The sequence below is a fragment of the Pseudorca crassidens genome, chromosome 14 (assembly GCF_039906515.1).
Source record: "Pseudorca crassidens isolate mPseCra1 chromosome 14, mPseCra1.hap1, whole genome shotgun sequence".
In the NCBI taxonomy this organism is placed as follows: Eukaryota; Metazoa; Chordata; class Mammalia; order Artiodactyla; family Delphinidae; genus Pseudorca; species Pseudorca crassidens.
Genome location: NC_090309.1, coordinates 713,531 through 1,203,364, shown reverse-complemented (window position 1 = coordinate 1,203,364; position 489,834 = coordinate 713,531). Strand labels below are relative to the sequence as shown.

Below are 489,834 nucleotides of genomic sequence, written 5' to 3'. Positions count from 1 at the left end.
TACCAGCATTTAGTCTCATTTTCAGAATCTGGAAGAAAGTCTCAGGAAAGTTGGGCCCCTTCAAAAGAATGTAAGAGACTGTGCTGTTTGTGAAGCAGAAACAGAAATCCATAAAGAGCTGGCTGATGTGATGGGGAGGCTTACAGGCACTTAAAAATGCAGAAGCGACAGTGAACGCGAGAAACAAACCCATCACCAGTGCTTGAGGAGGCGGAGCCAGCGCTGGGGGGCAGGGGAGGTCCCGGGAGAGGGCGGCGGCGCACGGCGGCGGGGCTGGCGCCTCCTTCCGAAGGGGCCACGGGGCACAGGCCGAGCAGAAGCCGAGCTGAGAGCCGGAGTCGAGTGGGGACCGAAGGCCCGTGAGCGCACGCCAGGCATGATGGGCCGCTACCTGCAGGAGGAGAAAAGCAAGCCAGCTCCTGCGGTGCCAGAGGTCAATCGGGAGGACTCACACCTAGTGAACATGCCTGGCGTCGGTGTTTTCAGATTTGCAGGTGTTCAGAAGTTATCCACTTACGTACCATTCCTGAGAAAAGAAACTGCACAGATTATTGTAACCAACTTAAAATTGAGTTTATTAACTCAGCCTCGTACCGAAAGACTGTAGTGGGCTCTGGAACCACTGAAACGTAAATAGGTTTAAAGATTTGTTGTAATTTGTGTATAAAATGGAGTGAAATGTTAAATTCCTCAAAAGGGTAAATAACGGGGAAAGCAATAGTTAAGAGTGTTTGGATGAGACTCTATTCATCGATGTCAAAAGCAGAATTAACGGGGGCCTGGGATCTAGGTGCAGAGCGGGGGCTCTAGTGAAAGCATCAGCTTTCTGCATTTTCACCGTCCATCTCAGTACTGACTTCGACAGAAGAAGGAAGGATGAAGAAGGCTTTTGGAAAATGTCAGCGTAACCACTATTAAAAGCAGAAGAGATTGCTTTTAACTGAAAACTAAAATACGTATACAGACATGGCAAAACATAGAAAGCCAGCAGCATGTGAAGAATAAAAATATATATTTAGGGTAAGTAAGGGAGGTTTTTAAAATTACGAATAAATTCCGTATTGCCCTATGTTGATAAATTTGAAAATCTGGATGGAATGGACTGTTTTTTAGAAAAAGACAAACTTTCAGAATTGCCTCAAGAAATCTGCAATAGAAAATCATTAAAGTCTTATAGAAGCGTGAAAATTAATTTTAAAAATGACATTAATTCCAGATGTTTTGCAGGTGAATTGTTTTAACATTTCAAAGAGGAAATATTTAAAGCTATTTAAACTGGCCCAGAATGTAGGAAAAAACATTCATTCTATACAGATAGCATGAACCCAGTACCAAAAATTGTCAAAGAAAGTAAGAATAAGAGGTTCAAAAGTTTAAAAGAAATATGAACAAATCAACACCAACCGTATGTTACAGGAACATTAATCCATGACCAACTAGGGTAGCATGCATTCCAGAAATACCAGGTTGGCTTTCTGGTAAAAAAGAAATATATCTATAGTTTCCTGTATTTGCTGAGCAAAGGTAGAAAGCCGTACACTCAATAAATGCCTAAAAATATTATAATTCAACTTAGATTCCTGATAAAACTTACTACAGTATGTTTAAAGGGCCACTAAGTCAGCAAAGTTACTGTGAAACACTGGACACGTGCCTGTTAAAAGTCCTGTGACACACGGGGGATGTTGAGGAACGCTGACGTTAGGAAGGCCTGGCACCTCCTGCAGCTCCATTTCATTTTTGCTCACTTGAACTTTATCTTCCCTGATTCAGAATCACAGACTAACCTCTTATTTGCAGAACAGAAACTGAGGCCTGGGAGGGGACGAAAATGGCCCACGTTGGCACGAGCAGACCAGGTCCCCAGACCCCGAGCCCAGGCGCTCCGTGGCTGCAGGCCTCACGTTCCGTGACGGGCTCGGAAGGCGCCACGAGGAAACCTGGGGTTACGTGGCTGGCCTCTCAGGAAGTCGTGATTTCCTTTTCCAAGCAGAGCCGACCACTTGTTTCTGTCTGAAGCCACTGGCCTGTGTCCCTGAGCACTGCTGCCCGCAGAGGGCGCCATCCGAGTGCGGATGAGAGCGGGAAGCGGTGCAGGAACCCCGGCCCCCAGGCTGGACTCACGCGGCGGCCCTTGACCGGACGCCCTGCGGACCAGCGCGTGGGGCCGGTGGCAGGGGCTTCCGTGTGACCGGAAGGGCTGCAGGGAGACGGTGAGCCAGGGCCACGTGGGTGATTCAGACCCACGCTGAGCCTGGAGCGGGAGGGTGTGGCGCGGGGCCTGCCTCTTGCTGCTTTCCCAGCCTTGGAGCTGTGTTCCTCGTGGCGACGCCCGCCCACCTGCTTCATCTCCCAGAGGAAGCGCTCCCCCACTCGGGTTGTGTGCCGTCTTCCAGGCGAACGTCTGTCTCTCCTGGGCTGTGAACTCCCCGCAGCCAGGGACCAGAGGCTTCACGTCTGTCCTCCCGGCACTGCTGGTGCACACGGGTGGGGCCGACCGTGTCCGCGGAGGAGGGAGTGGCGGGTAGGACGCACGGATGCGCACAGACTCCGCTGGGGCTGGCGAGGCCGGCGGGTTGGCATGTCCACGTGGATTTCTGTCTTTGGTTAGACCGGGAGATGGGCCTGTTTCCTCCCGTTTCTCGGACCAGCAAGGCGTCCCTGGTGCACGGGAGGCAGCCCAGCCACGGGGTCCGCGGGCCCCGCTCAGGACGCCGGGGGCGGCGGGGCGGCGGGCGGTGGGATCCCCGCCCACTCCAGGATGTCTGCGCACAGGGACTCCACGGCGTCCAGCCGCTCGATCTGCACCAGCTTGGTGAGCAGCTCCGGGATGCTGTAGCCGGCCGTGCTGATGCGGTCAAAGAGCTGCAGGCCGTCCGTCATGCCCCCGATCTCGTCCCGCTTGAGCCCGAAGCTCTCGGCCAGGTGGCGCCACGTCTTCACCACGGCCTTCTCCGAGTTGTACGTGGCGCTGAGCATCCGGCTGGTCTTCTCCAGGCAGTCGAACGGCAGCTCCGTGGGGCTGAGGCCTGCGCGACAAAGGGCCACGGTCAGAGATCGGCAGAAGCGCAGCACCTTCGAAAAGGCTTTCTAGACTCTTTTTTAAAACTGTAAAATAAAACACAAATGCAGAAAACCACACAGAATATATGCTTAAGGCGAACAACTCCCGGGACACTGCCAGCCACACGCGAAGCCCCTCCATTCCCCTGACCCAAGCAGCCCTCCAGGACGCCCTCTAGGACATGGTGGGCCATCACCAGCGCCTTTGATACGGGCCACTCATAGTCAGGTGCCCCTGCCGGTATCAGGTCCCTTTATGGGGACCACGGTCACCTTCATGAAAGGTGCTCCAAGGACAGCCTGGCGTGGGTGTCATCTGAGCCAAGTCACTGCCAAGTCAGGGGCCTAGCATTCCTCAGACCCCACTGTACGTCAGACTCGGCCAGAGGCACTTAAAAAAGACGTGTTTCCACTTCTGGAAGATGCAGTAGACACGCTCTTCCCTCTTCCTCCTGGTAGCACAGCTGAAGACCCGGGACACACCCACAAGCACAGACAAAACGCCTGTCAAAAGCCTGCTCTCTCAGCAAGAAGAAAACACTCGGACAGTGACTGCCCTCTTACAGCCAGACACACAGAACAGCCCTGGTCCCACTCCCTCCAAGGCCAGCAAAGCTGAGTGGGAGCCTGGGCGTCCACCCCCAGGAGGCCGTAGCACCAGGTGTGTCGGCAGGGCCAGGTAGGGACAGGGGCTTGCTCCTCACCGGCTGGTAACAAGCCTCCCCGCCCCCGTGGTGTTGGTGGGGACCACTCGGAAGAGCAGATGCCCACCCGCACCCCCACGGGTGTCAGCGAAGGCCGAGTGGGAACCCGTGCATCCACGGCCACCTGGCGGTGACAAGGGGTGCCCCTCCCCCGCCCAGGTGTGTCAGAGGAAGCCAGCTGCACAGAAGCTTCAAGTAAGACCCTGAGTCTCAGAACATCACATAAAACTGTTCAGGTTTCCATAGAAACTCACTCATCATGACCAAGAACCAGGAAGATCTCAAATGAGTGAAAAAAGACGATCAGTAAATGCCGACACTGAGATGACAAGAGATGTTGGGGTACCTGACAGATTTTAGGGAAGCCGCGATAAACGTGCTTCAACAAGTAATTACAAACATGCTGACACTTGAAACAGATGAGAAAAAGTAGAAAGGTTAACAAAAGAAAGTATAAAGAACCAAACGGAGGCTTCCCTGGTGGCGCAGCGGTTGAGAGTCCGCCTGCCGATGCGGGGAGCGTGGGTTCGTGCCCCGGTCCGGGAAGATCCCACATGCCGCAGAGCGGCTGGGCCCGTGAGCCACGGCCGCTGAGACTGCGCGTCCGGAGCCTGTGCTCCGCAACGGGAGAGGCCACAACGGTGAGAGGCCCGCGTACCGCAAAAAAAAAAAAAAGAACCAAGTGGAGATGTTAGAACTGAAAGATGTAATAACCAAGATTAAAAGCTCAGGAGATATGGCAGAATAAAGAGGAAAGAATTAGTGAACTGGATAGCGGAATAGAAATTACCTACCTGAACAAGAGAGAGAAACTGAAAGACCCAAGAGCCAAACCCAGCCAGACGGCCGGAGAGGGTCCCCGGGAATAAGTGCCCCCGGCCCTCCGCTTACCTTCCACGATGCCACACACGTTGGCATACACGTCCAGTATTTTCTTCCTTCGACTCTGAATCTACGAAAAAAGGTGAGTATTAAGTTTTAGAAAGCGAGAAAACGGCAGCAAAGCACCTAATTCTCCACCTCAGTGTTGGCGGGCAGCCACCTTCCCGATTTCCCATCAGAAACGCTGAACCGCGGCCTGGCAGGAACGGCTGTCAGATTCGCAGAAGGAAGCCTCTGCCCTGGGTCACCCAGCTCCGGCGCCCTCCGTGCTCACAGGGCCTTCTTGGGCTCCACTGGACATTCAGACTCAAAGACGACCAGAGGCCACGTCTGGCCTCGGTCTGTATGGCAGGACGGACCTGGGGGCCCCAGCCTGCAGGGGGGTTCCTGCAGGCACGGAGCCGTTTGGCGCTTTCCAGAGCGGGCGGCTCGGGGTGCACACGTGGCCCTCGGAGCCACCATCTCTTGGGACGACCCCACAGGCCCCCTCCAAGGGTCGCTGAGCTGGGCAGCCAGGGCACATCCTTGTCAGGAGTGACCCCGAGGCTGCACCTCGGCCCCCGCGGCGCCCGGCCGTTCTCTGGGCGGCAGGCGCGTGTGTCTTGTCTGGGTGGGTATATTCCAGTATGTTTACAAAGGATGTGCTGTCCTGTGCTGTTCCAAGCCATTTAAACTTTCTCCTCTTGGTTTGTTATTTTTGCTTTTCTTCTGTAAAGCTGCATAGTAAGGGAACTAACTTTTCTGCCCTTAATGCCTCCTTTTGAACCTGCCTCCTGGCGGGGCTCGTGGGAGGAACCCCCGGACTCAGCAGCGCCTGTTCAGTGGAAGGCGGTGTGTTTGGGGGCTGGGCATGGGCCTCACCCCGGCCGCCTTGGTGGCGGTGGACGGCTTCTCCCTGGCCAGGTGGACCAGTGACAGCAGGCACAGCTCTGAGGGGCCCTGCCCGTCGGGGGACAGCTCCTCGTCGCTGTCCAGGCTCCGGTTCAGCAGCTGCTCCTCCTCCGATGAGGCGTTGTTTTCACTACGGAGACAGGATTAGGGTTAAAGGCGCCCGGGCTGGCTGGCCTCACCCGCTGCCCCAGCAGTGGAGACTGTGGGGACTCTGGGCACCGGCAGCTGTCCCCGCTGTGCCGAGCGGCTCTGGGCACGGGCCTTGAGACGGAGAGACACCGCTCTGGGGCCTCCCCACCTCCTGGCCGTCCACACCCAAGTCTCCACCGAGCAGACGGGGTCCCGGGCCAGCGCCGCACCCTGCAGATGCCTGGAGTTACTGGAAACAAAGCCGAACACAGCCTGCGCCCGGGGACCCCTCATGGGGGGCAGGGGGGCTCACGTCACCCCCCTGCCCCCGCCCAGGCCGCGGCCCTAGTCACGCTCTCGAAATCACTCCACGCAGACGAAGAACCACATTCTTCCTCATAGGCACCCTGCTCGCCTCCTGTGGTTTGGCTGAAGATTGATTTAAAAACAAAAGAGCCCTGTGTCCTAGCAAGTGGATCACGGAAGCGAAGCCCCGCCACGGCGCCACGTGGAGGGGCAGGACACGGAGCCCGGCGGGGGCGGCGGGGCGGCCTAGCGCCCCTTCCCGCTCGCACCCCCGAGGGCCCGCCACACCGTGGGCTGCTGTGCCCGACTCACCTCTTGGCCGACTTCGCCGGAGCTGCCGTCAGCTTCTCGAACTCATCCTGCTCGGAGAACATCACCACGCTGTCTGTGGAGGCGGGAGCAGGTCGGGGAGGCGTCAGCGTCCGGCCTCCCCGGAGGGGCGCGCGCGCCCGGCCCTCAGCCCACGCCCTCCCGGGCGCCCGGCCCAGGGGCTGCCCCCCACCTGGGGCCGCTTTCTTCTCCTCCTCCTGGCTCACGGGGGCTTCCGGGCTCTTCACGGGGGCGCTGGGGCAGCAAGCTGTGGGTACAGAGGGCGTGGGCGACCGGCTCGCGTCGGGGGGGAGCGGTGGGGGGGGGCGGGCGCGGGGCACGGGGGCGGCACCTGGGGCGTGAGGCCTGGCCTTCAGGATGTAGAACATGATGATGAGGACGAGGGCGACGGCCATGGTGAAGATGGTGGACATGGCGATAACCAGGGCCGTGGCCAGGTGTCCTTGGCCCAAGAGCTCTGCTGCGGTCGGGAGAGAAGGCCGTGACTCGGGGCTCGGGCCACCCTGCGAGGCCGCGGCCCCGGTGAGCAGTGGCCCTGCCGCTGACCCTCCAGGGGACCCTCGGGATCCAAAACGCTGGCTTCGTCTGAGAACCAAGCGCTAAAAGTCCGCTCCGGCCGTCACGTCGGGACCGCCCGTCCAGCCCCCTTGGTGGCCAGCGGCGGCGGATGCCCCGGTTGCTCCCGGGTGTTTGCTCTCGGTTCTACTTCTTTGGGGACCCAGCAGGTGGGTGTGGAGAGAAGGGGGCCCACGAGCTAAACTGTCCTGAAGACAGTTCAATCCAAGATTTTTCCCAGCAAGAGCCAGGGTGGAAGCGTCGCCTCCGAGGGCCGAGACGTGATCCCTGGTGGGGCTCCAGCTTCTCCTGCAGCCTCGGGCTCCGCGTGCCCAGGGCCCAGGCAGAGGCGTGCCCAGGCTGCCACGCACCTCCTCTGCTCGTCTCCCCAAAAAGGGGAGACCAGTCCTAATTCTCTGAGGGAACCAAGCAGGACCCGCTCTCCCGAAGCAGGATCCAGGTACCCAGGCCCCCGGCCCCCGGCCCCCAGAGGGAGGCCGGCCCCTCTTTGTTAAAAGGCACTAGAGCCGGTAGCCAGGCGCTGCCCCTCCGGGTGGGGTGCATCTGGGTGGTCCTCGTGTTTTCCTTTCCTCTGTGCTGGTGCCACCTCCGTCCTGGAGGAAGTGAGGTCCAGAACTTCAGCTAAGTTCCTGCCTCAGTGCTCCGTGTGAATGCAGGGGTCAGGTTGGTGGGCCGCGCGCCCTGGGATTCTGAGACGTGGGCCCGGAACGTGCTTCCCAACCGGGCAGCACGGGAACAAGCCCCAGTCTTGCTCCGAGAGACACCAAGGCCAGGGTCCTGCAGCCCCCCAGCCTTGAGGACTTGGGGGTGAAGCACAGTTACTGGAAAAAAGTATTAAAGTGTCGGGTGGGCAGGTTCATTTGAAAGCCAGCAAGGCTCCCCTGAGTCAGGCCCAAAGCCCAGGGGGCTGGCCTCCCCTCCAGCTCCCTGCTGCGTACACCTGGGTCACCAGCGTGGTCCAAGGGGCCCGGCACCCGTGGAGGGATTGGCTCCCCTCCTTGCAGAGAAAGTTGCTAACTTCCAGCAGCCAGGGCCTGAGCGCGACTGACACGCGAGGGGAGTGATCCGAGGTGGGGAAGGTCCCGTCTGATGACCCTCCTGTCCCCCCTCACTCTCGGCCACCCCTTGGGGCCGGCACCCTCGCCACCTTACCTTTGTGGACGAGCTGGGACGGGGACAGGGTGCTACTGCCGGGCGTGCGCAGGAAGCTGGCAGGGACTCCCGAGACAGCTCCCACACCTGTGGGGACGGCGGTGACAATGGGTCCCTCGAAAGGACCCGGCTGCCCCAGCCTTGGAGATGGAGCACAGGCTGCGGGCTGAGCGCCCCCGGCCCCAGGGATCCAGAATTCTCATGAGGAAGGGGCTGGGCCGGGGCCCCTTCACCTCTTAGAGCTCATGACAACCCTACAGAGTGCCCGGACCTCGCCGGTGGTGTTGCTCCCTACGTGGGACACACGGGTTCACAGCTGCTCAGTCCGAGGGATTCAGACTCGGTCTCCACGAGCACCCGTGGGGAGGACAGAAGCAGGTGTGTGTGCGCGTGTTTGGGGGGAGACACCTGAGGGATTCCTTCCATTGCATCGAACAGGGACGTTCTTGTAATACTTTTTCTAGTTATAAAACGAATACAGGCTCATGATTTAACATCTGGAAAATATCAGAACCCAAGAAAGAAGGGAGAGGATCACCCACAGCCTCACGGTCTAAAGTTGACATTTTGATTATTTCCCTCTAGAATTTTCCTCTGATAACGTTTTTGAAACAGTTGTGACCGAACGGCTTAAGAACAGAGATGAGGTTTCCTTCCCTCAAAACTGTGAAGCACAAACTTGGCTCCTTCGTGAGCGGCGTCGCAGCGTCTGGTTCTGGGGTCGGCTGAGCCAGCAGCGGTTTGTCCTGTTAAACCACCTGGACGGTAGAACCTCCTTAGGTCCGACTGAGCTCTGTGGTTCGTGAAGAGGATCGTGTTTTAATACGTTTCCTCCTGTCTGGCTTCTGTCTCTCCGGGTCCGGGGTCATTCGCGGCTCGGGTTTGCCTGAGTGAGGACAGGTGCGCGGGGCCCCCGTGTCCACAGACGGCCGTCCTGGCCCTGCAGGACCTGGGCAGCTCTGGAGGTGGGCGGGTGGAGAGGGTGGAGGCTGGGCAGGACAGGCAGTGGGGGAGTGGCCCCGAGTGACCGCACTTCTGTTTGTTTGGAGACCCTCGCGGGGGGGGAGGGGGGAGGACACGTGGTCCCCACAGCCCGACCGGGCCGCTGTCCCCCTGGGCGGCCTCCCTCATCCGTAAAACACTGCCGGCTGCTCAGGTGTCCCAGGACCAGAGGTGCCTCCGCTGGCGATTTCGGCTCCTGCAGCCCAGGGCCTTCACCCCTATGAGCTGCCGACCTTTGCCCTTTGCCCTCTGCCCACGGCGGGGCAGCCCCTTCCCCACGCCAGGCTCGCGCCCGCGATCCCCGCCACTGCCAATGCTGGCCCTCGGGTGGGTCCCAGCTCTCCCGCTGAGAGGGGCGCGGGAGGCCGCGGTGGGTCTTTGCATCCTCTCCCAGGTGGGCTCCTGAGTGCGTCCAGGGCCTAGAGGGACGTCCCTCGGCCTTTCCCCCACCCACCAACGTCCGACACATCTCATGACTGAAGCGAGATTTAACCGGCATTGATTTCGCCATCTCTCCTGGGGTGGGGGGCAGCGTCAAGCACCGCCCGATTTCCTTTCAAAAGCAAACAGGTTGCTGGGAACCAGGCCATCTGTCTAAGGGGCTTGAGGCAGCTGGAGCCGCATCTCAGGAAGACAAATCCCCGTGGGCTCTGCGTGTGGGTGTTTGTCGTCTCCGTCTGTTCCTGTCCCTCTCTGCTGGGCTTGCCCATGCGGCTGGTGACGGGCTTGGGGACACAGACGCGCCCAGGCCTGTGGTTTAGAGAGAGACAACCAGAGCTGCTGGCGGCTGGACTGACGAGATGCCTCTGCCCCCCGACGGGAGGGGCTGGCACACAGTGACCACATCCCCTGCCCCGCAGGTGCCCCGCCCCCGCCGGGTGGCAGCTGGGCCTCTGCCCTGATTCATGACACCCCCAGGGGCCTCCAGCTGGTGTCACCTGCACAGCCCTGGGATCCTCGCTGATCTCCAGTGGATCAGACGGACTGTTCTGGGCACACTGAGGGGTGGGGAGGCTGCGTGGCCGGTGGGCATCTCTGTGGGCGGGCGCCCTCGGGACAGCGCCACCGGGACCCTGCACAGCCGAGTCTCTGAGTCCCCGTCCCAGGCTCTGCTCTGGTCCCACGAGGACTGACTCGGCACCAGCACCAGTATTTGGTGCCGAGAGGTTTCTGTCCATCCAGCACGTGCCTCCCGGGCTGGCTCCTGAGACGAGAATGTTCCTCGGGGTTGGGTGGTCGGCGGGTCCGTCCCTCCACCCACAAGGGAGCAAAGAGGAGGCGTCTTGTAACCGGGGTGAGGCGAGGCAGGAGACCCCAGAGGAAAGCAGGCGGGTCTGGGTCCAGGTCCAGGTCTGCGCGGCCCTCCGCTGGGTGGGGGTCGTGCTCTGGGGACTGAGCACCGAGCACGTGGCTTAATGTGGCCGCACCGCCACGCCGGGGTTGGGGGGCGCGGGCGACCGGAGTTTCTGCGGCCCTTGGTCTATTAATCCACAAGCTGTGGATACTCCGGCTTGTATCAGAGTCCGGCTGGGATCCTCCATGTAGGGCACAGTTTGGATTTTTAGGGACGATTTATGGACTCGTACGGCTTCACGGGGCGGCCCCGGTGCAGAGGCTGGGGCAGCGGCGGAGCACCAGGGCCTGGCTGCTCTCGGGGGACGCAGCTTGGACCCCACGGGAGCTGCGACAGGAGCAGGCGACGGGTGTGCACCCTCCCGGCTGAGAAGCTCTGCCTTAAGAAACAGCTGGAATCCTGCCGCTGGGGCCAAGGCTTCACCTTCGCGCAGCAGCACTGCTGGGCAGAGAGCTGGCCCTGGACCGGGCGCTTCGGGCGCCTTTGTCCCTACCATGCTGGACGGGGGTCGGGGTGTCCCCCTGACAGACGAGGAAACTGGGGCACAAAGTCAAGGACCTTTCCAGGAGTGGAAACTCATTGCGAGGCTCCGCCGTGCAGAGAGGCCTCTTTCTTCAAGGGCGGGCGCTGCACGCAGGGAGGGGGCACACCCAGGGCTCGGCCTGCAGGACAGCTTCCCGCGGCCTGGCCTGGCTGGGCTGCTCCAGCACTGAGACGTGGGGCCTGTGTCACACGCTGCCCTGGGGTCCGTGCCATGCTCTTTGACGTGGTCTGTAGGGTCCACTGTCCAGCAACCTGGGGTGTCAAGGGGCTGGCTTCACGGGGGTCCAGCCCAGGCGATTACATCCAACCAAAGGCTGGAGGCAAGGGGCTCTGGGCTCCCGACCGGTGGGACCCAGGCATCCAGCCGGCGACTCCGGGGACCTGACCAACTCCTGGCTTTCCCGTGATGGGGCTGCTGGCAGCCCCATGAGTTGGTCACTGTCAGCCTTTCTGGCCCTGTCTGCTGACCCCTGAGCAGAAGCCCCAGATAAAAGGTCAGCGCAGAGGAAGGTGCAGACCCCAGAGGTGGAGCCCACCCTGGAGACCCCCTACCCAGCAGGCTCCACGCCCCACGTAAGCCCACAGAGCCTCTTGGCTGCATCTCCCCATTTCCCAGAGGGACAAACAGAGGTCAGGTGACTTTCAAGGTTGCACAGCAGGACTCCGGGTCCCCTGACTCTCAGCTTCCCTTCCTTGCTGGCCTCCTTCAGGGCTGGATCCTGCGAACCCACTGGGGGCCGCTCTTGAGATAAGCAGTTAATCACGGGCTGGGGGCCAGGGGTTACGCGCTCATTGTCGAAGTCTGCTGGATTCGGGGACTCTGCTATCTTTCCCCGTGTGATGGGTCTCGTGTTGGAGGAGAGGAGGGGCTGCTTCCCGGGCTGAGAGCTCTCTGGCTTCGGGGTGGCTAGTGGGGTCCCCCCCAGACGAGGACACAGGCCCCGTGAGCTTTCAGATGAAGGCCCATGGGGAAGAGCTGCACAAATCCCAGGTTCCACAGCAAAGAGCTTTTTCTCAGCAGGTGGGGGAGTGTCTGCCGTCTTCCCAGACAGGACTTCATCCCAAAGGCCCCTGGGATTGACCCGTTTAGATTCCCAGCAGAAGCCACAGAAGTGGCAGCCCAGGCCTCTGGCCCTCCTCTAATTTGTGAATTAATTAGCATCTGGCTGGGTGGGAAAGCTCAGCTTTAAAGCCGTGCAAACTGTCCTTGCCAGGTTCATCTACTTAAGGACTCTGGACGGGAGGGAACGCCCTCCCACTGCCCAAGGCATCTCCTCCAGCCGATCCCAAGGGCAGGAGCCCTCCTCCCCTTCCTCCTGGTGCTTTCAGGAGGCAGGCCCTTGTTCTAGTCTCCCTGACAAGATGTTGTGAGAAAGCGGGTTGGGCAGGGCCCCAGCTCTCTGGAATGGGAGCGGGGCCGCACGCAGCCCAGGACCAGACCCCCACTTCCCTCCCGGCCGTCCCGTCGTCCATCCGTCCACCTGTCCCACCTTGTTCGTGTCTCTCCCGACCACAGACCTGAGAGGCCACACACCGCCTTCTCTGAAGCAGATTACTGGCCCTTCCTCATAAATGGACACCCAAGAACGTCAAACCAAAATTAGAGCAGGAAGGAAGCAGCCCGAGGTGAGATTCTAAACTTGAGAGACTGTTTACGGCACGTGCGTTGTGATCAATCCTCATATTCCCTTGGCCTTGTCTGGTTTATAAAACACACGTGAGAACTCACAACTGCTGAGCCCTTTGCAGCGTTCAACAAAACACCTCGGCATTGTGGGTGTTTGCAGAGATCGTGAGAGATGGATGGTCCACGTTACGGATGAGAAAACTGAGGCTCACAGAGGTCCTGCACTGGTGCTGACCTGCATCTGACTCGTGGTTCTGCCACTGCAACCCTGCCCCGCCCCATGGACCTGCAGCCTGCCGCCGGCGCGCAGATCATCTCTGTGCTCTCACGGTCACGAGCCAGGGTGGGAAGCTCCCGTGTAACGCGAGGTATTGGAGCTGAGCTGGGACCACTGCCGGGGCGCAGACACTCACATTCCTTGGTGTTGGGGGGCGCCAGCAGGCAGGAGTAGCAGACCATGCCGTAGATGTTCCGAGGCCTGTTCTCCAACATGTAGTAGCTGCGGGGCGGAGAGAAGACAAAGCAGACAGGTGAGCAGGCGTGAGCACGGAGCGTGCTGAGCACTCGGCATGCCCGCCACCAAAGCCGGACACAGGGGAGGGCGGGCAGGCCCCTCGGGCACAGCCTGCAGCCTGGCGGCGTTACGGGCAGGGGTGTCTAGGTGAGACCCTCCCCAACCCTGGCCCTCCTCCATCTTCCTGGCACACAGGCCCCTGCTGGGGAGGCTGTCGGAGCTGTGCCCCAGCCTGACAAGGCTCCTGGGCCCAGCGGGGTGATGAGCTGAAGGCCCAGTGAGAAGCAGGTTCTCAGGGTTTCTAGCATGTTCCTCCAGGAGCTGTCAGGGGCCTCCTCTTAACTGGGCCTGCATTCAACCCATCGCTGGTCTCCAGCACCTGCTGCGCACCAAAATTTTCAGAAACGTTTTTCTCTTCGGGGCTCACTCGGCCTGTCCTGGGCGGGACGGGGGGGTGAGGATGCAGCTCAGCTGCTTCATTTCCCTCCACCCGAAGCTGGCTGTTCCCTTAGGGCCCCGCGGCCCTCTGTCTCTGTGTAAAGGTCAGACTGCCTACACTCTGGTCTACACTGTGACCTTCCCCAGTTCTATTTTCTGTTTGCTCCTGTTCTTCAAGGGCTGATTAAGGTGAGGGGCCCAAGACAAGACTCAATTCATACGGGGCCTCTGGAATCTTCCTCCGAGTTGACGGGGTGTAGCTTCTCCCCAAGGACTTCCTCCGCTCGGGGCTCCTAGGCTAGCGGACGCTCCCTTGCCCTCCCCCCGTGCTGGCGGGCAGAAGCCACCATGAACTTCACCCCATCCTCCCTCTGTCCTAGGAGTCCCGGCAGGGAGTGGCCGCGGCCAGCGGGAGCTTGTCATGGGGAAGCAGTGAAATCCAGCCTCTCTGTGTGCTTTGTTCCCCGGCCTCCTGCACAGCCTTTCTCACAGGAAAGCCCGTGGACGGCTCCTTGTACAGCCAGGGCCTGGCCTCCCGCTGACACACAGCGCCTGCCAAACCACAGGCAGGGACACGGCCACACAGACCCCAGGATGCACTCGCAGGGCTGAGCTGGGTCGGAGCGGCCCGGGCGAGCCTCCACCCACCGCTTCCTGCCCTGCGAAGTGGAATCATGGGAGGAGCCCATCCAGATCATGAATGTGCAGGTGACTCCGAGGTCGGACCTGAGCTCCACACCTGTCTCCATCCACGTGTTAGGTGTCCTGGTCTGGACACTAGGACCGCCTCGAATTCCACACACCCCTCCTCCATCTCCCCTCCACCTCCTGCAGCCACATCCCAGCAAGAGGCATCACCGCCCTCACGGCTGGCTGGGCAGGCATCCCACACGACCCGGTCTGCAGCTCCGTCACCAGGATCTTCAAGCTGCTCTAAAGGTTTCCTCTGCCTCTGCTCCCGCCCGCTCCCACGACTCCCCTGCCTGGTCCCGGCTCTGTCTCTTCCCCAAGCGGCCGGGTTCCTTGTTCTGGACGCAGCCCGACAGCACCCTACGCGACCGCGAAGTCCGCAGGGGACCTGCAGCGGCACCAAGTGAAGACTTGCCATCCCTGCCCCCTGCCCATCCCCACAGCCTTGCCTGCACCTTCCGCTTGGCCACAGGGACCACAGCCCCACGGCCCCTTGTACTTTGTCTTGAGCATCTGCCTCAGACAGCCCTGTCCTCTTCTTGGCCCCCGTCCCCCGCCACTAAGGAGGGTCCTTCCTGGACCCCTAGACGACTGGGCATACCTGCCCTCACCGATCTTCCACTGCTAAGAGAGGAACAAAGTTCTCCTCTTTGTCTCACTACTACCCACCTGGTGGGCTCTCAAGTCAGAGGTTTACGAAAGTAAGTACAGGAGCTGCTACGCTAGGTTGTGCCTGTCAGATCCGATTCTCACATCCGGAAGCTCTCAAAGTAAGCTGAGGTTTTGCAAAGAGCATTATTTTCTTCCCGAGGTGAGCAAGGCCAGGTGTGCAAGCTTTTCCTCGGCACAGCTGTAGTTAATCCTTGAAACTGCGTTTCTCTCGTGAATTATGTGTCTGCACCAATAAAAACCAGTCAAGGCAAAGACCTAGGAAGTGTATGTTACGAGGGACTGATTCCAGCCACCTAAGGTCAAGGTCCTACTGAAGTTCTCTTGTTCGGGCAGTGTCTGCACAAAGTCCTCAGCAATGCTTGTGTCACTGGTGGGAAAACCTCAATTCTACTTCTTCCGATATGTTCGTTTTGGTGGGCACAGGGCAACACGATAACCTCCACAACTAAATGAAAGGCTGGCAGCTATAGAACTTCTATTCTTATCAAACTTTCTAAAGGAACAGCCTACTATCCTCCCTGGGTGTAGCTACCTGTTTTTTTGCACATTGAGAAATACTGTTCCCCTGCTTCCTGTACCCGTTTGACAAGTATGTTTGGATCGTACTCTGTCAGGGATGGGGATGCGGGCCTATCAGGCAGATACGTGGCCGTGCAGGTCTGCAGCTCAGGAGGCGGGTCTGAACCGAAGGCCAAAAGCTGCAGAGACTCGGGGTGGGGATGGTCACCAGCAGGGGGATGGCGGAGGAAATAGATGCTTCCCAGCATACATTTGAACTAAGGTTAATTTCTGCAAGCTTAAAATACCTCCCTCATCTTAAAGAGTTTTTCACTTTCAATCTGTCTCTGACTTGGAGGGTCTTTGTGCACTTCCCTTTTTTTATAGACTAACGTCCACTGCTCTTGTTTGCACACAGTCTTCTTATTTTCTATCTCCTCTTAATTCAATACAGTGATTCCAGGTGGGAGGGGCGGGCGGATAACAAGTGACAAGCCGGCTGCGAAATATTGTTCACACTGCTGCTGCTATGACCACCGCCATCATCACCTCCATCATCACCATGACCACTGCCATCATCAGCGTGTCCATCAACATCACCTGCTTCACCGCCACGACCACTGCCATCACCTCCATCATCACTTCTATCACCTTCGTCATTACCATGACCACCGCCATCATCACTGTGTCCGTCAACACCACCTCCATCACCACCATGACCGCCACCCTGACCTCCATCCCTTCTATCACCTCCTTCATCACCTGCATCACCACCACCTGCATCACCACCATGACCTCTACCACTGTCACCACCACCAGTGGCCTTCACCACTGCTCTCAGTCTTTATCTGCAGCCCTTGTGAGCACAGGTTGTGTGACCACCAGAGGGAGGTAGTCACTGGGTGTCAGGGTTGTACTTTCCTTCTCCCAAGAGGAACTTACTACTGTCTTGTCTAAGAAGGAAGACTGTCTTTTAGGCTAATTGTGCTTTCACTTTGCTTTTTTGGGAAGACTTTTGACACATAACAGAACTGTGGTGGAATTACAGGCACCATATGTCTCAAATATTTCTATTAGTAGCTTTTTACACTAAGTTTTTTCCAGAATACTAAAAATACCAAAAATAATACATTGGTATGGAATCTTGGTTTTCTTTCCTCCAGAGCATTCCACGTGTTGTCTCATTGAAAGTATTCAACAGATCTCCTTGATTTGAGAGCTCAGAGGTGCTATGATGACGATGTCCACTTAGGGACACACACGCGGAGCCTGGGTGGGCGGCCCATCCCGGGGAAGGTGGAGGGAGGGACCCCAACCCTGGACATGTGCGCCCTGCTGATCCGCAGGCCTGGCTGCCTGCCGTGGGACCCGGGGCGGCAGAGGAGGTGGGGCGGGGCGGCCCTGAGCTCACCCGGGCAGGCAGGGCCCACACTCGGCGTCGTGCTCCGTGTCCCCCGGCGTCAGCACCGTGGCCCGGAAGAAGCCCTCGCAGTCCTTGTGGCGCCGGCAGATCTGGTAGCCGCCCTTGGAGAACTTCTCCGCGGGGCAGGGGACGCAGCCGTAGTCCTCGTCTCTGGTGCCGTAGCCGCAGGACTGGCCGGGGACGGGGACACAGGTGAGTCAGCGGCCGCGCCCGCCATGACCCGATGTTGGTCCCTCTGAGCCCTCCTGCCCCGCGGCGCCCGGCCCCATGCTGCCGCTCCCGCCGGGTCCCGGATAAACTCAAGCCGGTGGAGCTGCAGGCCTGGGCGCCCGACTCTCGGGGCTGCGCGAGGACCCCAAATACCGCAGCCGCGTTGGGGCTCCCGGACCTGAGATCACGGCGTGGAGCTCGTCCGGAGGAGGAGAGGCCGCGTCCAGGCCGCCAGCCACGCGGGGCAGGACACCGCCCCCTCCCCCGCGCCTGCGCTTCTTACACTTCCGGGGCGGGCGCGGCGCGGGGTCTTACCAGGTAGGGCTCCTCCCCCGGCCCGCACGGGGGACACTCGTGGCACAGGCCCGCGGTCTGGTTGTAGAACTCGTTCTCGCCGCAGGTGGCGTCCTCCGCTCCGGCCCAGCATGCCAGGGACGCCTGCCTCGAGGAAGGGTCTCCTTTGGCCTCCACGCGCCCTGGGAGACGCCCCCAACTCGGGGTCGGCTTCCGGAGGTTGTGGCGGAAGGACCTGGCGGGGCCCTGCGGCCCCCGGCGCTGATTTGGCGACTTCGGTAATGACCAGGCAGCCCCCGCCCTGCTGTCCTAGGCTCCATCCCAAACGCTCCACCCCAGGAGCTCCCCCGACTCCCCTCCCCACGGCCCTCGACTCCTGGGGAGCCCGGGGGCTTGGCTTCCCCCGCTCCGTGGCTGCAGGAGCGCAGAGCACGCGGCCGGCGAGGGAGCTCCGAGCAGCGGCCACCTCGGGGCCCGGGGCCAGTCGGGGCTTTGCTGGCGCCTTGGAGAGCGCAGTGAAGGGGGTGTGTGATCGCCCGTGTCGCTGCCACACAAACAGGCCGAGAAGGACACTGCTGGTGAAGGGCACGGCCGGGTGGAGCTCCCACTGGAACCTACCCAGGTGCCCTGGCCACTTACCACCAGGATGGGCAGCCAGGCCATCCGTGTGCCGCCGCTCCTGTGGGCCATTCTCTCCCGAGGGGTCACCTGAAAGACACACTTCATCTGTGCGGGGGCTGCAGGCGAGGGCTGCTCCGGGACCCCGGCCCCGCCCAGCCCCACCTTCACTGCCCCCGGGTCTGAGGGCCTCCCGGCAGGCACAGCAGGAATGAATACGCCCTAAAAGAAAAGGCAGGTTTTAAGCTGAGCCCCAGGCCCCTTGGACGGCCTCCACCCACGGCCCCCGTAGCATCGTGCCCTCCCGGGGAAAGAGCTCCAGAGACGAAGGACCAGAGCCCACTGAGGGCCGATGCACAAGCCCAGGGTAATGGCCACTCTCCTGCTCGGAGGGTCTGAAGAAGCAGGTCCCGATCCCCCAGCCGCGGGGGCGCCCTGAGAGAGGTCAGAACCCAGACCACCCATTGCCCCCGCCTCCTGCCTCCCCTGCCCGATGTGAGTTTCCTCCCTGGCACCCGTTGGAGCCATTCAGAGCACACTTGGGTCCAGCCCTGTAGTTTTACTGTTGAGACAGCTGAGGCCCAGATAGGTCAGGGGCTGGCCCAAGGCCACACAGCTGCCACACGGACGGGGCGACCGCAGCCCGCTTCACCAACCAAACCCTGCCGTCATTGTCACTTCTCCTTTTTCAGGATCAGAGGCCTGTGTTTCCGACGCACAGCGATTTTACCTGGGAGCCTGGTGCACGGAGCGATGCTGGGCTCACCCGGTGTTCCTCGTTCCCCAGCAGCCACATTCGGGCCACTGCTGTCTCGCCTGGACACGGGGTTTGAATTCGTGACAAAAGAACACACCCCGTTCTGATGCTGGCCTGTGGGAGGAGCTTCCAGAATCAACCACCGACTCAGACCAGAGGTCAGCTCATCTCGGGAAGCCCCCAAGGTCACCCCCACCCCTAGTCCCCTTGGCGACCGCCGTTGGTCACGGAAACCCACAATCCCCACCCACGTGGAGACGGAGCAGGTGCCTCAAGCCATAGCCCTGACGCAGGGACCCACTCCTGCTCCGGGGACCTCGTGTGTACAGATCAGGTTCCTCAGGGCCCCGGGAGAAAAGCTGCCACGAGATCACTGTTGGAGAAAGTTGGGGGTCGGGGAAGGGCGGGGGCAGCCGGCGTTGTGAGACGGGCCTTCTTTTCTAAACCGCCAGGACTCTGCTCAGTGAGACTTTTGGGGGAAATGCACTTTCGGGAGAGGCACCCAACACACACACACGTGGCCAGCGGCCGGGCCGGGGCCTGTCCTGGGAACTCTGCGTCCAGCCGCCTCCCACCCTGGCGGGCCGTCCGAGCGGCCCCGTCGGCCTCCTGACCCCATGCTCCCCACGCGGAGGGGGTCGGTGAGGTCCAGGTGGGGCCGTGGGAGTCGGTGCGTGTTCACCACTCTCACGAACGCCATCCTGTGGGCCACCGGCCCAGGGAGTGCAGGGCAGGCTCGGCTTCCCCAGAGGCGGCTCCGGCTGGTTTCTAAAGCTCCCCACACACGTGGGAGCAGTTCTGCAGCAACAGCCTCTGGCCTTTCAACGAAGACTTCTCGGCAGGGAGGGGGGAGGGAGGGGTGACCGCGGATTGAGGGAGGTTATGGGGAGCGACCCCTTTCCACGAATGAGCTGTGTGACCAGGAGGAGAGGCAGGACGGTTTGGGGAGGATGCCCCGCCGACCCCAGGGAGAGATACGGGGAGGCGGGCAGGGCGCTGGGGCTGAGGTCCTTCCGGATCGCTCCCCTGTTGGCCTCTCACCCCAGTAACATCGGGAGGCTCTGGGGAGGGGTGGTTTTCTGAAATCTACTGAAGAGACACAGAGTGCCTTCCCCACGTTTCCACACACAGTCCTGCACTCAAAGCTACGTTTACGGCTGCAAACGCCAAGTGACGCGGCTAGATTAAAGCACCGGCCACCTGGTGCTGAACTCCTGGATGCTTTCCTTCCAGCAAAGAGCAAGCTGGGGCCGGTAGGGAGGCGAGGGGACCGGGTCTGCTCCCGCAAGGGGGAGGGAAGGTGCAAACAAAGGCCGAAACTTAGGAACCGTCCCCTGGGTCAGCCGGCCTGGGTCGGGATGGTGGGTTTCCCTTGCCGGCAGCCCTGGGGCCCTTCCAAGGACAAGGCCAAGGGTTTCTCACTTAACTGACTTCTAAATATAGCTGCACCTGGGAGGGCTTCCCTGTAAACCCGAGAAGGGCCGGGCCGCAGCTCAGGGCTGTCCAGGCTCCTGGATGAGCAAACCCTCGAATGGACGCAGAAAGCGAAGCAGAGCCTGTGGCTTTGGCTGCATTTCCATCATCAACCCCAACTGCCCGAGAAGGAAGGGGGTCAGGAAGGGAGGCAAGGGCAGTGGCTGGGAGCTGTTGGAGCCAAGTGGCTCCCCGTTGTGACCCCTGGTTGTTTTCATATGTTTGTCACATGTCCAGGGTCTCAGACCACAACTGCTGTCACAGCCTGAGGGAGGGGCCCCGCCATGGGTGCCACGGGGCCCAGGCCGCATGGTGGGAACAGTGCAAGAAAGGCTGACAGAAACTCATCACTGGAGGTGTGCCGAGGACTTCACACATGCATGCACACACACACATGCACACACATAGGTACACACACACACAAGTGCATGCGCACACACGCACACACGTGCACACACACACTTGCACAGGCATGCTCACACATTCACAGGTATATGCACTCACTTTGAACCTCAACTTAATGTTAGTAATGACTGTTGCTGGGTGGCAGAAGTAGAATTTTGTTGTTGCTTTGTTCTTCATACTTTTATACTGCTCGATTATTTTTTCCTATGGACATAGGCTGTCTTGAAAAAATAATTACTCTAAAGCAATGGCGTTGATAGTCACACACACGCGAAATATTTGGGGATTTTGCTTTCGAGTTGATGGGAGAACAGGGCTACCGTGAGGCCAGTTTTCCCATCCTGCAAAGTGTTGTGTTGGTAGAGGCCTGTGTCCCGTCCGTCAGAACATCGCCTGGCGCGTCCAGTTACCCACCGTGACCACCATCCTCCTGCTGCCGTGCTCCTCAGAACCAGTGCGTGACTCACTTTACTTTTTTTCCTAACAATTGTGATGACATCGCTACTCTTGCCCATAAACAAGAATCATTTGAGGTTGGAGGACTGGTTCGGGGCTGCGGGAAATAATCTTGCCCACATAAGCGACATCCACTCCCGCCAGCCCTGAATGCCACACGGGAAACATGTTCTCATTTCTTCCCTAACTCCGGAGTGACTCAGCGGAAACAGTGCCGGACACAGCCTGTGACTTCTCATGGGCTAGGTCTTCATGCTGCCTTAGAGGCAGATGGGGCTGGAAATGACCTCAGGATGACACGCCCCTTCCACATTAAAGGCCTGTGAGCTGACTGAGGCTAGTCCCCTCACGTCCTGAGGTTTCTGAAGACTCTGGTGTGTCTGGGAGCAGCTGGAACTCCTGCCTCTGGAACTGTGGGTGCAGCGAGCGGGACAAATCCATCGTCGATGCTCACGGTCACGGACTCCGCCGCGGCCACAGTGCCCTGGCGACTTCCAGCCACAGGACGGTGCCTCCTGGCTGGGGAGCTGCTGCCACGGGTGCAGTAGAGCTGACAACAGCCTCTAAGACCGAGTTTCTCGACAAGGGCTGAAGCCAGTGAGCAGGTGGGCAGCCAGGGCTGGTCAGTCGGGGGGTGCGAGGGACCTTCATTCTTTCACGTTCCAACGTAAGGTGCCTGCGGGTGGGACAGGGAGACCTCACCTCCCCCGGGCTCTGGCTCCCTGCCTGACGCCTGCCGGACGCTCTCCCCTTAGCTCTGCCTGAGCTTCCCCTCGGCTCTAAGTTCCTCTGTCACCTACTTCTCTTCTTCCCCAAGAGACTCCCTGAACTGGAGATCTGCGTGCAAGATGCTTACCGGGAGGTGGGCTTGAGAAGTGGGGCTGTGATGCAGTCCCAGCAGAGACCTCAGATTGGCTGGGGTGGGCCCACAGAGTTGCCCTGGATGGGAGCAAGGGCACCATGACGGGCTGTGACTCGGGCGAGGCAGCTTTCTCCACCCAAGGGCAGTGGCCAGGTTGGGGGACTCAGCTGCTAGCCACCCGCCATCCATCCTCCCAGCATCTGGGAGGCGCACCCCAGGCTCTACTCCACCCGCATTTCTTGTGCTTCTTCCCCAGGCTGATAACTACCTACCCTGGGGTTCCCAGTGCAGCGTGGGGCTCTTCCTCCGAGGGCTCTTGTCTTTCCCTTCCTAATGGTTATGCCGGTTCAGTCCCCCAGCAGGAGCTGCGGTTGAATTGTCTCAGCGTCTGTCCCACGTGCACGTCCAGACTAGTGGGCCCCAATTCTAGTGGCCACACCACAGGGCTGGTCCTAGGGAACCTCTAAACGTGGCGGATGATCACAAAGAGCGAGCTTCCTGTTATTCCTCTTTTCTGGGCAACGCTGTGTCCGAGGTCAGACAAGAATTCAACCAGAGGCTTCTGTGATGATCGTTCCAACAGGTAGTGAACTTCAGGGAAATTGAAAGGAATCCGATATAAAGCAATCTTGATGGAAGGGGGTTAGTCTTATCAGGATTTACATGCATGTCTGAGGCCTTTGTGTCACATCCTTCGTATAACCCTATAGAGATGGAGGTAATGTGCTGTAGAGGAAAGAGTGCTGGACCAGGGTGGGGCCTTGGGTAAGAACCCCACTAAGAGGCTTGTTTCTTCAACTGGGAAGTGAGGGTCTCAGGCTAGACGATTTCTGTGTCCTTCCACCTCTACTAGTCCATGGTTACATGTAGGCTACACAGCGAAAGCTCTTGGCAACACTAGTAATATTGGACGTCCTAAGTCTTGTCTGTTAATTCCAACATCTGGGTTGTCTCCGGGTCTGTTTCTATCGACTGCTTTTTCCTGGATTCTTGGGTCACATTTTCCATCTCCTTCATATGTCTGGGGATGTTTTATTTCATGCTGCATACTGTAATGATGTGCTGTAGAGAATCTGCTTTATAAAATCCTTCACTTATGGCAGCCTGGGTAGCACAGGAGGCGTTTCTATGGCATAAATTCTTGTCCTGGACCATTTGCTCTTCAGAACAAGGACCCTGTTCCAGGCCCAGTAGGAGGATGGGGGTGCCCTCGGCAGATGGTTCTGATAAGACCTGCGATATATGTGCTGCAATTTCCCCATCCTAATGTTTTATCATTTGAATGGTTCATTAATTAACAGAATTTCACAGATGTTCTGAAGCCGACTTGCCCTCTTCCAGGTTTGGAGAACCTGCTACCTTTGGGTCGGTGCTTTGGGCCTGCTGCATCCACGCAGCCACCAGCCCTGAAACTATGCTTGGAAAAACACTCCGCACCAACTCCTCTTGGAAACATTGTGAAACACACGCCTGCCCTTCCATATCGTACTCAACGCCTCTTCCGCACAGACCTGCATCTCATCTGGTGTTTCACCAGCCTCAGAAGTCTCTGCCTGCTCACCTGTACCCTGTCCCTCAGTGACTTTATTTAGCCAAGGGTCACTGGGAAGATAATTATATATTTAATCTCTCGTTTCCTAACAATAGTCGTCAAACGCGGGCTCTAAATCAGACCCCCGCCATGGGCTTGATGATTCTACCAGGGTCCGTGGCCGCCACGTTCGTCACCACCTTCTGCTTGAAGTGCCCAGACTCCGTATCCACAGCCCCACACCCGGATGCACTTCAGCTGAGTGAGGAAAGATGCTCTTGCCTCCAGCTGCATTTAAAGCATAATTGACGGGGCATAGAAAACCGTTTGACGCCCAAGCCTCCTGTCTCACCAGGCCCACCAGGGAGCCTGCGGAGGGAAGACACCTGAGGACCCTCGCCTTCTGATGGATCCGAGCGATTCCGAAGGGAAGGATGCTGGCTTTCCTTGTGTTCCTACGATGGGTGCAGCTGTGGCTCGGCCGCATCTGCACTGAGCTAAGTATTATGTCTTTGTAACATTTTTGATCTTCATTAATTATAGCTCAAGAAAGCTGGCAAAGGCAGCCTGTCTCTTTAATGTAAACAAGATTAATTGCACGGTTCCTGCACAAAATGAACTACCAGCAGTTTCACAAAAAATGTTTGTCTTTAAGCAGGCTTTGGATAAAAAAAAAAAAAAAGTAAAACTGTTACAGGAAGCGCTGAAGCTGCCACATTAGCGTGCCCGCGAGCCTCGCCCTCATCGTCAGCCTAAACGCACGCCCGCCTGCACTTTCATCCTCCTCCAGGCCGGGGCTGAGGACAGGAAGGGGGGAGAAGTCCCCGCACACACAGCGCCTCCGAAGTCTGGAATGCAGCCTGGCTGTTTGAAGCCCAGGTTTACACCCAGCACCTTCCCTCATGCTCGTCGTCCAGACTCGCCTGCTCTCGCATCAGCCACAGGCCGACGGGCTGGGTGCTTCATCTTGTAACGATCGCGTAATCCAAGATAAACACCCGGGATCGCTATCACTTTCGTTAATAACCGTGAAGTATTCCTTCCTTCAGCAGGTACAAAACCCAAACAGGCGAATGCACTCCATGGGCCGAGGCTCGCGGCGGCACGGGGCCAAGGGCAGAAGGGCAGCTGGCGGGTATCTCACAGCCACTCTGTGGCCCCAGGACCGCGGCTGGGCGGCGGCGGAGCTGAGCCGGGCACTTGCCTCTCCGCCCGTCACCCTCCAGTGTAGGGGCCCCTGGAGTCCAGCCCGGGCCTGCGGGCTGCCCTCTGCTGGACCCCCACCCCACCCCCACCCCCCACGGGTAAAGCCCCAGAGCAAGGCTTTGGACCGGGATGCTGAGAGCTTAAGGCGCATCAGAAAGATCGGCATGGGGATCGGGTCCTGCAGGCTCCCAGACGAGAGAAGGCGGTGGGTTTGCGGCAGGACGAAGGCGCAGGTCGTGAGCATCTGGGAGCTGCGGTGCTAATGAAATAGAGCCTCCCCGCTGACACGTCCCCAGGAAGTGGCCTCCGTGGCTGGAGAGCAGACACTGAGCTCAGGGACCAGGGAGGAAAGCAGTGGAGTCGGCGCCCAGCCCCGTGGCTGCCAGGGGTTCCCGGCTGAGAACGTGCTGGACTCAGGCCTGACGGAGTGTGTGCTGGTCGGGGGTGACGGGGGCGGAGCATCAGCTGCAGCGAGGCCAGCGAGGGCATCCGGGGGCCCAGTCTGCCCCGGGGTCAGGGCACCCACGTGGCGGCCTGGGGCTGCGCCCTGAGGTAGGCGCTGAGCTCTCCCCAGAGAGGAAGGGGCTGGGGAGGAGAGGGACTTTCCGAGTTCGGAGACACAGGGGCTACAGCAGCGGCCCCTGGAGGCAAGTCTGGAAAGTGGACACCAGACCGCCTGTGGTGGAGGGGAAAGAGTCCAGGGAGGAGCCGGACGAGGGGTCACCGTGTGGCCCGTGAGGGGCCTCTCGATTGTCACAGCCTGGCGCTGCGTCCCTCCGCACCTCGCTTTTCTGGGATGAAACAACTCAGGCTGTAAGCTTTCCAGGGACCCTGGTTCCAAGGAAGTCGCCGGGCCGAGGGGCCCCTGCGAACGTGGCCCTGGAAGTGGAGGGAGTGGCCGGGCCACTGGGCTGTCCTGATGACCGGGCCAGGCTCTCCCCCACCATGTCCTGCGTGGTCACGCAGAGCCTGGCGCAGACGGTGCAGGGAAACGAGAACAACGCACCCTCTGAGATGCGGGCTTTCCCGCAGGACTTCACCCCGGGGCTCGGGCCCCTCGTAAAACCCCGGCACGCGCGCGTCTAAGTGAAATAAGAGACTTACCCACGGTCGGCACCTGCGGCCTGCACTTCTTTCTGCCACGTGGAAGCGCACACACTGCATCCCGGTCCTGGGCAGGGTGCGAGTCGTGACCCACAAGTGAACTGATTCCACGAGGCCCTCAGGGAGGGGCTGGCAGCTGAGGACACACTGCCCCAGGGGGGACGGGCATGGAACTCCCACCAGCAACCAGGGGGGAAGGCAGCTCCGGGGAGGGGCTCCTGACCACACGGGAGCAGGCCGGGCTCCGAGGGGCAGTCCTGGCTCAGCCCCGCCCGCACGCGCACCGTGTCTCCTGGTGGTGGTTTCTCCGGCGGTAACCGACAGCCCTGTGTTCGATGGTCGCCACGTTCTAACTCTGGTTTTAGGACCTGATCTGAACAAAAGCAGGCGATCGGAACCTCAGAATGTTTAATGAGGGTGGGTTGAGGTCATAGGCGCTGTGGATGGTGGTCAAACGTTATCCTCCCAAACGGTGCAGAACAGAAGTTCTCAAGCCAAGACCATCAAAGACAGATATTTTTGGGAACTTTTGGGGGGATGGGGCCCGAGGGGCCAGATGGGGGACTCACGCCTGCACTGGCCCCCCAGGAAAGGTGGATGGGGACTTAGTCACCTGGCCTTGGTCTCTGACATTTGTTCCATTTTTTTCTTAATTTCCTGACTATAAAAACTTCATAGAATATTTTCAAATACGTAAAAGTATGAAGAAGAAACTTAAAAGTCACTTAGAGTCCTACTCTTCGAAACATTATTGAGAATTTGATATATTTCCTTCCATTTTATATACATATAGAATTGAGAGTCATGCTGTATACAGCGTTGTATCCTTTTTGCCTAATAATTTAACCAGCATCTCCATCTGTCACGACACAGCAGGAGCACAGCTGCGGACGTGGATCCCACCTCACAGGCCCAGGAGCAGGTAACCCAACCCCTGGCTGGACACTCGTGTTTATCCCAGTATCTTCCACTGTTGTCATCAATGTGACGACGCCGTATATAAGTCACACAGCGTGAGGGACTCTGATTCTTCCTTAGAAAACACTCCTGGCGGCAGAACTGTTGGGTCCAAGACCAAGAGATGCAGTGGGGTGTGGCATGGGGCGAAGTCTGCAGAGCAGCCCCCACGGCCAGGCCCGGTCCACCCGGACTCGACTTCGGAGACGCACAGTGAAGAGGACGCTAAACCAAAGGCCCCGCCCAGCCCTTCCCTCCTCTCCTGGGGGAGGGAGCCACATGGCCCGGAGCCCAAGCTTCCACCCAGGCCACTCTCACCTGGAATCTCTGCAAGGAGCAGAGTGGACCCAGACAGGGACAAGCCAAGGTCTTGGGGGACAAACATCAGATTTACACGTCCAAGGTGGAACTGCCTTTCTGATTACAGCGATTCTGAGAAGTACAGACGCACCAAGTGACCGTTACTGGCAGAGAGGTTATAATTGTTCCTTTCCCGAAGCCCTGTGGTCAGAATGAACTCGGTTCTCATGCAGGGGCCCTGGGCCGCTCAGGCTTAGGTTGCAGGGAGGTTCACGGTGGGGGTGGCTCTTAACCTCTCTGGGCTGAGCGTGAGGCCACTGCCTTGCGCGAGGGGTCCTCGTGCTGCCAAAGGACAGAGGCCGGAGCCCTGTGTCGTGCATCCGGGCCTTCGCTTACGTTTCCAAGTTGATGTTTGTAAGAAGGACCCCTGCTGTGTTCCGGGAAACCGGGGGCGGGGTGGGGGGAATGCGGCCAGAAGCTGGGTCCTTCCTCCCACCCGCCTGCTCTCCCCGCGTCCAGCAGTTTGGTAAATCCCTGGAGAGATGTTCTCCCTGTGCAGACTCTATCCGCAAAGCGCAGAGGGGAAATCCACGGAGACACCAGGTGGGAACGTGAACTTGCCAGGGGCCGCGTGGGCCGCGTTCAGAGCACCCCTGCCTCTCCTCCGGGCTTCCTGAGGCCACCAGCGCCCTGCCCGCCGTGAGCCACTAACTCCCAAATCCTAACCCAACTTACTGCCCGTGAAAATCTTACGAAACAGGTGGGTTCATGTGTGCATCTTACCGATAAACTGGGGATTAAAGAGGTCAGGTCACTGTCTACGTTCACACAGCCAGGAAGGGATGAAGGAAGTCAAACCAGGGCTTCCCACCCAAGGCCGAAAGCGGCCCAAGGCCACCACCCTGCCCCCAGGCCTGGCATGATGTCACACACACACATCAAGGCCACGTACCACCACCTCGTCCAAAAGACGGAGCAGAAAAACTGATTTCAAATTCCAAGACCCTCGGTCTGTGATGGTTATGATGAAGACCTACCAACACCCCCAGCATTGATCTAGGATAAGGAAGGCGCCTCACGGGGACGCCGAGCGGAGGGGCCGCCATGTCCTAGCTCCTGCAGTGATTTCGGCAGCAACAAGCCATCAGAGGGAACCAAACGTTATGGCTCTGCTGGCGGTCAAGGCCGCCGGTCACTCACAGGCCCACGTCCAGCCCAGAAGGGGCTCCAGGCCCTCGCAGCCCTGACTCAGATCGCTGGGGCCCACACACAGAGATACTTCAGAGTTTGGGAAACACCATCAAGTAGTTTTACGCTGAGTCCTTGTTTGAAATTCGGGCAAATGTAAAGTGCGAAGAGATCTTCGCGAAGTCCAGGTTTAGTCAAGGGGACGTTTGTAGGAGCTATGAGAAAAAGTTCAATGTGCTTTTAAAGGCCATTCACAATCTGCTCCTCGGGTGCCCAGGGCAGACATTCTTAACTTTAAAAAGATTTGCATTGTCGGAACTACAAGGGGGAAACATTCAAAAATATTAACCCTTTAGTTTTGAGGTAACTGTGGATTCACATGCAGTTGTGAGAAATAATGGAGAGACCCATGTCCCCTTGACCCCAAAGGTCTCATCCCACAACTTCGTAGTCGGGTGTCTCCCAGACGTGTGGTACAGAACAGCTACGAGAGAACTTTCTAGAGACTGTTTATAACACTCCGTCAACTGCAAGAGTGAGCTGCCATTTCAGCAGAAGGATGAACCTGGGCTCTGGGTGTTTTGACCAGTGCAGGGCAATTCCCAGGCCGAGGGTCTCACGGGGGTGCCTAGCCCCAACCTGCCACCTGCAAACGGGGGGCCCTTCACTCTGTCAGTTCTACCTGAAAAGACGTGGACAGGAGGCGGAAGCAAGGATGCCTGTGCTCTCTGGACTATCTGTGGGCCGGGCTCCAGCAGAGTCCAGCCCCGGCTCCCGCCCCGGCCGGTCCTACACTCACCTCCCCACTGCTTTCTGAGCCCGGCCTCATCCAAGACGACGGCCACTGTCCACACAGCCGCTAAGCCCTTGAGTACGGCTGGTGTGACTGGGGAACTGTGTCTTGAACGTTAATTAGCTTTAATCACTTTAAATGTACAGTCCTTTGTGGCTAGTGGAGACCCCACCAGGCAGGACAGAGACAGCCCTTCAATCTCTCACCTCTCAGATGTTCTAAGCATCTAGGCATGTCTACGTGGCCATCTACCTCCCTGTGGGATGGGCAGTGAGCTTCAGTCCCAAGGAAACTGAGGCTCCGAGTGGTCCAGGACTTTTCTGGCGGCCTTCAGTGAGTCTGTGCCCCAGCTGGACGCACGCCCAGGTCACATGACCTCCATGCCCAGGTCACAGGACCAACCCATCAACATTTCTCTCATCCTTCCCCTAAATGGAGTGTGAAACCCAAAATATGGGAAATAAAAGTTCATCTTCTAAACAGCAAGGCAGACACTTTTGGGAAAAAATCCCCATGGTAACCAGTGGTGGAAACGAGGATCATTTTTCGACAATTAAGAGACCCCTATTTAAAGAACCAAGTTTCTATGAGCAAAAGGAACAGCAAATAGCAAACCAATTCTACGAAGAAAAAAGCACTGAAGTAAATCCAGACGAGAGCTCACAAAGCACTGGCTTCGACGCCATTTGTTAGGTGAACCCACTGCCCATGTAGGAGTGTCCCCGCCCTGGTGGGGGGGAGTTTCTCCCGGGAGACCCAGTCCTTCTCCATCAAGGCCCCCGAGCTGCAGTCAACTCTACACACCACGCAGCTTCGCAAAACACACTTAGAGTAGGGGTACCTCGTTCATTCTAACTGAGTCCTACGGAGTTCAGCTTAGCATTTAAAATGTAGCTTTTAACAATCTGAAGCTTTTTGTCCTCAGTTATGCAACCTGCTTATTTTACACTAACTTCCTAAAACCTTGCTCTTTATTTCATATTCCGCCAGAGAGTTAAAATTTGTGTCTGGGGGTGGGGTTTTCCCTGAGCCCCCAAGGTCATGGTTATGTCCCTCAGTGACCACAAGCGTCCCAGAGAGACTGCAAACAAGGGCGACCCTAGGGGCCTTCAGCCCTGCGGGCCGACTCCCCAACCTCCACAGGCCTCAGAGGGACTTGGGTTTCGCTCCTACCTTGGGGTGTCTGTGCTCCCTTTCATCCTCCGCTCAGGCACTGCTGCAGAGGGCAGTCTCTGCCCTTCCTGGGGTTTCAGCTGCAATGCTCACTGGCACGTGAAGAGAGCCAGGCCTGGGGTTTTATCACATCACAGATGAAATTCAATATTGAGCCTTTCATGTCTCACAGCCCACCTCCCTGGCCCCTCCCCGCACCGGCCCTCCCCCAACCTGTATCTTCCGTACCCGCTTACCACCCACCCCCAGGCAAAGGTATATTTCCTGAGAACTGGAAAAACCAGGTACTACCAGCCTCAGATCAGTGCTAATTAAATTAGGCTATAAAATTCAGGCCCAGGTCCCTTATCTGTGAGTGACACCTCCCCATTTGCAACCGGGACCCAACATGCACAATAAACGTATCATCACCCAAGCCCTGGATGGACAGCGGTGGGGCCATTAGCACGCCTAGGGGTTCTGATCGGGCTGACTTTGAAGAATCCTCTCCTCCTGGTCTGTTCTGCATGCACTTCCATCTCATGTACTAAATTTCAAGAACTCAGAGATGTCTCCACGTCGCGTTCTATTAGCTGCTCGAGTGCTGACTTTGTTCTCTCTGTTGTCAACGTGTTTTGTTGGCTGAGCTCTACAACAAGCTTCCAGATGTCAGGACGAGCAGGGCACTGGAGGCCCGTCCCCGCGGGGCCAGAGCCTTGACCTCGGGACAGTGGAGTTCAGCTCTGCCGTCTCTGGTTCCGTCCCACAGAGGGGCCCCGTCTCTGCAGGAGGCCTGGCCACAGCGCTTTGTCGTAAGGCCTCGGCTTGGCGGGCTCTGCCTGTGGGCAGGTGCTGGGTGGTCCATCCTCCCTCCGAGCTGTGTGTGGGGTTGAAGCAGGAGCCCGGGGGAGGCCAGCCCCTGGGAAAGGGCTCCGATCCCACACAGGACAGCGGCTCCCCAACGGGATCGGGCCACAGAGGGACGCCAAGCAGAACCCCTTCACTGGGGCTGAGCGGACACCAGCCAATCCTGTACGTCTGCGATCGAGTCAGTTGCGGCTTCATATTTCACAGAGAAAACCAGGAAAAAAAATTAAGAATATCAAAGGTAGAATTTCCTTTTGCTCAGCGCTTTGTGCTGCCCGAGGCTGCGATGATGAATGTGCTGGAGACAAGGGCTCGAGGGTCTGCAGGATGGGAGGGCAGGAGGGGGTGCCTGCTGCTCTCTGGTCTTCACAGTTCGTGTTTACAGGTTTCTTGCCTGTCTTTTCATCCTTTTTTCTTATCCAAGAGGCTTACAACCGTCCTGTGTGCAACAAGTGACTTCCTGATCTTTCTGCCAAACAAGGTGGTTATAAAAGTTGAAAAGGATTAGGTGCTGAGGCTGCAGGTGAGTGTCTGCAGAAGGAGTTGTGAGTTTGATCCTTTAATTGCCTCAATTTTACTTCAGACCAATTTCTTTCCCCCTTTCCCTCAAAGCTTCCGAGGATACAATCACTGGGTAAAACCAGCCTGTGGATTTCTTTCTCTTTTCCTTCCACACTGCGAGGCTTGCAGGATCTGTTCCCTGACCAAGGACTGAACCCGGGCCACAGCAGTGAAAGCGCTGAGTCCTAACCACTGGACCACCAGGGGATTCTCTGTGGATCTGTTTGTTTGAGGGTTTCATATGCGGATTTTTTAGAAGGAAAGTAAGAGCCCTCGGGATAAAATTCTCCCCAAGGAACAATGTGATGAGCAGCAACTTTCCAGAGACAAAGGACGGAAACCCTGCGGATGAGCGAGAAGGAGACCCCTCAGGGCCCCCGCCCCAGCCCAGTGCATGGCGCATGCAGGACATCTGGACACAGAGCGGGCTGTGCTCGCTTCCACGTGGGGATGGACGCAGGGGAGGTGTGAGGATGCGGACCTGAGCCCAGTGCGCGGGGCCATCCCGGGTCCGGGTGGAGAGGCCCCTGCCTGGCCCTGGGCATCGTGCCGAGCGCCCCCCGGGGACCGTCTCACCTGGTTCTCGGGGACCAGCGTAGGGGCGGAGCTGCAGTCGGTCTCAGTCACACGTGGGGAGCCAGGTCATAGTAACTAAACTGCGGTGGGTCGGGGACTTGACCCCATCTGGGTTCCTCAGGTGTGGGTGACCCTGCAGCGTGATGTTCTGGGTGATTACCTAAATACCCGCTTTTTAAAGAGCACTGAACCCGAGACGCAGGAGAGCTTGAAGTGCCCGAGCAGTTCCTACGCCAGCCGTGGGGGGTGCGGTTGGCTCCCCCCTCGGCCGGTGTTTGGGCCACACTGCCTCCAGGTGGGCCTCTGGGCCAGCAGCTTCCTACGGGTTAGGGCCTGAGCCTGTCCTCTGCTTGGCGCGTGTCCGCAGACCAGCACCCCAGCATCCCCTGTCAGCAGGGCGGAGCTCCCTCACCCCTGACCCTGGCTCCACCACTGAACCAGAATCTGCCGTTTGATTAGGTCCCCAGGTGACTCAGATACACACAGACACCTGGGGTGGATGGATTCTCACCCAGGGCTCCAAGCTCTGCTCGGGGGCACGTCCCCGACGGTAGAAAGACTAATATGTATGTGATGTCCCCCTATACCTATCATGCTATTACGTACATTACACACATTCACACACGTGGAGAGGAAAAAGCAGGATGTCAAAGATGGAAAAGCAGTATTTCTTTCCTAATGGTGCAAAAATCGTTTTGGTTGTTTAAACTTTGAAAATCGGGGTTGTAGCATCTCGTGTTTGCAGTGGGGAGGTTTCTTCTCCTCGGCCATGGTCTGGAGGATCAGTGAGGGGACAGGGCCCCACGGAGCCCCTGTGCTTGTTGGGGGTTGAAGCAGAAGGGCCAGTAAGATCCCTCCCATCCCCGCCTGAGCCTTGCTGCCCCCAGGCGGGATTCTGGGAGTAGGCATCTCGGCAGATACACAGTCAGATTCTGTTCCTCCAAGACCTCATTTGAAATGACCCATTTCCCCCCATCCTATTTTTTTTTTTTTTTTTTGCGGTACGCGGGCCTCCCAGTGCTGTGGCCTCTCCCGCTGCGGAGCACAGGCTCAGGACGCGCAGGCTCAGCGGCCATGGCTCACAGGCCCAGCAGCTCCGCGGCACGTGGGATCCTCCCGGACTGGGGCACGAACCAGTGTCCCCTGCATCGGCAGGCGGACTCTCAACCACTGCACCACCAGAGAAGCCCCCCCCCATCCTATTTTTGCTGTACTTACTTGTACAGCTCACGGGTGTGATGGCTGAAGAGGCGGCCGCCCAGCCCTCCTGGCTGGCGTGCGCACCAGCCTTGCAGCCACTGCCCTTCCCAGCCCGCCGGGCCCAGGAGCAGCCCAGCCAAAGAGGATGTGGGCTTGGTTCAGAAACAGGGCGTCTCGCCCACAGGCCAAGTGTTGCCAAACCAGAGTCTGAACGAGGTGGGTGGATTTTCCCTGCTCTGCCATCGTAGCTATGGCTGTGGCGGCACCAGAGTGAGAACTTGGCTAAATTGAAAACAAACAAAGAGCGCTGCCCGGCTGACTTGCTAATGATCAGCAGGCGATGGCCCAGAGACCCAGAGGGAGGCCTCGGGCACGGCGGCCTCCTCCATCGCAGTGCCTCTTCCTGCATCTGTGCTCCACCCGCCCCACCTGGCTATTCTCCCCTTGGCCTTCTTGAATTTTCTTCTAGAACTTTCTGCAGAGACGTGCCCAGAACACGGCAACCTGCACCCCAAATCTAAAGTATTTCCTATGAGGGTGCTTCACCAGGTGTTTATAATGCACCTCCCTGCCTTTAGTGCAAATAGGCCGCCAGATGCCGGATGGTCCTCCAGGCTGGCCGGGGCTCAGCCTCCAGGGTTTTGGGGGCCTGAGCCCCAGCAGTGAGTAGGCGCTGGCCGGTCCAGCCTGCAACCAGTGGCTCCTGGACCCACCTGCCCAGGGAGGAAAGTGAGGGTGCATCTCTGGAGGGCCCGTCGGGAGTCCCGGCCACACACGTAAGTATCGCTGTTCACAGCCCCGCACCGACCCCGAACACTGGGAACTGTCCTCCTTGGAGCCACAAGCTTGACTGCCCTTAATGTTCGTGGTAAGACAGCGGCCGTCCGACTGTCCTGCAGGGAAGGAGCCCGGGTCCTCAATCCCACCCAATCTGCTCCCACAGAGGCCAGCGGCCCCTGAGTTTTAGGTGACGCCAGGGGGCAGGCGTGCAAAGCGACAGGACAGCCACCCTCTTCCTGAGCTGCAAGGTGACAAGCAACGACTGGGAGCCAGCAGGTAATAAGGAGGGGTTACAGCGACACGCATGGCGCACACAACACTCGCCATGCGTGTGCTGAGTCATGTGGCCCCCACGCCGGCAGCTGTTACCCCGGTTTACAGAGGAGGAAACCGAGGGACTGAGACGCGGGAGGTCTGGTTCCAGGTCTGTTCCGGCTTCCAGGCCCTCCCGCTGGACACGGTCCAGGACCCGATGCTGGAAGATGGCTCAGGAGCAGAGGACGGAACTGAGTGTAAACAAGGGGTTTTTACTAAAACAGACTTCTTACCGTAGAACAGTTTTAGATCTCTGGGAAAGTTGCAAATACAGGGCAGAGTTGGGATGTGCCTCACAGCTAGATTCCCCTTTTGTTAAGGTCTTACGTTAGTAGGATACGTTTTCTCAACTGCTGAGCCTATATGGGTGCATCGTGGTTATTACTAACGTCCATACTTGATCAGATTTCCTTGGCTTTTCCCTAATGTCCCCTTTCTGTCCCAGGACCCCACCCAGGATGCACATCTCACTACACCTAGCGGTCCCTGCTCTGCCCCGGGATGAGCCGTTTCTCCGGGAGTTCCTGTTCCTTTATCCGAGGATGGCGTCAGGGCCTGGACCTGGACCTGGTCAGGGAGGGGCTGCCCAAGGGGCCGGCGTACCTGTCACTGCCCCGGGGACAGAGCTCACGCTGCGGGGGCAGCTGTGCCTCAACGGGAAGTGGATGCCGTCTCTCGTGGGGCTGCCCTGGCGTTTGCCAGGTGGACGAGCCAAGGTGGACAGACGCAGCCTGGACTCTGGCCCAGAGCTCTGCCCGGAGCCTCCCTGAGAGGCCCGGTGGCCTTTCACCTCTGGCTCTTGAAGAACATGCCCTTTCTGATCATTCTTTCAATAGGAAAATGAGTCCAGGTGTTAAGATGGGCTCGGTGCTTTCTCCACTTTGAGACACACACTACCTTTTCATGGGAAGGCTACCTCGTTAACATGAGGCGTCCGAGCCGAGAGCGGCAGGGCCTTCGGTGTCTGTGAAAGGCCAGGAGGGCTTTCCTGGGCCGAGTGAGCTCCCGCCGAGAGGGAAACCATCTTCTCTCGCTCAGTCTCACATTCACACAAACGCATCGCTTTCTTAGCTCGTATTAGATGCAAGACAGCAAGACATTACCCTGTCGATGAACCCAGGAGTGAATTCTTATACCGACAGGGTTTATGGCGTCTATGGACCCACAGTCTCAGGGAGCCTGTTTTAAACAGACAAGCTCCAACAAGCGTCGTCTTGTGGCTCGGGCTGCGGTGCACAGTCCCCTCTCCCAGGGACGGGCATCTCTCTCTTCGTAGGGTCTGCTTGGGGAAGGAGGGTGGCTGTGTGGGTCCTGACCTCACCTCCAGGGGAATCCTGCTGGGCTCTGTCTGCTCTGAGAAGAGCCGCGTGTCTTCTAAAACCAGGTTACTGGTCTTTGAAGTACAAACGGATCCAGGCAGAGTTTAGGAGGAGTGTTTTAAGGGTTCACATGACACTCAGGCCCAGAACGCCCCTTAAATCTCTGTGGTCCCCAATAATCACCTTCTTACCAGGTGGCCAGGTCTCTCCTAAGTCTAATTAAATACAACAAGCTCATTTAAAAGAATCACAAGAAGATTAAACTTGGCAGGTTCTGGTGTCTTTGCACATCTGCACGTTTGTGATATTTTCTTAAAGATTCAGAGTTTCACAGTATTTTTGTGACGAGCAGGCCTGCAAGGGACCCTCATGTTTAGGAAACACGCAGACCCTCCTGCTAGAGGCTGAAGCTGACAGCTTTAGAGAAGGTGCATTTTTTGTTTGTTTTTAACAGTGATTTTTATAAATCATTAATTTTGACCATTAAAATATTAAAGTAACTTGTTAGAGACACAGTGAAGCTCAGTCACAGGAAATGGGTTTTGAAAAAGTAGGTACTCCAAGCAGACAGTCCCGATGCTGGAGCGTTTCAGTGTGGAGTTGGTCTTGAAGTAAAGCCAGAGAAAAGGCAGAAAAAGCCATTTGAAAGCAGGGGGGCATCGGTGAATTTGTTAGCACAGCTGCAAACTTGGTTAAATTAAACCCAACAGGAGAATAATCCACACACAGAGCTGAAGGAAGCAGATCATGTAAACGCAAATGAACACAATTTGAAAGCTTTCCAAAAGGAAACCATTAAGCCTCAGGAGTTCTTGCAGGGGCAGGGGTGTGTAAGGAGCTGACACTGCATCTCCAAGGGGGCTCAGGTGTCTGCTGCTTCCCACAGCCAAGAAGTGCCAACTCCAAAACGCTCAGTGATGAAGAAAACGAGATTCACCTGCAACTCCTCGCCGCTGAGCCGTCCAGGGATACGAAGGCTCCTGTCCCCACCCCCACAGCATTGCTTCAGCCTCCTCCCTGAGTATCAAACTCATGCCCAGGACAGGCCTCTCTGGCTGTTGGTTAAGGTGCCACCCAGCTTGGGGTGCTGAGAGCCAGACTTGCCGCCTGAGTTTGGCAAACCGCTGCCCTCTTTGCTAGGGCCACGGGAGGCTGCCCTGGGCCCTCATTCCCCCCACCTTCCCAGACTGGCCCCAGCCTCATCCCAAGCTGTTTGTTTTTGCATTTCACGCACACACACCCTACTTGCGGCACCCCAGGAACAGAGACTGTAAGACACCCCTCCCACCAGAATTCCGAGGCCAGGGTTGCACAGTTCAGACAAGCTGTTTGTCCAAAACGCCGTGAGTGAGGGGAGGGACGGAGGGAGAGAGCCTGGGCGGGGAGACGTCAGCGGCGGGCAGACGTCAGCGGCGGACAGACGTCAGCGGCCGGCAGACGTCAGCGGCGGGGAGACGTCAGCGGCCGGCAGACGTCGGCGGCGGGGAGACGTCGGCGGCGGGCAGACGTCGGCGGCCGGCAGACGTCGGCGGCGGGCAGACGTCGGCGGCGGGGAGACGTCGGCGGCCAGCAGTCGTCAGCGGTGGGGAGACGTCAGCGTCGGGGAGACGTCAGCGGCCGGCAGACGTCAGCAGCGGGCAGACGTCAGCGGCCGGGCTGCGGGGAGGCCTCCTGCCTCCCACCGGGCTTAGGCTAACTACGAGGCAGGAGCGGACAACCAGAGGACCCGAGGGTCTCAGGCAGTGACGGTAAGCGCAAGGACTATTTGGGGAGAAGTGCTGCTCTTGTCCTGAGAGCGACTGGTCCCTGAGCAGAGTTTCCTCATTCTGACCCCGTTTCCCGACGGCGGACAGGTGGCGGGCGTGGGCACAGGGCTGCGGCCACCCTCTCCCTGGCCCGGTGTCAGTGTGTGTGCCCTGGGCGCCTGCGACATGGGGCCCGGTGCTGTGGGGTCCGAGGGGTGGGCCTGGGGAGCCACCCGCTGCCCCTTGCCCTCCGCCTGAAACCCAGCTGGTCCGTCTCCTGGTTGTTCTTTAACTTCAGCTCGTTCCGTCCTCTCCCCGCCGTGCTTCACTGATTCCAGACAGACCTGGGGGCTCAGGAGAGTCACGTCTGAAACCTCCCCGGGTGGCCCTGAGGACCCAGGAGGAAGCCCCCTCTCTGGCGGTGGCAGGGTGCCCACCCCTGTCCCTGCTGCGATCCGCATCTGCACACAGACTCGCTGATCGCCGGCCCAGTCTGGGCTCACACACAGACGGGGACATTTACACGACATTGTGTGAGCAAGGCCTTACACAGGAGTTTAGGGGTCGGAGCTGCTGTTTATACAGAGTGTGGCCAGGGAGGGTTTCTGTGACAAGGTGACCTGAGGGGTGAAGGCGGCACAGACATCCTGGGTGAGAGCCCAGGGCAGGAGGGAGAGCGGATGCAGCGCCTGCGGCTTGTGTGTGTTGGGCGGGGAGGAGGGGGAAAGGAGGCAGCACGGCTGGAGTGTGGTCAGGGTGTCACTGGGTGGACAGGGGTTGGCCTGCCAGGCACCGTGCTCCATGGGGCTCGCAGACCCTACCCTGTCACTGCAGGGTCCCCGTGGCTTTCTGGAGCCTGGACAGATTGACAGGCCCTTCTGGGGAAAGACAGACATCTCAGATGGACATGGGTAAATGAAACTAAAATTATGATTGAGAAGCAGAGGTCCGGCTGCAGTAGTAACTTCAGCCCACGAGGGCACGCCGAGTACGGACAGGGCTAACGGAGCCCCTGCCCCATTCTCGGTCCTTTGCTGGCCTCATCGCACTGGAATCCGCTCAGTAATCCCAGGAGTGGCACTACTGTCCTCTCTCGGGGAACTGGGAGTCGTTACAGTGATGACCGTCCCGGCTACCAGCCCCAGCACCTGGAGCAGGACGTGGGCTCCCACCTGGCGGACGCTCGGGCTGTGCTCCCACCCACCTCCCTCTCCGCCCCACCAGCATCATTTCCCAAGCCCTGCTGCCTCCCACGGCCGTGCCCACTCTGGTCCAACCCCAGCGGGACACGTCCCGCCCAACCCCCGAGGGAAGGAGAGGCTTCTGGAGTTGAGTAGATCTGGCTGGTCTTGGGTCTCCGGCCATCCTGGCACTGGCGCTGGGAACAGGGAGGCTGCCTGGCTCTGGAAAGAGAAGGTTCTGCCTTCTGCTCAAGCTCCCCGTGTCCTCCCACCCCAAACCACACGCTCCCGGGCTCTGGGGCCCGGCCAGCAGGAGCGCCTGCCAAGGGACCTGGAACTCAGCGTCATCTGGGCTTTAGAAATCCCTCCAAACCTCCCCACCCCTGAAACGGTTATGATATAAAGTTAAACTTCGATCTAATCTGCAGCAGCCACCCCCCCATCCCAGACCTGACCTCTAGAGGAGCCCAGGGTGGACGCCAGGGTCAAGTGGCCTGCGTGGGAGTGCCGCCACTTAGCAGGACAGGCTCCTGGACCTCACTCACCCCTGAGCCTCCACTGCGTGTCTGCGAGGAGTGATGGTGACCCAGTTCATGGATTGTTAAGCAGAGTAAATGAAAGGAAAACATTGGAAGGCAATTAGTGTACACAAAGGCTGGTTTATGTAAACATTTATTGGGCACCTACTGTGTGCCAGGCACCTGCTACAGACCAGAGGGAGCCCCCCATCCTCAGAGAGGGCACAAAGTGCAGGACAGGTGGTGGGCACTGCTGTCCAGTCCCCAGAGGACTCTGTCCTCTTGTTTGTGTGACTGTGAGGCTGTTTGTCCTGCTTCTTCCTTTCCATTCTATGGGCCATGAGAACAGAGGTCAGGCCTTCTATTTCTTTTAGATCCTCTTACAAAACCTTGAGCAAAATTCAGAGCGTAAAGAAAGCCTCCAGTGAAGCCCTGAGGAGTGTTCTTCAGGTAAACAGGAAGGACAGCCCCAGATGCACCGACCAGGCCACTGCTGAGAACCAGAGTCAGGCAGAAGGATGCTCGGCCTGACGGAGGCCTGCATCTCCAGAGGCCCCACTTTAATTTAATTGATGCCACAGGAGGCAAACAGGCGGTTCCTTAGGGAACAAGGACGCACGTTTGTCGATGTCTCGATTCTGTTGATTCTGTAAACATAAGGAGAGGCCAACATTCTACTGTTCCAACTTTTGCAATCTTCACAAAATAAACATTTGCCTCCAAAACAACAACTGGGAAAGCCATCAGGGTAACATTCTCAAGCACTGTCACCCCACGCCCCAGCCAGGGGTCAGGACCGAGAGAAGTCAGGACCGAGAGCTGCGTGTGGTCTGTTTGGACGATGGTTTTCATGTGGAAACCTCAGGCTGGATACTAACGGGCAGCAATTTGGGGGAAGGTTTGTTTTCTTGGTGTTGAGAGTTGACTCAAAACTGAGTGTCCCCAGTCATGGGGACATCCCTGCCTTGGTTTCCTCCGGCCGTAAAATGGGGAGCAAAATAACTTAAATGAGAGCTAACAGGGCATTTGCTTGGACCTCAGGGGTCGTGGGGACAGGGCTGGCCCTGCTGGAGGCCACCGGGTAGATCAGATGCCTGCTGTGTGTTCACACAGGTCTCTCTCTCCAAATCCCTCGAAGAATGAGCTAAACGTTAAAAGAGGTTCTGCTAAACTTAAGTGACACTTATTGGACATTTTATCTACCATAAAGGAGCCCATCAGAGAAAACCACACTGTGCAAATGTGCCATTTACAGATGCTGCCCTGCACCCGGCTGCCGCTGCCCGCTGTGGGCGGCACTTCTTGGAGATGCTGGCTTTCTGCAGAGGATGGACCATCTACGTAGCCCCAAAGGGTGCATTCTGATTGGTTTTCTTCATTACGGGCAGGAAGTTTTATGAACAGCCATTGTGAGTCATTATTAACAATTGAATCTTAGAGAAAATGGACTTTGAGAGTCCCAAAGTGCATTTAAGAAAGTGTGCCTCAATATTTTTAAAACTTAGGGTTTTTCTGGGCCAGATGTGTTGTTCGTTAGGCAAGAACACAGGCCTCAATCAAACCATAAAACCCTATCTACAGTTGGCAGCTCTGACTTGCCAACTGGGTGCTAAACCGATCCCTAACTCAGTTCCCTAACAGCTCACCTGGAAGAGGAGGTTTCTGAATTGAACCATTAGGGCAGTGTTCTGTCCATCCAACTCCATCTTCTCCCAGTGCTGGGAAGTATGTTTCCATCTCTGCAGGTGAGACTTGGGAGTGGAGCTGACAAGGGCCTCTGGGCTGACTGCGGGCGTATCTAGTAGGGCTGCAAAGGGGTGGAAGGCCATGTTTGACTCTACGAGAACCTTAAGTGTTTCCTTTCTAGTTTGAGCCTTTTAAAAATGTAAGCATGTTTCAAGTTGCAGTCTTTAAAAGTTTTCTCAGAAAGGGTCCCTCTGTCATTGTTCATTGCAAAGAGAGCAGATGTCGAGTGGAAAGCCCAGCTGCTCCTACTGCCTGAGGGCCAGTCCCAGCGGCCATCCTGCTGCTCCAGCCCCCACAGCGCTCTCAGAAAGAAGCTCCTACAGACTGACTCTAGGGCGGGGCGGGGGGGGGGTGGATTTCAAAATATACCGCCTGGTCTTGCTGTGGGCACTGATGGTCCCAGAATGACACGGGCAGCAATGAGTCACTGTTTGCCTTTTCCCACTGTCCTCACTGAAGCCCAGATTCCTCACCATGGCCTCCAGCCCTGCCCACTCCATCCCTGGTGTCCTCTCTCACCTCCTCCTGTTCACCCCACCTTCCTTCTGTTGCAGCCACTCTGCCCTCCAGCTGGGGCGGGCTTCCTTGGCCACCCCTCAGATTCCACGTCTCAGGAGGCCCCTCACTCTCACCCAGGTACTTCTCCGCTCGCCCGCATATTTCTTCCCGGCACGGGGTTTACTGAAGGGTCATTCATGTCTCTGGACTGTGGCTCTTCTGTCCTCACTAGAAGGCAAGTGCCCCAAAGTAGGGACATTTCCCCACCACTGCGGGTCCCAGGGCAGTGCCTACCATGGAGCAGATGCTCAGAAAAGACTTGGGTGAATGAGTGAACATTAAACATACATTAAACCCACCATGAAATCCTACCTCTTCTCTCTCCTGGGCACAAAGTTCAAGAAGTATGGAGCTGGAAATACGGCACCATGGACATTTCAGTAGAGAAGATTTAGCCTGATCGCTGTCACACGGCGGCCTCTCGGTTTGCGTTTGCAATCTGGATTCGCGTGTCTGTCTTCACATCCAGAGAAAGTGCTTTATGCCAGGATTAAGGTGCTGTTGGCAGAATTCTCTCCCTATTATTTTCGGGAGACTAGTGTCTTATTTCAGTGTGTGGGCTCACCTTTTAGTTGCTGTATCCAGCCTCTGAAAGATGTCGACCCTGAGAGATCTGGAAACACCGCAGCTGAGCTGGGCTTCCGAGTACGGGGCCCTCACGGCCACGGTGAAGGCAGCAGGGCGGGGGCTCCTGAGTCCGTGGGGAGAGGGACTCGCCAGCAGGGCGCCTCCCTGCCAAGTGAGGGGTCCGGCCTGACTCACTGCCCGAGAGCGTCTGGGGGACCAAGCTGGCCGGGGGGCACGGCCACCTTCTCACTGCGAGGGCATCTCCACGAGAAAGGCTGGTCTCCACCGCCCCACTGGACACACCCAGTGACCCGTCTGCTGGAGATGGAGGAAGGCCTCCTGGTAGTGGGCTCTGTGAGAACCATGTACCAGCGCTCTGGGCATTTCCGCGGGTCCTGGCGTGTGCCTGTCCCACCTTGGATGACCTGAGCACCAGGCTTGGAATACCGCATCTCTGCCCCCAGAGGGCTGGCTCCAATGGGATCTGCTGCCTATTGGCCGTTCCTGGGCCCTTGACCCCATGGTGTGATGAGAATGGCTGGCGACCCTTCTCTGACATGATGGATCCCACCTACCACCCGGACATATGTGCACCGAGCGCCCTCTGTGCCCGAGGGGGGCACCAAAGCCACCTTGGAGGGTGGGACCCCCCGAGCGCTGTTGGGTGAGGCCCACCCTGCTCCCGAGACCCTGGCCACACTTCTCCTGAGCTCCGACCATGTGGGGCGCCCACACTGGACAACGCCTGGTGCCCTTGGGACAGACAGTGAAGAGAAACGCAGTGCAGTCTCACTGTCTGCACTGACAGAGGCCGGGCCTGAACCCCAAGGCCCCGTGAAAATCTCTCTTCATTGCTCGAGTCCATCAGACTGAACCGCCTGAAATCACCCACAGTCACCCATTTGCTCTGTAGACCAACAGCAGTGCCGCCTTTCCACCCCGCTTTCCTCTGCCACCAAACCTTTGTCGGGGAGACTCCCAGAGACACATGTGGCGTCTAGGCTGACACGACCCCGGACCTGAGGTCTACCTGTCGTACCTGGTGGGGGAGTGGTCCTGGCGCTTTGTCTGCTCATCCCCACAGAGGCAGCAACTGAGGGTCTGGTGTCAGCTCCCCTTCCTGCCCTCGAGGGACACAGCCTGAGTCTGGTCGCCTGGAGCTCCACCCTCGTCAGCCACGGCTGGTGTCGCATCACTGCCAGTGCTGTGGCCACGGGCAAGTCCCTTCCCCCTTCTGGGGCCCAATCCCCTTATCTGAAAAGCAAGGAAGATAAGCATGAACATGTAAAGTGCCGTAGTAGTGAAGGGCAGGGGCTAAGTGCCCGGTGTCAGCTCACCGTCCCTTGCTTTATTCCGGGGGAGATAATCTGAGGTTGAAAGAAGTCCCACCCGTGCATGTGAGTTCACTGTGGACAGCAACCTCGGCTATGACGGGGAGACTGTCAGAGGGTGGAGGCTTGGGCTTCGCTTCCTAGTTGATCTGATGTGCTAAGTGAGCTTAATGCAAGTTGATTAATGATACTCTTGGGGGGCGGAATTACCTAGGCAGAGCCGAGAACAGCATCAAAGCAACGAGCAGGCAGGTGTCCGCGGGGATAATTGAGGAAACCAGGGCCAGGGGGAGATGCAGGGAGGTGTGCAGGCAGGACCCGGGGGGGCCAGGAGGGAGACCGCGGGGTGAGCATTTCGTCACCGGCTGGCTTCCAAAGCGCCATCCTGTTTCCAGCTTCTGTGTTTGAATCTCAGGTTTACCTGAGTCTTTGAAGTTGGGTTCCTGGGCATTTCCTTGAGCATGAACTTCATTTTTTGGAAGCCACAAAAGTCAGAAAGAAGACTCGGGTGACCGGGCTTTCATCTGTGGTCCTTTGGGACCTCAGAAACTTTGATGGGAGGATGCGCCCCAGTTAAAAGAGTCAGTGGGGTTTGCACCCCATGACGTGCGGGACAGGCCCGGTCTGAGCGTGGTGGGGCTCCACGAGGCGCGGGACACAGTGACACCCAAGGAGGAGGGCGAGCCCCCCACGTCTGAGCTTCACAAATACGAATATGCCGCAGCATGAAGACCCTGTTTACTTTCAGAAGCTGGGTAGTAGCCGGAGAGTGAAAATCAAACATTTCAGGGAAATTTTATTGACTTTTTCCTCCCAAGGACATGTGCTTCCAGGATTACCCTCCAAATGTGCTGTCAGAGAACTCTCCTTTGTCATAGCCTGGCTTACTTGGCGGGGTGTGGGGGGAGGTTAGGCACAGAGAGACCCCAGCTGACCAAGCCCAGGCAGGGCCCCCATCCTCTCCTCCAGTGACGAGGGACACAGGGCAGCCGTCGGGACTAATGCTCATTCCCCAGCTTTGCTGAGTTGCTCTCTTTATGGCGGACCCTGTTGAGACGTAACTCGGAAGGTTTTAAGGCTCAGAAGTCTCAGCGCGTTAATTGGGTGGGAAATGTTTCTGTTGCTTGAACTGATCCCTTTTCTCCGTTAGCTCATGATGGCTTTTAACCTCTTAAATATTGTGAATTCGCTGCAGTTTTGCTCTCAGCTGGAGAGTGTCTCACTATGCGACTTCAGACTTCAGAACCTCAGGGCAGGAGGGACCGGGCTTCCTCAGCCCGTGCCCACCCCGTCTGTCAGCCGTCACCTCCTATCCCAAGTCCCTCCAGCTCCATCAAGCTCCCCTGATGGACGGACGGGGCTTCTGCTCTGCTGATGTATCAACTCACTCCACCCCTTATGGCTTTAACGTCCCTCTTGGACCATTACCGCTGTCCCCGCTCCCCTGACACCTCCCGCCTCCACGGAGCAGGTGCATTTACGGCGGGAAGATGGGGAATCAGCCGCTCTGGTGCCGGAACCCAAGCCACCCCTGATCTGTCGGGGCATCGCGTGGAAACTCCTGGCTGAAGTGAGAGCTGAAGCCACCAGACGTGCATCCTCACCCACTCACTCTCTGTCCCCTGCACCCCGAAAACACGGCGGCCATAACCTCGGCCTCAGTCTTAAAGGGAAGGTGGCTCAGGGGACCCTGGCTGGGACCGCAGCCGCCGCTTGCCTCCCCAGGAAGCAAACTTTCAGGCTCCTGGAGACCCTGTCGTCTCAGCAGCCAAGATCCCAAGCCCGCTGAGCACAGAGTATGGCTCCTTCCCCAGACGTACAGCCAAGAGCAAATGGGGTTTCTGCTGCTTTCCTGAAAACAGAGAACAGTCTCAGGTCTCAGAACCAGTAGCGCAGACGTACAGTAACCGGGAAAGCTTGTTCAAACGCAACCCAAACATGACACGCATTTCAAAAATGCACCTGGGCTGTCTTCCGGCAGTGACATCTCTGTCTCATCCACAGCCCAAGAGCTCAGGAAACCAAGAGGGAAGGACAAGGCTTACCTGGACCCCACTGGGGGATCCGTTTCCAATCCCAGCAGAAGATGGTCCGTGAAGAAAGCCAGGCTCTGTCCCTTCTGGGCCACCGGGTTCCCAGGTGGCCACCGGCCGTGTCCCGGGAGCAGGTGTAGAGTGGCTGGTGGCCGGCAGAGCTGCCCAGGCTCTGCCTCGCGCGCCGTCAGCCCACTTCCCTCTGCTGCCCGGCTCCCGGGACTCTTCCAACTGTTCGCCCACCTCCTGGAGCCTTCGGCACGCAGACTCACCTGCACCATCTAGAGGCCTCTCCCTGCACTGGACGCAGGGCTCGGGAAGGGGGCGGCGGGCAGAGGCTCCTCCCCACCTCCCCTCCCGCCTGGCTCTGGCTTCCTGCCCAAAGACACCCGTGGAATCTGTAAAATCATTGACTCCCTTCTTTGGAGGGGGTGTGTGTCTTGCTTCTCTCAGGACAACCAGGGCCTTTGGGCACGGGAACACCGGAAAGCTAAGTTAGCATTAAAACCACATTCATCAAAGTGTGTGCACCCAAGGGCCCCCACCGATCTGGCCCCCTCCATCCAGCTGTGAATCCCATTCACTGCTCCTGCCTGGTCCTGCCGTCCTCTCCCCACAGCCGCTGCAGGCAGAGTCACCAGGACTGCACTCCTGTCCCCCGCCCTCCCATACACCCCCGTGCAACTGCAGATCGTCATACACATGCCAAATCAGTCCAGTTAACACACACCCCATATAACTGCAGATAACCATGCACGCCCTGTGAAACTCCAGACGAATATACACCCCATGGAACGAGGGATGAAGAAGACATTTGAAACAGACATTTTGAAAAGACCTGCCTTTCAGGGTTGGTCAGTGCTTTCCAAAGTTCTGTGATCCTTAAGAAAGAGGCAGTGTCTCCTGCCCTCCCACCCCCAGCCCACTCGCACACGGGGGTGACCCCTCCAGGCTCGGCTTCCAGCCCCTCCTTTTCCCTCTGGTCTCCTCAGCCCAGATACATGCATCTTACTTCATACGTGAGAAAAGAAACAGCTTAGAGGGAAACAGAAACGTGTGGACTGGGTGAGGGTCCTGAGTGCGGCACCTACTCCTTTCTGAGGGTGGGCAGAACCCAGTTCATCCGACTTATTTGCCAACGATTATGCAGACAGACAAGGTTTAAATGAGAATTTTACCCTGAATGTTGAAATTCGCTCCTTTTACACATCCCGTGCTGAGCCCAAACTGAAGGTTTGTGATAAATTACAATTACTAAAATTTTTAATGTAGGAACATACGAAAACGAATGGGAACTACATATCCTGGGCTAGTCTAGAATTTCTATTGCGTATACTTTTGACTTTCTGGCATGCTCGTTTTGTTACGTGTGTTTGAGGATGAAGATTATCTTCGGTGTAACTTTTTTTTCTACTGGAAATTAAATGGTGACTTAAAATTTACCAAAAAGAGATGACACTGATACTGCAAGAGAGGTAAAAAGGAGAAATATCAGAATGGGCACAGAATATGGTTGCTGCAGTAGAAGCCAAAGAGGTGTTTTCCTCTCTTTGAAAAATCTAAACCATATGCCACCATGTCCAATGAAAATGAAGGTACAGGGTAATTTCATTGATTCAGAGAAAGAAAGAAGTAAGATTATTGCTTATCTTCATCATTTAAGGCTTTGGAGATCAGAAGATACGTGATTTCTATTTTTCTGTCTTTCCTGAAAGACTGAGGCAGCAACAGCAAAAGGTTAAAAATAGCATTAAAAAAAGAACAAAAAGAACATAAATCAAGACTGCAGAGCATGGTTGGGGGAATGGGTCTCGGGGTCTGTGCAGAACGGAGATGTGCTGGACACTCAAACCTGAGCCCCAACCTGCCTGTCCCCCCTGCCCACCTGACCGTCGAGTGTTCACAGATGCCCAGCTGGGACCCAGCGGAGGGGCTGAGGGCAACCCCACCTCTGCACATGATCGTAGATGGGACCACTACGTAGTCGGTGGGACTCCCGTGCCCGTAGGAAACATGCCCAGGTTGGGAGGGACGCTCTCCCAGCAGACTGGATACTTTCCGGCGAGTGCACCTGCCCACATCCTGGGTCATCGGTGCTCAGCCTCTGTGTCCTAACACCAGGCTTCTGTTGGGTGAGCAGGGAGGGACTATGCATGCACACTCATTCCATCAGAATGGCATCTCCTGTGTTCACTTGTCACGTACTCATTCAGCAGATGCCTACGGAGAACCCCCAGGAAGCGGGCACGACGAGAGGTGCTGGGTACCACCAGGAGGAATCGGCTTGGAGGAGTCTACCCTCAGGAGAGGCAAGGCCATCGAGGTACCAAGGAACTGAAATACACTTTCTGGAGGCGATAAGCAGGCTGGGGTGGAGGACACCTGGGCTGTGTGGGTGGGATTGTTATCGTTTGCTGGTGACAGTTTCCTGCTGTCTAATTGCTGTCTGAAAAGGTGGCGTGGGACCAAACACGCCAAACCAGGAAGCTCCTTTCCTGGAGCCGACCCCCGACATTACCTGCCCTTATCTATTGTAACAACTCCCCAGCAAGTGTCCTTCTGGTGACCTACAGAGTTTATCCCCAAGTTCCTTCCAGGAAATGACGCTGCGCAAATTAGAGTTGCTACTCAAATTATGAGTATTGGATAAAATGTTCTTATGCCCACGTGGGTACGCAGTGATGTTATTCAGAGTAAAATGACCAAAGCTACGTCTGTGGTGTGGAATTGGCAGCTCGGAGTCTGCAGCTGGCTTCTCAGGCCCGTCCTGGCCCAGCCCCTCCCCGTTCCCTGGAGATGCCCTGACCTGGAGCTGCTAGTGGTCTGGGTGCCAGACCTGTCCTCCTGAGAGCCCGGCCGCCCGTGTTTGTCATGGCTCCGTGCACAGAAAAGGCAGGAAAACAAATATTCATGATTTAAATGTTCACCATGTCTTCCTGAAAGTGCAGATCCTGACGAGGGCCCCGGCTTACAAACAGACGCCTGAAATATCAGAGAGGAGTTAGGTGATACGAAGGGGACAGGCAGGCCGCCGAGACGGGGAAGAGAGCCCAGGAGGTGGCCTCTGGCCGATACAGGGGGTTGGATGGTTCTGAGAGGAAAGGACTGAGTCTTGCAGGGCAAGGGGGAGAGGTGTTTGGGTGGAGCTGGGCTGTGCTGCAGCCCCGGGGAGAGGCCCCCCGCGTGCCTGGGACATGGGGAGAAGCGGGGAGCTGACCCAAGAGGGCTGAGCCGGGCTCGGAGGGAGCGGGCACCGTGCGCCAGGGGAAGGGTTGGATTTTATACCGACTGATTAAAGATTTAAAGATTTAAAGAAAGATTTCACGAGAGGAGAGGAGCAGCCCCTGTCCTGGCAAGGTGAGAAGCAGAGAGACTGAGTCCGGGGGGCACCTGCCCGTGCTGGGCCCGGGGCTCCTGCCAGCTGGAGGCGGGAGGGGAGATGCTAAGTGAGCAGCCAGCCTGCCTGCGGTGTGACCCCACCTCCCACCCCCTCCCCACCCCAGCGCAGAACCAGACGGGCTGCTCCAGGTCGAAGGCAGAGTGAACGAGGTGGGCTTCACCCGATTTTATCCCCAGCAATGAGGTTCTGCGTTTATTTGACTGAACTTGGCCAACACATCTGCTAATAAAGAAATAAATGTCTGGCTTCTCTTTACTCCCTGTTTGCCCAGGATTTGTACCCTGGACACTGCTTCTTACAAAGGAACCCTCTCCAGGGAGGGGGACGCAGACCTGGGTGGAGAGGAGGCTCCGATCAGGGCCGGGAGGGGGCAAAGGTGAGCGTCCACCTGTGCTCTTAGCTCCCTGTGCCCCCTTCTCACCATGTGACGCCCTCTCCCCATGATGTCAGCGGTAAATTGAAATGTAATTGAAATTGATCCTCCTGTGAATGACCTTGGGAGCTTGAATTGCACAAATGTTCAAAATGCTAAATCTTTTTCATGACCTGTAATATTGTCATTCAGCTCTATAGCACAGGTCAGTGTGCTTTTTTAATAAAGGAAACCACAGGAGTCTTATAAAACCTATTTGCACTGCACCAGAAAAATTAACAGAGGCGGGGAACACTGAACTTGGAAATGTGGGATATTGATGTCTTCGTTTAAAAATCAACAAATTCATTCTTCCATTAGACAAATTCATATTTCTACCATTATTCATGGCTTTGGGGAAATGGGGTTAGTGGTCCAAGAAATAATCACTCTGTAATCAGTGGAAACTCTCAGCATATGGGGAATGTGATCCCATAGTATAAACATGTAAAATTGTCGGTTCATTGTGTCATATTTAACAAAGTTCATTAATGGGATTTTAGTTATGAGAACGTTTTCTTTTTTGCGGCCACACGCCGTGTAAGACCTTAGTTCCCCCGACCAGGGATCGAACCCGTGCCCCCTGCAGTGGGAGCACGGAGCCTTAACCGCCGGACACCAGGGAAGTCCCTATGAGAACGTTTTGAAGTTTACCTGAAAGCAGAAGAATCATCAGTTTACGAGGTTTACGTGTTCTTGGGGGCGTTTAATTCCACAGCCCTCCCTCTTCACCTGTCAGGGATATGCCCTCATACGCCTCAGAAACTGTGGGCAGCAAACCCCGAATGGGTTAATTTTGACGGGAATCCCACCTGGCTGGCCAAGCTGCGCCGAGTCTCTGTCTCAGCTCTCCTCCAGGTGCGGCAGCCTCGCAGCTCTGTGTGGTCCCACCTTCAGCTTGACCTCCTGGACGCTTTTCTAATCTACTCCCTCCATCCCACTGACCTCCCTACTCCAGGTGACCTTCCTGTTCCAGGTGACTTCCCTGCTCGCTCAAGCTTGGAAAGCTCTGTCATGCTCCAACCTTAGGGCATCCTCTTTGGGACAGAGTTGGAGGCCAGGGGGTGGCTTCCGCCCAGGGGAAGATACAGGGGGCCGTGTGGAGAGGGTGGGATGGAGGGTCTCTCCCGGTCCTTCTCTCTCCGCTCTCCTGGGGTTAATCCACACTCGGTTCCATCTCTCACCTCCTTGGAGAGCATCTCTCACCTCTGATTTCTGTCTTCCCTTCTTCCTTGAGTTCCTTTGCTCCCCCCGGTTATTTCCATCTGCACAGCCTACCACAGCTTTGGATCTGAAACATCTGAAACCAGACTCAGCATCTTGACTGAGTGTAAGACTTACTGGTGGTGGAAAGACAGCCCCCACTATAACTGACATTTCCTTGGGGTGGGAATGGGGAGAAATGTGCTGTCTTAGAGACTTCATGATTACGCTACTAACAAATGGTCACGTACTATCAATACTGTGAGTTTCGTGAACTTTAGAAATGAGTTTTATTGCATTGTTTGCATGTAATAATTACACACATATATGAAAAATAGTTGTTTGTATGTATGCAAGTGCTTGAGACAGATACAGAATCAGGAACTACTCATAATAACTGCCTTAAATTCTTTGGTCCACATACTAAGTAACTATTACTGAGTAAAGGAATTCACTTTATTATATAATTCAGCCAACACTTATGAAGCACCTCTGCTCGGCCAGGCCCCGTGATAGGAAGACAGCCCCCACATCCAGCTATGTCCGATGTTCAACCGCACGGGCTCCTGGACGAGGGGGTGGGTGAGGACTTCAGTCCAGTCCATGCACAGCTGGCCACCCTCATGAGTGGGGTTTTCTCCACCCAGACGAGGCACCTTTGTGCAACATGTGTGAGGACTAACCGCGGCCCTAGCTGGGAACTGCCACTGCAGAGGTAAATAAGGTGAAGTTTGTCCCCGGAATCTGCAGGAGGCCTGGAAACACGTTGCCTACCCAGAGGCAGGTAGAGCAGCAGCTTCCTGAATTAACGAATAGCCAGGAATGACTTCTAACTAGTCATTTGTATGCCACTTTCATTTTCCGAATTACTTTATGAAATCTATTCACTTAAGGGGCGGTTTCTTGAAATTTTATTTACATTGTTCATGTGCCTAACTTTTATTTTTTAAGAACAGTTAATACAAGAGTAAACTTCACTACAGTTTACCTTTGAATTGCAGCAAAATCCCATGTTTGCATAAGAGCACGTTAGTAGAAACAATGATTTCATGACATGAACGGATTTCATAAGCACCCGTGGCACAGTTATCCAAATGTCACCTGGCCAGGTGTTGGAAGACAGACATTAGAAGGTGAAGTGAATGAGCCCTTGATCCAGGTGGAAGGCTCAGGGTGGAGACTGAGCACCACACTGAAATAGCTGGGCTTCGTCCCACAGTTACCGCTTCCCTGGGTTCGCGCTGGGGCGATTTTAGAGTAATTGGAAGGATGGCGGCAGCCTGGAGCTGGGCTCCCCCTGCCAGGGGGCCACGTGGCCCTGGGGTCCCGTGGTGGTGTGGCCCAATCAGGGTTTGGGGCAGGCTGGGGTGGAGGTGGGGCAGGCTTCAGGGGCAGAATCTCCACACAGCTTGTTGCCTCATCTGTGGGAGGATGATGAAGGGGAGGAGTCAGAAGAGGCCCTTCCTTCAGCCTCGCTCCAGTAAGGAAACTTGGGACGGTGCTTAAAGGAACTTTATATAATAGAAAAACAGAATTATTTCATCCCCGAGTAAGTTATTAAGGGGAGAGAAACCATGGGGTTATCTCTCATTATAGTTTAATTAGAACAGAATTAAAAATATAAAATTAATAAGATGAATTGCCAATTTTAATTGAAAAGACAGTATTCGTGGAATTGTCTTTATCTGACTCATTCTGTTAGAATTTTACAGCATCTCCAAACCGTAGGGTGGTGGAACCTAAACAAATGAGGGTTAGATTGTTGAGTTCTTTTCTCTCTGAAGTCCTCCTTTGAAGTGTCTGTGTGGGGTGAGTTCGGGGAGGGGGCAGGGGGGAGCTCGGGGGCTGGAGGAAAGAAGGGGATTTGACTCCTGTCTGTTCAGCCCACGTTTGGGCGTTCTGAGTGCAGTTAAGGCACAGTCTGTGTCTGGGAAGCAAGCCTGTAATGTTTTGATGGGAAGCACCCCAGAGTATTTCTGTCACACGAAAGGGTGGTTTCTTTTGTGCAAACCAGTAACTCTACCGAAGTCTTCATCTGAGCAGGACCCAGTGTGTTAGGAATGAGTGAACAGGGGGCCGCTCCCTCTGAGTTTTATCCCAAATGTATGGCTCTGTGAGCTGTGAGGGCAGGAGTGGAAAGACCCCCTGCGGGAACCTCTGATGTGCGTGGGGGTCTCGAGTAGGGATGCCTGAGAGGCGGGGGGCCAGGAGCGGGTGTTGATAAACAGCCTGGAAGTGTGAGCGGTTAATGGGGCAGAGACAGCGGGGCAGGCCCCAGGGGCAGGGGGCAGGGAGCCGGTGATGTTCAAAGTACGCAGTTAAAATAGAAAGGGTACCAGCGCTGCGCTTCGTGTCCAACAGGAACGGTGTTTTGAGAGCACGGAATCATTCCTTTTCATTGTTCCCCTTTACCGTGAGGGCAGCCAAGAGGATGGCCACCCCCAGGAGGAAGGGCCTTCACGTCCAAGTCTGGGGGCTGAACAGAGCTGTCCCACCAGCACAGGTGACTGGACTTGGGCCAGGATTTGCGTCGTGGATGTGAGGGCCGAGGTCAGGGTGGGTAGGACGTCCCTCTCGACAACAGGGCAGAAGCAGCTGGACTCTGGGGGGGGACGCCCTCCCTGACGCGTGACCCCTCATGGGGTCAGGCTGGCTGCCTGAAAACAGCACGTGCGGGTGTGCTTGTGTTTACTTTTAACTTCCAGTTTTCTTGGCCTGGAAACCCTGAAGCTCTGACCAAACAGTTACTTTCGAGGAGATTGTGTTAACCTGAAAGACACTGTTTTCGACCCAAAACGAGTCTGTTGTTTGGAATTGGAAATCTAAGCGTCTTCCTTCCACCAAACCTCCCCACATCAGCGGGACTGGGGGTCCAGACAGGAGGACCCCCCCCCCCCCCACCCAGTTACAGGAAATAAAAGTCTAAGAGTCTTCAGGCCTCAGTCTGTGACTCTGTGCACAGGCATTGATACAAAATATCCAAACTGGTTTTTGGTTTTGGCGGTGAGATCATGGGTGATTTTTGTGTGTTTGTTTTTACATTTTTTTTAAGTTTGTGTTTGAATTAGGTGAAAATTTTATGAGCATGTATAGCTTTTTATTTTCCAAAACAAGACAAAACAAAGCAAAGCAAACTCATAGGCTATTTCCACTTGAACAAATGGGAGAGAGACAGCATCACCGCTTCACTGGTCCTGTCCTGGTCCTCCCTGTGGGAGGGGCTCTGGCTGTGCTCCAGACCCGTCTTGACCAGAGGCTTCTGTGAGCTGGGGCTGGTGCCTGAGGAGCCGCTCAGGCTCAGGGCCATGGGCCCTCCGTGACCCCAAACCCCTCCACGACTTTCCTTGGAGCCAGAGGGGCCTTTTCCCACTGTCTTCGGGGCTCCTGACTACCCGAGAGGAAAAGGAAACTCTCACTTTGAGCACCTGATGCCCTGCTCTGCCCCCCGTCCCCGAGGCGGCCCTGCCACGGTCTCTGGTCTCTCTCCGGACAGCTTGGTGTTCCAGTTACAGCAAACAATGAACAAACAGCTCCTCGGCCCAGCGGGACTCTGGTCCTGGGTGGTGGGAGGGTGATGGCCCCTCTCTTGTCGTTGTTTCTGAGGACACGCTACCGTCCCAGTCAGCTGTTTCTATCCACTGAAGTGCAACAGGATTTTATAGGTCTCTGAGTATATCTGCATACGCTGAAGAAAAAGTAATTTGATAAAACACTTAGAAATTCTGTGTAATCCAATTTTTCTAAGCATTCAGGCCATTAATTTTGTCCATAAATATAATAGCTGCTGCAGAATATTTTTGCTCTCTCTTGCTAGGCATGATTAATTTATTAACTTTTCAGGGTTTAATCATATCTTTGGCATTAAAAATTAGGCTCAGACTCTCTCCCAAAAGAGGTAACATAACATGGTGGGGAGATGAAATTTACCTGTCTTGGGCAATTATCCGATGCTGTCCTGGAGCATCAGCTCAGAGCAGGGGTGAACTCTCAGAGTCAGGTCTCCCTCTGCGTTAATTTGCGGTGAAGCTGCAGCTGAGGCCCTGCCATGCCGCCCACTGAGCCTCCGGCCCCAGGACCACATGTCCTGCCCTCGGGGCCGGGGAACTGCAGGACGTTCACGGGCAGCCTCCAGTGTCTGCTCTTTTGAGACTTTTTATATTCCTTTTCCATTTTTCTCTTAATTTTTGTAAAAAGCGAACCCATCTTTGGGGGAGTAGGAACCTCTACAGGCTGCTGTTCTCCAGTCTCTGGGTGTCTCTGAGGCCTTTGACAGCCGCGTCCTGCAAGTGCTCACACCTTAGCTTTTCCTGTGGGTCCACCTCTGGGTGGATGGAGAGTAGGAGCGAGGTCCGCCTCACACAGAGTATCGTCCTGTGTGTGGACCACGAAAACAGTGGACCTGAGCAGTTCCTATGTGTTAGAAGAGATCCCATTACCAGGTCGGTGTCACGTTCCTCATTTCTGGACCATGCACAGCTTCCCCTCTGTTTCCTTTTAAAAGAATCGTTTTGTTTACAGTGTGAAATGTGCCCTTTGTGAATAAGATGGAGAAGAAAGAAAACCGTTTTTCCTGAAGGACCCAAGAAGGCAAGAATTTCAAACAAAGGTGTTTTGAAGTAAAGGTTTCCTAGGAGACTGTGGGTTCATTATGGGATGTTTGGAACCAGGGAGCGGGGGCAGTGCAGGGAGACCAAGGGCAGAGTGCAGCCGTCCTCGGCAGCCTGTCCTCCTCTCCTCGCCGCCCCCTTGCCCCCAAGGTCTGCTAAGCATGCCTCTGGGAGGGGCGCTGAGGTGTATTTTTAGGGTGTGCTTTCCTCAGAGCAGCCAACTGTCCGACCGTCTCAGTCGGGTTCACAGACAGCGAGCTTTTCTCTGCGTGTCCTGTCTGGAGCAGCCCTCCCGGCACCCTGGAGAAAACCCGAGGGACGCTCGGGCCAGGCTTCTTCTAGGGGCATTTCGCTTAGAATCTGAGACCAGAGATGCGACCGAGCCCCTCTTCCTTGGATTTAAGAAGCTCTCTGTGATCCGATTAAGTTGTTTTTCGTATTTATTTCCGTCAATGCCATGGGACTGTCATCATGCAGGCACTAAAGGGCCCCTCGATTCTGAGAAGGCGCCTCTTTCCTCTGCCGAGCTTTCGTGGAACACGGAGGTTTATGGCGCTTTTACATACAATCTATGGCTCACGCCAGCGCAGAAATGTCGCCAGGAAGACCTCGTCAGAACTTCAGCTTTCCCCTCTTTGGAGCTATTCTTTATTTGCTCAGAATAAACAACAAAATTAGGAGTGTGTGTGTGTGTGTTTAAGTGTGCGCTATAGGCCTGGGTGTCTGTGCAGCCGCTGGCCCCTGTGGCTCTCTGGCCCTTGAAAATGGCTGGTCTAAGTTGAGATGTGCTGTAGGCATAGATCACCCACTGGCTTTCAAAGACTAAGCACGAAAAAATTGTAAAATATCTCAGTTGTTTACAATTGATTATATGTTGCAGTAATAATATTGATATTTTGGATACATTGGGTTAAATAAAACAGTATTAAAATTAATTTACCTGTTTCTTTCTACCATACAGCTGTGGCTCCCTTTCTATTTCCCTTGGACAGCACTGGTGTGGGTAATACACCCATGGCCTAAAAGCCAGGATTTTGAGGGGCTGTGTATCTGACATTCCCTCTGCAGGCAACTAATCCTTGACTACGTGATCATTTTGGGTTCAATGAGTCTCTTGGACTCAATATGTCTTTTTTACATATTATGTATTGCATGTTAGCTAGATGTTCTTAACTGTTTTTTAAGAGACAACAAAGTGTTAACTATAAAGAATGTGGAAGGAGACTCCATAAGTTTGCTGCATACTTAGGACTCGCACAGACGTAGGATGACCACAAAGGCCCCCCGGCCCCTGAAGGCTGCGTGACCGCAGCAGGGAAGGGCCCCTGCGCTCTCCCCGCCCTGGGTTTCTGCTGTGTGTCTGTGTGCCCTGCACCTTCCGTCTGGGACCCTGGCTTCCCCTCGCCACATCCGGACGCTGGCTGCAGAGGGAGCCTCCGTGTGTGTCGCTTGGTGGGCGCCTTACACAGAAGGCTCTGCAGCCGCCTCTGTTCCCCAGCTCAGTCTGCCCCACGCCGCTCTCTGAGCCCAGGGGGCTTCTCCACGCCAGTGGAGGTGGGCCCCCTCCGCTCCCAACCCGGACGACGTAGAGGAAGCCACTCTGCTCCCCTTTTGCATCTCTTATCCGCCCTGAGCTGCTGTCGCACAAGCAGCCTCGGGCCCCATCCTGGCCGGTTCCGAAGAAAGACCAGGCTCTGGCGTGCTTTTCTGCTTTGCTGTTAAATCTCCCCCTCCTCCATCAAGGTCACAAACAGTTGATTGAAACGTTTATCCCCAACCCAGTTCTCTCCCTAGAGGGGGATTTCTCCACTTCCTTACGCCGGCCCACTCCAGTCTCCACAGTGCGCAGGAATGTATGTGGAATGTTTGTTTTAGAATATTTTCTGAATATTTCTTGGCTCAAATCAATATTTGGTATATGAATCTTAGAAATACTAACCCAAGAGGGAGAGGGGTAAGTTATAGGAAAGAATGTGCTTTTCAAATACAAGAAAGCAAGCAGGTGGCTGGGCCACCAGGGTCCGTCTGCTCTCATTAGGATTGCTCAGGAAGACTTCGTGTTTGTGATATTTTAAATTCCTTTTCTTTGGGGGGTGGGCGGGGGCAACTGAAATTTCTGGATTGCTTCTGGACAGCTCAAGAGACAAATGGAGACAAACTCCAGGGAGAAGTGGACGGGGCTGACTCGTGGTTACTCCCCACATTGGAGGGTGCAAGGTGTGTGTCCTCGGGTCAGGACCCCACTGCTGGTTGTGGGGTCCTGACCATCTTTTAAAGAGGTTTGCCGTGCTCGTCAATGGGTGCTTAACGAATGGTGACTGACTGCGTGAATAATTGAAGGCAAGGTGATGTGTTTATTCGCTCGAGTTGGTTCAGCTGTGAAATTTAATCACTAACAGTAATCACAGTATTGAACCAGAATCACTAACATTGGTTTTCTGCTGCTCCAGGAATCCTCCAGTTTCCTAAGAAATGTCAGAAAGTCCTTCAAACTTAAGTTTAATCCCTTTTAATAAAAATAAGCCCAGATGGCGTAATTTATGGAGAGAGGGGCTATATTAGTGCTTTAAGCATGGGCTCAACGTATTAAACTGTTTTTACTCTGGGGAAGTCACAATTTTTCTTTTTTGGAGTAAGATTTGACTGAACATAGTCTGATTTTCTGAAGCAGCAAATGAACCAGTTCTTAATTCTGAATGTTCTCTGGGGCAAAAATGGTAAAACACAAAAATTCCCCAAATTTATTGGAACAGCATCTCCACGTGCCCACCCAGATGCCTCGCGGTTTGTGCCCAAGAGCAGCAGAGATGGGCTGAATCCCTCTCCCAGGTGTGACCTCTGGCTGCATTAACAAGAGGGGGAGGTGGGGTCTGGCTGACACCTGGCCCGGGGACTGGCTCCCTGGAAAGCCACCCCTGGCTCGCCCTGTGCTGTCCCCGGTGGCCCTGGAGCTCCTGGTCAGGCCAAGATTGCTCTTGCCCAGAAGCAGACGGTGACCCGTCTCACTTCACGCCCATCCCAAGTCCCAGTCCCTCGGGAGCTTCTGTCTGTTCAGAGCCGATCCAAGCTTCCAACGAGCTGGTGGAAACGCCAGGGCAGAGCCCGTCTGCAGGGGGCCAGGTCGGAGAGCCGGCCCTCCGAGGAGGCCGTGAGGACCGGCCCCGGCCATGCTGGGGGGCAGGTTCCTACTCTTCTCCGCCGTGGTCGCACTGAGCGCGGCCGGGCTTGCTGACCGGCCCACGCACGAAGAGGACACAGCAGCCCTCCCGGGTCTCGGCTCTGGGGAAGGGCTGGGCTGCCAGGTAGGCAGGCCTTACAGATCTGCCCTGGCCTTGGCCTTGGTCTGTCCTCAGCTCAGAATCTCCATCCTCAATCTGCACCTCGCCAGCCGCCCTCTGCCCGCTGTGCTCCTTTCCCGCCCCCTCAGTGGGCCAGGATGTGCCTGTCCCACTGTCCAGGCCGTCCCCTCCCTCATGCAGAGGACCCTTCCGGCCCCGAAATCCAGCATCTTCTCTTCTTGCTTTATTTTCTCCACCTGACAATTTAGCTACGTGTTTCTCTCCCGTCATATCATGAGGATTTATCAATTCCGGTTACTGCTGGACCTCCGTGTCCAGCTTGGTGCCCGACACATAATAGACGCTAAATCCTTTCAATCACGATGACGTGAATACTAAATAAGTGTTGATGGGAGAATCCGTTTGGAAAGCATGGACGTATCGGTCAGGGCTGTTTTTAGCTCTTGAGCTCTTGGATTGCACAAACCCGCCGTTCTACTTCAGGTCCGCCCTCAGACGGGCGTCTGGGAGTCTCTGCCCGCGAGGTGGGCCAGGCACACCACTTTTCCTCTGGGTTCTGGGTCCCACCCAGCAGGGGTCTCAGCACCCCCGCCTGGAAGACCCCTTTATTCTTGTGCCCGGGGTCAAGCGTGCGGGCTGCCCTGAGGGGGCTCCTCGGCCACAAAGTCTGGCATCCTGCCGGGACCGCCAGGGCAGGTCCCTCTCCCCTCAGCACCAGATCTCCTGGAGGTCCTGGCCTCTTTTTCTGCCTCTGCTCTTAATTGAGCTGATCTGTTACCAAGCTTCAAAGGGCAGGGAAGTCCCTCCCTCCCAGGGGACCAGGGCAGACTCCCTGGTCCCTGCCTCATACCTTTGTTTCCTTGATTGAAGTATAATCTGCATAAGTAAAACACACAGATCTGAAGAGTTCAGCTGAATGAGTTTGGACAAACACATACACCTGTGTAGCCTCCACTCCAGTCAAGACCCCCTCCCTCTCCCAGAACCCCCGGCCCTTGCAGGCCCCCCGACTCCCGTTTCTATCACCAGGGTCCAGTTTCACTCATTCTACAATGTAATACTCGTGGGGTACACTGTAGGTGTTTTGAGTTTCAATAGTTCTTTTTATTGCAAAGTAGTGCTCTGTTGTACGGACGTACCTCAATTTGTCTATAAATAACTTCGAGTTATTTCCAGCTTTTTGCTAATTATGAACAGAGCTGCTATGAACTTTCTTTATCAGGATTTGAGAGGACAGAGGTCTTCATTTCTACTGGACAAATGGGAGAAGAATGGCTGGTTCATAGATCAGGTGCATGATTGATTGAATAAGACAGTGCTGGGCTGCCTTCCCAGGTGCCGCGTCATTATTTCCCTTTTTCCCTGGGAATGTGTAACACTCACTGTGCCCGTCTTCCTAACCTCAGCCGTGGCAGTGAGTGTGAAGCCTTGTCTCCTGATGGTTTTAATTTGCGTTTCCATGATGACCGGTGAGACTGAGCATGTTTTCATGTGCTTATTTTCTTTTGTGAAGTGTCTGTTCGAGTCTTTTGCCCATTTTTAAGAACTGGGTTGCTTACTGTATATTATTTTATTTTTCAGGGGATGAGCTTCATGTTCTATCGAGGTATAACTGATGTATAAACGTCATGTTAGTTTCGGGTGCACACGCGATGATTCATTATTTGTGAGCTCCGGCAGGATCGCCAGTGTCCAGTTACTACCCAGCTGCTCACTTTCTCGTTCCTGAGGTGAGGCCAGTTCTCTGGCTGCTCTGTGTGTTGCTGGTACTTTCCTCCGTTTTATGACTTTTCCTAACCGTCCGCCTGTCTTTTTCTGCAGCCTTGGCTCGGAATTCCCATGTGATTACCCTGATTCCAGCCACGCAGGATGGAAATCACTCAGGTGGGAGACTCTGTCCTCCCCAGCGGGGATCCTGAGAGGTGCCACGTGGGCCGGGGTGTGAGTGCGTGTGAGTGTGTAATGATGGGTGTGAGCGTGTGAATGACTGTGTGAGTGTGTACTCGTACACACACGAACGTGCGCAAGCTGAGGCCGGGCCCCCCTTGCAGCATTGCTGCGATTCCAGGGATGCTGGTGAGTCATGTGTGAAGGGAGGCTGCGTGCCTGGTGCAGCCCGGGAGCCTGCTTCACCTCCCGTGTCACTGCTGGTCGTGTTCTCACCTCTGTCAGGTTGGCATTTGTCCTGGGTGGGGGTCCACACGCAGCCTCAGCCCCCTGGACTTGGCGGGAAGGCACTGGCCTTGGGTGTGGACGGAAACTCTTCGTCTTGGACACCTGTCAAATGCTCTTTCAAACACAGGTGCACATCGTCACGGCTAACAAATGCAAAGTAATTTTTTAAATCCCTTAATTCACAGTGACTTTGGAAATCATGAATGTTCTGCTAAGGATACAAGTCCTATTATGTGTGTGTGGAGATACAGTGGGGGACACTGAAAAGTGGTTAACCCATATTCTCAACATGTGGGTGCCCAACGCACCCCCGCACCGCACCCCACAGGTTGAAGTTCCGGGAACCTGGCCCGCCTCCCTCTGGTTGATTCAAATGAGGCGGGGAGGGGAGGGGGCGGAGACGGGAGCGCTCACAATCCAGCGGCCTTGCCGGCTGTCCCGAGCCGGCGGCCCCTCCCTCGTCAGGGCCCCAGGAGCGCAGCCCACGGTCATCCCCCAGGAGGAAGGGCCGGCAGGGGCCTGACGCTGGGCCTGCTGCCCCGCCTCAGAGGACGGAGCAAAGCCCCTCACGCAGGCCTTTTGGGCAAAGAGGTGATGCGGGAGGACTGGTCCCAGTCCTTCCTCCGCGGCCCTGAGCCCCACTCTGCCTCGGTAACAGCACCAAACACGTTTCCGGGCCCTTAAAGCAGACCCGCCGGAGGCGGCCGCCCTGCCAGGGCCTCGGGCAGCCCTCGGCGGCACCCAGAGCGGGGCGCCGTCTTTGACGCACAGCTGGTGAGTCTTCCTGAGTGTTCGCGCCCAGGTAATGGCCCCCCGGTCAACACAGAGCACCCCGACCGCTGCCCCTCAGCCCCGCTCAGCTGGCGGCTCGGGCCCACGTACGGAGGGGCCCCCGCGGCTGGAGGAGGGGGGCCCTGGCCCTGGGCAGCGCCCCGCCCTTAGAGACACGGCCCTCTTGGGTGACCAGTTCGGCCGAGGAGCTCCGCGGCCCGCAGCCAAGTCTGGATGGGGCTGGGGGGCTGCGGGCGAGTGCTGGCGGCCTCTCGCGCTCGTGGGCCTCAGGGCGACCACCTGTGCGGGCAGAGCCCCCCAGCGCACGCCCACGCTGCTCCGTCCATCTGCCGGGTGTGCAGACCCCCGCCCTGCGCCGACCCAAGAAGGCCTGCCGCGCCCCGGGGCTGCCAGAGACCGCCTCGCCGTGCCTGCGGGACCTGTAGGTTTCCCAGCTGCACTTGTACATCCCCGGGGACCGGGGGTGGAGGGCGGGGGGGGGGGGGGGAGGGGGGCGGGGAGAGCGAGCCACCCACTCGCCGGCTTTGACCCTGCCTCCAATCACAGGCTGGGCCTCGGGCGCTTCCAGGGCCCCCCAGCGGCTGCCCTCTCCCTGGGTCTTCCTTTCCCTGCTCAGGCGCCCTTGCGACGCCAGAACGCGGGACCCGCACAGCTTCCCCTCCAGGAGCACCTGCCGCCTGTCCCTCCTCGTGTGCAGGGCGGGCTCCCTGGCCATCTTGCCCAGCAAGGAGGCGGAGACCTGGCTGGGGAGCAAAGGGCTGGAGTGTTCGTGCCGGCACCTGAGTACACACACGGGACACGTGTGCCCCACACATTCACTACAAACCTCCGGCTTGCTGTCTTAAATGAAGACGATTTTCTTTCCTAACTTATGACAAATCACATCTAGTTAGTGGCTTGACTTAGGCAGGCTGGCTGAAAGTGGTAACTGCAAGTAACTGAGAAACCAGAAAATTGTTAGTGCCTTTAACAAATGGAATTCTTTTTCTCACCAAATACTAAGCTAAGATTTTGTTTCAGGGGTTCAGTGATAACCGTTAACAGCGATTGTTTTGGTCTCGTACTCATGCCTGTTGCTGCATGGCTACGGAACGGCTGCCCCAGCTCCAGCCATCACATCCGTTCAAGGTGGTTGTGTTGGTTTCTGGCTGTGCCCCTCTGGGCTCCTTAAGAGAAGAGAAACATGTTCTAAGTGCCAAGCACTGTGCTTACAAGCATTATCTCATTTAATCCTAAGGTAATTCTATAAGGCAGGTGTTACTGTTATTCCCATTTTAGACACAAAGAAACAGAAGCTGAAAGAGAATAAGGGCTGGTAAGTGGCAGAGTGTGGACAGGGGCCCAGTCCTCTCGATGCAGCCTTTTCCTTCAGCATACGGTAGAGCTAAGTTTGCTCCAGTGGAAACACAGAGCAAGTGTTTCAGAAGCTCTTTAAAAAGTAGAAGCCCCTTCTGGCTGGAGCAAGGAGCAGGGAGCTGGTGAGCGAGGGTCGGGCATGACCGGGGCCCCTGGGGGAGGGAGGATGTGTGTTCCACCGGCACCTCCTCCTCCTCCTTCTGCCCAGGACGGTGACTGAATGGCCCCTGAGGCTCCAGCCGGAAGGCATCTCCCCGCCCCGGTGATCTCTCGCTGCTGGGGAAGAGCCCGCCAATTAACCTCACAGCCCAGAGTCCATGCCACTGCAGCCTGGAGACGGGAACTCTTTACACCACAGGTGGAGGCAGGAAGGCCGGGGCTGGCCAGTCAGCACTGGCTCAGTGTTCTAAACGTGGAAAGAGAAATCTTGGAAGTTATGATCTCTGGAATGAGTCAGTTTTCAGCAAAATTCTGGAGTAGACTTTTAAACAGATTTAAGTTGAGACAAAATAAACCAATTTTCTTTCCTGAGCACAGCCGTCTGGGTGTAAGACATCCATGGGGGTGCATTGATGGATGAATGTACCCGCGGAACCAGGGGCACTCCCATGGAAGTTCCGTACTGGTCCAGTTCTCTTTAACACTTTTTAATCAATAATTTCAGGGAAGATGTAGACAGGGTGCCTTAGAAATGACAGAACGCAAATCTGCGAGGGATAGTTTATGAGCTGGATACAAAGCAAAATTTCAAAACACGTGAAAAACAGGTGTCTGGGGGCTTAAATAAATAAAACGGAACCTGATAGGATTCGTGTAACATCTATAACTTAGATTCAAAGACTGAGCTGAGATGCGTGGGCTCGGGGGTCCTGGTCCATTGCGGGGCCGAATGCAGTGGGCGGAGTCGACCACAGACCACGGGAGCAGAGGCGGCTCCCTGGCGTCCGACACAACACCGTCGCAAAGTTGGGCGGCGTCCTGGTCGGAGCCTGCCCTCTGCCCCGAGAGCTCTGGGAAGCGTCTGGCCCCGGCCCCTGGCCTGACAGGCTCCTCACACGCCAAGTCGCCCTCTCCGGATTGAACGCTCACTTGCTTGCCGCAGACCTTTGACTGCTTTCCAGAGCCCCAACAAGGTTGGAGCGAGCAGAGCCTGGCACGCACTCAGCACTTGGTGAATATTTGGTATTATTATTCTTCCTGACAGATTTGTGTAGTTTCCGAGCCTAAGGCTCTCTGAATGACCTCTGCCCGTCTCCTGGGCAGTGCGGCCGAGTGGGCAGGTGGTGGACCTGGAGCCCAGGAGCCCATCTGGGCCCACCTCAGCCATAGGAGCTGTGTGTCTCTGGGCAAATCCCTTCACCTCTCTGGGATTTCATTTCCTCATCCACTGGGTGGAATAAAATTTGTTTTTCTTTTTATCTGTCAAACTGATGGAATGAGCAGGTAGCATCATGTGTCAAAGTGCTTTCAGCATAGAATAGCTTTAAATTATTGCCTTTACATGGTGCCTTCTGCAAAATAGGAAAGCCTGCTGATGTTACCACAGCCGACACTGCACAGCGGTGGGGACCCCTTGCCGCAACTCAGGGCTTCCTTTCTGCCCACGACCCCCCCCAGCCGCCCCGACACAGGTGCTTGAGAGGGGGAGCTGGCGGCCCTTAAGACACATCATACAGTTGACGTATCTCACTCATCAGCCTTTGCGCTTAAAAGTCAGGCAATACACTCAAGATGGTACTAATGAATTTTCTGTCTCGAGTGATTTTTCTCAGACAGACACCAAGGGAAAACAATCAAAGAAAAACCCAATAAAACAGATTATAAAGATACAAGGTGGGGATTGTGAGTCCAGGACCTGGACCTCCAGCTGTTCCTAAGGCTGCCTGGACCGAGGACCCCTGCGCGTTTGATTTGGGCGTGCGTCTTTCGGAGAGATCGCATTTCTTCTGAAGGAAACAACAAAGGACGCAGCTGAGCTGCCAGCACACAATGATCTGCCAACGCGTGCCCAGGAGAGTGGCTCCCCCCTCGCCATGCTCGTGGCAGCGGCCCGAGGGCTGTGATGGGACCTGCAACATCAAAGCGGGGGCAACGTGCTTGTGCCAGAGCCAGGGTCACAGCCTCACCCTCTGCTCAGTGGGGATTAAACCTGAAAGAGCCTTGGAAACGTGGTGAACGTAAATAGTATCCACCTGGCAACACTGTTCACACCTTTACTTCTGCTTCTGGGAGTCCTGTTCTTCCCTTGAGTCATCGCTTCATGCATTCATCCAACAATTATTTATTAGATCTTTAATGCTGCTGAGCAGTGTTCTAAGTCCCCAGCATCTTGTGGAAAACCAGACAAGGGACTGATAAACAAGTGAGTAAACAGTGTAACTTCAGAATGTCATGGTGTTAATATTGTTAAACGTCCATACTGCCTAAAGCAATCTACAGATTCAACGCAATCCCTATCAAAATTCCAATGGCATGTTTCACAGAGAGACCAAGCAACCCTAAAATTTGTATGGAATCGGGCTTCCCTGGTGGCCCAGTGGTTGAGAATCTGCCTGCCGATGCAGGGGACACGGGTTCGTGCCCTGGTCCGGGAAGATCCCACATGCCGCGGAGCGGCTGGGCCCGTGAGCCATGGCGGCTGAGCCTGTGCGTCCGGAGCCTGTGCGTCCGGAGCCTGGAGAGGCCACAACAGTGAGAGGCCCGCGTACCGCAAACAAACAAACAAACAAAAAAACCAGAAAAATCAGTGTTTAAAGTATTCGTAGTCCTGCGGGCAGGGTCCACATCCAGCCCTGGCACCTGGGGAAGACGAAATAGGTACCATTTACGGGAAGTGGGAGGGGCTGCTGATAAAGCCAATGGAGGCCAGACCCAGCGGAGTCCGCACAGGGCCCGCAGCCTCCGGGCTGCAGGAGGCCGGGTGAGAGGCTGGGGGGTGTGCACATCCCGATGTGGAGTCTGTGAGTCCATCTGAGTCCCCTCTGCTGCCTTCATGGGGCTTTTTGGGGAAGCCTCATCCCAGGCACACAGAGGCTGTGACCCGGCTTTCCAAGGAGGGTCCCCAGTTCCTCTTCTGGGGCCCATGAGCGAGCGGCGTGTCCTGTCCGCTGAGGCGCACGCAGGCATTCAACGCGCATTTCACCCAGGTCTGTGTGTTTCACCACAGCTCAGAGTGGAAATGCTTGGCATATTCACAATTCCAGCCTTTCCCTGGAAGGAGGCGAATTATCTTATCTGAGAAAAGGCTCTGTTGTTCTTCCTGAGATTGATGATTCTTCATCAGCTCTATAACTTTCACAAGTATTTCACATTTTCCTAGAAAACGCATCAGTGTTATTTATAATTGACAGCCTCCCCTTGGATGATTTAAGATGTACTCCTACCAAAGACATGAGTCCAGATATTAAATATTATTCAATGTCAATTACGCTGCGATTATTCTGGAAGCTTTTCTTTACATTCAATTTTCATTCATTTTGCTCGACTGTAATTTAAATAAGGGATTTCCTTTATTGGGTTAAACGTGTCCCAGTGCTTTAGCCAATAGCTGTGCAGAGCACACAGCTTCGAGCATCTTCTGAGATCTGGGGCCAAACTAAAATAAAGTGTGTTGTGTCTCCAGACTGGAGGAGAATCTATTATAATTCTTTTTCATAAAATAAATTTATTGATTTGTTTATTTTGGGCTGTGTTGGGTCTTCGTTCCTGTGCGAGGGCTTTCTCTAGTTGCAGCAAGCGGGGGCCACTCTTCGTTGTGGTGCGCGGGCCTTTCACTGTCGCGGCCTCTCTTGTTGCGGGGCACAGGCTTCAGACGCGCAGGTTCAGTAGTTGTGGCTCACGGGCCTAGTTGCTCCGCGGCATGAGGGATCTTCCCGGACCAGGGCTCGAACCCGTGTCCCCTGCACTGGCAGGCAGATTCTCAACCACTGCGCCACCAGGGAAGCCCCTATTATAATTCTTTTGAAGACTGTGAACAAAAACATAGGCAATGGCAGGATTATTTTTAATACCTGAAAGCATTTGCAATATTTCTGTCACAGTGCTATGGAAACTGCAGTGGGCAGCAAGGAGACGCCTCGCTCGAGTGCAAGGGTCCTTCCTGCAGAGCTGAGGCAACGCTGACTTATTTCTTTAACTGGATGGCCCACTCCATCAGTTTGAGAAATTCACATTCAGGTAATCACTCAAGCCCCCACCTGACTGGACTGAGGGAAGCCCAGAGACTGGTCTTGGACTCCATTCCATGTCACCTGCGAATCCCCACCCCAAGGGGCAGGCTCTGTTTCCAAGGCCCCGCATCCCACAGAGGCAGTTGCCCTGGGAGGACCCAGCCTGCCAGGGGTCTGGGCTCAACCTCTTTTATACCTGGGGTAGCAGCGACCGCCGTCAGGCATTCCAGGGCCAGTTCCCGCCCGCAGGCCACCTTCAGCCAGCGGGACTGCCCAGGGGGCACCTCCTGGAATCACCCTCACACTCGGGCCATGGTCCCCAGGCTCCATCAGTTTGAGCAGCCGGGTCCTGTGTCCTCCGAGCTGTCTCCTCCTTGGGCAGATGCTCTCTATTCCTTCATCCTAAATTCACGGACAAGGCCTCTGGATCCTTTTCCATCCTGTCATTAACATCTAGTCCCCAGAATTGGAAACAATCCTGCCGATGGGGTCCGACAACCTGAGGTGCGGTGAGATGATTCCTGCCCCGTCACATCCCCTCACGTATCCTAAGATTCCATCACCTCCCCAGGCGGCCACGCTGACACTCATGTTGGCCCATTGTGCTGTGGGCGCCTGAGTTCCCAAGGTCTCCTCATACGAACGGCTAAGCCAGGCTTCTCCATCATGGACGGATACAACCGGCTGACTGAACACGTGCAAGTTTAACTGAGTGATAGAAACCTGTGCTTGCAATGCTTCCGCTATTCAGATCACACCCTGAAGTTCCTTTATGCTGCAGCTCACCTCCTGTGGCTGCTTCAGCCAGAAACTGCCACCTGGGGGTCTGGGGGCCAGTGGGGCCACACTCACTTTGTTTGGCTAATAGGGTGTTTTTCTGAGAACTGATGCCGACCGTTGAACACAGGAGAACACACCTAAAAAGCGGTCCCCCAACTTCTCTGGAAAAGCAGAAAGGTGGGGCGGGGCTGGGCTGCCACGTCCACCTTTGCAAGGCCCAGTACAGCCCCCCAGGCCCTGCACAGCCACCCTGGCCCTGCCACGCAGCCCTCCCGGCATCTGGGGCCCCCTGGCCTGCAGCCCACTTGTGCTACGGGAGTGGATGAAGGCAGGGGCCCAAGGTGAGAAAGGTGAGGTTCGGTGGCCCCGTGTTTGCCCTTTGTGGCTCTGGTTGTGTGTAACAAGGGAAGCCGAGTGCAGGGGTGGTTCCCTCTGCCCAGCACGCCACGGGTCCTGGAACCCTTTCCTCTCCTTCTGGGTGACCCCTGAGGTGCCGCCAGGCTTCAGATGGTCCCCCCCTGCGGCCAGCACACATTGGTCCAGAAAGCGACCACCTGGGCCAAGCTGGGTGGCAGGGCTTTAAAACGTCCAGCCCACCACGGTGTCAGATGAGCGTCTTTTGTCAGTGGCTGAAGGCATGAACAAAATGCTCCGGGAGTTTGACCATGTTTCCTGTCATGTGGGTTGGGAGGTAGAGGCAGCTGGTACAAGAGAGGGAAGGAGACCACCCACCCCGGGGCCCACCTGCAGTGCCCTGGCCCAGCTCTTAGCCTGGGGTCCTGATTCCCATCACCTCTTCGGTTCCTTTTAAAACCTTGCTAGAGCTGGTTTCTGCTGCTTGAAACCCAAAGCAGCCAGGGCACGTCACCCTAGACAGCCCCTGCTCTCTGCCACCCCTCCCAGCTTCCCCGAGTCCTGTGTCCATGCCACCTGCTTTTGGATCAAGCATTCTGGGTCCTTTGTTATTCTGAGTGCGGGTCAAAGGGTGGAAGGAGGGCCATGAGTGGCCCCTAAGGGGAGGCCTGGCCCAAGGTCTGGGTCCCCGGGCAGCACGGGAGAGATGCCTCCGTCTCTCACTGGCAGTGCTGATGTGAATAACCGTGCACAATCCGCATTAGGAGAACCCGGAAGGCAGGTGGGGCAAGTCTCCTGCGGCCGTCAGAGGTCAGGAGCAAAGTTTCCATGAACTGGCAGCCTCACTTCGTGGACCAAGGGTGTGACTCAGTACACCCGGAACACAGACGTTAAGATGTGCATTCAAATCGCCACTAGGCGAGGATTTGGAGGCTGTGTTTTCATTAATTCACAAATATTTATTGAACACCTACTATGTGTCAGGCATTGCCCTAGGCACTGGGGATATTACAGTGTAAAAATATGTGGCTTGCAGGGAGCTGGTATCATAGTGGACTGTGACCTTTTCCACGCATTCGGTTCTGGAGACAAAAACATTAACAAAATCCAGCCACAATGATTTCATAACTCTGAGCCTCACCTTCCTCACATGCAAAATGGGGTTAAAATAATTACCCGACAGGGCCGTTTAGAGGATTAAATAAAAAAGATGCACGTTCGTGGCATTGAAGCCTCAACAACTATTACTTTCTTCCTGGAAAGTCAAAAAAGCTACACTTAGCTTCACAAACCGCAAGACAGCCAGACCGACCGGGAGTAGGGCCCTCGCGCCCTTCTGTTGTAGCCCTCTTTCGGAGATGTGCACGGTCCAGCGTCCTGCCCTGGACCAGGCTGCGCCGACCCCGGACTGGGCCCAGAGCGGCCACGAGGGGGCAGAGCTCGGCAGGGAATCTGTGCCACCGGCCGCGGCCCCGCGGCCCCCGGGCCTCCGTGCGCTCTTGCGTCGCTCTGACGCGCCCGAAGGCGGGCGCCGGGAAGGAGACCGCGTCTCCCCTCGCCTGCGCCTCCCGAGAAGGGGGTCGAGCGCGTCCCCAAGGGCGCCCTGCGCGAGGCTGGGGTCCGGCGGGCAGCGGCGCAGTCTTGGACGCGCGTCGCCGGGAGGACCTCAGCGCCCTCCCCTCCGCTTCGCCCGGCGCCCCGCGCCCACCCCGGCTCCGGAGCTGTCACTTCCGCGCGCCGCCGGGTAGGGGACCGGGCCGTCGTCGAGGAGGATGCCCGGGTGTTGGCTGCGTCCCCAGACTCCTGGCCGGCGCTGCCCAGGGAGGCGGGCCGCATAGCGCCGCCCAAACTTTCCTTCGCGGCGGCGTCAGGCGGAAACATCCCGCTCCGAGGCTCACGGAGAGCGAAGGGAGGCTCGGGCGCCAGAGGGGACAGGCCCGGGCCTGCGCGGGAGAGCGCCCCGGAGTTCCTGGGGACCCTGGAAGCGCCCTAACGGCAGGACTGGTGGCTGCGTGCGCCCAGGCGGAGGCAGCTCCAGGGCGCAGCTGCCCCTTCCCCGTGCCCCGCAGTGACCGTGACCTCCGCGCGCTCCCCGCGCACGTGCTCGCGGCCGAGGACGAGGAGGGGTCCCGCTGCGCCAGCTGGGCAGCCGCTCGCGGGCAGGCCAAGGGCGCACAGAGGCGGTGCGGGGGAGCGCGCACGCTGCGCCCCCGCCTTCACGGCATCGGACTGGCCGCTGCGAAAGCAGAGCCGCCGGGTGTTGTGCCCGACAGGCAGCGCCGCTGGATTCCGTGCGGGGCGGACTCGCGGAGGGACAGGTGTAGCCCGCATTCGGCGGCGCCTCGCGCCGAAGAACTGGGTGGGCTCGGCGGCCCGGAGGGGGCTCGCGGGGCTCGGAGCTCCGGTCCCTGCCACGCAGGCCGGTTGGCACCACTTAGCGCTGCCAGCCGCACAGAAGGAAGTCGCAGCGCAGCCCGGTTCCCCAGCGGCTGCTCGGGCGCGACCCTGGCGCCCACTGCCCGCGGCGGCCTCCGCAACGGCCCCGGGACCTAGAGGTGCGCGCCGCCGCCGGCGCCGCCCCCATGCTGCTCGGAGCGCCCAGGCTGTGCGCGTCCAGGGCGGCCGCCGCTGCGCAGAGCGAGGGCGACGGCGACAGGCTGGGCGGGGACATGGACGAGTCGTCGCTCCTGGACCTGCTGGAGTGCTCCGTGTGCCTGGAGCGCCTGGATACGACGGCCAAGGTGCTGCCCTGCCAGCACACCTTCTGCCGCCGCTGCCTGGAGAGCATCGTGTGCTCGCGTCACGAGCTGCGCTGCCCCGAGTGCCGCATCCTCGTGGGCTGCGGCGTGGACGAACTGCCCGCCAACATCCTGCTGGTGCGCCTGCTGGACGGCATCCGCCAGCGGCCCCGCGCCGGCACCAGCCCTGGCAGCAGCCCACCCGCGCGTCCTGGTCCGGGCCCCGGCCCCGGTTCGGGAGCGGCCTCGGCGCTCGCGGGTCCTGGGGGCAGCGCCTCTGGCTCCCCGGTTCTCCTCCCCGCGGCGACCAGCGCCAACGCCAGCCTGCGCGAGCTGGCAGCCAGCAGGAGCGCGCCCCCAGCAAAGGTGGGTATGCGCTTCGCCGAGGTGTGAGTGTTGGTGGGGGGAGGGCGGCGAGGAAGGGCAGGGGACCAGAGGTGCTACGCGATGGCCTTCTTTCTCGACTTGCTTCCCTCCAGGGACTCCGTGAGTGTAACCTTCCAAGTCCTACTTGGCAACTCTTGGACATCACGTGCTCCCCTCCGCCCCCCCCCCCCTTTGAACTTCTCTTTGGCACCTGCCGTCAGCCCATCCTCTCCCCTGGAATCCCCTTCCGCTTGCACTTGCTCTGTGGTGGCCTGTGCGTGTGTGGCAGTCCCCCGCCCTCCCTGAGGCGGGCAAGGCTCCCTGCCCCCCTGCTCCCCTTCAGTCCCTCGCAAGGCTGGGCCTCTTTCCCCACCTTTTAACTTTGCTGGGCCCTCCATCTCCCCAGACACAGCCTTCTTCTCCTGGACCCCCAGACCAGCCCTCCCCACACCCTCGCCCGCCTGGACTGAAGTTAGCATCTAGTGTTTTCCCAGGTTCTGGCAGCTGGGAAGATGGTGGGCCTCCTGCCTGGTGTCTGGCCAGGGAGGACCTGGCAGAGGCAACTGAGTGCCTGGGTTGCAAGAACGCAAAGTACAAGCTCCTTTAGCAGGAGGGGAGAAGTTAACCTGGAGCCCAGGAATGCTTGGCTCAGCCCTTCTGGACTTGGCCCCTGGTCCTCCCCTGGGTTCTCAGGCCCATTGTGTTTCCACTGGGTTGCTATTTGAGGTGTGTGTGTGTGTGTGTGTGTGTGTGTGTGTATGTGTGTGTGCAGCTACATTGTACAGCATGGACTGCTTCTGTTTCAAAGACCTTATCTTGAGGGTTCCGGTGATTTGGTTTCAAGAGCTACTTAGAGTGTGTCATTTCACACCCTCGGCCACCTTGGGCACTGTTGCTGGAGGGAGGCGAGCCCGTGGGATGCTGGTTTAAGTGAGAAACAAGGAACTACTCATGTTTTGTATTTTCTTTAAATGTAGAAAAGCTTGAAAAGATTCTTGGTTTATTGCAAATATCATTCACTTTAGAAAGCACAACCGTGTCCCTCTACTTTTGACCTTTTAAAGATCTGGTGGTGTATAAACCATTTAAATAATCCTTCCCAAATGTGAAGTGCTGAGGTGAGGGGAAAGTTCTCCATCCAAATTTCTCAGCACTGCAGTGTCTCTGAGGTTAGGAACTTAAGCCCTTGAGGGTTAAGCTTTGGAGTTAAAAGTCAGACTTTGCCGCACTGGACTTTTCCTATAGATCAGGGAAATGGAGGCTCAGGGAGAATGCCCGTTCTCAAGTCAAGAACAGTCAAGGAATGTTTATAAATGGGGTCACTGCTGAAGGGGAGTTGATGTTAATTTATTTGGTTTTAATTGTGATTAAATCCAGCTACAAGTGTTCTTATTACAGATTTTCAAACTTTTCTTTCCTGCCTTGCTGTTATTATCTAAAGTATTATAATTAGAGGTCTTTATTTGCAAAATAACCAGGTTACTTCTTCCTGCTCGGAGAACTAAATGATTTTTGGAATGATGCTTCTAGTGGGGACGTTTTGTGAGTTGTGTTTGATCAGGAGGGCGGCGGGTAACAACTGGCCTTGAGGCAGCTCCTGGGCTCCGTGGCATTTGTGGCATTTAAAGACGTTTGTGAAGGGGCTGAACTTACAACTTTTATTCATAACACTTAGTACCAGGGAATTAATAATTTTTTGTTGCCCGGATTTTGGGATGATTGGTTGACTTTCTCTCGGGACACATACATACAGCTAACAGACTATGTCCAGGGCTGTCTGAGCCTAGCGGACTCTGGAACACATTTCCTTTTTTCCTGTGTTATCTCAGTGTGACCCCCGGTCCTTTCTTCCAGGTCCCACTCACCAGGGGGACTAAGCTTGGGTCCTAGGAAGAGTCTGAATTAAATCCGATATTACATTTGATGATTTTCAGAGAGGAAAGAAAAAGTAGTGGCCCTGTAGACTGTAGTATCATCTAGCCTTTAATCTACTGATTTTCAATAGTCATCGGGAGTCTTTTTGGGCAACCAGACGTCCCGCATAGAGGGCTGCACTGTAAGCAGGTCTGTGAGTGTGGCGGCAAAGCCTTCAACTGAGCATCACTTCCAAGTAGGCTCTGGTACTTGACTGTCCACTGGATGAAGTCCTGGGCCCGGGTGTTGCCGCGTGCTGTGTAATAGATGGGCACTCGTTATCAACGGGTACCATATATGCCTTAGTAGTAGGTGACTGTAAATATAAGACAGTCCCGTTTCCCATTGAGATGCTGCTCCAACCTTCCTTTGGGACGTGTGGACGTTTTGGGTGGGTAGATCGGCAGGTATCCGCTTAAATGTTTGTTAATTTAGTGACAGGTAGCTGCTGGGAATGTACTCACTCCGTTTGGTTCCTGAAGCACTTTCCACACCTTTCACTCACATCTTTCACCAGCGTTGCCTGGACCCTCCAGCCTGGTGGGCGGAGCTCTGCTTTCACCTGTGCCTCTGAGAGGAGGCATCAGGGATCAGTTAATTATGCTGCCCCGGAACCTTTACACCGTGTTACGATGCCCAAGGCTAGCAAATGCTTGCCATGCTGTGCTGGCACTCAGAGCCGCCTTAGCTCTTTGAATGCGCTGCCATCGCAATTGCTGAGTTTCTTGGCCTAATCTGTTTTTTGTTCTGTTTTACAGTTTTGCAAGGTGACCCCTTAAACACCCTAACTACATTGATGGAGGTTTTCAGTGCAACTTGTCTTTCCGGGAGGGTTTTGAGGTTCTCAACCGAGTAATTCAGAGAGTACTTTTTAATGTGTCTGAATAAGGCTCTAATATATCAGACAGTTCCAATTTTTTGTGATTATTTTGGTGGGAATCCCTTGCCTTGTATTTGGCGTACACAGCTTTTGCTACGTACCTGCACTGGGCCGGGCACCATCCTGGGTGAGCCAGGCGGGTGTGTCCCCTGATGGAGCTGGCGTTAGGGGCCGAAGCCGTTGTGCTCTCAGGAGGTTCCTGTGGGCACGGGGCAGGTGTCGGCCAGAGTTCTGTGAAGGTTAAAGGGAGGACGTCATCACAATCAAAGACCTCTGGAAGGCTTGGGTAAGGCTCTTGCTGATGGGAAACAGAGTCAGAACCTGTTTAGTTTGCCTGCAGTTACTTGGGGATGTTTAAGTTGGAAACCTGTGTATCTCTCGGCCAGTGTGACTGGGACCCAGAAATGAGATAGTGGAGTGAATCACACAAATGGTGTCTATTAGACATTTTATCTTGCAAACACACACGTATAATAACTCGCCATTTTTTGGATGCAGGATCTGGACTGTTCTTTGCCTTCTAACCTGTCTTTCAGTCACAACCTATGATTTCCTATTTGTTTCTTTCAAGTGGACTGAGAACTAAGAGACTTTCCAAAAATTCTGAGTGGAGCACCTTCCAGATTTTAAATAATCCCCCCTCAGTGTGTTCTGGTTTTGTTCCTGCTGATGTGAGTTTTAAAGCTGTCTCTCTTTGCTGAGTCTTTCCTAAGCAGTCACCTTGGTTTTCCAAAGAGTGACTTCTTGTGCACTTAGATTTCTTTGGTTTGCATACTGTTTAATTAGAGTTTATGTTTATATGTAAGTATGTAAGCACACTTGCATCAACATGCTTGGGAATCCAGACTCCCTGGGCAGGAGTGATGGCCTGGGCAGTGGCTGGCCAGGCAGCAGCCCTCCATAGGGTGGACGCCCTGGCTGTCCGGTGCAGGGTTAGGGTTAGGACATTACTGCGTCGTGGGGGTGGGTGGCTGTGGCTTGGTCTGGGGTGTAACGGGGACTCCAGAGAAGAGGCCTGGAGGCCTCACGGAAGCCAGGCAGCTCCCGGGATGGCAGACAGTGGTGACCGTGGTCTCTGTGACGCCGGGGCAGACGCCGGCCTTTGTGACAGATGAGGCACGGCCAGTCCTTCGGGACGTGTTTTCAGAAGGGCGGTGGGATGCGTGACTGTTGATGGAGCATCTGCCGTGTGCAGGGCGTGCCGGGCGGTGTAAGTGTGTCTCCTTGCTTCCCGACCGCAGCTCAGAGAGGCAGCTGGTTAGCACATGGGAAGCTGAGCTCCGAGACCCCATCGCTCAGGGGCACTGGAGTTGGGGTGACCTTGAAAGGTGAACTCTGGACGCACCGGCTAACTGGCTTCCTGGTTAGACGCCTCTCCCTACCACGAACCTGGTTAATCAGAGACCCTGGTCCGAAAGCAAGGGGCCTGGGCCCTGAGGTCCACTCTGCACGCGGCTGCAGCTGCTTCTGGCTCGGCTGCTGTGGGCGGGCTGGTGCGGAGTGCGGTGGAGGGGGTCCCCGGGGAGTGCGGTGGCTTTGGGGGCAGGTCACTGGCAGCCGTAGGTCTGGAGTCCGGGGTGCCTGGGGTTTGTCCGGGGCTCCGTTCTGTCCTCAGGGATGCGTCCTCATCCATCCTTCTGCTCTGCCACCATCCTGGTGTCACCCCAGCCCCACCCAGGGGTCTCAAGGTTAGATGCGGGGGCCTTGGGCATCTCATCCGAGTGACATTCCGAGAGGCCAAGTGGTCAGTCTCCAAGTTGGGGAGCAGACCTGACTTGGCCATCTGGCCGGAGCCCGGACCAGCCCACCTCTGGGGGCTTTGGGACCCAGGACCACCTCCCTCTGAGGCTGCGGCCCCGCCCCACCAGCATCCCGGACTAGGCGAGGGAGGGATCCCGGGGCTCCTCAGGGTCCTGTGAGGATGGAGGGTGGGGGACTTGGTGGGCAGCCAGGCCTGGCACGGGGTGGGGTGTGTGTTAATCAGTGAGTGAGGGCACCTGTCTGCTTTACCGGGTGACAGAGGCAATGCAGGTGCAGGCTTAGCGCACCCTGTGGGCCGTTGGCTCAGTGCCACCACTAACATGCATCTCGAAACCTCGAATCACCACTGAGGTGCGCTGCACAGGCCCACCTCACTGCTAGTGGGGTCAGTGTCCTAAATTACGGGTGTGTGTGTGTGTGTGTGAGAGAGAGAGAGAGAGAGAGAGAGAGAGAGATGCATGTTGTGCCTCTAGGTTCAAAGTCTGCTGAGTTCCCATGACTGGATTGTTGAGTGTTGATGAGCGTCTAGCCAAGGGCTTGAATCTGTTTCACCTTTAAATTGCTTCCAGGTATTATCTTTGTTATCGAGGTAGCGTGCTTGATCCTTATAAGCGTCTTTAAAATGAGAAAAAGTCCAAAAGCTCATCTGTTTTAAGGAAGGCATCCGGGAACATGATCCTGCTCAGTGCGGCACACTGGTGGGGGCTGTGCTGAGAGGGAAGCACAGCGAGCGCGTCTGCAGGACAGGTGGCCCATCTACACCTCCCTCGTGTGCAGGACGGACTCACAGTGTTGTTCCTCATCCAGCGTGTGAGGCTCGCCAGAGCAGGACGAGATCGCGGCTCAATTATACAGTTGTTTCAAGGGTGCGCTTCAGTTCAATCTGCATTTAATCTTTATTTTCGCAGTTAACGTGCTCTTTTTCAAGGTACGTTTTTGAAATAAAACATCAAGGATTCAGTTAGGGAGAAACGCTCTTTATGGCGCTTGAAGAGACAAAGGTCAGTTTTCGTCAGATTTGCCTTCCTTGGTAGATCTTCGGATTTGAAGAACGATGCACGCGTGACGTCTGTCCTGTTGGAATCCTAAATCGCCTTGAAAGGCGAGGGTGTCGGAGGTGTCAGCTGTGGGGAATGGCTTAAGAACTGTGACATGTCTCCCTTCTCCCTCTGAGCAAAGTTGGAGTAAAAGAGTGTGTGAAGCAGCAGCTCGTGCAGATTCCGCTCACAGGCTGCATCTTTGAGCTGGACTCTGGCCGCGTTGGCGTGTGGGTGATGAGTGACACTGGTTCTCTCGCCTGCCGAGTGTTTGTGGTGGGAATGAGTCCACGGTGCTCATCTGCAAACAGAAGACACTAGGATCTTGGCTCTTCTACTTCTGGGACGTGTGTGCGCTGCTCCCGTGAATGTATGTGAGTTTCAGTGAATTAGAATTCGCTGCGGGAATTCAGGTCAACAGAAGCAGTGAGTGACATCTAGAAACACGCCGGCACCAGAAGCAGGTGTGAGTTGTTGTGGAGCCGAGGGGCTAGGGACAGGAGGGTGGGTTTTGGGCGGTGCCGAGCCGGGCGGGAATACTGGGGGCACAGGGGGCCGTCACACAGCCGTGCAGATGGGCCGGTGATGCATGTCTCTCTACTTCACTGAATGCATATCTGAGGACCTACTATGTACCAGGCACTACAGCCAGCACCAGGTACTTGGGGTAAGAATTATTTTGGCCTAGGAAGTGGCACAGTTTGCCTGCCGCCTCACCAGCAAATGCAGCACGAGGCGCATCTGAAACAGCGGAGACGTCCCGGCGGCAACAGCTGCCTTGCGTTCACTTCTCCTACACACAAAGCTGAAGTACCACCACCTTGTCCCTACACGTGTTCCAGAGACGTCTACATAAGACATAAATATCTACTGTTTATGGATAAACTGTGGGATTCCTTAACTCTTTATAATCATCCTCCCAATTCTACGTGACCTAAAAATTGCACCTGTTTCCCCTCCCCAAGCCCGTCTGAAGGTAACGAAAGCCAGTGTGTTCGTGCAGCATGAGGTGTCAGGACCGGAGGGGCACGTGGCCTGTGCCCTGTTAACACCACCTGGAAACAGACCACCAGTGAGCACAGAGGTGGCATCTCGCTGATGGAGTGTGACCTGGTCTGGTGACAGAGAGGGGGAAGGTCACACAGGGCGCTGCTGCTCCCAGCGGGGTTGCCGCGGTGGCCACAGACGTCCCTGCTGGCACCTGGCGATGGGCTTTATGTTAACACATGTTTCCTTTAATGATCTCTTCTATTTATGCCAAGCGGTCCACTAAAAAAATTATGGCAGTTACGTGAGGTTTGATTTGGAACAGATTTAAATAAAAAGTAAGTCAGATTTAAAGTAAGTGTTGTGAGGATGAGACCTGGGTGACTAGTTTGGATAAAAACCGCCTGGAGTCCTAGAATGACCAGAGTTCATTTTCCCTGAGCAGCTTGACTTTTACCTTTTCAACCCCTGGCTTGCTCTGCGCCTGAGGTGCTGGGGCCTGGGCTGCATTTGTGCCCAGGATCTGTAGGATGGAGAAGTTGGATGAGGTAAGTGTGAGAAGCAGGACAGCACCTTATGCTTGGAAGCCAACGTTTGGGTTTTCAACTCAAATAGCAAGTGTGAAAACTTGGGATTTGTTTGAGGCTGAAAATATAAATGGGCAAGAAGTTTTAAAAGTGACATGTGTCCACCTGCAGCCAGGGGCCCACCTGGCCCGGAGTCATGTTCGTGTCCAGGAGCCTGTCAGGTGCCAGGCCGGGATCTGGACACAGCAGAAAAGTGGCACAAGGTTCTGAACTAAGAGACGGGTGTGGGGCAAAGGACATGGTCAGGCAGACTCTCCCGGCACCCTTCATGCCTGGAGCTGAGGGCTGTGGGTGAGACAGGTGGGACGGGGAGACAGGTGAGCCTGGGCCTCTGGGCTGGTCCCGTGCTCACGGCAGGGCTGTCTGATGAGCTGAGTGGAAGGGCCTGCCCTGGAATTGACATCTTCTGGGAATTGGGGTCGTCTTTGATTTTCCCCCTTCACCTGTGTCTGCGTCACCAAGTTTTATCATGACTCCCGGGAGGGACAGTTAACATCTTCCTTTCTGCCTCTGCAACACCGGCCGGGTCCCTGCCGGCCAAACTCCCCACTGGTGCCGCTGTCCCCAGTCTGCTGTGCCCCGAGCTGGGTGACTGCCCTGCGATGCCGTTTGGGCCACAGGTGCCCTCCACTCTTCCCTTTGGGCAGGTTCTAGGTCCCTGTCCTGCCCCACCCGGGCCCCAGCTGCACGGCCAGTAACTGTCCTGCTCTTCCTTCCCGCTGGGCGTTTGCCCTTGGCTTACGTCAGACCACCACTTTCTCCAGCGTCGAGCGCAGGTGTGTCCACGCCTCCTTCCTGTGTCCCTGGGATGCTTTAGAGGAGCATCCACACGTGGTCTGTCCTGCTTCTTACACCCCCGCCCGGCTGCCCTGCCCTTACTGTCTGTCCCCCATTTACCTCCCGGCACTCACGGGCCCTGTGCACTCCCGGAGCCAGTTTCCTACATTCTCATTGAATGTCTGTGCTCCAGAACCTATTCCCTGATTGCCTTCGGGGTCTTGGGTCTTTTCACCCATGCACATTGCAAGTTCATCAGGGTCAGGCCCGCGCCATTCCCTGGGTCTGCACCCTGTGCAGGAGCAGGGCCTTGGCAGCCGGGACAGGTGATGGTTATCGGTGCACGTGGGCTGCCTGGGGCCAGGCTGATGCCCCCTCCACACAGCCTTGAGGTGCGCCTGGGCCCGTGCTGGGCGCGGTGTGACCTCTGTGCTGCAGAGTCCTCATCTGCAAGGTGCTGACCAAGCAGAGTGTGGGCGCCTGGGCACCTCAAGGCTGTGGCCTGGCGGCTTCCTATCTAGAAGGAGCCGGGAGAACCCCGGCTGTGCATGAGCACCTCGGAACCTCTGCTAGCAGGGCTGGCGGGGCTGGCGGGGCTGGTGTTACTCTTGAGCCTTGAGTTTTCATTGTAATAAGTAACGGAATGGATGACCCCCAACAGAGTCGGGCTGGGAGCCTGGGGAGGGGCCTGGGGGCAAGGGCTGGGGGACCCGCAGAGTCTGCATATGGATGTTTGCTTGCGATCCCTTCTCCCCAAGCTTGGGATGTCCCTCTCATCTCATTCTGCCTCACCCACTGGAGCCACACACTCTGGGGTGTTCGGGATAAAGTAACGAACCGCCCCCTTCAGCTCACTCTGCTCCCAGTGTCCCCAGCCGGGGAGGCGACTGGAAGCCTCACCCACCCAGGGGAGTCACTGGCTGTGGGCAGGAGGGCTGGGCTCTCCCTTTTTTCTGGTTTCTATTCCTTTTTCCACTCTTGGTGACCCTGGAGTGAGTCAGAGAGTGGGTCTTCTTTTTGTCCAAAAGAGAGAGGTTTTGGCTGTACCTCCTTAGAAGGAGAAAGAAATGGCCGAAATGCCTGTTTCTTGGAATCACAGCTATCGGTGCCACTGGGAGGCTTGTTAGCAGGACGTGAGTCCAGAGAGCCGCTGCTGGGGCCCTCGGGGAGCAGGTGCACGGACAGCACGCTGCAGGCAGGACTGGGTCCACGCGCCACGGGCAGCCCGGGATGAGCTGTGCTGCTTGCACAGCAGAGAAACGCTCTGTGTATTTGTTATTTCCCATCTGCTGCTTGGTCAACACATCTGATTCACGTTGAGTGAAAATCTTGCTGCCCTAAATGGAATTCTAAACACAGACCCACAAAGGGGCCAGAGAAAGATGTCGCGTCAATTATACAAGAGGGCGTACGTACGAGGTCTCACGCTGTCACGATTCCCAGTTCTTTCAAAAGTGATTTATTCTTAATTGTCCGCTGAGTGGCCTTTCTAGTTATATTTTTCTGATTCTAGGCCTTAGGGCACTTGATTTAGTAACTTGAGTTTCTCTTATGAGGTTAATCCTCAGCTGTTTAGGTAAATTGTCCGGAATTAGAGCCTCACCTGTTCATTGTCACTCAGTAGTGAATACACTTCAATGCATGTAAATGGATTCGTGTACATACATATACACACACACATATACTGATATATAGAAAACACATATATTATCATTTTATAAGTTACACATTTACAGTCATTAATTTGGTGGGCAGTTCATCCCTTTGAATGAAAGTTTGGGGACTAGCTGACCTCTGCTGACCTTAGTTTGCTTGAAATGTGTCGTATGCCGAGAAAGCCCACGCAGCTGGACCGTTGTGTCCTCTGGCGACAGGAAAGGCCTGTCCACGCCTGCAGCCTGTCTGTCCCCGCGGGTCCCTCTGGCTCTACCACCAGCTGCCGCGGGACTCGGGCAGCGCTGGCCTTCTGGGTGCGGCCCAGGCAGAGCGCATGGCATGAAGGGCCTGGACGTGCGGCCACTGGGGTGGAGGCCCGAGTGTCGCCAGCTGTCACTGTGCTACGTGGGGCCGGTAGAAAGCTGGCATCGTGCGATCGTGTCTTCTGGACAAGTTGGTGAGATGCTGGGGCTCGAGGTGTGTGTGCCGGTGTCTGCAGGTGCAGGTGGACACTTGTGACAAATGGAGCGAGGTTTGCGTAACTGGCTCTGGGGACTGTGGTTGCCCATGGGGCCGTTTTGATGAGTGATGGACCCCATTAGATCACGGTAAGGTGCTCGATGATGTATAATTAAAGATGGCATTAGTCGGGCAGAAACCGCAGCATTTAAAAACGGGAAAGGGGTCATTTCTAAGGCTGACACACACACCCAGGACTTAGGAGACAGGACGCAACGGGGGCGTATTCGAAAGTGAAGCTGCTGCGCTGGTTACAGCTGGTGTTCTCTCAAGTCTCAGATATTTGCAGTGTCAGAGACCTCGCTGGTTTAAACATTTATTTTAGGTGAATCGACAGGCTGTGGAATGGCTCTGATTGGTGACTCTACCAAGGAAAAGCAGTCCTGTTTTTGTTCTTTGCGGAGCAGGCCGAGCCCAGGTGAGCTGTGGTCTGAGACCCCGTCTGCACTGTCCAGCTTCAGCTCCAGGCCCTTCCTTCCTCTCTGCCTTCTCTGTTTATCCATCCGCGGGTGCTCTGGGCTCCGGGGCGGGGGAGGGGCGGGCAGCGGGCCCAGCGGCCTGGCTGAGCGCTGCCCCGGCCGTCGCCCACCTGACCGTTCCGACGTCTCCACCGGACGTTGGGAGCACCGCCCGTCCCACTGGGCTTGGCTCCTGGACTCGGTTAATGAGAGCCTCCGCCGGATGTTGGGAGCACCGCCCGTCCCCCTGGGCCTTGGCTCCTGGACTCGGTTAATGAGAGCCTCCGTCATTGATTAAGCGTGCTGCTGTTTGCATTCACGTTGACAGTCATCTGTACTTGTAACCCCCTCAGCTCAGGGGTTCCCGCAGCGCCTCACCAACCACGGGTGCGGGGCTCCCTCCCTCAGGGACAGGCAGAGACAGGAGCTCGGGTCGCTGTCCCGAGTGCCTGCTCTGTGCCCCCCGCCTGTGTTCCGGGGGAGGAGGGCTGTGCCTCCCCTCTGGGCGTCCACGCGGCCCTGTGACCTTGCAGAGGCTGACATCCAGTCTCTGACCCCCTGGAGCTTAGGCTGCGGGCATTATGGGGATGCGGCCAAGAGAGCGAGTGAAGTGGCAGCTGAACAAGCTCAGCTTCAGTGGAGACGTTTTGTGATGTGTGTATTTTATCCTCTAACTGGATGAATTTAGGCTAAAAAAAGGCAGTGAGCTTTCTTTGCAATCTATAGAGGATGTCTTTACCTATGGAAGAAGTCGTCCTTGAAAGCATTGCAGCCATGGTCCGGTGTTAGCCCGGTGCTCCTGGACTTGGGCTGCACGTTGAAATCCCCCAAATGCTGCAGCGTGGCCCATCCCAGAGGTCCTGACGTGCCCGGTCCCGGTGCAGCCGGGCGTTGGCTTGTCAGAGTCCTCAGGCGGCGTGGACGCCGGCCTTGGGCAGTACCGGCCCAAACCACAGAGGCCGGGAAAGTTTGGAGGGATTGGGGAGATGTCTCCTGGAAGCCCTTCCCAGCTCGCAGACAAGCGCAGAGGCCTGGGGAGCCCTGCCACCTGGGAGCCGGCCGGGTAGAGAGGGAACACGGACGTGGAGGCCTGGGGTCCCGAGGTGCTTGGAGCAGACGTGGTCTTGGAAGGAGGGTCGGTGACCAGCTGGACAGGGGACCTGGAGACAGAGGGTCTTTTGCAGCCATTTTATTTAGGAGCCTGACACTGTTCTGCTCATTCGTTCGCTTAAAAATAACTCCTTTAGGAAAGAGTTTCGTACAGAAGCAATACATTCAGCTCATTAATTCACTCAGTCCCTGTGACAGCTCAGTGACCTGGGCACTGTGACTGCCCCCACTCTGCAGGCCCAGAGGAGTGCAGGAACCAGCACAGCTGGGGGTGCAGTGGGGCCTGTACCCAGGCTGACTCTGGGCTCTGCTTGGGCGGAACGGCAAGGTGTGAGCTGGGGGTCAAGTCCTTCTCCCGTCACCTCCGAGGTCCCATCGTTTCCTCCTCACCAGGCTGCCCACCTGGGGGAGAAACCAGAAAACGCCCTGCTGTCGCTTGCTACATTGTCAAAGAGGCTGGCTGGCAGGAGGATTTCCCGGCGGAATGTAAGGAGAGTATGTGGAGGGAGAGCTGGGCGGCGTGGAGAGCGGGGAGGGAGGCGTGCTGTCACTCAGGGCTGGAGCCGGAGGTAGCCGCTCACCGCAGAGGCCCGCGCGACACGGGTGACCGCCCCGAGTCTGGGGAGACTGGCCGTGGGCTCTTTGTACGTTTGAAGGGCTCTCCAGTCACACGGTGAAACGAACATTATGGAAATGTGGTCCGTGACCCCGGGTCTCTGCCAGTGTCTTCCTGTCCAGTTTTCTTATGCAGCAGCCTCTGCCGTCCATCTGAGGCTTCCCACCCTGGACTGAGCGTTAAAATCGGGCCCAGATTTCCTCAGGGCTCCACAATTTGTGGTCATGGAAACGGATGGAATACAGAATTTTTCCCGTGGACATCTGCACTTACATGTCTCAGAAACATTTACAAAAAGCTAACGGATTAACCATGTGTTCAAATAAAGTCTTCTGATGGCTCGGATTCTGAATTTTATACTCCAGGCAGCACTGTCTGTAGGAGTAGAATGTGGGCCAACTGTGAAATTTAAAATTTTCTAGTGGCCACATTACAAAAGTCAAAAAGCAACAGATGAAATTGGTTTAATAATGTGTCTTATTTAACCCACTTCATCCAAAGTGTGAGCACGTGAGCATCACTCAGTACAGAACGTTAACGGGTGCTTTGCCTTCTTTGTCCAGGCTTGGTGCGGAGCCTGCTGCGTGTGTCACACGCCGACACACCTCAGCCCAGTTCCAAGGGCCGCCAGTGGCCGTGGAGCCGGCTGGGGGCGGCGGCGTTGGCGGTGGAGCTCCAGACGCCGCGGTTAGGGGCTGAAGTCTCGCGAGCTCTTTACCCCTCGGTCAGGGGCTGAAGTCTCGCGAGCTCTTTACCCCTCGGGCGATCTGTGCCCACGTAATGCGCTTTTGGAGGGTCTGGGGCGACGCCAGGACAGCCTCGGAGCCGCCGCAGTGACGGGATGTGCGGACAGCACAGGCTCTGGGGGCCTCAGTGCGGTGACCGGTGGGGGCTTCAGGAAGGCGTGCTGAGGATCCCGCTGAACCCCGAGAGCGCGGGTTTCCCGCCAGGCCTCCTCGTCCGCAGGCTGTTCTCGGGGTCCTGACGGGCACGGAGTCCTGCCCCCTCACCACCCCGCCCGGGATGGAGTGAAATCCAGCTGTTGGTAGGAGGAGGGCCCAGAGTCCCAGAGGTAAGTGGTTACAAAACTGTCGCCTGCCCGGGTGTCCGTTTTCTGCGGCGGCAGGCGTACCGTGGGGGAGGGGTGCTTCCCTTCTCCGTCACCTGCAGGCCTTCGTGGTGGGGGGTGATGCCGGGGTGGGAGACTCTGAGCTCATCTCAGGGACGACCAGGCAGTGCGGCCTCGGGGCTGACGTGCCCTCGGGGCGGCGTCCGGGGCGCAGCCGGGTTAGGGGAGCGTTTGAAAATTCACTGCATGGAAATTGGACTGTTGCTTTTTCTGATCCACTTGGCATGTTACCAGATTTATATTCCAGGCTGTGGGGGCTATCATTCTCTTTAAATGGCATTATTTAACAAAGAGTTAGCATTTCATTGGAAATTCAGTTACCGGTTCCGGCTGGAGTGGGCCTGGGTGGGGCCTGGGTGTCCCCTGGTGTCCCCTCCAATGGGACAGCAGCTCCGCACCCCACTGACTATTTTAAATGATTGTAGACTTTTGAAGTTGTGTTTTTGCTTTGAGGACATATCTTTTGTTACTTACAATTTATTTCAAGCAGAGTGTCTGGTCTGTGATTCAATCCTGAATGATACTGTTGAGCTTTGCTGTGGCTTCTGTGTAACGGTGCATGTGTAATGGTGCACGGGCCACTGTGTGTAAATTGTGTAACTGATGCAGCATACACCCCCTTCCCCCTACCAAACTGCAGGGCTTTATCTTAACTGTTTGGTTTGGCGTCTCTTTATTCACTGCCTTCACTGCATCAAGGATGAGGTGTGCTTGGTCACTGGGGGGTCACTCATGGCAGTTAGAGTTGTCCTGTGAGTCAGGGACGCCCTGGGGGCCCCTAAGCTGCTCTGTGGGCCTGTTGTGCTCCTGCATGAAGTACCCCATGTTGGCGAAAGCAGGGGTCTCCCCTCTTTGCTGTCACTTTAGGGAATGCTGGCTGTGAGCCATCCTCCCCGCTTCTGTGGCTAATTTGCGGTTACCTTTGCAGATGGAACCAGCTGTGGAAATCGCTGGCTGGGCTTGGCACCGGTCTCTGCAGCTGTAGGTGGGAGGGTCAGACCGTCTCATCAAGGCTGGGGTGCATTTCGTGTCTCCCAGTTGCTGGTGGCCCGCCGGCCTGGGTGCTGACGGGGCAGTGCTGCATCCTACGTGGGGATCTCGCAGGGGAGCAAGTGCCCCGAGGCGTCTGTGTCAGGACGTTTGCATGATTCAGGGCAGAGTCCCTGAGTGTGAGCCCTAAGGCATGAATTTTACATTTTCAGAAAAGTGATGCGGGGACTTCCCTGGTGGTCCAGTGGTTGGGACTTCGCCTTCCAGTGCAGGGGGTGCGGGTTCGATCGTTGGTCAGAGGAGCTAAAAGCCCACATGCCTCCCGGCCAAAAAAACCAAAACATAAAACGCAAGCAATATTGTAACAAATTCAGTAAAGACTTTAAAAATGGTCCACATCAAAAAAAAGAAAAGAAAAACTTTAAAAAGAAAAGTGGTGTGAAGGGTTGTTGTAACTTCCCTGATGATGGGTTCAAACCAGTGGCTCCTGATTTATTGATAACAGCTGCATGTGTTTTTCAGTTTGAATACTGTCCTATTTGAAGACCTCCGAATAAAGGTTAACAAAGGCCGATTTCTCCCTGAAATCGCACAGGGATTGCATATTCCTTCAGCTTGCTCCCTGCCGGGAAGGATTGGCAGCTCTGACTTGGGAGGGTGCCACGGTCTCTTTGGTGGATGGGGCTTCGAGTCATGGTGCCCAGCATGTTCTTATCAGCTGGAATGAGAACCCTGAATAGATTCCCCAGGTTGCTGTAATGTTACCTCGGGGGCTGTGATGGTGACCGAGGACCTTCACATATGTCACTCTGACCCACTTCATGCTCTGGGCCCCTGTCCTGTGCTGCCCACAGACCCCATTTCCGAGAGTCCCGGGCCTGGGCTGACTGCTTAGTTGGGCTTGGGTGGCTGTGACCGTGGAAATCTGGGTCGTTCATGCTCTGTCCCATCATTCAGCGCAGCCTCTCCTCCAAGCAGTTGCTGTTCCGTCGGGGTGGACAGGCACCCCATGGCTTTGTGTGTCCATAGAGAGTGTTGTGTCTCGTGCACCTGATGGGGAAGGTGGGCAGGAGGTGGGCGGGGAGGCTGCTGCGGCCACTTGGGGTTATGAGGGACGCAGCCCCTCCAAGGCTGTTATTGTGCCTCTGTTGTCACTCCTGGGACTGGGGACCTCTGCCCTGAAAACCCACTCAGCTGTAGATTCCCCTCATCACACTTGGAATAAAGAGGCAAAATCCTGTCCAGATTTCCTGGTTAAGTCTGTAACTTACTGATAAGCCTGTCAAAGCTGTGCAGGTGGGTCCAGACCACCTGGGTGGGCTTTGCAGTTGAGAGTTGATGATGTAGATCCCCCAGCAAGGACGGGCGTCTGTCCCTCCGGCCGTGGACCCGTCAGTCCAGGAGCAAGGGCCTTTCTTGGCCTGTTTTGACATCCAGGACTACCTGGTGAGCAGCCGTCAACACGACTAGCCTTCCTCTTGGCCTGAGAAGGATTCTCCGCCTTCCTGGGGCAGCTGTGTGGTGTCAGGATGCACAGTGAGAATGGTCTTTGCACACAAATGACTTTGCACCCTGATGCGCCCCTGCTGCATCTCCAGGGCTCCCCTCCCCCAGCTTCCTCGCCTCCTGGAGGGGACAGAAGGGTTTAGGCGACCCTCCCTGGGCTTCTCAACGCCTCTGGGCCGAGGAGTCCTGGGAGGGGTCAGCCCTTTTCCACAGAGCAGCCTTGCCAGGAGTTACCTAATGACCTGAGCTGTGGCTTCACTGTGATTAGAGCCCACCTTTGGATGCTGTCTCTGATAGTTCAGCACGGCCAGGATGTATCTGTGTGACCAGGAGGAGGAGAGCTGCTTTTGCTAAGTTCATAGCACTTCCCGGTGGATTCCAGGATCTCAGGACGGCTCCCCTGTCCTGTGCTGTGAGGGTGCCCTTGATGATGGTGTGATGGAGGTGATGGTGGTGATGGAGGTCAGGGAGGTCAGGGAGGTCATGACAGTAATGGAGGTCATGGAGGTCATGACGGTAATGGAGGTTTTGGAGGTGATGGAGGTGATGGAGGTGATGGTGGTAATAGAGGTCATGGAGGTCATGACGGTAATGGAGGTGATGACGGTGGAGGTGATGAAGCGGGACTCAGGGTCAGTCCCCGGGCAGACTTCTGAGCTGGCGGGGACATGCAGTTATCCTCTCGGTTCGGAGGGCGCAATGGGCTTGGGGACTCAGAGGCCCGCAGGTGAACAGGACGGCTTCCCAAGCCCAGGAGCTTGGGCAAGTCTGGGCCCGGGTGGGACTGCAGCCAGGGTGGGTCTGAGTGAGGGGAGGGTAGGGGGGGGGTTCGTGGAGGCCCCGCTTGCTTTTCGACTTTTCTTTTCTGAGTTATTTACAGAGTGTAAACAGCTCACCGGGTTTTTATTGGTTGCAAGTGTCTGTCTGGTTGACTGTTCTTATATTTCTTTGTCATGTCTGTGTCTTGTCTGCAGTCTGCTTGGAATTCAGAGTTTTTGTCATCTTCGAACAAAATGATGGGGTTTGCTGTCAGTTACTCTGCAGGGGCAGAGGAAAGGAGCGGTGTGTTGCCTTCCCTGTGCTCCAAGCCTTTGCTCCTTCTTTCTGTCCTTCTCAGAAGGATGCTGGCGTCTGGGCTCACGGCAGCGTCAGGACCCTCAAGCCCGAAGTGGGACAGTAAGTTCATCTGGACATAGGACAGATATGCCGTTTCCTCCTTACCATCTGTTGTCTGGCAGACGTTTCCAGACAACATCTGGAAACATTGTCTGGGCCTCTGGGACTTTGGTCCTGGTGATGCCTTCCGGAGGCCCTGCCCCTCCCAGTGCCCTCGCAGGCCCCTGCCCTGTGCCCCAGATGGCCTTTCAGGTCCTAACACACTCCAGATTGGGAGGAGGAGGCTGGACGGCTTGCTCCTGGCTGAGTCTCTTTCATAGACTGAAGACTTTCTATTTGTGTTTTATGTGGATTTGTTTGTGAAAATCCCATTTTGTGTTCCCATGAAATACATGAATGTGCAGAGAACTGAATCGTAGCTGCTTCCTTTGGTTTTGGCAAAACCCGTTCCTTTTCTGGTGGCTTTGAGCCAACTTTCTCGTTTCCCAGTCACAGGCATTTCCATTGAAGTGACCCTGCAGCAGAGGGTGTGGAGAGCAGTTGCCTCCGTTGGAACCTCTGCCCCGGAGGGGCTGATGAGGAGCTGGCTGTCCATGCCATGTGCAGGGTCCTCGGGCACTGGGTCTTGAGTCACGAGCGCCTGTCTGCAGGAAAGGCCACCGTCCCCAGTGCCGGGCATGCACGTTCCTGAAAACACCTCTCCAGCTTCCCTAGGCTTTACTCAAGCAGCCGAGAGGTCAGTAGCCTCTGCTCACCACGCACTGACCCTAACTGCCCTTCCTGCCTGCGGTGGGCTCCCTTCCCCTGAGGCTGCATTTGTAACTTAAAATCATTAAAACATTCTTGCAATATCAACCCCTGTCCTCCTCGGTGGATGAGAGATACACCCTTTAGTTGTGTGATTTCCCCTCCCCACCTCCCCCGCTGTGTCACGTGAATGTCTGTCAGCTGCCCAGCCGGAGGGCAGGGTCTTTGTGTCTGGTGGGCTCTTCCTCTCCCCCTTGCACTTGGGATGAGATGGCAGGTGGCCCAGGGAGCTCCAGCTGCACCACGCGTGGATTGCACACGTGACCCCTGCGTTCCATAGGCCCAGCACCTAACTGCAGCTGGTGTCTTTTAGAGAAGCGGACGGCCGTGGCTGAGGCCAGGATTTCTTTTCCAAATGAACATGTGAGTTCAGGGCTGTTGCCTGCTGTGGATCTCAGTGTGGATGCGTGTATCACATGTAACGTGTGTGTCTACACAGATGCTGGCCCTGTGGGGTCATCTCTGGGTAGTGGGACTCAAGGGGAATTTTAACTTTTTTCTCCATGTTTTTTGTTCTATTTAAGTTTCCACAGTGAGCATATATTATTTTTTTATTCAGATTTTTAAAATTGCCATCTTTTAGAGTTTTAGAATCTGTTTTTCTTCATGGAAATCGAATACAGACTGTGCCACAGGTTTCAGGATGACAGAATTGCAGAGTTGGAAAGATCCTTAAAGATCCAGACTTGAGGTGAGAGGGGGCAGAGCCCATGCCCAGGTTTTCTCCTTTTCATTCCGGCCCCCTGGCCCTTCCAGCCTCCAGCCAAGCCATCCCTGACCTAGGTGTCCATTATGTGACTATTTCAGGTGAAGATGGGTTATTCTGTTTTGAGATAATTTGGACAAATGCCAGAGTTCTTCATTTCCTTTACTTTTAAGGCTGCATGTTTAAGACCAGGGCTCAGCGAACCGCAGCCCACGGGCCATACTCATTCTGCTGGCGAGCAGCCTGGCCAGACTTGACCTAGCACGGTGGCCTTTCTTCTGTGTCACACAGCGTTGGGAAGCCCCTTGGTGTGGCAGCGGGGCCCACGTCCAGAGGGGCAGACGCCTGGACTGGGAAATGCATATGTATGTGGTACGGACGAGGAAGACGAAGCGTTAGTAAATGCAGTTTATTTGGAAGACGGGATTTTTCCTGATGGTGGTCATGAATTGACGTGGGAGGTTTTAATGGCCTTTCAGAGGACAAAGTGGGAACCTGACCTGTGTAGAATGAGTCCCTGGGGCAGCCCGGGCAGACCATGAGGGCGGGGCCCGGCAGGTGCTGGGACCAGCACAGGCGCTAACGTTCTCCCTCCCCATGTATTTTGGGTTCTCTTTTGGGCTTGTTCAAGCTGATGTCATCTGGTGGGGAGATTCCGTCTAGTTGCCTAAAAGGGGGGACTGTGTCTACCTCCTTCCGAAATACACATTGTGCACATATTTGGGTCTGACAATAAAAGCCCACACTCAACGTGCTTTGAGAGGCCCCCAGGAAGGGCAGCCCCCGCTGGTGGCCCTGGTCCTGGTCAGTTGCGTGGAAGCCTCAGACCTGTTCACACCTCAGAGTGGGATCCAAATCCCAGTTCCAGAGTCAGGGCTGAGGCCAGTTTGGTGCCTGGGTGGTGGTACTTCCCCACCATGTCCCTGGTGCTCGTTCTTGATCACTTCGCCCTGTTGTGACCTGAGCTTCGTGTTGCTCTGTCTCAGTGGCCGCCTCCCTGAGGGGTCTGTGCGTCATCCTGTGTCACAGAAGCAGAAGAGGCTCTCTTACTGAGACACGTGTGCTGGTGGGGTTGAGCAGCCTGGAAGTAAACACAGAGCTCGTGGCCATCGCCAGTTTCACAGCTTCCGTGAGCCAGCTGGTGCTTGCACACTCGTTTGAGCAAACAGGGTGCACGCATAGCTCCCCTTAGTGAGGCCAGGCCCGCGATTGCTCCCCTTAGTGAGGCCAGGCCCGCGATTGCTCAGAGAGCAGCAGGTCGGAAGTCTTCGGATGTTGCTTTGGCTTAAAAGTGAGCTCTGAGCAGAACACTTAGTTTTAAGGGTCTCCAGAATCAGTAAAAGGAAAATGGCTGCCTCCACTAGGGGATTTTTCTAGGTGGGTGAACTTAAAATGGAAGTGAGTAGTTTTGAACAGTGTCATCTTAATAGAAGAGAATTCGTTTTCCACTAGCTTTAAGCTGTCATGCCAGTAGATTAGTTTTTAACATACATTTTAATTATTTATGGGATAAGTGCTGATTTATTTTTCCTGAGAGTTCTTTCAGGATTTTATGGTAATACTTATCAGGATCACTTATATTGAAGCACATGAGAGAACAAGCAGGTGTCCCCGTGATCGTCTCTGTTTATATGCACAAGAGACCCTCTGTCTCTGCCTGGGACCCTTCTTCTCCTGCTTTGGGATGACATACTGGGAAAATTCGCTTAGTCAACCTGCATTCCTGGCTCCCAGCTCTTTGCTCGGCACAGTGCTAAGTGCTGAGAATTCAAAGGGTAATAACCAGTATACAAGCTAGTGGGGGAAGACCCATCTGTACCGTAATTGTTTTGTAAAGCTTGAGTTAAATGGTAATTGTAGACGTTCATAAAACATATGGAAGTGCAGAAGAGGAAGCCAGTTAGTTGAGAAGTCATTTCAGAGAAGGCTGGATGGAGGGGCCTTGAAAGAGGACGGGTGAACAGTCAGGAGACAGATTCTCCAGTAGGAAGGATGCCACCTGCAAGGCATGCTGTGCTTCGGAGACCAACACAGTCACGATTTCGGGGTCAAAAGGCATAAGGGGTGTGGAGGCAGGAGGCAGGCCGTCACGGAGGCAGAAGCCAGGCTCAGCCCTGAACCTAATTTTACGGGAGCAGGGGCATTGTTGGACGGCTCTCGGCAGAGATGATGCCTGTTTAGGGGAGAAAGACCCCGGTGTCTGGAGGTGGGGATGGAGTCATCAGGTTGAGGCTGGTCGAAGATCACAGGGGAGGCTCTGGGTTCTAGCTGAGATGTGCAAGAAGGAAGAGAAGATGACTGAGGGCCAGGCTGAGGGGCAGAGGAGAGAGCCCTCCCCTGGGTCTGGGCCAGCAGGCTTCTCCCAGCTTTGTCACCCACTGGCCGTGTGACCTGGGGGCAGTTACTTTCCAGTATTCCCAAATTTGAGACAATAAGCTCTGTCTACTGGGCGCGGGGACTTGTCCATCAGTGAGACACACCCAACCCCCGCGGCTGGGATGAGGGGACTGTTTTCTCATCTGTGAACACAGGAGTGGTGGCCCCCTGGCAGGGTTGTTAGGCAGGAAGATGAATGCCGCCTGGGGCTGGTGCACAGAAGGGGCCAGGGGAGTGGTTTCTGTTCACGTCTGTAAAGGTGCTTGCGCTGGGACCGAAGAATGTCACCAACCAGGCAGGAATAATTGGACATGAAGTAATTTGGGGCAGGGGTTTCTTACCTTGGGACCATGGCTCCTTAGAGGGTCCAAGGATGGACTTGGGAGCCCCGAGACCCTGGGGACCGTACGTGATTACTCGTGGAGCTTCTGTTTCCCTGGGGACTGTGGCCATCAGATTCTCACGGGGGGATGTGACCCCACCAGGCTAGAATCAGTGATAAAGAGCACACACAGGGGTCCTGAGGTGTGTGGGGTGGGCCTGGGAGGAAGGAGGCCTGAGTGTCCCCACCACGCTGAGGTCCTGCTCTCCTAAAGGAATCTGAAAACTCTCCGAATGCCTCAGGGTAGGAATGCTCAGAGGAACCTTACAGGAGTCGCTTGCACTTGATCGTCGGGTGGATTCCAGATGTCAGGGGAGCAGAGCCTAGTAGACGAGGCAGTTCTTTGGATTTAGTTGGGCTGACTGCCTGGTGGCACGCGGGTCACAGGCAGGTAAGCCTGTGTGTTTAATCCGTGCTTCTCCTTTGAGGTAGGGTTTCCTTCCTGAACTGCAGGTTTTTAGGGAGTAGGAGCCTCCTTTGATTGTGTTTCTGTCTCCCAAAGCATCTAACGTACTCCGGAAGCCAGCAGACCTAACAGCCCAAATATTTTCTTCTAGTTATTCAAGCTGTTTCTATGTTAAGGTATAAGCAAAACAAACAAGCACACATCCTAAAACCCAGATACTTTCCCTTCCTACATCTGAACCCCATCTGTCCTGTTACGGTAACCGCAGTCCAGGTGAGGTTCCCTTCTGTGCCGAGCAAAAACACCCTCCCGTGCATTTCCTCTTTGCAAAGTCATGTTCTGTAACTTCTTCAGGATTGCAGGACCACATTTTTATCCTCCCTGTCACTGTGGTTTTTCGAGCTCTTTTACAGTGTTCTCTCTTCCAATATGAAGGGCCTGATGTGAACTAACACAGGGCCTTTCCTGGGCCTGACGAATGCGGAGGAAGCTGGAGGCCGTGGTGGCTTTCTGTCCTGTGTCCTGCTCCGTGGCAGGTGTCTGGGCCACCTGAGCCCTGGGCCCCCCTGGCGTCTCCTGTAGCAGGTGATCTAGAGACACTGTATTTGGATGGTTTCCATTCTCTAGGCATGGAAGTTGGCCTTCCATATCTGTGGGTTCTCACTGAAAATATTTGAAAAAGAAAAAAAATTACAGGAATTTCCAAAAAGCAGAACTTGAATTTGCTGCACCAGCAGCTGTGTGCACAGCACTTACACTGTATTAGGTATTGTAAGTCATCTAGGGATGATTTTAAGTCTACGGAGGATGTGCATAGGTAACATGCACCATTTGATACAAAGGGCTTGAGCTTTTGTGGATTTTGGTATCCTCGTGGGTCCTGGAACCAATTCCCGTGGGTACTCAGGGACGACTATATTATGTCAGCTTTGGACCCCAAATCTTTGAAGTCAGATACGGTGTTTTCCAGAATGAAGCCCTGGTCAAGTGAGGCAGATAGATGATGGCTCGGCCTTCCCTCCCACCTGGAATTCGCTGGGTTAAAAATCTTGTGCTGCTCGCTTAGATCTAATTAACATTTTTGATTGGCGTGTTGTGTAGTTCTGGAAGCTGCTTATTAGATTTCATAGGTGTCTCTGGCAGCACAAAATGTTTAATGAGCAAAAATAATTGTGTTACAGTGAGATGAATATGTACATAGTCACTGAATTAATAAATAAGTTAAATGATGACTTCACGGAAACTCCTGAGAACTTTGGGTTTCTCAGCATAAGATATGGAAATTGACTTTTTGTGTGTGTATGGTTTTGAAGGAAAGAAATGTGCTTTTTCTTTTAGACTGAAGATACTTTGTGTGTGTGTGTGTGTGTGTGTGGTTTTAACCAGGATGAGCGTCTGTAAGGAAAATGGGTTTGTGTCCTCTGAGGCTGGAGGAGCGTGCAGGAGGCCAGGGTGGCAGCGGGAGGGCTGGGCTGTGGGCGTCATGACCAGGGAGGTGAGCGTCTCACCGCGGCTCTGGGGAAACTCAGGTTCTAATTCCCTTCTCTGGCTCTGGGCGTGAAGCCAGAGAGTAAGGGGATGACGTAAGAAAGGTGGTCCTGAGACTCACAGCTCCTTGGGCTGAGGCTGAAGTGCTCCCGCAGCAGGTGAGCACACAGCATCCTGCGTCCGCGACTTCCCTGAGTCCTGGTGCCTGAGCTGGAGGTCCCCAGGGCACTTACCCACTAGCCCAGGGCCCTCTTGGCTAGGCCACACTGTTTCCTACCCTCGAAGAGTTCCTCGTGGGAAGGAAATTGAGGGGCCGAAGAAATCACTGAAGAAGGATCCAGGGCTATTAAGCAAACCAGAAACTGGCTTGTTCTGGTTTTTTAAAGACTCTTTTGCTTGCAAGAAAGAGACCCAGCCGGACCCGTCGGGTGGTGGGAGTTTGTTGGCGGTTCCCCCGCATGGGGACCCAGCTGAACACCGGGCCCAGGAGGCCAGGAGCCCCTGGAGAGGCTGGCCGAGGGTGTGTGCCGCCTGCCAGCTTCCCTCTCTAGCTGTCTTCCCGCTGACCTTGGCCTGGCTCTGTCTGCCCCCCACCCCCACCCTGGTTTGCTCAGTCGCTGCTCCCGCTGCCTCCTGCTGCCTCCCGCTGCCTCCCGCTGCCTCCGGCTCAGGCCCCCTTTCCTGGCTCAGCAGGCGGTGTCCTGAGTCCAGGTCCCAATAGGGGCCAACATAATGGCCTGGAAAACTCTTTGATTTTGAAACGTGCAGGTAACCCCCTACAACAAAACCCAAACCGATGTAACCCCCCCCTCCCCCCTCACACACACGCTATTTGGTCCTTACAGCAGCTCCGTCAGGCCAGGAATAGTTTTTCCACGTTGCAGATGCGGAGGTAGGACCCAGAGAGGGCAGGTTACCTGTCCAAGGTCACACAGCTCATAGGACCCAGGCCATCAGTGTCTTGTCCCCAGGGCCTGCTCTCCCCGGGGTGTCGTCCTGGGGGTGGGCTCTCCAGCGGCCCTGCTCCTCTCTCACCGGCTGGGGGCGCGCCCCTCAGCCCTTCAGGCCTCCGTTTTCTCGTCTACAACCGGACACGCAGCAGTTGTGAGCGGGCTTAACAACGTGGTGCGTGTGGAGCCCGTGCTGTGCGGGGGACCTGATGTCTCCGCGGAAGTGGTGTCGCGTGTCCCACCCAGGGCACTGCTGGGCCGACTGTGGGTAGATCCGTGTCCCCCTCCAGGGTGGCCTCTCCCTTAGGAGTTCTGGGGGACTTCTCGGCCAGCCGTTATCAACGGTCTTTCTCTCCCGTCTTCCGGCGAGCAGGTTCCGATCCTGGCCATCAAAATGACAAGTGATGGGGCGGACACAGAAGGTGTGGCCGGTGCTGCTGCGCCGTTTCGGAGGGCGGGCGTGGGGGGCGCTGGTCTCCCACCGTCCTGCCACCCCTGCCACCACCCAGGCTCCGCTCGGGGTCGCTCGGCCTTCTAAGTGACCACGTCCCACCCAGCTGCCCACTCAGGGGGGCCCCCCTCCCTCCGCCTGCAGCAGCCCCTCCACCTAGTTCTCTCTCCGAGCTGGATGGGGCTGTTGGTCAGGGTTTGCGAGGGGGGTGCTGTGCCCCCTTCTAGAACATATTTGCCCACCGAGGCATCCAGCGGGACACCAGCCAAGGTCCATGTTTGCACCCAGGCAGGTCCCGGGAGATGGTGGCCTCGTCAGCCACGGAAAGGGCTTGCCTTTCCCTTTATTTCCAGGTGCCCCTGGCAGCATTACACCCAGGTCGTAGCTGTGATTAAAACACAGGACCGACGGGTCAGTGTCAGTGTCGCATCCCCTTTGTTTGGGTCTGAGTCACCGGGGTGGGTTATATACCCTGGTGGACGCTGCGTTGCATCTGGAATGTTCTCCGGATTGCTCCTGGGGATTTGAAGGGCAATTGCTTTCCTGGGTGTCGACCAGAATCCTGTGGCAGGATGTGTTGCCAGGTAAATGGTTCTTTCTGAATCAATGTGAAAAAAATGCCATGTAAGACAAATTCAAAGTGTGTGCATTTTTTTAATCAGTGAAAAGTTGGATTCTTAGAGCTTCAGCAAAGAGTGAAGGCAGTTATGTTTGTTCTTTGTGAACTTGTTTGAAATCCTTATCTGAAAAGGCCAGTTGCTTTACCAGGACAGGGCACTGTACTGAGCCATGCAGAAGCCCGAGGCCAGGCAGCCGGGTCTCTCGGTGTTGGAGTGGGTCCCCGCCGTGGACAGGACAGCCCGGGACAGAGCTCAGACCCCCAGGTGGGGGAGACAGGGCCCTGCCCCTGTGCACACCCACCGCTGCTTTGTCATTATGGTGGAGCTTCTGTTATCTTGGGTTGGGTTTCTAAAACTACTTGAAATTACAATGATTGCCCGATGTAAAAAGTTCGTCATCCTGATTTAACTCGTTTAGGGTTTTGTTCTAGAGGGTGAAAGACAACCATAGACTTTAAAAAACGACATGTAGAAAAGCTCAGGCTGCGCTTGAGGCCACCCACGTAAACGTATGTGCATACGTGTCCATCGCAGTGGCATAGGGCCCCCTGCACTCTGTTCCCCCTCCTTGGGTGGAGGCTGCACCCGGTGCAGGTGGAGGTGTGCTTCCTGCGGGGCCCGGTCTGATGAGCAGGAAGACGACAGAGGAGAACCCTGGGCCCAGGAAGGCGTCCCTGCTGCCAGCCTCATGGTCCCACTTGCCACCTGCTGGCTTTTGCTCTTGCTTCCGTAAGATCTGGAAGCAGAAAAGAACAACTGTCTGGTCTGGAGGGTGCCTGTCTCTGTCCTCTCTCCCCCTCGGCTCCAAGGGGCCTCTGTCCTCCTGGGACTGAGACACGTGGGCCACACGCGTGCACATCAGGGCTAGACGGCATGTGACCCGTGGTGTCCAGGGAGCCGGCCACCGGGAGGGGAGTCAGACGGCTTTGCTTGGTGAGGAGGGGAATCCACTCTGGTCCCGGCTGCCTGGGGGACGACTACTCACAAAGTGCTTCACTCTGCTTCAGAGTTTCATCGGCACATCCTGCGGTGCTGCTATGGGTGTGGCTTTTGAGACTTTCTGAGAGGCACCATTGCAGAAGCAAAACGTTACAATTTGGTTATTTATTGACATCTATGAATACAATAGAAACGTGCCTACTTTCCAGGCTGCTCCTTTAAGTGCCATTGAAAGGGAGAAAGTGTCTGCTTTTCTGGGCGTTTATAGCAGCTGGCATTTACTCTAGCACTTTATGTTTATAATAAAAGAATCCGAAAATACGTTTGAAGTGCTCTTTTCAGTCTGAAGAATAGAGGCTTCTTCTTTGGAAGGAGGCAGCCCCCCCAGCGCGTCCGGCTTCCCTGGGGCCTGGCCTGAGTGGGGACGTGGGCAGGGACCCCGAGCTCCAGCCGAAACCCGAGGCTCTAGGAGCCTGTGATCTCGCTGAGGGTTGAGTTTCTTCTAGACGGAAAACTGTGAACGTGCCCCCTGGTGAGGGCGAGGCCTCGGGTGTCCTGAGGGTACCTGGCGTGGGGCCTGACTCTGGGGGAGCCCTGGCTGTAGCCTCTGCGTCCAACTGCTAGGCTCCGTGCACCTCACTGCCCGACCGGCAGGGGTTATGTGCTGGACCCCCCGACTTCGGAGAAATGACCATCACACCCAGATTGGAGTTTCTCCACGAAGAGTTCTATTTAGCGAGATAAAAAAGCCTCGTCCTTATTTACGTCAGTGTTCTCCATTTTAAATACACTCCCACCAAATGACTGCCTAGTGAATTACAAATATATATCCTGGAAATCTATCAATTTGGTGTCTTATTAAATAATCAAAGTAGAAATTAAAAGCCCAGAAAACGGTTTTTGTGTTTGCATTACTCCCGGCTGCTTGTCTGCAGCATCCAGCAGTTCTGACCGTCTCTTGTGAGCCCCGAGAGGCCCGTACCCCGCAGGGCACGTCCAGGTCCTCCAGCCGCTGGTGGAACAGACCGCGGTCTCAGGTGCACCCCTGGTTGGCGTCAGGCGGGGGTCACGCCCTGCACGCAGTTGCAGGAGGCTGGAAGCAGCCGGGGTTGTGGGTCTTGAACCATCTGTCCGCGGGTTGTGATGAAGGACTCAGAAGGAGGGAAGCTTCTCAGGGCTCTCTCACTCTGTTGTTGCTTTAAATCCTCCTGTAATTGGGTGGTTTTGTGTATGTGAGCTTTAACAAAAGCTGCCATGAAGCTCTTTCCCCAGATTGCAATCAGAGCAGCATCTTAGTTTTATAGGTTGCTGCTGATGGGCCGTAAACTTCCAAAATGTTGATTCCTCTCCCGTGGAATTTCACGACACTGATGAGCAGACAGTTAATAGGGACAGCAAGTTACCAGCCTCCCTTGCACCTAATTATGTTGTGTGACTGGTGCACGTTTGTCTTATTGTTTTATTTCCACAGCCCGTGCGCACTTAAAGTCACCTGCAAACTGTTTAAAAAAATTCATGGTGTCTGGTGTCTCTTCCTTTTCCAGCCAGATGGCCTGACGCCCCCAGGATGGGATGACCAGTAGGTGTGACACACAAGACTGAGGCTCAAATTAATCATTTTTAGAGAGTCATCAACTGCGGGGGAGATAGTGCCAATTAATTTAAATAATAGCTTTGATGCAGGAATCAGCACATCTTTTCTGCAAAAACCAGCTGAGGAATATTTTAAGCTTTGTGGGCACGAAGGAAGGCGGCTGTGGACAATACGCAGATGCAATTGGAGAGAAATGGGGAAGATGGCAGGTGTAGGGGCGCCCTGTGCGGGGCAGGGCGGGGGGCAAGGACGATGGCCCTTGAGGGTCAGGCGGGAGAGTGTGCGCTTAGGGACGTGGTGGGGGGTGGGGTTCCTGGCCGACAGGGCAGTAGGGCCGGTTGTGAGACGAAGGGGGCGTTTGCTGATCCATGGAGGGTCCACGAGGACTCGAGTGGCCCCAGGGTCTCTGGTCAGGTCTTGGTTTTCTTGACTGTTGCATCCCTACCATGAATCCTGTTTAGATGAAAGTAGGGTCAACTATGAATTCGTGAGTTTGGGGTAGCCCCCGCCTGCAGCATTGAGCTGTATCTGGTCATTCTCAGCAGCCTAGCAGTGGGGAGACGCCCCCCCTAGGTGCCCTCTGGGTCTCCTCTGGGTGGGACACTGTCCCTGTGTCATATCGCTGGACGGGCAGGCCTTTCCCACATTTTTACATGAAGAAACTGAGGAAATTGTCATTTTCCTCAGTAATTGAGGAAAAGGCCATCCAGAAGATGGAGGTGATGCTCCAGGTATAATGAGCCCTTCTCACCACCTGATGTTGGAGGATGCCCATGCCTGGGCCTCCGTCACAGGGTCTCCAGGCATGTGGTGGATGCAGTGGCTAGGCCGGGACTTCTCTGTGGTTAGAAAAGAACAAACTTTGGGTTATTCAGTCCAGGCTTGTGGAAACCTTCATTTCCACATTTTCTGCTTAACGGAAGCGGGTGACAGTGGTGTTTTTCTGGTTGGTGAAGGGGGCCCAGCTCCTCCGACCCGGCTGCCCTTTTGGAGGAAATGGCTTGAAAACCGTTGACCTCGTTTTCCTTGCTCTCATTTCCCACGTGCAGAAACAGTGGCGGAGGTGAGAACGGACTGGTTTACGGTCACCCCGAGCTGGTTCCCTGGGGGCCGTTTGCAAGGTGGCACTGACTTGCGTGGTGCACAGGTGACTTCGCTTCTGCCTGGCTGTGTCTGTACCCAAAAGGGGGCCCGTCACTGGCACCCAGCCTCATGGGGATGTTTGGGGAAATCGTGGCTTACCAAAAAGTGATTTGAGCTGCTTGGATACAAAGAACAGGAGAAGGAGTTTTACAAAATCTCTTTTCTGGAGCAGGCATCATTTTCAAAATGTAGAGTGTTTATGACATTTATTACTGTGGGAAAAAGACTTTCATTATTAGGATTTAATTTTCATTAGCCTGGTGCACATTGTGCTGGTTTGGATGAAGTCACTTGTATGCAGATGTGGTAGTTTCTGCAGCTGCCAATGTGGTCCTCAAGTCGGGTTTTATCTTGAAACGGCAGGGCACAGTGGGACGGGAGGAACCCATCGCTCAACGTGAAGGAGTCAGTTCAAGCGTGCGTTCCGGCTGTGGAGCGGTATTTCTACCCTCAGCTGTAGTTTCCAAGGCCTGACTTCAAAGTCTGGAAACGTGTTTCCATCCCTGGGGCTCCAGGGAGGTGCCCCTGGTGGAGGTCCGAGCAGGGACCCATGAGCTCTGACTTTGACAGATGTGAACGGACACTGGAAACACTCCGGGGCACCGTGTGGGTCCTGAGCACGTACTCGTGTGTCCTGGTCCTATAAATTTTTAATTTAGGACATTCTTCCAAGAGATGCCACATCAACTGCAGCAGCCGTGTTAAATTCAGGGCAATTCAGACGAAAGGAGCGAGAGGATGGCGGCTCCTGTGACCCGGAGCCGCGCAGCCTGGGCAGCTGTGATGCAGGTCTGTTGACGACCGAAACGTCAGTGTGGAGAGAAATCACTTAGCCTGGTTCGGAGGTGAGTAAGCAGAGATTATAGATTGGAATAGCAAAGAAAAATGTCTTAATAGTCCTAACAGTTGGATTTTGGGTCCCAAAGGACGTGCCAGAGGCCCCACTGTAAGAGAACTGGAATCGGATTAAACAATTCGTGCTCCCCAGGAAGAGAAGCTGGGGGAGTGAAAAGTACATCCCTGGTCATCCCTCCTATGTTTATGTTTTTTACTTTTAACAGTTTTACTGAGATACAATTCACATACCATAAAATTCACACAGAGTATACAGTTCAGGGGCTTTTCGTCCATTCAGAGAAGAGTGTGACCATCACACAGTCAATATTAGGAAGTTTCCATCACCCCCAAATGATCCTCTATCACCCGCTCCCTCCCGTCCCCAGCCCTGAGCCACCACTGGTCTACTTCCTGTCTCTGGATTTCCCTTTTCTGGGTTTTCACGTGAATGGGACAATATAGTATGTGATCTTCTGAGACTGGCTTATTTCACTCAAATAAGGTTTTCCAGACTCATCCCTTGTGTCAGGAGTCAGCACTCCATTCCTTTTAGCGGCTGAATAATATTCCTGTGTGTGGGTAATGTTTACCCATCACCCATCGGTGGACATTTGGGATGTTTCCACCTCTACATTTGCTTGTAATGGTTGTACAGAAAGATAAGTATGCACCATCCATTTTGAGACCCAAATCATTCTTTTTCTCACGTGAGAACTTTCTGGCAATTAAAGGGAACATAGTAGGTCAAACTAAGGGTGTCCCAAGGCCTCCGGCCAGTGAGTGGTGATGGCCGGGTAGAGTCCAGGTACCACCAGAGGAGAGGAGGTCGTAAACGAGCTCTGAAGGCTACAGAGCAGCCTCTTCGGCCTGTGTGCACATGGTGTGCGGGGTCTCCGTGTCAGGATGTTCTGGTAAAAGCCCCAAGGGCTCTGGGTTCGTGGACAGGGCTGTGGCCTCTGCACCCGCACCAGCGCCCCCAGGATGCCTGAGCTCCTGCGTCGGGCCGGCTCCCACCCGTGGTGGGGACCCCAGCCCCTCAGCCGCAGGAAGCCTTCCTAAGCTCAGGCTGGGCCCCCCGTGCCACGTGCAGGCTCCGCCAGGGGCAGCCACTCTGTGCCCTGGTGGCCCATCCTGGTGCAGGCTCATCTCCCTGCCGCTGGCTGATGGCCAGGCAGTGCCCAGGCGGGTGGTCAGGGAGGCGCGGAGACGGAGGGCTTCCCCAGCCTGTCCAGGCGACCCGGCCTGCAGGCAAGTGTCTGCTGCTTATTCCGAGCGTCCAGCCCCGGGGCATCCCCACGCCCTCCCACCTGACATCGAACCAGCTGTTTTACTTGGGACCCCACGTTCTCTGGAGACCTGCTTGACTCAGTGCCCGTTTGCACCTAACCTGGCACATGTGGTGGATTTCTCTCTCGTTGGAGCTGTTTTTGGGTCCCCTCTGGAAAGATGCCTCTTTCCCCACAGGCGGGCTCTGACTGTGCCAGATGGCCCTGCTGTGGCGTTTTCTTTTTCTGAGCATTTGCTATTTTTGGCTTTTTAGTTACTCACTTGACTCAGAGCTCTGATAAGGTGTTTAAAATAGCCTTTGGACCTGCTGTGAGCTGTTAGGCTTCTAAAGTTACTCTTCTGCTTTTTGTCACCTCTTGACTTTGGGAGAGAGTAAGTCAGGTCATGGGACCGTTTCTCTGTTCCCTCCTCTGGGTGCTGACTTGCCCTGTTGCCAGCACCCGTCCCACAGTGAAAAGGGTGGCGACGTGTCCATCTGTGGGCCTTCCGGAAGCTTCTGGGGACCTGTGTTTGCTGATGTGTAGACACGCGCTTTTCAAAAGCGGGAATCCCTGTGTGTTAACAGTGGACACTAGGCGTCTTCAGGCCACGTTGTTCAAAGCCTCTCAGAGGCTGAGAGGGGTTGGGTCTCACTCAAGGTCATGGGCTGGTCAGTCAGGGTGGAGCTGGCTCCCTGGAATCCCTGTGCACCTTCAAGGTGTGTCAGGTGGTCCTTCCCTGGGCCCACCACAGGCCACCTCCAGCAGCATGTGGCAGAGGCTGCCCTTGGTCTGTGGGTGCTGTCCCCTGCTGCCCCGGCTCACGCTGGGCCCCCCCCCCACCCTCAGCCCTGGCAATTTGGCTGTGGCCAGGGTCCTGCCCTGGTGTTCATGGTCATTTAACCCCTGGTGTGCAGCCGTCGGCCTGCCTGGGTTGCTTAGTCCGCCTGATGGGAAGGCCGTGGCTTTGCCCTTGGGTGAGGGCAGCCCAGGTCACAGGACTGAACCTGGATGACGCTCGGAGGACCAGCCTCACAGCTGCGGGACCGTCGCCATGCCGTGATTGCGGGCTCACCAGAACCTGCTGCTGGGTCTGGGCAGGGACCGGAATGGACCCTGGGTGGCATGTGCTAGGTGCGTGGGAGTGTCCCCAGCAGGACTGCCCCTACCCTGCCAGGCCCCCTTGCTCCAGGGCTCAGCGGGGTGACCTCACCTCTGCCCACAGTCTGACTCCTGACTTTTGGCACACGACCCTGGGGGTTCCTGCACACGGGCGCGCAGAGCTGGGGAGCACGGCAGCCCCTGTCCAGCAGGGCTTCTGTGGTCCTGGTCACGAGTGCTCTGCAGGAGTCCGTTAGCCACCACCTTGCGCAGGGGGACCTGCTGTCTCCCTTTCTTGTGGACAATCCATGGGCACAGGAAGGACGTGCAGGGGTCCCTGTGTGCTCCCGCCCCCACTGGGGGTCCCAGCGTCCACTGCGCACTTTGGAAGGGAGGGTTCAGACCAACGCGCATTTCCATCTTGCCTCTGCTGCCTGCAAGCACCTTGTCCTCAGGCGTCATCTCTGGGACCCTGTGTCTTGTCCTCAGTAATGGGGAGGACCAGGCCCTCCTGCTCCCAGGAGCAAATGGGGTCCCGTTTGTGGACGTGACTCGGCACCCAGATGGCCACGAGCCCAGGTGCCAGAGCGGCAGTTCCTCCAGGGACCCCCAAGCTGGGATTTCATACCCTTAATGGTCTGTCTTTGATTTGTGCTTTCGAGGGACAGTGGGCCTGCTGGGACGTGGTGCCTGGGCTCCCATGTGGTCCTGCCACCCGGCTGGGCGCCCCCGGAGTCCCGGGGGGTGGACGTCTTCGAGGCTGTGATGACCCTGCCTGGACCTCCTACCCAGAGGCCGGCGTGAAATACCATAAAAAACACTGTGCTGGGCAGGGGAAGGGGGTGGGGGGAGACTGCAGGAGAAGGGAGAAAAGCCTCTTTCCTGCCCTTTGCACAAAGGGGGCCTGCTTGGTTTCCCCTAAGTCCCATGGACCGTCGATGGGCCTGGGTTGGCAGCCACAGCTCGGAATCTGGGAGGTGGGAGAGGTGAGGGTGTCGTGGAGATGGACCTGTGAGCAGGGACACGTCCAGTGTGGCAGCTCCCAGTGGGTGGACTCAGCAGCCGCCATGGCTTTGGGGGCAGTCAGGCCATGTGCGGCCAGCTCCCCACAGGACTGTGAGCCCTAAGCAGCCCCCTCAGAGGTCCCTCCCGGATGCAGGGGACGGTCACTTCCGGGACCTTCTGGGCCCGTGAGTGACATTTGACTGCATGGGTTGTAAATGAAAGAATCAAATAAAACTCACCCATGATCTCACCCCGTGAGACCACAGTATCGTGTATGTGGTGGTGAAGTTTATGGCTCCGAAGAATACATTCTCGACAGTGAGAGACAGGGGTTAAACACCCAGGTGACAAATAGTCTAAAATAAAACTCAGAGCTGGGGGGGGAGGGGCCCGACGGGCTGCCTCACAGTTCAGGGCCCCGTGTGTGGCCCCCGAGACTTTGTCAACATCTGGGGACAGCTCGGTGGTCACAGCCCAGGGGGTGCGTCTGGCATCTGTGGGTGGGACCAGGGTGCTCGGCCAGAGCCTGGCCCCGAGGTCCTGGGCGGGAGGAGAGAGCCGACATCGTCCCTGAGGAGACTGTGGGCAGCTGCCTGGGGTGGGAGGTGGTGGGTAATACATACTGTCTCCACGTTGTTTGAAGGCAGCCCTGGGGGTACGGCCGTTGCCAGTTTACAGGAGGACAGAATAAAACCCGAACTCCAAACCCCGGGCTGCAGAGGTGACGCCGGCGGGTCCCGACGGGCCAGTGGGGTTTGGGTTTTGCGGGAGGGCTGCCCGCAGTTGGGGTCCTTTGCTCACAGACTCCCACAGCCCGCACAGCCCCCTCGGCCCCCGTGGGCCGTGGCACCGAGCCCCCCTTTCCTGCAGACCCTGATCATCCTTTTCACCCTTCCTGGCGTTTCCTGGCTCTGCTCTGGCCCCGTGGCCTGGCTGCTCAGGGGCCCCAAGCCCCCGCTCTGGCCTGTGTCTGCAGCCCGGACCCCTGCCCTGCAGTTGCGGTCGCCTGGTGCCCCTGTGCCCCGAGACACCGACGGCTTCCCTGGTGGACCTGTTATGGGGGCTCCCCCCAGCAAAGTGGGGGCCTGGGCTTCTCTGGTCTGGAGCATGGCGGGGCCCGGCCTGTATCCCTGGCCCTTGTCTGTCAGGGAGCGCGTGGAAGGGCGGGTGAAGAAAGCAGGGGTGGCTGTCTACACAGCAGACGCACTGCTGTCAGGAATTGGCTTCCTGGGTGGACGGCGCAGACCAAGCTGCAGCTGAGGAGCCCTTGCTGGCTCTGCCCTGAAGTGACGGGCCCTCTAATAGCGTCAGCCGTGGCCCCGTGATCCTTGCGTCACTGAGGACGGGGTCTGGTTCCTTGGCTGCTTCTGTTCAGAAGTGAGGCTCCCGCTGCGTGGCTGGCGTGGCCGTGGCCGCCTCCCGTGCTTCCCGTGGCCGTTCCTCTTCCCTGTGGTGCAGCTGCGCCCGAGGCCCACGGTCTCCATCTGCGCCCGCGAGTGGAGCAGGTCCTCCGTCTCGGTTCCCGCACTCCCAGATGCCTGCAGTTTCTGTCTCACAAGGCTCCCCCCCTGCTCCCCCCTCCCTCCTCCTCAAGTCCGGTTCTTTGGCCAACTGTATGGCGGGGCTGAGCCTGCAGATCCTCCAGCGGCACCCCCATGGCCTTCAAACGTGCCGATGTGGGTGCTCAGAAGACGTTCTGAATGTGAGAATCGGAATATTCTACGTTCAAGAAAACGTCAGAAGACGGTTCACAAAAGGCCAGAATTTCCACCTCATCCCAACCTGCCATGAGCATTTTCAAACAAGGAGAGAAGATGAAAGAAAAATCTGGTGAGGGCCTGTGTCGTCATCACTTGTATTCAGATTCAATTAATTTTGCCACGATTGCTTTCCCTTCGCAGCCTGTCGGTCTGTCTGTCCACCTTGGATGAACCATGAAGTGAAACTTTAATTTTGCAGACGTCCTGTTCCCTCTGCCCCAGATGAGCCAGCGTCTCTGAGGAACAAGGGCGTATAACACCATCAGCTCACTAAGAACCAGCAAGAACTTCCTAATGTTGTCAATATCGGAACAGTGGCGAACGTCTGGTCCAGGAAGTGGGGATTTTCCCACTTGTCCCTTAAAAATCTTCTTGTGCGTTTTGTTAGAACACGGTTCATTCATTGCTTTTCCTTATTATGCGGCTCTGGTTGCTCTGATCCAGACCAGGGCTTCTCAACAGCACTGCTGCTTCTCAGCTGCGCAGGTAAACACCTGGCCTCCACCCCTGCAACGTCAGGCCACCTGCACCGTCCTAGAGAGACCACAGGGGTGAGACACCCTGTGTGGGACCCCGCTCCAGGGTGTGTCCCCAGCCCTGCTCTCTGATGACACCAGGCCCCTTGTTCTGTAAAAGCCCCGTTCTGGGTTTGTGGGTCGTTTCAGTGGTGTCGTTCTCCGAACTGGAGGTGGGGGCCAAACCAAAGGCTTTCTCACGTCCCAGGTAAATAATTTTGGAAGCTTAACTTTTAATATAATGTAAATAGTTTTTTAAATTAATTAATTAATTTTTCTGTTTTGGCTGCGTTGGGTCTTCGTTGCTGCGCGTGGACTTTCTCTAGTCGCGGCGAGCGGGGGCTACTCTTGGTTGCGGTGCGCCGGCTTCTCATTGTGGTGGCTTCTCTTGTTGCGGAGCACAGGCTCTAGGTGCACGGGCTTCAGTAATTGTGGCACTCGGACTCAGTAGTTGTGGCACGTGGGCTCAGTAGTTGTGGCTCACGGGCTCTAGAGCACAGGCTCAGTAGTTGTGGCACACAGGCTTAGTTGCTCCGCGGCCTGTGGGATCTTCCCGGACCAGGGCTTGAACCCGTGTCCCCTGCACTGGCAGGCGGATTCTTAGCCACTGCACCACCAGGGAAGCCCCTGGAAGCTTAACTTTTAAAATACAGCAACGTATGTGACTATGCTCACAGTGAAAATAGCTTTGGGGCACATTCCTCACTCATGGGGGTGGGGGGTGGCTGCTGAGGGCCCCGGGTCAGGGTCAGCTCCCTTTGGGTTCGGCAGGGCTGGTGTCCCGGATGGGCCAGGCGGGGTCCTCCCTGTGACTTGCCAGCACCCACCTGGGGAGGTGACACCCGTGTGAGCAGCACTCCTGGACCTCAGCTGATGCTCTGCCTCCCCTCCTGTTTCCATGGGAACCAGCTGCAGGCTGTGGGTTGTTTGTTTACTTAGAAGAAAAAGTAGGTGTGTGTTTCCCTCAGCTCCGTGCAGTACCGAGATGGTCCTGTTCACTTTCTAAAAAGTGTTTGGAGGCCCGGCAGCGGTCGGGACCCTCAGGGCATCACCTGGACTCTGAGGTTGCCTGAGCCTCAGGTACTTTGTGACTGAATGTGTGAGGATAGAGGGCTGGCCCCCCTGCTGCAGTCCCCCTCGGCATCAGATGCTCTTCCCTGGGCTCGGTGGGGCGTTGTAACCACAGTCCTGACCCAGGGGCTTTGTGGTCGCTGCGTGTGCCGACCCCGCTTTAGCCCCGTGCTTGCCTCGGGTGAGGAAGGTCATCTATGTTTGGTTGTGTGTGAGCCCTCGGAGCCGGGGCAGAACCATCCTGGATCATTAGGAGGGAAGGGTGGGGGGCTGAGTGCGCTGAGAAGGGAGCGAGGTGCCGGGTGTGGAGGTCTGAGCGTCGTATCTTATAATTACACCATCGTCCATGTAAACGGAGAGGTCTGTTTATAGCGGCTCAGTTTGACACGCTACAGTTCCTATGTCTGGGTCATTCTGGGGGATGGTAATCATTAGAGTAAGCCGTGTATCTGATTAAATAAAGAATTTGTCTCTAATTTATGCCAATTTAAAGATGTCTCCTGTGTTCTCTTGTCTCTGGGGGAGGGGAGGTAGGTTGCTATGGAGACGGCATAAGAAGAAGTGACAGCATGAAGGCTCAGCTTCGATTTTGAAAATATTTGTGATGCAGGTAATTATATATGTAATAATGTCGTGCAGCAGAGTCATCTGCCTTGCAAACGCGTGTCATGGAATTTTACAGTGAAACAGTGTTTCCGTGAGGAGCAAGATGCAGTTTGTGTGTTGTTAGGATGTTGTCTTCGTGAATGATAAAGGTGTGATTGTTCCGGGGGGTCAGGGTGGGAGGGGAACAGCTGCCGCAGGAGCTGGTGTGTCGCCCGTAGAATTTGGAAATAAAGCAGGTCTTGTAAGACTCAGCTGAGGCTGAATTGCACATGTGATTTTGTCAGTGGCTAAAGTCGGCTTTACTCTGGTTAATCACTGATTTTGATCCATTTTCTTTCTGTCTCTTTTGAATTAAACAACATCTCACGTTTTGGGGACCCATTTAACCACTGACACATGCTGTTTCCGGCTGTCCTCATGTGTCTCCGGCATTCTGGTAATTTTGCTCTGGTTTGGAATTCTGTCTTTTGCTCGTGTGCGGTGGAGAATACTCCCCAAACCCAGCCCCGGTTTTGGAATTCTGATGCAATTTAAAAGAAGAGGGAGCTTCAGTGTGGACGAGTTCAACCCCACAGCCCAGTGAACGTTTACTGAACGCCTGTGCTGGGCACTCAAGGCCGTCTCCGTGGGGCTCACACTCCAGGTCCAAGGTCCCAGGGACACGAGGTCACTGCCCGGGGTCGGGGTGGGGAGTGCCCGCCAACACAGCCAGCTCCGAGCCTGGGTTTTGTTTACCATCTTTATTACTGATGCTGGAAGTACTGTAAAGAGCGATTTAATGGAATTCACAGGTGGAAATACGGCAGGAAGTAGCGAGGCCTGGCCACCCTGCTCGGGGTCAGGGACAGGCGTTAGGAGAGCAGAGGCGGGTGAGCTGAGAGCACGGCAGCATGGAGGGCGTTAAAGGGACAGAGTGGACTCTGTCATGGCCCCTTCTGTGCCTCTGCCTGGAGCCTGAACCAGGGCCCTTGGATTCAAGGCATAACTCGCTGACACTTGCTCTGGGCATCGGCTGGCTCCAGATTCCAGGCGAGGGGCTGAACCCTGCGGGTACGTGGGAAGGTTCCACGTGTGGTGAACAGGCTGCTTGCAGTGGCCGTAGTGATGCCCGGAATCGTCCCAGGCCTCCTGGAGGAGGGGCCGGAAGACGAGTCCGTTTTCCTGTGTGTCTCTTCCTCTGAGGAGCGGCCAGCCTGCCTCCGCTGAGGGCCTCGCCAGAGGACCCGTCCCCGCTGGCTCCCGGGTCCCCACCGGCTGGGAGGTGGGCTCTTGCCTGTGATGCTGGGGCCCCTGTGTGTCCCCCTGCGTACCTGTCACGGGAGACATGGCACAGTTGTTTCGAGGATGCAGGGCGAGCTGGAACTCGCGCCGTGTGCACCTTCTTCTGAAACGGGATGTTAGGGACCCCGGGGCGCGTGTGGGGTGGGATGTGTTCTCGGCTCCTTCCTTGCCAGGGCCAGGAGGTCACAGGGCGTCCAAGCCAGTGACCGCGTGCCCCTTTTCCAGGGCTTGTTAACGTCCCCGCCTCTGGCTTCACGATCCTACGTGGCCATGGGGAGAGACGCCAACTAGTTAATCCCAGGCCAAGTGTGTCAGCAACTTCCCACATGGCTGCTTCAGCCCCGAATGTGGAGGAAAGGTGGTTCTAGGGACCCAGCTGGCACGCCGTTTACCGGCCCCATCACCCCCTTGAATCAGGGGCTGGAAGCCATGCTCTGCGCGAAGGTGGTCAGGCCCACATAGCAGAGGAGGAAGCTGGGCCCCAGGAGAACAGATGTCCTGAGCACAGCCTCACATCCAGTCCAGCTGGGCCATTGAGAGGAGAAAGAGCAGAAGTGAACCCTGAAGCCTGGGGGAGGGGGCGGAGCTCCAGCATGGGGGCTGCCCAAGCCTGGGCCGCAGACTCGCTGGGCCCCCTGCTCCAGGTGGGCGTCCTCCCCTGTGGCGACGGTGGGCAGAGCTGTGCAGTCACGCGCCTACCTGATCCTCTGCTAGAACTTGATATAAGTTGAAATTGTGGTGAAACACACATAACATAAATTTTACCGTCTTAACCATCGTTGAGTGTCGGGTTCAGTGGCATCAAGCACATTCGCGTCATTGTGCAGCCATCACCGTCGTCTGCAGAACCTTCTCGTCCTTCCAGACGGAAGCTCTGTCCCCGGTAAACACTCACTCCCTACCCCCTCCCTCAGCCGCCAGGCCCCACCATCTACTTTCTGTCTCTGTGGAGTTGATTCCTCTGGGGATGTCACATGAGTGGAATCACATAGTATTTGTCTTTTTGTGTCTGGCTTATGTCACTGAGCACAGTGTCCTCAAGGCTCATCCGTGTTGTAGCAGGTGTCAGAATTTCCTTCCTTTTCAAGACTGAAAAATATTCCGTGGTGTGGATGGACCATGTTTCATTTATCCATCATCCGTCGCTGGGTTGCTTTTGCAAACATTTTTGTAGTCTATTCTGGGAGCAGTCACTCAGTACAATTCTGGCTTTCCTTGAAGCTTTGAGCACGTTTTGTTCCTTTTTTAGTGTACGGCATGTCCTTGGAGAACCGGGTGGCCCCGCCTGTGATGCAGAGCTGGGGCTGCGGGTACCACACGGAGAGCTAGGTGGCAGCCCTGGCTCCCATGAGAATGTTGCCTGCTCGTCTGGGGTCACTGCCCGTCTTCCAGGCCCAGCTGCATCCAGGTGTCCCTGGTCTTGTCATTAGTCTGCTCTGCCAGTTTCTTTGTCCAGCTGAAGGTTGATGGCCAGGATAGAGAAATGGGCTTATTCCCATCACACTGGGAGAGGAAGTCACCTTGGCCTTCCCCAAACCCTGATCATCTTTAGAATGTCCACCTCAGGGCAGTTTACTCTGACCTCCCACATTGTGCATGTTTGGTGGACAGAATCAGTGGACAGAACGAGAGCAGAGGCCTAAGGGGGAATGGAATGGACCAACAGCAGGAGGAAGCGTTTTGGGGAGCAGGGCTGTAACACCAGATAACCACGGCAGAGCAGTTGACATAGGTGACTGCCCCGCTGTGTGCGGTTAATGCCAGCCTGGCCTGCGGTGGGGCAGGCGGGGCCCTTTTACCGGCCCAGCCGTGGGGCTGGGCCTCAATGCTTGTGCCTCTGGGCCGTGGGTTGGACCCAGCAGGGCTGGTGTGTCACGCCCGATGGTCTGGGCAGCAAATGCAGAGGTGGCTTTAAGAGAAAAGCCTCTGTTTTTGGAAGAGAACTGGGACCTTCAGCAAACAGGCCCCAAACCTCTCGACCTGGGCTGCCTCTCTGTGGAGCCGGAACCCCTATTGTTCCCACTCCCACCCCCAGGTTTCTGATGCCACAGGTCTGGGCAGGGCCTCGCCAGAACCTGCATTTCTGACAAGGGCCAGGGACCCTTCCGTGTGTGTTGGCGCCGTCATGTGTGTTGTCCCTCCTCCTGAACAGGGACCACTGGTCTAGACCCATCCCTCCTTTACAGACGGAGGAGCTAAGCCCAGGGTGGCAGGGCCTCCCCGGGGTGCAGGGTGAGCCCCAGAGCTGGACAAGGGCCAGGCTCTGACTCCAGGCCAGGGCTTCTCTCTTGACCCACGGCGAGCAGGGTACAGAGTGCCAGCCTGGCCCCGTGCGAAGTACCGAGGAGGTGACCAGGCCTCAGGGGGGGCTCGACTCACCGTCGACATCCGTCCAGGGCTCGGTCCCCACTCGCCACCTGCGATGTTACTGTCGCATCAGAGTTCTCGGAGCTGTCGCGTGTGCCCAGTTTGCCCTTGGGACACTTCCGTTGGCGCTAACGGGCTGGGAGGCAGCCCCACTGTGGATGCAAGAAGACAGAGGTCGGGAAGCTGGTTGCGGGGAGCCGGGCCTGTTCAGAGCTGACCCCACACCTGCGCCTCTTCTAACCGCTCATCGCCCGGCCTCACTTGGGCTCTTCCACCACCGTCCTGGTCTCCCAGCCTTTCTCACTGCCCCTGCTGCCATCCCTGGTCATGCTTCTCAGCATGTGACATGCACGACAGGGTGGGCACGGTGATAGCGGGACGGGTGAGGGGTGATGGCGCCGTCATCCTTTTGGGTGGGGAGGGGCCGTGGGCTGACCTCTTCAGAGCCCCGTGAGCTTCACCCTGTTTACTGCACCAGAACCAGGTGGAGTGCTGCCTTCTCTCTGGCGTCTAAGCTCATGGACTGCCGTCTCTTCCTTCCTTTTCTGATTTTACGCCCTTCATGGGGACTGACCCTTCCTTCTTGGTTGGGGTGCTATTTGACGCTCAAGTCCTCGTGTAACTGACCTGGATTTGGATGGTTTCTAACTTCCTGTCAGCCAGTGTCCACTTGATAGTCTGGGAGGGGTCCCACCCCTCGTCCCAAGTCTCACCTATAGCAGGGGTGGGGCTCCATCGCCTGGAGGATCAGAGGGTCTTGGGCTTTCTCCAGCACATCCAGCAGTCTCTACCAGACTTTTGTTTTGATCAGTATTTGGTTTCAGTTCAGTATATTTTCCAAAGCATTTTGTGTAAGTTCGTAGTTTCCACCTCTTCATTTTACCAAGTAGAACGTTAAAAAAAATTTCACCATCATTTGTTTATTTATTTTTGGCTTCGTTGGGTCTTTGTTGCTTCACTCAGGCTTTCTCTAGTTGCAGTGAGCAGGGCCCCCTCACATGTGGGATCACACAGGATTTGGGCTCTGCTGGCCTCTAGGTTCATCCTTGTTGCAGCAGGTGTCAGGATTTCCCTCTTTCTAGGGCTGAGTCGTGTTCCGTTTTATGTACATACCACACATTTTGTTTATCCATTAACTATATTTTTATTTATTTATTTAAGTTTTGGCTGTGTTGGGTCTTCGTTGCGGTGCACGGGCTTCTCATTGAGGTGACTTCTCTTGTTGTGGAGCATGGGCTCTAGGTGCCCGGGCTTCGGTAGTTGTGGCATGTGGGTTCAGTAGTTGTGGCTCACGGGCTCTAGAGCACAGGCTCAGTAGTTGTGGTGCACAGGCTTAGTTGCTCCGCGGCATGTGGGATCTTCCCGGACCGGGGCTCGAACCCCGGTCCCCTGCATTGGCAGGCGGATTCTTAACCACTGCGCCACCAGGGAAGTCCCTCACCATCATTTAATAATGAATATTTTAATATCACAAAGTAGAAAGTGTAGCCATTTCTATTTAACAAAGTAATGGAAGCTCTAGCCAGAGAAATTAGGCAAGAGAAAGAAATGAGGCATCCAAATCAAAAAGAAAGAAGTAATTTATTTATGTCTGCAGATGGCATGATCTTATGACAGTAAACCCTAAAGATACCACCAAAAAGGATTTAGAGCTAATAAATGAATTTAGCAAAGTTGAAGAGTATAAGATCAACACTCAAAATTCAGTTGTATTTCTGTACATTTGCAATGAACAACCCAAAAAAGAAATTCGAAGAACAATCCTATTTACAACAGCATCAAAAAGAGTAAAATACTTAAGAGTAGATTTAACCAAGGAAGTAAAAGACTTGCCCACTGAAAACTACAAAACATTTCTGAGAGAAATAGATGGAAAGTCATTGTTTGTTCATAGATGGGAAAACTTAATATTTTTTAAGATGACAATACTTCCCAAAGTGATCTACAGATTCAACACAATCGCTATCAACATCCCAATGGTGTTTCTTTACAGAAATAGAAAAGGCCGTCCTAAAATTCATGTGGACTCTCAAGGGATCCTGAATAGCAAAAAACAATCTTGAAAAAGAAGAACAAAGTTGGAAGACTCACTTATAGGTTTCAAAACATATCACAAGGCTACAGAAGTGAAAACAGTATGTGTACTGGCCCAAGAAGAGACGATGGACCAGAATGGAAAGTCCAGAAGTAAACTCACACATGTGTGGTTAATTGATCTTCAACAAGACCATTCAGTGAGGAAGGGACAGTCTTTTCAACAAATGGTGCTTGGGAAGCTGGACATCCACATGCAAAAGAAGGAAGCCAGACCCTTGCCTCACACCATATACAAAAATTAGCTCACACTGGATCAGACACCTAAATGTAAGAGCTAAACTGAAACATAAGAGTTTTATAAAACACTAAGAAGAAAACACAGGTGAAAATCTTCACGATCTTGGATTAGGCAATAATTTTTTAAGTATGACACCAAAAGCACAGGCAAAAAAAGAAAAAATAGATAAATTGGACTTTATCAAAATTAAAAACTTACGTGCATCAAAGGACGCTGTAAAGAGAGTAAAAGGACAGCCCACAGAATGGGAGGACTGTTACAAATCATATATCATATATCTGATAAGGGAATAATATCCTGAGTATAAAAAAGACCTCCTACAGCTCAACAAAAAACAAACAAGCCAATTAAAAAATGGGCAAAGAATTTAAGTAAACATCTCTCCAAAGAAGATATACAAATAGCCAATAAGCACATGAAAAGATGTTCAATATCACTGATCATTAGGGAAATGCAAATTGAACTACAATCAGGTAGTACCTCACACCCATTAGGATGGCTACTGTCAAAAACCCAGAAAATAACAAATGTTGAGGATGTGGAGAAATCGGAACCCTTGTGTACTGTTGGTGGGAATGAAAAATGGTACAATTGCTGTGGAAAACAGTGTAGCGGTTCCTCAAAAAATTAAACATTGAATTACCATATGATCCAGCCATTATTCCACTTTTGGGTATATATGCAGGGTCTGAAAGCAGGGACTTGAAGAGACATTTGCACACCCATGTTCACAGCAACATTATTTACAACAGCTAAAACGTGGAGCAGCCCAAGTGTCCATCAGTGGACGAATGGATAAGCTAAATGTGGTCCATCCATACAGTGGGCTATTACTCAGCCTTAAAAATGAACTAAATGCTGAGACATAATACAACACGGATGAACCTTGAGGACATTATGCTGAGTGAAATAAACCAGTCACAAAAGGACAAATATTGTATGAGGCCCAGAGTCGTCAAATTCATACAGACAGAAGGTAGGATAGAAGTTTCTAGACATACGGGAAGGGGAGGGGGAGTTATCATTTAAAGGGCACAAAGTCGTTTGGGAGGATGGAAAGTTCTGGAACAGTGGTGGTGCTTACACAACAGTGTGGATGTACTTAATGCCACTGAACCATGACTGAAGATGGTTAAAATGGTCAGTTTTATGTTATGTATATTTTGCCACAGTAAAAACATTATCTTAAGTAGAAAGCTCAGCTGTTTCCGACAAAGGGCACTAAGCAGCCGTATAGGTATGAGTACGTTATAAATAGAAGAAGGAAGGCGTTAATTATGACAGAGACAAATTTCAAGATAAAACCTTAAGTCAACACGTGCAGCTGCTTTCTTGACGTGAGATTCTCGGCTTGCGGGTCCGTGGTGGTCGTTCAGGGTTAACCAAAGCCGGGTCAAGTCATCTGCCTGCATAGGCATGGACCCTCTGCCCTCCTCACATCCCATGTGGACCCGCCAGAGCTCGGGGAGAAATGGGACAGAAGGGGGCAGGAGCTGGTCGGGCCCCGGACCAGCGTCAGGCGGCGACCGTGGGGGGCTGCCCATCTCACCGCCTGCTGGGGTCTGAGCAGGAGTCGGCTCTCGGCCGCTGTCCCCGCTGCGGCTCCCGCGTGGGGCTGGGTGCGTGCTACGTGTGAGCCGGCGTGCGCGGCCCGAGTGTAGCAGGGGCTCTGGCAGCCGGGGAAGAGGTGGCTTGGCCTCCACTCCCGAAACCCCAGCACCAGCTGGGCCCATCGCTGCAGCTGCCGGCATCCCAGTGTGTCTGTGAAACTGGATGATTTATTTGCCTCAAGACTTTTCTGTCTGCTAAAACACAGAACAAAACAAAGAGCGTAGCGGATAACGCACATTTCCCAATCAGCAGGAAGTTTATTTTCATGGCACCCCCAAAGCCTTCTGAGCGTGTCCCCTGCTCGGCCGGCCAGCGTCCCGTGACGCTCCGTGTACCATATCCGGGCTGAGCTGCGGTGCCTTCCCAGACCTGAGATGCGTCAGAAGCTGCGGAGCTGCTGGCTTTGACTGAGTCCTGGAAGAGCTCGGTTCCCAAATTATTTCAGGTCAGCCTCCGGGTCAGCAGCTGGATGGAAGCTGTCGGGATCCTTTCCTCTCAACCACCTGTAGTGGGATCTCCGGGGACGAGACGCGTGGCCACCCACTTAGCTGCCCACTTCAGAGGCCTCGTGGGCAGGACCCAGCGTGGCGGCCGCTTCGTGCTGCCCTCACCACCCACCCGCCCGCACGACTGCGTTCCCTGTAACCGTGTGCACGTGTGGTCTCTCCAGGCACACGCATGTTAGTGCAAGAAGCGATATTAAAATGCCAGCTTGGCTCAGAAAGGGACAGAATTTCAGAGCGGGAACCGACCCAGCCCCTCGTTTTACACAGAGAGAATCAAGGCCCAAGCCCCCTGAGCCCCGGAAGGAGTGTGGCGTGGGGCAGGCATAGCTGTGGGGCGTGAGCTTTGCTGGCGTAGCCGCTCAGATGCATCAAAGTCAGATTTTCACAGCCAACCAAGGCTGGCGTGGTGTTGCCACGGGAGCCCTAGAACTTGTTGTAGGTGAGCTCTGTGGGTGTGGCTGCAGGCTTTCCATTGCCCCCGAGCCTGATCCGCTTAAGCAGCAGTTTCTTCTGGTGTGAAGGGAGCGGGAGCATGTCAGCGCAGATGCAGGCGCCGGGCCAGCCCTGGCCGCGGGCCCTGTGTGGCTCCTGAGCCGTGAGGTGTGGCTCCTGTGACTTCAGGAACTGGATTTTAATCAATTACAATTGAAGCGGACACATCTACTACTTGAGCGGACAGTTAGGGGATTATAACACAGTCTTGTTTTGTTTTACCTTTTTGAAAAAAATTTTTAATAATATTGAAAACAATTTTGTGGATTTGCAGGAAAGACTGGGTCTGGAAGAAGGTAGTGGCCGAGCCCGGACGTTCTTACCACCCTTCTGGTGGTGGGCGGGACTGGGGGTCAGCAGAGAAGCCACTGGACCCTCTGGCCTCAGTTTCCAGCGTGTGGAGTGAGATTCTAAGGCTCCTTCTAGTCTGGGATTCTGCCCCGTCCCCTCGGTGGCTGCCAACGTTTCGAAGAGCTGTATTTTAATAGGAGAACAGCACTTGGAGGCCGGGCTGGGCGGGTGGTGGACAGCCCAGTGGAAGGACAGACCCGGAAAAGTGAGGACGGTTTCACACTGCAGGTTTCTGGACTCCACCCAGGCCCCTCCCCAGGCAGGAAACCTGTATTTTAACAAGTTTCCCAGCAATTCTTATACAAACCACGCTCCTACTGGACCTTGAGAGCCACCTGCCTGGCTGGTGCCAGAGCTCAGGGTGTGGACAGAGGCTGGTCTCCCACGTGGATCACCCCAAGCCCCTCTCTAGGACCAGCCAGACTGGCACCTCAGCTCCCTTTCTGCTTGAATTCAGAAGATCGGAGGTCGCTCCTCTTTCCTGTAAACATTCAGGCAGGGATGAGAGCAGTTCCATGCACTTGTCCTTGACCTCACGTCCGTGTTTATTTCTTCGCTTCAGGTTTGCTTCTGAAGAGACCCCGCCCTAACCTCCTGTGGTTGGAACCAGCACAGGGAATGTGGTTGTGACGTTAGAACGTCGTTTGCCATGAGAAGCAGGCCTGACCCTGGACCCTCGTGCCCCACTGGTCTTGTCCTTTTCGACTCAGGCCAAACCCCTTTCTTATCTCTGGGTGGGGGGACGAGGGGGCGCTGTCGTCTGTCTCCCGGGTTACAACCCAGCTTCCAGGCCTCTTATCAACGTCTGCAGAGATGAGCTCCTTTGTATCTTATTTATTTATTTACAGCTGATGTCAGAGCAGGCAGGTGAGGATCACTAAGCTTGTTTAGATGTGATCACCAGTTGACTCACATGTAGTTATGGAAACTGACACCAAGGACCCGGCCGCATGGGAGACATCGCAGCGGCTAAGCCTCCCCACCTCCTGAGACACCCAGCAAACCAGCTGCCGCTGCGGCCCCTGCCAGGCCCTCCTCGGTTCCACCTCTTACTGTCCTTCGGGGAGGGGCTCTCTCAGCCCCTCCTCACTTCTGTGTGAATCACTGCTTTCTTCATCTCCCCTCTTGCTTCTCTTCACTCAGAGACTCAGTTCAGTCCTGGGTGCTGGTGGGGTTTCCCGTGTGAAGGCGTGGTGTTGGCTCCTGGGGACACGCAGACACTCATGGCGGGGTTTATGCACCAAGGAGTTTCTGTCCCAGCAAGAGAAATCCTTGGCTATAGGACCAGGGTCCTCACGGTTGCAAGAGACAGAAACCCTGACTTGAACCAGTGCACACGAGGAGGGAGAGAAGGGTGTTAGTTGCTCAGGTGTCGGGCTGTCCAGGGTCGATGGCGTCTCCTGGGGCTAGCGTCACCACCCAGGGGTGCCCTCATGACCTGGATTCTTCTGGAGCTGGGTCTCCAGGTGACACTGGCGGCTCCAGGGTCACGCCTGTGGGAGGGGATGACGTGAGCCTCCGTCCTGTTCCTGGAAGGCTTTCCTGTCTTTTCTGCCATATCTGCAGAGCACGAGGTGCGTCTGGTGGTTGTGTGAGCTGGTCACGTGGCTGCAGCTTAGATTTCGGTCCTGGGGTCCCTCGGGAAGCCAAGGGGATCCTGCCCAGGCCTTGGGGTGAAGATCGGGGAGGAGGGGGTGGCGAGTGAATGTGAGCGGGTGGTCCAGGCACCTCTTACTCCTGGTACGTGAAAGGAGTCACAAGGCCAGCCAAGGTCAAGTGCCGTGGAGGCGCTGGGACGTGGACGCAGTCACTAGGGGAAGCTGGGCTGTTCGTGGGCGTCCTGGCCTGACTGGTCCCTGACCTCATCTGTACCTGTCTCCTGGGGAAGGCACTGCATGGGGGTCACCTGTGTGTGGAGGACTGCCCTCCCCTGGCTCCCGGCGTCCCCTCCTGTGCCCCGGCTGCCACATCGTCTGCTCTTGTGCCCCTGTCAGGATTCTACAAGCCCGTCCAGGTCCAGCTCAACGGCCCTTCTTCTCGGAGGACCCCCCGCCCCGGCTGGCGGGACCGGACGCCCCCTCCCCTGAAGGAGTGAGCCCGCAGCCCTGGTCTGTATCTGTGCCCTGGGTTTCTGGGGCTTCCGCGGCCGGCGGCCTGGCCCTGGCACTGGAGCTTCTGATGCTGTGTCAGGGCCATCCTGGCTCAGGGGTGGGCGTGTGCGTCGCTGTGTGTCTGGCGTGGAAGCTGGTTCTCTCGTGATGCGTACAGACGGTCCAGTTAGATTTTCACGCTGTGGGTTGTGCACCTGCCGTGTCTGGCAGATGTTGTGCCGATCGCCTGTTACACCGTCAAAATTCTGTCCGGGGATGTGCCTGCTGGCAGGTGTTGTGCCGATCGCCTGTTACACTGTCAAAATTCTGTCCCGGGGATGTGCCTGCTGGCAGGTGTCACCCTGTGCATGTCTGTGCCCCTGGGGCTCTCATTGTCTCATCAATGAGCAGGTGTGGTAAACTGCCTGGTAGAGGAGCCTCTGTTACCCTGAGGATGTTGGGGACCAGTTCTGTCTCCACCCTTCCCTTTTTACTTGAGGATGTCTGTGCCTGCATCCCATATGCCCCACGTCCCGCTTCCCCTCTTGCTAACCCCTTCCCTCCTGTGGTGCCCTGGGTGCATTATTATTAAGTAACCTCCACACTCTGTTCCAATTTCCTAAAAGTCCTCTTTCTGTCCCAGGACCCCACCCGGGATGCACATCACACCATGCAGAGCCGTCCTGTCTCCACAGGCTCCTCTGGGCTGTGACAGGTCTCAGACTCTCCTTGTCTTTGATGACCTGAGAGTTTTGAAGGGTGCTGGTTAGGGGTTTTGTAGACTGTCCTGCATTTGGGGTCGTTGGGTGTTTTTCCCATAATTGGGGGTGGGCTTTGGGAGGAAGAGGACAGAGGTGACTGCCCTTCTCATCACATGAGATCAAGGGCACCTGCTAGCCTCCTGTTGTTTGTTTCTCTGGCTATCTGTGTATTTTTATTATGGTAAAATACACATGTACACATTTACCATTTTAACCATTTTAAGTGTGCAGCCCAGTGGCATTACGTACATTCACATCGTTGTGCAACCATCCTCCCATCATCCCCAGAACTTTTTTGTCTTGTGAAACTGAAGCTCTGTCCCCACTGAACACTCCCTCCCCGCCCCTCCCCAGCCTCTGACCCCACCATCCTACTTTCCATCTCTATGGACTGGACTGTTTGGGGGCTTTAATATGGGTTTTATTATGACTCAGGCATGGTGAGGCCGACAGATCAAGAGACGGCTGAGAATACAGCCTGTTGCTCACAGACCCCAGAGGAGGGGGCACAGCAAGAGGTGGGGGTTACACGGGGAAGCACCAGGGCTGGGCGGGGGCTGGGGGATGGGGGGGGCGTGAGCCGGGGCCTCGTTGTAGTTCCAGGGAAGGAGTGGGCTCAGCACTGGCTCTGGGGTGCAGGCGCTGTCCCAGGTTGCCTGGTCCTGGCCCCGGGTCATGAGGGCAGGGGCGGGTGGCCCAAGTGTGAGGCCCCATGGAGGCGGGGGCGTTTGGGGTGTGGATGGGGGCTGGTGGGTTTGCGTTTGGAAGGCCCTCTCATGGCCTGTCATGTACTCACTCCAGACTGGGCAGCGCTGGGCAGGGCCGTCCCTGCAGGGTGAGCAAGGCTGCGGGCGCCAGAGCATCGGATACAGAATAAGACCTGCCCATCTGTGTAGGCCCCCTCACATGTGGGATCACACAGGATTTGGGCTCTGCTGGCCTCTAGGTTCATCCTTGTTGCAGCAGGTGTCAGGATTTCCCTCTTTCTAGGGCTGAGTCGTGTTCCGTTTTATGTACATACCACACATTTTGTTTATCCATTAACTATATTTTTATTTATTTATTTAAGTTTTGGCTGTGTTGGGTCTTCGTTGCGATGCACGGGCTTCTCATTGTGGTGGCTTCTCTTGTTGAGGAGCACGGGCTCTAGGTGCACGGGCTTCGGTAGTTGTGGCATGTGGGCTCAGTAGTTGTGACGCATGGGCTTAGCTGCTCTGCGGCATGTGGGATCTTCCCGGACCAGGGTTTGAACCCGTGTCCCCTGCATTGGCAGGTGGATTCTTAACCACTACGCCACCAGGGAAGCCCCATACTTATTTTTAAAGGAGACAGAAAATTCCATTTTCATTTCCAAATCTCCTGGGAATTCACTGGTTGGACCTGTCCCGTGTGGCTCAGGCAGGAGGGCAGGTCACTCGTGTAGGAGATGGGCTGACCGCAAGAGGCCCTGCGTGGTCCCCAGGGCATCATTCCGAGGGGCAGGCTCCTGAGTGCAGCAGCCCTCGGCCACCTCCTGGGAGCGAGTGTGGAGGGCTCCAGGCACTGTCACTGGAGCGGTTACTCCTTGTCTTCTTCCTGCTCTACCTGCTGCTCTTTCTTTCACAGCGAGAGGAGTGGTGGGGGCAGGTGGAGTCCGGCACCCTGGCGACCTTCTGACGAGCTTTTGATGGTACAGAGAGCTCCTGGGAGAAGTCAGCCCCATGCCCCCCGATCATGGGGAAGTCAGGGCAGTGGGCAGCCTCACCACCCCGCACCCCTGCATTGTGGCCTGTGGGCCTTTCTTTTTTCGTGGTGACCGGGTCTCCCCCATTTCCAACGTGCAGCTCGAATTCTTTTTGCAGAAACATCTACAGGAGTGAACGTCAGCATCGGTTCGTAGGTTTTGCTGGGGATTCTGCTGTTTCTTACTCAGTGATGGGCTGCTTCTCCCCCTCCCGGTGAACCAGCCCCTTCCCTCTACTCTGAGTCGACATGTGGCAGAGGATATGTACTAATTTTAACATTAGCCTAAGTAAGGATGTAATTAGTATTTTTAGTCTACTTCCAACTTAAATCTTACCGTGCATTCTGAAGGCAGCTACCGAGTACTGGGACGTATTTATTGTGTTGTCACCCTCTCACTCATGAAACCGGGATGGGTATATGCCATTTTTAAAGACAGCCTTGTTGGGATGGAATTTGCCCACGTAAGGTGTGTGGTTTGGTGGCTGTGGTCCCTCCCCACGGTCAGCTTCAGAACACGGCTCCCTTTATTGCTGAGTCCCATCCCACTGTGTGAGTACACACGTTTCATCCACCTGGTCACTAGGATAATGGATGCCTGAATTGTTCCACTGTTTGACTATCATAAGTAACACTGCTGTGACTATTTGTGTGTACATTTCTACGTGGGCTCTGCTTTCATTTTCTTGGGCGAACACCTAGGATGGAATTGCCTCTCCTCTGTTTGGCCATCTGAGGATCAGCCAGACTGTTTCTCAGGGTGGCTGCGTCACCTCCCACCCCCCAGGATGCCAGGTCTTCCAGTTTCTCCACAGCCCCCAACGCGAGGTGTGGTGGCTGCCCTACAGGTATCAATTCTCTAGCCTTGGAAACACTAGAGCTGCTAGAAGAGTCCATACAGTTTCAAGTTACAGCTTCACCACCTTACTACCTGGGTAGCCAGGTGAGGTGCTCCATTTTTCTGGACCCTGGTTTGTGTCTGGAGGTAGGATGTCTGTGTCCACCTTGTGCGATGTTTGTGAAGATTGACAGGGACGTGACACGGCGTGGAGCCCCATGCCTCTTCACATGCAGTCGGTGTGAGCCTCTCTTCTGGTCATGAATGATGCAGCTGTGGGTCCCCCTCTCCTTCCACCCTGCCTTTCCCTCCCGTTGGGAGGGGTTGACCAACCAGAAGTGTGTTTTAGGGAAACGTGGGGTCGTCCTGGCTGAGCAGAGGTGGGTTACCTCGAGATGTCAGTGATGGAAACCAGGAGCTCAGAGCTGGGCCTGGATTTCCCTGATGATGTTTACAGGGTCCTGTGAACACATCTGGCCGCTCATTTTACACCGGAACCTAAGTTAAATTTAGGTTCATTTTGGGTCTTTATTGATTCTCACTTTCGGTTTACAGATCTGTGAGTTTTGACAAATAATTGCAGTTGAGTGACCTGCCCCCTCTCTGCTCCCATCAAGATATAAAACTGCAAGTTCTATCTGCTTCTTTGTTGTCACCCCCCCCCCAGCCCCTGGGGACCACCGGCCAGTGTTTCTTCCTGTGGTTTGCGTTTTCCAGAACATTGGGTGAAGGGGTCTCCCTGGAGCCCAGAGTCAGCCCCGCACCCGGCCCAGCACAGGTGTGGCCAATCCCCATCGTCCAGCCTCTTCCCATTGCGGCCTGAGGTCCCGTTGTGTGGACCCATCTCACTGAGTCCACTTGATACCCAAGGGAACTGAGCGTTTGTAGATTGGAGCAGTTATTCATAAAGTCAGTGCAACGCTCACATAACGGATTTTATGTGGATGTAACTTCCCGTCTCACTTGGATAAATGTTTTGGAGAAGGATTGCTGGGTCGTAGGGTGAATGTGTGTTTAACTTTATAAGAAATGCCAGATTTTTTCCCAAAGTAGCTATGCGGTAAAATTAAGACTGTTTGAAGCAGGTGGCTGGAATCTCTGCATCGATTACGGGGTGATTAGTTGGTTACTCCTGGTATTTCTAAAGCGACCAGGGTTTTGCTTCTCAGGCTGTTGGCAGGGATGCTGTCAAACGCACATTCCGTGGACAGATTCATGTAGGAAAACTTTAGGTTAAAGAATGTGAAGCTCTTTTTTTATTGAAAGACATTTAGTGTCCAAAACTTGTGGCCCTTCAGGAGGAAGGTAAAGTAGACAGTTTTTCTGAATTTATTTGATGACAGATGTCTCGCGGAGCCAGTGTCTTTTGGAACCAATTTTGGGAAACGCTGGGCTGGAAAACACAAATCCTTGTTGGTGCTGCTTCCGTTTATCTGAAACATGTCTGCCCTGGCTCCCAGGTGACACACCTCGCCCGGCCTTAGTTGGCCAGAATGCGCCACAGGGCCACACCTGCCTTCCTGGGGACCCGCCCAGGACGTGTGCCTGGGGAGGAGGGGCATCCCCACATGGCCCCATCACCCTCTGAGTCCGGAGGGGCTCTGCCCGTGTCCTGTGTCTGAGCTGCATTTTTGCCACTCGTCCGCGGTTCACCGCCCTTGGGCGCGTGTCTGGAAGCCTCCCTGATGCCTTGGGCCCCAATTTCTCCTCCTCAGAGGCAGCGCTTTAAGCCAGAGCACAGAGTGACGTGCTTCAGAGCGGGTGGGTCCCTCGGAGATGCTGTCGCCTGTGGTCTCCAAGCACTTTGTAGAGGAGGAGCTTTCTTCAGGTGGAAGCGCACAGGGCACGTCATGCTGTAAGTGAAAAAACAGTGGTTCTAGGACAGGTGCAGCTGGGGAACCAGGAACACGACTGTGGTTCCCGCAGCCCCTGACCCCGCCCCCGTGACCTCTAAGGGCCCTTGAGGGTCCAGTCTGAGACCCTAATCATCTCTGACCCTCCTCTGTGGCTGAGCCGGGTGAGTGTGTACCATTCACATCGGGCTCCTGCAGGGTGACAGGTGTAGGGGACACTGGGCCGCCTGGTCACCTGGAGACGCGGGAACAGGTGCGAGGCCCCTGGCTAGGTGTGGGCGGCACTGTGGCCTCGGGCCTCGAGGCTGTGGCTCATTGGCTTTTGCTCTTTTGGTGTCAGCAGAGGGAGGTGCATGTCTGCACCACAGATATGGCAGATCTGCAGTCCGGGTGTCCCTGAGGGAAGGGGGAGCTTTGCTGGTGACGTTTGTGACTCTTCCTGTGCGGCCCCTCCCTATCCTTGTCCACCTGCACCTGAGGGTCCCCTCCCCCTACTTCTGCTCGTCCTGGCTGCCCTCTGGAGCCTGCAGAACCAGACTGCGTGGAGAAGGGTCCTGGAGGCCGCGGCCCCTGGCTGGAGGGCCGTGGGACTCAGTGTGACCTGCTGTGATGCTGTGACCTGCATTAATCCCACCTAAGCCATAAACCCCCCCGAGATTAGTGGCTTGTTCTGGGGACATTTTTTGAGCTGTAATGACTCTGCCAGAAAGAAAGACATCTCCTTCTGGGAGTGACAGCTGCTCCCGGTAACAGCCTCGGACCTTCCCTTAACAACCGGCCTCCCCTGGGCAGTCACGGGGCGAAGCCCCAGGAAGTGCCCAAATCCCCCAGTGGAGACCCTGCCGCCCTCTGAGGTTCCTCCCTGTCCAGAGGACAGGACCCCTGCTCACACCGTCAGTGTGACCTGTTCCTCTCCGGGCACGGGACCCTGGGCTGCTTTTCCTCGGGAGGAGATGGGAGACCTGCGGGGCATGTTGCGGGTGAACACTGTGCTTCCCTGGCTGTCCCTCTGCCAGGTCTGGTTGAAGACGGCCAGGACCAGGGCTCTGCCCTGTGAGAAGTAGCGCCCGCACTGCCCACAGCAGCTCCAGGAGAGGCTCTTGGGGAGATGGAGGAAACCTTAGAGGCTCGGGGCGGGGAAGGGCCTCCTGGCCGCCTGCCTGCCCCTCATGTCATTTTACGACGTCCTGACGCCCGTGGGGCTGTTTCCTGTTTGCGGCTGGAATCTGACACGGACGGACTCGTGAGCCTGGGGAGCAGCCCAGTTAGGGGGACTCCCACCCAGGGTCAGAACCGCAGCCGCTTGGCAGATCCTAAAAGCCCTAGGAGTCCTGTGCTTTCGTCCCAGGTGACTCGGCCGGACTGGAGTGGAGGTGGGGTGGATGGGGAGAAGCAGCCCCCAGACACATGCCAGCCGGCCCTAGGGGGAGACACAAGGACCCAGACTACAGGGAGACCAAGAGAGTCGGCACCCGGTACAAGTCCCCAACCTGGGGAGGGAGACAGCATGGCCAGGTTGACCACACACATTAGAAGCAAGTTAAAAATCTTATTAATCTACAGGACAAGGTACACACTGGGAAAGGTATTTACAGAGCATGTTTTGGTAGTGGATGTTCCTAATATATGGAGAATTCGTTAAAAGCGGTTGTTTAAAACAACCAAAAAGCTGATCATGTAAAACAGCAAAGAACATAAGTAAATAATTCATGTTAGAGGAAATGACAATAGTTAATTTTGGAAAACGTTTGATCTTGGTAATCTGAAAACGTGGAGAAACGTGTGGTCCAAGAAATTAAAGAGGCGCACATTTGAAAAAACAGTAAAATGCAGTTTCTCAGCTGTCAGGTGGACGGGAATGTGAGGAAGAGCAGAGTCTGGAGGCGGCTGTGGTCACGGTCGGCAGCCAGCCCCTGGGACCCGAGTGATGGACTGAGGGCACTTGAAGCTCCGTGTCTTGGGCCCGTGGCCACCCTGGGGATCCGCCACCGGAAAATAAGCCTCAAAGCAAACACACAAGAACCGAACACCATGTACACAAAGGTTTCGTTTAGTATCGTGAAAAATAGCCAACAGTGGAGAACAGCTTCCATGTTATTAATTAATACCGTAGGGATCACTGAGCTCTCATATATGCAGTGAGTTCAGTGTTATGTGTCCAATTGAAATTGATTTTTCAGTAGAAAAGTGTTGGCTCTTAAAAAGAAACAGGATACCAAATGGTACATACATGGATATCATCATATTTTAAAAAATCTTATAAACCTCTGCAAGGAGAAAAGGCCAAAAGATGACTGACAGGTAGATTATGGTGCCTTAAAGCAGATATTTCATTTCTATGTGTTACAGTTGTGTTATGTATTCTGTTGATAATGATGAAATAAAACCGAGTCTTTAAGCCTGTGACTGACAGCTCTGCAGCAGAGCCTCCAGACCTGACTTAATAGTGGTGATGGCCTGGGTTCCCCTGGAGTATCCTGTGGTGGCCGCAGAAAAGCTCTTAGTGCCACTGTTGCTTCTCCCTCTCAAGGCAGCCCCCCCCCAGGTAGACAGCCCCCGCAGGTAGACAGACTCCCCAGGTAGACAGCCCCCCCAGGTAGACAGACTCCTCAGGTAGACAGCCCCCCCAGGTAGACAGCCCCGCCAGGTAGACAGACTCCCCAGGTAGACAGCCCCCCCAGGTAGACAGCCCCCCCAGGTAGACAGCCCCCACAGGTAGACAGCACCCCCAGGTAGACAGCACCCCCAGGTAGACTCCCCAGGTAGACAGCACCCCCAGGTAGACAGCCCCCCCCGGTAGACAGCACCCCCAGGTAGACAGCCTCCCCAGGTAGACAGCACCCCCAGGTAGATAGACTCCCCAGGTAGACAGCCCCCCCAGGTAGACAGCCCCCCAGGTAGACAGCACCCCCAGGTAGACAGCCTCCCCCGGTAGACAGCACCCCCAGGTAGACAGCCTCCCCAGGTAGACAGCACCCCCAGGTAGACAGCCCCGCCAGGTAGACTCCCCAGGTAGACAGCACCCCCAGGTAGACAGCCCCCCTCCGGTAGACAGCACCCCCAGGTAGACAGCCTCCCCAGGTAGACAGCACCCCCAGGTAGATAGACTCCCCAGGTAGACAGCCCCCCCAGGTAGACACCCCCCCAGGTAGACAGCACCCCCAGGTAGACAGCACCCCCAGGCAGATAGACTCCCCAGGTAGACAGCCCCCCCAGGTAGACAGCCCCCCCAGGTAGACAGCACCCCCAGGTAGACAGACTCCCCAGGTAGACAGCCCCCCCAGGTAGACAGCCCCCCCAGGTAGACAGCACCCCCAGGCAGATAGACTCCCCAGGTAGACAGCCCCTCCAGGTAGACAGCCCCCCCAGGTAGACAGCACCCCCAGGTAGGTAACCTGCAAGCGGTGATTTCACGGGAACACAGCAACTGTCAGGTGGGAGTGCCTCCCCCGCTGTCTCCAGCTGTGAGCTGCTCACACCTCCCCCATGTCCCATCACTCAGATCCCTGAGGTTTACTCTCCTCTCTCAGGCCAGATCTTCCCCTGGACTCTGGGGGCACTGCCTTTATGGGAACTGCTCCCTCTCTGGCCTCCTCTCTTACAGGGACTTCTCTCCCCATCTCCAGCCTAACCCACGTCCCCCAAACCCACCCCTCACCGTCCTTTGACCCAAAGGACTCTATTGAGCATCAGAAGAAGAATTACTAAAATATGTGTTTAAAATAAGTGACCTTAGTCATAAACTCTAAGAATGAGAGGCCTCATTGTCTCATAAGTTAATCAAAATCAGGTAACATCAATGAGGACGAAGAGAATGAGGCCAGTTTGTCTTTCCCCAAGTCGAAAAGCAACTTGTCTACATCTGGAAAAGATGCACATCAGCTTTGATCTGGCAATTCCAGCCTGAGAATCTGGTGGGGAAAGAAAAGAAGGACAAAGATTCATTTGTAAAGAAGTTCATCCCAATAATGAGGCCATTATAAAGGGTGGAAGGATATTGGAACATATAAAGTAAAAAAAAAAAAAATATAAAATTCTTTGTGTGGTGGGATCCTCCCCGTGTTCAATGCCTTACGTGTATGTGTTGGGGGAAAAGACTGGAAGGAATATCTTTGGAGCATCTTTTTTGTTTATATATATATATATATATTTCTAAGTATTTATTTATTTATTTGGCAACATTGGGTCTTAGTTGCGGCACGTGGGATCTCTTCTTCAGTTGCTGCATGCAGGATCTTTAGTTGCGGCATGCAGCATCTTTTAGTTGTGGCATGCGAACTTCTTAGTTGTGGCATGCAGACTCTTAGTTGCAGCATGCATGCGGGATCTAGTTCCCCGACAAAGAATCGAACCTGGGCCCCCTGCATTGGGAGCATGGAGTCTTAACCACTGGACCACCAGGGAAGTCCCTGTTTATATATATATATATATATATATATATATATTTTTTTTTTTTTTTTTTTTTTTTTTTTTGCGTTACGCGGGCCTCTCACTGTTGTGGCCTCTCCCGTTGCGGAGCACAGGGTCCGGACGCACAGGCTCAGCGGCCATGGCTCACGGGCCCAGCCGCTCCGCGGCATGTGGGATCCTCCCGGACCGGGGCACGAACCCGTGTCCCCTGCATCGGCAGGCAGACCCTCAACCACTGCGCCACCAGGGAAGCCCCCTATATATTTTTTTTAATTGAAGAAATAGTTTAAGGATTCCCTCCATCTGGTTAATTAACACGTCCATCTTCTCACATTTTAATCTTTTTTTTTCTGCTGGGAACACTGAAGTTCTACCCTCTTTGAAAATTTCAATTATACAGCACAGAGTTGTCATCTGTAGTCACCAGATTTTATATCAGATCCTCAGAATTGAGGGTGGGTAATTGTAGGTAAGTTATTTTTTATTCTTTTGGTCCTAGGCTGCCTGGAATGCTGATGGAAACAATAGTTTCCTTGCACTGAAAATTTAGCAAATCTTCCTTAGCTGTGCTTCTGTTTTCCTCCTATTTGAAGGGTGTACTGTTTACACACCGAAAAGCAATGGATTCTCATCTGAGCTGGAGATGAGGTGTAAGGGGAGTGTGAAACATTTCAGAAGCGCACACGAGCCACGAGAAAGCTCACGCAAAAGCTTTCTCCAGAAGATGTGCACTTGGTGCTTTTAGGACCAGCTCAGCGGAGCGGCACGCAGCTGATTTGCCATGATACGTAGACCTCGGGCAGTATTAAGAAAAGAAATACTATGGTAAATCGTTAGGCAAAACCATCAGTACTGGTTTCCACCCATGAAGGCATTCTGTCTTCCTGGTGCGTTGGAAATACCCCCAAACAAATGCCAAGTGTGAGACTGAAAATTGAATTTACAGGGCCCTACGCTGTGTGGAACTATGTTTTTAAGATGAGAGCTGTTCTACCTAATACTTGTTTCAGGGATGAGCTGGCAGAATGAGGGAAACCCAAGAATGCAGTTAGTAAGAAAGATGTTACCAGAATCTCTGTCGGGCAGGTACCGGGAGGGGACCTGGGAATGTCCTTGGTGGCAGCCCCGAGGGTCTCAGCCTCCAGAAACTGGGTCAGAGACACACAGAGCCTCCGACCTCAGGCCCTTGAAGCGGGCAGCGGCCCTGGACACCCTCGCGGGGGCAGTAAGCAGAAGCCACACGCTGTCCACACTGCAGTCTGCACCCCTGGCAGCAGCGGTTCGACTTGTGCAGTGTAGACAGCACGTCAGACTCGAGATGAGGCTCGAGTGGGTGGGTCTGGGGTCGGCCCCCCAACCGGCACTGCTGCCTCCAAGGAGGGGGAGTGTCATTCTTGTTGAGCTGCCGCCTGATGGCGACCCCCGGAAGTGACCCCAGATGTGACCCCGGCTGTGTCCGTCCTGTCTCTCTGGGCAGACATCTGCCGCTCTCAGCAGAGGTGGGGTCTGGTTTCACCTGCCCAGAGCTCCGGTCACCTGGCTGGGCCGTGTGCTCCGGGTTCCTTCCCGTAGGGGCCCTGCGTCCCTGAGGTCAGCGTGTTGCTGCCCTGAGGCGTTCAGACCGAGATGGTGAGCAGAGCTGCTGTGGTCAGAGTAAGGCCCCTGCCTGCGGTCACCCACTTCTGTCCCAAGCTCACGCCAGTCCCTTGGCCTCCGCTGGAGCTGGACCCCCTCTCGGTGCTCAGATGGAGTTTTTTATTTCCTTGCGGCGATTTTAGTCTGGATACTCAGACCCTTAGAGTCTGGAAAACTGACTTGGACATTAGTTCCTCCTTTGCAAATGGGTTAATTCTCCTTTCCAAGGTCAACTGGAAATTGAAAGCCAATTAATTTTTGTTTTCTTGGACAAGCTGCACCTCTTAACCAACTTGTTATAGGAAACTGGGCTTTGAGGGAGACAAGTCTAAGACTCTTTATAAAATATCTTCATGGTTTTTCATGTTTGCGTCTCACCCCTTGAACCGAGGCCAGATTCACCAAGATTTTCTTTTGAAGTTGGCCAGAACAGTGTACTAACCAATTCAGGACGTTCATCGTAAATCGTTTTTGCTGTGATTCCTTGACCTTCAGATTTTCCAGTTGGAGTTGCCTTGGGGGACTCTCAGGTCTTTTATGGACTTTGTAAACTTCCCGAGGCCGAAGACGCTTGGACGTAGAATCTGGGGCCCTGACCCAATCGTGGCATTATTCCCAGACTTGGGAATTCCTTTGAGGGAAGGAAACCACGTGCCCCTGTAACAAATGAAAGGCGCTGATTCACAAAGTGGCTCATTCGCAAAAGCAATGTGTGAGCGAGTTCTGAAATCAGGACACCTGGGCTCATGTCTGCGTTACACCTTGCGCTGCGATGATGTCGCTTGGGACTCTGTGATGGATGTCACCTGGGAAGGATGGCGTCACCCAGGATGTGACGATGTCGTCGGGGACTGTGCTGATGTCACCCGGGACTGGTTTCTGCTGGGGTCACGTGAAGGCCCCACCGTACCTCCTCTGCGTGGGGTCTGGTGGCCCCCAAACCTGCCCGGCCATCACGTCCTTTCCCCAGTTCCCGACCCCCTGGTGGAAGAGCAGCACTGGGGTCTGCAGACCGTCTGCCTCCTCTGCGTGGGGTCCGGTGGCCCCCAAACCTGCCCGGCCATCACGTCCTGTCCCCGGTTCCCGACCCCCTGGTGGAAGAGCAGCACCGGGGTCTGCAGACCGTCTTGACTGCAGACGTGGCTAAGTGGACGCGTCTCTCTGTGGCTCATCGAGGACACGGGAGTCATTCCTCAGGTGCTCGGGCATCTTGAGCTGCCCTGGAGTCTCTGAGAGCCCCCTTCCCGGGGGCTCCCCTGGCCCTGAAGAGCCTCTCCCCCGCCTGTGTGAGCCCAGGAGGCTGGGCTGTCTGGACCACGTCCTGGCTTGTGGTCGGACGTGTCCAGTGTCTGCTTGTGCCACCTTCTCCCACAGTGCCCCCACTGGTGCTTCTGGCCAGGATGCCGTACTCACCCACTGCGGCTGGTCGCAGGGCTGCTCTGCCCTGACGCGGCTCCTGACCTGCCCGTGCACCCGGGGGCCCTTCTCTCACCAGTGTGTGTCCATCTCTCTGCTTCCCGCACCTGCCTGATAAACGCTCCAAACCAGGGCAGGCAGCCCCATCACGCGCAGCCCTGTGCCCCTGGCTACGGTGCCCCATCGTGCCCTTGCTCCTTTTAATACCAGCCCGTCAGTCTCCGGCCCCTGAGGTCTCTGGTTTGCCCAAAAGATGAGGCTCCAAGAGGGGCTCGGGGAGCCCAGACACCCCTCACGTGCAACCCGGGGAAGGCAGAGGAACCTGAATCCTGGACTCATAAGAAGAGGACGTTAACCATCAGGGCGGCCTTCGTAACAGTAACTGCTTTTGCAGAGTCCAGTTGGAGTCCTGGGGGGGCGTGGCCTGGAGGCAAGAGGCCACCCGAGCTCCTAACGTGTTGGGGCCATGAGCATGCAGCGTGGCGGCGGCGTCCCTCGGCCACCTCAGGAAGGAGGGTTTTAAAGTGGATACGCCAGCTCTGCAAGCGGGATGAAGCCAGGACGTGTGTTCCCTCCGGAGATGCCCCACGTTACTAGCACTCAGGGGCCTCCCAGAACAGAATGTTTGTCGTTTGGCTAAAGACCCCTTCTGTGCAGGGCGGTCCTGCGTTTGCTGACAGCTCACTGGGAGTTTTGCAAGGAAGGTGCTGTCCCCAGAGGACACGTCCTTTCGCTCTTTGCTGCTGTTTTCTTCCTTGCCCGCGAGGGCCAGGGGGTGGCCGGCCCAGAGCCTCGCCTGTGATGGAGGACACGGTGGGGTAGCTGGTGGCCAGGGAGCTGCCCCGCACTCAGTAGCTTCCAGGACTCTTTATGTGCACGTGCGGGAAGGCAGATGGCGGTGCCGTCTGCAGAGCGCACACCCGTGTGACCAGATTGACAGACTTGTCGTGGGCTCGTCAAGGACATAAATCATTCTGGCTGCAGATGAAACTGGCATTGTGTTGTCACTAACATTCGTTTGTCAACTGTGCTTGGAATAGGTGTTAAATTATAACCGAGGAGCTGCCATTATGAAGACAAACTGGGATTTGCCAAGCTGTCGAATGAAAAGAAATCATTACCTATCCCTCTCCGGTCCTTCGTCTGTACCCCGGGAACAAAGGCCCTTCTCTGCTGCCCACGACTTGGGGTGCGGCTCCACACGGCGTGGCAGTGATGCCGCGTCTCCAGCCACTGGCTGGAGAGGAGGCTTCTCATTATTTACTCCCGACTGGAGCAGATTTCAGACCCTTTGCTTCTACACAAAGGAGCCTTAAAAGCCACCATTTCAGGGGGTTACTCACCTAAGAGCTGTGTGTACTGTTCTGTAGAGCGGTTGTCATTTGTATTCGAGTCCCGTTTCTGGATGACGTGTGTCTCATCGGCTGAGCCTTGGGCGTGGTGGAAATCAGTGCAGAGCTCGGTAACCACGGTGACCCTGGGGCAGCGCTGGTATGCGCCTGGCACACGTGTCTCCCTGCTTGGTTTTGAGGCATACGGGAAGCTCTGCGGATTTCCATCCCCGTGACTTCACGCGACAACACGGAAGATGAGGAATGGTGGGTGCTTGACTCTGGGAACATGTGCTGGGGGAGGACGTGCAGTTGGGGAATGATGGTTTGGGGTTTTTAGCCCAAGACTGGGTGACAATGAAATCTTAAAAGGGGGAGCCCTGGGAAACCAGTTAGCGCTCTCAGACCCCAGTTTGCTCATCCGGCACGTGGTGTGTTGAGCTGGGTGACCGCTGAGCTGCCCTCCGGTTCCGTCCGCAGGCCTGGGATCCCAGGCCTTGGGCTTTACGACCTGGATCCAGCTTCTCGTCTTGAGGTGCCGGGGGGCTTGTTAAAGTGCAGATTCTGACGCAGATCCACGGACGGAGACGCCATGGCAGCCAGGTCCTTTCTTCCTCTGCAGGTTGTTGGGGAGCCTTGCGTCGCTCTTTCCCTTTGGCAGCAAAGAGAAACAGGGACGGCAAAGCGAGAACTTCTGTTTCCAGAAACCGGATGCGTGGCGCCAGCCACTCAATCAGCGTTTATCACGTTACCTGTTGGGAGAAGTGGGTGTGTCCAGGCCTACAACACTCAGGTTTCCCCCAGGCACGCGCACACACGGGAGCACACGCACACCCCGGGTCCCCGCTGGCGTCCCCGAGGCCCTGGCCTCCTGACCTCACCCTCCAGCACAGCCTCCGTTTCCTCAGCGTCTCCTGCATGAACCCCTCATGGCCCATCGCTTTCTGGATCGGCTCAGCCCTGACCCCTCCTTGCAGCCGCCTGGCTCCTCGTCCCTGACGCCCACCCCTTGGGGTTGTGGACGCAGATGCTGCCCAGCTGTGCCCACTGCTGCCGCTCACCTGCCCTCTGTGGCCTCAGGGTGGGACCTCAGGGTCCTGCAAACCCAGCGCTCCTGAGCCTCTAGCAAACTGCTTGAAACGTCTTTTTCGCCTGGTTTAGGGCTTAAATATTCTCTTCCTTCTTTCTGTGTGTATTTTCTGCCTCTTGGCCAGGTGGTGAACTTGCTGAGAATGGGGGCCGTGTGTGTGGCTCCTTACTTGTTGCCGTTTCCCGTTTCCTGGGGGGCCTGGCAGGGTGCTGGGTGCACAGTGCTGGGTGCACGGTAGGTGATGAGCTGACACAGTCTTGTGGGTCACCGAGTGCCTGTGGAGGCCACGGTTCCCCGACCTGAGAGGTGGCCAGGACGTCCCTGAACGGGTTAGATGGAACCTGGTTTGAGACTCTTGCTGTCCTGAGTCTGGGGTAGAGGGGGAGGCTCCGTTTAACATGATTCCTTTGAAGATGCTGCCTTCTGTGCGAAGGATCGCCAGAAAAGCAGCAACAGAAGGCTGTTAGGGGAAGAAAGACACTGAGAAATGTCTGGGTTCTGCGTTATGCTCAAGGGGGAGGGAAACTGTTTTGATTTCCAGTGTTCTACGGGCAGCTGCCTCCGCCGGCTGTGGTTGGACGAGGCCCACGTGCCCAAAGGCGAGTGGAGGGTGCGTTCGCTCGGGGACGGGACGGGAAGGGCCTCACCGCCGCGCTGTGGGCATTGGGGGGGCTCTGGTCCAGGGGGCCTGGGGGCCCCTCCTGTCCTGTGATGCTCCTGGGGGGTCACTGCTGAGCCCAGGCGGCCCCTGCGGGGTGGGGAGATGCCCCCTGGCTCCGAGCGGCTGCCCCTCCGGTGTGTGCACAGGCTCCAGAGCTGGCACCCAACTCGGCAAAGTCACCTGTTCCGAGTGACTCTTGCATCTCAGCTCCGCCAAGGAGCTGCCAGAAGCTGAGCCGTATTTGATGTCTTTTCAGTCTGAAAATATGTATTTTTAAATGTTTCCGTCTAATTAGAAACATTATTTATGCTCATTACAGAAAATGTGGGATGTGTAAATGTATAAAAATACTGTCTGAAGAAGTAGAACTTGCCCTTTTTCCCTAATGCAGAGAAAACCTCGTTAATACTTAGCTGTTCTGCACACGAGTTTGTTTCCAGACACGATCGGGATCGTGTTTGTATGCTGGTCTTTTCACTTAATCCTCTATTTAGACTATTTTCACTTCATTAGAATGTTTTTCAAACGGGAGATTTAATGGCCGTGAAACAGATCATCAGTGGCGTTTCCCTGCTTCACGTAACAAGTCTCCTATTAGACACTCGGGCTTGTGCCCATTTTTCTCTACTTTAAATATTTTATCCCATTGTTTCCAGTTGCGTTTTTCCTCATTTCTGTTTTGGACTTCTTTCTTTTCCCTGCTGCCACTTTTCTCCCCACACGCTCTGTGCGGACAGGACCTGTCTTGCTGAGGGTGCGATGGGGCGCCCGCCCGTCTGGCTGGGCCGGGACTGCAGGGCACTTTGTGGGGGGGTGCGGGTCAGCCCCACGGTGACGGCCTCGCTGTGATCCAGGGGGGCAGGTGGGGACAAGGCTGGGGACAGCGCTCCCGGAGGCAGCGCCCGCCCTGTCGTGCCCACGGTCCGTGCGGCCTCCTGGTTGGCCCAGCGGGGATGCAGAGGAAAAGCCTCCTTTTAGAAACGTCCAGCACCGCAGCTCGGGCTCGCAGGTTCTCACAGCTGACCGGAGTCTGCTCCTTCCTGCCAGTTTGCATTGCAGCCTGCGCGCGGGCCTGGGCCGTGTCCACCCACGGGCAGCCAGAGGCCACCACGGTCGAGGCCACCACGGCAGGTGCAGGGGCCCCGGCCCTGCTTCTCCTCCTGGTCTGGGCACTCAGAGTGTCACCAGCCCAGGCCAAGGACAGAGGGCCCAGGGGCTCGCTCCCCTAACCCACACGCTGCCTGCGCATGTGGCGGGCACCAGAGGACAGAGGGCAGGGAGACCGTGCCAGCCCGGGAGCCCCTTCCTCCTCAGCCCGGTTTCCCAGACTCGGTCGTCCTGGGGCCGCGTCCTCTCAGAGGGGGAGTGCGTTTTGCCAGAGAGTAGGTGTCCTGCCTTAGCGTCCCGGCTTGGCCGTCGCCCTCCTGAGACCAGCGCACAGAATTCCTGGGGCTGGAGCGCTGCCTGCCCGGCTCCGGGCGGGACGCAGGGCTGCGTTTTCAGCCCGGGGTCCTGCTGCTCCGCACCACACGCCTCTGCTGCTCTGTGTCGTCGGAGCTGGGTGGTCCGCATCCGGGGCCGCCTGGCCCAGCGGCTGCGGGTGTCGTGGCCCTGCTTGTCCTGCCCTTTTCTGCCTGGAGAGTGACTGGACTCTTCCTTCCGGCGCACCGGGCGGGGGCTGTTTGTGGTCTGCGCTTGTTCAATCCCCCCACCAGGAGACAGGGTGGCTCCGGCCAGAAGCCTTCCTTCTGTCTTTTCGAAGGAGGCGCCTGCATGCCAGATACAGCCCCTTGGAGCCTTTGGGGTGCGTCTCTGCAGACAGGTGCTCTGCACAAAGAGCTGTAGTTAGAACACCCTTGATTCCTTTGCGTGATTGGCAAACGTCTGAGCATCCACTGTGTGGTCCGGGGCTCAGCCGGGGAGGACGCAGCCGCAGGGGCAGGGCCACGCCAGGTCTGGGGCCTCACCCACCGTGAGCAGCACAGCTCTCGGAGGCCTACCTGGAGGAGGTGCTGGCTCACCCAGCCTCAGCTGAACCCTGGCCCAGAGCCTGAAGATGGCGTGGCCAGAAGAGGGGCCTAATGGGTGAGAAGCAGGACTTCGCAGCGGGGAGGGGAGGAGCCGCTACCTCGGTGGTTACGACGCTCCTGCCGCCGTGCAGAGCCTTGTAGCCTGGACGCCCGCTGTGTGCCAGGTGCCAAGCCCTGAGTATGTGGCTGAGAGGGACAAGTCGGGTTCTGCCCTCAGGGAGCCCCTGGTCCAGACGGGAGACACAGCCGGGATGCTGAACTGTCGGGGCACACGTCCACCTATGGTGACAAGGGTCCTTGGGGGCAGAGTCTCAGGTGGGTCAGGGTGCAGCTCCTAGGAGCCCAGTCCCCAGGAGGAGTTGCTGCTGATTCACGCTGGCGGCATTCCTGTGAGTGCTGTAAATCACAGGCGACGCTGCTTTCTGCCTGCCTTCTTTGGGAACCCTTTGCTGAAACAGTTGAAAGGAAGCCCACAAAAGTGGGGAAGGTGGAGAGGGGAGATTCTGCCTCCTGGTGAGCAGAGCTGACCGGCCCTGGAGAGGAGCCTGCTCTCACCTGGCCCTCCGGCCTCCCGAGCTGACCCACGGCCACGTGCCAGGACAGAGAGGGACCGTCCCAAGCTGCTCCTTAGGGGAGGCCCCAGGGATAGGAGCGGGGGACAGCGGTGCTGGGCTGGGAGCCCCTGGGTGCTCGGCGGGGGGGGGGGGGGGGGACACGGGACACCCTGGCTTTAGGACACCTGCACTTGGTGAATCTGAAACCAGTCCTGCCTGGAATATTCTCATAACCAGGGGGATAAGAAATACAAAAGAATCCTCCAGCAAGGCCTTTCTCTGCTCACTCTCCGCTCTGCTGTCAGCCCCAGATGGAGGACGTGGCTGCAGTGCGGACTAATTTATTTATTGAGTAAAACGCCTACAAAACCCAGCATGTACAGCCAGGCTGAACGTTCCAGTAAAAGCCTGCCATGGAAATTCAGCACTGCTGGGTGGCAGGCGGGCTGTGCAGAGCCTCTCAGAGAGGGGCTGCTCGGAGCCGGCAGGGCCCTGGCTCGCTCCTGTGCCTTTTCTTCTGCAGTTTGGAGCTGGGGCACCGCGGCCCTCAGTGTGGCCAGCAGGCGAATGCAGGAGGAAGGGAAGTTCGCCTCGGGGTGGGGGGAGGACGGGGGGAGCAGGGCCGTGGGCACGGGGGCAGGTGCCCACCGGGTGGAAGTCAGCCCTCCTGAGGCCTCCTTAGGTAAGGACCTGGGTGCAGCCCGGCGCCAGGTGTCCATCTCCACGTGGACAGCTCAGGGCATCTGGTCCACGTGAGTCAGGAGCCACTCCTTCGTCATCCGGTCCCCCCGCCTGCAGGGAGCACCGCAGTCCAGGGGCGAGAGCGGACGCCCGTGGGGAGGCCTCCGGCTCAGCCTCGTGCGTGACGCTGCGCCCCCCGGGCCCACTGCCCTGCCACCACCTTCCTGGGAACTCGGAACAAGAGCCCTGGCTCTGCCCCCATCCCCTTGGGGATGATTGCAGCCTCCTGTGTCACTTGAGAATGCAGCGAAGCTGTGTGTGGGGTGCCCGGCTCCCCGAGTGCTCACTGACCGACAGCTGCTGCCTCGGTCCTCGGGAGATGCCAGCCGTTCTGCTCGAGGCCCTGAGTTTGTCTGAAGGCCACAGGCACCTAACCGGTCAGGATGCGTGTGTGCGTGCCGTGAGCACACGCAGCCCTCCCAGCTCTCACAGCCAGGGTCTGGGGCCGGCTGCCCAGGAGGGGCTGCCACGGGGGAGGTCTGGATGCTGCTGTGCCCAGGCGCCTGCTCACCACGGCCAGTCCAGGATGTAACCGTGGAGGAGGGGGTGATTGAGCAGAGGGCTTGATTGAACTGTGTTTGCAAGTGATCCTTGCACATCCTGGGCCCTCCTTCCGGGACTCCGTCTGTCCAGGGCGTACCCCAAAGAGCTGCTAAGCATTTGGGGGCGAACGTGTTGCCCCTTCCAGCTCCCGGCCTCCTGTCCCTGTTCTGAGTCTGTATCCAGGTCCTGCCCGCGTCTTGTGAATGCAGAGCCGCACCTGGGAGAGCGTGGTCCTGAGAGAAGAGCCGCGTCCCGTCTGTGGGGATGAGCTCTGTTGTGGTTCAGGGCGGGGCTTTTCTCCTCCAGCTCAGGCTACACTGTCCGTCCCCAGGATCTCTGTGGAGACCCACGGGCTGCTGACACCGAAAATGAGGGACCCCTGCTTTTCAGTGAAATGTTCTCGGGACTGAGACGTGGTAGCCGGGGGCTTGGTTCTCTCCCGAGCGTCCAGGCCGAGCCCCTCGTGCCGCACACAGGACGGGACGGGGCTCCCACGCCGTCGCCAGGCTGTCACCATGTCCCCGTCCCGTGGCTCCGAGTCTCCTCCCTCCTAACCCGGGGTGAGTGGTGCCGGCCAAGGCTCGAAAGCCCTGTTACCGCGAGTTCTCATGCCCTCGGAACAGCCGTCGTCGTGTTGGTTCACGCTCTTGATAGCAGCTCTGCCCGGTGCAGTTTAAAGCTGTTCAGGTTGGAATTTAAAATAATTAAAATTAGATAAAATTCAGTTTCTCGGTTGCACTGGCCGCCTTTCCAGTGCGTGAGAACTGGCGCCACGGTCCCGGAGAGCACAGACCCGGCCTGTCCCCATCACCACTGGGCAGCTTGTTGTTTTAAATCAGGCCCTGTAGGGTCTAGGGTCTGGCCAGCCAGTGGTCAGCTGCCCCTCCCTGTGCCGTCAGCCCTGGCTGGTGCCGTCGGGGGCCTTTGGTGGGACTGGTTCTCAGAGACCAAGGGCGGCCAGGAGGCGACAGGGAGACCCAGGCAAGGACGCTGGGGGCCAGGTGGCCTCAGTCCCGCCTGCAAGTCAGCAGTGACCGAGAAAAGGAGAATCAGGGTGTCCGTTAGCTGACTCACCCAGACGCCTGGGCACCTGGGTACTTCCCAGGCCGTGGGTGCTTCTCTTCTGAAAGTTACCCGGGTCCCCGCAGTGAAGCTGCACTGCAGACACTTGTGATGTCTGGGGGTGGGGGGGACCCCCTTTCTCGGGGAGGAGCTGCAGGCGGGATTAGCCCCGGAGTCGTGGTGTTTTCTTTACCTCTTCTGCAGCCGGTTTTAACCATCGACTGGTTCTTTCTCTTAAATTCGGGGTTTTATGCGGAAGTGGCAGCGTTTTGCTGTGAAATCTCACAAGCGGGTGAGGCGCCCTTTCTGCTCTCTGCCCGCTCCGGAGCGCTGCTCCCCATGCCTGCGTTTCACCTCCATTTGGGCACCAGGCAGGAGAACGCTCGTGAGCCCATGAATATCTTCATTATTTAAGGAGCACAGAAATACAGATTTCACTTTGTAACGCACAGAACTTCCTGCCCTGAAACACGAAAAAAACGAGGCAGAGAGGGCTTCCCTGGTGGCACAGTGGTTAAGAATCTGCCTGCCAGTACAGGGGACACGGGTTTGAGCCCTGGTCTGGGAAGATCCCACACGCCGCGGAGCAATTAGGTCCGTGAGCCACAACTACTGAACCTGCGCGTCTGGAGCCTGTGCTCCGCAACGGGAGAGGCTGCGATAGAGAGAGGCCCACGCACCGCGATGAAGAGTGGCCCCCGCTTGCTGCAACTAGAGAAAAGCCCTCGCATAGAAACAAAGACCTAACACAGCCAAGAAAATAAATAAATAAATAAACAAACTTAATCATTTAAAAAAAAAATGTTAAAAAAAAAAACGAGGCAGAGTTCTGTCTGCCAGGCTGTGTTCCTGGCTCCGCCTGATATGAGGGGTTAGAGAAGGGGCCCCAGGGTGCACACAGGGCCGGACTCACCAGGGCCCCGAAGGAGAGGGTGCTGGGCCTGGACTGAGCTGGAGTGGGCGGGATGGGGGAGAGGGTGTCTGTGCCGGGATTGATGGGAAGCCAAGGGGTGAGGGAGGAGGGTCTGGTCCTCGGGAAGCAAACGCCAGCAGCGGTGGCAGGACCAGAGCTCGGGCGGCAGAAGCTGGCGGTGCCACTGGACGAGCAGCAGCAGAGCCGCGTGTGGTCCTAAGTGTGCCCCTCACGCAGGCCAGGGCCGCGGGGGCTCTGGGGTGTGTGCTGGGCACCAGGTGCCACGATCAGGGCACCCAGGTCATCGCAGTGCGTTTGTAGCTTGTAAGCCGGAGACTTTGGATGTGTGTTTCTCGACTCTCTGTGTGACCAGCACGTCTTTATTTGTCTCTTATACTGACTTGAGATAGAAAAGTGTCCGCGCCTGGCATCCTGTTCACCAGTAACATTCATCTTTAGTTCCCATTGCTGAGAGATGGCCGTTTGGAAATCGAATATACCGGAGGACCTTGTGACAAACTGAACTCTCCTTTGGCAAGCTGCCCTCATCCTCAAATCCAGTGTAACAGATGCCATCCAAGACCTGCTGTGGCAGCTGCAGCAGTGCCCGGCCGGCGTCGGGGCTGATGCTGCGGCTTCACCCAGTGCCCCCTGTTCTGTGTGACACTTGGAACAGGTGCGTTTTCACTTTGGTTTGTGTTCCTGCTGAAAGTCGTGGGTGGTTGAGGGGTGACTTGGGACCCAATTAGAGATGCGTCTCTGGAAACTCCCTTCTGACAGGCAGACCCGAGCGGTGTTTGAGTTTTTCTTCTCTGGCTTCACTTTGGAAACAGCTCTAACTTCAGGTGATGAGCGAGTCACGTGGCGGTCCGTCATTCGGTGACCTTGTCCGGTTCTTGACACGCAGCTCTGGTGTTATCCTCTCGTTCTCTGCCCACAGTTACACGAGCTTCCATCGCGCTGGAGGGAATGCACACCCACTGAGCTGTGGCTCTGCATGCCCCTTCCCTGCCCCGGCACCCCTGTCTGCTCTCTGTCTCTGAATTGGCTTCTCTGGGGAGCTCATGTAAGGGGAATCACATGGGATCTGTCCTTCAGCATCTGGCTCCTCTCACTCAGCGTAACGTTTGCAACTTTCATCTGTGTCATAGGCTGCGTCCGGATTTCCTTCTTTTTTAAGGCGAATGCTCCATGTGTGTATATGCGTTTTGTGTGTCCATCACCCATCGATGGACACCGGGGCTGCTCCCGCCTCTGGGCTGCTGTGAACGGTGCTGCACTGGACTTCTCGTGTGGGCATTTGCTCGAACACCTGTTTTCGGTTCTTTGGGGTATATTCCCAGACGTGAGTTGCTGGGTTGTGTGGTAATTCTGTGTTTACCTGATTGAGGAGCCGCCAACAGCTCTTGGGTTTTGTTTCCATCTGCACTTAAGTGGGAGCAGGAGAGACGGTGACAGGGAGGCCCGTCCGTAGGGTTGAGAAGAGATGGGAGACGGGGGACTCAGCTCAAGCCCACCCGGGACGTACGTGTGTCCTTGTTCGTTGCCTCCTCCAAGGAGCCAAGCGGGACCTGGAAATAGGCGGGGCACCTCGTCTGCACCGGCATCCTGGACCCTGGCCTGATGTCCGGACCCACCCTCCTCGGGGCGGGGCGAGGCCTTACCCTAAACATCTGGAGGGCAGGGCCGCACCCATTTGTGGTTGATACGGGTGGTCATGTACCGCCAGGGCTGCACCCGCAGCGGACTGTCAGACTGCAAGGCGTGTTCGTGAGTCGCTGGTCCTTACGTCTGGGTGCTTGCCGTGTGCCCTCCGTGAGTGGTGCTCCGGGGGGGTCTCGAGATAACCTGGAAGACCAGTGTCTCCATCACCACCTTCTGCAAAAGAGGAGACTGAGGCCCTGAGAGGCTCCTGACTTAGCCCAAGGCCACAGAGTTGTGAGGGGACGACCCGGGCTTGGCCGGTGTGGACCTGCCTCTCAAGCTTAACGTGCACAGGAGGGTGAGAAGGAAATATTCTGGAGTTTGCTGGACAGGGAGATCAGTCCTCCTGGCTCAAAGAAGGGACAGCTTTCCCCAGGCAATGGTGTTTGCCTTAAGCCCTGAACGATGCTGTGGTCTACCGTAGAGACCGAGGGGCCACACCCCTGGCACCGGTGGCAGCAGGGGCCGAGGAGAGGGGCTGGCCTTCCCGGCGCTTGTGGGCATGAGCAGGACGGGCTCAGCGGAGCAGAGGGGTCCAAGGAGGGCAGTCCTAGGGGCCTAGAGGGGTCCTGGAGGACGTCTGGGAAGGGGCTTTGGGGCCTGTGTGAGAGTTGAGGTCTGGATATTGTTTTGTGGGATGGGGGGGTGGGGGTGGGGGGGAGCAGAGAGGAAGGTGGCCAGAAGGAGCCCCAGGACCCTCCTCTCTGAGGCGGCAGGAGAGGGAAGAGGCTGCGGGGAAGGCGCCGTGAGCAGCTGGGCCCATGTGGGTGTGGGGCAGGAGGCGGCCAGCCTGAGCCGTTACCTGAAGGTGGGCTGGGACAGAGGTGACCTGGGCGTGTAGCCGGGGACCAGGAGGTCGGCGGGCCATCTGTGTCATGCAGTCTGTTTAAGAAAGCTAGGCTTGGAATACAGTTTAGAAGAATGTATTTTTTCCTGAAATGGTTAAATTGATAAATCCTCAGTTAATCATCTCGAGGCTGAGGACTGCAGTAATGATGTTTGGGTGTAGCCAGGAGAGGTCCCCCCTCAGTGGCCTGTCCATAGGCCTTGCCTCCCTGCAGGAATGGAGTCCTCTGCTGTAGGAATAAAACGGTTAACTTTTTCACTGTTACCATCCCAGCACCTGAGGAGGAACGTCTGCATCTTAACTTGCATGTGTCTGTCACCCTGCGTCACCCTTATGGCTGGTATAAGTTTGTAAATTTCTTTAGACACACAATACAAACTTGCTCCTTCGTGAATCGTTGAGTGAATCTTTTTAAAGGGACTACGCTTCACCAGCCGGTTTCTTACTCTGTAAATTCCTTCACCGTTTTGGTTTTGTTTAACATGGGCTTTAACTGTACGGGCCTCAACTTTTGTCCGTGAGCGGGGGACTTGGACCACCAGTAAGCGTGCTCAGCAGGCCTGACCCTGACCCAAGCCGGCAGGGCAGGACGCTCCCAGAGCCGCCCGGTGACTGTTAGTCTTTGTGAAGCCCTTGTCCGTAGCCCCGCCGACGCTCATCCCAGGCTGTGCGTCCAGTGGGGCAGCAGCAGCCACGTGCAGAGAACGGCTGCCGAGCTGGACGGTGACAGCACAGCGTGGCCTCAGCAGAAGGCTCCCGCGGATGCAGCGCCTGGGCCTAGTGAGGACAGGCTGCAGCTTTTGCTGTGTTGTGCTAAGTGGTTGTGTCTCACGATTTGCTCTTCGGGGCCTCCTTGTCAAGCACGAGCCCCACCGTGTTTCCAAGCATGGCCAGCGTCGCCACGACGAGCAGGACCGCCCAGGGGGAAAGTCCAGCCCCTGTCTTGGGCCTCCCATCAGGTCTCGCCCGTCCCTGGGGCCTGTTCTTCATCCCTGCCTGGCTCTCGTGGGACAGGAAGGCCTGTCCTTCTTCTGCACTCGTCGTGCTGGAGAACGGGGAGCTTTTGAGATGTGTTTGAAGGTTTTTGGTCTGAAATCAGATTTCATGCGAATGTATCAGAGTTTTTCTGTCCAAATTGCAAAGGTTTCTGGTATTTAGGGACTTGGAGCTCTCAAAGGAGAGGGAGGGCCGGGTGGCTAAGGCGAGTTCCGTGCTGGCTCCCAGACCGTGAGGGCCTGCCGGGGGTCGTGCGGGCTCCCTCCCAGCAGCCAGTCTTCGCTCGGCTCTGCGGGGGGCTGTATGCGGGAAGAATGACCGATGGAGGAGGGTGAGGCTCACCCCTTCCTGGCTGACGCTGGGAGATGGCCCAAGCTGCTGAGGGGCTCGGTGCGCTGGGGTCCCTCCTGCAGACGCTGGCCCCTTGCCCAGCACAGGTGAGTCAGCGGGTAGGCATGTCACTGTGCCCATCACTGACCAGGTGGCCTTTACACAGTCTGTGACGTGAAGAGAGCTTGTCACGCGTCATAGGAATTCCGTCTGCTTTTTAAAAAGATAGACTTTACTTTTCGACAGCAGAATTGAGAGGAAGGTACAGAGTCCCCATACGCCCCCTGCCCCACCTGCACTATCGACCTACCCACCCCCGGCGGGACATCTCTTACGAGTGATGAACCTGCCTCTGCATCACCCAGAGTCCATAGTCTACAATAGGGTTCACTCCAGTGTTGTAGGATCTGTGGGTTTTGACAGACGTGTAAGGACCCTTGTGTACTGTTAGGGCGTCATACAGAGTAGCTCCTGCCCTGGAACTCCCCTGTGCTCCCCGTTCACCCTCCCTCCCCCAGCCCCTGGCCACCGCCAGTCTTTACTGTCGCCACAGCTTTGCCCTTTTCCAGAATGTCACGGAGCTGGAATGACACAGTCTGTAGCCTTTCCAGACTGGCTTCTTTCACTTAATAACATGTGTTAAAGTTCCTCCGTGTGTTTTCAGGGCTCGAGGGCTCACTTGTCTCTCACTGTTGTCCGGATGCTCCTCAGTGTGTTCACCCATCCCCTGCCGAACATGCTTCCATGCTTGGCGATGAAGGATAAGGCTGCTGTAAACATCCGTGTGCAGGTTTCTGTGCGGACTTCGTTTTTCTCCTCCGTTTTCATGGCGTTGGGTTCGTGAGATCACAGCTGCACCAGCTACTTGGACGAGCTTTCTTGGCCACGTGGGCTCCTGGCGGTGCTTCTCGGTCAGAGCTGACAGGGGTCCCATGGAGGGTCTGGCCCATGGTCACCTTGCTTCACTGGGACTGCCCCCCAGCCCTGGGAGTTAATTCGGGGGGAGAAAGGGCAGAGGGAGGAGACCCAGGGCCGCCCCAGTCCTGGGCGGTGCCCCCCGCCCTCCAGCCCCAGCTCACTGGGCCAGAGGCGCTGTGGCACGTGGCCCAGTCTCAGTGGGGACTGAGTTCTGCCAGGTTTTCCTGCTCTGCTCCGACGCCCCTTGCAAGGTGCGGGGCTTTCTGTGAATTGCTGTTGCTGGGAAGAGAGCGCCGACCCGTGTTTAAATGACTTCAGATACATGATATTAGCTCCCTTTATTTTTAGATCACAGTATTAAAATAAGCGGGGTGCCTGCCTTTTGAGAGAAATGTTTCACTGGTCGTAACTCTGCTTGTGCCTTCGTGGTGGCCTGGCGCTGGCCGGGGGTGAGTCCTAGGACTTGAGGAGCCCCCATCTGTCTGGGGCTTAGATTCTCGAGGGCCACAGAGCTACAGTCCAGCTCAGAGGAGAGATGAACCTGGGCAGCTTGGCGCCTTCACTGCCGAAGCTGCAGCAAAAACGGGAGGGAGGCCTGCATCTGAGGGGTGCAGACCCTTCACCGCGAGGTTCCCCCATCCTCACTCTCCTTCTGCTTCACTAAACCACGAGGAGGCTGGATTTCAGATGCTAAAAAGGCCCCCAAGGCGGAATACCCATTCCAGTGACACTGAGAGGGAGAGGGGAAATCCTTGCGTGACCTCACGTGAAGCGAAAGCGAAGCGTTCGGCAGATGCCGAGACGGAGGTTGTGCAGCAATACGGCCCCTGGGAGACGGAAGCGCTGAGCCCCTTCCCCAGCGCCTGCACGTGCTCGTGTGGAGCGGGATGCGGGGGGCCGTGCGAGCGGCAAACCAGGGCGGCTCCCGAACACACATCTGTCCAAACGATTACATCCTAGTGCCTCTGACCTCTGTATGTTGGAATCTGTGGGGTAAAGGCTGTCGTGTGGGGCGTACAGGTCCAAACTCAGGCTGAGGAGGACCAGATTCTGGCGGGAACCATGTGCGTGCCAACCCTTGGCTGGCGAGATTGGGGCCCCCTTGATGGCAGAAGGGGTCCATTGGCCTTGCATTTAGGAGTCAGGGCTCTCCCCGACCGCAGTGATGGGTGTGTCACCCTGGAGGCCCCAGCATGAGCAGCTTCCGTTTTAAATCTTCAGGGAGCTCCTGCTTTGAGCCTGGCTGGGGACCAGGTCCCTGGGGTGGGCGCGGGCTGTGTGCTGACTTGGATTTCAGTTGGCCTCCCCTCCTGGGCAGCCAGAAGGAGGGGAAAGCAGCCCCTGGCCGATGGCTCGGAGTTCCAGGCAGTCGGATCGCCCGACACAACCTCTCCACCCGCCAGAAGTAAGTAGCGCAGCCCCAGCGTGGCGCCTTTAAGATGAGCAGTTTTGCACCATCCGAATGACCGTGGCCGAGGTTTACAATGCCTGAGGCCTTCAGCCCCGAGGACCAGCCTCTGATGTGGTCTTGCGTCAGTCTGACAGCTCTGCCCTGGGCCCCGCCTGTGCCCGGAGGTCGAGCGGTTTCTGCTGCACCCCCTGCTCCACCCGGCAAACCTCTGCCCATCTTCGCAAGTCTGGATTGTCCCCGCTCTGCGAGGCCCCCTCGAGCCCTCCAGCTCTGCCCGTCTGCCCCCTTGGAATCTCCAAGGTTCGACTCGGTCCTGGCTTCACTAAGACAGCGCGTGCTGCCTCGCGTGGGGTTTGGCGAGGATGGGAAGGACGTGAGCCCCGGGGCGTGTTCGGGGTGAGGGTGACTGTTGTCCTGACATCATCGGTCCTGCCTGGCCTGCCTGCATGGCTGTCTCTGGGGAGGTTGGCAGGGGGTACCAAGAGGAGAGGTCCTTCCCCCTCCCTGGAGAGCAAGGCCCAGGCCCTGGCTCGTGCCTCGGCCCCTGGAGGGCCAGGGCACCACAAGGAGCGCAGGGCTCTCCCCTGCTGAGAGCAGCCCGGCCCACTCTCCCTCCTCGCCGCGTCGCAGCTTCCCGGCATTTCCTAATCGAAGGCCAGTTTCCATGGTGAAGAGGAGGTTCTTCTCCTGTGGGATCCACACCTGCCGTCCAGGGGCAGCGAGGCCCCTCCCAACCTGATCTGAACGTCCCAGCCCTCTGCTCCGAGGCCACCAGGACGGGTGTGGATTCTCGCTCTTCTTTATGCAGAGCTCGGAACGTCGCCGATGTAAAACCCCCGTGAAATGTCCATTCAGGGGGGTGAGCTGCGTCCTGCCTGCAAACGAACTGTTTCTGGAGGAAAATCAAGCTCCGGGGCTGGGGCTCTGCCGGGCTTGCGTGACCAGTGGCCGTGGGCTGTGGGGTCGGACCCCGACTGAGATCCCTAGCCTGCTCCGTCATCTGTGCGCCCCTGCACAACTTCCTTAACCTTTCTGAGCCACAAACCTGTAAAACGAGGATGATGTTGCATCTTGCAGGGGTTTAACCAGGACCAGACGTGTGTAAAGCATCAAAGGTTGTTCACAGGCGCTCAGAACAAGGCTGTGGGTAACGACCAGCTACAGTGAGAGGAGGCGTGGTCACTCCTGACGAGCATTAATCACAGAAACGTGGTCGTGAAGGGGGGCCAGGGACACGGCCGTCAAGGACTCTGCTGCTCTGGGCAACCTCTGAGGTTATGCGGGCAGTGAAGGAGCAAACCTCACATCCTCCGAGTCACTTTTAATTAGACTGTTCTCATCAAAACGCCGTTCCTTCACTCTCTTGCCACTTAATTTAGTAAATTGGTGGAGCAAATGTGGCATGCAAATTGCCTCTCCCTCTAGAACATTCTTCACTGCCAAAGCCTCCATGGATTAGAAGCATTTGAAGTGGAAATGAGTTGAGTCAGGGCAGGTAGTTGTTGAATCTTGATTATCTGCTTAGAGTATTTTAAAAATTAGATTATGCTTTGTTTCCACTTAACAAAGGAAGGAAAGTGTGTTGGTGGCGTTTTAACTGAAATAGAAATTGAACAAACACTCTGCAGTGACTGGGTGGATTACAGGAGGTGAGACCCATCAGCAGAGGATGAAGTTTTGCCGACTTAGGAGGCCTGTCTGGATAAGCCGTCTCGTGGCAGCAGAGACCTGGTAAATATGAATGAACGTGTAGCAGTGTCAGCCCGGTCGCTGCCGTGCAGCTCGAGGAAAGGCAGATTTCCGGAGAGGAGAAGGGTGAGGGTCTACTTCTGACTTCCCGGACGAACGTGCAAGATGTGGAAGGAGGGGCTCGTCCGCATCTGACACCAGAGACCAGCAACGGAAAAAAACAAAATTCTGACCAAACTTCAGTGGGTTCCCACTGCTTACCCAGCCTGGCGTGGCCAGGACTTGAGGCCTCTGTGACATAGAGCTGGGATCACTTCCTGCAGGTCTGAGCTCAGAAGATTATCTGTCCTAACCATTCAGAACCAAGGCAAATACCACATTTCAAGGAGCAGATGGTCTTTAAAAAATCACCTTGACAACTGGAAGGCACAGCAAGGAAAGAGGAGGGGAGGGGGACAGATGAATACCTGGCTTGACTTCTAACAGCCTGGGACCCCCAAGCAAGTAAGCCCACCGAGCCCGAGGGCAGCCAGCCCTGTGAAGCGCTTCCTGGAGCAGCGTGGCAGGAAAGTTTGGCGGGAGCCCGGGGCACTGGGCTAAGAGGCACCGTGCCCCCGCCTTGTCAGCCTTAAGCAAGCTTGGATTTCTAAAAAAGGCTGTGAATAATCTCACAGCTGGGGCCTGTGCCCTACAATAGTGTGTGCTGATTTTTGAGAGCTACTGCAAGAATGGATTTGCTGAATGAATAAATCTGCAGTAACCTCCAGTCAGATGTGAAAGGACAGTCCAGCGTAGAAGCAACCTTTGAAGAGGTGCGTCAACTGAGCACAGAGGGTGCCTGGGAGAGTGATTTCCGGTTCATTAAGGACTGGACCATCAGCTGGGTTTCGGTTTTTCCGCAGATAAGAATTTAAATGAGGACCCTCTCCACCTCGGCTGTCGGGCTTCCGGGGTCTGTGTGCTCACCACGTTAGGATCTGGGCAGACAGCTTTATTGCCATCAATTAAAATTCCATGCTCAGACCTTGTAATGTTAAGATGAGGCCAAGAGGTGGCTTTTCCCTGGCTAGATTGGGATTTAATGAGTAGGCAGACATCATAGAAAAGCGAAGTGTGGGTTGCGGGCACGGCTGTCAGAGCTACAGAGGGATTTCTTGTACTGTGTTTGTGTCTGTATCGTCCTGCCCCGGAGGCGGTTTCATTGAAACGTTACAGCAGAGATGGGAGGGAACTTGTAGCTGTTTTGCTGCTTCTGCTCTGCCAACTGTGCTGGGCTCCCAGCACGCGCTCCGGGGAGAGGCCTAGGCTTCCCTGGAGGATGCATTGGAAGGAAAGGTGGGGCCTGTGTTTCTGAAGGGGAAGGAGGGCCAGAGGGCCATCAGGACCCTCCGGCTCATCAGGTCCTGGTCTGCAGGTCGGTGTTCAGTCAGGGCTGACCCAGGTGCAGGGTGTTCAGTCAGGGCTGTTCAGTCAGGGCTGACCCAGGTGCAGGTACCTGTAAGGCAGGTGACACAGGGGAGGATGCCCTGAAGAAGAGGCTGGGAGACTCCAGCTATGGGCTCAGTGTGTGCTCCACGAATGGGGACGTGGGAGGAAAAAAAGCCACACAGGCACACACATGGGCACACGTAGGACATGTCATCCCAAGGAGAGTTCAGTGAGATGTAAAATAACCAGCAACCCAAGTGCATTCTCTGCTAGGAATCTGTGGCCCCTCACCGCCCCCAGGAGGAATATACGTGGTGGTAGCGGGGGATAAACTTAAAGCCCCCAACATAGCAGCATCCAGTGTGACCCGACCCGGATGTGGTTCTGCCCCAGGGCCAGTGCCCTGGACGCCTGTGGGGTTTTGCATGCGGGCCTGGCCGGGAGCTACCCAGCAGCAGCCAGAGGGAGTGCGGGGCACGAGGATGCCTGCAGCTGCCCTCCTGCAGCGGCGGGAAAGTCCGGAGGAGAGATGGGCCTAGAGACACCGGCCTAAACCGCAGACCTGCTTTCCACATGTCAACAGTTGTTGTCAGGGTAGGTCTCCAAAGCACTCAGAGTGCTACCCTTTCAGTTTTTAAGTTTATATGTTATCTTTTTAAGTGGTGTTTAGTGTAGTCACAGAGTCGTGCAACCAGCACCGCTAATCCCACTAACCACTGTACATTTTCGTCATGCCAGAAAGAAGCCCCACTCCCAGTAGCAGTCACTCCCTCTCTGCCTGTCCCCCAGCCCCTGGGACCACTCAGCTGCCTTCTGTCTCTATGGATTTGCCCGTTCTTAACATTTCATGTAAATGGAATCAGGCAGTATGTGGCCTTTTGTGTCTGACTGCTTTCACTTGGCCTAATGTTTTCAGAGTCATCTTGCTTTCACATGTGTCAGCACCCCCTTCTTTTTAGGGCCGAGTAACAATGTGTCACATGGAGATGCTCACCAGTTCATGCTGATGCTCGTGGCTGCTCTCATTTGACAGTTGTGGCGAGTCCCGCTGTGCATATTCCTGTCCAAGTCGTGTGTGGACGAACGTCCTCGTTGATCTAGGAGCAGATTGCTGGATTGTGTGGTAACAGTTGAGTCTTTTGAGGAACTGCCGGACGGTTGTTCAAAGTGGCCAAACCATTTTTCATTCCCACCTGCAAAGTACGAGGGTTCCAGTTTCTCCACCTTTGTGCCAGTGGTCACTATGGTCTCTTTATGGTTATAGCCCTCCTTGTGGGTGTGAAGTGGTTTTGGTTTATCTTTTAGATTCTAAAATAATAATGAAGGGAGACTTCCCTGGTGGTGCAGTGGTTAAGAATCTGCCTGCCAATGCAGGCGACAAGGGTTCCATCCCTGGTCTGGGAAGGTCCCACATGCCGTGGAGCAACTAAGCCCATGTGCCACAAGTACTGAGCCTGCGCTCTAGAGCCTGCGAGCCACAACTACTGAAGCCCTGCTCCGCAACAAGAGAAGCCACCGCAATGAGAAGCCCACGCATCGCAACAAAGAGTAGCCCCCGCTCGCCACAACTAGTGAAAAGCCCGCACGCAGTAACAAAGACCCAACACAGCCAAAAATAAATAAATAAAATACATTTATTTTAAGAAATAAATTAAAATAAAGTAATGATGAAGGTTAAAGCCACCACGTACCTTGGAAGGAAAACCACGTTGATGATCTGTGAACCTAGTATGTAAAGTGCCAGTAAGTTCTTTAAAGGTCATATTTTAAGCAGGCAAAGCTGACCCTTTATCCTGAGTGACTTGCTCGAAGCGGTGGAAGCGTTCTGGTGGTAAAGGAGATGCTGAGGACAGGATGGGTGTCCAGACGCCCGAATCTACTTCTGATTCCACAGCATGGTTCTTCCCCACCGTGCAGTGAGTTTGAACTGCACGTGGTTCTGTGAGCACGTGTGTTGACACGTCTTCTCCTGGAAGCAGCAGGAGAGATGTCGCCTCCCCAGATCCTCTCTGCCCCCACTTCTAAGTAATGTAATGGTTACTACAGGAAGGTGCAGTCACTGAACCTGGCAAGGAAAGTCTGTCCTGGGACAGGCCTTGGCTTGCATTCACAGACGTTTTAAACTGTGTGTGTGGTTTGGTTTTGTTTTTCCCGGAGGCTGACAGAGGGTGTGATGACTCTCACTAGGCCCTGGAGGTCAGTGCAGGCGCTGCTGGCCACACTTCCTCGCTGTGCTCGGAAGCAGCGCTTGGTCTAGTTTTCCGTACAGATCAGTGCCTCACTCCATCCCCACAGCTGGCACCGCCGAAGTCAGGGTGGGTTGGTCTGCACAGAGCAAGCCAAGAAATCATAGCATCTCCGGTTTGAGGTGGATCTCAGGGACCCCCTACCCTGTTCACTTCCTGGGATTCCCCTCCCCCACCCCCAGCGGCTCAGCCTCCTTTACAGCAGTCCCCAGAGCGCCGTTTCCTGTCTGCCTGGGTCCCAGACACCTGTGGAACTCGCCACCTCCAGGCAGCCCATTCCCTCCTCAGCTCTGTCGGCTGGAAGGTTCTCTTCTATACGGACTCCCAGTCTGCTGCCCGGTAACAGCCATTACCCCACCCCCTGACCTAGTGTCCAGGCCAGGTGCCGCCCTGCTCCTCCCACAGCCCCAGGCCTGCAGCCGTGTGTTGTGTGTCGGGCCCGCGGTTCCCACGGCCCCCCGCCCCCCTCCTGATGCCACCGTGAACCTCCCGGGCCTTCATTCCAAACCACTCCTGGCAAAAAGCTCCGAGGGTTGAAACGTGTGTGGTGCTTAGGTTAGCGATGCAAGTCTTCATCTTCTAGCAGCAATTTTGTCACGAGACACATGGTACACGGGAGCCTGTTCACGTGCGCACACTTTACAGACCGACAGCGGGACAGGCTAGGGTGTGTCTGCGCAGCCGGAGCCGCAGGACCGGAGGCCCTGCTGTCCTTCCTTCGTTTCCTTCGGGTGCAGCCACTCAGGGACTCGGACGCGTGTCTCTACAGGGTCTGGGTGGTTGACTGGACGTTCTGTGCTCAGAATCGCTGTGGGTTTCTCTGTGACCTACTCCTGCCCAGCAAGGACTCGCCGTGTCCTCACGTCAGGCGTCCAGCGCTTCCACTGGAGGGCGTCCATCGCTTCCACTGGAGAGCGTCCGTGATCGACGTGTCACGCGTCATCCTCCTTACAGCCCTTGGGCATTCGATGTCCCCGAGGCAGTGTGTTCTTGCTTGTGACCCCCTGGGCCGAGCTCTTGGACCTGCCTGCGGGGCACCACTTTCTCTCCCACCGGCCGTGGAGACAGACGCTTGTTTTTACACCTTTGCCAACACTTGCTATTGTCAGACTTTTCAGTGTTTGCCAACTTGGTGGGTTGAAATGGCATCTTGTGTGCCTTAATTTGCAAATGTCTGATAACCAGTGACCAGTGCTGCTGAGAACCCTTCATGCACTTACGCACCATTTGTGTTTGTCTTTTATTCAATGCCTGTTGGAATTACCCGTCTTTTCTTTGAAGACAGGTAGACTGTATTCATCTAGTGTTTACTGCCACTGTTCTCAGCAGTTTTGGACACACTAACTGTTCTAATCCTTCCCCGTGAAGTAGTTTCTATTATGGTGGTGCCTGTCTCATAGGTGAGGAAGCTGAGGGGCAGGTGGAACACCTCACCCGACCCCAGCAGGTGCGAGCAGGGCAGGGACAGCTCCTGGCACTCTAACCACTGACTCATTTATATGTTCTGGGGGCTAATACTTGCTTCCGAAATGTGTTGTAAATATCTTCTCCCACCTTGTGCATTGTCTTTTTCCTTTCTTTTTAGGGTCCTGTGATGAAGGGAAATTTTCTTAGTTTTAGTTTTTTTGAACACATTTTATGGTCAGTGTTTTGTGTCTTATTTAAAAAGTCTTTTCCTACCTTAGGTCCTTAGATTAGCTACTAAAACTTTCATAGTTTTGCTTTCCACATTTAAGACTATAATCTGGTTGGAAATAATTTCGTATATGGTATGCGGTAGAGGACCATTTTCCCATGTGGATAATCCGATGTTGCCAACACCCGGCCTTCCCCTGCTGTCTGAGGGCGCACGCTCGTGGTCACCTCTCTCTGTGTGGTGCTGTTTCTGGACTGGCTCAGTCCCCTCCGTCTGTCTATTCCTGATTCCATTATGTTTTAATAATTACTATAACTTCCTTAAAGCCTTGATGTCTAGCAGGACAAGGAACTTTGCTGTTCCACATGAATTTTGAATCAGTTTGTCAAAATCCTGCTGAGATTTCCATCGGAAGTGCATTTGAACCATGCACCAGTTTGAGAGAAGATTACAGCTTTTCTGTAATCTGAATATTCTGAATCTTCCTACTCAAAAACATAGTATTCCTTTCCATTTATTTAGGTGATCTCTAACATCTTTCAATAAGCTTTCATAATACTCTCCATAAAGGGAATGCACATTTTTTGTTAAATTTATCCTAGTACCATTTATAACAGCAACAAAAATACGAAGTATTTTTAAAACTTATGTGCTCTGCTTGTTGACCGTGTATAGAAAAACGAGTGACTTTTGCATATTAGTGGTTGTATCCAATAACCTTTCCAAACTCTTACTAACTCCAATAATTTCTGGCTGGTATTTTTGGGTTTTTACATAGACAGTCATGTCATCTACAAATGAGCATAGTTTTGTTTCTTCCTTTCCATCACTTCTCGTCCGTCTGACAGCATCTCTGGTGCAGTGCTGGATAGGAGGGATAGAAAAGCATCCTGGGCTGGCTCGTAGGCTTAAAGATAATGTGCTCGAGATCCCCTGTGAAGGACTATAGTAGTTGTTGGGGCTCTGGTGATGTCCTTTGTCAGGTTAAGGAAATTCTCTTCTGTCTCAGCTTACTAAGAGGTTACTTTAAAATCATAAGTCAGATTTGGATTTTATCAAATGATTTTTCTTTAACTTTTGAGATGACATTGTTTTTCCCTTTCAATCTTCAGTGTGAGAAATGCGTAATCGTCCTACATTAAACCAACCTTATATTCCTGGAGTCCCCAAGTTAGACGCAACGTCCTGTTTACAGACCTCGGTGGAGGCAGTTGGCGAGCCCTGAGTTGAGATGCTTGGCCCTCAGGGCAGCCAGCACGCTTCTCATCTTTGCTTCCACGAGCGGGGGCTCTTGGTGGACTCCCCTCTGAGCGTCACGGCCTACCTGCTGCCAACCTCAGGACGGTTCAGCAGAAACCTCGTGGTGAAAACCACCATGGTGCTTGCCTCTCAGGGCCCCTCTGTTGGCCACTGGCTTTAACCCTCCGTTTCCTGAAATCTGAGCAAGGTGTTTCTTCTTCTGTAATTATGGATACTTGCAAATACAGTGACGATCTCGGACAGTCTGGTACAGTGGCCCCTGCGTGCCCAGTGTTATCAACATTTGCCAATCTTGTTTCATATCTCCCTCCACATTTTTTTTGGAGGGGGGAATCTTTTAAAGCAAATTACCAAATTCTGTTATTTTACCCCTAAACAGTTCAGTGTGTATCTGTGACAGATGAAGTCTTTAAAAAAAAGTAACCACAGTTCCATTATCACATCTTTCAAAATGAATAATAACTCCCTGATACCAGTCCATATGCAATTTCCCTGATAGTGTCTGAAATGTCTTTTCATGATGGTTTTGTCTGAAATAAGGCCCACACATGGCACAGGTTATGTCTCTCCCATTTCTTGTCACCTCTAAAGGTCCCCACTGCCTCTTCACGCCATTGATTTGTGGAAGAGACCTGGTCATCTGCCCTGGAGAGTCCCCCATTCTTTTTTTTTTTTTTTGCGGTACGCGGGCCTCTCACTGTTGTGGCCTCTCCCGTTGCAGAGCACAGGCTCTGGACGCACAGGCTCAGCGGCCATGGCCCACGGGCCCAGCCGCTTCGCGGCATGTGGGATCTTCCCGGACCGGGGCACGAACCCGTGTCCCCTGCATTGGCAGGCGGACTCTCAGCCACTGCGCCACCAGGGAAGCCCCTAGAGAGTCCCCCATTCTTGACTTTGCTGGTTGCATCCTGTGTTGTTGTTTGTCGTGTTCCATCATCCCCTGAATTTCTTGTAAACTGATTAGAACAGTTTGTTTACCTACCTGTTTGTGTTAGTTTTTTCCAAGAACGCTTTGAGGTGGTGCTGTGAGCCTCCAGTCCCAGCGATGCATTTCAAAGACAGTGCGTTCTTTCATCTACACTGTAGTTGTTTCAGTGAGGGGGGTTGTCCAGGGTGCCTCTGCCACGGTACTAACAGAAAGGAAGTCCAGAAATGGGGTTTGGGAATGGGACACTTCACCACATGAGGCTCCCAGCTGCCCACCATCATGCGGCCTGGCAGCATGGCTCTCCTCGCCCCCAAATCTCTGTGCATGTGAACCGGAGAGACTAATGTAACTTTGGGGGCAGGAATGTGACGGCGCCTCACATGGGCACAAAACGTCCTGGGAAGACACCTCTGTGTGCCAGGCTCCTCTCCTTCCCAAGGCTGCTCCTCTCCCTCCTGGTTCTCTGCTCTCAGTGGCGTCTCTGTGCATCTGTTTGCTACTTTACCCCCACCCAGTGCTCGCCAGAGTCCCCAGTTTCTAGGCCGAGTCACTGGCAGACCCCCACCGAGCTTAGTGGATCCATCTGGAGATTTCTGAGGAAAGAGTAACTCTTGGGGAAAAGGCTTTTGCCGTGAGGCCAGGTCCCCATGAGGCCCAAACAGTGGGGTTGATCAGCAGGCGGGCTCTTTACTAAGACTTTTCCAGTGGGTGAAGATCACTGGGAGCTTTGCCTTGAGAGAAGAAACCAGTGACCCCAGAGGTCAAGACTAGAACCCGTGCGTGCTCCCGCCCCCGCCGCTCTGCCTTCCCCGGGCTCCTCCCGAGACGGTGGCTGTTCCCCGTGCGTCTGGGGCACGGCTGCCACCAGCTGCAGCTTCAGGGAAGCTTAGGCAGAGAGGCTCAGAGCTTCCCGGGCTGCATGAGGGCAGCGCTCAGCCTCATTTACAGCCAGGACGTGAGAAAGCAGAGGAAGGGAAAACACACCGCAGGAGCCTGCACCTCAGCGCCCGCCCCCCCCACCCCACCGGCTCTCCCATCTTCGGCGGTTTTGTGGTGTCTGGAGCTCCGCAAACAGAAGAAGAGGGATATGTGACAGTGAATGGCGTCCAGGGGTCTCCCTGGCGAGCCTTCAGCTTTGGGTCCAGTGGGTTCTCGGATTACCAGTCACTGAACCAGGCCTTGAGAAGGGGATGCCTTAAGGTTCTTGGCCCTTAAGAAGTGTTTAATTTCGTCCGGAGGAAGCAATGGTTAAAAGATTTTCAAAGCAAGTATGTGATGAGCTGCACGTGGCCTGTACCAACTGGCTGTCTCCTCCCGCTCCGGGCTGTGGAGTTTCCCTGATGGAAAGTGCCAGAAAGCATCCTCTGCCCAGCTTCTGTCACATTGGAATGTGTGCGGTCAGCCTGCCCAGCTCGGTGTGGGTTTGATTTCAAATGTTACTGTAAAACTAAAGAGAAACGGCAGACTCCGCCTTGTGCCATGTCTCTCTCTGTCTCTTTCCTTACTTTGGTCGTTCATTTTCTCATCTTGGCGTATCTCAGAAGTATCAAGACTTTCATCCTGTAGATTTTTCAAGTCCTGTAAGCTTTGTGTGTCTTATCATATAAGTAAATGTTCCGTCTTCATCACAGACTTTGTGAGAGGGTGCCCGTGTCCGCCTTGCCACTGTTACACGCTCGGTTCCTCATGCGGTACCTGTACAGAGGAGTAGCCAGGAATTGGGTGGGTGATGGATGGAACAAGGTGGATACGTCAGATCTGCACACAGACGCACAACAGATGCCACCACCCCAGCCCCATCAAGATGTGTGTGTGTGTGTGTGTGTGTGTGTGTGTATGTGTGTGTGGACAGGCTCTGTGTTGGGGCTGGGAACCCTCTGGAAGGATCTTTGAGTCCCTCATCGCTGGTCACTAGCACCTTGGGCAGTATTTATCATGGGAGCCCCGATAAACGCGCTGAGTACAGGTGGTGCCGAGGGTCAGCTCGTGGCCCAAGCCCATGCGAAAAGCCAGGGATTAGGAATCTTCAGTGTCTGTGGTTGACTTTGGACCAGAATCTACAAAGGACTCCTCAGCTTTTCTCTTGAGCACAGGAAGGTGCTCTTTCCAAGATGACAGAAGATAAACCAAAAGGCCATGCTGTACGCCTGGAGCTCCACTGCCCTAAGCATCGGGAATCATGACGCTGAGATCTCTCCATACTGAGCATGCACCCTCCTCCTGCCCCCCGGGGGGCTGGGCCGAGCAAGGGCCAGGAATTGGCCATCACGGGAGCCCGAGTTTGTCATCAGTCACAGCCACCCAGCCGCTCCTGCCTCTTCCTCCCCTTTTCTCTCTGCCCTTTTGCTTCATAAAGAAACAGACTTGAGGGACTTCCCTGGTGGTCCAGTGGGTAAGACTCCACGCTCCCAACACAGGCGGCCCGGGTTCGATCCCTGGTCAGGGACCTAAAGCCTGTATACCACAGCTAAGAAGTCCACATGCTGCAACTAAAGATCCTGCGTGTTGTAACTAAGACCCAGTGCAGCCAAAATAAATAAATAAATATTGTAAAAAAAATTCCATGTTTTTTTTTAAAAAAAAAAAGAAGAAAGGAAATCGACTTGAGTGTGAAAAGAGGACTTCTCAAAGGCGGGCCTCACCAGGCCTGCTGCCCGTCCTCCCCGCCTGGAGTGTGTCCCCAGAAGCTGCAGGCTTCACACCCCTCCAGGGTCTCCCCCGGCCCCTCCAAGGTCTCTCCCTCAGACTGAAACTGTGAAGCCCGTGCTCGCTGACTCTCCGATCCTCTTGCTGGCCTGCTTGGTCCACAGGGCTCACTGTCTTCAATGTGCCGCAGGTACTAAAGGCTTATCTTGTATATTTCTCTCCCCTTCTGAAATGTGTGTTCCCACGGGGCAGAGACGTTTTCTATTTTGTTTCTGACGTGTAAGCAGTTCCTAGAACTGCGTCTGGTACATGTTAGGCGGCCAGTGTACACTCAGCAGGTGAATGAATATGAACAACAGTTCTTAAGAGTCTTTTCTTAAGACTCTGGGAGGGACTGCGGCTCCCCGGCCCTCCCTGCGGCCTCGTGGCGATCTGGGCCCGGGCAGGACTGGGGCTGAGCCGTCCACACTGAGCTGCGGGTGCCTGTGGGGCAGCAGCGGGTCCAGGACGGTGACTTTGCTTCCAGCTGCAGCGAGAAGATGGTGTGATGTCTGTCGACCCTCCGAGCGCTCCGGTCTGGCCTGTGTTTTGGCCGAGGCTGACTGTAAACAGCAGCAGCAGAGACTCTTTACCAAGAGGGCTGCAGCCTGGAGCCCGCCTCGGCCTGCCTGTGCCCTGCCCGCTGTGGCCCCCGTGGCCTCTCTGGGCTTGGGGTGGGGACAGCCAGTTACCTGCCGTGTCCCTCGTGCTGCGCTGTCCCTGTCTCACAGGAGCGCACGCCCTATAGCGCCGAGTCTGGTCTTGCGGCAGGTGTCGTGAAGGCCGAGCCCGTTCCCCTGCGCCTGCAGCTCAGCTCACATGAAGGGCAGCTCCTCTAGCAGGAGCAGCACAAAGCCCCTGGACGGCGCCGCTGAGCCCTGCCCGCCCCCAAGACTATGTGGGAGCGAGGCAGAGCCGGCCCACCAGCAGCCCACCCCCCCCACCCCCCGCCCCCGCGCACGGGGCCCCAGGCTCCCTTGGCTCAGCCCCTGCTGGACGGAGGCGGGTGCCTCCAGTGGTGCTGGGCTGCCTTTCTCAGCTCTCCCTGCAGTGCTAAGCGGGCTGGGCCGCCCACGGTGCGCAGGACCTGCTTTAATCTGCAGGGCAGGAGGTGGGAGCGTCTGCCTCTCTGCTCAGTGGGTCTCACAGCCTCCCAGGGTCAGCAGGCGGTGGCTCAGTGCCTGTGTGGGTGGCAAGGAATACCACGCTCTTGAATTTTACATGGTATGTTAATTGTGTCCTCACCAACGTTTGGAAGCATTTCCTGCCATGCATAATAAATGATCGGAAACCGCTGGGTTCCTTTGAGCTATTCTCGTGGGGGAAAGAAGGGTGAAGCCAGGCCTTGGCGCGGCAGCCAGCAGAAGGCAAGTGCAGCCTGCCTCCCCTGCCCCATCAGCGTGGGAGTGCTGCACGGCAGGGGGCCCTGCGCCGCGAGTGTAGCCGAGCCTGGCTGGCTGGAGCGGCCACCTCCCCGCGTCTGCTTCCTGGCAGGTGCGCCACAGGAATGGGCACTGGCGCCCAGGGTCTACCCACTTTCACTCTAAAGTCACACGGGAGCGTGAAGGCGAGAAGGGACTTCCCGTGGGCACGACAGCACGTAGCTGGCTGGCTCTCTAGCACTCAGAATATGTTTGGAGCAAAGCTGCACCAGGAAGTTTCCCCCTTTCCATCTTGTAACTGATGCTGCCACGTAATACCAAAAGGTGATATGTCGGGGAGTTCCCTGATGGTCCAGTGGTTAAGACACCACGCTTCCACTGCAGGGGGCACGGGGTCCGATCCCCGGTTAGAGAACTAAGATCCCACATGCCATGCGGCGTGGCCAAAAAAAAAGAAAAAAAAATTGTCCTCATTACATTTATCGGCTAAGGTCTTTGTTTCCACAGAGCTCGCCTGTGTATACGTTTTGTGTTCGTGTGATACGGACAAGTTTGGAGGACACGTCCCATCTCGCTTTCTGACACCAACATGTAACCACGCACCGGACTTGCTGCTTCCAGGCACTCGTGTGAGCGACAGAGGGATGTCCCCTCGTTTAGGCTCACAGGATCCCTGGGAGAGAGGCACTTTAAGATGTCCATTTTGCACATGAGGAGACGAATGTGGCAGAGCCAGGCCCTTAAACATGTTGATGCACAGCCACCCCCAGACTCCTCCAGGGCCTGGGATCTGCTCTAACGCGGGCCTCCCTTCTGGCCCTCAGAGCTGGATTCCGAAGGAAACTTATTTTGTTTTAAACCTGGATATTTACAAACACCTTATTTTTCCCTTACCTTCCTGTATTACTCTTTTTTTTTTGGTAGCATTGAAACAATGATGTTTTAAAAAGTATTTAAAGATAATGTGGTGTTTAGTGTGGGCTGAAATAAGGGCCTAAAAGGAACCTTCCGGAAAAAAGGACAGATGCTGATGGGAAGCCTTTGCTTTCCTTCCTGACACCCAGGCCTTCTTCCAGGGTGGTTGGAGATCCTAGTGCAAGGACCCTCTTACCCCATAAAGCAGGTTCTGGTGAGTGGACTTCCCGCAGGAGGCCGGGTGGAACGTGTCGGACATATGACTGGCTGAGCATCCCTGGATCGAGGCCAGAGCAGTCCTGGGGCTGGGGGGAGCCCCTCATACCCCGCGGGGAGCACCTAGGCATGCACACCACCAAAGAGACCCTTCCAGGGACTCCGTCACACTCTCCTTTGGTAACCACTGTCCAGAATGTGACTAGGAGCTTCTCCCAGTCAGCCTGCAGTATAGGCATGTCTTCCCTGAAAGTGGAAAAATGAGCAATTCTTCTCTAAACTGGATAAATGCAAACACAGGTGTGGACCCTCCCGGCCTAATGGTCAACGATCCACCTTTCCTTTTCCTTCCATGCTAAACAGAGAAGGATCAGGGCTCTGTTGGGGGTCCCCCTCTCTCCGATGTGGGTGGTGGTGAAGAGCTAAGCGTCGGCCCCCTCTTACCCAGCCCCATGACATCCGGGAGCTGACTTGCCTCTTAACTTTTCTCACTTAAAAAGTGGTAGTTATGACTCCTACTTCAAAGGGTTCCCGTGAGCAGTAATCAGGTTACCTGGCGTGCGTGGCTCGGGGTAGCAGCTAGATAAGCGGTCGCATTGTTCTCAGGGGCAGCGTGAGTGGCGGGTGTGCGCTGGGCTTGGGAGGCAGACCGCCTAGTGCCCTCACCACCTCTGGGACCCGGGCAAGTTACTGAAATGCACCGTGCCTCAGCTTCCTGCCTGCAGAGCATCAGTAACAAAGGCCAGCCTCATAGGGCTGCTGTGAGGGTCCGGTGGGTTGTAAGGGGTGCAGCCCAGGTGCTCAGGAGAAAGCGGCCGGTCCTGACAAAGAAGGGGTGACAGTGACTGTGAGTCAGGATAAAGGGGGTCCTTTGGAAGCAAAGCAGGGGAGAGAGGGTGTCACACAAGGGTTAGCCTTTTCTGATCTGACTTCCATCCGATGCGATATAGAGCGGGCCGTGTGCAAGTGCCGGGCCGGGCCGTCCTCACTGCACCCATCTGACTTGTATTTCTGGTGGAGAGGTGAGCTCCTTATTGGCCATCTTCTATACTTAGAAGCGTCTGCCTTTTCTAGGACCATGTCCAGGCTCCTGGAACACTTGTTTGCCTTAGCATCCTCTACGAATCTTCTCCCTAGAGGCTTCTCCATTAAGAGACAAAAAGCTCCCTACATACCACCAGTTTTAGCCTCTTGGTGTTCCTGGGAAATGCGGGAGGATGGATTTGATGACCTCTGGTGGGTGAGCCAGGGCTGAGCGGAGAGCCTGCTCCGCACGTGGCTGGGTGCCCTGCTGCCCTGGGATGAGGGGAGGCTCGGGCTCTGAAGCTGCCCGCTGCTCCCCTTGACCTCCTACCTCACCTTTCCATACTTGTCAGAAGAACTGTGATTTTTGTTGTGAACCGGGCGTTACAGAGCACTCCTCCCCCTGCGGGTGCGTGGGAAGCAAAGCCCAGCACCGGCCCAGGGTCTGCCGCCAGTCCTGTGGGGCACGTGAGGCCTCCTGGGCGGGGACGGGCGGACAGTGGGGCGGGGCAGCCCCCAGGGACCTGCAGCGAAGGTGCATGGGGAGCAGGGGCTCCTGGGCGGGGAACCTGGCTGTCAGCCCTCGCGCTCCCGCGCGGGAACCCAACACAGACACAGGGCCAGCTTGGAGGTCATCCTGGGTCGGGTCATCCCGCGTGGGGGGCGGGGTCCGCGAGGCTGGAGAGAACCCAGTCCGCCTTGCATCCCGCATGGGCGGCCTGCCTTGCGCCGCTCCTGGATCTGCGTGTCCCCTCCGCCCTGTGGCTGGCGCCCACGCGGGACCAGGCGCCTCTTCGTGGAGCCGATGTGCCATCCCCTTGGTCGGGGGCGGGAGCGCAGGTGGGCACTCGCCGTCAGGCCGCTCAGGGACATCTCCGCGCTCCTCCGTGTGGAGGCTCCGAGGGGCCGTCGTGGGGAGGAGCTGAGCCCGGACTGCCCGGGCCGCCAGGATCTGAGGCCACCCCCCCCCCCCGCCCCAGAGACTGCGACACGAGGGTGCCTGAGAGGCTTCTCCCGCTGCGTCTCCATCAGCGCACACACTGACCGGAAACGCGGAGATTGCGGTGGACACAGGCCGGAAAGCGGCCACCGCCACCAAGACAGACCAGAAACGGGGAGCTTGCCGTCGACACAGAGCGTTGTGAAGCTGTGTCGGCCGGAATGCGGCAGGCGTTCTCTGGTCCTGTGGGAACTTAGAAAAGCCGGTGCCCAGGGACACAGCGGTGTTGTTGGGAGCTGCCGGCACTTTTGACGCCCGCGGGCCTCAGTGGACTTGGGATCGGGCCGGGCCCTAAGGGAGCGCACCGAGTAGTGGTGGCCCTTTTCGTGTCACGGAATGAAGGCGACCATGTCGCCGCCAGCAGTGTCCCCGGGGACCCTCATCAGCGTGAGCCCGAGCCCGGCCACGTGCGGACTGTCCAGTGTGAGTGCGCCCGCTGTCTGGCACAGTCATCTTCACTCCCAGCATTTCCACGAATGTGGGCCGTAAACAGCTTCCAGAATACCAGGAACATGGGCGAATCCGCTACCAGGGAGTGGAGCAGAAACTTGAGAAGACAGCCTTGGCCCGAGTTGGGAACAGGAAAAAAAAAAGGTGAAGAAGAAAAAGAAAGATACGTCTGTTCTTTAGGCCTCCTGAATCTCACTGAAACACGAAACTCAGCTAAAGGCAGCTTCTCGCCTCGTGGTCACATCACAGGGCAGCCCTTGGTGGGTCCTCAGCCCGCCTGCGTGGGGACACATTGTGCGCTTGTCTCAGTCGCATGTTTCCGTGACCTTGTGGGTGGGGGATGCTTTACTCCCTGCAGCACAGAGCCTGGTGCGGCACCTGGTGCAGTGTGCTGTTCTATAAATTCTCGGAGAAGCGAGCGTCCAAACACGAGGAAGGAAGAAACCATCAGAATGAAAGGGTCGAAGAAAGAGCTAGGATCCAAGGGTAGCTTTTAATAAGAAAAAGGGAAGAAGGAACTTGAAATGTAACCAACAAGAAAAGTGAAGCCCAGGGACCTCCCAGCTGGAGTGTGAGATAGTGACAGCTTCATTACAGGTGAAATTTGTAAACTGGGAGACAAACAGGGATGTTCTGGTTAAATACATTATTAACACGTGCCTTTTCAGGTAATCGTAAGTCTGAGAGTGTCCGTGTTAGAAGGAAAGTATGCGTGTGACAACCTCCACGGTGATGTCAGAGTGAACGGTTTGGCTTGAAAACTGCTGATGAGCATAGAAATCATAAATTGCACCTCACATTCCCCGGATTAGTCAGGATACAGGCCAAGCTGCTGATGAGAAGATCCCAAAACATGGCGGCTCAATCAGGATAAAGTTTCCTTTTTGCACGTGACATCCAGGCTGTACTCCACAGCGTCATCTGAGGACCCGGGGCCTTCCCTCCTTTGCTTGGAGTGTAATCTTGGTGGAAAAGGCCGCCCCCACCATGCTGTTAAAGCCACAGGAGCGGAGGGACAGGAATTGGCATTTCCTTCTAAATGGCGTTACAGGGGACTTCCCTGGTGGTCCAGTGGTGGGGACTTCGCCTTCCAGTGAGAGGGGTTCAGGTTCGATCCCTGGTCAGGGAGCTAAGCTCCCACATGCCTCACACCAGAAAACCGAAACATAAAAAAAGGAGAAGCAACGTTGTAACAAATTCGATAAAGACAAAAAAAAAAATGTCTTTACCAAACACACCGCAGGCTAGAATTGGCACAAGTCCCTGTCGCTTGTCTCCACTGACTGGAATTTTGACGTGTGGCCAAGCCTCCTTGCGAGCAAGGCTGGGAGGTGGGGTTCTTAGCTGGTGAGCTTGGCCCCGGTTGAAACTTGGAATGTTCTCCCCGACAGGAGGATCAGGTGGACTCGGGGGACAACTGGCTGTCTCTGCTGCCTCCTCAGATCCCGCGACGCTTGGTTGATTGGCGCTGGGCGCTCTCTCCCTGGGGCCCGCTCACGCTGCAGGGACCTCACCGGGCTGTGTCTCCCCAGGAGGCCAGGCCCCGGGTCTCCATCTCCAAGCCTTCGCTCAGCCTGGCTCCTCTTTGAATGATCACTGGGATTTCCGGTCACCTGGGCCCGGCTGGTGTTAACAACAGGATTTAGAGCTGCATGGATCCTGGACCTCCCGACCTGGGAAAAGTCCTTCCAGCCCGAGGCCCTCAGCCAGGCCCTAGTCTGGGGATTGGCTTGGCAGCCCACAGGGTTATCCCTTCAGTAGGTGTTTTGAGCGTGTGCTCTGTACCGGGCCAGGGTCAGGGATGCAACAGCAAGTGAAAGCAGGTCGTGTCTGTCCTGGGGGCAGATAGTCCCGGGGCCCCCACTGGTAACACGTGTCGCCCAGGGAGCAGCGTGGGAGGAGAACCGGTACGTCCTTCGGGTCTAAAGGCTGAGTGAGTTCCTTGTCCACACTCTTCACCCCAACTTGCTGGGGGTTTGGGCAGTGAGACCTGGTCCCGGGCAGTGCCCTCGGGAGCCTCGTGGGCAGCCTGGTGCAAGCAGGGCATCTGTAAAGCCCGCCTACGTGTCGATCCCAGTGAGACAGAGCTGGGGCTGCTGTGCACGCGTGAGATCCCCTGGCTCCTCCACGTCCGAGTCGTGAGCTGTGAGATTGACAGCATCTGTCTTCATTATCACGAACGCCCCACGGGGTGGCTGTGTTAATTATCCTCTAGGCATCCCAGTTGCACTTTCCTTTCATTGTACTTTGTTTCCTGAATGTCTCAAGCCTCCCGAGGGGGGCTCCATGGCAGTGTTCGACTGGGCGGTTCCTCCGAGGGGAGTGCGCGGTGAGACCTTAGAGGGCCCGGCTGCAGAGACCCCGTGGACGTCCTCAGCCTGGGCCGGGGGCTGCTCTCAGGGGTCCTCTGGCTGCTGCCGTGACGTCTGTGGAGTCTTCCCTGTCAGAGCGTCCGCCTGCCCTGGGCCCTCATCGTGCACTGATCTGCTCATGTCATCAAGGTCTCTGAAGGCTGGAGGTGCTGAGAGCCACCCGCTCTGAGCGGGGCCGGGCTGAGAGGGCGGTCCAGGGGCAGCTGCCCCTCTAGCGGCGTCTCTTACTCTTCACTCCCAGGAGCGCAGCCCGAGTGTTTAAGAGGCTTCCGCTCTCTCCGTTTGCGCCGGCAGAGGCTGGTCTTGGCCGTCTGGGGCGGGGGTTAGTGAGGGGTGTCTCCCACGCTGCCTGTCTGCGCCCGCCTTCGCGCTCTCTCGCCGCTCCTGGTCCGCTGCCCGCGGGAGCCTCAGTGGCGCGGCCGGAGCCGGTGAGGTTGCCTGCTGGCTCCCGCCCCGCGCTCTGAACTCGGGGTCAGGGCGGCTGCCTGAGGCTGTGGCAGAGGCCGGCTCCTGCCCCGCCCGGGAGGTGACTGGCGCCTCTCCTCCGCTCGCCCCAGGCTCGGTCGGCTTTTCTCAGATCCAAGGCACGCGGCTCCCAGCGGTTGCCGGGACACATCTGTCGTCGGCCGCTCTCTCACCCGCCTCTCTGCTCAGCGTGTCTCAGGAGCGCCCGGGGCGGCCGGGCAAGCGCTGCGGCCTGTTCTGGAGTCCCTGGTCTAGCGGGGGCACCACGGTGGGCGGAGGGCGCCCTGCGGACCCCAGGGCCAAGGCGGGAGAGGGGAGAGCCGGGCGGTGGGGTGGAAGCCGGGCGCGCGGGTCCCCGGAGGGCCCTGGGCGGCGGGGGTGAGGCGCGCAGGGCTAGGCAGGGGTGTGGAGCCTGCAGTTGGGTTGACCTGAGTCACCCCGTGGGAGGGAAGTTGGAAGCGCAGAACTTTGAGGTCACAGCCAGCCTAGAGGCTGGTAGAGGCCGGCCTGGGAGGCCGGGGCCCGCACGCGGGCCGGCTCGGGGCGGGGGGGGCCGTGCCCGCTCTGCAGAATCGGCGGAGGACAAAGCCCCCCGAAGGTCCGGAGTGCGGGCCACACGGGCCGGAGCCGGGGCGGCACCTCGGTGCCTTGCCGCTGACCCTCCGTGTGTGCCCGCGGCCTCTGTGTCGGGGCCGGTGGGGTGGTGGGCAGGCCCGAGTGGAAATTCGGCGTCCCCTGCACGGGGCGGCGTGGAGGGGTGCGGGAGGGCGTGGCGGCGCGGGGCCCGCAGGCGTGGAGGGTGGGTCCCGCCCTTCTGCTCGCATTTACGCCCCCCCCCCCCCCCCCCGCGCTGGCCTCCATCTGTGGCTGTGAGAGCGGCTCTCGCGCGTGGCCCTTGCGGGGGGGGGGGGGGGGTGATGTGAAAGGATGCGGGGGGTGCGCTCGCCGAGCCCACGCTCCCGGGCAGCAGGAGATCCCCCGACCCCTCTCACCGTGATGGGTGTCCCAGCTTCTCCAGGGTCACCGGTGAAACACGCCCATTGCGAAAACAAAGGCTTCTAGTTGTGATGGACTGAAAGTTCACTTAGGACGAGGAAGCTCCTTTCTTTTGGGAAATTTAACCTCAGGGGCGGGGCGGGGTTCAGACGGACACTCAGCCAGGAGCTCTGGGTGGGCCCGTCCTGAGCACCCACCTCCCAGTATGACAACCAGAAATGTCTCCAGGTGTTGCCAGATGGGGAGGCGGTGTGTGTGGGGGGACCGAATGTCCTGATGGAGCGCCGCCGGCAGGGCTCGCTGCCCTCTGGCCATGGAGTCGCGTGGCTCTCTTTCTCTCCTGGCCATCGCTGTCCCTGAGCTCGCCCGTCGTGCCCCCAGCACAGAGCTGGCTGTGGCTTTTCCCGCTTGGGTTCTTCCAGGAAAGCCATCTGTTGCTGCTGTGGCCCTGGCTGGTGGTGGCCGAGTGTCCCTCTGCCGCACATCCTCTCTCCACTGCCGTCCCGGGTGTTGCGGAGGCATGGGCGCAGAGGCCGGCCTGAGTGCTGTCGTGTCTCCTCGGAGAGCCTCTTGTATGCAGCGGCTTCGGGCTTCGTGCCTCTGTGTAGGTGGATTTAAGCACCAGAGGGATCCCTGGCCGGGCAGCCCTGGGGAGGAAACATGGCCTCTGTTGGGGAGCCATTGGGTGGGGACACAGGGACGAGATGAGGCTCCGTGTGCTTTTCCTGGCGGGCAGCTTACCTTTGACAAGGCTGCTCAGCTGAGCGGAACTTGGCTGCTGCAGAGAAGGGGGAGAGAAACCCGGACCCCTTGTTGCTGAAGAGCAGGGAGCCCAGGGCTCTGCTTGTGGCCGGATGGCAGGTCAGACAGGTGGGTGGGTTGGCTGACCTTTGACAGGAGGGTGGGAGCATCCCATGACCTGAAGAGGATCCTTGTCTCAGGCTCTTGAAATTGTACTTGTGGACGAGGCTGCCGTGGCCTCAGGAAGCTGGGAGCCGTGGCGGGTGGGGGGCAGGGGTCCGTGATGGCTGGAACCCCTCGTTAGAGCTCCCAGCCCTGGGGGTCCCTTGTGGACCTCGAGCCTGGGCCCCTGGCTGTGAGGCAGTGACGTGGGAGGGTGCAGTACGGTCCTGCAAGTCTGTCTCCTCAGCTCGAAAAGCCCCTGGATGCACGTTCTGAGTTGCCGTGGAGGTTCAGGGAAGGGACGCTGGCATGGTAGTTGTCGGAAATCTGGCGGATAGAAATAGCACCCAGGGTATGACAGGTCAGCACGGAGTAGTGAGTAAAACTTTCTGGAGCCAGAGCCCGGGCGGCAGGATTCCGTCTCCTTCCGGCGAGGGGTCCTGTCTCTCTCTGCGCCTCGAATGAAGGTCTCCCAGCACCCTCCTCAGCGTCCTTCCAATGCGGAGCGTGGCAGCCCGCGTGGAGGCCCGCGGCCTGTCGCGGGACCCTCTGCAGACCCCCTGTCCCACAGGGCCTGGCCCCGTGTTCCTGGGGTGGGGGGCTGCTCCCTTGAGGTGTCTCCCCAACCTGGGCTTTCAGACTTGGGGGCCCCTCAGACCAGGTGCCAGACGGGCCGGGTGGGCAGCTGCTGAGTAACCTCTATGTTCTGCTTCCAGAGCCTTCCCCAGCCGTCCCCCAGCAAAGCCCTGCACAGCTGCGAGGGGAAGGAGCCCGGGGACCTCAGGCTCAGCGAGGGGGACGTCATGGTCTTGCAGCACCGGGTGGACGAGCGCTGGTACCACGGCCTCCTGCCCGCCAGCCACGTCCAGGGTGTGCGGCCTCTGCCCCAGGCCCCGCCCCAGGGCAAAGCACTCTATGATTTCGAGATGAAGGACAGAGACCAGGACAAGGACTGTCTGACCTTCGGCAAGGTAAGGTGGGTTCCAGCGCCGCCCTTCCGCCGCAGCCCCTGCAGGGAGCCTGGGCGTAGCGCAGGGCCCTCCCTGTGCCTCCCCGTGGGGAGAGCAGTGGTTTCTCCTTCCTGAGGGTCTGCCGGGTGGAAGGAGAGGGCACCCAGCCCCACAGGCGTCTGCAGGTAACGGGAGCGGGACCCTCGTTACCTGAGTCACTGTGTGTCCAGGGCTCATGGGCCCTGGGAGGGGGCTTGCTGGGGAGACTGTGGCAGAGACCCCTGCAGGTCCTGGGAGTGGGAGCCGGGCCCAGAGGCCAGCCCGTCACACCCTCTTGGAGAGCACAGGAGGTGGATGCGTGTGCTTGGGCCACTTGAGGTGGCCAGTGAGGCCACGGGACCCGCTTAGTGACAAACCAGTAGTGTTTCCCGTGCGCTCGTCCCGGGGTGCGGGTGAGATGTGGAGGGGCCTGGTGTCTGGCCTGCCGGCCTCGGGGGTGCAGTGTGGAGAGGACAGAGGTGGCGGCCTCAGGCCTCGTGAATGTGCCTGCTTCCTGGCTTCCTCACCTGCTCCCACCCCAGGGCTGGGAGGGCAGGGGCGCCTGGAACTCTGGAACACCTGCTTCTCCCCGATGGCAGTAACGAGTTACGTCATCGATTGATTAATTACATTCATGACTGCCCGCCAGGGTCCCCGGGGAGAGGTGGGAGCCTGTCTTCCCGATGTTGAAGCTGTTGTAGGAAGGGGGACCCCTTCCAGGGCCCAAGAGTGGGCTCCTGTCTAACGCTCGGAAATGAACTGTCCGAGGAGACGCACGTGCTGATGGAACAGGAGACTTCACGGCGGGGGGAGCGCCCGGGAGGAGGGCAGCAGGTGAGGGACCCAGGAGGACTGCCCCACCACGTGGCTTGCGGTCTCAGGTTCCCTGGTGATTGGGTCTGTTCCCGGGTTGCCTTTGGCCGGTCATCTTTCTCGGCCTGTATTTGGTCTGCGTCAGGGCCCTTCCTGGTGGCACACACATCTCTCAGCCAAGATGGATTCCAGCGTGAGGGTTTCTGGGAGGTTGGCAGAGCTTATTCTGGGCTTGCGGCGCCTCCCTCCTTCGATCCCTCCCAGATCCTTCCAGCCGGTGGTAGCGTGTTAGTTCCGAGTTCCCGTCATGATCTCCTGTTGTGAGAGAACTCACGCAAGTGGTTATTACTGTGCCTGGCTGGCACGGTGGCTTTGGTCGGCGGCTCCCTAGCAGAGCACAGCGCTAAGAGGCTGCGTCGCTCGCCCGAGGCTGGCACGGGCCTGGCCCTCCTCCGTCCTCGTGTCCTGTGTCTCTGTCAGTCTTTTTCCACACGCGGTTGTCAACACAGAACTGGGTTCCAGCTCAGATCCTGACCTTGGAGTGCACGTCCAGCTCACTGTGATTCTGTCCTCTGCTCAGAGCAGAGCTTGGCTGCGGTGCCGAGCTGTTCGCAGGGCTGTGAGCACCGTGCGCTCCATCTTGAGCACAGTGGCCTGTTCTGTGCAGGCTGTCGCAGCTGCTGTTTATGTCTTGTTCCGTTGTTCAGCCTGACGACGAATGATCTGTTTTCATTCAGGGTTTCAACTCTTCCCTCTTCCTTCTATCAAGGCGTTCTGATGCTAATTCCAGTTGTCATCTGGCCCTGCAGGTTCCCTGGACGCAGGGTCAGGCCTCCCCCTCCCTTGCTCCCTCTCCTCCTGAGTGAGGCTGGAACGCAGGCTGCAGAGTGTGAGGCCAGGCGGACAGAGCCCCTCGTGCTCGCCCCTCTGCCTAGCCCACCCTGAGGGAGACCCTGGGCCCTGGTGCTCTGTGCCGTCACTCAAGATCGAGAGCAGGGACCCAGCCACCCCTCAGGGTCGATCGAGGCCTTGTAAGGAGGCAGACCCGTTAGGGGCTGACAGGGACAGGGAGAGACACAGGGCCCTGCTCACAGCCTTGGTGGCGGGAGGCTCCCCCAGCGGACACATGCGGGGCCGGAGCAGCCGGCGTCTCCTGGTGAAGGCCTCCCGCTGCGTGCGCGAGCGCCTGCTGGGACTCTCAACTCCAGGGCGAAGACCACAGCCCACTGGACGGGGACAGAGGGGCACCTGCCTGCGCATCCCACTGGGAGCTGTGCTGTATCCGGGGAGCCTGACTTCGGGTGGGAGAGGCAGGAATGGCAAGTCCAGGGGACAGTTCCTGAGAGTGACGGGCTGTGCGAGTCACCCAGGAGGTGTGCGGGATATCTGGTCAGGAGGTGGTCAGTGTTTGGTTTTCAAAAGAAACGTTAAAGCCACCCTCGTGGGAGAAGTGAGAACTCGGATGGCTCGCTGAGACTCGTCCTGTGGTGGGCGCTGCTGCCACTTGGCGTCCCGGGGCGGGGGTGGGGGTGGGCAGGTCCCGGCGCCCTGGGCTGTGCGGGCAGCACTGTCGAGGTGGGTGGTCCTCAGGGCCCCCCGGGACCTGACCTTTGAGCCCATTTTGGGGAGCGGAGGTGTGGGGGCTGCTGGGCCACGCATCCCTCGGGCTGCTCTACCAGGGCTTGCTTTCTGTCTGTGGATTAACCTGCAGGGCTGGAGGCCCCTGGGTGTGATTCCGGTGAAGACCGCGCTTTGACCCCCCACTGTGTTCACACAAGCGTTTCGCCGGTGCCCCCCCCCGCCTTAGGTTAGGGCGCAGCCCCCCCGCCTTAGGTTAGGGCGCAGCCCCCCCCGCCTTAGGTTAGGGCGCAGCCCCCCCCCGCCTTAGGTTAGGGCGCAGCCCCCCCCCCGCCTTAGGTTAGGGCGCAGCCCCCCGCCTTAGGTTAGGGCGCAGCCCCCCCCGCCTTAGGTTAGGGTGCAGCCCCCCCCGCCTTAGGTTAGGGCGCAGCCCCCCCGCCTTAGGTTAGGGCGCAGCCCCATCGCCCGAGCACCTCTTCTTTCTCATCTCTCCCCTCGAGACGCCTCCAGCCTCCGCATCCCCACACGGCAGCTGAGGGATTCCCTCCACCTGCCTGGAATGCTGGTTCTCACAGCCTCTGTTTCGTCACCTGAAGTGACCACATGGTCCGGGCCAGCTTGGTTTTGCCTCCCGGGAATGTTTTGTTGTTTGGATATGTTCCCTTCTGGACTCAGCAAGGGAAGCAGCGGTGTCTAAAGTCCACGGATGGTGCTAACTTACCTTTAAAAAACTTCACTGTGATGGGATTGATGAGGTTTAAAAAGGCTTGAAGAATGTGCATCAAAGCAAGATTTTTACCTTGCTGTCAGCTTTTGAACAGTCCTGTTAAAATTGCATTAGTTAAAGTCATTCTAAAACCAAAGTCTTTGTTTAATTGAAGAAGAGAATGAATAATTACTTCTTGTAAAGCAGCTATAAAAAGCACAATTTATAACTTCTTAGCAGTCCCACTCCAAAAACCTGGGCATGTGCGGATAAAAAAACAAAGGGGACAGTGCAGCGTCCCTGCTCTGTCAGCCGGTGGCTCCCAGCTGTCCCCCGAGGCCCGCGTGCGCCGTGCCTTCCACGTGACGGGGAGGGGCTGCGGTCAGGGGCTGCTGGGTGCAGGGACCTTGCACTTGGGATCCCCTGTGTGGCCTCAGCCCTGTGGCCTTAGGAGCCCACGTGTGTCTCATCTCAGAGCCATCTGCGCCTGCCCTGCAGCAGAGACTGGAGACCCGCCATCACTACACCGGCTCCTCGGAGAGGACACAGGCCCCGTGGGCACGCGACAGCCCCCTGCTCGTCCTCATCTCACACCCTCCCACCCGCCCAGCCCTGCACGGCCGGAGGGGTGCTTTGAGTTGGCAAAGCCCTTTTCAAACACCACCAGCTGTCCTGACTTGGGCAGACTTCCCTCCTGCTGGTGTCACCACAAGACCCTTCCACGTGATCCTCTTAACACCGCTGAGTGTTTAACCGTCCGTCCCTGACATGGGGATTCTCTCCTTTGTGAATGAACCTAGCATTAATCCCAAACTATGTTCTTCTGATTGGAGGACAGACGTAGGTGGTTAGAAATCAAATGTATTTGAGTTTTGGACTCTAGAGTGAGACGGGTTCAGATTGTGACACTTTCACTTTTATACGGTGATTTGGGGACATCAACTTCATCTCTGAGTCTCTTTTTTGATGATAAAATGGAGTTGATAGGATTCAATGAACAAAGGCATTTAGGGAACCAACCTCAAAATAGGCACTCAGCCATTTCTGGCTTCCACCCTCGCTGGCTTCCTGCTCTGTCAGACGCGCGTCACTTTTTGTGTTGGCCTGGGACGCTCGTGGCGGGGGAGATGGGCCTCCTGCACACACCCCCGCTGCCTGGAGCTGAGACTCTGCGGACGGGTCGCCTGTACCTGTATTGTCCCAGTGGCTGCGTCTTGCAGAGGCTTGCCCAGCGGTGTGGAACCCCTGAGCCCTTCTGTCAAGGCCGCCGTGCCCATCGTGGGCAGCCCAGACCCACTGCATGTCCTCTGTCCTGAGGGGCAGTTGGGATGCTCTCCGGGCTGGAAGACTTGGGGACCTAGCGACCAAAGCGGGTGAGCCTGAGGGAGCAGGCAGTGCTGCATTCTGCTCGGGCTGGGCGGCTCCCGGACCCGCCCTACAGCTGGGCAGCAGCCTGCGGGCTCCTCCATGGAGGCGGCTTTCCTAAGGGGACCAACCCCCCCAGAGGCTCAGAGCAGGTTGGGCTCTGAAGACTGTCCCTTCTCTGGGCGGCAGGCGGGGTGGGAGGAGCCCTCCCAGCCCCCAGCAGCGTCTGGAGCTCAGCTGCGGTGCACAAGCCAGGAAAGAGGGCACAGCCCAGCAGCCGGGCCCTTCAGAGCCTCCCCTGGGACCCCGGAGCCATCGGGGGAGTCTTGTGCTGTGTCTGCAGCAGAAGGTGCAGGGAGTTTGTGAGCTCTTTCCTTTGGGATTTTCCCTTTTCTCTGGGACCGGAGTGACCGGCGCTCTTTCTGCGGCTGACAGTGAGGGACTGTCAGGGATGGGGCAGCGCGAGGTGGCCGCGGCCGTGGCCCGGCTGAGCGGGCGTCCGCACTGAGCGGACAGGCCGCGTGGCCACGTTTCAGAAGGGCCATCCTGGTGTCTGCCCCTCGGTGCCTCTTGGAAACCACTTGGTTGCAGTAAGAGGAGCGGAGGCACAGGGAGGCCCCCGGGAGGGCAGGCAGCCGGCCCGTGTCCAGGTCCCGTGCGTGTGATCTGCCCCACGGCGCGTTTAGGAAACTGTCAGGCCCCAGAGGCTGCTTCACTCGGAGCTGCTGCGGGAACTCTCCAGATACTTTGGGCCAGGCCTTCGGAGTGTGAGATGTACCTTTGACGTGGTGTTGAGGACCGTGCACTCCGCCAGCCACGCTCTGCGGACTTCTGGGGGGAAAAAGACTCCAGCCCCCTGGCAGGTCAGGGAGGGAAAGCCTCAGGCCTCGGCTTCCTAACAGCCCCATCTGTTTGCAGCTCGGCTTTCCCCCCGGTAGGAATCACATACGAACACCGGGGAGTTCGGTGAGTTAATCAGAAATGCAGTTAAGGCCCCTTTAGGTGGTGCCCGACTCCTTTGCAAGTGCGTTGCCCACTGAGCCTGGGAGGGAAGGCGGTCCACTCCTCCCATAACCACGCTGTGTTCAGGGTCGCGCGGGACCGCCCCAAGGCCACCCACTTCCAAGGGAGCTCTGCTGCTGGGCCCTGGCCTTTGGTGTCCCTCAGAGCTTGGAAACGGGGGGATGGGGAGGCGGCACAGGGAAGGCCCCCACCTGCGAGAGGGAGACTGCAGAGGAGACTGTAGGTGAAGTTGTCGTGCGTCTGAAAGTGAAATGATGTCATGGGAGCAGCTTTTGTCCAGAAAATCCTTCATGCTGCCAGATTGGCCCAGACCTTGTCTGCCCCGCCGCCATCCCTCGGAGCGTTGTGGTGTCCGGAAGAGGCCCTTTGCTCCTCCGCGCCGGGCAGCGCTGGGGACCCAGGGCACAGGCCAGCCTGCCCACTGTCCGTCCACAGCCTCGCTGGCCCTCAGCCAGGCCCCGTCACGCTCCACGTCCCTGGCTGCTTCCCTCCTGAAACAGGAGAGTTGAGCACGAGGCAGAGACGGCACGGTATGGCAGCAGATCCTGCAACGCGAACTCCGCGGCCCGGCCTGGAAGGGTGTGCGGACCTGGACGGCGACGGCCCAGCGCAGAGCTCCCCGCTCGTCCGTCCGTGCGGCTCGGGCCCGCCCTGTCGCATGCAGTTAGGGTTTGGGGGGGGCGTGTTTCTCCGCATTCCCAAGAGGCCGCAGAGCATGTGCCTCCCCTGTCCTTGTCCTTGTGAAAGCACCGGCCCCGGGGTTGTGAAATACGACCGCACGTCCGAGGCCTGACGGGGATCCAGGCATCACTCTCCCGGTCACGTGTGGACGGCGGGAGAAGGCGTTGACTGCAGGGCCGCGGCATTTGGTGCTGGCGGCTCTGCGGTGCTGCCCGGCGCTCAGCGCTGCCCCCCCCCCCCCCCCCCGAGCTTGTGTCCCTGGTGAGAGCTGGGTTAGCGGCAGAGCAGAGGGCGGGAACCCGTCCTCCGCGACCTCGGGAAGTTAGTCACTTGCTGGTGTTCTGGGCGTGGCTGCCCGCTGCACAGCCCGGCCTCCCCCCAAGCTGCGTGAGCTGGAGAGGAGCGTCTGGTCCTGCCGCGTCCTCGGGTCCCGGCCCGGATTTGCGTCTGCTCGTGTCGCGGCCTCGCCGGAGCAGTTTGACGTGACTGGGCTCGGGAGCCACGTGCTGCACTTGCCTGCGGGGGGGTGCCGAGCTTCCCGTGGTGAGGGGTGCTTTCCTCCTCGTGCCGGACACCTAGGCGATGCCCGGGGGGTGCTGCTGAGCTGGGGGAGGCCTAGCTCGGCCCCTCGTGGCCCTCGGGTGACGACAAACTCCCCGGCCTAAGAGACGGGGTCCTTTGGGGGCAGCTGTCCCTTACTTGGAGCTGTGTCTGCTTCTCAGTCACCGGGACCTCCTGGTGGCCCGCAGTGAGCTGGGATCCTCAGTGCAGGGTGAAGGCGCGGCCCCTCCTGGCCTCCTCAGCGCAGGCTTGGTGCCCCCTTCTCTGGTTTGCTGTGCTTCACACTCCTCACCTCGTGTCGGCTTCCTCAGGATGTGACGTCCCTTTAGAGGTGCATCAGGGCCACAGGCAGGATTCAGGGGTGCCGTGGCTTGTCCACGCCGGAAATACTGTGACCTTAAAACAAGCTTTTTATCTAAGTATAGTGTCATGTACCGACAAGTGTGTTAATCAGAATTATGCAACTTGGTGGTTGGAAAGAATATGTCCTATAATCACTACCCAGGAGGGAAATGGTGGGGTGCCAGCACCCCAGCTTCCCTCCGTGTCTTCTAACACCGTAGATGAGCATGTCTGTCTTGAACTTCCAATAAACAGATGGTGCAGAACCTACTCACGTGTCCAACTTTGTTTCCTCTCGATGTTACGTGTGTGAACTGCACCTATATTTTGTGAGTGCTATAGTCTGTTCACATTCATCAGTCTGGGGTACTTTTAGCTATTTTTTTTAAATAGAGTTTGGGGTTCATGCCTGAACTGCACAGAAGGTACAAGATTTCCCGATACTCGTGCCCCCCCGCACATGCACAGCCGCCCTGTTATCCACACCCCCCACCCCAGATGGGACATTTGTTACAACTGATGAACCCACATTGACACTTTGCATTCCCCAAAGCACATAGTTTACATTACTATTCACCCTTGGGGTTACGTATCCTATGGGTTTGGGCAAATGTGTAATGACACGTATGCACGTGTGTAGTATACAGAGCAGTTTCACCGCCCTAAAATCCTTTGTGCTCCACCTGTTCCGCCCTCCCTCCCCCCAACTCCTGGCAGCCACTGTTCCTTTTACTGTCTCCACAGTTTTGCCTTTTCCAGAATGTCATATAGTTGGAATCGCACAATCTATATAGCCTTTTCAGACTGGCTTCTTTCACTTAGTCATATGCATTTAAGGTTCCTCCCTGGCTTTTCATGGCTTGATAGCTCATTTCTTTTTAGCACTGAATAATATTCCATTGTCTGGATAGACCACAGTTTATCTACCCGTTAACCTACTAAAGGACATCTTGTTGCTTCCAAATTTAGTTGCTATGAACATCCATGTGCAGGTTTTTTGTGTGGATGTAAGTTTTTAACTCCATCGGGTAAATGCCAAGGAATGTGATTGCTGGATTGTATGGTAAGAGTGTGTTTAGTTTTGTAAGAAACCACCGAACTGTCTTCCAAAGTGGCTGCGCTATTCTGCATTCCCACCAGCGGTGATGAGGGTTCCTGTTGCTTCACATCCTCACCAGCGTTTGGTGTTGTCATTGTTCTGCCTTTTGACCGTCCTAATAGAATGTAGTGTTATCTCATTGTTGTTTTACTTTGCATCTCCCTGATGACATACGATGTGGAGCATCATTTCATGTGCTTATTGCCATCTGTATGTCTTCTTTAGTGAGGTGTATGTTAAGGTATTTGGCCCATTTTTAAATCGAATTGTTTGTTTTCTTATTGTTGAGTTTTATGAGGTCTTTGTATATTTTGAATAGTAGTCCTTTATCAGATGTGTCTTTTGCAGATATTTTCACGAGTCTGTGGCTTGTCCTTGTATTCTCTTGACAGCGTCTTTCACAGAGCAGAAATTTTTAATTTTAATGAAGTCCAGCGTATCAGTTCTTTCTTTCATGGACCAGTCTTTGATGTTGTATCCAGAAGTCATCGCCAAACCCAAGGTCATCTAGATTTTCTCCTGTGCTGTCTTCTAAGAGTTGTATCGATTTGCATTTTACATTTAGATCTGTGATTCATGTTGACTTAATTTTTGTGAAGGGTGTAAGGTGTGTGTCTAGCTTCGTTTCTTTTTACAGGTGGGTGTCCAGTTGTTCTGGCACCATTTGTTGACGAGACTGTCTTTGCTCCATTGTAGTGCTTTTCCTCCTTCGTCAGAGATCAGTTGACTACATTTATGTGGGTCTATTTCTGGGCTCTCTGTTATGTTCCATTGATCTGTTTTTATATCCTATCACCAATCCCACACTGTCCTCAGTACTGTAGCTTTACAGTAAGTCTTGAAGTCAGATAGCGTCAGTCTCTATGCTTTTCTGTCAGTGTTGAGTTGGCTATTCTGGGTCTTTTGCATCTCCATATAAAGTTTAGAATCAGTTTGTCAACATCCACAAAAAAGCTTGCTGAGATTTTTATCGGGATTGCATTGAATCCAGAAGTTGAGAGGAACATCGTGACAGTATCGGGTCTCGCTACCCATGTACGTAGGTCATCTCTCCACTGGGTTCGTCTTTGACGTTCTTCACCAGAGTTTTGTAATATTCCTCATGTAGCTCTTGTACTTATTTTGTTAGATGTATACCTGTTTCATTTTTTTTACATGCTAATGTAAACAATATTATATTTTTTAATGTCAAATTCCACTTGTTCATTGCTAGTACGTAGAAAAATATTTAACTTTGATATATTAATCTTATATTCTGAAACCTTGCTATAATTGCTCATTGGTTGTAGTTTTTTGTTGATTCTTTCAGATTTTCTACATAGACAATCATGTAATCTGCAAACAAAGACAGTTCTGTTTCTTTCTTCCCAATCTGTATACCTTTTGTTTCCCTTTGTTGTTTTAATTGCATTTGCTAGGATTTTGACTATGATATTGAAAGGCTGTGGTTAGAGGGGACATCCTTGCTTGTTCCTGATCTTAGGAAAAGCTTCACGTTTCTCACCATTAAGTATGATGTTTAGCTGAAGGGTTTTGTGAACGTTCTTTTCAAGTGGAGGAAGCGTCACTCTGTTTCTAGCTTACTGAGAGGTTTTTTTTTTTTTTCAATCATGAATTGTTTGATTTTGTCAAATGCTTTTTCTGCATCTATTAATGTGAGGATGTGATTTTTCTTCTTTAGCCTGTTGATGGTGATGGATTACAGTAATTGATTTTTGAATGTTAAACCAGCGTTGCATATCTGGGATAAATCCTAGTTGGTCATGCTATATAGTTCTTTTTATACTTTGTTGGATTCAACTTGCTAATATTTTATTGAGGATTTTTGCAACTATGTTCATGGGAGACATTTTAGTTTTCTTTGCCTACTGTGTCTTTGTCTAGTTTGTATTAGTATAATTCTGGCCTCACAGAATGAGATAGAAAGTAGCCCTCCTGCTTCTGTCTTCTGAAAGAAATTGTTAGAGAATTTGGCATAATTTCTTCCTTAAATGTTGGTAGAATTCAGAACCCATCTGGGTCTGGTGCTTTCTGTTTTGGAAGTTTATTAATTATTGATTCAATTTCTTTAACAGATATAGGCCTACTCAGATTGTCTATTTCTTGTGTGAGTTTTGGCAGATTGCGTCTTTAAAGAAATTGGTCCATTTTGTTTATTAAATTTGTGGGCATAGAATTGTTCATAATATTTCTTTATTATCCTTTTAATGCCCATGAGATCTGTGGTAATGTCCCCTCTTTCATTACTACTATTAGTAATTTGTGTTGCGTCTCTTTTTTTCTTGGTTATCCTGGTTAGAAGCTAATTGAGTTTATTGATCTTTTGAAATAAGCAGCTCTTTGTTGATTATTTTCTGTTGATTTCATGTTTTCAACTTCATTGATTTCTGCTCTAATTTTTATTTCTTCTTTTCCTCCGCTTACTTTGGATTTAACTTGCTCTTCTCTTTTAGTTTCCTGTGGTGGAAGCTTGGTTTATTGATTTTAGATCTTTCTTCTTTCCTGATATATGCATTCAGTGTTATAAATTTACCTTTAAGCACTGCTTTCACTGCAGCCCATACATTTTGACAAATTGTATTTTTATTTTCATTTGTTTGAAAACATTTTAAGATTTCTCTTGATGTTTCCTCTTTGAACCAAATGTTATTAGAATTGTGTTAATTCCAAGTATTTTGGAATTTTCCAATTATCTTTCTGATATTGATTTCTAGTTTAATTCCATTGTGGTCTGAGAGCAGACATTGTATGGTTTCTGTTCTTTTAGCATTGTTAAGGTGTGTTTTATGGCCGGAAATGTGATCTATCTTGGTGAATGTTTCATGTGACTTCAAAGAAAATGTGTGTTTTGCCATTGCTGGATGAAGTAGTCTATAGATGTCAATTATATCCAGTTGATTGATGGTGGTGTTGAGTTCAGCTTGGTCCTTACTGATTTTCTGCCTGCTGGGTCATTCATTTCTGATAGTGGGGCATTGAAGTCTCCCGTCTGTAACAGTGGATTCACCTGTTTCTCCTTGTAGCGCTATCAGTTTTTGCTTCACGTGTTTTGACACTCTGTTGTTAGGTGCATGCATGTTAAGGATTGTTGTCTTCCTGGAGAATTGACACCTTTATCGTTATGTAATGCCCCTGTTTATCCCTGATAACTTTCCTTGCTTTGAAGTTTGCTTTTCCTGAAATTAGTATAGCTACTCCTGCTTTCTTTTGATTAGTGTTAGCGTGGTATATCTTTCCTTATATATATATATCTTTATATTTAAAATGGGTTTCCGGTACATAACATACAGTAGGGTCTTGTTTTTTTGATCCACCCTGACCATCTCTGTCTTTCAATTTGTACTTTTAGACTATTGCTATTCAAAGTGATTATTGATATTGTTGAATTAATATTTCCCACAATTGTTTTCTTTGATTTTTGTTCCTGTTTTTGGTTTCCATCCTTTTTTTGCCTTTTGCAATTTTAACTAAGTAATTTAAATGATTTCCTTTTCTCTCCCATCTTAGCGTATCAGTTGTACCTTTAAAAAATTTTTTTGTGGTTGCCCTAGAGATTGCAATATGCATTTACGACTAATCCAGGTCCACATTCAGATAAAACTACTGTTCCACAGGTAGTGCAGTTACCTTATAATCACAAAATAATCCTAATTCCGTCCTCCTGTCCTTTTTGTCATTGCTGTTATTCATTTAACTTATATATAAACATACATAAGTGTATATATTTGTATATATGATATACATATATATGGTATGTACATAAGCATATGTAATTAGATACGTTGTTGCTATTATTATTTTGAACAAACTGTTTTTTAAATTTTTTCTTTACTTATTCCTTCTCCAACGTTCTTTGTTTATGTAGAGTCAAGGTTTTGACCTTTGTAACTTTTCTTCTCTCTAAAGAACTTCTTTTAACATTTCTTGCAAGGCAGGTCTCCTGGCAACAAATTCCCTCAATTTTTGTTTGTCTCAGAAAGTCTTTATTTCTTTCTCACTATTGAAGAGTTATTTTTCAGGGTAGAGAATTCTCAGTCATTATTGTGTCAAATATTTCTTTTGTTCCTTTTTTTCTTTCTTCTCCTTCCTATATTCCTGTTACGTGTATATTACACCTCTTGTAGTTATCCTGCAGTTTTGGGATGTTCTGTTCTGTTTTGGGTTTTTGTTTATTTTCTTTTTCAGTCTTTGTTCTCTTTGCTTTGCGGTTTTGGAAGTTTCTGTTGAGACATCCTTAAACTCAGAGATTCTTTCTTCAGCTGTTAAATCTACTAATAAGCTTATAAAAGGAATTCTTTATCTCTGTTACAGTGTTTTGATCTCCAGCATTTCTTCTTGGTTCTTTCTTGGACTTACCATCTCTCAGTTTGCATTGCCTACCTGTTCTTGCATGCTGTCTACTTAAATGTATTAGAGCCCTTAGCATAGTTGTTTTAAATTCCCTGTTTGATAATTCCAACATTCCTGCCATATCTGAGTCTGGTTCTGATGCTTGCTCTGTCTCTTCAAACTGTTTTTTGCCTTTTAGGATGTCTAGTAATTTTTGTTCCTTTTTGATATTTGGACATAAAATGTACCACGTTAAAGGTGCTGCTGTCAACAGGCCTTTAGTGGCGTGGAGGGGAAATGTTGTGCAGCCTCTCACCCTGTTATTAGAGCCCCGTCATGTAAGGAGCTGTGCCCACAGGCCGTGAGCTCTAGCTGTGCATCTCCACTTTCCCCTCCGCCTTAGGGAGGACAGGCTGGCTGGAGCGGGCTGCAGTTGGTTATGGTATTGGTTGATGTACCATACTTTATCTAACCAACCCTCTCTGGCTGTGCAGTTGTCTCTAGTTTTTCTCTAGTTGAAGAAACACTGTAATGAACATACTCGGAGCTGAATCTTCTTGCATGTCTGTGATCTTCTTGAAAGAGTCTCTAGAAGTGTTTTTGTCAGATTAGTGGATATGCAGCTTCTTGTGTTTGATAGGACTTGCCACACCACCGCCATAAATGTATATCCCCACCAGAAATGAGAAAGTGCTTGTAGCCATCGTGCTGAACACGCCGAGCGGGCTTGTGTTCATCCCTGCTAATCTGATAAGACACCAAAGACCAACGAAGGGAGAAGGAATTTTCCTGTCTAAAATTGTACTTTTTTTGAATATTAGTCAGGTATCACATTTTTAAATGTATTTAACAGCAGTTTGCTTTTCTTCCTTTTTTGTGAGTTGCCTGATTTTTGCCCCTGGCCTGGTTTTCTTTTAAAGTATGTGTCTCTCTTTCCTGCTGTGTCTCTCACGTCCTTATGTAGCAAGGATATTAGGTCTTAGTCTCCAGTTTGTCCTGCAAGTATTTTTCTAGATTATTTCCCTTTTTGTTTTCTTGCTGTTCTTAACGTAGAGAATTTCATTTTTCTGTAACCAAATCTTTGTTATTTACTTCTTAAGACCATTCCCCACCTCAAGATTAAACATCTATTCACATTTTCTTCTAGGTTATTCAAGGTTTTTTCCTAACATTTAAATCTTTAATACTTAGGGAATTAATTTCGGTGTATACAGTGAATTAGAGAATTAACTCTGTTTTTTTAATGATTAGCCAATTTTAATCACATTTTCTAACGGGTTATTGCTGGTAGATGGGAAACCCAATGATTTTCATGTATTTATTTTAAAATTATCAGCCTTTCTCAAATTCTTATTCTAATTTTTAACTAATACTCTGTTTTTCTAGGTAGAAAATCATATGATTTTTCTTCCCAATATTTATACTTACTATTTTTTTCCTTTTATTTCTATGGCTCTAATATCTAGACCAGTCTCAAATAACCGTGTAGATATTATGGTATTTTATTTTTTACCAAAATTAATCTGGTATTTTTTCTTTTTAATTTTACAAAATTAAATGTCTTCTTTTATTTTGCTCTTGCGAAAGCTCTGGCTTGTAGGAAGCCTTCGGTTACCTTTTCCTTTGCACCGTTGGCGAGGTCTTGGGGGCCACCCTTTGGCTGGGTCTGAGTGGAGTTTATTACGGGTACAGGGCCCTCCTGGTCATGAACTCTATGTGAGATAAGCAAGGTGCCCTCTCTGCTCATCCCTTCTCAAGCCAGTCGGCCACTTTGGCCCTAATGCTTATCAGGAAAGCCCGCCGCCTTGATGGCCGAGCACTGACTACAAGGAAACCCTTGTCGGTGTCACCCGGCCGTGGAGAACCAGCCACCCCGAAACGTGGGAAAGCCTGAGATTCCCTCAGTGTCTGTTGCATTTTCTGGACTGTATCAATTGGGAAAAGAAATATTTTGAAGTCACACAGCCCTTGTTATTTGGTACTTGTTTAAGCTGGGAAATTGGGGTTAGGACCTGGAGAAGGAGGGGTGCGGTTGCCCCTGCGCTGTCCCCTAAACCCCTAGGAGAGGGGAGGTTTGGAAGGGAGCATGGGGACCTGCCAGTACAGACTCCTGGTCTTGCCTTTCCTGCCCCATGTCCTCTGGGAGGCACGTCCAGCACCCATCACCTCGTCCCACTTCGCCCCAGATAAACTCCCCAAACTGTGCAGCCCCTCCGTTCACGGGGAAGCAGCTTCTCCGGTGATGTCAGGAAGTCCATCAGGACGCTCCAGATGGAGCGTCCCTCTGACCCCAGGGGCCCACACCCCACATCACTGCTTCACACGAAGGGGTCGAAGGCCCCTTGGTAAGGCAGGCGGTGCTTTCAGACCCAGCCGGGCCCACAGGGCTGCTCTGGCTGTCAGCTCCTGAGCGCCAGGCAGGCCTCCGGTGTCCACGCAGGCCCCGGGGGACAAAGGCAGGCGGTTTGGATGTGGATGGCGGTTGGGCAGACGGCCTGTGGACAGTCCCACTGCACCCCGTGTGGCACCAGCACGGCCCCCCGACGCTTGCTGCCGCCCGGTCGTCCCCTCGCTCCTCGTCCTGTCCCCCGCCCTTGTCATCTGTCCCCGCGGCTCGTGGCGCCTCCGGGGGCACCGGGCGAGTCCTCCCCCACCGCACGCCTGTGTCCCTGTTCGCGCCCCTCCTTCCTCCCGCGTCTGCCCACCTTCTGCCTCTGTCCTTGCTACTGCCTGGCACGACAAGGATTTAACAGGGTTCAGAGCTTCCACGACTCTAAATAAATGGAGTTGGATTGGGGCATCTTTTGTGCTCTGGTGGAGGCAGGAACATAGAAAGTTTTATACTTAGTTGAATTTATATTTGTTGAAAACCATTTTATTTATAAGCACATATTAGGAACATGAATTTTAAAGTGCTCACTAGATTGTAAATTGCCACACACTTCCACTGGAGGCTCTTTGCTGCTAAAATCAATATGGGAGAGGAAGAGAGATCCTGGGTGAAGACGTGGGAGGGACGGTTTTCACGCCGATCTCAGAATGAGTCATCGCGTAGAGCCTTTCCTTAGCTGCAGTGACACTAACCGGTCTCTTGGTTCTGTTTTTGTATCCGTTTTGTGCGTGTCCCTGTGCTTTGCCTACACGGGGTGATTCCAGGATGAAGTCCTGACTGTAATCAGAAGAGTGGACGACAACTGGGCGGAGGGAATGCTGGGAGACAAGATCGGGATCTTCCCCCTGCTGTACGTGGAGGTGAGGCCGCGCTCCCACACTCACTCATCCTGCACAGGGAGGTGAGGCCAGGCTCCCAGACCCACGCCCTCTCTTTCCCTTTGTTGTTTGCTTTACCAGACCAGAGATGAGCTCTCCTCAGGGGAAGAAGGTTACCCCACAGTAATCGGAGTTCAGATGGGGACAACTTGTGGGTTTTATTGAACCCTGAGGCTGTGAGAAGTGCCTCTGCCTCTTGGGGGTGGTCCGTCCCAGCCCATCATCTTGCCACATGGCCAATGAGGCAGGGCTCCCTACTTCTCACGGGAAACCTGGGCCCGCCCCATTTCTCCGAGACCCTCCAGGTTCTGCTGGGCTTGCCCCCAGAACCCCGGGGAGAAGAGCTCACCACAGGAAGCAGCTTCCCCGGGGACACTGCCAGCCACTGAAGGGAACATTGAGGCTCCCTGGACTTGGGGTTTGGGGCGGCTCATCAGCTCCAACCCTGGAGTGGAGGTGCTCGGGCTCATTTGAGGCTGGTTGGCTTCCTGCCTCTTTTCTGTGACCAAGATGCTCTGGGTTTCCAGTGAATAAGTTACGGGCGGTGGCCAAGCGAGGAGCGTTCAGAGCCTTTGATCTTTCAGCCCCTGCTCGCTATGGTCTGTGTGTGTGTTTGCTGTTTGTCAGCACACGTCCGCATGCGCACGTCCCCAGGCTAACCCCGCGCTGCGCCTGTGTGCACTGCCTCACCCCCAGGAGTCGTTTTAGCCAGTGCTCACGGGGCGTGGGCCCCGAACCCTCCTGAGGAGTCCTGTCTGGCCTCTCGCACCCCTTGTGTGCAGGGCCGCCCCCGACTCCGCAGGGGCCCAGAGCCGGGTGCGATCCCAGGCCGACGGCTCTCAGCTGGGCCCTACTCCCTCCCCCCAGCGTCCTCGCTCAGAGCCTGTGCTCCCCCAGCCCAGGGCGGGCCACACACGATGCAGGGGACATGGCCAGCTTTGCCCCTGCTGAGCCCTGTGGGCCAGTGGATTCCGGTACCTGCCAGATGAAGGCCGCTGGCTGGGGTGGGTGGCCCAGGCTGTCTGCGCTGATTAGCCTCTGCTTTTCCAGCCTCATCTCCGGCCCTTTCCTCCCCTTCCCCTACATGTCCGGAACCCACGGTTCTTATGTGTACTCTGAAGCAGCAGCTCCCCGGTGACTCTCAGACCCTCCCCAACAGTAAGTCCGCACACACACTGGTACACTTGCGAGGGGCACATTCGTGCACACATGTGCACACACACGCTCTGCTCTCTGCCCCCCACCCCCGGCAAGGACCACAGCCCACAGCACCTCCGGCCTCACTTGTGCATTTGCTCCAACTCTGGGAGGTGGTCTCTGCATCTGCTGCCTCAGACCCAAGAACTCGACGCGTGAAACCCCCACAGTGCTGTCCACACGTGGAGAGTCTGTCCCCCCGGCATCTTTGGCCAGTGGAACCTCTTCCAAGGCAGACTCTCACGGAGCCACTCACAGAAAGGTCCCAGGGGCCTGTGACAACGCCCCCAAACGGAGTCAGCTCAGCCGAGTCGCGGAGCTGGGACTTCCCAAGGGGTGCCAGAGAAGGTGAAAGGACGGGCGTTTAAAAGCATGGATGCAGCTCACGGACACATTTTTAAAGAAACAAGGTGGAAAAGAGAGTGCACTGAAGACTTTCCCTTTTAGGAAGTTCAGGAGCAGCAGAACTCTCCCCTCACCCGCGGCTGATGGAAGGGGGTGCCCTGGGGAGACCGAGCGGAGAAGCGAGAGGGAGGCCTCGGCTGTGGAGAGGCTTCGAGGCTTGATCTGGGAGGTGCTGGTGGGGTGGTGCAGCTGTGAAGTGATGTAGCTAACATTTTTGCACTTCTCTTTAAAATGCAGTTTAAGAAACTAAGAAAAAATTTTGTAGGAAACCTGAGGTGGGTAATGGTGCCCCTGCGGGAGGCCGAGCCCGGCGCACTGGCACCCCTGCTCTGGAAGGGACTCGGGCATCATCCCAGAGGCCGAGAGTGTGGGCTCGGGGCTGGAAACCAGTCAGCAGGGCCTCCTGAGGCTCACGTGGCTCAGACACTTAGCCAACTGGGAGTCAGTGCCCTTGGGGCTCGACTGCTGGACCCTGGAGACAGTCCTTCAGAGCAAGGGCGTAGGGGCTCCTGTGTGCCCACCGCCCTCCCAGTTGCTCTGCTCTGATCACAGCCTCCTGCCCCCCCAGGTCCCCTGAGCCGGGGGCTGGGCTCTCCTCCAGGGGCCGAGGCAGAGCAGGGCTCTCGCTCCTGTCCCGCACCTCCCCGGGCACAGCGCCGGGCCCGGCACCATTGCCCCAGGGGCCCTGGCAATAGCCACAGTCCCCAGGACCTCAGCAGGCACCGAAGAAGGAGGCCCTGGCCGGGTGTCTCCTGAGGCTGATTCGCTGTTATGTACCCACTCCCTTTTGAAGCGCTGAGCTGACGCTTACCCTCACGCGGCCTTGGGGGCATCGCGCGTGGGTGATAGAGTTCAGACCATCTTCCTCTGGGCGATGAGCAGGCATCTGAGGCCACAGGGTGGATCTGGGGTCTTTGCAGGTTGGGGCCTGGGCCGGGAGGGAGCGGGGTCTGTGTCGGCGAACGGCAGTTTGGGGTGGCGGTCATCCCCCTGGGTGTTGCCCTGTCTTAAATCACGCCCTCACAGGACTGAATTACAGGGAGCCTTCTCCAGCCCTGCAGCTGTGGTTTGAAGGTCGTGGGGGGAGGCTGCTGGGGCCCTGCGTGCAGTCCAGTCGTGACACCTGCCCAAGGAGGACGTTTCCGGAGTGACCTTTGCTCTGGGCACGCGGCACCCGCTCCCATCCCAGGCAGGCTCTTTCCTGGGGCTCGCTGAGTGGGCTGGGGGACAAGCGGTTAAACCTCTCGGAGCTGGCCTGGCCTCGTGCTGTTTTCTGAGGGGGTATCCAGTCTCCAGAAGCATCTGTATGTCCAACGCAGTGTAGAGGCCCTCCTCTCACCCACACTCTCCTCAGCTGCTGGCTGCATCCGCAGCGGGACCTGGGCCGCTGGTTCTGGGAGAGGGCCACTCGTCCGTCGGCACGACCCTGGCCCAGACCCTTCCTCGTTGCCTTCCCAGCTCCTCCTCCTGCGTCCTGGAACCCACCTCCTGTCCTTCATCCCCGTTGGTTCCAAGGACAGGCACTGTCCAGCAGCCATCTCTACGGTGGGACCAATGCATAGCCCACGGACACCTGCCGGCTCGTCGGGTGTCGCTCAGGACAGAGCGGAGTGGGCCAGGTCACTCCTGTCCTCGGAGGACAAACCCCACCCGTGGCAGGGCCTCCCTTCCATGCTCTGGGCCTCGAGGGCCTGGGGTCAGGCGCCAGCCCCCAGGGCCCCGTGCGTGGAGCTTCACTACTCGTCAGCCGAATGGGGGGATGACCTGTCCCCCAAGCACCCAAGACGCCGTGCGAAAGAGGGCAGATGAGGAAAGGAAGCACCCAGCTGCCTGGGAAACGTCTGAGTGGGCGTCAGCCGGCTCGGAGGCGCAGGTGCAGGATGGGGACACTGGGCCGGAGCCTTTGGCATGTGGGTGGGATCTGCCTCCCAAGGGTAGACGGGACAGCTGCAGGAATGGGTGCAGGTTGGGGGTCCTCAGACCCCGTCCTGGTGTCTCTTTAGAATAATTCCTGCCCAGACACCCACTCCCTGACACGCGTGTGTCCTTACTGTAATGGAAGCTCTGTTGCTCTCATCCTCCCTGTGCCGCCTCCTTTCCTCAGCCCGGGCTCTGCTGCCTCGAGGGTGTAGTGCCTCGAGCCCCCATGTTCCTGTCCCTGCACCGAGACCCCAGCTACCCAGGCCTCCCCACTCCCCTCCAGGCTCGGGGTCTCTGTGCCGGGAGCCCTGCATTCCTGCTCACCTAATGAGCCATGCGGAGCCCCCTTCCTGTCCTTTCTTAGCCTCTTCACTGGCTCCCACTCAGACCCTGGTTCCTGTGTTCGTTCTTAATGTCCCTCATGCTTGGCAAAGTGACTGCACGTGGCAGGTGCTTAAAAAATGACTGTGAGAGTGACAGCAGCCCGACAGGTGGCTAGCGGCCAGTTTTTGGATTTGCAGAACGCAGGGATTGTGCAGAGCCGGGGCTCTGGGGACTTGGAGGTACAGACTGAGGCAGGAGAGCTGTCAGACTAGCTCAGTCTAAAGAGGAAACCGCATGGCCTTCAGTGGGGTGAACCCAGGCGGGCTGCCTGGAAGCAGAGGGAGGAGGCGGTCGCCAGATCTCCTTCATCAGACTTTCCTGGCGCCCGCCCTGCGCCTCCCCTGGGCTCTGCCCTCCACAGCTCACTCCCCTGAGGCCCCACCTCGCATGGTGAGCTTGGCCGGGGCTCCCTCCTTCTGAGGACACTTTGTTTCACTTCCCAGCCTCACTGTGGCCGGAGCCCCCATGCCTTCTGGAGGAGACCCCTGGGTTGACCCCTCGGGGTAAGGGCTTCCTCCAGTCCCTACCATGCTCGCTCAGGGCCCCCAGGTGTAGGGACCATGATTTGTCTGCCGGTCCGTCCACAGAGCCTGAACACGCCTCCATTCCGGCTCGCCCAGAGCGGGTGCACATTTGAGCCTCACTGGGTGGGCGAGCCCGCCCCCTGCCCACAAGGACAGGTGGGTGATGGCTGGTTGAGGGAGGCCCAGAAGGCTGAGCCTGCGAAGCCATCAGCTCTCCTGCCGGCTGGGGCCTTCTGGGTGGGAATTCTCCCCCTCTTTGTATGTCCGGTGTCACCTATATTGAACTTGGACATGTCGGTGTGTTTCCTCGTTTTGTGCTCTGGGCTCCTGGAGGCCAGCTGGCTCGGCTGCCCGTGTCCTTGTGACCAGTTACTGTAATGGGCACCTGGAGAGACAGGGCTGCCCCGGCCTCAGCACAAGGGCCAGTGCGTCCTGGCAGCTTCCCCGGGGACCCCGGCCCCCTACTGAGAAGAGCTGACCCCAGGGAGCTGCGTCTGGGGCCAAGGAGCATCTGGAAAAAGAGGTGCAGAGAGGGGGGAAGCTCTGAGTAGGGGTGAGGAGCCTCGTGGTGACCCTGGCTGACCCTGGAGGCCTAGGGCCGAAACGCAGTGGAGGCCGCTCTGATGGGCCAGGCCCATCAGGCGGGCGGCCTGTGCATCCCTGGGCACTGAGGACCTGGGTGGGGCTTGCCACCTCCACACCGGGCCGCGGGTGCAGCTGGAGCTCTGTCTCGATAGCCCAGGCCCAGGGAGGGAGGGGCTGAGCCTAAGCTGCCCTCAGGGAGGAGCTGGGCTGGGAGGGGAGGGTCTTGGAGGAGGGCCCGCCCTTGGAGGGAAGAGGAGACAAGGGGGATTCTGGAGGTGCAGGGGACAGGGTGTTGACGGTCTGTGTCCAGCTGTCCTCATCTCAGCCTCTTGGCAGAAGGTTATTTGTGGAGAACCACAGGGTTCAAGACTGCGTAGGAGGTGACTCGGGGGACTCACCGGGGAGGGGCGTGGGGGGGGCGGTGTTGAGGCGTGCGAGGGGCAGGAGCCAAGGGAGGAAGCGGGCGCTGGGCGGGGTCGGGGTCGGCCAGTCGTGGACCTGCCAGAGGCCTGGTGCGCGGCATGGCTCCGTGGCATGGCTCCGTGGCCCGGAGCGGGCGCAGTGGTGGCTGGGAGGAGCCCAGAGGAGGGGCTGCAGGCAGTGATGGGACAGAGCCCCGGCCCAGCGGTGGGAGGGGCTGGAGGGTGGGGGCGGGGTGTCTCCGAGTGGTGCTACGGGAATCCTGTCTCCCTCCTGCCACCAGAGCCAGCCCCCGCCACCCCTCCACTAGCTGGTGGATGCATCCTCGTGGCATCTTCTGAGAGCCTGTGTCCTACGGCTGGAGCCACGCACTCACCTGGAGGGTTTGTTCTCTGGCTCCCGCTCCCTCCCCTTCTACTGCCTCACACGTCAGGGGTCAGCATCCTTCCGGCCTCCTAGCCCTGCCGCACCTGCAGGCACCGGTTTCCGGACACAGAGATGGGGGAGGATGGGCGAGCCCCGGAAAGCGAGGCAGCCTCATCCCAGGGCCAGTGCGCGTCCAGAGAGTTCTGACCTTGGGGAACCAGATCCAGGCCTCTGCCTGTTGGTGGGTCCCACGACCTCGGCTAATGGTGTTGACGTGCGAGGGCAGACTGCTGAAGTGATGCTATTTACAGATGCTGGGAGTTGATGGAAGCAAAAACTGAAACCTGATTGAGCCGGATGGATGTAATGCCCAAAATGGTACGGTTGCTAACGGCAGCTGCTTCCCGTTTGAGAGGCCTTGTCTTCAGTGCGGAAATTAGGGCGGATGTTATCAAAGCCTCAGCTAATTACCATGTTGAACTCGGCCCTTCTTGCACGTGTAGCACCGCCGTCTCCTTGTGACTTTATTTACGAAGAGAGCGTATTATTCTGAGCCTCCGTCTCTAAATATGGTATCGAAGCTGCCACCTTCTCTGGGAACACGCAGCTCTGAAGTTGTCTGTATTGTTTCAAAGGCCCAGAGCCTGGAGCTGCCCCTCATGCATTGGGTTCGCCCCACACCCCCAGTAACTGCTGGTTATTTCTTCACCGTTGTCTTGGTTTTTCAGCTCAGGCCGGGGGGCAGGCAGAATGTTTCCAGGGAGGAGGCTGGGGAGGGTCTGTGGCTTCTAGTGGAAGGTCCACGCCCAAGCTCAGGGGAGAAGCAGATGGACGCGGGAGGCCCAAGCCCTGACTCGGCTTCAGCGCCTCCACAGACCCTACGTTCTAGTTGGGATGCGGGTGGATAGACCTGCAGGGGTGTCCCTGGTTGAGGGGGCGCAGCTCCTGGACGAGAAACCCCACGTGTCGTGCCCAGCGTGGGCGGTGGGAGAGGGGAGTGGGGTTCTAACTTCCTGCTCCCACTGGGGGATGCGGGCCCGGGGATTGGAAAGATGCTGCCCCTGGCCTGACTGGACCTGCAGGCCGCCTGAGCTTCGTTGAGCTGTGTGATGCGTCAGCACCGAGTTTCTCCCTCTGCACGCATGGACGGTGCCCCGTCCCAAAGCACACCAGGGGGACCCCGTGAGGCGCCAGACACAGCCCGAGTGGAGGTCCAGCGCCACACGCCCAGAGGGTGATGGTTTGCGGCCACTGGCGTTCTCAGGGGACCGAGGCCTCTGAGGAGGGGGGAGGCCCTCAGAGCAGCCGAGGGGCCGGCTGGCCGTTCCGCACGCTCTCAGCAGCCCCGCGAGCGGGGGCCGCAGCTCCGAGCAGAGGGGCTCTCCGGGATGAAGGCCCTCTTCTAGCTACGTTTTCTTCCTTTCCTTTCCTCCCATCATTCTGTACCGCCTACAAACAACCAGCTCTGCCGACTTCTCTGAAGTGGTCCTGGCGCCGACACAGGGATGGTCGTGTGACCCGTCAGGCTGTTAGAAGTCAGCGAGGGTGTGCAGCCAGGCAGGCTCTCCAAGGGAGACACGGAGACGGGACCCTCATTGGGCAGCCACACAGACCCCCAGGCCCATGCCGGACGAGGCGGCGATACCAGTTCACCTGGACGCGGTTCAGAACCAGCGACTTGCAGCCGCGGGTGGTCATTTCGCTGTGAAGCTCGAGGTGGATTCACGTGGCTGCAGCCGTTCCCACAGCCCTCCCGTCCCGTGGCCTTTCTCGCGGCCGGCGGCTGGGTGGGCCTGGCCCCGGAACCTGTGGAAACCTCCGTGTTCTTCCCCGTGGAGGGTTGGTTTGGCGCAGGCTGCTCCACCCCCACCTACGTGGAAGGAAGCGGAAACGGCCTCGGCGGGAGCAGCAGGCGGGAAGCGCACGGCAGACGGACAGGTGGACGGGGCCTCTGCGACGCGGACGGCTGGGCTGGGTGTCCGGGGCTCGTCTCCGGAAGGTGCCCCCGCTGTGTCTCCTGACATGCACGCTGCCCTGCCTCTCGGACGCGGGGTGCTCGGGATGTTGCGTCGTGCTTCTCTGCGGGCTCTGTGTTCCGGGCTGTTTCTGGTTCTGCTCCACTGGCCGACCTTTCGCCTCTGTGAGTATCTCTACCGTCGACGTAGAGGCTGCGGTTTCCTGCTTCTCTGCCTGCCTGGTATCTTTAACTGGATGCCAGTGGTGTGAATTTTGGCTTTTCCAGTGCTGGATGTTTTTGTATTCCTACAAATATTTGCAAGCCTTGTCCTGGGATGTAAGTTATACAGAAACAGTGTGATGCTTTCGTGCCTCCGTCTTACCCTTTGACGGGCAGGACTAGGGCGCCTCTAACGTGGGGCTGATTATCCCCGTCCCCACCTGCGAAGCTGCGTCCTCTACCCCATGTCCTGTGGTCTATGAGCTGCTTCACTGCTGAGCTGTCTGATGTCCTGTGTCTGAAAACTGTTCCATAAATTTGGTTTTAGCATTTCAGGTGAGAGGGTAAAAATGATCCTTGTTATTCCTTCTTGTTAACCTGCAGTGGTTTCGAATTTTGAAATAAGGGTGACACACCATTATGTTGTACCCTTTAAACTAATACAAGGTTATATGTCAGTTATACCTCAGTAAAACTGGGGGGGGGGGACAAATAAGGATAAAATTAGGATACAAGAGGTACTTCTGACAGAACGGGAAAGCAGTAGGTCAGCCATGGCTCTCCCATGCTGAGTCTCCCCAGCCCAGGGCCCAGAGTAAACAGTCAGCTTTCATCAGAGACGTGAGGACTGGGTGGAAGTCTTTGAGGTCCTCATCCTCTGTGGAGACGGGTTACAACCAGGTCCAAACACTGTCCTGCGACCAGTGCTCTGGGTGGGCCAATGGGGGCGGCGTGGGCTGGCGGCTCCTCCGTTTCTTCCAAGCAGGTGTGACCCCTGCTTCCTCACCCAGATCGTAACTCTCAGGACACCCTGATTCTGCCACATCAGAGGTGACCCGACAAAACCCCAGGAAGGAAACAGGAGAGACGCCACTCAGGGCTTCCTGCTGCAGAACGTGGGGGAGATGTGATCTTGCCTGAAGCTCCGTTTTGTTTTTCCGTTTGCACGACCTATTTCTCACGAGCTTCTACGTCAGTGGGCATCTGGGGGCAGGGACATCCCGCCGGACCTGAATATGAGTCCTGCCCGCGTTTCTGTGTCCTTGTGCTGACTGTGCCTTTGTGAAGACTTAATGCACTTCACCCAACAGACGACGCTCAGTCACCAGAGGGCAGGCTCAGCACGGGAGGCGACGGAGGGGAGGAGCCGTGGGGCTCCTGGGGGGCAGGACTTCAGTGTCCTTTGGGTGGCCCCGCTGGGATCCGGGTCTGCACCCCAAGGCATGATCTGGGTGCTGGGGTGTGATCATTGGGACTTTCCTCCACGGAGATAGGTAGATGCATAGGGACCAGCTCTCCCTGATCACTCCCTCCTTTAGTGGTTTTTGTGTGTGTGTGTGTGGTACGCGGGCCTCTCACTGTTGTGGCCTCTCCCGTTGCGGAGCACAGGCTCCGGACGCGCAGGCCCAGTGGCCATGGCTCACGGGCCCAGCCGCTCCACGGCATGTGGGATCCTCCCGGACCGGGGCACGAACCCGCATCCCCTGCATTGGCAGGCGAACTCCCAACCACTGCGCCACCAGGAAAGTCCCCTTTAGTGTTTTTTGAACAATTTGTGACGTTAACATCTTGTAATGTACTGTACACAGAGTGACATGTAACGTCTCAGTTTTCCTGTCATCGTCTCTGTCTTCATAACTACATAAGTAGCCACTTTGAGGCCAGACTAGTAGCAATTCTTTTCCCTTCTGGGTCCTGGCATAGTGGTTGCACATAGTAGGCAGTTAGTGGGTTTGTGTAGTGTTGTTGAGTTGTGGGCCAATGTTTCACAGAAGTGGTCAAAGTGTAAGGGCTAAGCCGTCAGCCATTTCTGAGGTCTCAGCTGGGACACCTTCAGCCTGTCTTCTTGGAAGCACATGGTGGGACTTAGCAAGGCCTTGTGAAACCGGCCCCTGCAGCCTCCCTGGGAGCTTCTGTGTGGTAGCCCTGCCCACAGCCTGGAAATCCAGCTGCAGGTGGGCCCAGAAAAAAGCAGAGATGACTTCCATCTTCAGTAGACAAGCAGGCATGACAGTGTCTCAACCTGCGGCTGAAGTGCAGGCGATGTTGGAAGGAGCCAGGCCTGGCTGCCCGCTGAGCCCAAGCCTCTCCTGGGGCCTCGGTTCGCGCAGCCGGGGGAACAGCAGCCAGCGGTGCTCTGTCTGACCGTTTCTGCCCAGGCTCCAGCTGCTGCTTTCCTTCCCATCACGTGTCGCTCACATGGGCAATAATAACCCAGAAAACCAAGTACGTGCAGGATGGGATTTTTTTCAGCCAACTTGAGCTCCCTCCACTGGACGCTTTTTGACTCGGAATCTCTGTGTCCTCACCCGCCGTCCGCTCATCCTCATCCTGCTCGGGGACACAGGTTCCTCAGGCCTCCGTGTCCCCGCAGGCTGCCTGGGCCTCCCCACCCTCCCGCCCTGCCCTCGGCGTGGCTTCGACAGGTGCCTTCACTCAGCTTCCGTCCTGGGAATCCACATCCCTACCTTCCCTACCGAGTCATCCAGGCCAGCGACTCAGAAACTTCAGTGAGCGTCAGAGTCCCCTGGAAAGCTCCGGGCCCAGCCCCGAGTCTGACGCAGTGGGTCTGGTGGACCCGTGTCTGAGAAATAAGTTGGGGGAGAGGCTTGGTGTGCAGGATTCCGCCTGCCCCCTGGAGGGGCCTCCGTGGTGAAGGTGAACGAAGCACACTTAGCCGTGGAGAGATTCGGCTCTGGGTGTTACTAAGGGACCGCAGAGTGTGCCTTGGCCGAGGTTCAGGCCTGTGTTCAGTGCGGAGCAGCGAGTCTGATGGCGCAGCTGGAAAGGGTCGTGGGCCTCCGGGTGCCTTCCCTCCAGAGCAGAGAGCACTTGTGGGGAGATGGCCCTGCAGTGCCAGCCGCCGCTCCCCCAGTAGTTCTAAGACTTGACCACGAATTACTTCCCAGATTAACTGTCTGGGCCTCCGTCGTGGTGTCTCTCCCGTTACCTTTGATTAGCACTTCTGTTTGGAAGGAGGCTGCGAGTCGCTGGTGACCCGGACCCTTCTGAGACCAGCGTGTGCTCGGGGCGCCACCTTCTGCAGCCGCCTCGACTCCGCCAGTTACTGCAAAGGGAGAAAGAGCGGCTAGCTCTGGCCTCACCTCCTCTGCCCGGCCTCCTCAGAGGAACTCAGAGCTGTCCTCTGTTGCGTTTATTTCTTCCAAATCCTCAAAGCCAGAGCAGTTAAGAGTTACGGTGTGAAGCCGTTGAGGACTCCGCGGTCTCCCTGGGTGGCCGTTCCTGTGTCTATTGGCGCGTCTGAGCCCTGGACTGAAAGAGCAGGTTTCCAGCCTGTCTGAGCTGTGCCTTGCAGGCCAGCGGGGGCCACCGTCCACCCCTCCACTCGCTCAGCCCTTCAGTCACTCTTCCATCGAGCGCCGCCGTGTGCCAGGCCCTGCGGAGAATCGTCTTGAAACCCACAGTCTCGCTGGACGAGAGAAGGAAGAAGAGAAGATGAAGTCTAGAGGGCAGCGTATCCTCTGTGCAAACAGGGCTCGAAGGGGGCAGGGAGGCTGCGGCAGGGACCCTACAGCTCTCCTGCTCAGAGAAGCCCCCGGGGGCCGGAGGGGAGGGGCAGGAGCTGCGGTGCGGGCCCAGTGATGCCCGGGCTGCCTGGAGCTGAGGGGCAGCGGGCGAGTGGGGGTGGGGGGTGGGGTCCGCGGGAGGCCGGCCTGGTCATTCTCGGGGCTTCGAGTTTGCTGCACACACCGCAAGTGGGTGAGTCTGCATCCCCTCCCTGCTCACGGAACGGCCTTTGGGCCTCTGTCTGCTGACCACCCCCCAGCCGTGTCCTTCATTTCTAACCCTGCCTTTACCTGGGGGTTGATAGCATAAAACAAATGTAGAAAGAACCTTCTAGACGAAAAGTTTTCAGCTGTGCTGGGTCTTGGGCCCCTGAGAGCAGCCCTGTCATCTGTCACCATCTCCCAGCCTACCCTCCACCGGTCTCACCTCCCCAGGGTCCGTTGTCACACGTGGACCAGACAGTCTGAACGAAGGTGACTCGGGCCTCACTCCTGCCTACAGCCCCCGGGGGGGCCCCTGGCTCTCAGAGTAAATCCGGGCTCCTCCCTGTAGCCCACAGGCCGCGCGGGGCAAAGAGTCGGCCAGGGGCCCAGCCCCGCGCTCCTGCCAGCCTCGCCTCCTGGTCTGTGCCGCGGGGTGATGGCCTCCCCCTCCTCGGGCCTGGGTGCTGGGCGTGGAGCGGCACTGGTGCTGTGAGGGCCGCGTGGGGACCTCGTTTCCTGTGACGGCGTGTCCGGCACTAGGGGCCCTCGAGTCTCCTCGCAAAATTGTATTCTTACTGCGGGAGTATTGTCTTTGAGGCTGTTGTATGGACAAGGAAGAAAATCTTCGATCCTTTAAAAACCAATTTGGAACAGTTTCTCGTTTCATTCCGAGGGAAGGAACACTGTACTTTGGAGAACGAGGATCTGTGAACTGTGCAGGGCGGGGCCTCCTCAGTAACAGTCGGGCTTCAAGTCCTGCTGGAGGCCAAGGCCAAGGTGGCGGCGTGCGTGTGGGCCAGGCCAGAGCAGCCAGCCTGGGCTCTCAGGGGGCTGCACCGGCCACCTGCAGTCACCGGGCAGGGGGTGCAGATTCAGATCGGAAGGCTGGGCCGTGACGCCCAGCTCCCCACTCGGGAGCTGATGGCTGAGGCTCGGCTCAAGACCGGGTACAGAAAAATGATCCCCGGGGGTTAACTCACGCTTCTGTAAACCTTTGTATTTAAAGGGGGATGAATGTGTGTTTGAAATCTGTTCCTGTTAGGACTTCTTATTGCTAAATTTGCAACACTGTTCCTATGTTAATATGTTCTTAAACATGTAAGTTTGGGGGAGAGTTTATTGAGTTGCCCTTGAGGTTTTAGTTATAGAAGTCTTCTTCTTCTGTGGGATCTTAGTTCCCCAACCAGGGATCAGACCCAGGCCCTGCAGTGGAACTGCAGAGCCCTAACCACTGGACCACCAGGGAAGTCCCCAGAGAAGTCTTCACACCCTGTTCTCAGATCCAGCTGAGAGAAAGATGAACGTCTAAGAGATGGAAATTTAAGTGCTAACTTTATTACCAACAAATCTCAGTGGAGGAACATGGGTCAGATCCGGAGGCAGTGGAGCTCGCTAGCGCCTCGCCTTCAAGCATAGACCTGGGCCTCCCGCCCGAGGGCTTGGCCCCCTTGTCTAGAACTGCTGCCCTGAGCCAGCTGGGAGCAGGGAGGGGACCCCCCAGGCCTGAGCTCCTCCTGCTTAAGAAGACAGACCCACAGGGGCGTCCTGCCCCACCCCCGAGCATTCACAGGCGAGCATTCAGGGTGGGGGGTGGACAGGGTTGCCGGCCCTGCCCGGGCCCACCTCTCTCAGCCTTCCTCCCGCTTTGGCTGGTAGGTCTTGTCCACCTCTGAGCTCTCAGACACCCTGTGGGGTGGGAGTGTGGTACCAAGGATGAGCGCTGTGCTCCCTGTAGAGACCCCCCAGCCGGGCTCCTAACCAAGCCACCGACGGGGAGGAAACCTTTGTCAGATCCGCCGTGAAACCGCAGCTCCCAAAGCCACTGCGTCTAACCTGGGGAGCAGCAAGGTCTTTTACGGCACTTCAGGCTTTGTACGGAGTGGAAAAAACATGGTGCTCCCGTGGCCCCGGAAGTCTCACCCTATGTCGGAAGCTGTCCCAGCCTAATCTGCACGTTTTGTTTTTAATGACTTCCTGATACACCTGGCTGTTGTTCAAAACAGGGAAATTCAGAAAAGTGTGAAGAGGAAAATCAGAGTCACCATAATCCTACCAGTAAATATGAATAAAAAACACGTGTAGGAGGAGAATGAATAGAAACGTTGCGAGCGTGCTGTTGTTTCCTGTATTCTTTTCTGTGTGTAAATTTACATGTATTGTGAACGAATTTGGGATGTCGCTGCATCAGTATTTCTGTTGCTTTCTTCATTAAATTGTGAGAATTTTCCAATGACATCGCTGGAAAATTGACAGAAGTCAGGGGGTCCTCCCGCTGGAGTCCTCCAAGCCCTCCGCCCACACAGAGGAGAGCCGGGCCCTGGCCCCGCTGACCCCCGGCACCCGTTCCCAACCACGTGTCTCTCCAGCCCCTCTGCCTGCTATTCCTCCTTGGACACCCAGGGCTCCCGCCTCCTGTCCCATCCCCAGGTGTCAGCAGGCCCCTCCTTCCTCAGTAAGGACTTCCGTGGCCTCCTGAAGGCAAAAGGGCCCTGTGGGACTGGTCACCTTGGTCAGAAGTGCCCTGGCAGCCCCCAGCCACGCGCCCCTGGGGACCTCGCCCCCCCTCGGTTCCCTAGAGTGTGCACAGGCAGTGGTGCCCTGTGCCCCCCTCTTCTGCTGGAAAACAGCCTTTGTCTCCTTTAAGTTCACCTTCAGGGGGAATTACCACAGGTCCTTCAGGAACCTTGGAACATCCAGTCCGGGGCCCTCGGCTTTCAGACGCACCCTGTGGAGGGGCTCAGGGCGAAGAGGGCGGCCGTGTTCCCGCAGGCGGGGTGAGCCCAGGAGGAGGGGGTGCCTCGGAGCAGGGCCGCGTTGGCAGGACAGCTGGGACGCGGGCTGGTGGACGGCGGTGCCCCCCTCATGGGGAGCATCTGGCGGCTGGCAGAGGTGGGCTTTGTCCAGCCCGGGGTGATGGAGGCTGAAGTGAATGCCATTTGCCCCTCCCGGCTTCCGTTTTTAGACATCATGTCTCCCCAAATCCTTGCCTCTAATCAGCCTTTTCTCGCAAGACGAAGCAGTTGTGTGCAGCTCCGGTGTTGGCCTGCGTTGACCTTGGTGGATGGATGTTTCTCATTTAACCTCAGGTGCCGGAGGGCGGCCTCAGTTCGCCTGTGCACTTTGGCAGCAGAACTGCAGGCTCGTTCGTCGCCTCAGGCACCTGGGGACAGAGCAGGCTCGAGTGGGAACGTGGGGGGTGGCGGGGGCTTGGCGGGGAGGCAGCTGGCTGCGCTGGTGGTGGGGCGGCAGCCAGGGGCGGTTGTCCTGTGATTCCGCCACACCCTCAGGGCCCCCGGCCTTGCTGCCCACCGTGTGAAATGTTAACTTGCAGGATGGGAACCTCCTCCCGCGTGGGGGCCTGTCCCACAGCAGGTGTAGGACACACCCTCCGGTGGGTGGGGACAGCCTTGCACCTGGTGTTAACAGACATCTCGCGTTCGCCATCCCGCTAAACACAGGCTGGGGCTGCTAGCAGGCCCGCGAGGTCACCGGCACACACTCGTAACAAAAGGGAGGGAACAGAACCTCCCCGCCCGAACCTCGGTAGCTGTAGCTGGCCTCCCAATGTGAGAATTTGCGTGACCTAATTTTCGTGCCAAAAAAAGGTCTGATTTTTAAAGACACATTTGAATCTCCAGAATGAACCCAGCCCCTCCAGCTGCCAAAAGCACAGGTGTACCTCACTGGACATGTCGTCTTTACCCTGAAGATGCCGCAGGGCTGGATAAGCACCCCCGTGCCGTGCGTGAGGGGAGCCGTGGTGTGTCCGGCGAGACGGAGGAGAGAGGCGTGAGCCGTGGTCCTGCACCTGGGACCTGCTCAGTTGGCGCAAGGGCCACACGAGCCTCTGGGGGGACAGCGGCTCTCGGTCCCCCGTGCTTGGTGGTGGTCATCAGCGGCCGCCTGCGCTCGACCAGCCCGGCCAGCTGTCGAGAGCCTTGGTGCCGGGGGCTCCCGCTGTGCCCCAGATGCAGCCTTTGTGGGGGGAGGGGAGCTGGGGCTGCATTCTCACCACCCCACAGACGGTTTAGTTGGTGAAAAGCAGAGTTTTACACCCAAGAAGCACTGATCCAGGTGCCCATCAGCCGCCTGCCCACCCTGCCAGCGAAGGGGGGCTCCTGCGGTGTCTCCTCACAGGAGCTGCGGGCAGGCGAAGACCCTTCCTCGCCAGCTGCTGAGTTTGTGAAGCTCTGAGGAGTCACAGCCGCCTGCCAGCGTAACGACCTGTGCTGTCCTCAGCCCCCCGGTGGGAGAAGTGGATTAAAGGAAGCACCAGCAGAGCCGCCGTCCAGGTCACGTGGATGCTTCACGGGGCGGGGCTTCCACTCTGAAGCCGGCTCTCCTGCGAGCGGCAGGGTCTCTGGGGGCTGTAGAAATGCAGAGATATGGGCACCACCCCAGGCCCACTGAGCCAGAATCAGCGTCTTGAAAGGCTCCCGGGTGGCAGCGCCCACTGAAGTGCAGCTGGATCTGACCAGAACGGGCGGCGGGCCTCAGAGACACGTGCTGTCCCTACGTCTGAGCCCTGTCCTCCAACCCCTGAGTCCCGGGAAGGGAGGACACACATTGCTCCCCAGGGCGCGGTCACGGCCCGCTGCTCCTGTGCGGACGTGTGGGGACCACAGTCCTCCCCCCGGGTCAGGGCGGAGCGGTGGACGTGCGCACCTGTTCCCCGTTGTTCTCCTTGAAAACCGCCGGGCGCGTCCCACCGATTGCTCTTATCCCTGACGTCTTCCCCTGTGCCTGGCTTCCCAGTCTTCCTCCTGTTTTAAAGGTTCCGTTCAGTCTAGAGCCCTCTGGACGGAACCAGTGGTCTGGTGACCTGCCTGCCCAGGTCTGGGCGTGCGCACACACTGCCGGTCCGTGCCTGGGTTTCCTGATTCTGAAATTGCGGTTTCTGATACTGACGCAGCAGGGTCCCCGGGGACCCTGGGCTGCTGCTTTGGGGACGAATGGGATCATCTGAGCCCGGGGGCGTCGTCGGTGCCCTTATTTCTGTACAGAAATCTGCCACATGCAAGCAGGTCTAGACCGGGTTCTGGTGCCCATAAGCAAAGGCATCATGCCTGGCGCTTCCTGCTTCTGCTCTTCCGTTGGCGCTGCAGGTGGGTGCACACCACGGGGTGGAGGAGGCCGGCCCTCGGGGGTCAGAGGGCCCCCGAAGGCTGCGAGGGAGGGGGTTGGGCACCGGCTTGCTCTCCGAGCAGCACTGCTGATGGGGCAAACGAATAAAGCCTTAAAGCAGAGCGAGGCAGCTGAGCCTGATTGGAGGCAGCGTCTCAGGGCTAAGCGTGGACTTAGATCACGCGGTTTGGGGCCTGGAGTGAGTTTTACAAACCCCCGTGAAGGACAGGAGTTTGTAGTGGAAATGCTCACAGCCTGTGCCTGAGCCGTCTGAAGGCGGCTGCGCACCCAGCGCCTGTGATCGGCTTGACCTCTGGACACAGCATCCCTCCCTCTCGCTGCGCAAATCCAGCGCTGCTGCTTTTGCTTGGTTTTAACTCATCGAGATGCTGCCAGCCGCAAACCCCGGTCGGTATACAAGGGAGGACCTGCAGGGCCGAGGGACCCTTCCTGGCCTGGCCCACGGCTCCAGGCTGATGGGAGGACGTGGCACGGTGCCTGCACCAGGCGCCCTGCAGATCCACAGCCAGCACCATGTGGCCTTCACCTGCCTGCAGGGACCTCATGCCCTTGAAGGCTCCCTTGGCGCACACACTTTCTCTCCTGCTCCCGTCAGGATCCAGTGTGTCCTTCCAGCACCGCCCCCGCTCCGCAAAGGCTTCAAACCCTTCTTCACACTGGCACCTGGGACGGTGACCCAGCGCCAGCACTGAGCTCGCGCCCTGGTCCCTGCTCACGCTTTCCTTGGACCCCACCATCCCCACCTGGTCTACGGGTGTGTCTTGTTCCAGGAGGGCCCTTGTTCTGCCCCCTCCCCGAACCTTGCAGGCAGGGCTCTGCCGGCAGCCTGAGGCCGCTCCACCGGAAGTCTGGTCAGCCTAGGGTGGCCACGTGCCGGGGAAGCTGCGTCCTGCTGGTACACGAGGTGGGGAGCACATGGGGGCTGCTCCCACCCTAGGCACCCCCTCTGGGTGTTTCCCAGGCAGCCCCACTCGGCCAAAGTGGGGAGAAGGGAGCAGCCCCTGGAAACACACCTTTTCAGTAGAATGTCCAGGTGCCACCCTGGCCTTCGCTGTGTTTTCTCCGCACCGTTCGTACTGGACGTGCTGTTGGAAGGGTCTGGCAGCTTGAACGCTCTGGTGGCTTTGAGGCGCGAGCAAAAGGCTGGACGTGGGGTGCGGCTGCTGTCCACTGACGTCTGCCTCTCCCCTCTTTCCTTAGCTCAACGATGCCGCCAAGCAGCTGATGGAGATGGACAGGCTGGGCCCGGCCTCAGCGTCCGGCTGCCTCACCTTCATGCCCTCTGACCCCGGTGCGGGGGCCAGCGCGGCCCCAGGTCCCACTTCAGGCAGCACGGGGGCAGTCAGCGCCTTCCAGCGGCGTGTGGACAGTAAGAAGAATGCCAAGAAGCGACACTCCTTCACGGCGCTCAGCGTGACGCACAGGTCCACACAGGCCGCCAGCCACAGGCGCTCCATGGAGATCAGCGCCCCCGTGCTGATCAGCTCCAGCGACCCACGGGCCGCGGCCAGGATCGGGGACCTGGCGCACCTGTCCCGCAGTGCACCCACCCAGGTAACGTCGCTGGGGCCGGGGCTTCCTCTTCGGCTCCGCTTGCTCCCCGTCCCTGGTCCCTGGGTGGGTGTGAGGGAGGCCAGGCAACAGTGCCTTTTGGGGTCCCCGCCCTAGGGCCCCCGAAGCCCTGGTGGGAGGTGTGTCTTGGTCTCAACCAGCATTCAGACAGCCGAGGGGGGTGTGAGGTGCTTCTCAAGTGCCTGTGGCGCGGCCTCTCGAGGTCCCGTCCCCGCCCGCCTCAGCCCTCTGACTCGGGAGGAAGTCTGGGTTAGTGCTGCTGTGTCTGCAGCATCTCGTGACACCGGCTGACGTGCTCCCTGTGGACAGAACCAGAAGAGCCCTCCTCTGTGGGACGGGGCACTGGTTCTGTCCACCAGGGAAGCAGAGGGGTCACCTTGCTCTCAGCCAGCCAGACCAGGCAGCCCTGGAGCCAGGCTGTTGCCGCGTCCACGCTGGTCCTGCTTGCCGCACGACAGGCCGGTCAGTCAAGAGGCGAAGTGTGGGAGCCACGAATGAGATGACCGGGCCCTGGGACCCATTTTCTTGCAGTGACACTTGAAGTGAAAGTTGTGACCAGGCTCAGGACTTTAGTGAGCGTCGTCAGAAAGGGTGAGAGTTCAAGGGAAGCAGTTTGCAACCTGGCTGTGGCCCCGTTTAATTCAGCTGTCGGGAGGCAGGAAGGGTGGTGCTGAGCGCCTGTGAGTTGAGGGCCAGCCACTAGGGCTGCGAGCGGTAGGCGCCAGCGTAGGTCGGTGGTCATGGGTGGGACCCAGAGGCCAGCCCCGCCCCCTCTGCCCCCACCTCCGGCGCCACCTTCTGGGTCTGCATCCTCAGACTCCAGCTGCCTGCCTCTGGCGGCCCCTCGCGCCCTGCGGTAACGCTGCCCTTCACCTGGGTGCTCCTGGAGGTGCCCGTTGCCTCCCAGGAGCTCTGAGCGCCTTAGCGTGGCCTGAGGAGCCCTTCAGACTTCGGCCACCACCCTGCCGTCTTTCCAGCATCTCCACCGGTCTCCCCTGTGCCGTCCGCAGAGATCCTGCACCTGTGCGCCCGTGCTGGCCTGGCTCCCCCTCCCCCCGCGGCTGTTCCTGCCCCTCCCCCCCCCTTGCGGCACAGACACGCGCCCACGCACACGAAAGGCCTGCGGCCCTCGCGCACCCGCTGACCTAATCCTTGGCCTGCAGGGCTTTCCCCTGCATCCATCGTGGACTGTGTTGCTTTTGTCGCTGGTATTCATGGCCTTCTCCCCAACCCCTGGACTTGGAGGTCCTGGGCAGGGACGAGGTGTCGCCCACCCTGTGTGCCGTGTCCTGTCTCCTGACCCCCACCCGGCCGTCTCTCCTCGGGTGGCCATGGGACCTGAGTCAGCCATGCTGCATTCTGAATGGTCTGAGCATGAAACACCGTGGCTCCAGGGATGCCACTTGACGCCCCCCCCGTGATGGCTCCCACGGGCTCAGGGCCCACACCGCCGGCTGCCGAGAGGGCGCAGCTGTGAGGCGGCCAGCTCGCTCCCGCACGCCACGTGTCCACCACGGGCAGCAGGGCTCCCAGGGGAGCGAGGTCAGGCTGGGCTTCCGATGCCCGCCGTGCTCACACTCGACCCTGATGAATCATTCCTCCCTGCCGTGCGGAAAAGTCCAGGCTCGGCCGAGGTCCTCATGAGCAGCGGAGCACCGCGGTCACCTTGCTGCTGGGCAGGGAGGGTTAGCAGGAGGGACGGGGAAAGAGGCTGTCTAGGCCAGCTCCACCACTCAGGGTCCAGATGTCTGCTTGCTGAGGTCGGGGGTCAAAGGAGGTGATTGACCCACAGCTCAGAGCGACCTGTCATCAGGTGACCCAGGTCGCCCCCCCACCCCCGCTGCCTGGGAAGCCCCAGGGGGTGCAAGGAGCTCCTGGGCCGGGCAGTGTGGCCGGTTATGCCCTGGAACGGGCAGCCCCAATCCTCCAGGCCTGCTTCCCGCGCACACCGCGCGTCCGCCACAGGGGGGGGCGCTGTGCCCTCACCCCGACACCTGCAGCTGCGTGGGCCAAGCCCACCTGCCACCTGTTCGGTAGATAGAAGCCTTGCTGGGGCAGAGCCACACATGCTGACTTGCATGTCGTCTGCCCAGCTGTTCTCAGGCCACAACAGTGGGGCTGGTGGTTGTGAAGAGACCACGTGACTCAGGGACGCTAAAATTCTGACCACCCGGCCTTGTGCAGGGACGATGGCCCAGTCCCGGGCGGCAGTGTACCCACCGCCGTGGCAGGGGTGGCATGTGGCCGCCAGTGCACTGGCCCCTACAGGCTCCCGCGTGGGGACGTTCAGTGGCCAAAGCAAGTCCTCCAGCCTGGCTCTGCTCAGTGGGGATGGGGGTGGAGTGGGGTCCAGGGCACCCAGGGGAGCCCAGGTGTTTGGGCCAGCCCACGGCACCATTTCCCTGGACGCTCCGTGTTGTCTGTAAGCTTTAACTGCTCGACGCAGAGGCCGGCAACCTCGGAGAGCAGAGGTGACCCACGGAAGCCAAAACCGGCGTCTCTGTGCCCGCCGTCTGTGGACGGCCGTGGGTGGGACCTGCACCCAGCAGGCTCTCACCAGACTCGGTGTTTCTCAGCTTCAGAGAGACCACGGCTTACAGGCCAGCTTCAAATAAGCCAACAGAAGCCCTTGAGATCAGAAAGATGTGCTTTAAAATCAGTGAGGAGGGGAGTGTTTGAAATTCAGCAGCGAGAACATCAAAAGGGAGCATTTCTCTAGCGTCTGAGGAGTGAATTGGAAGAGCCCTCCCGGAAGCTTCCGGGCGTCTTTCAACGCATCCGCCTGCGTGTGGGGTGGCCTGCAGCCCCTCTCGCCACCTCTTCTTGTGTCGGCCCGGGACAGGCTCTAAGCGGGGAGTGCGGGCACCGACGCGCCGGGCTCCCCGCTGTCAGCCCACCTCCAGGCTCCTGCGCGCACTGCCCGTGGGGAGCCTGGGCTTGTGTTGAGCATTTTCAGAAAGTTACAAAGGTAATTCTGTGCCTTGTCCGGAGCAAAATAAAAAAAAAAGTACCAAGCAAGCACGAGACAGCTAAACCGTCTCATCCTTGAGAACGTTGCACAAGAAGAGCTTTCCCTGCAGACGTGGGCAGTGCTGTCCCGACTTGCTAGCTGCAGGAATGAGAACACTGGCCGCCTGGCCCGGGCTTCTCGTCCACCACGTCAGCTGCCGACCTTGTCTGTTCTGCTGCGACGTTAAGGGCAGGGACTGCTGGGCGCCGGCCATCGCCAGCGGCTGAGGGACGGGCCCCTGGGCCTGGTGAGCTGCCGGTCCCTCCGTCCTCCCTCTCGTTTGGCGAGCTCTTGGCTAAAGGAGCAGCCCGGGCAGATGCAGGAGGACCCTTGTTGGACCCCAGCCCCCGGGACCAGCCGGCCCACCAGGCGACAAGGACACCGCTCGGGGCAGGGAGTGCGTGGAACGGCACAGCCGCTGGGAGGTGGGCCTGCTCTGGAAGGAGGCGAGGCCTCCTGTGGGACTCCAAGTCTCCTCAGGCCCTGCTGCAGAGGCTCATGGCTCAGGACCCTCCCCACCTCCCTGCTCCTCTCGCCCAGCCCTGCCCCTCCCAGGCCCACCATGTGGACCATGGTATGGGCGCGGCTGCACACCCAGGCCCTGTAGCCGTGGCCCGACCATGGCCACCGCTAGCTTGAGGCCTGGGAGCTCGGCCGAGACGGAAGCTGTGCTCGGACCCTCAGTGCCCGCAGGGGCCCTCCACACGGGGGCTCGCGGACACGTGGATGGACAACAGACACGCTGAATGGGGCTGCGGGCTCTTGAGTCCCACCTCTCCATAGGAGACACCTCTGTTTGAAGGCGGGAGACGGGTCATTGGGATGTGAACGTCATGCATTTTGTGCAAAGCCAGGGACGATGCTTTCGTCTGTGGACACACATGGAAGTGGGGGGTGGTCTACACTAGCTACTGGCACCTTCCTGTGAACAAAGACCACCAAGCAGGCGGACTCGTGTGTGGGGAAGCAGAGCGAGGAGACCGCCTGTGACTTTTTTTTTTTTTCTGCGGTACGCAGGCCTCTCACTGCTGTGGCCTCTCCCGCTGCGGAGCACAGGCTCCGGACGCGCAGGCTCAGCGGCCGGCTCACGGGCCCAGCCGCTCCGTGGCATGTGGGATCTTCCCGGACCGGGGCACGAACCCGCGTCCCCTGCATCGGCAGGCGGACTCTCAACCACTGCGCCACCTGGGAAGCCCCCCGCCTGTGACTCTTCTTGGTGGAAAAAGGCTCCACCTGTTGGTTCAGAGTCGAACCTCGCGATGCCCGATGGGTGAGAAGTAGCCTGTAACTGCCTTCCCCCAGCCCCCAACACGTTAGCGCTTTGCGATTTTCACCCCTGCACTGAGCAGGTCAGCTCCCCTTCGTGATGACCCGGGGAGGCCTGTCTTGCTTTTGGCACAGCTGTGGCCGTTTGGTCCCCGCTGCTGGCCCCGTGGGACGAGGGCAGAGGCCGGAGGCTTGTCCTCTCACTGCAGACGACACCTCAGGTGGGTCGGCCGACTTCTCAGCGTGCTGGACTGCTGCCTTGTGGGCAAGAGCAGCTGGGTGCCAAGAAAACCTTATTTACAGAAGCAGGGACAGCACGGCCAGATGTGACCTCGGAGGAGTCTGTCGACCGCTGAGCAGACCTGGACTCAGAAGCTCAGGGCTGAGTCAGTAGTTTGTGGGCCGGTTGGGCCACCTGAGGTGAGCTTGGCCTCCTGGTGGCCTCTGCCTCAGGTGGCCAGCCAGCTTCCTGGGGCTGATGGACAGAACCGGGGACGTTCCGTCGGCACAGAGCGACCGGCTCCCTCTCCAGGACAGACCGTCTCCTCCAGGTTCCTTGGCCTCCGACCTCGAGCTGCCAGCCCAGGCCCCGCCCACCGTCCTCCCTGCCCAAACCCCTGGCCCTGCAGGCTGTTGGGTGTTCTTTTTGGAACCAAGCGAAGAATCAGTCTGTAAGCGTTTTACTCTGAAGTTTTCTTTGGGAAGCACGTTCCTGAGAGCCTGATTTTCACCCCGTGTTATGGAGTGGTAGCGTGTGCTGAATAAAACATGCCCGTTTCACGGCTCCTTTTTAGGGTGATGACAGTGCCTTCTGGACACGTGTTAAAAGTTAAAGTGAGGTGTTTCTTCCTGGGGTCTTGGTCTGTGTCAAGGAAGGCAACTTGGAGCCCCTTTTAGCTGGGGTGCAGCTTGCCAGCCGCAGACCCTTTTCCCTTTTTTTAATCCCAGCGGGAAATGAAAGGCCTGGTTCGCAGCTACTGCTCAGGGGCCCCGGCAAGGGCAGCAGTGGAGCCTCTGGCATCTGCTAACAGCCTGACGGTTTAGAATCAGGGTCCGGGGGCGCTCAGCGTAGACTCCTTGCAATGCCTGTGGGCTGTTGCTGAACGAGGCCTAAGGGGTCACTGGAGTCGCCCACTCCATGGGCTCAGTGACCCCGAGGACTGAGCCACTGGCATCCTCACACTGTTGGTGGCTCCCCCGGGTTGGGCTGTGCTCGACTTCTGGGCTGAGCCCCAGCACGCGTCCATTGCGAGTCAGCTGAAAAGAATTCCACCTCATCACGGTGGACCACCTTCCCACGTCGGGGCCCCGCGTGCATGGGGCTGCGCCAGGCCCGGGGGGAGGGGCGGGGTGTCGCCAGGGTGCAGGAAGGGTCTGTCCCCAGGCTGTGGTCCCAGTTATTTCTGTCCAAAAGCAGCTGGAGCCCTCACCTCCCTTCCTTCCTCCCTGCCCGATTCCCTCTCTCCTGCCAAGCCTTCACTAATCCCTTAAGGCCCAGAGCCATTAAAAAGTAAGCCATTAAAAATCAGAGCAGAATCAGCCTCGGGGCCCTCAGCCGGGAGGAAGCAGGCCCCAGTCCTGGCGGGAAGCCTGTTCCACGTTGCAGCCAGAGGGCGTGGGGCACGAGACAACCTGGCGCTGCAAACGACCTCAGACAGACTTCCCGTCCCACCCCGTGTGTCCTAGGAGCCGTGCGTTAGGGTGTGGCCGTGCCTCCGGTCAGCGCCGTCCTCCCAGGGCTGGACTGCTACAACTTGGAGCCCCCTGCCACGCCTGGTGCTTGCGAGCCCTTAATCCTGAGAGGAGGCCCCCCTGTGCCACGATACCCCTGAGGGTCAGCACACAGCTGCCTCCCGGGCTCCTGGAGGGACCGCCATCTCAGCAGCCGCGTCCTGCTCTGCTGGGTCTGTGTCCTCGGCTGTTCACAGCTCAGCTGCCGGCGGGGGACACCCCTCCACCTTCCATCGACAGGAACAGAGATGAAGATGGGACCCGGAGGAGGATGGCTGGCCCCACCGGGGAGTCACAGCCCGGGCTCCCACCACCGGGCACAACGTCCCAAAGGGCCTTCATCTGGGCTCCGCACTGCGCAGGGGGGAAAGGTCAGAGCCCCGGGCTCAGTGGGTGGAGTTTTAGATGGTCTCCATCTCGACCTTGACCTTGGGAAGAAAGGCTTGTCACAGGTGTGGCCTCCCATGCCCCCGACCCAGCTCTAAGGGAGGGTCTGGCCGTGAGATCCCACTTCCTTGCTCTGTGGCCTTCGTGTGTCGGGTTTCAGCTGACGGCCAGGCTCCTGTAGGGCAGCCTCGTTGCCCCAGCGCTGGGGGAGCGCCACAGGCCTGCCACCCCCAACACGTGTCGCGCGGAGTTGACGGGTGGGGGTCTGGAGGCCCACAGCCATGGCCAGCCTCTCCCTCTGCCCTGGAGGCAGGCACCAGCCTCCTCTGCACGTGTCGCCTCCTGTTGAACTACGGCCCGAGTGGCCGGCAGGCAGCAGGGTGCAGAGACCCCCGGCGGGCCACCTTCCAGGCACGGTGGGACTCAGCAGCCCCCAGCCGGGTCATGGGGCTTCCCACGTGGTGCCTTTGGCTGGTTGGCTGTTTCAGGAGAGCTTATTTGGACAGGAGGCCCTTTGACAAGAGCAGGGTCACGGGTCTGGCTCCGTCCAAGCCAGTCGCGTGGGCCCTGCCGCCCGGCTAAGGCCCTTCGGCCCCACTGTGGCCAGCAGTGCCGCGTCTGGTCAGCAGAATGGCCGATCATCAGGGTCCCCTCACGGTCCTCTCCTGTCCCCTCCTGGCCCCCCACAAAGGCGGCTTGTGTAGAATCCAGTAAACATGGGGTCACCTCAGCCATAGCTTGATCTTGAAACAGACCTCAGGTAGTCGAACTCTGTCGTTCTGTGTATCTTACTTTGAAAATGTAGTGGAAAACCACTGCTGATAGTAAAACGATGGAAAATTTGAACATACAGATTTTTAAAAATACGAACTCAAATCCCAGCTCCCTAAGTAAAAGCATTATCATTTGTATGTAAATTTCCCCATGTAAATGCACCCATCGTTTTACAGAAACAGGCTAAACCTAGGTGTCCAGTTCCCTCACGCCATCCCGTTTGCTGTGCTCCCCCAGCCCTCCACACCCACCTGTGCAGGTCCTTCTCCCAGGTCGTGTGGGGCTGTGTCGGTCTGCAGACGGAGTCTCGGGTCAGCCATCTCCTCTATCTGCCCTTTCTTGCAGCCGAATCTTCTCCTGTGGCTGCAGAAAGAATGATGCCAGCATTTCCTGAGCGCTTGCTCAGAGCTTTAAATTACTGTGTCTAATATTCCAGCTAACCTAGAAGCTGGGGGCCGCGGTGGCCCCATCTCCTCATCCCTCCAGGGCCTGTGTCTTCACTGCGTGATTTCCAAAGTCTCGGGAACCAGGGATTCATGTTTTGTCTGGTATTCAGGTGTTCAGGTGGAGGGTAAATCCAGTGCCTGTCGCTCGACCGTGGTCGGGGCAGAAGTCCACGGCTCGATGGCATAACCCGTCCAGGGTCGCACGCTGAGAGCTGAGGGCACATCAGCCCGGTGCTGACCCCCGAACGTACACGTCCAGGTCGTGCCCCCCCTGAGCCCCTGGTCGGCCTCCCCCAGGTCTCGTGCTCCATCCCTTCTCGTGGCATCTCTGTCTAGCCAGTCGCGGAGGCCGGAAACTCGCTTATCCTCTTCCTTCACGCCCTTCAGCCCCGGAACCCACTAGTCGTGTAGGTAGAGGGGGAGTAACGCCCACCGTGCGCACGTCCTAATCCCCGGAACCTGCGAATACGTTGCCTTCCTTGGCAAGGGACAGGGAACTAGAGACGGAAGACGGTCCTGGGTCCCCTGCGTCAGAGTCAGAGAGAAGCGAGAGGACTGACCGCCTGCCCTGCTGGCTGTGAGGCCGCAGGCCTGTGAACTGGTGACTCCGTGCTGGTTAGGGCCCTGGGCTCGCGGTCACTCGCTGGTGCCTCCCCTGGGGACGAGGTGGTGGGGACGCACACAGCCCCCAGCAGGGGCTGCCGGGCACTGGCCGGCTGGGTGACTGTGAGCCGCGCACCTCCTGCCTTGGGCCTGGGTTCCCTCATTTTGTGAAGTGGTGACAGCAGCACCTGCCTACGGGCGTTTCTGCGAAGTAAATGCGTTATTCCCGGCCAAGTGCTCAGAGCAGAGCCTGGTCCCTGGTGAGCTCTGGGTGGGGGTGGCCGCTGTTATCCCTGCTCTTACCCTCCTTACCCACGGCCTCCTGCGCATCCAGACCCCCTGTCCCTCTCATCACCCTGACCGCCGATCCACGACTGAACGTCCTCGGCAGAGACGTGGGCTGGTGCCCTTCTTACCAGGTGTGTCTTTGGCCTCCAGGCGCCGCCCAGGATCCACAGCTGGATCGGGGGGCTCCCGGGGCTCCCCCTGCCCCTGGTGCTCCAGCCTCTGCTTCCAACCTGCAAAGCTTGCTTTCTCCTCCTTCTCCCTTCACTGGGTGTTCAGGGAGCCCCTCTGGCCACACCCAGCCTCGGCCTCCGTCGTGTGCTCTGCGGCCCTGCTCTTGCCAGGACCCCGTGTCTGTAACGACCTGCCTGACGCCTGTCCCCCCACCCCAAGGAAACCCCCGAGATCGCAGGCCGTGTCTGCGCCCCCAGCCGGGCCTGGGCTCAGGTGGTCGGCGGATGCCGCCTGCCCGCTCCTTGTCAGCGAGCAGGGAGGGCCCCTCACTTGCTCGAGGGGAGCCGTGGGCCTGGGTGCTGTCTCCCTGGCTGCGGGGCTGTCCCTTCCTGGGGGCAGGCGTGCCCAGCGAGCAGGAGACCCGGAGTCTCTGGGCAGAAAGGGACGTCCCCGCCTTCCTGGCTCCGCAGCTTCCACACGGCAGCCGCAGGGGCAGGTCTGAGGAGCTGGGTCCCTCCCGCAAGTGCAGAAGCTCGGTGCGCGGGAAGGCGCTCGGGACGTCAGTGGCCTGGGCGGGGGGGGCGTTCCGTGTGGGTGTCACACATTCTCAGTCTACCAGAAGCTCCGAGTCCCGACGAGGAGAAGCAGTTCTGACGTCTGCCTGAGGGGCTGCTGACGGGCTGTGGTCCCCGGGGGACGGGGTTGGGAGGCTGCCTCGGAGACCAGAATCGAGGTTGGAGCTGGTCAGCGATGGGCAAGAATGACGCTCCCCGCACAGCAAGAGGGCCCTGAGGCGGTCGGTCCTGCGTGGGTTGTCCTGCCACCCCAGGCCTGTTCCAGGTGCTTCTCTGCGATTTGTGCTTCAGTGCTCTTTGTGCCCTGAGGACACACACGTGGTGACAGGTCACCTTCCCCACCTGCCCGGGGCCTGAGGGCTCTGCCCAAGGCTGCTGGGTCCCTGTTCCTCCGGGGTCCCTGTCCTGCCCTTGTGGGAGGCCTCCAGGAGGGGAGGACACCCCAGCTCCCTCAGCTTTGAGGTACCCCTGGGTGTCCCCATCTGGGTTAGTTTCCTGGAGCTGCTGTAACAAACCAGGTGGCTCAGAGCGGCAGGCAGTGCCTGCTCAGCGCTCTGGAGGCCAGAGGTCCAAAATCAAGCTATCGGTGGACCGGCTTCTCATGGGGCTGCTGGAGACCCCACCCAGGCCCCTCCAGCATCTGCTGGCCGCCAGCACCCCACCTCCTTGGCTTGCAGATGCGTCACCCTCATGTCTGCTCGCCACCTTCTCACCTCTGGTGTCTCTGTTCTTTTCTGTCTCGTGGGATGATCTCATCTCAGGATCCTTGCCTCATATTACCCCTGCAAAGACCCCGATTCCAAATAAGGTCACCTTCACAGGCACGAGGGCCATGACTCGTGCACTTTGGGGACCAGAGTTCAACTCGCCAGGCCACCCAGTACCCTGAGCAGAAAGATGGGATGCCACCTGGGGAGGGCAGGGGCGGCACGAGCCAGTGTGTGGTGAGGGGACTCGGGGGACGATGCCCCTGGCAGGCTGGATCTACGGGGTTCCCTAAGGATAGCCCAGCATCATCTTGCAGCCCAGAGCCCGCTGCTTGGCCCTCACCCAGCTCACCGTGCACCTGACACTTGGCAGGAACCTCCTGCAAGGCGGCCATCCCTCCGTCGTCTCGCAGAGTAGACCCTTGAAGCTTTGCGCGCCTCGGGTCAGGCAGGAGAGGCAGTGCTTTACATCCTGGCACCCTCTAGCTGCCCCCCGTCCACTGTCAAAGGACCGATTTTCTTTAGCTTTCGGGGACACGGTTTCTAAATAAGCTGACATGTTGGAGCATGAAAGGTTTTGTCGGGATTTTCTCGGCCAGACACAGGAGGAATGAATCCGAGTCCTGAGAATGAAGGCCGGCCACCCCACCGCCTCTTTCCGTGATGGACACGGCACCTCACCATCCGGGCCAGACGCGGGCCGAGCGGTTTCCTGAGCTGCTGCGGGAGGGACGGGGGTCGCTGGCTGCCAGGCCCCCTCTGGACTGAAGGACGGCTACTAAAGCCGGGCAGCGGGACCCGGGCCGTGGAGTCCAGAGTCAGGCAGCCGAGGGGGCCAGATGCCCAGACTCCACCGCGGATGCTCCGTACCCCTGGAGCCTGTGTCCACTCACTGTCTCCTCTTGTCTGTTTCCAGGACGCCTCGGCCGGATGCACCCCAGTGGCTGAACAGCAGGGCACAGCTCCCAAAGTCCAGCTGCCCCTCAACGTGTGAGCTGCCGTTTATGTTTTTGGGGTCCCAGCCTTCAGCGCCTCCCCCACCCCCGCTAGCGTGTCCATGTGGGGTTTTCTAGCGTGTCACCTGCTTGGTTCTGTGCAGCTCACAGGACTGCTGGCGGGGCCGCCTGGCCAGCAGGCTGGTGGGTTCAACATCACTGTCCCCCCGGCATCCGGTACAAGCAGGGGGCGGGGGGTGTGTCCAGATATTTGATGACACTTTCACTGGCCACCCAAGAAAGGGCCCCAGAGACCCCTGAGGAGGTGGGCCCCGTGGGGCAGAGGGCAGCCAGAGCGGCCGACATCACCAGCTGCCCAGATGCAGCTCTGTGCCCACTGCCGTCCAGTGCACAGCAGCTGCATGTCATCCCCAAATCGAGCCAGATGAACCGTTGCTGGGAAGTGAGATGCTTGTCTGTTTAGAGAATCTGCTCTTGTTAAATGACAGCTCCTAAAAGACGTGCCGTTTAAAATCGCCATTTAAAGAGTGTTCTGAAGAATCACATTGCTGGCTACTCTGTTGTGTGGCAATGAGTTCAGTTACTTGAATGACCGTTTAAGGTGGAGAATATGAATTTGGAAACAACGTGGCAAGGTAGGAGGTTCCCAAGGTCCAGTATGGCCAGAGGGACACTTGGAACCTGTGTAGTGGCAGAACAAAATGGATTTCAAGCGAACGATGCCTTTTGAAAATGCAGTTTGCCAGTCTTCAGAAGGATTCCTAGAAGGTGGTTATATCCGCTGGTACAGGTTCACCTTCTTCGAGCCCAGGCCAGACGCTTACCTCTACCTGGCGGCAGACAGGAGTCCCTGAACATCCTGCTGTGACTGGGTGATTGCCGAAACCAGCTAAGTCAAGGACATTGGGACCTACCTATCTTTGCGTAGCTTCCTGAGGGGACGTAGGTTAGTAAGTGGTGTCTCGATGTCTTGAGGCAGAAATTCAGGCCTCACCAACACTGGACAGAGGCACCGTCTTCCAGCTAGCTCTCTGGATGAGTTCCAACGGCCTTCACTCAGACCTGGGGCCGGGGCACCCGGGGAGCGATGGGCAGGGGTCTTGCTCATGAGAACTGGGTGCAGGACTCTTTACCTGAGGAAGCAGGCCTGGTCCATGGGAGACGGTGAGGCCTTACTGTAGTTCCCCAAGTGCAAGGCGGGACAGGAGAGCTTGTGAAGCAAGAGGCCCGGGTGTTTCATCTTGGCGTCCCCAGCAAGGTGCCCGGCACGCAGGCTCTCAGTAACTCTTACTTGTTCGGAGAGAGCCGGATCCTCCCCTCCTGGGTGCCGAGGGTCCTGGCAGCAGCCCAGAGCCCCTGCTCTTGTACACCAGGTCAGCCACCCAAGGACGCCACTCTGCCTTGGAGACCCAGTTCCAGGAGTATCACTCCCTGAGAGTCATCAGCACATGCTGGAGGCCTCAGCCACATGCAGACCTTCCACATCACGGAGGGATTTTAAGTTTGGTGCAGAGTTTGGAGGGACTTCTTTCTCCCCCTGCCCCCGCTCTGCCCTGGGGCATGAGGGGGTCAGTGTGGTCCCCAGCCCCCTGCCGACTCCCTCTGCCTCACCTCCAGAGCATGGCCGTCCCTGTTTGGGTGGAGATTTTCATTTGGGTAACAGAAGGGAGTCAGATACATCTTTCAAAGGGTGACAAGCCTTTTGGCAGGAATGTATCTGTCGGTCATGGTGGTCATACATGGACCGTGGCCAGCACGGGCGTACTGGACTACGGCAAGTTAACGCGTGCGTTCTGTGGCCGTATGGTTTGAAGTCAGAGACACCGTACCTCCAGCTTTGTTCTTCTTTCTCAGGATTGCTTTGGCTATTCGATGTCCTTTGTGATTCCGTGCAAATTTTAGAATTATTTGTTCTAGTTCTATGCAAAATGCCATTGAAATTTTGATAGGGATTGCACTGACTGTAGATTGCCTTGGAGGGTATGGACATTTTAACAATACTAATTCTTCTAATCCATGAGCACAGAATATCTTTCCATTTTTTGTGTTTGCTTCAGTTTCTTTCATCAATGTCTTATAGGTTTCACTGTTTTCACCTCCTTGGTTAAATTTATTCCTAGATATTTTATTCTTTTTGATGCAGTTGTAAATGAGATTGTTTCTTCATTTTTCTTTTGGACAGTTTGTTGCTAGATTTCTGTATATTAATTTCATATGCTGCAACTTTATAAAATTCACTGATGAGTTCTAGCAGTTTTTTGGTGGTATCCTCAGGATTTTCTATGTATAATATCATGTCATCTGCAAACAGTGGCAGTTTTACTTCTGCCTTTCCAATGTGGATTCTTTTTCTTTTTCTTGTCAGATTGCTGTGACTAGGACTTCCAGTATTATTTTATTTTTTAGAATTGGGGTATAGTTGCTTTACAATGTTGTGTTAGTTTCTGCTATACAATGAAGTGATTTCAGCTTTATGTATACATATATCCTCTCCCTCTTAGACCTCCCTGCCACCACCCCCCCCCCGCACCCACCATGGCACCCATCTAGGTCACCACAGAGCACCAAGCTGAGCTCCCTGCGCTATACAGCAGGTTCCCACCAGCTCTCTGTTTTACACATGGCAGTGCACATATGTCAGTCCCAATCTCCCAGTTCATCCCACCACCCCTCCCTGTGTCCACACGTCCGTTCTCTGTGTCTTCCAGTATTATGTTGAATAAAAGTGGCAAGAGTGGACATCCTTGTCTTGTTCCTGATCTTGGAGGAATTGCTTTCAGCTTTTCACTGTGGAGAATGATGTTAGACGTGGGCTTATCATATATGGCTCTTACTATGTTGAGATATGTTCCCTCTGTATCCATTTTGTTGATAGTTTTTTATCATGAGGGGATGTTGAATTTTGTCAAACGTGTTTTGAGTATCTATTGAGACGATCATGTGGTTTTTATTCTTCAGTTTGTTAATATGGTGTATCACATTGGTTGATTTGCAGATGTTAAACCATACTTGCATCCCTGGAGTAAATCCTCTTGGTCACAGTGTATGATCCTTTTAATGTATCAATATTTTTGAATTCGATTTGCTAATATTTTGTTGAAGATTTTTGCATCTATGTTTGTCAAGGATATTGGCCTGTAATTTTCTATTTTTGTGGTGTCCTTATCTGGATTCGTTATCAGAGTAATGTTGACCTTGTAAAATGAGTTTGTTTACCCTCCTCTTTAATTTTTTGGAAGAGTTTGAAAAGGATAGGTATTAAATCTTCTTTGAATATTTTGTGGAATTCATCAGTGAAGCCCTCTGGTCCTGGACTTTCGTTTCTTGGGAGAATTTTGATTACTAATTTATTCTCCTTACTAGTAATCAGTCTATTCAGATTTTCTATTTCTTCATGATTCAGTCTTGGAAGATTATACGTTTTTAGAAATTTTTCCATTTCTTCCAGGTTGTTGTTGGCGTATAATTGTTCTCAGCAGTCTCTTATGATCCTTTCTATTTCTTTGGTGTCAGTTGTAACTTCTTTTTTCATGTCTGATTTTATTGGTTTGGGCCAGTTCTCATTTTTTCTTGATAAGCCTAGTTAAAAGTTTGAGAATTTTGTTTATCTTTTCAAAGAACCAGCTCTTAGTTTCATTGATCATTTCTATTGGTTTTTTTTTAGTCTCTATTTCATCTATTTCTGCTCTGATGTTTATTATTTCCTTTCTTCTACTAACATTGGACTTTGTTTTTTCTTCTTTTCTCTAGTTCCTTTAAGTATAAGGTTGGATTATTCATTTGAGATTTTTCTTGCTTCCTGAGGTAGGCTCATATCACTGTAAATTTCCCTCTTAGAACTGCTTTTGCAGTGATCCATAGATTTTGGATCATTGTGGTTCTATTTTCATTTGTTTCTACGTATTTTTAAATTTCTCCTTTGATTTTGTCAATGGTCCATTCATGTTTAATTTCCATGTTTTTGTGGTTTTCCCCAATTTTTCTTTTGATTGATTTCTGGTTTCACACGATTGTGGTCAGAGAAGATGCATGATATGATTTCTACCTTCTTAAATTTATTGAGACCTGTTTTGTAAACTGGTGTGATTACTCCTGGAGAATGTTCCATGTATGCTTGAGAAGAGCGTGTTTTCTGCTGCTTTTGGATGGAATGTTCTGTATGTGTCCATTAAGTCCATTCTCCTCCTGAGTTTGGTGAGCATCGTTTTGACCATTACATTTAACCCTTTATCAGGTAGATTGCTTATCTCCATTTTGTTTAGTTCTTTTTCTGAGGTTTCATCTTGTTTTTTCAATTGGAACATATTCTTCTGCCTCCTCGTTTTGCCTGACTCTCTCTGTGTTTGCCTCTATGTATTAGGTAAATCAGCTCCTTCAGCTCCCAGTCTTGAAGGGGTGGCCTTATTAGGAGATGTCGTGTGGGCCCAGAGGTGCAATCCTGCCTGGCCACCAGAGTCAGGCACTCGAGGGTCCCCTGTGTGGGCTGTGTGCAGCCTCCCATTGTGGGGGTGCTGCAGCTACTGCTGAGGCATGCTGGCGGGTGGGGCTGGCCTCCGAACGTCCGTGGGCCCAGCTGCAGCAGCTGCTGGGAACTGGTGGGCAGGGCTATTGCTCAGCTGGCCGTGAGGCCTAGCCAAAGTGCAGGGTGGGCGGCGCTTCATCAGGGCATGCCCACTGACACTAACAGGTTAGATGGAGCATTCCAAAATTGCGCCCACCAGCCGGCATTAGCAAGGTAGCCTGAGATCACGGATACGGCTCCCGCCAGAGACTCAGTTCCCAGGGAGCAGCCCACTTGGTTCCCGCCTCTCTGGCAGCTGCTTCAGCGTCAGTAAGTGGGCTGTGAGCTGTTCAGTCTGGTACTCTTGCACTGGTTTTTAGGTCGAGTGAGTCTGCACGTTCAACTCCACTGAGAGCGGGTTTTCCACTCCCTGTGCTTCTGTAGTCCTCCTGGGTATTCTCTGTTGGTTTTCAAAGCCGGGTGTTTTGGGGGCTGGTCTCTCTGAGCGGGATCTAGGGTTGGGGGCTGCGTGTGGAGCTTGAATCCCTCACTCCTCAGGGAAGAGACCCGTCCCCTGTGGTCCCTCCTGACTGGATTGCGGTAGCTGGGGAGGGGTTTTCCTGGGCAAGTCCGTCTCTCTGCTTCCCCTGCCCGTCTCCACGCTGTCCTTCTACCCTTCGTGGTGGAGGCTCTGTTCAGCCAGTGTTCAGGTCCCTTTTCAAGGAGGTGGTCCCACATGTGGCTGTGGACTTGCTGTGTCCGTGCGAAGAGGCGAGCTCGGGAACTTCCTGTGCTGAACCCTCTCCTCAGCTGATCCTGCCGACTGAGAGCCAGCGAGCGGCACATGTCGCGCTGACCTGAGCCCATGCGGCCCTGGCAGCTAGAAGAGCAGGGGCAGACTCTTCCCAGGAGGAATGGAAAAGAACCTTCCTTACTCCAGAAGAGACGAGCAGGCCTCATATGGAGGTGGAAGGGTGTGAAGTTAATGACGGCATTAAAGTTCTTTCATCGCTGCTTGATTAGAGCCTCTGGACAATTAACAGCAAGTGAAGATCTTACGTAGGAAAGAGCAAGTAATACGGTGAGCTGGCAGCTCTTCCCACGGTGCCAGGCTCGGTGCTCACGGCCTCCACTGCCGGCTGAGGGCGCCGGGAAGGGGCCTGACACTCCCCCCGCCTCACACAGGGCTGCGTCTGCCTGGAGGAAGGGTCGCCTCTTCGATGGGCCCGAGAGCCCCCTGCCGGCCACCGGGCTGTGGGGAAGAGGCGCTGGGATCCAGACGCTCCCACTCCTGTCTGAAATCAGTACCAACCTTGTGTGTGAACGCACAGAGGCGAATCCCGGGCCTGCTCTGCACGTGACGTGGGACCCCCTGCGTCCTCCGTGGAGGCCTGTGCTGAGCTCAAGGCCTTTGGAAGGAGTGGAAAGGGAGGGTGGGGCGCCGGGAACCATGCGGCTGCTGCCTGGTTCCCGCATTTCACCCAGGCCCGGCTGGGGCCCCAGGTTCCGTGAGGATCAGGGATCATCCTCCAGCTTTCCCAGGATGGCAGCACACAGTGCTGGTGGGCGCGGCTGAAGGCGTGGGGTGGGAAGGGGTGCAAAGGATGCACCCTACCCTGTGGCCGCACTCGGACCTGGAAGGGGTGACCCGGCGCACGGCAGGGACCGCGGAGCTGCAGGCGTCGGGCTGGGAGCCGGCTGGTCCCTCCGGGGCGTTTTCTTGAGTCACAACAGGGGAAGCAGATGCCACGTTCCCTGGCCAGCGCCGCCCCAGCGCAAGCTGCACGCAAGTGTGCAGGCCCCTAGTGCAGGAGAACGCCCGTGGGGAGGTGGGGGGCAGAGGTGTTCCAGGTGAACACCCCCCAGCCATGCACACTGAGAGGCTGAACTTGAAATATTGAGACCAGAGGAGGGATTACTCCTCAGAGAACGAATTTAAAATAAAGATGAAGACAGCAAGGGCATTAGTGCCCTGGTGCCACTCAGCACAGGCCCCTCACGTGGAGCCCCCGCTCCCTGGCCTCTCCTGCCCGGGCCTCTCCCCAGCCTCCCACAGTGCCCCCCACCCCCGCCAGGTCCCTGCGGCCACGGAACCATCTGCCTCCAGCTCGCTGCTTTGTAAACACAGATTCTCCATCTTTTTTGAGCCTCAGTGTGCTCAGCTGTGAAATGGGTGGGTAGCCCAGCCTCAGAGCTCACGTGGGGCTTGGGCGAGACCATGACTAATGCCAGCTTCCTGCGCTGCACCCTCGTCCTGCCTCGGCCCATGGCACCCGAGGTGGGGTGGGGCTCTGCACGCTGCCCCATGGGTGCAGCTGCCCGTCAACAGCTCCCCATCAACAAGGTAAGGCAGAGTTCTGACTCTGATGACTTGGAGGAGGAGGGCGCCTCGTTCCCCCGGGGCTGAAGGCATCCTTGGAAGTAAGCCCCTCTCCCCCACGTGGTTAGTGCCCGAGGGGCACCAGAACCAGTATGCCTCCAAGAAACAAACAGCTGAAACTGGGAAGGAAACCTGCTTCCCCCTGCTAGACTCTGGGCGTCCCACGTGAGGAGGCGGGATGCAGAATAGATCCAGTCTGCCTGCAGACCCGCTCAGGACGCGCCTCAGCAGAGCCCGTGGTCCTGGAGGCTGGCGCTCCGGCCGCGGCGGGGCCCACAGTTGGTCCAGGCTGGTCGAGTCGACTGGTGGTTTCCGCCAGGTTCGCCTCAGTTGCCCGTTTTCTGCCGTTATGACTTCGTCAGGAACCGTGGTGTGTTTCTCTAAAGTACCAGTGGGATTTTGAAAGAAGCCTGTTCTGATTTAAAGGCTTAATCCAGATGACTTGAGGCCCACGGTCTGAAGAATGCTCATTCTTGTGTGATGGGAAGATGCTGAGAAGTCAACACAGACCTTGTTCCCTAATGGCTCGGGGATCCCAGAATGCTGAGAGACCATCACTCGTCCCCGGAAACGTTGCTCTGTCATCTGATGGCCGCTCCCCAGATCACAGACACACACACGGCTCGTCGGCTCTTTGCCGAGGTCTCTGACACTCACTTGCTTTGAAAACCTGAGTTGACTCCGCCGTAGAGGTGGGTGCTGGTGGACGCTGCGCCGGGGGTGGGGGGCCCGCCCTGGGCAGCTGAGACCCCCGAGCCTCACGCTCGCCACCCGGGGTCTGTCCTCTCCCGGCAGGGACGGCGCCCCCTCCTGCAGGAGCCCCCGTGTCCACAGCTCCACGGCAGGTGGCCCCTGAAGTCACCCAGTCCCAGGGGCTGGAAGGGTGGGTGGGGGCAAAGAAAAAGGCCACCTGCCAGGCCCTGGTGGAGGGACCCTGACCCCCCCGGGGCTGCACGCCGGTGGGTATCCTTGTTAAGAGACGCCCTTTCAGCTCCCATGTGGGCCCCTCGTCCCTCCAGCCCCCCACCTCCCTCTGGACCTAGCTCCCTGTGGACCCACACCTGTGTCATCCATCCTCTGCTTCTGTTCACTTCTTCCCTTTCCTTTCTGGAGAGCAGCCCCTCTGCCTTTCCTTCTGTCCTCCTGGGAGCACCTCCCAGGGCACCCCTCCTCCTTCTGGTCCCAGCAGTGTGCTTGGACCCCAAATGAGGAAACTCAGAGCCCGCTTCCCCCACTTATCCTCATAGCCCAGCTTGTCCAGCAGAACTCGGGGCTGGATGAAACCGTTCCCAGTGCACACACACGTACACACACACACACAAGTACATACATACACAGAAACACGTGCACACATACATGAACACATGCGCACACGTGCACATGCGGATGCGTTACATGCACACATACACACGGACACACGACCACATGCACCCCTTTTTCTTCAACAGTCTTGGTCTTAGTCTCAAAACCAGAGTCCCTATTTTATTCTTTCCATAGATGTTGATTGCGCACCTGCCTGGTGCAGACACTGTTCTAGACCCTGGGGTGGAGCACGAACAGGACATGAAAGCCTCTACCCCATGGGGAGCATGCTGTGGGGGAGGGCAGATGAGAGGGGAGAGGGGCCCCCAGGTGGAGGAGGCAGGTGCAAAGGTCCTGAGGCAGGAGTGTGCGTGTGTGTTCGGGAGCACCTCAGTTTGCTGGGTCCCCTCAGCTGGACAGGCACACGCACCCTCTTCTGGGTGGATCCCTGGGTTCCCTCAGCAGCAGATGGACACAGCCGCAGGGCAGCAGGTGGCCACCTGCCAGGATCCCAGCTGAGGACAAAAGATCTGCCCCAGAAGGACAAGCTGCCAGGACTCCTCACGGGAGAAGGGAACCTGCACTCTCCACACACACCCTCCTCGAGGTCGCCCGCCCTGCAGTCCCGTGGGACAGGAGCCTGGGAAGAGGGGCCTCAGTCAGCAGGACTTCAGCCCACAGACCAGGGGTTCGAGGGAGGTTGCCCAAGTCATGACGCTTGCCCATGTGTCCCCCAGCTTGGCGTCCCCCTGGCCACTGTGGGTCACCGGCAGCAGAATCAGAAAGACTGTTCTCACACCACCGAGGGGCAGAATGAGGCAGACGAGTGAGATCTGTGTTTCACTCTGTTTCCTTGAGAGCAGGCCTCATCCTTATTGGCTCGTAGCCCCCCAGGACCAGCCCAGCGGCCTTCCCCCCACCCTCTCCCCCATCCTGCCCCCCGGTGAGGCAGTCTGGGTGTGAACGCAGTTTTTGTGGGACGTTGGTTTATAGAGATTCCTCTTCGCCCTCCAAGAGGCCCGCGAGCAGCACACACGTGCAAGTAGAAGGATGACACCAGCTCTTTGTTGATCGCCTGGTGTCACGTGGCTGGCGTGAATCTTCACCCCAGACAAGGAGGTCCTCCCCATGGGGCCTCGTTCACCCTCCCCGAGGGCCCGAGTCCTTCCTCTTGTCAGATTTGTCTCTAAGACCCAGTCCATCCTCTCACTCCAGGGGAGCAGGGTAGTGGTGAGGCCAGGCCTTCGCCTGGCAGGGCAGGGGCATCCAAGTGGCGTGGGTTTTGTTTAGTTTATCTCATTTTACTGAATTTTACAGCTGGGACGTCTGTGCTCTGCGGGGTCTCCGCCTGTTCTAGCCTCTTCCTCCCAAGGCCCCTCTGAGCCAGGAGGCCTCCCTTCTCCTCGCCTGACCCCAGTGAGTTGTGTCCCATCTCTGCGTCACCTTGTAAGAGGGGCCCCCAGGGTCAGGAGGGTGCTCTGGGGGTCGGTGAGCTCCTGTCTTCAGGAGCCAACCCGGGGAGGGGGGGCAGGGTGCCCACCAGGCACATCCTGGTAGGCAGCCCAGGAGACGACGCTTCTTAAAAATGCAGCTTGGGACTTCCCTGTCGGTCCAGTGGTCAAGACTCCGTGCTTCTATTGCAGGGGGCGCGGGTTCGATCTCTAGTCGGGGACCTACGATCCCACATGTTGCGTGGTGCGGCCAAAACAAATGTCTTTAAATGCATTTGGTTCCCTGTTGGAGTGAAAGCCGCGCCACTTTTCCTGCCCAGATCGCGTGAGCAGTGTATCTGCCTGAGACCACTCTCCCGTTAGGTCACACTCACCGGGTCCACAAAGCCCCAGGGTAGCAGAGCACTTACAGCTGGTGCCTGAGGGCGCAGCTTCCAAGCCCTGGGCCAGGGTTCACACCACTGCATTGTTCCAAGAGGCTTAAAAGAAAAGCAGGATTTCAATTAGCCACAGATCTGAGGAGTCCCTAACTGGGCTGCCTTTTCCTTAAAAGGGCCCCTGAGTCTCTTCCAGCTTAGATGGATGAGTAAGCAGCAGGTAAGATGAAACAAGGAAATCCCAGCCCGGGGCTGCGTAGCTCAGCCCCGTTTTCCCGAAGGCTTTCTCTTGCCCAGGGTGTCAGGCGTGAAGCAGAGAGAAGAGCATGAAGCAGGGGCCCAGAGAGCTGGCGCCACCATCTCGTCTGGCAGGTCCTCCAGGGCCTCGGGCGAGTAGTGGGGCCGCCGTGCGCTCCGCCGGCCGGCTCAGCGCAGGGCATGGGGGCCATGGCTGCTGGGTCACCAGGGGAGCTCGGTCCCTTCCCTGCCCGCCGCTCCTGGTAGCTGATCCCAGCTGCGCCCCCTCACCGGCCTGCCTCTCCTGCCGCAGGTACCTGGCGCTCTATGCCTACAAGCCCCAGAAGAGCGACGAGCTGGAGCTGCGCAAGGGCGACACGTACCGCGTGCTGGAGAAGTGTCGGGATGGCTGGTTCAAGGGCACAGCGCTGCGGACGGGGCTCTCGGGCGTGTTCCCGGGGAACTACGTGACGCCCGTCTCCAGGTGAGGTGTGCCCATGAGGAGCAGAGCCGCGCGTGGCAGCTGCACACGGGGGCGGGCATTCCAGGGCGGGACCTTGTGGGCACGTGGGCATGTGTGAATGCGTGTGCGTGTGTGCACGTGTGAGTACAGCGGGTGTGTGTGCGAGAAGCACATGCCATTCACACACGTGAAGGCAAGATTACATATTCCCAGAAGTTAACCATTATTATTGAGTGGAGCATTATGTGTGATTAATTTCTTTTCTTCCTTGTGACTTCCTGTGTTTTACAAATTTACTGGTAGTTTTTATAACCTCGGAAAAGCAAGTTAAAAAATTCGCTAGAGATGACCCAGGGTTGTCAGATGTTTCCATGGAGGGGAGCGTCCACTGCAGGGTGGAACCCTGGATTACCCAGCCCTGGTTCACAGCCCAGGACACGCAGGTCCACTGGAGGCTCGCCCCCGGGCTTCTGCTCTCTTTGGAACAAGACTTCAGGAAGACAACTGAACAATGCCCAAACCTGCACTGACGACGGACCGACTCGCACCTTTGAAGCAGCGGGGAGGGGAGCCACGCCACCCACGGTCCCTCCTGGAAAGGCCCACCATTTGTGAGCCCCATGGCCCCATGGCCCTGGACGAGGAGGCCCTTCTCCCCACAGCTGCTCCGCAGAGGCTCTGCTTCCCCGGGGCCCTCCCACATGGCCCCGGACCCTGGCAGCAGTGCCTGCCCTCCCCCACGTGTGGCTCTGGGGTTTCACGACTGAGATCCTGAGGGGACAGAAGGGACGTTTTCCCAGCTCTTAGACAAATGGAAGGCATTTGATCCCTGAAACCGGACCCCAGGAGCTTCCCAGCCCAGACCCACATGCTGAGAGCTGGTGCACGGCTCAGCGCCGGCACGTGCAGAACAGACCATCAGAGCCCGTCTCGGGGTCCTGTGCTCCTTTGTGTTCCTGGGCTGTCGACACTGGCTTCATCTGGAAAGTATGGGCAAAACCGCAAGTTCCCCGGCGTCCGTCAGGAGCACAGGGCTTGTCTGCACCCTTTCCTGGAGGCCCCAGAGCCAGGAAGCTGTGTCCAGAGGGAGACGGGTCCTGCTTCCTGCCGCCTGCCGCCTGCCAGATGCGTCCAAGCCCATTCCTTCTGCACGTGTTGGGGACACACAGCTGTTTGTTAGACTAAATCAAGGCAGTGGCTCTGGAACAAAATATCTGATTAGCATCATTTCTGTTTCTTAGGGTTCTCTTGCTGTTTCTCACATATTCGCATCGAGAGACCATGCCATTGTACAGGGGGCTCTGCTGCCAGCCTGAGCTCTGGGCATCGCATGCCTGCAGGCGTCCTCTTGGTGGTACTTCAGGATTTGTCCCCGGACCACGTGGCCTGTGTGGCATGGTTGCATCTGTGCCCTCCCCTGACTTCATTCTGTTTACTTCCTCAGGGTTCCTGTAGGCGGGGCTGGGCCACCCCGGAATAACGCAGTCGGAGGGTCTCCGCTGGCCAAGGGGATGGCCACAACGCTTCACCCAGGCGGTGGGAGTCTGAGTAGCCCGGCCACGGCCCTGAGGCCGGCCCTCCCCCTCACCATGGCCCAGGCTCCGGCCCAGCACCAGGCAGTCTCGCCCGCACTGAGCAGTTGTCTGCGGCACTCAGTTCAGCCGGCGGCCAGCCAAGCCCGGAGCGCCGGCCCCCCAGGTATGTGGCAGGCTCCCACGGGCCTCATTCTGCTGGAAAATTTGAGGAGGGTGGTCTCAGGGTCAGAAGTCATGAGTATCCTTTTGGCCCAGGTCTCGAGCAGTCCATGGAAGGGCCCGTCGTAATCATGAACTTCTGCTAATCTTGGGGGATGTGTTGACTTAATCATGTTAGCCTGTTCTGGCCGCTGGAAGGGAGTAGAGAATTCACAGGTGTTTATACACTTCACGTAGCCAGAGGACTGGGTGGACCAGTGAGGTTACCTTGGCGCCTCTGGGCACCTTCGTCAGCCGCTGTGGGTCACCTACGTCCAAATGCCAGGTGCTAAGGGGGGTCTCCCGATTAGGCAGCACCCCCAGGACAGAGCTGGTAATGAGACAGATCCACAGGGTCCCTTCCTGAAACGCTTTGAGGCTGGAGGGAGTGATGGCCATCGACTGTTCACCTTCATGCGGCTTCACCAATAGGCAGACTGACCAGAATTCAGGAGAACCCAGGTCGCTCCCAGTGTAGCGTGAGATGACGGAAAGTGTGGGGTGGATGGTGCAGGCATGAAGAGGGGTTAGCACGTCTTGCTTGGAAGCTTGGCAGTGAGCTAAGAGGAGCTGCTAAGCGTGGCTCACATGATGCTCCTGGGAGCCAGGCCAGTAACTTTCCGACACGTAGAACCAGTAACATTGTCACCATGTAGTGACAAGGGACCCAGGACAGGAGAATGTACCGCTGAATTTCACTTAAATGACACAGAATTCCTTTTCCCACCCCAGCCTCATTCTCAGAAATCATCTCTCTTCTTTTCAAAGTAAGGCTTAAAGGATAATAAATGTAAATTCTTTAGAGCAGTAAAGTACACTGTTTTCTAGACTCTGGCCAGCCAGAGACGGCCCGCTAGGAGTCTCCAGAAAGCATCTCGTTGGTGTGAGAAGCCCAGACGACACTCAGCACAGTGGGGCCACAGTCCCTCCCAGTCGCGGCCAAGGGACACGAGGGGGGCGGGTGTCCGGGCGCCCCCCGCCCCCCATTGTCGGGACGCATTGCTGAGCGCTGGCGGGAAGCCCAGCGTTTCAGAGCCGGCCCTGCTCTCAGCCCCGGGACTGGCCCTTAGGGCGGCAGGGCCAGTGGCGGGGTGGGGGGGGGGGGGAGGGTGCGGGCGCTGTGACGAGGCTGGTGAGGGGTCGGTCCTAGGCAGAGCTGCCTGTAGCACCCAGGCAGGGGGGAGGGAACAAAGGCACAGAAGTGCGAGAAGCGTGTCCTTGTCCTCCAGATGGAGCGGTGCAGTGAGGGCAGCAAGCAGGGCGGGTTGAAGTGCTGGGGGGCAGCGGGGGTCCTGCGCTGGGGCCCCTCCTACCGGGATGGTGTGCGAGGACGTGCCCCCGGCGGGCGTGGCGCGTGCTCAGCGCAGCCGCTGGTACCGTCCTGTCAGAGGACAGCCCTGGAGCGCGCAGGGCACGGAGTCAGCAAGGCGAATGTGATTCATTACCAGCGGTCAGGGCCAAACTCTAGTCCAGGCCGCGGGAACCCCCAGGGCTTCTGAACAAGAGGTGACGCTTTACCAGACGTCCCTGGGCACAGTGGGGAGGAAGAGTTGGCTTGGGGACTGGCGAGGTGCTGCTGTCCAGGTGAGAGGTGACAGTGGTCTGGCCCCAGGGCTGGGGTTGCAGAACTGGGACAAAATAATGAGCTATTAGGGGGCACAGGGGCCACGTGGAAGAGCTGGGAGGGGCAGGGCTGCTAGTGCAGTTTGCCGGTGCCGTCCCCTGACCTAGAGGCGCCCAGAGGGGTCTGGCTTACGGGGGAAGGTTGGCCTGTGGCTCTGAGGGGTGTCGTGGGCGCTGGTCCACTGTGGCCCTGGCTGACCTGGACCGGCCTCCAGATGTGGGGCTCCCGTCCGTGTGTGAATCCCCCCTCGCCACGGTGGGGGCGGTGCTGCTCGTCCATGCCTGGCGGGTGAGGTGCTGCCACCGGCCTGGACTCTGGACAGACATCCTGAATGTGGCTTCCTTTCAGAGGACAAAACTTGAGGGGCCTCTGGGTCCCGTTTGGGGGTGAAGGTGGTGGTGAAACACCCAGCTTTTCAGGGGACCAGGGTGGACTTCCTGTGCCCAGTGCCGGGTCATAGTGGGTGCAGAGTGGACTTCCTGTGCCCAGTGCCCGGTCATAGTGGGTGCAGGGTGGACTTCCTGTGCCCAGTGCCCGGTCATAGTGGGTGCAGGGTGGACTTCCTGTGCCCAGTGCCTGGTCGTCCATGGGTGCAGGGTGGACTTCCTGTGCCCAGTACCTGGTCATCCATGGGTACAGGGTGGACTTCCTGTGCCCAGTGCCCGGTCATAGTGGGTACAGGGTGGACTTCCTGTGCCCAGTGCCTGGTCGTCTGTGGGTGCAGGGTGGACTTCCTGTGCCCAGTGCCCGGTCATAGTGGGTACAGGGTGGACTTCCTGTGCCCAGTGCCTGGTCGTCCATGGATGCAGGGTGGACTTCCTGTGCCCAGTGCCTGGTCGTCCGTGGGTACAGGGTGGACCTCCTGTGCCCAGTGACTGGTCGTCCGTGGGTGCAGGGTGGACTTCCTGTGCCCAGTGCCTGGTCATCCATGGGTACAGGGTGGACTTCCTGTGCCCAGTGCCTGGTCGTCCGTGGGTGCAGGGTGGACTTCCTGTGCCCAGTGCCTGGTCATCCATGCGTGCAGGGTGGACTTCCTGTGCCCAGTGCCTGGTCGTCCGTGGGTGCAGGGTGGACTTCCTGTGCCCAGTGCCCGGTCATAGTGGGTGCAGGGTGGACTTCCTGTGCCCAGTGCCTGGTCATCCATGCGTGCAGGGTGGACTTCCTGTGCCCAGTGCCTGGTCGTCCGTGGGTGCAGGGTGGACTTCCTGTGCCCAGTGCCTGGTCATCCATGCGTGCAGGGTGGACTTCCTGTGCCCAGTGCCTGGTCGTCCGTGGGTGCAGGGTGGACTTCCTGTGCCCAGTGCCTGGTCATCCATGCGTGCAGGGTGGACTTCCTGTGCCCAGTGCCTGGTCATCCATGGGTGCAGGGTGGACTTCCTGTGCCCAGTGCCTGGTCGTCCATGGGTGCAGGGTGGACTTCTGTGCCCAGTGCCTGGTCGTCCGTGGGTGCAGGGTGGACTTCCTGTGCCCAGTGCCCGGTCATCCATGCGTGCAGGGTGGACTTCCTGTGCCCAGTGCCTGGTCGTCCGTGGGTGCAGGGTGGACTTCCTGTGCCCAGTGCCTGGTCGTCCGTGGGTGCAGGGTGGACTTCCTGTGCCCAGTTCCTGGTCATCCATGGGTGCAGGGTGGACTTCCTGTGCCCAGTGCCCGGTCATAGTGGGTGCAGGGTGGACTTCCTGTGCCCAGTGCCTGGTCATCCGTGGGTGCAGGGTGGACTTCCTGTGCCCAGTGCCCAGTCGTCCGTAGGTGCAGGGCCTACTTCTGGTGCCTGGTGTCCAGCCTCGTGCTGGGTGGTGTTCCCAAGCAGCAGTGGGATCTGTGACAAGGAAGCCTCATGGGTGGGCTTGGCACTTGCCTGGTGTAGAGCCTCCAAGACTGACTCTGCCATCCCAGGGACCCTGTAAATGCCTATAGTCCTTCATATGTGGGTTTTGCTTAAATTAATGAAAAGTAAGGTCTGTTCTTGCAGCTGGCCTCCGGGGCCCTGGGGAAGAGCCAGCTGTCTGTGTCCTAAAGGAGTCTCTGCAGGAGTATTATCTGTGCCAGACCTCTTGCCCCAGCCGCTACCTTCCAGCTGGCCCTGGCTTAGAGCAGCTGATGGTGTTTATTTTAGCCTCTTGCTGTGATGCAGCCACTGAGCGCCTAATGATCAAGTGAGCCCGGGAACTCCCTGACTGCTGCTCCATGGCTGGTGAGATGTGCACCGAGATGCTGGTCTCCTAGGCCCTGGGAGCACCCGAGCAGGTTCTGGGCAGCCCGCGTCCCAAGCCAGCTCCCTTCTGCCTGTGAGCCTCTCATCCACTCACCCAGCCCGCCTCACGCATTTCCCTGTGCCTGGTGACCCCGAGAGGCTGGGGCGGGCCTCCAGCACGGCTGCCCTGGCTCTGCACCTGGTGCCCTGCAGTGGCCTTTCCGTGCCCCGCCGTTACAGCACCCTCCCCAATTCAAAGCAGAACGTGACCTGCCCGTCTCATTTATGGAACAGAATGAGAGCAGAATAAAAGAAATTGGCACGGCCAGGGCAGAACAACACTGCGTGTCTGTCCTCGATCACCATGGTAACCACCACGGGTGACAGGCGTGCTCTTCCATCTGTTTAATTTTACGTGTGGGAAGAGCGAGGTGCAGGATGGTTTAACGGCTTCCCCAGCGCGTTCCAGCCCAGGGCTTGTCCCCATGCTTGTGCTGCCACAGCCAGGCTACGGGAGGCTCCCCCCATCATTTCAGTAATTAAATGCCACGGAGTTCCCACGGCACTCTGCACTTCACTCTGCATCTGGAGGGCAGAACGCACTGCTGACAGCACAGGCAGTGGATTGCTCACTGCAGTGATTGCCTATTTCTGCAAACCCCAGCCCAGGCACCTGAGCGGCCCTCGTCAGTGTTCTCAGCCCGAGCCAAAGTCAGGCAGTTGAACAAAGGCCCGATTGCACTGGCCATGGCACCGGGGGGTAAGAGCCCTGTACGGCCATTCACTCATCAGCAAAAAGCACTGGAGGAGAGCTGGGCACCCGGGGCCTCTGCTGGGGCCCAGACATACAGAGAAGAACAAGAAACCCGTTTCTGCCCCCACTCAGAGAGGAGGACGAGGAAACACACGCTTACAGTGGAATTTGAAAAGCACTGGGGTGGAGGCCTGGCAGGTACTAAGGCGCACGGAGTGGGAGGGTACCTCACTCAGACCAGGGAGGAAGTGGGAGCAGCTGCAGAGGGGCCTGTGAACCGTCTTCCAGAGGTGATGCTGCCTTGCTTCTTAAAGGACTGAGAGGAAGTATGTGGGCCGACAAAGCAGAAAGGGAGTCCAGCAGAGGGATGAGCGGGCGGAGCGGGGAGAGGAGAGAGACCGTGGTTTCTACGTGGGGTGACTTGACCTAATTTGATGTGAATGAGACGGAGGTAGGCAGGAGAAGCTGCGTGTCGGTGACGGTTCTCTGCAGAGGCAAAGTTTACTTTAGGTCTTAAAGCGGTGGAGCTGAGCGTGCAGGGGTGAGTGGTGGAGCGCGGGAGGGGCTGGAGCCAGCCAAGGGCCGGGGCCTGAGGACCTGAGCGGCCCAGTGCAGGAGGGAGCAGAGCTGGATGGCTCTCTTCCCCTGTGTCAGGGAACCTCAGCTTTTATCCTGAGGGCAGCAGGGCTCCTGAAGGGTTTTAAATAATAGATGTGATCAGATTTTTGTATCCAAAGGATAAAGCTAGACTTCTGCTCACAGCTAAGATAAAGTAATGAGGTCAGGATTTACCTTCCCATCAGAAACAACTGAAAAAACAGACAAATATATACAACAGTGGTTTGTGAGACACTAGATACTAGAAAACTAAGGACAGTGATCCATGATAGACGAGAACAAACAGGAGGATCCCAGCTCACTGCCTGGAGAGAAGGCCAGGCGTTGGCATGGCGAGGGGAGCGAAGGTGCCCAGCAGGTGCCCTGGAGGGGTGGTGCGGAGACGAGGGTCTGGGTGACCGAGCCCCAGTGGGGAGGGATCTGCACAGAGAGAAAAGCCCAGCGGGTACAGAGCATCCCTGGACCAGGACGCTGAGAACTAATAGGCAGGTGTGTGTGAGGAACGCACGGAGCCAGGAGCACGGTGACAGGAAGGGTCCTCACTCTCAGTGTCTGCAGATACGCAGCTGGAAGGTGCCTGTTCCCGCCAGCCGGCTCCCAGGGCACCGGGCCATCCGTGCAGAGGAATCTTGCCTGGTAGTGGCAGCACCGCTCCCGTCCCACCTGTGTCTGATGGCAGTAAAGAAGCACTGGGCGTGGGGAGGAGCAGGAAAACATGCCCCACCGCAACGAGATCAACCAACCAGTCAGTGAAAGCTGACTCAGAACTGACACAGACGTTTGAATTAGCAGACAAAGGTATTAACACAGATGTTATAATTGCATTCACTATGCTCAGAAAGGTAAGCAGAAACATGGAAGATACTTTAAAGACCAAAACCAAACTTTAAGAAATAACTACACGTGTGAGATCAAGAATACCCTGGATGGCATTAACAGCAGGTTAGACGTTGCTAAGAAAATATTAGTGAACTTGACGGTATAGTGATAGAAACCATGAAAAATGAAACAGAGATAAAAGAGAATTGTTTTAAATTAAAAGAGCATCAGTGAGCAATGGGGCAACTTCAAGTGGCCAAATATATTTCTAACTGGAGTCCCCAAACTAAAGGAGAAAAGGGTGGGACAGAAAAATTATTTGAAGAAATAATGACCAAAGTTGTTCTGAATTTGATGAAAACTATAAACTCACAGATCAGTGACAGCTGGCGAATCCCAAGCACAAGGAACGTGGAGAAAACTACACCAAGGCAAATTATCATCAAGCCGTTCACAATCTGTAATGAAGAAAACCTTAAAGGTAGCAAGAGAAAAAAATACATGTGAAGTAGGAAAAAATAAGGATGAAGGTGGATTTCTTGTCAGGAATTCTGCAGGTGAGAAGACAGTAGGAAACTAAATAAATCATGAAAGAAATGAATCTGTCAAGTTAGGATCCTATACGCAGTAAAAGTATCTTTCATAAATGAAAGCGGGACTTCCCTGGTGGTCCAGTGGTTAAGAATCTGCCTTCCAATACAGGGGACAGGGGTTCGATCCCTGGTTGGGGAACTAAGGTCCCACACGCCGAGGGGCAGCTAAGCCTGTGTGCCACAACTAGAGAAGCCTGCGTGCTGTAACGAAGACCCAGTGCAGCCAAAAAGCAAACAAAATCTCTCATAAATGAAAGCAAAATAAAGAATCATTCAGACACAGTAAAGCTAAAAGATTTCATCACCAGTGGACCCACACTATGAAAAATGTTGAACAGCGTTCTTTAGGAAGAAGGGAAGTGACACCAGTTGGCAATGGGTCTATGCGAAGGAATGAGGAGCAGTAGAAACGGTAACTACATGGATAAATGCATCCGATTTTTCCCTTACTATTTAAAAATCTTTAAAATAAAACTGACTTTAAACAAAAATAGAAATAGTGCAGTTTGGGATTAAAAATGTATATAAAAGTGAAGTATGTGGTAGCAGATGCACAGAGGGTGGGAGGGGAGCCCCAGAAGCGCCATGCACACTGTCGGGAGTCTTGTCTACTCGTGTGCTGCGTGAGGACGTGTAGGGTGGTGACCATAAACTAGAGACGCGGGCAACCACTAAACGTCAAAGCAAAGAGTTTCAGCAAACAGGCTAACAGAGGCGATCAAATAGAACCACAGAAACTTCCATTAATCCAAAAGAAGGTGTAAAAAGAGGGGGACGGGAACAAAGTACATGGGTCAGATAGAAAACCTGTAGTGAAATGTAGGTTTATACCTAATCATATAAATAATCACATTAAATACGAATCACCTGAATAGCCTCAAGGAGAATTCAGAGCTTGTTACGAAAAAAAAGACAAGGCCCAACCATATGCTGTGAACAGAAAACAGATTTTAATACTTTAAATATAAAACCATAAATCAGTTAAAATTAGAAGGCCACACAGTTGATCCCATTACTCGCAGTCTCTGTGGTTTTATGGTGTTCTGTAAGGTTTCCATGAGCACTGAATTAGTGAATACTGAGCTGTTGCCCCTAAGTGAGATGTGTGCGTCGCACACAGACTACAATCTTAAATACTAAAAACAACCCATCAGGGTAGATTCTATTTTCTTTGTTTTACAAAAGAGAAAATAGGTTCAAAAGTATGAAGTGACCTGCCTGAGGCTGCCTGACTAACAGGTGATGGACGGAGTCAGGATCCAAACTGATTAAGAACTGATAAACCTCTAGACAGCTGGATAAAGAATAAAGAGAGACACACAAATTATCAATACCACGGATAATAAAACTGACATCACTGCAGATTCTACAGAATGATAAGGGATTATTATTTTAAAAAACTTTATGCCAATAAACTTAACAAATTAGAATGGATATATTTCTTAAAAGACACAAATTGATAACTTAAGGTGAACTAAAAAACCTGGATAGACCTCTATTTATTAAAGAAATTGAATTAGTTTAAAACCTTTCACAAAGAAAACTGCAGGCCTAAGTGGCTGTATTGATGAATTATACCTATTGGTTAAGGAAGAAATTATAACAATTCTAGGGAAACTCTTCCAGAAAATTGAAAAGAAGAGAGAATGCTTCCTGACTCTTTCTATGAAGCCAGCATTACCCTCATAACAAAACCAGGCAAAGACATTAAAAAGTAAAACTACAGACCAATATCACTCAAAACATAGGTGTAAAAATTCTCAGCAAAATTTTAGCAAGTCAAATACAGCGATAAGTAAAAAGGATAATACATCCTGATCAAGTAGAGTTTATCCCAGGAACTTAAGCTTTGATTAATGTTTGACAGTCAATACAATTCAGTGTATTAACAAACTCAAAAATGAACATAACATGATCATTTCAGTAGATGTGGAAAAAAATTTTGACAAAATCCAACATAAATTAGAGTAGGATTCAGAACAAAGACGTGCGTCAAATGACTCAAGTTTTTTTGCTGCGCTGTCCACGTCTGCACATTAAAACTCTCAGAAAATGAGAAAAGAGAAGTGAGCTTCTCAGCCTGATAAAGGGTATCTGTGAAAACCCACAGCTAACCTCAGACTTAATGGTGAGAAACTAAAAGCTGGGACTTCCCTGGTGGCACAGAGATTAAGAATCCACCTGCCAATGCAGGGGACACCGGTTTGAGCCCGGGTCTGGGAAGATCCCACATGCCACCGCAGAGCAACTAAGCCCATGCGCCACAACTACTGAAGCCCGCGCACCTAGAGCCTGTGCTCTGCAACAAGAGAAGCCACAGCTCGCCGCAACTAGAGGAAGCCCAGGTGCAGCAACGAAGACCAAACACAGCCAAAAATACATAAAATTAATTAAGAAAAACCCCAAAACTGAAAGCTTTCCCCAGGATCAGGGTCCAGTTAGGGATGTCCATTCTTACCAGTTCTATTCAACATTGTGCTGTTAAGTTCTAGCCAGAGCAGTTAGTCAAGGCAGAGGAAGAGGTGTGGAGATGGGAGAGGAAAGAGGAAGACCATCTGTGTCTGAGATGACGTGAACTTGTACATAGAGAACCTTAAGGAATCCACAGTCACACACACTCAGACACAGACAAAGACTTTTTTAGAGACAGTGAATTAGTTTCAGCAAGGTTACAGGATACAAGATCAATATACAAAAGTCAGTTTTGTTTCTCTACACCAGCAATGAATAATTGGAAATTGACATTTAAAAAATGATACCAATTTTAATAGCATCAAAAATATAAATTACTTAGGAATAAATCTGACAAAAGATGAGTAAGACCAGCACAATGAACACTCCAAAATATTGCAAAGTAAAGCAAGAAAGAAGTCTTCAATAAGTAGAGAAGTATACTTTATTCAGGAGTGAGAAAGCAGTATTGTTAAGGTGTTTATTCGCCAAAAACTGACCTATAGCTTCCATGGAATACCAATCAAGATCTCACCCAACTTTTTGGTAGAAATTGACAATCTGGTTCCCAGATTCATACAGGCATGCAGAGGACCTAGAATAGTCAAAACAACCTTGAAAAGAAAAAGTTGGAAAGCTTAACACTGATTTCAAGACATATTAAAAAGCCACAGTAATCAGTGTGATATTGGTGTGAAGACAAATGGCTAGATTAATAGATACTTTTTCTGAAAACAGAAAAGTGTCCATTAAGTTTGGTGACAGGGGAGTCGTAAGTGATCTTGTCCAGATACATTTGATGGAACGATGGGGTGAGAAACCGTATTTCAGGAGACAGAAGTGAGTGGAGGACTCCTGGAAGCCTGGGAGAGTGATTCATGTGGAAATCCCACCCCCCTCTGCTCTGAACACAGAGAGGTTGGTTGGTTCTTGATACTCTGGATGTAAACGAATGGAACACAAGAGAGTTGATACGCTGGCCTCCTGGGTTCCGGGATGAAGCAGGTGGTGGTGGCCAGCTTTCCCCTCCTGCAGGAGAACACGGACAGGCAGCCTCTGGAGGGCGTCAGGGATCCAGGCCAGGTGCACTGGTCTAAGGGCTGAGCCCCCTCCTGGGAGTGGTCAGTACTGAGCCCCTGCCTGGGATGAGGGAGGGAATGGAGCCCCACCTGGAGTTGGAGTCTGGCTCTGGCCTGAGGGCTAGATCTTCACCTTTCCTGCAGGACCAGACTCAAGCCACCCGATTACACCTGGTTCTGAGGGGAGGTCCCAGAGACCAGGCAGAAGCAGCAACAAAACTGCAGGAGGGGATAAAGGAGAGGAAACAGGGCAGCGAGACACTCAACGCTCAGGGCGAGCCTGCACTCAGTTCGTGGGAAAGTCCTGCATCACAGAGGCCAGCAGCCTGAAGAACGGGCAGGAGAACCTAAGAAGGCTTTGAAATCGGCACATTTCAGCTCCTCCAAGAGGAAAAAGAAGGAATAATGTCCATCCCACCAAAAGGAAGAAAAAATAGTATTATGAAGAAGAAAATTAAAACAGCAGGTAGATGGATGTGAATCAGAAACCACTGGGTAGGACAGAAGCAACTTGAAACTTTGGAAAGGAAACATATATTTAAATACGAAACCTCTGTGGGGGACACACGCTTTGGACTGGACACAGCTGAGATGGACTTGGCCACACCGGAAGCCCCACAGAGGAGCTAGTCCAGAGATGGAGCAGAGGCGAAGCAAGAAGAAAGTATACATGGGGTGGACGCCGAGCTTCAGACGACTTCTAACACGACTTTCAGAAGCAGAGAGCAGAGGCTGGGAGAGAGAATCCTCGAGGATGATCACGGCGGGGTCCCCCAGACGGAAGATGGGCCCTCGTGTGAGTCGGAATCACAGCCACAAATGCAAACCTGAACTTGCCGTAACTGTGAAGCCTCAGAGGACAAGCAGACACCAAACACAGGCCCGTCAGAGAGTTGAGTGACAAGGAAGGAAGGGCCATGTGGACACTGTTCCGAGCACCTAGGGGTCAAGGCAGCAGGAAAGGAGGTGCCGGTAGACAGGAGGGGGTTAGTCAGTTATAGGAGGGGCGGAGTCGAGGACAGGAGAGACGGGGTGCGGGAGGTGTCAGTGAGGGTGAAGGGTCGCCCCGTGGGACCCTGCACCCTGGAGGCTGAGGGGCTGGGTCTGGACAGAGGTTGCCCTGACGCTGGGGGAGTCTCCAGCGTTCGTTCCATCCATGAAGTGGGAAGTGATAGCCTGAGAGTAAGGCAAGGACAGAGTGGACGATAAGGTAGGTCACTTACTCATTCACCTGCTCTCTTTAAAGCACCACTGGACCTTGGTCCTGGGAGGCAGAGTGGACCCGTGTGGGGTAGCGGGATCTGGGGGCTCCAGAGCTACTGAAACAATGGGATAGAGAGGAGAGGAGGGGCAGAGACTGGGAGTAACGGCGTGTCCACGCTCGTCCTCAAGCAGCCCATGCCTGCTTTGACGTCGCTGACCAGCAGGCCCAGCAGGGCGACGGGTCGGCTGCGTGTGTCTGGGTCCTGCTGGGCGGGTGAAGTTGAGGGTGAATTGTACCAAAGGGCCGTGGATTCCGACCCTGCCACCAGTCTGTGCTGTGAGCCATGCCTCTCTCTCATGGAGTATTGTTTTCTTCTCCAGCCGTTCAGTTCTGGGAAATCTGTAGAGATGTTTTAGCCAGGGTTCTCCTTTCTCAAAGACTCGTTCATTCCGAACGAATTTTATTAAGCATGTACTACATGCCAGGCACTGTTCCAGTTGTTTGGAACACGTTAGTGCATTAGTCACGAAAGTCCCACCTGTGGAGCTTACGCTGGAGTGGGGAGGCAGACGGTGAGCCATCGGTCCGTGGATCCTCACACAACCGCCCCCACTCTGCCAGCTGGAGCAGCGGGCGCGGCGGCCGAGGGCTGGGCCGCTCCACTTGCGGGTGGAGGCCGACCGGGGCGGCGCTGTCCACAGAGGTCCTCTCACGCGCAGCGGAGCCCGGCAGCCCAGGGCCTCCCTGGGCCTCTTCTGGGCTCCTGCACGGGCTTCAGGTCTACGAAGGGCCGAACAGGGTGGTTCTGAAACCCTCCTGAGCGTACTGGTTCCTTACAGCATAGAACACCAGTTCAAAGACCGGAGAAACTGGGAAGGGCCTCGTCTGCGGCAGCCTCAGAGGCCGCCTCCCGGCTCCTGGTGCGGCGGGGCAGCCGGCTGCCCAGAGGCCTCCTTGCCCCCCCTGCGGCTGCGGCTGGGGCTGGAGACTCAGCAGAGGTGTGGGCGGGAGGGCGGGCCGTGGCCCCCACGCTGCCGGCTGCAGACTCACCTTCCCCTGCTCTCTCCGCTCCTCTCTCCCAGCTGCCCACCCGGCCCAGGTGCAGGGCCGGCCCACCGCCGCAGTGTCGCCCCTGCGCGCCCAGAGCCTGCCCGCCATCGGGTCCCCACAGCACAGCCCCCGGCCAGCCATCCCGCTCTCGTCGGCAGCCTCGGCCGTCACTCCTCCTAACGTCAGCGCCGTCCACCTCCACGGGGAGGCCGGAGCGGGCCCTGCCGGCGGCCGGTCGGCACCCAGCCCCACCAGTGCAGGAGGTAGACCCGACGAGAGGAGAAGCGAAAGGGTAAGTGGCCCACCCTGGGCGGCCCAGGCCCAGCTGGTTGTTGACCCTCTTGGGCACCAGACGCCTATCCCGTTTTGTAAATTAAGGCTCGCGTGTGGGCACCAGGCGCGTGACACAGAGGGAGGCCAAGCCAGCAAAGCGGTGGCGCTCCAGTGGCCGCAGTTCGGGGAGGGATGACCGGAGCCCAGCTAGTTTTCTCACACATGAGAAAAAGCGCCCCCTCGAGATGCTTCGTTCCTCCTGTTGCAAAGTCATTGTAAACTACTCACTTTGCTGGGCCTAGACACCTTCTGCCAAGTGCCAGGATCTCTAAGAACAAATCCACGGATCTACTCACGTGCTGCGTGAGCAGGGCCTTCTCCCTCGACGTGCTGTCCTCGTGCAGTGCACAACCCGCTCGGCCACGGGGCAGCAGCCAGAGGAGGCGGCCAGCCTCCTAGTGGGTGTGGACGGCATTTCAGCTCTTCTTTAACAGCGAAGGAAGTGGGGCTGATTTCAGAACGAAATCCGAGTCCAGGCAGCTTGCCTCAGCTGCCACCAGCTAGACATCAGGTGAGCCACCAAGCCACCATGAGAGTCCAGATTTCTAAGTCCGTGCTGTCCGATGAAACCATAATTCAAGCCACATATGTAACTTATAATCTTCCAATAAGTCACATTTTTGAAAGTTAAAACAATTTAAAAGTAAGATAAAACATGAAATTCATTTTATTGATATAATCTATTAGACCCAGTATCCAGAAACATTGTCATTTCAACACGTAATCTGCATAAAAAAGTTGTTGATGAGCTGTTTCACCTTTTTCACATTCAAAGCCAATGAGACGTGTCGGGTGGTCAGGCCTCCGCGCTGCCCGGGCTGTGCTGGGGGGGGGGGGCTGGGTCTCCGGCAGGGGCCACTCCCTTTATTGGCCTTGCTCTCGAAGTGGCTTGTTCTCTCTCTTGGCTTTGCCACGGTCTGTGGATGTTTTCAAACCTTTCACTGTAAAGCCAGCCTTTGATTAGAGTGTGCCCCTCGACCTAGCCGGCAGCCTCTCCTCTCCCTTGGGGACGGTACCCAATCCAGATGGCTCAGGCTGTCTGCCTGGGACCCCAGAGGCACATCCACCCCTCACCACCCCGTGCTCTCGGGGCCCAGGCACCTCGCAGAAAGGCTCAGGCTTCCTCACCGCCTGTCCCCTGGTCCAGAGGGATGCTCTCCCCACGCTCCCTGGAGAGGGAGAGGCCTCCGTCTCGGCCCTGACGACTGCCTCGTCCTGAGACGGGCAGGTGGCTGGGCATGAAGGGACTCCTTGCTCTGTGTTTTGCGTCCACGTCTGCTTGAAGATCACCCGTCGTGGTCCACTCTTTCCACCTCGCTGCCTGGGCGGGAGTCATAGCCGGGTCCCCCCAGGAGGGCGGGTGGTCCCACCCTCTCCCTTGGACGACCTTCCTGGAAGACAAGCTCCCTGGGACCTCTGACTCAGAAAGGGAAGAGCCGTGCTAGCTCCGTGACCGATTCTGGTTCTTGGCCGCAAGTTCCCCCCTTCTAGTTTGTGAAAGAGACGGGGCTGCTGCCTGAGCGGGGTCGGGTGTTTGGGGGCCTCGTGGGGAGTGATACCCCTCCGCCCTCCTCCGTGGTCGCTGGCTCCGCTCTTAGGGGCACTTGGCTTCGCTCAAGGCCCGCGCTCTGCCAGCAGCTCCCGCCTAACGAGGAACAGCCGCGTCACCTCAGCTCAGGCGGCTCCGGGTCGGCCATGCAGCAGCCCGTGCCAGCCGAGCTGGGGGTGTGGGGTTCCCGCCGCGCTCTCGGCAGAGGTGACTTGGATCTGGTGGCAGGAAGTGGGCAGGTGTCCGCAGGTGCAGCCGTGACCAGCAGCGTCAAAGCCGGGAGACAAGCACGTCGTCTGTGTGGCTTGCTTTTCTCACCTGTCAGACACAGCGAGAAGCAGTGGTGTGAAAAGGCGCCTGTGGGTGTTCTCCCTCCTGCACCCCCAGGTGAATTTTTCCCAATTTAGAGTGAAGTGCAAAGCGCCGCAGCTGCTGTTTCTGGCAGCAGGGCTGGTGGCGGCCGTTGGAGGGAAGCCGGGGCAAGCTGGGCGCCAGGGGCCTGCCCGCGGGGCCCTGGGTGCCCCTGCCCCCTGAGACCAGACCACAGATTTCACCCGCTGAGAGCGCAGCGGGCTGCTTCCCATCTGCCCCTGGGTGAGCCCATCGTAGATGCACACGTGTTTAGTTACGGCAAAAGGCTTTTTAAGGTAATTGGCAGTATTCTCCAGGCTGTTTCTGTTACTGAATTTTCCTCAGGAAAAGGCAGTGAGCTCCACCTGCACCGTCCGCAGAGACCCGAACCTCAGCGCCTGCGTTCCCGGTGCCGAGCTCCGCTGAAATCCCATCCGGCCCTCCGAGCGCGGCAGCCCTGCGTGTGGAGGTGCTGCTGGGGGTCCCTGGCAGGCGGGCATCGCTAGCTATGCCCCTGGGGGTCGGGCCTGTCAGCCCTGCTCCAGGCGGGCCCTGCACGTGGGCCCTGCTCAGCCTCGGGGGGTGGGGGTCAGAGAGACTCATGTGCGGCAGGAGGGCCCTGAGCCAGCGTGTGCACCCCCCAGCTGCTCTCCCAGCGCTCTTCCCGCACGCCCGCCCCCGCTCCCCGGCCTGGTCGCACCCGCTCCCTGCAGGGCCTGCCCTGCAGCCGGGCCGCTGGCACAGAGCAGCTCTGGGGGCTGCACTGAGCCCGTGACCACGGCCCTGCAGCCCACAGGGTTGAGGGAATGCAGGGCGGAGTGTGGAGCCGGGGGTGGGCGGGGGGCCTGGGGGGGCTGGTTCTGATCCAGCACTGCAGACTCTCCCGGAACCTGGGTCCCTTGGCCCAACCAGGCATCTGTTCTGCTTGGGGATGGGTCTGCCTGGGTTGGCCCTGGATGGGAGGGGCCGGTGCTTCCGAGGAGACCTGGAAGTACAAGTACTTCGAAGCTGCCAGTCTGAAGCAGACCCTCGGGGCAGCCGTCAGTGCGGGATCCCCCAGCCCCCAGGGGTGGAAAGATTAGAGGCCCCAGGGCGTGGGGGAGGCCCCGGGAGTGGAGACAGGGAGGTTTCATCTTGGCAAAGTGCAGCGGGTGGGAGTCGTATCTTCCCGTTGAAGGACTTGGATCTAGTGCTTCTGAAGGAGGGATCCTGCTTTTGGGGTCATCTTTGTGGCACCCAGAAATCGCAGAGTAGGAACCAAATCTTGGAAGCCTTTTAAGAAGGTGCTCCGTAGGATTTCAGTTAACGCTTTTGCACTTAGAAAATCTATTTTGTGCTTGAAACAACTACCAGATTTCACCTCTCATGTCCCTCAGCGGCTGTTTCCTGTCTTCGAGGTTTTATGAGCACATTAGCACCAGGTGGCGGGGATCCTTATCCCTTGGGGTGACTCCAGGGAAACTCACCAGAAAGGGGAGTCCTGGGCCCCCAGGAAGGTGGAAGCAGCTCGCGGTCACCCTGCAGCCGAGAGCATCTGGCGCTAGAGCCCTCCTGACCGGCCAGCTGGACGTCACTCCCCACTCGCTTGTCTGTCACACGGCAGGTGCCGGGCCAGGCAGAGCTCTGGGCACTGGTCGACGGGCCTGAGGCCAGGGAGCAGGGGCGCCTTGGGACTGGGAGGCCTCCTGGGAGCTGTAGCCCAAGCACAGGCCAGAGGAGGTGGCCTGAAGTTGGGGAGCCCCAGAGCCACTTGGGGGGGCAGGCGGCTCACGTCAGCGCGGCTGCCCGGCGGGGGCATGGTGGGGCCAGGCCTGACCAGGGGCCCTCACCGCACCCTCCACCCCTGTGTCCCCGCCTTCCCGCTGACCTCCTGCTGGAGCCTGACTCTGGCCGTGCTCTCCGTGGCACCAGCGTGCTGAGGGTCTTCCTTGTGGCCCCAAGTTAGAAACACCCGTCATGCGTTATGAAACCAGCTTAGTGGGTTTGGACCAGCGTGCTTTTAGACAGAGTAGGAGGCGCAGCAGGAGGTCGGCAGGTCCAGCACACAGGAGGGGTCTGCGTATTTGGGGGCATCTGTTGTTTTGTGCTCAGTCCTGATTTAAAACTTATTTCAGGTAGTCTCAGGGCTCTGACTGGCAGATCCTGGAGGGTGCTGAGTGCATAGAAGGCCTGGTGACATTTGTTGACTGACAAGTGTCAGAAAAACTGCTGCCAGGAGAGTTTCACGCCTGTGACTTGTGGGAAATTCTTTATGGGCCAGGAGAAAGTTAACTTTCTGCTGATGTATGAGCGAGTCTCCGTTTCGCAAAGTAGTGGCACATGGGAACTGGGAAGAGCCTCTAAAGGTGTCTGCGTTGAAATGTTCATTTTGGGTGGTCCTCCTGAGGCTCAGAGGTGCTGCCACTTGCCTGGGGTCCCAGAGCACTGGCAGTGGAGCCAGCCTAACTCCAGTCTCAGTGCTGTCTGGGATCCAGGGCGCTGACTTTGGTGGCCTCCCCATCCCCATGAGGCCGTGACCTCCGGTGTTTTTGGCTCGTCCAGGAGCTGAGGGGTGGCAAGTCCAGGGTAACTGCTGGCAGGAGGCCCTGAGGTCAGCCCAGGAAAGGGGGCTGTGAGCTGGAGTGTCTGCCTTCCGGTTCCGCACGACTCGAGTGCAGCTGTAGGGGGCCCGCAGTAGTGAACCGCTCGGCCGAGCCCACTCACAAGGTGTGGCCTTTGTGGCTGAGTCTCTGGGGGACGGGTTTGGGCTGACAGCCAGGACGGTAGCGGGCGGGCCTGCCTGCCGTCGGGACCTCGTGGAAATGGGTGTGCGGGGGAACGGCCCTTTAGTAACCACACCCCCCGGTTAGAAGTGTGTGTATATACCATAGGAGGGTTACAATGATACGTTTAGTGGAAACTCAGGAATGTGCAATCTGAAGAAATCTTGAAGATGAAGCTTTGAGAACAACCAGGCAGCTTTTCCTAAAGCGAAGAACCGCTGGTTTGTGAATTTGTTTCCCCCGCCGAGCCTCACCGCACTAAGCAGGCCGTTGCCCGTGCTGTTTCTATCGTGTGGACTGGGAGGGGGCTGCCGTTGCTCTGTAACCGCGTATCGGTCGCTGCCAGCGTGTTTCCAGCTTTGAGACAGGCAGTGCTTTCCCGCATGATCACCAGCGGGGGTGGGGAGGCGTCCTGCAGACCTTAAACCCAGGGGGGAGTGGGCTGGGTCTGACCGCACCAGGACTGGAGTCCACTGCAGGCCCCGTCCTCGCGCTGATCTCCTGGGGGAGGGCAGGCCCAGACACGGGGAGCCCCGCGATCAGTGCTGCACCTCAGGTGTGGCTGCAGTGGAATCAGATTACGCGTGAAGCTCCGCCGAGCCCACGGCCCAGGTGGCACGTTCTCAAGGGCTTTGGGAACCCCGTCCGCTTCATGAATGAGTCGCTGAGAGGTCTGGCGGTCATCCGGTCAGCTGTGGTCGATGGAAGCCTGCGCCCTCCTGGGGACACGCGTGCTGGGCAGCCTGCACCGGCGCTGGGGTTGGCGCCCTGGCAGGGCGGAGGGCCCTTTGCTGAATGCCCTGGGCCGCTGGAGCCCCGGCGACTTCAGGCCTTCCCCTCAACTCCCTGTGGCCAACTGCCCTCTGTGGGAGGAGGAGAGCCGGCATGTGGTGGGTGAGTCATCTTCAGGCAGAAAATGAGCCCATCCTGAAAGCACGAATCCCAGCTGTCAAAACAGCGACATCAGAGGTTTTACAGGCAGCTTCTTTTGGGAGGGGATATGCCACTGGAGCGTCCCTCCCTGTGACAAGGGCACAGGCCCTGAGTGGGACGGTACGGGGCCTCCTGGGGCAGCAGAGAGCTCAGAGGCAGCCTGGGACCTTCTCCTTTGCTCTCTCCCGGGAAGGCCTGCCACCCCCACTTCTCCTTTTACTCCCCTTGACCTTTGTCCTGGGCTGAGATTCAATCCAGCTACTTCTGGGTCTCAGCTTGGTGCGGTGCTGGTGAGCCCTTCCGGGCACAGATGTGCACATGAGGGTCCAAGGTCAGGCAGCTAGTAACCACTGGGGGTAAAGCCAGGTCCTGTTGCCCAGTGAGGGCCCACACCCTCTCCTGGGCCCTGATGGGCAGCTTCTCCTGCTGGGTGCCCAGGTGTGCAGGGTGCAGCGGGGGATGGGGGAGGAAGCAGGAGCCATAACGACCACAGGACAGGTGAGACCTGCATTTGGAGAAAGAAGGCACAAATGGATGAGTGAGTACGGAGGTGAGGCTGGGACGAGGCAGCCTGCCGTGGGGACTCGGCGAGCGCCCCCTGCCGCGCTTTCCCGATCAGTAAGATGGCACGATGGCGTCTCCCACCCCGGGGTTTGGAGGCAGGAAGTGAGTTAATCTCATGCATACTTCGCACAGGTATTTGGACAAGACTATTAGAGATCATTCTTAGGGATGTGACAGTTCATTGAAGGCCAGATCCCATAGACTAGTGGGATAGATACAGATGTAAAACTTGTATCCCCAAGGCTTCTAAGGAAAAATTAAAAGGAGATTTGATTTTGCAGTTTCAGAAAAAGGACACTTAATGTCGCCAAATCAAGACGCGTAGGCTACTCGAGATGAAGCCAGGTTAGCTGGCTTTCTGTTTGTGAAATGGTACATGTTCATCTCCTCGCCGGACGCTCCATTTCATTTGTCCACCAAGAAACACGGGTAGAAAGGGTTTTTTTAAGTTGTCAGTTTCCCACCTGACATTTAGCATGAAGGATGGATGGCGCCCAAGAAAACTATTCCAGTCAGAAGTTGGGTTTCTGCTGCAAAACAATAAACCAAAATTCATTTTTAAAATAGCAATAAACTCTAGAAATGGAAAAGAATTTGTGAATCACCTGTAATAGCTGTTCTGTAGCTCTCCCCAGAGGGCAGAAGTTACTGTAACTAATCAGGATGGGGGTGGATTTCACACCTGGACACCCAGGGCAGCCACGAGAGCTCGCCGGTGGTGTGTAAGGTGGATGTCCAGTGTGTCCGAGGGGCCACGGGTGATCCCACCTCAGGTTGGATTCTCTTGTGCGGAATTCCACCACTGGTGCCGCCTTCCGTGATCACTGTGTCCTCATAAAGACACGGGAGATTTTTTTCCAGTCTCTCATGCAAATGGAGTCAGCAATCTCAAGATTGCTTTGGCTCTTCAGGGTCTTTTGTGTTTCCACACGAATTGTAAAAGTTTTTGTTCTAATTCTGTGAAGAATGCCATTGGTAGTTTGATAGGGATTGCATTGAATCTGTAGATTGCTTTGGGTGGTAGAGTCATTTTCACAGTGTTGATTCTTCCAGTCCAAGAACATGGTGTATCTCTCCATCTGTTTATGTCATCTTTGATTTCTTTCATCAGTGTTTCATAGTTTTCTGAGCACAAATCTTTAAGAGTGGCAAGAGTGGACATCCTTGTCTTGTTCCTGATCTTAGTGGAAATGCTTTCGGTGTTTCACCATTGAGTATGATGCTTGCTGTGGGTTTGTCGTATATGGCCTTTATTATGTTGAGGTAGGTTCCCTCTATCCCCATTTTCTGGAGAGTTTTTATCATAAATGGGTGTTGAATTTTGTCCAAAGCTTTTTCTGCATCTATGGAGACGATCATATGGTTTTTATTCCTTAATTTGTTAACATGGTGTATCACATTGATTGATTTGCATATATCGAAGAATCCTTGCATCCCTGGGTTAAACCCCACTTGATCGTGGTGTATGATCCTTTTAATGTGCTGTTGGATTCTGTTTGCTAGTATTTTGTTCAGGATTTTTGCACCTATGTTCATCAGTGATATTGGTCTATAATTTTCTTTTTTGTGGTATCTTTTTCTGGTTTTGGTATCAGGGTGAGGGTGGCCTCGTAGAATGAGTTTGGGAGTGTTCCTTCCTCTGCAATTTTTTGGAAGAGTTTGAGAAGGATAGGTGTTAGCTCTTCTCTAAATGTTTGATAGAATTCACCTGTGAAGCCATCTGGTCCTGGACTTTTGTTTGTTGGAAGATTTTTAATTACAGTTTCAATTTCATTACTTGTGACAGGTCTGTTTATATTTTTTATTTCTTCCTGGTTCAGTCTTGGAAAATTGTACCTTTCCAAGAATTTGTCCATTTCTTTGTGGTTGTCCATTTTATTGGCATAGCATTGCTTGTAGTAGTCTCTTATAATCCTTTGTATTTCTGTGGTGTCAGTTATGATTTCTCCTTTTTCATTTTGAATTTTATTGATTTGCATCCTCTCCCTTTTTTTCTTGATGAGTCTGGCTAAGGGTTTATCAATTTTGTTTATCTTCTCAAAGAACCAGCATTTAGTTTTATTGATCTTTGCTATTGTTTTCTTCATTTCTATTTCATTTATTTCTGCTCTGATCTTTATGATTTCTTTCCTTCTACTGACTCTGGGTTTTCTTTGTTCTTCTTTCTCTAGTTGTTTTAAGTGTACAGTTAGATTGTTTCTTTGAGCTTTTTCTTGTTTCTTGAGGTGAGGTTGAATTGCTCTAAACTTCCCTCTTAGAACTTCTTTTGCTGCGTCCCATAGGTTTTGGATCATCGTGTTTTTGTTGCCACTTGTTTCCATGTATTTTTTAATTTCTTCTTTGATTTCTTCAGTGATCTCTTGGTTATTTAGTAGTGCACTGGTTAGTCTCCATGTATTTGTGTTTTTTATAGTTTTTTTCCTGTAATTGATTTCCAGTCTCATAGCGTTGTTGTCAGAAAAGATGCTTAATACGATATCAATTTTCTTAAATTTTCCGAGGCTTGATTTGTGACCCAAGATGTGATCTGTCCTGGAGAATGTTCCGTGTGCACTTGAGAAGAATGTGTATCCTGCCACTTTTGGGTGGAATGTTCTATTAATATCAATTAAATCTGTCTGGTCTGTTGTGTCATTTAAAGCTTGTGTTTCCTTATTTCTTTTCTGTTTGGATGATCTGTCCATTGGTGTAAGTGGGGTGTTAAAGTCCCCTACTACTATTGTGTTACTGTCGATTTCTCCTTTCATGGTGGCTAGCATTTGCCTTATGTATTGAGGTGCTCCTATGTTGGGTGCATAAACATTTATAATTGTTATACTTTCTCTTGGATTGATCCTTTGATCATTATGTAGTGTCCCTCCTTCTCTCTTGTAACAGTCTTTATTTTAAAGTCTATTTTATCTGATACGAGTACTGCCACTCCAGCTTTCTTTTGATTTCCATTTGCATGGAATATCTTCTTCCATCCCTTCACTTTCAGTCTGTATGTGTCCCTAGGTCTGAGGTGGGCCTCTTGTAGACAGCATATATATGGGTCTTGTTTTTGTATCCATTCAGCCAGTCTGTGTCTTTTGGTTGGGCATTTAATTCATTTACATTCAAGGTTATTATTGATAATGTATGTTCCTATTACCATTTTCTTAACTGTTTTGGGTTTGTTTTTGTGGGTCTTTTTCTTCTCTTGTGTTTCCCACTTAGAGAAGTTTCTTTAGCATTTGTTGTAAAGCTGGTTTGGTGGTGCTGAATTCTCTTAGCTTTTGCTTGTCTGAAAAGCTTTTGATTTCTCTGTCGAATCTTAATGAGATCCTTGCTGGGTGGAGTAATCTTGGTTGTAGGTTTTTCTCTTTCATCACTTTGAGTATATCCTGCCACTCCCTTCTGGCCTGCAGAGTTTCTGCTGAAAAATCAGCTGATAACCTTATGGGGATTCCTTTGAATGTTATTTTTTGTTTTTCCCTTGCTGCTTTTAATATTTTTTCTTTGAATTTAATTTTTGTTAGTTTGATTAGTATGTGTCTTGGTGTGTTTTTCCAAGGGTTTATCCTGTATGGGACTCTCTGTGCTTCCTGGACTTGGGTGACTATTTCCTTTCCCATGTTAGGGAAGTTTTCAGCTATAATCTCTTCAAATATTTTCTCAGACCCTTTCTTTTTCCCTTCTTTTTCTGGGACCCCTATAATTCAAGTGTTGGTGCGTTTAGTGTTGTCCCAGAGGTCTCTGAGACTGTCCTCAATTCTTTTCATTCTTTTTTCTTTATTCTGCTCCTCAGCAGTTATTTCCACCATTCTTTCTTCCAGCTCACTTATTCGTTCTTCTCCCTCAGTTATTCTGTTATTGATTCCTTCCAGTGTATTTTTCACTTCAATTATTGTGTTGTTCATCTCTGTTTGTTTATTCTTTAGTTCTAGATCTTTGTTAAACATTTCTTGTATTTTCTCAGTCCATGCCTCCATTGTATTTCTGGGATTCTGGATCATCTTTACTATCATTACTTTGAATTCTTTGTCAGGTAGGTGGCCTATTTCCTCTTCATTTAATTGGTCATGTAGGTTTTACCTTGGTCCTTCATCTGTGACATAGTTTTTTGCTGTCTCTTTTTTATTTTTTTATGAGTGGGATTGTGTTCCTGCCTTCCTGGTTGTTTGGCCTGAGGCTTCCAACACTGGAGTTTGTAGGCTGTTGGGTAGAGCTGGGTCTTGATGCTGAGATGAGGACCTCTGTGAGGCCTCACTCTGATGAATAGTCCCTGAGGCCTGAGGTTCTCTGTTAGTCCAGTGGTTTGGACTGGGAGCTCCCACTGCAGGAGCTTCGCCTGACCCTCAGCTCATGAACCAAGATCCCAAAAGCTGCCTGGGGCGGCAAAAAAAAAAAAAGAAAAAAAGAACAATAACAAAGTAAAAAATAAAATGAGACTAGGAAACTAACAGATATGCTAGAAAGGATATAAAAATAAAAATATAGATGAATCAACAACCGGAAGGTACCACAGTACCACAATAGTAAAAAAGAGGAGGAGGGAAAAGAAAAAAAAAGGGGGAGGGGGGCGAAGGCCTTGGCTGTGGAGGGCGGGGCCTAAGCAAGGAGGAGGTTTGGGTGGTGGGTGGGGCCAGTACTCAGGACCCACAGGGCTGGAAAAGTTCCTGGGGGTGTCAGGGGTGGGGCTTAGGCTCAAGGAACAGAAGGGGCCCAGGCGTGCCCCCCACCCCTGGTCTCAGAGGGCAGCAGACCTCACCTGGGAGCCCAGCAGGCTCCCTGGGCTCAAGTGGGCCAGGCGATCGCCCTCCTCTCCCGTCCTGTTCCTCTCGGAGGCCCCTCCTGCCTACGTCTCCTGATCTCCCCGGCCTCAGGGGCGCCGACCCTGTCTGGCCTCCACTTCTCCTCCCCCCTCAGTCCCGCACGTCCTGCCGGTTCACTTGGGGGTTCCTCCCGTCTCCTTGGGCGTCAGGGTCACTCGCCCACCAGCAGCTGGCAGTAGAAACGGCCCCAAGAGTCGAGTCGTAGAAGATAAACTAACCCATAACCCATGGGTAACTCACCCCACCCTTTGGCACTGGAGCAGCTCTAGTTACACTTTCCCCACACCCTCTGTTGCTAGGACTGCTCAAGAAGGGTGAAGTGGATGCCGCAACTCTCCAGTCCTGTGACCCTGTCTCCCAGGTGGGCCATTTCCTCCCTGGTTAGATCGGCAGCCCAGGGAAGGGCCGCCTCGAGCCCCTGGTTGAGCTGAGTTCACCTGGATTCTGACACCTCGGCTTCTTCCAAATCTCCATCCTTTCCCAATCGTTTTAATGTGATAACGACAACCAGGCATGCGGTCATGATGGCGGCTCCTTAGAGAAATTTAGGACCGGATGGAAGCCAGGCAGGGCCCTTTTCAGGGCGGAGCTGCCAAGCCGGGTCTGGGCTGCGTGCAGCGGGCAGCGGCCTCTGAACCTGCATCTCCGAGCCGGTGCCCAGGCTGGGTGTCATCTCACATTTCCTGGAAGCAGCCTGTCTGAAGAAGCACACACAGTTCAGGAAGGAAATCCCAGTCTCCCTGAGAGCTTGCAGGGCTGCCCGTCGGGGCTAATGGAAATAATAGCGTAGATTCCTAAGTGACCCTCCAAAATCCTGCATCCCCTTGACAAAGCCCCTCCCGTATGGAACTGACGGGCCTGCTGCTGCCTTTCTGGTTGGATGAGGTGATTTCTACCCATCTGTTTTGTTTAAAAAACTCTTCAGAAGCACATGAGCTTGGCACACCCGAGTAGATAATGACGTGTTTATCTTTCATGTTCCGTTCCAGACCCTTTCCGAAGGATACCAGATTTTACAGAGATTTCATGTGAACGCATTGCATTTAATCTAATAGTTTGTGATAGCTCCACATTTGTTCTACAGAAAACAAGCAGAGGCCTGTTGGAAATGTACATTCAAGGCAAGGTTGTCCTACAGGACGAAGCCGAAAGCAGCCCGGACACAGCCTGGAGCCAGAGGGCTGTTCTGGCTTCTCGTCTCTGCCTTTTGGCCTGACCTCCTCCGAAGCCATTTTAAAGAAATTAATGTTACGCTCTAAATTCTACTGAGGTAACAGGCCTTCCTGCTTCAGTGAAAAGATGATGGCGTTGGATGAGATGGCAAAGGAACAGGACCTGCTGCCGCAGCTTCTCGGGGGCTGAGTCCAGAAGAATCTGTAAAGAAGTGAAAGCTCAGCGCTTTAATCCTCCCTCATTTAACTGCGTCAAAGCCCGTTAACCGTGTCTCAGCCCTGGGGGAGTTTGCGTCGTCCAGAGGCCGGCTTCTTGCCTGGAGACGTGAGCGCCACCCAGAGGTTCGGTCCGGCCGTTCTGCAGCCGGGCTCCTCTGGGGGCTTGGGGTTGAGACGGAGCCCTGCCTGTGCCAGACCCTCCCTCTGGCCGTGGGGGCAGCTGCGGGTGGGCGCAGGCCGCTTACAAGGTGCCGGCACCTGCACCAGCATGAATACGAGGCGGGGGGGGGGGCTCCATGTGGGGGCAGGTAAAGCAGCACACGTGTGAGGGGACAGCAGGCGAGGGAGAAATGAACTCCCGGAAATGCTCACCAAGGTCCAGGGAGGAGACGGCTCCCAGTCGGGGCTACAAGCGCAAACAGGGCTGGCGGGGATAGGGGACTGCGGTGCCAGTGAAGAGAAGGGGGTGTGTGCCCGCCCACCCCCGGCACCCCGGCTCGGCTGCCCCTGCGAGAGTCCTGAGCACGCCTGTCTGGGAGCCCTGGGCCCCCCTCTCGGTGGGGCTCATCCACCGCCTTAGCCCCCGACGCCTCTTTCCTGGGGTGTCTCCTGTCGGGGGGAAGACGTTGTCCTCTCCCTTCAGGTCCTTCTGGCACATCTGAGAATTAAATTGACAGGCGACGGATCAACAGGAGGAAATAAGAAAAATTTTAAAGCGTGCGCATGGGAGAGACCCAGGAAAACGAACTCCCCCAGTGGTGGAAGCCCTCACCTTAAATCCCATCCTCAGCTCGAGACGAAGGAGTATGTCAGGGATGGGAGTTTGGGACTCAGAGCGGGAGGGAGGCAATTCACATGGAGACGGAAAAGCAAACGTTTGGTGAATGCGTGTTTGCTGGGCCAGGCAGGAACCGTGGACACAGAAGTTTCAGCAGTTTTTACTACAGTTACCTGTGGTGACTCCCCCTTCCTGGAACAGGTCCTCCATCTACATTCTTTTAGGCAGTTAGGGGAACGCTCTTCCTGAGTCTTTTGGGCCTTAGAATCATAAGTGAATCATATTTATATATATAATCATCATAATAAATTAATCCTCATGCCACAGAGACACGATTTGGGGTGCACCTTCTGTCCCCTCGCTCCTAACCGCTGACGTGTGTGGCTCGACCCCATCACACAGCCACCCTTGCTCCTGGGGGATCACATCCCCACACCCTAGAGCAGACCCCTCGGGGTCAGAAGGTCCACAGAGATGCGGGAAGTGCGGTCCTGGACTGGGCCATGGTGCCGGGGGAACCTGCCATGCCTCTGTTTGGACTCATCACCCTGGTTTTGGGGTGTGGCTCCCACTTGAGATGGACAGGGCAGGGCCGGCGGGTGTTCAGAGACGCAGGTGCTGGGGCCGCGGCCGCCAAGAATCCGTGCTTTTTGCCCACCAGCACAGGACCCCGGCCACTCCCCGGGGCAGTGGGTGCGGGCACACTGTCTGTGGCTGCCCTTTCGGGCCAGGAGGACCGGGCTGAAGTGTGAGTCTGATGGCTGTGTGTCAGGCTGGTCGAGGAAAGAAAGCCCTTGTTTTCTGGGAGTCGCTTGGGTACGAGCTGATCGTGGATGTCTGCCTGGTGAGGTCCTAGCAGGGCTCGGGGCGGGGGGCTGTTTCCACGGTGGATGGGGCACCTTGTTGATGGAAAACATGGGCACAACCAAGAGCAGGACACGTGGCACTGCGAGCAAGGCCCGTGCTGGCCTGGGGGTGGGATTTCAGTCAGAACGGCACTGGGCCTGCGTCGTCGGCTTCAGAACCACGGGCAGCCCGCTGGGAGCAGGGGAGATGTGGGGCCCTCCCTGGACAGCGTCGGGGCCTGGCCCTGTCCCTTGTCCAAAGTGCCGCAGATACTTCTTTGCTGCCGCAGGAGACAGGGCCGTGGATGGCTCTGGAGACCTGGGGACCCTAGCGCTCGGGGTGGGGCGACTCCAGAGAGCTCTGCGGCCTTCCCAGAGCCGGCCCAGCTGGCCCCGTCCCCGCGTCCCAGAAGCAGACTAGCACCTTCCAGTGTTCTCTGTGGCTCTGCAAGGGCTCCTGGATCATTCTCTCTTCACCTCCTCACCCCCCGAGGAAACCCATACAAAGGGTCCACCGGCCCCCACCCTCCAGGTTCAGCACCTGAGCCCCCAGGTCGCGGAGCCAAGGGTGGGGGAGCACGGGATGCGAGGCGGCCTGGGTGCCGAAGGCCACCGGCCAGCATCTGCCCCCGGCCGCTGTCGGGAGGGAGCCTGATGCCCGCGCAGTCCTGCACTGGAGGGCCTGGATCAGCCCCGGCCTCTACCTGCAGGATGCCAGCTTCACGTCACCCCCGCCGCAATAGCCAGAAATATCTCCACCCGTGGTCGCGAGCGTCTCCTGGCCGCAGGGTCACCCTCGCGGGGAGCCGGCGGTGTGCAGAGCAGCTGTGAGCAGTGTTCGGGGCCTCCCTGCACCAGGCTGGGTGGATGTTACCTTTCCAAATCGTCAGAACCCTCCCTTCATTTTCAGAAGAGCCCCAGGCCCACCAACAAATAAATAAATAAAAAACTGCTGCAGGAAAACCCAGCTTATTAGAACTTGGCTTGCTTTACTGAAACTTAAGGTCATTGATAAAGCTTCGGTGAAGCAAGGTGGGTTATTTCTAGAGATCCACCGATGACTGTCCCTACGGTGAATGCCCCTACGGTGTCTACCAGGCAGCGTGGTCACTTACAAACTCGCTAAAAGAGGACATTTCTCGTTACGTGTTCCTACAAGATAAAATTTAAATTTAAAGATGAGCTTATTGGCACAGAGAAGGCTCCAGAAGGTCCCACTGCAGAGAAGCCTGCCCAGCTCTCGCTCACGCCAGGCCTGCCAGCATCCGAGGTGCCACATCCTCAGGGGACACCAAGGCTGCCGGCCTGGAGCCCCTGGGGACTCGGGTGCAGGTCAAATGAGCTCACGTTCAGACAAGTCCCTGGCAGCTGTAATGTAACCCGAAGCGAGGTGCTGGGATTCTTCCAACGGCTCAGACAGTGAGACCCAACGCACAAGTCCCTGACCTTTCGTGTGAAGCTTGGCTCTGCTGTGCAAGGGCTGAGGGAGGCTGGAAATCCTTCCCCAAGTGGGGGCCTCGAGGGGCACAAGCCCACATCACGTGGTGGCTGCTGGGACCTGACCCAGAGGAGAGAAAGTCGCTCCCCCCTCCTCCACAAAGGCACAGCCTTCCCGCCAAAGAGCGCGTCAGCCTCTGCCTGTCAGAAAGAATCAGGAGGCCCTGTGGGTCAGCCTCACGCTGTGCCCGCCTTGCTGAGGGCCCCCTTCCAACCGGACACGTGGCGGGCGGGCGGCTGCCCTCCGCCTCCTTGAGGGCTTCTCCCCGCAGGAGGTGGAGACTGAAACGATGGGATTCAAGCCCCATGGAACCCTCCTTCCGGGTGGGCCTGCAGAGGACACCTCTCCACCCGAGGGGCCCTGCTTGCTCTGCCCACCCCCAGTGATGCTACTGGGACGGTTACAAGGCTGAGAGAGGCCCGTAGGGAGAGACCCCTGCGTGCTCCATCCCTGACAGCGAGGGGAGGGCCGCGGGGGCTCCGAGGCACAGGGGAGATGAGCCGCCTGGCGCGAGGAGTGGCCCAGAGCAGCCGCGGACGGTCTTGTTCAGCATCGCACCTGTCCCTGCGGCTCCGGCTCCGCTCCTTTGATGCTCTCAGACCTGCGTGGTTGGAGTCCCCGGGCGTCTGGCAATGTGTCCTGCCTCCGAATCAAGGCGGGCCTTCCAGTTTCCGAGGCCCCATCGGGGTGTGACCTGGGATTTTAGGGCCCTGCGGTTTGGTTGGCTGTAGGTTGTCTGGAGATCTTCGTGTTTCCAGTAAAAATACGCTGAAGTTCAGTTCTGGGCTTCCTTCCGCCCGGAATTCTTCTCATCTGTTACCTGTGCGTGTTTCCAGCACTTCTGTAAGCTATCCCAAAGAAGGCTGTTGGGAGGTGCTCTCATTTCTCCACCTGCACTTGTTAACTGCCGTGCCTGTGCTCGAGGCGTGCGCGCGTGCCTGTGAAGCTCCCGGGTAAGGCCACGTCAGAGGGCAGGGCCGCCAGCACCCCGACCCTGCTGCTGGGTCTGGGACGGGGAATCTCGGCGGCATCTCGTGAAGTCTGCCATGTAACACACACCCAGCCTCAGTTGTGTAGAACAGCTTTCACTTTTGGTGATGAAAATATTAAACAGTCTCTGCTAGGGATAGGAAAGTTTTCCTTGAGCCAGACTGAGGACTCTAGCCCAGAAGACAGCCTCTCAGGTAACCTGAGGAGCTGCCCTGGAGAAGCAGCGTTTTCAGCACAGTTTTGTGTCTCGTCAGAACAAAGAACGTCAGGCCAGGGATGCTTTCCTTCAAGGTTGAAAAAAACAACAGACCAGCACGTACCAAGTCAGCGTGGCCTTGGCCCCTGGGGAGGGAGGCTTACTGTGGATGAGGGACCAGCGCTGGCGTCCCGGGAAGGGAGGCATTTCATCTTTATTGTTTTTTCTTTTTATAACTTTATTTATTTATTTTTGGCTGTGTTGGGTCTTTGTTGCCGCACGCGGGCTTTCGCTATTTGCGGCGAGTGGGGGCTACTCTTCGTTGCGGTGCGTGGGCTTCTCATTGCGGTGGCTTCTCATTGTGGAGCACGGGCTCTAGAGCACAGGCTTCAGTAGTTGTGGCTCGCGGGCTCTAGAGCACAGGCTCAGTAGTTGTGGCTCGCGGGCTCTAGAGCACAGGCTCAGTAGTTGTGGCTCGCGGGCTCTAGAGCACAGGCTCAGTAGCTGTGGCTCGCGGGCTTAGTTGCTCCATGGCACGTGGGATCTTCCTGGACCAGGGCTTGAACCCGTGTCCCCTGCATTGGCAGGCGGATTCCTAACCACTGTGCCACCAGGGAAGCCCCAGTCTTTATTATAACATGGACGTTCTTTACTTCTGGTCAGGGCACCCTTTTCTTTCATAATTAAAGCCGGCGTGCAGTGTGTGTTTGACAGGTCACACACAGGCCGTTTAGTCAGCACAAAATTCAAGTTAACTCACGTAGAGGCCGCAACAACTTCCCACACCTCAGTGTGGGAGAACATCCCCCGTCGGGTTGTCGTGATTCTGCTCCGGGGCTGGGCTTCGGCTGAGCGGAGGGAGGCCTGGACGCTGTGCCGGCCGGGCCGGAGCCACCTGCGGGCCGCTCGCTGGCTGCTGGCCGGCACGTCAGTCGGCTGTTGGTCAGACACTCATGCGTCCCCTCCGTGGTCTCTGCTCAAGGGGGAGCTGGCGGTGTCTTCGAGCCCTGGGTGCGGGTGGAGCCATGGCAGGCCCTGGCGCACGGCAGGGACGCGGATCCTACAAGAGGGGCCACGTGAGGCAGTCGAGGGAGGAGAGACAGCATCGTGGCCGCATCTGGAAGCTTCGCTTGGCCACGTCACCCAGGGTGACATGTGACCTCCCTCTTTCCTTGAGTTCTCGTCTGTCACAGCTTCCTCCTATTTGGGGCTCTCAGACTGAGAGCAGAGTACACCCTGTTGTCTCTGTTGTCCCCAAAGAGCTTGGCCTCTGGCTCCCGCTGATGTCACGGCAGCGGCCTGGGTGCAGGTGGCCCGCGGCCCCGTCCATGCCTTCCGCCGGTCAGACCTGCACACCCACTGCCCTTCACCTCCTTTTTTCTCAGTTGAATTATGCCATCAGCCTCTTAACACCGGGGAGGGGCATGGCCTGCTTTGAGAAGCTACTCATGCCCAGCCTGGCAAATCCAGGGGCTTCACAGAGCCCAGAAGCCACCTTGGTTCAGACCCCTGAGGTCCTTCACGGCCCAGCACGTGACACATCTGGGTAGGGACAGACGTTCAGACCATCCTCCTTCCTGCTCCGGGTTTGCTGATGGCCCCTGCAGCACAGCACTGGGGAGGGTCCGTCCCACCACGTGTGTCGTCATAGTACGTGGGAAATGTGGTTTCAAGCTCACTACGCGTGAGAACCTCTGCTTTAGGAGGAAAAGGTCCTGATGCGGTTCCTTGGGCTGAGGAGTGGTACTTCCTTCCCCAAACAGTAAGATGTAGCTGTGGAGGGAGACTCGTGTATCACTGGGCAGACTGGCTGTTGTAGAAAGAAGGCTCCAAACGGCTGTGTGGTAACCATGGTGACGGAGAGCGTGCTGGTGACAGCAGGCTAATGTCTCACATGTCTTATTTCATCCAGTCCCCAGACAGCTCTCTCGGGCAGGTGCCGCCGATACCCCCACTCCACAGGTGAGGAAACTGAGGCCCAGGAAACGCAAGCACGCGTTCAAGGGCACCCGGCTGGGAGGCAGGAGGAGAGCCAGGTGGTGTGGCCCCTGCCCTTCAGCATGGGGACCTGGCCTGGGCTCTGGCCCCTGTGGAAGGTACACGGCCACAGGCCTCCCACCTTCGCTGAGCACCGGCCATGGCGCCTGCCCTGTGGTGGCCTTTGTGACGCCACCCAGGGTACCTGGTCCTGCCCCGGGCGCAGTGACAGCATCACGGGGCTACACGGCAGAGGCTGGACCAGACTCTGATCCCGCGTTCAGGGCCCTCTCGGGGTGCTGGCCGGGCTGGGCTGGGCCCCAGGGTGCGAGCTGCTCAGTCCTGCCCGCGGGAGGCCAGGACGGCCCGTGGGACGTTGAGGAGTCGGGGATGCCAGCGCTTGCTCCTCTGATGGACCAGGGGTCACAAGAGAGGTGACCTGGCCGCCCCAGAGCGGCTGAACTAGATCTCGAGGTGGCACCCAGGGTCCATTGCTCAGGCTTCCTGCCGTGGGGGCTGGTGACGAGTGCAGGCCACACCATGACCCTCATTGAACATGGGGTGATCTCTGGGCCAGATGGGGGTACGCAGGGTGCTGCTGCTCATAAGTTAGAGGGTGATGTGTGCGGTTACCGCCAGCATCTGGTGGACAGCAGGTGCGGGAGCCCAGGGCTGGCAGGAGAGCGTTCTGCAGAGAAGGTGGGGCTTGGTCCAAGGAGCTCCAGCCTGAGCTGAGGGCGAGTTGGGGCCGGGTCAGCCTTGGACGTGTGATTGTGTTCCGGTGGCTGGCTGGGGACCAGGTAGGCTCAGCAAACACTGAGTAAGGCCCTGGGGCACGGGGCAGAGTAGGGCCTGGAGGGTGAAGGACGAGCAAAGCCTCCGTGTCACGCACCAGCGGCCACGGGAACAGGCGGTGAGGTGGCCAGAGAGAGCCTGGGATTCTGCATCCAGAGACCGGGGTCCGTCCCTGTCGTCTCTCTGTACTTGAATGTCCTCTCTCTCGTTGAGGTAACTGTGGCCTTTTCAGACTGGATGTGTGTGTCCCTCCAGAATTCATAAGTTGAAGCCCCAGTCGGGGGGGCCCTTGGGAGGTAATTAGGGTTAGATGGGTCATGAGGAAAGTGCATGTGACCACCTGACAGACGGCACCATCTGCAGGCCAGGAGGGTCCTCACCAAGGGCCCGTCCACACTGGCACCCCCAGCCTCCAGAACGGCGAGAAAAGACAGGCTTGTGGATGAAGCCGCCCAGGCTGTGGTACTTGGTTATGGACGCCTGAGGCAACCGATACAGATTTGGGTTCCGTGAGTGTGGCAGGGGCTTCTGTTACAAAGCCTGAAAATGCAGAAGCAGCTTTGGAACAGGCGGCGGAGAGAGGCTGGGAGGCTTGACGTTTGGCCTTAAAGGCAGTTCTGGCGAGGGTCCTTCGCGAGGGATCGTGAACAGACTCTGGTAGGGGCGTGAATGCTGAAGGACGTCCAGGGGGAAGGAGGAGCGCGCTGCTGCTAATGGCAAGGAAGGCAGCCCTGGCTAGAAAGTGGCAAAGGGAGCAGCCTAGCCGTGCCCTCGTGTCTTGTAGAAGGTCCACGTTGGACATTTAGCTGAGGACATTTCTCAGCAGCACTGAAGGAGAGGCGTGGTTCCTCCTGCTGGCTGGCAGTTAAACGCAAGAGGAAAGACATGAGTTGATTGTTAACCAAAAAGGACCGGAGCTTGGACATCTGGAAAACCCTTAGCCTCACCATATTGCACAAAATGAGAAGGCGTGCTCTGAAGAGATGCCGGGGATGTGGCCACACCATTTGATAAAGAGACCACAGGTGCAACTCATGCACTTAACCAGCCATCGCAGCCGAGCCAGGAACAGAGGTGGGATTAAAGCACCGAGGACTCTGCCAGCCTGAACTTCGGGGGTCAGAGGAAGCAGGGTGGTGGCAGGACGGCTGTGGGGCCCCTTGGATTCTGCAGGACCAGACCACGGGGCCGTTGGGCTGCAAACACGCACTCTTCTACCGGGAAAGGGATGAAGGGCCCCAGAGGCTATTCAGAGGTGGCCTTCGACCGAAGCCGGGGGTGTGGGCCTGGAGGAGAGGCGTTGACCAAGGAGGATTGTTCTCCAGCTTGGGATCTAGTGTTCAGAGATGGCCTCTGACCGAAGCCGGGGGTGTGGGCCTGGAGGAGAGGCGTTGACCAAGGAGGATTGTTCTCCAGCTTGGGATCTAGTGTTCAGAGATGGCCTCTGACCGAAGCCGGGGGTGTGGGCCTGGAGGAGAGGCGTTGACCAAGGAGGATTGTTCTCCAGCTTGGGATCTAGTGTTCAGAGATGGCCTCTGACCGAAGCCGGGGGTGTGGGCCTGGAGGAGAGGCGTTGACCAAGGAGGATTGTTCTGCAGCTTGGGACCTAGTGGAGCGTGCCTGGCTACGTTTTGGACCTGTCACTCCCTCGTCTTCCCATTTCTCCTTTTGGGAGTGGGCATGTCTATTTTCTGCCTCCCTCACCTTTGCATTTGGGAAGGATGTAATTAGCTTGCTGTCACAGGCTCACAGCTGGAGAGGGAATCTGCCTCAGGATGAATCATAGCTCGAGCTCACCCACATCTGATTTAGATGATATTTACTTTGGACTTTAGACTTTTCTAAGTTAAAATTAAAATACCATATTATATCATATTAGGTATACCACATAGTGAATTGATATTTTTACACATTATGAAACGTTCACCCCGAGAAGACCAGTTTTCATCCGTCACCATACAAAGTTGTTGCAGTGCTATTGACTACGTCCCCTATGTGTACATCACATACCTGTGACTTATTTATTTTATAGCTGGAAGTTTGAACCTCTTAATCCCCTTTACCTATTTCTCTCCTCCCCCAACCCCCTCCCCTCTGGCAACCAACAATTTGTCCTGTGTATCTATGACTCTGTTTCTGTTTTGGATTATTTCTTCATTTGTCTTGTCTTTTAGATTCCACATACACATGGAATCATACAGTATTTGTCTTTCTCTGTCTGACTTATTTCACTTAGCATAATACCCTCCAGGTCCATCCGTGTTGTCGAAAATGGCAAGATTTCATTTTTTTATGGCTGAGTGTATATATACACATTGTTGTCCATTGTATAGATGTACCACATCTTCTTTATCCATTCATCTATCAGTGCGCACTTAGGTTGTTTCCATATCTTGACTATTGTAAATAGTGCTGCAGTGAACAAGGGGTACATATATTTTTTCTAATTACTGTTTTTGTTTTCTTCAGATAAGTACCCAGAGTGGAATTGCTGGATCGTATGGTAGTTCTATTTTTAATTACTTGATGAGCCTCCGTACTGTTTCCACAGTGGCTGCACCAATTTATATTCCCACAAACAGCGCACAAGGGTTCCCTTTTCTCTACACCCTCACCAACACTTGTTATTTCTTTTCTTTTTGATAATAGCCGTTCTGACAGGTGTGAGATGACACCTCATTTTCGTTTGGATTTGCATTTCCCTGGTGATTAGTGATGTTGAGCATCTTTTCATATGTCTGTTGGCCATTTGTATGTCTTCTTCGAAAAAATGTCTATTCAGGTCCTTTGCCCATTTTTTTATTGGGTTGTTTTGGGTTTTTTTTAATATTAAGTTGTATGAGTTCTTTATATTTTGGATATCAACCTCTTATTGAATGTATGATTTGCAAATATCTTCTCTCATTCAGTAGGTTGCCTTTTCATTTTGTTGGTGGTTTCCCTTGCTATGCAAAAGCTTTTTAGTTTGATGCAGTTCTGTTTGTTTATTTTTGCTTTTGTTTCCCTTGCCTGATGTGACAGGTCCAAAACAATCTTGCTACGACTGATGTCAAAGAGCATACGCCTCTGTTTTTAGGAGTCTTATAGTTTCAGGTCCCACATTTAAGTCTTTAATCCATTTTGAGTTTATTTTTGTATATGATGTAAGAAGGTGGTCCACTTTCATTCTTTTTCATGTAGCTGTCCAGTTTTCCCAGCACCATTTATTGAAGAGGCTGTCTTTTCCCCACTGTATATTCTTGCCTTCTTTGTCATAGATTAATTGACCATATAAGTGTGGGTTTATTTCTGGGCTCTCTAGTCTGTCCCACTGATCTACGGAGCTGTTTTTGTGCCAGTAACATACTGTTTTGACTACCGTCGCTTTGTAGTATAGCCTGAAATCAGAGACTGTGATACCTCCAGCTTTGTTCTTCTTTCTCAAGATTGTTTCGGCTATTCAGGGCCTTTTATGTTTCCCTATGAATTTGGGGATTTGTTCTAGTTCTGTGGAAAATGCCATAAGAATTTTGATAGGGATTGCATTTAATCTGTAGACTGATTTGGGTAGTATGGGCATTTTAATGACCTTAGTTCTTCCATGAACGTGGTATATCTTTCATTTATCTGTATCATCTGCCGTCACTTTCCTCAGTGTCTTATGGTTTTCAGAGTGCAGGTCTTTCACCTCTTTGGTTAAATCTATTCCTGGGTATTTTATTCCTTTGATGCAATTATACCTGGGATTGTTTGCTCTGTTTGTCTCTCTGATAGTTCATTATCAGCAACAGATTTCTGTATATTGGTTTTGTATCCTGCTACTTTGCTGAATACACTTATTAGTTCTAAGAGTTTCTTGGAGGAGTCTTTGGGATTTTCTATATATAGTATCATGTCATCTGCAAATAGTGACAGTTTTACCTCTTCCTTTCCAGTTTAGATGCCTTTTATTTACTTTTCTTACCTAATTGCTGTAGTTAGAACTTCCAGTACTATGTTGAAGAACATAGTGGGCATCCTTGTCTTGTTCCTGATCTTGGAGGAAAAGCTTTCAGCTTTTCATCATTGAGTATGATTTAGCTGTGGGTTTGTCATATGTGGCCTTAATTATGTTGAGCTATGTTCCTCTATATCTACTTTGTTGAGACTTTTTATCATGAATGTATGTTGAATTTTGTCAGATGCTTTTTCTGTTTTTATTGAGATGATCATATGATTTTTATCCTTTGTTTTGTTAATGTGGTGTATCACATTGTTGGATATACATATGTTAAACCATCCTAGCATCCCTGGAATGAATCCCACTTGACATGGTGTATGATCCTTACAATGTATTGTTGGATTCAGTTTGCTAGTATTTTGTTGAGGATTTGGGCATCTATATTCATCAAGGATATTGGCCTATAGTTTTCTTTGTGTGTGTGTGTGGTGCCTTAGACGGGTTTTGGTATCAGGGAAATGCTGGCCTCATAAAATGAGCTTGGGAGTTTCCTTCCTCTTTAGTTTTCTGGAATAATTTGAGAAGGATGGGTATAAGTCTTCTCTGAATCTTGGGTAGAATTCACCTATGAAGCCACCTAGACCTGGGCCTTTGTCTGGGGAAGTTTTCTGATTACTGATTCAGTTTTGTTACTGGTATTTGGTTTATTTAGATTTTTCTATTCATGATTCAGCCTCGAAGATTGTATGTTTCCATTCCCTCTAGGCTGTCGAATTTGTTGGCGTATAATTGTTCATAGTAACAATTTGTTACTCCTTTGTATTTCTGTGATGTTAGTTGTAATTTCTCCACCTAATCACCATAGGATAATGAGGAGATGATGGTGAGGACATGGCACTCATAGGCCATGTTACAGGTTAACTTCGTTTTAATGAAATGAATTGACTCCCTGAAAAATTAAATGTCACATTTTATAAATCAAATTCTATTCTCTTTGACTTCCTTTAATTTCAGAGCTAATTTTCCATAATTTTAATTGACTTTTAACTGGCAACACTTCTTAATTTAAGCTTTAAATTTTTTTTCCTTTGGCCAAGTTTTTGCATTAATATTTTATGAAACAAGGCCTCTGGGGACAGACACTATCATTTTATTATTTGTAAAATGTTTTACAGTTTTCCTATAATGAATGAACGTCTCTTTTTTTAATATTAGATTTCCAGATGACTCTTTTAAAGTAGGTTGTGACTTTATTTCAGGGTGTGTGTGTGTGTGCCGGTGTGCTTGTTTCCCTAACGTCGCCTGTAATCCTTCTCTAACGTAAGGACATTGTTTGTATGGGAGGCAGAGTGCAGACCCAGGTGTGTGTGTAGCGTGAGAGCCGGAGCTTCTCATGCCTGCAGGCCTGGCTCCCACCCATTCCTATGCCTGGCGTGGCTGCTGTGCCTGGTGAGCTCCTGCTCAAACGATGGCCCTTGCCACCCAATGTACAACTGGGGAGGGCAGCCTCGCCTGGGAGCCAGCTAGGCAGCCAGACACACGGGTCAGAATCTCCACCCCCGTGCACCTCAGCACTTCATAGCACGACTTTAAGCCCATGCCTGTCCCCTGGGCTGAGGCACTTAGTAGGTAGGGGACACAGTCTCCTTCTTTGATCACCTTCCCACGACGCTGGGCCCCTCCTTGTGTCTTAGCTGTCTGCCGTCTTCTGGAATCACTTACCTGGTTGCACAGGTGACCATCGGCTTCTAATTGATCACTTCCTTGGTTCTGGATCAGAACCATCTCAGACCTGCTGAATCAGAACCCTTGAGGGCAGAGCCCCGCATCTACATTTTATCGAACTCCCTGGTTGGTTCTTTGTGTCAGCTGGAGCCGAGAGCCCTGTGCTGGTCCCTGGGGTCTCCCAAGGCAAGGCAAGGGTTAACAGGAAGTGAAGTTGATTTTACTCATTTAAGAAAAATGTATTGGCAGGGAATTCCCTGGCACTCCAGTGGTTAGGACCCCACGCTTCCCTGCCAACGGGCCCGGGTTTAATCCCTGGTCGGGGAGCCAAGATCCCGTTAGCTGCGTGGCCCTGCCAACAGTGAACAAGCAGAGACGTATCGGGAGCTAAAGATTGTTCAAACTTGATTTTTTTTGCAAACATTTAAAAATATCCAGACACACCATAAAAACAGCAACAGAATCATATTTTGTGAGGACTGTAATAGTTTAAACCAGCTCTTGCACTGATCCTAAACACTCGGTGAGCCAAACGCAAAGCCGGGACTGGACCGGGGCTGCCCTGGGCTCCCGGCGTCCAGTGCACAGCCCGCCGGGGTGAGCTGTGTCAGGGGAGGGGCAGGCAGGGTGGGCGGTCAGCCGCACAGGGAGCTGGGGCGTCGCAGGGGAAGGGCTGGCCCAGCTGGGAGCGAGGGCCCCTTTCTCTGGAGATGTGCCCTCCGCCCCCCGCAGCCGGTGGGGGGCAGGGGGCGTTGTGCTCCCACAGTTCAGATGTTTGGGGCCCCCCAGCAAGGCTGAAATGACTGAGCCTCGGTCGTTCAGAGGGTCACTGGGGTGGAAAGTGACCCGTGCTTAGGGGAGGGGAATGTAAGCCAGGAGCGGAGGGGGGCTGTGAGGAAAGCGGTGGCCCCGAAAAGCAACAGGGCGCGATTGCCCACGGCGCCGGGGCTTGCAAAGGCCCGGGAAACCCCAGCAAACCCGTGCTCCTTTAGCATGAGCTTTTGGCCCCGATCCACCCCAGCGCGCGTCCTCCCTCTCGCGCCGCCCGCGAGGGGCCCATCGGTGGGTCCTCGGCTGCGCCCACAGACCAGGGCGGCCCGGAGGGGCTGGACCGGCCCCCGAGCCCGCGCTCCGCTCCACGGGGTGTGTGGACGCGGACGTCTGGGGCGGGCAGCGTCCGCCGAGGTCAGTGGGAGGGCAGCCGGTGGTGACTGACCACGGGGACCGACAGGAAATCCCCCCGCGTGTGGGCGCCCGGCTCCAGACCCGCAGCCGCCGGCCTCCTGCGCCCTCCCTTCCCGGGGCTCCTGTGGGTCCGCGAGGCAGGCGCTCACTGATGGCACGTGCTCGTCAGGAGGAAGGACACCCGCAGGGCCCCCCGCCGGCGAGCCCGTGACCTCCAGCACGTCCGCTCGGGGGCGCGTATCCGGTGCCCGCAGCGTTCTCGGCCCGGGCTGGACACGGGGGCGCCGGGACGTCAGAGCCATGCCCCCTGCCCGCGTGGTGTTCTGGGGCAGCCCTGGGACGAGGCGGGTCGGGTGACGGCCCCCCGTCGTGGATGGTACCACAGGGCCACTGGCAGCCCTGGGGACCCATCATGTGGCTCTTAGTTTTATTCACCTGTGTGCTTACACACACGTGCACACATACACACACACACATCATACATACACGCATACACGCACATGTATACACACGCACACGTACATGTACCTGCACACACATATACACACACGCACTACACATATACATGCGCACACACTTGCACATACACGCATACACGAACACATATATACACACATACATACACATGCATACACACGCACAGTTAAATCACTTGTAAGAGTTTTGGACTTCAGGATCGCATTTGACCCTGTGGCTTTTTTGCCTGAGACCCAGCAGCATTTGGGTGTCTGGCTGCGGCGTGCCTCCCCTTCCAGAGGCCCTGAGGGCCAGGGACCACCGGCCCACCGGAGCCAGTGCCTCTCCTGCTGGTCTCGGGTCAGGCGACTGTCATCCTGGGAGCCGCTTCCTCCACATGGTGGCCACAGGAGCCCCGCTACTTGGAGGACGGGGACGCCTCTGCGCCATCTGCATGGCGCCCCCCGGTGGCCAAATGACCGAAGCTCCCCTAAGTGTGCCCCACGCACAGATCTCTCTTGAATGTTGGAAGAGGGCTGCCCTGTGACACGCTCCCTGCACACCTGCTCCCCTCCAGGCCAGGGCTCGCCCGTGCCAGCCGTGGACAGCATGCAGGACATCAGCTTCCATCCTTCCTATCAGTACCAGTGCTGGGAGTAGAGAAAAATGTCAGATTTGTTCATACTGAAGTGTTATTGACTTACCCTGAGGTTATGCACGTCCCTACTAAGTGCACTTCAAGGGGATTTCAGCACCACTAACTGTCCCCAGCTTGGGGGCAGAGGAGTCCCCATCCAGCCAGCGTAGGGTCCGGCGGGCCCCGTGACCAGAGCAGACTCTGTGGCAGCCATCGCCGGCTCAGGAGCTCAGTGTCAGGCTCCGTGTGCTGCCTGTACCACACCACACCCCGCGCCGGCTCATCCGCACCAGCGTCAGAAAGTAAATCCCAGGAGGGCCACGGCACTGTCTAGATTCCAAGACGAGCACACTGCTCTGGAAGCACCTCTGCGTGCACACACTCCCCCTCCACACCGCTCACTCACACGTGCGCACACACGCGCACCTCGGCTCCCTGTGTGGCACAGACCACACGGTGCTGCCAGGGCCTCCAGATGAGGCCGTGTCTGTACACGTGGGTTCTGGGAGCCCGGGGCGGGGGGTGGCTGACATGGAATAACCAGCCCCCCACCCCACCTCCAGGTGAAGTTTCCAGGCTGGAACGTGGTCCCGCGATGGCGGGGCTGCTGTCAGATCGGCACCTCCGGGCCCGGGTCTGTGCTGGCACCTGTGCCACGTCTGGGGAAGGAAGGAGCTGGGAAGGCTTTCCGTCTCCGCCGTTCTCCTCCTCTGAGCATCTTTACGGGACCGTGTTTAGAGCTTCCTGACAGGGTCCTACCCCCTCGCTGACGACGAGGGCCTCCGGGAGAACTAACCCACTTGACTCCATTCTGTGTGTCTCTCTAGAAAGACAAGAAGCCCGGGCTTCTGAAGCTGCTGGCCGGCGCGTCCACCAGGAGGAAGTCGCGCTCCCCGCCGTCCACCTCGCCCACCCACGACCCCCGGGCAGCGGCGGACGCCTCCCTCCAGGGCGCGGTGGGGCCCGAAGTGTCCTCACTGTCCGTCCACGGCAGGGCCGGGTCCTGCCCCGTTGAGGGCGAGATGCAGGGGGCCTTGGGGTTGGAGCCGCTGCACAGGAAGGCGGGCTCCTTGGATCTGAGCTTCCCGTCGCCCTCCCGGCAGGCCCCTCTCTCCGCGGCCGCCATCCGCCCCGAGCCCAAGCTGCTGCCCAGAGAGAGGTAAGGGTGGGCCTGCGTCCTCCTGGGCCTGGGTGTGGTGGTCTGTGAGGTCTGGAGCCATGTTGGGGAACAGGGATGACGCAGGTTTCTGGGGTTTCAACCTGCCAGGCGGCCCTCACTATCCCATCAGCTCAGATACAACGGGAGCGTGTTTCACGCTCTGAGTCCATCTGGGTCCTGAGTTTGTGTTTACAAGGGATCCATCTGGAAATCTGGTGGAACTGATGGTGCCTGAGCCCGAAGAGCGAGCAGTGGAGCGAGGGACCTGCAACCCCCTGCCCCAAAGGAACCCGCGTGACCCTGGGCTGAGCCCCCCGTAGGCCTGAGCGAGCCCCGCCCTGGGGAAGCTCTTCCAGGCTCGGCCCACTCTGACACCTGGCCCCAAACTGCCTTCAGGGTTACACCATGCGAAATGGCCGGTATTCGTGTTTTTTGCCAAAGACAACAATTTCTTAGAGTTCAGCATAGAGTTTTCCAGGTCAGGAAACTGAGTCCCCCGAGGCCTCGGGTGGAAGCGGCCAGAGGCTGGTGTCCTGCTTGTGGGCCATCCCGTTTGAGTCATCGGTCCTTAGAGAGCCTCAAAGAGGGCTGAAGGGCGCTCAGGGGAGGAAACGCTTTCCTTTCTAAGTGCCCCTCCTGCTGGGAGAGCTGCCTAAACGGTGAAAAGGGGAGCATCTCCTGAGCGCGCAGTCCTGGCATTTCTGGCAGATCCTTCCCCCGCTCGGCCACACTGACCGATGCCAGCCCTTCCGTCTGGCCTGACACGCACCACACACGTCACACGCACATCCACCATGTACACCACACACAGACACACCAAGTGCACACCACACACCCCCTCCTCTCTCCCTCCACTTCCTTCCCCAAGGGAGCCTCCGCCTTCGGGCAGCTCTCCCACGTCAGAACCTTCTTTCTGCCACGGGACCAACCCAGCTGCCTGTGATTTCTGAATGGGGGTCCCGGCCCCTCCTCCAGGTCCCAAAGTTGGGGGCTCTGGGGAATGACAGGTCCCTAAACATGTCGAAGCTGCTCTCGTGTTTCCCCTGGGTTTCTGCCTTCCCAGATCCTCAACTTCTAGACTCCACAAAGGGCTTAAAGACCCTGTTGTAAAGAAATCATGAGAGTCTATGATTAACTGGGAAGTTCAGGGAATTGCTCCCATTAGCTGACTGGATTAACTGGGAAGTTCAGGGAATTGCTCCCATTAGCTGACTGGATTAACTGGGAAGTTCAGGGAATTACTCCCGTTAGCTGACTGGATTAACTGGGAAGTTCAGGGAGTTACTCCCTTTAGCAGACTGGATTAACTGGGAAGTTCAGGGAGTTACTCCCATTAGCTGACTGGATTAACTGGGAAGTTCAGGGAGTTACTCCCATTAGCTGACTGGATTAACTGGGAAGTTCAGGGAATTGCTCCCATTAGCTGACTGGATTAACTAGGAAGTTCAGGGAGTTACTCCCATTAGCTGACTGGATTAACTGGGAAGTTCAGGGAATTACTCCCGTTAGCTGACTGGATTAACTGGGAAGTTCAGGGAGTTACTCCCTTTAGCAGACTGGATTAACTGGGAAGTTCAGGGAGTTACTCCCGTTAGTTGACTGGATTAACTGGGAAGTTCAGGGAGTTACTCCCATTAGCTGACTGGATTAACTAGGAAGTTCAGGGAGTTACTCCCATTAGCTGACTGGATTAACTAGGAAGTTCAGGGAATTACTCCCATTAGCTGACTATCCTAACTGGGGATATTGTACCCGGGTCCCTGGGCGCCCTCCTGCCCCCAGCACCCTGCACAGCTCCTTAGTGACCACTACTGCCTAGCGCGGCCCTCACCCCGCGCAGCCCTCAGGACTCCCATGTACCGGCCCCCAGCAGGTCGGAGCTGAGGACATGACAATGGCAACGTCACCTTCAGGCCGGGGCAGCTCCCGAAACACCTGGACTCGGGCCGGTGGGTCACACACCTGACCTCGCAGCTGTGACCAGAGTCCTGCATGGAGAGCGCACCCTCACTCACACCCCAGCCCCTGTTTGGGGGCCCGCCAAGGGGGGCTGTGCATGAAGGGCAGGCTGGGCTCGGTCCACGCCCCCAACATGCATCACAATCTTGCAGCAAGAGAAGCACCTGCCACTTAACAGCCATTTCACCCAAACGAGTGTCTGCTTTTTGAGTCCCGGCCCCTACATACAACACGGGGATGATAGTGCCTGGTGGCTATAATGGCCGCAAAGCACCTAGATCAATACCTGGAAAAGGATGAATGCGTAGCGAACGCCAAGGGCAAAAACAACCGTAACGACGCGTGAGATGACACGGGAGACGGCGCTGTGTGACGTGACGCACACGACAGGGAGGCCGTGGTGAGGGCCGTGGCCCCCCCACCTCCGCACTGACTGACAGGCCTCCCCACCTGTTCACACGCCCCGTCTGTGTGTCCTCACCTCTCGCCGGCCTCAGCTGTTCGGCTCTGTTGCGATTTAGGAGTTTCTTGCTTTGATCCGTTGTGAGTCATGGGAGGCTCCCAAAGACGTCTGTGCCCTAATCCCCAAACCAAGGATAAGGTAGCAGGTGGACCGAGCAGCTGACCCTAAAGTGGAGAGGTCGTGCAGGCCCCGCGGCGGCCCGTGTGACCTCAGGAGTCCTCGCAGGTGGATGAGGAGCTGGGCCCACCGTCCTGGCTTTGAGATGGAGGGAGAGGCCTCCACCGGAACGCCGCAGCCTCTGGGGGCTGGAGGAGGGGAGGGGACACAACCTGCCCCGGAGCCTCTATCCCTCGACTTCGCCCCGTGAGGCTGTGTCGGACATCGGACTTCCGGAACCCCCAGATGAGACGTGTACGTTGTCAGGCACTGTTCGTGGGAATCCGTCAGAGCCGCCACAGGGACCCAAGGCATGTGTAGACCTTAGAGTTTGGTGTCCAGGGTATATTCTTATCATTTTCAAGGTCCTGGAGGGACACCACTGTGATGCCCACAGCCCCCGACCCCGGACCACTCGCCCTCATGGGGACCGACACGGGGGCTCTGAAGGGCCCCTCTGGTGACACGGAGGATGTGCCCAACCCCACAGGCAAAGCATCTGCATCTGCAGTGGTCGGATTCCCTTCGAATTCTGCGCCTTTGGTCCGTGAGTCTGATGTCTGCAGATGGCTGTGGTTGACGCAGCCGCTCAGGACAGTCTCTGACGTGTGACGCCAGGATCGTGTCACTGTTCGCTTGGCCCTTTGGGGCCGCTGAACATCAGTTTCTTTCAGCGTCTTGGAAGGATCTGGGCAGAAAACTGAATGCTGGTCTTGTAGACGCTCAGCCCACATCATCCATCCGGGCTCATTAAATCACGGGATTGCTCAGAAGCACCAGATTAATTTTTTTCTAGCAAATTACACTTTTAAAGTTGCTTGTTTCACATCTGGCAGTTGAGGCAAAAGCTAAAACTTATGTTGGGAGCGTGAGGAATGATCTCGACGCGTTCTCTCCTGGGGACTTGAGGGAAGGGGGTGGTGTTTGGAGGAGGGGGATGGGCAGGAAGCCGAGGTGAAGGGGGGGCGGTGCTGGTCCTGGCAGTCCTGCAGCCTGGGCGCCGGGGTGTGGGAGCTGCAGTCTGTGTGTGCTGGCTGATCTCACGGGCGTTGCTGTGTCCCCGCTATCTGCAGGGACGCGGGGCTGGGAGGGCAGGAGCTGTCGTCCCCTTCCTCGCCTCGTCCACTCCCTGAAAGGGACCGCGGTGGCCACTGTCCCGGCCTGCACGCTGCAGGCACCTGGGGAGGCCGGGCGGCCTCGCGACCCGCTTCCTCTCTGCCCCCCGCTTCCACCGCCTGGAGCGGGCTGGGCCCGCGAGCTCCTAGGCCGGCCCGGGTCTTCTGCACCAGAGCGTCTTCCCCAGGGGACAGGGTCAGGCCAGGTGCTGCCAGGGAGGAGGGACAGGAGAGCCTGCAGTTCGGAGAGCATGGGGAGGTGGCCAGAGGGAAGGGGGAGCACAGTCTGCACCTCTGGCCCAGGGAGGCCGCCTGGGCCTTTCGGGACTCGGAGGAGGACCCGGGCCCTGAGGGTGGGGCTGGGAGCGGGGAGCCGAGGACGGAGGGCGCCCTGAACTGCTCTCCCCGGCCCACAGACGCTCCTGCTCTGCCAGTGCCCACGGCAGGGGTGCTGGCCAGACTGGACCCAGGAGCAGGGGACGGGGTCAGCTGTGTGCGAGCTCCTGGCCGCTGCTCCTGCGACCCTCCCAGCAGCCCCACCCTTCAACCCACACGCCCCGAGGACACGGGGGCGCAGCGTGGGTCTGAGGTCGGTCTGGTGAGAAGGGAGTGGTGGGCGGTGCCCGGAGACGGCAGGGACAGGCAGGCCCGGTGTCCGTGACCGGGAGGGGCCGGTGCGCTTGCGGGGGGGGGCGACGGGAACACAGAGCCTCTTCCCAGCTTGCCTCTAGTCCGAGCGACGTGCTTCCAGTGGAGGAGGGCCGTGTGGATGGTGGGCTGGAGGCGGAGGGAGAGGAGCGTGCCGGGCGCCCGGCCGGTCCATGGGGAGGCCTTTGCTGACCCCGCCCCTCCCCCCGCACCCAGCCCGCGGGGTCCGTGGTGCCTACGAGCTGGGTGGGGTTCGCAGGCAGCGAGAACAGGCGGCCCTGCCGGCCACGAGACCACCCACAGTGAGGATCTGCGCACGGAGCCCCCAGCTCACCTGACCAGTCCTGCCCCCCGTAAGGGTGGTGGGCTTGGGGACAGCGGGACGCACGAGCCCTGTGGGGTCCCCAGCTGGAGGGGGCTGCCGGCAGCTCTGCCGGGCTGGGCGGCAGGGAGGGACGCGCATGGCCGGTCTGCCCTCGCCCTCGGGCGTTTTAGAGCAAGGCTGGTCCTCAGAGCCTTCTCCCCTGAGGCTTCCTGGGCAGGTGTGGGGTGCAGGCCTTTGTCTCAGCTCCAGGGAGCTGCCGAGGCCCAGGGGTCTGTTCCTGGTCGGAGCTCAGGCGCCCGGCAGGCAGAGGCACAGCGGAGACTCACGTCTCCAGGTGGATCTATGGAACGTTGGTCTGAAAACAGGGACGGAGCCCTGGAGCCTGGGAGGTGGTGGGCAGCTCACCCCTGTATCTGTTTCCCCAGGTACCGCGTGGTGGTCTCATACCCGCCCCAGAGCGAGGCAGAGATCGAGCTGAAGGAAGGGGACGTGGTCTTCGTGCACAAGAAGCGTGAGGACGGCTGGTACAAGGGGACCCTGCAGAGGAACGGCCGCACCGGCCTCTTCCCCGGCAGCTTCGTGGAGAGCTTCTGAGGCCGTGACTGCTGCCCCCCCAGGGACGGAGGTGCAGGGACCCCAGGGGAGCGGCCGCCTGAGGCCCTGGGTCCTTCTGGGGACCTGGCGGGGACGCCCGCACGCGCAGGACCCGGGGGTGAGGAGGTCACGCCTTCCACCCGTCCGTGTCCTCTGACAGGGAGCAGACGCCGCCGGGGCGCTCCTCTGCCATCTGCTGGCGGGGCCGGCGGGGGGCAGGGCCCCGCGCTTTGGAGAGCGTCCTTTGGGCGGCTCCGGGTGTCCCGTGGGTCCTGACCCTCGTCTCTGGCTATACCTCAGGCACCTCCACCTGGAGCCTCAGCATGGTGCCCTGGCCCGGGGTCGTCAACTGCCCCGTCCAGGCAAGGCCTGCACGTGGCTCCCGCGGGGCGAGGTGGCAGCAGTGCCTCGTGCTTTGCCACCACTGTCCCCTCTCCCCCGTGCTTCTTTCTTACGTCTTTTTACTGCCAAGCTGTTAGACTTCATAAATGTCTAACAGGTCGTTCACTGCCTATTTTTCATACATCTGGTGCTGCCTTTTTGTAAAACTAGTCGGGACTTGGTTGAGCTTGAAAGAAAAAGTCTCTGGGGCGACACCAAAGGGGCAGAACTTTTACAGGCACCATGTGAACCTGGAGAGCCAGGTCTTCACAGCCTCGGTGCTCGTGGGGCCAGAGGGGCCTGGGCATTGGAGGGAGTTAGGAAAAGCCCGTGTCTTTCCACCCTTCCAGAGCCCCTGCTGCATCTGGAGATGTTCTGACAGGAGGTGGCAGTAAAGGAGCAGGAGGGTGGACCCCAGGTCAGGAGGCAGAGCTTCCCTTCTGCTCTGTAGAGGGGACACCACAGCCGGCGCTTCCACTGTCCAAACGTGCGGTTTTTACCACCGTTCAGACCGACTGCCTTGTGACGGTTTCTCCTTTTTTTCTTTAAATAAATAACTGCTCTGCTCTCAGTGCGCACCTTGGTCTCGAGACCAGAGCCACGAGGATAACGAGGGCTTTGAGGCGTCATGCAGACTTGCAGGTCCAGGGAGCTGGGTGGGGAGGGGCAGCTCTGATCCTGGGACCTTCCCCGTCGGGGGTCCACGAAGGGCACCCACGAATCCACCTTCCCCCAAGCCCCGACGGGAGGAGCCCGTGAGAGAGACACCTTAGGAATACGTTCCTGTCAGTTCCTAAACCCTCTCTTTTTTTGCAAAGCCACTCAGGGTTAAATCAGGCTGAACACACTAGCCTTTGGCATGTCTGCAACAAAACCCAGAAGCCCACTCCCCGGCCCGCCATGAGGCCGTGGCAGGAACGCAGTCTTCAGAGTTCCTGTGTTGGGGTGTGACCTGGCCACTTGTTGCTGCCGGGTGGCTCCACGCCGGCGGGTCGCTCCTAGAGAAGAGCGCTCTTCCTCTCTCCAGGACATGACAGATTGACAGAGTTGAGAAATTTGTTCTGAATCAAAGAAAAAAAATCCGGTTTAAACGCAGGGAGCCCCGTGCACCGAGTTTATGACAGCCAGAGGTGCACGTTTGTCACTGTTGCCAGATTAGTTGCTTTCCGTGCACAGAAATCCTGTGCGTGTCTACAGTTATGTCATCACCAAAAACATGCGCAGATTAACATGCTGAGTGAGACACGTGTTCTGCAGTGAAACCAGAGCTGACTGCGTCCACAGATGATAGGAAAGTCTTCTTTCTAAACGTGGGCAGTTACCAAGCAACACCACAGACCTCTCCCGGCACCGCCCACGTGATGCTGAGAGGCTGGCGCCTGGTGGAGGGGGCACGCCCCCCTGCAGGTGTCTTAGCAAAGTTGTTGCCAGCCTCTCCTGTGCAGAGTCAGGGCTGGGTGCTGGGGCCTCCCCGGGGCCACCAGCGTCAGGGCCTCCTCGCCGGCCAGGCTGCAGGGAGCACGGACACGCACGGCCACCCCTGTGCTTTGGCTGTTTTCAAACCCTTGGTCAGAAAATCAGCCCTCGTGACCAGTGAGCCACAGACAGAGCAGGAGGAGAAGCAGACCCTTCTGCCGGGCCGTCCTGCCGGAAGGATGCCCTCGTCCCGGGCACTAAGGTGAACCAACCCTTTGCCTGACACCCTCAGATTCCCCAGGTCCAGACCTCATGCACCGTGCTCGTGATGTGGCCTTTGGGGCCAAGGTGACATGCTCTGAGGAGCAGGGTAGAGTCCTCAGCCACATGCACTGACATCAGGACATGGAGGTGACAGGGACATCGGGCCATCAAAGGGCCACGGGAACAGAGTCAGGAGGTGGCAGCCTCACAGTGAATGCCGGGCTCCGGTGGGAAATTGTTGGCACTTTGCACAGTCACACACATGCACCCCTTGCTTCTGTTAGGCACAGATGTCAGTGTGTGATTCTGGAGGGACGGACTGATGACAAACCATGATGCCTGTGTTTCCGAGTCTTTCAATAAAACTGAACGTGGAGAGGCCTGGTGTCTGGATGGGGGAGCAGTCAGGTGGGGCCGGGCCGGGCAGGAGCAGAGTCGGCAGGCGTCCCCCACGTCCCCTCTGCCAGCCTGTGGGCGCACAGCCCTGCCACCCCCGGGGTCTGTGTCAGGGTGGCGGGCCGCTGAGGGGACCAGGGGCACCAGATAGCCACTCCCGGCCCAGGCTGGGATTCTGCCACTGGGCAGGAAGAGTTGAGCCTGGCCCGCGGGGCTTGGGTGGCTTCTGGGGCCCCTGCAGGCCCGCGGGGCTTGGGTGGCTTCCGGGGCCCCTGCAGGCCCGCGGGGCTTGGGTGGCTTCCGGGGCCCCTGCAGGCCCGCGGGGCTTGGGTGGCTTCCGGGGCCCCTGCAGGCCCGCGGGGCTTGGGTGGCTTCTAGGGTCCCTGCAGGCCCGCGGGGCTTGGGTGGCTTCCGGGGCCCCTGCAGGCCCGCGGGGCTTGGGTGGCTTCTGGGGCCCCTGCAGGCCCGCGGGGCTTGGGTGGCTTCCGGGGCCCCTGCAGGCCCGCGGGGCTTGGGTGGCTTCTAGGGTCCCTGCAGGCCCGCGGGGCTTGGGTGGCTTCCGGGGCCCCTGCAGGCCCGCGGGGCTTGGGTGGCTTCCGGGGCCCCTGCAGGCCCGCGGGGCTTGGGTGGCTTCCGGGGCCCCTGCAGGCCCGCGGGGCTTGGGTGGCTTCCGGGGCCCCTGCAGGCCCGCGGGGCTTGGGTGGCTTCCGGGGCCCCTGCAGGCCCGCGGGGCTTGGGTGGCTTCCGGGGCCCCTGCAGGCCCGCGGGGCTTGGGTGGCTTCCGGGGCCCCTGCAGGCTCCTGCTTGCCTGGAAAAGCAGAATGGCTTTCTGTGGGTGATGCCCCTGCCTTGCTTGTGGGAAGCCTTCACGTCAGTAGTCATTCAAGTCCTGTTGGCCAAGAGTGCCTGGAATCGGCCTCCCAGACCAGCACACTCACTACTCGGCCTGTGTGTCTGGCCTCGGGTGCCTGTCCTCTGGAACACGGGGTGCAGGATGCCTGGAACCCACCCGCAGGAGGGGCGTCAGGAGGCTGCCTATCTCCAAAGGGGGACGGGGGGGCCTGTCTCCAGTAGCCAGACAGAGGGAGGCCCAGCAGCGGGCCGCACACGACCCAAGGCCTGTCAGGGTGTTTCCTGGAGGCGACCCCGCTGCCCTCCTGGCCGGGCCTCCCCCACAGAGCCTTTGACCGTCACGTCACTGGAGCTGGAGGGAAGCTTAGCCCGGAGCTACTTCCCTCTTCTATGTAAACGGAGGGAGTGAACTAGCGGAAGACTGGTAACACCGCCTGCAGGGTGGGGAGGGGAGGCCAGCCCCGTGCTGCAGTGCTGAAGCCTTCACGCACTCCCCAGCAAGCTGGGTCAGAGACACTCCGCCAGGTGGGCGTTAGGTGAAGCGCCCGTTCTCACGCTCAGTGCACCCCCAAGACCCATGCCCAAGGCTGGGCACTGAGCCAGGTGGGCGTTAGATGAAGCGCCCGTTCTCATGCTTACTGCACCCCCAAGTCCCCTGCCCAAGGCTGGGCACTGAGCCAGGTGGGCATTAGATGAAGCGCCCGTTCTCACGCTCAGTGCACCCCCGAGACCCCTGCCCAAGGCCGGGCACTGAGCCAGGTGGGCGTTAGATGAAGCGCCCGTTCTCATGCTCAGTGCACCCCCAAGTCCCCTGCCCAAGGCCGGGCACTGAGCCAGGTGGGCGTTAGATGAAGCGCCCATTCTCATGCTCAGTGCACCCCCAAGGCCCATGCCCAAGGCTGGGCACTGAGCCAGGTGGGCGTTAGATGAAGCGCCCGTTCTCATGCTCAGTGCACCCCCGAGACCCGTGCCCAAGGCCGGGCACTGAGCCAGGCCCTCCGTGGAAACAGTGCGTCGGGCCTGAGAGCCGGAGGAGGCAGTGCCGTCACGACCCGCAGGCCGCCTGGTAAGTCTGACCACAGGGACGGACACGGCACACCCCTGCCCCTGGGCCTGGAGCCACGTCCGAGTCCAGGCTGGTCAGGGCAGCTGGACACTCACCTGTGAAGCAGAGACAATCCCACTGTCCACAGGGAACTGGGACTCTGTTGAGACCTCAGCCCCATGGCTTTTGGCAGCTGGAGTCATTTCTCTGTCCCCGACACTCACGAGGTGGCACACGTCGGCCCTGGGGAAACTCGGGTCTCCTTTCCCCAGGGGAGCCGTTCCACAGCCGGCCCTTCATTGGCAAGGACAGATTGGTGACACCGTGGAGTGTGCAGTGGCAGTGCTCTGCCCCGCCCGCGGCCTCACCCTGCCCCATCCCTCCCCGCAAGCCCAGAGCAGAGCGACGGCTGTTCCAGGGACCGTAACAGACGCGCCTTTTCAGGCTCTGCGTCCACAGCCACCGGTCCTCCTGGGAAGCCTGGAGCCAGACCTCCAGTCACAGGACTCAGCCTGGAAGGGGTAGGGGAGGGTGTGTGGTTCAGAAAAGGGATTCTGGGTAAGGAAGGGGAGAGGAGGTCCGTGAGGAGCCCCTGCACCAGGCAGGGCAGAGATAACAGGGCGGCAAAGCAGGGGGGGCACTGGCAGGGCGGCAGGGAGGGGCTGTGTGCAAGCGCCCTGCAGATTGAGAACCACGGCCCGTGTCCCACTCCCGGAACCTGAAAACCTGTCAGGTTACGAGGCAAAGAGGGGTTGAGGTTGCTAACCTGCCGACCCTGAGTTAGGGAGACCCTCCTGGTGCCCTGGGTGGGCCCAGAGTGCCCACGGGGCCTTGCAAGGACATCAGGGAGGCCGGAGCGCCGAGAGCCGCGCAGGGGAGGTGCCCAGGGCCTGCTCTGAAGCTGAAGGGACCAAAGGCTGACGCTCCTCTGACCCGGGTCGGGTCCTGAATGACCCCCGGGACCCCTCCGGGCCTTGGGCCGTTTCGGGAGGGCTAGTGGGTCTGTTTGAACAGGGACGGAAGGAGGGCCAGCGGGGCAAAGGGGGAGGGGCCTCCTGATGGGGAGCGTCCGGAACTGCTGAGGAAGAGGCTCCAGGCGGACCGGGAGGCCCCCACGGAGGAGGTGAGTGCCGGCACCGGGCTGCGGCGGAGGGGCCACCGAGGGGGCGGCTCAGCAAGCACCGGGCAGGACGCCCGCCCCGCGAGGAGGGGGTGCGCACGGCAGTGGCAGGGGCTGAACACAGGCCAAGGAAACGGCGTGCGTGCGGGGCCCCTGGAGGGGAGCATCCGGGGGCGCGGAGGGTGGGCAGGGGTGTGCGGACGGCAACGGGCTCTGCCACCTGCCCCCCCCCCCGCGCTCGCCCGGGGGCCCAACCTGAGGGAGGGCCAGGTTCCTTCCCAGGGACCCCACCCCCTGGATGAAACCTCTGCCTCGGGCTAGGCTGGGAAACAGTCCTCCCTGCTCTGTTGTTCCTGGAATGACTCTCCCGTTCCAGGACCCTCAGGGCCTCAACTTTTTGGTACCAAACTGCCCTTTTCTCTAAATAAGCAGCTCTTCCCCTGACGGTTCCAAGAAAGAAACACGACGGCCCCCATAAGAGAAGACGTGCAGCCGCCTTCGTCATCAGAGGAACGGGGTCCACGCGACACCGGGACCGGCAGACAGGACGCTGCTCTGCCCGCCAAGCTGCTGGGACGCAGGTGATGCCCCGGAAGGGGACCCGGCGCACCTGCGCCCCAGGAGGTGCCACGTGGACGCGGGGCCCTCGCACGGCACGTCGGCACACGGAGCCCACGCACAGGGACGTTCACGCACGGGCCCACGCACGGCACGTCGGCGCACGGCACGTCGGCGCACGGGTTCCGCCCTCTGACCCGGGAGACGGGGGAGTGCTGCGCTCCACGCCAGTGGATGAAGGAGCAGGTGAGGATGCGGGGGCGGCGCGCGTGTTCTTGTGAGAAGGGGACGTGGAGGAGTGAGCGAGTGTGACGGGGACGGGCACCGGAATGTGCTTCGTGTGTGCGCGGGAGCGGAACCTGGGCGGTGGGCGGGGCGTCTCTGGAGGTCCCTCAGCGCTGCCTCACTGAAACGTAGCTTCCCACGTCTAAGTCGGATGACCTGTTTGGAGTGAGTCAGAAGCTGAGCAGCCGCCGCCTGTGGCGCGGCTGACAGGGACCCGGGGGCGCCGCGGGGCAGCAGCCTCTGAGCTGGGGGCGGGGCGGGGCGGGGCTGGAAGAGGGAGGGAGAACCCGGAGCCTCCCGCGGCCGCGGTCCCCACCCCAGGCCTGGCCGGGCCTTCGAGGGCCGGCTGGGGCGCGTCCCGGGACGTCGGTGCTCCCGGGCTTCGCGTCGGAAGCTGCGGTCCTGACTCTGGTTTCCGACGCGGCGGCCTCCCACCCTCCGGGCTGGATCGCGGCGGCCCTCGGAGGGTCCAGGGCGCTCTCCCTTCTCGGCCCCCGTGGCCTGAGCGCTGACTTACAGCGGGGAGAGGGGCAGGCTCTGCAGCACCGCCGAGTTATTAGCACCGTGGCACGTCCAGGCGCGCCGCTGACTCAGCGCTTTAATGCGCCTCTTAACTATGCATCAGAGCCCTGATAAACGTGAGTCATCCTGGGAATGACTTCGCAGCTGTTCGCCTGCCGCATCGCTGAGGCATGTTTTTTCGGTGAACTCATCAAAGGACCTAGATTTTAATCAAAGGCTTCGGAATCATCTGTGGGGCCAAGTCAAATCCCTGTGAAGCCGAAGGGAGGTCTCTGGTGGCACACCACAGGGCTCTGCCAGTAGAGCACGCTGTAATTTAGGTAAAGGCGGCAGGGCGTGAATATCACATCTGTCAATTACCCAGAGCCTGATGGGGCAGGTGGATATGACAGACCGCGGAACCAAGGTCACAGTTTCCTCAAGGGAAGAGATTCGTGCACGACCCGAGTAATTGTAGAACCTTATATACAGAAACCTGTCGTTTATTGTGTTTGACCGACCAGCGCGACCAGGGTTCCTCAAAAGGAGGATGTGACATAAGTAAATGCAGAACTGCCGAGGTGCGCGCGCGGAGAGTCCTGTGAGGCGGCTCGCTTGTCGCAGCTGTGGCGCTTGGGGGAGGATTAGTGGTGACACAGCTGCCCCCAGGGATCAGGACTCGGGGGACTCCCAGGACAAAGGGGCAGGACTGGCAAGGCAGGCGAGCTTCTCCTCAATTATAGACTAGGTCACTTTCCAGGCCTTGGAATTAATTGTCTATTAGTACAAACGGTCAAGTTGCATTGGCCAAGTAAAATTGTAAAAACAGTGCTTTCGATTTTATATTTTTAAAACGCTAGAACTCTTTGTTCAAATGAAATCTTCTGTGGAAGAGTAGCTCGTAAAGCCGATGAAAGCAGGGCTCTTTTTCTTGAAACGGGGCAGGGGCCGGGAAACCCATCTGCGTGGGCGCCCCCCACAGTCCACGGCCTTTTTGCCTCTCCCAGGCAAGTGGGAGCTTCTGTGCTCTGTTCCTGTAGCAGCTGACAAGCCGCCGGGGGTCGGGGGCCTGCTGTTCTAATGGCCTCCTGGAGGGTCTCGTCAGGATGGTTAGACTTGGAAACGTGATCCAGAACTGAGATTGCAAAGTTAGGTTTAACAGCTGGGCAACCCCACTCGGCCCTGTCCGTCATACTCAGCAGAGGCCGTGCTCCCGGGACGCCTCAGCATTTGGTTTTGGGCCCAGTGTCTTAGCGCTGCTCATTTCTCCTCTTTCTCGGTGCCAGGCATGAGGCCACTGTCAGGGGCTTCCCTGTGCAGCCACTTCACAGCCTCGAGGCGGTGGAGACAGGCGTGGCCACCGTCCCTGGGTGGAGGGGAGTTCGCGCCTGCGTCCCACTGGGTTGGCTGCCTTTCTCTCCCTGGATGGGGGGCACTGACAGCTGCCACTTCCCCCGTCCTCCCGCAAAATGCATTTCCCAAACTTCCCTGCAGCCAGCCCAGGCCACGAGTGGGGACCCCCTTTCTTCCCGGCTTTCCCAAAGCTGGGGCGTGGATGTGCCAAAGCCATCTCCGGCCACGAAGACAGGACAACAGAGAAGGAGGAGGAGGGGCTCTGACCAGCCAAGCCGTGGTGGATGGCCTGCCCACGGGAGAGAGAAGTAAACGTTTGTCTGTTTAAGCCACCGTCACTGGGAGACTCTTCCTCTTACACCTGTGTTTCTTTTTACCATCTCCACTGGGTTGCCTTCTAACCTGCCGTTCTAGAATGGCCGTCTCTCTGTGGATCACGGATGGAGCACATTGCTGAGTGACCAAAACTGACTTCTGCTATGGACATAATGGAAAAACAGCATTGGATTTACCCTTCCGCCTGACACAACTAGAAAACCAGACAAGACACAGGACATTGGAACACAGGCGCCACAGAACAGTGATTGTCAGGAAGAAGGGGCCCTTTAGTGAGTGTGGGCTGCCATCACAGCCTGGGGGCTTAAACAGCATGTTTCATTTCCCACAGCCCTGGAGGCTGGAAGTCTGAGATCTAGGTGTCAGCAGGGCTGGCTCCTCCCGAGGCCTCTCTCCTTGGGTCCTCACGTGGCTCCCGCTGTGCATCTGTGTCCTGATCTCCTCCTCTTATAAGGACAGCAGTCCTGTTGGATTCGAGCCCACGCATGTGAACTCATTTGCCTTACCTACCTCTTTAAAGGCCCGACACAGAACACGACCGCATGTTTCAGCTGCATCACACAAAATTTTTTGTCTGTTTTTGTGTTCATTAAGTTAAAAATATTTTGTAAATTTGCCTTTTTTTGGAGAGCCTGTAGGGTTTTTTTAAAAGAAAGTGTGTTATTTAATTTCTGAGTATTTAGGAATTTCCCAGGTATCTTTCCATTGTTGATTGCTAGTTTAATTCCATTGTGGTCAGAGAACATACTTTATACAATTGCAGCCCTCTTGAATTTATTGAGGCTGGTTTTATGGTCCAAAATATGTTCTGGTGAATTGGTGAATGTTCTGTGTACACTTGAAAAGAACATGTGTCCTGCTGCTGTGGCTGTGATCTCTGTGTGTCAATTAGATCAAATTGATTGATAGTGTTGCTTAAGCCTTCTATATCTTTATAGATCTTCTTTGGACTTGTTCTGTCAGTTACAGAGAGAACGTAGTTGAAGTTTCCGTTTACAACGGTGGATTTGTCCTTTTAACGCCTGTGGTATCTGCAGGTCTCTTTAGTTCCACCGTTTTTTTGCGTCATGTATTTTGACTCGGTTATTAGGTGCAAACACACGTAAGATGGATAGGTTCTCGTGGTGAATTGGCCCCTTTATCGTTTAGAAATGGCCCCTTTTCTCCCTGGTGCAGTTCCTTGTTCTGACTTGACTCTGTCTTAGTTACGCTGCCACTTTAGCCTTTGTCTCACTCCTACTCTCATATGTTTTTTCCCCCCTTTTAGTCTGTCCTCATCTTTAAAGTAGTGTTTCAGATAGCTGTATCTTACTTGTAAACTCCAACCTGCCAGTCTCTGCCTGTTAGCATGGAGTGTTTCGACCATTCACATAATGTGATCGGGTTTCAGTCTACAATTTTGCTCTTTTTTGTCATTTCATCCTTTCATTATTTCTTTTTTCCCCCTCTTTTCCTGACTCCTTTGGATTAATTTAGTACTTTTTATGTTTCCATTTTATTTCCTTTTTTGACTCGAGGCATACTTTGTTTTAAAATTTTGTGATTGATCTAGAGTTTGAAGTATGTGTATTTAGTTGTCATTGATAGTTATCACAATGTTAAAGATACACATTATGCCTCTTCACATATTTTGTGAGCACTTATCGTTCGAATACACTGATTCTACCCTCCTCAGCCTTTGTGCCGCTGTTTTCATACATTTTACTTCTATGTTTGCGCCGAAAATCTTGGCTCTGTGTGCACCAATGCTGAACAGAAATACAGAGACAGAGTTTTGGAGGAAGGGAAAGAATAGCTTTATTCTTTGCCAGGCAAAGAGGGAACACAGCTGGCCAGGGCCTCAAGAACTGTGCTCCCTTTGGAGAGGGTAGTGAGGAGTTTCATAGTAATGGTTCAAAGAGGGTGTGATCAGCTCGTGGACACTCTTCTGATTGGTTGGCGGTGAGGTAATTGGGAGTCGGCATCATCAACCTTCGGGTTCCAACCGGTCTGGGGTCTCCGTGCTTGTGAGCAGCAGACAGTTAACTTCTACCACCTGGAGGGGGTTTCAGTATCTGCAAAACAGCTCAAAGATATTGTTGTGTGCATCCCTCGAGGGGGAACCAGGACCTGCCCCAAGGCTGCGCTATTGCTTCCTGACTGCTCCTCCCTGGTCTGTGCATCCTCTCGCTTCCCTGATTAGCAACTGTTTGAACCTGCTCGTTGGAACTAAGGGAAGGTCCTGGAGGCTGAATGAAGCCCATTTCCTGTAATCAAGAAATGGCTGGGGGACACAGAAAGGCTTTTGTGCCCAGGAGCCCACAGGGCCCTGCTCCTTATCATCTGTTACAGAGGCCCACAATTTATTTTGATTTTGCTTTAAACAGTTGATTATCTTAAAGCAATTTAAAAGAAATTTTTTTACTGGAGTATAGTTGATTTACACTGTTGTGTTAGTTTCAAGTGTACAGCAAAGTGATTCAGTTACACATACAATTATATCTATTTTTTTCAGATTCTTTCTCCTTATATTACAAAATATTGAGTATAGTTCCCTGTGCTATACAGTAGGTCCTTTTAGGTTATCTGTTTTATATATGGTAGTATAATATTAAAGCAATTTTTAAAAATAAATTTATTTTTGGCTGCGTTGGGTCTTTGTTGCTGCGTGCTGGCTTTCTCTAATTGTGGCGAGTGGGGGCTACTCTTCGTTGCGGTGCACGTGCTTCTCATTGCGGTGGCTTCTCTTGTTGTGGAGCTCAGGCTCTAGGCTCTCAGGCTCAGTAGTTGTGGCACGTGGGCTTAGTTGCTCTGCGACAGGCGGGATCTTCCAGGAGCAGGGCTCGAACCCGTGTCCCCTGCATTGGCAGGTGGATTCTTAACTACTGTGCCACCAGGGAAATCCCAAGGCAATTTTTAAACTGGAGAAAAACAGTCTTTTATGTTATGTGTTTACTCTTTCCAGTTACTTTGTGTAGATTTGAATTTCCTTTAGGTTTCATTTTTCTTCTGCCTGAAGCACTTCCTTTAACATTTTATGTAATCGAAGTGTGCTAGCAGTGGAGTTTTTCAGCTGTTGTTTGTCTTAATGTCTTTATTTTGCCCATATTTTTGAAAGATATTTTCACTGGCATGGAATTCTAGGTTGACTTTTTTTCATTCAGCATTTGAGAAGATATTGTCTCTTGGTTTGCATTGTTCTTGATAAGATGTGTTTGTTCATTGTTAACCTAGTTTCTCTTGTAATCGGGAAGAACCTCTGTATCCTGTTACCAGTTAATCACTAAAGGGATGCTGCCTGTAAGCTTAAATTCTCCATAACGGCCCATCTCTGGGACCCCTGCCTCCCAGGTAATGAGCATTCAGCTAAAATACCTGTGTTTAGCTCCCAGAAAACCTCCTGAGCAGGCCCACCTGTGAATGACAGCACGAGGGAGAAATTAACACCTCCCCTCCGGAGGCTGACGGGAACCGGGAAGTGCTTGGCTTTAGTCCCGCCCCTTTTAGTATAAAAGCCTGAATTCTGACTCAGCAAGAGGGTTCTTTGGGCCACGGGCCCGCCGCCTTGGTCTGCAGGCTTTCCGAATAAAGCCGCTATTCTTTGCCCCAGCAGCTCGCCTCTCAGTTTATTGGCCTGTCGTGTGGAGAGCAGGACGAGCTTGGACTGGGTAACACCGTCATTCAGACTCTCTGGAGTCTGCAAGATGTTTCCTTCTATAAGCATCTCGTTTTAAAGCTAGTATTTTTCCCACGTGGAGTAGCACCTTAAACCCTGAGATTAACGACTCGGCAGGGAAATGGGGAATAAAGAGGGTAAATAAGGAATCGGGCGGCCCCGGCGAGCACTCCAGGCATTGCTGCGGAGGCTGGCCGCTTTCTCCTTATGTCGTCTCGCCCGGGCCTGCCAAGCGGCTTCCTGATGCCGGAGGTCAGCGCCCCAGTAGCTGCAGACACGCTTTCTGGGCACCAGCCTGTGCTGACCTGCCAGGCGCTCATAGCCAAGTGTTGTGGACAAACGGCTTCCCTCTTGCTTGGAAAGACTCGGACGCCAGGGCTCCCCAGCCGGGCTGGCCTCACCGGGAGGCAGGGCAGCCTCCGACTCCGGCCGCTCTCCTCTGGGCCTCACCCTCCTCCCAGTCCGCTTGGGCAGCAGCACCGCCTACCTGCTCCCCAGAGTTCACACGGGAGCCCGAGGGGTGTCGGAGGGCTCCCAGGAGCCTCAGAAGCCGCCGGAGTGGGCGACCCCAGGAGGAGCCGCTGGACATGGCCCTGCCCTTGACCGTCACGGAGCAGGTGTTTCTGTTTCCTGTCAGGCCGTCTGGGTGCAGTTCTGCCTGAGCAGGGCCAGTGCCCTAGTACTGGGTTTCGTCCCACAGCCCCCTCGGGTCCCACACTGAGTAGCCTTTGTCAGCAGTAAAGGGACACTCATCCTCCAGCAGCTGCATTTTCACTTTGTTTCTCCACAACTTCGGGGGAGGAAGCTGACCCTCGGGGCAGCCGTCATGAACGTGGAGAAAGGGCACCAAGGACGGTGCCGACCAAGTGAGCCAGGGCGAGGCTTTGAGGGACCAGGCGCTCGGCCTCCCCCCCGGGCTCCCGGGTCACCACTCCTGACCTGGAACCACCACCGTTGGGACCTGAGGCCGCCGTGTCAGGGCCGGTGCCCTGGGGTGGTTTACTTGTGCGGTTGTCTCCTCCCGGGGGCCTGGGCAGGAGAACTGTAGGTTTGGGGCCACGCGGCTTTGACCTCTGGGTGACCACGGCTTGCGGTGGCTCTGTCCACACAAGCGATGGTTTCCACAGAGGCAGCAATTTAAGCAAAGGCTGCTTGGGCCTCCCTCACTGAGGCACAGGCCACGTGCAGGCACCTGAGAGTGGGTGGGCCTTGTGGAGGACCTTGACCTTGACCCCAAACCACAGTTAGACAGGCCTGGGGGCAGCAGAGCCTGAGCACAAGCCAGTTAACAAAAGGGCAGTGGTTGAGGCCGGAGGGGGCAGGCGGGACAGAGCCCAGGACACACCTTCCGGAGCTGAGATTCTTTGCTTTTTGCTCAGTGAGACACTCGACACTCGAGCCTGCCCGGTGGCCAACCCCCTTGCATCATCGGTGGGCAGTTGTGCCACGACTCTGTGGACTCCTGATCCCAGTGCTCTGGCCACAGCTGCATGTGGACTCGCTGCATATACAGCCGTGTCACCTGTGAGGACTGAGGCCCAGCCTGTCTTTATTTTCTGCCTCCTGAGGGGGCTGCCGGCTCCGGTGACATGTCTAATGGAAGGGGACGATTGTGCCAGTGTTCCTTGCCCCCAACCTTAAAGGTGCTTTCAGTGTTTCATCGTAAGTGTGATGCCTGCGCTGGTTACTGTTTGCAGATACCCTTTATCAAGTTAAGGAAGTTTCCTTCTATTTGATATTCTAAGAGTCTTTTGTTTTCTTACATCTCAAAGATGCTAAATTTTAACAGTATTTTATGATTCTACAGGGATGACCATATGATTTTTCTTTTAATATCCATGCTGTGAGTTACACTGGTTAATTTTCTAATGTTAAAACGTCTTTGCCTTCCTGGATATGAGGAACTATCTTTTAAAATATATGTCCCTGGATTCAGTTTGTTAGTAATTTGTTTAGGATTTTTGCATGTTTGTTTATGTATGAGATCAGACTATAATTGTCCTTTCTCAGAATGTCTTTATTAGGCTTTGAAATGAAAGCCATGTTGGCCTTGTAAAATGAATTTGGGATGTTTCTTTTCTCCATTTTTAGGGAATGTATTTGTTTACTATTGCTGCTGTAACAAATTACCACAAATGTAGTGGCTTTAAACAGTACAAATTTATTTATCTTATGATGTTGGTAGTCAGAACCGGACTAAAATCTAAGTGTCAGGCACAGCTGTGCGCCTCTGGAGCCTCCAGGGGAGAATCCCTGTCTGCCGTTTCCAGCCCCTGGAAGCGCCCACGTTCCAAGGCTTAGGGACTCTTCCGCATCACAACCAGCAGTGCTGCCCCTCCGACCCTGCTTCGCCGGCCACACGTCCCTCCAGCGGGCCCCCCGAGACCACCCAGGACCACCTCCCGGTCTCAGGCCCTCTGCAGCCTGCTGCCAGGTGAGGAAGCACACTCGCCTGGCCCGAGGGCGTGGGCATCTCTGGGGTGGCGGCAGCGTCCCACCTACCACGGGAGAGCTGGTCAAATGCCTTTCCTCTGGAGACACCTGAGAGGATTCGTGGCCCAAACTGTAGGGGGATTTTAATTATAAATTGTCTTTTATTAAGAAATTTTGTATTTCTTATATCAGTAAATTAACTGTCTAAATTATTTTCTGTTGATACTTCTGTATTTTCTAATTTATCAAAGACACTTTAATGGCCCAGGATCTGTAGTGACACTCTTTTTTCATTCCCCACTCTTGCCTTTTAACTTTCAGCCTTTAAGAAAAAAGACCGGCTTACTGAGGCTTAATGTACAGAGAGGAAGAGGTTGCTGACGTGGCCACTTGCACGTGCTTTACGAACGTCGGTGGCCACGCAGCCCCCTCAGGCCATGGGTCTGGGGACCTGCGCCAGCCGCCAGATGCCCTCCTGCCTCGGAGGCCAGGCCGCCCCCCAGCAGGGCCGTCTTCTTCGCTAACGCTGCCTTTTGCCGAAAACGTAGCTACACGTCAGCTTTTGGCTCAGTGTACACGATGTACCTTTTCCTATCAGGACAGAAAGCTTTGGCTCACTCTTGTAAAGTGACACAGCTGGTTTTTAAAAACTTCTATCTAGAAAAATTAGAGCATGTGATTACTGATTTATTTGGGTCTAAATCTACCATATTACTAAATGCTTTTTAGCTGTCACACCTGTTTTATTTCCTTTACGTCCTTGCTTCCTTTTGGATTATCATTTATGAGACCAGTTTTCCTTCTGCTGGCTTGAAAGGCACATGTGTTCCCACGCGTACGTGGTCCTTCCTGAGTCTCACGTTACCCGGCTGACGGGACTTTTATCCTCTTCCCAGTTAATGCAAGAACCTCCTCACTGCATGCGTCCCACTCTCCCAACTTAACATGTCCCTGCAGTCTTGAATTTTTGTTCCGTCTATATTTCTAGCTCGACAGGACATTTTCATGGTTTTACACAACGTATTCCTTTGTGTGTCAGTATTTTTGAAACGTGACCTAGTTATCCTCCTGCACATGCAGTAGGAGGACTCCTGGCCTGGACTTGAGTCCAAGTCCGCCTGCCCCTGGCCTGGCTTCTCCCCTGCAACACACCTCTCCCTCTGCTCCGTGAGCATCTGGCCTGTGAGTCAGACTTCCGCCTGCTCGCTGGGCTAGGCTTATGAACCCCTTGTCTGTTCCCTGCCTCCGTCTTCCCGGTCCTCTCTGTTCACTGATCCTCTCCGCCCGCCGGGGGCACAGGCTTCGTCGGGAGCCTGCTGTCCCAAGTATCTGGGTGGCCCTCCTCCCCTCCTGCTTCTGAAGCTGCTTCAGTCCTTCAAGGCCCAGTCACACCCACCCCCTTGCGTCCCTGCGCTCCACGGCCAGGGGCAGGAGCCCTTCTCAGGCCGCTCCACAGGGGCCTCATCAGTTTGTGCTCCCATTTCCTGGCCAAACGGGAAAACAGGGCCTAAAATGAGTTCGTCTTCAAAATGGAGATAGTACTCATCCCGGTAGTGCTTGGAAGCTGAAATCATAGTCTGTACGAAAGAACTTACAAATTCAGAGTCGTCGGTACAAAGATTAATGGTTGGCGGTGAAAGGCAATTCTTGTTTTACATGCTTTATGGAAAAAAATAAAACACGTCTAGCTTTATTTTGTTCCCGGGAAATTTGACTTAAGCGTCAGTGGCTAATACCTCACTCTGTGACCTTGGAGAATTAATAAGCTTCATTAGGAGAAGCTGAGCGTTATCCAGGCGGATCTCACTGTATTTGCATATCCTGTGCTGATCGGCGCCATTTTTCCAACAGCATTTGCTCACTTCGTGTCTGTGTCACGTCTTGGTAATTCTCAGAGTACTTCAAACTGCCTCATCATTATATTCGTTACGGTGATCTGTGATCGGTGATCTTAATGTTACTACCACGGCTTGCTGCTCGCTGAAGGCTTGGGATGGTTAGCCTTTTTTTAGCAATTATTAACTAAGGTATGTGCACTGTTCTTTAGACATAAGCTGTCGCACACCTGACAGACTAAAGCACAGTGTAAACGTAACCTTTATATGCACGGGGAAGCCAACATTCACGTGACTGACTTTATTTCGATACTCGCTTCATTGGGTGGTCTGGACCCGAGCCCGCACTATCTCCGAGGTCCGCCTGGACTGTAATTGTTTAAAAACATTTTTGTTCTTTGCAGTGCAACTCTTCTAAAATACAATCTTATGTGGAATCCCAGATACACGAAGTGAATTCAGGATTCACACTGTGGGCGTGCACGTGTGGCAAGTCTTCCTCACAGCAGAGTCACTAGCAGCCCAAGGTGACGGCCCTTCTGTTCAGCTCCGGGTCTGAGGTAGGTCTCCGTGACCTTTTCAACTAGGAATTGAATAACTGTTTTAACATGCCAGCAACCACTCTGGCATTTAAAAGTAACTTTATGAAAGTTCAGGATAGCTGTTTATACACAGCTTGATGTAACAGGCTACGAACAACCACCACTCGCAGCACATCACGGAGCTTGCCGCGAAGCTCCTGGGCTAAGGCTCAGCGCTGCAGCACTGACCAGGCTTGGGAAGCCAGGCTACCTGCCCTCAGGGACTCACTGACTCTCCCGCTCCCACCTTCCAGAGGCTGGGCATTACTGATCCTGAGAAGAAAGTGCAGAGCTTTTTCTGTGATGCTTGTAACTTACTTTACTAAACTGCAGAAATGCAAAAATGGAATTTAAAGTGTTGGTCCGGATAAGCTGTGCTACAAAATGAAAGGTTTTATTTGCAACTTAATGCAAATTCATGAAAAAAATACACTGCTCAGAATCTGACATGGGCTAAGTAAAACATTCTGTTATCTGAAAAATACTGCTAATGCACCCCTGTCTTAAAATAATTCAAACATATGATTAAATTCTCATAGTTCTGGTAAGATGTTTAAGATCATGGTTTGCAAAAAGAAGAGTTACAGTAATTGAAATGCAGTTTAGTGAAGATGTAGATACATTTTATTTGTCAGGTGTAAATATCAGTTTCATTTAGAATATTCAGGTACAAAAAATGAAAACTTATGACTGTTAAGAAAAAGTTAGAAGCCATTAAATCGTTCTGCAAATACTGAGGCACTGAATTCAAATATCCTTTACAGTACGAATTATCTAAATTTTTATCTTTACTATTCAGATGTTCATAGTAACTTTTTTAAGAAATATTTTTAATAAGATGATTCAACTTTATTATTTATTTTCCCTGGAAGACAGTTTGCAACAAGTATGTAATACAGACTCATGCAAACAGTGTGAAGACACCCAGTTCCAAAGGTACTTATCACCAGAAAAGGGCTTATTTACCTGAGTGTTTCTGCTTTCAACATATTACACCCAGTTCCAAAGGTACTTATCACCAGAAGAGGGCTTATTTACCTGAGTGTTTCTGCTTTAAACATGTTGTTTCATCACAACAACCCATGGACCACAACACTGAAGCACATATTATGTAATTTGATGCAAAAGCTTACGATCATGTTACCAATTGGATAATTGTATGAAAAATTTTAAAGTTCTATAGAACTATTGAGCTTAGAGTTTCAGGTACATAATACGTTTTAAAACATATTCCCAAAAGTTTACACAAAAGGTTCATCTTGGAATATGTATGCAATCAGAGCCGCAATATAAACGAGTCCTGTACTTTCAAAGGCACCGACACTCTTGTCACAGCAAAGTGACAGCAAGCACTGGGCAGCAGGAGAAATGATCTCGGTTCATCACAAACCAACAACTTAAACTTCTAACAAACAGTGCGTGAGTAACGTCATCCAGTCTGGCTTATGTACTGACCTCATACTTCAACTGTGGCCTTTTGCCAGATATAGAGTAAGTGATACAGCGTTAAGTGATACAGCAAATAAAAACAGCAAGAAAATCAAAGCATACTTCTCACAGTTTAATAACTTTGCTTGTGATGATCTTCTGTGATGTGGAACCTTTGTTTTACATAAAACTGGAGCTGGAAAGAGAAAAAAAAACCTTTTGATTGGTACAACAGAAAACCGTATAGGAATAAAAATCACTGGTTTTACAAAGCTTTTACAGATAGAGCAGATGTACATCGAGGATATGATAGGATATCTAGCCATGGGACTCTGGAAAAGAAAAGAAAAAACAAACACCAAAATTTCTTGAGGGGAAATTTTTCTGAGCTCTCAAACTATGGGCTTGGCCCTGATTTTGCAAACAACAGCCCATACCTTACTTCCACAAGGTGATTGTAAATGGTTTTTCGCGTATGGAATAAAGTCAGGGGAGTCCAAATCTAGTAACACTGGACTAAGTTGAGATGATGAGGTGAAAGACCCCTCAGCTTTAATTCGAGGCACACCGAAAACAAGTTATAAATTCTGCTTATACACTTCGGTCCTATGGATCCGAGGGTTCCACATCTGAGGATTCACCTGACTGAGGATCGAAAATACAATATTTGGGAAAAAATAACAGAAAGTTCCAAAAAACAAAACTTGAATTTGCCACTTGCTGGCAACTCTATACCTAGCATTTCCATTCTATTTACATTGTATTAGGTGTTATAAGTAATCTGTAGATGATTTAAAGTGTACAGGAAAATGTGCATAGGTTCTTTGCGAAAATTGTGCCATTGTATATGAGGGACTTGAGCATCTGTGGATTTTGGTGTCCTCGGGGCATCCTGGAACCAGTCCCCCCCACAAAGATGACGAGGGTGGTTAACCTTTTGAAATTCAGTGTATTCATTTTTTCTAGGCTCTGGGGGTGGATACATCAACGGACAAAACAGAGATCCACTCCCTGGAAGAGCTTATGTGAAAAGATCATACATGAGAATTCCTTCTTCCCCAAAACCATAAAATCCAGAGGCCAATTAAATGCACCCAAAACCGTGTGGATTTACTTCTCCATAGTTCAAAAATGGAAAGCTATCATCATGGGCGATGTTACGTTCTCCTACCTTTTTGAAGGTGACTTACAATATTCTGAAAATACCAGTCTGAAATATGATGTGGTCATAAACCTGAGGGCTGCCCTTTGGGGCACGGGAGAACCTGAGCTCCCCACGTGGAGGGGGCTGGGTGCTCAACAGAGCGAGCAAACAAGCAAAGTGATGAGGACATTTAAGCGGGAGAAATAAATGAAAAAAAGGAAGGAAAAAACCCTTATTTTCTAAGACTTTGGTTACGTTGTCTTTAACACATACCCCAGACCTACAAGCCTTGGGACCATCCCCCACCTGCTACCAAGGCCGCCCCGATGCACGGGGGCCCTCTCTACCTTCCTCTGCATCTTTACGTCCACCACTCGTTTCACAAGTTCTGACATCAAAGCACAGGAGTTCCAATCGATAGCCTGGTTCCCTTATTAAAATAAGAATTCTCATAAAATCATTATCAGAATTTGTTTTAAAAAAGTAAACCTAAGAATTACTTTTTTTAATCAACTATTATGTCTATGATTCCCCAATATACAGCCTCTGTCAGGCATGAAATGTGACATAACTAACGGGGGGAGGGGTGGTCAGCAGTTACTAGACGTGCCCTGGAGCAGCCAGTGTCCCAAGGTCGCTGACCCTTACGTGTTGTAGATTTCTATTTCGTTCGTTCATTCACTTCAGACTTTCACTCAAGGATGCACAGAGCACGGAAGACGTGCCAGGTGCCCTTCTAGCTGCTGGGGAATCAGCACAGCAAGAGGGACAAGCTCTCTGCTCTCAAGGAACTGATGCTTTAGCTGCAGGAGCAGATGGGAGTAAGGAGACAGGGAGAAGCGCCCTGAAGGTCGGGGCAGTGAGACAGGCGCGGGGTGGGGGGCACTTACTTCTTGCGGTCCTTGTCCTTCCGCACGTTACCACCCGGGGTCATAAAGGGCTGGCTTTGGTATATCTCGGAGGTAGCTTTCTTCTTAGAGAAGGCGATTATTTCTTCTTCCAGAAGTCTTCTCTTCTCCTCAAGCCTCAGCTTCTCCTCTTGGTGTACTCTCTTAAGGTGCTCAAACTTGGCCTGGAGCTGTGAAGTGAAGTACGGTTCCCGCTGAGGGACGTGCTGGGGCAGCCCATGCCCCGGCACCTCCCCACTGCAGCCCTGCTCACGCGGCCTGCACAGTGACATGTGGAATTGCTCTAACTTTAACTCTGAATGAGCTGCCATGCAAAAAACGCATGAACAAAACATAAAAACAGCCTCATGCACAAACCTCAGTTTTTTAAACGTTTGACCTCTTAGAGTTTTTCTTTTGCTCTACATTTTCCCCACAAAGCCTCTTCAAATAAAGTTTCAAAAATCCATTCTTAATAAAAGTGAGGGACAAATTACAAAAGCAAGTTATCAAAAAGAGGGAAAAAAGCCCTTATTTTCCAAGTAAATTTACTACGTGGTAGTGAAATAGCTGTTGACTATACTGGTGAACCTGCTTGGAAAGCAAGTGTCAATTTAAATCAAGAACCTTAAAATCTGTTATGCTTTTCCCACGGTCATTCACCTTCTTGAAATCTAAACTAAATCAAAAAGTCCTGAATTTAGATTAAAGTTTTATACATAAAAATACAGTTGACCCTTGAACCTTGCAGGGTTGAAGACGCCAAACCCCGCTGGTTGAAGATTCGCGTGTGTCACAGCTCCATAAGCACAGACGCACCGGTGCAGTCCTGTGGACTCGGTGAGTGAGAAACATCCACGTATAAATGGGCCCGTGCAGCTCAAACCCAGGTGGTTCAAGGGTCAGCTGCACTGGCTGGGTTTACACCATAATTGGGAAAATATACCTGTGTCTCTAAGAGAGAGAACATTTTAAAATTCACTTATGCTAAATACATTCGGTGCAGTCATTAAAATGAGTTTTGCCAAAGTTTATAACAGTACAACATGAGAATTCCCTGGTTTGACTGTTGTTTATCTGAAAAAAGATCTAGAGACTTCAGCAGGTTCCTTACGAATCAGCTGTGGTGCCAGGAACACAAGCACAACATCTAGAATCCACATCAAGAAATAGCTTTGTTTTTGGCTCTCTGGTCTGGTTAGATAAATTTTCAATTAGTATTTTCAGTTCTGGGCAGCAACCTAACATTTATACAAAAAGTAGGACTTGGTTTCCAGAAAAGATGGCTTATGATCACTGAGGAAATTCATCAGCGGCTGAGGGCAGAGAGAGCAGAGAGCTACGCTGCTTCCTAATAAAAATCAGATGTTCCAGATACGGAGCGGGCTGGCGAGTGAACCGGCAACCCTGATGGCAGAGTTTACAGGATAGGGTTGAAACAGATGAAATAAGGCCCGAAGATTCTCTTATTCCTGAGGATGTCATTTCCAGAGGGATCAGTTCCTTAGTATTTGCTTATGTAAGTGGTTCCTTATAAAGGAAGGAAGCATGTTCTTTATAAAAAGAAACATAAATCGGTGGTATGAATACACAGACTGGCAGCTCTCTGAGCATGCGTGCACCCCGTGGATTTGGGAGAGGAGCGGGGCAGCTGGCGGGTGACGCCTGGAAAGAGAGGCCACAGGGCAGATTTACGTTATGTGAACAGAGATACATCTCTGACAGACACTTAAACGGAGGGTGCACACTTTATATCCTTAAATATCCTGAAAGGTTATGGAGTACTTCATATATCATTTATGAGGTTGACTAAAAATTCCAGGAAAACTATGAAGAGAAAAACGTCTTAGAAAGGGGTCAGGGGGCATGTGACTTATTCACATTCTGTGGAGTTCATGGCTTTCGTCAGTGACAGTGTGCTCCACCTGCAGGAAGCGCTCGCTCACAGCTCCAATATTCACTACAAGGCCTTCAACTCAGACACATTTTCAAGTTCTTCTGTGCTGTTAAACTACTCACGGATGCTCTGAAGCCTCTATGGCCAATGTGGTACGCTGCTGTCTCTTGTAAACCTGCTTCTAAGGACACTATACATGCTGTTGCTCAGTGATCCTTTTTAAAGTATCCATTTTAAAAAGTGAATACCAGAGACAACATTCCTCTCTTGCCAAACTAGTCAGTGTCTTTGACCTCTGTACTTGGCTGGAGACCCCGGAAGTGTCACTGACAAGCACCCAGCGCTGCGGCTCAGCTGCACTGAGTGCAAACCTCGCTGCTCATCCTGGACTCCCCACGTCCAGGTTCTAGTGCAGCTGTACTTGTTTACTGAAAATTATCTAGAATACTTTTAGAAACAGGAGAGGCATAAATACTAAGTGAACAACTAACCAAGAAACAGACTTGCCTATAAAATTCAGAAGTAGTAACATTTTAATGTTGGTCATGCACTTCACCTGAGGGATAAATATAAAGTGCACTTTTTCTTGTGGTGGGGAAGGGCCGTGCAGGCAGGATGATGTTAACAAAAGATGCCATTCAAACAGTATCCTGACATGCTATCTGTCCTGTGCATCTGCCTACTCTAGTTACCTGACGTTCACTGCATTTTCAGCTAACTCTGTACTATACATGAAAATCCGCCAAATTCATACAAAAGGTGAATTGCCAAGGATATTTTAATAACAAGGCCATCTAATACAGACTTAAGTAACGTTTTGGGTTACCTGCCAGTATCTTATTGATGTAACTAGCTTTGAATGTCCCACTTTGCCCAGTAGAGACCTGGTTTACACCTACCTATTGTCCAGTGTAACTACTAAAAAGCCTCCTTTCCCTCTAAAACTGCACTTACACTGACGGTAGATTATATGGCCCTCCTTGGTCCTTCAACTGATGGCTCTTTTTAAAAAATTTTTTTAAAATTTTTGGCTGTGTTGGGTCTTTGTGGCCTTGTGCAGGCTTTCTCTAGTTGCGGTGAGTGGGGGCTACTCTTCATTGCGGTGCACAGGCTTCTCATTGTGGTGGCTTTTCTTGTTGCGGAGCACGGGCTCTAGGCCTGCGGGCTTCAGTAGTTGTGGCTTGTGGGCTCTAGAGCACGGGCTCAGTAATTGTGGCTCGCGGGTTCTAGAGTGCAGGCTCAGTAGTTGTGACACATGGGCTTAATTGCTCCGTGGCATGTGGGATCTTCCTGGACCAGGGCTCGAACCTGTGTCCTCTGCATTGGCAGGTGGATTCTTAACCACTGCGCCACCAGGGAAGTCCTAACTGATGGCTCTTGAGTTATGCGAGTGAAGATGACCCCCAGATGCCCTGCACCAGACCTGACTCTAACGTACCAGCCTTGCAGGATGAAACTGGTCATGAGGGAACTTACTAATATTATTGTAATATTAATGAAACAGGCCAGTAATCTGCTTCTAAACCTATATAATTAAAAGTTTAGAACTCTTGTGACAACTTGGTTTAAACTAACTTCATTAGTTTTAATATAATATTCTTAACACGAAACCGCTTGAATCACAAAAATAAACATCTATGAAGCACCTACTGACAAATAATACTTCTCTTTTTCTTTCAACCATTTGGTCACTCTGAATTTTCAACTTCCTTTTAAACAATATGCATTTAAGCAAAATATTCTTATGTGGGGTTTGAAAAATTAAAATTCAACTATAAACCACTTCTACATCTTCTCTCCTCACTGGAGAAACTGAGAACCATGAGGTATGAGAGAGAAACTCTTACAAGAGAAGCATCTACTAATCAAAAGAAAAATCAGCACCCTATTTCCTACTCATCACAACTCCTTCCTCAATATTTGTATTTAAAAATAACTCCAGGGACTTCCCTGGTGGTCCAGTGGTTAAAAATCTGCCTTCCAATGCAGGGAACGTGGGTTCTATCCCTGGTCGGGGAACTAAGAACCCACATGGCGTGGGGCAACGAAGCCTGCATGCCACAACTACTGAGCTCGTGTGCCACAACTAGAGAGGAGCCCATGCATGCACCGCAACGAAAGATCCTGCGTGCCACAGCTAAGACCCGACACAGCCAATAAATAAATAAATATTTTTAAATAAATAAAAATAATTCCAAACTAGGAACTGTTTTCAAATAAGAGACTGAACAAAACAGAACACCCAAATGCAATATGAGACCTAAGATTGAATTCTGGTTCAAAAACAAAAAATCACCGAACAGAAGGCAACAATAAAAGACAATCTTGGGACGAGTGGGGAAATTTGATTGTGCACTGGGGATTAGGAGAGTCTGTGGCATGCTATTCCTGTTCTTAGGTGTAGTACTGGTACTGTGGTTATGGAGGAAAATGCACCTGAGCTTCAGAGATGCATGAAAGTGCCTGTGATAAAGTGTTGTGATGTCTACAACCAGCTTTCAGACGACCAGGGAAACACACACACTAAAGACAGCAAAATGTCTATCCTAAATCTAGGTGTGGGGAGGGACACAGGTACCCCGTACTTTCACTTTCCCATTGTTTGAACTTTTTCAAAATAAAGATCAAAATTCAAATTATAAACAAGATAGATTATTTTACAAAACCACTTACTACAGAGTTTATTGAAATAGCAAGTACTATAAGGGTACTTAAAATAATAAATTTGTAGCATTAAATTACTTTACAAATAACTCTTCAGGAACTCTTACATCGCAAGTTCATTTGTATTAACATTTCTGTCTTCTCTTAGAGATTCCTTTTTGCAGCTCATCCTTTTTGACCCTCATCTTAAATGTGGCCATTTATTTAAAAGCAGCCATTACAGTGAAGTCTACAGAAAATACCTTAACTCAAGTAAAACTAAAACTGATCCTTGGAGAACCAGAAGCAAACCAAACTCACTGCGGATGGTTTTGCGCCCAGGCTGCCCAGACCACCCACCTCCAGGAAGCCTGACCTCAAACTCAAAGGCTAGTTAACAGCTCTCAGAGTCACCTACTTCAAACAACAATCCCAAGGACTCAAAACTCTCAGAAAAGGCGTTATCAAGCCACAGCTAAAACACTTCTGGCTCCTGGTTAAGGTATTTAAAACGCTTCTTAGTAACCTAGTCCTTTACAAGTCCTCGATAAACCACTTCTAATGGAAGACACCTTGTTCAAAAAGGCAAAAATTTTTGTTTCCAGCCTATGCTTTTTTTTGGAAGTCTGCATCCAAAGAGTATGTGTTAAAATACAACAGCTGCTTTTTAAGGAACAACTAGTTTTCAAAACCATCTCGGAATTCTTGAGATAATTATCCCCAGGTTAACAGGACACCCCAAATAAGTGCACATCCCAACAAACCAGCGCACTTGCCTCTCTCTCAGCTTCTTTCAATACGGCTTCTTTCTCCTTCACACGCTGCACAAACAACTGCTTCATTTCTTCCTCCTTCCTCTGACGTTCACCATAAAATTCGTGTCTTTTGGCTTCGTAGGTCTCCTGAAGACTGAAAAATTATTTATGGTACTCTCATATTAGCGAGATTACATCACAAACTTGCGAACACTCGGTCCGCGTTAGGCCCCGTGACCATCACAGCACACGTGGCTCCAGGGAGCGCGGATCTGTCTGCGGGTCCCTGCTTTGCCGGTGCTCCCAGAGGTGCTCATCTCACCCCAGATGGATTCCTCCTTCCACCTCTGTTGGTTCCTCCCCTCCCCTCATTGCCACGTCCGATCATCAGGCTCTGGGGGCTCAGCCTAAGACCCCGACATCACTTCAGTCCCGTCTTGTTTTGATTTCTACAGACACCGTGTTCAGCCCAACTTGATCTTTGTGCTTTTCTGCCTTCGCTACTGGAATAATCTCCCAGCTGAGCTCTAGGCTTTTAGTTCCTCTTTCTTTCATTTCGTCCTTCCTGCCACTCCTAAGATTTTTCCACCAAAAACAAGACATCTCCTTATCTTTTTCCTCTGCATTAGTTATATTATCTACAGGATAGCAGCACTTCAGAAACTTCACAATCTGGCCCAACAGACCCAATCCCCCTAAGGTTTCAGCTGTACCAACCTAACCTCTGTTCCTAAGACGTGCCACACGTTTCATGCTCCAGCCACTGCCCATTTCCCAGCCCTCCCTCTACTCACTAGTCCTGTCCCTCGCTTCTCCAGTCTCCCCAGCTGGAATCCACTGTTCCTCCCAAGCACTTCCATGGCTCTTTGTTTATACCTCTTCCTGGCACTTACACCCCACCTGCCTCTCTCTCCTAACAGCATCTCCATAACCCAGCTATCCAGTAGAGCCCTCCAGATGTTTCGGTTTCTTCATAGATGTTCACCTAATGATAGAAACTGCAGGGAAGTAGAGCCAGTTTAACCAAGCAGCGCAGGGACTGTCCTGGAACTCCACGGCCAGTGCCTGCCTGTCTTACTCATGGCATTTCAGAAGAACCACAGACCTTATATCCAGCAATGCAGGGCCCTTCCATTTCAGCTCACTTGGAGAATATCCCCAAGGTTTAACAGGGAACACAGATTCACTTTCCAGCTGTGTCACAGTTAGAAATTTCTATTACTTATAAAAATAGAGCTAAATAGATTTAAAATGTGATGAAATTCAGGAATTTTACTAATCTTATAACTGGAGAAATCTTTCATGGCTAGAACTGTATAAATTTAAGGAAAAACAAAGGAAGAAATGTTACACCATAGCACTTGCAGCTGAGCATGAGTGTGGTACTCAGAGCATGTGCTCCAAGGAGGAACAAGCCTACACATTGTCTTTAAGAGCAAAGTTCACAAATGTGCGGAATGCCCTGGGTGGCCACGTAAACGCCTCTAACCTCGAGGCACTTTACTTTCTATAAGGTTTTTTGTTTTTCTGTGTTTGTTTTGGTCTCATTTTAAAGAAGCCTCTAAATCGATCGGGTCACCTCCGCCCACGTCTCACTGGTCCTACACTGGACTGATAGCCTTTAGTGGCAAACTTAGTTTAAATAATGTATCTAAATCATGTCAGATCAAAGCTTTAAAAAGGTCTCACTAATTTACTTACACAAGCACTTGAGCTGTTCAGGAGGAAAATCAAGCCACCTGGCAAAGAGAGAAGACCAAACACTTGCGGAATAGCTGCTACCAGCAGGGACTGGTCTGGACTCACTAATTCCCGCAGCGCCATGAAGAACAAAGCACTAACACTGTCCTTCAGGTAAGAAGACGACGCTCGGAGAGGTAAAGTCACCTGCACAGAGGGACAGAGTTAGCAAGTACAAAGCTGGGGCTGGAACTTGATCAGACGTGCTCCAAAGCCTGTAACCCTAACCAGCATAAATCCCGCCTACAGTGATGCCTCAGCAAGAGGTAAAGAGGAAACACTGGTCCCGCGTGTTCTGCATCCATCACACACGCGCACTGTGACAGGTAAACTCACAGAGCCAACTGCAAGGAAAGAGACTGCACTGTCTTTCAAAAGGTGGTGATGAAACTCAGAGAGGGCCTGCAAGGAGTGGCTGTGAAACTAATGCAACCACTGTTGACTGCCATGGATCTGAGAATGAAAAAGAGCTCTCCTGCTGCCATGATAGTTAATGCAGCATCCTACCCTAGTTGCAAACATCACTGATTGAAGGCAGAGCTGAAAATGAAAGAGGAAGAAAATGCATCCGTGATTGCTCGTGCCCATCAGGAAAACCGCTGCGTCCCCCTCACTCAGGACCTCCCTGAGCTCCAGGTGCAGCTCTCACAGGCCTGATGAGCGTCCACCACAGACCAAGTGCAGAAAGACATAAAGGTTATGACACAAAAAATTATGCCAAACACTTAAGAAACTCTAAAATACCACACAAATCTCCCTTCCAGACTCTGAGGGCCCAGAGCACTTCAGTGATGGTAAACGAGACTGGTTTTGTTCATCTAAAATAACTTGGGGATTTGAGGTTGATAAAAGCATGTTTCATGAAGTTTAAATAAGTAAACATCAGTTAATTAAGACTACAGGGGTACGCATAATGCCGACCCCCTGGACCTCATGACAAGCATGAGATGGGTGTGGGTACGTGGGGACACAAACCATGACTCAGCACAACCGTTCAAGTGAAACAGAGATGGAGACACTGCGGGGCTGCAGAGAGAAAGGCCGGGCCATAAAGAGCAGAGCGCAGCCTAACAGGCTCATGTAACTAACTGTTCTTATTGATAAGATACAATACTGAGGGACAGACTTTACGTGCCAACCAAATTATAGTGACTGTTGTTGTACACATCCCAAATTAAATGGGAAGATTCCTAAGAAAACAGAATACAAGTTCTTAAAACCACACTGGTGAAACCTTCCTAGACCTCAGGCTATAAAGAACTACAGGAATTTTATCAAATAATTTATTCACAAATGAGAAAGCACCAAGAGGAGAGAAGATTCTGCTGCGCCTGACCCAAGGAATCCCATCTCATCAGGACTGCAGGCCTGGGCAGAGCAGAGGGCCACCAGCTCCCGGGCAGGTGGGCAGGGCCTCCCTCACACTGAGCTCGAGCCCCCGGCCTTCTTGCTTGTCCTCTGCAAGCAACCTGCAGCCACTGCTCCTGCCCACTCTGTAACCTGGCCTCCACTGAAGAGCCTCCTTTCCCAGTTTTCCATTCTTCACCTGTCCAGTGGGCAGACGCTCCCCAAACTGAGGAAATGCTAAAAAACGGCTGTTCTGAGTGCCCGCCCACCATCTCTCTCTCCTGTTGTATTATTATTCTGGTTACCTTTGGAGAGCTACTTCTTCCCGCGGGATGCATTCTGGTGGGACGGGCAGTCAGGCTCACACCCACCCAGCCAGAACACGGGCACATGTCCTAAGCTGGGCCCGCTGGACATCCCCCTTCCTGGAAGGAAGGCTGGAAATGGTTTGTTCATGAATGAAACTGGTTTTCTCCCTTCAAATCTGCAAGCCCTGGGCTTCCCTGGTGGCGCAGTGGTTGAGAGTCCGCCTGCCAATGCAGGGGACGCGGGTTCGTGCCCCAGTCCGGGAAGATCCCACATGCCGCGGAGCGGCTGTGCCCATGAGCCATGGCCGCTGAGCCTGTGCATCCGGAGCCTGTGCTCTGCAGCAGGAGAGGCCACAGCAGTGAGAGGCCCGCGTACCGCCAAAAAAAAAAAAAAAAAAAAAAATCTGCACGCCCTGGCCTGTGCCGTCCTTTTTGACTCAGATGGCGTGTTCCTCATTATTGTCAAAGAACGGTCAAGGGAGCAACTGGACTGTATCACACTGCTGTACTTCCACAGCAAAACCCTCTCACTTTCAACACGGCCACCTCTCCCTTCCTTCTTGAGACCCTCTTCACTTGGCTTCCGCGACACGACCCTGCTGGTTTCCTCCTTCCTCTACCCTAGGCTTCTCAACCGCTTCTGTCTGCTTCTTCTGCTGACACACATTCAACGGACTCAAGGCTGTTTCCAAGGCACCTTTCTTTCCAAATGTACTTCTCTCTCCAGGCATCTCACCCATACGCAGTATTCAATTAACCACCTCTTAGCGTCTGTGACTCTGAAGTTCATCCCTTTGGCCCAGCCCTCTCCTCTCTCCTCTGAGCTCCAGATAAACAGCCAAAGTGCCTATGTGACACTGTCACTTGGATGTTTCAGAGGAAACTCTAAGTCCCCAGGTCCCAGCTGAGCTAACGACCTCCATCCTGCCCCACAGAGCAGCCAGTGCGCCTCCAGAGACACTACCTTGTGAGGGGTACAGCTGCCTGCCGAACTGATCCAGGCCAGCAGAAGTCTTCTTTTGGCATCTTCTGCTCCTTTACCTCGTTGCATCTGAACAGTCACTAAGTTCTTTCACTGTTATCTTCTAGGCGCCTCTCAGACACGCCCAGTTCTGTCCTTGCTGCTGGTACTTAGCTCCTCAGCACCTCTGCACACCCTCCGACCCCTCCCTCACACTGCAGCCAAGAGTGATCTTTTAAGTGCAAATACCGTATCGGTATCACTGCTTCAAACTTTGTGTCTTTCCCCGAGGACAAAGACCAAATCCCCACCAGGCTGCCCTGCTCCTCCGACCTTCCTGCAGAGACTTAAAGGTGCCTTTCTCTCTCTGCCTTCCAGGTCTCTGCATATGTCTCCTCTGTTTTCCCCAGGTAGTAAAAGCTCAGAACAATAAGTGCCTCAAGGAAGCCTTCCCTAATTTTCCAGATTAAATCCAGATGCCCTCCCCCCATGATACACCACCTCTCCTTTCGTGCACATTTCACAACCATAATTCATTGTGCAATTAGTTGTTTGGTTTTGGCCTCCCTCCCCGTGAGAATATAAACCCCATGACAGCCAGGACTAGTCTCATTCAGTATTACCTCACCAGCACTTAGCCTAGAGCACTGCGAACACCAGATGCAGTATTATTCACTGCTGACTCCAAAGTTATCATCTCAGCCTTCACTTCTCCCCGAGCTCCAGATTCGTTTATGAAATAAACTCCTCTAAGTCTTCACCTGAAGATTTAATAATCAACTGAAATGTAACATGTCCCAAACTTCTCAGTTACCCACCAGGAAGTCTACCCCTTCCCCTGTCTTGCTCATAACAATGAACATCACCACCGTTCACCCAGGTTCTCAGGTGGAAAACAGTAACTGCAGCTACCACCCTGGCTTCCTCTTTCCTTTACATCCGTATCCAGACCATCAGAGAGTCATGTTGACGTCACCTTCCAGTCCCATGTGGTAGCCATGCTTCTCACCACCTCCGCCACTGCCACGCCAGCACAGGCCCCTGTCTGCTCGTACTTGGATGCCCACAGCAGCCTCCTGCCCGGGCCTCCTCACTCCCCCAGACCCTGATCACCACACAGGGCAAGAGCATCTTCCTCTCTGCACCCACGGTGCACACCTGGCCAGTGACCAGCAGGAAGTGTCTGCTGAAGGGCTGAGTGGGAATTTTCATTTAAATGTGATTCTTCGGCTCCATACCCGGAAACTGCGAACCTGCATTTCTGAGTCCTCCACAGGTGACTGATGACTGAGCCACCAGGCACCTGAATCCCTCTCCTCCAGCACGCAAGGCCGCCCCGCCTGCTGTCACTCAGGATCCGCGTCTCCTTCAGGCACGTGGGGACCCCTCACCACCCACAGACTTGAAAGAGCGAGAAGTGAAGCCTCCTGGGAAACACGAAGGCAAGCCAATGCTAGATGCTTTCTCTTCAGCAGAGAAAATCATCGCTTTACCAGAGCTGGCCCGTAACTAGTGCTTCCTTTACAAGATATTTTCCTAAGTTTAGTCATTCCAAAACTTTCATCAGGATAAAAAACAACAGCTTTGTAGTTAATATGATTCATAGTCCAGGTTTTTAAAATAATAATCAATACTCTTTCACCTTCTTCACATAAATACAAAAATAAAACCAAATAATGAGAGATTTTTCCTTTGGTTACTCACTTCAGCGGATGCTGAAATCCTGGGCTTCTGCCCTGTGTCCTCCCTTCTACTCGAACTCCCTGAGTCGGGTAAGGGCAAAGACCTCCGAGGGCGGCACGGAGAGCAGAGTCATTAATCGTAGCAGGTGGCGCCACCTCCCGATGTGGGAGACTCTCTGTCATCCTGGGCAGACGGAGAGGCCCACCCCACCTCCCTCCCTGGCTGCTCACCTGAGCGGCTTGTTCTCTGGGCCCGTGTCTGTGAGGCCCATCTCCTCCAGTTTGCGGCGCCGGTACAGCTCGTAATGCCTCGTGTGCGTCTCATCTCGCAGATCCTCCATGTTCGTACAAATGAGCATCTCCCGGAGCTTGACAAAGTCGCAGTGGTTTTCATTTTCCACTAGCCGGAAAACAGAAAACAGCAACACCGATGTTTAATCCTGACATATAATTAGTATTTGTTGAATGGACGAGTAAATGAAAACACATTTGAAATAACCCAAACAGCGAAATGATCAGTCTGATTAACAGCTATGGTTGTTTCATACAAGTAACCAAGGAAGCAATTCTTGTATTACACACACCGAATTATGGGCGATATTGATTAACAGAGGTTTGCTTAAATTTAGTAGCCAAGGATAAACAGGAAATAGGAAAGAAATACATTCTATTCTGTACCATGTGCTCCAATCATTCACTAGTATTTTGTTAACAGTTTATAAACCATCCTTAGGACGTTTCACATACCGCCTGAAAAGAGTATGTAATATTTTTTCACTAAAACTTCAAGGTGGTAAATTCTGCACACTCGAGAACGCCACCTGTGCCTGCTGTAAACATCAAATGCTTGTCACACCATGCCACATTTGTGATTCTGCGTCACATGTGTTACTGTGATCAATAGTTTTAAGTACAATTATTGCCTTTATATTTTCTATACATTCAAAATGTTAAGTTTTGTCAATATTTTCCACTAATTACAAAATTTGTCAACTTAAAAAAAGCAGCACTGGGGCTTCCCTCGTGGCGCAGTGGTTGAGAGTCCGCCTGCCGATGCAGGGGACAGAGGTTCGTGCCCCGGTCCGGGAAGATCCCACATGCCGCGGAGCAGCTGGGCCCGTGAGCCATGGCCGCTGAGCCTGCGCTCCGCAATGGGAGAGGCCACAACAGTGAGAGGCCCACGTACCACACACACACACACACACACACACACACACACACACACACACACACACACACACACACACACACACACACACACACACACACACACACACACACACACACACACACACACACACACACACACACACACACACACACACACACACACACCAGCACTGGGAAACCAGTACCAGCAGGGGTAATCCATTCCCCATTAGTTGGCATCATGAATGAATGAGCCAGTCAGGTGCTAATTACTTACTCATTGTAGAGTTAGACAAATGCTAAAAATTATTACTTGGCTGACTGGTTTGTTTGGGAAATAGTTGGCAATACTTTGATGAGTAAAAATATATAAATTTACAAAGTGGTTTATTGTGTCACAGAATTATCTAGTACTTAGTTTACGTACTATGTTTAAACAATACTGTTTACGCTCAAATTTTGTTCAAAGTACCCGACCAGTGACTCCCACCTTCTGAACGTCCTGGTGCACCTGGGCAGGTAACGTGATCTAAGACAGGAAGTAGGGAGGCTGTGCCTTGCGCCTCTGCAGACGTGGCTAAAACAGAACAGAGCCAACCCTTCTGACAGCCAATCATAACCCCAAATCAGCATCACCTCCTAGAACACATTAAATTCAACTTTCAGGCTGTCAGGCAGTGCACATATCCTCGTTTATCTCCTTTACCTTGTACGATGCCCCAAGGGTACTGGCGAGCTTTGACCATCTTATTTCCAACTTTCACCTCATCCATACTTCCTACCACAGCAAACGGCAAGTGTCCCTGGAAAGGAGCCAGGACATCAATCACATCTCATACCAGTAAACACAGAGAAGAGAAACTTTACTAAAGAACAAATGTGTTAAAGCCAAATGGTCTGCTGTGCCTCAGCTTTTAAAATGTGCCCTGTGAATGTGTTCACAGCTGTTCACGTGTACGCCAACTGTTCTACAGAGTCATCTTCAGGCCCTAGAGAGAGGATTATTTACTGAGCATGCCCCACACGTATTCCTATTTTGCTGCAAGAATACAAAAACAGAATTCTAGCACAGGTATCATTTCCCTCATTATTATCTTGGTCCTAAAAGACAAAGATAACGTTGAGGAAATCACACACACACCCCCCCCATATAACCAAAGTGTTTATATATAGTGTATATCTACATATATAACACAAATATAAAATAATATTTAAGTCCCAAACTAATGCTAAATACAAATGTTATAGAAATTTAGAGGAGGGAGAGGTCTCTTTGGGCAGGAAGACACAACCCAAACTGGAGACGGATCAAGCAGAATAGGAAGAACTAGCATAGTAAGGAGAAGATTTTGAACAAAGATACAATAGCTGGATTTAATAGCAGTGAGTAGACCGTCCTGTCTGAAGCTGAGGATTAATGTAGGGGAAAAGTCTAATGTAAACGGTATCATGTTTAATATTTTAATAATTGACAATATTTAGTCTCTTAATTGTACCCCTCTGAAAACTTATTCCAGGTGGGCACAAAAAACAAATTAGATATAAAGACAATTTAACACACAGAAATTAATATCACTTCCCTTTACATTAGTCAGCTTTCTATATATTTAAGTATCTTAACATGAACAAAGTATGAAAAAATCAGAAAAAAGGGGAGAAATGGAACAAACAGGTACTGAATGTCACTGTGTCAGGCAGTGAACAAAGCTGTATCCTCACAACAACCCTTAAGACAGGTATTATTAACCCAATTTCATAGATAAGTTAACAGTCTCAGGGAGGTTAATAATTCCCACAAGAACACATGGTAAAGTCTGACTCCAAAACCCATGATCCGTCAAAATATAACCAAGTATTTAAGAAATCTGGTAGCCTCAAGTAACACAAAGAACTTAGTCATCCTCAATCACAGTAAGTTATGTATAATTAAAATATACTAAATATATTCTGTATTAAAATATTAAAAAAGTATGTGAATATTTCATATGTACCTGTGACCCTGTAAGGGAGAACGAGCTTCAGTACCAGATTAGAAAGCTCTCCTTAAAGATTTTAGGATCCTAAAGCATTCTGAGGGAGGCCGTAATGTCTTCTCATGTTCTTAAAGACAGGACAGAAAGGAATCTTTCTAAGGCAATTAAATATGGTTCCACAAAAGATGAAGCCCGGTCTCACAGATGTATCACTTCATTTAGGTGAAAGTAGGGAGGAAAGAAAAATGCTCAAAAATATATTCTCATTATACTTTTCCAACTCTAGAAAATAAAACATTTCCCTATACTGGACTCTTTCAAAATTCACCTTGTTTTGGAAGACAGAAGTGAAAATACATTAGTAGCCGCGTTACTTACTTATAAATCACTTTTTTCATATGTAAAACAGAAATAATATTCAGTTAAGAGCTTACATTCATTGAAGCATTGACTTTAGCAATAGTTTCATCATCTGTTGGGAACTGGTATATCTGAACACCATTGCTGACCAATTCACTCATGAGCTTGATCTTAAACTTCTGTAATTCAGTTTTAGAAATTGCATCTGCTTTGGCAATCACTGGTATAATGTTCACCTATTAAGAATAAAGAGAAACAAAATCTCATGATTGAGGATGTATTTTTTAATCCTGAAGCTTTTGCATTCAAAACCACTCAGTCCCTGACAAATTTCCTTGACCTAGATCAGAGGACAGGCAAACTACAGTCCACTCACTCCCTGTTTACATAAATAAAGAGTTACTGGAACACAGCTAGGCCCATTCATTACACATTACATATTTCCTATGGCCACTTTCTTTCTATAATAGCAGAAGTGAGTAGTTGTATCAGAGGCCCACGACCTGCGAAGCCTGAAGTACTTACTACCTGGCCCTTCACAGGAAAAGCTTGCCAACTCCTCACGTAGAATCATTGGCTTCATTTTTACCAGATAATCGTATACAACCACTCCTACAAATGCTGGCCTTACAATAACTGCTTTTAAAAAGCAGAGCTCTGGCACTTCCCTGGTGACAACAGTGGTTAAGAATCCGCCTGCCAATGCAGAGGACACGGGTTCAAGCCCTGGTCCGGGAAGATCCCACATGCCGCGGAGCAACTAAGCCCGTGCGCCACAACTACTGAGCCTGCGCTATAGAGCCCTCAAGCCACAATTACTGAGCCCACGTGCCACAACTACTGGAGAACTCGGGCCTAGAGCCCGTGCCCCACAAAAAGAGAAGCCACCGCAATGAGAAGCCCGCGCACCGCAACGAAGAGTAGCCCCCGCTCACCGCAACTAGAGAAAGCCCATGCGCAGCAACGAAGACCCAACGCAGCCATCCACCCATCCATCCATCCATCCATCCATACATACATAAATAAATAAAGCACAGCTCTTATAAAGTTCATCTTTCACCTGAATTCAGGTTTAGAAATCTCACATTTTCTTCTCTCAGTCTCTGACAATTCCATCATACACAAAATAAATAAAATGTAAGCCGTGAGCTGAAATCCACTGCATAATTATTAAGAATTTTTTATTTCTTAATACTCTAAGCACTAATTAATCAGGGTGACTGATCTCAGCAGACCTACGGAACAGGCCAAGGGCCTCCTTCTGCCTCTCATTTAAGCAGGTCCCTTTTCCCAGTGACCTCCTCTGACCTGCACCCCATTGTCAGACTCTTACCCAGATGTTGAAAGAAGGAGATTTTACGAATACCAACTAAAAACGTTCACGACTCAAAGGAATAACTTTCTCAGCATTGTTTTTTTTTAAATAATTTTATTTTATTTTTGGCTGCGTTGGGTCTTCATTGTTGCACGCTGACTTTCTCTAGTTGCGCTGAGCGGGGGCTGCTCTTCGTTGCAGTGCACGGGCTTCTCATTGCGGTGGCTTCTCTTGTTGCAGAGCACAGGCTCTAGGTGCATGGGCTTCAGTAGTTGTGGCACATGGGCTCAGCAGCTGTGGCTCGCGGGGCTCTAGAACGCAGGCTCCGTAGTTGTGGCGTACGGGCTTCGTTGCTCCGTGGCATGTGGGATCTTCCCATATCAGGGATCTAACCCGTGTCCCCTGCACTGGCAGGTGGATTCTTAACCACTGTGCCACCAGGGAAGTCCCCCTTTCTCAGCATTATTTAAAAGTCCTATCACTGGCCTGAGAGGAAGAGATATGGGGTCCTGAAGACCAACTGACCTGCGACGCTAGTTCCGTATGATTAACGTCCCCACCGAAGAGTGATATCTCCACAAATTCAGGGGTTTATAGGTCTTTTGGGTTATTAGTTCGTTTTTAGTGAAAGACTTCAGGCTAAGTAGTCATGTGTGCCCAGAGAGTGAGCTATCAATGTAATTTTCAGAATGAAAGTGAAAACTAAATATCATAATTCCTTTTCTATTCTTAAATGTATTTTTCTTCTCCAATTTCACACTGATTTACTGTGTACATTTGGATTTATTGGTCTTAAATACGTTCCAAAGGAGGTAAAGATTTTTCCAACTATCCATGAAATAAACTTTTCAGCAATTGTGGGTAAACAGCTTTCAAGATAAGTTAGTCAAAGTATATAAAAATTTGATGCCAAATTCTTGATTTTGGTATCATATAATATTGATACATAGATATTCAATAAATTATGCCAAGTTAGTAACTTCTAATTGATTCCACTATTAATAGCAGAAGCAGGCCAGTGTACATACATGACGTTAAGCTTTTTGATTGTAGCATATGCGCCTGAAACTGACCTTTGCTGAGGCATCTATTTCAAAGACATCCATTCGAATAAACCCACGGCAGCTGCGGACATAGCTACTGGCTACCATCAGGTAAGGAACCGGGCAGCCCTGCCTGGAGGACCCCCTTTCAGAAACCCTAGATGGCCGAGCCTGGAGCAACCTGCCTCTCCCTTGCCAGCCCCAATTTGCACGCTAGTGCTTTAAAGTCACCACCAAAGGGGGAACCTGTGAAACCCCAGATGCCTCACCCTCAGACCCTGATAGAGGCTGAGCCCAGGTTCACGACCCCTCCCTCCCTCCCCCCCACTCCCACCCCACCGTGTGGCCTTGAGTGTGCTGTGTGCCCTCAGGACCCGTAGGGACAACCCTTGCTCCTCAGAGTCCCCTGAGGCTTGTTGCTGATGTGCATCCTGGGACCCTAAGAACCAAGAGGGCTGGCCCAGCCACGACAGTGGCCCTGGCGGAGGGGGACGTGGCACCACCCGCACAGCAGGTAACTCTCCACGTGGAGGGAGCCGTGGAGCCCTGTAGTAAGAACAAGACACACTGTCGATTTAGTCCACCCTCACACCTGCCTTCGAGGTAGATACTCTCCTGGTTCTGGTTTGAGAGGCAGGGAGACGGACGCTCGGAGGGGAGAAACCTGCCAGGAACAAGGGGCGATTAGGTGGCAGAGCGAGTACTGCAGGCACCTCTGCCGCCACCAGACAAGCGCAGCCTGAGACAGAGCTGTGCGCTCTTGCGTTTATGTCCCTTGAATAAGATGGGTTTCCTGTATCAGACTCAACTATGAAAACAACCGGCTAAATGGTCAGAACATCCGATCAGGTGAACAGACTCTCACATCAGCTTCCTCCAGGCCCGTCACAGCCTGGGGACTGTGGTACTGGTCAGAAGCCAGCCCGTCTCTGCACCGACGCTGCACCCACTGGCCCGCGTGCCTTCCACACCGACTTCCGTACAGAAAGCAGCAGTGGCCAGATGCCCTTGCTTTCCCAGTCCTAGCTCACGACATGCTCAGCCAGGTAACAGAGCTGCATCCCTCACACCATCAGAGGTCACAGGAGAACCCTGGAGACTTTTTTAGTATAAGACAGTAGTCTTTAACTGTCTTTTAAAGAAATAAAAAAACTCTGAAGTGACTTAATTTGTAGATACTATATTTTACAGCTCCCTGAACTTATACATAGCTCATTGGCTCAGAAATTCAAAAATAGGTTTTCTGGATACGGTTGAAATAAAAATGTAATTTACTGTAACATGTGGTGAGACTTTAGACCTTGATCTTCATCAGTGAGCTGCTTCTCACTTAACATGTCATACAGTAAAGTTAGTGTCAAGTAAATTCTATAGTTAGGTGAAAATGAATACCCATATTCTGGCATGCAATTTAATCACTAAAAAAGGACTAAAATTTTATGTTAATGCTTTTTCTTTGCATCTCATCTCCCAAACTGAATTTCTCTGGAAAATATCCTAAAATTGAAAATTATCAAATGTTTTTAAAATGCACAGAATAAGAGTTATGACATATGTATATATCATAAAGATACTTTAATAGTTCCCAAGTGAATGAACTTGGAACTATTAAAATGAACTGAAGCACGATGGTTGGTCCTTTTCCAAACCCACCTTGCTGTCCAGGCTTTTCATGGTCAAGAGATCCAGTGTCTTCAGAGAGTGGCCTGTCGGGGAGATGAAGTAGAGGCACACGTGGATGCGAGAGTCGTGGTAGTTAAAGAGGGAGCGTTTGATTTTCAGCTCTTCTTGGAGATAGGCCTCAAACTGAGCGTCGATGTAGTCAACAATTGGTTGGTAGCTGAAAAAACAATTATTTAAATATTTAATACAATATATTCATGATACCTTAATAAGGTATATGCATAAATCTAAAGTTTGAGATCTGTATTTTCACCAGTGAACAATTGCTATCTATGCTAAACAGATAACTTAAGTAATAAAACAATGTGCAAACGTGCAGGTACAAAGGCAGTACTTTGAAACCATCAGAACAACCTGTGCTTTAAACCATTTTATAGAAACAACACTGAACGTACACTAATTCCCTCTCACACTCATTCACACACTGGAGCCCTTCTGGCACGGCTTCCCACACTTGCCAGGCTGCATCTAATTGCAACCAAACTGGACACGGCATGTTATTCTGCTGAGAGAAGGCACGAGTATCAACAACTTAAAAGATACTTAAGTCAAATTCCATGACTCCCTGCTGCTGAAATCGGATCGTGAGGCGTGGAAAGCATTAACGTAGTAAGGAGGAAGTGCACACCCACGTGGAAGCGCCTAACTGGTGACGCAGGCATGACCTTACTTACAAGCAAGGGAAAGCCCGTCGCAGCCGACACGTGAGTCCTTGCCTGGACCCTCCTCCCACCTGGTGCGTCTGCCCCCACAGCTGTTCCAGGCTGTTCACCCTTCAGGGTGCAGCTCACAGCACGATGCACTGCAGACAATAGTTTGTGAACGGTCCACTTCATTTTGGTACGCTAAATCACCGCCTGTGAACCTCAACTTTCTATGCGTAACTATTCTCATCAGGCAAATCTGGGCTTCCAAGTGAAAAAAGCAGCAAACGGATCCTCTATCAAATTCCCTGGACACCTTTACACTTACCTGTAGCCCCTAAACAGAGCGGTCAGTAACTGTGCAGCTGCAGTACTAATAAATGTGCATTCAGCGGAACGCCTGGCCCTGCCAGTCCTCGAGGATCATCACCTCCTTCTTTCAAACTCATAGAACCCCTGTTGTCCCCAGGCACACGGGCACGCAGCTGGGGACAGAGACGGGACCGTACGCTTCTGTGCTCTCCACACAACAACACAACAGCACACCTTCACCACCTCAGATGTACTATCGGGGACACCATCCTTGGGAAACTGGTCTAAATGTGACCCAACGTGATGCCATCCCCAAAATAATAAAACAGTAAAAATTAATCTGTAAGTACATATTTAACATAAAATTTCCAAAGAAGCTTCTATTAATGACTTAAAATAGATCAATTATAAATAGCCATAAACACTCCTCTATCTGAATGCTTTGCATAATGCCTGTCATAAATGAAAACCATAAACATTTTTTGTTAAATAAATAATAATAACATTAGAAATTCTTCCACAGTATTTTCCTCTAGGCTTCCGTTTCCAGTACCTTGCAGGTTCAGTCTTCAATGAAATGAAAGACACTGGCTTAAAATACAAAAACCACCTCCTTTTTCAAAGTACTCATAAAGGGTAAGGAAGTAACCACCTCAAAACTGAAGAGAGTAGAAACAGGGAGGTGAGCAGAGGACCAGAGCGGGCTTGGTAAATGGGCCAAATCCAGCCACGTTCCTTTGTTATTCATAGTCTGAGGCTGCTTTTTCGCTACAAGCAGAGTAGTTTGGACAGAGGCCGTAGGTTCTGCAAAGTTTGAGATATTTACTTCTCTGGCCTTTACAGAAAAGGTGTACCAGCCCCTGCACTAAAAGCATCAGTGCTAGTTTCATCCTGAGGCCAGTTTGTCAATGTGGTTCTTCGGCTTTGCTCCCGAAGGATCTGCGGGACAAGAAGGAAGAAAGCGAAGTCCAGGTCCACACAGGAGACTGCCTCCCCACACTGGGCTGAGGTCCTCAGATTACACCTTCAGTGCGGGAGTGAGCTAGAAGTAAACCCGCAGTTCCTCCCCCCTCCCCAAGGATGTGAGGGAAGGTTGCCCTGGCACTAAATGAAGTTGGGAAAATAAACGGAGAGGGAGAACCAGCCTCAAGAACTTGTGGCCACGGGGTCAGCCCTCGCAGGAATCCACGGCCCGGGTTCACACATGGCCTCTGATTCTGAGAACCTCAAGCCACGAAACTAGGATCCTGAGTATTAACACCCAGAGGGACCTAATGTAAGCAAATCCAAATCTGTTCTGAGTATCTCCGCAAATAACTTTTCAAAGATCATGAGAACTCCAATAAAAAAACAACCAAGCATATAGGGGAGAAAAGGCACAATGAATAAGAACCAAAGGAAAAAACAAACATCAGTACAATAACTGCAAAATTGCAATGTACTGGAATTATAAGATATAGTTACAAAATAGAGACAAAAGAAATAGAAATAAAGGTGAACTTGAATATACGTGCTGGGAATAGTAAAGTAACAAAAAGTGATCCTACAGATATGAATATGAACCACACAGAATGTACAGATTTGAAAACTATAATAACCAGAATGAAAAACTCATGGATTAGTTTAAAAGCATATTGGACACAGCTAAAGAGAGAATCAGTACACTGGAGGATAAATCCAAACTAATTATCCAGAAAACAATAGAGAGAAGAAAAAAAAGATAAAACTATGGAAGAGAGATTAATAAACACAGAAGACATAACGAGAAGGTCTAACATACATTTTAACACCGTTTCAGAAGGGGCAGAAACAGCATCTGAAGAGATGATGTCTCAGATTGTTTAAAAGAACTGATGATACTGTTCAGACTCAAGAAGTCAAACAAATCACAATCAGGATAAATTATAAATAAATAAAACCTAGATATATCACGGTAAAACTGGAGAACAACAAAAACAAAGATCTTAAAAGCACTGGAGGAAAATAAGGAGGATACTCTTAAGGGGAAGACAGACTCACAGCTGCCTTCTCAGCAGTAAAAACAGAAGCCAGGAGACAGTGGAATGGTATCTTCAGTGGGAGGAAAGAAAAAAAATGCCCACCCAGAATTGTATACCCAACTAAAATTTCAAGTATGAGAGTAAAACAGAAAATTTTGTTTAAGAGGGTAGTAAATACTGGCTATATAAAATGATAATAATACTGTCTTGTGTGGTTAGGAAGAAGAGAGAGAAAACATGACAGGGTAAGTTGGAGGGGTGGGGGGGCGGTTAACAGTTTAACTGTTCAAAATTCCATTTTATTGTCTATTTGTATCATCGAGGACAAGTACAAATATTAATTAACCTCAAACCTTGATTAGGTTAGAGATTATGTTTGTAATTTCTAGGGTAACAGCTACAAGAATAGAAATCAAGCAAGAAAGGAAAAAGAAACGTGAAACTCGCGACAAACAGAAAACTCAAAATAAGATGGTAAATTTAAACCTAAAATATCAGTAAATATATTACCTGTGAATGGACTAAGCACACAATTAAAAATAAATATTGTCACAGTGGATTTTAAAAAGGAAAACCATATGCTTGATCAGAAGCACACCTAAAGTACAAGAGTACCCAAAGGCTGGAGTGAAGGAAAAGAAGAGCACGCCTCCACAAGGAAGTGACCTCTGACAACACAGAAGCCTCACAAGAGGAAGAGGTCGCTACCTAGTGATAAAAGCGTCTATTCTTCAGGATAAAATAAAAGAAAAAGTTAATTGAAATGGGAAATATCAATACTACATATCAAAATGTGTGGGATGCAGCCACACTTAGAGGGTAAGTATGGGTAAAGCCATACTTAGAGGGTAATTTATAATCTTAAATACATAAGGCTGAGAATCAGTGAGAAATCAGAGAAAATTAGATCAAAATCCAAAGAAAAGTAATTACAGATATAAGAGCAGAAATTAATAAAATAGGAAAAACAGTAAGTATAAAATTGATAGGATCGACAAAGCCAAAATTTGAAAAGACCAAGTAAACTTACCACACTTTGTCAAGGCTGACCAAGGAGAAAAGAAACAAGCACAAATAACCAGTACCAGGAAAGGAGGTGTAGATGTCATTACAGATGATGAAGACAATGAAAATATATTAGAAGAATATTATCAACATCTTTAAGTAAATATATTTGGGAATTTGGATGAAACAGACTCCTGGAAAATTGTAACTTTTCAAAACTGTCTCAAAAAGCAACTCCAAATTGTCCTATAATCATTAAAGAAAATTAATAACTCAAAATCTTCTCAGAAAACTCCAGGCCCAGATGGTTTTACTGGCAAGTTCCACCAATCATTCCAGGGAAGAATAACTCTAATCTTACACACATTTTCCCAAAAAACAGAGTGAAAAACTCCCCAAACTCATTTTAGAAGGCTAACATAACATTTATTTAAAAAAAAAAAAAAGTATAAGATACTGGTTGAAAACCTCACTTATAGACATAACATGCAAAAATACTAAAAGGAAAAAAAAAATCAGATACAGCACAATATAAAAAGAATACCAAATGGTATCCAAGACTGCCAGGTTAATTTACCAATAAAAAGTCAGTTACTGTAATTCATCTTATTAAAGATTAAAGGAGAAAAATTACAATCTTTTCCACAGAATCCAAAAAATACCTGATAATAATATGTATTCATGATTTTAAAAAAACAACTCTTACTAATAATATAAAGTAACTTCCTTATTCTAACTGAAAAAAAGAAAGCAGCACAATTCAGGGCAAAAAGGAAGCTTTCCCTTTGGAGTCAGGGCAAGGCAAAGATGCCCACTATCTCCACTGACTCTAGTGGAGTACTGCCAGTCCCAGTGCAGTCAGGTATTAAAATGCGAGAAAGGAAATAAAGACCACTGTCTTCAGCCATGCTGGAGGAGCAGCAACTGGATCCACACCCCGCCCCCGCCCCCACCCCAGCCCGGACGAAATATATGGAAAGGGGGTTTCAGACACAGGACAACAGGCAGTAAAAATGCTGATCACTGGGAGATGAATGAGGCGAGTCTACAGCCTCCCAGCCCCACTGCCTGCAGACAAGTTTCTGGGGCCCAGCACAAAAGAGGGCACAAAGCCTGGCAGACCCACTGAGGACGGAGGAGAGATAGGCGCTCAGGGAGGCCAAAGTACTGAGACTTCACCAGAGGGCGCCGGGGAGAAGCCACAGCACCCGCCCCAGGAGAAGGCACCGCCCCGGGGGAGCCCCTGGGGAAGAAGTGGGCTGTAGGGCACGTGAGGGGCCTCAAGGCTGTGGACATTTCCTATAACTGTCGTGGTGGTGGGTAGGAACTACACGTTTGTCAAAAGTAACTAAATTGTACACTTAAGCAAACAATGCATTGTATTATTCTATGTAAATTATACAGCAGTAGGGCTTCCTTGGTGGTGCAATGGTTAAGAATCCGCCTGCCAACGCAGGGGACACGGGTTCAATCCCTGATCTGGGAAGATCCCACATGCTGCGGAGCAACTAAGCCCGTGCGCCACAACTACTGAGCCTGCGCTCTGGAGCCCGTGAGCCACCACTACTGAGCCTGCACTCTAGAGCCCGTGCTCCGCAGCAAGAGAAGCTACTGCAATGAGAAGCCCGCGCACCGCGACGAAGAGTGGCCCGCGCTCGCTGCAACTAGAGAAAGCCCATGCGCAGCAATGAAGACCCAATGCAGCCAAAAATAAAAAACAAATAAATTAAAAAAAAATTATACAGCAATAAAACTTATTTAAAAAGAAGAAACAAAAGAATTAGAAAGGAGGAATATGCCATTATTTGCAGATTATACTATTACATACATAGAAAACCTAAACAAATTTAGAGACGAGTTATTGGAATTAATCAGAGAATTCACAGAAGTGGCTATATGCAAGATCAATTACATTTCCATACACCAAATAGAAAATGAAATATTTGTAAGAGATGCCATTTACAAGATCATCAAAACTACCAAATATCTAAGAATAAATGTAAGTGATTTCTACACAGAAAAGGCCTTTGCCTCCTCCACCGACCTGCTTCCTCCAGAAAGCCCACAAAACTGTTTCCTGAAATCTAAAGCAGAACACACAAGTGTTCTGAACAGGCTAACACATAAAGACAGTCAATGATGCAACATATTTTCCCTCTAAAGCAAACTTTTAGGACCTAGGAAACTACCTCTAATAATGAAAATATATAACTTTCAAAAAGGAGAAAGAACAAAAAGTCATTGCTTTGCCCTAGTCTATTTCCTCCTTTTATAGTTTAAATTTCATATAGAATCTATAATCAATCTTTATAATACCATAGGAGGGGCTTCCCTGCTGGTCCAATGGTAAAGTCCGCCTGCCAATGCAGGGGAGGTGGGTTCGATCCCTGGTTGGGAACTAAGATCCCACAGGCCGCAGAGCAACTAAGCCTGCGCACCACACTACTGAGCCCGTGCTCCACAACTACTGAGCCCGTGCACCTCAACGAGAGAACCCGCGTGCTGCAAACTACAGAGCTCACGTGCTCTGGAGCCCACGCACCACAACTAGAGAGAGAAACCTCGCATGCCACAACGAAGAGCCTGCGTACCTCAACTAAGACCCATCACAGCACCCCCACCCCAAAATAATAAAAATAAATACATAAATAAATAAATTTAAAGAAAAAGAATAATTATAATACCGTAGAAATAATGACAAAAATAGTGACCTAATATAAAATACAAATAAAAATTTCATTATCAAACCTTTCCTGCAATGCTTAATAATGTACCTGGCTAATTTAGTTAGAATTTCACAAAACAATTCATGCACCATGGATTTGGCGATTATATATTTGCCATATATGCCTTGTTGTTTTTTTTTTTCTCAACAAGACAAGTCTTGCCTGAAAATTAGTTAAAATCACTTAATATACACCAAATTGTCATATCAGGAAATAACTAAAACTATTTTTGCTGAAACACACACTTAAAAAATGTGATTCAAATTACTCTAAAGAAATTAGACAACTGGATAGAAAAATGTCAATTTGTTAACAATAATAAAATATTGCTTAATTATTTAAAAAATTTAAGTCTGGGAGGAAAGGCATGGGTTTCCACAGTTGAAAATCAAATCACAGCACATAGGGCAAGAAGGCAGATATCCTGAAATAAGAAAAACCTATTTATTACAAGAGGAAAGCGTGTACCTCTCTTCTTTGTTTATTTGGTCACCAAATCCCACTGTATTCACGATGGTCAATTTCAATCGAACGTTACTTTCCTGGAGCTCATAAGTCTGTGCTTTAAGTCTAACATGTGGGTAAAAATGTGAGGATTCATGGTCTTCAAAATTCGTATTAAATAGTGTGTCAATCAGCGTTGATTTTCCAATTCCAGTCTCCCCTGAAAGAAATGCAGGTACATCTTCACAGGTGCACAGGATGGATGAAGAAAAACAGAACAGTAAACTCTTACAATGGTTTCACGGATCCCAAATATTTCAGATACTTCAAAGGCTGGATTGTCCCTGAAATAAATACATGCTAAGGCTGGTCCACTGAGTCACCAGCAGAGCATAAAAATGAATCACGTGTGCTAAGTTACTCAGAACTCTGAAGAAAGCACTGAAATGTTTAAAGAACAAACAAAAAGTTTAAAGCAGTAGAGCTAAGAAAACCAAAACTGATAGAATTTAAATAACTGGAAGAAAATCTGTAATCATGATCTTAAGTTGCTAATGTGGGCACCATGCTGCTCATGACAAGAAGGAAGTGAGCACAGGAACAGGAAGGAGGAATCTAGGGGGGCTTGGCACTTACCCACGCAGAGAATATTAAAGCAGAAGCCTTGCTGAATTGATCTGTTGACCAGCTGATCAGGCAGACTCTCAAAACCAACATGGCCAGACATGGCTAAAGAACGAGGATTTTCTTTTTTTTGCTGAAAGGAAACAAAAACAACGGCAACAGTTTTTTAAAGTCTTACTAAAACAGGATATAGGCACATTAGAGATAAACATAATTTATCAGAAAAAAATTAAAGACTTTTTGATCATTATACCTCCCCCAAGATACAACTGGTTAAGTTTGTGAGAAACCTGTGTCCAGACCCTCAAAACACATATTTCTTATTATCTTCCTATGATGAGAGTCCAGCACTACTTATGACATAAAAATATTTGATTTTCCAAAACAGGAAAATACTGTTGGATGAAGAAAGCTTTACAAGCAACCAGGGGTGGGAAGGCGTATTACAGACAAGTAAAACATAAGACGCGCACCAAAAGACGACAGAACAGCACCAGTAAAGCGCCAAAGAAGAAGTGACAGCCTGGAGTTCTGTATCCAATGAAAACACCCCTCACAGGTGAAGGCAAATGAAGACAGTTACATTTGCTAAATGTACAAATGACATTTACGAAATGGCACAGCCAGAAATGCTACACGACAAGAAATGCTAAAAGTTCTCCAAGAGAAAGGAAAATGACAACAGACAGAAACTCAGATCTACAAAAAGGATGAAGACTGTCAGAAAGGTAAAAATATGGGTAAACGTAAGAGAATTTTTTGCTTGTTTTAATTTCTTGAAAATATAGATTGACTGCTTAAAGCAATAACAACAGTGTATTACAGGATTTATGATACATGGAGAAGCAGGATGCATGACTGTGACAGCACAAAAGATGGGAAGGGGAATGGAGTTACACTGTCGTAAGGTTTCTACACTATACAGGAAGTACTGCAACACTGAAGGCAGTGAGTGATAAGTTAAAGCCCACATCAATTACTGTTTAAAAAAATAAAAGACCAAAGAGGGTTAGCTAGTAAGCAATCATAAAAATACTCCATTAATCCAGAAGGAGGCAGGAAAAGAAAAAAAAATGAAAGAACAAATGGGACAAATGGAAAACACATGGCCACAAATGTATGGACACCAAGGGGGGAAGTGGTGGTGGGATGAACTGGGAGGTTGGGATTGACATGTATACACTAATATGTATTAAATGGAAACTAATAAGAACCTGCTGTATAAAAAAATAAAATAAAATTCAAAAAAAAAACGTAAAAAAAAAGAACACACATGGCCAGTTGGTAGACTTAAACCAGCTGCGTCTATAATTAAGGAGAAGTGGTCTAAGCCAGCTGTCCAACAGGACCTTCCATGACAAGGCTGAGCTGCCAACTGGAGCCACCAGCCACATGCCGTCACTGAGCACCTGCACGTGACGCATGCAACCGAGGAAGGAACTTTTTAATTTTATTTCATTTTAACTAATTTAAATTTAAATAGCCACGTGTGGCTAGTGGCCACCATACTAGACAGTGTAGGTCTAAACTTTTCAATTAAAAGGAAATTGTCAGACTGGATAAAAGAGCAAGACCCAAATATATGCTGTCGATACAGTAACCAACTGCTGATGGTAAAATTCATATGGGAAGGCATAAGACTTAGAACAGCTAGAATGACTGTACAAAAGAACAAGCTGAAGGACTTACAGTATCTAATCTGAGGCTACAATCACCAAGGAGTGTGGTATTGTGACAATCTATTATTTATCTATTTGTCTACTTAATCAAAGTTAAAAACTTAGAGTTATCAAGGAATATGCAAGTCACAGACTGGGAGAAAATAGTATATATATGACAAAGCACTTGTATTCAGAATACATAAAGAATTTTGTAAGATTCAATAACAAGACAACCCACTTAAAAAAAAATGGGTAAAACACTTGAACAGACACTTCACAAAAAAGATAACAAAACAGCCAATGAGCACATGAAAGAGTGCGCAACATTATTAACAGGTATCAGGAAAATGTGAAGCACAACTACAATAAGATACCCCTGAACAGCCACTAAAATGGCAAAAATTTAAAAGGCTGATAACATCAAGCGTTGGAGATGATGAACAAAGATGGGAACTCTGATAAGTTCGCTGCTGCACATGCAAAATGGCACAGCCGCTCTGGAAGGCGGGCAGTGGTTTCTTATAAAGTTAAGTACACATAACCACACAGCCAAAAGACCCCGCTTGCCAGCACCCAAGATAGAGCACCCATCCACACAAGGACTGACGCACAGATGGTCGTAGCAGCTTTCCTCCAAACAGTCAGAAGTGGCAAGAAACAAGCGAAGGCCCAACAACTGGCAAATGGATAAACAAGTTGTAGTGAATCCACACGATGGAATCTTGAACGACTGACACATTCCACACGTGGAGAAATCTCAAATGCTAAGTATCTAAACAGTGATTTATTCACTGTGATTTCAGTTTCAGAAAGAAAAAATCTTTTCCTATATTCTCATGTATATATGAACATGGATGAAGATGTCTCAAAGGGTAGTGACAGACTGTTGGGAGTGGACCTGGAGGTGTAGGTGAGAAAGACGAGCTTGTCACTGTATATGGTGAGAGAGTTCCCACGAGGACCCCAAGACTGCTGGCACCAGTGTACCCACACCTTCTGGTTATTCAAACGCTAATCTAGGTGCTGCGGTGAAGGGGTTTGACAGATGTCATTACGGTCCCAAATCAGTTAACCTTAGAAAGGGAGATTATCCAGGGTGGACCCTTAAAAGGGACAGAGGACTTCCGAGTGGAAGGGATTTGAAGCATGAAGGGGCCTTGCCTTTCCAGTTCCCCTTGCTGTATGGGTCGCAAGGACCTAAGAATGATCTCCAGAAGCTGGCAGCAACCGACCAGCAAAGAACAGAACTCTGCCGACAACCTGGAAGGGTCGGGGGTGGGGTGGGGTGCGGTCCCAGCTGGGAACCAGCAGCCGACCTCCTGCACGTGAGGCCTGGGTGGAGAAGCCAGGGGAGCCAGCCTGGCGCTCCCGACCCGCAGGCTGGGCGCTAATCAACAGCTGCTGTTTTAAGCAGCTCAGTCCGTGCCATTTGTTACGGAGCAACAGAAAACTAGTCCACAAACGAGTTGTGCCCTTCGAGTCCCTTTTACCAGGTAAGCCTGTTATCTCTGTGATTTAAAAAGAAGAGAGAATGAAGAAACACACTATGCTTCCCAGCTGGCCGTGAGAGCGTTCAAGAGGATTAGAACAGTATTTGTTAGAGTTTCTATTGGAAGCACAAAAGTTGAACTAAATGGCCTATAGAATCCCTCCTGGTTCTAAAGCATGTGATTTTAATGTCATGGAAATAAAAGAATCTTTTCAAAAATGTGGGAGTGGTCAGCATCATTTAATGAAGAAGAGGGGCTGGAGAGAATGAGGACTGAGCAGTGAGCACTCAGTGCATCGGTCACTAAACAATTACAGTAGTTTCAGCAAAGCGACGTGCTAGAAGACAGATTAAGAGTAATTCAAAGTCTGCGAGGTGCTAAAATAAAGATGGAACAGACTACAACTACCAATGAGAGAACAGAGATAAAATGATGGCAGCTCGGTGGCCAGATGACCAAGTGTCAGAACTGGGGGGACCTCAGCACGTGTGGGGAGGCAGAGGCTGCTGGAGCATGGAGCTAAAAGAAAGGGATCTCGTGACCCGTGCTCACAGTTACTGTTTTCTCTTTTAAAACACTGACAACTCACCTCGTTCACCAAATTAAATTTACTCCCTCTTTCTAAATATAACTTTTAATACAAATCACCCAAACACATCCCTCCTGTGCAGGCACTCAGAAAGCCCTCAGAAGCACTAAGGTCTGACCTCGCACTCAGGAAGGCTCTGACAGGGCCGTCCCGTGGCGTCCCACCCTGTCATCATCAAGGTCTGTGAGGATGCCAGCTACAGCAGTGTCAGGCTCCCCCTGCCTGCCGTGGCAGAGCTGGAACCTGCATCTGCTTAACGTCAGGCAGGGTAGAGACGCTGTGGACAGTCGACAGTGATGCAGCTTGTCACTGATTTTTAACTTGGATCAACATAACAGTTAATTCATATTCAAGGTAAGTAGAACAAAAGTCTTTCAGGTCTCTCAGTAGTTATTCTGAAACCACAGAGGCATCCAGAGTACAAGGTGGGTCTACTTAAAAGATATACTCACTTTCTCTTCATTGTCAAATACTTGTGTGGACATATGCGCTGTTTTTGTTGCCATGTGAGACTGAAAGAGCTGAAAAAGAAAACACAGTTATTACTCCAAAAAACCCTATATCTAAGTAATGTACTTACATTAAAAAGGAATTCCAATATTGTCATTATCACCAAGCTTTGAGTTGTAATCTACACAAGTGACTCGTGTTTAAAACTGTGGTTTTCTTGCTGGAAGGATATCTGCACAGGTAAGTAATATGTGATAGTCAACACATGATACACATTATTGCACTTACACCCACACACACAAAAATGTAAAAATTATCATGTATAGAACCCCTACCACATGCCCATCACCATGCCAGCTCACGGAGTACGTGCTCTTTTTTTTTTTTTTGCGTTACGCGGGCGTCTCACTGTTGTGGCGTCTCCCGTTGCAGAGCACAGGCTCCGGACGCGTAGGCCCAGCGGCCATGGCTCACGGGCCCAGCCGCTCCGCGGCATGTGGGATCTTCCCGGACCGGGGCACGAACCCGTGTCCCCTGCATCGGCAGACGGACTCTCAACCACTGTGCCACCAGGGAAGCCCGGAGTACGTGCTCTTATTTGATCCTCAGGACAGATCTGAGCTACACACATTACCACTCCACAGCCTGCACAAGAAAATTAGGATTCTGAAAGGTTAAGTAACTCACCCTAAACCGTACAAGCCAGTAAGCTGTAGGCACAGGTCTACTCTGACTGCAAAGCTGGTGTTCGTTCTACTGTACCAAGTGTAGACCAAGTACTCAGTCACCTGTATGCAGGGAGTGGGGAAGACAGTACCAGAGAAGCTGTGGGAATTTAATTTCCAAGCAACCGCCTCAAGGGCACTGCTGCCCTACTCTGGAGGGCAGTGCGAGGCAAGGAGGAAACGTGGCCTTTTTAAAAAGTAACAGGAACATGGATGTAGTAAGAAAAAACGTAAACGGTGCCAATGAGAACACAGAGCAGAATAAGTACGTTCCCTTCCTCCCCTGATTCCCTGCAACCTCAGCAGTGCTCTCCCCAGAGGCCACCTCCTGGGGGTAGAGGATGCGTGTGGTGGGAACGTGCAGTCTCTTTGGCTCACAGACATGGCACATAACCCATGCTCTGCAGCGGGTGTTTCCTTTCCACTTAATCTATGGTGGGGGGACTTCCCTGGTGGCGCAGTGGTTAAGAATCCGCCAGCCAATGCAGGGGACACGGGTTCAAGCCCTGGTCCAGGAAGATCCCACATGTCGCAGAGCAGCTAAGCCCACGAGCCACAACTACTGAAGCCCGCGCGCCTAGAGCCCGTGCTCCGCAACAAGAAAAGCCACTGCGATGAGAAGCCCGTGCACCACAACTACTGAGCCTGCGCTCTATAGCCTGCGAGCCACAACTACTGAGCCCACGGGCCTAGAGCTCGTGCTCCGCAACAAGAGAAGCCACCACAAAGAGAAGCCTGCGTCCCACAACTAGAGAAAGCCTGCGCACAGCAATGAAGACCCAACGCAGCCAAAAATAAATAAATCTGTGACTCTGTTTAATAAATAAATAAATAAATAATGAACACTCCCTCTTAAAAAAAAAAACCTCTCTGGTGCAGACTGTTTCCGCAGAATGTGAGCTGCCTCACTCCATCTACAGGACAGCGCTCTGTTCTGTAAACTACACAACATGCAGATGCACTGTCTTTAAATACAGTGAACTACACTGCAGTGAACAGCTTTGCCCACACGTGGGACGGGGGACTGGACCCTGTAGCAAGGGAGGGGCGTGTCTGGCGCCTCGAACCGCCCCTCCCCCCCACCCTGGGCTGTGAAGGTAACACCAACAGACACACGGGGCACGTCGGGACTGCGTTCTACACAACGTTAACGACCCCCTTCCTCTGGTACTTTCTGGGTAATGTAAGCTTTTGAAGACTGACCCTGGGACTTAACAGGACACGTAGCAAGTCCAAACTCTGAGCAGCCAACTAACTGAGCGCACTGTGGTGACAGGTGGCTCTGGCCAGTGGGAAGAGGCCCCGTATAAGAGCACAGCCAAGGCTCGGGATGAACACACAAGCACTGGCTGTGTTTTTACCATTTAAAAAGTGAAAAGCACGTAATGATACGAAGCCCACCAGAACTGGCCTAGTGTGGTTTTAACTGTACACACAGCTCCCTGACTCCCCCCAACCCGTCACAGTGTGTCACACGAGCCAGAGAGCACATCCCCACTCTGAGCCAGCACAGAAGAGTGAGAGCAGAGGGAAAAGAGAACAGTGGTCACGGCTACGCACAAAAAGAGGAAAGACAGTGACACTGCGCTGGGCCAAGAGACGGCCAAGCATCAGGCAAGGCGGCATAAGGTGGGAAGACCCCTGAGCCCCGGAAGGGAGGCCGGATTTCTTATCTGGATAAAGTGAACCGTGAGGGAAAGTTTGCTGGAAACACAACGCTCATCATCTCTGGCGAAGTTACGAAGAGGCGAGAAGCCGAGCCGGGGCAGACGAGTTGTGGGCTGAGGCCTGGAGTGTCCGCCTGGGCTGGGACCTGCTGTCGGGACCCAGGCGCCCCCGAAGCTCCGGCTCAGGGCCCCGCGCAGGCCCAGAGGGAAAGCGAACAGAGCCTTCACGCGGCCATGCGCTGCCGTTGGGATGGGAGCGGGTGCCGCCACGTCTAACTGAACTTCATCAACTACAGAACTCTAATGAAAATTAATCCTTATAAAACTATACTAAGAAAGTAGTTTTGGGGTTTTAACATAATGGAGAGCATATCGAAATTTTTGTGAAATGCTGCTTAGGAAGCAGTTTCATTGATGTGTAAAATTTGCTTAGAAAAAATGAGATAGGGTTTGTACTCCTTTATGATTAAACTTTAAACTTTGACTAATAAAACCAAGGTTACATTTCTGTCATTTATGTAAGTTCATATCAAATATCCACTTTTGTTTATTCATTTCCTGTGTTTCTGAACACCAGCCAAAAAGCTTACTTAAAATCTCTGTGGATAAATATTTTGATCGGGAAGTAAAAATGAGTCACATAAAAGTATTATAAATAGTTATTTTTAGTATTTTCCACTGGTACTACCTGACTAGTCAAATTTCCAAAACACATTTTAGAATGAAAACAGTTTTTAATAAATTAACAAGACATTATTGAAGGTAAAATAACAAAGAGACAAGAGTTGATCCAGTCCCTCTAGTGGCAAACACTAAATTAAAATAAAATCTGGAAGTGGAATTCCAGTCTGCTCCACTACTGACTAGCTTCTTAGTAAATCCTATGCTGGGAACTGGGTCTCAGGAGGAAAAGACACGGCCCTTGATCTTAAGAACTTACCTCAGAGAAAACACAAGCTCATAATAGGCAATCAATTCTCATTCCAAGGCACCAGGGAAACTAACAAAATCACCATCTACATTTTTGATGAGAGTCAGTAGCTTTTATTTTAAATACAAGCATACGTCATACATACACAAACACACATGTATTTAAACCTCTACACCTACATCCCAGAAAGAAAAACTTTATACAGTACTTTTAACTCCTGGCAAAGTCTAACAAATTTTTTTAAAGTTGTAGTATATAACGAATCACAGAAAAAATGGCAGAACATTTTGGGGAAGATCAGGTTCTCCACCTTCTTCAAAATATCAGTTTGAGGCAATGCAACAGAGGCTGCACACAATCTGTCCTGGGGTCCCTTGGAGACAGGTGGTAGGTGACCTTTTTCCTGCCGGTCAGTTATGGGGAAAATTCGGTGATTCTTTCACAACAGGACCCTAGATTTCCTGACGACTCTTCTGACTCTCCTGGAAACAGTCCTGTAATGCCTCATCACTTCTCTAGGTACAACAATGAGCTTTGGAGGAACAGAATTATGACTTGGGTTACAATAGCTTCATTTTAACTTCACTTTCCCACAGTTTTTATCTTTGTAAAGCTAATCCAAGAAATAGAACCACAGTTTTCAAATTATCCTCTGGTACTGCTTGGAGTTCTTTAGGCCAAAAATAAATAAATAAAAAAATAAGACAGAATGAAGAGCAGAGAGGTCAAAATAGTTATCTGGGCCTATTTTATGGGTTTCAAGAGATCCGTGTTCTTTGGCTTAAAACAATACTTTGAAAGATTCCACAGATGCATTATTTAAAATCATTTTATTAAATCTTCAACTTAAGTAAACTTTAAAAGTAAAGTTAATATACTCATCTAAAATTTTCCTAAAAACAAGTAGTAAAATTACCTTATTCAAATTATACAGAAGTTGATTTTGGAAGTGGATACTAATTACAACCAGGGAAAAAAAGAAACAATCCAACTGAATCAATAAGACTGGGCACTGCCACGAGAAGCAACATGCTGGCCTCCTGTCCCTCCAAGACAGTCTTGGTCGAGGGCAGCTTAGGGTAGGCCAAGTTCCATCAAAATATCACTTCAATTTTACCACCATCTCCAATAAACATAAAAGTTAAAGGGTAACTACAGAGTCTCATATGCAGCCTCAAAAGATCATCAAGATGGGAAAATTCTTGAGAGTAATTCATATGAAAAAGAGTTAGGGATTTTAAGCTCAAAAGAAACCCTTACAGTAATGTGTATGTAGCTGCTTTAGATACAAATGCAATCTTATTTTGAAATTACTTTCCCCCACTTAATTAGAAAAGGAGTATTTTATGTTTATTACAGGAAAAAAAACACCCTTTCTAATTGTGTCACTTTAATAACACTACCATGAACACTCCTCCGTGGCAGCCAAATGGTGTGCCCCACAGATATCCCTCCAACAAGAACTGCCCTCTGGCTACACAGGATGCAATGAGCTGATGGCCTCCAGCAGCTGGGCCTGCAGGACTGGACCCACACCACGCCTTCCCAGGCAGCCCTAGCCGAGGCCTGAGCGCAGTGCGGTGTCAGGACCTGGGCTCTTCTGCCCCACGCAGGCTGCCCTGGCAGACACTGGGCTGGCCCAGACTCTGCTGGATCCGCATGGCCTCTGAGGGTCTCTCTGTGGATTCTGCTTCCTCCCCTTTCTCCTCTAGGGCGTTACCCTCCCCCGTCCCATGCCCCCCTCCACCGCTCCCCAGTCAATCTCTAACACTCCTGGCTCTTCCTTGAGGACCCCACACACACCTGTATAACCATCGATCACTGTGTACATCTATCTGATAAGTTTTCTCACAAGAAATCCCTAGACTGTAATTACTGGTCAGAGGTATAAACATATTGCCAAACTTACATTTCCAAAATCAGTATAAAAATAAAGTATCATTTCATTATATAGTCATCCATACAGGTGTTAACAATTTTTTAAGTGTCAATCTGTTAGGCAAAAACTGAAATCTTAATTTGATTTCTGGTATTCTGAACATTTTTTTTTCAGGTTACTGGCCTAAAAAGTACATAGTATATTTTCATTCATCACCAGTTCGCGTTTTCCCATTTGCCTATTAGGGTATTCCTTTTTTGTTTCTTATTAATGAGAGCTGTTGGATGTAACTCCATGCTTGTCATGTGTATTACAAATGTCTTTTCTGGATTTGTCACTGATCTTCTTGGTTTCCATAGAGCTCAATCGAGCAATCTTTTCTATTATGGGTTCTTCCTTAAATGTAAGGCTTAGAAAATCTTTCCACACTCCAAGTTTTTTAAAAACATGAATCTAAATTCTTTCCGAGTTCTCTCATGGCTTCATGTCTTATACAGAAGCTTTTAAGCCTTCTAAACATTACTTTCTAGTTCTGTGTGAGGTACTTTTCCCCAGTGTTGTTGGCCTGTTGCAGCATCAGGGGACAGCAAAGCATATTCAAACATCTATAGTCTGTCTCATGGAGATGAATCTCCCAAGGGAAAAAGCAGGACCCACGAATGAACTAGAGAGGCTGACCTGACACAACAAAGGGAAACTTCTGAAGGTCTCTAAAAAAAAGGTGTCTAACAAGATGGGCTGGGCTGCGCGGGAAGGATTCAGCTACTGACCCGGGCAAACTGTGGCGCCAGTTCCTGCTCTGATCTTCTAAGTTCGCTTTCAACTCAGAATGTATGACCTGTGAGCAAGCAATGAGGAAAAGTATGTGATGTGATGGAGAATGAAGGATGAGTCATGGGAAACTGCAAGTACAGACAAAGTGGATTAAGGAAAGACAGAACACAACCACACCTAGCTGATACGGAAAGGCTTATTTAAATGAAAAGTAGATGGTTTGCATTCCAGGGAGAGGTAGTATGTCCCAGGCAGGCTAGGTGACAAGCCAATCAAAGTTGAGAAGTCAATTACTTAGGACAGGGGAAGGCAGAAAAACTCGTTTAAAGGACTTAAAATTGACAAGGAACATTTGGGGAAGAAAAGAATACTCAGAAATAAGTGAGAAATCTATCAATATACATTGCTTTTCGTTTATTCCACAAATATACACAGTATTTACTAAAAGACCTACATTTTCAGGACCCCAAGCATTGAGGCTCAAAGGTGAATAAGTCATATCTTTGCGGTTTGAATTTCAGCACAGGTAGGAGACATGCATACAACTATGGACAGGGCACAGGAGTGGCTCGTGGTGAAATGACGCCTGCACTGTTAGAGATGGCACTGCCAAGAAAAGGCTTGAGCTGAGCCTTGAGGGAGAAATAGGAATTTTCCTAGCGAAGGAGAAAAGGACGTAAAGGAGTCAATGTGTGCAAAAGCATGAGCGCACCCCTGGCGTGGCTGGAAGCTGCAGTAAGTGCAGTGTAACCTAAGGCGGCTTCAGTTTAAGTGCGAGGAGGACAGCAGAAGGCAGCAGGGTGGGACATTCCCTCAGCCTCCCAGTGAGGCCAGGAGCACCTCCACGCCTTTCAGACAAAGGTAAACTGATAGGCCGCAGTGCTTAGCAGGAAAGAAAATTTGAGTTTAAGGTTCCTACGGCCCCGGATCCCTCAAGGAGCTTCCACCTAATCACCGGCATCTTTAGTCAAGTGTAAAATAAATCTAGGGTAATTTTTACAGGATTATTAAAAGCAAATACAGTGGTAGTTCCCATTTGCCTTCAAGTGTCCCCTGATTCCATAAGACTTGTACTCTTCCACATAGATAAGAGCACTAAAAATCCAGCCCAACTCACTAGGCCAGTCAGGTTTACTTTTCACACAGAACATAGTTAATACTATACTAGTTAATACTATATTACTAGTAACAGTTTAGAAGTTATTATCCCATTTTTGTAAGTCAGAAAAAGATAAATCTTCAAAAGGAAGGATGAAGTTGCATATACTGAGTCCATACTGAAATACTGGCTACAGGGAATATTTTTACAAAGATTAGAAGCAATAATTATGAAAATTAAGAGAAATTATATGTGATATTAACTGGCAAGAAAAGAATATAAGATTTTGTTGACACCATGGTTACAAGTAAAAATTATACATATGAGCAAGCATGTATAGAGTCTGATTCTAAAGGGAAGAGAATAAATATTTCCTTTTCTTCTTGATATCCATTATTATTATCATTTGGGCTTCCCTGGTGGCGCAGTGGTTGAGAGTCGGCCTGCCGATGCAGGGGACACGGGTTCGTGCCCCGGTCCGGGAGGATCCCACATGCCGCGGAGCAGCTGGGCCCATGAGCCATGGCCGCTGAGCCTGCGCGTCCCGAGGCTGTGCTCCGCAATGGGAGAAGCCACAGCAGCGAGAGGCCCGCGTACCGCAAAAAAATATATATATATTATTACTTATGTGAATTTAACAACGACTAATGTAGAAAAAAGAATATGTCTTCCTCAAATATCTATAAAAATGCATTTATTTAACAGATATGAATTGAGTGCCTCGTATATTCCAGGAACTGTCCGAGGCCCTGGGGCTGAGTAACATAATAAAATAGAAGAAAACACATTAAGTCATTATGGAGCTTCCATTCCAGTTAGGGGAAGAAAGGGAAAAATCAAAGTAAAACACATGCTCTGATGTGATAACAGAGAATAATAAGTGCAGCACAGAACAATAAGGCAGCAGAGGGGGATGGGGGTAGGAAATGAGGCGGAGGCATGGCTCAGGGGCACCGCTCTGAGCAGGGTGGTTACAGGGGAGACAGCAGCTCAGCGAAGGCCGGAAGGAGCACAGGGAGCAGAGCGGTGAAGGGGCGCCTGGAGGAAGAGCATTCCTGGCAGAGGGAATGGACCCCTGCAAAGATGTGGCAGCTGTGTGCGCTCCTGGGTTCCTGGAACAGCAAGCAGGCGAAGCAGCAGAGGGAGAGAGAGGCAGAGTGGTGCCGGACCTCACAGGGTTCCCACGGCGTACTGAAGAACTTGGCTTTGAAGGGCTTTTAGCATAAAGGGACGTGAGTTATCTTTGTAGTAAAAGATTCATTACAGCTACTGTGTTGAGAGGACACTGAAGGATGGCAAGGCAGAAGCAAGGAGACAAGGTGCAAGGCTACTGCGTTAACCCATGGCAGTCTGTTAGCGGTGGAAGAGGTGAGATGTGGGCACATTCTGGATCCACCTCGACAGCAGAGCCAACGGAACTTGCTGAAGGCTCAGTGTAGAATGTGGAGCGATGTGGAGAACGGTTCCAAAGTTCTGGGCTTGAACACCGGGGAGGAGGGAGCTTCCCTTCCTGGAACTGGGAGGACCGCAGAAGGAGGGGTTAGGGAAGGCGGCTCTCCTTGAACTGGAGATGCCTGCTGGACGCTCAGGTGAAGGTCCTGAGTAGGCAGCAGGATGCTCAAGTGGACAGAGCAGAGATACCCGGACTGGAGGTAACAACTGTGACGTCATCTATACATGGCAAGTCCTCAGCGCTGTGGGACGAGGTGAGTCACCCTGGGAGTGAAGGTGCTTAGAAAAGAGAGGGCTCCCAGAACTGAGCCCTGGGGGGACTCTGACACTTCAAGTTTGGGGCACTGGGAGTAATCAGTCCAACTGACTGAGAAGGAACAGTCAAAGAGGGTGAAAGAAATCCGGAGAAGTATGGAGTCCTGGAAGAAAGCTTTGGAAGAGAACGAGTACCACCCCCACTCCTTGACCGACCGCGTGCGGCTGCTTTCAGGACACAATGTACACAGAGACCACATGGCTCGCAAAGCCAAAAATGTTTACTATTTGACCCATTAAAGAAAATGTTTGGCAACCCTCGACCTAGAAGGATGAGCCGGTGAATGAATGAGGAACATGCAGTACAGTCTGTCGGCAGCATCAAGGCCTCTTGAGCCGAGTGGTCACGACATGAAGGAAGACAACTCAGCACGATGCTCCCCCATCGCATTCAGCTGTGAGGACGCAGGAGCAGAGTCCGGCACCGCTTGACTGCAGGCAGTGTGGGTTTGCCGGGGGAGAACGATGAAGCGAGAGAGGCGGCTGAGACGTGCCACGAAGGGACAAGAGGGCATGGAGGATGTGAGGGGAAGGGAAAGGTGGCGGGATCAGAGAACCGTGGGACCGGGAGCAGCTGGTGGAGTGAACAGGAAGAGGGGAGGTGTGGTCAGACTGAGATCTCAGGGGTGCCCTTATGGATGATGACAAGGTCAAGGTGCTCCCCACTAGAAGGCGAGGCTAAAGTAGGGTGGAGAGCAGGACACTGAAGGAGAGGAGGCGGGAGGCTGAAATGGGCCGCGATCACACAGGTCACTCGCTGGAGATCCATCAGGCCCTGCGGCAGGAGGCATTTCAGAGATGGCTGAACAGAGGCGGTGAGCATACAGTATGCCAGGCCCGTAAGAGTCAAAGCCCGGAACTTTCCAGGATGAGAGCGAATAATGGGGAGTGGCGACCACCTCCCCTCGGGGCTCTGTGCTGCCAGGTGTCTGTGAACCACAGGAAGCTTCCACACACAGCCCCCCGCTGCCGGTCCCCTCCTCCCTACGTCCCCCACAGAGGCTCCTCCTCTCCAGTCAAGGAGCTTCCGTCTGAGGAAGGCAAAGATTTCCTAGCTACAGTACCCAAAGCATGATCCACAAGAGAAGAATGATAAACTGAACCTAATAAACTAAAAAACTTCTGCTCTTCAAAACACACTGTTAAGAGAATGAAAAAACAAGACACATACTTGGATAAAAGATTTGTAAATCATTTATCTCATGAAGAACTTATGTCAGAAATATCTATTTTTAAAAACTTGTACAACTCAAAAGACAATAACTCAATTTAAAAAAACAGGAAAAAATTGGAACAGATGCTTCATCAAAGATATAGGGATGGCAAATAAGCACATGACAAGAGGCTCAACATCATTAGTCATTAGACAAATGTAAATTAAAACACAAGGTATCACTACATACCCATCAGAATGACTTAAAAAAAAAACTATCTGGCAAGGATGCAGAACCATTGTTAGTGGGAATGCAAATTTTGGCACAAACATTTTGAGAAACAGTTTGGCAGTTTATAAGGTTAAAACACACTTACCGGGCTTCCCTGGTGGTGCAGTAGTTAAGAATCCGCCTGCCAATGCAGGGGGCACGGGTTCAATCCCTGGTCCAGGAAGATCCCACATGCCGCGGAGCAACTAAGCCTGTGCGCCACAACTACTGAGCCTGCGCTCTAGAGCCCGCAAACCACAACTACTGAGCCCAAATAGGGGCAGAAAAGTGATAGAGACTAGGAGGAGGGCTGCAAAGAAGCACCAAGGAATGTGGGGTGGAGGATGCTGGAACAGTTCTCTATTTTTCATTGTGGTTGTGGTTACATGACTGTATGTATTCATCAGAACTCATGAAACTTTGTACTAAAAAAGTAAATTTCACTGTGCATAAATTATAGCTTAATAAAAAAGTTAATTCTTAAAGATATAACAAAAATTTTTAAGTAAGTAATCAATACATGGGAAAGCAGTAGCTAACAAAAACAGAATATCTGCAGACAAACTAAATGATTTAGATGATACATGTATGATTATTTGTGAGAAGCAATAAAAAAGAAAATATTCAACAAAATATGCAAATATGCAATGAGAATAAAACAGTCTCTCCAATTGTTCAAATTACAGTTAAGTATTAGGTTCTTTTGGCTCTCAGAGTCATGTGGAAACTGTAAATTATAATTCTTTTCCACACAACAGAATCTCTGTTTACTATATGACAAGCAGCCTATCTTTTCCCGAAACAGAGAGCCCCTAGAAATTGTCTCAATGACCGAGGTCACAAGAGAGAAGGGTTAACATGACATCAGTGTAAATGTATGGCTTAAGAAGACTGCTGGGATTTCCCTGGTGGCGCAGTGGTTAAGAATCCGCCTGCCAGTGCAGAGGACACAGGTTCGAGCCCTGGTCCGGGAAGATCCCACATGCCACGGAGCAACTAAGCCCGTGTGCCACAACTACTGAGCCTGCGCTCTAGAGCCCGCAAGCCACAACTACTGAGCCTGCATGCCGCAACTACTGAAGCCCGCGCGCCTGGAGCCCGTGCTCTGCAACAAGAGAAGCCACTGCAATAAGAAGCCCGTGCATCGCAACGAAGAGTAGCCCCCACTCACCGCAACTAGAGAAAGCCCGCGCGCAGCAACGAAGACCCAATGCGACCATAAATAAATAAATAAATAATAAAAATAAATTTAAAAAAGAGGGCTGCTGGAGCTAACTGCTTATGGTGGCAAGAGATACAAAGGTCGGGAGCACTAAGCAACTGCCAAAGCCATGTGCCAGGGCCCGGGCCAAAGAGGCACCAGCACAACAGGAGAAAAACAAGAGACAGTCTGTTAACAAATTTTGAGAGAGTTAACCCTCAACCCCCAAAACGGAGATAACAGTACTCGGCTCATGGAGTCGGGAGGAGAAATGTGATAATGCAAGTCAAGCACTTGCCCCAGTGAATGCATGTTAGCATGGGGAGCATTCAGTTACCCCAGTGGTGTCCCAGACAAAAATATACATTGAATACTTTAGTGTTTGCAAAGATCTTTAGAGATTACCAGACCACTAAAAAAGTAAAGATTCATCTAAATAAGTTGAAAATAATGGTTAAAGTTTCCTTTAGTTTTTTAAAAATATACATTAAATTTTAAAGCTATTTTTTTCATGATTGGCAAATACAATTGAAAGGCATCTCGTGATATTTTAAGATTGAGTATACAGGCTGAGTCTGAGATGAAGAATCTTCTTCCTGCCTAAAATATTACTTCTCTGCTGATCCATGGCCATCTCTTCCTTTAATACTAAGCTCAATATTGAGTTTTGGCAAAAAGGCCTCACTCTTTATATAAATTTAAAACCAGTACAAATCACCATCTCACATATAGGTTGTATTTTCCAAAAGTTCATTTCAGTAAGCTTTTTGGATCTAGAATACAGTTGCCATAGAAACAACACTACAGTTAAGGTCCTGAGTAGGTTCACAAATGCCTTATTTAATCCATAATGTACAGACGATTTACAGTCTTAGACTAAGTTTTCAAATCCATCAGCAGACAAAGTACACCTGTTGCCCTATTCCTAGAAAAACTAACTCTAGATCATGCATTCTCAATGGGGGGTATCCCCTCACCACAAAGGTGGTAGAAATTGGTTCTTGGGGGACCAAAAAAAAAAAAAAATCAGTGGTTTGTGGACCTCCAAAGCTCAATCAACCCTATCTGAAAAAATTTATTCTTTAGTACTGAATTCCTCTCATTAGGGAAAACTTAATTAATTGGATCAATTAATTTAATAAGACTAATTAAATGTTATTAATTAACTAAATTTGATTTAAATTTCATTTTTCTCCAGAAAGGGCAATAATGAAAAATGATAATTACTGCTCTAGACAAAAGACTGAAACAGGCCACGTTTGCATGCAGCATTTCCCACCTTCCTCCGCAGCTCTCTCCACGCTGCCCTGCGCTCCAGTCTCTTCACCCAGGTTGGTCCTAAATCAACTGCCCACCTGTTTTCACTGCTAATCAAACTCCTTTCTCGGTTCCCGAGATCTCACCAGGGGTTAGGAAAGTGACCTCTGACTAACCTTCCCTAAGCTAGTTATACTTTCACAAGAGGAGACTTGGTGAGGAGAATTCAATGCCTTTGTTTCTGAAGCCCTGAGTCACTGCCCTGAAGACTGAGCATCCTAGCTACCAATTTGCCAATGAGGACAATTTCCCACTTACACATACAGGACGGCCCCAGTTAATAACTCATCTTAAAACAAAGCTCCTTTATAACAAAGACATCTTTTAATGTTTGAAAATCATTCAAGCAATCCTGGCTTAATTAATAACGCAAAGTAACAATCCAGTTAGTATACACTCAACTAAGCAAAAATATCACTGTGCACAACTTACATTTGTCCATGAAAAAACGAGTACAGACCACTCACAAAACATTTATGGTATCCATCAATATACTCTCTACCTAGCATTTCATTACTTATGGCCTCTTCCTACACATACCAATCACACTGTCTAATGAGAACAAAAGGACTCCTCACTGTCTCCATAAACATGGTCCGAATAGAGGGCAGGATAACCTTGATCCGGTTCTTCAGAGGAGAGGGAAAGGAAACCAGAGAAGACGTCCCACAGTTCTTGCACCTCATCTTTGGTAAGCCCTGTGGTTGTGTGACGCCAGGCTGCCTGAAACTGGCTTGGAGGGGCCGGGGACCCCATCACACCTGGCAGGAACCTGCAGGGCCAGCCCGTCCTCCCGGTCCCTCCGCACACACATCTCAAACAGAAACTGCCTCTTCTCCTTTCCCCCAACCTTAACTCCTTCTTATGCCTCACGATGCATATTTTATTTTTTCAGCATATGTCATAATTTTAATACTTGCTTCAGTTGTTTTACTCAGGTCTGACATCCCAGAAAACAACCCTATTTCTCCTATATAATTTCTACTTCTGTTAATAAGTATTTCTGAAACACATACTTTGTGAACTAAATGACTACCATGCAACCTCTGCTAAACTGCCATATGCTTACATTTCCATCTGTCAGTTGTCTCAGGCCTAGATGTCAGAGTATTTAGGATTGTTTCAACAGGAAAAGATTCCGGATGGCCTTAAATGGAACACGGCTGAGAGGGTGTATCTTTATCCCTCTCCCCTAACAGAGGTTCCACAGCCTCAGCCCTCCATGTTCATTATGGCACAGCTGCCACTTCCACTTACTTGCATCTCCAAGCATCTTCCCTCGTAACACAAAGAAATGGGAGTGAAATTCTGACACCGAGGTTCATTTTCCTCCACTTCATTTCTCCCAAAGGCTGCATTTCAAAAATCTTTCACATGCTCTGTTTGACTCTACCTTCCTTTTGTAGTCTCAATACCCGGTTCATTCTTTTTAATTTGCCCCAACAATTTAGTTATTCCATAATTTAAATTTTTCTAGTGTCAGAAAAAGCAGACTGAAAGAAATCTGAAAATTCTAGAATGTAGTCAATCATGGCTCCTGAGAGAATATGGTCACAATGTTTCTCAAAACAGATGCTCCAAACACATGGTCTAAAAGTATCCTGTCCTTGGAAGTGCTCCAGAAAACCCAGGGCTCAGAGCTTCCCTAAGCTGGTAAAAGTCTAACCACACACCTTCATTTGCCTCTGACAGGGAAAGCCTGCAGACAGCCAAAAGGGAGCTTGTACATCCCTGTGGCATTATTTAAATTAACCAAAACAAATGAGGAAAAAGGGGCCATCAAAACACAATTCTGGACAACTTTAAGATTAGCACACAAAAGTTCACCTTTACAATGACTAGTTCTGGAACGAATCACATAGTGTAAGGAACCTTGAGTTCTATTGTATCTAAACTGCTTCAGCTAGATCCTCAATGAAGAAATCTCCAGACTTTTTGAGAAATACAAAGAAAGTAGTTAATTTCAAATAAGTGTAACTGCCAAATACAAAATTTCAAAGACAGGAAGAACACTCGAGCAGAATATGCGTATTTACTAAAAGTAATAAAAAATTCTAAGCATACTAAATCATGATTGGTTTTGAAGGTATTTAAAATGGTAGTTTTAATCTTGTGGTTTTGTTATTGAGACTGTGAGCTGCTTATTTCCGTGATCTTCAAATCAGTGGTAGACACAAACTGTAAAAGGTGTTAAATAAAATTTTAAAATAAAGCATCATCTAAATCAGACTTTCTCCCAGATATGATCAAAAGGAAGTGTAAAAATTATTCTCATTGAAAAAGCCTTGAGAATCAGGTATTTTGTACTAGGAATACTTAAAATCTTAAGCAGAGAAAATTAATTTAGTATGGTTAAAAATAAAGGGCCAGGGACTTCCCTGGTGGCACAGTGGTTAAGAATCCACTTGTCAATGCAGCGGACACGGGTTTGAGTCCTGGTCCAGGAAGATCCCACAAGCCACAGAGCAACTAAGCCCGTGAGCCAGAACTACTGAGCCTGTGCTCTAGAGCCTGTAAGCCACAACTACTGAGCCCGTGCACCTACAGCCCGTGCTCCGCAAGAGAAGTCACCTCAACAAGAAGCCCGTGCACTGCAACAAAGAGTAGCCCCTGCTCGCCACAACTAGAGAAAGCCTGCATGCAGCAACAAAGACCCAACACAGCCAAAAATAAATAAATAGATAGATAGATAGATAAAAAATAAAGGGATAATAAATATTCTTGAGAAGAGTAAGTCTATTCTGTAGTAAACTACAAAAATTTAAAACACCCTCTTTCTCCTTTCCCACACACCCAAATAAATAAATAAATAATCAACACAAACAGTTACAGTCTGGAACTGTGTTAGGATCAAAATCAGCATGGAAAAACCTCAAAAGCTTGGAGGAAGGTGGAGCCTCGTTAGAACATAAATGCAGACTAACAGCTCCTAGCTGCCCGTAAGAATTTATAACTGATGTGTGTAACATTCAACAAGAATAAAATGATTCAAGGTGAACATACTTCCCATATAAAAAATATTCAACACCGGTCCTCAAAGACGTATAATCATGGCTACGGAGGATACAAAGAATATTACAGGTTGCTTTTCCTGAAGACAGATCATTTAATTTAGGGGGTGGGGGGGAAATGCAAGGTTCACTAAAATTTAATTGATGTGAAAAGTTAAGTAACAATACAAAACATAAGTTAGGAGGTATTGCAAGGAAGCACATGACTAGTGGCAAACAAGCAGTACAACAGACTGCCACAGGTTAAAGCGCTCTGGGTAAGCTTCAGAGAAGATGGGCCAGGAACTCGGTCTTTCATTATCTTATGATGATTACAGGACCTGGACCAGTGGGAAGGGATGTCTCTCCAGATCAGAAACACTGAGACGGTAATTAACTCCAGGACATAAAAGAGAAGAATTAAAAGTCACAACTTCAAGGTAGAAAGTAAAACAAATGAGGGAAGCTTCTAAGATAAGAAAATTATCCTCACTGAATGATAACTGAAAAAGAAACATAAGAGTTCAAAAGTATAGCATCTGAAATAGGAAATAACAGAGGCAGTTAGAAATTGAAAAGATCTGGACACCATTTAAAAGCTTTGGTAAGGATAGTCTGAAGAAGCAGAAAATTATGAGTGTGTTTCTCAAGAGACAGGAAAAGGTAGTCAACGTCATCACAAGATCCACTATCAGAGTCAGCAATAAATAACTATACAGTCAAGATCTCTTGAATCATAAAACTTATGCAATTACTAATGGGGGACATGTGGAGACAGTGGCAGGCACAATATGGCCCAAAGCAGACCTCATCATCACCAGCTGTGATTCCTTGAGCATGCACTAAACCTCCCTGAGTCTTTTTAATACAACCTTTGAAGGTCAGTTTCCATTTACAGTTATTACAAAATACTGGCTATACCCCCTGTGTTGTACAACATATCTTTGAGTCTTAATGTCCTCTTCTATGGAAAAAAAAGGTCTGAAAATCTGAAGAGTTTCAAGTGAGATTTAACACAGAGCTCTTTAAAAACTAAAGGTAGAATGAAAATGAAAATACAACATACTAAAATCTGTGGAACACAGCTAAAGCCCTGCTGAGAGGGAAATTCATTAACACCATGTGCCTATATTAGAAAGGAGGAAAAGTCTCAAATCAGTGATCTAAGGTCTCCCCTCAAGAACTTAGAAAAAGAAGAGCGAAATAAACCAAAAGCAAGCAAAGGAAATAAAGATAAGATCAGTAATCAGTTTATTGAAAATACAAAAATAATAGAGAAAAACCAATGAAACAAATAGTTCTTTGAAAAGATCAATGAAATTGACAAACTTCTAGCAAGACTGACAAAGGCAGAAGATGCAAATTACCAATATCAGGAATGAAACAGGGACTGTCACTACAGACTGAAGAAATCAAAAGGATAATAAGATAATATTATGAACAACTCCATACACAGAAATTTGACCACTTGGAAGGAATGGATCACAAAACCACACACCATCACAACTCACCCAATGTGAAATAACGTGAATAGCCAGATAACTAGTAAGGAATTGAAATCTGTAAGTTTAAAAATCCCTCTCCGTAAACTAATATGTAGACTTAATGTAATATCTATCAAAATCCCAGCAAAATTCTTTGTAGGTAGACAAGACTATTCTAAAATTTATAATGAAAGGCAAAGAAACTAGAATAGCCAAAAAAATTTTTGAAATATAAGAATAAAGTGAGAAGCATCAGTCGACTCTATTTCAAGACTTATTTATGTAGCTACAGGAATCAAGACTGCATGCTAACAGAGACCCCAGAAAGAGATCCACACAAACACGCTCAACTGATTTTTGACGAAAGTGCAAAAGCAATTCAAGAGAGGACAGACAGCCTTTTCAACAAATGCTGGAGCATCCATAAGCCAAAAATGACCCTTGACCTAAGTCTTGTATCTTATACAAAAATTAACTCAAAATGGGTCATAGGTTTAGATGTAAAACAAACTATAAAACTGTTAGGAAAAAAATTAGAGAAAACCTTTGGTATTTTGAGTTAGGCAATGGATTCTTAGACTTGACACAAAGGTACAATCCGTATAACGAAAAACTGATAAAATGGATGTTATCAAAACTTTTAAAAACGTTTGCTCTGCAAAAGATTCTTTAAGAGGATGAAAAAAACCCACAAAGAATGAGGAAAAACATTTGCAAGGACTGGTGTCTAGAATATATATTTTAAACCACATAGCAAGGACTGGTGTCTAGAATATATATTTTAAAAACGTCTAAAATCAGCAGTAAAAAAAAATCCAATTAGACAATGTGCAAAAGAAATGAAGAGACATTTCACTGGAGAATATACAGATGGCAAACAAGCACATTAGAAAAATGCAAGTTAAAACCCCAATATATCATTACATACCTATCGGAAGGTCTAAATAAAAAAACAGGAACACCAAGCGCTGGGGAGGATGTGGAAAAACTGGTCTTGCATACGTTGCTGACGGGAATGAAAAACGGTGCAGAAACTCTGGGAAAGAGTTCGGCAGTTTCTTATGAAACTAAACATGCAACTGTCATGTGAATCCCAGAGAACTGACGACTTACACCTTCCTCATGCTACATTACTAAAGCAGCTTTATTCATGACAGCCCAACACTGGAAACAACCTAGGTGTCCTTCAAAGTGTGGTATATCCACCCCCTGGAATACTACTCAGCAATTAAAAGGAACAAACTAATGATACTTGCGACACCTGAATGAACCTCCAGAGGACGCTGCTGAGTGAAAAATATCCAATCCCCAAAGGTTACACACTGGGCGATCCCATTATATATCAGTCTCGAAATGACAAACTTACAGAAATCACAGACTGCAGTAGTTGCTAGGGGCTAAGGAGGAGGTGGAGTGGAAAGGAAGTGGCTGTGGCTACAAAAGGGCAGCGACGGGCCCTGGGGCGAAGGAGAGCCCTGTCCTCACACAGCAGAGTCAGTGTCCTGGATGTGCTCTTCACTGTGGTTGGCAGCATGTTATTATTAAGGAAGACTGGGTAAAGGGTGCTGGGGAATTCTGTTACTTCTCACAGTTGCACAAAAATTTACAATTATCTCAAGAAGTTTAATTAAAGGTAAACTTATTGCAAAATAAGCACAGCAACTGACAAGAAATCCACCATCAATTAAATTATTAAACTCTCTCCAGCCCAAGTTTAATTCTGAAGACTGAACTTCACTCTGAACCAAAGAGTTTAAAACACATTTTCCTCACCCACACGTGCACACAAACACAGCAACGGTAACAAGGCAGTCCAGACAGGAAAGCTGAGACCTCCCTAACGACAGGACACAGAGGAAAGAGACCTGGGCCGCATCAGGACAAAAACCCTTCTCCAGGCTCTATCAAACAAACGGGCTGTGTGACTTGGGAACATCACCCAACCTCTCAGGTCCCCACAACCTAAACTTTTAATCTGGGAGACTGCTTAGACCAGCACTTTTCAAACTTTTTGGTCTCAGGCCCCCGAAGAGTTTTTTTTTTGATTCCCTTATTTTTTATTTATTTTCTATTTTTTTGCGGTACGCGGGCCTCTCGCTGTTGTGGCCCCCCCGAAGAGTTTTTGTTTACAAGGATTACGACCACTGATATTTGTAGTATCAGAGATTAAAACAAAATTTTCAAAAGGCAAGTGGTCCTTCCACAACTTATAGCGTCTGGAAAACTCCACGGCACTCACAAGAGAATGAGAGTGAAAAGGGCAAGGAACAGCTTGGAATGGCCGAGGACACAACTGTGACCATCCCACGGCTTACTCTGAAATGAGATCAGTGCATAAAAGGGACTTGAAAGGTAGAGAACACCGAACAAATCAGCCACGTCAGTTATTTTAACAGAAAAGGGCGCCAAGGCGGGAGAAAAAGGCTCCAATCCCAAGGAGGTCGATACTGGGTAAAATGGGGGGCTTCTATAGGCCTGGGAGGCCGAGTCAGTGGGCCAGCCCGCCACCGGCCCGCTCTCGCGCGTTCGGGACCGTTACAGAAACCGCCCCCGCTTCAGACTCAACTTCAGGGTAGACGGGAAGCCCCGCGAAGCCTCGGCCGCCGGGAGGGGCCGTGGCAGGAAGGCGGGGGTCCCGGGGAGGGGGGGCGGGGGACTCACCAGGTGCCGCGCCACCTCGGAAGACATGGTACGAGCGGGGCTGGGCGGGCGGAGGGCCAGCGATGCGGCTGCAGCCGGCCGAATGGCGCGTCCGGCGGCTGAGGGGCGCTGGGGGCGGGACGGGACAGGAGGGGGCGGACGGGAGGAAGAAAGGGAGGAGCGGCGGAGAGGGGTCCGGCGCCCTCAGTGACGTAGAGGGCCGGGCGGGATGGCGCGGGGCGGGGTCCGGTCGAGAAAGGAGGGGAGCTGAGGGGAGGGGTCCCGCGGCCTCAGTGACGTAGGGTCCCGGCGGATGGCGCGGCGGGCAGGGGTCCAAGAGGGAGGGGAGGGGAAATGAGAGGAGGGGTCCAGCGGCCTCAGTGAGCTGGGGGGCGGGGCGGGCTGCGCGTCTCCACCGCGCCCAGATGCCGTGCGCGCGAAGCGGGCCTGTCACAGGAGTGCCCGGACCTTTTAGCGAACCACCAGTTAGTGCCAGGGAGGGAATGGAGCACACTCGGGACGCGAGGAGAAAGACGCGCGGAAAAGCGAACACTGCTTTTCCGACCGCCGGGGCGGGGCTGAAGCACAGATTGCGGCCGGAGCTGGCGCCGGAAGTGGGCAGGGTCTGGGCGTGTCCCCTGGCAGGAGCGGCCATTGCGGACCGCTCACGGGCCGGAAGTGGGTGGAGCCAGGGCGTGTTCTCCGGGGAGAGCACTGATTGCGGCCTGCGCGGGGACTGAAAGGGGGCGGGTCGGACAGGAGCGGGGCCCGCGGGAGCTATAAGGCGGCCAGTGAGAAGGCCGGAAGTGGGCGTGTCCGTCCGGCGAGGGCGTGTCCGCGGGCGCGGCCGGGGGGCGGTGGCGGCTAGTCAGGCCGCTGCGGCGCCCGAGGGGCCTGAGGAGGGGCCAGCCGCGTCGGTGCGGAGCCGGCCAGGTGCGCGGCCACGGATGGAGGGTCCAGTGGAGTGCGGGGCCCGGGACCAGGCCGAGCTGGAGCAGCCCGTCGGCGGCGCCCTGGGCGGGACGCCCGAGCAGCGCGCCAGCGGCCGCCTCAGGGAGCCGGGGCACTCGGCGGCATACCCCGCCGACCCCTCCGACCCCGCGGACGAAGCCCCGAGCGCGCCCCCGGGGAGGCGGCCCCGCGGCGGCCCCGCGGAAGAGGGCGCGCGGCCCGAGGTGCCTGGCGATGCGCCGCGGCCCGGCCGCCCCGCGCCCCGGGAGGCGGCGGGCAGCTCCCCGCAGCTGCGGCGCGGCCCCGGGGGCGCGGACGGCGCGGCGGCAGAGGAGGAGGGCGCGGGCGCGCTGACGCTGGACCCGCTGGAGCACGCGTGGATGCTGTCGGCCGCCGACGGCCGCTGGGACAGCCTAGAGGGGCTGCTGGCCTGCGAGCCCGGCCTGCTGGCCAAGCGCGACTTCATCACCGGCTTCACCTGCCTGCACTGGGCGGCCAAGCACGGCCGGCAGGAGCTGCTGGCCCTGCTGGTGCGCTTCGCGGGCCAGCACCGGCTGCCGGTGAACATCAACGCGCGCACAAGCGGCGGCTACACCGCACTGCACCTGGCGGCCATGCACGGGCACGTGGAGGTGGTGAAGCTGCTGGTCGGGGCCTACGACGCGGACGTGGACGTGCGCGACTACAGCGGCAAGAAGCCTTCGCAGTACCTGAGCCCGAGCACCGCCGAGGAGATCCGGACCCTGGTGGGCGCCCTGGACGAGGACGAAGCCGAGAGCACGGCGGGCAGCGGGGGAGGGCGCTGGAGGCTCTCGAGGGTGCTGCCCTCGACCCTCATCTCCGGCAGACTGTCGCACGCTCTGGAGGACGGCGGGGACCACCACCACCATCACCATCACCTGGCCGAGGGATTGGCTGCGGGCAAAGCGAAGGAGCCGGGTCGCAAAGCCTCGGGCAGCTCTAGTGGGCGGATGAAACCCAGACTCAACAAAATCCGCTTCCGAACCCAGATCATCCACACCACACCCTCTTTCAGAGACCCGGAGCAGCCCCTGGAGGAGGGGGAGGACGAAGAGGAAGACCGGTCTTTTAAAGGCCACTCATCCTCATTCAAACTGAGACCCAAGTCCAATGTATTCGGGTAAAAATGATTTTAGAACGTTCTAAGACTTGTTTGTCGTCTTAGGAATAGGGTACTAGGTGTAGACAAGGAAGTGAGACCAGAAAAGACTTAAGCTAAATGCTGCATTCTTACTTCGGGGGGTTGGAAAGGACGGGGAGGAATTCTCCTTAGCAGTATGGCTGCAGTGGATTTCCAAGCGATTCCTCAAACCTTGACCTAGGCCTCTTTTCCCCCTGCCACCCTTCTGCGCTGGAGTCCCTGTTTCTAAGGACTGAAAGTGTATCAAAATCAGGTGCAGAGTTGATGACTGAGGGTCCCTTTGATTGAAACATTGCCGGCTACCATGCAGAGTAAGGAGCATTGCACATTCGTATCTGTTTTTAATAGTGGCGACTCTTCCAAGAGCAACAGGAAATGCAAATTGTAATGAAGCTGGTAGTGTTTGTAAGTGTGGACAAACCGACATACTACCCTGTGTTTTTACTAATTGCATTTGATTTTAAGATGCTACTGAAGGTCAGGTCAGAGTTGAAATGCACAAATACTAATTAGAGAATAATGTGAATGCAGTTGGAAATCTCTTGGTACCCTACTTGTAAGTAGTGTTCACCTCTTTTCAAAAGCAATTTCAGCTTTGGTCACTGAACTAAAGAAATAGGCAACATTCACTTTTGAGTTAATCTGTTGTGTGGTTTCCTCTTAATTATCTCTAATACCACTGCACTTAGTATTAAGGTACATTATTAATAACTACATAAATTTTTATTTAAAGAAAACCCTTTTTAGCAACCTATGGTACTTTTAAGTAAATGTTACCTCTGGTTCTGATTCTCACTAACTTGTTTTGCTTTTCCAAAAGTCTGAATTTGTCTGAGTTTTTATTCTGGGGGTAATTTAACCGTTGGTTCTACTTGGCATGACCCTATTTGACAGTGCTTAGAGTTGAATTGCCTACAGAAACTGTTTCTGGTTTAGATTATTAACAAAAATTGACATAAATGTTAATGAACTGATGCTTCTGTGAAGTAATTATTAAATCAACTTAATATTCTCACATAAGGTACACTTTTTTTTTTTTTTGCGGAACGCGGGCCTCTCGCTCCTGTGGCCTCTCCCGTTGCGGAGCGCAGGCTCAGCGGCCACGGCTCACGGGCCCAGCTGCTCCGCGGCATGTGGGATCTTCCCGGACTGGGGCACGAACCCGTGTCCCCTGCATCGGCAGGCGGACTCTCAACCACTGCGCCACCAGGGAAGCCCAAGGTACACTTTTTATTTTACTAATGAAACACATTCATAGTCTCAATACTTTGTAGCAATGTTTTGCAAATGTTTAAAATACTCAATCTTTTCAGTTTTCCAGTGTTTCCTTGAATCTATTAGAGACATGGAATGAAGTTATTGGAAAGCTGGCTAGTAAATCTACCCAGTTAAAAATAGCACTTTATAAAAGGGAAAAGAAAATAGATGGGACGATTTCTATATTTAAATGCTGCTGGTTATTGAATCCCTTCACATATAAGTGAAAAAATATCGGTCATTAAAATTAAAGACTCGTTTAACTGTGGTTCTTAATTATATTTCGTTCAAATATGTTAGGGTGAATGTCTTTATAATTATTGTTCAATTTAGCTCACAGGCATATTAAATTCACTTGTAACAAGATTCAAAACGACTTGTGGGAGACTAATTCCAAAACGTCCTTCTCCCTTGGCCTTTTTGGTCTCATAGTTGCTGCAATATAAGTATTGCAGCCTATAGTGATGACAGAGTGAGTTAACAGATTGCAGAGTGAATGAACCAATACATGAATTGCACAGAACTGCAGTGTTTAGAGAGTTCTTAGATCTTTAATTTCCAAAGTTGTAGAAATTTGTAACAAGTTGGTCACACCTCTCTAGACAGCAATTGATTTTGTTTAAAGACTAACGAAAAACATTCACATAAAATATATAAACCATTGTCCATTTGTGTGCCTTTACTTTTGTTTTAGGATTATGGAAGTGGGATATGTACATTTGAGAAGCACTTTTATCCATACATGTGGGTGAAAATCTAATTTTGTATAAATCAAAATTAGGTTCCTTGAAGGTGAAAAGCAGTCATTTGTTCCGGATCATAACCACATTGCCTGTATCTAGTGTGGGATAAGTTGTAACTTCTCACTGAGTCTAAGGTTTCAAGGACGTGTGAAGCCAAAGTGAACCATAAAAACACTGCGGAACCACCTCCATGTTCCACTGAACAGTGTTACTCTCTCAAATGTGTATGTTAGTGCCTAATTGCACAGAATCTGTAACTTGCTAGATCTTTAGGGATGGAGTCAATACTTAACTTGCTTTTCACATTAAAGAATTCAACTTTTCAGATAAAATATACTTTAAAATTTCAAAAATCATTCCTGGGGGAACTTTTAGCATTCCTTGTCATGATATCAGTACTTGTGTGCAGTAAGTGCAGCATTTGCAGCTGCTTAACTCTGTTCCTCTTATTTTTTCAATTTCCAAATTGAGATTATAAAAAGCAAGTGATTTGTGTAATTTGATGTTTGTGGAGTTGTGCCTACTATTAATGGAAATATGCACGTCAGTTACTCAGAGGTTGTTGATGTGAAACTGGTTAGAAATTCCAGGTGTGTCAGTGTGCTTCTTACAGGTGCACTGGACACTAGTGAATTTGTCACAGCTCTCTTCACTTTTATGGTGTATAAAGTACAGCTAGCTTATAAAACTTGAAAATATGGCACTAGTCTATTCATGCCTGAAATCTTGGAGTCCAGGATGCCTTGTCTCTTACTTTTCAAATAAGTGAAACTTTGGGAGTTTAGAATGTAAAATTTGTGAAGTTTGTTTTGTCAAAATAAAACGTTCACACTAGATTTTTCCTCTGAATTGTCTAAATCGCTATAGTTCTTTATATTTTTACCTGTCTGGGGTTTTACATTTCACACAATGCTTTTTGAAGTTTGCATCTATTTGATCCTTTTTCTATCCCTTAAATCACTGGCCATATATCCTTAATTTACAGATAAGGGAATGAAGGTTGTTGCTGTTCAGGGTTACAAAGTCAATGACTGTAAGATCTCAAGACTTGATGCTTTTCCACAACATTATCTTTTCTGCACTTTGAATTGCCAAATTTTGGCAAAGGTGCTGCATCTGGGCACCAGTAGTGGAGGAATCAGCTTGGGGAGAGGGTAGTACCTCTACCACTACCTTAAAAAAAAAAAATTCAAATGAAAGGACCGACAAGGGATTAATCTCCAAAACATGCAAACAACTCATAGAGCTCAATATCAAAAAAAAATCAAAAAATAGGTGGAAGATCTAAATAGACATTTCTCCAAAGAAGACATATAGTTGGCCAAAAAGCATATGAAAAGATGCTCAACATCACGAATTATTAGAGAAATGCAAATCAAAACTACAATGAGATATCACCTCACACCAGGAAGAATGGCCATCATCAAAAAATCTACAAACAAATACATGCTGGAGAGGGTGTGGAGCAAAGGGAACCCTCTTACACTGTTGGTGGGAAGGTAAATTGGTGCAGCCACTATGGAGAACAGTATGGAGGTTCCTTAAAAAACTAAAAATAGAATTACCATACGACCCAGCAATCCCACTCCTGGGCGTATATCTGGAGAAAAGTGTAATTTGAAAAGATACACACACCCCAATGTTCATTGCAGCACTATTTACAATAGCCAGGACATGGAGGCAACCAAAATGTCCATCAACAGAGGAATGGTTAAAGATGTGGTACATATATACAATGGAATATTACTCAGCCGTAAAAAAGAATGAAATAGTGCCACTTGCAGCAACATAGATGGACCTAGAGATTGTCATACCGAATGAAGTAAGTCAGACAGAGAAAGACAAATACATGATATCCCTTGTATGTGGAATCTAAAAAGAGGGGTACAAATGAACTTATTTACAAAACAGAAATAGAGTCACAGATGTAGGAAACAAACATGGTTACCAAAGGGGAAAGGAGGGGGATAAATTGGGAGATTGGGATTGACATATACACACTACTATATATAAAATAGATAACTAATAAGAACCTACTGTATAGCACAGGGAACTCTATTCAGTGATCTGTAATGACCTATATGGGAAAAGAATCTAAAAAAGAATGGATGTATATATGAGTGTAACTGATTTACTTTGCTGTAAAGCAGAAACTAACACAACATTCTAAATCAACTATACTCCAATAAAAATTAATTTAAAATAATTTTAAAAACCCATGGCTGAAGCACACACCAGCTACCATAAACCCTCCCTTCCCAGACTGGAGCTTAAGGAAGATGGGAATGCCTTTTTCCATTTCCTTTAATATCTATCAAACATTGGACATTAATGAATTTATTTCCTCATTGCCTTTGATCTTTGTTTTAACCAAGTTCAGCAGGTGGCAGAGGGACTTGTGAATCTTTGCTGTAACTGTCCGCCATTGGTCCCTCTTAGGAAGATCCTGCTATGATTGCTGCTGGGGCTTTTTGTTGTTGCTGTTAATTTAGGACAGCTTATAAAACAAGATAAGTCTAGTTTCCGTTTCTAGAATGATTCTTTCCTTAGAAGTACTTATCTTAAAAGGATTCATTGAGGAGCCCCCATGAAAATATCTTTAATTTTTCCTAGTGAAAGTATTTTTTGTTTTGCTAAATACATGGTATTATTTAGAGTTTCTTGTAAATTAATCCTAAAAGTACTTGGGAATTTGCTGCAAACCAGTGTTCCTTCAATGATGAGTCAAATAGTTACTATTAGAGGGCTGGAAGGTGACCCTTCCTGAACCTGTTTTTCAAGATATAGCAGCAGAGTTGTTTGCAACACTATCAGATTTCTTTTTTCTGAAGTATACTGCTTTCATGTTACCAAACTTTTTTCTCCTCAATCTTCTCTTCAAATGTCAGTTTTGTCTCGGGAAGTGACTTCCCCATTCAGCTAATAAAGTGTCTGCTCTTCCATATTTATCGGGGAATGAATGACGAGGGTCCCCACCGGCACAATGCCTGGCATGTCGAAGGTACACAATAAGTGTTTTGTTTTAATGGAAAACACTAAGGAAATGTTTCCTAATGTTGCATCACAATGATAATTTCAACAATATGCATTCATTCCAACTGAATAAAGGTAAGAATTTTTCCTACAATGTGGCTCTACTGCCAGCCAACCCCTGCATCTGCAGCCCAGCCCAAGGAACAACCTATTCCAATCCTGGAGGTAAAATCGGCTTTATTAGGATTTTACTTTGTAAGCAACTTAAGAGATTTTCAACAGTAAATTTGATTATAAGGAGTTTTACCTTACAAGTTATTCAAGTACATAATCCCTAGGAGAATCTGCTTTAACTGGCTTTAAATATTCTAAGTATTATCATGCATACAAATGACTACTTATTCTGTGAAACCATAAAAAGCAAGAGAATAGGGAGATGAAGTTTATTTCAGCTTAGAGAACTTTCTCATAATCATTTTGAACATGCCGTGGACTGTCGCCTAAGGTAGAACACTCAGCCTTTGGAAATATTTGGTCAGGGGTTGCATGAGGACCTGAAAAGCTAAAACAGATCGTTTTAAAGCACCCCTGTGACTGATGCAGTATTGAGAAACATTGCTCTAGGCCTTCCACTCTGACCAAAGTTTCAGCCCAAATTTGGCTGACTTAGAATGAAGTTTAATAGTAAAGTAGGATCGTAAAAGTTTGTTGTTTTTTTGTAAACCAAACTTTACGCCGCTCTGATCAAAGAACCTGGAAGCGCCTGTTAGAATATTCTTCTGGGTCTCTAAGAAACTTTGAGCTAAATACTCTAGAAAGATAATTGAGAATCCTTGACATTTGTCCAGAAGTTTCCAACATTGATGAATGTGATCTTCAAGTTTTGTCTTCATCCGTTCGGCCTGCTGAAACAGAAGCCCATAGACTAGGTGGCTTGTAAACAACAGTTACAAGTTGAGCTTGTTTTTCACAGTCATGGAAGCCGGGGGCACAAGATCAAGGCCCCGGCAAATTTGGTGTCCAGTGAAGGCCCGCTTCCGGCTGTTCCCTGTGTCCTCCCGCTGTCGCGTCAGAGGGTCTCTGGTAAGGGCACTAATCCCGTCACTAGATGCAGCCCTCCAAAAGGCCCCACTTTCTCACACCATCAGCTTGGGGTTTGGGTCTCAGCACGAATTCTGGGGGACACAAACCTTCAGTCCATGACGAGCTTGCATTCACCAGGCAGTTACTTAGTTGCAGTCAGCAGTTCCATGCCCTGCTGCAGGCTGAGTCAGCACCGAGGGGATTGAAAGCTGGCCAAGGGTGTTCTTTGGCTGTGAACACCGTCAGTTCTCCCAGGAGGCAGGCTGTGTACGCCAGGCAAGGTTTTAAGCACTTTATGAAAAGTAAGCTGTTTAATTCTCCCACCTCCCCCCGCCCCAAATCTAGCATCTACGTTTCGTGATGAGGAGTCCGTGGCAGAAACTGGCTGTTTGCCCAAGTTCACAAAGCGAGTTGGCAGCAGAGCCTGGCCTTGAACTCAGGCAGCTGGGTCCCAGGCCGCACGGGGACCACGAGCTGTGCCACTTCTCTGGGAGCACAGAAGGCAATGCTACCACCCTGTGATGCAGAGAACGCACTGTCCCTGTGGAAGAAGAGACCAGACAAACCGCAGACAAGCACGAATGGGCGAGACAGATTGGACTTGCACATTTAATATTGTTTCCGCACAGGAAAAGAATAGAACTGGACTTTTGGGTGTTTGGTCCTTTCCATCTCACCTAGGCTAAAATTCATCTGTGGTGGGAAAGAACATCTCCTTAGCTCCCAGTGGTGGAGTTGCTAAAACGTGCGGTGTGTGGTTACGTTTCTCTCTTTCCTCTCCAACCTCCACCGACTTGTCTGAGCACTTGAGCTCTAGTGGAAGGGCCCATTCTGCATAATCCTGGGATTATAGGTAGACCTGGAGGAGAACCACCAACACGGCAACCACTTTCCTTACCATAAATTTCTAAATTTGTAACCCACTAATTTCGAATTTTGAAATCTCATTTTGGAATAGGCAGACGCTTGCCTTTGCTCTACTACAAAGGGTGATGGTTGAAGATGGTTGAATGTCTTTAAGAACATAATCTTTTTTTTTTGAAGTTAATTTTCTCTCTTTTTTAAAATAGATTTATTTAATTAATTAATTTAGGTTTTTGGCTGCCTTGGGTCTTTGTTGCTGCACGCTGGCGGCGAGCTGGGGCTACTCTTCCTGGCTGTGCGCGGGCTTCTTATTGCGGTGGCTTCTCATGTTGCAGAGCACGGGCTCTAGAGCGCAGGCTTCAGTAGTTGTGGCTTGAGGGCTCTAGAGTGCAGGCTCTGTAGTTGTGGCGCACGGGCTTAGTTGCTCCACGGCCTGTGGGATCTTCCCGGACCAGGGCTCGAACGGGTGCCCCCTGCGTTGGCAGGCGGATTCTTAACCACTGCGCCACCAGGGAAGTCCCAAGGACAGAATCTTTAAGGATATTTGCTCATTGCTTGCAAACTACTCTTAAAAAATGTTACTCGCTACAACTTTGATACCCAATTAACTATGCATGAACTTCAAATGAACAAAAATGCCTTGTTTTAATTTATTTACTATTTTTATATTTTAAAAAGTGTATGCTCATGGACAGTTAGAAGAAGAAAGGGCGGAAAGTAAAGACTACTCATTTCTCCGCCATTTGCATCTCCGTGTAACTCCAGCTAACGGTTCCTTCTATACTTCTGGGTATTGGACTTTTCTTTAATTCAGGCTGGCCTCTCTCCTTGATTTAAAACGATTTACCCAGTTTCTGCTGGGTTATATGGAATGCAGACATTGAAGAAGTGAGAAAAAGCTGGTATTGGGCTTCCCGCCCCCGGGGCGCCCTTGCAGCGGGAGGCGTGCGCACGCCCGCCCCAGGGCTTCCGCCACCGCCGACCGCGCCGGCTTCCGGTCTCCTGTCTCCCTTCCAGCGCTTCGCTGCCCAGCGCTTCGCTGCCCACCGCAGGCCCTCTCCAGGCCCGGCACCCTTCTCCGAGATGCGCAGGCAGCGGGGTCGCTTCCTGCCGCTGCCCATTCCCTGCCTCCGTCCCCAACCCTGACCAGTTGACAGTTTGCCGCTGCGCGCCCCCCGCTCCCGGGGCCCTGGTTTTCTGGCCCCTGTCTGTTCCCAAGAGCAGGTGTCTTCGTCTCGCCCAGCCACCCTGAACGTGCTTCCTCTCAGGAGCTGTTTAAAGACTGAGGAATGAACGGCTCTTCTGGCCGCCTGGCCCTCCCGCCATCTATACTTTGCCCACAGCTTTCGGATCTCCAAGAAGGGGATGCATCTGGAGCTGCTTTTCCTCAGACCTGTGCTGAGTGGCGCTGGTGGAGAGCTGCTAGGAGGTGAGTCTGGGGTCTGTGTGAGGCCATGTTGTCCGTTTAAAAGCCATCCCACCCTGGTTATCTTCCCCAGGGCCTTGCCCAATGCCTGTTCCTGGCAAAGTTCTTTCCAGGAGAGGTAACACGTTAAACCTTAATCGCCACTAGAAAACCGTGCATTCCTTGATCAAAAAGCTGGGAAACCACCTTCAAACAAATTTAGCGTCCTGAAAAAACTCCACAGCAAGATTGGTAAGGTTGGGGTGGGGAGAGGAAAGAAGGGAGAGAGGACCCAGGAGAGCCTGCGGTGGGGAGCACCGGATGGCCATCTTCTCCTGCGTCATCTTTGTGCCCGTTTAAGTCTACAGAAATATGATGGTCGCCTTTCTGTGCACCATCAGGGCTCGGCGTCCCCTGTCAGTCTGCAGGCTCCAGGAGGGAGGCTCTGCATCCCCTGCTGTGGCAGCTGTTTGCATCAAAGTGTTCAAAGGAGACCATGGGGACCTGGATGTGGTCTGAGGCTAAGATGAAAACAACGCCATGGTTCAGCCCATCATACAAAACTGTTTTGCGGGAACCTCCCCTATGTTCCTGGAGGTCAGCTCCTCCTTCCTCCCTGGCGGGGATAATAGACTCTGACCCTTCTGCTTGCGGCGGGTTCCACGCACTTCCTGCCGTCTCTTGCTTGAACACAGGTATCTGTTTATTCAGGTGTGGGCTGTGTTGCAATTAATCCCTTAACTAACTGTGGAGCAAGTGAACAGAATAGAGGAGTATTTTAGCGAAATGTTGCTGGGGGCGAGGGGGACTTTAAACCACCACCATGTGCCTTTCATTCGAGGCTAATTCTGCCACTAGTGCCAGGCTAGACCTTGAGGTCATTTTAATTAGAAACTCGTGTGATATGGTTGCTTGTTCTCCTGCCCCAGAAACTTAGCTGCAGGTCGCGCTACGTGTTCGCTAACCCCAGGACCTATGTTGAAGCAGACATTTGTCAGCCTAGTTTGAGTTTGCTAAATAGAAATGAATTGCACTTGTCACATCTTATAATTCAGATTTTTCATCAATTCATGTTGATCTCACCCTCAATTAGTATTGCTTTTAGTATTTTAAAATACTTACTTAGATATAATTGACTCATGAAAAACCTAGATTACTTTGTCCTTGAAAGCGACCACTATTTCTTTATAACTGGAAAATTGATCTGCCATTTACTTGCCATTTAAACCTAGGCAGCTATGTATTTTGAGTTTCAGTAGTTCATCTATAAATTGGAGGTGATAAATGCTGTATGTACAGCGCATCACACTTAGTGGTTTTGAGATTCAAATGATATATCGTGAGGATGGTTTAAAATACTAAATAAAGTACTGACCACATAACAAGTGGAATTAAAGCAGGAGTTCTTTTTCCCTCTTTTCTCACCAAATCAGGCTGTTTTCTTCCTTTTCTAAAATCATAAAAAGGCATAGGGTAATGTATACCACATTTAATCTGATCTTTACCTCTGGGGAAAAGGAGAACGAAGTGGAGAAACTTAACTGTATCTATGGAGTTTTGTTTCTTTAAAAAAATCTGAATCAAACATAGCAAGATGTTTAAATATGATAAAGCTGGGTGATGGGTAGACATTTACTATATTTCTCTATATGTTTGGAATATTGCACAAGGGAAAAAAGAACAAGACAGGCATTCTTTGGTCTTCTGTGTCACGGCACTTCCGTTCTCCCTCACTGTGCTGCTTCTCTGAACTCATTCACGATAAAAATCTAAGTGATAAAGCATGACTGTCCCTGAGACGCGGCGAGATTGCGCGGAAGAGGCCACGGCAGGAGCACCAGGGAGCAGAAGGGGAGTGGGCTGGTCTGCAGGCGGTCACACAACTCCATTGCAGCCCCGTCCAAGCCTCACGTCTCTCCCACTCACAGCTACGCCTGTCAGACCCGCAAATCTGGGAATTTTACTTAGACTGGCTTCCAAACTGCTGCTCTCAGGTTAGAGAGATCAAAGTGAGGTGTGGGCTACAGTGCTGTGTCACCCACAGGCAGGCTGGCCGTGGGGTTCCTCCGGGAGCAGAGTCTTGGTGTGGTCCTTAGCCTTGGGATGCTAGAGCCGTGTGGAGGCACCCATCCCTGGTGTGGACGCGGCTGGGGCAGTGCGGGCCTGGATCCACAGCCGAGGCAAAAACCCAGACTTCTGTATGGAAGTGAAGAAAATGCATACGGAAAGCACTCAATTCTATGTATACACTGATGACTTTTCAATAAACTCATCACAGCAGCTGTGTAACGGGTCACCCAGAATGAGACACAAGGCGATACCAGCCCTAGAAAACCCTCTCACGCCCCTTCCAGTCCCTGCCCTCCTTACAAGGGCGACCCTCTCCTGGCCTGTGACTCTGATGGCAAAGATTCATTTTGATTGTTTTGTACTCCTTGTGTCTGACTTTTCTGCTCAACAGTATTTGTAAGATTCGTCCATGTTGTCGCTTATGGTGGTAATTGTTTACTCTCCTTGCTGTGTAGTTGCGTGACTGTAACAGTTTCTCTCTTCTCCTGTTGATGTCGATGCGCGCTTTCGTTTGGGGCCTCGTGCTGTGCTGCTGTTCGCGGGCGGCTGTGTGATGTGAAGCGCTGGTCCTGGTGCGGCGGCGGCGGGGCCTGACTTCCTGCTTCTCCGTCTTCCGGGTGGTGAAGACGGGGCGGCCCCATGGCCCTCTGTTTGGTGGTTTTCTGGGAGGGTCCTCAGAGCACGGCCTGCGGTCGCCCCCTAACACTCACGAGGCCCGGGGGACGGCAGGGGTCCCGTCTCCTGGTTTCTGTCACAGGCAGCTAATCACTAACCATTAAAAAAGGGTGTTTCCTATTTTCCCGAATGTGGCCACTTCAGTTTACACGTGTACGCTTCCCTCACTTACGTCCACGTTTGTGTTCTAATAATTTCTGCTAAACTCATCCTTTTCTCCCCAAAGCTGTCTGCGTTTTTTTTAATGTGCTAATTATTTTGTTTTAAATTACATGGAATAGATTTTCTTTTTTTTTCCTTATTGAAGTATAGTCGATTTACAATGTGCCAATAGCTGCCATACAGCAAAGTCTGTCTGCTTGCTTTATGCCTTTTTCTGTTTCACACGTTTCGCCAACATGACGACATGCTACCTTTGCACAGCGGTCCAGCTCAGGTGGTACATTCAGTCTACTTTTAAACAGTATATATTTTTAAACCGTAAAAAATTTAAGTGAGATCATTATTCCTTTCCCTTTAGAGGAATCTCATGTTCTTGGCAAGCAAGTTGGCAATTATGTGTCCTACTAAATATAAATCCTACTGAGTAGCCACAAGCAAATACAAACATTGCTTGCCCTAAAGTAGTTTTTGAAAAATAAATCATATTGATTTTTATTTTACTGGGCCTTATTTCCACAAGCTTGAAAAATGATAAATCTCTACCTTAATATAAAAATTAGCTTTATAAATATTTACTAAATAATTTATTTTAAAATCTCAATCCCACTTGGTACCAATTTGAGTGTTAAGTATGAAAATATTTGTATAAGTGTGTATGTGTATATATATATATTTGCTGATATTTATTCATTAAAAGTCACTCTGATCTCATACAAGGAGAGCAGCAGTGTGCTTCCCCCATTGAGGAAACAGTGATCCAGGTCCCAGGCTCTGCCCTTAAGAGACCCAGTCAGAAGTGAAGCAGAACATGCCCCCAAATAGCTGCAGTGCAGGAACGAGTAAGAAGAACATCTGTGTGGCTTCTACAGACAAGGTGACGCTGAGGTTTAGAATGTTGACTGAAAAAATTACACAACCTAAAAGTTGAGAGTTCTGTTTAATTCTGCAGATATTCTTAGGACCTCAGACCTGGGAGGCAGCATCTCAAGTAACCCTGAGAGAACTGCTCCAGGGAGGGGAGGGGAGAGCCAGGTTATATAAAAGTTTTGCAACAAAGGGCAGGTAGCCTGAACGTGAAAAGATTATTGTTAACTAAAGAAAACCAGATATCTCAATGAATTTAGAGCTTTTCTCTGTATGGGAAGTTGCAAGAGTCTGGGCTCACTGAAAGCATCCCTTTGATATGCACCTCAGCTATCTGGGGCCAGTATCCTGTGTTTTCACATCCCGAGCTTCCTCAAGGCTCACCAGAGTGGCTGCAGTCTGATGGCTGCTAGATGGCAGGTGTTCTCTGTTTCCTTCCTGAGTCCCCTCAGGGCTCACCAACTCGTGGTTGGAGGGGTGCAATTGCTGATGACTGTGACATCCTTTCTTTACTGATATGGCGGGCGATATTTTATTTCTCAAGAAGATGATATCATTTACATCTGGAGGATCAGGGAAGACTTGTGGGGTAACAGCTAAAGATGTATAAGGATGGAAAGTTTCCAAGATTAAACACTTGAAATAAATATTTTGAAAATACCCTGAGAGCACTGGTTCTCTGAAGGTCGTGTGAACTGTTGACTCGTGGTCATCATCGGATTGCAGTACCATCTCTTCCAGTTCTTGCTGTCCACATATGATGTTAATGCAAGTTCACGTGCCCGATGTACACTGAGGCCAGACAAATTGAAACGTCAGAGTTCGGAGCAGAGAAAGGTTTATTGCAAGGCCATACAAGGAGACGAGGTGGCTCTTGCCCTGAAAAGCCTCGAGCTCCCTGAAGGGTTTCAGCAAAGCCTTTTTAATAGGCCAGGCCGCCCTGACCGTGGGGCCCACGCTGACCCCTGTGGCTGGAACTGGGTGTGGGCAGCAGCCAGGTGGGAGGAAACAGGTGTCACGTTATCTCTTCAATACGTGCTGTCCAAGGTGAAGTACACAGGTACCATTTTGGGTGTCTTTCCATTCCAGTTCCTTTCGGCTCCAAAATCTTAATAAGTTGCCATAAACTTACTGTCGTTCCTTTTTATTGTGCTAATGCTCTGTGGAAACCGGTTTGGGAGAACTGCTCGGGACGGGTCCTGGCAGCAGTCAGAAGGCACATTCAGCTAAAATTTTGGGAAAGACTTTCAAATGAAGTAATGATTTTTAAAAGAATAGACAGGAGGAAGGGAACCAGCAGGGAAGGCTGAGGCTCCCAGGGAAGCTGCCCCCCACCCCGGGCCTGCCCCCCAGAAGGACATGTCACTGCTGTCCGGCCCTCATCTACCTCCTGCAGCGATTCTCAGGGGTGGGTGGCGGTGAAGACAAGGCTAAAAAGGAAACTTGGCTAGAGAATGAATCTGGGGGCAAACGGATGATACCTAACAGCACAGAAAATGGGTGTTGGACTCAGCCTAAGAGACAGCTAGCTTCCTAGACTCCCACCGACTGGCTGATTTTCAGAGTCAGCGGACATGTGCTTCTCCTATAGCTGAGAGTTGATTCTATTTAATTCTCTTAAAAATCTAGTTTGTGCAGCAGCTGATACCATATGAACGCCATTGTAGAAATATGGATTAACTCGTGGTTTTGATTGCAGTTTGTCACTTTTTCTGAGAAGCTTTTGATGAGCTGGCTACATTATGTGTTGCGTGTTCCCTGTTGCGTTTCCCCTGTGATGCTGTGATTTAGTTTTTCTACCTGCCTATTTTCCTACTACATGGTAAGCTTTTTCAGGGTGTGGATTTTCTCATGTTCCTTTCTCAATAGTCAGCACAAAAATGTGAACAAGTAACAAGAGACTGTAAGTTGAATAAGATTACTTGAAAAAGAATTAAAATGTTCATAAATAAAATGTATAATAATTGACATTTAAACAAAAAATAAACTTAAGGGACAGCCTTACACCAGGAGAGAAAAACAATCAACTGGAAGACACATTTGAAGAATTTTTCTAGAATATAGCTCAGAGAGACAGATTTTATTCTAGTGTAAAAAAGAAGTTAAGACACAGAAAGGATAGGATGACATCAAAGATACATGCATTTAGGATTTCAGTAGGAGAGAATAGAGAGAAAGAAGAAGCAATATTTAAAGAAATAATGGCTGGGAATTTTCCCCAGCTGATGGAAAAACACCAGTCATTGACCAGGAAGTCCAACAAACCACAAAAACCCAGGCCTAGAGACATACTTAAACTGACAAACATGAAACAAAGAGAAGACATTAAAACAAACCAGAGAGAAAAGACAGGTCATCTCTGGAAAATGGACAGCTAGGCTGAAAGCTGATGTCTTGATAGCACAGTAAGCCCCAGAAGGTGGGGGATGATGGCTATAATATTAGTTATTTGCAAATAATATAAAGTCACAACAACAAATGAGTATCCACGAAGAAGTAAAAACCTGGTGTCCATGAAAAATTAATCAGTCGATCTAGGAAAGAAATGGAAGATTTTATTTATTTTATAATCTGGGAAGAACATCTCAGAAAGCTCTGAGAGTTCTTCCACCCATTAGAAGTCAAGGCACAGTCAAGTTTTTTGAGAAAGTGGGCTGTACATCAAATGACATTATTTATTTATTTATTTATTTATTTTATTTTATTTTATTTCACTTGGCTGACCCGCGCGGCTTGCAGGATCTTCCCGACCAGGGATCGAACCCAGGCGCCTGCAGTGAAAATGCAGAGTCCTAACCACTGGATCTCCAGGGAATTCCCTTCCAGTGACATATCATTGACAGTTTACATAATCCAGGTCTAAGCACAGTCCTGGTGGGCCGCGTGAGCGCTTACAAGATCCAGAAGGAGCGTTATCTTCTAAGGAGTTGTCTTGTTGATGCTGGGAGAATGTTACTCTTTATGGTCGAGCAGGTATTTCTAGCTGATGGGGAGCCTTGGTGGATGCCTAATGCAGATACACAATGCTCAGTCAGGGGAGAGAGGAGGCCAAAGGGCAGAGAAGAATTTTTTATGGTTAAATTTTTCTTGTCTTGCCATAAAATATGGATTTTATTTCACACTGGTAAACAGTCATGATCATCGCTTTCTCGTTAAATATTGCACTGCTGATCCGTTTACTTATTTTGTCATGTGCCAGCGCCCACTTGCACGTGGGCTATGGCAAGAGCCTAAATGTTATTACCAGTTTATGGAGAATCCTGAAACTGATGATGTTTTATCCTAAGTTTTTCTGAAATTGCAAAAAGAACAGTTTTTGACTGTTTGTGATCTAGTTCTTTAGTCCACTTTACACAACTTCAGTGTTTAGCAGAAGCGAGATAACTATTTGGCATATCGTATTTTAAAGATTTTTTTTTGATGTGGGCCATTTTTAAAGTCTTTATTGAATTTATTACAGTACTGCTTCTGTTTTATGCCTTGATCTCTTGCTCCCGAGGCATGTGGGATTCCAGCTCCCAGACCAGGGATCGAACCCTCATCCCCTGCACTGGAAGGCAAAGTCTCAACCACTGGACCACCAGGGAAGTCCCTCAAATTTTAATCGTTTATTTTTCAGTGATCCGACCTTGTCAAGTGGTGGGTGAGGACGTTTTAGCCACTGCTCACCAGTGGAGCCACACAGCACATCCTGAGAGGCAGCTGCACCTGGACTGGACTTTCTGACCCTGTCTGAGCTGAGGAAGAAACGGAGATGGGGGGAGACAGTGGAAACCAAAAGGAAAGACGGGCGGTTCTCATTCCCATGGTGGGTGCCAACTGGAGGTCATGCCCTTCACTACTGCTAAGTCATAAACGTGGATGAGACCCAGTCTCTACTCTCCCTACGACTGGAAATTGATACGTAATCAAAGAATCGTACTACAGTTATTACGAATCCGATGATAGTTTAGAATTCTTATGGTTTCTTATTTCACTGAGAAGGGCATACCGAGATACAGTTTTCCTGTTAACAATGATTATACGTCAGCTCCTGATATGTTGCACTAGAAAAACACACGGCTTCTATGAAGTCTCTGCCAAAGGTGCATGACCTGAACGGAGTCATTAGGAAACAGCCGAGCAGCCCAAATGGAGAGACTTTCTACAGTGTACTGAAGTGTAGTCTTCCAAACTGTGAACCCTGTGGAAGACAAAGACTGAGAGCTGTTCCAGATTAAAGGAGACTCAAGAAATACGACAGCAAGTGCAGCACAGGAGCCAGGCTTTTCTTTTGCTAAAAGGACGTTTTTGATGCCGAAAGCTCAGTTTCAGCGTGCACCGGTGCTGAATCAAATCTCGGAGAGAGTTTTGGGTGAAATAGAAAAGGAGAGCTTTATTACTTTGCCAGGCAAAGGGGGACACAGCGGGCTCCTGCCTTGAAAAACTATGTGTCCCCCTCCTTGGAGAAGATAGAAGTTTTATAGTAATTGTTCAAAGAGGGCATGGTCTGCTCGTGGACACTCTTCTGATTGGCTGGTGGTGAGGTAATCAGGAGTCGGCATCATCAACCTTCTGGTTCCAACTGATCTGGGGTCTACATGCTTGTGGGCAGCAGACAGTTAACTTCTCCCACCTGGAGGGGGTTTCAGTACCTGCAAAATAGCTCAAAGATATTGTTGTGTCTATCTGTTGATGGGGAAACAGGACCCTGCCCCAAGGCTGCTCTTGACTGTTTCTCCCTGGTCTCACATCCCTTCCCTCCCCTAATTAACAACTGCTTGAATCTGCCCATTGGAACTCAGGGAAGGTCACGGGGGCTGGAAGAAGTCTGTTTCCTGTGATCAAAGAAATGGGGGGGGGGCCCTTCCCTGGTGGCGCAGTGGTTAAGAATCCGCCTGCCAATGCAGGGGACACGGGTTCGAGCCCTGGTCTGGGAACATCCCACATGCCGTGGAGCAACTAAGCCCATGTGCCACAACTACTGAGCCTGTGTTTTAGAGCCCTCGAGCCACAACTACTGAGCCCACGTGCCGCAACTATGAAGCCCGCGTGCCTAGAGCCCGTGCTCCGCAACAAGAAGCCACTGCAATGAGAGGCCCCCGCTCACCACAACTAGAGAAAGCCCACGCGCAGCAATGAAGACCCAACATAGCCAAAAACAAAAACAAAAAACCTACTATTTAAAAAAAAAGAAAAGAAAAGAAATGGGGGACACAGAAAGGCTTTGTGCCCAGGAGCCCCACAGGGCCCTGCTCAGTATCATTATTAAGCTAAATTGGCCAAGTCTGAATAAGGCCTGTAGATTATAATGGTATTGTGTGATGATAGTTTCCTGGTTTTGGTCTTTGTTCTGTGGTTATGTAAGAGACTGTCCTTGCTTCTGGGAAATACACACTAACTATCTGCACTTAAGGACATCACGTCTGCAACTTACTCTCATATGATTCAGGGAAAAAAGCAAGAGACAGAGAAGGTCAGGGCAGGTGTGGCAAAATGTTAACATTTGAAGAATCAGGACAAAAGATGCATGGAAATTCTTTGTGCTCTTATTGCAACTTACAGTTTTTTAAAAAAGGTAACAGAATAAAACTATTATTCAATAAAACTATTATTCAACTATTATTCAAACTAAGATAAAGCATTTCAAGTATTGGTAGCACTCACTAGAAGCAGGTTAAGTCCCTTTAAAGGGGAAGACACTGGGTTGCTCTCTGAAAACATGAGATTTAATAGTCCCTGGAACTTCCTTTCTTATGTCCCATAAATGCAAACTCAAGTTCCAAATTCCCCACCAGGTGTGCAAGTCGTGTGTTTGGACTGAGTGTTTTGTTATTGTTTTTCCTGAACCTGCTTTGAAGGCACCTCTAGAGTGGGACTAAGCCACCTGCCAAAGGTAACAGTGACAGGGCTGGGCCTTCTGTGCAACCTCTTCCGTTGACTCGTTTAAAAATCAGTCCAGTTAGACTTAGCTTTCACAAATGTGTTAATCAAATCAATTCCTGAGTCCCCATGTACTGTATAGTAGGTTTGCACAGTAATAAAAAAATGTTTTAATGGAATCTCAGCAACAGGGTTTCCTTTGTTTAATTCTCATTTAGATTCTTTTTAAAATTTTTTACTTTCTTTTTTAATTGAAATATATTTGACATATAACATATAAATTTAAGGTGTACAACATGTTACTTTGATACATTTATACATTGTAGCGATAATTAGCACCTCTATCACATTGCATAATTATCTTTTCTTTTTAGTAGTAGTATTTCAGGATCCCTTTCCCAAAAGCAGGTAAACTCCAGCCAGGGTGGAGCTGATGACTCACTGTGGTCCACAGCAGGGCTTTTTAGGAGTAGTTGAACTTAAGAATCATTTAGTTCTTGGCAAGACTGATGGTTATAATACACTATTGCTGTCTGTTAGATTCCTTTACTGGCTCATTTATGAGGGCATGGTCTCAGCTACTAGGACTGGTTCTCCTAAAAAGCACTAAACGGTTAAAAACTACTAAAACTGTTAAGAAACAGTTCAGATGCCTAGGGTGTTGCATTGTTGAGATGATGTTCTTGTAAGACTCCCTGTTTCTTCTGCCAACCCTCTGCGATGGTGTTTCTTGCTGTAAATAGAGGCTGGGGACTTTTTCCCACCTCCAGTGGTGCTCCGGTCACGTTCCAAACAGAGCCTGGGCCCAGAAGATGACGCTGCTGGCCAAACCCCTTTCCAGCAGACACGGAGCAATCTAGCGCAGCACCCCTGGGTTTTCTCTCCAATATTCTTGGAAAGAGGAGCTTGTTGCCCAGTGCTTAGGATGCTTCTGTCGTCACATCGACCGTTCACGTCAAAGTGGTTTAATCTGCAGCATCTCCCCCTTTGTAGGGATTCATTCAGATTTTTTCAAGTGCACTTGTTCTCTACCTTCTGAATTCAAAGAGTATTTGTACTCAGTGATGGATTTAAGCATTAGGCCAAATCTGCTCGAAGAAAAAAACGAGACGTTTCTCCAGAGTTTTCTGCAGCCTTCAGTGAAACAGTGATCTTACTTCGGAAACTCTGCGAGGGAATCAGTTGTAACCTAGAGGCTCTGACCTGCCTTTTACAAAAGGTCATTTATATTTTCTAACAGTGCAAGGTTAAGAGGGAAAGAGAAGCCAGGGAACTTGCTGCTCTTTGTTGTTGTTGTTGTTATTGGGTGTGTGTGCCAAATCCAGCCTGATGGCTGAGACTTTTTTTCTAAAATATAAATTTATTTACTTATTTATTTTTGGCTGTGTTGGGTCTTCATTGCCGCGTGTGGGCTTTTCTCTAGTTGCAGCGAGCAGGGGCTACTCTTTGTTGCGGTGCATGGGCTTCTCGTTGCGGTGGCTTCTCTTGTTGCAGAGCACGGGCTCTAGGCACGTGGGCTCAGTAGTTGTGGCTCGTGGGCTCTAGAGCACAGGCTCAGTAGTTGTGGTGCATGGGCTTAGCTGCTCCGCGGCATGTGGGATCTTCCCGGACCAGGGCTCGAACCCATGACACCTGCGTTGGCAGGTGGATTCTTAACCACTGCGCCACCAGGGAAGTCCCTATTTATTTTTTTAAATTAATTTTTATTGGAGTATGACTGCTTTACAATGTTGTGTTAGCCTCCACTGCATAACAAAATGAATCAGCCGTACACATACAGATATCCCCTCCCTTTTGGACTTCCCTCCGATTTAGGTTACCACAGTGCATTAGGTGAGTTTCCTGTGCTAACAGCATGTTCCCATCAGTTGTCCATTTTATCCATAGTGTCAGTGAGGAACTTCCTGCTCTTAAAGGGCTGGGAATTTTCTTTTTTCCTGCCCTCTATTTTTTTCTGAAAGGGTGCATTAAGCATAATGGAGGGTTCACAGCAATACTTAGAAATTATATGATTCCTTGTGTTTTCAAAGCCCGAATCTCCTTTTTTTCTTTTTTTTTTTTGCGGTACACGGGTCTCTCACTGTTGTGGCCTCTCCCATTGCGGAGCACAGGCTCCGGACGCGCAGGCTCAGCGGCCATGGCTCACGGGCCCAGCCGCTCTGCGCGGCATTGTGGGGTCTTACCGGACCGGGGCACGAACCCGTGTCCCCTGCATCGGCAGGCGGACTCTCAACCACTGCGCCACCAGGGAAGCCCTCTGGGTGGTTTTTATGTTGTTAACTTTGCATTTTGGAAAATGTTAAAAATAAGGGAAGGTATGTGAACCCCAGTGTCCCCACAAACCAAGTTCCACAGTTATCAACGTTTTGGTGAAACTGTCTTTCATCTATTCACCTACCCACTTTCCCCATCTCATGTTATTGTGAAGCAAACCCGGACATCAAAAAAAGTGTTCATAAGCATTGTTGAAATGTCTAAAATTGCATCTGGTAATTTTGTAATATAAATTTGCCAGTTTTCTACAGATAGTAAAAATAAAAGAACTTACTGTGCTGCCAGGTTACACGTCACCAGGGTGTGTGAATGTGAAGGACATGGGCATGTGTAATTTGGAAATTCCTGGTCCTCTATGAAATGTTTGTATTTTTAAATTCTTACTAAAACTCAAGATTGAAAAAACGCGTTTGTGTGCATGTGCGCACACACACAATCGCAATACTGTTATGCCTGAAGTACTGGCAAGAATTCCTTAATGTCATCAAATACTCAGAGTGCTCAAATTTCTCCAATTTTCTCATATTTCTAAATAGTTTGGTTGTTTTAAAAATTAGGTTCATGCATTTGAATCAGTCATTCTCATTATGTCTCTTAAATCTCTTTTAACTGATAGGTTCCCCCAGTTACCCATCAACATTTGTTTTTTTGATGTTGAAGAAACTGGGCCATCTTTGCTGTCGAGCTCCCACAGTCTAGATTTTGTAAACTGCATCCCCATAGTGTCATTTAACGTGATCTTCTGTCTCCTTATTTCCTGAAAATTGGTGTCCTATCTAAGGCTGAGTCACACTCAGGCTCCATTTTGGCAAGAACACTTTTAACAGCAGACCCACAAGAGCTGTTGTTTGTATGTAGCGGGTGTGGAAGATCAGTGCCTGCCCGGATCCGTTATTTCATTAGAGGGTCAAAATGTTGACCTTCTAATTGTGTCATTCCTTCTTCAATTGTTAGCTGGTCTACTCCTGTAAAAGGAAACTTCTTCTCATCAATTATTTGGTTACCCTGAGGTATAGTTCATATAGGAAAAGAAGGGTACATGCCTGGGTTTCCCCTTTATTTGCAGGTTTTCCAAACAACAAAATGGTTTCCTAGCATCTTCCAGAGGCGACCAGTGATCTGTACAAAGACATCATGATGAGTTCTGAGCTTTTACACATTTACTGGGCTTCTGCCTTCTGAAATTATTTTTTATGCTCTAGTTTTCATATTATAAGCTAACTCGAGAGGGTTTTTCTAACCTTTGATTGGCTCTCATATTGGCTGATAACACCTTTGACACAACTCTTTTCTTTCCCAATATGACAATATCTTCCAAGTTCCTTGGTACACTGTCTTCTGCATACCTGGAATTGGACATTTCTCTAAGGCAGCCTAGTTTTTTGTTGAGAAGTGCTGTAAGGACCTCTAAGGTGCTCACTGCTAGTGGGCTTATCATTGTTTCTAGGTCTTTCAGAGGACAGTGCTACAGAATTCTTTTTTTTTTTTAATTTATTTATTTTTGGCTGCGTTGGGTCTTGTTGTGGTGCACGGGCTTCTCATTGCAGTGGCTTCTCTTGTTGTGGAGCACGGGCTCTAGGTGCTCAGGCTTCAGTAGTTGCAGCACACGGGCTCAGTAGTTGTGGCTTGCGGGCTCTAGAGCGCAGGCTCAGTAGTTGTGGCACACGGGCTTAGTTGCTCTGTGGCATGTGGGATCTTCCTGGACCAGAGCTCGAACCCGTGTCCCCTGCATTGGCAGGTGAATTTTTAACCACAGTGCCACCAGGGAAGTCCCAGAATTCATTTTTAGAAATCAAATATATTACTAGCTGTAAGACTTAGATCAATATGATTTACTTCTCTGAGCCTCAGTTTTCTCATCAGCAAAGTAAAGATGAGTGATCCCTACCATCTCATAGGCTTGTTACAGGAACTTAACAAGGTAGCACATGCTGCGATTAACTCAGATGTCCCTCTGCACAGCTCGGAATGCAAGTCACAGGCTGTACTTTGATTTTAGACCAGTTGTGCGTAAGCTCTTATGTGCTCTTGGGAGGTGATAGCCTCGAAGTGCAGTCTGTCTCCTTCCTTTCCTTCCTGCCCCTCCCTCTTAGTGCACACAGGATACCCCTCATAATAGGGGTCCTTAGGGGAGTCCCATCGACCTGTCTTCTTTGGGGTGCAGCCTGCAGTGGGTGGTCAGGAAGACGTGAAGGCTGAGAGCACCGGCCCTGCCACAGCCCCTCCTAAACGCAGAGCTACCACCTCGCCATCCCCGACTTCTCGCTGACCAGCACTCTCTTGACAGCTTTTTCTTAAACTCTCAGAACTCAAAAGGTCGTTTCATCATTTTCCTAAAATATGCGAGGGATGCCTCTTGATGCCTCCACTCTTGTGAGACCCGGATTTTTCGGTCCTTGCGAAGCAGCCGGCATTTTCTCTTTAAAGTAGAAAGTAAAAGCCAGTGTGATGCCTGGTGCAGCCCCTTTCCAGCAGAGGCCCTGCTCCAGGAGGCCAGCACGGAGCCAGGGGCTGCTTCGTGGGGGGAGGGGGGGGGGGAGGGCCAGACCTGGCCGCTCAGGACCGTGTCCACTCAGTATGTGATCCCAGCAGGGAGACAAGTGGCCTGCGGTTTTCAGACGCCTCACCTCCAGGTCTCAACCCCATCCCTTATCTTCAACCCATCCCACCTACTGTGTAGGCTCTGGGCTTTGATTCCCAAATAGAATTCCCATAGAATCTGTAAAGTTAGAGCACCATTTCATTAATTTTGATTTGGAGTTCTGAATTTTAGACTATTTAAAATTAAGTAAGACACTTGAACCCACAGGTCAACCATAGCTTCACTAAAACTGGGGCAGTAGACCCTGTACCCCTGGGTGAGGCACTAGGAGGCTTTCAGCATCACTTACGCATAGTCTGCTGCAAAAAATGGAACCCGATCTCATCGAGCCTGTAACACTAACTGCCCGTTAGGGAATGGCAGGGACAGTGAAACAATTAAATGACATCATGAGGATGTCATCAGTCAATCCAGAATGTGGAAAACTCCAGAGGACAAGCGACCAGGTCCTCCCAAAATTAATGGCATAAAAAGGGAAGGGAAGGATGGTTACAAAAGAGACTTAAGGGACAGATTAGCCAAATATACTATGTGGAATTTGTTTGAATCCTGATTCCACCAGAGCAATTGTAAGAATAGGTTCTTAAGACAATATGTACAATATGAAAAAAACTTAATTTTGTGACATATGATAATAGTATAGTGGGTATGTTTCTTAAAAACTTTTCGTCAGTTACAGAGGCATACTACAGTATTTATAGGAAGAAAGGCATGATATAAGAGATTTGCTTTAAAATATTCTGAAACAAAACAAAGTACCAGTGTTTGTGGGGAAGAAGTATAAAAATAACATGTGCAAGATGTTGATTTTTTGAAGCTGGGTGGTAGGTTTAAGGAGGTTTATTATATTATTCTCTCTGCTTTTTATATGTTTAAAACTTTCTGTAACAAAAACGTTTTTTAAAGCAAAAAACAGTAAAAATAAAAAAGTGAGAGCGGGAGAGGAAGGGAAGTTTTCACAATATGGTCTAGGTGGAGACAGATGTGCCTTGTACCCTGCTTCTATCCAGCCAGATGGCGAGAATTGATCAATTCGGGGTATATTTGGGAGGAGTAGAGAGCTGTTTTCTAGTGGTATTAGGAAAGGGGTGAAGATGAAGAATGTCACCTGCCGTATCAGTAAACAAAGGATGCTGTGGCCATCAAGCCACCAGCCACTGCAGCCGCCTTGATGTGCACCCTGAGGAGATTCAGGATGGAGATGGCCCTAGATCATTAAGGTGCACATCAAAGGAATGATTTCAATGAGCCCAGACTCTTGCATCTTCCCATACATAGAAAAGCTCTAAATTCATCAACAGTAATCTTTTGATGTTCTGATGACCTGGTTTTTATTGCAAAAACTCCTATATATCCTGGCTCCGTTCCCCCACCCAAAACCTAGCCACCACTGCCTTGCCTCTACAGAGAAGCCCCTCAGAGCCTTCTGAGAGGCTGCATCCCAGGCTTAAGTTCTCAGAAGTCGGCCAAATAAAACTTAATTCACAACTTTTAGGTTGTGCATTTGTTTCGGTCGACGGGGGGGAATTGATTATGATTCCTCAGTTTTGGGCTGCGGCGGCCAGAAGGATGGCCATAAACTTGTTGAAGAAAACTGGGAGATGGGAGAGGTAGGCAGAGCTCCAAAGTTTGGTTGTGGCCACACTGAGTCTGAGATGGGATTAGAAATCTCGGTCCCCAGGCAGACATCCAGCCCTGGGGCTCAGGGGAGAGACACACTTAGGACTCATCAGCCAGACGATAGCATTAAAACTAGGGGATTGAATAAGTGCACTAGGAGAGAGTATGGTTAAAGAAAAGTAGTTTGTGTAGCGCTAGAATTTTCCAGAATCTCCGAGATGAACACTAAGAAATCTGAGGCAAAAAGGAAAATCAGGCTTCTGCAGTAACACGTTCAAGCACACATTCAGACCGCAGGCGCCTTGTGTTGGCTGGTGTCTCTACACCCACAGGCTTCGGGAACTCTCGCTGGGAAGTCACTGCGGTGCCGTCTGGATGCAGCCTGGGGTGGAATGTAAGCTTGCGGTCAGCACTCCACTTTCCAAAAAGCAATGCTGTCATCTAAACCTGGACCTTGTTTCCTGTCTGCTTCCCCGGCTGCTTGTCAGTATTTGATTTTCAGATCACAGGACCCCGTATTGCCAAACCCCAGGCCTGTCACTTAAAACAAACAGAAGAGGAAGTCAACAGGAACCGTGCTGATCGAGCTGTCCACTTGGGAAACTTTCCCTTGGTCCTTTGCTGCTGCTGGCCCCCACCCACCCCTAGGGAGAGCGGTGCAGTGCTAACTGAGCGGCTTTTGTTTGTTTCCTGACTCCGTGGCCCCAAAGGACAATGCCACATTCACAAGCCAGTGGGACCCCAAATGTCTGCAGATGCCAGCAGCAAGGTTACTGTTCAGTCTGTTGGCAAAGTTCTCCCTGGTGCGTGCCTGCACGGGCTGTGAATTTAATTCCCTGACCTCTGTCTCTTGAGCCTTGACTGCCAGGAGTGCAGGGTCAGCCTTCCAAGGTAAAGAACTTTAGAGGCGGATTGGAGGAAGGAGGTGGGGTTCACGTTGCAAATTCTCACCAGTTTAGTCGGTAGTTTCAGCTCCTTCTCCTCGAGCAGCGGGTAGTCTATGAATTGGCCGAGTGGGCAATCAGTCAAGGTCAGTGGGTGATGCCTCAAACGCACCCTTTTAGCCAGAGATTTCCTTCTCTGTGTAAAGCCACTAGTGAGTGAGACCGTGCCTTATTAAAATAAATCCAGGTCCCCCCAAGTTTCTGTCTGAAAGGAGACCTTCTAGGTGAGTATGGTGGGGAGGTGAGGAGACAGCTAGGGCTGATCAGGTAGACAGAGACAGAAGACACGGGATGTGCAGACTTGGAACAACGTTCTAGGTCCTGGAAATTCCCCCACGAGGCTGCCTTGAGTTGCGTGATCTACTCGCCTGTCCTTATGCTCAAGTCCTTTTTTCCCCCTTCAGCTGGTGTAAGTGGATTTCTTTTTTTTCTTTTTTTTTGGCCATACCACGTGGCATGCAGGATCTTAGTGCCCCAACCAGGGATCAAGCCCGTGCCCCCTGCAGTGGAAGCACAGAGTCTTAACCACTGGACTGCCAGGGAAGTCCCGATTTCTATTACATAGAGTCAAAGAGTCCTTGATGCAGATTTGGTGAGTCAGTTAGGACAATGGGTGTCACCTCACATTTCTGAGGCCACAGATGCTCCTTGTGCTGGCAGGGCTGGGGAGGAGAGGAGACCCCAGTCTCAGAAGAGGCCCCAGGTATGTGGGGAGCCCTGCGGGACCTGCCAGGGACAGCCAGCAGGTTCAAACCTCCAGTCTGTGCACCAAGCACAACCATTCTGTTTCATGACTTTAGTGGGAACCCCTACACCACAGTGCGGGGCTTCTCCACGTTCCACGCGAATGTGCATCACCTGGGAGCCTTGTTGAATGCGGATTCAGTAGGTGTGTGGTGGGGTAGACACCCCTAACTCCTAACCAGCGCCCAGGTGACCTAAGAGTAGAGTAACCTGGCCAGGTCACCTTGGCTCGGACCTGCCTCTACCCTAATTAGAGCCAATAGGCTTCTGCTGCTTCACTTAGAACCATGCTTGTTAACTGCTACCTTCACCCCATAAACAAGAAGGTAAGACACAGTGCTTACCAAAAACTGAAAATCTTACAGCTTTTGTTGAGAACTAGAAAATAAACACCTGACGACCTAAGCATTCAAAAAGGGGGGGGGGGGATGGGAATTCCCTGGCGGTCCAGTGGTTAGGACTTTCACTGCCTCGGTCCTGGGTTTCAGCCCTGGTAGGGGCAGTAAGATCTGCAAACTGCAGTGCGGTACAGCCAAAAAGAAAGGGGCGGCGGAGGGAGGCTTCTTTCAAGCTGGGAACAGAAAGCTTGGAGACGGCTTGAAAAGGAGTAATTTACCTGTCTCCTTGCCTCAGCAGAAGAGTCCTAGTGATCCAGGTTCCTGAAAATGGTGCTTGAAATGCATCACAGGGGTTCAGTGTTTAAAGGTATTGTGAATTTTATACTTACCTAAAATAATTTGTTTTCTTTTTTGGTAAAGCATCTGACTAATTCCTCATTTATCTGTTCTAAAATTCCAAGTTTTTTTACATTCCATTTTCTAATAGCTGAATTCCAGAACACAAATTTCCTTTATGGAAATTCCCCCCCTCGCGTGTTTACTTGGGCAGAGATGAACTTGGGGACGCATGACAGCCCGTGGGGGCTGTGACCCCGCCCTCACAGCATGTCACACTGATATGATGACATGACATGCAACCGTTTGTTGCAAAACAGTTGTGTCCTTTTCTTAGGGCAAGGCTGCAATGACCCTGAAGCTTCCCAGAACAGTCCCGGTTCTGGATGTGCCTTGCAGGGCACTGCTGTGTGTGGCTTTGATTTTTCAATTGATTCACAAACATTTGTGCTTGTTTGGATTTTGTGGGAAGCAAAAGTCAGGGCGATGATGGAAATTCATTATACATTCTAGTGGTGTGACGGCACACGTGGTAGCAGCCAGGCTCAGGAAACGGCCTAAACTGCACAGATTGACAGTGGGAATTTGATCTGGGGAATTTGGAGCAATGTCTGAGGAAGCCTGCAGAACACGGTGGAAGGCAAGCTGTCCCAGACATTAGCCATTTCAGGAAAGGCAGAAAGGACACTCACGGGGTGAATCCAGGTGTCCAAGAGCAAGGACCACCGTGTGAGCTGGAGCCACCGGGGCTGCCTGGTGGGGCTGGGGCCCTGGGGGAGGAGCTGCCCAGCCAGAGCTGCAGCACACATGAGACACAGCCAGAGGAGCAGGGGGGAGGGGGAGGGGGGGGAGGGGAGGGGAGGGGGGGAGGGGAGGGGAGGGGCCCTGCCTCCCTCCTCCTCCTGCCAATCTCCCGCCAGTACCTCCCACTGTCCAGTCCTACCTGGAAGCAGACAGCAAACAGCTGGCACTCATTTGTGGCTCAGCATCAGTTCTCTTGTATCCGCCTGTATTTGACTCCTGTTTGATGACGTCATGGGTCCAACCACCAGGAATAGCTCTCCTTAATGTACCCTCTCCCGCCAAGTGGAGAGACACAAAGTCTCAGCAATCTCTGGATCTATCTCAAAGTCCAGGATCTCTGGTGATGCACAGCCCCCTTTGTCAGATCCAGATGTGGCTTCAAATGTGGTCTATGAACTGCACGGGTTAAGTACCACCCATTTTCCTTGTCTAAAATAATAAGCAAGAGATAAAGCGGAAATATAGGTGCGTGTGTATGGGTAATTTTAACACTTACTGACGTGTTATGTTTTATATTTATTTATTCATTATATTTTACTCTTTAAAACTACTACAGTTCTCATTTCTGTAACCGTCACTGGGTTGATATGGTCACTTTTTTGTTTTTCACCCCCCATTCCAAGTTCCCTTTGCCATCGTATGGTTGACATTCTCTAGCTGGTGGGATGACAAACGTTTGCTTCTGAATAGTTCGACGCGTCTGTGGTCCTGCCTGTAGTTTTCCCTTAGATTTTACTTTGGGACGTGGAAGTATTAAGAAGGACCCACTAAACCCCTGGACGCCCCAGCTGGTCCTCTCTTGTCCCCAGGATCTAGGGCCAACCGCCTATCCCCAGGGAAAGCCAGCTCAGCATGTCCCCTTCTCTGTCTGCCTGGTGGGTCAGTGGCGTGAGGAGCCCCAAGTAGCCAGGTCTCAGCGTGAGTCAGTGGCACCTTGTTGCAGCCTCGGACGAAGACTCCCCCCCTTGACAACCGAGAACTCTAGGCCTGCGGATCCAGTTTTCAAGGCTGGAAATGGTTTACCAGGTGGTGGTGAGAGGGTCCCTATCATCTCTACCCTGACCCCTGGACCTGTGAACCCTGCTGTGGAAGAAACAGCACATATACCCTCCTTGGTGCAAAGCATTCAGGGGCAGCACCCAGCCTTGCTTCCCAGCTGGTTCCTTAACCAACCATTTGTAAGATTGGGCTCAGGCAGGTCCAGGAGGTTAGGGTCCCATAACAGCTCCTGCTGCCTTGCCCTCCCTCCCTCACCCAAACTCAAGCCCTCGTGGAAGCTCCTTATGTCCATATGAGAGGACAGAAAAGCTTGGGTCTGGTTTAAAGATGCTTCTGCGCAGCCTGCTGGACCAGCACGGAAGGGACTGTGGCTGCACTCAGACCCTCTCCAGGGCCTCCCTCGAGGACAGCGTGGAGAGAGACCTTCCCAGTGGACGGAACTGTGGGCACCTTGCCCAGCTGGAGAGAGAGCCAGAGGTAAGGATCTGCACTGGTTCGTAGATGGCGGCTCATGGCTTGGCTGGTTGGTTGGGGGTTCTGACAGGGAGCCTGGGGAGTGGGCAGAGCACGGTGATGTCTGTGACCCCTGTGAGAGCTTCCAATGGCATCCACTACAGAGGAGGCTTTCAGAAGTCAGGTGAACAAGACGACGTTAGTGTGTGAATGTTGCTCCCCACGCCCCCACTTGCTCGGTGGCCCCCTGTGCAAAGTGGTCATAGCGACAGGGGTGAAGCCTGTGCGTATGGACAACCCCTCCCCAAGGCTGGTCTGGCCACTGCTGTTGCTGAGCGCCCAGCCTGCTGGTGGCAGAGCCCACGCTTCTTCCCCGAAAGGGCGCTGCTTCCAAGAGGGGGTGGTGACGGGCCAACTACGTGGTCGTAGGTTGGTTGCATTGGACCCCTTTCCTCCATGGACAGGGCGGCAGTTTGTCACTACAACAGACAACTGTTCCGGCTGTGGACTTGCTTTCCCTGCCTGCGCTGCTTCTGCTAACCCCACTATTCTTGGATTCAAAGAATGTTCTGTTTACCATCATGATAAATGTTCTATTTACCATCGTGGCAAAACCTTCCTCTGCCCAAGCGACTCTCATGCATCAGAAGAAGTAAGTCATTTTCACTTGGACGATTCCTGCTGTGCGTGCACAGCCGTGTGGCCTGGTGGCTCACACAGCACCCAGTAATGATGGCAGCTTGAGTGCCCGCTGATCTGGTGTCCCCTGGTCAACTTTTCAGTCTCTAGACAAGCCCAAGAGGAAACCTCCAGCTGTTTCTCAAAAACATGGATTACAGTTCTTGGTAGAATAAAATAGATTTGCGCTGGGTGGTAGAAACAGGGGTGTTTTGGCTTTCCAGAGGTTCACGTTGATGTATTTCAGTGCTGACTCAGCCCTCGAAAGTCTGGTTGTTTCCTTTCCTAGATGTACAGTCACCTGGTAACTGACCTCAGGTCCCTTTGGGAAGGGCTCTGAGGAAGACTCATAGATTATTATATTTCTGACAGTGCTGAAGATTCCTTCCTAAGAGGACCTGGCCCCCTCTTCCTCAGGGTTTGGGGCTCCTGTGAGCTGACAAAGGTCTGGGAGTCAAAAGAGAAATAACTTCCTTTTCTGGTCACTCAGTCATGCTTCTGCTGACCTAGAACTTTTCTGCTTGTGTGGATGAAGTAACCTTAGTCGGGTGCCCTTCCATTTCAGATCTCTGTAGTTCAGACAGTCTTCTCCCCTTTTGCACATCACAGTAATTGCACCCATTTGTCTGCTGGACCCATTGCTGCAGGACCCCGCCATTCCTGCTGGTCAGAAAGCCCATTTCAGTGCAGAGGTTCCCGCTGTCATTCGCACAGGGCTTTTCAAGGCTGCTGGTCCTCTACTCACCAAAGCATCTCTCAGAGCCTTAATAAAGGGAGTCTCCAGGTCCTCCTGGGAGACAGTCAGGTGGTGAGGAGGTGGGCTGCACAAAATAATTTCTTTTCAACTTTCTCATATTCCTAAATCTTTGGATTCCTTCCTTGACATTATCCCAGGGAAGTTCTGGCCTCTCTTGTTAAATGTAGACTACCGTCGGGCCCACATTTCAGTCAACCAACCAACCAGATTGTTAGAGCCAGCGCACAAAGTCCAGGGTCTTGAATAATAGTCCCCATTATCCAGTGCATTATCCAGTGCAGCATTTCTTTCCATCTCAGGTGACTGTGGATATAAACTTAGCAAAATCTTGAGTTGTTTTGGTTTATAAGTTATCTGGGAACAGACCTAGGATGCATGGGTCCGACTGTAACTATGGGTTTGGAAGTAATGAGCAGAGGTGAAAGTAAGTCTTCAGGAGAATAGGCATTTCCTTAAAAGACACTTACCTCAGGTGAGTGGCTTCAGGTGCTGTGGAAGGCATGTTGCTACTGGTAAGGAAGTCTCGGTGGATCTGGGGTACGAGGTTGTCAGACTCTTACAAACCCATCCAGATGTCCTCATCTCAATCTCGAGGTCCTACGTGCCATACTAACAATTTCCAACCCTTAACATGAGAGACTTTACAAGGCTGAAGGTGGAACTCTCTTGTGATTCAGAAGCTTGCACAACTAGATTTTGGGTCTAGTCCTCAGCCTGTGACATAAAAATAAGAAATTCTGTTAGGGCCTCCATGGGAGTTCTTCTGTTCCTTTGACCAGGCCTTGCCTTGAGCCAAGAGTTTAAAGCCCTGAGCTTAGCTTTTTTCTCTTCCTGAGCCCTGTAGTGCAACATGAAGAAACCAGTCCTTCTTCACTTCTACCCTAACCATCATTGCTACCATCATCAACATTACTACCACGATCACTACCCTAACTATCATTGCTACTGCCATTACTACCTTAACCACCATTACTACCTCCATTACTACCATCACCACCATTACTACCACCATCACTACCCTAACTACCATTGCTACTGCCATTCCTACCCTAACCACCATTCCTACCATCACCACCATTACTACCACCACTACCCTAACCACCATTACTACCATCACCACCATTACTACCACCATCACTACCCTAACTACCATTGCTACTGCCATTCCTACCCTAACCACCATTCCTACCATCACCACCATTACTACCACCACTACCCTAGCCATCATTGCTATCACCATTACTACTACCACCCTCGTTACAACCATAACTATCAAGTATATTAGCTACTTCATGTCCCAAAGTCTTGCTTTCCACTGGCCTTTTACCTTGAGTCAGCACAGATGACATTTAAGCTCAAATAGGTAAGCAATCACAGAATTCCTGAATCTCAGAATTCCTGGACCGCTTCTGGGGTCACCCGGGAACCCATGTAAGCCCGAGCAGATACGTTTGTGGCGTGGTGTTGGGGTGCAGCATTTGTCCTTGATGATGAACTAGCTGTATGACTTCTCTGGGAGGCTCTGGTTTGTACCCTGGAGCTGTGTCATTTCTGTACCACCGCACTCCTCTGAGTGGCCGGGAGCCGTACATCCCGAGTCCCACTGCTTCCAGCCACAGTTCTTTGGAACTGGGAGGACACCGGAGCAGCAGCTTATGAATGGCTGGCAGTGAAGGGCTCTGCCCAGATAGAGTCAAGGCTCTCGTTTGAGAATTAGGATGAGGCCGGCCCTGCAGCTACTAGGGACGTTTGGGGTGCTGAAGAAGGAGAGGATGAGAAGGATGAGAAGAGGAGAGGTGGAGGCTGGGGAGACTGGCAGGAGACGGGGCTTCACCGGTGCCAGCATCCCACCCCACCTCCCACCCTGCGCGCATGGGTTCCCTGAGGGGCCCCCGTAGCCTTAATTTAAATCGAAAGCAAGCAAGCAGAAGCAAAGCCAACAAAACAAAACCCTGCCTTTCACCTGAACTGTTTGCATGGTCTTGGCCTGGGGAAAAAAGAACACCTCTGGTGGCGCAGTGGTTGGGAATCTGCCTGCCAGTGCAGGGGACACGGGTTCGACTGGTCTGGGAAGATCCCACATGCTGCAGAGCAGCTAGGCCTGTGCACCACAACTACTGAGCCTGCGCTCTAGAGCCCGTGAGCCACAACTACTGAAGCCCACGTGCCTGGGGCCTGTGCTCCGCAACAAGAGAAGCCACCACAATGAGAAGCCTGTGCACCGCAACGAAGAGTAGCCCCCGCTCGCCACAACTGGAGAAAGCCCACGTGCAGCAATGAAGACCCAATGCAGCCAAAAATAAATAAATCAATAAATTGTTTTTAAAAAAGGGAAAAAAGAACACCCCTAATACACTGTTGTGTGTATCTAGACTGGAAAAAGACTTGTTTTCAGAATCAGATAGCTCATGGTTCAAGTTCATGGCCTTGGGTGGCTTAACCTCCCTGCACCTCGGTTTCCTCACCCGTAAAGTGAATAATTCCATTTGGAATGCCCTTCCAGCCCTACCCATGTCCACTTGCCAGCCCACTCTTCAAAGTAGCTCAGGTGATACCCACAGCCCTTCTAAGTCCTATGGCGTCACTGGCCTCCATAGATCCATCCTACTCCACCTTGTACACGCATTCACACGCCTTCCTATCGGGGCCGCGTCCAACCTTCCTTTGCCCCAGCAAGCACAGCAGAGAGCCTCTCGGGGAGCAGGTGTGGAACGAGTGAAGCGTCCACAGTCCGTTAGAGCCACTTTATTTCCTTTAATTTTCAATTCCTTTTCTTAAAAGTAAAATCCCAAAGGAAGCCCGGCTTCATTTGTTCAGGTGCCTAACATATACAGTCATTTCTGAAGTGTATCTCATGTGATCATTAGTTAGCAATTGTAAAATTCATTTACACTCTGGCATTAATTAATGTCATGCGAGTCTTCTGGGTTTTCTTCAGCTCAAATTTTAGTGAATGAAGAATAAAGTCTGAAGGGGATGGAAAAAGATAAAACATGGTGTATGATTCTGTTAAGAAAATGGAAAGAATTTAGAAAAGTAGGAAGATTCATAGGAGGAATCAAGTTCCCCGATGGAGAAACAAAAAGGCAGATGGTAAAAATTAACTATAGGCTGAGGTTGATCTTTGGTCCAATTATTTCAACATTGGGGCCAAGAAAATCCATGATGTGATTTGAGAGAAGTCATTTCAGCTAAATTAGAAACACCCTCTGGATAGCCTGCTCTCATGAATGGCCCAAAGCTAGACCTCACCTACCCGGTGACGGTTAATGGCCAGCCCTGTGGGGACATGCAGGCACCCCTGCATCTCAAATGCCAGACAGATGTTTGTTAAGTGGAATGGGACACACCTATGTTCTTTCTCTATATTTCCATAGAAAGAACATCACACATGTGTGCAGAGGGATGTCCAACTTGAAATAAATGTTTAAATTGGTTATAACTTCATGTCTGGTGTGTGTGACTTTTAATAACTAAGAATGACATTGTATTACAGAAGAGGAAGAATGCACTCTCAGAAGGGAATCCAAGTTGACTGAGGTCTCCAAAGGCATGATTAGCCCTTTGTCATTAGTCACTTGACGTAAAGTCTTACCCAAATTCATAACTTTGAAATTAGCACAAATCAGAATTCATGTTGTATAAGCTGATTCGCACTTTCTCTCCTGAATAAAATGATTTCATTTGTAACAAATATAAATCAGGATCGCACTGTTCTCTCCTTATTTAAACAGACACCATGATATCTAGTGCTAAGATTCTTTGAGAATAATGTTGAGTCACAGTGAAAGGATCATATTAAAGCTGTTCAAATATTGAGCAATGGGGGCTTCCCTGGTGGCACAGTGGTTAAGAATCCGCCTGCCAATGCAGGGGACACGGGTTCGAGCCATGGTCCGGGAAGAGCCCACGTGCCGTGGAGCAACTAAGCCCATGCACCACAACTACTGAGTCTGCGCTCTAAAGCCCGTGAGCCACAGCTACTGAGCCTGTGTGCCACAAATACTGAAGCCCGCACGCCTTGAGCCCGTGCTCCGCAACAAGAGAAGCCACCGCAATGAGAAGCCCGCGCACTGCAACGATGAGTAGCCCCCACTCGCCGCAACTAGAGAAAGCCCGCACGTAGCAACAAAGAACCAACGAAGCCAAAAATAAATAAATAAAATAAATAAATTTTAAAAAATATATTGAGCGATGACATCAGCGATATCCCAAGAAGGCAATTAGATAAAATCAAATAAGCTCGTGTAACAGCCATGCAGTGGCCTGGGCTCCATTTCAGAAGTGAATGGTGACGAGTACCGGAGTCGTGTCTTCCGACTTATCCTTGGGCAGCTGTGAGTGTGGTCAGAGGCTTGCTGCCGGCTGGCTGGACAGAGGGAGGGGCTGGGAGAGGGATGCAGGCGGCCTGGCATGGTGGGAGCTCTACCACAAGGGGGGCAGAGGGGCCAGGGCACCTGAATGATGGGTCTGCCTGTCCTTGGTACCCAGTTATGAGAATGGGGGCCCAGGGTGGGGCTGAGTCTCAGGCACAAGCAGGTGGACAGATGGCTGAACTGGGGTGCCAGGTGGGGGCACGGGGGGAGCAGCAGGGGCTCAGCTCTTGTCTTGGGTCAGGGCTGGTCCCAGGAAATGAAAGGCAGAAAGGGCTGAGCCTCAGTGGGGAGCAAGCTGTCCCCAGACCCAGGCGGCCAAGGGTGGGGTCCGGCTGGCCAGACTGTCGAGGGCCCGAGCAGCAGAGTGCCTGTTCTGGTTCTGCCCCAAATGATGTTAAGCTCTCAGAGACCCATTTCCTCTTCTGAAAGAACAGCAGTGCTAGCAGCTCTGCCTCCCGACATCTGGGCCAAGACCTCCTTCTCCTTCCCCGACTCCTTGCCAGCCACCGGCCCTGGGTGCAGAGAAGGCGGGAAACCGTGTCCATCCTCTCCTTCCAGGCTCTACCTGAATGCCCTCATCTGTTCCTTCAGCTGCATCTTTGGCCTCTTCCTTGGAGCTCGGTGCACCAGGTAGGGTTCATTAGGCTACTTAGGGCTGGCTTATCTGCTGAAATACATAGATTTATAAAAAATGGGGACGGCCTGAGCACAGCAGGTAAACAGCCCTGGTCATGCCGGGCAGGCAGAGTGGCTTTGTTCCCCGCGGTCATCCAGGGACCCGGGTTGAAGGAGGCTCTGCCACCTTCAGCATGCGGCTTGGCACTTGTGCTGTCCGTGCCCTGGCGGAGGGGAGGGGAACGAGGGAGCACAAGGAGTGAAGGTGGCACCCACTTCTGCTTCTGTTCCCCTGCCTCGTGCCTGGTCGCGGGGCTGCCCTGACTGCAGGGAGGGCTGGGCGTGCAGGCGGGTGGTGAGCCCCCGGGGGCGTGGTCGGCGGGGATGTGGGTTCGTGGGCAGCTGCCATCACCCTGCTTTCCCGCTCTCATCCCTCGGATGCCCCCCAGGATGAGGGCTGAATCTGACCAAGGTCAAGCTCACTAATGTCCCCAGTAAATCGTGTCCCTTCTGCTACCTTCCTTCCTCTCCGACGCCCACTATAAAGTCAGGTGCAGTGGTGGCCATGAAAACCACAGCTCGTACTTTCTCCTTGGGAGCGTGATTGGCCGCGGCCCCGGCAGCTGAAGACCCCTGCTGGGCCTGTCTCTGTGTTTGAACTGAGCCCACACTTCCCCCCTGTGGCTGAGTGGCCCGGCCGCCCCTCCTTCGGCTTGAGGATGCCCCATCCTCCCGTGGAAGCTTCTCAGACCTGTCTTCCTTTTCTCTCTGCGCCGGGATCACCTCTGCTTTGTCCAAGGCTCTCCCACCTTTGCCTTTCGCAGGCGTTTCCCGCAGCAAATGTCTTGAGTTCAGTCTGTTCTGCCGGCCTGTACGTTTCAGAGTTGCCCTCCTTCGCGCCCACTGCCACCGCCCGATTCAGGCGCGCCTCCTTCTCCATGAACTACTGCAGAAGCTCCCGATGGCCTCCCGGCCTCCAATCTCTTCTTTTCAAACGAGTGTCCAGACTGCCTCAGAGCCCGTTTCCAAAGCAGGTATTAACACGTCACTCTTCTGGCCAAAGGCCTTCAGTGGTTCCCACCTGCCACCTAGGGAATCCCCCTACATTTCTTAGAACCTGGTTCAAAATCCTTCACCGTCTCTCCGCGGCCCCTCCTCCCACTGTCCTTTCTGCACCAGGAACACGTCCTTCCCTTGAACCTGTACTGTCCCCCTTGGTCTGGGCTCCTCCCTCTACCTGAAATGGCTTCCACCTTTCCCATTCTATCAAAATCCGCTTCATTCATGAGAGCCCAGCTCAAAACCCTTCCTGATCCCCAGAGACCTATTTTTTCCCCTTTTCTGGGATCTCACAGCACTTTGCACAGACCCCTTACCTTGTGTCTCTTTACTTAGGTGCATGTCTATCTCCTCCTATAGTGGAGAAACCTGAAGGCAGGGTGGTGTTTCATTCATTCATTCATTCAGCATCTACTGTGCCCCAGTTCTTGTCCTGGGAGTTGGGGATAAATCAACAAGACAGATAAAAGCATCCCTTTCCCTGTGGAGTTTCGTTCTAGTTTAGACCCAGTGTTGAGTGGCGCTCTTGCGTATGGACAAAGTGCCTCACTAGTAAATACTGAAAGGACAACGTTACTTAAAATAACCTACTGACGAAATACATCGGTAATGGCGGTGCTGAAACACATCTCTCTTGGGAGGAAAAAAATGGAATTATGGCTCACAATGTCTGCAGAAATCGCATAACTACACCAACAAAAGTGAAATGAGCCACAAATATAGGCCAAGAACACTTGAGACAAAAGTTCGAACGGTTGATGGAACACCCAGAATGAAGGGAACAGCCTTTGTGATGACGCTGAGGAGTCCACATGGCTGTCCAGGAGTCATTTCCACTTGGCTTTGGGGGAAAGGCTCTGTGACATTGGGCTACCTCCCCAGGGTCACTGGGCAGCAGCTGACCTGAGCACGGTCATGGACCCAGACACATTGAGAGCTGGGGGCAGCACGAGGCGAAAAAGTCCCCAAAGACGAGCCTTCATTCTCTTCTGCTTGGGCACTTCCCGTGAGCTGACCATCCTGTCCTGGTGCTGGGCAGGCCTTGTTACGTTTATTCCTCTTCTGATAACATCTTGGTTTTTTCCCACCCTTCTTGTTGGGCAAGATCTCTGCTTGTAGCAAAGTGCCGCCATTGTATTTCTGTAGAAATGATGTGTGCGTTTAGAAATTCAAGCAATAGTGCAAAATTTAAAATCACCCCAAATCCCCCACCCAGAAAGCACCTTTATGAATATTTAGTGAGTATTCTTACAGAAATCTCTCAGTAAATACTTAAATGTAGGTAAAATGAAGTATACCAAAATGAGATACCACAATCCTACTTGTAATTTTTAATTTTATTTTAAAACTTTGTTTTTAAGTATGGCATACATACAGAAAAGGGAAAAAAATCAAAACTGTAAATGCAACAGATTATCACAAAATGAATACATCTGTGTAACTTCCGCTTAGGTCAAGAAATAGAATCAGCATTCACAGAGCTCCACTCCTGCTTCCCCCGTAAGAGTCCTCCTAATCGCTGTTCTCTCCTTCTTCCCCCAAGTACCACTGTCCTGACTTCTAACATCATAGCTTAGTTTTGCCTTTTCTCTTTAACTTTTTTTTTTTTTTTGGCCACACCTCACGGCATGCGGGATCTTAGTTTCCTGTCCAGGGATCGAACCCGTGCCCCCTGCAGTGGAAGCGCAGAGTCCTAACCACTGGACCACCAGGGAAGTTCCTCTTTTTAACTTTTTATAAAAGTAATCATTTGTTCGGCATTACTTTGTTTCTGGCTTCTTTGGCTCAAAATTATGCTTGTGAGGGACTTCGCTGGTGGCGAAGTGGTTAAGAATCCGCCTGCCAATGCAGGGGACATGGGTTCGATCCCTGGTCCGGGAAGATCCCACATGCTGCGGAGCAACTAAGCCCATGCGCCACAACTACTGAGCCCACGAGCCGCAACTACTGAAGCCTGCACGCCTAGAGCCCGTGCTCCACAATGAAGAGTAGCCTCCACTCGCCGCAGCTAGAGAAAGCCTGTGTGCAGCAATGAAGACCCAACGAGCCAAAAGTAAATAAATTAATTAATTAAAAAAAATTATGCTTGTGAAATTCATCAACATCAATATATGTCTCTGTAGCTGGTTTTCATGGGTGTCTAGTATTCCGTTGTATTCCACAAATCATTCAGTTGTCCGTGGACACTTGTGTATTTCAGTTTGGGACTGTTATAAATAATGCTGCTCTAGATATTCCTGTCCGTGTTTCGGCCTGTGTGTACACACTTTTTAAAAAAAAAAAAAAATATATATATATATATATTTTTTTTTTTGGCTGCTTCGGGTCTTAGTTGTCACCCACGGGGTCTTCGTTGTGGCTCGCGGGCTTCTCTAGTTGTGGCGTGCAGGCTTAGTTTCCCCATACATAGCATGTGGGATCTTAGTTCCCCGACCAGGGATCAAACCCACCTCCCCTGCATTGGAAGGCGGATTCTTAACCGCTGGACCGCCAGGGAGGCCCCCGTGTGTGCACACTGGTGTTAGATATTCCCAGGAGTGGAGTTGTTGGGTCATGGAGCATGCACGCTCCACTTTAGTCAGAAAGGCCACTTTGCCAAGGCAGTGGCATCCGTTCAACCTTTACAGACAGTGCACGAGGGCTCTAGGACCCCCAGCCTTGTTTGCCCTCGACGTGGCTTGGTGTCCTTTCTTCATTTCAGCTATTCTGGGAGTAAGGCAGTAGCGCATGCGGTTTTAATTTGCATTTTGCTGAAGGCTGATGAGGCTGAGTGCCTCTCCGTGCATTTATTGCCTGCTTGTGTGTCTGTTTTGTGAAGCGCCTGTCTGAGTCTTCTGCCCAGTTTTTCTGCTGGGTTGTCAGCCTGTGTCTCATTAACGTGTTAGGATTATGTTGCAGATACTGCCTCACACTCTGGGTGAGATACCTTTCACTCTCTTAATGCTGCTCCACGACGGTAAGCGCAACCATCCTATTTTAATTAATTAATTAATTAGGCTGCACCAGGTCTTAGTTGCGGCATGCAGGATCTAGTTCCCTGACCCAGGATCGAACCTGGGCCCTCTGCATCGGGAGCGCAGAGTCTTAACCACTGGGCCGCCAGGGAAGTCCCCAAACATCCTCTTTTAAACATTAAATATTGAGTCACTGTACTTGGATTTAACAGAAAAAAAACGGAAGTAAAATGGAAGGAATTGCTGAATTTCAGCTAGATCTTTCCTCACCTTTCCTGGTTTCTAAAATAAAGCTGCTAGAATTAAGACAGGGGCTACGGAAAGCGTTAATAGGCAGCGGTTACCTTTGTCTGTCTGTTTGCTTTGGCTGCACCACGAGGATGAGGGATTCTAGGTCCCCGACCAGGGACTCCGCCCCCTGCACTGGAAGCTCGGAGTCTTAACCGCTGGACTGCCGGGGAAGTCCCAGCATTTATTTTAAAATAGCTTTGTTATAAATTTGGATAGTATCTGCTATGCCGTGATTTGAAGAAGGAGATCAGCTTCTCACATGTCCTTTCCTCCTCTCTCCCAGCCTCCTGAGTTTGCCAGGTTTATGCTGTCGAGGTTTACGTTTTATTCTGAAACCACACTTCCTACCGTGGAACAGTCTTCACTCTTTGTTTACGTGGAGTCATCCTCTTTGCCAGTCTTTTTACCGTGGCCCCTCCCTCCCTTAATTTTCTATTTTGATTCAGCTCTTGGTTGTTTACACTTCATTTTCAGGGACATTTTTAAGTGCCCTCAAGTGCCGATTTCCTCTGATGCTGGAGAACGGCTGCTACCTTCAAACTCGAAGGACGAGGTGGCGAAGCCGTGACCCGAGTACGTCCTGCAGCGTCTGCCCACCAGCGCGGGGCTCAGCCTGCCCGCCTCTGCGAGGGCTTTGAAGGCTGTGTAGGAAAACGGTCCTGCGGATCGCTGGCCCTCGGGCACCCGTCAGGCTCCAGGCAGCAGCCCTTCCGTGTCACTGGGAGCGGGCTGCTTTGTTCCTTTGGGAACGCAGGCGTCTGGGCGAGGCAGGGGGACCACAGGGGCCGAGGAGGAAGATTACGGCTGCTTCTCCTTCCACAAACATTTACAAACGAGGAGGTTCCTCCACGGAACAACCGTCAGAGTCCTGCTTCTTGTGCGGAGTGCTCTGGAGGACCTCCGGCAGGCTGGAGGGACCACGCCGGATGGCGCTCCGTCTCCCTTCCAGCCCTGGTCCCCCCTCCACCTTCCTCCTCCCACCCGTGAGGCCCTGGGCGCTCGGGTGAAAGCGGGGCAGGCTCTTCCTCAGCATCTCAAGGCCCTTTGCGGGACGCCCTTCCCCAGCAAAACCCCCTTACTGGGCGTGCTCTGCCCTGCCCTCCCTGCCCAATTCAGTGAGTAACTGCTGAGCGCAGGTTAGCTGTGGTTCTCACAGCGAAGCAGGGGATCCGCAGGCGGGTGTGGGCAGGCACATCCAACACACCCGGCCCGAAGTCCGGGCCCTGCAACGTCGTCGCAACAGGACAAATTTTCTACCTATTCAGCACAGCCAGGGAGGAAGCACCGGTTTTGCCCTAAGCCCTGAAATTACCTTTGTCAGAGCAGAAGCCAGAGAACTGACGTGACATGAGAGGCTCAGGAAATTCCAGCTAAAGGAGAGGTCGTGAGCCTTCCTATGGAAAGAAAAGGAAGCACTTTTCCTCCTAAAATAAGGAAGCCGGCAAGCTTTTACCAACACGAGCACGTGCACACTGCCTTACGCCCCTCGGTGTTCATCCTGTCTTTGCAGGGCGGCTGATTCTCCTGTGAGCCCTGGACTCACTGCCCACAGTGGAGGCTGCCCTCTGGGCATCTGGGGACTCGTGCTTGCGGAGACGCAGCCTCGTTTCTTTGGCGTCAGTCTCTGTCATCTTCTCTGTGAGATCTGAATCCTAGCAGAGGGGCCAGTTGTCTTTCAGAAGCTAAGAAGTCAGCTCTGAGTTTCTCTACCTCTGCTCTGCTCCTCACTAAATGGGGCCCCATCCCTTTACGGCACATTCTCCATCTTCCGAGGCAAACACCCCGTTTTGCAGACGGCCTTTGCGCACGCCCTTCTCATCGGCACCCGCACTCCTCCATCGGGAGCTCTCCTGGGCGGCAGCCCCTCTGGGCACCTTCCCTGACTCATCCCTCACCTGCGCTGCAGGATGGCCCACAGGACGGCAGGCCCTCACCACCCCAACACCTGGATGCAGCACTCAGGTCCCATCACCCAGCTTTCAGACTGCACCCGGGCCCCGCCCGAGCTTTCTCTGAATGGTCGTCTCAAGGTCAAGCCTAGCCAGTTTCCAGCCTTGGCCCCGCGGTCTACTCTTTCTCTACGAGATGTGGCTCATCCTTCACCTCTGCCCTGATGTCAGCATGTAAGAGTCAAGGCCTGTCCTCTCCATGGTAACAGCGAACCGAATTCTGCCAGGAGCAGCAGAAAGTTTCCTGAAGGTTTATGGGTCACAGGAAGTGCTTTTAAAAGCAAAGCACTTAATCCACATGGCTCTTGAGCTGGGCCTCAGCCAGGCCCTCCGCAGCTGAATCCCTGTCCTCCCTCCCGTCTCTTCTCCTCTTTTCCACGAGCTCCCTCCCACCCCTGGACTGTTCCGCAGGCAGCCTCCATGCCCTTGTGCGCCAAATCCTGACCCAGAAGTTTCACCAAGTCATTTTCCCAGATAAAGTCAGTTTCCTCCCAGTGAAGAACTCCGGTGTCAGCTGTGTAGATGAAGCAGCTTTTATTTCCTTACCAGAGCAACTGCTGCTCTTTCGTTTCTGTGTCTCCCTCCAAAACCAGGCTGGGCTCTCCTCTTTCGATCCATGCATCCCCAGAACCTGGCAGGGGGACTCGTAAGCACCCAGTAAGTCCAGCTGCTGAGAGACACAGAGGACAGCCTCAGGGGATGCACCGCGGGGTTCCTGTCCAGCAGGAGCCTGCGCTGGGGATGAGGGGCTTTGGGGGATGTGCAGCGCTGCCTAGCAACAGTTCCTCACTCTCCTGTCACTCAGAACGTACAGACCAAACGATTCTTAGGGCAAGACTAGCTCTTTGGTCTCACTTAAAAATAGGTACGATCTTTCCTTTTGTCTCCGCTCAAAATCCATAATTCTTAAAGGACCCCGAGGGTGAAAAGTATTGAGGACCTCAGATACTCACACCCAAGAATCTACTTCATCAGAGGGTTAACTGTGTCAGAGGATACTGGGAGGCCATCCAGGGGCCCACAGCCTATCTTCCGCTACCTGAGGGACAAATCCCACCCGTGGTGGCGGGTGTGCTTCCGGCCTGGAGTTGAACCGAGTGCTCACGTGGTCTGGCCTGGACCGGGACAGAAATGCCTTCTGGATGGGCTTACGCAGCCCAGGAAAAAAACATCCAGAACCTTCCTGTGAACTTAAGTTCCTTGAAGATTTGCATCGAAAATGTTGCACATGAGTCAAATAGTAGTAAGGAATGACCAGATTTCCCTGGTGCCGGAGACACAGTAAACACTTGGTTTTTCCTTTTCCTCTTTCCTTTGGGCTCCCAAGGGAGCCTGGACTCAGGCTGCAGAGTGGGGCCCAAGGGGCTCTGCGGGCTTGTGGGTGCAGGGAAAGCCCCGCTGCCCCGTAGCTCTGCAGCTGCAACCCACCGAGAGTGGGACCCCCCAAGGTGGATCCAGCGCACAGTAGGAGCACAGCCTGTGAATAAACCTGGAACCTTCCACCACTCAGCTCTCAGCCAGCAGCTGCTGAGGGCCCGCCCTTTGCTGACCCGGGAGTGACAAAGGCAGAGGTCCTCCCACACTTGGTCTGGTCGGCGGCCGCACAACCTCCATGGCCGGTCTGTTCTGGAAACTGGCTCGTCGCCCCAAGGAAAGTACAAGGGCAGGTTCCGTGACACAGCACTTTCATCAGCGAATCAACACATAACCTTGTTTTGTGTGCTTCTGTTTAATTCACACTTTTAAAAAAATTAATTAATTAATTAATTTTTGGCTGCATTGGGTCTTCATTGCTACGCGCGGCCTTTCTCTAGTCGCGGCGAGCGGGGGCCACTCTTCGTTGTGGTGCTCAGGCTTTGCGGTGGCTTCTCTTGTTGCGGAGCACAGGCTCTAGGTGTGTCGGCTTCAGTAGTTGTGGCACGTGGCCTTCCGTAGTTGTGGCTCGCGGGCTCTAGAGCGCAGGATCAGTAGCTGTGGCGCACGGGCTTAGTTGCTCCGTGGCATGTGGGATCTTCCTGAACCAGGATCAAACCCATGTCCCCTGCATTGGCAGGTGGATTCTTAACCATGGCGCCACCAGGGAAGTCCCTGTGCTTCTGTTTAAAGACACCTTATTGAATATAAATTGTTGATTCATTAACACTGAACTCTCAGCGACAGCCCCGTGACTCGGGCCTGAAGGAGACTCACCCCACACGTGCATCTTCTCCCTGCAGTGCACCCCAGCCTTCCTGCCCTTAGAAGCCCCAGACAGCACCCCAGCAGCACGCTTGGGGCCGTTTCCAACAGCATGAAATGTGAAAAACATGTGGAAACTAAATAGGCCACAGAAAGGGCACTTGCTGACAGTGTGACATGAAACAGAAAGCAGAGCCCTGTTTGTTTGAGCTCTGCTGGGAACGTGCAGACAGGTGACAGATTTCTCTCCACTCTGAGCGTGTGGACAAATGCCCACGAACGCATGGTGAGCGTTGATTTTGGGTTACAAATTGGTTTTGGAGAGCAGGTGAATTCACAAATACAGAATCTGTGAACAACAGGATCGACTGTGTATGTATGTACGGATGTATGTGGCATATCTATCGAAGTGGGACATCTGCGCACACAAAGTGGGACATCTGCGCACACAAAGTGGGACATCTGCGCACACAAAGTGGGACATCTGCGCACACAAAGTGGGACATCTACGCACACAAAGTGGAACATCTGCGCACACAAAGTGGGACATCTGCGCACACAAAGTGGGACATCTGCGCACACAAAGTGGGACATCTACGCATGGGTACATGTGACAACCGTATGCATGTGTTTGTCTTTAAAAAGTAAAGCTTACACTCTTTGTACCACCCACCTCAAGATGAGGAGGCATGGCCCTAAAGGTGGCCTCCACCAGCTGATTGGAGCAAACTTCTGGTTACTTGGTTTTCCCAGAGAAATTTCCAAATCTAACCGTCCCACACCATCTCAATCAGACTAACCCTGCTTGTATCCTGACTTAGTGAAACATATCAGGTTTCACTAAGTCCTAGAGCCCAGGAGTGTGAAGGCAGATTTTACAGTTTTCAAAGTTCACAGTTTGAGAATCACCTGTGAAGGTTTCCAGACAGTGGGAGACGTCAGCCTGGAAACTTTGTCTGACCCCGGGGGCAAGAGGCAAGCCACAGCCCTTCCTCCCCGCTCCCAACTTGTGAGCAGATGAAACCAGTCTGAATTTGGCTCCGGGAGACGTCGTAGGACTGGGAAGACAGCCGCAGCTGCATTTGGAGCTGGGTGACCTGTGTCACACACAGGTGCTAACATTCACTTCCCTAAGGAACTGGGCCAATTGTCTGACTTGGGCATAATCTAAGAAGACACGGGCCTTTAAAAGACACGCTGTGAAAATTGTTTTTCATTCATCAACTTCTACTACACTTGACCTACCAAAGTGACAATTATTTAAAACCTGTTTTAAAGAGTTCTCCAGACGTTTATTTTAAAGTGTAATGTAAAAAACTGTATAAAGAACTAGATTTTATAATGGATTTGTGAATAAAATAATACCCAAGGTTGTTGCACTGAATAAATACCTTTTTGATAGTTATATACACAAATATGCAACTATGTGAACTTTAATTAGCAGCTCTCTTCTTTTTTCTGTTTTTCACTGGTTTTTTTTTTTTTTTTGCGGCGCGCGGGCCTCTCAGTGTTGTGGCCTCTCCTGTGGCAGAGCACAGGCTCCAGACGCGCAGGCTCAGCGGCCATGGCTCACGGGCCCAGCCGCTCCGCGGCATGTGGGAATCTTCTCGGACCGGGGCACGAACCCGTGTCCCCTGTATCGGCAGGGGGACTCTCAACCACTGCGCCACCAGGGAAGCCCTTCACTGGCTTTTTACGTGGTGCTTTTACTTGCGTTGCACTGATGGTCTATGTTCTGTGAACAAAGTAAATTAACAAGTTTTAACAGTACTAGGATCTTACTTTTGCCAACTATGACAGAAGAATACTGTAACCTTGAAAGGCATCCAAACAGTTTTACAGACCTAATTCTATAAACCTCAGGTTGAAGAAACCCAGAGGGCAAGCTTCTAAAAAGTCTTGAGTATATGTATACGTTTGACACAAGTGCCCTCAGCTCCAAACCATCATTATGTCAACGCGGCATAAGCGGGGCAGCACGTTCTTCACCCTTCAGTACGTTCACCCCAAGTCAAGTGCAAGAGCAGCATTAGTAATGACCACACTAGGAGCACCCGGGGCATCTGTTGACAGTGGAGCGGGCACGAGTGCTGGGACATCCACGCAGCAGGGACCGCACAGCCCTCGGGTCGGGAAAGAGACACCCCGTGGAGTTCCATTTGCATGACACGGGGGAGAGGGGGACAGGCAAGCCTGTGATGTTACAGGCCAGGTGGGGTCCCCTCGAGGGGCACGGAAGACAGGGAAGGAGAGACAGGAGGGTCTCCGAGTTTTTGAGCGTTTGATCCTGTGCTGCTTGTCCATGTGTCTGTACCTCGTGAAAACTTTCTTTAGTTGTGTGCTTACTTATGCACTTTACGCAATTTGTATTACATTTTTAAAAAATTTATTTTATTTATTTTTGGCTGCGTTGGGTCTTTGTTGCTGCACTTGGGCTTTCTCTAGTTGCAGCGAGTGGGGGCTACTCATCGTTGTGGTGCACAGGCTTCTCATTGCAGTGGCTTCTCTTGTTGCGGAGCATAGGCCCCAGGCACGCGGGCTTCAGTAGTTGTGGCACGCAGGCTCAGTAGTTGTGGTTTGCGGGCTCTAGAGCACAGGCTCAGTAGATGTGGCGCACGGGCTTAGTTGCTCCACGGAATGTGGGATCTTCCTGGACCAGGGCTCGAACCCGCGTCCCCTGCATTGGCAGGCGGATTCTTAACCACTGCGCCACCAGGGAAGCCCCTGTATTACATCTTATAAAAGTTTACTCAGAAAAGAAAGGCAGGGCTGTGAAGAAGTGTGTGGCTGGAAGCAGGGATCAATGTCAAAGATGGAGAAAAATCAAGTGGCATTAAAGAGGAAGGGAAGTCAAGGACTGTTCACTGTGACGATTTTGAAAGATGAAACCCAGAAACTGTCGAACTCATAGAGGCTGACCTGGAGAGTCACAGCCAGGTTGCGTGGCCCTGGCGCCCCAGAGTGACCTCAGGGGCCCCGCCCTTCTCCATCGTGTCCTTGGGGAGGCTTGCATGGCTGTGGTCTGCTTCCCAGGGACGCGTCTTCGTTCGTTTGGCCGTCAGAGGTTCACGGAGCTCTTCCTCCTTCCTCCTTCCATCCACCTCAAGCCCGGTGGAGACAAGACATCCCTGGGGGGATGATCTCTTCTGTTCTCTGAGCAGAGATGGCCTTTCTCCCAGTGCTCCCCAGACCTGCCTGTCCTGGGTCTGAGGATCACCGAGGGCTTGCCAAAAACATCCTCCCAAGGCCGTTTCCTGGAGACTCTGATTCAGTTGGTCTGGGGTGGGATCCAGGACCTCAGGCTCTTCTTCCAATCAGACAAGTTTAGGAAACAGTGCTCTGGTGCAAAGGACATTCTTTGGAAAAGAATAAACACATTACTGTAAATAGTGAGATGACGTTTTGAAAATCGTCCAAGATATTGTAATGATTTTACAATTTCCTGCAGGGGAAAAGGAGAAGGGGAGTCCTGCCAATGCGTGCAGCAGTGAAGTTGCTACATGAAAATACAGGCTGCCCGGTTAAGCTTGAGTTTCAGATAAACGACGAATAATATTTTAGTAAAGTAGGAATGAGATGTTCTTAGACTGTTTATCTGAAGTTCAGACTTAGCTGGATGCTCGGCATTGTTATTCGCTAGATCTGACCACCATCCAGGAGAAGGTTGAGGACCCCGAGGATGTTTGCTGGGGCCATTGCAGAAGGGAACCGGCAGGTTGGGTGGGGTCAGAGGGGCAGTCAGAGGCTCGTATGATGGGAACATTGATTGACTGTTACGTAAGCACTTCACATTATATAGTGGATTTACTGCTTCCCCTAACCTATGATGTCAGGTTTATTCTTATCCGCCTTTTACAGATGGGAAACGGGGCAGATAGCTGTAACTTGGTCCAAATCGCGGCAGTGAGGAATCCAGGCAGTTTGACCCGTGCCCTTGGACCAGCTGCCAGCCTGGCCGCCACCAGGGAGAGGCCAGGGTTCTCAGAAATGGGGCTCTTCACCATGGGTGGTCCCTGCCCCGGCCCCGTCCTCCTGTGTTCGGCTAATACTGACTGTGTACCTGCCGTGTGCTTGCCCAGGGCTCACAGTGGTGGGGCGGGGGTGCTGGTTCTAGAACTTCGTCAGAGATTCTGATCCCTGAATTCCGGCCCCTCCGTGGAAGGTGAGGCCCCACTGGTCTGGCTCCTCTCCCCCCGGCTCCTTCTCAAACCTCCGGCTGCCTTGCCCAGGGCTGGCCACCCTCCCGTCGGCTCCCACTGTGTCTCATCCATGTGTGCTCCTGCGGCTGACCTGACAACTCAGCAGCACTTGGTCAGGGAAGCAAGAGGCGTCGGCCAGCCCCCTCCCCCGGGCAGTCTGAGGACTGAGGAGGCTCCCTGGAACCCACTGAAGACCTCACAGTGGGCGTCAGTTTGGCACAGAGGCATGTCTGGGAGGACTTGGCGCCCAGCAGGAGACTGCCCATCCCTGGGAAGACTTTCCACCTTTTCGGAAACGCGAGCCATCCTCCTGGCAGCGGGGGTCTTCCCAGTTTCATCCCTGCCTTTACAGAAACTGGTCTTCCTTCACCCTCCCTCCCGCCAGCCCCACCCAGGCAGCGAATGAAGGCACAGCATTAAAACATGACTCTTACAGGATCGTAATGAAGGAAACACAAATCACAGCCGTGGGACTGTTTTTCACACGTCAGGCTGACGAGCATATGCCAGCAGTGAGGACGGCAGTGCTGGTAGTGATTTGAGGGACAGGTACTCTCACACCCCAGGAGAGGGTGACTTGGAACACATTATTGGAGGGCATTTTGGTAACATCTATGAAAAGTAAAAGTACACGCACCCTTTGACCCAGGTCTCTTGGAGGAAGTCACCATATGGCGTAACCCAAAATACCTGCCTAAGGATGTTTACTGCAGCACTAGGTGTAACAGTAGAAAAGCAGAAACGATAAACCTCAGTGTCTGTCAATGTGCAAATGATTAAATAGTCTGCAGTTTCTTTGCAAAATCAAATTCCACTTAAGTATTAAAAGGAATGAGCTAGAAAGCTCCCCAAGACACCTTTCTTCTTTTCTGCATCTGCCCTTGAGGAATTCATCCCACAGTCACCATAATTACAACGCTCTGGTCACAGTGCTGGGGAAGAAGCAGTTAATCCCAAGAGCCTCAAAAGCAGACACGGGGAAAGTCAAGGAAGGTTTAGAGAAACGTGAAAACTGTGGAAACTGAGGGAAGTGAGGCGGCAGATGGAGGTGGGTGAGGGGACTGCAAGATCCATTTTGAGTGGGAGAAACTTGAATATGGAAAAGCCAAAGGGCAGAATTCAGCTGCGGTGTGCCATTAAGTTAAAAACAATAGCCACAAATGTGTGTATACGCACGTATCTGTAGAGTGTAATAGGGCATGTATAGTTTGATCCCATTTGTGTAAAAGTTTAGAGGCTGGTCATGATGGTATATACATAAACATCTTCTGGAAGGACACGTAAGAAATTATTAATATTGGTAACCATTGTTAATTATTAGTATTATTTTTGTTTTTTTTTTTTGCGGTACGCGGGCCTCTCACTGTTGTGGCCTCTCCCGTTGCGGAGCACAGGCTCCGGACGCGCAGGCTCAGAGGCCGTGGCTCACAGGCCCACCCGCTCCGCGGCATGTGGGATCTTCCCGTACCGGGGCACGAACCCGTGTTCCCTGCATCGGCAGGCGGACTCTCAACCACTGCACCACCAGGGAAGCCCCATTGTTAATTATTGATAGTGGTAACTATTATTATCTTTGGGGAGAGCTGTTGGGGTGGAAGAGAGGTGTGATTTTTCTTTTTATTTCATACTTCTGCACTCTCTTCTTCCTCCCCCAATCAAAATTCTAATTTTCAGGGTGATTGATGTCATCTTAGTAGCAAGAGGAAAGCAATTCTAGTGAAAGGAATCCAAGGAACCCAAGCTAAGAAGTAAAGTGTAAATAACCCCACTCACCCCAGTAAACTGTGCTGAATCCCAAAGCAGGGGGAATTTGGGGAATGTGGCCCATCCCTCCCCTTCCTGGGTGCTGGTGTCACTGTGACTTGTGCCCAGATGAGCATCCAAATAATCCGGGGTCACCTGCAGGGTGGGGTTACCTGGGGACCTTCAAAACCACTAATGAGCTGTTACCACACCTGATCAGGTAAACCCATGGGTGGGGCCCAGGCTTCACCATTTTGAACACTTGACTCTCAACCCAGCTGCCTGTGAGAATCACTTAGGGAGTGAGAAATGTTAACATCTGTATCAGTCTGCTCGGGAGGCTGTAACAAAATACCACAGATTGGGTGGCTTAGAAACAGAAATTGATTTCCTCATGATTCTGGAGGCTGGAAGTCCAAGATCAAGGTGTGGGCTGGGTTGGTTCCTTCTGTGGCCCCTCTCCTCGGTTTGTAGACGGCCGTCCTCTGCCTGCGTCTTCAAATGGTCCTCCCGCTGTGAGTCTGTGTCCTAATCTCCTCCTCGTATGAGGACCCCGGTTTTACCGGATTACATTCTGCCCTAAAAACCGCACTTAACTTGGTCACCTCTTTAAAGGCTCCATCTCCAAATACAGTCACATCCTGAGGTCCTGGGGGTCAGCTTTGACATATGAATTTTCAGGGGACACACTTCAGCCCATAACACCGTCCAAACTGCATTCTAGGCCAGCTAAGTCCGAATCTCTGGAGGTGGACATGAGTGTGTTTTCAACCACAGATGATTCTGATGTGCAGCTGAGGCTGAGGTACGCTGACCCACAGGATGACAGGGTGACAGGCACAGGTGGGCTCAAGGGACCAGCAGGCAACCGCACTTTGTAACCGGCAGGTGTGTCCCCAGCGAGAGCCTGGATGGTGCTGCTTAGCGTGGCCGTCGGAATCGAGGGACTATAGCTGTCCCCCCACCAACTGCGTCTTTAAATCCATTTTGTCATCTCCTCCCAGTTTGGAATTCAGTCTTGGAGGAGCTCAGTGAAGCGTGCTCTTAATCAGAGTTACCAGACCGAATTCCCTGAGGCCAGAGTGATCAAAATATAAGTGAGTTTCAGATAAGCTAATGACATCACTGAAAAGAGCCAGGGCACGTGACAAGTCCAGAGAGTTGACTTCCAGAAGGGAGGTGAGTTGACTTCCATACCCCAGGCAGCGTGCCCCTGCCCCGTCCCATTGCTGCCGAGCCCCATGGACCTGTCCATGTGAGGATGTAGTGCCAGGAATCGGGGCAGAGGCTGATGAGGTGAGACGGACCCTCCCAGTGCAGAGGTGGTGATGCCATCGCGTCCGGGAGGTAAACCAGCCCCAGAACTGCTCCACCTTTGAACTTATAGTTAGAGGACGTAAGACATTTCTTAGGGTTTAAACTGTTGACCTGGGGTCTTCTGTTTCTTGCAGTCCAGAGCATCCTAACCTGACACAGCTAATTACTGCCAGGCAGTGGTTCTCAGTTACAGCGGCTGAAAATTACACCCACTTGGTAGCTGTGAAGAAAACAGAACAAAACAAAATCCCCCTGGTTTCTGAGTTCCACTTCCAGAGATCCTGATTTAATTGGTCTGGAGGGAAGTAAAGGCACTGGGAATTTGAAAGGTGGGATGGGGCTGAGAACCACTACGCGAACGTCAGGAAATTTATACGAATGGGGATCCAGAAGCTGCCTCGGAACCTTTCAAGCCAAAAGCTGAGCAAAGATGGGGTGAAACAGAAGGTGGGCCTGTGCCTCTTGTCCTGGGCTGCTGTCAGGGCCGAGCAGGAGCAGCTTATGCCCGTGCGGTGGGCAGTCCACAGGGAGCTGCCACAGAGCCACCTAGGGCAGGTGTGGACCCAGGATCTGGAGAAAAATGACCTCATTTCCTCATCAGCCGGAAGAGCCAGTGTGTGTGCTCCGCGTGTGCATATGTGTGATACACATGTGCATATGTGTGTATGTGTGCGTGTGTGCATGTGCTGGTGATGGCGAGATGGGGTTTGCACTTTATTTGGAACTGGGAAGCACAGGCTTTCAGGAAGGAAAACCAGAGGGCATTGAAGGCCCGACCGTGGTGTGAGCCCGCACCAAGCCTGACCCCAGGTGGCTGGTGTGGGGTTGTGTGTGCGTGGAGGGGCACTGAGGTCTCCTCCAGCTCGGGAGTGAGGTGGGCTCCGCTCCTAACTCTGAGACCATGGGACGGCTATGTGCCATCTGCAGACACGGCAGGGATGGGGACACACAATGGGACCTTGGGGACAGGAAAAACCAACACCCCAGAAACAGCTCTGGCGCTGTGTGGTGGGAGTGGAATTTTCACCGTCAGTCTAGACGGTGGCCGTTGCTGCCAGTGGGATGTCGACCTGTAGGTCAGAGGCAGGTCGTCATCGGGAGGACCTGGTCGTCTCATTTCCTTGGCAGACTGCCTCTAAGGATTTTGACCAGGACAGATCACCCTTTCCTTTATTTTCCTAGTTAAATAAGAAGCAAACAGTGCTTTCTCTTTAAGTATCCCTTTAAGGGTTGCCCACGGGATGGCCTGGGTGAAGATGGCCAAGGCTGACTCGGATGGTGATGAGCAGGAAGGGGAGATGAAGTCATTTGATTGTTGGAAAAGTCCTGAGTGGGAGGCTGGTAAAACGTGTAATAACACCGTCCCCGCCCTCAGAGAGCTCATAACTCGTTAGGGAAAGCGGACTGAGATGGAGAAGGGTACCAGGAGTGGTTAGAGGTCCAGCTTTGTGACCCTCAGAACAAAACCCCTGAGCTGGGAGGCGTGGAGGGGGAAGCACCTTGCTGAGCAGGCCCCACTGGGGGCGTGACAGGTGCAGGACCTGGGCCAGGGGAGGGGCGGGGGTGAGCTGGGGCCGGGGAGGACAGCGGGCGGACAGCCGGCAGGGCCACGGGTGGTGCGGTGGGCGTGGGGTGGCCGGGATGCGGGAGGGCCCCAGGGAAAGTCAGAAACCAGCTCACAGGCCCAAGGCCAGGCAGCCCCTCCCTCCTCTGTGTCAGCCTGACCTGCAGAGTCAACATCGCTTCCAGAACCTTGACCTGGTCACCTCTGTGTCCTGTTAGGCTGTTGGCCTCGAGCCCTGCAGTCGGTGACCGTCCTGCCAAAGTGCTGGCAGATTGAGCACATGCACGGCTTGCGAGGCAGAACTCGGCTGGCTGGCGTCCAGCTGAGCTGGCCGGGCTACCCCCAGGGCCCTCCGGCCCCTGTCCACGACCTGACCCCTGGGGGACCCTGCTGGGGGCCACAATGGCCCTTTCCCTCTGAGTAGAGACCACGTCATGTTCTTCTCTGTGTCTCTTCGGGATAAGCGCCAGGCCCACGGGGTTAAATTCAGTAACCTTTCACTTCCCCCAACTTTATTAGAGACAAAACTACACATATTTTTAATACTTTAATTTTTTGAATAGGTAAGTATGTACATGAACAAAATTGTAAAGTTACAGTTTTGGGGAGAAAGAGAAAAGCAAGTTTCCCTCTCTCCTGGGCTTTTCCTTCCATTTAGTTCCCTCAGGCAACCGCTACTAGGCTTCTTGGGAACCCTAGGAGAAACATCCTGTGTTTATGGGCTTCTGTGAACACATTTTTCTCCCTAACGGCATGACGCTCAGCACGTTGCTTTCGTCACTTTCCAGACACCCTGCAGCTTTTCTGTACGAGCGCACCTAGTCCTGCTGCTTTCTTTCTAACAGCTGTGCGCTGGTGCACGTGCAGAGGCACGTGATCTATTCAACCAGGTGACCCCTGGTGAGCCTGTAGGGCAGATGACGTCACACTGAATAGCTTTTAAGACATAGTTTTGTACCTGCACCAGTGAAGGGTAATCACTGAAGAGAAGTCCTGGGCCTCAGGATGCGTCTCTTTCAAATTTGGGCGGTTAGTGCTGCATTGCCTTTGTAGAGGCCACGCCAAGTTACCTGTAGTTTTCAGAAGCCGGGCAGGGTTTTTGGTCTTACCAGGCCCCCATAGCGCTCTGCTCGGGCTGTGGGGGTGGGACCCCTGAAAGCCCTTGTGGCTCGACAGGCTGGCCAGCTGGCGGGACGCCCCTCCCCCACCCCGGAGATCAGCAGTCGCACGTCGGTGGGTCCCAGGGTCCTGTCAGGCTAGGCGCCTGGGCGCTGGGTTCTGGTCTGTTTGTGGGAAGGGTCACCTCAGGGTCACAGAACAGGGGGAAACGGTTCCCAGGGCCAGGAAGGGACGGTGAAGGACGGAGGAGGATGGGAGAGGGGTGACGGGTGCTGGCCAGCGGCGGGGGGCGGGGGGGGGAACTCTGGAGAGCTGATCAGGTCTGGGGCCGGGGAAGCCTAAACCGTGGGGGGAATTTGGTGTTTTAAAATTCCTGAAGAAATATCACAGAAGAGTAATTTTTTAGAGGGATTCATGGTTAATTTTGTGAATTTTGGGATTTCCTTGTCTCCCAGCCTCTGGCCTTCACATCTCAATACTTGTTTTTAGATGGTTTCACCCGTTTTGCTCAGTCCCGTGGTAACTGGGTGCCTGTCTCAGGGCTTTTGCAGTGTTAGAGGCGGCCTGTGAGAAGGGTTCCAGGGGCCCTGGATTTTTGCTAGAGCAAGTCAAGGCCCTGAACCAGTGACCTCCGGACGGTTGTGAGGAGGCAGAATGGCTTTTTAGGAGCAATCGCAGCATCAAGCGCAAGTCTTATTAAGCAAACCGGTTTCGGTGCTTAAATGTAAACACACCCATTGTGATGCCGATAAGCCTGCTTCGTTTCTAACCTGAAACCTGCTGGTTTGAACAGGAAAGAGCTTGTACCGGGGCTGTGCCTGCGTGAATAAAATTGCTCACAGGCTCCTCAGTGTTTGGCAGCAGACGGCTACTCTTTATTTATTTATTTTATTTTGTTTTAACATCTTTATTGGAGTATAATTGCTTTACAATGGTGTGTTAGTTTCTGCTTTATAACAAAGTGAATCAGTTATACATATACATATGTTCCCATATCTCTTCCCTCTTGCGTCTCCCTCCCTCCCACCCTCCCTATCCCACCCCTCCAGGCGGTCACAAAGCACCGAGCTGATCTCCCTGTGCTATGCGGCTGCTTCCCACTAGCTATCTATTTTACGTTTGGTAGTGTATATATGTCCATGCCACTCTCTCACTTTGTCACAGCTTACCCTTCCCCCTCCCCGTATCCTCAAGTTCATGCTCTAGTAGGTCTGCATCTTTATTCCCGTCTTGCCCCTAGGTTCTTTTGACCTTCTCTTTTTTCTCTTTTTTTAGATTCCATATATATGTGTTAGCATACGGTATTTGTTTTTCTCTTTCTGACTTACTTCACTCTTTATGACAGATTCTAGGTCCATCCACCTCACTACAAATAACTCAATTTCATTTCTTTTTATGGCTGAGTAATATTCCATTGTATATATGTGCCACATCTTCTTTATCCATTCATCCGATGATGGACACTTAGGTTGTTTCCATCTCCTGGCTATTGTAAATAGTGCTGCAGTGAACATTGTGGTACATGACTCTTTTTGAATTATGGTATATGATATGCCCAGGGTATATGCCCAGTAGTGGGATTGCTGGGTGGTATGGTAGCTCTACTTTTAGTTTTTTAAGGAACCTCCATACTGTTCTCTATAGTGGCTGTATCAATTTACATTCCCACCAACAGTGCAAGAGTGTTCCCTTTTCTCCACACGCTCTCCAGCATTTATTGTTTCTAGATTTTTTGAGGAAACCATAAGACCAAAAGACAACCCTCAGAATGGGAGAAAATATTTGCAAATGAAGCAACTGACAAAGGAATAATCTCCAAAATTTACAAGCAGCCCATGCAGCTCAATAACAAAAAAACAAACAACCCAATCCAAAAATGGGCAGAAGACCTAAATGACATTTCTCCAAAGAAGATACACAGACTGCCAACAAACACATGAAAGAACGCTCAACATCATTAATCATTAGAGAAATGCAAATCGAAACTACAATGAGGTATCACCTCACACCGGTCAGAACGGCTACCCTGTAGAAGCAGCCTCCTCTCCTGTCCAAGGACGTGCAGCCTGTGTGCCCGGCCCCCTTTAGGCTCAGCACATGCGCTTAAGTTACTTGCTAGGCTGTTGGTTTACATTGGTTTGGACTCCAGAATGCTTATGTTACAGGCTCCCAGTCCAGAATTATCACTACTTACTTGGCTGCTTACATTGGCCCTGCAGGGGCTCCCTCAGGTCGACTACCCCTCCTCACCTTTCCTTTCAGCAGCACATGCTATTTAGGGTTATCTGGTCGTTTCCTTGACCCATCCGTGGAATCAGCCCCATCTCCAAGAAGCCCTGGTTCCGTCTTGTGGAGAATAGTGTCTCTGTCTAAGTGTCTCTAACATTTCTTTTCAAATCCATTTAGGACAAAACTACGGGTTGGAACGTAAATGTAAGCAGTTCATCTTTATCTTGCAGTGCTAGCACTCGGGTCAGCAGGCCCGGAAGAGGGGAAGGGTCAGCAGGAAATCACTCGCGGAGAGAGTTTTAAGTAGCTGTAGCGTATTTTCAAACCTGCTTTTCATGAGCAGTGACAAAATCCAGCCACACCCCGGACCTGGCGGCATTGCCTCTTCAGTCTCCTGAAAGCCCTCTCTTTCCCCCCTCCCCCATCTCTGCTCCATTCCTAAAAGTTTGTTCTTGTACTTACAGGGAAATCTGATCCATATGGGCTGGACCATCTACACTTAACTCATGAAAACTGCTCTTTTATAAGAGTTATCCCACCGCCAAGTGTCTGTGAACAACAATAAAATGTTTTCCCAAGAAAAAGTGGCAGCTGAACTCCCAAAATTCACCCTCTCTCCCTGACCTAAAATTTCGTTCAATTTAACCAGCATTTATAAAGTGTCCTAATCTGTATCGGGGACGCATTGGGGTGTAAACATAAAGGCCATCTGGTTCCCGGTCTCCAGGACCGGGAACTAATTAGCCTAATGAGGGAGAGAAATGTGACGATGATAAGACCCTAATGGAGCTGAGGGAGGTCCTGGAGCAGGTGACAGAACCTCAGCGGCACTTGAGGCCGGCGATGAGCTAAGGGTGAAGCAGCGAGCGGGCGACTGAGCCCCTCCGAAGCCCGGCCGCCTGGCGTCCGCCTGCGGCTCCCCAGCAGCAGGGCACCCATCCGGGACCGCGCCGTGAGCGCCGTGCGGGAGCTGTGCCACCCCGCCTGGCTTTCCTCCCTTCACCCACCTTCCTCCTTCCTGCCCACGCAGCGACCAGCGGGTTCTCACCAGTGCTTTTGCGACTGTCCCTCCCCAGCTCAGCCTTCGCTTCGCTCTTTGCCTGACTGTTGCACCAGAGCGGGGCCCCTCCCCAGGGCAGACGGCATCCGGTTCTGCAAGTTTTACAATGTTCTGAGCCACCAGCAGTGTCCTGCCGAGCAGAGGCCTGGGGTCTAAGCGTTACAGCAGCTCTGCCAGAAGCCCAGCAGATGTGTTTAAAGAAAAACAGACCTACTGTCCAGCAGCAGAACCAGCCACAGTCAGCTCTCGATGACTGGGAGAGAAACTTCCCTGAGACAACACCTGACAACGGTGGTTTCAGCCTAAACGCGGGAACCTGGGGGAGAGCCACCCGGGGGCGTGGTCCTGTGATCAGTCACTGCCGAGGGCATAAATTAGCTGAGCGGCTCCTGCGGGACCGCGCCAGGCGGGGCCGGTTTCCAGGCTCTGCTCTGAGCTGGACCAAAGCAGGAAAGCTCAATTGACCTAACACTTGGCAGGGCCACTGAGCCTTAGGCTGGGACCAGTTCAGGTCTGGAGCGATCCTTGTGGAGCATTTTCCAAGTTCTGCCAGCCCCGGAAGTGGGACTCGTGGCTGCCTCAGTGGTCTCGGGTCCCAGCCTGTGGCTCTTCCTGCGCTGCCCCTGCCCCTGGGTCAGGGGGCGGGTGGAGATGGGGCCAGAGCAGCCCCAAGGAAAATCTGTACCGTGAAACTGAGCGGTGGTGGGTGTCCTGGGGAACACAGCCTTATTTCTGGAACTGAGTCCCCCTAAAACCGAGTTTCCCCTACTGCGTTTATGATTAATCTCTCTGTCCATAACTTTATTCCCTTTCTTGTCCCCTCTGACCTCAATCCTGTGCTCACTGAACACTAATCAACCAAGGTCAGGTGACTAAGGTTGCTGGCGTTGATAAGATCGTACCTAACAATCGTACTAATGAAAACTGCTGGGACTTCCCTGGTGGTCCAGTGGCTAAGGCTCTGCACTCCCAGTGCAGGGGGCCCGGGTTCGACCCCTGATCAGGGAACTAGATCCCATATGCCACAACTACGAGTTTGCATGCCGCAACTAAAGATCCCACGTGCTGCAATGAAGATCCCGATTGCCGTAACTAAGACCCGGCGCAGCCAAATAAATAAATTTAAAAAAACCTGCTGCTGTCGATATATCATCATTAACATACACACTCAGGTTGTTTCTCCAGGGCCAGATGAGCTAACAGAGGCATGAGCCACCGTAGACATCTTGAGCCCTGAAACCATGATTAAGTAATGTCACAGAAATGTCACAAGATGAGCCATCCCAGCCTCTTTGTTCTTCCCCTTTAAAACACCCCCAACTCAGAGACCAGGCTGGAGTGGAACTGAGGCCTGTCTCCCGCTCCTTTGGTTGGTGTCCTGTTAATAAATCCTTGCTGCAAACTTCTGTCATCACAGTTTGGCTTTCTGCGCTACAGGCACAGGAGCCCTTGCTTACTTACAAATCCATCCCCAACCTCAAGCATCCTGGAGAGTTTGTGATCAGTTTTCAGTTTCCGCCTCTCAAGCCCAAATCCACCTCCTGAAGGCTTACTGCCCGGGGAAAGTGGCCTTTCTCTTCTGGATCAGGTGCTGGTCAAATACGGCCACAGAAAAAAGCCAGCACAGTGGCAGGTGGTGTACAGCCCCACCTCTGTTTGCATGCGGAACAGGCAGATCCACAGGGATGGAGAGAGAGCCTGGGTGCCTGAGGCTGGGGGTTCCAGTTAAGGGGTGTGCAGTGTCTTCCTGGGGGTGGGTGCACAAGTCTGGGCGTAGACCAAGACCCACTGAACGGCACACTTCAGAAGGGTGAACTTTATGGCACGTGAATTACATCTCAGTAAAAAACAAATGTGACAGCAGAACCGAGAGACACACAATAGAAGCCGAGCACCTCATGGCTCTCCTTGTGGGAAAGTCCTTGAGTTTTGCTCTTGCTTTTGGCTCAGCTGGAGGCTACTGGCCACGTGGGAGAAAAGCCTACAACTCAGGAGGGACGGGGTCCCTCTCCCTGTGCTGGCTCCTTGCCCTTTCTTCTTCCCTAAGTCAGAACCTGGGTTTCTTGGAAGCTGTGAAGTGGCTGGCTGAGTTAATTCGCCTCCGGAGCTGCAGCACAGGGGCTCTGTCTGTCCTTCAAGGCCCTTTAACTCCCGTCATTCATCCAGGTTTGAGCCAACTGTGTGCGACTCACTGCTCTGGGCACTTGGGATACGTCAGATCTTCCCACGGTAGTCAAGAAGACAGAAACACAGTAAACATTTAAGAAAGTAAATCATGGGGCATATAAGAAGGTGTTAAGTGCTAGAAAAGAGAAAAGCAGAGCAGGGTAGGGGGTTGGGAGCCAGGGCAGGGGTGCAAGTTTAAACCACTGGGTGGGCGGAGCAGATCCACTGAGAAGGTGTCATCCGAGCAAAGAGCACGAGGAGGCCCGAGAGAGCCCTGCAGGGAGCTGGGGAGGAGCTGTCCTGCCGAGGCTTGGCCCCAAGGCAGAAGCTTGCCAGGCGGCTGAGGTGCAGCCAGTAGGCAAGGAGGCCAGGAAGCCAGCGGAGGGCACCGCTCAGGGAGGCACCACAGGTATTAACCGTGTCTTCCTTATTCTGTGTTTTTGATGCTTTGACATCTTGGGGCCTTGCTGACCCTGGAGGGACTGCTCCTCTCAGGTCAGCTAATCCCCAGAGACAATAAATATGCGAACCACCCAATTCAGAGCCCACTCCCAGCCCCTCCTGCATAGACTCTCACTGTCCAGGCCACTGCTCCCCTGCCCTGCTCACCCCAAGGCCAGGAACCAGAAAACTAGGGGCAGCTTATTCAGTTATTCAAACCACCCAGTCCCTACACCATTACCAGCCTTGCCTGCACCCTCCCGGGGAAACCACATATGCCTCTTCCAGGTGAGAGATGGAGCGGAGATCAGTGGTTTTCGCTTCAGCTATCAAGTCTTTGCTCAGCCCTGCTGACACTACCTTGGAAGGGGATAGGCATGCCACCTGTGTCTGCTGGGTGAAGATGGAAGCCTAGCGCCCCGCTCAGCACTGCTGACACCACCCTGAAGGAGACCAGAGCATTGCTGCTGCTTCCAAAGGTGGGGGGTTGGCGGTGGGGAGTGAAAGACCAGCTTCCTACTCAGTCTTGCTGAAGCTGCAGTTGGCAGGGACGTTTTCCATTGAATTTTGGCTGGAGTACGGTGGGTATTGCCAGAAGTTCTTTTCTGTTGTTAAGCTGTCTTTTTCTCAGACTTTGGTTAGGGATAACAGGCTTTGCCTGAAGGTTTTCTTTTTTCGATGACTGTTGTTAGTTCTAGGTTGGAGGTTTCTATAGCTTTTTGTCCAGTGTGTATGGGACACATGAGGAAACCCAGGGAACTTCCCCGCATGTCACCCCTCAAGTGCTGAGGTCCCCAGGCAGGCCATCTCTACTTTCCACTGTGCAGAGTCTTCCTATGCTTTTTGGTTGTGTCATGCCCAGTGTTTTTTAGTTACAGAACAGAGGACCTGGAAGGACTGGAGCTACTCCACCATATCCAGAACTAGACAACAAACTTCTTTTTAATTTATTACTTTTAACTTACTTTTTTAAAAATTATGAGTCTTGCCAACCTAAAACCTACTGCCATATCATGTGCCACTCAGCCATTCTTTTGTGTTTGGAAGATAATTTGCAAAAATGAAAAGTATTGGGCTTCCCTGGTGGTGCAGTGGTTGAGAGTCCGCCTGTCGATGCAGGGGACGCGGGTTCGTGCCCCGGTCCGGGAAGATCCCACATGTCGCGGAGTGGCTGGGCCCGTGAGCCATGGCCGCTGAGCCTGCGTTTCCGGAGCCTGTGCTCCGCAACGGGAGAGGCCACAACAGTGAGAGGCCTGCGTACCGCAAAAAAAAAAAAAAAAAAAAAAAAAGTATTACAGTGATAGCATAGTGAGGATGTGAATAAATTTAATCAATTTTATTGTTATATAATTTATATCCAACCGACGTCACCCACTTAAAGTGTATGACTTGATGACTTTTAACAGACACATACAATTGTGTAACTACAACCATAATTAAAATATGGAATATTTGCATCAACCCCGAAAGTTCCTTCCTGCTCCTTTTCTGTCAATTCCCTCCCCCATCCACAGCCCCTGGCAACCATGGATTGGCTGTCGTTGTAGCCTTCAGAACCACACATATGTGGGGTTACCCAGCATATGGTCATTTTGACTACAGCTTCATTTACTCACCTTGATGCCTTTGAGATTTATCCGCGTTGTTGCATCTGTCCTTTTTGCGCCTTTTATTGCTAGTCAGTATTTCTTTGCATGAATGTACCTCAGTTTCTATTCATTCACCACTTGATGAACATCTGAATTGTTTCCAGCTTTCAGCTATTTTGAATAGAGCTTCTATAAACATGTCTGTAAACGTTATTTTTTCTGGTATGATATGTTTTAATTTCTCTTGGTTAAATATAATACATAAACATCAGATTGCCAGAATCACGGTAGGTAAACACATGTTTAATTTTGTGAGAAACTGCCAAAGTGTTTTCTAGGCTCACTGCACCATGTTTAGTCTCCGACAGTGTATGAGAGATCTGGTTGCTTACCATCTTTTCCAGCATTCGGTATTGTCTGTCTTTGAAATTTTAACCGTTCTAGTGGGTGTGACGTGGTAGTTTATCGTGGTTTTAATTTGCATTTTTCCAATGCGAGTCTTTTAATGTACTTATTTGCCACTTCTCCATCTTCTTTGGCAAAGGGTCTATGGAAATATTTCATTTTTTTTGAGTTGTTCATCTTCTCATTAATGAGTTGTAAGTGTTCTTTATTTATTCAGGATACCAGTCTTTTATCAGATATAGGCTTTGCAAACGTTTCCTCAGGCTTACATATTTATCTTTCTAAAAAATATTTATTTTTGGCTGCATTGGGTCTTCATTGCTGCACGCGGGCTTTCTCTAGTTGCGGCGAGCGGGGGCTTCTCTTCGTTGTGGTGCGCAGGCTTCTCATTGTGGTGGCTTCTTTTGATGTGGAGCACGGGCTCTAGGCGCACAGGCTTCAAGTAGTTATAGCACGTGGGCTCAGTAGTTGTGGCTCACGAGCTCTAGAGCACGGGCTCAGTAGTTGTGGCTCACGGGCTTAGTTGCTCCACAGCATGTGAGATCTTCCCGCACCAGGGCTCGAACCCGTGTCCCCTGCATTGGCAGGTGGATTCTTAACCCCTGCACTACCAGGGAAGTCCCCAAAAGTTTTAATTTTGATGAAGTTCAATTTGTCCATTTTTTAGTGTGATCCTTGCTTTGTGTATTCTCTCTGCAAAGACCCTTTCCCATCTCATGGTCATAAAGATTTTTTTTCTTGGATTTTCTTCAGCAATTGTATACTTTTAGCTCCTATATTTAGGTCTATGATCGATTTCAAGTTAATTTTTACACGTGTGAAGGGTTGAGCTTCATTTTGTTTCCTTATAGATATCTTATTTTTTCATGACTGTTTGTTGAAAAGATGATCTTTCGCCGATTGTATCACCTTGTCACCTTACATCAAAGATTAATTAAACATGTGTGAGCCCATTTCTGGACTCTTATTCTGTTCCATTTATCTACATGTCTATTTTTATGCCATTTCCAGTCTAGGCTACTTTAGTTTGTAGTCTCAAGACTGAGTAGTAAAATATTCTCTAATGTTCTTTTTTAAACTTGTTTTGACTATTCTAGGTCTTTTGCACGTCCATATGAATTTTAGAATTAAATTAAAACCTGCTGAGATTTGATTAGAATTATATTGAATCTATAGATCAGTTAGGGGAGAATTTACATCTTAACAATAGTGAGTTTTGTGATTCATGGATATGGTATACCTCTTCATTTATATAAATCTTTAAAAATTTTCCCTCAGTGATATTTTGTAGTGTTCAGTATATAAGACTTGTACTTCTTTTGTTTATTTTATTCTTAAGCATTTTGTATTTATCTATGCCAATATAAAATGTATTTTTTCCCCTGAACTTAAACCTCTGAATGTTTGCTGCTTGTTTATAGAAATGTAAATAATTTTTGTATAATGACCTTGTATCCTGTGACTTTGCTAAACTCAGTTTTACTAGCTTTTTTCTGGATTCTTTGAAATTTTCCACATGGAAACAAATTTACTTCTTTCTTTCTGATCTGGATATCTGTTGTTTCTTTTCTTTGCCTTATTGCACTAGCTAGGACCTTTAGTACAATATTAATGAGAAGTACTGGGAGCAGACAACCTTGCCATACTCCTTATTTCAGGAGGAAAGCATTTATTATTTCATGATTAAATATGATGTTAGCTCTAGGTTTTTGTTTTGTATATCCTTTAACAGGTTGAAGAAGTTCCCTTCAACTGCTCATTTGCTGAGTTTCTTTCATGAATGGGTGTTGAATGTTTTGAATTTTTCTCCATCTAAATATATGGGTTTTTTTCTTCTTTTATTTTGATAATATGGTAAATTATATTAATTGACTTTTGAATGTTAGCCCAACCTTGTATTTCTGGTACGCCACTGGTCATGTTATATATGTTATATATGTTGCTTGATTTGATTTTCTAATATTTTGTTAAGCATTTTTACAGATATTTTCATGAGGGTTATTGGTCTGTACTTTTAAATTTTGTTTTACAGTCTTTGGTTTTGGTATCAAATGTTTGGGTATCAAAACATTAACCTCATAAAATTATTTGGAAAGGATTAGCTCCTCTATTTTCTGGAAGCATTTGCAGAGTATTGGCATTATTTCCTCCTAAAATGTTTGGTAGATTTCACCAATAAAGCCATTAGGGCCTGAAGTTTTCTCGGTGCAGTGTCTTTATCTGCAGATTCAGTGTTTAAACTAGATAGAAAGCTATTCAGCTTATCTACCTTTTCTTGAGTGAACTTTGGTAGTTTGTGTTTTTCAAGGAGTATGTAATGCCATCTAATTTGTTGAGCTTATTGGCATAAAGGTGTTCATGACATTGCTTTATCATTTTTGTAATATCTATAAGATCTGTGGGGATAACTTCTCTATCATTCCCTATACTGATAATTTGCGTGTTCTTTATTTTGTTTTCTTGATCTGTCTGGTTAAAGGTTTTTCTACACTATTGGTATATTAGTTATACCTGTAAGGCCAACTGGCCTGAGGCAGGGGAACACAATCAGATTCACAGGTTGCATCAGAACGAAATTCTCCGGACCACCCAGTTCCAGAAACTGACCTGGGGACTTTGAAACCAGCCCAGCCTTCCCGCCTTTCGAGGGGCGGGAATAACGGTCCCCCAGGATACCCGAAAAGACCACCAAATAAGGAATACCTTGCGCCCTCCCAGATTCACCACACCCCTTTCCCTTCTTCCCCTATAAAATCTTGCCCGACCCTCGCCCGGGCGCGACTTCTCTGGCCCCCTTTCTCTCGGACCAGTGAATCTCGCCCGGGAGCTCTCCCTAATAAAGCTCACTTGAAGCTTTCCTCTGTTTCGTGGTGCCGTTTGTTAAGATCCGACCTTACATTTGGTGCCGAAACCCGGGAGGGGTACCAAGCCCCGCGGGTTACCGCGCGGGCCGCTCCTCCCCTCCCCCAGGAGACAACCAGGGAACCTCTACTCATCCACCCGATCCGGCAGAAAACGGGGTAAGTCCCCCTCCCTTGTTCCCTCCGACCCTCAGAGTCCCTGCCCACCGGACTCCCCGTCCTTAATCGCGGCCGCGTCAGGGATTCCTCCGTCCTCTCTCCGGGCCTCAGGCAACTGTGGAGACGTCCCAATCGCCTGACCGCTCTGTGACCCGCCGGGCCTCGGGTGATTGTGGAGACGTCCCAATCGCCTGACCGCCCTCCGACCTGCCGTGAATTGGAGACTGAGACCAGGGACGCCTCTCTCCCTCTCCATTCACTCAGGGACAGACTGGGGGTCATGGGAACCTCACAATCGAAACCAGATCCTAAGACGCCCCTGGGGTGTCTCCTAGCCAATTTTACGGCCCTCGGTTTCTCCCAAGATCTCCGTCGCCGACGGCTTATTTTCTATTCCACCCTGGCCTGGCCACAATATCCTCTAGACAATCAATCCAAATGGCCTCCTGAAGGGACTTTCGATTTTAACATCCTCCGTGATCTAGATAATTACTGCCGCAGAACGGGCAAATGGTCCGAGGTCCCCTAGGTCCAGGCCTTCTGGTATTTGCGCTCCCGCCCTTCCCTCTGCGTCGATTGTTCCACTTCCCAGATCCTTCTTGCCAAACAGACATCTCCTACATTCAAGCCCTTAATTTCCTTTGACGATGACCCCTCTCCACTAGCCGACCCACCCGAATCTCTCGCCTCTCCCCCCTCCAGAGCTCCTCTCCAACCTCCACCCTACCCTGAGGCGGTCCCTCCTCCTCCCGAACCCGCTCGGGCCCCTCCAACCCTTCCCCCGCCTCCCTCGATGGTTTCTCCTCCCACGCCCCTTGCTTCGCCAATTAGTGCACATACACGCTCTCACGACTCCCAAGATTCAAATCTCCTCTGCCCTCTGAGGGAGGTACCAGGAGCGGAAGGATTAGTTAGAGTTCATGTTCCCTTTCCCTCCAAGATCTCTCTCAAATAGAAAAGCGATTAGGCTCCTTTTCTGCCGACTCTTCCCGCTACATCAAAGAATTTCGCTATCTTTCTCAAGCTCACGATCTAACCTGGCACGATATCTTTGTGATCCTATCTTCTACTCTGACCCCTGACGAGAGGGAAAGAATTCAAACTGCTGCCCGAAACCATGCGGATCAGGTTCACCTTACCGACAACTCCATGCCTGTCGGAGCGACTGCCGTACCTGGCACCGATCCAGGCTGGACTTATCAGGATGGCCACGATGGCCGTCGTAAACGCGACCTCATGATTCAATGCCTCCTGGCTGGCATGCAGGCCGCCGCTCATAAGGTAGTCAATTTTGAAAAACTAAAAGAGATAACCCAAGAACCTAACGAAAATCCAGCTATCTTTCTCAATCGCCTTACAGAGGCCTTAACTCTCTACATCCGGCTGGACCCTGACACCCCGGCAGGGGCAGCGGTCCTAGCCACCCATTTTATCACCCAATCAGCCCCGGACATCCGAAAGAAATTAAGACGGGCAGAAGACGGCCCTCAGACCCCTATTCGAGATCTGGTAAAAATGGCCTTTAAAGTCTATAATGGCCGTGAGGATTTGGCGAAATCCAGCCGACAGGCTCGGATGCACCAGAAGGTGGCCCTCCAAACCCAAGCTCTTGTAGCCGCCCTAAGGCCGGCCTTCTCCCATGGATCACAGCATCCACGGGGTCCGCAAAAGGCAACCCCGCCGGGGGCCTGCTTCAAATGCGGAAAAGAAGGCCACTGGGCTCGCCAATGTCCCAATCCCCGACCTCCTTCTAAGCCCTGTCCCAGCTGCGGGCTAACGGGCCACTGGAAGAGTGACTGCCCTACGACTGGCCCTCCCTCAGACTGGCCCTCCCTCAGCGTCTCCACGCGGGGTGGGGGGGGGGCAGGCCGACCCAACGGCATTACCACTCGAACTGCTGGGATTGGCTGACGACTGACGGCGCCCGGACTCGAAGACCCCCATCACCCTCGCCGAGCCCAGGGTAACGCTACAGGTAGCGGGTAAGTCCATCTCATTTCTGGTGGACACGGGGGCTACCTACTCGGTCCTGCCTACTTATTCCGGGCCAGTTTCTCCTTCCCAGATCTCGGTCATGGGTATTGATGGCAAACCATCCTTCCCACTCCAGACCGGTCCACTCCCGTGTCATATCGAAGGACTCCCTTTTACTCATTTCTTCTTAGTCATACCATCCTGCCCAGTTCCCTTGCTAGGCCGAGATGTCCTTTTCCACTTAGGGGCCTCCCTCCAGCTGGTTAGACTTGACCCTAAGGTCCCCTCCTCCCAACTCCTGCTTCCTCTTCTCGGCCTGTCTCTAGAACCCTCCCCCTCCTATCCCCCTCTTCCAATCACACCGAACCCAATCAATCCCCAAGTCTGGGTACTTCTAAGCCCATAATAGCAACACACCATTCCCCCGTTCTCATCCGCCTAAAGGACCCCTCCAAATTTCCATCAAGGCCCCAGTTTCCCATCTCTGAGACTCACCTTAGGGGCCTACAACCTATTATCATCAGACTCCTAAACCAGGGACTCCTTATCCCCACTGACTCTCCCTGCAACACCCCCATCCTGCCTGTCCGCAAGGCCTCTGGGGATTATCGCCTGGTCCAGGACCTCTGAATAATCAATGAGGCCATAATTCCTCTCCACACAGTAGTACCAAACCCATACACCTTGCTGGCCCATATCCCCCCACCCACAACCCACTTTACGGTTCTGGATCTCAAAGATGCCTTTTTCACTCTCCCCCTACATCCCGACTCCTATTTCCTCTTCGCCTTTACCTGGACGGATCCGGATACTCATACTTCCAGTCAGCTCACCTGGACAGTTCTTCCCCAGGGCTTCCGCGACAGTCCTCACCTCTTCGGTCAGGCGCTGGCACGGGACCTCACTTCCTGCTCCCTTACCCCCAGCACACTCCTTCAATATGTAGATGACCTCCTCCTTCGTAGGCCGTCTCTCAGCCTCTCAAGACAACACACTGCAGATCTCCTCAATTACCTTGGTTCTCGCGGTTATCGGGTCTCCCCAGCCGAGGCTCAGTTATCTGTATCTTCTGTAACCTACCTGGGGCTCCACCTTACCCCTACCACAAAAGGTCTAACAGCCGACCGCACCTGGATTATCCGTGAACTCCAGCCTCTGGAAACAGCGGAACAAATTCTCTCCTTTTTTGGGCCTTATAGGATTTTTCCGACACTGGATCCCTAACTTTGCTCTCCTCGCTAAACCGTCATATCCAGCCGCTAAAGAAAACCCTCAAGGACCCCTCACCTCTCCTTCCGCCGTTCGACAGGCCTTTCTCACCCTCCGTAACGCTCTGATATCTTCTCCTCCCCTTTCTCTGCCCAACCCAAACCGACCTTTTCACCTTTTTGTGGATGAACGGGCCGGAATAGCCACTGGACTCCTTGCCCAGCCTGTAGGGCCTTCCTACCGCCCCGTGGCTTACCTCTCCAAACAGCTGGACCCAACCATTCGGGGATGGCAACCATGCCTTCGGGCCCTAGCAGCGGCAGCCGAACTGACCAAACAAACACTCAAACTGACTCTGGCCCACCCACTAACCGTGTTTTCCTCCCACCGGCTGGTCAACCTCCTAGGCCACAAGTCTCTCCCTCTTGGGCCCCTCCCGCATCCAGGAGTTCCACCTACTGTTCATTGAAAACCCTGCTATCTCCCTCGACCTCTTCCCCTGCCTAAACCCGGCCTCCCTCTTGCTTATCTCCGATACCGGGACCTCCCCTTCCCAATCCTGCCCCCAAGTCGTAGAGGCCCTCAGCCCGCCGAGAGAGGGACTCTTTGACACGCCTCTTTCAAAACCGGACCGCACCCTCTTCGTAGCATGCTTGCTCCCTCTTTTCTTAGGTTCCTTCTCAGGCGCATGGAGGAAGTCTCTCGGGTGGCCACAAACCAAATGCTCCTCTGTCCTTACACCTTGCTTCCTACAGAACCCCCCACTGGTCTCCCCTAAGCCTCGGACCTCTGGTCGCCCGACTCCCCTTTCGACGCCCCCATTCAGCATGAAGTAGCCAGAGATCAGAACGCCGCCCCATTACACCAAAGATGTCGGGATGTAAGGCCAACTGGTCCGAGGCAGGGGAACACAATCAGATTCACAGATTGCATCAGAACGAAATTCTCCGGACCACCCAGTTCCAGAAACTGCCCTGGAGACATTCCGGACCACCCAGTTCCAGAAACTGACCTGGGGACTTTGAAACCAGCCCAGACTTCCCGCCTTTCGAGGGGCGGGAATAACGGTCCCCCAGGATACCCGAAAAGACCACCAAATAAGGAATACCTTGCGCCCTCCCAGATTCACCACACCCCTTTCCCTTCTTCCCCTATAAAATCTTGCCTGACCCTCGCCCGGGCGCGACTTCTCTGGCCCCCTTTCTCTCGGACCAGTGAACCTCGCCCGGGAGCTCTCCCTAATAAAGCTCACTTGAAGCTTTCCTCTGTTTCGTGGTGCCGTTTGTTAAGATCCGACCTTACAATACCTTTTTTATAATGGTTGTTTTAGAGTTTATGATATACATTTTTAACTCATCACAGTCAACCTTCAAATATTATATTGCTTTATGTATAAGAACCTTACATACCTTGATTTTCTTTATGTTTCTTTTGCTTGGGTTTCATTGAAGTTCTTACATCTATAGATTTGTGGTTTCCATCAGATTTGAAAAAAATGTGGCCATTATTTCTTCAAATATTTTTTAGTCTTCCCCCAACTTCTCTCCTTCTGGGACTCCAGTTGTTCATATGTTAGACCACTTGTCATTGTCCAATAGGTCATTGATGGTCCTTTGACTCTTTTTCAGTCATTTTTTTCTTTGTGCTTTGCTTTGGATCTATGCTATGTCTCTACCAAATTTTTGGCTATTTTTAATCTGCTGTTAATCTCACCCAAAATATACTTATTCATTCTAGACATTTTCTTTTCCATCTCTAAATATTCCATTATGTCTTTTAAATATATCATTCATTTCTCTCCTCATAATGTCTTCTTTTAGATCATTGACAATATTTACAATAATTGTATTAGCTGTTTTAAGGTTCTTGTGTGCTAATTCTACCATCTGTTTCGGTGCTGGGTTTGTGTGTGTTGATTGAGATTTGCTTGTATTAATTGCCCGTTTGTATTAATTGCCAATTTTACATTGTTGGATGCTGGATTTTGTTTTTTTCCTTTAAAAAGTGTTGCATCTTGTTTTGGCAAGAAGTTAAATTTCCTGCAGATGATTTTATGGGTTGGTTTTAAAGCTTTGTTTACATGGGTGTGAGGTAGCTTTTCTACTTTAACTGCACTACTAAGGTGTGACTCTTCTGAGGACTCGGCCCAGTGTCCTGTGTACTATGAAGTCTCTCTATCTGCCTGGGTGAGTTCTAGCAGTTGTGTTCATCTACTACCTTCTGGTGGTTCTCTGTATGCCTTATGGGATTTCATTCTATGCATGCACTAGTTAGTCAAAAACTCAAGGGTGCTCCTGCGGATCTCGGAAGCACTCTTTCTTTGCAGGTCCTTTCATTTTAGTGCTCTGCCCCAGAGTCCAGCTGCCTTGGCCTTCTCAAACTAATCTTCTTCTTTCAAGTCAGCGAGTCCTCTGGGATTGCTTTAGGTTCCCTTTTCTGTGCTGCAGCCTGGACACAGCCTCCAGGAAATGAGCTGAGAAAATTGTGGGGCTTATCTTTGCTCAGAGATTGCTTTCACGCATCACCTGTTGTTCAGTCTCTAAAAATAGCCTTTCATTTATTTTGTTTGTTTTCTAGTTTTTATGGCAGGAAGATAATTCCTGTAGTAGGAATTTCTTTCATGGATGGAGGTAGATGTTCTGGATACTTTTTTTAATTGTTACTATTATATTGTTTTACAAAGCTCTCACCAAAAGAAAATATCAAGTGCATTTAAAGTTTAATAGCATTCAGTGTCCAGACTATTTTGTAATAAGTTCAAGTTCAAAGTAAAAACAATAATTATCTTACTTGCAACCTAGTGTGAGTACTTGACAATCCAGAGGGGATGTTGGAGGGATTAACTGTTGTTTGTACATCCCATGAAAATAAAACCCTTCTATACTGAAATGTAGTCATGACTAATAAGGACACAGTAAGTAGAAAGTTAAAGAAAGGCCCATCAGAGCCAAAGGGGGGTGGATGCAGTTGGAGGGCAGATGTTGGAGGACTCCTCTCCTTTACAGAAGTGGCAGAGAACAGATCAGAAGGTGACGCAGGAGGAAAGCTGGGAGTCTAGGGAGAGGCTCCGGGCTGAAGAGTTTTGTGTACGTATAACAGAAACTTTGCAACCAACCAGGGGGATGGGCTTAGATCCCAGCCTTTGGGGCTGAGGGAAGGCTGTGGAAGCCGTATGCAGGAGGTGAGTTCTCAGGGGCCCAGGTCCAGGGTTAGCATGGCTGCCTGCTTTACAGGAAGAAGCTAAACCAGGAAAATCCGTCACCTTCTGCAGCCAGGACATACAGCCTGATCCCGTGGACTCCGCATGCCATTGATGCAGCTTCTCATTTAAAATGTATTTTTATTTATTTATTTAGGTCACATAGGCTCTTCGTTGCGACGTGCGCATTTCTCCAGGTGCGGCATGCAGATTCTAGAGCATGCGAGCTTAGTTGTGGCATGCATGTGGGATCTTAGTTCCCTGACCAGGGATCAAATCCAGGCCCCCTGCACTGGGAGCGTGGAGTCTTAACCACTGGACTGCCAGGGAAGTCCCTGCAGCTTCTCATTGGAAGCAAATTAGTGAAACAAATGATTCTCTCCCAGGGAGTTTGCCTTTGGGGCCAGAACAAGTGTCTTAACTCTGAGGCTTGACTCGTGCTGACCAAGATGCATGACCTTCTCCATTTGGGAAGTCACAAGGCCAATTGTTCCCTGAGCATCTTCTGATTCTTTTGTTTCACTAAAGGCTGTGATCTGTGCTACTTCATGTCACACCTTTGAGTGGCTTCCATGGAGTAAAGGAAATAATCACCTAAAGGGCTTAATCTGAGGGTCCTGTGAGGTGACTTCTGTGCATCTGTCACAATGCCTTCCAGAAGGAGAGCCACTGCTCAGAGGTCACGCTCTACTGGACGTGACATCAGCTGCTTTCCCCACGACAGATGCCTCGGACCAGGCTGTGGAGAAGTACCCGTTGGGTGGGAGGTTGAAAGGAGTGCAACTCGGGACAAGCGTGGAGGCTTTGAAAACTCAGGGTAGGAGGAGTTAAAGCTGGAGACAGGAAAGAAGAGGTGAGAGAGGCAACAGTCTCCACCTGTGCGCCTGCTGGGAGTGGGCGCCGGTCCAGGGCCTCGTCTGTATCCAGGGGCCGAACTGCCTCTGACCCACCTGGCGTCCTGGCCAAAGGTGCATGCAGTACGCCAAGGTGTCCCGTGCCACCTGGCTGCACAAACACTGCCTCGGCACAACCCTGACTCTCCCCATCCACACAGAGATAACAGACATCCAGCAGCGCAGTAAGATGAGCCCCTAACTTAGCTCTAAGAGCCAGTTCATTTCAGAGCTTCCCTCCCTCCTGCTTTGACCTTCCCTTCCCCTGACACTGAATGTCCTGTGAGACTTCCTCTCAATCCTATCTCAGAGGGTTTTACAGCTCCATGGTTTCAGAAAGTGCTAGGCTGACGTGCATGGCCAGTTTGTTTCCCTCGACCTTTCCTTAAGTCAGCCCTACGTACTCTGGCTTCTGCATCAGTCGCTTTTTATCATAGCTGCGTCCTGGGCAAGGCGCCTCCTCCTGTTGTGGTGTGACAGCAGAGGTGTGGCTCTTTCAGGAGCCCACTGCCCCCCTGGGAGCATGTTTACCAATCTCCCCCGCCCCAGGCTCCCACAGAACAGCAGAATCATTGTAGCCAGAAAACAGCAACGACAATGACGAGGTTTGGGGCCAGGGCTAGGAGTGGATTGGGCAGAAGATCTGTCATTCTGAAGAGAGGGCTTTTGGGGCTGTGGAAAAATAACAACTTGAGAGCCAAAATGATGCGAAAGTGGCTACATATTAATCAAATAGCGACTAGCTAGGACCTGAGTGTTCAGAGTGGTTGGCTGGACATGGACCTGCTGAGTCCCCAGGGTGGAGACCAGTCAGTGAGGGTGGGCGATGCTGGGGCTTGGGTGTTAGCGTTTCTTCTTGCACCCTGAGCCTCGGTGTGAACGTGGATAAAACAACACCGTGTCTTCTGATTCCCATCCGTTACCTAACAAGATGTGTCCAACTCGTGCAGACTCTGCCTTACAGTATCTGATGGGAGTCTGTTTTCCTTCCTAAAAGGCACTTGTCCTTTGCCTCCTGGTTTGCTGTTAGAGCGTATTTCCAGCTGAACCTTCCACCCTCCATCTAACACACTGTCAGAGTAAAATGCTTAAAACCCCACCTTGAAAATTCTTTCCCCCACTCAAAAACACATAAAGGTTCCCAATGACCTGTTGGTTAAGTCCAAGCCACATAACTGGCCACTTGTGTGTGTGTGTGTGTGTGTGTGTGTGTATGTGTATATATATATATATATATATATATATATATGTATATATATATATATATATGTGTATATATATATTTTTTTTTTCTTAAAAAAATTTATTTTTGGCTGTGTCTGGTCTTAGTTGTGGCATGCAGGATCTTCGTTGCGGTGCACGGGCTTCTCTGTAGTTGTGGCGCGCAGGCTCCCCAGCGCATGGGCTCTGTAGTTTGCGGCACGCAGTCTCCCTCATTGTGCCCCATGGCATGTGGGATCTTAGTTCCCCGACCAGGGATTGAACCCGCGTCCCCTGCATTGGAAGGTGGATTCTTTACCACTGGACCAGCAGTGAAGTCCCTACTGGCCACTCTGGGGTAAGGATGGTGAGCACCATGCATCACTGGGATTATCTGGAGGGCACATCCTTGTGTGATGGAGCTGCCTGTCGTTTCTCCCACCATCCCTCTTTATCAGGGACCTGCCTCAGCTGAGGGCAGTGGGTCACAGGGACTGACCCTGCTCACCAGCAGTTATTGGCCCCAGGGTAGAAAGTAGATCTGTCAGGTGAGCTGGATGGCCTCTCTGACACGTTTGGAAGTGGGCTCAGAAAGGCCACCCAATCCATATTGAACTGAGCTGTTGTGCCCGTTTGCACGCCATGCATTACACAGCACAGAGAACTGCCCTCCAGAGAGAAAAGAATACAGCGGGCATCAAAACATCAGTAAGAAACAACAACAATTTGGTATAATTCATTACTCATATAAGATGCTCAAACCCCTCTAGGAATTACGAAAATGCAAAATGAAACAACATTCATTTTCTGCCAATCAGATTAGCAGATAAAAGCAAAGTGGAGTGTATGCGGTGAGGACCACAGATAAGAAGGAAGAAAAGTAACCAGACAGACACCGAGACAGCAGGGTTTGACCCACAGCTGCTGCCCCGGTGTCACTGTGGAGCTTGTTCCTGCTCAGACCTGTGCACCTGCCTGCAAGGGTGTGGTTCCAGGTCCCCGTTCCAGGCTCAGACTCTGAAGTGACAGCCCCTGCAGTTCACATCTGTGCTCGGCCATCATTCTCTGAAGCACGGACCTCATCAGGGTGGCTCCTCAGGGCACCGGATGGGACGTTTCTGTGCCTGACTTTCCCTGGGATGTAGGCAGAGCCAGTCTGGTCCAAACCAGCAGCCTTTTCCAAATTTTAATTTGGGGGCAGGAATTGAAGTCTCAGTCCCCAAGGAGGTCTAGGAACTGTGCAAAGAGAGCCACCAGCCCTGCAGCTCTGCCGACCAAGGTTTTAGGAGTAATTACCTAATGGCCACGTCAAATTCAAACTTCTAAAACAGAAATCCTGTCAGTCCCCTGTGAAAGAACCACTTGACCACCTGCCCCTTCTCGGATAAAGGGAATGCCAGCTGCTCGCATACACACACCAACAAGGAGCCTGCTTCTCGGACTCACGCCCAGCCTATCAGACTATTCCTCAGAACGTATCTGATATCCCAGCTCATCTCGCTGGGGACCTGCTGCCACCACTCGCCTGGGCTGCGCTTTGGCCTCCTGGCTGCCCCTCCTGTCCCTGCCCAGAGTCTGTTCTCAGAACAGCAGACATAGGTTAGGCCAGGCTGCCCCTGCTCATGCCTGGTATTGGTGCCCATTCCCTCAGATGGGGAGCCCAAGTCTTACCTGGAAGGAAGGTCCCTCTGGCTTCTCTAGTGTGGCTTCCACTCCATAGACTGGCCCCTGCTGGTCCTTGGAGACGCCAGCCTTGCCTCGGGGCTTTTGCACTGGCTGTTCCTCTGCTGGGAATGCCCTTGCTCAGAAACCACGTGGCTGACGCTTCCCTCCCTTAGGACTTGGTTCCCGTCTTGTCTTCCACTAGGCTTGCCCTGACCACACGCCCTCCCTGACACTCCAGCACCGCTACTCCCCCTCTGCCCTTCTCTGCTCTCCCCCGTGGCACGTGTTCCCACCTGATGTGGCCTATAATCCTGTTTTTATGATGGAGCACCTGGGGTGATGAAGATGGAGCACCCAGTAACTAAGGTGGTCACAGACACAGGTGCTGCACAGGGAACACTGTCCACCATCTTCTTTCCCAGCAGGGACTGGCCCAGCACTGCAGGGCAGGACTGCCCTGAAGGATGCCCAGCTTAAGCTCCACCCTGATGGGCATGTGCACATACATGTGTGTGTTGCTCCAAAGACCTGACTAAGAGCTAGAAGCTCCCCCCAAAGTGTTCACAGCACCACCTCTGGGGAGAGGGAGCTGGAAGGATGCTGGGGACTGTACTTTTGACTCAATATAGCTCTGAATGGCTGGGATTTTTTATGCTTAACCAATGTGGTTGTTACGATTAGATAACTTCATTTTTTAGGGAATAAAGTCTATGTGCAGAGAGATGCAGATTCAGGGACTGTGAGTCCTGCAGAGGCACGCAGCCCTGGAGGCTCCCAGATACCCTTCCAGCTCCTTCGCGTCAGGCTGCGTTTCCTCCCATGTCCGGTGATATGCTCCAGGGAATGCTCCTGGATGAGAGCAACAGGAACAGACTGGCTGACTTAAGCAGCAAAGGCCCAGTGACCCGCAGCGGGCGCTGGGCCTCCCCAGCTGCTGCTTCCACCACAGGAACTGGGGTTGCTGCTTTGTCAGCACCATCGCCAGAGAGGATCCTCCCATCCTGGTTCCTCGCCTCACTGGCTCTTGATGCAGAACCTGGGCTGGGAGCATCTGACTGGCCCAGCTCAGCCGCCCGTCCTCTGGTGGCAAGGGAAGGGGGAAGGTGGTATCTGATTTTGTTCGGCTCCCGTGGTGGGGATACTCCAAACACAAAAAGGGGTTCAGAAGCCAGATCGCCGAAAACTCCCAAAAGATATCCGTGACGCACAGTTTTCTGTTATGAGAATCAAACCATCCCTGCCTAAGGCAGGAACAAATGTTGGTGGTTTTAGGGTAACCTTCGATGTTTCGTAGCTTGCCAAGGAAGTCAGCTGTCTCCACGGGAACTTTCCGAAACAGCTCTGGGGAGGGGAGGGGGTGTGTGCCGGGTGACTGGACGTGGTGGGCCTTCTCTGAGGGCCGTGGCAGGGCTGTCTGTGCTGGACCGAGGGACGGGAAGGGGTGCTCCCAAGCCATGGCCAGGCCGGCTTTAGCTTAAGCAGGAAAGAGAAGGGCAGAACCAGGGAAGGGCTCAGAGTGAGGGTGTGGATGGAGATGAGGTGGGGGGGGGGATGTGTGGGCCTCTCAGGCAGATACTTGCAGTTCCTCGACCCCTTCCAAGTCACCAAGTGGGGAGTGAAGGCCTTGGCATCCAGGCCCCTACCTGCATCCATCCGTGTCCCCCACCGACCGCTCCCAGACAGGTCAGGAGCACACCTGGGCCTTGTTTCAGGCCATTGCCTCGACACACGTCCCTGCCCCCAGCTTCCACCTTCCTAGTCTTGTCTTCCTGCAGAGTCCCGCTCACTGCCAGTTCCTCAGCCCCGCGTTTCCAGGCTGCCCTCCGCAAAGCAGTCCCTCGCTGCCCTGACCAGCCCTGGGCCCTGACTTCGGCTCCCGTCGGGCCTGTTCTACACCATTTGCCCCACCTGCTCTTGGCCCACTCTGTCAAGACCTGCCCCTGGGAGTCTGCGGTTGGGATGGGGGTGCATGTCAAGAGGGGGCCCCGCGGCGGAGGGAGCCCGGGAGGACTGGGGCGCAGAGTGAGGCCACCTCGTCCAGTGGGGTAGGGACGCCTGCCGCATGGCCACCTGAAGAGGGTTGTCACCGAGTATTGGAGAATACAGTGCAAGACAGATTTGGAGTCGTTCGCAGACTGGACGTGGCCTGTGAAGGACAGGGAGGTGCCGGAAGATCCCCCCCCCGCCCCGTTCTCACCTCCCCGCGATCGCCAGTGAGGCAAGAAGGGCAGGGACCCCCATGATTTGCCCCGTGAGCCTGTGGCCTCCCCGACCCAGCAGAGTGCCCTCAGGGTCCTCCTACATGTTTGGTGGCATAATCACAATTTCTTTCTTTCTTTTCTTTTCTTTTTTTAGGTGGACCATTTTTAAAGTCTTTATTGAATTCGTTACAACATTGCTTCCATTTTATGTTTTGGTGTTTTGGCCCCAAGGCATGTGGGATCTTAGCTCCCTGACCAGGGATCGAACCCGCACCCCCTGCATTGGAAGGCGAAGTCTTAACCACTGGCCCGCCAGGGAAGTGCCCGCAATCTATTTCTGTGCACACTTCTAACCTTAGATCTATTGCCTAGTAACCCCCGTGCAGGAAATTGGTGTTTTTCCTTACCGTTGACATGTTTTGGAGGGCTGACTTAAAGTTAAATTCATATATTAAAGCCACTGAGAGGCTGTAGCACAGCTGCTTATGGAAAAACCCAAATGGTTCTTTTCTTTGTTCTTTTTCTTCCACTAGTTAGGTCTCCCTGCCCTTCTCTCCTCCATGACTTGTGTCTGCTCCCATTTAGATGTGACACAGCGCTATCCCTTCAAGTATTTTTCCTGAACAGACCCTAGGAGAAGCAGTGCTAAGATCACGGGTCTGTTTGAAAGCAACCTACCCTCAACAGGCCCCTTTGCCAGGCTGACATTCAGCCACTCGGCCAAATGGATTGTGAAATGTGGACACGATCCATAGTGGTAGGTGTCTTGCTGCAGCTCCTGAGCCCTCCAGCACCCTCCCCACACCACTTCTCCCCACGGCCCACCCACTAAGGGGGGGACATCTGGCCAGTATCCATCCAGTCAGCGCCCATGCCATGATGGTTGTTAAATAATTTGAATGTCCCCCTGCCCATTTTTTTTAAAGGTTTATCTGAACCAGGTCTTTCTTTTTCTTTTCTTTCTTTTTTAAATATTTATGTTTATTATTTATTTTTTATTTCTGGCTGCTTTGGGTCTTCGTTGCTGCGCGTGAGCTTTTCTCTAGTTGCGGCGAGCGGGAGCTACCCTTTGTTGCAGTGCACGGGCTTCTCATTGCAGTGGCTTCTCTTGTTGTGGAGCATGGGCTCGAGGCACGCGGGCTTCAGTAGTTGTGGCACACGGGCTCAGTAGTTGTGGCTCACGGGCTCTAGAGCACAGGCTCAGTAGTTGTGGCGCACGGGCTTAGTTGCACCGCAGCATGTGGGATCTTCCCGGACCAGGGCTCGAACCCGCATCCCCTGCATTGGCAGGCGGATTCGTAACCACTGCACCACCAGGGAAGTCCCTCCCCGCCCTGCCCATTTAATCATCCTTTTCTCCTAAAATGCAAAGCTCTCTGGTCTCATGGTTTTGAAGTGTTCAAAAAAATATTTAAATGTTCACGTGTAAATAAAGCAAACAAAAACTTCTTGGTTTGAGCCTCTCAGACAAGCAAGGCTCTCCATATCTCTGTGCAGAGGCAAAGCCGAGCTGGGGTGTCCCATCGAGAGTAGCTCAGGACAGCCCTGGGCATCTCATACCAGGCACCAGTGCTGTGAACACGCTTGTGTGAAGGCACTTAGATCTGGGCTTAGAAAAACCTCCTTGGCATCAGTTCTGAGAAGCCCTTCTTTGTGTCTCCAAAGCAGGACCTCAACCCCTCTGATTCCTGCAGACACCCTCAGTTTATACCTGTCCTCTCGGCTCAGTTATTAATAGCAGCCCTCTCAGTCTAAGAAGGACCCCAGTTCGGAAGAACATTTTACAGTCACCACACTTATTCCTCACTGCCTCCCTGGGTCTGGAGGAGGTGGTCACTGCGGATGTGCTTAAGTCCACTGATGGTGAAGAGAGAATTTATTACAAACCCTTGGTCCCACACGTTGACCTTGAGAACACGTGCAGGATCTCCAGGCCATTTGCCAAGCCTCCTGCAGGATCACAGGACCGTTGAAGCTGGGTTGGGAGATTTGTGACCATCCATTCTCACTGTCAGAGAGAAATCTGTGGACCCTTAGCTGTTTGCCCACCGTTGCCACCAGTCCCTCCCCAACCTAAAACCAAGCAGGACCCTGTAGGGGTCCTGCAGGGCCTTCCCCCAGTGTCACCTGCCTCTTGTTTATAGAAAAGCTTTAGCCATCTAGAACTTCCCCAAGTTTCAAAGAGCAAATTTAACCAGAGAAGTGAAAAAAAAAATACAGAAACAAAGGAAAGCAGTCAAGCAAGACAAAATAATAATAGTTTAGCCATAAAACAAAGTCAAGGACCTTTAGTTCCTCCTCAGGGGCTGTAGATAGTAATGTCCTTGAGCTGTTTTGCCGATACTAAAACCCCTACCAGGTGGAGGAAGTTAACCCACCAGCACGGAGACCCCAGACCAGCTGGAGCTTAAGGATTGCTAACGCTAACCCCTGTGACCTCACCTGGTTACCTCACAAGCCACCAATCAGAAAATTGTGCACGAGCTGATCACATGCCCTGAGATCACACACTGTCTTTAAAAAACCTTCCCTGAAAGCCATCAGGGGGTTCGGGTCTTTTGAGCATTACCTGCCCATTCTCCTTGCTTGGCTTCTGCAGTAAACTCTGTACTTTCCTTCATCACGACCCAGTGTCCGTAGACTGGCTTTCCTGCACACGGATGAACAGACCCAAGTTTGGTAACAAACCCAACTCCTGTTAAGTGTCACCTAACGAATTCCAAAAAAAAGGTAGTTTTTTAAACCTTTTGTTATTTTCTGAAAAAAAAGTGCTCATGGCAAAAAATTATAAAAGAGATGAAAAGAAAACAATATGTTAGTAATCACCCATAATCTACATTCTATAAGACAGCTGGGCTGGAATGTTCCAAATGTCATGTCATTGTTCCATGACAATGTTTCACTGTCATGGGGAAAAAGTGGAGTGATTGTTTCTAGATTGAAAAAGATTAAAGATTACCTAGTAACCAATTGCAGTTGGTTTGGGGGGGCATTTCGAATATGGATAGGTAACCATTATTATGGGGTTATTTTAAACATTCTTAGATGTGATAATGGAACAAAAATGTGTGCACACACATGCACACATACACACATGTGCACACAAATATGGCAAAATGTTAACTTGTGGTGAATCTGGTTAAAGTCCATATAGGTATTCATTATACTGTTCTTTTAAACTTTCTTCCTCATTTGAAAAATCTCAAAATAAAAAGCCAGAGCTATGTCTACCCATAACCATTCCACTGAAAGGTAGCCACTGTTTTATATATTTACATATATCACAGATATACGTTTTAAGTAAAATTCAGTTGCATGTACATAATTTGGTAACCTCTCTAGAGCAATGTCTACATTTTATTTTTAAATAATTAAAAAAATAAAATTGAGTAACACACAATTTTGCAATCTCTTATTCTGACTCTTTATTGTAAGCATTTTCTGCCACTAAGTATCTGTAGAAAACATAACTCAATGCTGCCTAATATTCTGCCATGTGATTATGTCATAATCTACTCGACCATTTTCTGATTAAGTTGGCTCCCACACTAATAAATAACTCATTATAAACAACTTCACATAAATCTTTGTTTGGTTTTGTTTATGGTATGTACTTGACAGAATGCAGGTGGCCACTGTCCTTTCTAAACCCATGGTAGAGTTGCCTTTATCAATACACAGTTTCTTTTTTTTTTTTCAGAGCAGTTTAGATTTAAAGTTAAATTAGGAAGATTGTACAGAGATTTCCCATACACCCCACACTCAGTTTCCTCTATTATTAACATCTTACACTATTAACATTTGTTATGATTTATGAACTAATATTGACATATTATTATTAACTATGTCCATAATTTTTTTTTGATTTCTCTACTTTCTCCCTAATTTCCTGTGTAGTTGGCAGGACTCCAAGTCTGCTCTGAGCTGTGACAATTTCTCTCAGTCATTTCTTCTTCTTGGTGACACTTTTGAGTATACTGGTCAGGTATTTTGGAGACTGTTTCTCAGTTGAGATTTATCTGATGTTTCTCTCTTTTTTAAAAAATAAATTTATTTATTTTATTTATTTATTTTTGGCTGTGTTTGGTCTTCGTTGCTGTGTGCGGGCTTTCTCTAGTTGTGGTGAGCTGGGGCTACTCTTGGTTGTGGTGCGCGGGCTTCTGATTGCGGTCGCTTCTCTTGTTGTGGAGCATGGGCTCTAGGTGCATGGGCTTCAGTAGTTGTGGCACGTGGCTCAGTAGTTGTGGCTCGTGGCCTCAGTAGTTGTGGCTCACAGGCTGTAAAGCACAGGCTCAGTAGTTGTGGTGCACGGGCTTAGCTGCTCCGCGGCATGTGGGATCTTCCTGGACCAGGGCTCGAACCCTGCATTGGCAGGCAGATTCTTAACCACTGCGCCACCAGGGAAGTCCTGATGTTTCTCTCTTTATTAAAGGTGGATTTTGAGTTTTGAGGAGGAAGACCACAGAGGTAAAGTGCCATTTTCATCACATCGTATCGTATCAAGTGTACATTCTATCAACATGACTTATCACTGTTGATATCGACCTCAACCACCTGGCCAAAGAGAGTGTTTGTCAGGTTCCTCCACTGTGAAGTTACCCTCCCATCCCCTACCCTTTCCACACTGTCTTCACTGGCAGGAAGTCTCTCTGCAGTCCATCCTTAAGGAGTGGGGAGTTAAGCTTCACCTCCTTGAGGGTGGAATATCTACATACAATATTTTTTAAATTTTTATTTAAAAAATTTTTATTTTATAATATATTAGAGCATAGTTGATTAACAGTGTTGTGTTAGTTTCAGGTGTACAGCAAAGTGATTCAGTTCTACATATACATGTATCTATTCTTTTTCAAATTCTTTTCCCATTTAGGTTATTACAGAATATTGAGCAGAGTTCCCTGTGCCATACAGTAGGCCCTTGTTTGTTATCTGTTTTAAGTATAGTAGTGTGTATAAGTCAATCCCAAACTCCCAATCTATCCCTCTCCTCTCTTCCCCCTGGTAACCATAAATTCTTTCTCTCAGTCTGAGTCTGTTTCTGTTTTGTAAATAAGTTCATTTGTATCATTTTTTTTAGATTCCACATATAAATGATAGCGTATGATATTTGTCTTTCTCTGTCTGACTTACTTCACTTAGTATGAGAATCTCCAGGTTCCTCCATGTTGCTGCAAATGGCGTTATTTCATTCTTTTTAATGGCTGAATAATATTCCATTGTATATATGCACCACATCTTCTTTATCCATTCTTTGTCGATGGACATTTAGGTTGCTTCCATGTCCTGGCTGTTGTAAATAGAGCTGCAATGAACATCGGGGTGCATGTATCCTTTTGAACCATGTTTTTCTCCATATATGTTACCAGGAGTGGGGTTGCTGGGTCATATGGTAGCTCTATTTTTAGTTTTTTAAGGAATGTCCATACTGTTCTCCATAGTGACTGTATCAATTTACATTCCCACCAACAGTGCAACCAACAGTTCCCTTTTCTCCACACCCTCTCCAGAATTTACTGTTTGTAGATTTTTTGATGATGGCCATTCTGACTGGTGTGAGGTGGTAGCTCACTATAGTTTGGATTTGCATTTCTCTAATAATTAGCAATGTTGAGCATCTTTTCATGTGCCTGTTGCCCATCTCTATGTCTTCTTTGGAGAAATGTCTATTTAGGTCTTCTGCCCATGTTTGATTGGGTTGTTTGTTGTTGTTGTTGAGTTGTATGAGCTGTTTGTATATTTTGGAAATTAAGCCCTTGTTGGTCACATCATTTGAGGAGGTTTTTTTTTTTTTTTTTTTTTGCTGTACGCGGACCTCTCACCGTTGCGACCTCTCCCGTTGCGGAGCACAGGCTCCGGACGCGCAGGCCCAGCGGCCATGGCTCACGGGCCCAGCCGCTCCGCGGCACGTGGGACCCTCCCGGACTGGGGCACAAATCTGCGCCCCCTGCATCGGCAGGTGGACTCCCAACCACTGCGCCACCAGGGAAGCCCTGAGGAGCTTTTAAAAACTGATGATGCCTGGGCTCCAAGCAAATGGAAGCCAAATCTCTCTGGGGGGTAAGACCTGGGTATCTGAGTCCCACAGGTGATTGTAGCACCACGAGGGCTGAGAGTCACTCTCTAGGTAGCGAGATGATGCTGTTCCCCCACTAAACTCAAGTTCTGTGAGAATCTGGCATCCCAGGGATCCAGACACTAACTGATGTGGTCGTGGTATAGAGTTCTAATGGGATGTAATCCATCATCTAATCCAGTCTCTCTAGTTTTCAGCGGTGTACCTAACCCCAAAGCTGTTACCTTCTTACCAAGGTTGCCTGATTTTGCTCTTGTGCCCAGATGACTGGGGAGATTCCTTAGTCTGGGACCCTGTGCCAGCGGACTGTGTTCCCTCCCCTTGACTGTCACTAGGCCAGCTGCCAAAGAGGCGGCTGTTCCAGGACAGGTCAGGAATGTGCTGCCTTTTCCTCTCCTCCCCTGACCCTGATACCTCGCTCACATTTGATAAACACCCGTGAGGTTACACACACGGGCCCAGGAGGGCTAATGCAGATGCAGTGACATTGCACGGAATTTGCCACCTGATCAAAATGCTGGCTGCCCTGAAACAAAATGGGGGAATAAATGCCTGAAATATTAATTAATTTCATTACTAGTACTTCTTCACAAAGACTTTTGAGTGGATGTTGGGTGATACTTGAAAGGATATTTAAGTCCTGCTGTGGAAATGGGAACTTTCTTTTTCTTTTTCCTCACTTCAGCTTTTTCCTTTTGCTGCTTCCTTTGAAAGAGGCACAAGCGAACATGTTTCTTCAGCAGCTACAAGCTGTCATACCAGAAATTCCACCCCTGAGGCTTATGGAACATGAAACGTGCAACTTGTTTCCAAAGCACAGACTCATAAAAGCAAAAGATTGTGCAGGGACACACTGGTAAGAGTAGCTGACCTCAGCAAAGACCCATCACAGAATGACTGCCCAGCGGGCACCTTTTCTAGTCCACTTAGTCCCAGAGATAAGAGCAGTGTTGACAAGCTAGAGCTATAGACCCTGGATGGATCTCACTACCAGTGCTTCTCCCGCAACTATCAACCACCTTTATTTTATTCTCCATTTTTTCAGTATGTACTTTACTTCGTATATAAAATATGTTCCCCACAGTAACATGTTCTGGGCACCCACTGGCATCCCCCAGTCTCGCGGACACAGAAGACATGGGCCACCATCATAACTGAGAGTCTCCTTGGCAGCCAGCCGGCCCCCCTGGTTCCTGCCAGGGAGGACCGCCCCCAGCTTATCCCAAACTCAGCCTTTCTCCCAGGGCCAGTCTCACCGTGCAACCCATTCAAACTCAAGAATCTTGTGCAGACAGACAGCTCACAGAGTGACCCTTTAGAGGCAACTGCCCTGTTGTTTTCCACAGTGGCTGCAGCTTTTTACTTTATTATTTTGTATGGCAGAAAGACATGGCAGATCTTGGATACACCCCATTTGGTTTATCTTTTCACCCACTGATGGATATTTGAATTGTTTCTAACTTTTGGCTATTGTGAACAGTATTGCTATGAATATTAGTGTGCAATTTTTTGTTTGGACACATGTTTTCAATTCTTTGTGGTATATATCTAAGAGTGGAGTTGTTCAGCCATATGGTAATTGTATTTTTATTGTTTTGAGGAAATCGCAAGCTATTGTACCCATAGGCTGTACCATTTTACATTTCCAGAAGCAATGTGTAAGGGTTCCAATTTCTCTACATTGTTGCCAACATTTGTTATTTCTAGTTTTCTTTATTATAGGCATTCTAGTGTGTTTGAAGGAGTATGGCATTATGGTATTAATTTGCATTTCCCTCATGACTAATGATGTTTGATACCTTTTCATGTGTTGTTGACTGTTTGTTTTATCTGGAGAAGTGTCTATTCAAGTCCTTTTTGCATTTTAAAAATTGGGCTGTTTGTCTTTTGTTGATGAACTGTAAAAGTGTTTGATATATTATGGGGAAATACTCCCATCAGATATATGATGTGGAAATATTTTCTTCCATTCTGTGGGCTGTCTTTTTACTCTCTGGATAGCATCTTTGGTGCGCAACGGTTTTTATAATATTCTTTTTTCTTTTTCTTTTTTTTTTAAACCCCACATTTGTTTATTTATTTATTTTTGTCTGTGTTGGGTCTTCATTTCTGTGCGAGGACTTTCTCTAGTTGTGGCAAGCAGGGGCCACTCTTCATCGCAGTGTGAGGGCCTCTCACTGTCGCGGCCTCTCTTGTTGAGGAGCACAGGCTCAGTGGTTGTGGCACACGGGCCTAGTTGCTCCGAGGCATGTGGGATCTTCCCAGACCAGGACTCGAACCCGTGTCCCCTGCATTAGCAGGCAGATTCTCAACCACTGCACCACCAGGGAAGCCCAACACAACTGTTTGTAATTTTGAGGAAATCTGATTTATCTATTTTTTTTTTTATTGCTTGTGTTTTGGGGTCAGATCTAAGAAAATTGCTAAATCCAAGGTCATGATTATTTATCCCCATGGTTGTTTTAAGAGTTTATACAATCATTCTTTGGTATCTGTGGAGGATTGGTTCCAGAACACCCTGTGGACACCAAAATCTGTGGATGCTTAAGTCCTTTATATAAAATGGTGTAGTATTTGCATATAGTCTAAGCACATCTTCCTGTACTGTTTAAATCATCTCTAGATTATGTATAATAAACGTATTACAATGTAAAAGACATGTAAATAGTTGTGAAGGAAATAAAAATACTATGGAAATAATTGCTGGCATGGGGCAAATTCAAGTTTTTTTAATGGAACTTTCTGGACTTGTGTTTTGTTTTGTTTTCTATCCAGAGTTGGCTGAATCTGCTGATGTGGAACCCACAACAAGGAAGGCTGGTTTTCCATCTTTCCTCATTGCTCTGCATAGAGGTGCCAGTACATTATTGAGTAACAGTGATGAAAGCCAGCATCAGGGCTTTATTCTTGATTTCAAGAGTAAACCTTTAGTTCTTCAACATCAAGCATGATGTTTGCTGTGGGTTTTGTATAATGTTCTTTATCATATTGAACAAATTTCCTTTTACTCTTACTTTCTTGAGTGTTTCTATTAGTATTGGATTTTGTTTACAGCTTTTTCTGCATCAACTGATATGACATGTGTTTTTACTTCACATGATTATTGTGGTCTATTACATTGCTTGGCTTTGATATGTTGAACAACCTGGAATTCTGGTGTAGAGACACTTGCTTATGGTGCACAATCCTTTGGATGTGCTGTTGGCCTCATATTGCTATTATTTTGTCGAGGATTCTTACATCTATATTCAGAAGGGATTCCTGGTCTGTAGTTTTCATTTTCTAAGATGTATTTGTGTGATTTGATTAGATTGGTGTTGGTGTTAGTGGCTTAGAGGTTAGGGCTAGGGCTGAGGCTGGTGTTAAGGGTTATGGTCAGGATTTATTGTTAATAGTTTTGGTTATGATTTCTACTTTCTGGTATCTGGTTATGGTTGTAGATTCTGTTTCTGGTTTCTAGTTTCTAATTTCTAGTTTTGCTTCCATGTTCTGGTTCTGGTTCAGTTTCAGGTCTCAGGATTGGGGAAGGGCTTGGGGTTAAGGGCTAAGGGCTAAAGGCTAGTGGCTAGGGTCAGGGCTCAGCTCAGAGCTTGGGCTTGGGCTTGGGCTTGGGCTCAGAATAGGGTTTGGGCATTAGTCTTAGGACTCTTGTTGGGTATAGGGGTTTTTGGTTCAGGGTTAGGTTTATAAGTTAGGGGCTTCAGAGTTCAAGGTTTGGATTCAGGGTTCAGGTTTGGACTTTAGTGTGTGGGTTTGGGTTCCATTACAAGTTCTCTTGCAGGGTTAGAGTTAAGGGTTAAGGGTTAGGGTTAGGGATAGGATATTAGTTTGGGTTATGGTACGGCTTAGGGCATGAGCTAGGGTATGGGTCTGGGCTAGACTGAGGCTAGTGTTTAGGTCTGGCGTTGGGGTGAGGGTTTAGGGTTACTGTCACAGCTGTAGAGTCAGGGTGACGGGGTTAGTGTGAGGCTAAGGGTCAGGGTTTAGACTTTACAGGTCAGAGTTGAGAGTCTCAGGGTCTGGGATTAGGGTAGTTAGGGTATAGAGTTAGAGGTTGGGAATTAGGGTTCTAGGTGAGGGTGTTAGGTTTTGAGTGTTAGGGTTAGAGTGAGCTTTAAGCATCACTGGTCACTTCCTCCTCTTTCCTCTCCTTTTCCCTGAAGCCTCCTGGATGGACATGATTTGCCCAGGGTCACACATGAGTCAGAGAGTTCAGCTGGATGTCTGTTTTTCTGTCTCTCAGTCCCGGGCTCTGTAGAAGAATGAAATGTCTGTTCTGGTCACTGACTGTTTCAAATCCAACTCAACCTTAGTCAAGGGTTGTGAGGCCTCAGAGGCCAGGCAGAGTTTTCCTCCACCCTCTCATCTGAGAAGGGTGGAGCTGACCCCACTCTCTCTGGGCAGCCCATGTTTCAGCATAGCCCTCACACGTAGGACACTCAGTGGACACGTGTGGATTTATACAGGACAGGGTGGAGTGACCTACCAGCCCCCCGATGCTGCCTTTTTGAAGGCTGGTGGGGCCCTCCTGGGCACTGGTGGAACATTTGTCCCATCTGGGTGGACATCAATAGACAATCACGTCTCAGCCAGGGCAGCCCTTGACTCTAACCATCCAGGAAGGCATCTGTGGTTCTCCAGCTCAGGCCAGCCTGGGCCCTGTCAAGCCCCCTTGGCCAACTACTGAGCTGACTGTGCTGCTGGGCAACTGAACAGCCACTCTTGGGATGTTTCAATTCCCTACATCCCTGCGGTTGAGAAGAGGACCTCCTCCCTCGCAGCCTCTTAGCCTGTCGAGAGCCGTAGTACCCTCTAAACACTTGCTGTGACCCTGGCCACAGCAACGAGACTGCAGACCGTGATCCTGCAATCCTTTGGCCTTCCAGTTGTAACAAGGTTTTCACATTCATACTCATTAAGAATCAAAGATATGGGAGGAGCTGGGCCTCCCACTTGACAGTTTCACGCTGAGGACACATCGTCTTGGAGAGTCATGTGTGTCCAGGGCCCGGTCCCCGAATCTCTGGAAAGGCAGCCAACTCTGCATTCCATGGTATGAAGTAATCCTTGAGCCTCCCCATGCTTCACTGAGCAAGAGTTTCCTTACCACCCTAGCATTTGGTCTCTGCTCTTTGTAAAGGAGAGAGAAGAGACTGGAAAATGAGCAGACTTGTTCTTTGGAGATGGGTGATTGATGTGGCCGGGGGCAGGTGTGATTCCCGGGCTCCCACCCTCCAGGGGCAGGAATGAGGTCTTTGTTTCTTCTGAGGACACACGGGCTATTCTGGGCCTGTATCCGAGATTCAGGGACCTGATTCCCAAAGCAGGAGCCTTGAGTTTACCACCGTCAGCAACCTTGCTTTACAGCAAATGGAAGAGCTTCTTGTCATCCTGGGAGGACAGCAAGGGCCCTGGATGGGTGGCCGCAGCCCTGACCCTAAGTGGATTCCTTCCTTCCTTGGCCTTCAGATCCAACAGCTGTGCAGTGGGCTGTCAGTGATAGGGAATCTGCTGCTTTCCTCCACCCAGCATCTGTTCTCATGGCCAAGCCCAGCACTGCCACTTTCCTTTGGGAACACCCTTTTACCTGCCTTCTGTCCAAACAGCTCCAAAAGGCCGACCCAACATTTCACCCACCTTGAAGACGGGTTGATGATCTAAATCTAGCCAATCCAGAGTTCCATCCTCTGGTTCCTGTGTTGGGTTCCAGGATGAGAATGTGACCCAAGCTGGACCAAAGGCATTTAAAGCTGTGATTTTCATGGAACCCAAAGAAGGAGAAACCCTGTCTGGTAAAATGGATCTGAGTTGGTGTCAGCCTAGAGTTGCTGGAGGCCCCGTATGCAGTGAGAGAGACTGTGCCTGTGCATGGGACCCCACAGTCACTTAGCAGTACATAGGGTTGGAGAGGGATCAGGTCACACTGAGAGGGTACGAGCCCCTCGACCTGCCAGGTCCAAACTCACTCTTAAACTTGCCACTTGCAAGTATTAATTTGTTTCTAAAATTTAAAAAATATAATATTATTTTGCTTCAGTAAGTGTGTCCATTTCCTTGGAATCAAAAAGTCTTAGGTGCCACATCAGAATCAATACTCTTGAGACTTTCTCCATATGCTTCCCTCACTGGGTGGGGCCTGGCTGGGGAGGTGAAGACACTGGGTGGGCTCAGATCTTAGGGGAGCTTCCAAACAGCTCTGTCCCTCTTCTTTCCCTGTCCCAGGAATGAAAACCCCAGAGTAATGAGAGGAGAACCAGCAGAGGAGAGAGGTCCCTGGATGGCTAATTGGTTTGTGTGTATTTATTTTAGGGTCCATCTGGTTAATGTGTGTTTTCACTAGGAAATCGCCCATTTCCTCTTGGTTTCCAGTTTGATGCAATAGTTTCTCTTATTTGCCTTTTATTTTCTCCTCCCTAGTTTTCTACACAATGGTGACATTAATGAATAAATAAATATCGATACCTTACTATTAACTGAAGTCCATATTTCATTCGGGTTCCCTTCATTCTACCCTTTTCTGTTCCAGGGTTCTATCCAGGGTATTATATAACATTTATTCATCATGACCCCTGAGGCTCTTCTTGGCCCTGACAGTTTCTCAGACTTCTTTTGTTTCAGTGACCTTCCAGGAGGAAGTCACTCTGCGGAGCCCACACCTCAGGAGAGCGGGCTTAGCTCCACTCCCTGGTGGACAGCCAAGTGTCTCTACCAATTATTGGGAATTCTCTTGCATAGGAGATTTATGTTCAATCCCATTTATAAAAAACCTATGCCATCGTTTATTTTTACCAGCATGGACACCTGGATAGTTACTTTAAGGTTTTGGTTATAATTCAGCACTATGGGTATTTGGTTGTTGACACCTCTTCTCATTGGCTCCTGTCTCCTTTGACATCACTCCTCACTCCATCTATGTTTTTTTTTTTTCTTGGTACTTCCTTACTTTCTGATAAAAGATTCAAGGTTATCTTGGCATGTATATCTACCATCTCAGTCTTAGCATCAGCCATTTCTTCAAAGAGCTCTGATTCCTTTTATTAGAGGATGGTGTTAAGAGCTTACATTTGGGAGCTAAATGTGCTCAGCTGACAGTGCAAGGAAATTTATGCATGTATTCCAACCTATGTGCATGGCTGTCGCTCAGGGAGTGCCACTCCAAAATATGCCACAATGGCATAGTGATTGTTTTTTTACTGGAGTATAATTGCTTTACAATGTTGTAAAGCATTTCTGCTTTACAGTTTCTGCTGTACAATGAAGTGAATCAGCTATAGGTATACATATATCTCCTCCCTCTTGGACCTCCCTCCCACCCCACCATCCCACCCCTCTAGGTCATCACAGAGCACTGAGCTAAGCTCCCTGTGCTATGCAGCTGGTTCCCACTAGCTATCTGTTTTACACATGGTAGTGTATTTATGTCAAACCTAATCTCCCAATTCATCCCACCTTCCCCTTCCCCGCCATGTCCACATGTCTGCTCTTTACATCTGCATTTCTATTCCTGCCCTGCAAATAGGTTCATCTGTACCATTTTTCTAGATTCCACATATATGCATTAATATCCGACATTTGTTTTTCTCTTTCTGACTTACTTCACTCTGTATGACAGATTGTTTGGAATTAAAGTTACTTAAGAAATGCAGAGAGCAAGAGGGACCCTCCTCTCTATCTCCCAAAAAGCAGGAAATAAATCTCCCATGTGAAAGGTGTAGAGCCTATGTAAACAAACACTGCTACTAGTACCCTGAGCCCAAAACCGCAGGACTGCTTCAGGCCCTATTCTGGTTCCGGGGCGGCAGGCTGAGCCTTTGGTTAATTCTTCTTCCTGATGGGAAATTAGAGTGAAATGTGCCTGTCGAAACACCTACAGCTAGTCTCTCATTGGTTCCCCCTCTTCCCGTTCATCCTCCGGACAAATTGCAAACTGTGCGAAACAGGAGGTTAAAGGTGCTGATTCTCCAAGTGGGGAGATTGTTAGTAAAGCGGCTGGAATGGCGAACCCGAGCACCAGGAGAGGAAAAATGAGGTGCGTTTTAGAAACCTTTTGCGATCACACGGTGTACCATCCTCTGGGTTTCCCATGCATGTTTTAGCTGTAGGAAGATCCCTTGAACCTGCAGGTTTGGGACCCATGGAATGGGCACCAGGCAGTATTACTTTAAAGGGTCTGCATTTCCTCGCCCAACCTCACATTTCTCTTAGCGCGAACAGTTTCCAGCCTTATGTCTCATCCTGCTGTGGGTCTAGATGTGTTCAATCCGTGTTGCATCACAGCCCCTGAGCAAAAGTTGTAAGAATTTTTCTCTGTCTCACTGTCTTTTTTTTTTTTATTTATTATTATATTGGTTACAGCTGCTTTTCAATGCTGTTTCTTGCTGCTGTACATCCACTTGATTCACGTACAGAGAGACATCAATAAATTGTTTTTCAGATTCTTACCAGTCGTATATATTCTTTTCCGGTGACTTGAGTGTGCTGAGTGCAGTTCTTTGAGGTACCGTGTAGGCCTTGTCGATTATCAATTTGGTATTTGGAATGGTATCTTTGCTAATTTCAACCTCCTGGATGATGCCTCACCCCTCCTCACCTTTCCCCTTTAGCAGCCTTATGTGTGTTTTCTACATATTTGACTATGTTTCTGTTTTGTAATTTATTTCATGTGTAGCCATTTTTGATTCCATCTTTAAGTGATATCTTATGATATGTCTTTTTCTTTTTGACTTATGTCACTTAGAATGATCATACGTAACTCCTCCGGAGTCGTTACAACTGGCCATATTTCATTGATTTCCAGGCTGAGTAATATTCCACTCTACATAAGTACCACATCTCTATCCATTTTTTCCCTCCAGAGACATTTAAGTTATATCCTAGTCGAGGATCTTTTAAACAGAGAGGCGGTAAACATTGGGGTGCCTGTGTCCTGTCGATTTTTGTTTTTCCCAAGATATACGCCCATGAGTGCAAGTGCCCTATGCTCTGTAGCTCATTTTTTAGATGCTTTAGTAAACACAATACACTTCTCCAGAAGGGCCGTTGGCAATTTACATTTCCACTATTAGCCTCACAGGGCTCCCTTTTCTCCTCGCCCTGTCCTGCATTTCTGGTGTTTACACTTTATGAGGATGGCTCTTCTGACTGATGCGAAGTGATACCTTTTGTAGTATTGATTTCCAGTGCCCACCTGTTCGGTTGGCTAAAAAGGGTGTATGCCCTTTTCTTGAATATATTCAGAAAAAACATATACGCCCTTTGTGGCCAACTGCATCGTTGGCGATGTTCAGCCCCTTTTCTTGTGCTTAATGGCGAGTCCTGTCTACCTCTTCAAATCCCTTTCCTGCCATTCTCCCTTGCCTACAAATCCTTTTAGGTGACTTACCTCAAGACATTTTTCGACGATAGATATTTTCAACTCTGCAGTTTCGTGAATTTTAGTGCCCCTGAGTTCCATTTTTCAACTTGTGTTTTTGGGAACTGGCCACAAAACAGCGGGATTTCCTCAAGCCCTATTCTGTTTCCGTGGGCAATCCTAGCCTTTGGTCAGTTCGTCTTCCTGATTGGAAATTAGAGTGACATGTGCCTGTCCGAACACCTAGGACTTGTCTCTCATTGTTCCTCATCCTTCCGCTTCATCCTCTGGACAAATTCCAAACTGTACACAACAGGATGTTGACAGTGCTGACATCTCCAAGTGGGGAGACTGTTAGTAAAGACGCTGGAGGGGTGAACCCGAGCACCAGGAGATGAGGAGATGTGGTGCCTTTTCCAAACTCTTCCCGATCAGATGGTGTACCATCCTCTGGGTGTGACAGGCATGTTTTAGCAGTAGGAAGAGTCCAGTGCATGTAAGGAGAACACCAGGGATTTTTCCAAATCAGTGTCTTCCCGAACCCCAAACTAGGTAATTTTTAAGCTACGGCTACACGTGTATTCACTAAGGGCCTTGGGCAGTAGGCAGAGTCTGAACTTTAGATGATTGAAGTTTTCAGGGTCAGAAGAACTCACCTTCGGCCTCCCTTAGGTTACATTTTATCTGTCGTCGATAGATGATGTTGATAAAAATATCTATTCTTTTTCAGATTATTTCCCCTTATAGGTTATTGCAAAATATTGAGTGTAAGTTCCCTGTGCTATACAGTAGTTCCTTGTTGATGATCTATTTTATACATAGCAGTGTGTATGTGTTAATCCCAAAGTGTTAGTTTATCCCTCCTCCCACCTTTCCCCTTTGGTAATAATAAATTATAAGATTTTATACTTCTCAGAAATGGGGGAGCTGAAAGAGAGGTATCATTTTCAATGGAAAAGCATTTAAAACAAGATTGAAGCTTTAACCAAGATTATTAGATGTACATCCTTGGAAAGAAATCACTTCGTTTCTCTAATATTGACCTGACAAATAAGACAAACCTTTTCACTGAACTTGCTTATAATAAAGTGATGGAAATATCAAATGGAAGTGTTAGAAACATCTTATTTTACCCGAGCCTTATACACTGTTCTGTTAACTACAGTTTGGCTCACACATCTGTTCACTGAGGTTACAATAGTCTCAATTTCTGTTACTGATCCTCCAGAGTGGGCCCCAACAAGGGTCCCCCTGCCCAGTGTCATTGGGGCCAACAGATCGAGACTGAGTTTGGTTCAGAAGCAAAGGAAACTTTATATTTTGACCAGAGAATGGAGAGATGAGAGCGTGCGCTCCCCCGCGGGCTGTGGGCGGGGCTGCTGTGTAGGGATCCCGGCAGCCTCAGCGGGAGGGAGGGGGCGGAGCTCTCGAGGGCCGGGTTGGCTGCAGCTCTATGTCGCGGAGTGTGCATGGGGCCCCGGGAGCTGAAGTGTCGACCCAGCCATTCTGCATTAGGAAATCGGGTCTGAAGTGCCGGCTGTGGGACCTCTGCATGCGGAACCCTAGGAGCACGTGAAATTAGACAAAGCACAGAGGAAAAAAATGTTAGACTTTATTTTATTGCCCAGATTCTATTTTTATCTCCCAGGAATTTTTCATGGGCTTTGCCGGTGACAAACCCCTCCTCTGCCTTTTGTCCCATTCCTCATTCTTGGGGCGCTGTGGGTGCAGACCCCTCTTCTGTAACTACTTTGTGCTGAGTTGGGAGTCCTCATACGCGGGGGGAGGGGCAGAACTTCTCCCCAGCAGCCTCCAGGTGAGGTTGATTGTCCCCAGGCCTCCTGCCTCAGTGCTCGTCCGCCTGAGCGCCGGCATTGGAAGTGTTATAGATTCTAATGACCTTTAAGTGTCCAGGAAAGAGATGCGCAGAGACGCTGGGGCGGGGGGCGGTTTTACCCCGCCCCACATTTGTTCGGCCGCCTTAGGCTGACGGTTTCTGCCAGCCTAGATGCTCTGACCAGTAGTCTGCGCTTTCTTCAATTAGGCCCCTGAATTAACGTACAAACAGCACCAGGTGTCAGAGCCCTGCCCGCTCAACTCCCAGACACTCCAGGGCCGGTGGTGATCCAGGATCATGACGGTCACTGAGTCAACGGCCTTTTGAAGTAGCCAGGAGTCCAGCCGGTCTCATTGGCCGCCGTCACCGCGGTGTCTGTAGGCTTTCCTATGGTGACAGCGTGATATATGGTTCCCCCGCCAAGCTTATTAGCTCCCCTCTGGGTGCAGTAAGTCCTGCAAGCAGTAGTCTGCTCTTTTGGGGCACACTCTTGTTGTTTTCTGAGAGAAACTCCAGGTCAAGTGATGTTCACACGAGTCGTCATGGTGCCCTGTTGCCCCCGGTTATCTCTCTGGATGTTGGAGTTGGAGGGCCTCCTCACTCGAGGTCGGTGTGCCCACGGAGCGAACCCTGCAACTTCAGGGCATGGTTGGTGGTTAGGATCACCACGTGGGGTCCTTTTCCCTTAGGAGGGAGGTGGCCTTTTGGGCTGCTGATTTCCAAGTTTTTAGATACCGCCAGTATCTTGGCCAGATGTGGCAGTGGGCCAAGCCCCTTGGTGACCGTAGTTTATCCTACCTGGATGGCATTCTTGCATTGTTCCATTTCAAGTGGTCCCAGTTTTTGCACTAATTCTCCAATGGCGATTCACCTTTCACCGGGAATGTAAAGGTCAAAGGGTTTAGCTAAATTAGGGAGTTCCAGGGCAAGGGTCTGAATTGACTGCTCTTTGCATTCTTGAAAGGCCGCTTCTGGATTCTATTCGAAAGGATCATCATCTTTTCCTTTCAGTGTTTCATATAGAGGCCCAGCTATTAGACTGTAGTTAGGGATCCAGATGCAGCAATCCCCGGCCTCCCCAGGAACCCCTAAGCTGTCTTCTAGTTTTAGAAGGGGTCAGACTGCAAATGGCTTCTTCCCTTTCCTGGGATGGGCTTCTCCGACCTTCTGTGAGAATGAAGCCCAGGCAGGTCACCGCAGTCTGTGATATTTGAGCTTTTTCTTGGACAACTTCTATCCTTTATTGGCTTGGTAGTTCAGAGGCCTCCTTAGTAGGGCTGGCGATCAGAATGTCGTCTGCGTACTGAAGGAGGGTTTCCTTTTCCAGAGGTAGAACTTTTAGGTCTTTAGCTAAGCTTTCCCCAAAGACGGTGTGGGAATTTTTGCACCCTTGGGGCAAGACGGCCCGGAAGTATTGTTTTAGTTGTATGTTGAGTCCTGCCACTCACAAGCCAAAATTTCTTGTGACTCTGGGACTAATGGAATACAGAAGAAGGCATCATTGAAGCCTAATACAGAATACCATGTCCTGGTGGATGGTAGAATGACCAGTAGGGTGTAGGAATTAGGAACTACTGGATGTATATCCTCGGTGGCTTCACTGACTGTCCTGACATCCTTTACCAGGTCCCCAGCAGCCCACGGAGCTCTCGTGGTCAGACCCCTCCCAGGATACAGAGCTCCCCTGGGCAGGTACCCCGGCAGGGCTGGGCACACAGGAACCGTGCACATAGCCCTCATTGCAGAGCACCCCCAGCTCACCTGTCGCTCAGAGCTGACACAGAGCACCTCAGAGCAGGACTTGAACTAACAAACAGCAGCTGCGACAGGTCTGTGACCCTGGGCATCACTCTGTGCGGCCTCCCTCCACCTGGTCTTCCAGAGACTTCCACTGTACCCGGGGCACCAGGCCTCTGTCTCCAACCACCACCCACCCCTCCTCTCCCTGACTCCTGGGTTCCTCTCATAAGGAGAGGGTTTTCTTGAAGTTGTCTCCCACTCACGGGCCAGATAAAATGATTAGAAAACAAGCCAAAGCTGCAGCCCCTTGTCTATCCTGACTCTCAGGAGCCCACACCTGTTCCTTGGACCTGGCTGGTTCAGCAAGGTCCATTTGCTGCAACTGTGAGCCCCTGAGGGGTGAGGATTGGCTGACCTGGGCAGCCTGACCGTGCGGGCCAGCCCTCCCCAGGTGTGCCTGGGTTGAGGTCAATATAAACACCGCTCCAGGCAGCAAGAGCCCCTGCAACTGTGCCTGACGCCATATTCTCTGTCCCATCAGCAGTCTCGGGGCTGGGCTGGTGGGTGGGAGTGAGGAGCCACGGCTTTGTGGGTGGCCCGGTGTGAGTGGGGCTCTGCTGGACTTTCTGCAGGAGTTGCCAAGCTGCCACCTGCTAAAGAAGAGGATGTGTCACCCGTAACTGCCGCTGGAATTTCTCCGCGGGCAGAGGTGAGGAAGGAAAAAAGCAGTGCGGGCCTGGACAGGAGGGGTATCTCAGGCAGGGAAATGGAAAGCTTCCAGAAGAGTGCCCGGGGCCAGGACCATCCTGGCTGGCCTGCAGGCACCAAGTCGGTCGGTGTGCTGTCGCTGGTGTGGCTCCACGGCCCTTCCTGTAGGCTTTCAAGTCCTTGTACATATTCAGGTGTTTTACCTGGGAAGGGTGGGAACAGTTCAGCAGCAGCTGGCCTGGGGCTCAGCTCACGTTTACTCACAGACGCCTCGGCTCGGTCCCCCAGGCTTGCAATGAGGACGCTCCTTGCGGGGTGGGGGGCTGCTGGCTGCATGCGAGACGATTCCCCACCTCTGACCAACTTCAGAATTGTCTACCACTGGAGCAAGTGCCCTGATAGGGTTTTCATCTGTATAACTGGTGGGTTCTGTTTTTTTTTTCTTTTTTGGTTCAAGGTAGGTTTTATTCCTCTTTTTTGTACTTATAGATATAAGCATGGAAATAATTCATTCATATAAATACATGTATGTGAAGGGAATAACTTTTTTCCGTTTTTTAAAAAATTTTATTTTTCATTTTATTTTATTTTTTATACAGCAGGTTCTTATTGGTTATCTATTTTATACCTATAAATGCATACATGTCAGTCCCAATCTCCCAACTCCTCCCACCGCCCCCCCCCCACGGCTTTCCCCTCTTGGTGTCCATACATTTGTTCTCTACATCTGTGTCTCTATTTCTGCTCTGCAAACCGGTTCATCTGTACCATTTTTCTAGGTTCCACATATATGCATTAATATACAAGATTTGTTTTTCTCTTTCTGACTTACTTCACTCTGTATGACAGTCTCTAGATCCACTGATGTCTCTACAAATGACCCAATTTCATTCCTTTTTATGGCTAATAGTCCATTTTATGTATGTACCACATCTTTATCCATTCTTCTGTCTGTGGGCATTTAGGTTGCTTCCATTACCTGGCTATTGTAAATAGTGCTGCAATGAACATTGTGGTGAATGTGTCTTTTTGATTTATGATTTTCTCTGGATATATGCCCAGTAGTGGGTTGCTGGATCATATGGTAATTCTATTTTTAGTTTTTTAAGGAACCTCCATACTGTTCTCCATAGTGGCTGTATCAATTTACATTCCCACCAATAGTGGAAGAGGGTTCCTTTTCTCCACATCCTCTCCAGCATTTGTTGTTTGTAGATTCTCTGATGATGACCATTCTAACTGGTGTGAGGTGATACCTCATTGTAGTCTTGATTTGCATTTCTCTAATAATTAGTGATGTTGAGCAGCTTTTCATGTGCTTCTTGGCCATCTCTATGTCTTATTGGAAGAAATGTCTATTTAGGTCTTCTGCCCATTTTTGTATTGGGTTGTTTGTTTTTTTAATATTGAGCTGCATGAGCTGTTTATATATATTGGAGATTAATCCTTTGTCCATTGATTCACTTGCAAATATTTTCTCCCATTCTGAGGGTTGTCTTTTCGTCTTGTTTGTAGTTTCCTTTGCTTTGCAAAAGCTTTTACGTTTCATTAGGTCCCATTTGTTTAGTTTTCTTTTTTATGGCATTACTCTAGGAGGTGGATCAAAAAAGATCTTGTTGTGATTTATGTTAGAGTATTCTTCCTATGTTTTCCTCTAAGAGTTTTATACTGTCCGGTCTTACATTAAGGTCTCTAATCCATTTTGAATTTATTTTTGTGTATGGTGTTAGGGGGTGTTCTAATTTCATTCTTTTACATGTACCTGTCCATTTTTCCCAGCACCACTGATTGAAGACACTGTCTTTTCTCCATTGTATTGTCTTGCCTACTTTGTCATAGATTAGTTGACCATAGGTGTGTAGCTTTATCTCTGGGCTTTCTTTCTTTCTTTTTTTCCTTTTACACCTTTATTGGAGTATAATTGCTTTACAATGGAGTGTTAGTTTCTGCTGTATAACAAAGTGAATCAATTATACATATACATATATCCCCATATCCCCTCCCTCTTGCATCTCCCTCCCACCCTCCATATCCCACCCCTCTAGGTGGTCACAAAGCACCGAGCTGATCTCCCTGTGCTATGTGGCTGCTTCCCAGTAGCTATCGATGTTACATTTGGTAGTGTATATATGTCCATGGCACTCTCTCACTTCGTCCCAGATTACCCTTCCCCCTCCCCGTGTCCTCAAGTCCTTTCTCTACGTCTGTGTCCTTAATCCTGTCCTGCCCCTAGGTTCTTCATAAACTTTTTTTTCTTTAGATTCCATATACCTCTGTTAGCATACGGTATTTATTTTTCTCTTTCTGACTTACTTCACTGTGTAGGACAGACTCTAAGCCCATCCCCCTCACTACAAATAACTCAGTTTTGTTTCTTTTTATGGCTGAGTAATATTCCATTGTATATATGTGCCAGATCTTCTTTATTCATTCATCTGTCGATGGACACTTAGGTTGCTTCCATGTCCTGGCTATTGTAAGTAGAGCTGCAATGAACATTGTTGTATATAACTCTTTTTGAATTATGGTTTTCTCAGGGTAAATGCCCAGTAGTTGGATTGCTGGGTCGTATGGTACTTCTATTTTTAGTTTGTTAAGGAAGCTCTATATTGTTATCCCTAGTGGCTATATCAATTTACATTCCCTGCAAAAAAGAGCGTTCCCTTTTCTCCAGTAAATGCCTCTCCAGCATTTATTGTTTGTAGATGTTTTGATGATTGCCATTCTGACTGCTGGGAGGTGATACCTCAATGTAGTTTTTTTTTTTTTTTTTTTTTTTTTTGCGGTATGCGGGCCCCTCACTGTTGTGGCCTCTCCCGTTGCGCAGAACAGGCTCCGCGGCCATGGCTCACGAGCCCAGCCGCTCCGCGGCATGTGGGATCCTCCCAGGCCAGGGCACGAACCCGTGTCCCCCGCATCGGCAGGCAGACTCTCAACCACTGCGCCACCAGGGAAGCCCCTCAATGTAGTTTTGATTTGCATTTCTCTAATGATTAGTGATGTTTAGCATACTTTCATGTGTTTGTTGGCAATCTGTATGTCTTCTATGGAGAGATGTCTATTTAGGTCTTCTGCCCATTTTTGGATTGGGTTGTTTGTTTTTTTGTTATTGAGCTGCATGAGCTGCTTGTAAATTTTGGAAATTAATCCTTTGTCAGTTGCTTCATTTGCCAATATTTTCTCCCATTCTGAGGGTTGTCTTTTGGTCTTGTTTATAGTTTCCTTTGCTGCGCAAAAGCATTGAAGTTTCATTAGGTCCCATTTGTTTATTTTTGTTTTTATTTCTATTTCTCTATGAGGTGGGTCAAAAAGGATCTTGCTGTGATTTATGTCATAGAGTGTTCTGCCTATGTTTTCCTCTAAGAGTTTTATAGTGTCTGGTCTAACATTTAGATCTCTAATCCATTTTGAGTTTATTTTTGTGTATGGTGTTATGGAGTGTTCTAATTTCATTCTTTTACGTGTAGTTGTCCAGTTTTCCCAGCACCACTTACTGAAGAGACTGTCTTTTCTCCATTGTATATCTTTGCCTCCTTTGTCATAGATGAGTTAGCCATAGGTACGTAGGTTTATCTCTGGGCTTTCTATCTTGTTCAGTTGATCTATATTTCTGTTTTTGTGCCAGTACCATATAGTCTTGATTACTGTAGCTTTGTAGTATAGTCTGAAGTCAGGAAGTCTGATTCCTCCAGCTCTTTTAATTTCCCTCAAGACTGCTTTGGCTATTCGGGGTCTTTTGTGTCTCCATACAAATTTTAAGATTTTTTTTGTTCCAGTTCTGTAGAAAAAGCCACTGGTAATTTGATAGGGATTGCATTGAATCTGTAGCTTGCTTTGGGTACTATAGTCATTTTCACATTATTGATTCTTCTAATCCAAGAACATGGTTTATACCTCCATCTGTTTATATCATCTTTGATTTCTTTCAGCAGTGTCTTATAGTTTTCTAAGTACAGGTCTTTTACCTCCTTAGGTAGGTTCATTCCTACGTATTTTATTCTTTTTGTTGCAGTGGTGAATGGGATTGTTTCCTTAATTTCTCTTTCTGATCTTTCATTGTTAGTGTATAGGAATGCAAGAGATTTCTGTGCATTAGTTTTGTATCCTGCAACTTTACCAAATTCATTGATTAGCTCTAGTAGTTTTCTGGTGGCATCTTTAGGATTCAGTATGTGTAGTATTGTGTCATTTGCAAACAGTGAAATTTTACTTCTTCTTTTCCAATTTGTATTCCTTTTATTTCTTTTTCTTCTCTGATTGCTGTGTCTAGGACTTCCAAAACTATGTTGAGTAATAGTGGTGAGAGTGGACATCCTTGTCTTGTTCCTGATCTTAGAGGAGATGCTTTTAGTTTTTCACTATTGAGAATGATGTTTGCTGTGGGTTTGTCATATACTGCCTTTATTATGTTGAGGTAGATTCCCTCTATGCCCACTCTTTGGAGACTTTTAATCATAAATGGGTGTTGAATTTTGTCAAAAGCTTTTCCTGCATCTATTGGGATGATCATATTTTTATTCTACAATTTGTTAATATGGTGTATCACATTGATTGATTTGTGTATATTGAAGAATTCTTGCATCCCTGGGATAAACCCCACCTGATCATGGTCCATGATCCTTTTAATGTGTTGTTCAATTCTGTTTCCTAGTATTTTGTTGAGGATTTTTACATCTATATTAATCAGTGATATTGGTCTCTAATTTTCTTTTTCTGTAGTATCTTTGTCTGGTTTTGGTATCAGGTTGATGGTGGCCTCATATAATGAGTTTGGGAGTGTTCCCTGAAAATTTCTGAAGAGTTTGAGAAGATTGGGTGTTAGCTCTTGTCTAAATGTTTGATAGAATTCACCTCTGATGCCATCTAGTTCTGGACTTTTGTTTGTTGGAAGATTTTTAATCACAGTTTCAATTTCATTACTTGTGATTGGTCTGTTCATATTTTCTATTTCTTCCTGGTTCAGTCTTGGAAGGTTATACCTTTCTAAGAATTTGTCCATTCCTTCCAGGTTGTCCATTTTATTGGCATAGAGTTGCTTGTAGAGGTCTCTTAGGATGCTTTGTGTTTCTGTGGTGTCTGTTACAACTTCTCCTTTTTCATTTCTAATTTTATTGATTTGAGTCCTCTCCCTCTTTTACTTGAGTCTGGCTAAAGGTTTATCATTTTTGTTTATCTTCTCAAAGAACCAGCTTTTAGTTTTATTGATCTTTGCTATTGTTTTTATTTCATTTATTTCTGCTCTGACCTTTATGATTTCTTTCCTTCTATTAACTTTGGGTTTTGTTCTTTGTTCTCTAGTTCCTTTAGGTGATTGTTTATTTGAGATTTTTCTGGTTTCTTGAGGTAGGCTTTTATTGCTATAAACTTCCCTCTTAGAACTGTTTTTGCTGCATCCCATAGGTTTTGGATCATCATGTCATTTGTCTCTAGGTAGTTTTTGATTTCCTCTTTTATTCCTTTAGTGATCTCTTGGTTATTTAGAAACGTATTGTTTAGCCTCCATGTGTTTGTGTTTTTTACGTTATTTTCCCTGTAATTGATTTCTAATCTCATAGCATTGTGGTCGGAACAGCTGCTTGATATGATTTCAGTTTTCTTAAATTTACTGAGGCTTTATTTGTGACCCAAGATGTGATCTATCCCGGAGAATGTTCCGTGTGCCATTGAGAAGAACGTGTAATCTGCTGTTTTCGGATGGAATGTCCTATAAATATCCATTAAATCTATCTGGTCTATTGTGTCATTTAAAGCTTGTGTTTCCTTATGAATTTTCTGTCTGGATGATCTCCATTGGTGTAAGTGAGGTGTTAAAATCCCTTGCTATTATTGTGTTACTGTTGATTTCCTCTTTTATAGCTGTTAGCAGTTGCCTTATATATTGAGGTGTTCCTATGTTGGGTACATATATATTTATAATTGTTATATCTTCTTGGATTGATCCCTTGATCATTATGTAGTGTCCTTCCTTGTCTCTTGTAACATTCTTTATTTTAAAATCTATTTTATCTGATATGAGTATTGCTACTCCAGCTTTCTTTTGATTTTCATTTGCATGGAATATATTTTTCCATCCCCTCACTTTCAGTCTGTATGTGTCCCTAGGTCTGAAATGGGTCTCTTGTAGACAGCATATATATGGGTCTTGTTTTTGTATCCATTCAGTGAGCCTGTGTCATTTGGTTGGAGCATTTAATCCATTCACGTTTAAGGTAATTATCGATATGTATGTTCCTATTATTATTTTCTTAATTGTTATGGGTTTGTCTTGGTGGGTCCTTTTCTTCTCTTGTGTTTCCCACTTAGAGAAGTTCCTTTAGCATTTGTTGTAGAGCTGGTTTCATGGTGCTGAATTCTCTTAGCTTTTGCTTGTCTGTAAAGCTTTTGATTTCTCCATCAAATCTGAATGAGATACTTGCTGGGTGGAGTACTCTTGGTGGTAGGTTCTTCCCTTTCATCACGTTAAATTTATCATGCCACTCCCTTCTGGCTTGTAGATTTTCTGCTGAGAAATCAACTGTTAACCTTATGGGAGTTCCATTGTATGTTATTTGTCATTTTTCCCTTGTTGCTTTCAATAATTTTTCTTTGTCTTTAATTTTTTCAATTTGATTACTGTGTGTCTCGGCATTTTTCTCCTTTGGTTTATCCTGCCTGGGACTCTCTGCACTTCGTGGACTTCGGTGGCTATTTCTTTTCCCATGCTAGGGAAGTTTTCAACTATAATCTCTTCAAATATTTTCTCGAGTCCTTTCTCTCTCTCTTCTCCACCTGGGACCCCTATAATGTGAATGTTGTTGCATTTAATGTTGTCCCAGAAGTCTCTTAGGGTGTCTTCATTTATTTTCATTCTTTTTCTTTATTCTGTTCCATGGCAGTGATTTCCACCTTTCTGTCTTCCAGGTCACTTATCCGTTCTTCTGCCACAGTTATTCTGCTACTGATTCCTTCTAGTGTATTTTTCATTTCAGTTATTGTACTGTTCATCTCTGTTTGTTTGTTCTTTAATTCTTCTAGGTGTTTGTTCCTTAATTCTTCTACGTCTTTGTTAAGCATTTCTTGCATCTTCTCGATCTTTGCCTCCATTATTTTTCTAAGGTCTTGGATCATCTTCACTATCATTATTCCGAATTCTTTTACTGGAAGGTTACCTATCCCCACCTCATTTCGTTGTTTTTCTGAGGATCTATCTTGTTCCTTGATCTGGTATAAAGTCCTCTGCCTTTTCATTTTCTCTATCTTTCTGTGAATGTGGTTTTCCTTCCACAGGCTGCAGAATTGTAGTTCTTCTTGCTTCTGCTGTCTGCTCTCCAGTGATTGAGTCTATCTGAGAGGCTTGTGCAAGCTTCCTTTTGGGAGGGACTGGTGGTGGGTAGAGCTGGGTGTTGCTCTGGTGGGCAGAGCTTTAATCTGCTTGTCTGTGGATTAAATAAAAGTTTAATAAAAAGTTTAATCCGCTTGTCTGCTGATGCATGGGGCTGGGCTCCCTCCCTGTTGGTTGTTTGGACTGAGGTGACCCAGCACTGAAGCCTAGCTTGCTCTTGGTAGGGCTAATGGTGGACTCTGGGAGAGTTCACGCCAAGGAGTATTTCCCAGAACTTCTGCTGCCAGTGTCGTTGTCCCCATGGTGAGCCGCAGCCACACCCCGCCTCTGCAGGAGACCCTCTAAAACTAGCAGCTAGGTATGATCATTCACCTGCGGGGTGACTGCTCCTTCCCCTGGGTCCTGATGTACACACTACTTTGTGTGTGTCCTCCAAGAGTGGAGTCTCTGTTGAGACTCTGAGTCTCTGAGTGCAGTTGAGACTCTGAGACTCGGAGTGGAGTCGCACAGACTCTGGGTCCTGTGAAGCTTCGATGCTTTGTGGTTCTAGAAATCCTATAGGAGACGGTCCACAGCAGGTGAAGCTAATGCTGTCATAGAGGTGGTGAAGCCAAAGATCTGCAGTTCCGACTAGAGGTGCTGATGTACATACAGGACAAAATCATCTCGTGTGAATGTAGTTCAGGCACGTTTAAGATGAATGCAGTCATGTTAATGCCTAACATCTTCTATCTTGTGCCTCTCCTCAGGGACCCTCTCCTCAGTTCCTGAGCCTCCTGTAAGTCATGTACAGGGGAATGGAGATTGGGCTCTGTCCAGTCTGAGCCCTGAGTTACCTTGTGTGTATCTTAGGATACTTTGTATTTCTGTGGTGGCTCTTGTAACATCACCTCTTTCATTTCTGATTTATTTGGGCCCTCTCTTTTTTAAAAAAATACTACTGTTGTCTTTTATTCTTTACAGAAGTTTAATAAGTGTTTGATCTACTACCCTTACTCTATGTATACTTTTTGCCGTGAGGTTTTTACTTTTGTTTGTTTTCTTGTTACTGTCAATAATTAGTGAGAATTCTTTTAAGCTACCTTCAACATTGCTTATAAAGCTGCTTTATTAGTGATGACAGAGCTTTAATGGAAGTCGTGTTCTGGTTGTAAACTAGAATGAAATGTGCCAGCAAAAAGCCCCTTAAGTGTATGTCTCATTACTTCTTGTTCTTTTTTTCCCTTTTTTCTCTTTTTTTTCTTGTTCTTTTTTTAATTTTTATTTTTTATCAGAGCAAATTTGATTAAAATGTTTTGTTCTAGGTGTATAAGATGTGGTTCTTTTACACATATACATGTATCTATACTTCTTCAGACCGTTTTCTCATGTAGGTTATGACACAATGTGGAGTAGTCTTCTCTTGGTATTCCGTAGGTCTTTGGTGATTATATATTTCACATGTGTTTCTATATCTATGTTAACCCCAATATCCTAATGTATCCAGTCCTCACACCTTTCCACTTGGTGAACCATAAGTTTGTTTAATGAATCTGTGATTACCTTTCTCTGTGGAAATATCTTCATTGGTATCAATTTTTTGCTAACACCTATAAGTGATATTATAGGATATGTGTCTTTTGCTGTCTGACTTAGTACAATTTGCCTGATTACCTCTAGAATCATCTACGGTGCTGCAAATGGCATTGTTTCATTTTTTTCCCTAGCTAATATTCCATCAGTACATGTACCAGTTCTTCTTTGTCCACTCACCTCTTGATGGACTTTTTGGTTGCCTCCATGTCTTGGCTATTGTAATACTGCTGCACTGCACATTTGTCTGCCTGTGTCTTTACAATTCTGTCTTCTTATGTTATAGGCCCAGGAGTGGGCCTCCTGTATCATTTGGTATCTCAGGGTTTACCGTTTAAATGCACCACGATTCTGTGCTCATTAGTGGTTCTTTCCAGGTTACATCCCACTTAAAGTTGAGGGTATGCATTTCTGCACAACACCTTCAGCATTTATTTATTTATTTATTTTAACATCTTTATTGGAGTATAATTGCTTTACAATGGTGTGCTATCTTGTGCTTTACAACAAAATGAATCAGTTATACATATACATATGTTCCCATATCACTTCCCTCTTGCGTCTCCCTCCCTCCCACCCTCCCTATCCCACCCCTCCAGGCGGTCACAAAGCACCGAGTTGATCACCCTGTGCTATGCTGCTGCTTCCCACTAGCTATCTACCTTATGTTTGGTAGTGTATATATGTCCATGCCACTCTCTCACTTTGTCACAGCTTACCCTTCCCCCTCCCCATATCCTCAAGTCCATTCTCTAGTAGGTCTGTGTCTTTATTCCTGTTTTACCCCTAGGTTCTTCATGATATTTTTTTTTCTTAAATTCCATGTATATGTGTTAGCATACGGTATTTGTCTCTCTCTTTCTGACTTACTTCACTCTGTATGACAGACTCTAGGTCTATCCACCTCATTACAAATAGCTCAATTTTGTTTCTTTTTATGGCTTCAGCATTTATTGTTTGTAGTTTTCTTGCTGATGGATATTCTGACTGGTGTGAGCTGATACCTCTTTGTGGTTGAATTTGCATATGACTCACAATCCTTTGAAATTGAGCTTTAAGGCATGTCCTTTTTATTTTTCAAACTGTGATTACAGCTTAGCTCTTCAAAGTGTTTTCTAAAGTATGTGTTACATTTTGAAATTTATTGGCCATTACCTCCCTCAAAACATTTTGAGGGCAGGTTTCATTTACAGCCCTGCAGTACTTGTTCACATGAAGTGACCATTAGCACAGGCTTTAAAGCTGCTTTTGCAGGTAACGGCCAGATTGCGGCAGCCTTTCTTTGTTCCCCATGCTGGTACTAGGGAAACAGAGCTTCCGGCCAGTGGTCTTCCTCGGTTATAAATTAGAGTGGAATGTGCCCGGATAAACCCCCAAAGGCTGATGTCTCCTTACTTTTGTTTGTTTTTTAAATTTAATTTATATTTTTATCGGAGTAATATTCCATTGTGTATATGGACCACTTCTTGGTGCATTGCTCTGTTGAGGGACATTTTCGTTGCTTCCAAGTGTTGGCTATATTAAATATTGCTGGAGTGCAAGATTGCCAGCCTGTGACTTTTTGATTCTCATTTTCTCAGGTGATAGGCCCAGCAGTGGGTGTGACTGATTGACTAGTAGCTCAATGTTTACCTTTTCAAAGCACCTCCATTGTGTTTTCATTAGTGGCTCTTACCATGTCTCCCTTAGATCCGAGGGTACGAACTTCTCCACAATCCCTTCAGCATTTATAGTTTGCAGCATTTTTGCTAATGGCCAATCTGACTGCTGTGACCTGATAGGTTTTTGTAATTTGGGTTTGCATGACTTTAAAAATTCCTAAAATTCATCATTTTCCACGCCTTTTTCCTTTCTGTTAAAAATCAAGTGTGAGTACAATATATCTCTTGAAGCTGTCTTCTTGGAAGGTTGTCCTCTTGAATTTTTGGTGGATATTCGACCCCAGGATTTTTTTGGAGGGCAGATGTCATTACAGAACTGCAAGTTTGGTGAATATTTAGTGACCATTAGCACTGGGTTTAAAGCTGCTGTTGTGGGAAACGGCCACAAGGAGGCAGCATTTGTCCTTTCCCAAATCTGGGTACTAGGGCAGCAGAGCCTTTCTGGAAGTCGTGGTCCTAGGTTTTAAGTTAGAATGGAATGTGCCAGGAGGAACGCCCATAAGTTTATGTCTCATTACATCTTGGTTTTTAAAATTTATTTAATCGGGGTAATGATTAGGTATTGTTTGTCCAGATGTACACAATCTGGTTCATTTGTACAATATATGTGTCTATTCATGTTCAGATCCTCTTCCCATGTAAAATATTACAGTGTTCCGTAGACCTCCCTTGCTATATGGTCCGTCTTTTTGATACATGTTTATTATATGTATTTGTATACGTATGGTAACGTTAATCTTAATTTATCCATTCTGTCCACCTTTCCTTTTAGATAAGCATACTTAATTTCTAAGTCTGTGAGTTTCTTTCTCTGTGGAAATATGTTCATTTGTGTTAGTTATTAGATAATGCCTATAAGTGATATCATAGGATATAGGTCTTTTGCTTTCTGACTTACCTCATATTCTGTGATTATCTCCAAGCTCATCTATGGCCCCTCAAATAGCAGTGTTTCATTGTTTTCCATGGCTAATATTCTATTGTGAACGTGGACCACTTCTTCTTCATCCATACATCTGTTGATGGACATTTTGGTGGCTTCACTGTCTTGGCTATTGTGAATAAGGCTGCAGTGCAGCTTTTGCAGCCCGCGTCTCCTCGATTCTGGTCTTCTCAGGTGAGAGGCCCAGTGGTGTGACTGCTGCATCGAATGGTACCTCAACTTTTACTTTTAATCGTAGCTCCTTTCTGTTCTCATTATTGGCTCTTACCACGTTACATCTCACCAGCAGCTAGAGGGTACACAGTTCTCTAAAACCCCTTCAGAATTTATTGTTTGTAGACCTTTTGCTGATGGTCAGTCGACTGGTGTGAGTTGAAACCTTTTTGTACATTAGATTTGCATGAGTCTAATAATTCCTGAGGTTGAGCTTTCACCCATTTTCCTTTTTTTAAACAAGAGAGTGAGTCAAACTTACCTCTTCATACTATCGTCTTGAAAAATTTGCCAGTTTTGAATTTTATTGTCCATTCCCTACCTCAGCACAGTTGTTTAGGGCAGGTGTCCTTTGCAGCCCTGAGTCCTTGTGAATGTTAAGAGAATATTAGCTGTGGGCTTAACGCCGCTCTTGCGGAAAACGGCCACAAGGCAGCAGAATTTCTACATTTCCAACTCTGGGTTTTTGGGCAGCAGAGCCTTCCTGGAAATCGTGTTAGTAGGCTGCAAATTAGAGTGGAATGTGCCAGAGCACATCCCCAAGAGCTTATATCTCCTTACTTCTTGTTTGTTTTATAAATTTAATTTTTATTAATTATCAGAGCAAACTTGATAAAAATATTTTGTTTCTCCTAGGTGTACAGAATCTGGTTCATTATATCAATGTATCTGTCATTTATCTTTGCATTCTTTACCGTGTAGGTTATTACAGAGTGTTGCCTAGACCTCTCTTGGTATTCCATAGGTATTTTGTGATTATATATTTCATATGTATTAGTACCTGTCTGTTAACCCTCATATCCTAATTCACACATTCCTTACACTTTTCCATTTGGTTAAACATAATTTTTTTTTCTTAATCCATGCTTTTCCTTCTCTTGGAAATAAGTTCATGAGTATCAACTTTTAGGTAACACCTAGAAGTGACGTCATAGGATATCTGTCTTTCACTTTCTTTCTTTAATTTGAGTGATTATCTCTAGGTCCTTATATGGTGGTGCAAACGGCACTGTTTCATTGTTTTCCATGGCTAATATTCCATTGTTTACATGGACCACTTCCTCTTTGTGCATTTTTCTGTTGATGGACATTTTGGTTTCTTCCAAGTCTTGGCTATGTTAAATATTCGTGCAGTGCAGGATTGCCAGCCTGTGTCTTTTCCATTCTGCTCTGCTCAGGTGATAGGCACATCAAAGGACCTACCAGATCACATGGCAGCTCAATTTTTACCCTTAAACGCACCTCCATTATGTTCTCACTACTGGCTCTTACCAGTTTACATCCCCCCAGCAGCTGGAGGGTACACAGTTCTCTGAAACCCCTTCAGCATTTATTCTTTGTAGACTTTTTGCTGAAGAACATTCTGACGGCTGTGAGGTGAACATTTCTGTAATTGGATTTGCATGGCTTTATTCATTGCTGATGTTTCGCATTTTTCAATTCCCTTTTATTTTAAAGAGAAAAAAAAGACAAAATGTGCGTAAAATATGCCTCTTGACATTGTCTTCTTGAAATGTTGACGTCTTTTGAATTTTCTGTTCGATTACGACCCCAGGACATTTTTTGAGGCCCGGTGTCCTTTACAGTGCTGCACATATTTTGAATATTAAGTGACCATTACCTCTTGGTTTAAAGCTGCTGTTGTGTGAAACAGCCACAAGGCGGCAGCATTTCTCCTTTACCAAATCTGGTTACCAGGGCAACAGAGCCTTAATGGAAGTCCTGTTCTAGGTTGAAAATTAGAATGGGATGTGCCAGGAAAAATTCCTTTCAGTTTATGTCTCATTATTTCTTGTTCATATTTTTAATTTAATTTTTATCGCAGCAAATTTGATTACAATGTTTTTTTTTGTTGTTGTTCTAGGTGTGCAAGATGTGGTTCTTTCACACACATACGTATATCTATTCTTCTTCGGAACCTTTTCCCAGGTAGGTTATGACACAATGTTGAGTGGTCTTCTCTTGGTATTCCATAGGTCTTTGGTGATTATATATTTCACATGTGTTTCTATATCTATGTTAACCCCAATATCGTAATGTATCCAATCCTCACACCTTTCGATTTGGGGAACCATAAGTTTGTTCAATGAATCTGTGATTGCCTTTCTCTGTGGAAATATCTTCATTGTTATCAATTTTCAGGTAACACCTATAAGTGATATACGTTAGGCGTCTTTCGCTTTCTCACTTACTACAAGTTGCATGGTTACCTCTAGACTCATCTATGGTGCTGCAAATGGCATTGTTTCATTTTTTTCCCGAGCTAATATTCCATCTCTACATGTACCAGTTCCTCTTTGTCCACTCATCTGTTGATGGACTTTTGGTTGCTTCCATGTCTTGGCTATTGTAGTACTGCTGCAGTGCAGATTTGCCTGCCTGTGTCTTTCCAATTCTGTCTTCTTATGTTATAGGCCCAGGAGTGGGCCTGCTGGATCATATAGTAGCTCAATATTTACCTTTTAAAGGCGCCTCCACCCTGTTCCCATTAGTGACTCTTACCAGGTTACGTCCCACTTCAAATTAAGGGTATGCATTTCTCCACAAGCTCTTCAGCATTGATCGTTTGTAGTTTCTTTCCTGATGGTTATTCTGAATGGTGTGAGCTGATACCTCTGTGTGGTTGGATTTGCATGTGTCTCATAATCCTTTGAAATTGAGCTTTCAGGCATGTCCTTTTATTTTTCAAACGGTTATTACAGCTTAGTTCTTCAAATGGTTTTCTTGAAATATGTGCCACATTTTGAAATACTTTGGCCTTTACCTCCCACAAGACATGATGAAGGCAGGTTTCCTTTACAGCCCTGCAGGACTTGTTCATATGAAGTGACAATTAGCATAGGTTTTAAAGCTGCTTTTTCAGGTAATGGCCAGAGGGTGGAGCAGTTCATAATTCTATGAAACGTAACTGAACACACAATATATATTTTTTCTTTTAAATTTCCATTGTTACTTTTTTAAAGTACAATTATAATTGAAGTTCTTTGTAACAAGTGAAATTTAAAAAATTAAAGGAAAAGATAATATTTTACCACTTGCCATCCTTTCCCATTTACTGAAACGACCAGCATAATGTGTAGATTTCTCATTTTATCCAGGTGTTCTATACATCTGGAATATCAGGCTTCTCACTGTAGAAAAACAGATTTAGCTCTCACACTTTTTTTTTTGTGTGTGTGTTACGCGGGCCTCTCACTGTTGTGGCCTCTCCCGTTGCGGAGCACAGGCTCCGGACGCGCAGGCTCAGCGGCCATGGCTCACGGGGCCCAGCCGCTCCGCGGCATGTGGGATCTTCCCGGACCGGGGCACGAACCTGTGTCCCCTGCATCGGCAGGCGGACTCTCAACCACTGCGCCACCAGGGAAGCCCAGCTCTCACACTTTTTATAGGCTACATAACAGTCCATAGAACAGAAGTACCAACTATTTCAGACTTAGCTTTTTGAGGGACACTCAGGTTACTTTCTGTTTTATTTTGTTGTTCTTTTTTTGGGGGGGGGTAGGAGTTTATTATTTATTTATTTATTTTTGTTGTGTTGGGTTTGAGTTTCCGTGTGAGGGCTTTCTCTAGTTGTGGCGAGTGGGGGGCCACTCTTCATCTTGGTGCGCGGGCCTCTCACTATCGCGGCCTCTCTTGTTGCGGAGCACAGGCTCCAGATGCGAGGGCTCACTGGTTGTGGCTTATGGGCCTAGTTGCTCCATGGCATGTGGGATCCTCCCAGACCAGGGCTCGAACCTGTGTCCCCTGCATTAGCAGGCAGATTCTAACTACCGCACCACCAGCGAAGCCCCCTATTTTGTTGTTCTGCTAGTTTGTTTTAACCCAAGAAAATATTTTTTTAAATACAAAAAAACAAAATTAAGCTAGGGGTAAGGATTAGGGTTTAGGGTAAGGTTTAGGGTTAGGATACGGGTTAGGATTATTGTACGGCTTAGAGTATGGTTTAGGGTTATGGTTATGGTACGGGTTAGTGTTAGGGTACAGTTTAGGGTATGGCTATGGTTTAGTGTTAGGGTACGGGTTAAGGTATGGGTTAGTGTTAGGGTATGGGTTAGGATTAGGGTATGGTTTACATTCAGGGTTATGGTTAGGTTTAGTGTATGGGTTAGTGTTAGGTACGGGTTAGGGTAAGGGTTAGGGTTAGGTTTAGTGTTAAGGAAGGGGTACAGTTTAGGGTACAGTATAGGGAACAACAAAGGGTTAGGGTTAGGGTACGTGTTAGGGTACAGTTTAGTGTTAGTGTACGGGTTAGGATTAAGGTATGGTTTAGGGTAAGGTTTAGGGTTAAGGTTAGGGAACGGGTATGGTTTGGGGTACAGTTTAGGGTATGACCACGGGTTAGGAGTAGGGTAAGTGTTAGGGTACGGTTTAGTGTTAGTGTACAGGTTAGGATTATGGTACGGGATAGTGTAAGTGTTAGGGTTAGGGTTAGGGAATGGGTATGGATTAGGTTACAGGTTAGGGTATGACAACGGGTTAGGGTTAGGGTACGCGTTAGTGTATGGGTTAGGATTAGGGTACGGGTTAGGTTATGGGTTAGTGTTAGGGGATGGGTTAGGATTAGGGTACGGGTTATGGTACGGTTTAGGGAAAGGGTTAGGATACGGGGTAGGGTTAGGATAAAATTTAGTGTATGGCTATGTGTTACTGTTAGGGTACATGTTAGCGTACGGGTTAGTGTTCGTGTACAGCTTAGGGTAAGGGTTAGGGTTAGGGAACAGGTACGGTCTCAGGTACAGGTTAGGGTACGGTAGCGGGATAGGGTTAGGGTACGTGTTAGGATGAGACTTCTTTGTAGTGCAGATTTGAATTTCCCGCTTGCTTTGTTGGCCAAAAAGTGCGTATGTGTTTTATCCTGAATATATTCAGGAAAAAACGCATACGCCCTTTTTGGCCAAGTGCATCTTTGCCGAAGATCTGCCGTTTTTCATATGCTTTAAATGCAATTCCAATCTACCTCCTGAAATCTGTTTCCTGCAATTGTGCCTTGCTTTCAAGTCCTCTTCACAGCCTTACCTCAATATATTTTTGGACGATAGTTGTCCTTTATAACTCTGCAGGTTTGTGAATTGCAGTGCCCCTGAGCTCCTTTTTCCAACTCGCTTTCTGTGAGCTGGCCGCAAATCAACAGGATTGCTTCAGGCCCCAATCTGTTTCCGGCGTGGCACGCTGAGTCTTTGGTTAATTCTACATCCTGGTGGGAAATTAGAGTGAAATGTGCCCGTCCAAACACCTACAGCTAGTTTCTCGTTGGTTCTCCCTATTCCCGTTCATCCTCCGCAGAAATTGCAGAGTGTGCCAAACAGGAGGTTACAAGCACTGACTCTCCAAGTGGGGAGATTGTTAGTAAAGCGTCTGGAATGGCGAACCCGAGTACCAGAGGACGAATAATGAGATGCGTTTTAGAAACCTTGCCCGATCACACTGTGGACCATCCTCTGGGTTTCCCACACATGTTTTAGCTGTAGGAAGAATCCCTTAAACCTGGAGAGTTGGGACCCATGGAATGGGTAGCACGCAGTACTACTTCAAAGGGTCTGCATTTGCTCACCAAACCTCACCAATCCTCACAGCCCCAAGTGTCCAGCCTTATGTCTCACCCAGCTGTGGGTGTAGATGTGGTAAATCCAGGTTTCATCACAAGCCCTGAACGAATTATTTAAGAATTTATCTCTCTTTCACTGTCTTTGTGTTTTGATTTTGAAATTTATTTTTATAATGGGGTTTAGCTGATTTGCACTGCTGTGTTTATGCGTCTGTACACACACTTGATCCTCTTACGGAGACCTATAAATACATAGATTTTAAGATTCTTACTAGTCAGATATATTCCTCTGCGGTGAATAGGGGGTGCTGAGTCCACTTTGTTGAACAAGGAGTATATCTTGTCTATTACTGGCTTATGGAACGGTATCTGTGCTAATTTCAATCTCTGGATTTATGCAGCACCCCAACTCACCTTTCCCCTTAAGCAAGCATAAGTTGGTTTTCTAAATTTGAGACACTGTTCTGTTTTGTAATTCAGTTCCTGTGTAGCCAAGTTTACATTCCGTGTACTAGTGATATCTTATGATGTTTCTTTTTCTGTGTGACTTATTTCAGTTAGAATCATCGTACCTGAATCCACTCATTGTGCTGCTACGGGCCTGATGACATTGATTTCATTGCGGAGTGATATTCCATTGTATGTAAGTACCACAACTTCTTTATCCATTTTTCTCTTTCTGGGATATTTAAGTTGTTCCGTAGTCGAGGTTCTTGTAAACACAGCAGCCCTAAACTTTGGGGTGGCTGTGTCTTGTTGATTTTAATTTCCCTAAGCTATAGGGCCATAAGTGGAAGTGCCCTAGGCTCTGTTGCTTTGTTTTTTAGATGTTTCAGGAAACACCATACACTTCTCCCGAGTGTCTGTTGGCCATTTACATCCCGCGCATCAGCATAACAAGGCTCCCAGTTCTCCATGGCCTGTCCTGCCTTTCTGGATTTTACACTTTTTTCAGATGGCCCTTTTGACCGGGGGGAAGTGAGACTTCATTGTAGTGCAGATCTCCGTTGCAGGCTTGCTTATTTGGACAAAAAGAGCGTATGCGTTTTTTCCTGCATGTATTCAGGAAAAAAACGCATACGCCCTTTTTGGCCAAGTGCATCATTGTCGAAGTTCTGCCGCTTTTCATATGCTTTAAATGCAGTTTCCATCTACCTCCTGAAATATATTTCCTGCAATTGTGCCATGCTTTCAAGTCCTCTTCGCAGCCTTACCTCAATATATTTTTGGACGATAGCTGTCATTTATAACTCTGCAGGTTTATGAATTACAGTGCCCCTGAGGTCCTTTCTTCAACTCGCTTTCTTGTGGGCTGGCCGCAGAACTGCAGGATTGCTTCAGGCCCTAATCTTGTTTCATCACGGCACGCTGAGCCTTTTGTTAATTCCTCTTCCTGGTGGGAAATTAGAGTGAAATGTGACCGTCCAGACACCTCCAGCTAGTCTCTCATTGGTTCTCCCTATTCCCGTTCAACCTCCGCAGAAATTGCTAACTGTGCCAAACAGGAGTTTTAAGGCACTGACTCTCCACGTGGGGAGATTTTTAGTAAAGCGTCTGGAATGGCGAACCCGTGTACCAAGGGACAAAAAATGAGATGGGTTTTAGAAACGTTGCCGGATCACATGGTGTACAATCCTCTGGGTTTCCCATGCATGTTTTAGCTGTAGGAAGAATCCCTTAAACCAGGAGAGTTGGGACCCATGGAATGGGTAGCATACAGTATTACTTCAAAGGGTCTCCATTTGCTCACCGAACCTCACCAATCCTCTCAGCCCCAAATGTCCTGCCTTATGTCTCACCCAGCTGTGGGTGTAGATGTGGTAAATCCAAGTTTCATCACAAGCCCTGAACGAATTATTTAAGAACTTTGTCTCCTTCACTGTCTTTGTTTTTGAAATTTATTTTAATAATGGGGTTTAGTTGATTTTCACGGCTGTGTATACTGCTCTACACACACTTGATTCTCTTACGGAGACATATAAATACATACGTTTTAATATTCTTATTGTCAGATATATTCCTCTGCGGTGAATAGGCGGTGTTGAGTCTAATTCGTTGAGCAAGGAGTATATCTCGTCTATTACATATTTGGCTTATGGAACGGTATCTGTGCTCATTTCAATCTCTGGTTTTACGCAGCACCCCAACTCACCTTTCCCCTTAAGAAAGCATAAGTTTGTTTTCTAAATGTGAGACTCTGTTCTGTTTTGTAATTCAGTTCATGTGTAGCCAAGTTTACATTCCCTCTATAAGTGATATCTTATGATAAGTTTCTTTATCTGTGTGACTTATTTCCTTTGAATCATCGTACCTAAATCCATTCATTATGCTTGTACGGGCCGGACGACATTGATTTCATTGCTGAGTGATGTTCCATTGTACGTAAGTATGAAAACTTCTTTATCCATTTCTCTCTTTCAAGGATATTTAATTTGTACCGTAGTCGAGACTCTTGTAAACAGAGCAGCCCTAAACTTTGGGGTGGTTGTTTCTTGTTATTTTAATTTTCCTGAGTTATAGTGCTACAAGTAGGTTTAGGGTTAGGGTTAAGGTTAGGGTTAGGGAACGGGTATGGTTTAGGATGCGACAATGGTTTAGGGTGAGCGAAAGTGTTAGGATACAGGTCAGTGTTAGTGTACCGTTTAGGATTAGGGTAAGTGTTAGGGTAATGCTTCAGGTTAGGGTTATGGTTAGGGAAAGGGGATGGTTTAGGGTAGAGGTTAGGGTACGACAACAGTTTAGGGATAGCGTACATGTAAGGGTAAGGGTTAGTGTTAGCGTACGGGTTAGGATTAGGGGACGGGTTAGGGTAAGGCTTCGGGTAAGGGTTAGGGTTAGCGTTAGGGATAGGGGACGGTGACCGTTTGGGAACAGGTTAGGGTATGACAATGGTTGAGAGTCAGCATTCGTGTTAGGGTATGAGTTAGAGTTAGCGTATGGGTTAGGATTAGGGGACCGGATAGGGTAAGACTTCGGGTAAGGGTTAGGGATAGGGTTAGGGGACGGGGAAAGTTTAGGGTACAGGTTAGGGTACGACAAGAGTTTAGGGTGAGCGTACGTGTTAGGGTATGGGTTAGTGTTAGAATACGGGTTAGAATTAGGGGACAGGTTAGGGTAAGGCTTCAGGTAAAGTTTAAGGTTAGGATTAGGGGACTGGGAAGGTTTAGGGTACAGGTTAGGGAACAACGATGGTTTAGGGTGAGTGTACATGTTAGGGCATGGGTTAGTGTTAGCATACGGGTTAGGATTAGGGGACAGGTTAAGGTAAGGCTTCGGGTAAAGGTTAGGGTTAGGGTTAGGGGACGGGGAAGGTTTAGGGTACAGTTTAGGGTACGACAATGGTTTAGGGTGAGTGTACGTGTTAGGGTACGGGTTAGTTTAGCGTATGGGTTAGGATTAGGGGACGGGTTAGGGTAAGGCTTCAGGTAAGGGTTAGGGTTAGGAGAGGGGGACAGTTTAGGGTACAGGTTAGGGTGTGACAGCGGTTTAGGGTGACCGTACGTGTTAGGGTATGGGTTAGTGTTAGCATACGGGTTAGGATTAGGTGACGGGTTAGGGTAAGGCTTCAGGTAAGGGTTAGGGTTAGGGTTAGGGTTAAGGGACGGGGACGGTTTAGGGTACAGATTAGGGTACTACAACGGTTTAGGGTGAGTGTACGTGTTAGGATAAGAGTTAGTGTTAGCGTACGGGTTAGGATGAGGGGACAGGATGGGATAAGGCTTCGGGTAAGTGTTAGGGTTAGGCTTATGGGACGGGGATGGTTTAGGGTACATGTTAGAGTACAACAAAAGTTTAGGGTGAGCATAGGTATTAGAGTACAGGTTAGTGTTAGCGTATGGCTTAGGATTAGGGAACGAGTTAGGGTAAGGCCTCGGGTAAGTGTTAGGGTTAGGGGACAGGGTCGGATTAGGGTACAGTTTAGGGTACGACAATGGTTAAGGGTGAGCGTACGTGTTAGGGTACAGGATAGTGTCAGCATACGGGTAAGGATTAGGGGAAAGTTTAGGGTACGGCTTCCAGTAAGGGATACGGTTAGGGTTAGGCAATGGAGACGGTTTAGGGCACAGGTTAGGGTACAACAACGTTTTAGGGTGAGCATAAGTGTTAGGGTATGGGTTAGTGTTAGCGTATGGGTTAGGATTAGGGGACGGGTTAGGGTAAGGCTTCGGGTAAGGGTTAGGGTTACGGTTAGGGGACGGGGACGGTTTATGGTACAGGTTAGGGTATGACAACGGTTTAGGGTGAGGCGTACGTGTTAGGGTATGGGTTAGTGTTAGCGTACTGGTTAGGATTAGGGGACGGGTTAGGGTAAGGCTTCGGGTAAGGGTTAGGGTTAGGGTTAGGGGACGGGGACAGATTAGGGGACAGGTAAGTGTACGACAACGGTTTAGGGTGCACGTAAGTGTGAGGGCACGGGTTAGTGTTATCGTACGGGTTAGGATTAGGGGACGGGTTAGGGTAAGGTTTCGGGTAGGGGTTAGGGTTAGGTAAGGGTTAGGGTTACTGTTAGGGTTAGGTGGACAGGGACGGTTTTGCGTACAGGTTAAGGTACGACAATGATTTAGGGTAAGCATACGTGTGAGGGCACGGGTTAGTGTTAGCGTAAGGGTTAGGATTAGGGGACGGGTTAGGGTTAGGGGACGGGGACGGTTTAGGGGACATGTTAGGATACGACAACGGTTTAGGGTGAGTGTACACGTGAGGGCACGGTTTAGTGTTATCGTACGGGTTAGGATTAGGGGACGGGTTAGGGTAAGGCTTCGGGTAAGGGTTAGGTTTAGGATTAGGGTTAGGGGATGGGGACGGTTTAGGGGACAGGTTTGGGTACGACAACGGTTTAGGGTGAGCGTACGTGTGAGAGCACTGGTTAGTGTTAGGGTATGGGTTAGGATTACGGGCCGGGTTAGGGTAAGGCTTCGGGTAAGCGTTAGGGTTAGGTTTAGGGTTAGGGTTAGGGTTAGGGGACGGGGACTGTTTAGGGGACTGGTTAGGGTACGACAATGGTTTAGGGTGAACGTACGTCTGAGGGCACGGGTTAGTGTTAGCGTACGGGTTAGGAATAGGGGACGGGTTCGGATAAGGCTTCAGGTAAGGGTTAGGGTTAGGGTTAGGGTTAGGGGACGGGGACGGTTTAGGGGACAGGTTAGGGTACGACAACGGTTTAGGGTGAGCGTACATCTGAGGGCATGGGTTAGTGTTAGCGTACGGGTTAGGATTAGGGGACGGGATAGAGTAAAGCTTTGGGTATGGGTTAGGGTTAGGGTTAGGGTTAGGGTTATGGTGAGAGTTAGGGGACGGGGACGGTTTAGGGGACAGGTTAGGGTATGCCAAGCGTTTAGGGTGAGCGTACGTGTGAGGGCATGGGTTAGTGTTAGCGTACGGGTTAGGATTAGGGGACGGGTTAAGGTAAGGCTTCGGGTTAGGGTTAGGGTTAGGGGACGGGGACGGTTTAGGGGACAGGTTAGGGTACGACAACGGTTTAGGGTGAGCGTACGTGTGAGGGCACAGGTTAGTGTTAGCGTACAGGTTGGGATTAGGGGACGGGTTAGGGTAAGGCTTCTGGTAAGCGTTAGGGTTAGGGTTAGGGGACGGGGACGGGGATGGTTTAGGCGACAGGGTAGGGTACGACAACGGTTTAGGGTGAGCGTATGTGTGAGGGCACGGGTTAGTGTTAGCGTACGGGTTAGGATTAGGGGACGGGATAGAGTAAAGCTTTGGGTATGGGTTAGGGTTAGGGTTAGGGTTATGGTGAGAGTTAGGGGACGGGGACGGTTTAGGGGACAGGTTAGGGTACGTCAACAGTTTAGGGTGAGCATACATGTAAGGGCACGGGTTAGTGTTAGCGTACGGGTTAGGATTAGGGGACGATTTAGGGTAAGGCTTCAGGTAAGGGTTAGGGTTAGGGGACGGGGACGGGGATAGTTTAGGGGACAGGTAAGTGTACGACAACAGTTTAGGGGGTGCGTAAGTGTGAGGGCACGGGTTAGAGTTATCGTACGGGTTAGGATTAGGGGACGGGTTAGGGTAAGGTTTCGGGTAGGGGTTAGGGTTAGGTAAGGGTTAGGGTTACTGTTAGGGTTACGTGGACAGGGATGGTTTTGCGTACAGGTTAAGGTACGACAATGGTTTAGGGTAAGCATACGTGTGAGGGCACGGGTTAGTGTTAGCGTAAGGGTTAGGATTAGGGGACGGGTAGGGTTAGGGTTAGGGGACAGGGACGGTTTAGGGGACAGGTTAGGATACGACAACGGTTTAGGCTGAGCGTACGCGTGAGGGCACGGTTTAGAGTTAGCGTACGGGTTAGGATTAGGGGATGGGTTAGGGTAAGGCTTTGGGTAAGGGTTAGGTTTAGGGTTAGGGTTAGGGGATGGGGACGGTTTAGGGGACAGGTTTGGGTACGACAACGGTTTAGGGTGAGTGTACGTGTGAGGGCACTGGTAGTGTTAGCGTATGGTTTAGGATTAGGGGACGGGTTAGGGTAAATCTTCGGGTAAGCGTTAGGGTTAGGGTTAGGGTTAGGGGACGGGGACGGTTTAGGGGACAGGTTAGGGTATGACAATGGTTTAGGGTGAGCGTACGAGTGAGGGCACAGGTTAGTGTTAGCGTACGGGTTAGGATTAGGGGACGGGTTAGGGTAAGGCTTTGGGTATGGTTAGGGTTAGGGTTAGGGTTAGGGTTATGGTGAGGGTTAGGGGACGGGGACGGTTTAGGGGACAAGTTAGGGTATGCCAAGCGTTTAGGGTGAGCGTATGTGTGAGGGCACGGGTTAGTGTTAGCGTACGGGTTAGGATTAGGGGACGGGTTAGGGTAAGGCTTTGGGTTAGGGTTAGGGTTAGGGGACGGGGACGGTTTAGGGGACAGGTTAGGGTACAACAACGGTTTAGGGTGAGCGTACGAGTGAGGGCACAGGTTAGTGTCAGCGTACGGGTTGGGATTAGGGGATGGGGTAGGGTAAGGCTTCTGGTAAGCGTTAGGGTTAGGCTTAGGGTTAGGGTTAGGAGACGGGTACGGTTTAGGGGACAGGTAGGGTACGACAATGGTTTAGGGTGAGCGTATGTGTGAGCGCACGGGTTAGTGTTAGCGTATGTGTTAGGATTAGGGGACGGGTTAGGGTAAGGGTTCGGGTAAGGGTTAGGGTTAGTGTTAGGGTTAGGGTTAGGTGACAAGGATGGTTTAGGGGACAGGTTAGGGTACATCAACGGTTTAGGGAGAGCGTACGTGTGAGGGCATAGGATAGTGTTAGCTTACGTGTTAGGATTAGGGGACGGTTTAGGGTAAGGCTTCGGGTAAAGGATAGGGTTAGGGGACGGGGACGGTTTAGGGTCCAAGTGAGGGTACGACAATGCTTTAGGGGGAGCGTATGTGTGAGGGCGCGGGTTACTGTTAGCGTACGGGTTAGGATTAGGGGACGGGTGAGGGTCAGGATTCGGGGAAGGGTTAGGGTTAGAGTTCGGGCTAGGGTTAGGGTTAGGGGACGGGGACGGTTTAGGGTCCAGGTGAGGGTATGACAACGCTTTAGGGGGAGCGTACGTGTGAGGGCACGGGTTAGTGTTAGCGTATGGGTTAGGATTAGGGGACGGGTGAGGGTCAGGTTTCGGGGAAGTGTTAGGGTTAGGGTTCGGGCTAGTGTTAGGGTTAGCGGACGGGGACGGTTTAAGGTCGAAGTGAGGGTTCGACAACGATTTAGGGGGAGCGTACGTGAGAGGGCGCGGGATAGTGTTAGCGTACGGGTTAGGATTATGGGACGGGAGAGGGTCAGGCTTCGGGGAAGGGTTAGGGTTAGGGTTCGGGCTAGGGTTAGGGTTAGGGGACGGGGACGGTTTAGGGTCCAGGTGAGGGTACGACAACGCTTTCGGGGGAGCGTACGTGTGAGGGCGCGGGTTAGTGTCAGCGTACGGGTTAGGATTAGGGGACGGGTGAGGGTCAGGCTTCGGGGAAGGGTTAGGGTTAGGGTTCGGGCTAGGGTTAGGGTTAGGGGACGGGGACGGTTTAGGGTCCAGGTGAGGGTAAGACAACGCTTTCGGGGGAGCGTACGTGTGAGGGCGCGGGTTAGTGTCAGCGTACGGGTTAGGATTAGGGGACGGGTGAGGGTCAGGCTTCGGGGAAGGGTTAGGGTTAGGGTTCGGGCTAGGGTTAGGGTTAGGGGACGGGGACGGTTTAGGGTCCAGGTGAGGGTACGACAACGCTTTCGGGGGAGCGTACGTGTGAGGGCGCGGGTTAGTGTCAGCGTACGGGTTAGGATTAGGGGACGGGTGAGGGTCAGGCTTCGGGGAAGGGTTAGGGTTAGGGTTCGGGCTAGGGTTAGGGTTAGGGGACGGGGACGGTTTAGGGTCCAGGTGAGGGAACGACAGCACTTTAGCGGGAGCGTACGTGTGAGGGCGCGAGTTAGTGTCAGCGTACGGGTTAGGATTAGGGGACGGGTGAGTGTCAGGCTTCGGGGAAGGGTTAGGGTTAGGGTTCGGGCTAGGGTTAGGGGACGGGGACGGTTTAGGGTCCAGGTGAGGGTACGACAACGCTTTAGGGGGAGTGAACGTGTGAGGGCGCGGGTTAGTGTCAGGGTACGGGTTAGGATTAGGGGACGGGGGAGGGTCAGGCTTCGGGGAAGGTTTAGGGTTAGGGTTCGGGCTAGGGTTAGGGTTAGGGGATGGGGACGTTTTAGGGTCCAGGTAAGTGTACGACAACGCTTTAGGGGGAGCGTACGTGTGAGGGCGCGGGTTAGTGTCAGCGTACGGGTTAGGATTAGGGGACGGGTGAGGGTCAGGCTTCGGGGAAGGGTTAGGGTTAGGGTTCGGGCTAGGGTTAGGGTTAGGGGACGGGGACGGTTTAGGGTCCAGGTGAAGGTACGACAACGCTTTAGGGGGAGCGTACGTGTGAGCGCGCGGGTTAGTGTCAGCATACGGGTTAGGATTAGGGGACGGGGGAGGGTCAGGCTTCGGGGAAGGGTTAGGGTTAGGGTTCGGGCTAGGATTAGGGTTAGGGGACGGGGACGGTTTAGGGTCCAGGTGAGGGTACGACAACGCTTTAGAGGGAACGTACGTGTGAGGGCGCGGGTTAGTGTCAGCGTACGGGTTAGGATTAGGGGACGGGTGAGGGTCAGGCTTCGGGGAAGGGTTAGGGTTAGGGTTCGGGCTAGGGTTAGGATTAGGGGACGGGGACGGTTTAGGGTCCAGGTGAGGGTACGACAACGCTTCAGGGCGAGCGTACGTGTGAGGGCGCGCGTTAGTGTCAGCGTACGGGTTAGGATTAGGGGACGGGTGAGGGTCAGGCTTCGGGGAAGGGTTAGGGTTAGGGTTCGGGCTAGGGTTAGGGTTAGGGGACGGGGACGGTTTAGGGTCAAGTTGAGGGTACGACAACGCTTTAGGGGGAGCGTACGTGTGAGGGCGCGGGTTAGTGTCAGAGTACGGGTTAGGATTAGGGGACGGGTGAGGGTCAGGCTTCGGGGAAGGGTTAGGGTTAGGGTTCGGGCTAGGGTTAGGGTTAGGGGATGGGGACGGTTTAGGGTCCAGGTGAGGGAACGACAGCACTTTAGGGGGAGCGTACGTGTGAGGGCGCGAGTTAGTGTCAGCGTACGGGTTAGGATTAGGGGACGGGTGAGGGTCAGGCTTCGGGGAAGGGTTAGGGTTAGGGTTCGGGCTAGGGTTAGGGTTAGGGGACGGGGACGGTTTAGGGTCCAGGTGAGGGTACGACAACGCTTTAGGGGGAGCGTACGTGTGAGGGCGCGGGTTAGTGTCAGCGTACGGGTTAGGATTAGGGGACGGGTGAGGGTCACGCTTCGGGGAAGGGTTAGGGTTAGGGTTCGGGCTATGGTTAGGGGACGGGGACGGTTTAGGGTCCAGGTGAGGGTACGACAACGCTTTAGGGGGAGCGTACGTGTGAGGGCGCGGGTTAGTGTCAGCGTTCGGGTTAGGATTAGGGGACGGGTGAAGGTCAGGCTTCGGGGAAGGGTTAGGGTTAGGGTTCGGGCTAGGGTTAGGGGACGGGGACGGTTTAGGGTCCAGGTGAGGGTACGACAACACTTTAGGGGGAGCGTACGTGTGAGGGCTCGGGTTAGTGCCAGCGTACGGTTTAGGATTAGCGAACGGGTGAGGGTCAGGCTTCGGGGAAGGGTTAGGGTTAGGGTTCGGGCTAGGTTTAGGGTTAGGGGACGGGTACGGTTTAGGGTCCAGGTGAGGGTACGACAACGCTTTAGGGGGAGCGTACGTGTAAGGGCACGGGTTAGTGTCAGAGTACGGGTTAGGATTAGGGGACGGGTGAGTGTCAGGCTTCGGGGAAGGGTTAGGGTTAGGGTTCGGGCTAGGGTTATGGTTAGGGGACGGGGACGGTTTAGGGTCCAGGTGAGGGTACGACAACGCTTTAGGGCGAGCGTACGTGTGAGGGCGCGCGTTAGTGTCAGCGTACTTGTTAGGATTAGGGGACGGGTGAGGGTCAGGCTTCGGGGAAGGGTTAGGGTTCGGGCTAGGGTTAGGGTTAGGGGACGGGGACGGTTTAGGGTCCAGGTGAGGGTACGACAACGCTTTAGGGGGAGCGTACGTGTGAGGGCGCGGGTTAGTGTCAGCGTACGGGTTAGGATTAGCGAACGGGTGAGGGTCAGGCTTCGGGGAAGAGTTAGGGTTAGGGTTCGGGCTAGCGTTAGGGTTAGGGGACGGGGACGGTTTAGGGTCCAGGTGAGGGAACGACAGCACTTTAGGGGGAGCGTACGTGTGAGGGCGCGAGTTAGTGTAAGCGTACGGGTTAGGATTATGGGACGGGTGAGGGTCAGGCTTCGGGGAAGGGTTAGGGTTAGGGTTCGGGCTAGGTTTAGGGTTAGGGGACGGCGACGGTTTAGGGTCCAGGTGAGGGTACGACAACGCTTTAGGGGGAGCGTACGTGTGAGGGCGCGGGTTAGTGTCAGCGTACGGGTTAGGATTAGCGAACGGGTGAGGGTCAGGCTTCGGGGAAGAGTTAGGGTTAGGGTTCGGGCTAGCGTTAGGGTTAGGGGACGGGGACGGTTTAGGGTCAAGGTGAGGGTACGACAACGCTTTATGGGGAGCGTACGTGTGAGGGCGCGGGTTAGTGTCAGCGTACGGGTTAGGATTAGGGGACGGGTGAGGGTCAGGCTTCGGGGAAGGGTTAGGGTTAGGGTTCGGGCTAGGGTTAGGGGACGGGGACGGTTTAGGGTCCAGGTGAGGGAACGACAAGGCTTTAGGGGGAGCGTACGTGTGAGGGCGCGGGTTAGTGTCAGCGTACGGGTTAGGATTATGGGACGGGTGAGGGTCAGGCTTCGGGGAAGGGTTAGGGTTAGGGTTCGGTCTAGGGTTAGGGGTAGGGGACGGGGACGGTTTAGGGTCCAGGTGAGTGTACGACAACACTTTAGGGGGAGCGTACGTGTGAGGGAGCGGGTTAGTGTCAGCGTACGGGTTAAGATTAGCGAACGGGTGAGGGTCAGGCTTCGGGGAAGGGTTAGGGTTAGGGTTCGGGCTAGGGTTAGGGTTAGGGGACGGGGACGGTTTAGGGTCCAGGTGAGGGTACGACAACGTTTTAGGGGGAGCGTATGTGTGAGGGCGCGGGTTAGTGTCAGCGTACAGGTTAGGATTAGGGGCCGGGTGAGGGTCAGGCTTCGGGGAAGGGTTAGGGTTAGGGTTCGGGCTAGGGTTATGGTTAGGGGACGGGGACGGTTTAGGGTCCAGGTGAGGGTACGACAACGCTTTAGAGGGAACGTACGTGTGAGGGCGAGGGTTAGTGTCAGCGTACAGGTTAGGATTAGGGGCCGGGTGAGGGTCAGGCTTCGGGGAAGGGTTAGGGTTAGGGTTCGGGCTAGGGTTATGGTTAGGGGACGGGGAAGGTTTAGGGTCCAGGTGAGGGAACGACAACGCTTTAGGGGGAGCGTACGTGTGAGGGCGCGGGTTAGTGTCAGCGTATGTGTTAGGATTAGCGAATGGGTGAGGGTGAGGCTTCGGGGAAGGGTTAGGGTTAGGGTTCGTGCTAGGGTTAGGGTTAGGTGACGGGGACGGTTTAGGGTCCAGGTGAGTGTACGACAACGCTTTAGGGGGAGCGAACGTGTGAGGGCGCGGGTTAGTGTCAGGGTACGGGTTAGGATTAGGGGACGGGGGAGGGTCAGGCTTCGGGGAAGGGTTAAGGTTAGGGTTCGGGCTAGGGTTAGGGTTAGGTGACGGGGACGGTTTAGGGTCCAGGTGAGTGTACGACAACGCTTTAGGGGGAGCGTACGTGTGAGGGCGTGGGTTAGTGTCAGCGTTCGGGTTAGGATTAGGGGACGGGTGAGGGTCAGGCTTCGGGGAAGGGTTAGGGTTAGGGTTCGGGCTAGGGTTAGGGTTAGGGGACGGGGACGGTTTAGGGTCCACGTGAGGGAACGACAACACTTTAGGGGGAGCGTACGTGTGAGGGCGCGGATTAGTGTCAGCGTACGGGTTAGGATTAGGGGATGGGGGAGGGTCAGGCTTCGGGGAAGGGTTAGGGTTAGGGTTCGGGCTAGGGTTAGGGCTAGGGGACGGGTACGGTTTAGGGTCCAGGTGAGGGTACGACAACGCTTTAGGGGGAGCGTACGTGTGAGGGCGCGGGTTAGTTTCATCGTACGGGTTAGGATTAAGGGACGGGGGAGGGTCAGGCTTCGGGGAAGGGTTAGGGTTAGGGTTCGGACTAGGGTTAGGGTTAGGGGCCGGGGACGGTTTAGGGTCCAGGTGAGGGAACGACAACGCTTTAGGGGGAGCGTACGTGTGAGGGCGCGGGTTAGTGTCAGCGTACGGGTTAGGATTATGGGACGGGTGAGGGTCAGGCTTCGGGGAAGGGTTAGGGTTAGGGTTCGGTCTAGGGTTAGGGTTAGGGGACGGGGACGGTTTAGGGTCCAGGTGAGGGTACGACAACACTTTAGGGGGAGCGTACGTGTGAGGGAGCGGGTTAGTGTCAGCGTACGGGTTAGGATTAGCGAACGGGTGAGGGTCAGGCTTCGGGGAAGGGTTAGGGTTAGGGTTCGGGCTAGGGTTAGGGTTAGGGGACGGGGACGGTTTAGGGTCCAGGTGAGGGTACGACAACGTTTTAGGGGGAGCGTACGTGTGAGGGCGCGGGTTAGTGTCAGCGTACAGGTTAGGATTAGGGGACTGTTGAGGGTCAGGCTTCGGGGAAGGGTTAGGGTTAGGGTTCGGACTAGGGTTAGGGTTAGGGGCCGGGGACGGTTTAGGGTCCAGGTGAGGGAACGACAACGCTTTAGGGGGAGCGTACGTGTGAGGGCGCGGGTTAGTGTCAGCGTACGGGTTAGGATTATGGGACGGGTGAGGGTCAGGCTTCGGGGAAGGGTTAGGGTTAGGGTTCGGTCTAGGGTTAGGGTTAAGGGACGGGGACGGTTTAGGGTCCAGCTGAGGGTACGACAACACTTTAGGGGGAGCGTACGTGTGAGGGAGCGGGTTAGTGTCAGCGTACGGGTTAGGATTAGCGAACGGGTGAGGGTCAGGCTTCGGGGAAGGGTTAGGGTTAGGGTTCGGGCTAGGGTTAGGGTTAGGGGACGGGGACGGTTTAGGGTCCAGGTGAGGGTATGACAACACTTTAGGGGGAGCGAACGTGTGAGGGCGCGGTTTAGTGTCAGAGTACGGGTTAGGATTAGGGGACGGGTGAGGGTCAGGCTTCGGGGAAGGGTTAGGGTTAGAGTTCGGGCTAGGGTTAGGGTTAGGGGACGGGGACGGCTTAGGGTCCAGGTGAGGGTACGACAACACTTTAGGGGGAGCGAACGTGTGAGGGCGCGGCTTAGTGTCAGGGTACGGGTTAGGATTAGGGGCCGGGTGAGGGTCAGGCTTCGGGGAAGGGTTAGGGTTAGGGTTCGGGCTAGGGTTAGGGTTAGGGGACGGGGAAGGTTTAGGGTCCAGGTGAGGGTACGACAACGCTTTAGGGGGAGCGTACGTGTGAGGGCACGGGTTAGTGTCAGCGTACGGGTTAGGATTAGGGGACTGTTGAGGGTCAGGCTTCGGGGAAGGGTTAGGGTTAGGGTTCGGGCTAGGGTTAGGGTTAGGGGACGGGGACGGTTTAGGGTCCAGGTGAGGGTTCGACAACGCTTTAGGGGGAGCGTACGTGTGAGGGCGCGGGTTAGTGTCAGCGTACGGGTTAGGATTATGGGACGGGTGAGGGTCAGGCTTCGGGAAAGGGTTAGGGTTAGGGTTCGGGCTAGGGTTAGGGTTAGGGGACGGGGACGGTTTAGGGTCCAGGTGAGGGTACGACAACACTTTAGGGGGAGCGTACGTGTGAGGGCGCGGGTTAGTGTCAGCGTACGGGTTAGGATTAGCGAACGGGTGAGGGTCAGGCTTCGGGGAAGGGTTAGAGTTAGGGTTCGGGCTAGGGTTAGGGTTAGGGGACGGGGACGGTTTAGGGTCCAGGTGAGGGTACGACAACGCTTTAGGGGGAGCGTACGTGTGAGGGCGCGGGTTAGTGTCAGCGTACGGGTTAGGATTAGGGGACGGGTGAGGGTCAGGCTTCGGTGAAGGGTTAGGGTTAGTGTTCGGGCTAGGGTTAGGGTCAGGGGACGGGGACGGTTTAGGGTCCAGGTGAGGGTACGACAACGCTTTAGGGGGAGCGTACGTGTGAGGGCGCGGGTTAGTGTCAGCGTACGGGTTAGGATTATGGGACGGGTGAGGGTCAGGCTTCGGGGAAGGGTTAGGGTTAGGGTTCGGGCTAGGGTTAGGGTTAGGGGATGGGGACGGCTTAGGGTCCAGGTGAGGGTACGACAACCCTTTAGGGGGAGCGAACGTGTGAGGGCGCGGGTTAGTGTCAGGGTACGGGTTAGGATTAGGGGACGGGGGAGGGTCAGGCTTCGGGGAAGGGTTAGGTTTAGGGTTCGGGCTAGGGTTAGGGTTAGGGGACGGGGACGGTTTAGGTTCCAGGTGAGTGTACGACAACGCTTTAGGGGGAGCATACGTGTGAGTGGCGCGGATTAGTGTCAGAGTACGGGTTAGGATTAGGGGCCGGGTGAGGGTCAGCCTTCGGGGAAGTGTTAGGGTTAGGGTTCGGGCTAGGGTTAGGGTTAGGGGACGGGGACGGTTTAGGGTCCAGGTGAGGGTACGAGAACGCTTTAGGGGGAGCGTACGTGTGAGGGCGCCGGTTAGTGTCAGCGTACGGGTTAGGATTAGGGGACGGGTGAGGGTCAGGCTTCGGGGAAGGGTTAGGGTTAGGGGTCGGGCTAGGGTTAGGGTTAGGGGACGGGGACGGTTTAGGGTCCAGGTGAGGGTACGAGAACGCTTTAGGGGGAGCGTACGTGTGAGGGCGCGGGTTAGTGTCAGCGTACATGTTAGGATTAGGGGACGGGGGAGGGTCAGGCTTCGGGGAAGGGTTAGGGTTAGGGTTCGGGCTAGGGTTAGGGTTAGGGGACGGGGACGGTTTAGGGTCCAGGTGAGGGTACGACAACGCTTTAGGGGGAGCGTACGTGTGAGGGCGCGGGTTAGTGTCAGCGTACGGGTTAGGATTAGGGGACGGGGGAGGGTCAGGCATCGGGGAAGGGTTAGGGTTAGGGTTCGGGCTAGGGTTAGGGTTAGGGGACGGGGACGGTTTAGGGTCCAGGTGAGGGTACGACAACGCTTTAGGGGGAGCGTACGTGTGAGGGCGCGGGTTAGTGTCAGAGTACGGGTTAGGATTAAGGGACGCGTGAGGGTCAGGCTTCGGGGAAGGATTAGGGTTAGGGTTCGTGCTAGGGTAAGGGTTAGCGGACGGGGACGGTTTAGGGTCTAGGTGAGGGTACGACAACGCTTTAGGGGGAGCGAACGTGTGAGGGCGCGGTTTAGTGTCAGGGTACGGGTTAGGATTAGGGGACGGGGGAGGGTCAGGCTTCGGGGAAGGGTTAGGGTTAGGGTTCGGGCTAGGGTTAGGGTTAGGGGACGGGGACGGTTTAGGGTCAAGGTGAGGGTACGACAACGCTTTAGGGGGAGCGTACGTGTGAGGGCGCGGGTTAGTGTCAGAGTACGGGTTAGGATTAGGGGACGGGTGAGGGTCAGGCTTCGGGGAAGTGTTAGGGTTAGGGTTCGGGCTAGGGTTAGGGTTAGCGGACGGGGACGGTTTAGGGTCCAGGTGAGGGTACGACAATGCTTTAGGGGGAGCGAACGTGTGAGGGCGCGGGTTAGTGTCAGGGTACGGGTTAGGATTAGGGGACGGGGGAGGGTCAGGCTTCGGGGAAGGGTTAGGGTTAGGGTTCGGGCTAGGGTTAGGGTTAGGGGACGGGGACGGTTTAGGGTCCAGGTGAGTGTACGACAACGCTTTAGGGGGAGCGTATGTGTGAGGGCGCGGGTTAGGGTCAGCGTACGGGTTAGGATTAGGGGCCGAGTGGGGGTCAGGCTTCGGGGAAGGGTTAGGGTTAGGGTTCGGGCTAGGGTTAGGGTTAGGGGACGGGGACGGTTTAGGGTCCAGGTGAGGGTACGAGAACGCTTTAGGGGGAGCATACGTGTGAGGGCACGGGTTATTGTCAGCGTACGGGTTAGGATTAGGGGACGGGTGAGGGTCAGGCTTCGGGGAAGGGTTAGGGTTAGGGGTCGGGCTATGGTTAGGGTTAGGGGACGGGGACGGTTTAGGGTCCAGGTGAGGGTACGAAAACGCTTTAGGGGGAGCGTACGTGTGAGGGCGCGGGTTAGTGTCAGCGTACGGGTTAGGATTAGGGGACGGGTGAGGGTCAGGCTTCGGGGAAGGGTTAGGGTTAGGGTTCGGGCTAGGGTTAGGGTTAGGGGACGGGGACGGTTTAGGGTCCAGGTGAGGGTACGACAACACTTTAGGGGGAGCGTACGTGTGAGGGCGCGGGTTAGTGTCAGCGTACGGGTTAGGATTATGGGACGGGTGAGGGTCAGGCTTCGGGGAAGGGTTAGGGTTAGGGTTCGGGCTAGGGTTAGAGTTAGGGGACGGGGACGGTTTAGGGTCCAGGTGAGGGTACGACAACGCTTTAGGGGGAGCGTACGTGTGAGGGCGCGGGTTAGTGTCAGCGTACGGGTTAGGAATAGGGGCCGAGTGAGGGTCAGGCTTCGGGGAAGGGTTAGGGTTAGGGTTCGGGCTAGGGTTAGGGTTAGGGGACGGGGACGCTTTAGGGTCCAGGTGAGGGTACGACAACACTTTAGGGGGAGCATACGTGTGAGGGCGCGGGTTAGTATCAGCGTACGGGTTAGGATTAGGGGACGGGTGAGGGTCAGGCTTCGGGGAAGGGTTAGGGTTAGGGGTCGGGCTAGGGTTAGGGTTAGGGGACGGGGACGGTTTAGGGTCCAGGTGAGGGTACGACAACGCTTTAGGGGGAGCGTACGTACGAGGGCGCAGGTTAGTGTCAGCGTACGGGTTAGGATTAGGGGACGGGTGAGGGTCAGGCTTCGGGGAAGGGTTAGGGTTAGGGTTCGGGCTAGGGTTAGGGTTAGGGGACGGGGACGGTTTAGGGTCCAGGTGAGGGAACGACAACACTTTAGGGGGAGCGTACGTGTGAAGGCGCGGGTTAGTGTCAGCGTACGGGTTAGGATTAGGGGACGGGTGAGGGTCAGGCTTCGGCGAAGGGTTAGGGTTAGTGTTCGGGCTAGGGTTAGGGTCAGGGGACGGGGACGGTTTAGGGTCCAGGTGAGGGTACGACAACGCTTTAGGGGGAGCGTACGTGTGAGGGCGTGGGTTAGTGTCAGAGTACGGGTTAGGATTAGGGGACGGGTGAGGGTCAGGCTTCGGGGAAGGGTTAGGGTTAGGGTTCGGGCTAGGGTTAGGGTTAGGGGACGGGGACGGTTTAGGGTCCAGGTGAGGGTACGAGAACGCTGTAGGGGGAGCGTACGTGTGAGGGCGCCGGTTAGTGTCAGCGTACGGGTTAGGATTAGGGGACGGGTGAGGGTCAGGCTTCGGGGAAGTGTTAGGGTTAGGGTTCGGGCTAGGGTTAGGGTTAGGGGACGGGGACGGTTTAGGGTCCAGGTGAGGGTACGACAACGCTTTAGGGGGAGCGTACGTGTGAGGGCGCGGGTTAGTGTCAGCGTACAGGTTAGGATTAGGGGACGGGGGAGGGTCAGGCTTCGGGGAAGGGTTAGGGTTAGGGTTCGGGCTAGGGTTAGGGTTAGGGGACGGGGACGGTTTAGGGTCCAGGTGAGGGTACGACAACGCTTTAGGGGGAGCGTACGTGTGAGGGCGCGGGTTAGTGTCAGCGTACGGGTTAGGATTAGGGGACGGGGGAGGGTCAGGCTTCGGGGAAGGGTTAGGGTTAGGGTTCGGGCTAGGGTTAGGGTTAGGGGACGGGGACGGTTTAGGGTCCAGGTGAGGGTACGACAACGCTTTAGGGGGAGCGTACGTGTGAGGGCGCGGGTTAGTGTCAGAGTACGGGTTAGGATTAGGGGACGGGTGAGGGTCAGGCTTCGGGGAAGGGTTAGGGTTAGGGTTCGTGCTAGGGTAAGGGTTAGCGGACGGGGACGGTTTAGGGTCTAGGTGAGGGTACGACAACGCTTTAGGGGGAGCGAACGTGTGAGGGCGCGGGTTAGTGTCAGGGTACGGGTTAGGATTAGGGGACGGGGGAGGGTCAGGCTTCGGGGAAGTGTTAGGTTTAGGGTTCGGGCTAGGGTTAGGGTTAGCGGACGGGGACGGTTTAGGGTCCAGGTGAGGGTACGACAAAGCTTTAGGGGGAGCGAACGTGTGAGGGCGCGGGTTAGTGTCAGGGTACGGGTTAGGATTAGGGGACGGGGGAGGGTCAGGCTTCGGGGAAGGGTTAGGGTTAGGGTTCGGGCTAGGGTTAGGGTTAGGGGACGGGGACGGTTTAGGGTCCAGGTGAGTGTACGACAACGCTTTAGGGGGAGCGTACGTGTGAGGGCGCGGGTTAGGGTCAGCGTACGGGTTAGGATTAGGGGCCGAGTGGGGGTCAGGCATCGGGGAAGGGTTAGGGTTAGGGTTCGGGCTAGGGTTAGGGTTAGGAGACGGGGACGGTTTAGGGTCCAGGTGAGGGTACGAGAACGCTTTAGGGGGAGCATACGTGTGAGGGCGCGGGTTATTGTCAGCGTACGGGTTAGGATTAGGGGACGGGTGAGGGTCAGGCTTCGGGGAAGGGTTAGGGTTAGGGGTCGGGCTAGGGTTAGGGTTAGGGTACGGGGACGGTTTAGGGTCCAGGTGAGGGTACGACAACGCTTTAGGGGGAGCGTACGTGTGAGGGCGCGGGTTAGTGTCAGCGTACGGGTTAGGATTAGGGGACGGGTGAGGGTCAGGCTTCGGGGAAGGGTTAGGGTTAGGGTTCGGGCTAAGGTTAGGGTTAGGGGTCGGGGACGGTTTAGGGTCCAGGTGAGGGTACGACAACACTTTAGGGTGAGCGTACGTGTGAGGGCGCGGTTTAGTGTCAGCGTACGGGTTAGGATTATGGGACGGGTGAGGGTCAGGCTTCGGGGAAGGGTTAGGGTTAGGGTTCGGGCTAGGGTTAGAGTTAGGGGACGGGGACGGTTTAGGGTCCAGGTGAGGGTACGACAACGCTTTAGGGGGAGCGTACGTGTGAGGGCGCGGGTTAGTGTCAGCGTACGGGTTAGGAATAGGGGCCGAGTGAGGGTCAGGCTTGGGGAAGGGTTAGAGTTAGGGTTCGGGCTAGGGTTAGGGTTAGGGGACGGGGACGGTTTAGGGTCCAGGTGAGGGTACGACAGCGCTTTAGGGGGAGCATACGTGTGAGGGCGTGGGTTAGTGTCAGCGTACGGGTTAGGATTAGGGGACGGGTGAGGGTCAGGCTTCGGGGAAGGGTTAGGGTTAGGGGTCGGGCTAGGGTTAGGGTTAGGGGACGGGGACGGTTTAGGGTCCAGGTGAGGGTACGACAACGCTTTAGGGGGAGCGTACGTACGAGGGCGCGGGTTAGTGTCAGCGTACGGGTTAGGATTAGGGGACGGGTGAGGGTCAGGCTTCGGGGAAGGGTTAGGGTTAGGGTTCGGGCTAGGGTTAGGGTTAGGGGACGGGGACGGTTTAGGGTCCAGGTGAGGGAACGACAACACTTTAGGGGGAGCGTACGTGTGAAGGCGCGGGTTAGTGTCAGCGTACGGGTTAGGATTAGGGGACGGGGGAGGGTCAGGCTTCGGGGAAGGGTTAGGGTTAGGGTTCGGGCTAGGGTTAGGGTTAGGGGACGGGGACGGTTTAGGGTCCAGGTGAGGGTACGACAACGCTTTAGGGGGAGCGTACGTGTGAGGGCGTGGGTTAGTGTCAGCGTACGGGTTAGAATTAGGGGACGGGTGAGGGTCAGGCTTCGGCGAAGGGTTAGGTTTAGTGTTCGGGCTAGGGTTAGGGTCAGGGGACGGGGACCGTTTAGGGTCCAGGTGAGGGTACGACAACGCTTTAGGGGGAGCGTACGTGTGAGGGCGCGGGTTAGTGTCAGAGTACGGGTTAGGATTAGGGGACGGGTGAGGGTCAGGCTTCGGGGAAGGGTTAGGGTTAGGGTTCGGGCTAGGGTTAGGGTTAGGGGATGGGGACGGCTTAGGGTCCAGGTGAGGGTACGACAACCCTTTAGGGGGAGCGAACGTGTGAGGTCGCGGGTTAGTGTCAGGGTACGGGTTAGGATTAGGGGACGGGGGAGGGTCAGGCTTCGGGGAAGGGTTAGGTTTAGGGTTCGGGCTAGGGTTAGGGTTAGGGGACGGGGACGGTTTAGGTTCCAGGTGAGTGTACGACAACGCTTTAGGGGGAGCATACGTGTGAGTGGCGCGGATTAGTGTCAGCGTACGGGTTAGGATTAGGGGCCGGGTGAGGGTCAGCCTTCGGAGAAGTGTTAGGGTTAGGGTTCGGGCTAGGGTTAGGGTTAGGGGACGGGGACGGTTTAGGGTCCAGGTGAGGGTACGAGAACGCTTTGGGGGAGCGTACGTGTGAGGGCGCCGGTTAGTGTCAGCGTACGGGTTAGGATTAGGGGCCGGGTGAGGGTCAGGCTTCGGGGAAGTGTTAGGGTTAGGGTTCGGGCTAGGGTTAGGGTTAGCGGACGGGGACGGTTTAGGGTCCAGGTGAGGGTACGACAACGCTTTAGGGGGAGCGTACGTGTGAGGGCGCGGGTTGGTGTCAGCGTACGGGTTAGGATTAGGGGACGGGTGAGGGTCAGGCTTCGGGGAAGGGTTAGGGTTAGGGTTCGGGCTAGGGTTAGGGTTAGGGGACGGGGACGGTTTAGGGTCCAGGTGAGGGTACGACAACGCTTTAGGGGGAGCATACGTGTGAGGGCGCGGGTTAGTGTCAGCGTACGGGTGAGGATTAGGGGACGAGTGAGGGTCAGGCTTCGGGGAAGGGTTAGGGTTAGGGTTCGGGCTAGGTTTAGGGGACGGGGACGGTTTAGGGTCCAGGTGAGGGAACGACAACACTTTAGGGGGAGCGTACGTGTGAGGGCGCGGGTTAGTGTCAGTGTACGGGTTAGGATTAGGGGACGGGTGAGGGTCAGGCTTCGGGGAAGGGTTAGGTTTAGGGTTCGGGCTAGGGTAGGGTTAGGGGACGGGGACGGTTTAGGGTCCAGGTGAGGGTACGACAACGCTTTTGGGGGAGCGTATGTGTGAGGGCGTGGGTTAGTGTCAGCGTACGGGTTAGGATTAGGGGACGGGTGAGGGTCAGGCTTCGGGGAAGGGTTAGGTTTAGGGTTCGGGCTAGGGTTAGGGTTAGGGGACGGGGACGGTTTAGGGTCCAGGTGAGGTACGACAACGATTTAGGGGGAGCGTACGTGTGAGGGCGCGGGTTAGTGTCAGCGTACGGGTTAGGATTAGGGGACGGGTGAGGGTCAGGCTTCGGGGAAGGGTTAGGGTTAGGGTTCGGGCTAGGGTTAGGGTTAGGGGACGGGGACGGTTTAGGGTCCAGGTGAGGGTACGACAACGCTTTAGGTGGAGCGTACGTGTGAGGCCGCGGGTTAGTGTCAGCGTACGGGTTAGGATTAGGGGACGGGTGAGGGTCAGGCTTCGGGGAAGTGTTAGGGTTAGGGTTCGAGCTAGGGTTAAGGTTAGGGGACGGGGACGCTTTAGGGTACAGGTGAGCGTACGACAACGCTTTAGGGGGAGCGTACGTGTGAGGGCGCGGGTTAGTGTCAGCGTACCGGTTAGGATTGGGGAAGGGGGAGGGTCAAGCTTCGGGGAAGGGTTAGGGTTAGGGTTCGGGCTACGGTTAGGGTTAGGGGACGGGGACGGTTTAGGGTCCAGGTGAGGGTACGACAATGGTTTAGGGGGAGCGTACGTGTGAGGGCACGGGTTAGTGTCAGCGTACGGGTTAGGATTAGGGGACGGGGGAGGGTCAGGCTTCGGGGAAGGGTTAGGGTTAGGGTTCGGGCTAGGGTTAGGGTCAGGGGACGGGGACGGTTTAGGGTCCAGGTGAGGGTACGGCAACGCTTTAGGGGGAGCGTACGTGTGAGGCCGCGGGTTAGTGTCAGCGTACGGGTTAGGATTAGGGGACGGGTGAGGGTCAGGCTTCGGGGAAGGGTTAGGGTTAGGGTTCGGGCTAGGGTTAGTGTCAGGGGACGGGGACGGTTTAGGGTCCAGGTGAGGGTACGTCAACGCTTTAGGGGGAGCGTAAGTGTGAGGGCGCGGGTTAGTGTCAGCGTACGGGTTAGGATTAGGGGACGGGTGAGGGTCAGGCTTCGGGGAAGTGTTAGGGTTCGGGTTCTGGCTAGGGTTAGGGTTAGGGGACGGGGACGGTTTAGGGTCCAGGTGAGGGTACGACAACGTTTTAGGGGGAGCGTACGTGTGAGGGCGCGGGTTAGTGTCAGTGTACGGGTTAGGATTATGGGACGGGTGAGGGTCAGGCTTCGGGGAAGGGTTAGGGTTAGGGTTCGGGCTAGGGTTAGGGTTAGGGGACGGGGACGGTTTAGGGTCCAGGTGAGGATACGACAACGCTTTAGGGGGAGCGTATGTGTGAGGGCGTGGGTTAGTGTCAGCGTACGGGTTAGGATTAGGGGACGGGGGAGGGTCAGGCTTCGGGGAAGGTTTAAGGTTAGTGTTCGGGCTAGGGTTAGGGGACGGGGACGGGGACGGTTTAGGGTCCAGGTGAGGTACGACAACGCTTTAGGGGGAGCGTACGTGTGAGGGCGCGGGTTAGTGTCACCGTACGGGTTAGGATTACGGGACGGGGGAGGGTCAGGCTTCGGGGAAGGGTTAGGGTTAGGGTTCGGTCTAGGGTTAGGGTTAGGGGACGGGGACGGTTTAGGGTCCAGGTGAGGGTACGACAACGCTTTAGGTGGAGCGTACGTGTGAGGCCGCGGGTTAGTGTCAGCGTACGGGTTAGGATTAGGGGACGGGGGAGGGTCAGGCTTCGGGGAAGTGTTAGGGTTAGGGTTCGGGCTAGGGTTAGGGTTAGGGGACGGGGACGGTTTAGGGTACAGGTGAGGGTACGACAACGCTTTAGGGGGAGCGTACGTGTGAGGGCGCGGGTTAGAGTCAGCGTACTGTTTAGGATTAGGGGACGGGTGAGGGTCAGGCTTCGGGGAAGGGTTAGGGTTAGGGTTCGGGCTAGGGTTAGGGTTAGGGGACGGGGACGGTTTAGGGTCCAGGTGAGGGTACGACAACGCTTTAGGGGGAGCGTACGTGTGAGGGCGCGGGTTAGAGTCAGCGTACTGTTTAGGATTAGGGGACGGGTGAGGGTCAGGCTTCGGGGAAGGGTTAGGGTTAGGGTTCGGGCTAGAGTTAGGGTTAGGGGACGGGGACGGTTTAGGGTCCAGGTGAGGGTACGACAACGCTTTAGGGGGAGCGTACGTGTGAGGGCGCGGGTTAGTGTCAGCGTATGGGTTAGGATTAGGGGAAGGGGGAGGGTCAGGCTTCAGGGAAGGGTTAGGGTTAGGGTTCGGGCTAGGGTTAGGGTTAGGGGACGGGGACGGTTTAGGGTCCAGGTGAGGGTACGACAACGCTTTAGGGGGAGCGTACGTGTGAGGGCACGGGTTAGTGTCAGCGTACGGGTTAGGATAAGGGGACGGGTGAGGGTCAGGCTTCGGGGAAGGGTTAGGGTTAGGGTTTGGGCTAGGGTTACGGTTAGGGGACGGGGATGGTTTAGGGTCCAGATGAGGGTACGAAAACGCTTTAGGGGGAGCGTACGTGTGAGGGAGCGGGTTAGTGTCAGCGTACGTGTTAGGATTAGGGGACGGGGGAGGGTCAGGCTTCGGGGAAGTGTTAGGGTTAGGGTTCGGGCTAGGGTTAGGGTTAGGGGACGGGGACGGTTTAGGGACCAGGTGAGGGTTCGACAACGCTTTAGGGGGAGCGAACGTGTGAGGGCGTGGGTTAGTGTCAGCGTACGGGTAGGATTAGGGGACGGGGGAGGGTCAGGGTTCGGGGAAGTGTTAGGGTTAGGGTTCGGGCTAGGGTTAGGGTTAGGGGACGGGGACGGTTTAGGGTCCAAGTGAGGGTACGACAACGCTTTAGGGGGAGCGTACGTGTGAGGGCGAGGGTTAGTGTCAGCGTACGGGTTAGGATTAGGGGACGGGTGAGGGTCAGGCTTCGGGGAAGGGTTAGGGTTAGGGTTCGGGCTAGGGTTAGGGTTAGGGGACAGGGACGGTTTAGGGTCCAGGTGAGGGTACAGCAACGCTTTAGGGGGAGCGTACCTGTGAGGGAGCGGGTTAGTGTCACCGTACGGATTAGGATTAGGGGACGGGGGAGGGTCAGGCTTCTGGGAAGGGTTAGGGTTAGGGTTCGGGCTAGGGTTAGGGTTAGGGGAAGGGGACGGTTTAGGGTCCAGGTGAGGGTACGACAACGCTTTAGGGGGAGCGTACGTGTGAGGGCGCGGGTTAGTGTCAGCGTACGGGTTAGGATTAGGGGACATTGGAGGGTCAGGCTTCGGGGAAGGGTTAGGGTTAGGGTTCGGGCTAGGGTTAGGGTTAGGGGACGGGGACGGTTTAGGGTCCAGGTGAGGGTACGACAACGCTTTACGGTGAGCGTACGTGCGAGGGCGCGGTTTAGTGTCAGCGTACGGGTTAGGATTAGGGGACAGGTGAGGGTCAGGCTTCGGGGAAGGGTTAGGCTTAGGGTTCGGGCTAGGGTTAGGGTTAGGGGACGGGGACGGTTTAGGGTCCAGGTGAGGGTACGACAACGCTTTAGGGGGAGCGTACGTGTGAGGCCGCGGGTTAGTGTCAGCGTACGGTTTAGGATTAGGGGACGTGTGAGGTTCATTCTTCGGGGAAGGGTTGGGGTTAGGGTTCGATCTAGGGTTACGGTTAGGGGACGGGGACGGTTTAGGGTACAGGTGAGGGTACGACAACGCTTTATGGGGAGCGTACGTGTGAGGGCGCGGGTTAGTGTCAGCGAACGGGTTAGGATTAGGGGACGGGTGAGGGTCAGGCTAAGGGGAAGTGTTAGGGTTAGGGTTCGGGCTAGGGTTAGGGTTAGGGGACGGGGACCGTTTAGGGTCCAGGTGAGGGTACGGCAACGCTTTAGGGGGAGCGTACGTGTGAGGGCGCGCGTTAGTGTCAGCGTACGGGTTAGGATTAGGGGACGGGTGAGGGTCAGGCTTCGGGGAAGTGTTAGGGTTAGGGTTCGGGCTAGGGTTAGGGTTAGGGGACGGGGACGGTTTAGGGTCCAGGTGAGGGTACGACAACGCTTTAGGGGGAGCGTACGTGTGAGGGCGCGGGTTAGTGTCAGCGTACGGGTTAGGATTAGGGGACGGGGGAGGGTCAGGCTTCGGGGAAGGGTTAGGGTTAGGGTTCGGGCTAGGGTTAGGGTTAGGGTTAGGGGACGGGGACGGTTTAGGGTCCAGGTGAGGGTACGACAACGCTTTAGGGGGAGCGTACGTGTGAGGCCGCGGGTTAGTGTCAGCGTACGGGTTAGGATTAGGGGACGTGGGAGGGTCAGGCTTCGGGGAAGGGTTAGGGTTAGGGTTCGGGCTAGGGTTATGGTTAGGGGACGGGGACGGTTTAGGGTCCAGGTGAGGGTACGACAACGCTTTAGGGGGAGCGTCCGTGTGAGGGCGCGGGTTAGTGTCAGCGTACGGGTTAGGATTAGGGGACGGGGGAGGGTCAGGCTTCGGGGAAGGGTTAGGGTTCGGGCTAGGGTTAGGGTTAGGGGACGGGGACTGTTTAGGGTCCAGATGAGGGTACGAAAATGCTTTAGGGGGAGCGTACGTGTGAGGGCGCGGGTTAGTGTCAGCGTACGTGTTAGGATTAGGGGACGGGGGAGGGTCAGGCTTCGGGGAAGTGTTAGGGTTAGGGTTCGGACTAGGGTTAGGGTTAGGGGACGGGGACGGTTTAGGGTCCAGGTGAGGGTATGACAACGCTTTAGGGGGAGCGTACGTGTGAGGGCGCGGTTTAGTGAAAACGTACGGGTTAGTATTAGGGGCCGGGTGAGGGTCAGGCTTCGGGGAAGGGTTAGGGTTAGGGTTCGGGCTAGGGTTAGGGTTAGGGGACGGGGACGGTTTAGAGTCCAGGTGAGGGTACGACAACGCTTTAGGGGGAGTGTACGTGTGAGGGCGTGGGTTACTGTCAGCGTACGGGTTAGGATTAGGGGACGGGTGAGGGTCAGGCTTCGGGGAAGGGTTAGGGTTAGTGTTCGGGCTAGGGTTAGGGGTAGGGGACGGGGACGGTTTAGGGTCCAGGTGAGGGTACGACAACGCTTTATGGTGAGCGTACGTGCGAGGGCGCGGTTTAGTGTCAGCGTACGGGTTTGGATTAGGGGACAGGTGAGGGTCAGGCTTCGGGGAAGGGTTAGGCTTAGGGTTCGGGCTAGGGTTAGGGTTAGGGGACGGGGACGGTTTAGGGTCCAGGTGAGGGTACGACAACGCTTTAGGGGGAGCGTACGTGTGAGGCCGCGGGTTAGTGTCAGCGTACGGGTTAGGATTAGGGGACGGGTGAGGTTCATTCTTCGGGGAAGGGTTAGGGTTAGGGTTCGGGCTAGGGTTACGGTTAGGGGACGGGGACGGTTTAGGGTCCAGGTGAGGGTACGACAACGCTTTATGGGGAGCGTACTTGTGAGGGGGCGGGTTAGTGTCAGCGTACGGGTTAGGATTAGTGGACGGGTGAGGCTCAGGCTAAGGGGAAGTGTTAGGGTTAGGGTTCGGGCTAGGTTTAGGGTTAGGGGATGGGGACGGGTTAGGGTCCAGGTGAGGGTACGGCAACGCTTTAGGGGGAGCGTACGTGTGAGTGCGCGGGTTAGTGTCAGCGTACGGGATAGGATTAGGGGACGGGGAAGGGTCAGGCTTCGGGGAAGGGTTAGGGTTAGGGTTCGGGCTAGGGTTAGGGTCAGGGGACGGGGATGGTTTAGGGTCCAGGTCAGGGTACGGCAACGCTTTAGGGGGAGCGTATGTGTGAGGCCGCGGGTTAGTGTCAGCGTACGGGTTAGGATTAGGGGACGGGTGAGTGTCAGGCTTCGGGGAAGGGTTAGGGTTAGGGTTCGGGCTAGGGTTAGGGTTAGGGGACGGGGACGGTTTAGGGTCCAGGTGAGGGTACGACAACGTTTTAGGGGGAGCGTACGTGTGAGGGCGCGGGTTAGTGTCAGTGTACGGGTTAGGATTAGGGGACGGGGGAGGGTCAGGCTTCTGGGAAGATTTAGGGTTAGGGTTCGGGCTAGGGTTAGGGTTAGGGGACGGGGACGGGGACGGTTTAGGGTCCAGGTGAGGGTACGACAACGCTTTAGGGGGAGCGTACGTGTGAGGGCGCAGGTTACTGTCAGCGTACGGGTTAGGATTAGGGGACGGGGGAGGGTCAGGCTTCGGGGAAGTGTTAGGTTTAGGGTTCGGGCTAGGGTTAGGGTTAGGGGACGGGGACGGTTTAGGGTCCAGGTGAGGGTACGACAACACTTTAGGGGGAGCGAACGTGTGAGGGCGTGGGATAGTGTCAGCGTATGGGTTAGTATTAGGGGAAAGGGTGAGGGTCAGGCTTCGGAGAAGGGTTAGGGTTAGGGTTCGGACCAGGGTTAGGGTTAGGGGACGGGGACGGTTTAGGGTCCAGGTGAGGGTACGACAACGCTTTAGGGGGAGCGTACGTGTGAGGGCGCGGGTTAGTGTCAGCGTACGGGTTAGGATTAGGGGACATTGGAGGGTCAGGCTTCGGGGAAGGGTTAGGGTTAGGGTTCGGGCTAGGGTTAGGGTTAGAGGACGGGGACGGTTTAGGGTCCAGGTGAGGGTACGACAACGCTTTAGGGGGAGCGTACGTGTGAGGGCGCGGGTTAGTGTCAGCGTACGGGTTAGGATTAGGGGACGGTGGAGGGTCAGGCTTCGGGGAAGGGTTAGTGTTAGTATTCGGGCTAGGGTTAGGGTTAGGGGACGGGGACGGTTTAGGGTCCAGGTGAGGGTAAGAGAGCGCTTTACGGGGAGCGTATGTGTGAGGGCGCTGGTTAGTGTCAGCGTACAGGTTAGGATTAGGGGACGGGGGAGGGTCAGGGTTCGGGGAAGAGTTAGGGTTAGGGTTCGGGCTAGGGTTAGGGTTAAGGGACGGGGACGGTTTAGGGTCCAGGTGAGGGTACGACAACGCTTTAGGGGGAGCGTACGTGTGAGGCCGCGGGTTAGTGTCAGCGTACGGGTTAGGATTAGGGGACGGGTGAGTGTCAGGCTTCGGGGAAGGTGTAGGGTTAGGGTTCGGGCTAGGGTTAGGGTTAGGGGACGGGGACGATTTAGGGTCCAGGTGAGGTACGACAACGCTTTAGGGGGAGCGTACGTGTGAGGGCGCGGGTTAGTGTCAGCGTACGGGTTAGGATTAGGGGACGGGGGAGGATCAGGCTTCGGAGAAGGGTTAGGGTTAGGGTTCGGGCTAGGGTTAGGGTTAGGTGACGGGGACGGTTTAGGGTCCAGGTGAGGGTACGACAACGCTTTAGGGGGAGCGTACGTGTGAGGCCGCGGGTTAGTGTCAGCATACGGGTTAGGATTAGGGGACGGGGGAGGGTCAGGCTTCGGGGAAGGGTTAGGGTTCGGGCTAGGGTTAGGGTTAGGGGACGGGGACGGTTTAGGGTCCAGGTGAGGGTACGACAGCGCTTTAGGGGGAGCGTACGTGTGAGGGAGCGGGTTAGTGGCAGCCTACGGGTTAGGATTAGGGGACGGGTGAGGCTCAGGCTTCGGGGAAGGGTTAGGGTTAGGGTTCGGGCTAGGGTTAGCGTTAGGGGA

General features: G+C 52.6%; 4 protein-coding genes, 4 long non-coding RNA genes and 1 pseudogene across 15 annotated transcripts; 6 read left to right on the top strand and 3 right to left on the bottom strand.

The window, feature by feature from the left end:
* Positions 1 to 2,035: 2,035 nt before the first annotated feature.
* EDAR (ectodysplasin A receptor) lies at positions 2,036 to 17,988 on the bottom strand. The gene is made up of 11 exons (XM_067703992.1): positions 17,938 to 17,988; positions 17,320 to 17,442; positions 16,783 to 16,964; positions 12,973 to 13,058; positions 8,034 to 8,120; positions 6,637 to 6,762; positions 6,478 to 6,552; positions 6,288 to 6,360; positions 5,511 to 5,670; positions 4,659 to 4,719; positions 2,036 to 3,029 (listed from the first exon to the last, which is right to left on the bottom strand). Exons 1-11 carry the CDS (start codon positions 17,986 to 17,988, stop codon positions 2,707 to 2,709), a joined length of 1,347 nt encoding a protein of 448 aa, XP_067560093.1. The 3' UTR covers positions 2,036 to 2,706.
* A 19,365-nt stretch (positions 17,989 to 37,353) lies between these two features.
* Positions 37,354 to 61,734, top strand: LOC137205567 (uncharacterized). Of its 2 annotated transcripts, none has more exons than XR_010934208.1 (4): positions 37,354 to 37,466; positions 47,614 to 47,720; positions 59,900 to 60,048; positions 60,140 to 61,734. It is a non-coding gene; the product is annotated as an uncharacterized lncRNA (long non-coding RNA). The 2 variants fall into 2 exon arrangements; XR_010934207.1 differs by having other exon boundaries at positions 37,364 to 37,466; positions 47,611 to 47,720.
* A 7,494-nt stretch (positions 61,735 to 69,228) lies between these two features.
* Positions 69,229 to 70,528, bottom strand: LOC137205774 (collagen alpha-1(I) chain-like; annotated as a pseudogene).
* On the top strand, positions 69,767 to 274,479 carry SH3RF3 (SH3 domain containing ring finger 3). Of its 4 annotated transcripts, none has more exons than XR_010934295.1 (10): positions 69,767 to 71,048; positions 185,149 to 185,244; positions 203,316 to 203,669; positions 214,562 to 214,635; positions 225,163 to 225,333; positions 226,757 to 227,010; positions 239,461 to 239,720; positions 267,936 to 268,267; positions 271,211 to 272,961; positions 273,359 to 273,485. XR_010934295.1 is itself a non-coding variant. In XM_067703969.1 (10 exons), exons 1-10 carry the CDS (start codon positions 70,527 to 70,529, stop codon positions 273,525 to 273,527), a joined length of 2,487 nt encoding a protein of 828 aa, XP_067560070.1. In that variant the 5' UTR covers positions 69,767 to 70,526; the 3' UTR covers positions 273,528 to 274,479. The 4 variants fall into 4 exon arrangements, 2 of the variants coding, with proteins under 2 accessions (XP_067560070.1, XP_067560072.1); XR_010934294.1 differs by lacking the exon at positions 185,149 to 185,244 and adding an exon at positions 169,223 to 169,477; XM_067703969.1 differs by lacking the exon at positions 271,211 to 272,961 and adding an exon at positions 169,223 to 169,477 and having other exon boundaries at positions 273,359 to 274,479.
* Positions 274,480 to 279,121: 4,642 nt separating this feature from the next.
* LOC137205810 (uncharacterized) lies at positions 279,122 to 312,279 on the top strand. Of its 2 annotated transcripts, none has more exons than XR_010934292.1 (5): positions 279,122 to 279,805; positions 290,362 to 290,517; positions 294,749 to 294,837; positions 311,181 to 311,281; positions 311,542 to 312,279. It is a non-coding gene; the product is annotated as an uncharacterized lncRNA (long non-coding RNA). The 2 variants fall into 2 exon arrangements; XR_010934293.1 differs by lacking the exon at positions 279,122 to 279,805 and adding an exon at positions 280,174 to 288,123.
* LOC137205809 (uncharacterized) lies at positions 290,524 to 291,625 on the top strand. Its single transcript, XR_010934291.1, has 2 exons — positions 290,524 to 291,474; positions 291,547 to 291,625. It is a non-coding gene; the product is annotated as an uncharacterized lncRNA (long non-coding RNA).
* On the bottom strand, positions 291,135 to 344,874 carry SEPTIN10 (septin 10). 2 transcript variants are annotated; one of them, XM_067703966.1, is made up of 11 exons: positions 344,718 to 344,874; positions 324,801 to 324,869; positions 320,621 to 320,741; positions 320,009 to 320,204; positions 312,824 to 313,010; positions 308,887 to 309,048; positions 307,186 to 307,282; positions 305,562 to 305,730; positions 299,314 to 299,446; positions 294,001 to 294,188; positions 291,135 to 292,162 (listed from the first exon to the last, which is right to left on the bottom strand). In XM_067703966.1, the coding sequence occupies exons 1-11, from the start codon at positions 344,742 to 344,744 to the stop codon at positions 292,147 to 292,149; spliced, it is 1,365 nt and encodes a 454-aa protein (XP_067560067.1). In that variant the 5' UTR covers positions 344,745 to 344,874; the 3' UTR covers positions 291,135 to 292,146. The 2 variants fall into 2 exon arrangements, with proteins under 2 accessions (XP_067560067.1, XP_067560068.1); XM_067703967.1 differs by lacking the exon at positions 344,718 to 344,874 and adding an exon at positions 335,171 to 335,301.
* Positions 344,875 to 345,107: 233 nt separating this feature from the next.
* SOWAHC (sosondowah ankyrin repeat domain family member C) lies at positions 345,108 to 354,378 on the top strand. The gene is made up of 2 exons (XM_067703968.1): positions 345,108 to 348,030; positions 352,756 to 354,378. The coding sequence occupies exon 1, from the start codon at positions 345,644 to 345,646 to the stop codon at positions 346,790 to 346,792; it is 1,149 nt and encodes a 382-aa protein (XP_067560069.1). The 5' UTR covers positions 345,108 to 345,643; the 3' UTR covers positions 346,793 to 348,030; positions 352,756 to 354,378.
* Positions 354,379 to 373,531: 19,153 nt separating this feature from the next.
* LOC137205566 (uncharacterized) lies at positions 373,532 to 377,694 on the top strand. 2 transcript variants are annotated; one of them, XR_010934206.1, is made up of 3 exons: positions 373,532 to 373,656; positions 375,756 to 375,905; positions 376,346 to 377,694. It is a non-coding gene; the product is annotated as an uncharacterized lncRNA (long non-coding RNA). The 2 variants fall into 2 exon arrangements; XR_010934205.1 differs by lacking the exon at positions 373,532 to 373,656 and adding an exon at positions 374,153 to 374,354.
* Positions 377,695 to 489,834: the final 112,140 nt, after the last annotated feature.

Coding starts and splice junctions, on each gene's coding strand:
- SOWAHC (XM_067703968.1), top strand. CDS start 345,644: ATGGAGGGTCCAGTGGAGTGCGGGGCCCGGGACCAGGCCGAGCTGGAG.
- SEPTIN10 (XM_067703966.1), bottom strand. CDS start 344,744: ATGTCTTCCGAGGTGGCGCGGCACCTG. Junction 320,742..324,800: donor TATTTGACAATGAAGAGAAA/GTGAGTATATCT, acceptor GTTTCCTTTCAG/CAAAAAAAAGAAAATCCTCG. Junction 313,011..320,008: donor CAAATAAACAAAGAAGAGAG/GTACACGCTTTC, acceptor TTGTTTTTTCAG/CTACCAACCAATTGTTGACT.
- EDAR (XM_067703992.1), bottom strand. CDS start 17,988: ATGGCCCACAGGAGCGGCGGCACACGGATGGCCTGGCTGCCCATCCTG. Junction 13,059..16,782: donor TGTGGGCCCTGCCTGCCCGG/GTGAGCTCAGGG, acceptor TCCGCCCCGCAG/CTACTACATGTTGGAGAACA. Junction 6,361..6,477: donor GGAGAAGAAAGCGGCCCCAG/GTGGGGGGCAGC, acceptor CCGCCTCCACAG/ACAGCGTGGTGATGTTCTCC.
- SH3RF3 (XM_067703969.1), top strand. CDS start 70,527: ATGCTGCTCGGAGCGCCCAGGCTGTGCGCGTCCAGGGCGGCCGCCGCT. Junction 225,334..226,756: donor TACGTGACGCCCGTCTCCAG/GTGAGGTGTGCC, acceptor TTACTTCCTCAG/GGTTCCTGTAGGCGGGGCTG. Junction 239,721..267,935: donor ACGAGAGGAGAAGCGAAAGG/GTAAGTGGCCCA, acceptor GTGTCTCTCTAG/AAAGACAAGAAGCCCGGGCT.